We start from the raw sequence: 561,949 nt of genomic DNA, 5'->3' as shown, positions 1-561,949 counted from the left end.
TCGATCCCCGAGAGGTCGATTTCTACCCGCTGATTCAGGCGGGTAGTATAGACCTAGCCTTAGTGTTGCATAGCTAATTATTCTTTCAGAATTTCAAGATTTTATTCAGTTGGCTGACATGCTTGTGAACTGGTATGTACAGCACATTTATGTTTCTCTTCTACTATATTCCTTAACATGGATGAGTTAATAATAGAGCATGCATTTTAAGTGATAGACAAGTAGCGGTAAGTGGTTAAGCATTGATGCAGGCATAACTGCATTACTGTATCTTTTCATGAAGTTCATCTATCTTCTTTCTTCCTAAGCATTAACCATCATCCTCCTTGCCGATGGAAATATGATGCTTAATAAATAGGAAAACCAATCTTGTCCATCTTCTCTACTCCTTAGTCTGGAAACCTCAAGGCTTCAGCAGTGCTTTTTGTTAAGGAATATGTTTTATGTGCATTTCCATTGTGGCTGACTGAGCTCGAACATCTCTGAATTAGATGTTCATTTGTGATTGTCAAGGGAAATATTTGTGCCTGTTTGATCTGGGAATGGATAGCAATGAGAAACCTGTGGATAACTTAATATAGGCACCTAAGTCTCTGCTGTTCCTTTTAAAGTTTGAGCCATAACTGGACTGCGAGAAATATGAAAATAATTGGAAACAGCCTAGCAAGAAGCTTGAATGAAAAAGACAGCTTTTTGGAGTTCTTTTATTGGTTTGGTAGGGTTAGGATAGACAGTTAAATAACTTGGGGCTTTGAAAACATTACTGCTGAGGTGTGCGTTACTGAGAGATTCAGAGGCTTGGAAACTAGGGTGGACATCTTGTGAACGATTCACAATTTATTTTTAAAACTCTGTTACTGCAACTGTGAGACCACGCTGCCTTCTTGGCATCTGCTATAGAATGTACTGTACATTAGACATACAAGAGATGGGGCCAGGGGAAGTTTCAAATTCAACAGCCAGCAGCCCGGGTATCAATTAAAGTTGGGTTATTTTCATATGTCACATATATGACCCTTTAAACAGTGAACTATGCTGGATTCAGGATGTCTCTCTGACCCTACACTATGCAAATGTACCAAGGCCAGAAGGACTGGAAAACCTGCTGAATTTTAATGTGAAAAGTGTGTGATGCCCCCACCTCATTGACATTCTGAATGGGGTTTTTTTCACTAATCCTCACACTCAGTAGGCATAACTTTCTTGATCTCAGTGCTTCAGCTGGGTGTGCAGGTCAAAAAGGTGGCTGAGTTGGGCCAGAAAAAAGGCAGTTCATACTATCTAGAGTGACGTGCTTAGTCACAATTAGAAAGGAGCCTGAGCCATGAAGTTGAGGCACAGATCTGAACTTTCCTAAAGTTGGAGTCTGCACAGAACTGAACTTAGTTCAACCCCATAGAAATAATGTCCAGTCATCTAGTTTGCCTCCAGAGTTCTCCAAAGTCACTGGATGTTTGGGGGAATATTGTCTGAGCCCATCTCAATTCACAAAGGAAAAATTGGGGAAGTTTTCAAGTCTGCTGGTGTTGGAGTCAAGCAGAACAAGTCAAACTGCGATAGCTACATTGTTTCACCCTAGGTCACCATAATTTGTTTGCGGGAATATCTGTCCTAAATTTTATTCACATTACACAGACACATAGGTAGAGCTGGTAGAGTGAGTAATATCAATAACGAGGGAAAAAATAACTAGAGATGTGAGAAATTCAGTCATTTCATTTGCTGTTATAGGGCCTGATTCAAAGCTTGTTAAAGTCAGTGTGTGTCTTCCCATTTACTTCAGTGGACTTTGGCTCATGCCTACAGAGTAGTTCTTTAGAAGAGTGGGAAGTAAGTAACACAGGGCCAGATCTTCAACTGGTGTTACTGGTGTAGCCCCATTGATTGCATTGGAGCTTTGACAGTTTTCACCAGGTGAGGATCTGCCCATTCTTCTAAAAATGTATTTCTTATTTTCTATGTACTACTGTGTCCTATTTGGTTGTAGGGCGTTGATCAGGGTCTTTAGGAGGATGTGCCTGGGAGACAGTAACTGCATTGATTGTCCTACATTAATGAGGAGATGTAAAATAAAAAGTTTTCTGGCTCCATTGTCCTTGAGGAAAAGGGAACCGTTAGTGTAACAAACAAGATTGCTGTATTTTGCATACCCGAGTGATCAAATTTATAATACCAAATAATATTGGAGTGGGATAATGCTAGGCATTATGATTTTGGAATGAATTCCAGCTTATTGCAGAATGTGGTATACTATTGTGTTTTTATTTTGTGGCACACTAGAGGGAACGATTTGGGGGTTGTTAGCGTTTTTGTTGGAGGACAGGGGGGCACAAGCAAAGAGGTGGTTTGAGTTCATTTGGTTTTTGTTGGCGCTGGTTTGTTTTTCTTGAACTACGTGTTCTTTCATTCTCACCAGCTTTTATGAAATCGTAACTGTTTATGAATTAGACCCACATTGCATTTACATTTCCACACAGAGAGCCATTCTTCTGAATAAGAACCCTTTGACTCTCTAAGATTGTCAGACGTGTTACTATTTTTAAAGGGGTTATTGTATATACAACCTAAATTATTTCCTCGCAAAATGATTTTAAAATGATTCCCCAGTGAGCATAAGGAAAGCATGTCTAGACTTTTTTCATTTTTCTATTTTATCCCACAACCCACTGCCCCTCCCTAATTTTGTAGGTTATGGATAGTTGAGGATTTGTTGTACTGCAATTTAATGCTGAGTATGCACTCTTTAAGGGGAAAAAATATATGTTGCCTGTACAGTATTATTACTAATAAAGCACTAACAGATTTCAGAAGTGTATAGACTCCAAACTGGATGCCCCAGCCAGCAGACGCTTCTCACCCGAGTAACTCCATTGAAGCAGGGCGAACAGATTTTCAAACAGAAAAAGAGGTTCAGCTGCAACCGGTTGGCTATGGGGTGCCTGCTGAAGCCTTCCTGCCGTCTTGCAGTGGAATTCAGCAATATTGGATGAGGCCAGTAGTGGGTGTTGTAGTGGTATATGTGGACGGGTCAGAGAGACAAGTATGCTTGCTCTTCCCTTTCCAAAGCTAAGCTCTCCCCACCCCCGTTCCACCACCATTTGGATTTGGCTAAAAGGCTAGTTCAGTGACTTGTGTGGAGCTGGATAATCCACGGAAGGGCTAGCACAGGGAGGGCAGGGTTTCAGCATGTGACAGACCCGGTGAGGAAGGCATGTGCTCTCTGCTAGCATCTCATGTATTTCACCAGATTAGCTGACCCACGGTTCTTTGAGGTGGCCAGCCTGCAGCAGCTTTGCCAAAAAACACCACACATTACCAGGCCAGATCGTAAGCTGGTGTGAATCGCTGTAGCCCTGTTGACTCCAGCAGCGCTATGCCAAATTACACCTACTGAAGATCCCGGATACTGTTTTTTTGTAAAGCCAATCAGGATACATGGTCACGCTAATTGAAATCAATGTGGCTTCTCATCTGAGTAGGGGCTAGTCATGTGAGCAAAGATTTGCAGGACAGGACTGAGAGAGCCCAGACTGGCTTTGCTGCTGGAGACAGGTTAGCCAAATCCCAGAAACAATGCACAAATCCAGTTTTCCCGGCGCTGAGGCTGAAGGAAGCAATTTTTTACTTTAGTTAAATCTTAAAGTGAGGTATCCTGGAGGTTATATTTTTAGCAACCACTTGAAGAGATGGGGGAGATGAATTTAAAATTGATAACTGCATGGTAGCACTGCAGTTTTAACCAGCTCAAGGCCCACCTTGTGGAGCTGGCTGTACTCAGGGGACTGCAGTTCAATTCTCTGTGCTGCCAGTTGAAATCAGAAATCACAACCACAGTGATTAGCAGTGAATTTCCGATCTCAGTGCCCCAGGCAAAGGAAGGAGGGAACTGAGCGTTTTTTCCCCCCTCTCCAGCACAGTTAACCCCTAACAGGGGAGAGGAAGCTGAGAAAGGGAATCTGGGAAAATTTACAACATTTAGACTTGTACGTGCTGTTTAAAAAAAAAAAATCAATGGCTATTAGCAGTCGGGCCTGACTGTGGAGAAGCACCCAGCGATGTCTTAATTAATCTCCTTGCTTAATAGAGGAGCATCACTTCCAAATGCTCATGCTGCCCTTCTTGTTCTTACAATGTAGGTCAGATCCAGAGAGGCATCATACAGGCAAGGGGATAGATTCTGCTCTCCGCTACATAGATGTAAATCCATCCTGAAGTCATGCTCTGGTTTTACATCCATGTAATTGGAATCAGAATTTGGCCCCCTTCTTGCCAGCATAAAGAAATACCCTACCTCTATTGATCTGTATTTAGGGGCCACCACTGATATAACAGACAAGAAACCAGTGAAATTCCAGCACATAATGTTGACTGGTGTGGGCTTTTTGTATGTTTTTTGTTTTAATGCCACCTTGCATGATTAGCAAAGAGCTGCAGCTCTTCTCTTTTGTGCGTGTGATCAATGTGTCTGAACAAAGCTAGCAAACTAGTCCCCTGGTCCCTTTTTGTTGCTGCTGAAAGTTGCTTGTTCAGATCCCTTGTAATATAAGATCAGGGAATTTTGGTTAACACAAGCAAACAATATCACATTGAAATTCATAAAACTGTTGCAAAGTACAACAGTCCAGGGGTAGGGCCTATTTGTCAACACTCTTTGGGCTGAAAATGTGAACGTTTTAGTAACTGGAGCAGGAAGAGATGTTTGTTCATAGTTTCATGGATAATTGTCCAGAAATGACCCTTGGATTATCCAGTCTAGACCCTTGGCTGATGGGGGAAGGTTGAAAATTATTTTTGTTTGCTTGTTTGTTTCTTCCTGGCATTGTTTTATTTACTGCAATATATTTAGCAATTTTTAGTGTGACCATTGCTAAGGCATCTGGTGTGTGATGCATAGAAACAAGCATAAATAATGAATGTCAATGGGTATGGACAGCACTTCCCTCTTCTGGATGGAATCACAGCTGGTCATCTGTGGTGTCAAACGTTCTGTACTCATTTAACATAAAATGGTGGGAGCCTGTGCTTTTGGGACCCAATCCTGGAAGGTGCTGAGCATCTCTTCTCTTGTGAGGTACTGTGAACCCTCAACTTGTTGGCACCTTAGTGTGCTCGACAACTCCCAGGATAAGTTCATTCGACCAGGAAGGTCTGGGTTTTATCCACATTGCTGGGGAGGGGTTCAGAACAAGCAGAGCAGCACAGTGGCAACCATGAAGCCGTAGGTAATGTTACAATCTAAACAGAAGAGCAAAGCAGAGGGAAAAGATAAATGTCTTGGATCAGCCAAAGGTTTTTACCAAGCTTGAATCTTGGCCGCTGTCAGAGTGAGCTCATCCCACAGTTGGGCAGCCCTAGACTAGTCCCAAACAAACCTCTCAAGCTTAAACCATTTCTGTTGTATCTAGTCAGGCCTGAATTCTTCAAGACAGAGATACGTCAGAAGGTAAATTCTGATTAAAGGTTCATTAGATCTAGTATTTCAGCTGATCTTCTATCCAGGTTCAGCACCCAACTCTAGCTGTTTTTCATATGGTTGTGGGTTTCATTGCAAAAAATTCACGAAAATTTCAGTTTTGAGTCCATTTCCCAGGTTGTTTGTTGTCGTGAATTGAAAATGAGCCTGATTCCCCTCATTTACACTGGTACAAATCAGAAGTCAGTGGAATTATACTGATGTCAGACTAGTGCAAAATGAAATCCGAATCAGACGCATTGTTCTAGTTTCCAGGGAGGATTGTTGTTTATGGAATATATACCACTTAGGGCTGGTGGACATGTAGTTTTTGTACTGCTTTAACTATAGAAATGGGTATCCTTGCATCCTTAGTGTGGATGCCGTTATACCAGTATGAAGATGCTTATGTCAATATAACTTATTCCCCAAATGTACTGCAATAAGCTTTACAGATATAACCACCTTTACCTTGGTATCACAGCCTTCATGCTAAGGGTTGTCCCACTTTATATTGGTTTCTAAACAGATATAGTTACCGCAGTACAAAAACTGTGTGTAGACAAGACCTAATTCCTGTATTTCTTCAAGGAGGCAGGTAGTATGCTGCCTATAGGAACGTGCTTGCTTGCAGGAAGACACCCTTGTATGTTTCTTCACAGTCCGTTGGGATTAGCCCATTTCTTTGGAAATACGCTTATTACTAATCAGCAATTTTTTTCTACCATTTTTTAGTTTCATTTTTTTCTGATGTGCTTTTTTTAAAATTTCAAATAATGCTGCATGACCTGGATGTTTTCTATATCAAGGCAGTAAATAAATAAATAAAATACCATAGAAGGCATTAATCCCTTGGATAACTCTGGCCTCCAGTATATAAAATGTTAAATGTTCCTTGCACAGTGGTTCCAGTTCACAAGGTGGCACTCACAGCACAATAGGCCTTCCTTTTACTGTCACTTAAGGCCAGTGAGTTACCCTGGGATAAATGTGGAGCAACTTGATCGAAGATAGCGGAGTTGTTCTTGGTTTAAACTGGTGAGTGCAGAATTTGGCCCAGGGACTTTAGTCCTGGCTCCCCTGTTTCTTATAAGCATTTTATTACTAATTAACGTTAGTGAGCAGTTCCCCTTGGTGTTTTGGCTCATAAATAAAGGCTAACAAAATATCTAATTTTATTAAATAGAGTAATTTTTTGTATATTTGCCAATAGCGGGCTTTTGGCCTGGTTTTCTTTTTCCTGTCCCCCCTGTAATTTAGAGGTGAAAGCTTTAATATTTCCTCTGAGTCTAGTAGCCAAAGCAGCCATTGTACTTGTTCTCCTCCTCCTCTCTGCCCCTTAACCCCTATCATTTCATTGGCCCCTCATTGGGTAATGCACACACTTCCAAGCTGTTCACAATGGCCTGAATTCCGTAATTTTCACTCGTCCAGAATCTGATATCCTTCCTCAGACTGAGTTGTTATTAATCCCATTGAGATCAGTGGAACTTCTTGTCGAGGAAGGTGTTATTCAACAGAAGTTAGAATAACAGAACGTGAGCCAGTTGTTTTCTTCAATGCATTTGGAAACATATTGAGTCACCATCATTTTTTTTTTTTATTGTACACATCCTGCTTCATTTCAGAGGGGGATTTTTCCACACTCAAACACACAATTAAAACACAGGTTTTATTTCTTCTTAAAACCAAACATGTCACAACGTGATGAATGAAACACTAGAAATAAATGTGTTTTAATAGCATGGAAGGCTGCGAACTTTTCACTTAAAACAAGATCTAGATTTTGCTTCATTATTATTATTCGTAATAGTATTATGACCCTAATCATTTTGCAGGGCTTGGAATTTGCAGGAGCAGTTTTGACTAGGCAACAAAGTGAAATATTTTGGTTGAATTTCATCTCCGTAAAGCCATTTTAAAAAGCAGACTGGACTCGTTTGATTTACTTTTCAGATATTAAACAGAGCTGGTCTCTGCATTTTTTGCTACAGGGCATTGCTTCATTGCTAAGAAATAGGACTATGGCAAGAATCCAATTTCTTAATGAACCAGCCTATCTGGAGGAAAACAGCTTTTCACACCATAATAAACAACGAACACCTTTTAGATAACAAATTCAATGGCAAAAATATAGCATTGTATATGTCGTCGCCCCATAATTTAATGGAGGCACTTGCTGCATTAGTGGTTTACATTAATTTTTAAAATTAATTTTGTTTGGCCTACAGGGAAGATATTTTCTTTTTTGTTTCTGATTTCCTGCAGCTCATTAGCACTTTTTTTTTACTGCTGTTCTACAATACTATCTATAATCGTCCAATTTGTAGCTAGAGGCTCATTTTTTAATGGGGGTAGAGGGTGGGGAGAGAGGAGCTTTTTACCGAGACCACAAGGGTAGCTTCTTCCATGGTGAAGAAATCAGCATCTCCACAGCAGTCAGATCAATGTGGCTTTCAGAGAATGTATTAATTCAGCGGCATGTGGATTCTCAACCTATGATTTCTGGTTTAAATTGAGCCACTTGGGTCAGAAAAATTCTCATCCCAATTTTGATTTCCACAGATTAGGCAGGTAGCATAGATTAGAATTTGTCCACTAGTCCTATGCAGCCCTAGCCCTCTGTCTCTCCTCCCCGCTCCCATTGGCTAATTGGGAAAGCTTTTGAATGAATTCATAATGTTGCTGCTCATAGATTTGTATGGTACATAAAGGTATAGCTCTCTTACCTTGCCAATTACCTGGTAACATGATTGAAGGGGGTTTCAGTACAAAATACGACCTGTTCTTATTGAAAGTTAATGAAAATCACAACTGTGTTTTTCCCGTTGAGGTATCTGGAGCACTGCCCCTCTCAGGAAACACAAAATGACCAAAGTTGGACACTTTAAATGTCAGCTCAACTCCACGCACCATTCGCAGCTGTTAATTTAACAGTGGACTGCTTTCATCTTCCGGAACTAGACTCTCGGTGGGACTGCTGCGTTAGTGCCCCAGATTGTGTAATGCATGTTTCGGTAAGAGCCTGCCAAGCAGCAGTAGGACTTGAAGGAGAACAGCTTTGCAGCTACAACAGAGCGCTGAGAGATACATTAGGCAGGACTCTTAAATTGAGGCCCATTCCTACAAGGTTCTGAGTATCCTCAGTGCTCATTTCATTCCCTGGAAGTTGCGTGAGCTGCATTTCTCAGGCGGCGCTCAACACCTTGCAGAATTGGTCCTTGAAATGAGCACATGTCTAAGAAAGGAGGGCTACTTTGCACTGTGTAACATTTTGCCTCCACTAGTAAAGAAGACTCCAAGTCTTTGTCAATGGGTGGTGGATGTTGCAGCAAAGATTCTTATGTGTGGGCTGGAAATGGAGGCAAAACATAAGCTTTATCCTTAAGGCTGCCCTCAAGAAATCAACCCACATGACAGCATACAGGAGTAATCATGATAGGTTGCATGAGATGGCAGGAATCAGGATTATCCATCTTTGCAGTATCTGAGAACTGGTCAGGGCCTGCTTTTCAGGTTTTCAATATAATTTCACAGCTTTTTTCAGCATGACTGCCAAAATGTCAATTGCCTATTACAACACAGAATTATTGAACAATGAAAATGTAGCTGTTGAATGGTGTCTGTATTGTTTGACCTCCATCAGTTTCTTATTTAATAAAAACAGCCTATATGAATTTGGTGGTGTTAAACTGAACTTAAAAGATAAATGATTGTGTGGTCCTAGAGATATAGGTATATTGCACTTTGAAATTTAGAATAGTTAGATTGTGCTTCTGTACCATTAGGAACTGGATACCATAAACAGCAAGCAAAATATAACCAGTAGGTAGGAGCTGGCTATTGTCTTTTTATAGGACATTATTTGTAGATATTAAATAATATGCAATTACAATGGGTGAGATCATCACCCATAGCTCCACTGGAGGTCAGCTAAAGAGCTAACCCATTAAAACACACGTGCACACATCCTGATTCTGCGCTGATGCACGATGCTCTACATCAGGAGTAACTGCACGGAAATCCATGGACCAGATCCTCAGCTGGTGTTGGTTGGCTTCAATGGAGCTATGCTGATTTACACCAGCTGAAGGTTCGACCCAAGTCACTTATGCTGGTGTTAAACCAGTGTAGATGAGATTAGAATCAGGCCCTTAGACTGTGACTCCCACATAGTTCTCTACTGATGAGCTCAGAAAACAAATCTGTGTGATGCATGGCAAAGGTGTTCTCAACAGGGCCTGGCCCATTAAATGAAAGGCTGACATGCTGGGCCAATCAAGAAAGACCTGGATGAAAATCAGACTCTTGCGTCTATTTGAAATCCCTGCCTTGAATCTGTAATTCGTCTGTTAAATCAAGTGTGCTGCACAGTGCTTTAGCACAGAGGGAGACTAGCATGTAGAGCTACTCCAGTTGAATTTCTAGCACCAGTTTCAAGTTGGGGAAAAGGAATCATAACTGTGATAGCTTCTTGGACCTTATGTTTCTGGCAAAGAGAAACCAGCAGGGAAGGCTTCTGAAAACTGATGAGCTGGTGTAAGTCATTAGAACAATGGTGGACAGCAGCAGGGCATCGGTATTGAATAAACCATAGGGGCTATTGTTGTCTTTCAAAAAGACTCTTTTTTTTTCAAGGAACTTGTAGCCATTTTTAAGCTTTCATTTTTTGTAATGTCACAGATAATCTTTTATCTATTATCCACTAGTGCTTTTCTGACAGACATTTGCATCAAATGGTAACGTACAGGCTGGAACTATGTCTAGTGGGGAAAGCAATTTGATATGAAAGGTTATTCGCTCCCTCTGCGTCCTATGGCTTTGTTCTTGATTCTCACACATTTTTCCTCCATCTCAATACAGGCATTTCTAGAGCTTTTTCTTTAGAAAAACCTTCAATTCTCAGATCTGAGCTTATTCAGGCTTCTTCCTATATATCAGTCAAAGGCTTGTATTCATTGAAAATGATGAATCTGCTTTGAAACATTAGTAGAACACTGTATGCCTCCAGAATCCCTTTAGAGCGTTTCCTACAGAGACATCTGCAGTTAAAAAGAGGCAGGGGCTAAAGCAGCCAGGAGCCCTTTTGCAATTGCACCTCTGTCTACCAAAGAAAACTGAGGAAAGAGTGACCTTTTAAAACCTGGGGAGAAAATTACCCGAGCGACTAAAAGTTAGCAAAGCCGAAACCTATGTGGTTGGAAATATGAAAATCTGGCTCACTATTGCATTGGTTTCTTAATTCTTCACTTATGAGATTAATAAATGACAATATAAAAAGGTGAAGAACACTGGCTGCATCTTGTGCGAAGGATTGCATTGATTCAAGAAGTGGCCTTGTTCTGCATGCGATAAACTAGAATAGATTTTATTTGGTAGTGCCTATCATTCTTTTAATAAAGGCAGGAGTTAAGTACTGGGGGAATGCAGTGACTTTGCAGGGAAATGCTTCAGCTGTTATGCATTCTGCTGTGTGTTACGTAGTAGCTTTGGATATTAGAAGTTTGGGGATTTTTTTTTTAATGAAGTTGTTTTTCCCTGTTCTTCAACCATGCGACCTTTAATTTTACCTGAACGTCCACCACAGATAGACAGTAGGGGCCTCGGTTCTACATTTCATCTGAATCACAGCACCTCTGACAGTACAGCATTCCCCTTAGTACTGAGTTTCAGTGTCAGCATTGGGTATGAGACTAGAATAGTTAATGACAGAACAGCTGAGATATGTGCTTAAAATTGAATGTCTAGCTAATATCCAATGCTGCCAAGGATCTAACCCAGCTCCCGTTGAAGTCTACAGTAGTTTTGCCATTTGATTTAAGCAGGAGCAGGGTATAGCACCACATGCCTATTCAATAACAGCTCTATCCTGTGAAGTTTAGACTGCCTCCTGACAAATGTCGATCACCTGCTCCTCCCACTCAAGCCAAAAAAAAGCACTGAGCAATAGCACCTCTCAGGAAGCGCTCACGGTCGGTCGTACCTTAATGGAGACTTTCTTTTCTTTGCGTCACAATGGATATCTGCAATGTAGAAAGGCAGGGGACTCCCCACTTGTCTGATGAAATTCAAGAAACGGGAGTCTCAGGTTTGCTGCATTAAGTACACATCCCCAATCATTAGTGCTGGAATTTAAGAGGTGAGTTCAGAGGCACAGTGACAGCTCACTAGTGCACTGTCATTATCATCATGTAGCAGTCCCAGATTAATGGGGATGAGAAATCTTTCTGCTAGTGAATACATAATTGCTTGAATACCAAATGCAGTAATGTTGGATTTATTTTAAACCTGCGGGAGTGGGGGGAAGTAATCCTCTTCCCCCCTCCCCCCCAAAGCCAATTTTTCCCTTTCCTTCTGAGAAGCCTTGTTCCAATGGCAAACTGTAAATAATGAGACTCAAGTTCCTTATGAGTTATTTTTATTACCCTTTGTGGGCCCATGCAGATACAAAGTGAAGAAAAAGAAAACACTGATTCTCCAACTACCAGGATCCCAGGTAAATGTTTCTTGAGCCTATTTTTAACACACGATGCTAACTACTGTATCCTTTGTGAGGATAAACACTAGTGGGCCCTGATGATTAAAGGACCAGAGGTCTGATGTAGCTGGAGATGAGGCAGAATTCTGTTAAAAGAAGTTCACTTAGGGTTAAGGCCTTGGTTCAAGGCCCATTAAAGTCAACAGAAAGTTTCATCTTGGCTTGAATGGGCTTTTGGCTCAGGCCCTAAGTGAAGAGACACAACGAGCACTGGTGTAATTCCTTTGAAATCAAAGGTCCTAAATTTGCTCTCACGTACACTGGTATAAATCTGGATTAACTCCACTGAAATTAGTGGAGTTAGCAGTGTTGCCAGCCCCAATCATTGAAAAATTATGAGTCAGGTCCCAGAAAACTGATGAGTGGCTTAAAAATCATGAGATTTTTAAAATGATAAATATATCTTCTGGATTTTGAGCCTTTAGGGTGCACATTTTCAAACTTTTCTCTACAGCATGAAGCTTATTTGGTTGGGTTTGGTTTTTTTATGAAAGCATTATCACTTGACTCCAAGAGCTGGGGCTTTTAAGATAAACACCAACTGTCATGAGACTTGCAATACAATTGCAAGAGTCTGAGTCCAGTCAGCAGCTTGACTTGTGTCCTGTGTCCACACTGCAAATGACGGGGCTTAAACCCAAGTCACAGAAGAACTCCGGCTCAGACTCACCCCCCCCAAAAGGGTTCTAGGGCATGGGTCGTGAGTGCTTGCTGGCTGAGAGTGATAGTGTGTGGACAGAAGGGGCAATTGGGCTCAAACCTGAGTCAGAGCCTGGGCTTAGTATGCAGTGTAGACATACCCTCAATGGCCGTGAAAATTAGGTGTCTAGATACCCCCAGCCAGTTTCGGAAAGTTCTGCCTCTACTTTTCTTAGACTTATTCCATGATTCCAGTGTAAACGTTTCGATTAGCGATGTAGCTATTTTTGACAGGAAAGCTTTCACTGTAAGTGGAGCAGAACCAGATTTGCAATCTGCATGGTTCTTGCTCAGCAGTGAGGATGCAGGGTAGCCGCAGAGGGGCTGCACTAGCAGTAAGGTTGCAGTGTTCTGCGGGCATTGATTCTATAGCGGCTCCACAGTCTAAAAGGAAAGATGCCTTCTGTGGCACACCGTTGAGATACCTTTTCAGTTGCACAATCCTCCACGTGGCAAGTGTCCCACATGCCCCAGGCCACTCCATTGTGCTGCTTCAAGTTAAAATAAATGACAAACAAGATGAAATAAGAGATGGAAAATGAATTAGTCAATATCAGAAACCACTTGGGTTTCGCAGTGGAAGTTTATGGTTGTGCTAGGTGGAATTATCTTTCTCTCTAGTTGTGGTGCTCTACTGTCGGCTTGGAATCATTCAATCCTGCAGCAGATTTTTCTCTGGTTTTGTCAGAATTGTGTCAACTAATTAAAAGGATGCAGAAATCTAGCTATTGAAGGGGTTTCTTGGGTTTTTAGGTGGTGGTAGTGGGTGCTGTCTTCTGAAAGGAAAAGGGAATCAATGTGTCTTTGGTAGATTGCTCTGGTCTAGTCAGTGGGATGCCTGTCGGATCTCTTAGTGTATGTATCAGAGTCTGGCAGTGTACGTTAGCACAAAGCCGACTTGGTAGGTAGGGGCTAAGAGTGGAGCAGTGCTGAGGTGGTGAAGAAGGAAGAAGCAGTTCAAGTTGCAAACTGTCTTGTCATGGGAATTAGACAGCTCTGCACAGTGAAAAGCTAGAGTCTAATGTTTGATGACCTTTTCATGGCTCCAGTTTGACTTCTGGTGATGATCAGCGAACACAGTAACAAGCTTTACCATCTATGTGGCAAGGGATTACTGAAGAAACAGCATCTCTCTGATTTGTATATGCTCATAGAGAAACATCTGCAAAGGAGAGAGAGTGAGAGCAAGGGAGGGGAAGAAAGACAGCCTTACTTGGAGAGGTTTTGTCTGGCTACTAGCCATCAAGAGCAATTACAGAACCCTCCATTGTCCAGAGAGGAATGTTTTGCATGTCTGACTCTCTCTCTGTCATAAAGCTCACTTCATCAGACCTAGCTTGCTGTTTTCTTCTGGACATGTAACTTTTTCAGTCTGCAGAATAGCAGGACTCCCATGTTGTTCCGGATTTTTTTGCACCCATCTCGGCATTGGATACTTTAACAGTTGGAACATTGATTTCTTCTGTGGTGAGTCCATTATTAGACAAATATGAATAGCTGCAGGACTCATTGCAGATATTTATCCTTTACAAAATCAGCTATTTAAGCGCTTATGGGATGAGGGAACTGTGACGTATTATCCAAACTGATATTTGAACGTTTTACCTTTTATTCCTGGTGGGGGTGGAAGTAAAACATTGTGACAATGTTTATGTTTAAATACATTTTCTGATAGCATTTAGCAATTACTAACCGAGAAAATGGTTAGCAATTAGGAGTGCAGTAATAAATGGAAGTCTATTGTCCTAATTGAGTAGAATTACCAATGGCAATAGAAACATTGAAGATGCATTCAATTCTTCATTGTAATTAAGAGTTTGTATAATTATAGTGTACTTTTTCACATGTTTCACAGTAAAGGACGAGAGGAATTAAACCGAGTCTGATGCACGAGAACAAAGTCTAGGAAGGGTTCTTTGCAAAACTGTGGGAAGTTGCATGGATTCACTACTGAAAGAAAAAATATAGTGGGCCAGACTCTGTCAGTAATCTAAGTCATATCATTTGTAAAACTAAGCATCATTGGAGAGCTCCAAAGCTGAGGCTTTAACAGAGAGTTCCCAGTGGTATGATTTGAAAAAGCTGAGACAATTATAGAGTACATCCCTTTATTTGTTGTTAAAGGGAGTTTACTTGTTTAAGATACAATGAAATCAAATGTTTATGTAACCTGATAAACCCTTATGTGCTGAACATTCTGTGTCTTGAGCAGAAATCGGGTCACTTCTCTCTCATTGGATCACACATACAGCAGCACGCTAATTTGATAAAAGGAACCCGAATTGAGAAATGTTTTGTTGTCGGGGTGTGTGCAGGGAACATTGTCTTTCTCTTGAGCAGTTAAGCTCTAAATGTGAATCACTGAGAGAGCTTCTTGGAAGAGCATTCGGAGTCTGAGAAGTGTGGATTGGGTGTGTTAGGATTACATCTGTAATTACATATTTTTAAATAGGTTGTGGTGCTCTCTCTCCCTTATTATGTCCTGAAGAATAAGTTCTTGGTTTGAGTTGTGCTAAAGCTTGGGAGAAATCTAAACTCCTTGTTCAAAGAATGCTGCTTATACAAAATACGCTCTCAGTATAGATTTTGAATGGTCATTTAACTGTTCATTATGTTTGTCTAGCTCCTTATTTCATTATTTTTGAAAGTAACCATTGGCGAGTTTTCTTGCTGAATAGACGGAGGCACCTGTAACCATTTCAATTTATTATTTTAATATCTTTCATATTAAAATATCAAGTTTTACTATGTCAGTAACCATTTACAGAACTCCCGTTATAGTATGCTGGTGCTGTGTTTCACCCCAGAGCTGTCTGCAATTCCATGTGAATCCTGTATATGTACCGTAAAATGTAAATGCTATGGGAAGCTTAGGAAAGAAAGATGCTGTATGAAATACAAGTCATAAAATCATTATCATTAGTGACTATAGTTTATAATATGTTATGCAGGAGGATATATCCAGAAGGGGCCAGAATCTCAATTGATGTAAATCAGCATTTCTCCATTGAAGCCAATGATCTAGCCTATCGTATTCTACAATCCAGTACAAAGTTTTGAAATAACCAGCTGCTGTATTAGCAGGAGTATTGTAAGCAAGACATAAGAAGTAATTCTTCCACTCTACTCAGCACTGATAAGGCCTCAACTGGAGTACTGTGTCCAGTTCTGGGCACCACACTTTGGAAAAGATGTGGACAAACTAGAGAAAGTCCAGAAGGGAGAGCAACAAAAATTATTAAAGGTCTAGAAAACATGGGTTTGTTGAGTCTGGAGAAAAGGAGGCTGAGGGGGGAGATATAGCAGTCTTCAAGTATGTAAAGGGGAGTAGTAAAGAGGAGGGTTATACATTGTTCTCCTTAACCATTGAAGACAGGACAAGAAGTAATGGGCTTAAGTTGCAGCAGGGGAGATTTAGGTTAGACATTAGGAAAATCTTCCTAACTGTAAGGGTAGTTAAGCACTGGAACAAGAGGTTGTGGAATCTCCGTCATTGGGGGTTTTAAAGAACAGGTTGGACAAACACCTGTCAGGGATGGTCTAGATAATATATTTAGTCCTGCCTCAGTGGAGGGGAATGGACTAGACAACCTATCAAGGTCCCTTCCAGTCCTACATTTCTATGGGATTAGAACTAAGGAGTTCTTGGATCCTACTCCTGTGCTCAGACCCTAAAATATGCTTTTCTCCCCAGACATACCGTACAAGCATACACCTATGTGTTGTACTCCTGAATTTTAGAAACTATTTCTGAATCACAGAGTCATGACTTTTTTTGTTTGAGTTATTACCCTGCAAACTCACATGCGCAAGAGGCATCGTTATCACCAACCCAGCCAAATACACAGATGATATTTTAATTCCAATATAATTATGCATGCCTCTGCAGAAAAGAGAAATTACCCCCCATCAGTTTCCAAAGGACATGTGATACATATCTGTGGTAGCGGTAAATGTATGGACCAATGGATAATGTTCTTCATTCATCCTTACTATTTTATTGGTGTTCGTAATGCATCATGGCAAATTGTGTAAACCTTGAGCATCCCTGACTGGGATGATTTAGTTGGGGATTGGTCCTGCTTTGAGCAGGGGATTGGACTAGATGACCTCCTGAGGTCTCTTCCAACCCTAATATTCTATATTCTATTCTATGCACCACTAGCAGAGCCCAAGGGTTTAATTGCAAAGTCCATGAAATGTGGAAACTTCAGAGAATAGCAATTCTGAAAACAAATGTTGAAGAATAAAACCCATATACATGTTAGACAGCTTTCCGACAGCTCTGTCTCTGTGGAGTAGGTGTTGATGTTTTTCACCTTACTGCTTTGTTAGGGATCAATTGTGGAATGTTTTGGTTCTTAGTCTAAAATTACTCTTCCCTCCCATGTGGCGCCAAGTCTCAAGATAGTATGAATTCGTGTTTGTTTTGTTTCTGAGCGGTGGGTGTTTCATTGCAGTAATATGTTCCATTGATGTCATCTGGGTTGCATCCATCTAAAGTAAAGTGATTAGCAACAGGTGATATGGCAGGGTGATATTTCCTTGCATCAATTAAATATTTAATCAGATTGTTACTGGGCTTTTTCATTTCACTGGTGGGCTCTCAAGGCAGGCATTGTGAAAAACTGCTCTCTGGAGCCGGTGCATATAAAATATGCATACATCACAATGGAAGGTTCAGGACTGCTGTAGTACCTTTTGATCTGTTGCCATTTTTGGATATTGTATTTGATTGATTGATTTACTTAAATGTAGGAAATGCCTACCTATATCTTAGAAACTATAGAAATATAGCAATTACACCAAAATGATACAAATTACAATAGACTCTCTCAAGCGAACCACTTCATACCATAACCCACAGTAACCGTTGAAAGTCAAATAAGATCCCCAGGACCAACCACCTTAAATCTCCTGTCTTTGCAACAGGCTCAGCAGATTAACAAATCCAGACTTTTTCAGACCAAAGAGGGATGTATGTTTCAGAGAAAACGGTCCTAATTATTTATTAGTTATCATAATGCCTAGAAGCCCTGGTCCTGGAGCAGGATTCTGTGGTGCTAGGTACTGGACAAACACAGAACACCCTCATGGCAAATGCCCAGCTATAGACTTTTAATGTCTATTCTCAAATTATTCCACTTGAGTGAGAGCAGTCCCACTACCAAATCACACTGAAGTTACTATGTCCACACAGGTGCTGTACTCTCTCATATGTGGTGCTAAGTCTTCGGGGGCTTTTAGCTCTCTTCATTCCTTTCCAGTGAACTGTGGAAAGTACTTGTCTATCCTTTCTGAGCACATGGGGGAGCTTGAGTTAGGGGCAATACATGAGTCATAACTCGAGTTAATTTTGTAGTGAAGACGAGCCCCATGGGACTGTCAGCTCAAGAATATCCATTGATCACAACTTGTCACGTTGTTGCCCTGAGAGAGTGGTGAGCTTTCAAGTAATTAATGCCCAAAGCATTCAGGGTTTTGTAGATCAAAACCAAAACCTCCATGCCACTAGAAAACTAATCAGAAGCTGTCATGGATCCACAGGTTTGGTGCTACCTCCGGCTTTTAAGCAGTCTCTTGGAAGAAACCCCTTCAGTGTGTCAGACCCCAAGAGCTCTTATTCTTCTATCAGGGAAGGCCTCGCTGCCTCTGAGACGGAGACTCTGGGCTTCAGCACTCCTGCTTCATTCACATTGTGAGCTCTGCCCAGCGAGCAATAGAGCATCTTAAACTCTGGACTCCTATTCTTCCAAGAGGTTACTTACAGATGTTTATGGTAGATAGAAAAAGGTGTGAAAAACATTGTATAGGCTCAGTTCTCCTTTGGCCTGTGCAGCCACATACAGACTTAAGGGAGAGTAAGAACCCCCTTCAGTCCCATTATAGGCTACTAGCATCTTTGGTCTGGTTGTACAGGAGTACGTGGGGGCTACATAACCCCTGCCCACTCCCCTGCAGAGAATCATGTTGTCTTTTGTGGAAATGTCTGAATGCATTCCATGCATTGTTATTGGAATGTCCCTTGGCCATTGCTTATAGTTCTGGGACCCTTTTGACTCTATACTCTTTGGGGCTGAGATTCTCATGTATTTAGCACATTTTACCTGGCATTCAGTTCTGCACACTGATGTTGTGCTAAAGGTAAATAGCAATGTTCATTGCAATGCAGGTTTTATGGACAGTATTGCATGAAAAGTCTGTTATCTCATATTTTAGGATACTTCCTTTAGGCCTGAGAGCTGTCAGCCCCAGGGCAGGGGAGCTCAAGCTGCGAGCTCTGCGCAGGGCTGACAGCTCAGGTTGTCAGCCCCAGGGCAGAGGGGGCCTCTAGCTGTTAGAGCTGCGCGGGGCTGACAGCCAACATGCAATGTAAGTAAGTCACCCTAACTACATCGATCTAAGTGCTGCGCCTGTCGTGGAAGTGGAGTTATTAGGTCGGTGCAGTGGGTGACATAAATCAGAAGGAGCAACATTGTAGTGTAGACACTCAGAGTATGTCTACACAGCTGATGTTAAAGAACTGCCACGGCAGTGCTTTAATGTAGCTGTGTAGTTGCGGCCCCAGCGCTGGGAGAGAGCTCTTCCAGCACTGTAATAAAACCCCCTCCGTGAGGGTAGTAGCTACCAGCGCTGGGAGCACGGCTCCCAGCGCTGTAGCACTATCTACACTGCCACTTTACAGCACTGAAACTTCCATCGCTTGGGGTAGGGGGCATGTTTCATGCCCCTGAGCGAAGAAGGTTTCAGCGCTGTAAGTAGCAGTGTAGACAAGAGTTAGCTCAACGTAAGCTGCTTTATGTCAACCTAACTCCATAGCGTAGTCCAAACCCTGTTTTTTTGTAAGAGGCAGGAGAATCCAGGAAAATAATATGATGCAAAAATATTCCTTAGGTCACTCATTTGTCAGTGGAAATGAAGAGGTGAACTGTTGAAAGAAAAGTTTGTTGTAACAGGATAAACAGGTGAGACTGAGAATTCTCCAAGGCCATGCACAGTGCATATCCAGACACCACACAACCTGGGGTTGGGAGGATACACACATGCAAAATCGAATCAGAACCTTCTTTAGAAAGACTCGTGTTAACATCTTGTATTTTCTGGCCATGCAGCCAGGTACATGAACACATCTAGAGATGGCTAGGAATATCATCAAAAGTATTTTGTACTTTTGCGTGAAGATCTCAAAGCACTTTTCAAATATTAGTTAAGCTATTCGACCCTTCAGCTGGGAGGCAATAAGCTGTATTATAACTATTTTACATATTGGTAAACTGAGGCACTGAGTGCTTAAGTGACTTGCCTAAAGTCACACAGTGAAACAAAGCCAGAAACAGAACCCAGAAGGCCTGACTCATAGTCCCTTGCTCTGATCATTAGATTGTTCTCTCTCAATATCAAACTGTTTCCTCCCCTGTGCTCCGGGGTGAATTCCACTCTTTCCTGGATGTAAGACATTCCTGTTCTGCACTCTCTTACCCTCAGGAAACTTGGCTTCTCCTCCCAGCTCTGCCACTGGCCTGTTTGGGCAGATCACTGCCTAACGGCGTGCCTCGGTTTCCCCATCTGTAGAATGCTCACACAATCTGTAAAGTGCTTTGAAATCCAGTGATGAAAAGCGCTATATCAAAATGGGATACGATTATTATGTATTACTCCTACTATTTTTAATGGTCAAAAATCTCTCTTCTCTTTGTATGTGTGTGTGCATATAGTAAGTACATAAGAGTATGTGTGGTGTGTATTCACAGCATCCAATGTTTAAAACAGTTCCATGTGGTTAAAGCTGTGTGATGTGTGAACCTCAAATGTTTGCAAATGGCATATGAACTTTACCTTTCAACTGGTTCATCATAACTTACACCAAGTGGAAGCTTTAGAACTGGAGGTGTGATTAAGGTTATCTGTGTTTTACTTTGAGTATATATTTTTTTTCAATATATTTAGCCTGGCACTCATTATAGGCCTTCCCCCTCTCCCCACACACGCACACACTTACCTCCCTTGTGCTGACCCCTAATTCAGAATGAAGATCTGGCTGTCATATGGATTGCAAAGCTTTTCTTTTGCATCACAAACAGTTTAGATCAAAACCACCTAATTTAAAGACCGATGTTTTCTGCTAGAGAGAGAGAGACAGAGAGGATGGAATCTTTCCTTTCATAATCATTTGCTCTAACATTAGCTTAATTGACTTAATTTAGGCTCTGAATACTGGATGAACTGGTTCAGATGAAATGTGAATCTGACCTGAATTTTCAAGCCAGCCTCAAAATGAAGCCATTTTAAATTTTCATGCATGTCTTCACTAGTTTTATCTCCAAGTAGAAGTATTAACAAAGAGACTCTTTTTTTCAGACAAGCGCTTCAGTGGGAGCTGCTGAGGGTGCAACACTTTTGGCTATCTATTTAGATGCTTAAATGGGAACTTTGGAGTCTAAGGGCATGTCTACACGTACCTCCGGAGAGATGGATCCAGCAGGGGTTGATTTATCGTGTGTAGTGAAGACACGATAAATCGACTGCCAAGCGCTCTCCCGGTCGACTCTGGTACTCCACCGGAGCGAGTGGCGCAGGCGGAGTCAACAGGGGAGCGTCAGCCGTCGACTTACCATGGTGAAAACATACTTAGATTTAAATACGTCGATTTCAGCTACGTTATTTACATAGCTGAAGTTGCGTAACTTAGATCGATTCCCTTCCACCCCACCCCCCGCCGCTCCCAGTGTAGACCAGGCCTTACTGTGGGAATCTCTTTTTGAGAATTTTGACCCAAGGCCCTCTCTCTTTTTTCTTCGTGACTATTACCGTTCCTTAGAGAGACAAGGTGAGTGAGGTAATATCTTTTGTTGGACCAGTTTCTGTTGGTGAGAGAGAGAGAGGCTTCTGAATTTACACTAGCTCAGGTACCCAGAGTGTCACCACTAAATACAAGCTGGAACAGATTGTTCAGTGCAAGTAGTTAACACATATTTCAAGGGATTCTTCAAGATGAAGTGGCCTCTAAATACCCCCTCCAGTCATAGGGGGGAAAGGATGAGGGGCAAGAAAGGCAGCTGAGGGGGTTAAGTTATAGACTGTTATAATAAGCCATAAATCCAGTGTGTCTATTCAGTCCATGATTTGTAGTATCTAGCACAGCAATGAACGGATGAAACCACACTCTTGATCATTACATTGATTGCTTCAGGAAAAAAATTGACTCTGAAATCCTTAACAAACATCACATCCCCCCGCAATCTCTCCACCAACAAGAGGACAGCTATACTGCCCCTGAAATCTAACCACCAGATAGTGATCAAACCAGCAGACAAAGGGGCAACATTGTAGTCCTCAACTGTGATGACTATGTTAACAAGACCAACCGACAACTCTCCGACACCATCTACTATAAAGAACTCAGAGAAGACCCCACACCACAATTTACACAGGAATTTAAGGATATCATCAAATCCTTCTCCAAACAACTCCAAGAGAAACACTACAAACCCATCCACCACCCCAAGGATCTTCTACATGCTTCCCAAGATATACCTAGAAGAGAACCCAGGCCGACCCATCATATCTGGCCCCGGCACTCTTACTGAAGGAATATTGGGACTCATAGAAACCATCCTCAAACCACTTACCACACACAGGGCCAGCTTCCTCTCGGACACAACCAACTTCCTCCACAAACTCTGCAACATCAACAACTTCCCTCAGAACACCATCCTAGACACCATGGATGTCACTTCCCTGTTTACCAACATCCCTCACAATGATAACATATAGTTGCCTGCCTCAAATATTTACAAGACCATAGATAATCCTCAGATATCCACCCCAAACACATCGCCAAAGTCATCCATTTCATCCTCACCCATAACAACTTTACATTCAACAACAAACGCTTTGTCCAAACCATGGAAACAGCTGTGGGTACTAGGATGGCTCCCCGATATGCCAAACTCTTCATGGGCCATCTTGAAGAAGAATTTCTGGACAAATATACTACAGAACCAATGATATACCTGAGATACATTGATGATATTTTCATCCTCTGGACAGATGTCTAAACTCTCCCATATATTTCCACCACAACTTCAACCACCACCCATTCTTTAAACACACTCTGGAACACTCCCACGCTAGCATCAACATCCTGGATCCCATGATCAGCTTCAACAATGGAACCCTACTTACAACTATGTACAAGCAACCACAGATCATGACAACCATCTTCATAGATCCAGAACCCACCCCAAGCACACCAAGAAATCTGTTATCTATAGCCAGGCACTCAGATATCATAGAATATCCTCCGAGGAGAGAGTCCAGAATATACACCTTAACACACTCAAAACTAGGGTGACCAGATAGTGAGGGTGAAAAATCAGGACAGGAACGGGGGGTAATAGGCACCTATATAAGACAAAACCCTGAATATCAGGACTGTTCCTATAAAATCTGAACATCTGATCACCCTACTCAAAACTGCCTTTACCAAACGAGGACACTCCACCAGAGAAGTAGATCAAATCATGGAATGGGCCACCCAAATACGCTGAGGGAACCTGCTTCAATAGACAAATAAAAACCTCTCTGACTGCAAACCCCTAGTTGTCACCTACCAACCCACAATGGAACCCGTATGGGGTATCATCAAACTACTATAACCTATACTCAATGGGGATCTTATCCTGAAAGACATCTTCCTGAGCCCTCTCTTCTGGCCTTCAGACAACCCTCCAATCTCTCCAAGCTCATCATCAGAAGCAAGCTCCCCGCAGACCAGGACATATCAACTCAAAGCGGCATCAGACCCTTCCAGAACAACAGATGCAAAACCTCCACTGCTACAATGATCAACACCCCACACAGCACACCTTTCAAGATCCATGGGTACTATATATGCCTATCACAACATGTGGTGTACCTTCTCCGGTGCACTAAATGCCCTAATAACAATGTGGGTGAAACCAGACAATCACCTATGCTCTCAAATGAACACACACAGGAAAACGATAAAAGACAAAAACACCTTATCACCTGTAGGTGAACACTTTTTACAAAGCGAGCGCTCTATATCTGACCTGTCAGACTTCATCTTCAAAGGAAACCTGCACACCGCTTTCAAAAGACGAGCCTGGTAGTTTAAATTCATAACTTTGCTAGACATGAAAAATCATGGACTGAACAGAGATGCTGGTTTTATGGCTTATTGCAACAATCTGTAGCCCACTAACAACCTTCCCTCCTCCCCTTTTGCCCCTATGACTGGAGAGGTGTTAACAGGCCACTTCACCTTGAATGGTCCCTTGAAATATGTGTTAACTCCTTATGCTAAACAATATGTTCCACCTTGTATTTAGCTGTGACACTCTGAGTACCTTTCCCAGACCTGAAGAAGAGCTCTGTGTAACTTGAAAGCTTCTCTCTTTCACCAACAGAAGTTGGTCCAATAATAGATTACCTCGCCCACCTTGTCTCTATAATATCCTGGGACTGACATGGCTACACACTGCATATGCTGGAGCTCATAACACTTCTCCCTTCACCATCATTGTGTAACATACTGTGTACTGTTGGTCTAGAATGTGCTGGAAGTGGCCGCCTTTTACTGAAGCTGTATGTAGACAGGGCGTGAGCCTGTCCATGCTCACTCCATGTGAGTCCAGACTTCCACTAACAGCTCCAGTGAAGTCATCAGGGCTGTTTACATGAATATGAACAGTACCATAAATTTGAATAAGAATTTGCAGGACTGATTTTCCTCTTACACTGGTATAAATCAGGAGTAATTCTTGTGAGGTCTAGTTAGTTACACCAATGGAAAACTGGTGTAGCAACTATAGAATCAATTCATTGTTTTGTAAAGTATTTTAAGCTAAATTGTGCTAAGAGAATAAAACACCGCATTATTATTATATGCAGTTATGTGGTAAATGGATGTTGTATGACATTTTTCACAAAGAATGATTAGTACATGTTAGAAAAAATATAGGGTTTGGGGCTGCATTTTTGTGCAATTTAAAACAGTTTTGGATTGGTTAGAAATAAGTTGTTACAGGTTCTTTTTGAAACCCTGAGGGTAAATATTTATCACAAGTAACATTTCCTCAATAGTCTGAATTTTCGATATAATTAACCTCAATGTGTATGGTTTACTGTGAGTTAAAATGGCAAGAAGAAAGCACTCCGGTGTTTTTTGAACTGCGTCATTCATCAGAAGTCCAGCAGTATTTTGTTCAAAATCTTTATAGAACCAAGAGATGTGGGAAATTTTTAAACGTGGGAGCTGCTCTTGTGAGATACGTAAAACCAATAGAGTACACAAAGTGTCTTGTTCTTATTTCCTGGAGTGGGGGGGGCCTGTTTCCAACACTCATTACTTTGTCCAGAATGGGATCTTGATATGGGATGATAGCAGAAAGAAACACAGCGTTATGAATTCCCAGTAAAAGTTTCACAAATAGTTATTGTGGAGCCATTTAAAGTCTTTGCCCTAAAAGCACAGGCTGCCAAATATTTGCTCTGTGTATCTGTGTGTGTGTGTGTGTGTGTGTGTGTGTGTGTGTGTTTTGGAGGGCAGGGCACTGAAGAATTTAGAGTCTTAAGCTGTGTCTACGTAGCTGTGCCAACATAACCTGCTTGTGTAGACTCAGCATATGCCTTCAGAAGGAACTTTTCTGCCAGTATAGGAATATCATCTCCCTGAATGACATTATTCATGGTCCAACCATTTCATTGAGGTGGGCCACATGCATAGTTGTGCAGCACATCCTTAGGTCATGAACAGAAAGAAAATGGAGTCCTCCGTGCATACGGTGTATGCAAGGTCACGCTATATGGAGGATACCATTTTGCTCTACAAAATGGCATCTACTGTGAAGTGTTACCTCCCATGTAGGATGCCATTATGGATCTGGGACCAGATTAGCACCAAAGGCTTAGGTTACTTAGTCATAATTTCAGAAAACATAGTTTGAGCTTGGAGATTTTTAAGGAAGCCTGAAACCAATGGAGTATCATGTGTTACTTGGCTTTCTTTGCCAATATTTTGTACAGTTCTGAGACCTGATCCTGCCGTCAAGTCTCATTGACTACAGCTGCTTTCTTCATTTCATTATAATAAACTTCAAAGGGTGCATTTGATCTGGCAACATGTTTTCCACTGTCCATCGGGAGTTCATTTAAGCTAAGCAATTAGCAAATACTGTATGTTATTATTTTTTTCATTTCAGCTATAATGGGGCTTCTCATACGAGTAAAGGCTGCACGGGATCAGACTCCTAGTTATTAAGTAAAGGCCAAACATTAAAATATTCTGTACAAACTATAGACGTTTAAACTTTTTAAAAGCTTTCTCATCTTTTTTAAAAAGATGTTGCATTACAGAAAACTTCAAAGGGTACATTTGATCTGCTGGTATGTTTTTGACTATATCAACCAGGAGTTAACTTCAGCACCCAAGCAACGTAACAAAACTGTACGTTGTACAGCGGACATGAAAATTAACCTAACATACAGAATTTGCTACATTGTGCAGCTTAAATGAACTCCCGGTGGACAGTGAAGAACACATTGGCAAATCAAAGGTAACTTTTGACATTTATTATAACAAAATTAAATAAAACCGCTAAGGAAAATCTAAAAATAAAAAAAAATAGAAAATTATTTATATCTGTTGTATTCTACTCTTTTATTTGCATTCAACCCAGAGGCAAGAGTAGTCAATGAGAGCCTCTCTACTGATTTCAGTAGGCTTTGGATCTGCCCATAAGGACCAATTCTGGCACCTTTAGGCTGTAAAGGCACTTACTCCACCAGTAGCCCTATTGACTTCAGTAGGACTTCTTGCCATGTAGGACTTCCAGCCCCTTCCCCCACTGAAACCCAGAGTCACACACACCCCCACAAGCCCCAGGCCACCTGAGTGGCCCCCCCCAGAGCTGAGTGTGGCCCCCAGTGCGGAGTGCAGGCGGGCAGCAAGGCCCCCAGCCCCGAAGCTGGGCAGCGCAAGCACTGGCTCCAGCCACCCAGAGTCCCTGGCTGCAGGCCGTCCCCCACTAGCCCCAGCCCAAGGCAAGGTGCCAGAACCCTCCCAAAAGGGTGGGGGGTGCCCGAGGTGGAGGTGAAAACAGACCCCTGCCTGTGTTCCAGGCCCCCTGCCCAGGGCAGGTGGAGGGACCAAGGCTCCTCACAGGTGCCTGCACAGTTCTCCCCGACCCAGCTCCAGCCGAGGTGGCGAAGGAGCCCGGGGGGTGGGGACACAGGCAGGGGGCTGCTCTCAGGCCCCCCGCACCTCGGGCAGGTGGAGGGTCCACCACAGCTCCCCACAGCTGCCTGGGCTCCCCGGCCAGGCTCCTGGCTGGCCTGGCCTGGGGGTGTGGGGTCTTGGGGGGAGGGAAGGGGTCCACCCTGGCAAAAAGTGGATGGGCCCGGCCTTTCCACTTTCAAAAAGTGGGAGAACTATGGTCCCCTGCCCCCTCCCCGCCCCGGTTCTGTTGCCCCTGACCGGGGGCCCTGGCCACATGGAAAGGAAAAGCCACATCAGAACGCGGCGGGAAGCAAGAGGGAGTCTGGGGGTGGAGTGCGGCTGGGGCTATGCAGGCAGTTTGGATAGGCTTAGCCGTCCCCTGCCTTTGATACCCGCCGCCCATGGGTAAGGCCAGCAGAATCTGTCCCTTAATAAGCGTTAATAGTTTCCTAGCAGTACCCTGTTTTTTCAGAGCACTCACAGGTCCCATGAGCAAGATTCTTCTTCCCTTACTCCTTAAAACGCCCCATTGAAATCCGTGTGAGTCTGACCCACGGATGTCAGCTGGAGTTGTCTCCCCTCAGCGCTTCTGAAGATCAGGCCTTTAAAGGTGTAACCTGTTTCCCTGTGTAACAACAAATTTTCATGGACACAAGCAGGCCAAATAAAACAGCTTGCTAGCAGAACTGTTCTTACCCCCCATCCTGCAAGATGCTGTGGATTTCCTGCGTGGCGCCAGGGAAGCCATAAGGAGTTGAAGGTGTTCAGAACTTGTTGAATCTGGCCTTTATAAAGGATGAGACCATTTTAAACCATTGGACTGCATACGGCAAGTGCTCATCATTGGAGCTGGTATCTCTTCCTCCCTTCAGCAGTGTGCCAACTGGGAGTACCGTGGGTGGATCAAGCACTGTGCCCCTCGGCCTCCCCTATTCTCTGCTTGTGGCACTTAACAGTTTAGTCTTCTTTGGGCTGTAATACTTAGGTCTAATTTTGATTGTTGGGTTTAGTGTGCAGGTGCTGGGTGGTGTTGGTGACCTTTGATATACAGGAGGTCAAGCTAGATGATCTGGGGAGTCCTTTCTGGCCTTTGACTCTAGGACAGCTGGGAACTAGATTTCCCCACCATCACCCTTAAGCACCCAAAAAAAAAATATTTGTGCATCTATTCTCATCCCACATGAATCATTAGTAGATCTGATGGTGCATCTATTAGTTCTCTTTGACAAAATGAGGTTATTTAGAAGCATGACGGAACAAGAGAATTTGGCATTATGCACCCTAAAATAGCTCTTCTGGACAAATGCAGGTGATCATGCTGAAGTCAACGGGGCACTCACCTTTGTAAAGGTTTGCAGTTTCTCAGACCATTAGGCTGGGATTTTCAAGGGCATCGAAGGGAGTGAGATGCTCAATTCACATTTCAGAGTAGCAGCCGTGTTAGTCCGTATCCGCAAAAAGAAGGTTCCACTCTATATGCATCCGAAGAAGTGGGCTGTAGCCCACGAAAGCTTACGCTCTAATAAATTTGTTAGTCTCTAAGGTGCCACAAGTACTCCTGTTCAATTCACATTGAATTTCAATGGGATTTGGATGCCAAGTGACCTTAGGCTCTTCTGCAAATCCCAGCCTTAATACTAGGGTATCTGGTTTTTGACCGGAACGCCCAGTCTAAAAGGGACCCTGACGGCTCCCGTCAGCACTGCTGATAGGGCCGTTAAAAGTCTGGTTGGCGCAGCGGGGCTAAGGCAGGCTCCCTGCAGCTCCCGGAAGCAGGAGCTTGTCCCCCCTCCAGCTCCTATGCATAGGGGCAGCCAGGGGGTTCTGTGCGCTGCCCACAGCCCAAGTGCCGGCTCTGCAACTCTCATTGGCCGGGAACCTCAGCCCAGCCCAGAGCCCCCTCCCATACTCCGAACCCCTTGGCTTCACCCCCCAGCCCGGAGCCCCTTCCTACACCCAAAACCCCTCATCCTCAGCCCCACCCCAGTGTCTGCACCCAGAGAAAGAGCCTTCACACACCCCCAACCCCCTGCCGCAGCCCGGAGCCTCCTCCCGCACTCCGAACCCCTCAGCCCGGATCCTGCTCCTGCACCCCAAATCCCTCATCCCTGGCCTCACACCAGAGCCCGCACCACCAGCCGGAGCCTTCACCACTTCCCGCACCCCAACCCCCGAGCCAGCCTGGTGAAAAAGAGTGAGTGAGAGTGGGGAGAGAGAGTGACAGAGGGAGGGGAGGATATAGTGAGCGGGGGCGGGGCCTCCGAGGAGGGGCGGGGCAGGATGTTCCATTTTGTGTGAATAGAAAGTTGGCAACCCTACTTAGTACATGGAATGTAAGTGCTGGATCCTGCAAGGAAGAATACTTCCTGACCTTGCACTGGAGTACCTAGAGGCCTTCTATGATGTTAGAGCCCCGTTGTGCTGAGCAGTGTACGTACATATAGTAAAAGATAGGCCTTGCCCCAAAGAGCTTAAAATGTAATTGACAAGATAGCTGAAATATTTATCACCCCATTTTACAGATGAGGAACTGAGACACAGAGAGATGAAGTGACTTGTCCAGGGTCACACAGGGAGTCTGTGGCAGAGCCAGTGATTGAACCCGAATTTCTGCAGTCTCACACCAGTGCCCTAACCACAAGACTGTCCTGTTCAGGATCATGCCTTCTGTTTTAACTAGGACCTGATCCCACAAATCCTTGGTTACATGGATAATGTATAATTATGTGAGTAGTATCATTGAAGTCATGCCAGTGAATAAGGAGTACTCACATGAGTAAAGGTTTGCAGGCTTGGAGCCCTTTAATTTATTAGATAGAAGAAATGCAATCCTTTGAGATGCTGAGCACACAGCACCCCCACAAAATTTGGTCCATTATTTCTCCTGTGTCATTTCCTGATATTAATCAGTTCCAAGTCTGGAATTATGCTGTTCCTAAATAATATTTGTTTGACAGATCAGACGTTTTCTCTGTGGGGTTTTTTTCCTTTCCTTTCCCTTTCTTTTTTTTTTTTTTTTCCTTTCTTTTCTTTTTTAAGCAGTGGGCATTCCCCACAGAAAGTGAGAGCTGAATGAACTGATTGCTTAACCTCTCCTGACTCTACCCTGGTGGTAGATCATTAATGGTGTAGAAAATGAGGGCTAGTGCTGGCAGCACAGGGTGGGGTGTGTGTGCATCTTTAAGAGATTTATGTGGAGGTCTGAGATGAGGAGACAGCACTGTGGTACATCATCATGCAGGAGACATCAGAGACGTTCTTCTTCGCTTCGGTGCATTATCATAAAAAGTGATTTAGACTGGAGCTGATTGATGCAAATGGTCCTCTGTTCTTTCCTATCATTAGCGGCCTCTTTCAGTGGCCAGAGGCAGTGATTAAAGCTGTCATTTGGAGCTGCTCATTAAAGACAAGCGCCCAAGTAGCAGGAGAAAAAAAAGGTTGAAGAGCCATGAATTTTTTTCCCCCTTCCTTAAAACAATGCATTTTCCCTTTTCCAGTTCTGGCTCTACAGGGAAAGTCTATCTCTGACGTGATGCAGGGTGTAGATTGTTTAAAAAAATAACATTAAAACCAAATTATTGTCACTTTATATTTTGACGACAGTTTTTACAATTTAAAAAGATGCTCAGAAAGGTATTGCGGGGTGAATTTGCTATAAAATAATCCGTTGGAATACCAAGCAGCCTCTATTTACACAAGCCAGGGCTTGCAGCTTGTGTGAGAGCCCTGTGGGAGTGTAATGAACTGCCTGTTGTTTAGATTGTCAGCTTTTCAGAGCAAGGACTGTTCTCTCATTATGGGTGCGTACAGCACCTCGCACAATGGGCCCTTGATCTTGGTGGGAGATTCTAGGCACGGTCATAATACACATGATAAATAATAAATGATTATCTCAGTTTTATACTATGGATGTTCCCTCTCCATAGATGAGATTTAGAGATGGAGGACTAGTCAGATGTTCTGGGTTCAATTCCCGCTCTGCCACAGATCTCCTGTGTGAAATAGTTTCTCTCTGCCTCAGTTCTCCATCTGTAAAATGGAGATAAAAGTAGCATAGTATCTGAGCCCCTCACAATCGTACTTTATAGGGGTATTGAGGGGATAACTACGTTAAAGGTTGTGAGGGGCTCAATACCTCGGTACTGGGGTGCAGATAGGTTAGAAATACTGAATCTTTGTTTTAATCTGACTAACTGCTTGCCCTCAGAAATACCTGTGGCAGTGAGTATCAGAGGTTAATTATGTGTTGTGTGTGTCATTGCTCTGTCATGGACATACACACTCAGGCTGTTGTAAAAATGAACACATTTGTAAAGAGGTCACAGCCTGACAGGCTCCATGAGTGGCTGTAGTGATTCATATAGGGAAGCTGATCCAACTTAAAAGAGGATAGCGAAAGATGACTGAGGGGAAGTACTGCAGCTGATGAAAGGGTAATTTCACATATTTGTGGGAAATATGTCAAACAAAGCTGATTGCTATAAACACAATCTTTTTTATTTAATAATCTGGCTGTGCATCAAGGAACATCCTGATGGTCCTATTGAATTATTGAAACCCTTGGATTACTTCTTGGTAATTTGCTCTCATACTGTAGTGCCTTCTTGTTTGGTCATGTGGTTATGGTGTATAATTTGTATCTCTTTGAACATTTTCCTTTTCCCTTTAGGGACCCCCTGTGAGACAAAGAGTTACTGTTGTGATCACAAGGAATAGTTGACTTTCTTAAAGAGCAAATGGTACTTCATGGAAACCATTCTTGTTTATTTAGGACAGTGATTCTCAAACTTTTGTACTAGTGACCTCTTTCACATAGCGAGCCTCTGAGTGCCACCTCCCTTATCAATTAAAAACACTTTTAAATATATTTAACACCATTATAAATGCTGGATGCAAAGTGGGGTCTGGGGTGGGGGCTGACAGCTCATGACCCCCCATGTAGTAACCTCACGGGCCTCTGAGGGGTCCCAACCCCCAGTTTGAGAACCCCTGATTTAGGGCCTGTTCTTGCTCGTCTAGCAGTCAGTTATACTTCAATTTATATACTGCCTATCACAGATAATACCCTGCAATAAATTCCCTGTCATTAAAATGCCAGGATAAAGAGGCACATCTTGCATTTCTTGTGATTTTTTGGGCTGTGGTGGATTTGAAGTGAGATCAAATTCCAAAAACAAAAGGTTCTGCTCTGGTAAATGTCCTCCTGCCCATGTCCTGGAGTGCAACTCATGGGACAGACATTCCATATGATGCGGCAAAGTACTGGCTTCTATATAGAGCTGATTTTTTTTAAAAAAGGGGTGTGGGGGTGGAATTGCTACAGTTTTTTAGAGTAGTTTTCTCCTCCGTTCGCCAAGATTTAAAAAGTTTGTGTTCATTTGAAAAAAATCTACCAAATCTCTCTCGTGTTACAGATTCACTGCGTTTCTCTCTTTTTGGTTGGTTGGCTGGTTCATTCATTTTTGTGGAAGCAGGGTATTATGCTGTTTAGGAGTTGAGGAAAAATAGGGTAGAAAAGAAACCCATAAAGTATGTTGCTGCATCAGCAGAATAATCTCTAAAGAGATATTTTTTTGGTGAGGTGTCAATGAACTGTTTAACAGGGACACAGTGAGAGCTACTTCTGTATTAGCTACTAAACTAACAAGTGGACCATGAGAGCCATTTAGATTGAATCAGTGAATCGTAAAAGTTAGAGGTGGAAAGGAACTAGATCATCCAGTCCATTTCCCTGCCATTGCAGGATTATTCCCTACAGTACATTTTCTAATGTTTTGTCCAGTCTATTATTAAAAGTCCCAAGTGATGTGGCTTCCACTGGTTCCCTAGGGGAGACTGTTCCACAGGCTAACACATCTCACTGCCAGAAATTTTTCTTGATAATCAGACTAAATTCCATCACTTTCTCAGTAGTTTAGGAATGCCATTAATGAGAGCAGATTAAAATGCACATTTGTATTTAATTTTGAAGGGTACAGTTGATTTAACTCTTACTTTAAATTTTGCATCAGATCCTTTGAACGTTGCATCCTGCAACATGGCATTGTGTGGCACCATGAAGAGTGAAACCACTTCTCTGATGAGGCTGCTGCTGATCATATGTATTTTATATTTGTATGTAGCACCATAAATGTGACCGGGATTCATTGAATTCGTTCTGCTAGGTTGAATCATTAGCTTCCCAGGGGTTAGCCAGGTACTGATGGGGGATGCGACGTGAATGCTGGTCCAATGACCACCCCCAATCCAGGTCTCCCACTGTACATGGACAGCTTCAGTTGCCCCAGAGCACGACTTATGTTGAGGCATCCATTGTGGTCTCAATTGCCAGATCGGAATCTGCCAGCAGCAGCCCTCTAGAACGATTTGTGATCAGCTAACGACATTTGGAATGGTTTCCTTGTCACTGATCCAACCATTGGACCACCAGAATTTTACCTGCCAGGTCACCTTTAGACTCTGTTGAAGTGGTTCCAGACTGGCCAAGGAATATGCGCAGCCAACCTCTACATACGGGATATGCGCTACAACCCACTTTGTCAATGTGGTCTCCGTCACCCAATGGTGCATGTTGTCAACCAGTGTCAACTAATCAGATTTCATGGTGCCTTAGGGCCCTTCATTTTGCTGATGAAGCTGCTGTCGGGTGGCTTGGCAAGCACTGCAAATGCTAGAAGAAAAAATGTACATAGTACTTTATAAAAAGAAAGGCCCTGCCCTAAAGAGCTTACAACCAGGGCTTAAATTCAGCTGGAGCTGTCCAGAGCAGAGCACCGGTACATATTTTCAAACCTGCTGGAGTTTTCATAGCATGTGGTGGGATAGGGCATGGGGCGGGAGCTCCAGAAAATACTCTCTAAGAATTTAAGTATAAGAACTTAGTATTGTTTTTCACTAATAGGACAGTGATCCAGCATTTGACTTAGGGCAGCAAGACGGCTGCATATGTGTGGAGCCCCTTTGAGTTGATTGATGGTCTGATCACACCCTGCCATTTGCAGGATTGGGCTCTAACTTTGGATTTAGGAATATATCATCTTAAATACATGTGGGAGAGAGCGTGGCTTATCAAACCCCAAGATGATGTAAAATTCCATCTGGACTCATAGGACATATTACCAGAGAACAGTGTAACATCTGCCCAGTGTGCATTTTCAAGCTTTATTACTATTTATCACTAACTGTATTAGAAAACTAGGTATATCAACCAGGTTCAAATCAACCAACTTAACACATTTATGCACATGCATCATATGGTGTATGAATAATAGATGTATAGTGTGTGTATACATATGTATGTTTTCTATCTATATGTAATCTTGATTTCCTGTATCTATCGATACCTGAGTATCCATCTAGATGTAAGTTATAGATAGATATACCCAAGAAAATATACATATGCAAAAGGTTGAATTCTTCTAGGTCCCAGACAATGAAATTATGATGTGTTGCTTTCAAAACATGAATTACAAATTTCATTTTCGATCATGATGTAGGGAAGTTGTAGTAATTTTTGGATACATTAAAATTACAATCCAGTAATTTTCTTGAGAAATCTGGTTCTGGCATTAGCCTTTAGTTACGACATTGCAATTATCTCCATGGCAACCCATTGTGATGTGACAGCTGCAGTGACTATAGGTTCGTATGCTCTTGAGCTGGAGCTGAGAAAAACGTAGGTTTCTGATGTGAGACATTCCAAGGGCCTGCTTCTCTTCTCCCTCACACCAGTTTTACCCTGGGATGACTCCACTAACTTAGTAGTGGAGTTACTCCTTACTTACACAGATCCAGATGAGAGGAGAATCAGGTCCCATGTGCTTAAAGAATTCTTTCAAGCGTATTAAATGTTAGTTGCTTATATGATCAGTTACTTGACTAAATAACTTTGAACAAATTCATACATGAGAATAGCACTTTTAGGCCATTAGTCACAAGAATATATGTGCATCGAGTGCACCCTCGTTAAATGCAGAGCCTGTTCTTTAGTTAAAGAGCCTTTTTGTCTCTGTGAAGCATAGGGTAACACCAAGTAGGGGAGTGTTAAAGAAAAGAGAGAGGGGATTAAACTAAAACCTAGAAGTCTAAAGAAGGCAAAGAACAGAATCCATTATGACATTTCCTTTGAACACTGCTTTACGGTTCTTAATTACCTGTTCAACCCTTGGGTTCTATGGTGATGGGTGCCACACAAAAACCTAAGATCGATAGATAGGGAGAATAGAGTAGCCCCTGCTCTCTAGTCTCTAGCCGTTTATTCAGGCTCTGCTATATCACTGCCCATCTGAAGTGAGGTTGAATTGCAAGGTTTCTCCCTTCTGGGACCATGGCAGTGTAATTGAACTGAACCAGTAATCTGTTCTTACATCTCCACCCCCAGGGAAACTGCAAGTCCAGCTGGCACGTCAAGGTTGAACAAACTCTCTTCCAGTAGCGGGTTTGCAATTCTCATTGTAACCCACAGTGGCAGGAGTCAAACCTGTAGCTTGTTCAATGCAGCAATTCCCTTTAGAGACTAGCTCAAGCCAGTTCACAGTGTAAACGTGTTGCCCTCATTTGTTGGGTAAACTTTTAAATTATTCCTGTTCCCTTGCTGAAATCAGACTGAGTGATAATGAAGCACGTGTTGTAGATTCCATTGCTGGCTTTAATGCTTCAGTAATAGTAGACATAATCGTAAGCATTCATTAGACCAACAAGTTGAAAACACTATAGGTTTATAGAGCTTTGGTAAGCTTATATAATATCTATAAATCAGTCCCTGCTACCACCTTTTAAAAGAAGAACCTACTTCCTGTAGCCATCGTAACTGAGATGTATATGGCCATCCTGAGGTATTGGGAATTAGAGGAATAAATCTGGTGCAGTGAGATAGGAATATACCCTACAGGGTTTATTCCCATAAAACCTTTGTAGGGGACGTGTTTGATAAGATAAGTCTTTTGTTATCCTGATGAACTGAGATAGAGCTTGATTGCACTATTTTTGCACTTTTATTGCACTCCTTGTTGAAAGCTTGAAATGAGCTTTTTGACTGAACTAACTTAAATAGATCAGCTAAAGGTTGAATAATGTACTTCATCCAAACATGTACTGGTGCTGACTCAGTAGAGGTTATAAAGGTTAAATTGGATAGCAAATGTAAATGGGTAAGCAGCCAGCGTTACATGTGGAATCATAAAGAGGAGGAGGAGGAGCATGAGCTGGGCCTGCAAAGAAGATTGCCACCCAATGTCTCCTGAGTAGTAATCCCGGGTCTACACGGATGTCCTCTATGTTCTTTGGCAATGGAAATAATCTCTTGGTTTCCCAGTCTGCCTTGGTTTCCCAATCTGAGATGTAGGGATAGCAGTGTTTACTGACCTACCTCTCTTGGGGATAGTGTGAAGAATAATTATTGTGTGCTCGTCTAGTGATAGGTAAGTGCAAAGTATTGTTCTGTTATGTTCACATGGACTACCCAATCAGCATCCCATTTCCATTCATGACTCAGGGTCTAATGTTTGGCTTTATTTTCTGTTTCCAATGTAAAGAATTGGAAACCTTAATTAACTGTTGCTTTTTTTTTTTTTTTTTTTAATCAGTACAGTTATGGTTCCATGCACTGGAGGGGCACTCCGGTTGTAGATTTGTAAGGCCAGATCCATCCCTGGAGATGGAGGGGGAGCAGTTTGTACCTCCTCTGTCCAAGGACTATGGAGGGGTCTCTTCAGTCCCTGGCATAGGTTTGAATGGCCCTTGGGGCTGCTCTACGTCACACCCTTGCTGGAATGGCTACGACCGGGGTACAAAATCGCTGTGGCAAATCCCTAATCTCCCAGCCGGCCCATGCAATTCCTCCACTCTAGCCTGTTTGCCCTGTGCCCAGGACTCCTGGAGCAGATGCTGAAGGTGAAGCTCAATACACTGCAGTGGATTGTGACTAGCAAAGGGACCTCAGAGCAATGTTGAATAGGGCCCATAGGGGTGTTATTTTCTAAATAAAAATGTTTTGCTTAAATATAGTAAGTGCTTGATCCTGTTTTCACTGATGTTAATGACAAAGCTCCCTTTGACATGAGTGGGAGCTCATGAACTGAGGCCCTCCGGTTGTTTAAGTCTGCTGAGAAATCAGCAGACCAGCTCCTGACAAGTTGCATGTGGGAAAATGCACAGTAGTAAGGTGACATTCAGCTTAGGGGGAGGGGAGGAGGACGGGACTAGAGAAACTATTCAGCATTTGGAAGTGATCCTGATCTGGGTCACTCCCCCTGGAGGCAATGGGGCAGATTCTCTGTTGCCCTGCACCTTGTGTAGTCATTTACACTGGCATAAAGTGTTTATAAAATGCCACCATTCTGTTTTAATAGCATTTAACATTTCCACTGATGTAATGATTATACAAGGTCAGGGTAACAGAGAAACAGGCCCAATGGGTCTCAGATTTAACCCTTGCAATATTTCTCAGGGTTAGATCTTCATCCCAGAGCTTTTGTTGTTGCACATTAAAATATTTAACTCCTGTACAGTTGTTTGTCTGTGGTTTATCTTCTAGTATCTATCTTCTATCTTGCAGATGCAGTATTGTTTTCTTTTCCTTATGCTTTAAAAAAAAAAAAAGAAGCAAAATTGATTTTTCTCAGCACCCACATTTAATGTTTGCAAAATAACTCCACGTAAAAGGTTTGACTTTCCACATGGGGCCATCAGTATATCTATCTGCTCAGTGATGAGACCCAAGAAAATTTGGAAAGGAATTAAAATTTCCCTCTAAACAGGAAGGAAACATCCCTTTAGCACAAATGTTTAGCACCATTTTCCCAAACCTTAGCTATGGGGGGGAGGGGGAAAGGTTGGTGGTTGTTTCCCCTCCTGATGTATTTGGAGAGATATGTGTCTTATGAGAAATAGTTAGCTAAGGGACTGATCCTGCCAACATTTACTATCAGTACTGCTTTGGCGGGACTGTTCCCAATAGATATGGGCTTGATCCAGTGTCTGTTGAAATCAATGGAAAGAGTCTGATCAGGTCCTCAGTGTCTGCAGGATCAGGCCCTGTAGTATCAGCAGTGCGGCAGAATGAATCCAGCCATTGGGTGAGCCAGCATCTCCCTGGGTCGTCACTCATCTTAACCCTGATAGGTTTGCTTAGTGTTTGTTTCTACATCGAATCTCTCCTGACCCTCGTTAGCCAAAAAGAAAAACCAATTCTGAAAGGGCTTGATTTCCTAATATTGTATCTTCCGTATCTGCAATGCCTGTTGTGGCCTATTAAGAATTAAACTGAGATCACTAAACTCATTTCATTTATGCCTTGGGCCTCGTTCAAACCCAGGTTTCCCAGCAAAGTAAGGCCAATGGATTAACGTTTCACCTAGCTCTGTGGAGTGGATTTCATCTCTTTTAATGCCTTTGGCATTAAAAAAAAATGCTTTGACTGCAACCCAGGATTTTGTTAGTGCATTGGCAGTGCATTTACTAGGATTATGATGTGGTGTGCCTGGTTTTATCCTGTTTCCAGTGGGAGGGGAGGAGTGGGAGAAAAGCTTATTGGATCTTTATATTGTTAAGCAGTGTGTCTGACCACAAAATATTTAAAGGGATTTGGGCCTCTCTTTTTAAAAGACCAAACAGTTTTCCCAGGTCACAACCAACAGCATTAGCTGCTGTCAAACAAATTACAGTATGGATGAAGCTGTGATATTGACATGTGCTACTTGTTCTTTTTTAATGGGGGCACCACGGGGGTTTCTGACTGCCCCACTGAGCTTAATGTTCTGTAAGGAAAAACAGACACAGAACTGAAGGACATTTCTAATGGGCTGTTAACTCTTTGCTGTCAGTGGGCTGCCTACCCCAACAGCCCCCCCCCCCTTTTTTTTGCTTCCTTTTAGCTTTTTCTTTCCTTTCTTTTAGCAGTTTAAAGGAGCCCGTAGGGGCTGACATTCTCTTCATATTTGTTATCTTGAATAAGAGGCAGCTTTCAGTGCATCAGGAAGCTCCATTTTGAAGTAGCATGAGCTTCAGATTCCTTCCCCTGCCCCCCATCTTCTTCTTAGAACATAATTAAACCAAATGGTCGCAAATTCTTTGGGAAAAGAAGATGCATAATTAGAATCACAAAATATCATGTAAATTAGAGATTTTTTTAATACTAGAAACGGTTTTGTGCATACGTGTGGCCATTCATTTTGACCTTTAAATAATAATTAGCTTCAGAGGGATCAGAATGAGACAGCCGTGAATCCGGCAATGCAGACCCGTCTGGCATGTGGGGAATTTGACAGATTCAGCTGCTTTTTGTGCGTGCATATGTGTGTAGCTATCCTTTTTCCGCCTTGTTAACTGACTTCTAAATCTAAACATGCTGCGGCAAGAACCGTGGAAGCTGCCATGTTTCGGTAGGACGAGCTCTTGGCAATATAACTTTATCATCTCCGCTCATTGCTCAAAAAAAAAAAAAAAATCATGAGACTCTCTGGGGACGGGCATAGACAACATCTCTTTTGTGGAAACAAAGTCCGTCCCCCTTGCGATAGCCACCACTGATTGCCATCTTGCCTTATTTCACTTACAAATGCAACCCCAGCGTTAGTTATACCAGGAAATCAGTCCTCCAGTTCAATGGCGGTGTGTCTTGCGATATGCCGGCAGGACTGTTGGGGTCATTCCACTGACTTCAGTGGCGTTACTGCTGATTTAGACCCTGTCTATGGTAACGAAATGTACACCAGTGGAACCGCAATGGTGTAGTTACCCCAATGCAAATGCCAGACCTGGACGTGATGGACAGGTGAAAAGCAAGGCTTCCACTGGCTCGGTTTAATCCGGTAACATACGGCACTGCGAGCTCTACTTTGCGCTGGCGCAGCATATCTGCCTTAGCCATTTGCACTAATGTGCGGTTCCCTGTTGTAGACAGGCTCATCCTCTGAGTTCAGAATGGGGGCTGATACACTGTGCTCGGTGGTAACCTTTTCTGAATATCAATCCACAGCCCACAATTCCTTCAGATACCACACGGTGCTTCTGTTTTTCCAGTGTCATTGACCTAGCTCTTCTAGTGACTTAGTCTGGGGGAGGGTGGGGGGGTGAAATGTTGCCAAATGGTTAGAGCAGGGCAGTGGGTCAGGAGCTTTGGGTTATATTCCAAGTTCTGCTCTTGGTAACTTTGCTCATTTAGCTCTTACTGTGCTGCCGTTTCCCAGTCTGTAAAACATTCATACGAATAGTTGCCTACCTCAGAGAGTTGTAGTGAGTCTGTATTCGCGCGCAAGAAGCACTTTGCATTCGTGTGCCGTCTTTTGCGGGAGTATCTCAAACTATTAGTCTAACTATTTATTATTAATTGTTATGAGCAACCGCGCTTGAATTTCCTGAAAGCTCTTAGCATCTTGTTTATTTCATGCAGCTCCTATTGAGGTCGCCTTTAAGTCTTGAGATGGTGGTGGTGTAAGAAGAATTTTTATTTTGTTTTCATGTCTAACGTGCACGGCTTGGCAAAGGCTTTATAGGCGGCTGCTTGATCTCATGTGCCGTTTATCTTTAGCAGTGACAGAGGTGGAAGGAACACTGGGTTTTTTTTCCTGGGGTGCATCAGTGCTGCTCTCTAGTGTTTTTCGATTGCATCTGACAGCAGAACTTGGGGCCAGAGTGCCCCTACCCTGTGGAGAAACCCATGGAAAAGGGACCAGGAGCACTCCCTGGGGTTTTCAGTAGAGTATGCCCTCAATGGGGAAGGGAGTTGGAAGAGCTAAGTGGCGATAGGGGGAGATCATACCCTGTAAAGGTGGCGTGGTCCCAGAACACCGGGACTCTCAATGCCACCCAGAGGTCACACTGGAGCAGTGTCATTTCAAACTGCCCACAAACCAGGGCCGTTGCTTCATGCCAGTTTAGACCTTTAAGTGTCTGCTATTGCTTGAAAATGTTATTAACACCTTGTGTGCCACAGTCTAAGCTTGTTAAAGGGCTTGCTCAAGAGAGGCCAGGGACTTGATTGCCATGAGTGTTTTACCGTTGACGTCACTGGGAGCAGAGTTAGGTTGGCGTTGAGCGCTTTTGGAAATCTCACCCAGTGAGACCTCCAAGAAGAGCATCCGCAGTTATCAGGAGGTTTAAGAGAGATTGGGGACTCAAGCCTGCCAATGCAGGTGCCAAGTGTTGGATGTATAAGTACAAAGTAAGTGAGCAGGACACGGAGCTATGCAAGAGCCTCATTCAGTATTAATGAGAATGTTGCTGAATTGCCACGAAATTTCTTCTGATCAGTAGTAGGGCTGAAGCCTAAGACAATAGCTGAGGGTCTCATTGACTTGCTAAAGATCACACACATGCCTAAGACTCTTCATACACACCCACCCATTCTTTGCCTACAGCCCACTCCTCTTTTTACCCCATGTTTTTTTCAGAGAGCACTTTTGGGCATGCAAGGTAGTTGTGATTTCTTCCTGCTCACTGCAGAGGACTACAGCTAGGTTTTTACATTACTTGCACCTATACATATACTCCGTGCACACTTGTGCCGCAGCACAGCAGTCCTGCACTCCCTGCTGCTCATCTTGCAAGGGATAAATATGGATAGGGTCACTAATGGATGGCTAATGGAGAGAGGACATGATCTACTCACATGTAAAGTGTATAATCACTAAGGCAAGGGATGATTGTTCATAGTGCTGAAAGAGGACCTAACAAGGAGAGATGGGATGGAATTTTAAAAAGGGAAAGTACAAGCAGAATATCAGGGGCAGCTTCTCTCTGGTGACGTCTGGGAAAACTGGAAAGCCTTCCAAGGGAAGGGTTGAGTGCACCAATATATGGGACATTTAAAACAAGCCAAGAGAGAACTTGGCTACTTCCACCTTTTCATGTCCTCTGTATGTATAAATATCTTCTTGCTGTATGTTCCAGTCTGTGCATCCGATGAAGTGGGCTGTAGCCCACGAAAGCTTACGCTCAAATAAATTTGTTAGTCTCTAAGGTGCCACAAGTACTCCTGTTTTTTTTGCGGATACAGACTAACACAGCTGCTACTCTGAAACTTTTAAAAAGTATGTATCAGGGCACAAATCCTGTGCTGGCAGGGATCAGGGCTAGATGACCTAAATGGACCTTTCATTGATTTTCCCAGTCTGTAACTCAGCAGTGCAAACTCTTGGTCATTGTGAATATTCACGGACAGCGGCAGCAATGCTCTTCCGCTCTCCAGAGCTCTTTCTTAGACCTTGTTACTCTTGAATCCCGAAACATTAGCACCCAGTGGGTGATACTGATGTTACTGCATCAGGTTCAGACAACTGCAGTGTGGTGATTTCTTAGTTATGTAGAAGGTGATTAAGGCAATTAAGTGGGTGATTAATGCTGCTCAGTCAGAAGTGTTGACTGATGTTGCTACCTAAAAAAGCATACAGTAGCCTGTGATCTGAGGTAGCCGTATAAATACAGATAATTAAAGCCTGGGTGCCCTGGATATATCTCAAGTTGCTTTGTACACCTATACCCCGCCTTGCCTGCAAGCTGTGATTTAATAAAGAATGGTCAAAGTGAAATGAGCACATATGGCATAAAGCACATGGTTAAATAAAAATGCTTCAATGTTCCCTTTGAAATGAGCATTATTGGCTTTATTTAATTAAATATGGATTTACACTATAAATATAGGAGTTCATGAAGCCCATATTTCAATTAATGGATCATTTATATGTCATGCTCTCTTTGTAATTACTGGAATGTGGAAATACAATGAATTGAAATTATTTCCCCCCACTCCCTTTCAGATAAATCTGAGCAAGCTGGAGCCGATAGAAACCGTTTATTACGTGTCTGGGTGTGTGTGTGCACGTGCTCAATAAAGCCACGCAAAATTTTACTTGCATCCTCCACCAGAATGAGAGGATTTTTGACGGGATGTTAAAGCTATCTTTTATTCTTGTTTTGGGTCAGTCATCATCTTAAAGAGAGGGCATGTCGATGTTGTGGGTAGGTGGTTTACAGTTATACGGCAAGGCGGGCTGTATATGAGGGTAAACTGCCTATTTTTAATCTTTGGGTGTGGCTATGGAGAAAGACAATGACTGTACTATTTCAGTCGATTGGTCATTTGGGACAGGTTAGAACATTGAATAGCCTTGTTTTGGAAACCAACTGCACTTTGACAGTGTGTATCTACGCGGGGATAAAAGCCCCGCGGCACAGCCGCAGCTCACAACAGCCTCATGGGGCTCGGTCGGTAGGGCTAAAAATGGTTGTGTACGTTTGGGCTTAGGCTGAAGCCTGTGGTCTGGCACTAGGGTGACCAGATGTCCCGATTTTATAGGGACAGTCCCGATTTTGGGATCTTTTTCTTATATAGGCTCCTATTACCCCCCTGCCCCCACCCACCCACTCACCCACATACCGTCCCGATTTTTCACATTTGCTGTCTGGTCACCCTATCTGGCACCCTCCACCCTCGTAGGGTCCCAGAGCTCAGGCTCCAACCTGAGCCCAGAGGTCGACAAAGCAATTTTTCAGCCCCCCGATCCTGAACCCTGTGAGCCCGAGTCAGCTGACCTGGACCAACTGTGGGTTTTTTTAGACATCCCCACAGTGTCCTTGAGACTGGGTTTGTGGTGGCTGATTTTTGTTTTGCTTAGCAAAAAGTAAAGCTTAGAAATAGCCTTGCCTCTGGTTCTCAAATACCTTTATAGCCGCATTGCACCCTGGTGTCTGCATGGACTCGACGTCCATGTTGCTAGGCTCTTTAATGTCAACGGCATTATCGATAAATATAAATTATAATATGGAATCTTGTGCCAAACCAACCCAATAATGATTCGAATTGGCAGGGAGATGGTGTCAGGAAATCAGGCCTCGTTATTTTCTGCTTAGGGAACGAACCACTCCTCTAGTGAGCTGGCCCCAGGACCTACCTATTCTTCCTGGCCGCTCTCCATATGCCTCTGTCTTACTGTCTCTTTTAAGCGATTGATGGCAGCCAGCAGACCAGCTGCTGGAGTCTCCCTTCGCCGCTGTTTCCTGACCAGAAAAAACTGGATTGAAAGGCCCAGCGATGAGCTAACATCGCATACATAATTCTATCAGAAAATATCCAAGGGTGGAAATCATTGTTCTCCGAACTAGCTGAGCTGGAGCCAGAGCAGAAATACTAAAGTCAGTTGTGCCTTTGAGCTGCCTATAACAGCGCCCTTTGGAGACCCATTTCATACAAAATTTGAAGCCTGTGTTTATTGCCCATTAAAGCAACCTTTATTTTATGGCAAATGTTGCAGTAATTGCCTTTTACGAAGAGCACTTTGTAACACACATGCACTGTTGAAAGAAAACCACTCTGGTATTGTCTATCGGGACTTAATGGCGCAATTAATTTTACTCCATCTGTTCCTGAGACTTTAAAGGAAAATGGATTTTTTTTTTGAGCGCACTTTAATGAAGAAGATAAAGCGGCCCTGCTGGTGTCCCACAGGCTCAGCGCAGTAAGTTCAGATTATTGCTCAGTCTGTCAGAATGGGCTGCTTCCCTCGGCAGCCGCCACAGCGAGCAGCCCGCTCTGGCCCCTCGCCGCGCCATTCCTGATGACAAACTGCCAGCCGGCTCCCACAAAAGCGCGATTAAAATGTCAGCACAGGATGACGAAGGGGCCAAGAGGGTCCTTGGAGACAAACTGTGTTCAGTATGAGTTAATACTTCACTGCAACGTGGACCTGAGCTGCTGCTGCTCCTGCTTCAGAGAAGTGCAAGGCAGAGACTTACAGTGGCCCAGCTTAAAAAATATATACGCCCAGGGCCAGATCTTCAGCTGATGTAAATTGGCAGCGCTTCCTTGAAGTCAGTGGACCTACACCGATTTACAGCAGCTGAGAATCTTTCTATGCCACGGTACACGGCAGTAAGATCAGGCCCACAGAGAAATATGGATACAGTATTTATTTACAGTCTCATGTACCGAGACACCAAAATTGGTGGTCTTGCAGAAACAGGGTGTGATTTGTCTGTAGAAAGAATAGTTGTTGTTATTAGTGATGTATTTATCACCTGTTTAGCACCAGCAGTGTGCTAGGGGGTTTACAAACAAGTATTACTAAGGTTGCTTTGGAGAATAGCTGAGTTTGAGGAGCTGTGGCGCAGAGGGCTAGAATCTCCATTACAATGCATTATCTGCCAGAGGTACTGTGGCAATGACATCTTATTTAAGCAGCCTTAATGGTATTAAGATAAGGCTCCTGCCCCAAAGAGTTTATATTCCAGTGCATTTTGAAAGTGCCACAGATAGATCTTTCTGGTGGTTCTTATCTCGAAGCTTTGTCTGCACTAGCAGTTTCCTTAAAACCTCTCCCCATTGCAGCTCCACTCGGTGGTAGAAGGGCCAACCTACATTAGTGCCGGCACCGGTGGGAGGTTTTAAGGGTGACCTCTGAGAATTCCCCAGACCCAGATCTGAGGAGTGGACTTTGAGGCTCCTGCTAGATCACACCCTTTACAGGCACAGAGCTTGCAATTTTTATTGTAAAGATGTGTTGTGGTGGTATAAATAACCTTGTTGGGGATGTGTCTTGTGTATTTTAGCTTCTGTACACCTTCTAGGGGAAAAGTGATCTAAATGTCTTTTAATCAATATTGATGCTTGACAACATTGTGTAAACCCCTCAGTAGTGTTTGCTAACTTGCTGGGGGGTAGGACACACTTTGTCACTTACGCTTAATTCTCTGAGAATCCCCCTGAGTAGCTTTGTGTGCGTGCGTGAGTGACAAAAGCCTGTAATGAAAAGGGGAGGAGATTTTCAGCTTTTGCCTCCTGCTGGGACTGATCTGCACTGGTACTGGGCAGCAGGTGTGAGCCCTTGCCATTGTCCCTAATGGTTATTAGCCAAAGATAAGCAGGACAAATGTGAGGTCATCTCTCCTGCTGGCAGGTCAGCAGTTGCAGGATTTAACGCCCCTAGGAGAGTAGGAAATTATATGGTTAGTGCCACAACTCAGGATGTGACCTGCACTGGTTTTAAATGATCTGTTATACTTTGGGGGGGGGAGCTCAGACTAGCTAGGATAAACTGCATTCCAAATATATGATGTACTTGAATTAAATGCAATCAGTCATTCACTGATATCATAATGGCCCTTGAATAATCAGCACCAGAGATATCATTGGGCTGTTGACTGTTTAGAGGAGGATCAAGCAAGGTGGGGATTGCACTGTGCTAAGCTTAGTTTGTTTGTGTGTGTGTGTTTGTTTTCAATGCCTTGTGCTGTTTCTCAACTAAGATTTAAAGCAAAGGATAAAGACATGCAAGGGGACGCCCCGCTGTTTCCAGTTAGGTCCACTTGCCATTTACTATACAACTTCAAATAAAAATACCAACTTGCCCTCCTGGTTTTCAGCGCTCCATATGGACTCGCTCCATCCCACCTCTGTGACCTCCTCACCCGCTGGTGCCCCTGCCTGCTCATGCTGCTCCTCCAATCTTGGCCTCCTCTGTCCTCTCCTCAGAACTCTCCACAGCTGAGGGTTGCTTTTTCACTTGTGTTGGCCCATTTAACTCTCTCCCTCATCTCCTCGTGAGTCGCATCCTTTCTTCAGATCTTCCTTCAAAACCTTCTGGTTTGCCTTTGCCTGCATCCAGCACTAAATGCCAAGCTACTATCCCTTCCCCCGCTACTCCAGCTTTCCTTCCATTCTTGCCTTGTCATAACGAGCCTGCATGAATTTGGATTTTTATCGTTGGTGGTTTATTTGAGCTCGTTTTGTTTCCGTACGTCGTTGGCCCTGCATGGGAGTCACTGACCCCAGCTTTGTGCAGCAAAGCATTCTGTCTTTGTATTCATAGCACATAGCATCTATCCAGGTATCTCAAAGCACTTTACAAACAGGAATTAAGACTCGCATCTCCCTGTGAGGCTGGGTGCATTCTCATGTTCCATTTGGATAGGCTGAGGCACCGTGTGCATAAGTGAGTTGCCCACGTTGTCCAAAGCAGCCCAGGTTGGGTCAGTGGAAGGGTTAGGAAAAGAACCCGGGAGTCCAAATGGCCTAGTGCTGTAGGCATTGAGCAGGACTCCCACCTCCTATTGCTGGAAAGCATTTTGTGATACTTTCTATGAAGGATTTAATATGAAACTAAATTGTGTTGTCTTGGATTAGGGCTCCATACGTTTATTGTTTGCAGTATAGCATACATCTGCTGCCATCGTAATCTCCCTTTGGATGGGCTGCACATTTATTCTGTGAGCCGCTTCAATGGGAAAATACATGTGCTCATATCAATGTGTTATGAAGGGAGTAAAGGGTTGCAGCTGCTCCCAGGCTCCTGCAGCAAACCTGCACAGTGACTTACAACTCTGTTCTCAGCGGCCTGTGCTACAGTCTCTTCACATTGTAAGCAAGGCCCCTGTCTAGCCCCTAGAGTTTTCCAACCCCAGTGGTAATCCCCTACTGAATGGAGCAGTGTATTTGCTTTTCAAGACAAGGTAAAGGAGAGAATTGGAGGGTCTGCCTTCATATTCTCTTGGCTTCTCCTGATGCAGACATACAAACCACAGGAGGCTGGAGCTCATGTTTTCCCAGCACATTTCCCAAAGCCTGAGAAGTGAATTCTCATAGCTTTGGGTGGCACTTTGACCACTTTCCAAGTAGAGTGGAGTGAAAGAAACTACCCCACTACGACAAGCGGCTTGGTCTCTCTCTTGTTTTAAAGTGTCGTTTATGTGGAGATGAGAATGATTGTCCCTCAGATACCATCTCCGGACTTGGAGAATGTCTCCCTGTGACACTGGGCTGGGTGCCAGGAAGCTACAGGAGATGGTTTTAAAAGCTGCCACAATGGAAGGAACATAATCGCCTTCAAAGTAAAATCAGTCTTGATCTATTTCAGACATGGCCCACTCTGTTCCCTACCTCTCCGCATTCATCGGAAATAAAAGCAAGGAGGTTCTTTTTGGCAACTGCTCTTCACAACAGGCTTCTTTTCCCGACGTGGATACTGGTGAGGATGGTCAAAGACAGATCAGGTGGTGGAAAAGTTTTAAGACAGCTCTCAGCAACTGAAGAAATGAGCTGAGTATTGCCAACCCTTAGGAAGTCAAAAATCATGAGATTTACTTAAAAATCATGATTCTTTACAAATAATTCAGTGGGGGCTCTTTTTATTGGCCTTCTGGGTTTTGAGCCTTTAGGGTTCATGTTTTCAAACTTTTTTCCATAAAATAGTTAGATGAAAATCTCAACTTTTATTATGTGAATCCAAGAGCATGGACACTTTAAAACAAACAAACAAAAAAACCAAATAGCAAATGTCATGAGAATTGGCAACCTCGTGAGCTACGCAGTGAAGTAGAGGCATTAGTCTAGAATTACCATCAGTTGCATGAAAATCCTTTAAGGATCTGTTTTATACTCACTTTGCCAAAGCTTAAATGACTACGCTGTGGACAAGGCAGGCCCAAAGAGTCAGGATTCCTTTCATTCATTACCATCAGTTATTTACTCAGTGCTTCCTTTGTGCCCAATGCTATATAACCCATAATTATAAAGAAAATTCTTACTCTGAAATAGGCCCAATTCTTCTGTCCTTTACAACCAGTGTAGTGCTGGAGTGAGTCCATTGAAGCCAGTAGTTGGCATTACACTGGCAGAAAATGGGCTTCAGTGGGAGATGAAGCAAGACCAGATGCAGTGGGAGACACCGGAGAAGGAGTTAGCTTAGACTTGTTTTTTTTTTCTCCCACATACTAAGAGATAAAAGAAATCAAAACCCCAGACTGATAATGGTGAGGTAACTGCAACACCTGCAACTCCTGAGGAGTCCTAGCCATCAAACATGAATATCACTGCATATAAACATGCTATGAAATCAAAAACTAAAGTACACAGGATTCTCTGAGCACATGAGACTAGGCATGCTAGAAGAGATACCGGAGACGTTGGAAAGCAGTATCTTCTTATGACTACAGTCTCAAAATACCGCTGTGACCCTCGGAAAATCCACCACAGCATTATATGGCAGTTTTTTGAGAGCAAACCGTAGTTGCCATATTGCATTACATCATTGAGCCAAAACCTGATGTTTCGGAAGAATGTGGGGGGGAATACTGCACCTGAGACAATTGTACTATGCTATAGGTATATAGGGCAGGATTTCTTCCTGACCCTGCAGTGGTCATCTTATGCCCTGAAGGTTGGCATTTATTTGCCTTTTCCATGATCTTAAGGTGCATAATTACAATACAGATGTTATCTGTCCTAGAATTGTCAAACATTTTAAAAATCCTCCCACACTGTTTGATTTAGAGTTGAACCTGAACCAAAATTCTAGGTCCAAATATCATTAAAGTTTGGGGATAGTAATATACAAACCAAGATCTGGATACATATATTTTTTAAATGGCCTCATCTTTATAATTGACTCAAGCAAAGCCCCAGCTCTGAAGGCCACTGAACTTTGAGGTGTTCAGAATCCAGATCTGAATTTTGTAGCACCCTAAGGTGACCCAATGACGACTCTCCCAAGTGGATTCTGCGAGTTAACTTAGCTGTGCAATGTGCAAAGCAATATTTCCCTTTTTTAAAATATACTGAAGATACTGCCTTCTATTTTCTTTCAGTTATTACACAGTTTGTAATAACAATGGTACTTACCGCTTATGTAGCACTTTTCATCTCTGGATTTCAAAGTGTTAAGTAAAAAGTGGATCTCCATCTCCATTTGGAGATACAGAGAGGTGATGTGACTTGCCTAATGTTACACGGAAGGTCATTGACATAGCCTGGAATAAAACCCATGCATGCCTTCTGATTCCCCGTCCTGCACTCTGACAGTGGCTCACCAGCACAGCAAATTGTTATGGCCCTAATGGCTCCTTGTCAGGTGCCCGGGCTGCTTCTCTTCCGTGCATTTGACACACTAAAATAGCATCTAAATAACATGATGAGAAGCAGGCAGACCACCTGCAAGCCATGGCATGTTGAGCCCAACTGTTGTGGGGATAATAAGGCAGAGCAGACTTATGAACTTTTAAAAGGCGGCCTGGCAGAACAATCCAGTGGGGGGGAAACCAATCCAATAAATGCCGCAATTCATACCATCTTAAAAACTTCCAGTCTTGTCAGGCTTTTGTTAAAAATTCCACATCTTGATCTTCAAAACCCAAATAATGATGAAAAAGAAAAATCCGAAACCACAGACCTCTACAGGGTTTTATATATTCCTATAATAAAATAACTTTCCCATGACTTCCAGAATGGGCGGGGGAGGGGGAAGGGAGCCTGATTTTTGTGACTGGAGTTTAGCTTTCTGCGTTAATGGGCCACAGCTGAAGGTGAGTTCAAAAGGACAGGGATTTGTAAACTTGGGCAGGAGGCACTGATGCCTGCATGCCTCTGCGGAATGATTGGAGCGGCAACAACTCTACCTTATCAAGTTGGGAGAAATTCTGCAAATGAACTTTGCAAAGAATTATGCAGGGGTTGGCATTACGGTCTTGCGCACAGGCCTGTTTCCAATCACTCACTGGAACTTATTTTGTAGTTAACCTCCATAAAGGACTGTACAACTGAGCAAAGGCCTGTCACACACACATTATTTAGAAGCCCTTATTATTATTTTATTGCCAGTCCTTGACAGCTGAGGAAAAGCCAAGCGCTTTAATCTTTCTTTCCCTTTAGTTTACAGTGTAAGAGCTGCATGTAAGATGGATTTGATTAATATGTAACAGAGATGCAATTCTCTGTAAAATGTGCTGTACTTTAGAACCCTGGAAAACAAACTGCATCACAATGGCTTAAATCTCAGTCCATTGTATTATATAGACATCATAAATAATAGAGAGCAGGCAGATATTGCTGCAGGCTTCATCTACATAACACATCTGAGCTCTCTATAATGTGTTCAACTTGTCACTTTTAGTACAGAAGAGAGGCAATAAAGCTAACAGCTGACTAAACCACATCAGCCCTGCTTCCACTGCCAGGGTGGTGAATGCTCATTAAGCAATCTTAGCTGTGACTTTTAAAATCCATAACTCTTACAAATGTAAAAAAGTTGCCACAAAAGATTAAGCACATTATGGATGTCAAAGCATTAATTTTCCATGCATGCCCCAATCGCCACAACCCTCAAATATTTCTCTTGCTTTTATTTTGTGTGCTTCTGGCTGATACAAATCTTAATCTAAAATATTTGCTTTCATCTGGAGGGAAAAAAAGAGTTTAATTGTAGTTGATGAGGAAGCTAGTACATTTCGTACAGCTAGCACAGAACGCGCTGCTGTGACCCGGAGGCATTTTCATGTGACATGCACAAAGGAGTTCCAGTTGGAATATCATGAGTGAAGTTCACCCTGTGCAAATGGCCAGCATAAGATCTATACATCAGTTGAGTACCACTTCAGACCTCAAAATACGGCTTAAATGGGACTTAAGCACGAGACGAGACCTTTTGTTGGCCGCCTGCACAGGGATGAGTTTCATCCTGTGAGTGAAAAATCTGTTCTGAGTTATGGGAGAGATTTTCAAAGGCAAAAATGCAAGTTAGACACCCAACTCCCATTGGCTTTAGGTTGGGTGCCTAATTCCCCTTTATGCCTTTGAAGATCTCCCGCTATATTTGTCTCTCTCAGCTTGTCAAAGCCCATGTTTGGAACATAAGGCATGATACAGATCCAAAAGGAGGAAAATGAACAACTTATTGATACTTAAAATGCTATGGGACTCCTTCCTTTAATGTGAATAACTCTATAACCTCAGCTTCATAATTCTTTATTCCATATGTGAATAGTTTTCAGCAATAAAATTACTGAGGGGACAGACGATTTTTGTGGAACCTAGGTAACTTTGGAACTAAAATGAGGGACCTATGAGAGGGAATGTTGAAATGGTGTTGATCTGTAGTAATGCCATTGGCATCAGGAGAATGACTTCAGATTTACACCAATATAACTGAGAGCAGAATCAAGCCCTTTGCCAGTTCTCTTTCTGACTCCATATTTTTAATCACACATTTGGGATCATAAATGTTTGGGGTTTCTTTCATTAATATAGCACAACACAACTGTGGAATGCGCAGTTTTACTTCATTTTTTTTTTTTTTTTTTTTAAGACTAGCATTTGTGATTACTCAGAATCATGCAATTTGGATGACTTATCACTTAGATCTTATGGCAAAACAGTAATACACGAGGCTAATTATTCTTGATTTTTTAAAGTGCATTATAGTCCTCCTCCTCCGCCTCCTCTTTATAATGGCACCTGAGACTTTCAAAGGGAGTGATACTGTCATACAAAATGTCTTTCAGAATCTTTTACTCAAGGCTGACATATCCCCAAAGGAGGCATTTTAGTGGTTACAGAAGCATTTTTGTCCCTTGGGGGTTATTAAGTATATATCTAGCGTATGGACCTTTATACCTCACATTCATGTCAGATTTAAATCTGTCTGTTAAAAGTACTTGTTAGTGTGTAAGGAAAATATTATTTAGAAAGGGTAGTCACGGGAGCAAAACTGGGTGTGATATGATCACGAGGAGCAGTAGGAAGAGAGAGAGATGAAATAAGGAGGGGAAGTGTCATACCAAGGGAAGTGGTAGAAAAGCCATCCCATGAGTTATTTACATTTGGCCAGAGCACTGGAGAACATGTTACAGGGAATAATCCTGTACTGGCCTTGAAGGCAGAGAAGGTATATGACCTAACAGGCCATGTTTTCCTTTCATGCCTATGATTCTATGAAATATAAAAACTATTTTTTTGTTGATTGGTACTATTTACTGTAGCTCTGATATCAAGATAAAAAGGAGATCTGTTCTTCTTTCCTTCCATTGTACACATGCGGCCAACGCTAGTGTGTTGAGAGAGAATTAGCTTCTGGGGTTGACAACACTAATTGGAGCAATAATACTTTTAAAAAAAAGAGAGAAAAAAAGACCAGTGTGCTCTTCACTAAAAGTGAGTCCTGACTACAAATACCCTTAAGTCCAAGTGTCTTACAGGATATGCCTACAGTTCATTGGCTTGCAGTGTATTAGACGCCTAGACAAGTCTACCAGTGATATATTTCATGGCAGTGGCACGCGGATGCTACGGAGGTGGGTAATCTGTATGTGTTGACAGACCATTCATACATACTCTCAATATATGAGAATGAAGAGGGCATAGACACCAGTGAGGCTATTTTTGTGTTTCTCGTCTTTCCTTTGTACTGTGCATGTTTCTTATCTCTTCTGTAACCTGTAGCTCAGCTCAAACCAGTGAACACTGACACTGGAACCCATTTGTGTGTTTTTTCCATTCTTCCAATATATTTACCATAGGGCGCAGATTTGAACTTGTCCGACTGTGAAACAGAGAGCAATACCTTCAAAGATGTGGACCACCTGGCTTAACTTGTCCGTTGGGAGAGATGCAGATGGAGTACATTGCAATGGATGCACCAATAGAAGCACAAAGCCTGTTAGCTTTCCCACCCCCAGGATAATTGAGGTGTTTGGTTTTGTTTGCTTTGACTGTAACATTCAAAGAGACTTTCTAAAGATCTGTTACATCTGATAGAAATTTGGAGGGGAAACAAGCCAAAAGTATTTTAGTGCTGGTCAGAAACTCTACATTAATAATTTTCTCTCCTGACACCTGTCTTACATTCTTCCTTAGTACTATTGTTCTCAAAGAGAAAATCTTTTAGCAATTTCCAGACAGCTAATCAGTGTCACATGAGTCTAGCCTAGCCTAGCCATATTGGCAGGGGGCAATATGAGGAAGTTTCTGTGCTCTACCTGCTGGATGGATAAAAAGAGGTCTTCAGTCTCCAGAGCTGTCAATCCAGCTTACAGAAGGCCTCCAACAGAACTGTGTTTGCAGGGGACAGCACAACAAACTCTTGCAACAAACACAACAACAAAAAAACAAAACCCACAAACAGGAGCAGGGACCAAAAAGAAATTTCGAAACGGTGCTTTAACATTTGCGAGTGAACAGTGTCGCTGGGGCAAATGGGATCCGACAGGAATCTTTGCTCAGCAGCCGCTACTGAACTCTTTACAGCACAGCCAGATGGCCTGGTGCAACAACAGCCTTTCAGAATTAATAACTGCTTCTCTGGGGGGAGAGGTTCATTCAGGAACCGTTTCACATTTCAGCAGGAGTATTTTTTTTTCCTAGTGGTTTCTGGCTGCTTTGCTCTGGGTGGGATGTGAACCGTGCTCAAAGAAGGTTAAAAAAAACCACCCTGCTCCCCCTTCCCTGCCTTTTTCTCCCTGCCTGTGGCTTCTAACAGTGCAGCTTTTAATCTAGAAATTATGGTAACTTGTATGTGCATTTTGAGAGTATATCATTGCTGCAGTTAATTAACAGTTATTAGCGTTAGCGTACTGTGCTGTATTATATGTCACAAATCATCGAGTCTCCCTGTGCAGTTACAGCAATTAAGAACTCCATCACACCTTCTGTATAGTCATTTGGTTCTCTTCCAGGTCTTTTCAAAACTGGAAATTGCTAATCAAATCATTTCTGCTCTGTGCCTCGGTATCGTTTATTCCATTCCTAATGATGTGCGACTTTTTTTTTTCTTTGGCCGTTAACAGAGGCATCCGTGCATCTAACCCATTTCACACCACCGTCATGCTTTAGAGAGGCGATAATGAACTTGCAGGAGGAAGTGTTGGCTTTGGTGGGTTCTCCCTCCCCCCTCCTTGGAGCAATGTCTTTCCTCGCCTGCTGTTGGGTGATTGAATTTTGAAACTGTAAAATGCATTGACAGACTTACAAACCCGACTTGCCAGAGCCCCAGACACCATAGTTTAGCTTCAATTCAGAGCTCAGTGAGATTCCTGCCTGATCAATTTGTCATCCCTCTAAATGGAAACTAATTACTTTCCAAGGAAAGATTACAAGCAAATATCACCCTTTGCATCCGCAGCCGTCTGCAGTGAGGTTAAAGCAAAGTCCAAAGGGTTTTAGCTAAAGGGGGACAACACAGGGCTACTCCATTCCCCCTCCCATCCTCAGGCCTGTCAGTTAGAGTTTATTTTATTTACGCCAGCGATAAAATTGCCTTCACATTTGCTCAGGTCATATGTCGAGGGCACATCTCGCTTTTCAGGTCTGCTGGATACGAACATCATAATTCTGGCAAAGATGTCAGGTGTCATCCAAAGATTAAGCTTCTCCGTACTACCTCAAAAGGTTTTATGGATCTGTACAAGCCAAAGCCTTGCCTCCAGAAATAATAATTTAAAAAAAAGTCCTTCCCATGTTTCCCTGATTCCATTATATCTCCCCACAAAATAGTCCACTAATATCCATGCCTGAACTCAATGGATTACACAGGTTTCCAAAGCACCAAGTGGACTCAGGAGAAGGGTGTTTTTTATAGCGACGGCACTGGGCAGAAATAACTTTAAGGATTATGTATGAGAGAGGAAACCAGCCTATCCTGAAACTGCAAGTCCAGACACCTGGTTTCTGTTCTGAGCTCTGCCTTCTGATTCCTTTCTCTGCCTTAACTTGCCCGTCTGTAAAATGTCTTTAATACAATTCACTCCACATCATGAGGTTTTTCTGAGACTCTTGAGTAATGTTTGCAAAGTGCATTGAAATGCTGGTATGAAAAGTCCTATTGTAGGAATGCAAAGTAACAGTCTTCAGTTCCAGTGGGAAGAGCCTAATGCAGAAGTGAAATGCATCTTTTACAGGTACATTTCTAAGTATGCGCCCATGAACGTGCTCTCTGTTCCCCTCCCCTCATCTTGCATTGGCCTTTTCTATCCTTTCATGCAGTCTCACCAGTAAAGGTTGCAACAATTTCCTCTTCAAGGTTCTCTGCCTTTGGTTCTCCAACTATTTTCATAACTTCATCGGACAACATGTCTTTCCTTCCTTGCCTAAATGTCTTAATTTTACTCCCTCTGCTCTTCTTATTCTTTTAATTGTAACTGTACACTTGTATTGTTTAACACTGTAAGGTTTTGGGGAGACAGTTTATGTGAAAGAATCTATGCAAAAGACAGCTGAGTGGTGTTAGAGTGTAAACAGTGTGGGGCAGAGACCCTCTTGTTCTGTGTTTGTACAGGGCCTGGCACACTGGTCCATAACTGGGCCTCTAGGTACTACAGCAATGCATATAAATAATAATAATAATAATGTATTAATGTACCACATCATTGGTAGAACATTCTGTCTACTGAATGTCACCTGTTGTGTAGTGTTGAGTGTATATACCTTCATACTCATCTTTTAGGTGAAAAATCAGAGATTGTGGCTGATATTTAAGCTCTGATGCCACTGTGAGAACCAGCAACATGAACCGCTTGGAGATAATTTAGCGCTAACTCAGGGTATGATTTTAAACCAGTTTTAGTTATTTTGATGCAACTTCACATGTGGACACTCATATTTCACTTTGAGTGCCTTATTTAGGTCAAATAGGAATAGCTTTAAGCGTAATCAAAATAAACCACTCTTAAAACAAAATCAGTGTGTCCACGCAGTCTTCTGCGCAAGTTTCCATTTACTTAAATACCAAATATAAACTGGTGCTATTTGTGGATGTAGATAAGGTCTTGGCAAAGAAGGTTAAATGACAAGGAGGTTCCCTTCACAATACCATGGAAGAGGAAGATCATAAAAGGACTGACTTCACTTTCTGTTTACAACATTAAATCCGGTATAGCATTTCAACTGCTAAAATTGGCTTCTAAGAAGGGGTTCTTAATGAGCCAAGCAGCTGTATTGCATGTTTCTTCTGTCTGCTCAGATATTTCTGCTGATAAACAGGTATCTAAGCCACCCAGTCTGACCAGACTGCAATGCATCCCTGCATTGCGAACACCAGACATCATAGGGCTGCCTGAGTGATTCGTGCAGTGTTAGATTTAACTTGGACTTTCCTGGCTTTCGGGAGTTTGTGCTATACACTTTGTTGCCATTAAACTTGGGTTTGTTTTTTGTTTCTATTTCAGATGGCTTATTTCAAATCATTGTACGTGTTTTGTTTTATCTTCATTCCTATAGCTGCTTAGCTTGTTTTTTTTCCCACAGGGCCTGACTTATACCTGAATTTTCCCAAAGATTGGGCGTGTTCACACCTTGAGTTTTTAATTGAGCCTGTGACAGATATAACAGCACAGCTCACCTCACCGCAAAAAATTTGGCTGTGCCAAAGTTTGGTGGCTGTCCGATTGGGGTGCTATTATTACTTATCATTTATTTGTACCAAAATTGAAGCCTCCTTGTGCTGGATGTTATACAGAGACTAAGGCTACGTCTACACTAAGGGGTGGGGTCGATTTAAGATACGCAAATTCAGCTACGCGAATAGCGTAGCTGAATTCGACGTATCTGATCCGACTTACCCCACTGTGAGGAGGGCAGCAAATCGACCGCCGTGGCTCCCCCATCAACGGCGCTTACTCCTACCTGGGCTTGTGGAGTACACGCATCGATTCGGGGATCGATTATCACGTCCCGACGAGACACGATAAATCGATCCCCGAGAGATCGATTTTCTACCACCGATCCGGGCGGGTAGTGAAGACGAGCCCTAAGAAAAAGGTAGTCCCAGCCCCAAACACAAAGTGTGGGAGAAAGGGGTTATTATTAACTCCATTTTACAGCAGAGAAACTGAGGCTCACAGGGGTCGAGTGACTTGCTCAACATTCATAGATTCCAAGGCCAGAAGGGACCTTTGTGGTTATATGGTCTGACCTCCCATAGAACATAGGGCAGAGAACTTCCTCACAATAAGTTCTAGAGCAAACCTTTTAGAAAAACAAGTGGTCAGTGATGAAGAATGCGCCACAATCCTTGGTAAATTGTTCCAATAGTTAATTACTCTCACTGTTAAAAATTGACATCTTATATTTCGACTCTGAGTTTGTTTAGCTTCAACTTCCAGCCATTGGATCGACGTTCTACCTTTCTCTGCTAGATTGAAGAGCCCAATATTAAATATTTGTTGCCCATGTAGGTACTTATAGACTGTAATCAAGTCACCCCTTAACCTTTTCTTTAAGATAAATAGATTGAGCTCCTTGAGTCTGTCACTGTAAAGTGGGATTTCTCATCCTTGAATCATCTCCAGCTTATCAACATCTTTCTTGAATTGTGGACACCAAAGTCTGTGGCAGAGCTGGGACTTGAACCGAAGTCTTCTGAGTTCTAGTCCAGTGTTTTAACCTCAAAAGACCATCCTTCCTGTCTGTGTTCGGTTCACTGACATCATTTTAATCAGTCGTGTCTCCCTGGAGCCTCTGTCCAAGAGGAGGACTGCACTCTGTAAATGAATTGTTCTTTGCAAAGCTCCACTTTATAGTTGCTTTTCCTCCTTGGCGTGGAGGAGTGCTCTGATTTCTGCCCGTCACATGTCTGTCTTGTGTGAGGGTCTAGAGATTTTTCTCTTTTGCCAGTGAATGGGAGACGGCGTCTGGTATTTTGAAAACCGGGCCTCTGTGAACGAGAGATGGAAAGAGTTCCCTTGCCCACTATGGTATCATTGCTATCTGTTTAGACATCATTAACTTTTCCTTTGAAGATAGCAGGCGAAATTGCCAACCCCATTTTTTTTTTTTTTTTTTTTTAAACAGGGTTAGGTTTCTCTGGCCCTCCTCAGATCAGGAAACGAGATTAAAATCAGTTACTGAAAAGCCACTGTGTTTATTATTTGAATATGGCAGAGCATGGCTGCTCTGGCCACCTCATTAAAGGAGGGTATTATGAGCAGGCAAGTATCGTGTTTCCAGTATGATAAAATGCGTTGTCTGACAGCAAGCTCAGTGTAGCTCTCAGGCGATCCGCTCTGGCACATATTTTCTGCCTCAGTGGCTTCTCTCAGTAGGATAGGCAGCCTCTGCCTTTCTGTTTGACGTTTTTGCTAATAATTACTTGAAAAATCATCCACTTCTATTTAAAAATTGCTACATGAAGTAGTAGTCCGTCTTTGCATCATGACAGCAAGAGGCCAATGAAGTAACGGGTGCTCAACCATATGAAGCTAACTTCATAAAGCATTGCCCAGGGTGCACTGCAGGGTGACTTGAAATAATTAGCCTCTGGAGGTTGGAAACCTATGCTGTAAATCCCAGAGCTGAGAGTAAGGATAGTTTTTTATCACTGTCCTTAATGGGAAAATAGTAACATCACGGCTCCTTCTTTGACATTATAAACTTGTAGCGGCGCCTTTCAGGACGCTGTACTTACAGCTCCATTGACCTTTCCTCTGTCCAGACCCATTGTTTCACGGTTTATCACTCATCTGTAACAGGCCTAAACCATAGCATAGACGTGATTTTATTTAACATGGCCTTAAGAATCAGGCCTGTCTGTGTTAGAGAAATTTGCACTGATAGATCTACATCAGCATTACACAGTAACCTACTCCTAATGTAGACGCATTGTACTGCGGTAAAGATAATCCACACCCGTGCGTCTTACTTTAGTAATTTACCAGTACATTGCACCTACACTGAGGCCTTGCAGTGATATAACTACACTGGTGTAAATTTATCTGATGTCAACAGTGCCTTCCTAGGAAACCTTATAGTAAGATTCACACTATAATTATGCATGTGTGTATGCATGTATATACCTGTGTAAAATGCCATGCATACTAGTAGCATTCAATCAATAATAAGAAACTGATAGATACTGCACATAAAGACCCTTTAAATTCTTGCCTAATTTTTACAAATAAGTTATACAACACATCTCTATTTCTTTTATTTTGCTTTAGGGTTCAGCCCTTCAACGATTTATTACTATAAGCAGCCACCTTGACCTCATACGAGCCACTCATGGTAGTAAACACTAAGGGCCTCATCCAGTGTCTACGTCAATCAGAGGGAAGTCCCCCACCAGCTTCAGTGGGCAAGAGGTTGGGTGTTAAATCCTGTAGTAAGGGTTTACAGTTGCTGCTATAGTTGCTCAGGCAGCACTTGCAGCCTACCTGCACAGCTGCCCATGCCCGGTCCCTAGTTTAAGAAAGATTTTGACCTTTGTTAGGAGATGAATCTTTTTTCCAAGCTGAAAGATGCTCTGAGTCCACATCCAGTTTGTGTTGATTCCTATTTAATCCAAATTGGTTCACATGTCTCTAGTCCCAACCAGTGTTGAACTTCTGGTATAAATCCACAATATATATAAGAAACCCACAGATCCCCAAACCTATCTTCATAGATCTAGTAACCACCCCAAACACACCAAGAAATCTGTTGTCTACAGCCAAGCACTCAGATACCACAGAATCTCTCTGAGGAGAAAGTCCGGGATATAAACCTTAGCACTCAAAACCACATTCACCAGACAAGGACACTCCGCCACAGAAGTAGATCACATCATGAAACGGGCCAGCTAAATACCCTGAGAGAACCTTCTTACCCACAAAAGCTTATGCCCAAATAAATCTATTTGTCTTTAAGGTGCCACCAGACACCTTGTTGTTTTTGTGGATAAATACTAACATGGCTACCCCCAATACCCTTCTTCAGTACACCCCTAGTTGTCACCTACCAACCCCCACTGGAACCCATACAAGGTATCCTCAAACAACTACAGCCCATACTCAATGGGGACCCCATCCTGAAGGAAATCTTTCTTGAACCCCCTCTTCTGGCCTTCAAACAACCCCCCAACCTCTCCAAGCTCATCATCAGAAGCAAGCTCCCTACAGACCAGGACACACCAACTCAAAGTGGCACCAGACCCTGTCAGAACAACAGATGCAAAACCAGCAAACATATCTTCATTGCTACAGTGATCAACACCCCACACAACATACTGTTCAAGATCCATAGGTCCTACACACGCCTATCACAACATATGATGTACCTAATCCAGTGCACTAAATACCCCAGTAACAACTATGTGGGTGAAACCAGACAATCACTATGCTCTTAGATGAACTCTCACAGGAAAATGATAAAAGACACGAACACCCTATCACTTGTAGGTGAACGCTTTTTTTTTCCTCCACAAAACCATTGCTCTATATCTGAGCTATCAGTCTGCATCTTCAAAGGAAACCTGCACAACACTTTCAACATATGAGCTTAAATGCATAACTTTGCTAGACACTAAAAATCATGGTCATAATAAAGACCCTGGATTTATGGCTTATTACAACAATCTGTAGCCTACTAAGCACCCCTTTTGTCCTATGACTACAGGAATGTTAACAGACCACTTCACCTTGACTGGTCCCTTATAATAGATGCTAACTACTTACCCTAAACTATCTGTTCGATCTTGTGTTTAGCTGTGAGACTCTCAGTACCTCTCCCAGATCAGAAGAAGAGCTCTATGTAATTTGAAACCTTGTCTCTCTCACCAACAAGATATTACCTCACCCACCTTGTCTCATAAATCCACAAAAGCAGGGAAACTGGGAGATAAGGTCAAAAGGTGGGATTTTCAAAATCTCTCAGTCTTGGCCTAGCTCTGTTCTTATGGAAGTTAATGGTAAAACTCCCCCTAACTTAAATGGTGGTAGAGTTAGGCCAACATGGAACACTTCTGAAAATCCATCAAAATGTGCCTTTCACTCACCTAGTTCTCCTTAGTAATGCAGTCAACAGGTGATGTTGTGTCACTGCTGGAGGAAGACTAGAAGCACAGTACCAATGGTCTGACTTCTTATGGCCTTCTAGTGTTCCTGCCATCTACTGCAAGGCCTCGGTGTAACACAATGACTTAAATACAGCTTTTCAGATTTAACTCTTTCTTCAGGACTTGCATGGGTTAAAATAAAATCCTGTATTAGAACCTGAGTTTGGGTGGTTTAACACAGGGACTGGGTACAACTGTCAGCTCTTCTGCCAAGAAGCCAGGGGAGCTTTTTCTCAACCTCCAAAGCAATGTAAGTTCTTTGAGTGCTTGCTCATATCAATTCCAATTAGGTGTGTGCGGGCGCTGCATGCACAGTTTACCAGAAGGTTTTTCCGTAGGAGCATCCGTCGGGTTGGCTCTGGAGACGCCTTCATGGTGCCGCATATAGGTCCCTGCCCACCTGCCGCATCTCCAGTTCCTTCTTGCCGTCAGTGACAGTCGTTGGAGCGGTTCGTCTCTTGTGTTCAATGAGCAATCCTCTAGCGTAGTTTTTTGTAAATAGTTAAAGATAGTTTAAAAAATTATTGTAGTTAGTTAATTAGACATTTGGACTTGAGATACTGAGGGAGATACTCTCTTGGGCCCGGGGCATGCCTCACCCCCAGGGATTTAAGCTGTGTGGGGTTTGCCAGACGCCTGTGCCCAAGGGCAACCCACACTCAGCTTGTCTAAAATTACTGAGGGAGGCCCATCAAGCGGACATCAAGGTCTAGAGGAGCTTTTGCCCCCGCACCAGGAAAGAGAGGGACCACAGACTAAAGTTACTGCTAATGGAAGCAGCTCTCTGCCCTCAGTCTGAGTCGAGCCCCATGGACACAGCACTGGGCTCCTCAGCGTCGATGTGCAGCACGCCAGCTTTGGTCCAGGAGGTGCCGAGGAAGGATTCTGGGGTCACAGACCCTCGGCACCAGCATTCCCTGGTGCCAAGCATGGCGCGGGATCAATCTCGGCACTGCTCACAGTCTCCTGTCCCGAAGAAGCACAGGAAGACTGATAGAGGGTGCTCCCCTTCCCGCACATGGGAGCATGAACCCAAGGGAGGGAGATCGGTGCAAGACCACACCTCCCCTCCAGCTCAACAGCTGGCACCGTCGACTCCAAGCCCGTGGGAGGGACCGTTGAGTCTGGTGCCACTGGAGGAGACCCAGTTGGAGGATTTGGACCTCCCTTCCACACCCGAGACTTAGGAGGCGGCACGGGACCTGATAACACTGACAGGTCCGCATTCCCCTGACCACGGTGTCACTGCACCAGTACCAAAGCCCTAAACCACTCAGAGGCCACTGAGGTGCAGTCCAGGGGCAAGCCGGCTATGACACAGCAATGATCTACATCACCCCGGCACCGATCCCCGGCACCAACAGGCACATAATAAAAAATAATATATGGAGATATATCTATCTCACAGAACTGGAAGGGACCTTGAAAGGTCATTTAGTCCAGTCCCCTGCCTTCACTAGCAGGACCAAGTACTGTCCCTGACTTTTTGTGTGTGTGTGTGTGTGTGTAACCCAGATCCCTAAATGGCCCCCTAAAGGATTGAACTCACAACCCTGGGTTTAGCTGGCCAATGCTCAAACCACTGAGCTATCCCTCCCCCCACAGCACCACTATGGTCCCTGCGCATGGACTCATCTGAGTCTGAATCGGACACTGACTCATGTGTCCTGGAAAAACCGACACTGTAGCCGCTGGCACTCTCAGACAGTGGGGATGACCCAAACTTTCCCCCTGGTACCGTGGCCACCTCAATGGCAAGTACCAGCTCAGATGCCAACTCAGTGGCCCTTCTGAACGCCGGGGGAATACCACCTGTCCCAGGGGTCTGCCTCGGTACGCTCCTTTTCGATTGCGTCTGAGAGAAGGACTGCGTCTAGGGCCAGGGATTTCTCTCAGGCATCAGCCACTGCTACCACCGCCAGTGCCACAATCGGTACCGTGTCTGAGGTGTCAGACCCAATGGTGGACGTTTTATCCCCATCAGGACCCACCAGGGTGGCCCTTTCCCAATAAAGACTATTCAGGCAAACACAAAAACTCTTTGGCATACACCATCCTCTCTGGCCGCCTACAGCTAAGGGAGTCAAGAGAAAATACTTCGTGCCCTCTAAGGGCTACGAATATTTGTTTACCCACCCCCCGCCAGACTCATTGGTAGTGGTGGCCATTAACGCCAGGGAGAGGCAAGGGCAGCATGGGCCTATCCCTCGAGCTAAGGATGTAAAGAAGCTGGACCTCTTTGTGAGGAAGATATACTCCACAGGAGGACTCCAGTTTTGGATCGCAAACCAGCAAGTGATCCTTTAAGTCATGGGACGCAATGTCCACCGGATTCTAAGCCGGAATTCTCAGCTCTCATGGATGAGGACAAGACAGTCACCAGGAAGTCGCTGCAAGCGGTGGACTCTGCAATGCGGACGATGTTTTCGGGCATTGCAATGCACCGTTGCTCATGGCTGCAGGCCTTGGGCCTCCCCGGGGAGGTCCAACAGACAATTCGGGACCTACTGTTAGAGGGGGCCACATTGTTTTTGGAAAAAACAGACTCCAGACTCCACAGTTTGAAAGACTCCCGAGCCACTTTGAGATCGCTGGACTGCACACCCCTGCCACCCAACGTTGACAATTTTGGCTTCTGCCCATGACACAACCATAGCAGGGGCAGTCTAGGCAGAACTAGAACCGTAGGTGTCCCAGAAATCAGAACCGCCGTTGCCAACCCCCAAATAACTGGATCTGGGTCATCCAGGCAACCACCAGCCTCTAGGCAGAACTCAGACCTCTCCAAGCTTGGCTAGCATCAGTGTATCGACCAAGCAGGCACAGTCTAGACATGGTAGTTACCCTTCCACTGGAGGTTCTCAAGTCTCTTCACTGGTGGCTCAACCCACACTTGGTGTGTGCAGGGGTTGCGTTTTCCAAACCCTGTCCATCCCTATGTCTGACCACTGACACCTCGGCCATGGAGTGGGGGGCACACCTTGGGGAGCCAGAACTCAGGACCTTTGGTCTCAGGAGGAACTGATGCTTCACATCAATGTAAGGGAGTTCAGGGTTGTCCGTTTGGCATGTCAGGCCTTTTGGCCTCTCCTGGAGGGCAAGTGCGTCTCGGTCCTAACAGACAATACAACAGCGATGCTTTATATCAACAGATGGGAGAGCATGCTCCTCTCCCCCTGTGTCAGGAAGCCCTCATGCTCTGGGAGTTTTGCATAGCACACTCCATACTTTTGGAAGCGTCCTATCTTCCAGGGTCGCAGAACGAACTAGCAGACCACCTCAGCAGGTCTTTTCACAATCATGAGTGGTCTATCCTCCCGGATGTAATAAGCAGTATCTTTCAGCGGTGGGGAGTTCCCCAGATCGATCTCTTCGCCACAAGGGCTAACAGGAAGTCCCTACAATTCTTCTCCTTCCTGAACCACATCCCGGATTCGTTGGGAGACGTGTTTCTGCTTCCATGGAAGGACTGCCTGTTCTACACATCCCTCCCATACCGCTGATTCACAAGGTCCTCCTCAAAATCTGAAGCGACGGAACCTCGGTGATCCTGGTGGCACCGGCCTGGCCCCATCAGCATTGGTTCACCATGCTACTGGAGCTTTCAGTGGATACTCCAATCACTCTACCGCTAGTTCCAGACCTCATCACTCAATATCACGGAAGGCTTCAACACCCCAATCTTGAGTCTCTCCACCTCACGGCTTGGAAGTTGTGTGGTTGAACCTGCTAGAGCTCACATGCTCAGACCCTGTTAGGGAGGTTCTTCTGGGTAGCAGAAAACTTTCGACCAGAGTGACTTTCCTAGCCAAGTGGAAAAGATTCGCCATTTGGTGCTCGCAGAGTCGTATCCCTCCAACACAATTGTCGGTCCCCTTTATCTTGGACTACCTCCTAAAGTTGAAACAGCAGGGCTTGTCTCACTCCTCAATAAAGGTTCACCTGGCTGCCATCTCAGCTTTTCTCCCAGACGAGCATGGAGGCACCGTCTTCACTAAAGAAATGGTGCGGCGGTTCCTCAAGGGGCTGGACAGATTATATCCCCATATTTGGCAGCCCACCCCCACTTGGACCTTAACTTCGTACTCTCAAGGCTGATGGGGGGCCCCCATTCGAGCCCCTAGCAATGTGCTCACTTCTCTACCTTTCCTATAAGGTGGTCTTTTTGGTGGCAATACATCAGCCAGAAAGGGTGTCCGAGCTCAAGGCTCTCACATCCGACCCTCCATATACCGTTTTTTACAAAGATATGGTGCAACTACGACCTCACCCGGCGTTCCTCCCAAAGGTTGTTCTCGAATTTCCACGCCAATCAAGACATATTCCTTCCGGTCTTTTTCCCGAAACCCCCTGCCAATAGCCACGAGCAGAGGCTCCCCTCCCTGGACGTGCAGCATGCACTGGCCTTTTATATTGAATGCACTAAGCCATTCTGCAAGTCGAACCAGCTGTTTGTTGTGGTGGCGGACAGGATGAACGGCCTCCCAGTGTCCGTGCAAAGGATATCGTCGTGGATCACGTCTTGTATCTGGGTTTGTTACGACCTGGCAAAGGTCCCTGCTCCCGCTCTGACTGCACACTCCACCAGAGCTCAGGCATCTTCAGCAGGCTTCCTGGCCCAGTGCCAATCCAGGAGATATGTAGAGCGGCTAAGTGGTCTTTGGTCCACACCGTCACTTCACATTACGCCATCACCCAGCACGCCAGGGATGATGCAGTGTTTGTCAGGGCTGTGCTTCAATCAGCGATTCCATGAACTCCAACCCCACCTCTTAGGTAAGTCTTGGGAGTCATGTACTGGAATTAATATGAGCAAGCACTCAAAGAAGAAAAAACGGTTACTCACCTTCTCATAACTGTTGTTCTTCAAGATGTGTTGCTCATGTTCATTCCAAAGCCACCCACCTTCCCCTCTGTCGAAGTATCCGGCAAGAAGGAACTGGAGAGGTGGCAGGTCAGCAGGGCCCTACATGTGGCGCCATGAAGGCGTGACTCCAGAGTCGACCTGACGGATGCTGCTAGTTCAGGGGTGGCCAACCTGAGCCTGAGAAGGAGCCAGAATTTACCAATGTACATTGCCACAGTAATACATCAGCAGCCCCCTATCAGCTCCCCGTCCTGCTCCCAGCGCCTCTCACCCTCCGGCAGCCCCTCCGATCAGCATCTCCCCCTCCCTCCCCACACCTCCTGATCAGCTGTTTCATGGCATGCAGAAGGCTCTGGGCAGGAGGGTGAGGAGCGAGGGCACGGCAGGCTCAGGGGAGGGGGCGGGAAGGGGTGGAGTGGGGGCAGAACCAGGGGTTGAGCAGTGAGCACCCCCTGGCCTACTGGAAGGTTGGCGCCTGTAGCTCCAGCCCCGGAGTCGGTGCCTGTACAAGGAGCTGCATATTAACTTCTGAAGAGCCGCATGTGGCTTCCGAGCCACAGGTTGGCCACCCCTGTGCTAGGGGAAAAACCTTCCAGCGAACTGTGAATGTGGCGTGCACACACCTAGTTGGAGTGGACATGAGCAACACATCTTGAAGAACAACAGTTACGGGAAGGTGAGTAACCGTTTTTTCCATGGGATGCACAGCGCAAAGTTGTATTATAAGTGAAATATTTAGATCGGAATCATTATAGAGCCCTTTTACAGCAACCTTGCCAGAGAGAGAGAGAGAGCTGAGAAAGAAAACACAAAGGAGGTAATAATATCTGATTAGCCTAGCAGCTGGATAACTGATGGGGAATTGTAAAACCTATCAAGACATCATGGCTTTCTATGTGAGTGACATTCTACAGCAGGAATTGGCTACTGATTGAGGAATTGCTCTTGAATATTACCCTAAGGATTTGTGTTTTATTAGTAACCTTGTAATATCCTTGGCTAGTGGTGTATGTTTTTAAAAATCAGGTGACTAGACTTACTTGACAGCTATCATCACAGCGCCGGCTGCCAAATACATCTCTGGTTCAACTCCAGGGAAGTCAGTGGAGTTACGTGACAGATCAGTATGGCTGCCATAGACACTGTCATTCTCCAATCTCCCCAAATGCTGAGTCCAATGTGACCATGTGTATGCTGCACTTCGTGGATTATTTTGAATTGTATTTTTGGAATGAAAGGCCTGGGTTTAAACAACATGTGAGGTGCCTAACACGCCTCACACTCACACCAGTGTAATGCCATTGACTTTAAGGGAGTCGCTCCCAAATTACACTGGTGTAGCTGAGGGAAGAATCAGGCCCATGATGCTTTTAGTATTTTTTCAAGTTATACATTAGTTTAAAGCCTTCTCCTAAACTGAGTTACTAGGATCTGGTGTGGGTGTGTCTGTCTGTCTGTCTTGGGGGGGAGGTGAAGCTGGACCAATCCCTGGTGGCATAAAGAATCTGTTTTTAGTGAAGTAAAAACCATGACTGGAGAATACTATGTGCCAGGACATCCTAATAATACAATCTAATACACAGCCAGATCGTCAGCTTTGGTAACTCAATCTAGCTCCATTCAAGTCAGCAGAATTACACCAACTGGAGGTTGAGGGGGTATCTCATAAGGTCACAGCTGTTCCCTGCCCAAACCAGGGGCAGTAGTCCTGTTGATTGGAATGGGAACAGGTTGGGACCCACTGCTTTCCACTAAGATGATGTTCATGTAAAATTTACAAAAATAGTCTTGCTCCATTTTGTTGCTTGCTCAAATACAACTCTCCTTTTAACTCCTAGGGCCTGGTTTTGAGATGTGCTGTGCACAAACTCCAGTCGAAGTCAATGGCATCTGTGTTTGCTTAATATCTCTAAAAATCAGAATCTTCCTGTAAGACTAAGAATCCAGAAACTTTAACCCAGAACCTGATGGTCTGGTTTTGCCTCAGTGAGATTATATTCATGCCTTGTTTTAGTCATTTTCAGTTTCCAAAATCTGTGAAATGTTTTAAATTCAGGGTCCTGGAAGTTTTATACTTACAGGCAAAGACCACTCAAGGGTTTAGTTTAAAGCACAATACAAAGTACATGAACTGTAACAAATAGGTCTCCTAACCCCCAAGAATTGGAGAAACTAGCTCTACTAGCTTAATCGGAGTCCACCTCCCACAGAGAGGAAGTAGGAAGGAAATGAAAAGTATATGTAAAGTTTCATGTATTAGTTGCTTTAAAAAATAGTCATAGATAAAATCTGACTTTAATGACACCCACAGAGCGTAATGCTGAGAAATATTGCATGGCTAATGCATTTTTTTGTTTTTGTTTGTTCTGCAGAAATGGAGGAATTTCATTTTTTAGCAGAATTACTAGCACTCCTTTTATTATTCACAAGTCTTAAAATGCATGACAGGCTGAGCTACCAAGTCCTTAGTGATTTTAATACCAGCTTCTTTGCGAATCTAAACTGGTTTTCCAGTCCACTACTTGGTGGGCCACAGGGGTTTTACTGTAGCGTTCTACATATTTAAAGCTTCTTATGGATGGCTACATCTGCAAACAAGCACCAAAAGCAGAAGAGGAAATGCACTGTATTATCTGGGGTTGCGTGGGGAGGGAATTCTCATAGGACGAAACCTGCACAAGAAGTGTAACAGACTAAAAGGTGCTGACTTGTAGTCTAGAAGAAGGACGGGCAATTTGAAAAGGATCATAGAGTAAAGAATCCAGCCTTCACTCATCCTTACAAGTGAAACGACTTCTAGCTACCATCACACTTCCTGTTTAAAAATAGTGTTGGTAGAAAATGTGGATAGTTAAACCATTACATGTGCTTAATTCAAATGTAATGTTTAATTTTGAGGGGGGGGTTGGGCGCTCTTTCAGGGAATAAATGTAATACATTAATCTGAGTAAAGTTAGGCACTGTACACCTCAATGCGCTGTAGTGTCTCGGTAATAATTATTCTGGGGGCTTATGGATTGAGCACAAGTCTGGGAGTCAGGAGACGTGGGTCCTATTCCAGGCTATGCTCTTGTGGGTCACTTAACATTTGGGGGTCAAAGAGACTTCAAAGGAGTTATTTTGGGTTAACACTGGAATAATGGAGATCAGAACCTGATGCTTGGCACCTCAGTTTCCCTATCATACCCATTTTTGTAAAACAATTTGACAGATCAAAAGTCTTCCAGAAGTATTATGCTATAGCTGTGTGGGCCTATAGGCATGCAGTATGTATTATTAGAATGAGTGCCATATTTCTTATTTGCAGTGTTTATATTTCAGTCAGGTAGGATAGTAAAAATGATTTAATGAAATCCTCACCTTTTGAAAGATATTACCACACTAGAGTACAGATACTCCCCGGGTTACGCAAATTCAACCTTACGCAAAAAGTTCCATAAGGCATAAATAAAATTTTCGAGTTGCGGAAAATATTGCATAGCATACGGAAACGCAAAGTACTGTACTGTAGTGCGGTGTGCAGAGGAATACAGCAGTAGCATCTCCTACAAGGGAAGCGCTCTCACAGCCTCTGTCTCGTGTTATTTCAGTGATACTGTATTTCTTGTTATTTCACCCTATTATTTCATTCAAATCATGCCTGGAAAGCGACCAAGTGATAGCAAGAGTGCAGGACCAGTTCGTAAGCGAAAGAAGATTGATTTAGAGCAGAAAATGTTGTAATTGTTTGTTTTTTATGCTTCCACAATATACGTTTCCGACTTACGTAAAATTTGGGTTAAGCAAGGCTTTCCGGAACGGAACAATTGCGTAAGTCAGGGAGCGTCTGTATGTGCTTGAAACTTTCTAGGAATATTTATAAATACATTTAAATAAGTGTAGACTGGTAACATATGATCTTTACTCTGTGTGACGTTAACACCCAGGTCTTGTTGCATTCAATGATTCCATGACTACAGCACTGGAAAGTAAACACCATGCAGTTGAGTTAGTGTTTGAAATCCTAGCCAGTTCAGCTGAGGATCCTGAACCCATATTGGCATTATGAAGAGAAAGATGCCGAGAGGTTGCATTGGTGCCTTCTTTAACCAATAACTGTTGTCAGTACATAGAGTAATATAGTTAATCTTAGCTAAGGTCACACAGCCTGTGCTCCATCAATAGGCCCTTCATTCTTGGCAGGTGAAACCAGGCCAAATGAAGAGAGATAGCTGTAGAGTGTGTGTGTGTGTACGCATGTTCTGAGAATTGACATGTTGATTTAAAACGCTTTTAAACAATTGTGCTGCCCAGTGTTAAAATCTGCCACCAGATTGAATTATTATTGAAATATGAGACCAATTCTAACAGTAGGCAACATGGCATGAGTACTCTATAGAGGCTTGAATAAGAAGATTCTGTTAAACATACCAATTATTCGTTTCTCATACAAGGGCTATCATTGTCCAGCGCTGGTGTGCGGGTGAATGGAATGAAAACTCATGACACTAGACATTTAATGGGGGTGAGGGTTGGAGCAGTGCCAGTTGTCAGCTACATGATATGCCAAAGCAACATCATGCGGACATCCTTCTTTCTGAAATCCTGGCTTAGTGAGAGGATTCTGCAATGAGCTGGCTCCATGTACAAATCCCACAGTGAGAATGTTTCTTTTAATTCCACAGCTGACAGTGCATTTTGCAGCTGAGAATGTGCGGTCAGCTACAGGGTCTCATTAATGCTGCTGTGGAGTCCAGGAAAATATGGCACCACGGCTAATGTAACCTTGCCATAGATTTTGATTCCACAGTGTCTCAGAGATGTAGGGGAAGATCCTCGTAGCTACTGGAACATTCTCAGTGTATGATACCAGCAGGTGGTTTGGGGAGATATTGGATGGGTGATTACTAATTAGAAAGCTCATGAAAACCCTGAGATGGAATATAGCTTCATTATCCAGGTATCCTTGTGAAAAGACATAGGATTGTACTGTGCTTTTATCTGTTTTGTTTAGATGTTACTTTTGTTTATTTAATCATCTAAGGCCTGAGAACAAGAGGTCTCAGTACGTCCTGTGATGTGCTGAACAACCTGAATTCCCACTGCGTTCAGTAAGAGTTGGGGGTCAGTCAGGATCTTCCAGAATGCAGACCACTGATGTGCTACAAGAAGGTGCAGCTGGTGGTTTAGAACCATGTAATGTGTCCAGTTCTGCAGCCCAGTCAGATGCAAGGACCACTGGAAAGCTCATAGGAGAAGCTAGTCTTTTAGCCACATACTAGGCACTAGAATCAGAAAGCTCATCACACGCACTTATTCACCCAAGATCTCCAAACGGTTTTGTAGAGGCAGGCAATCTGAATAATCATCTAGACGTTCTGGTGCTTATCCAATCCCTACTACTGGATTACTATGAAATTACAGGATGTCAGTACATTCTAATCTTGTAATTCCTATCTGCTGTAGCCATTGTGGGTCCTTCCAATCATAGAATATTTTTAGCTGGACAGTGTAGTGTTGCTTTCCACCAAAATGTGGTGTGGTTGACCATATATATAATTTTTTTTAAAAGACAAAAAACCTGTTTAGCCAGCTACAAATGTTGTACTTTCATTAGAATCAGTCACAGCTCTGTAATTTCACACTGTATTATTTTTGTTACATGTATAAGGGAAATGACTAAACCTTGTAATTTCTCGTTCTATCTAAAAAGCTTTAGATAACATAAAGATACAGAAATAATGGAAAATGAGATGCCAAGATACATTAATGAACAAGATCTAGCCTGTAATGTACACTGTATCTCAAAAGGACAGAAAGAGGAGGAACAATCTTGAATGGTAAAAATGGGGTATTTAGTTAACAGATTCCAAAAGTTAAGGAATAAATCCATCCTGTCATGCTTGAGAGAAAAACATCTCATGAATGCAGAAGGCCTCAGCCTGTCCTAACTTTAATCACATGAACAGTTCCATTAAAGTCAATGGGTACTTTGCATGTTTAACGTTAAGCATGTGCATAAGTGTCTATACAAGACTGGCATCTACGTCAAGAAGATGGAAGCCCTCTCTCTAGGTGTTTATGTCTCCCCCATCACTGTGGTATCTGAGTGCCCTGTATCTCAGCAAATGAATCCAAACTATATTGTGTTGTTCAGTATCCTTCCATTGATGACAAATGGTTTATTTTTTAAATCCTCATATTTACTGGTATAAACGTGGATGCAAGATATATTTAAAATGTGCTGAATATTATTTCTAACAGTACACCATACTCAGTTACACCTATACAACCAACCTCTTTTCTCCAGAGCTATCCACATCATAAACTCTGATACTATTTGTGTGCAAGGGGACAGAGATCATTTCCCTTGTCCATGTGTTCCCTCTCACTCAGAAACCCTTTTCTTAAAATGGAAGGCCAACATTTTCAAATTAGGCACCTAAATCCAAAGGTAGGCACCTAAATGAAGTGGCCAGATCAAAGCCAATAGCCAAATCAGGCCCCTTTTTTAGGAGCCTAAAATATGGATTATGGGGTGGGATTTTCAAATGTATCTAAGTGTATAGGAGCACAAGCCCCACTGAAAGTCCGTGGGATTTGTGCTTCTAAACCATTCCTTTTGGCAGTGAAGTTTGAAAATGTTGCCCTAAAGAAACACAGAAAAAGGGGGGTGGGAGGGGATCAAGACTCAACATCCATCCTTTCCCACCAAAAGGCAAGGAATTCCCATCAGAATGCCTTTAATGAGGTAGTGGCAATTGACTTCAATGGACTATTTAGGTGCCTAAAGCTGTATACTTGGGTAAATATGTTTAGAACCACGGTCTTAGATACATTTGGCCTACAAGTTAAAGTATTTTAATTTATTTTTCCCCTTTTATCAACCATGGTGGAGTTGGTCAGATTTAAAGCCAGCTTTAATTGTAAAGGTGTTCTTTTATGCTCAAATTTTGGAAACTTCTTATTTAATCATTAGGCAGTTTATCCTGCTTGGACTTGTGAATGGCTAATCACCTGAAAGTAAATAGTAGCTTCCTTCCGTATAACTTCCCTGAAATGGATAGCAAGAACTGCACCCTGGAGTATCTGTGATCATTTTGCCTATTGAAGTGGGGTAGAACTGGGCATGGGTTTAAAAAAAAAAAGGCAGATATGGGGAATTTTTCCTCAAAAGCTTGGAGATTGGAGAGAGGTGACCGAGAGTTGCATTAATCTGATCTGTCTTCTTGGAGATCCACCTCACTAATGCAGCTGGGGAGGTCCTAATGGGACTTCCGGGTTCAAGGCCTTTATAGATTCAAAATTTGACTTGCCTTACCTATCTGCATATTTTTACCTTGTAAGGTCTGGGGTGTGGATGTGGGTAGGTGTGTATGGCTGTTTCTCCCTAAAGAAAAAGGGTCAGCTGCAAAACATAAAAGCATCTTGGAATTCCAGAGATGGCTGCTGTGAAGGAAAATCAAATTTGGGACTTTATAAACCTGGATAGTGTCACTTTCAAAAGCGTATTCAGCACCCCACTTAAGATGCATTAACCACAAAAGATGCTTTAACTCCCTTATAATTTATTAGGTGTAAGGGAGGAAAAGTGAAAGTAGCTGTTAACAAGAGGACAGAAGTGACAAAGTTCAACCCATCAAGTTTCTGAAAGAGTGGGTGAGTGTTGTGTGCATACATCACAATCCACATGGCAGAAGTTGGGTGAGACTAGACAGATACGTGATGCTCGTCATGATCACTTTTATCACCGGTCATTGTGTTCATAGTAAAGGCATAAGAACGTAGGTATCACGTGTTGATCTCTTGTTCTGGGGTGGTTAGTGCAGATTGTGAAAAGGTTATGAAGCACAAATATGAGATGAAAAGCTGTGTGCGCATATATGACGAGAGAGATTTTTAGCTACACATTCCATATCATAACTACATTACTAACAATATTAGGATGATAAATAGAAAAAAAAAATAGATCTATTAGCAAAAGCTGTCATTTTTCAGTAAGAAAAAAAAATCACTGTATCCAATTCGGTTGTATTTTCTTTCCCAGAACAGCATATGTTGAAACATTTTTTTCAATATTGTCAAATGGGAAAATTCCTTTTCTCTCTCTGTCTGTTTAGCTATTTTGGTCATGCTAATCATGATGCCTGATGATTCCCTTCATCATATTTTTCCTGAGGTTTTCTTTATTGGCATGAGCCATTACTCTTCGGTACAACTTTTGGACGGAGTGTCTCCGATCAAACTGGCACTTGTGTCTGAGGCCCTTTCAATAAAGGGGCTAACTCAAGAATAGAATCTTGCTTCTACTCACAGGGATTGTCGAGTGACATCCTGACAGGCAGTGGCTTCCCCTTGTTGTGTTCTAACAGCTTTGTAAAAAAACAACAAACAACCCCCGCCACCCCGTCTTTGTACCGCCTTGCCTCTCCACACCCATGCACGTTGTACTTAGTACATTTTTCAGTCCTGACTTTGTGCACACACAATGTTGTGCTGCAAGCATTAAAAGGCAGTTTAGTACTCAAAGGATTAAAAGCTCATGTTAAATTGAAGACTACACTTGGCATAAACATTAAAAATTGACAGAACACCCTGCACATTAACTGCACCAGGGCTCCATAATTAGCATTTAAAAGTAAATTTCCTTACTGTTTCCTACTTACTCATTTATAATGCATTTATTATAATATGGATGTGAGCATGAGGCTTTCCACTGTCGACAGTGAATGAAAAACATTCTCACGTTCGAAATATGGGCCTGTTTGGTGTACAGAAAGAAATGGGAGTTGGGGATTTCTTAAGCCAAATTACAGAAGCATGATGAATCAGCAGCAGTTAACTGACTTCATTTGGGGGTGTAATGCTGCTATGTGAGAGGCACAGAATGCTTGTAGTGCTGGCCTTTTATTCATTTTCACTGGCACTGGGATTTGGTTGTCAGTATTTTTACTATAGTAGAGCGTAGTGTTGTGCAGCATGGGGAAGTAGGCAGAAGTGTGTGGATCTCATATCGGTCTCATCCTGAGATGCAAAAAATTCTTTCCACGCTCAAATTTGAATCCACTGTTTGTACAGCCCCAAGCGCAATGGGGTGTTGGTCGATGACTAGGTCTCCTCGGCGCTATGGTGAAACTAATAGAAAGAAAGAAAATCCAAGCCGTGGAATAAGAAAAGAGAAAATATCAAATATTTTCCTCCTAACTTTATTCTCCTATAACTCAGCAGCTGCTATGATGACAGTTTGCTCATGCATCTTAATACAGGCCTTTTTGGTACTTAAAATAATTAAAATAGCCAAATTCAAACACTAAATCCTGTGGAATATCTGTACTACTGTGTATATAGTCTGTATTACACCTTGGCATACTGTAGCATGACTTGATGATTTCTGATTTACTCCTATTCCTCATCTCCTAAAGCCACTTAGAGCTTTACTCATGGTTTCAACACACACACACACACACACACACACACACACACACACACACACACACACACACACACACACACACACACACACACACACACAACCCCAAAGGGCTTTAGCAAAACTTCTCACCACCTACGCATTTGGAGATCTGTGTTTGGGCTACCTAAATCTTGCTGGGTGTAATTTGATTAAGTTTGCAGTTTGCTGAGAAGAGTGTCTCAGCAGCAAGACCTGGGTCAGTGAGCAAAGGTTCCCTTTTCAAGCACAATAAAACGTGTTCACTCCACCAGTCAATGCAACCATCTTCAGCTGTGAATAGCTTTCTATTGATGCTGCATATTGGATCAATCTCAGGTCCACTTGTAATGAGTGGGGAACCCTGTTGGGATTTTCAAAGCCTTGCAGGGGATTTAGCCACACCACTTCCATTAAAATGAACCATTGTATAGTCATAGACAAATCCAGAGACTGATCTGAGTTGCACTGGTCTAAATCCAGATGAACTCCACTGAAGTCAATGTAAATGAAAAGAATCAATGTGAGAAAGGAATTTGACCTACACACACAGATTGCACACCACAGAACTATGATGTTTGCACTGTAGAAATAAGCATCTGTACAGGCAATTTGCCCTTTTTTAAAGAATGTGACACACATACATATTCACACAGATACCTGAGATGACCCAACTGAGTTTTAATAATATTTATTCAGTTACAGTTAAGCACAATAAATATGTCTGACCTTCAGTCTACCAGTTCTTGATATTGTTCTTATTTGTTACTTGTATTATGGTCTGGGAACAGGGACTGTCTTTCTGTTCTGTGTTTTGCACCTAGCACAACAGGGTCCCGGTCCATGACGGGGGCTTCTAAAAACTACAGTAATACAAATAAATAATAACAATGCTAGTAGAATCCAGAGGCCCCAATCAGAATCTGGGCGGCAGATGCGATGTGTGGTACAAATATACAGTAAAAGATGTTCTCTGCACCAAAGACTTTACATTCTAAGAGCTGGGATTCTGCCTGGTGTGCAGTGAGAGGGAGGAGGTAAGGAATCTCCTGACGCCCTAGATAGCCTGCAAAGGGACTGGGCAGAATGGCATCCGCGTGCTGGGTGGTGCTCCTTCATTACTCCCTCCTGGGTACACAGCACCCTGAAGTGGGTGGAGCTTTGGCTCTGTCTATGCCATCCACAACAGGTGACTAGCTGTGGAGGGAGTGGGGAGCAAGGAGAGTTGAAAATGCTTCCCCCCAGTACCTGGGAGCTCTGGGAGGCTGATTTAGTAAATATCATCCTGAGTTTAAATGTATGTGATCTGTACCTAAAGTAATATGGTTTGTATCATTTTGAGTATGAACACTCCTGTGGGATTTTTGGTGTAATAGTTTCTATTTCTTGGCAACTCTGTGTCTGCTTTTTGAGGGGTGGAGGTGGGGGAGTTACTTAAAATGGTAAATCAGGGCCAGATCCTGCAACCCTTACCTGTGGTAGTCATCTTTGCTCCCCCAAATAGTCAGGTTGATAGTAAAGGAACTGCTTGTAAGAGTAAAGCGTACATGCGCGAGTAAAGGGAATAAGCCTGGTGCCCTCACTCTGAATGTAGTTTACGTACCTTTTCTGACGTTTGCATTTCCCTCACAGACTGTCAGATGCGTGAAAATGTATGTTTCAAACAGAGCAAGTTTCCACTTCACAATACAGAGGTGTATGGGATTTCTGATTCCAGGCCCTATCCGCTCAACTTTCTATGTGTGGAAGGGATTGCAGAATTGGTCCCTTTTAATTTTTAAATCCATCTTCATTTTTCAGTATTCACTATTTTCTGCCTTTTTTTTTTTTTTTTGCCCGAGAGACTGAGGAGGTTTACTTAGAACTTGAACACACAAAGCTCATTTTTTCTTACTCCAGTAGGTTTAATGATACTTCAAGCTTCTTTTAGCTCTTTGTTTTCTTTTGCCCAGTTGGTACCATTCTTGCATTACCCGAGAGGCTTCCTCCTTATCTTTGCATGACTTGTTGACATGATACATTCTTTTTTGTTCCCCTTCTGAAGCCTCAAATCCTGTCCTGTTTCCAGTAGGGTCGCTGCTGTGTGGAAGACAAGACTGCATTCTGTTCATTCTCTGTGAAATGCAAATAGAAGCCCCTCCAGAGCCAGCAGGAACTTCAATTGAAAGAAAAAAAAAGGACCTCCCTGCTGTCCAGTAGTCTGTTGACTTTGAAGTCCTGGGCCATCTTTTGTCCCTCCTAGAGGTCCTTTAATCAGGACCTCTGTCTTAGCCATTTGAAAAAAAAACCCTGACACAGCTGGTGGAGTTGTCCCTGTGTGTGCCTAGCACAAAAGTCTTTGTCACACATTTCCATTGACCTGGGCGCTTTGTTTCTTTGTCTCTACCAGACAAATTGTTTGAATGAAAAAGGAGAAGGAGAACATTTTCATAGAAAAATGGAAGACTTCTTCTGAGCCTTCCTGCCAGGCCCAAGATAGAGATGAGGCTTTCAGTTTGAAGCCCTTTTAAAAAAAAAAACAAAAAAACAAAAACAAAAAAACGAATCGGCTTTTTATAGCCTTCTAATCTGTGCACATGTAGGGTGATATACAAAGGCTCGTAGTATGGGAACACCCTGCTAAAAGGAAAGATTATTATTATTATATTACTGCATGATGTTTTTGTAAACAGATGCTGAACTCTCTAATTGCTAACATTTTATTTCTGTTGTTTACATGGCAATAATCTGGTAATCTGTTAAAATTTCCTTAAAAAGTAAACAGTCATAAAAAAGACATGATAAATGTTACATAAGTATTGTAAAACACTGAGACACTTAGGTCAGGAGGACTGAGGGCCATAAACAGGATTCTAGTCTTGGCTTTGCCACTGATGTGCTGTATGACCTTGGACAAGTCACTTAACTTCTCTGGTCTTGGGTTCCTCATCTGTAAAATGGGGAGGATAATGTCAGGCATGAATTGTGAAGATTCATGAGTTAATGTTTGTACAGTGCTTTGAAGATGAACTAAAAGCACTATAGCAATACTAAGTATTGTATCTAAATTCTGACTGCCATCTTGTTGTTTTTAAATTTGAAAAATCTGCTTAACTAATTTTATTGCAAAAGTTTTAGAAATGTATTTGTTCTAGTTTTTCTCTTCTTCTGAACTATGTGCAGTTGGACTATTGCTTTTATCCCTCAAGGGTAGGGATAAAAAAAAATCTCCAACTTTTTAAAAACTCCCTAAAATATTCCACCACCACCACCACCACCCTCCCACCCCAAGCACACACAGGCAGTTACATGTATGTCATGTACAAAATACTTGATGGGGTGATGCAATCTAAAGATTGTATTGGCAATTTTTTTGACTGGCCTATGTAACTTATTCATGACTTTGCCACTTATAAGTAATGTGACCAAATCAAACTCATTTTAGATAAAATCTGTTTACCAAACACCACCATTATATATTCTCTCTCTGGATCAAATCCAAAGCCTATTGAAGTCAGTGGAAGTCTTTCAGCTGATTGCTTTGGGTTTTGAATTAGGCTTTATACGCAATATGGACTTGATCTTCCATCACTGGACTCAATCAGTGGGAGTTTTTCCACTGACTTGGATGGGAACAGGATCAAGCCTGTATAGAGAGGTAGTTTGGTAGCAAAATATTATTTCAAAAACATCATCTACCTCCCGATTTCTTGACATGTACGTTTTGATCTGTTAAAAATCTTCCGGCCATTAAATAAGCACCCTGCTCAGAAAAACAAATTGTTAACAACAATTTCTTTCTTTCTTTCTTTCATTCTTTCATTCTTTCAACATTAATAACCAACTATGGTCAGTTCTTACAGTCTGTCTTAGAGGTATGTGTGAAGTAGACCATGCAGCAGTGTTATCAAAACAGGTTAAATTTTTATCATCACTCTAATGTATGATATTAGACACTCTACGCACACCTTCAGTAATGACTGGAATAATCCCATCTGGATATAGATCAACTGATTAACCAAATCTCATGAACCAGTAGTAGCTCATCTCTAGTGTCAAGTTTACCATTATTATTCACCCACCTTCGTGGTCTTATCCTTTAATTTTTATTTGTCTTGTTTTCTATCTGTCCCTTTCCTATTGTAAACATTCAGCAATTTACTTTCCAGTGGATATGAAGCTTTCATTGTTACAGATCCTTAATATGCTCCGTTCTATTTATGAAACACTACATAGAAAAAAAAGAAAGAAAACAAATCTGTTCATTTTGAAGCATACGTTCTTGAACAGAATAGCAATAAAATATAAGCTAGTACATGGAAACATGATTGGCATATTCATTAATAATAGAGGGACCTTTCATAATTTATCTAAAAGCTCTTCTGTGCATTTCTTTTCATTAGACTGTACAACATACCTTATGTACTTCTTGCTTATTTGCTTTGTACCTAACTATAAGCTCAATCCTGCAAGAGGACTGGTCCCGACCTAGCAAGGCACTTACGCGCATGCTTTATTCTGAGCATATAAGTAGTCCCATTAACACCAAAGGGGCTACGTTTTGCTTAAAGTTAAGACAATACTTAAGTGCTTTGGTGTCAGAATGATCAGCACCTTGTAAGATTGATCCCTATATACCTCCACCGTGAGGGCACAGCATGTCTTTGTGAAGCACAGAGATGCAAACAATGTCTTTATGCAACACCTAAAAGCAAAAGAGATCAAGGATGCTTGAGAGATAAAGAACTAGGGTTTTGTTAGAATCTTAAATGAAAGAAAAATAAGACTTTCTGAAAGCTAGCAAAAATATTTCTGGTATTCGGGGGATTTTCCCCCCAGAGGATGTTAGAAAGGTCCATTGATGTTGAGGTTTGGATGCAAGGATGGGGGTTAAAAGGGAGAGAGACCTGCCTTTTTGACCTTCCGTTATGACCAACATGTATCTCTTTGACCTTCCAATGTTCCTTGAGTGTACTCTTTGTCAATGACAAGTTTCAGAGTAACAGCCGTGTTAGTCTGTATCCGCAAAAAGAAGAACAGGAGTACTTGTGGCACCTTAGAGACTAACAAATTTATTAGAGCATAAGCTTTCGTGGACTACAGCCCACTTCTTCGGATGCATCCGAAGAAGTGGGCTGTAGTCCACGAAAGCTTATGCTCTAATAAATTTGTTAGTCTCTAAGGTGCCACAAGTACTCCTGTTCTTCTTTGTCAATGGAAGCTGAGACTGTGAATACTGAGAAACAGGAGCCTTGAAAAAGGAGGTCTTAGCAAGATTCAAATATAATTTTAATAGGTGCCTTAGAAAAACTAAGATGATTGATAGATTTAATCCTAGAGGAATTTTAAAATATCTCGTTCTTAGACCAAGAGGTAGACCTGAACTAATACTGCATTGGGATACCAGCCAGCTTCCAAAGTCCTGAGGCAGACCAGAATTTTGTGTCTGGAATGTGGATTTGAGTACTCCTTGGCGTTACAAAATAAAATGAGCTATTTTCCTTTTTATTTTTGCTCATTGTTGTGCCAAAAATACCTGTTTTCTAAACAAACCTTTTCTAAGGTCATGCTTTCCTCTCTCCTACGCTTTAGGAATAAGCCTGAAAGTGTGATCACCCAAGTTACTTTCCTATCAGCAGACTGTGATATCCTAAACACTGAATTATGATCATGCTGCAGGAGGAAACAATAGAAGCAGTTGGGTGGCAAGGTGGAGATCTCTTATTCAGACCCCCAGCTGTGCAACAGCAAACTATGTGTTTGAGGTTCTCTGGGTGAGAAAGAGGCTTGTCATGACTGGGAGAGGATGGAGCTGGACAGTGCATCTTCTTGATAGGATGCTCCCCTCCTAATCTGGTGGAATTTATTCTGCCCCAAGAAGCATTGAATCCTTTTTATACTTCCTGTCCAACCCATGAGGATGGGTGTGGAGTACTGGCATGTTGCCAAGAAAGAATAGTAGTAACACAGTGGCTGGGGGAATCTCACACCGGAGGAAGAGAGTTCTTGTTAAGGCTGGGTTCAGTTCCTGGCTCTGAACAGACTCCCTGGTGATGTTTGGGCAAGTCACTTCATCTCTGTGCCTCATATATGTGAAATGGGAAATATAACAATACTTCCTCCCCATCCTCTGTCTTGTCTGTTTAGATTGTAAGGCCAGGGACATTCTCTTCCTGTGTGTTTGCACAGCACCTAGCACCATGGAGCCACTACAAACATGTCATACAGACCGTAAATAATAATAACAACCATGCTGCTGAGTGAAAATAGGCAAGTGTCAGCTGCTCGGGTGGCATTAGGTTCCTGAAAAAATACAGCCTGGCTTCCCCCTGGAAGCCCTGGACTCTGAGAATACGATTCACTCATTGTGAGCTCAGAACCCCTATCCCTTTGGGGGGAGGAGGGAGGGCTGGACCTGATCTCTTCTGCTGACTTTTTACCCACAGGAGATTTTTCCACACTAGATTGTCTCTCCACTCTCTCTCTTTTCACCCCCTCATCTTAGATACAGCAGAAAGTCCCTCTTTAATAACGGATCAGGGGAAGATATAAACTAGGTGAGTGGCAGGTTTGCATTTATCCTTATAAGGCACATCAGCAGTAAGTGTGGGTTTCTGGTAGGCTTATTTATTAAAGCTTTATACACTGCAAAGGAAATATAGCCAGTGTCATTTTCAAGCTCAGTGAACTCAAGAATGTATTTGTGAGCCTTCCAGTTATTATGACATCATTGTATAAATGCAAGAACAGGGACTTTGCAATGTCAGGCAGCTTTCCTGTCAATGTTAATTTACTGTCTTTCTGAGAACCAGATACTAAACACTTGAAGTATTAACATCATTTCAGCTCTTAAGTAAAACTAAAGAAGTCTTTTCATCTTTCCATTGACTGGCGGCTACTTAAGTAGATCACAAGCTTTATGCCGCTTTGTCTGAGCTAGGAGAGAAACTTTAATTGTTCCTGTCTTCCTAGTGCAGGTATTGATTAATAAAATGTATTAGAAAAGATCTTGGCCTACTTTTTGCACCATCAAACAAGTACTTAATGACTGTATTACTCTGCAAATGGCATCACTTTAAAGCACTGTATTGAGCCCCTTTGTACTTACCTTTCATTCAGTTTTTTTCATCTTATTAGGAACAGTGAAGTTTCACCTGCACTTTAATATTCAAGGAAGTGGGGGAGGGGAAGGACCGAATGGCTCTGGGTTTAGGAGTGGCATATTCAGCCTGTAGTTGGCAGCAGCCATGCCTACGGATGGCCTTGGGCAAAATTGCATGTTACATGTTGGGTGTAAACTGAGATGCATTAAGTGGTAAAATCTGTGTAACTTCTGTTGCGTTAGCATTTAGAGGGTATGCAAATGAACGTGACTTATGTGCCAAAGGGGAGAAGGAGGATTTATTAGAAAAAGTAACTAACAGAAGCGTGTACGTTAAAATACGTTTCCCTGCCACCTCATTTTATTATATTCCCTCCTTTGAACCTCATTCCCAGAACCCCCAATTTATTTTACACCCTTTTGTTAGTTGCCTTTCTTGCTACATTCTCCCTCCTTCACACCCCACACCCCCGTTCCCCTGCTCTCACACCTCACAAATAAGGTATACTTGTTTTACAGGCTCACTGAATGGTAAATCAGTGCCAGTTACACTGATTTACCACTTCCTTTCAGGGCTATATAATGTTATCGGGTTTAAAGCAGAACTCCCCCGATTCTTTCAACTGGGAGTTCTGCTTGAAGACCCATAGCACTATATAGTCCCAATGTGCAATTTATGCCACGCTGTGTCACTGCTAAATTTGGCACGTGGGCGCGTTTACATCCTGGTGACTGTTTTGTATTTAGACCAGTTTTGGTGCTGACCAGCAGTTGTTACGATCTGACAGTCGTTTAGTGCTTTCGTTCTAATTCCCATTGGAAAAGCATCTGCATCACTTCACTCCTCCAACCAGTCTTGGTACCCTAAGCCAACAAGGACTCATCTAGTTTGAGATTACTTCTCTGGGGCAAAACACTTTGCAATCTTGTAAATTTATTTGAATTAAGACTTTCTCTGTTTTATAATGTCAATAACAGGAGTGCCCTGTTCACAACAGAAGTGTGCGTATAAATAAAAATAATACTTGGCTCTTATCTATTGCTTTTATCCACAGATCTCAATGATAGGAAAACTGAGGCACAGATTGGGGAAGTGACTTGCCCAGTGTCACTCCAGTGGGAAAGTGATAGAGCCAGGAATAGGCCTGATTCTCATTTCAGTGCTGCTACGCCACACTGCCTCCTGAGATGGATGCATCTTTGGTCAAATCCAACCCAGAGCTACCTTTTGGTGTAAATGTTGTAGGATCTCTGCATAGTAAACACACCATTGTGCAACACAGACGATGCTTGGGTGTGAGGAGTCGAGAAATGCACATGTATCAGTTAAAAAAGCCAGAAAAGGGCCCTTAGTCTCTTTCTTGTCTTGTTCTCTTCACATTCACAAATGTTCCCCTCTCTCTCTCTTTCATCTTTCCTAAGGGCAATGACTGACAGATTAATATATGTCTAGCTACGTGTCTTAGAAATCAAAAGGAAGGTGCTGTCAGAATCGCTTGTCAGAAAATGAGATTAGGCGCACTTGTCATTTGCTGAGGATTGCAGTGTTTCAGAGATAAGGTTGCATTTAATGAGTGTAAAAAGCCTCCTTGTGAAAAAGTGGGTGGTGTAGGGGAGAGAGAATGATTACTTTTCTGGTGTCAGCTGAGTGCTTTATCATATAACTTGATACTGCGGCACCCTGGTAGGCACTGATCATGGCTGCTGGAGCTCTTGCACCTCTTCAGTTCCTCTGCAGCTTCAAAAGTGATGACTCGTTACCTGATTTTAAACTCTTCTTGGATGTTGAAACCCACTATCCTAAGGGAAAGAAGCGAAAGCCTGTACACTATGTTTTAAAGACAGACCTGTGAAAACACACAGCATAAAGGAAATGTGCTAAATATATAGCCACTTTCCCCAGCAAACTATAAAGAATACTCAGTGGGTTTCAGTGAAATATGGAACTTGTCTGACAAGTGAAGGATAACTAATGAGAAACAGAGCTGTATCCCACTGAAACCAATTGTGTTTTGTTATGGAAAATATTTATCAAGCCTTTTTTTCATTTGTTGGTTCTTCTAACAGTGTCATAATAACTCCTCTTACGTGCGGTGTAATACAGCTTTGCTCATATGCATCTCAGTTCTTTGAATTCTGCAGAAGTTATTATGTTGCCCATTGGATATGATCACACTACATGAATATTTTAGATGGATGTTTTGTTCATCAGTGTAACGGTCATTCTTTTGCCAAGGTAACTGGCTTCTATGTGGTGCCAAATGTACGGCTTTATTATCTATAATGTCACATCGAAAGATGAAGTAAGAGTCAAAGTTGGGATTTATCTGATCAGTGAAAGAGATCATACATTTGCCACATGTTTTTGTAACAATACTTCTTTATCAAGTGTATCTCTTTTAAAATTATCCAGAGAAGTCGAGATTTATGTCTTATAGTCTCTTTGCCAAATTAGACATGATTTTCGTTATTTTGCTCAAATGTTAAAAAATGAAAGAAATGACTCGGTTGGTTCCCAGTGCTGATTCAGCATTCCCTTGACTAAAAATGGTCTGATTAACATAGAACGGGATTATGGCATACAGTGATGGCTGCTTTATCCTGTCTTGTGAGATTTGGTTACCCTGACTATGGAGCAGACTGTGACAAATATTTAATACGTGAACTAAGATATTAGTAAACAAATGTTTTTGAAATAGTCTCTTAATTTCAGAACTAAATGGCGGCTGGAAAATGATAGATAATGCTCAGAGTATAATTTTTTTTTATGAGTGATGCATTTATAAAACCTGCTCACATCAGAGTTGGTTGGGGAAAGATTTTAATGATATTTTCTTTCTATGAGAGAAGATTTTACAAATGTACATCAGTTAAACTATGTAATATATCTGGATAAAAAGCCACAAGAAATCCTCAAAGCTGTGGACCCAGGTAAATAGTATTTTGTAATCATAATGGAACCCACAGGAAGGTATATAGACGAGATGGGGAAGGTATATATTCCCTGGCTGAAAAGTTGTAGCCAGAAAACAGTTTGGCAATTTTTGTTTTTCATATTTGGGGGGGGGGGGGAAAGAAGAAGGAGAATGTCTGTCTTCACTCTAGCCTAAATACGTGACTATATTTGGAGAAGTTTGGGAGGGAAGTGGCAAAGTGAAATATCTCTACAATTATAGGACAGTGAAACTTCCTTTCCCAGACTGTTAATGGTTTGGGGAGAGAATCCATCATCCCTGAAATTAGTGGAAAGCATCAGCATTATAGAGGACCAGGCCCCGCCCTTAGCAAGGAGGAGGAGAAGAGAGCTCTGCTGCTCAGCTCTGCCTTGCTTTTATTCTTTGTTTCCATTTGAAACCCAAATCATAAAACTGCCTGCAGAGTGGCTGCCTCGCTGATGCTGTTCCTATAAATGAGAATTCCAGCTTTTATGCTAATTCAGTTTCAGGTTTCTTTGAACCTGCAGTTTATGGGCCTCTGCTTAAAACTGCAATCTGTTCTGCATAAAAGAAGGGATTACAAAGTGGTTTTAGTTCTGCAAATGCTGCAGAAAAATATTAAATAAATAAATAAAAGTTGCACTGTCATTAATACTCCCCTGTGAAAGTTTTCTGCTTTGTCAAATTGAAAACTTTTCTTGAATTTAAATCTTATTCTGCAACACTATGTCAGTTCTGGTTCTTTCTAATTGCTGTTGTCAAGAATGTACATTTTGCATAACATCCCCCCCCCAATCTTCCCTTAGTGTAAAGACCATTTTTCTCCCCTCCTCTTGCCCCCCTGAAAGGCAGTCAAGCTTCACTTTCATCTCCTGCCAAGAGCCCACCTGGGGAGGCAGTAGTTTACCTTGTAGGCTGAGTGTGTAACCATGTCACAGTAGAGCAGATTCAGTCCCCCTGGCAAAATCCAGACTATTTTTTATTGACATCTGTTGCCACCTTTTAATGTATACAAGAGCTGTAATTTTGTTTGTGATAGCATTCATCTAGGTCGTTACTAGGGACAGGTTTATTTTGTAAAACATTACATTATCTTTGGGTTCTTACTCTTTGGGACATTATGCCATCAGACTAGCTGTGTGAAGCCATTTCTTTAAAAACACTGATAGCTCCATAAATTCTTTCCTCATACCCTCCCCCCCCCCCCCCCCGACACACACACACATCTCATATTCTCTAATAGATAAAATTATGTATATTTTCAAAGCATTATTAAGGACTTTATAGGGTATCATCACATTCACAATTCAGACACTGTAATGCTTTTTGAAAAGATAAGCCACTGAGAGGAACCATAAATGTTTCCAGTTTCCTACCGAATACCTAAGTGTTGGAATAACCAATTTTCACATGGCCAGGAAATAAACTGCACAGCCTTCCAGGTGAGAGAAAGCTTGCCATGAATGATTTAATACAATATAATCTGTCATAAATTTAAAATTCATTTGCAAGTTGCTACAGAGACGGGTAGTTCTTGGGAACAACTGCACCGTTTGGAAGCAAAGCTGTCCACGTATTGCTCAGCATTTAGGCTACTTCAAGTCCTCTCAACTAAGCTGTATTGGACCTAGATACCTCCAGGCATCGTTAAAATGGACCAAAAAATTCTGGGGTCAGTTCTGACACAAGTTCATTGGGTCTCCTCAGATGGCTGTAGGCCACGGCTGCTGCAGAAACAGTGATAACCTTGTCAGAGACCAGAGATAGATTAAAATAGAATTTGGGCAAGGTCCCACCAGGGTAAGGGACGGAAATGTCTTAAAACCTGGTCAATCCCGATTTTTATTCTATGGAAAGAATTGGTATAATTGAAAATCTATTTTTCTGAGACTGTAAGCCGGATCCAAAGCCCACTGAAGTCAGTGGAGTTTTTTTGTTGACTTCAGTGGGCTTTGGGTGAAGCCCTAAAATCTGATCCTTTCATTCTAAAGATTAAAATGCACATGCAAGCAGGAAAACTTGGACCCCACTACTTATCTACAGGACATGTATAATGAGCCCAGGCATGCCCACTGGGAGAGGAGAGGGTAATTCAGTCTTAGATTTCGTGTAGACTAAGATTACAGGTCTGACTAACACATTTGAAAAATCTTGTGTAGACAAGGCACATTCCCTAAAGAAAAGGGGGGAGGAATAGCTCAGTGGTTTGAGCATTGGCCTGCTAAACCCAGGCTTGTGAGTTCAATCCTTGAGGGGGCCACTTAGGGATCTGAGGCAAAATCAGTACTTGGTCCTGCTAGTGAAGGTAGAGGGCTGGACTCCATGACCTTTCAGGGTCCCTTCCAGCTCTAGGAGATAGGTATATCTCCATATATTTAAAAGTATAAACTGCCTTGTCCACAACAGAGCATTCAAATATGTTAGCTAACTAGGGTGACCAGACAGCAAATGTGAAAAATCAGGGGGGTGGGAGGTAATAGGAGCTATATAAGAAAAAGACCCAAAATCGGGACTGTCCCTAGAAAATCAAACTTGCTTTAATTTTATACCTTTAATCCTAGACCAGGCCTTACTGCCCATGCAGTCCTTGGATACTTTGCTTCTAGTGCTTACAAAAGCTCTGTTTATATTATTTTTGTAATGGGGACTCCTGTCTACTAAGAACTGGACTCAGGCCACCAACTTATTTTATTTAGGTCATGAAAGAGCCATTAGATAGTAATGACTTTCAGTCACTGTCCATCTCAACTGGACTTAACCAAGTAGCTAGAAGTGAAATCTTCTGCATCCTATTACCAGTAAGAGGTCATGTAATCCATTCCATCGCTAATGCAAAATTGTTATTTACAATACATGTATATCAAGAGCTTCAAAAAGCTGTACAATACTGAGGGCCAGATTCTGTTCACAGTTAGAGTGGAGTAACTCTGGTAGTACACCAGATCAGACTCAGGTCAGAATATGACCATGAGACTGATCCTATCCTGAAGAATTAGAATTTCTATCCCAGTTTGACTAAATAACACCCTCTGTTTAACAGCCCTGTAATAATCACCCTGCTATATTTATAACCACTGTGTTTATATGGGGCTGTCATTGTGAACGCATTATTATTATTACTATTAGTACTGTTTCTGTCGTTGTTGTGCACATTCCCACTTAGTTGTCCCAGCGGAAACCACTGTAGTGCATGCAACTGTACCTGAAATATGAATTCTGGGGAAATGCACAAAATAATGGGGAAAAAAGTCATCTTTCAGGGATCGTACAGTGGAACCCTCAGGAACTGAGTGATGTCTGCATAAAATCCTATAACCATATATCAGAAACTAGTAGGTAGGTTTTTCCCAAGTAGTTGACATAGCACTGCTAGCTTGCATGGCTTAGTCCCTCTCTACATTTTTACGTTGCAGCTTTTAGGAATCAACAGCTTTATTCATCTATCCAAATGTTCCCCTGGGGCCCCGTCCAAAGCCCATTGGTATGAATGGCAACCTTGCCACTGACTTCGATAGGCTTTGGATCAGGCCCCAAAATTCTTAGGCCAGCTTGAGTCTGACAAAGAGTGGCAGGAGGAGGACAAGGAATCTTCCCTGCCTTCAACTGCCCCCTGTGGGGGAACCAGTGTGGAGAACATAGGCCCAAGGAGAGGGGCAGAATAAGACCAGGGCCATGACCCTGCTAACTCCACACATCAGCTAACAGAGCTGAGTCCATCAGAATTCCTCCCAGCCTCCTGCTGCTGCTGCTCTGTACCCCCGCATCCATTTAAACTGCAGTCTGGACCTTTAAAATGTAGACTTGTTGGGCATGGGCATGGAAAACTGGTTGATCCTGAGAAGCCACTGGAGTCCATCAAGCTGCTGTTCCCCATATTCCTCACAAGTTATTGCCTTATTGTGTCTATATAATCTTCAGATTAGACTCCCAATGAAGAAATGTTATGATCTCATTGCAGAAGTCATAATATAGCTAGACATTGTACTTAGATACATACTGTTCATATGCACTACTAGTTTTTAGCATAGTAATGAACCTACTCAGAAATCAGTGGCAAAATTCCCATGGCTAAATCCGACCTGCCCTTGCATGGGTGTGTATTGGGAAGGTGCATATATATAACACTCCCTCCCCTCCCCTTCAACATACATGAGTAGGAGGCAGCTATAATTTACTTCCCAGCGCCCGCTCAGCCTGCTTTCTGTGCCGACCATCCCTAGATGATAAAGGCGTAGCCAGGGATGCTAGCTAGAGCAGTGGCTCTCAACCAGAGGTACCTGTACCCCGGGGGTACTTAGAGGTCTTCCATGGGGAACATCCACTCATCTAGATATTTGCCTAGTTTTACAACAGGCTATGTACAAAGCACTAGTGGAGTCAGTACAAACTAAAATTTCATACAATGACTTGTTTATACTGCTCTATATACTATACCCTGAAATGTAAGTATATTATTTATATTTCAATTGATTTATTTTATAATTGTATGGTAAAAATGACAACATAAGCAATTTTTCAGTAATGGACTGTGACACTTTTGTACTTTTATGTCTGATTTTGTAAGCAAGTAGGTTTTTAAGTGAGGTGTAACTTGGGGGTACGCAGGACAAATCAGACTCCTGGAAAGGGTACAGTAGTCTGGAAAGGGTGAGAACCACTGAGCTAGAGAACTCCCCACGGTAGCCGTGAAACATTATGATATATACCTCTCAGCATCTCCACTTCTTCCCATCTCCAGCTCAGCTAACTTTGTAGGAGGCTTAACCACTACTGTGTAGTTTGAGATAATTATTACAGCTGTAATTATAATAATGTATTTGTGTTTTTATTTTTGCCATGGATCTTCCCAAGCGTCTGGGAGAAGGGTGGGTGTACAGTGGCTAGATTAATAAATATAGTGCCTGGTGGTGCTAACAGTTGGTGTTGGAACTCAAATAGCAGAAATCTGTGCAAAAACAAAAGAATCACTGCAGTGTCTGCTTAATCTCAAAGACCGAAGTGTCTCCGTTTAGTCACCCAAAAGCGAGGCACTCACAATTTGTCAACACTTCAGAATTCTGGGTGTAATTTTAAAAACCACTGACATATTTCTCCTAGGGGATAAAAATGTCTAATTCTTTATACAGTAATAATGTGTGAGGTATGTTGGTGTATGTATGGTATTAGGTAATATACAATGCAATTTCTAGCATCTTTTCTTGTGCCGGTTTTCAAATGTTCTACCAATTAACATTTACCTTCATCTGCAATCTTAACTGTAGTGGGTATAACCCAGAACTGGGCTCACTTCACCTACCCCTGGAATGTAGCCAGCTGTGGAGTTGAATGTGTTTAGCAGCTGGCAGCAATACTACACAACAGTTTAGGACTGGAAGCGTCAAATACCTTTTCCTTGTTGAAATTAATGGAGTGCTTTAGACATTAAGGCAAAACTGGAGCTCAAGTTTTGAATTTTGCCAGGCTAGTAGGAATAAGATTCCTACATTTGCTAAAAGTGCCATGGGATCTTTAAGGAGCAGAAGTGATCAGGGCCTTGGTTTTATAACTCCACTGAAGCAGCATGCACAGATGTTTAGCTCTGTTCATGTGCTGTGCCTCACATGAAGTGGAAAATCAAGAGCTGTTGTGTGAGCGTCTACCTGTCCTTCCACCTCTCCTCTGGCGTTTGAGCCCTGTAGCCAGAACATCCATCCGTATATCATACTCTCAGGTATCAGGTCTAGCTTCACTTACTCCAGAAACATAGTCACCCTGGCACCAGCTATGCACCTGCCCCCAGGGTTGAGAAAGCAACTTTTGGGAGCCGCTTCTCCACAGCTACACGATAGTACAAAGCATTAGGTAGGTAAGTGTAGGAGTCAGGAGGGTGGTGGGCAGTTGAGCAGGGCGGTCAGGATGCTGTGTAGTAGGACAGGGCAGGACCAGGGTTGGAGGGGAGCAGGTGCGTTTAACCCTAGTGGGACAGATTGGAGGCACAGGGAGGACAGACTGGGGCGCAGTGGGGCAGAGCGCGGAGAGGTCAGGCTCAGGCTGGGGCGCAGTGGGGCAGAGCGCGGAGAGGTCAGGCTGGGGCGCAGGCGGGCAGGCAGAGGTGCCCCGGCCAGGGCTGGTTATCGGGCTGGTGGCGGAGCAGGGCGGGGAAGGCGGGCGGGAGGGAGGGGAGGAGCAGAGGCCGGGTGGGAAGTCCCTCTCGGAAGGCGGCGGAGTCTCTGAATGTGGAGCGCTCCTGGTTAGACACGGCGAGGGGGGGCGAGCCCGTGCGCCTGGGCGGCCGCTGCAGCGCGCTGGGGCGGCACTAGGAGAGGTTCCTATGCGGCCGCTCGCCGGGAGCCCTTCGGCAGGAGCTCGGGGGGCGCTCGGGCGCCTTCTTTTGTGCGGCGCAGCGCGTGGGGCTCGCAGCCTCTCCGGCGGGGCTCGCGTCCGGCTCCGGATTACCGGGTGTAGAGCCGCGTGGCGGGGAAGGAGCGTCGGGCTGGGCGGAGGTCACCCCCCTGAGCCGCTGTTTCCAATGGAATTCACTTGAACCTGGCGGCCGGAGAGCGAGGCGCGGGGGGACCGGGGGAGCCGCTTTGTCTCCGAAGAGGGGGGCACGAATCCAAAGACTTAAAAAAAAAAAAAAACCGTCTGCCCCCGTCTGCCCCCAGCCGCCGCTGGAGCCCCCGCGCTGCTCCCCAGCCCAGGGAGGTGTGTGTGAGTCCGGGGTGGGGGAGCGCCTGGGATCCGGAGCTCCTCCGAGCGGCTCGTCTCCGGGGCACCGGGCGCGGGTTGGAGCGCTGCCCCCCGGCTTGGTGCTGCACATGGTTTTCTTTGTCCTGCTGCCGCTGCTGCTTGATTAGCTTTCCGCGGCCGCTGCTTTCCCCGCACCCGCTGACACCCACCCACCCCTCCTCTCTCTCCTCCCTGGGAACCATCTTGCCGGGAGAGGGGGGCTCTTCTGCGCTCTTCTCTCGCTCTCCAGCAAGGATGGCTGGCTGCGTGGTTTGGGTTCCCCGCCTGGAAGGAATTGGCCTTTGAAGGATTAGTTTGGGTGTCGCTTGGAGACTTTTTTTGTTTTTTGTTTTTTTTTTTAAAAAGCCCAGTTGGATCGGAGTTCGCTGGAGACTGGAGCACGCGCGTTCACACACACGCACGCACCAAAAATGAACTTAGGGCTGTCAGTAGCGCTTTACCCTTTGCGATCAGGTAAATGCCCCCACCCTCCCCCACTTTGCATCTTCCACTCTCCGCTGGAGGGTTGGACCTGGTTGAGACCTGACAGCCTGGGGGGAGGTTGCGCCGGTTCGAAGCCGGTTTTAATGGCGAAGTGTTTTGCCCGCACTTGGTGGTGTTGGGGGTTTATTGATCCCCTTCCTTTGGGTGGAGAGGAGTGTGTGGAGAAGGGGGGGGGGATGTTCTCTGTGTGGTTAGAGGGGGTCCTCTGTCCGCAATCACCATCTCTGTTCCGACCCCACCCTCACAGCAGGATGTGGGACCCTCTGGGACAGGACTCAGGATGGCTGGGCAGTTCAAGCATGTGCAATGTTAGATTCGCCCCAGTCTGGATCCTGTTCTTAACGAACATGTTTTTTTCCCCCCAAAACCGAACTGGCGCAAGTTGACGGAAGGGGCGCGTGGATCCCCTTCATATCCCCTTTGCCTCGGGGATCCCTGCTTTGGGCTTCTTCATGCTGCTTGGCACAGGACTGTTGGGACGCGCCCGGCACGGCAAGCGGCCTGGGTGGGTGGTTTGCACTTGGGCTGGATTTGGGGTTGTTGCTCCCTAGGTCCAGACCTGGAGGGGGCGGGGGGACTGTTGACAGGTCTGTGGTTCCTGGGTGTTTCTCAGCCTTATTTGTTCTAAAACCTTTGGCTCATTCCCTCACTGTTGATATTTGGTGGAGTTTGTGTGTGTGTGAGAGAGAGAGAAGGTGATCGGAGGAGGAGGAATTGGGGGGCAGGTGCCCCAAGCTCTGGGGACTACCGCTGGGAATAGATCGCACCGTGGGCTGGGGGGGGGGGAAGGAAAGGCTCCCTCTGAACATAAGAGTGAGGGGGCTTCGCTGCCCAAGTTGGGGCTGCAGCTCCGTTTCCACGCACCTAGCTAACGGGCTTTGCAGGCAGGGGGAGAAAACGGCAAAGGCGTCCCCGCGCTATGGAGGAGCGAGCGGATGCGAAGCAGCCTCGGCCCGTGGATGTAACCCCCGGGGGGCGGACAGGTGCGCGGGGTGCGAGGTTGGAAAGTATGTGTAAGAGTTGGTGTCTTTGCAAGTGCTTAAAACCAGCCTCTGTGCTAAGGAGGCGCCCAGCCTCTCTGTATGGACAGGACATGGTGTAGGAATACATCCCCTTGAATGAAAGTCAATTCCGAGATGCGGGTAGATTATTCTTTAGGTCTTTTTTTTTTTTTTTTTTGGCCCAGAGATTGCTGGCTTCTGTCACTCGTGTTGTAGGGCTAAGCTGTGCTTGGGAACTGAAATAAGCAAAGTACAAAGAGGGCGGTTTATAATCAGCTTCAGCATCGTTTCTCCCACTATCCAGGACAGGCTAGAAGATGATGGTGAAAAGAAAAAAGACGTTTTACTAGCATAGTGCATGTTCTATATACATCAGAGGGGTAGCCGTGTTAATCTGAATCTGTAAAAAGCAACAGAGGGTCCTGTGGCACCTTTAAGACTAAGATGCTTGCTTGCATCTGAAGAAGTGAGGTTCTTACCCACGAAAGCTTATGCTCCCAATACCTCTGTTAGTCTTAAAGGTGCCACAGGACCCTCTGTTGCGTTCTATATACAGCCTCACACGGGTTTCCAGAAATGTGATGACACCTCCAGATATGGTGTCTGTCCATTAGCGACTCGGATAGGACTCAAACAGTGGAAATCATCTGGATGGTAGTGAATGAACACACATTTTCTCATGTCTCCTGGAAAGGAAATGTCGCCAATATCCCAGTCAGTCTCCATTTCTTAAAAAAATCCAGATCTGACAACATACTTCCTCAAATCATCAGCCACAAAGTAAAAACACTATTGTTTGCTGCCAATAGATTTTCTTTGTTGACGTGCAAGAGATTTTAAGTCAAGAACACTTACAGGCATTGTATTTTAGTGAATTTTTAGCGTTCCTATTGAATGCTTTTTGAAAATGTTTTGTTTTTGTTAGGTATAGGTGCCACTTGATCGGGCTGATTACTAATTGTAAAGAAAGGAATAATTGTATAGGAATTAATTATTGGGCCATGTTTGGTGACAATGATTTTTTTTTTTTTTTTTTTTTTTTTTTTACTATTAGTTGTGTACTTTGCTGTTAACCTTAATGAAGCTTCATATTTAAAAATATGTTCTAACTTGCTGTTCGAGCTAACCAGGTGCTTACTGACCATTTGCATGGTAACACATGCGGTGCTGATGGGTTTTTGTTTTTCTTTTCTTTTTTAAGTTGGTACTGTCAGATTCAACAATGCAGTTAATAAGGCAAAAGAGGTATTCACTTTCTAGCAACCTCTGTCTTTGTAAAATTGTCTTTAATTTATTGTATAGCCGTGCTAATAATCACATCCCTAATTTGGGTTGAGGTGTAAAGGTTGTTCATGCAGAATGTATTATGTACCACATTAGGTCTAACAAATGTCACAGACAGACTTCGCAGCGGTGTTTCTTGTGTTTTGCAATGGACCGGAAAAAATTGTCACCTGGATATTCTGAGCTTGGGAAAAAGTCTTTTTTTTTCCCACCAAAAGATCAAGCTTTAAAAAAATATTTCCCTCTTTTTCCATTGTTGGTGGTGGTGGTGGTGGGGGGGGAAGTAATTAGGAAGCACACACATTTTCTAGGCTATTTCATTTTGAAATGCTGGAATAAAAGAATTTCAAAAGCTATAAGCATTTTTTCACTATAAAAGTAGTTCAGGCTTGATTTTTTTCTAAAGCAGGATGATTTGGGAAGAACTTGACTTTTAAGAGGAAACTGAATATAGAAAGGCAGTTGTGGATGAAATCCAGCCTGAAAGGCTATTGTTTTTAATCAAAGAACAGGATGATTGGCACGTTTATGAAAGCATGGAGAAATCTCCTAATTTGTTGGAATAATGTCCAACTGTTCTTTAAAACACATGGCTTCCTTGATCTTTTCAATTTGTACTTTATTCCCATATTTTCATTAATTTAAAGAAGAGCATCACTGGATAATAAATCCACGTTTACAAGGTATTTAATCAGAAAGAAGTATCCTAGTTTAGCTTTTAAATAATACATACAATACTAATCTGGCAAAATCCATTTAGAATTGGGAGCAAATGGAGCAATTTTTAATAAAGAAGAATATAAAGAAGATGCTTTAACTTGATGTTAAATTAATGTATACTTGCATGTGTTGTTATATTATAATACATTGTATATAGACTGATTTGTGTGTGTGTGTGTGTGTATATCTCTGTATAGATCTGACTATATACCTATATATATATCAATTTATATAAAATGTATTGTGTAATATAATATATGTCTAGTCAATTTATTTTGCTAGACACAACCTCAGAAATGACCTCCTGATTTAAGTATATATGTATAATTACTTGCTTTCCAAGTACAGGATGTTTTTAAGCTTTGTTCACTGAATGCAAATGGAAAACAATGCTGTATCAGAGCCAAACACCAAGAAACTAAAAATATTTTACAAATTTTGCAATCTGTATTTTCCCCGTGCCCATAATAGAATATTTTGTTCATAAGCACATTTAATTGCATAAATGTCAAAAAGCTGATTATCCCAAAATAATGTTGTATCTGAAATATTGTTAAATTTTAATAGACTTATTTTGTGTAGATTTTGTAAATTCAGATATGGTATAGATTTAGGCTTTACAGGTGTGTATGTATATAGGTATATACCCGCATATGTACACACATGCACAACAGACACACAGACTTGAACTTTTACATTTTAGGGAAGTAAGTTGTTGGTAAGCAGAACCTTTACAGGGATATTTTCCCTTGGCTGACTCTTTAACATTTAGTCCTTGGAACAGAGGTGCACAGTTGTTTTACATGAAATTTAAATAAGGTTTCCGTTTTATTGATAAAAAATTAGTCAGCCTACTGATGGGAAAATTGTAGCAATAATTCAGAAATGGGTATATTTTCAGCAAAAGCAAAGATAAAGCTGGTATGATGGAAAAATACAAACTAGTGATCAGTTTATGCAGAGTGAGTAGTGTCTAGATTATTTTGACCAAAGTGAGTCCAATGCTGTTAAACATTAATAATGTCTTGTTTAATAAACAGCACATTATAGCAATTCAGACAAATACTGGCCTAAGTCTGAAGTGCTAAAAATGAAATGATAAAAACACTGGGTCTTAAAAGAAGAATTTTTAAAAAGAAAGAAACGCGCAGAACTGCAAATACACGAGACTGGAATGAGTAATTCAAAATGATGGTATCTGTCCTAGGCTGCAAAATCATTGTCAGGACATGTTGGGTTGCCTTATGTATCATAGTACAAAAATATATTTTGTGTGCAGCTAACATGTTGAATAAGGAATCATTTTTTAATTTATTAACTAGAATCTTTCCAAATAAATATCTGCACTGCAGGACAGTGAAACACAGCCAAATAGCACCATCTTATGGATGCTTTTTCTGGAGTTGCAGCTTTCATCAGCTTGCTTGTTTTGTCAACCTGTTTTTGGTTTTTCTAAGGTATATAAATATACATACACATATTTTAATAATATATATAATATGTACCTTCTTTTTCATTGGTATTTCAGGCATCTGATGCCAGCTCTGAAAAACTATTCAACACTGTTACAAATAAAGGTAAGACTGCAATCTCCACCATAAGCATATATATTTTTCTACATGCATTTCTTTTCATGGCAATTTCAATTTGAGATAAAATGTAACTTGTCGTGCAGGAATGTAGCAATCAGCTTGCTAGTGCTTTTTATGTTTCCCTTGGTTTCAGACATGTTCTATATGCTTCATAATTGCTTTGCTAATGCAATGTAAAATAAAGACTTTAAATAATGCATTGCCTGCCCGGTCAGAATTAATTTAAATAACAATATTAGGGAATAGTTTATTTTACAAATGGCTTTAATTTAAGCTCATTTAAATAACTGTAACAGTTTTCAAAATGTTTTAGCATGATTGTTACTCATCAGCTACATGATAGACATGGAATTATGAATAGCCAATTTGTACTGCTGACAGTAATAACCAGCCAGCATTTAGTATTCACAGGATAATAGTAATAAACCATGGCTTGCTGTGCCGTATGCTTTCTGTAAAGTTAATAAACAATATAGAGGGCCACATTTAAATATGCAATATCCCATTCATATCTCCCAAACAGCAATATAAAGAGAGAGTGGCTAATGATTTAACAGTACATTAAAGGCATACTTGCCTTAAATCAGTGTCAGTGGGCTTCTGTGCAGTGCTTATTTGAAGCAGCATTGTTGAAAATAATGTGGGGGTGCTTTTCTTCTTGAGGGCAGGGTGGGGAGAGAGTCTTGAATCACTAGCTGTGCCAAGGTGTATAATTCAAAGGCTTTAAATTACATAAAATCTATTTGATCTTTTCTCTCAACCCCTCTCCCTCCATAACACCTGTTTAGTGGCAGTGCGTGATAATTGCTTAGTAAGAAGGTGTGTGCTTTCAGCTCTAGTCTCATACAGTCTTAAATTATAATTTCATTGGAGCACTGGAGCAAGGTTTGAGTAGAAAATATAGGCTTAATTAAATTGAAATTTAAGCCTTCTCTGTCGTCTAGGTGAATAATTTGGATGGTGACTTATACTGTGTGTTTCTCACATAGAGCTTGTTTGGTTGGTTTGTTTTGGTTTGTCCTATTGGATCATTTTTAAATGTGAAAAATGTAACATCCTGCCAATTTCTGTACCTTTTGATTCCATGGAGCTGCGGGGGTGTAGCTGAGAGCATAAAGCAGCCCCTTATATTTGGGATTCCCATGCTGATACACTACTTCTGAAATTACTTTGATGAATATTGAATTATATCTATTTTTAATTGCCTTATGGATCGGTATTCCTGTTTTATGTATTAACATCCTTTTGAAGGACAATTTGAAGGGGTTGGGTTTTTTTGGTCGAAATAGGTTATCCAACTTGGCAAACTTATATTAGCTATTCTATTTAAATTTGAATTTACAGCCATTCTTCCTCCTCTCTGGAAAAAATAGGTCACCAAAAAAAAAAAAGGAAGACTTGTGTGTTCTGGGACCCCAGACTCCCAAACTACATGTGACTGCACCTTTATTTTGCTAATTTGCTGTAAAAAGCATTGGAATTTGAGTAGTCCTTTCTTGGGACTGAGCCAGAATAGAATAGAAGCCAATCCAGTGAATCAACATTCCTGACTGATAGCCTGTAACTAGGCTGAAGGGATCTCTTCAATTGAAGGATGAAAAGTGATTGATGAAGACTAGGCCCCTGTTCCTCTTCCTTTCGTTTTCTTTTTAGAATCAAACACATTGCCCACATTCTTATTTTTGTTTACTTACCCAGTTTGATTTGTGGCATCTATTAGGTTGTGAATAACCATGCTTGACAGGGAGCCTTTTCTTCTGAGGTACTTTTCTTTGGTGATTTAGTTCCCTTGAAAGGATTAGGGTTTCTTTGTGTAGCCTAAAATCAACATAGGCTTTTCGAAGCTTTGCTTGGGAAACCATACACAAATAAGCTTTTTAGTTGATGGTAGATTATTCCTTTGCCCCCTTATTTCCATCAAAATGGCATCTTTCTTTTCTCCTCCTGAGTTTCCCCTTCAAGCCATATGCTAATTCCTGTTGGCAACATGAATGACAAGGGGGAGAATCAGTGCAAATCCAGGTGCTGAAAAACTAGGCTGACTGGTTTCATTTTGTTTTGGGTGGGTTCCCCCCCTCATCCCCCCATTGGGAGAAAGAGATTAAGGGGAAGAGGATGGAAACAGCATAGGGGACAGTTTGTTTAAGGGATTAACATTCAAACTGCTAAATATCAGGAAAACAATCTCAAAAAGATCCACTGTTTAGAGATAATGTCAATAATTGCTTCTAGACAGGTGCAGGGATTCTCATTATGGGCTGTGGTTTGTTGTTAGTCTGTCCTCTGAGTGTCTGCTGGATGGATGGTTGACTAGGCTGTCAAAGAACTGTCAGTTTGATGCATTTCAAGTTCAAGTTCTTTTTTGCAAAGTGGGCTGTTTGCTTTAAAGCCAGCTCTTCCCCTGTTTTGTCCAGTGTGCCTTTTGCCAGAAGCAATAAAAATCAGTCTAAGAAAGGTCAAATTTGCATTTGGTAAACCGCAACGAAAATCTTCAAAGCCCCTGGCTGATTGAACAATCTGACAAGGTATGGCAAACTGACAGGCATACATCCCTGGCCTGCCTCTCAAATATCCCTCAAAGTTATCTACCTGCCACACAAATGTGGTGTTCTCTCACGTTTATTGTTTTATAATTATTTGCATCAGAAACAAAAGATTGTGAAACTGATACTACAGAAAAAGTTATTTGCACAAAAGGAATGACTCCCACTGCATTTTAATTATTAATTAGTGGTGTCCTTCATTTTGTGTCTTTGTCATATACTGTATTCCTTTTATTATCATGTGGTTAGTTATTGTATTGCAGTAGCACCCAGAGGCCCTTGTGCTAGTCTCTATACAGACACACAGCAAGACACAGTCCCTGCTGCAAAAAGCTTAGGGCAAATTTTTCAAGCCACTTAGAGGTTTAGTAATCTAAAATCTATTGAAAGACACTGAAAATAGGACTTAAGCTCCTAGGTCCAGATCCTCAAAAGATATTTAGACCCTTCATTCGCTACTGGGGAGATAGATGCCTAAATACTTGCTGTTAAGTAACAGGTGCTTTTGAAAATGTTACTCACCATGTAAATAAACAAGACAGCCAAATGGTACAAGAAAGGAAGTACTATTTTAGAAATAGGAAACAGAGGTATAAAGAGATTAAATGATTTCCTCAAAGGCATACAAGAAGTCTGCGGTAAAGCTATGGCTTGAACTCAGATCTCCTGAGTGCGAGTCCAGTGCATTAACCATAAGACCTGCTTTTTCATTTGGGATTTGGCAGACTAAGAGGTATGTCCATGGTTATAGTGTGCTAGTGATGTTTGGTTGGTCTCTTAGTTGATTTCAATCACTATGTCTGAGTATAAAAATTAATTGCAGGATATGCCCTTAGGTCAGTGGTCACCAGCCGGTCGATCGCGACTGACTGATCCATCCTAGAGGGTCTCCCAGTCGATCGCGATCTCCAGCGGTGTAGTGGGGCTGCTGCTAAGGCAGACTCCTTGCCTACCCCGCCCCCATGCCACTCCCGGAAGCAGCCAGAACAGCCCCCAGAACAGAGGCGGGGGGCAGGGGTCTCCCTCCGCGCGCTGCTCCTGCCTGCATGCACCACCCCCACAGCTCCCATTGGCTGGGAGAGCTGTGGGGGCAGTGCTTGCAGAAAGGGGCAATGCATGGAGCCACATGCCACCCCGCAGGGGCCTCAGGGGCGCGTTGGCCCCTTCCAGGAGTGGTGTAGGGCCAGGATAGGCAGGGAGCCTGCCTTAGCCTCGCTGTGCCCGCCGTCGAATGAGAGCCGCTGGAGCCCCAACCCCTGAGCACCCTCCCGGAACCTGCTCCCTGAACCTGCCCCAAGCCCCACCCTGAGCCCCCTCTGAGCCAGAACTGCAAAACCCCTCCTGCACCCCAAACTCCAGCCCTGAGTCCCCTCCCAGAGCCAGTACCCCAACACTGTTTTAAAAGGACATATCAACTTTCCTTTGAGGTCTGAAAGCATCAACATTAACATCATTAATCCTGGCCCAGGTACTGAATGTTGTTAACCAAATTTTGTAGTGTAATTTCCCAGAGTAATGAAGTTCCATTATCTTTTGATAACAGACACACTTCAAAGTCAGAGTTCTGGAGCAGGCAATTTCTCCTACTGGCTCTGTATTCAGTGTATGTTAACCCCTCTCCTCAGAAAATAGCCTTTCCTGAAGGGGGAAAAAAATGATTCTCAAACTGTTGAAGTTCTATTCTGTACACTCTACTGAAGTTTTCTTTGATCAGGAGCCCGGTTAGACTGTTACAGCTTTTTATGTTCAAATTGTTTACAGGATGTTCATGTAAACTTTATGAATCCATCTGCCTTAATGCCAAAGCCAGCTGTCAGGGAAATATTTAGTCTCTCAACATGAAGTAGATAGATAGGTGCGGGTTACCAGTTGTCCCTGGTGGCTGAAATGCGGCTCATGGCAAGCTCTGGCTTTTTAGGTTGTTCTGGAGAGAGATTGTCCTCCAGAAAAACAGGCACGTGTTCTTGTTTCTCGTGTATGTCTGTCTGTTTGGTACGTCATTTCTTTAAGACCCCCTGCCACATCTGTTTTTGCAAACAAACAGGGAAGTGAAACAGACAAATATTTCTCTTCCCTGATCCAGTTCCCAGGCGTTCCTATGGTGGAAGAGAGGTGCTTCTCACTCCAGGTGAACCAACCTCACCTCATTTGCCGTATGGAGTGTAATTGGGATTCACCACTACGTTCAAAAAGCACGCACACAATCTCAACATACCTAAGTATAGCAAAAAACCACCACCAATACCCCATAGTGGGCAGGCAGATACACCTGTCTCTGCCTTTTACCCTCTCTTCTCAGGAACCCAGAGCAACCCTCCCCAACCTACTCACCCACCCACCACCTTCTCCTCCTTTTTTTGGCTGCCACCTTCACATCTCTGTATATCTACCAGTGGGTGGCCTGTGCATTCCCAGCCTACTACTTCTGTGCTATGTGTGTGGTGGCTCTGCTGCCCTTGGAAACTAACCAGTTGGTTGACCAGAGAACCCCAGGAATTATTGAACTGCAAGAGCAGCTCCCTGCCTGGAAACATTTTCTGGTGCTTCTGAAAAGGGCTCACTCCCTAAATGGGACTGTGTGACCAAGGCACGTCTCCTAAGGAGAGTTTGTAAATTGGGTCTGTGGGGTTCGGGTCACAAAAGAATCCTAATGCAGAATTGGAAGGTGAATTCATCTGGCAGGCCATATCCAGGACATTAAATGTTGCCATCCTGTTCATGAGAGGCTAGGCTGAAAATCACAAACCATTTGATGAGGTTTGCTGTTTTGAAGACCCCACGTTTCTTGTAATGAGGCAGTGCTGCCAACTGGACTAGGAGAAAGACTGCTTTGTTTCAGTGTAACTTCAGAGTTTAAAAAAAAAGTGTGTGTGGGGGGGGGATTTTTGGTTTGGGATTGCCTTTTGCTCTAATTTCTAGAAGAGAGAGTTATTTTGAGTTCTGAAGGCTTTATCTGAACAAGAAGCTTGTTGCATTCTGTTGCATCTGTACGGTTCGTATCCATGAGCATTAGTACATTTTGCACTACTGAATGCAAGATGCATTGGCACAGCCAGCTGTTTACATGGTGAATTGTTCTGGTGCCCTTAGTGAAAGAGCATAGGTCCCCCTCTACACCTGCATGCCATCCTCCCTCCTATGCTCAAATCACAGCCGCCACCTCCTCTTTCCACTCTATCCTCTCCCCATGCACAATTACACTGTGCCCTTTCCCCACAGCTAAAGTTCTAGAGGAGAGTTCTCCAGGGCAGGAGTGTGAGCTAGGGCTGCCAACTGTGGAAGAGACAGTAGCTATAATTAGCTATAATTTCTCAAATTAAGCTTTAAAAATACAATACAAGTTTTATTTTTTATTGGAGTGCCTAAACTTATTATTTGCAAATGTAATTTGAAGAGGCCTTGCCCATTTTTACTTACAGCGTAATAAAACTATCAGCTACTCCTTTTCTCAGAATTTCTGATCCTGTTCTTTTAAGAATGTATTTGAAACTGTTGATTTTAGCAAAGTCAAACTAATCCGGTATCAGTGAGCAAAACGGCAATATTTACTAAAGTATAATTTTATCTATTCTGGCTCCAGTATTTATTTTGTAGATTAAGCTCTATTTGATTTTCTCAGAAGGACTTATCAGCATTGCACTGCAAAATAACAGAAACCACAAAAAATCAAGTCAAAATAAGATTGAAAAATTCTTTGGGATAGAGTGTTTTGATTACAAAGATTTTGACATGAACTACTTCTAGATTAGTGAAGTCCAACTATGGATTCTGGCATAAAATTTCATAAATGAAAAGGCCTGTTGACCTCCTGTATCTAGACTATTGTTAGTCACTCCACTGTAATAAACCGTTGTTTTCTCAGAAAATGTATGTTTATTTAACTAGGTCTCTTTTTGCTTCACAATCTGGATTCTATTCAGTCAGTTACCACTCCAATTAACTAACAATTATTTAACATTAACAGTAATTACAGACGCCAGTTAAGCGCCTACAGATGTCAACTGTTAGCTTTGTACCTAATCACTCAATGAAATGGAGAAAGTTCAACAAACATCAATTAGCCAAGCAATTAGTATGAGTTAGGAAAGAGCATGTTATCATGTGTGAGCTGATTCAATTTATTTTATTTTGTCAGTAAAACACACACAGAGAGAGACAAGCAGCAATAAATTATTGAGATTAGATAAAGCTGTATTGTTTTGTTGTTTACCCAAGATTTTTCTCCCTCCTCTTTTATTTTCCTTATGTAAGTTAAATATACTTTACCATGCATTTGTTATCTTAATAAATATATTTCATTTCAATTGGAAAAGCACAACAATGTTCTTTTAAGACTACAGACTAGGGACTGTGGGCCCAGATCCTCAAATGTATTTAGGCTCCTAACTAGTATTGAAATCAGTGGAAGTTAAGAGACCAAATACCTTTGAAGACCAGGGCATATGAGCCCGATTCTCTTCTCTCTTTCATCAGTTTTACACCCGCATAGCTGTCGACCTCAATGAAGTTACTCCTCTTTTACAAACTAGAGGAGAATTAGGGAACATATATAGCTGCAATGCATATGTGATTTAAGAAAATACTGAACAATGTTAATTGATTTCCCCCACTGTATTTCCTTTAAATGCTAGTACACCTCTACCCCCGATATAACGCTGTCCTCGGGAGCCAAAAAATCTGACCGCGTTATAGGTGAAACCGCATTATATCGAATTTGCTTTGATCAGCCGGCGCACGCAACCCTGGAGCACTGCTTTAACCGCGTTATATCTGAATTTGTGTTATATCGGGTCGCATTATATCGGGGTAGAGATGTATGTGATTAAATCAGTTCATTTAGGTAAATAACCTGGACCCGTCCAGCAATCTGCTGTGTAGATGGGTTCTATGCTTTTTTTAGCCAACTCTTGAGACTTGGCCCCCTTCACGCCAGTGGAAGATCACTCTCTTTGGCAGCCCAGTCTTCTCCTCCTGCAAGATATGCAGTTGATCAGCTATTTGTCAGAGGCAAGGTGGGTGAGGTAATATCTTTTATTGGACAAGCTTCTGTTGGTGAAAGAGACATGCTTTCAAGTCTCCACAGAGCTGTTCTTCATCTGCCTTGCCTCTCTCATATCCTGGGACCAACAGAGCTACAAACAACACTGCAAACAGCTATTTGTTACTGCTTAAGGAATAACACCTCCTCTAACTGCACTGCACAATTAGGCCTCCATACTGCAGATTTACTCTGTGTCCTGCTCAAAAGTACTGATTAGGAACGGACCCTAAATTAGCTTTATCTTTATAGTTTAGCTTGCGTCTAGTGACCAGCCTGACTCATTACTTAACAAACTAATTTACATTTTTTTATCAAGTGCTCTACTTGATAATCGGCCTTTTGTCCGGTAATGATGTAATTATAGGACTTTCTCCAAAGATCTCTTGAGAAACATTTATTGTCCTAATATGTTATACATTTTTTATGCCTAACGTATGAAGTAAACCTAGCCATATGGATGAATCTAACCTTCCTTCTCAATGGACTCTATGGTGTGACGGGTTGGATCACAGAAACCCCCTTGGGAGCTGCCGCCTGATGTGCAAAGACTACCCCTGCTCCTGTTTTCCCTGCCAGCTCAGGACTCCAGCACCCTGTCTTGCTGAGCCAGACACTCCCGTCTGCTCCAACACAGACCCAGGGTCTGAATCACTTGCCCCCAAAGCCTCAAGTTTACCTGAAAACAGCTCCCAGAAGTGTGCTTGTCTTTAGCACTCAGATGCCCAACTCCCAATCGGGTCTAAACCCAGATAAATCCGTTTTACCCTGCATAAAGCTTATGCAGGGCAAACTCATAAATTGTTCGCCCTCTATAACACTGATAGAGAGATATGCACAGTTGTTTGCTCCCCTGGGTATTAATACATACTCTGAGTAAATTACTAAATAAAAAGTGATTTTATTAAATACAGACAGTAGGATTTAAGTGGTTCCAAGTAGTAACAGACAGAACAAAGTAAGTCACCAAGTAAAATAAAATAAAATGCGCAAATCTATGTCTAATCAAACTAAATACAGATAATCTCACCCTCAGAGATGCTTCAGTACGTTTTTTCTCAGACTGGACACCTTCCAGGCCTGGGCACAATTCTTTCCCCTGGTACAGCTCTTGTTGCAGCTTAGATAATAGCTAGGGGATTCTTCATGATGGCTCCTCTCTCTCCTTTGTTCTCTTCCACCCCTTTATATATCTTTTGCATAAGGCGGGAACCCTTTGTCCCTCTGGGTTTCCACCCCCCCTCACTGGAAAAGCACCAGGTTAAAGATGGATTCCAGTTCAGGTGACATGATCGCATGTCACTGCAAGACTTCATTACTCACTTGCCAGCACACACATATACAGGAAGACTCACAGGTAAACACAGCCATCTGCAGATAATGGGAGTCATCAAGATTCCAAACCAGCCTTAATGGCCCACACTTTACATAATTACAGTAGGCCCTCAGAGTTATATTTTATATTTCTAGTTTTAGATACAAGAGTGGTACATTTATACAAATCGGATGATCACACTCAGTAGATTATAAGCTTTGTAATGATACCTTACAAGAGACCTTTTGCATGAAGCATATCCCAGTTACGTTGTATTCACTTTTTACCATATTTTTCTAAAACTATCCCAGTTACATTATATTCACTTATTATCATGTTTTTATAAAACCATATAGACTGCACAACATCACATATAGATTTTAATATCCCTCCTAAATTAAAGCCGGATTTTGAGGCCCTTACTCGTGTTGTTTTATATTAAACTACCACCAGTTAAACAAAAAATAGATCCAGCATCACACTGGCCTACAGCTTTAATGCAAAGTTTCACAGCCCTGTGTGAAAATATACATTTAATGTCAGCAGATTTAGTGAGCAGTTATAAATACCTTCACAAGTTGTTCCAAAAACCAAAGCAAATTGGCTTTTTATTTCTGTTGTCAACTGTACTCCTGAACAGAAATGCTGTTTAGCCTTGTCACGGCACCAGCATATTTGTAATATGATTCTTCATGTAAAATAATACCGTAGAGCACAACAGTACATATTCATTCAGGTGCCCCATGGCAGTCAGTGTGGTTATTCATGTTAGCATGTCCCAAAGTGTGGGAAAAGGAGTGAAGGTAGCAAAGACATAGCTCCCTATTGCTCTCCAGCATGTCTGTCTACACTAGGAATGCTTTACCGATGTAGGAATGCTGATCTACTGTACTGGCAAAGTGCTCTCAGTATGGACACAGCTATACTGGTAAAACCACCCCCCATGAGCTATATCAGTAAAAGCATTGTTTTGCCAGTATAACTGCATCTACACAAAGGCTACTGCTGCTATAGCTAGATCGGTCAGGGACACCTCTTCTCACCCCGATCAACACAGCTATCCTGGCAGAAGTCTATAGTGCAGACCAGACCAGAGTCCCAGGGCTTGTCTAAGCTGTGTATTATGCTGTACTAGAGGTGTAAATGTAGTGCTCACTAAGTGGCCCATGTGGATCCCGCTAGCATGCACTGAACGTTCCTAATGCACATTAACACAGTACTGTTTGAAACAGGACCACATTAACATGCACTAGTGAATTTTTAGTGCATGCCAGCGGGGTCCACACAGACAGTGAGTGACACCCTAGGGCTCACAAGAATTTACTCCCCTCTAGTGTGGACTAATGCAGGTTATAGATAAGCCCTCATCTTTTGTTTGACGAGAGAGGGGGAAAAGAAATAAATCTCTAGATATTATGGTTGTGGAGAAACCCTTAAATGTGACCCACATGTAAATAATGTAGCAGTATTTGCCTAAGTGTGTGAAGAGCCTGAAACAAAGCTTCTGAGGTGTGAACAGCTAACTCAGATACCAGTGATATCTTAAATGTCAAAATTGTCAACTATTTCACTGCTCATCAAGGCATGTAAGAAATGAGAGAAGGTTCATACCCTGTTTCCCCGAAAATAAGACATCCTCCGAAAATAAGGCCTACTTACAGTTTTGCCTCTCGTTGTAATATAAGTTTCAGAGTAACAGCCGTGTTAGTCTGTATCCGCAAAAAGAAGAACAGGAGTACTTGTGGCACCTTAGAGACTAACATTGTTAGTCTCTAAGGTGCCACAAGTACTCCTGTTCTTCTTTTTGTTGTAATATAAGGCATCCCCCCGATAATAAGACCTCCCCGATAATAAGGCATCCACCGATAATAAGGCATTTTTCATTTCTGAAAAATAAGACATCCCCTGAAAATAAGACCTAGCGCATCTTTGGGAGCAAAAATTAATATAAGACACTGTCTTATTTTCGGGGAAACAGGGTATTACTAGCATGTCCCAAAGTATGCAGGGGATTGAACGATTGAGTCCTTATTAAATATAGCTGAATAAATGCTCCCTAATTTGTCCTTATTTAGGCCTCAGTTCAGCAAGGTATTTCAGTACATGCTTAATTTTAAGCACTTGTTAATGTTAAGCATCTGCATTAGTGCTTTGATGGATTAGAGTCCTAGTGACAAATCTTGAGAGGTGCTGAACACTTTCAACCTCTCATGAATCTCTCCTTATTTAGTGAGATTGCACCTGAGTAACCGAAGGCAGAACTTGACTCAGGCCTGATCAAATCTAAAAATTAGATCTACCTAGCTGCATCGCTCAGGGCTGTGAGAAATTTCACACCCCGTGTGACGTAGTTAGGTCGAGCTAGCTGTCACTCTAGATGCTGCTAGGTGAACGGAAGAATTCTTCCAATGACCTAGCTACCATTTCTTGGAAAGGTGGATTACCTACATTGATAGAAAAACCCCTTCCATCCATATAGGATGTCACACTACAGTGCGACAGCTGCAGTGCTGTTGCAGCCACTGTAGCATAGATATATCCTCAATATCAGACTGCATGTGAAATTTATTTGCTGGAACAAACTGTTTTCTAAGCTAGATTTGACTAGTAACACTCTGCATGTTTGTCAGGAGCACACAGAGGAATGCATCAAGTGGTGAGTGATTGTGTTTGTGAAAGGGGTGTTGTACACGGCTCAACAAGCTGTTTAAATGGCTAGTCAAGTATCAGGGGGTAGCCGTGTTAGTCTGTATCTACAAAAACAACAAAGAGTCTGGTGGCACTTTAAAGACTAACAGATTTATTTACAGATTCTTCATCCGAAGAAGTGAGGTTTTTACTCACGAAAGCTTATGCCCAAATAAATCTGTTAGTCTTTAAGGTGCCACCAGACTCTTTGTTGTTTTTGTAAATGGCTAGTGTAAACTTATACTTAACAGATGATAACAAATAAATTGCTTTAAGGTCCATTTTGAACAGTAAATGGCCTTGAGTTGTATGTGCTAATAGACTGATGCAAGACATGGTTGTCCTTAGGTTTTTTTTCCTTCTACAGTCATCTGAAAAATAGTTTTTCCCAATCATTTCTTTCTTTCTTAAAGATTAAGACCTAGAATATTAAGCGTCAGCTAGCTTTTTGGATGCTTCCCTTTTTGCATGACCAACTTCAGGCCTCATTTTCAAAGGTGCCGAGCAGCCAGGGCTCCCATTGATTTTAGCTGTAGCACTCCCATTGCAGAATCGTGGGGGCTCAGCGCCTCTGCAAACCAGGCCAGTAGGTGTCTCAAGTTGACGATGATAGTAATAGAGACACTTTAATAAAATTAGTGGATACTTTTGAAAATTTGAGCCTAGATACTTTGTGATGAGTGGCTTAGAATAGAAAATGTCTGTTGCACATGAAGTTGCATTCTAAGAAACACATCTGTATCAGGCTACCTCAAATTAGTAATAAAAAGGCAATGTTTAATTTAATTGATTTATTTTATTAAGTCAATCATGCAAACATTTTATAATATAATATATGGAGATATACCTATCTCCTAGAGCTGGAAGGAACCCTGAAAGGTCATTGAGTCCAGCCCCCTGCCTTCACTAGCACGACCAAGTACTGATTTTGCCCTAGATCCCTAAGTGGCCCCCTCAAGGATTGAACTCACAACCCTGGGTTTAGCAGGCCAATGCTCAAATCACTGAGCTATCCTTCCCCCATTTCAACTTCATTGTTTAAAAAGAAACAACATTTTAAAACTAATTTGGTGGTTCAAAACACTAGTTTTACCTGTGCTTGCTGTTTCATAATTTGCTTGTTCACATAGTCACGCTGCCCTCAAATCTCACTGGGTTTTCTACCACAAAGGGGGTATAATTGCAAAGTTTGATTCCGCTATTGTTTGTAATAAGACATTCCAGGATTGGGTGATATTAACCAGCACTATAACACCTTTGTATATGATAATACTTCAGAAACTCTGTCTTCCTTTGTTCCTGATGTATTATTTCATAGTTGTTGAGTTGTTGATATAGATGATGTGTGTTCGGGTTTTGATAGTGCATTAGAGAATGGGAGAGAAACTATACTAGTAGTGCAATATATTAATTGAAATCTTGTTTCAGTCATTTGGGCTAGTTAGAACCTTGAGGAGCAGAGCTGTTTCTTCCCATTGGGAGCCCCGAAAAGAATTGTGACTCAGGAAGTTGCTTTTGGGAGATGGAGATCAGATACTATGGTGATGGGCAGCAGTTTTAAAACCTAAGATAGATGGGAGGGATAGGAAGAAGAAGAAGTTACTGCAGCCTTTGAAAGGGTAATGCTAAGTTCTCCCCATCACATCTGGCCATGGAGTAATGGGGGTGTGTGCAGCCAGAGCCCTCCTTGCCCACTGACTCAGATGGGGGAGTATCTAGACAGCAGGGGCTGTGTTCTGTACCATATCCAAAATCTGCATATGTCTCGCTTGGCAAGTTGGCTGATTGGGGGGCTGGAACTGTTGTGTATGGTGATGATTCTCAAGGTAACCAGGACTGAAAGTCACCTTCTTACACCCCTGCCTCCAGTGTGAGGGAGTCTTGCTTGTGCTTCACTGGGTGTCAGTGCGCTGACACCACCAGCCTGTTAGCCACCCAAGCGCTCTCCTTCGGGCTACGCCAGCCCTTATTTTGCCTTGCAGGTTAACAAATTCCATTGAAGCATTCTCGTGTAGTGTCCGTTTGCCAGAAGGGTGAACAGTCCTTAGCGTACACAAGTTTATATGTGAGCTGCTGCACTGATGAACCCAAACAGGTAGCATGTGACCTTACCCATTCCCGCTCATATGTAAAATGGACACTTCATCAGCGGAGAAGGGCCTGCTCCAGAGCTCATTGAAGTTAACAGAAAGATTCCCATTGACTTCAATGAGCTGTGAATCAGCCCCTAAGGTGAGGTTTTTTTCTGTTGGTGTAGGAGGATATAATTGAGCGCCAAATTACCTAAAAGAAATTCAGATGTCTGAGAAGTCTTATTTCTTTGCTGAGAGGCTTCCTTACGTAGATTGTAATGTAAGCTTTTGCGGGCCAGGGCAGGGACAGTCATTTTGTTCTGTCTTTGTACAGCGCCTTGCACAATGGGATCCTGGTCTATACTATTAAATGCTATTAATTCTTTGGCAAGCTGTTATAGTTGCCTAAAAAGGCTGGTGCTACCGAGGATGGCCTCTGCCTCATATCTCTTCTACAGTACATGCTTTTGGGGTAATATACATTCAAGTTTGTCCTGTATGTAAGACATGAGGGCCTTGTTTTGAATATGTAGCTGCCTACTTCAGGATTTTGGCATTTTAAAAGGTAAGATGGTTTTCTTTGCCTTCACATATTCTCCCAGGTATCTTATCTTATTCTGATAACCTAACTGCTATCCAGTCTTCAAACAGCACATCCTCTTAGCCTCTAGCTGAGGAGATGGGTATTCACCTGAAGGCCTCATTATGCTTTGCCAGCACATTGGGGGCCAAAAATAACTTGACAACACCTGCTCGACACCAAGGACTTTAAATGACAAACAAATAATTGGGTGAAACAAACCCTAAGCACAGTGCAGCTGACACGGAATGCTGTGTGCAGAGTCCTCGACAGTAGCAGTCACAGTTCTGACTGGTTCATGTCAGAGCAAATCTTTGAGCAGCAGATAGGGATGACACACAAGAATGACAGCTTTGGAAATAGCATGCTAGTTATTGCAGCAGGTAGGCCTCTTATGTAGGCTATGACAAGTTGCTGTCATTTTCATACAGGTGAATGGCTGACATCCTGCAACAGAGGTGGAACAATAGCATTTAAATAAATAAATAAATAAAATCAGAAATAGGTTGTCCTCTAGGAAGGCTTATGTCTGGGGCAGGAAATTTCTCACCTCCCTTTCTTTTTAACCTGGCATTATAATCTATTTGAAGTTGAGTGGTGTGAAGGCTGTATATATTTAAAAAATCAGATTGCCCAGTAAAAAAATCACTAATAATAGGTATTAGGGCTGTGGTGTTTGAAACAAAAGCGATGTGTTGTTTTATTTCCAAGGGTGCGAGTTGTGACGGAGCAGGGAGCAGGGCAGATTTGACCTGGGAATGTTGCAGGGGGGTTGCAGTGGGGATGTGGGACTTCCCTTGAAGGAAGCTACCTGAGCTGTAACCTGAGCCAGGAACGGGGGTGGGGAGAATTAACACCTTCTGCCCGGGAGACTGAACAAAGGAGAGGAGCAGCGGGAGGAGTTTGGAGTTTAGTTTCGGTTGGGGCTGGGTGGTGCAACGCAGGGAACCCCAAGCTGGGGTCCAAGCTCCCTGAACCTCCCCGAGGGACCTAATTGAGGGGGTCTGGTCGTACCTACACGCTCTGCTTGAGACTGTGTTCCTGTCCTTAAATAAACCTTCTGCTTTACTGGCTGGCTGAGAGTCACAGTGAATCTCGGGAAGAGGGGTGCAGGGCCCTAACTCCCCCACAATCCGCAACACGAGTGCATATTTCACAGTGTATTATCCCACAGAGAAAACTAAATACAGAAACAGGCATTAGTGCAACATTAAGGTTGTGGTAATCAAGCACTTAAAAAGTTAGGAAATCCCCCAAATTGAAGGTTTCTTCACCGTAGCATTAACTCTGGCACATTGTTCTTGTTCATCAAAGGTCATTGAAGTCAACAGAGAGACTCCCATTGACTTCAGCAGAGTCTGGATCAGGCTCCATGTTGTGTGTACAAAGTAGTTTCAATTCCTGTTTTCTTTGTTAAAGGTCAACCTTTGCGCATGTGCACAGGGAACAGCACTGATCCCTGCTGCCTGAACACAAGATAAAAGGGTCTGTGAGTGCTGCTAGCAGTGTCAGGCAACCTGATGGGGTAGCGCCATGGCCCCATATCCCCTTTTGCTCCCCGCATATGGAGAGAATCCAGTGCAGGAGTGTGTGTGCTACATTTCCAAAAGTAAGATGCTGGAGTCACTTACCAGTATAGCCATGGAATCATTTCTTGGTCAGCCTTCTCCGAGGGCAGAATAGCTATAGAAACTGGCAATAGCACAGAACACATCCTCGCCTAGGGCAACACACCTGCACCTGCTAAAGGCATGATTGAAACCTTCATATATTGCTGTTTATGGGCCCAGTTGTGCAGATCTTACTCAATGGGATTTTTTTTCTGAATTCACTGGGAATTTTGACAGAGTAAGGAGCAAGATCTGACCCCATGCAATTTTATCTATGCAGTAAAGTACACTGGATATGTAACGATAGCAACTATAACGGTTGGAATTTCTTGACCTTTGAATGCTTGATTTCTCAATGTTAATGTTACATTTTGCCCGTGTGTGTGTGTGTGTATGTGTATTCACATTTTTAAACTACAGAAATACACTCTCTATGTGCATACATGGATATTGACAGTGTATTAAAGAAATAATTATACATTCTGTGCTAACACAATTTTTTGCTCTTTATAGGGGTAGCCAATACTAAGCGCTGGGAGGGGCACCATGCAATGTTGCAAATAGTTCTGAAAGATACACAGACAAAAATTGTTTATTTACACAAGCGTACAGCAATGTGCTCATGACTTCTTTTTCTGCAATGTTTTGTGGTTCTTCAGTATTTTACAGCTCTCAATAAAAAGTGCAAAGGCAAATTCAAGAGAGTAAGTAAATGAACTTCAGGGACTGGACAACGTGACATATTGAAGTTCCTTCAAGTCTGACTCTTCTATGATTCTATGAAAGCTCAGAAAAACCTGGAATCTAATTTTTAAATGAAGGTTTGGGTTGGTAGTTAACTTGTGATCATACTAGTTTTCTTCTTTCTAATAAACATGCATAGGTAAAGAAACATTAGCACATGTCAAAAATGTCTGCTGCATATTCTTTAAGTTGACTTCTCAGGAGAAAAGTAAATAGAAGTTAATAGTTCTTCCGCCCCGCCTCCCTTCTGCCTACTCTTCCTCTCTGTCCGCCCCTCTCCCCCGCATGTAAATCAGTTTCAGTATATGTTCATTTTCCCACTGCAACTTAAACTCTGTCTCGTATAGACAGAGTGTGAATATATTGTGTTAGGCTATTATTTTAATGTATAATAAATATGCAAATAACTTGCTCTGACAGGCAAAAGATAAATGATTCCAACAAATCAGACAGTTTAAATAAAAAAAAAAAAAGAAAGAAAGAAATAGAAGGAAATTGCTTAAACCCTAGTTACCTTTTTCCTGGAGGACAAACAGAAGGTGTAGGCGTCCATATAGACTTTTTGACATGTTGTGTTTGGTTTTTCTATTCATTGTAGGAGCACTTGGCCTACAGGCAAAGGTATCAAAGGCTATTTGATGGTGTAACATGCCACTCCCCACCCTTTAAACAGAAGCACTACTCACTTAAGTGGTTGTATTCAATAACAGACATTGTGCTACATGCATAACAAACTCTACAGGGTAATGATTCATTATTGACACACCATCAGGTCAAACTCTGCTTAGTTTAGCCACAAACAGCCACCAGCTCCTAGCGGTTTAAACTTAGGACACGTCTTCGCTGGCAATGTGCTTTAACATGGCTTGTGTAATTGCAGCATTCCCAGCACTCTAAAACCCACCTCCACAAGGGGTGTAGCTACCAGCGCTGGGAGCGCGGCTCCCAGCGCTGGTGCACTGTCTACATTGGCACTTTACGGCGCTGAAACTTGCAGCGCTCAGGGGGGTGTTTTTTCCACACCCCTGAGTGAGAAAGCTGCAGCGCTGTAAAGTGCCAGTGTAGACAAGCCCTCAGATACAACATTTTAATGTAAGAGTAATGTAAAAAATGCAATACACACAGCAAAATAGCATACTTAGAAGCAGACCAACTTAGAGCTGGAAGTCCATAGGAAATTAATAAATAAGTCCTACAGCCCTATTAATATGAGAGAGGTTTGTAAAATAAGATGAGACTTAAGTAACAAACCAGTCATTTGGTAATACGCTAAGGCTTATACAAATTATTATTATACACTAAATTCTTCAAAACTTGCCCAAGGAAAACTGTTATTGACTTCTTTAGGACTTCTGCCTGAGTTAAAGACTTCTTCATATGGCCCTTAGAACTTCATTTAATATCATCCAGGATTTGTCCACACACAAACTTGCCCTGGGTCAATTAAACTGGTTTAGTTAAACTTGTGTGGACATTCTTACTTCAGTTTAAGAGTGGCTTATTTTGGTTTAGTTTAAAACGGTGCCTTATCAATTTAAACTAAACTGAAGTAGGCCTAGTTTAATCTGATATAAAGCTATTCACATAGCCTCTCTCACCTATTTAAAATAACATCTTAGAGTGGTACAGCTTTGTGAAGACAAGCCCCATTGGTGTTTGTTAACTCAAACAAAGTAAAAGAAGTGTCAGCTGAACCAGTTGTAAACCAGATTGAAATCTTGATATATTGGGATAAATTCTGTTTTCTGCGTCACTGTTGCTCTCCAGAATAATTGGAGTTAATTTACATCATATTTCTATTAGTGTAATTGAGATCAGAATGTGGTCCATTAGATCATTACACATTCTATTTTCTCATGTTGGAAAGGAATTTCCGACCTAGTCTAAGGAGTCATAATCTGGATGATACCAATTGGTGTTCAGGGCAATATGTTATATAATTCCCTACTATCTTAACTCTGATTTACCTAAAAGATATGCTTCACTTACATAACTTGAGCTTTTTCCTTTTTCACCTTTAATAAAATACAGTTTTTAAGTCGTATATCTGTGAGCTTGTTTGTATATGTTTTCGATAAAGCTCGGGGAGGATAGCTCAGTGGTTTGAGCATGGGCCTGCTAAACGCACAGTTGTGAGTTCAATCCTTGAGGGGGCCATTTAGGGATCTGGGGCAAAAATCTATCTGGGGATTGGTCCTGCTTTGAGCAGGGGGTTGATGACCTCCTGAGGTCCCTTCCAACCCTGATATTCTATGATTCTATGACATGCCGTCTTGACAAAAAAGGAACGAACTCCATAGGGTATTTATGTAGCTCCAAAGTTGTTCATTAGGTATATTTTTTATCATATCATTTGTTGAAACCTGTAGTGCAAAACTTGTAATTTTGTTTGCTAACACATGCAAAGCTCAGAAGATTAAGAACCTGATCCAAAACCCTTTGGGTACGTCTACACTTACCTCCGGGTCCGGCGGCAGGCAATCGATGTTCTGGGATCGATTTATCGCGTCTGGTTTAGACGCGATAAATCGATCCCGGATCGATCCCGGAAGTGCTCGCCGTCGACGCCGGTACTCCAGCTCGGCGAGAGGAGTACCCGGCATCGACGGGGGAGCCTGCCTGCCGCGTCTGGACCCGCGGTAAGTTCGGCCTAAGGTACTTCGAATAATAACGTAGCTGAATTTGCGTATCTTAGTCCGAAGTGGGGGGTTAGTGGGGACCAGGCCTTAGAAGTCAATGGGAATAATGAGATCATTACATAAGGAAGTAGTAGTACATGTTCTACCCAGTCCTTTAGACAATTGTTTTTCCCCATCTAGTCCTCTCCTCCCGCTTTGACAATATACATACCAGTGGCAGTGCATTAGTTCTACTTTCTGTTCATACACATACCTTTTCCAGAGACTGAAGATTTGGCCCCCGTTAATGCTCACACTACTATAGAATTTAAGAGAGCAGTCTAAAAAAAATCTCATAATTATTCCTGCCAGTTCTGCAGCTGACACTTTGTGAGAGCTACAGTTAGTCATTATCAGCGGAGTGTTCGTACAGTACCATGAATGATACAATATTTCCACAGTCATCTTGCTGGATATATCCTGAAAAAGACATTTTGAGGGTGTACAGATCCAGTATTTTGATTTGTGAACATTTCTAGTTAATAGTGTTGTGCACATCAATATTATAGATTCGCAAGCACGCCCTTCTAAAGCAATTTAAGCAAAGGATCACTGGAGCCAAATACTGCCCTAGCTTTTCATACAGTAAGATGGAAATAGCCCCTATGTTGCAATGGGATACAAACATAAAAAAAAAAAAAATTGTTACACTTATCTGCTGAAGCAAGAGAAGATTTTTGGTTTGCAAAAATGATTTTTGTGGAGACATGCTCCAGATTGTTAAATGGTTCTGGAGCTGGCAAATTCTGCTCAAGGCAGACTCTCTTAATTAAAAAAGGATTTAACTAATTAGACCTGGCTGTCAACTGACAGGTTAATTGATAAGGGAAGTGGGGCCCACTAACCCGGAGGTGAGATTATACTATGACTTTAAATCTTTATAGTCCCTGATAAAACTTAGCCTTTCATTGGTATGCCAAAAAGTCATGCTGGCTCTTTTACAAGACTTAGTCTCTGGAACAATTTGCAACAAGTCCTTCATGTTTCAAAGCTGCAGTCCTTTTTAATCATTTTAAAAATTAAGGGTTTGATCCTGCAAATCTTTACTCATGTGAGCAGACACATAGACTACTTACTCATTCATAGGATTGGACCCTGAAATACTTTAGTTTGGGCTGTCAAATACTTTAGAACCCAAAGGAAAATATATATGATTTTAATGGCAATTTATTTGTTTTAACAGTTTAAATGAGTAATCAAGTAGTTCAATGGATTTTGCTTGTAGAACCTCTCCTTACACAGAATTCCTTCTTAAAATGATAAGGTTGAAGTTGGAGAAACGTTTATTGATTAGTAAGAATGGAGCTTTTGAGCATACTCTGTGATGTACAGAGCAAGGTTGGATGAGGATTTAGGCTTACAGACAGACTTGCTCGTAGATGGAATGTACTTTCTGAACATATATGGTGAGCACGAATGACAAGCAGGATAGACTCTGAATGCTGCGGTACATCCAAGTGGAAACCATGTTTCCTGTAAGATAGCAAGGAACTAATGAAAAGACACAGCAATCATGTCAACACAAAACATCAAAGGTCTGTAGAAATCAAATTAACTGCAAAACTGCCTTAAATATTGTAACAGCCCAACAAAGTGATTAAAAACAGGTGAAATTGAACATTAATGCTGCTAGTCTGTCTTTAGGGCTACGTCTACACCACTACTCAGCTTTTAGCGACATGGCAGTGCTGCTACAACCATGCCGCTAAAAGGCGCACAGTGTAGCTGCTATTTGTCAGCCGGAGAGAGCTCTGCTGCTGACAAAAACTTCCACCCCCAACAAGCGGCGGTAGCGTTGTCGGCAGGAGAGCACCTGTCCTCAACAAAGCTTTTGTCTTTCGAGGTGTGTGGGGTTTTTGTTTAAACACCTCAGAACGACAAAAGTTTTGTCTTTCACTTGCCAGTGTAGACAAACTCTTCCTTTTGTGCCCAAGGTCTGACAGTGAGAATTTCTTGTGTCCTCTCATACCTAGGCACAACCAGGTGAATAAAAGTTGCACTGGCAACCTTAACTGTGGAATCCCACAGTAGGTGAGTGTGTAGTGTGCCAGTATGCTGAAAGAATCAAAGGAATGGGAAGCGCTGCTGACTGGGAGTGCCTGTTTTGCTTTCATTGCTGTAAGATTCTGAATATGTTTTAACCTAACTTTTTATGTATATTCTTAAAGAAAAAAACGAATGGAAAGGGACAAATTTTGTTCTCACGTACACGTGCGTCGCTGAGAGCCGAATGTAGCACATAACATTGCAAGGACAGATTTGGCTCAAAGTATAGTTACAAAAAAAAAAAAAAAAAAAAACTCCTATGGCTGTATAAATAAGGGTTATTTTCATTGGTATCCTAAGGTCTGAGTGCCAGTTGATGAGACATGTCAGTTACAATCCCCCCTCTTTGACCGAATTAAGTCCATGAGTCCTGGTGGATTGAATGTACCATTAAAGTCAACACTATAACAGTGTTAAAAGATGGGTCAAATCCCACCATAAGGTCTAAAACTGCCTCTTTTTTTTTTTTTTTATTGTGCTTCATCTAAATGACTGAATAAATATCCATTTTTCAAAAAGGAAAAAAAATTGCATTCAGATTTCTAATGTGCATGCCAAGTTGCATCCTGATGTGAATTACAATGGGCAAATTATAATCTTTTGAGACAAGGAAGGGATTATGGAAACTACAACTGACCCTTCCTAGCAGGCATGGCTAAAATGAAACGAAACTTGGCAAATGATTTACACTTACATCAGGCAAGAGTTATTTCTCCAGGCCATAGTTGATATGCATTGATTTAGGATTGCGAGGAAGGCTTGCAATGTGCTCAGATGGCCTGAGGTTGAAGAGAGGTCTGTCTCAAGTACTATCAGCCTTTTACATACCACAAGCTATAAGCATTCTCCCATGTGTTTAAAAAAAAAAAAAGATAGAGCGAGAGAAATCTAAGGGAAAGTTTACTTTTTTTGCAGTGTTATATTTGTAAATCTTTAAACAAATAACGGGATTAGTGGGTGTAACCGCAATACTACGATTTGAAAATGTGCCTATGAGAATTTTGGTAACACCTGTATTTTTGCTGTTTTCCCTTGCATGAGAATATTCTTTTAGCGCACTCTTCTGTGTTCTGGGTTCATTCAGATTTGTTTCATGCCATTTTGACTTGTTTATATCCTGTGGATTGTAGTGTAACATCCAGTCTCTGGGTTCCTTAGCCTTTTGCTTAAAATTAGAGCAATTTAAATAAATGTTTTTGACACCTGGCATGCATATTTAACAGATGTATGTATTTACAAATTTCAGTGATTATATAGGCTTTGTCAAAGGCAGAGAGGTTTCAATAATTAGAGTGTGTTTCAGATGGGGTTGTTATGCATTTTGTCTATTTTTTGTATCTGGTTGACTTCAGGGACACTTAGTGAACTAGGGGCTGTGTCTGCACTGCAAAGCAATAGGGTTTGAACCCTGGGTCACGGCTTGACTTGGGCTCTGACCCTTCAGCCCCTCAGGGCCCTAAGACTCTAGGTCTGAGCCTGAATCTGAGAAATTTGTGTGTAGACTGAACCAGGGTCTGGGCTCAAGTCTGAGTCTGAGTTTACATTGCAGTGTAGACATGACTCAGCCACAGGGAGCAACTACAGTACCTCATGGGAGATACAGTATGTCTGGAAAGCAGGCGTTCATAGGGGAGAATGGAGGCATGAGGGACCTGAATTAAAAATCCCATGAAGCACTGCTCAGGTGGATGCAGAGATGAATATCAAGCTGACCCAAAACAAAAAGTTTCATTTTGACTTTCCCATGTAAAATTCCTCTGAAATTAAAATTTTCCCTTGGAAGATTAAGATCGAGGACACCTTGAGTTAATCCATGGTCTTAAACGTGGTTATATGTATGTTTTGCTCAAAAATTTCAACCAGCCCTAGTCAGAGCTCTTCGGCAGTGCCAAAGTAAACACAAGATGGTCTTAGAGTTTCCCTCATTCTCTCTCGTTATCCCTTATGCTGTTTATTATGTCCACGGGTTACATCTTCTCTTAATTAGATAGTCTCTGCCCAAAATAGCATACAATCTTCTGCTCTGTGTTTGGAAGCTGATTTTAAAAAGTGGCAAACATGTTTGTTAAAAATGTCAGCTACATATGGCTGTTTTCGCGAAAACATCCAACTTTTCAGAATTTTCTGTCCAGCCGTACAGTGCCTAAAACAATTTTTTGATCCTTGTTTGAGGGCTCTAGGCTCTACTGTAATATACATAACACCAATATTTACATAGAACAGTTGTTATGTCACTTGGTGAATAGAACAGACAGCATCTTACTATGGTTCTATTAAGCAAGCAACTACTAAAGAGCAGCCCTAGAAAATCTAAAATTCATGTTTCTCCATTTAGAATTTCTGCCTTTTGAAGTCAGTTCTCTGTGGTTCCTGATACTCCATTTGCCCTAAATTTGTGTGAATTAACTACTGCAGTGAAATAATCCACTGACACGGGCAGAATCTTCCTCTGCAAATCCACGTGCTGCAAAAATCTAGTCAAGAGCAGATAAAAATGTAATTAAAAACCCCAGTGAGCTAGGGTACCTGCTCAGCTCATTGCTGTTTGAGCAGTCCCAGAATGCTTTAATCTCCCTGCTTAAGCATCATGGTGTCAAGTCAGAAAGATTTAACGACACAGTAGCATCTGCCAGAAGCGACCTGTGGACAGTGGAACTTATTCTTTTGAGAGACAGGTGCAAAGGGTAACAGGCTGGATTACCTTTCTTATTTTAAAACACATAAATGCCTACATCTATCTCTTAGCCCTTACAATAGTTTGGTTAGGTCTAATCTTTTTTGTATTGTGGCTCAATTGATTTCTTTTCCTGACTTGCTGCACAAAAATCATGATACAGGTACAATAGACTATGGGAGAAGAGTGTGGTTAGTAATTTTTCTTTTATGGGATCCTGCCACACACAGAAGAACTGTATAGGTAAACTTATATTGGACATGAAATGATGTTGAAGCTTTCAAAGCTGGTTTAGGGATTGCAAGAGCCAGCAGAGAGTGGTGGAAGTTGTTTTCCCTTGTAAAGCACGTGTTCTGGCCTTGAGAAGAATAATAAAGCCAATAACTGTAATTGCTTTCAGAGTAGTTTTTGTACAGTTTGTTTTTAAGCAGGGCAAGACGTATGTCATTTTATAAAGTTGGTTTAGGGAGATGGCAGCAGGGATTATAAAGGTTTATGAGTGGAATGTAAAACAATTGTTTGTGTATTTCCCCCCCTCCCCTTAGGAGTCCTCCTTTTTATATTTTCTAAAGAATACAAAATATCCTTGGCAGCAGAATTCCTGAGGCGATTAGTGTCAGATTGTTATCAGATTTGACAGTGATTGTTTTCTAATCATGTGTTTGTTTTTCCCACATAAAAGCAACAGTTTGCTGAAACTTCAGAGAGACAAAAAGAAAAGTTGGTGCTGGCCATTTAGAGCATTTCAAAACAAATAGTCTGGTTAGCTGAAATCTCTTTTATTGTTTTGCTGCCTTTTAGTCACCTAGAGGGAGGTTTTGTAAAACATAGATGAGGTATGTGCTGAATTCCTGTTGGCTTTCAGTGGGACTTGGGTGCCTAACTCACCTAACTCACAGGTTTCAGAGTAGCAGCCCTGTTAGTCTGTATCAGCAAAAAGAACAGGAGTACTTGTGGCATCTTAGAGACTAACACATTTATTTGAGCATAAGCTTTCGTGGGCTGTAGCCTGTTCTTTTAACTCACCTTTGTGCTGGAGAAAATCTCTTCCCTAGTCTCTTTAACAAAAAAAAGTGTGTGAGCCTCCATACATATGGCTTTTCAGATAGCACCTTCCATCCAAGGATGTCAAAATACTCTAATTAATTAAGCTTCACAGCAGTCTTGTGAGATAAGTCTCACTATTATCCCCAGTATACAGAAGGGGAAACAGAAGCACTGAGAGGGAATGTGACTTGCGCAAGATCACAAATTAGCCTATTTTGGCACCCTAAGTAGTACCCTGGTACCCTAAGTAGTACTTTGTTTCAAGTACCGTTGGTTTCAGCTACTGTTGGAGTAAACTGTTACTCAAGGTGGCAAGCCTCTCATACACAACAAGTCTGTGGCACAGTTGGGACTAGGATACAGATCTTCTGGCTCCCGGTCCTGTGATGAGCTACAAATCCAACATTTGAGACTGATTTAATCAAGTTCTATATGCATTTTCCACTCACAATCATAGTCTCTCAACTGGTCAGGCTGCTGTACAGGGAGTGAAGAGCTGATGATTATCTTTAGCCATGTTTCTGTGAAAATACAACAGCTCTCTGAACCATCAACTGTTTTTCACACCAGCCTGTTTTCTCAGCAGACCTCTCTGATTACAGACTATTTTACATTTCCCCGAGGAATGCTGGCTACTCCCATAGCTGCATTTTCCTCTAAAAGTGAACAGGAAAGATAAACCGATTCTGACCCTGAGGCAGGATTAACAACCTCTGATGTGTCATATCGGAGTGGAAGGGGCAGCTTTTAGGACCTCTGTCATCTGTTATGGCAACAAAATGAGACAAAAAAAAAAGTCGTTAAATCTCAAATGCAGTGTCTCAGAAAGGGATTAAGTGGCTAAATGCACTGTTTTGACTGAAAGCAAGACTATGTTAAACATGGCCCCCTTTAAATTACTTCTTAGTGGGGATTGTGTTGGCATATCAGTGCCATTCTTGATCAATAACTGTTCCATGATGCGAACAGTATTAACTATAAACAAGAAACATAAGCAGTTTTATCAATCTTCATCTGATTATCATTACAATGATGCTCTTCTTGTGTATGTGGAGGATAATCTCAGCAGGAAGATTATCTATTGTAAGTGTTTTGCACTGTGATTTGAGTCTATTAATGAAAAATATGAAGTGTGCGTTTTGGTTTAATTTGGTTGACTCTAGTCCAGTTCAAAATATAAAGGGCAAATTATATCCTTAAAAAATGAGAAAAGATGCATTTTGCAAAATGAATTTCTTATTCAGAACTGAGTGGGTTTAGCAGAAAAAACGGTTATACACTTTATGGAAAAAGATAAATATCTACTCTCTGAAGCCTTAATGATGTATGACAGGAAGTTAGTACATGAAAGGATTGATGTCAGTTTAAAGATTAATTCCTTGCATATTTAATTCCAAAATATATCAAATGATGGGGGGAAATGTTAATTGACGTGTAATACTTTTTTCTCTCCTATGGGTGCTGTGTTTTTTTGAAAGTTAAATTGTGACGTTTGATGACCGATAGCAAATTGGTAAACTACATTCAATTCAATTAAACACCCCCCTTGGCAGGGTTGTTACTCTCCTGGTAGCAGAAGGATAGGGGCATTAACTTCATAGAATTGTTAGCCAGAGCTGCTCTGCTGTCCTTGCTGTTAACCAAAGCGGTTATGCAAATGTAGACTTCAAAGCTGAGCATTAGAATTACCTCCTGGAAAGGAATATTACAATCCTGACCTGGGCTTTTCCCAAGAACACGCCTTCCAGGTTATAAGCGCCTGGGTATTGGGATCTTGCCTTTCTGTTTGTATTGTAAAGTCCCCATCATACTGTTGGAAAATGATAAATACTAGAAAAAGGCATTCTTGCAAGTATTCAATGCTGGCACAGAGGAGGACAAGGAATTTATTGCAGTCTATGGCCCTAATTCAGGAAAGCATCCCTAACCAGAACGAAACATTTAAGCTTAAATTTTACACTTTTTTAAAATTGTAAGCACCTGCTTAATCTCAGTGTAGCCAATTAGGGAAGGGTTTAAGCACACACTTAAGTGCTTTTCTAAATCAGGAGCTAATACAGTAGATTTTGAGATTTTGAGAGCTTGTGATTCAACCTGCCTAAGGCCAACTGTAGATTTCAACTTGCAAGAACCTTTTAGCCCACTTAAGACTGAGTTTAATGTTTTACACACACCAGTTTGCTTTCTGAGTCTGTGAAAATAATTCAGTATCTTAAATTATGCAGTCATGTCTAAGGAGCCAGTTTAGGAAAGCACTCTTATTCAGGACAGCCCTTAAGCAATTTAAATCACAGGGCCTGTCGAACATGTTTAAATGCTGTCCTGAGTCGGGACTGATGTAAGCATGTATGTAAGTGCTTTCTTAAATTAGAGCCTAATATTGGCCCATATTGTGTCATAACTGTTTTTTAGCAGAACTCCCCACTGACTGACCCAACGTTTTGGGAAACGTCACATTAGTGTCCCATAAAATTAAAGGACTGTGAACATTTTTCCAATAAGTAAACCATATTTACACATAGGGGAGAAGAAAAATCTCACTCTCATATAGTTGAGAAAACATTTCTGTTGTACGTGTTTATTACAGATTAGAAATATTTTTCATGATGCCCCGGGCCTGTAGATGCATATTTTGTTTGTGAGTGTTAAGTTTAGTGAAATCCTGATTGGCTATATTTGACAGGTTTCAGAGTAGCAGCCGTGTTAGTCTGTATCCGCAAAAAGAACAGGAGTACTTGTGGCACCTTAGAGACTAACAATATTTGAGTTATCCAAGGATGACTAAATGAGGGTTTCATCAATTAGGGTATTTTTCAGGCATTTCTGTTTTCTATACTGACGTCTCAACTATAGCTTATTCCTAAAGCTTTAAGTGTGGCTCAATGAGGACTAATGACTTGGACATATTTGGTAACATATTTGGTTTTGAAAAAATGAAGTTTAAAGGGGAGTCTGTGTGGTCTAGTGGATAGAGCAGTGGGCTGGGGCTGGGACTGGAACTGTTGTGGTTTCTGTTCCTGGCTTTCCCACTAGCTTGGTTAAATCACTTCCCTCCCTGGCCTCAGTTTCCCTCTCTGTAAAATGGGGATAGTACTACTAATCTCTTTTCTAAATTGTAGTGTTGTTGTTGTAGTTGTGTTGGCCCCGGATATTTGAGACCTCACCCACCTTGTAATATCTTTTATTGGACCAACTTCTGTTGGTGAGACAGACAAGCTTTCGACCTTATGCAGAGTTCTTCTGTGCTCAAGGCGGACAAACTGATTTTTGCTTGCCAAAGAAGAGCTCTGTGCAAGCTTGAAACCTTGTCTCTTTCACCAACAGAAGTTGGTCAAATAAAAGATATTTCCTCACCCACCTTTTTAAAGAACTTTAGGTTCTGTACAAGGAAAATGCTGTAGAAGAGCTAGGCATTACTAGTACAGTATTATTTGTAAAACATCAGAAGAATCACATACAAATATGTATTTTCGCTTTTAATGTAGCAGTGATGATTCTATAGAGGTCCACGTGGATGTGTGTTTCTGGACTATTACACATTGAAATAAAAGCAGCTGCATTTATTTTGATGATTACATATTCAGATATAGGCGATCAGTGTTTATTTGAATGTGTTTCCATATACACCAGATGTGTAATAATTTAAATACATTCAAATGATTGGTATCAAAGTTCACTTTTGCCTGTTCCTTCTGCCTTTTTCTCTTCAAAGAAGAAAATTGTCAATGCAGCATTAGGGTGACATTTCAAAGTCACAAATTTAAAGCGACGGTTCCTACAGCAAACAGTTTGTCCCTGATGAGCATATGGAATGTTTCGTGTGACACTGTGTGATGCTAACTTCTGTGGTTTTATATATAACTGCAACATCAATTTGAAATTGCTGATTTTGTGCCTTTAAAAAAATCTCAACCACAATTTTGTAGTAATTTGTTTTTTAGCTCATATTTCTACATATGTTCTGCCTATGACTGTTTCAGCTGCCATAAGGCATATGCAGAAATACTGTACTCCTTCTGTACTGTACTTAAACCCTGGAGTTGGGATAGAGGAACTGAGCATCAGATAAGGTGCATTTCTCTAGCGGATTGTTTATTTTAATATAATGGATGTGTCCAGTTCAGCTGAATCTGTGCTGCTTGACTGTACAGTACTATAGGCAGAAGAGAACAGTAGGCTGGGGAAATGGAGGTGGAAAATTTCTGCTGTGTTACTCAGCACTGCAAGTGACCGCATGAACCTGCTAAGGAAGTACTGAAGAGCACTTGGTTGAATCCATATATCTTTCCAGCAACATAGATTGCATGCAGGGTTTTTGCCAGCCTTGCAGATTATTATTTGTATTATAAGAGCACCTATGAGCTCCAGTCATGGACCAGTAGGGCGACCAGACAGCAAGTGTGAAAAATCGGGACGGGGTGAGGGATGGGGTAATAGGAGCCTATATAAGAAAAAGCCCCAAAAATCGGGACTGTCCCTTTAAAATAGGGACATCTGGTCACCCTATGGACCAAGGACCCCATTATGCTAGGTGCTGTGCAAACACAGAACAAAGAGAGGGTTCTGCCCCAAAGAGCTTCCAATCTAAATAAGATCACTACCTTATTCTTTGCTGGATTAGGAAGATCATCATTACCCTAAAATGAAGAAGAAATAATATAATAGCAATAGTTCATTGCTTATTGAGTAACCTTTTTTTCGTTAAAAGCACTGCAAGACAGGTACAAGGTGGAAACACAGTTAGTGACTTGCATCTACCAGCCAGATAAGATGTAGTGAAAGGGTGATATAAACACATGGTCAGTTTAAAAAAGAATCTTGACAACATCCCATGTATTTGTAGCGAATAAACAGAAAGTCTCTGTTTTTAAATCGGTGCAGGTGCGATTGCTAGATGGAGGGAGTCCTGTTGAGAATGAAACTTTTAGCTGGATTACTAGTTTATTCAGAATTAGTTTTCTTTTTTCAGAGAAGCATGTTACATTTATAACTGGATAACACCATCTATTTTCATTGCAATCCAACCCCTGGTGTGCTAATAACATGCCAACTCTTCTGCTCACTTTGGGGATCGTTACCTGTTGTTACCAGATGACCCTACCTTAAACTGGCATTTCAGGTGGTACTTTTCCTTTTGAGTAGCGCTTATTCAGTGCTCCCATCAGGAGTTAAGGAATAGTATGGTGCTAGAAGGCTAGGGGTGCACACCGAGTTCAAATTTTGAAAAGCATGAACGCCTATGATGTGCATGTATAGTGCACAGTACATTTACTCAAGTGGGTGATCTGCAAGTCATGTTTCTGCACGCATTTTTCAAAATATGGGATGTATTTTGGATGGAGCACGAGCAGAAGTCCTGGGCATTTACTATCATTAAATATTCTTGGGTGCTTTTTGTTAGAGTTGGGGTGCTAACCCTGGTGTTCTGATCCAATTCAAACCTGGTTAATTATGTTCTGCCTACCTAAATTCAAGCTGCATTTTCAGTTAGTGTTGCAATGAACTTTTAAACAACTGCTGTCATGCCTCCCTAAGTCTGGCTGCTTTGTGTATGAAATATTTTTGCCAAATTTCTTTCAGAATTCGCTATGGGCTATTGACATTTTTCTTTCTTTTGTGTATTAGTGACCCCTCTGAATAACTTACATTTTGCTGGGCAGCACTTTATATGATCATGAAGTATGAAAAGCCCCTCTATTCATTTTGAAAAGGGGTGTAAATGCTTAGAGAAATGGAGGGAGAGCTGGGGAGAGGAAAATGTTCCTTAGAGTCTCTAATAAAGCACCTGGAGAGAATCCGCAATTCAGTTGCTCCTCTCTTACATCATGTCGATCATTAAGATTTTTTAGCGGGGGTTAACACTCTTACTTACTACACGGCATTGCCAATATTAAAAACAAAACAAACTGAGCCACAATGAAATGGCATGACTACTTCTCAGATCGAAAGAAGACTCAGTATTACCAGCTCCTCTGATTTTATCACCAGTCTCATGATATTTGGTGTTTTTCTTAAAACTCGGCTCCTGGAGTCACGTGAATATATGAAAATCGTGACTTTCATTTTTTTATTTTTAATATAAGTTTCTAGCCTTCCTAGTTTTGGAGAGGAACTTAAAAACGTGAAACCTAAAGGGTCAAAAACCAGAAGGCAAATAAAAAAAATCCCAAATGTATTTTATCCATTTATTTATTTAAAACCCAGGATTTTTTTGGTGGGTCTGACTCAAAATATTTAAATGCTCGAGATTGGAAATATTGGAAGAGTGTAGTCAAGCATACACAACCAAATGGAGCATGTTATGTAGGTATATTGCTATAACTTGGGCATACTAGCCAGTGGTTACAAACAGTCCCTGTGTCCCAGGTAGCGGCCAGTATTTCTCAAGCAGCCAGGAGTGAGCTGTGTGTGTTGGCTGTAGTTCTTCCTTGCAATCGCTACAGTTGACTCTTGCGGCTGCTGCTGGATTGCAGAGGCTGTTTCTTCTCCTCCAGCCCAGCTGCTCTTAAGTGCTTTTCCTCCTGGTCCACTGCTGTGGTTTTTCAGTGCAATTCTGTGGGGACCAGATAACTAGGGAGAGGAAGTAGTTGACCATTTCTCCCCAAACATGTCAGAGGGGAAACAGACCTACCCTTTACTCTCGATCATACGAGCAGGCCACTAGTCTTTCTTCCTCACTACTCCCCCCAAAAGAGAGACCCATAGATAAGAGTGAGGAGCCAAAGCCTGTTGTAGGGAGAAATGGTAAGGCCTTCCATAGCTTTGGGATAAACAACCTGCATTTTGACTGGTCGACCCCATTGCTTTTGGAAGGCCAGTGCTGAGGTTGAGTAACTATGTTCCCACAGGTGGTGCCCAGAGTATGCATCTATCCAGCAATCAAAAGGCAGGATTCCAATAATATTTTGCCAGGTTTCCTGACACTAGCAAAACTGTAGAATCCTAATTTTCAGAGTTACTATGCTTCCACGGACTCTCTCTGGAATTGTAGTTACGTGCTGAGATATAACTCCTTCCTACAGCACCCTCGCATTACTCAAGTCCTCTCTGTGAAATGCATCCATTTATTTAAGTACACATAACAACTTCTTTGCTTTGAACCATAGGATTATTTTCTTCATGGCACATTTAGATGTAATTTCCAGGACAAATGCAAACACTGGTAGTCCTAATTCATAGTGTTTTACCCAGAATGGTGGGGAGTGGTAACAGCAGTGGTTCTCAAACTTTTGTACTGGTGACCCCTTTCACATAGCAAGCCTTTGAGCGCGACACCCCCTTGTAAATTAAAAACACTTTTAAATATATTTAACACCATTATAAATGCTGGAGGCAAAGCGGGGTTTGGGGTGGAGGCTGACATCTCACGACCCCCCATGTAATAACCTCGCGACCCCCTGAGGGGTCCCGACCCCCAGTTTGAGAACCCCTGGGTAACAGCAACAGAGGTAGACTTTCACCCCAATGCTTTGCGCAGCCTGTGGATGTCGTTTGGTTTTAATCTGCTGTGTGATTAAAAATAGATGAATGTTATAGCAACATAAAAACAGCTGAGGATTTGTTCTGTTTTGAAGTATTCTCTAAGGTGGTTCTCTGTCTTCTAAACCTTTTCCTAGGGAGATTATTTAATGGGACTTGGGGAGAACAGGGCAGCACTGAGAACTGTGTGTATGAATTTCACTTTTGAATAGCTTTTTAAAAATTCATAATGGAGTTGAAATACCAGTAGCTAAATGCTATTTTGTGTAATGTGTAGGAAAGTCTATCTAGTGATGGGAGAGGAACAAGCCTTTCTTTCCGTGTTCATCACATCTTCAGAAAAAATTATAGAGGCTATTGATCAAAGTGGATCATTGAGATCTTGCAAACTGGTCTTTACATTTTCTTCAGTTTTATGGAAACACCTTCACTATGCGGAGGACTGGACTTGGCTCCCTGTTACCCAGAAAATCTTTGTATTTTGCTGTCCATCAGTATCATGTCCTGGAGGAGTTTGCAGAGTAAAAGAAGGTGTCAGGGTAATTAATCCTCTTTCATATATTATCCTGTTATATGGAGGAATGAGGAGCAACTACTCAGGCCTAGTCAACGGTGAATTTCATTCAAGTCATAATTAGACGACTGTGGTTTACCTTTGTCTCTCTTGGGTTGTAGATAGATATGTACCGTACTTTCCCATAAACTCACTGTGGTTGCTCTGCATGCTCTGTAATTTTTGCTCTTCTTAGGTTCTGAAGGTTTTACTCTCTTATGTTGTTGTTTACTCACGGCAAGCTTTAAACATTTAAATGTTAGCTGATGTGAAGGGGGAAAGCATAAGCTATGCATCTTAGAGCCGTGCATGCCTTCATTTGTGCTTTGTATATTTAGGTTGGTGAATGCCTTACTTTGTGAGGGAAATTTTAAAATCTCAAGACATCAAATATAAATCCGGCCATTATCTGACTGCCATTTTGAACATGAATTTTGGTGTGCAGCCCTTGCTCTCTACCTGTGAAACATCCCTAGCACTAAACTGGGAGGCCAACCTTCTACGCCAAATTGGGGGTCTGCCGCAGCACGATCTAGAGGCGCATGTCACCAGACTGTGTTTAACATGCCGTGTGCAGGCAAGTTGGAGGACTTTAATTCACAGATAGGACTCTATGTCTAATTGATGAGCTCATTACTTTGCACCTAAGAATATACAGTAAAGGAGACAGGTTGATGACTCATCAGCGCATCAGTCTGATGGATACAAAGCAGGTGACTGCTGAGATTTGGTTTGTGACAACAAGAGTCCTGTTACAGTTAATGACCCCCCTCTAGCAACTACAGAGATCAACAGCAGTGATCCCTGCTGCATATACATTCCCAGGTTTGTGAGATTAGTTTACTCCCTCAGCCTTATTTTGGCAGTCTGGGCTGCTTTCTGTCTTCACGTGGAGGCATCCGAACATCCTCGGGCTATTTTGTAAGATTAACAGCTTCCCTGGGTATTCTGACAGGGAGGAAATTTAAGGAACAAGAGTATTTAATTTAAAGCTAATCTGTTTTTTGTGAGAGCGGGAGGATTAGACCATTAAATTCTACATGCCTGGCGGGTTTATGCCACTGATGGCACTGATGAGCAAAACATACTGCAGAGAAAGCAAGCTGAAGATTGATGGTGTGTTAGAGCTGGATGGAAGGAACAAGAGCTTTTATAATGCTAGGTCTTTAGGCCTTTGTCAGTCAGTCTATATGATTTTGAGTTAATCCATGGTCCTAAACGTGGTTATATGTACATTACACAACCCAGCATTTTTTAGAGGAAGGACGTGACGGGAGTAGATTGCGCACAGCTTTGCATGGGAAAGGAGAAGGGTGTAAGGCTCACCGCCTGCCACACTGCCTCTCATGTAGTTCAAGTTATTTCCCTTCTCTATTTGAAGTTAGTGTTGCAATATCAATCTACCCAACACATCTTCTAGAAGTGTTGCTAACAACTATTTACAACCTAGGAAGAAATGTGTACTTTTGACTGTCTCTTCCCTGTGAAACCTGATATCTTCGTGGCAGATAAACCTAAATAACAGGGTTTTCCTATGTCGGAGCACATCATTCTTCTGCTAAAACAGATGCAAATGTTCTCTTATGACTTTTAATGGGCTCCTGCTGTTCTGCAGTGGTTTGGGCATGGTTATTTATCATTACTGTTGTGCAGTACAGCATTATATTCTGGAAACTGACTCATAAAAAGAAAAGTCAGGTACAAGTGGAAGCTGATCACACTCTGTGTCTACATATGAAGAATTTGTGATGCTGATCCATGCTTTACTGGAACTTAATGTTTCCTCATGGTGAGTCGGTGGTTCATGGATGCCCATCTTCCTACCACATATGTATGTTTAAACACAGCTGGGAATGAGAAGTATTTGTGTTACTTTTGGGATATGAACTGAAAATGAGCCAGTTTGTGAGGTCTCATAGGACTGAGGCCTTAAGGAGAAATGCACAGCAGTGAAGCTCTTCACATGGGTATTATGGATATGCGACATTCATGCTTTGTGTTGGAAGAAGTGTCGGTTTGTACAGGTTAACACCCTCTGCCCTGAAATGAAGCACAGAGGGTCTTTCCTGTTATGGCACATGGAACAAAAGGAGTTAAGGTCCACTTTGATATTTCAAGAGCTTCCTTTGAACAAGCTTCCATACCATCATAAAAAAAAGTGCAGTGTAAAATGTCCGAATTCTAGCAAATTGGACAATTTGGCCGTTCTTATGCTTTCATCTAAAGTTTTATGCCTCCAGGCCTGTGACAAAAGTCAATAATATGAATTGGAAGATATTGATTATTTTGGAGGCCGCTGTTGAAACATCATATACGCTTGATTCGGTCTCCCATCGTCCAGTAAACATTTGTTTTCAGTTTGGCTTCCCTCGTGGAAGGAATTTAAAATAGCATCAAATTTAAAGTAATTTCTCTAATTTTAAAATAGCCTTTTTGAAAAAGTAGAAAATGTTATTTTTAAGGGGCATTTTTTTTAGTTTAGAAACTTAATTCTAACATATGAGTCTGGTTTTAATTCCTTTGCAAACTATGGACTCTAGGCTGCAAGCTAGTTTATGCAATGGGACCCTTGCTCCCTTGTGGAAACCCATTGCCTTCAGTGTAGTTCTGTATAGGCATAGGAGTGTGTCTGCATCAAATAGTTTGCAGGATTGGGGACTTGATGTAGTTTAGAGCTTCTAGGATATTATGCAGGTATGTTGTTACCTGGTATCTTTCACACTAGCCATTCTGCCTAGTTCACCATACCTAAATTCTAAAGAAATTAAAACCTCCTCAACTGTGGGAAACTCTGGATCCAAACTTTGTGGATAGGGTATGGTCGTAATCTTCCTTTTAGAGATCCCAATCCTGTGCCAAAACCCACTGTTATGGATCTCTGTACCCCAAGGAGTCCCAGTACAACCTGATGCAGGATCCGGGCCTTTCACTTTTGTTGAGCGCTTTTGCTTTGTACTGTTAAGCAGTAGCCACGTTCCACCCCAGACTTGGTTGCAGGCAAATGAAGTGAGTCTTGTGGATATTTGTCAAATGCTTCGGCATTAGAAGCAGTGTATAAATATAAGATTATATACAAGTATGAAGCACCAATAGTATTCAAACGGAATATGGTAAAAAGCCTAAAATCCCAGTTGGTTATGCATCTGCCCTACAAGTCTATTTACATAATTAACTTCAAACTGTTTTATGGCTCCTCCTTCTGGAGATTTAAAAAAAACCACAGTTTTCATTTTTAAGGTAAAGGGACAATATTCAATCTTTGGCTAATTTCACAGATTTACCTCTTCTAACTCTTTATCCCTTACCTTTGTATTGTCACAACTAGTGGGGAGCAGGGGGGACAAAGGGGCAGGTAAATAAAATAGTTTGGTTTATATTTTCATAGGAAAATAAATGTATTGGAGGGAGTCTAGTATTAACACAACATGCTGTCATATAGGGATCAAAGTTCAGGACCCTGGCCTTACAGTATAGAAGCAGCAAACTCAACTCCTTTAGAGAAGTTAGATCTTAGATTTGTTCTGTAATGGCGAGGCGAGTCACTGTCAGGTTTCAGATGGAATAAAAACAGAATTCAGCTCAACACCAGGCCTACCCACTGATTCAGGAAAACCCATAAGCAGATGTTTTAAGTCCATCCCTATTCAGGATATCCCTCGGAAGTCAATGGGATTTAAGCACATGCTCAAAATTAAAGAGCTGTCTTGAATGAGGATGCGTTCCGGAACTGAGGCTTTAGAGAGGAGTGGTATAAAGAGGGGGAGAATAAAACAAATTATTGCAAAACTATTTAGATACAAGTGAAAGCTGAGCTAAATGAAAAATATTTATCTCTGGTTCACTGACTCTGAATTTGACATCCACATGCATATGGCAGAGGATTGAGCTGAATAATAATCTATGAATAGACTTTTTAGTATTTGTTTTTGATGAATTCCAAAGCCAGAATTAATCAGGATGACAGAGAGATTAGTAAATACAGCACTGCAAAATTATTTTTGCTCACCCACCACAGGCAAATTGATATTTTGCTTGCCTATTTTTAATATATACATATATATATTTTTTTTTCATTATTTCCATCATCATAAAGGGTGGGCAAGTAGATTTTATGCATGGCCTGGTCGTTGTTCATGACAGTTTTGTTGTACCATTTAAGCATTATGTAAACATATAAACCTGTAATTTGTTATAGATTTTAATCCCAGTACTACACATTTGTATGTATATGTTCACATGTGTATTTGCAAGATCTAAATGTACATAGTACAGATGCACACAGGATCCATGAAATTGGCCGAATGTGTTTATATGATTTCTTTCTTCAAACTGAAAGTTACTAAGAAGAAACCTGAAATCTTAAAAATGATGATTAAAATATCTAAAATTCTGGCGCAACAGCCAGCAATCTGTAGTAAATGTTGCAAGTGAATTTCCATTATAAACCCAGTTTTGGTGACCTTGCTAAAATATCCCTTCAGCTTGAAAACATTGGTAGACAGTTTCTCCAAAGTACCATTCAAACTGCTACTGACATCCACCTTGTTAATCCATTTTGGAAAATCAAAAATTGGCCACCAATCCATCACTACAAATAAGGCCTTAAGCCTGTGCAAAGACTTATGCATGTGAGTAATTTTAGGCACATGACTAGTGCTGTTGATTTCAATGGGACTACTCGCATGAATGAAATTTAAATATGTACATAAGCCTTTGCAGGATTAGGGCCTATAAAGTTGGTAGGCTGTCACTGCTATGAAGATTGACATGAGAGGAAAATATGCAAGAGGATTTCACCAATCAGGTTTCACTATTCAGCATTCCTGAAGTTACCAAACCATCTACCGCAAATGTAACAGGAGAGAGTATTACTTCTGCATCAGATCTGTAGACTTAAAAACCTATAAATGAAAGTGCGACAAACCTACATTACAAGAATAAGGGGACAACCAATGAAATTTAAGGGTAACAAATTTAAAACCAATAAAAGGAAATAATTCATATGTAATTAACCCATGGACCTTATTACCACAAGATATTGTTAAGGTAAAGAGATGGAGGTTTCAAAAAAAAAAAGGCATTTATATGAATAAAAATATGTTATCCACAGTTACGTAAGAAAGATCAGTCTCACAGATCATGATATATGCCACTATTAACTGACAACTGTGGTAAGAAACTTCCCTCATATGCATGTTATCGCCTAATTTTTCATGACTGGGATGTTTACATCTTTCTGTGAAGGATCTGCCCTGTGTTGGAGGCAGTATACTGACTATACTGGATGGAGTCCCATTGGTGTGATGCACTAATGGCCAATTTCTACATCAGATCCTGGAATAGTCAGGGCCGGCGCAACCCATTAGGTGTCCTAGGCAGTCGCCTAGAGTGGCAGAAAAGCTGGCGGCGCTCCTGGGAATAGTTATTTGTCATTCCTATTTTCTCATCCACTGGATGATGTATTTTACTGAGTTAACACGCCTAGAATGTGATGCTTTTTTGAGACAGAAGATACATTTGAAACAATTAATTAATTATTTTAAAGGAAGCACTTATGATTAATGGTATAGCTTGTTTATTCATATGGAGAGCCTTGGCTCTAATGGCAGTGAAACCAGCTGCTCAAAACATACAACTGCCCCGGATTATCATTAAAATTCTTGTTTTCCATTAATAGCATCATAAGGAATTAGAAACCTATTTTGTAATGTATTCTCAATGACAGTTGCAGCACAAATTCATTACCACACATAGTGTACATCCCACATGACAGCTGAGCAAACTTATGAAATTACCATTGAGGATGATTATATTGGTTATGAGGATTAGCACAGCAGGCAGCCATATTGGCACAGGGCAGGGTTTGGGCCAAAGGATAAATATACATTCTTTGATTACGGTTATTAATGGGAGGCTGCTAGACTTTCAAGCAAAGAAAAGGCTCACTGGCCACCTGTGAGCTAATCACATGGATTTGCCTGTTTTTCAACTCACTTGGAACCTGTAATCTAATTTACAAACAGAGATGAGAAGAGTGAGCAATTCATTTTCTGCCTCACATGGATGTGCTTTGTAAACTTTTAATCCTTTAAAAATTACAGTTCTGTGCAAACTGGAGAAAGCACAGTATGTAAGTCTTGTGTCTTTAAGTGCATCATTGACAGGCTACTAATTAGCCTCAGTAAGGGGCTACAAAAGCTACAGCAAAGTGAGGAGCAGATGACACATTCAAACGGTATAATAACTAGAGCATATATAGGTTAAAGATTTAAACTAGTAAGGAAAACACTTACCCTTTGGATTGGAAAAAGCACCTACAGTAGGCAGTAGTGTCTCCATATTCAGGCCTTACATTCCATTGGTAGTTGTTGTATCAAACATAACAAGCTTCAACAGGACTTTATTTTTACAGTGGAAACCTCTTTACCAAGCTGCAGCTGCACCCTCTTTAACTCTCACTCAGCCTCTTCAACTCCTCCCCCCTCCTTCCTGTTCCCTGTACTTTCATGTGGTGTCCCTTTCAACACACAAGGTGGTCGCTTTCCACGTCAAATGTCAAATCCAGCCAATGGATCCACCGTGTTATATTTATTGCAGAAATAAAAATGTGGGTGATCGTACTTGAAACTGGTCTGGATTGCATGTCGTTTACCTTGGGAATGTACATAGGATTTATTTGTTTATTTTTAGCCAAGCATTGAACTCACATTAATCTGAAGATGATTACTTTTCCTAAAGGCCCCATGGTAATTCATGCTGGTGTATTTTATGAAGTCTTTATATGTGAATTTCTATTGGAATAAGGTTACTCTGCCAGACAGCTAAAAGCTGTCATTACTGAACCACTCTGCTACTTTAATTAACATCAAACCCATGAATTACTAGAAACAAGTAAATTGTGCAATTTAGGGATGATTCTCTGTCATGCTATGGTCCCTTTACACAACTCTGACATATACTCTATGCTTTGGCTGTTCTCTTCTTCCTCTATATGGAAGTTTGGGATGAAGAGCTTAAGTTAGAGCATACCTGAGATCTACATCATCCAGCTTAAAGGTGTCATTAATCTCTTGTGAACCTGTGCTGTCGGATCTCTCCCAAAAAATTAGATCCAGAGACTCCATTTTATAGAAACGAATACTGGTAGTGGTCAGTGAAATGTTAATGTACTCTGTGTAACAGAGAAAGACAATGATATTAAAGAGGGCACGCATGTCTAAAAGTGATATCCATGGGATTATATGGGTACCCAAATTCCATGCTTCATATTGTAAACTGATCACCCAAAGGGGTCAGGAAGGAATTTCCCCATATTGTATGGCATTGTTTGTTAGGCTAGGCACGTTGTGGTTTATTATTCCTGCATCACAAGCATCAGGTACCTAGCCACTGCTGGACTAGATGAATGAAAGGTCTTATCCCATGTGCTAGGTCCTGTTCTACTATAATTGTATGTATTTTCCCCCTATTTGTAGGCTAATTCAGCTGATTCCAGTAACATTTGCTTTATTATATAGAACTTATTATGCCATAAGGCACTCTTCACTGTGCTGGAGGTTGCTGTAATAGGAGCCTCAATCCCCCTCTGAGGTCTATGAAACGAGAGCCGGTCTACGGTGCAACCTCCCTGATTGTGATTAATGTTTATACAAATTGACAGGCACAAAATGGAATCTCTCTGTGCCCTGCCAAGCTCCCGTCATCTCCCTGCCTCAATGTTTGAAAATTAATTTGACTAAAACAAATAGTCAGTTTCCCCTCAATTTGTTTGTACAGTTTCAGTGACGGAGGACAGCCGCAAGCCTGAATGCCGCCCGTCAGTTCCAGTAATTGGAACAAACCAGTCAATGCTCAATAGATTTAAAGAACGGGGGAGGAGGGAGGGATGTGCAAGGAAAGGAGATGTCGAGGCAAAGCAAATCCTTGTGTAATGATACTTGGTGCTCATTCAGATGGAGCATGACAATGAAAGACCATAGGACAACACAAGACCCTCAGAAACACAGATGCACCTCCCTTGGAATGATATGGAAGTTCTTTATGTGACCTCATGGCAAATCCTGTAGGACTTTATAAAAAATGAAATCTTTTCAATAGATGTTTTTGAATAAGTCTATGGAATTTCCTAGAACATTATGTCCCTGCTATAGATTCCTATAGGGTGGTTTGTTTGTTTGATTTTTAAGCTATAGAAAGGAACTCATTTTTTGCTACATTTTATAGGCTTTTGATTATTATTATTTCTGTAGAGTCTTACTTGCTTAATCTCTTTTAAATTCTATGACTGTTCCCTAAGGACAGAATTTGGTCTATGGGGACATTTTTTACATACCGAAAGAAGCTTTAAATGACTATATCAGTGCTCTTGAAATAAAGAAACAGACAAAAACAAGGGGCACATGTATCTGATTTCAATAGAGCCACATTGTTTTACACCTTCCGAGGATTTTATATGGTATAGTCCAACACAAGAAACTTGGTGAAGGGGAAATTAAGGCTGCAGGCACGTCCGTCATTTGAGTCCCTATTGCCTTTCAGTAATAATAGAGTTTAAAACAAAAATACACTTAAATGTTACCAGGCTTTCACTTGGAGAAGTGGAGGAAGCTGATGTGCTGTATTACTGGAGCTCCAAAGAAATCTTGCAAGCCAGAGAAAACATGCATATAACTTATAGGCCTCAACTTACCACCAACACATATATTTCTTTAAAAGGATGCTGTTAAGTAGCTTCAGAACCCAAATTGAGACAATTTAAAAAGGGGATAGGGATGGAAGGCTGGAGACAGGGCTGGTTTACAAACCTAATACAATTAGATATATTTGTGGGGTGGGGGTCTATCCCTGTTCCCTTTTCTCACATGAATAGCCCCATTGAATTCACAGGTTTACTACCCTCCTGGTTAGGCAAACAAGTTTCTGCCCATGATCTCCTGAATTCAAGTGGAAAGAGTTGTATTGTAATTTCAGATATCTCCTCTGCAGTGTTGGGAGCTCAAGGAGATTATTATTAAGCTAGTGCATGATTACACCCCACAGTGATGCTGATCAGTGGAGTTTCACTGCGCAAACCCAGTGTAACTTCCTGTAAGAAGCAAGCCACTGAAATCGTGATGATTACCTTATGATATTCTACAGTTAATTTCATGGAGGTGGTGTGAGCCAGAGAAGCAAAGCAGTTTTAAAACCATGTTTTTGTATTGACACTGCGCCTTTAAAGATTGCTCTGAAACCCTTCACTGTAAGACCAAGGGAAGAAAATTCTTGGCACTACAGAACAAATTTACAAAGGAAACACAGTGTTATGTGGCTACTGAGTTATGGCTGTGACACCTCTCTAGGGGAATAAATGTGTTATTCTTCTGTATAAACATATCACACAGCTCTTTCTGTCCTTCGTATATTAAACTGAGCTGCCATGCTAAATTCGATCAGTGTTCATAAGGTGATACTTTTCAAGCTGCTTTTGAAAGCCAGTTTTTATTCAAGCTCATTCAAGTAATCCTGTCACATCCAAGCTGGATGAGCCAATGTCACGAGCATTTTATGTAGCTGTGTGGCTGAAGCAAATCAATGGGCAAGGAAGGGGGGATAAAACCAATCTATTTTTCATCTCAGTGAGAGTTACTTGTATGTTAAGGTTCGCTGGAACCTATTGAAAATGGGACATAAAAATCCAGCCTTACCACGGTGTCTGTTTCTTCTTCTTCTTCTTCTTCTTCTATTTTTTTTTTTTTTTTTACTGGCTAGTATCCAGTGTTTCCATTTATTTATTTGTATTTAGTATTAAAAACAAACAAACAAACAACCCTCCCTTTACATGTCTCCTTAGTGGTAATTTCAGAAGGTAAGCAATATTATGCTATGTATATGTATTGGATATATATTATGAGAGGGAGAGTCCTATCCCGAGCAAACAAAACCTAGTGTTATGTGTATTGGAATTAATAGGCTGAGGGCCTCAAGCGTTAACTATTCTCCCAGAGAAGGAAGGAGGGTCTTATTGTTACAGCATTGGCCTGGGACTCAGGAGAGCCGGGTTCTGTTCCCAGCTGTGTTACAGACTCATTGTTCTCTGATTGCAGATGGTTCTGGTTTTTGGGATATCCATTTTGGGATACCTTGGACCTGGTTTTCAGAGGTGCTGAGCACCTGCCCCTACCATTGACTCATTAGAAGGTATTGGTTTTCAGTGCTTCTGAAAATCAGCCCCAAGAGGTCTCGGATTAGGCAGTTGCACAGTGAGGCACCAGATTCAGAGACTACTTTTGAAAATGTTGACCTTAGTCTTTCTGTGCTTCACTTCCCCCTCCATCAAATGGGATAAATGTTCCCCTACTTCACATAGACTTTCTGATAAATGGACTTTTTCATTACATGCATTTAATGCATGAAAGGAATTCAGAGATTTTATGTTGATGGGGGTCACTAGAAAAGCTTACAAACAAATAAATACCGTGGCCCTGTTAAAGTCAATGGGACTAACAGTGGTATAAGTTATGCTCAGTAAGTGTTATCAGGCCCTAAAGTGCAGGGATGCCTGATAATAAAGATGAGGTACTCTTAGAGATTGTGGTATCAAAAGAAGAGGAGCAACTTGATAAGTTAAAAAGCAATAAGTCGCCTGGTCCAGATGGTCAACCAAAGAGTTCTGAAGACACTCAAGTATAATTTGACTGAGGTGCTAACAAAAATGTGCAACCTCTCACTAAAACACCCACTGTTCAAAGAAGTGGAGGGCAACACATGTTGTACCTCTATTTAAAAAAGGCTTTGGGGTGATTGAGGAAATTTTAGGCCAGTAAACCTTACATCAGAACGTGGCAAATGGTTAAAACCATATTTAAAAACAGAATATAAAAAATCTGGAAGTTCATGATATGATAGGGTCTAATCAGCATGGTTTCCGCAAAGAAAAATTGTGTCTCACTATGCTCTTGGAATTCTTTGAACATGTCAATAAAATAGTGGATAAAGGAGAACCAGTTGACAAGGCCCCACAAAAGAGGCCTTTAAAGAAGCTAAGTCATCATGGGGTGAAAGGCAAAGTATTTTCATTGATCAAAAAATGGCTAGGAGACAGAAAACACAGAGTAAGATTAAATGGCAATTTTCACCATGGCAGAAACTTGACAGTGGGGGTCCTCAAGATTCAGACCACGTCCTATGTCATTGTGTTTTTTTTTAATGATATGGAAAGAGGGGGGAGGTCAATAGTGAGGTAGAAAAATTTACCTATGGCACAAAGTTATTTAAGTTAGTGAGGACCATAGAGGGTATGAGGAACTCTAGATAAACCTAAACAAGATAGGTGAATGGGCGACAAGATGGCAAATGACATTCAGGTTGATAAATGCAAAAAATATACATGGAAGGGGAAAAATGAACTACTCATAGATCTTATAAGGTTCTAAATTAATGGTATAAAGAAAGGGATCTGGGTATCATAGTAGACAGTTCAATGAAGACCTTTGCTCAGGGTGTAACTGAAGTCAAAAAACAAGCTAGAAGGTAGGATGCATAACGAATGGGATGGTGAATAATAAAGAGAATATTAAAATGCCTTTATGTAAATCAATGCCGTAGCCTCGTGGATAATGTGTGTAGTACTGGTCACCCCATCTCTAAAAGGATATTACTGAACTAAAGGGGGATCAACAAGAGCAACGAGAAAGATCAAGGCCCTGGAAAAACTTTCATATGAAGAGAGATTGAAAAGTTTGGGATTGTTCACTTTAAGAAGGAGATGAATAAATGGGGATATGATATAAGTATGTAAAATAGTTACTGGTCTAGAGAAGGGAGATAGAGCCACTTCTGTTTTCCCTGTCTCAATACAAGACAACAAGTAGACATTTAATTCAATTAAAAGGTGGAAAATACCAGCCTGATAAAGGAAATATTTTTTTCACACAATACCACAGGAAGCTACTGAGGCCAAGAACTTAGCAAGACTGGAAAAGGGATTGGACATTTATATGGTTACCAAGAATATACAGTGTTATAATTAACATGGACAAAAACTTTGCTGAAGGGATATTAAACCTTATGCTTCAGGGCTTAAACCAATCTCTAATATGAGGGGCAGATTACCCCACATCTGTTTATTGTGTACACATTCCTTTGAAGCATCTGGTGCTGGCCACGTCTCAGATATAGGATACTGAACTAGATGGATGTTGAGTCTGCTCCAGTCTGGCAGTTCTTGTGTTTCTATTTTCCTAAATATGCTGTACAAATAGTGTGGTTATGAGGGGCCCCATATCTCTTTAACTTGCATGTTAAATGGAGAAAGGAGACACTTAGTACTCAGTTAATTAACATTGAATGTTAATTTGCCTTCCTTTTCTTCCCACATGACAAGTTTGTCATCCCATTTGAGAAAAGTTTCTTTTAACAAACAATCTCTGTCTCTTAGCTAGCTATTGGATGCTTGACAGAGTTGCAAAGTTAATTATCAGAGGGGTAGCTGTGTTAGTCTGTATCCACAAAAACAATGAGGAATCCGGTGGCACCTTAAAGACTAACCGATTTATTGGTGCATAAGCCATAAAAAAACCACTTCTTCAGATGTTGCATCTGAAGAAGTGATTTTTTACCCATGAAAGCTTATGCCCAAATAAATCTGTTAGTCTTTAAGGTGCCACCGGACACCTCGTGGTTTTTTAAATTAATTATCTAATTTATAGCTTCTTAGGATAGGTTAGAAAGTCAAGAGGTGAAATTAATCTTTTTGCTGTGGTTATTTGTTTCTATAGGCTGTTGGAGCAGGACTGTTATCATGTTGTAGTTTTCTCTTCAGGGATTGCATGTATGTACAGTATTTTCCATTTGACAGGATTTTTGCGATAGAAGGAAATTTAGATGTTATGCACATCACCTCTACTTTGAAAAGCTATGAGCCTATGTTAAGTAAAGAGGCTCTTTAAAAGAAAAATATCTAACACCAAGGGCTTTCAGTATTATATTCCTGGCATAGAGAATTTAGGTGGGACATTGATGATGTGTCTTCTGTTTAGCGGCTGGATTGAATAAATTGTTTCATGTGAAATGTTGGAGCGTTCTGCATTCTCAAATCAAGGCTAGAAGCAGCCCAATGACTGAAGGAGTGTCAACATGTTGTTCAATTTCACTGAGTGGTTCTTTTCATTGATCTTCAGCTTTATTGTTCACAATTAAATCCATTTCAATGCAGAAGATAAACATTTTAACAGGCAATAGCAAGGTCTTTTGTACCAAATGGCATTCTTCTCTCTTTGATAATTAAGTACAAATTGCGTCACAAGGCTTGCTATTCACTTGAACCAAATACTTGCGTAATACGGACTAATTGGTGTCAGCAGATGACTGAGCTGCAAGTAACCATATTTTCTAATATGTTTTTAATTTGCATAATCAATAATTTTATTACTGTCCTTGGGATTCAGGATGAAAGATGGTTATGTGCTGAAAATGAAAAATTCTGTTTAAGGTGTACTTTATCCAGTACAATTGATGAGTGACTCTGAGGCCATTGTTCTGTATGATAGGAGAGATACCTACTAGGATCTCCTTTGTCCTTTCCAATAATAATTTCTGTCACTAGCGTATTTATCCAAATATTTGATTAAGCAATGTAAAATCAGATTTTCAATCTGAATAACTGTTGCAACATAGAATCATAGAATGTCGTGGAAGGGACCTCAGGAGATCTAGTCCAACCTCCTGCTCAAACATATACCTCTATATCTCAAGGCTAATCCTCAGATGGTGTAAATTGTTACAGCTAGACAGAATAGAGCAATTTACACCAGCCATGACAATTGATACCAGCTGAGGATCTGTCCTCTCTAGAGCTGGGTGAATAATTGATTTTTTGGTTTGCAGGCAGTTCGGAAAAAAACAACAGGTCAATCTGAAACCAAACATTTTTGGCAAATTGAAAAATTCTGCACAAAAAAAAATGGCTTTGGGTCAAACAAAATGTTTTGTTTTCTATCTGGGCATTTTTAAAAAGGAAGCAAAAGAAACTGCCAGAGGTAGAGAAGCCACTGCCGCCTTTTAGACCTTTAGCCCAGTGGATTCACATGAGAAGTAGGAGACCTGGTTTCAGTCCCCACCTCTCTGTGATGCAGATCAGGGATTTGAATGTGAGTTTCCCATCGTGCCAGTAAGTGCCCCTATCCACTGGGATATTCTGAGGGAGGTATCGCTCAATCTCTTCTGTTACAGCTGTTCCATTGTGTATGAATAATTAAACAGTCTTTGGAGCATGGACTTGAACTTGGGTTTCCAACCTCCCAGGTGAGTCCCCCTGACCACCAGGTTATAGAGTCCTTCTCACTCTCTTGCCCAATGAATATTTGAGTATTTTCTACAAAATGAAACAGCTTCAACAGGAGAAATGGAGACACACCCAACCCTGACCACCCTCTAGCCGCCAGGACATAGCACTCTCCTGTATATGGGAGACCCAAGCTGAAATCTTTTCTCCACATCAGACAGAGGGGGATTGAACCCAGGTCTCTCACAGCCCAGGTGTGTGCCCTCATTACTGGGTAAAAGACTAAGGGAGGCAGCCCCACCTCCATCTCATCTGGCTGTTTCATGAATGGCATCTAAGGCCTTTGCGAATGCAGGCCAAAAAAAAGAAAAAATAAAAATAAAAATGGAGTCAGCCGAAACTGCAATTTTCTGCAAATAAACTATCCATGTGGAAAAAAAATCATCTAGCTCTAGTCCTCTCATCTATGTCAAAGCTGAAGGAAAATAGAATAATAAAAAACAACAGAATGAGTTTTATATTTTCAAGCGGCCAGCTCTTTATCCTGTATTAGAAGATTTAACAGTAACATGCCTGTGATGCCGAAGAGAATAGCTTATACTGTCAGAGACATAAAAGAAAATGAATACTAATTCAAAATAGAAAAATGCTATGGAAATGTGAGTGAGGTTGCCTTGGGAGGCTGCATGTTTGGTCTCAAAGATGGGTGTAACAGTTTTACTTCCTCTCTTGCTATGCTGTATGATATTAGGTTTTTGTGGGCTTAGTCCAAAGCCCTGGAAGGAATGGAAAGACTCATTATTGACTTTTAATCAGTCCCATAAGGACTTCTTATCATGAAGCCCAAGAGTTGTGATAGAGCTAGTTGTGGATCCCTGTTTCTGAAGCAGCAGCTTTTCCAGAGCTAGTCCTGTTATAAATTAGAGTAACCAGGGAATTGCTCTAATCTATGCCAGCTGAGACCGGGAGGGTCTTTGCCGCATCAGTGACATGCCCTTCACTGGTCTCAACGTGCTCCCTATGGTTCCAGAAAAGTTCAGTAGGCGCAAATTTTATCTCTAGAAAGAGCTTCCCTTGACAAAGTGAACTCTAAGGTGGCCAGTTATGTCCAGGTTCCAACTCCCTTGTACTGCCTGAGTTGTACAAAGGAGCCAGATTACAGAAGAGTACCTGGCAGGGCCGGCGCAACCCATTAGGCGACCTAGGCGGTCGCCTAGGGTGCTACAATTTTGGGGGCGGCGACCGCGGCGGTATTTCAGCGGCGGGACCTTCCGCCACCTCTGTGGGGGGCGGCATTTCAGGGCGGGACCTTCCGCCGCCTCTGTGGGGGGCAGCATTTCAGGGCGGGACCTTCCGCCGCCTCTGTGGGGGGCGGCATTTCAGGGCGAGACCTTCCGCTGCCTAGGGCGGCAGAAAAGCTGGCGGCGCTCCTGGTACCTGGGCCCATATTTCCATGTTTTCTTCTGTGGGGATTAGGAAGACTGACCAAGCGATTTTGGGAGGATGCCACATACATACTGTATTCATTATACAAACCTTGGTGCTTTAATTAACATGTGTTTTGTGGGCATTGTGTCCTTCTTTCGTATGCACATAGATATTTGCAATATATATTATGGATACTGATAGATATAAAAGGTAAAAATACATATGCACACATATTGCATATTAAAGATACACACATGACAACACAAGTGTGTATATTTTTATGTATATATAATATTATAATCTCATAAATACAGAGTGTCGGTATTTCACATGCAGCTCTGTGTTTGTATTACAAGTCTTCACACAAAGTCTTCATTTCTCTAGGGGTGTTGAGGTGATAGTGGTAATCATGTTCTAACAGCCAGGCCTATTTCTCTGATGTTATTGAGCGGATAGAGTAGTAATCTTGTAGACACAGCAAACTTATTTGGTAACTTCATTTGGATTAATTTGGGATCTGTGTCCTGTACCTTGAGAAATCACAATATTCTCTGCTTCAAGTGAAAAGTGGTGAAATTAGAGAAATGGAAGTACAGTGTGAGAGATAATCAGATGCAGATTCCATATACCTATACCTATCTCATAGAACTGGAAGGTCTATGAACCAAAAGGTCATCGAGTCCAGCCCCCTGCCTTCACTAGCAGGACCAAGTACTGATTTTGCCCCAGATCCCTAAGTGGCCCCCTCAAGGACTGAATTCACAACCCTGGGTTTAGCAGGCCAATGCTCAAACCACTGAGCTATCCCTCCCCCCGCACGCCATTTGTCTGTAACCATAGCAAATTATTTTTTCCAATACTCAAAGAATTATCAGTACTTCCTTTTATTCTTCTTTTGATAAAACTCTCATAGCTGATTGGCACAACATCACTATAATAGTGAAAGGAAATCCTATGTCACCAGATCAGTGACCTAATTATTATTTTTCTAATTACTGATTCAGCAAACTCACTTTTTCCCAAACTGTCTATTGAGGGAGCTCTTAAAAAAATAAAAATTCGGACACACACCTGATTCTTGAATTTGCTTGGATGGAAAGAAACTCCTGTGTGGTCTAAAGAAAAGAAGGCTGTGTATTGGGTGACCAATGTCATGAAGAAATAAAGGGCTCTCTCCTTCCAGTTTCCAGTAGCTAGTGAATTAAATATTCAGAAATAATGATATGTGTAAAAAGTCATAGAAGATTAAGGGAAAACTTGTGTCTGTGACCTTGAAATGCTGCTGCAGAAGATTTAAAATTCTCCATAAAAATCATAAAATTGATCGCATTGCTGTGGGATTTAACTCTCTAAATAGGATACTGTGTACTTCAGTGTTCTTGCTGGACTATATACATTAATTATTGGTTGTGCAAAAATACATTTATTAGGAACATTGACACAAGAAAAACTCCTGGACCTTTGATACCCTTTTGTGATGTAGTATAGATGTAATGGTTTGGGAGAAAGAGCAGGTTCAATATTTGACATCTCCCAAATAAAAATAAATTGGGAACAACTAAACATTACAGCTTCTAAGCTGTTAACTAATGCACATGGGAATGGTACTTAAGGGGCTGAACAGTGAAGATATACATATCAATGTGGAAAAAATACACACGGGACACCATGACTCATAATGTCTTTTTTCTCCAGGGGAGGAGTAAGTATTGTGTAAGGAATTTCACTTCACAGCAGAGGGCTGTGCTGAATAAATTTTGTGCACCCAAGAGACACTAAACATATCAGACAAGAAGGTTAAATGAAGGGCTCTGAGAGAAAGATATTTCCCCTGGAATTGAAGGTGTCACCTCTGCTGTTTTCAGACCACCACTATATTCACCTAGTAGGCAGTTTCTAATGATAAAACAAATCCTTCAAAGCCATGATTGGCATGTCTTCTCACTAAAACTCAAACTACTAACTTAGCCCTTGGGGGACTGGGGACATGTACCATGTCATCCTAAGCAGTCTGTTGCTTATTTTTTGTCTCTTTCCACGCTTGGGACCTGTCTTAACAAACGGGATGATCTTACTCTGTTTAACTTTTAATAGTGTTTGATCAAACAAAACTGATCCAAAGAATTAATGCAAACTGAGTTTCAGTTATTGATAACCTACAATGTAATTGCAGTGAGCACAGGTCACAGTCATTACTTTTTATTCTTATAGAGTCCCAGGACGGCCATATTTTTCTGATCCAGATTCCTTGGATTTCCTATTACAAATTGCAAAGTGCCCTGTTGGTCAGCTCCAGGGACAACAACAGTTTAAATGCATCAGTATCAACCAGCTCAGGTCACAGTTCCCCCTGAGGCGATGGCTTTCTCCATTTCCTGTCTGTACAGTTTCCAGTACCTTCCTAGCTTACTCCTCCAAACTGCTTGCCACTTTGCTGAGCTAGCAAATTGCTCAGTACCACTGAGGTACATTTTCCTTCCTGGGACACATTCGTCTATGCTCTCTTTATTAAATTAAAGACATATGATATCATTATGATATACATTATAAGGGCCACTCCAGTATAGCAGCACTTAGAGGGAAAGGTCATTGTTTCTCCACCCAAGCTTTCTGAACATCTGCCCAAAAAAGAGCCATAGCTGAGTGTGGCTTCACTGATGGGCATGAGGAAAGCGAGGCAGGGTCTTTCTGAGTTGGAGGGTGCTCTTTTCACTTGCTGAACAGGTACAGCAAGGAATGCCTCTTCCCAAACTCCCTCAGAGCCAGAAATAATAAGGAAAATGTCTGTAGGCACAGTTGCTGCTCCATTCTGCTTCCCTCTGTTCCACAGCAAAGGCCACAAGAGACATACATTTGAGCCCACAGAGTATGAACACATCAACAGTATCACCCCCACCATCCCAAGCCGTTCAAAAACCACGAATCAGGTCCCCAAAATCATGGGATTGGCTAAAAAAATCATGAGATTTTTAAAAAGAAATAAAGTAATACTGGGGCTTTTTAAAATTGTCTTCTGGTTTCTGAGCCTTTAGGATGCACTGGCTTCACGATTTCAGACTTTTCTCCCTAACCATGAAAGCTAGAAACGTACTCTTTTGGTTTTAATGGAAGGTGAGATTCTCTTGCAATCGCATGAAACCAACAGCTGGGGCTTTAAGAAAAACAAAAACCCCATAAAACAAATATGGAATCACAAGAAAATTGAGATTGCTTGCAATAGTGGACTTTATGCATAGCTTGTTTTCCATTATTTTTATTTGCATCCCTTATTCAAGAATTTAGAAACATAGCTGTGAACAATTTCTCCTTCGATATATAACATTTTATCATTTATTTATTCGGTAGTATTTTTCCCACCTCAAAACTGGCAAAAGAATAAGGAAATTGTTTCCTCACAAGGAAGTATCTAGAACCTCGAGTACATGTTGAACTGTATATTCATCTGGAGCCCCAGGGGCTTTTCAATAGTTTTTCCTAAATTTCTTTCCCCCCAGGATTGGTGGCTGTTGAAGACATAGCAGGCCCAATTGCTAAACCCCAGTTGCCTGCAGTGAGAGTTGCAGGTGCTCAGCATTTCTGAAAATCAAGCTCCCGGTGTGCAGTTGCAATCATTTTCCTTTAGAATCTCCCTCCAGTAATACTCCCTCCTACCTTTTTATAACACTTGGATTAAATACGCCTCCTTAAGGGTATTTCAGGTGGGAGATTGATGAGCATAGTCTCCACTGTACTCAATGTATAATAATAAGTCACTGATATTAACGGGGCATGCCAATTTAAAAAAATCACATTGTGGTCTCTTGTTTTCTGTAGCTATTGTTGTGACAAGTAACTCCTAAATAACTGTCACTGAAAGAGGTCATAAGCAAAAATCTTTTTCATTTCCCCCACTGTTTGATAGCACTCTGTGAATAGTTGGTTTCATTTTTTTCTCCTGTAAAAAAAATGTTAGGCCAGGATCCTGCAAATACTTCTGCCCGTGTTTAATTTTATGCATAAAGCAGTGTTGCCAACTCTCATAAATGTATCCTGAATTTTTCCTAAACTGCAGCTCTTAGAGTCATGGGATTATATGAATTTCTCAGCTTCATTTAAAAAAAAAAAGAAAAGTTTCCAGCCCTCGTGGCTGCAGAGAGAAGCTTGAAAATATGAACCTCAAATGTTTGAAAATGAGAAGGCATATAACCCCCCCGCAATGTATTATTAAAAAATAATGATTTTCTTTAAGCCAGTTTAATGATTTTGGGGGGCCTGACTCATGATCTTTGAACTCTTGGGCTTAGCCATATGAGTATCCCGATTAAATTCAATGGGACGACTCATGTGTAGATCTAAACATGTGCATAAGCGTTTGCTGGGTCAGGGATGTGGTCAGTTTCTGCTCTTTATTATTTGTATCTTCATAGCGCCAAGGAGCCCTCGTCATGGACCAGCATCCCATTGTGCTAGATACTGTGCAGATCTTTTCTGAAATAAAGGTGGCAGGGGGAAGATATATATATATATACACCTCTACCCTGATATAACGCAACCTGATATAACACGAATTCAGATATAACGCGGTAAAGCAGTGCTCCGGGGGAGGAGGGAGAGGCGGGGCTGCGCGCTCTGGCGGATCAAAGCAAGTTCGATATAACACAGTTTCACCTATAACGCGTTAAGATTTTTTGGCTCCCGAGGACAGCGTTATATCGAGGTAGAGGTGTGTGTATATATATATATATATATATATATATATATATATATATATATAGGTACAGATCTATTAATGGTAAAAAGTGATTGTAATACCACAAATATCAGGGGCAGGTGTACTACAGGAAATTACTTTCAACTCGTTTTTGGAAGTTGACTACATTTCAAGTTGATGTTATCCCTATAAAAGCCTACTATGACAAAACACTGAAACTGCCTAGAATGTAAGCGTTCCAATGGGTTCACTTGGTTTTTCTCACTTCTTTGCACACGTAGCCATTTTGTGTTTCTTTCTCTCGGCGCTGCAGGTAAAGAATTAGGTGTCAGTACGCTAGCTGAAAATGACAACCAAGATGCGAGGGGGCCGGCTGTCCCGAAAATATCAGGCTTAGAAAGGAGTCAAGAGAAGAGCCAGGACAGCAACAAAGAACCAATCCTCGAGCCTGTGGTGCCTAAAGACGCTTGTGCTCAGGTTTCTCAGCCTTTGGCCCAACATCTTTTGGAGCCGCAGCCTGAAGCGCCTTCCCCAAGCCCTGTACTGGTTCAGTGTACGGAGGCTCCTGCCCAGCCGCCACAGTCTCAAGCCTCACAGCCGCTGCAAGGCCCAGAAGAAGCCCAGCGTCCGCCTGCGCCTCAGCCTCAAGTACAACGTCCGCCCAGGCCCCAGTCCCCTCTGCAGCCTGTCCATCAAAACCTGCCGCTGGTGCAGCCTCACCCTTCCTCACAGAGTCTCTCTCAGCCTTTGTCAGCGTATAACAGCAGCAGCTTAAGCCTCAACAGTTTAAGGTAGGTAAACTGTTATATACTACTGCCCACAATAAAGGAAAGCCTATTAAGATGTGGCGAAGATGCCCAAATTGTTAGCTGAATATGCACATAGGACGACATGCTTTTCAGGGCTTGTCTGCCCGGGACACTTAGGCCTTGGCTACACTGGCAATTCACAGCGCTGCACTTGCTGTACTCAGGGGTGTGAAAAAACACCCCCCCCGAGCGCAGCGAGTGCAGCGCTGTAAACCGCCAGTGTAATCAGCGCCTGTAGCGCTGCACGGTCGCTCGCAGCGCTGCAAGCTATTCCCCTCGGAGAGGTGGAGCACTTGCAGCGCTGCGAGAGAGCTCTCGCAGTGCTGGCGGCGCGACTACACTCGCGCTTCACAGCGCTGTGAATCCGTGAGTGTAGCGAAGGCCTTAGGAAAGGTCAGAGGAATTAACGAAAGGTGCATAGTTCAAGTACATTAAACCCCTGTGTGGATACTCATTCAGATGTAAAGCGGCCTTAGTTTGCTTTAGCTCAGCAGTTCTCAAACTTCTTTGCACCAGAACCCCCTTCTGAGAACAAAAATTAGTACCTACCCTCCCCCCCAGGATGGGGGACCAAAGCCTGAGCCCCGCCAGCCAGGGCTGAAGCCCTGGGGCGTTGGCTTCAGCCCCGGGCAGTGGGGCTCGGACGTCAGCTTCAAGTCTGGGCCCAGCAAGTCTAACGCCAGCCCCGGCGATCCTATTAAAACGGGGTTGTGACCCACTTTGGTTTGAGAACCACTGTTCGCTTAATCTCCTTTGCTGCATTGGGGTGAAGACCTTATGACAAAGGAGGAGCTGCTATACTGGCCCTGTATATTCTCTTATGTACTTCTAAGACCCCAATTACTGTAGTTTCTGAGCACCTCACAGTCTTTAATGTACTTATCTTCACAACACCCCTGTGAGGTATTATCCCATTTTTACAGCTGGGGAACTGAGGCACTGTGAGGCTAAGTGATTTGTCCAGGTCACACAGGAAATTTGTGGTGGAGCAGTGACTTGACCCTAGATCTCCCCAGTTCTAAGTTAGTGCCCTAACCACTGGATCCTCCTCCATCTATCCAAACTGGGATTCCCCTACTCTGGAGCCAGTTAAACCAGCTTTTTGGCTGCTCTGTGCTTTGAGTTGGGGGGTGGAATCTGACCCACAACTGCTCAAGATCTTGAGTTACTGGATCAGGCTGTTTTCCTTCAGAGTCCCATGCAGCAGAAGCGTGAATGATTATTACATGAAATAGTGAAAAGTAAAACACAAGCACTAGCTATTTTAAGACATTAAAAAAAGTCTTGTTGTAGTATGTTAAACTGGGAAAAACTGCAACCAGTACATACACAAATATTTATTGCTGCAGAATCTACCTTGATCTTTATATTGTGGGAGCAGAGAGAGGAGTCATTAATTATACAATAAGCAGGTAGACGTCACTATTTTCTCCAGCCCGTCTCTCATCGTCTACGATCTTTCATTTTATTTAGTGATCACTGTTTTTATTAGTGTAAAGATCACTAATTTGAGCTTCAGTTACCTGAAACAATGGTTCAGAAGCATTCGTGCACAAAGGAATTGACAATGAAGTAATAAATGTACACAGTTGATTGTTCCTTTGGGTGCCATTCATGTATTGTTCAAGGCTGATACCATTTAACTTTGGAACTCAGCCTCTTGCAACCTCAATTTCTCTAGCTAGAGAGTAGATTAGAAATAAAAGGGAATAAACAAAGTTACCGTTTGTTTAGCATGTTCCAAAAGTAACTTCTGGTGTGTGTGCGAGGAGGGGTTCGGGGCGTGATGAGGCTTTTCTTCTTTTCCTGCATTGCTTAATTATTCCCCCCGACCTCTTTTCATTAACAGCAGCAGCAGAAGCAGTACTCCAGCCAAGACTCAGGCCCCTCCCCCACACATATCCCACCACCCCTCCGCTTCACCGTTTCCCCTCTCTTTACCCAGCCACAGTCCATTGCACACCTTCACGCCCACCCTCCAACCTCCTGCTCACCCGCATCACCCCAATATGTTTGCCCCTCCTACGGCTTTGCCTCCTCCACCTCCATTGACTTCAGGGACACTGCAGGTTGCAGGACATCCAGCTGGTAGTACTTACTCAGGTAAGAGTTGGATGTGTTATGGAAAAAAACATTTTTGTGGTACTACATACAAAACTAGCTCTTGGTTTTAAGTCAAGTTATTTATTTTGACCAATAGAACAAGGGCTGGCTGTTTGACAGAGGATGTACCCACCAATGACATGCTCAGGGCTTTGTTAAAAATGGAAACGATCAGTTCAGCCTGTCCCAGTGATATTCCTTCCACCCTGGGAAAGAATATTTCTGGGAGGCTAAATTTTGGATGTTTCTTTTTTCTCACCATGGTAAAATCATGTTAGAGTGCATGTGCGCCAGCTCCCATTACATGAACCCTCTGGGCATCTGTCTTCGCTGCAGAGTTAACCTGAGTTATCTATACTTCAGTTACTTCACTCGAGTTAGCCTAGCGTGAGAGCAGCCACACTGCTATATAATATTTGAGGTGCTGTGTCCACACTGGTGCTGTACTCACTCGAGTGTGGCACTAAGACTTCTGGGGGTGGATGCCATGATTCTTAGCACTGTGGTAAGCGGAGCCACTCCATCAGTCCCTTCTCTGAGAACTTCTCCCCTTCCTGGAGCCATGGGAGGAATTGTGGGAAGGCACTGGAGGACTATCTTCACTTGAGTGACGTTAGCCCGCATACATATTACAGAGTGGTCATGTTAGCAGCTGACAAGTTAGGTTCAGTCAACTTTTAGCCTGTTTAGTCTTTCCAGTCGACGCTAGTTAAAAACACCACAGCACTTGAGATAAGGACTTTTGTGTGTGGAGCTGTCCCGATTTAGAGACAACACTCAAGTTATAACTCGAGTTAACTTTGCAGTGAAGACAAACCCTGGGAGAAAGGGGAAATTGAATGGTTCTCTTGCCTCCAGTGCATTTTGGGAAGATCCAAGGAAGACCCTCATGTTTTGTGACGCGGTAGTTGGGAGAAGATAGTTTGCTCCTAATAAGGGAATCCTAAACTTAGTTCTGGCAGCCAAACCCAGCAACCACCAGGGAGGACTGCAGAAAAGCTCCTGAACTCACAGCTTTATTCTTTGTTTCAGAGCAAGATCTTCTTCGTCAGGAACTCAACACACGATTTTTGGCCTCCCAGAGTGCAGATCGTGGGGCCTCTCTGGGGCCACCGCCCTACCTGAGGACCGAGTTCCACCAGCATCAGCACCAGCACCAGCACACACACCAACATACACACCAGCATACCTTCACGCCTTTCCCCCACGCCATCCCGCCCACTGCCATCATGCCAACGCCAGCACCGCCCATGGTGCGTACCCCAGGCAGAAATGTGAGGATAAGTAGAGCACAACTCTATTCTTTTTTACAAACTACAAAAATGTCAGCTTTCAGGGAAAGAAAATGCTGTTAGGCCAGATGACCTTTGCCAGAGGCAGAATGGCCTCCTTCCTCAAACGTGTATTGGTAACTAACAAGAAGTACCAAATGGCAGCATTTAGGCTGATGAATTTAAGCTGTTGACCCAACATACTATAGCGCTTGGAACATGTGATGCTTCTCTGGTCCCTATTCCTTTCCTCTATTGCATAAAGACATCGTGTTACTCCGAAGGATGCTAAATCCAAAGCACAGTCTTATGCAAAACGTGCTTATTATGTTTTTGTTTATCTCTGTTGGTTGCTAAATAATAGAAAGGCAGTCTTTGATATTACCAACAGAAGCGAAGGTATGAACAACAAAATAAAAAGTAACTAGTTTGTGCTTTGATCCCTTTGCAGTTTGACAAATACCCTACAAAAGTTGACCCCTTCTACCGTCACAGTGTGAGTTTTATTACTGTGTTGAAAAACTGACGTAATCGCTTTTCCATAGTGGGCTGGGCTTGCCACTCAATAACTAGCAGAATGTTCAGTCTGTTCTTAATCATCGCTCCAGGAATTATCATTATCGTTCTTGGTCACTTTAGCTTTGGCTGTTAAAGGCTTGCATTTGTGGTGCTTGTTTCTGATAAAGATGCAGTATCATCTTTTTTAATCAAAAGATCTTTTCTTATAAACCATTTAAAGACCAACTTGATGTGAAGATGAGGCATAAGAGTTGAATGTGCCACATAAAACAGGACACACCAGTAATTTCATCACCGTTTTTCAGTTGTGTCATAAGCCATTAGACTAAATTTCTTCCTAAGAAATTTGTAATGAAATGACAAACTATCATACATACCCTTCAGGGTTAGATAATCCAATAGTTTTACTAATATATTATATTTCAGTGTATAAAAACTGAATCCTTGTCTTTTGTGTGCTTCAGATTTCAAAAGTCATAACTGTTCCAGTGGGCTTGTTACATTTTGAAAGCTCTAGTTCATGACAGCAATGAGAATCTAGCACTGTGGTTAAGAGCTACAAAATAAAAACATTGTAATTTAATAACTGGTGTGTTATAAATCAAAAATATATTGTAAATCAATAGATTTCACTTAAGTTTCAAGCTTTTTGTTTTTACAGTTTGTATCATTGATTCATTTCCTGCTGAAACGTAGGTTGTTTTCCCCATTGTCAGGAGCTTTATCATATTGGTAAAAGACAAGTACTTGATTGGCTATGGAGAGAATTTCTAACTCTCATAATGATATTTTGATTACAGAATGAGTTACTGCATCAGTATTATTCAGAACTCTGCAAAGCACTTGGCTTTTTGTGTTGGTTTTGTTTAGAAGTGGAACTGGGCAAGAAAAAAGAGATGATAGTTTGATATTTTTTTGTTGTTGTTGTTGTTCATTTTGCTCACTCTGGAACCTATTTAGGCCCAGATGCTGAAAAAAATTTACTCTCATGCCTAACTTCAAGCATGTGAATACACCTCTTGGCCTTCAGTAAGACTCATCTGTGTAATTTTAAGTCCATATATAGGTGTTTTGCAGGATCAAGGCCTTTGTATGAAATGTTAGGGCTCAATCCTGCAAACACGCATGCATGGGAGCAGCTTTACTCACATGAGTGAAATCACTCACATGCTTAAATGATTTGTTTAAAGCAGAACTCCACCCTTAGTCACTGGGTTTCACATCAGTTTATAAGATACGTTATCATCAATGTGGCATGTTGATTCAAGCAAGAATGCGGAACCGGAGAAATAGATAAACGTGCATTAGGCAAATAAAGCACAGGAGTTAATGGTGAATACAGGAAATCATTGAGTGAGTTATCATCTATATTAGCTTTTTCTAATTGACATTGGCAAGTTCTCTTATGAAAACTGTAGTTACTAGAAATCCTGCCAAACTAGATCATGACATTTTCCTTCTAAATGTAACGGAGGGCATTGTGTTGTTATCTGCTAGCCTATGGGGCAAGATCCTTACCTGGTATAAATTGGTGGGTCTCTGTTGAAGTCAATGGAGCTGCACTAATTAAAAGCCGTTGGAGATCTGGCCCGTCGTGTTCAACGATGTGTCAGTAATAGAACGTGACAGTAAAAAAGGTGTAAGATATTATTCTTTATTATTTATATTATTATAGAGCAGGGGTCGGCAACCTCTGGCACGCGGCTCGCCAGGGTAAGCACCCTGGCGGGCTGGGCCAGTTTGTTTATCTGCCATGTCGGCAGGTTCGGCCAATCGTGGTTCACCATCCTAGGCCAATGGGGGCTGCGGGAAGCAGTGCGGGCCGAGGGATGTGCTGGCTGTGGTCAGCCGAACCTGCCGACGCAGCAGGTAAACAAACTGGCCCGGCCCGCCAGGGTACTTACCCTGGTGAGCCGGGTGCCAGAGGTTGCCGACCCCTGTCATAGAGCCTAGAAGCCCCAGTCTTTGACCAGGATCCCATTGTGTTAGGTGCTGTACAAACAGAGAACACAAAAGATGGTCCCTGTCCCAAAAAGCTTACAGTCTAAGGCTATATCTACACTACAGACTTTACAGCGGTACCGCTGCAGCTGCGCCGCTGCAGGGTCTCACATGTAGCCAGTCTCTGCCGGCAGGAGAGAGCTCTCCTGCCAGCATAATGAAACCACCTCCAACAAGCGACAGTAGCTATGTCGGCAGGAGAGCATCTCCCACCGATATAGCGCTTTCCACCCCGGCAGTTTTGTCAGCGAACTTATGTCGGTCATGGGGGTGTTTTTTCACACCCTGGACCAACAAAAGTTTTACTGACAATAGTGCTAGTGTAGACATAGCTTAAATAATCATGACCCTTTCTGACTGATGCTTTGTAAAGTCTATTAGATTTTGTTGCCTTAGGGGTAGTCAGATGTTTTGTCACATTGCCACTGGATTCATATCCTTATTTAAACTAAGGCCTAGTCTACAGTAGAAAAGGTGCTTGCTGGTGTATACTGGCAAACCTTACTAGTATAGATGAGGCTTGTACTGGCAAAAGAGATCTAGCTTATACCTGTTCCCCAAGCAAAATAAGCTGTACCACAAAAGCACTTTTATGCTCATGTAACAGCCTCTACACTAGGGCTTTTGGCAGCCTGGAAATGTACTTTACCAGCAGAAGTGTCTAGTGTAGACTTGCCCTGAGAATTAGACTTATCTTGAGAAAATCTGGCAATCGTCTTAAAGCCGAAAGAAGAATCAGTCACCATATAACCTAACACTGCCGGAGAACAAATGTAAGGCCCGTTTTGGAGTTGAATCCAATCTGTCGTCGATTTGAAAATACACGGGGAAGAAAGATGCATGTGGTCTAGAGCAGAGGCTCAAATCATTTGTTTCTCCTTTCTTGACCTCTTTGGTCACAGTATCTGTCTCTGTTTCAGGTCCTTAAAGCAATACCGTAAGAAATTATCCTTATGAATGGGTCAAGATCAGAGAAACAGCCACTAGCCTTTGCATTATCATTGGGGTGTATTTCAGGGGAGCTGTAGTCCAATTTCACAAGTGGCCCCTGAATTTTCTAATGAGGAAAGCTGAAGAGGAAAAGGGTGTGTAAATAGAGGATATTCAGGGGCAAAAGGAAACACTGAAGATGAAAAATAACTTATAAAAGCTGACCTAGTTTGACTGAAACAGAGATAATTGAGAAATATCATCTGTGTTTTATAATAATTCTGACCTTGAAGAAAGATCACATATATTTAATTGTAAAACTGTAAGGAAACCATTCCTTATTATTAGTCATATTCAATAATATATTAAATAATATGTCTCTCTCCACCTTTTGGAGTTAACACATTATATGGAGAATTAAATGCAGTAGACACTAGAGTATTTCAAACATATTTTAGGCATTAAAAGTTACTGTAAAGGAGGACACGTGCCTAATAATGATTTCTCAAATGCCTTCAGTTCAATATTAGCTAATCCAGAAATGTTTTCTGCATCTTCGAAAAGAGCAGGTTCAAATAAAACAGAATTAAAAGCAACAATGGGAATGTGCTATGAAAGGACACTTCATACCATATTGTTTAGGTAAGAAATCTTTGGGTACAGATACAATATTGAAATCATTTATCAGCTCTCAGTCACTATAACATGATTAACTGACCTTGTGGGAGAGGATAATGGAGGGAAAAGGGACTCTTTATGTACATATGTATATTAAACGAAATAAATTGATCAAAACTTTGGAAACGATTGGTTTACACGGGAATGTGGTTTAATTAGTGGGTGCCCATTCTTTTAATTAGTGGGTGCCCATGTCCAATCTTTTACTTTGCCCAATCCCACTTCTATTCAATCAGCCATTAACTCATGAAACACAGCATTTATTTTGATCTTAAAAGTAGCACATACGGAAGATTTATCTTAGAACAGCTCTGTTAGGAGGTAGATTTTTAACAGTCACACATGGCACATGTGCCCGCTAGCCTGGGTTTCAAGCACCACCAAATCTGGGTTAGAATTTTTCGCATGTGGACAGGAAAGTGGTTATGAACAACACCCAGGTAAGATCCCAGGCTAACTCTTCAGTGAAGACATACTCTTAGGTCACACTGTCAACCCCTGACTCCCACAGTAGGAAGCTGCCCAAGTAGTCCCATTGACTTCAATGGAACTGATGATGTGAGGAGCTGAGTAAGGGATTCACAGTCTGACCACAAAGGCAGGATGAAATTTGAACAATATGGTTGATTTGGTTTGTTCTCCAGTTTGCGCATGTGCACTGCACAGAAAAGCTTGTGTGACTGAGCTCATTTAAAATAAGAAGGTCCCTTGAGGCCAGCAGGGTATATTTCAGGCATATATTCCCTAGGGATTTGTGCGCCTCTGTGCTTCAGGGCTCTATCGCTATAGCAATTGATACTCTAAATTTAGACTTTTTTGCTGCCACAACTATTTGTTTAAATGATGGGTTTTGGCACATCAGATTATCTCTATTCTAATATTAGATGTGACAGGATATCCTCTAAGACAGGCTAATGAAGTAAGAATTGTGTATATTTTCTGATTTCCTACAGATACTATTAAAATCTAAAGTACTAATTGAGTTTTAATGGAGTAAAATCTTAGAACTCATGAGGATTGGTTTTTTCAATTAAATATGAATTTTCTATGAGTCTTATTTGGCTTAGCCATCCTCCCTCCTTTTTGATATAGTTTAAAATCGGTGACTTCTATCCAATTTAAAAATTAACAATTGCAAAAGATCCTTTTATATTATGATGTCCTAATCCAGAGACTAGCTTGCTGGCTGTTTGATTTGTAAACTACTTTTAAGTTCTAAAGTAAACATTCATGACATTTGTGAACATTTCATTGACTGCTTTAACTAACATTGTTGCAGTGAGATCATGTCTTCAGTGCTTTTCAATTTTCTCAATATTATACAGGAATGCTTTCTTTCTTTCTGGAATTACTAGATTTGTATTTAGAAAATGTCCCCTTACGTTCTTTTATCTTTTGATTACAGCTGTTTCACTCCTATCCTCCAGCTGTATCAGGTATTCCTCCCATGATTCCTCCCACTGGTCCTTTTGGCTCACTGCAAGGAGCATTTCAACCTAAGGTAAAAATAAAAATGACCTGTGTATTCGTTTACATTTGGTTTAGGTTTAGGGTTTGGATCAGATTCAAATATCAGTTGCACTAATGTAATTCAGGAGTAATCCCACTGACGACAGCTGGGTAACTCTAGTTTTACGTTGGTGTTGCTGAAATGAGAAATAATTTAATGGAGTTCAGGTTTATACTGTGGTAACTGAGTTCAGAATCTAGCCAACTAATTTTCAGATATGACTGATTTGAAAACGGATGCAAGTTCGTTTAATAAACAAGGTTTTTTAAAATTCATTTCTTGAATGTAGTGTTACTTGATAGTTCCACCATCATCGAAAACCATGAACCTGGTTCTCCTCTTATTTAGATCTGTTGTGAACCAATGTAATTCTTTTGGCTTTAATGAAGTCATCCTTAAGTAAGAAGAGAATCGGGCTCAATAGCCCTGTGGGCTTTGCTGGATCCAGGTGCAAATCTCTACAGAGAAAATTCTCTCTTTTTCTTAAATAGGCCGATCCAGCTTATTGATTGAATATGTAGATTGCAGTTCATTAGTGGAGCTCTTCATATGTATAGTAATCAGGCTGTTAACAACTCTGCTGCTTAATTAGTTGTACGGCAGCTCATTTCTATTCTTTTTGTTTTTTTAATGTGGGAAGTTACAATGCCTAGGGTGGTTCTTTTTCCAAAGTGATGCATTTTGTTATATTAGCTGAATATTTAAATCTAAACCATGGGGAAAGCTTTTTGTTTGTTTAAAGAGGCATTGCCATTTTCTGATAGCTGTGTGTTAGTCAATCATTTTTAAGGGTGTTTAAATCATTGTGACAACTAAAAAAATTACCGATAAACTGTGTATTGACAATGAAGTTAGAATCCTTAGTCTGTTTCAGTGTATTGATGTCACTGACAGCCATCAGTGGATTATTTCCAGGGGATAAAATTGATGAGCAATACAGTACAAGCGTGATGCTCCAAATACCACTGCGGACATTGTATAAGTCTGGCTAATCAAGTTTTGGACTATGGACTGAACTTTCAATGTAACTATTGCTCTTGTATTACATGATTCTGTTCACCCTGTTTTGAATAATCAGAAGATCTCAGACAATGAAGTTTGGAAAATTGAGGCTGTATTATACATTTAACTAAACCATGATGTGTTCCTTCCCTTCCTTTTTAAAATGTCGTCTTTATTCTTTAAGGAATATTAACTCTAAACAGTGAATGTTTACCCACTAATTTTGTCACAACTAATGATATTTTCTTGTAACATTTGTAGACTTCCAATCCTATTGATGTCGCAGCCAGACCAGGAACTGTCCCACATACCCTCCTGCAGAAAGACCCCAGGGTATGTTGGAAATGTTATGCCATTTTAGATGAGAATGTCACTGAAACTAATAATCCAGATAATTTAGGAATACAAGAGCCTCTCTCATAGATGGATAGAAATGTAGGGCAGGAAGGGACATTAGAGGTTATCCAGGCCATCCCCGGTGCTGAGGTAGGACCCGTCCAGTAGCTAGAAGAGCATCTTAAGTTAGGTCTACACTTACAGCAGCTTGTAGAATACAGGCACTGCACACCCACCTAGAAGGGGTATAAATAGCAGAGTAGACGGTTACGTGTGGCTTAGGCAAGTAGACTAGAGTGCACTCCACGTTTGAACCCTATGGTATATACCATACATTGCTCTTTACATAACCAAGCAGTGCCTTCCACCTTAACACTGCTGTTTTTGGCAGCATAGTGTCCCACAGCCTTCCTGCTGCTGTAGCCTTTCCTGCTGTAGTGAAAGGCTCTGGTAGCGGGGAGAGGCTCTGGCAGCAGGGAGGCAGCTGGGAAAGGATCAAGCTCTCTGCTGCCGGAGCCTTTCCCTGCTTCTTCCACTACTGGAGCCTTTCACTGCCTTGTGCAGCTACACACTGCAGTGATAAGCGTGGGCGCAGCTTGCCTTTCACAACAGCATATAGCTACATGCGAAGTGCCTATACTCTGCACACTGCCATAAGTGTAGACAATGCTTAATCCTGCACAATTAAAGTCAATGGGAATTTTACCCTTAACATCAATGGGTGGATGATCAGGCTCATAACAACTTAAAGGAATGGCCTTTAATCATTAGCACAAAGCATATACCATGCAATGGAAAAGCCCTTTCCTATAACAGCATCCCAACCTCAGGAGTAAAAGGATAAACACCAAATCTATTGTAAGGTTTATTTGCTGATATGCTGTAATTGTTTTTAATGCTGGATTATGACATGTATTCCCATATTTACTATAGTATTGATTAAGCTGATGAAATACTGATGCTCTTGTTTGATCGTTTGGCGCTCTTGGATTTTTAAGTCCAAATTGTACAATTTATTTATTTATTTTAGTCTTGACTGTTCAGCTGTCAGCATTTTTCCATTTTACAGGCAAATGAATCCTGGTGATGAATGTCCATAGGCAGGCTAGGAATTTATATTCATCTATTAATTGTTGTTTACAATGAGTGACATCATCCTGTCAGTTTTTAACCAGAACTCCCCATTTGAAAGCAATGAAAAAATCCACGCTGCTATAGATGGCCCAGCTTTTATTTAGTGTAAGGCTATTTGCCGGTGTTGAATTATGAGTTTTATGCTGGGTCCCAACTCAACTGGTGCTGCACTTTGGCTTTGTACCAAAAGAAATTGTGCATTTTTGTTTCTGTGCATTCATCTAGTTGAAAAGATAATGAGAGCTTCTTCCATTAAGTCATTTAGCTGTATACTTCCTTTCAACTTGTAGCCTAGTTTTGATTGTTCCAAGATAATATATTATGCTATCACTGCTTCCTGCAAAGCATCCTCTTATATCTGTAAACCTCCCTTCCCTTTTATCACTGCATTTCAAGAGGAACATCCAAACATATCAGAAATAACTAATGAATTGATTTTATATTTTCATTGCTAATTATTGAAGCTAGTCAAAATATAAATAGCTGAAGCATGAGCAAAGGAGGATGACAGAAAATATCTGGCCAAAACCAAACAAACAAAAAATGCTTTTTGTGTAAACATTCTTTATCCACATTTGTTCCAGTGTGAAAATCCCTCTTTTAAGTCAAAGCTGATCCGTTGCAGAGAAACCATCGACAACCGGTCAATGCCAGTCTGTATTGTCTATTCGAATTTTATAAGTAGAGCACCAGGTGCCCTTTTTTAAAACCAGAGTCACTGAACGGACACAGTTGCTGGTTTGTGGTGGCACTTTCAAAGTGCCATTCCAGCCAGTTCCAACCCAATCCTTTCCAGCAGGTCTGCAGAAAGGTGGCCAAGACCCCTTCCCAATCTTCTCCCGAGTTAGCCACTTTAGAAATATATGAACAGAAATTTGCCCAAAGGCCATAGCCATGTTTTTCTCCAGATTAACAACATTTCCATTTTTATAGTGTTAAATCAACAAATTAATAATAGTGCCGGAGGGCAGAACACTCTTTATGAGACTTGTTTAGTTGCTTGTCAACACTTATGTACAACAGTCACGGGGGAGGGGGAAGGAGATTGGCTCTAATACCGAGGCAAAGGACTAATTATTCTCCAAAAGGACTTCATTTGAAAGTAAAATGATAACATTTTAATTTCATCTCCTAATGAAGCAATACCAATTTGTTAATTAGAGCAATTGTTTGAGTGACAGGCATGTAACCAAGTTGTCATTTTTTCTTCACAGTTGACAGATCCGTTCAGGCCCATGTTGAGGGTAAGACACTTTCTTCTGATACACTCCTCCCAGTGGATTAAAATGCAGACTAATTATGAAGGAGTGCCATGTTATATCTGGAACATTTGTGGAATGTTTGTTAAATAGTGTGGTAGGTCCCTCTATACCTGTATATTGTGGTCACTGAAGTGAAATATACATGGTTTTGAAGTTATTGTTTGTGCTTCTTACACAACCCACTAACACAATGAATTCTGGAGGTTAAATATGATGATCTTTCTTTCTTTCTGGCTCACAAAGTTTACTGAGACAAATCCTGCAGTACTAGCCAGGCAAAACTCTGTTTTTGTTTTGCCTGGGAAAAGACTGCTGTATTTAGTCTTTTATTATCTATTTTGCCATATCAGTGTTGTTCAGTGCTGTACCAAACTTGAACTGAGACAAGGGTCCTACCCCAAGAAGCTTACAGTTAAATTTAGACAGACAATCCAGTTCAGACTTGGAAAGCCAGGAATTAAAAGGTCATCTCAAAGCAGTACGGATGCCCTTTTCATTTTTCTAAGTTTCTTTGGAAGTCTAACTTTTTGAAAACATGGAGAATAGAACTCAGTATATTCACTAGCAGAGCCAGACTCAATGGATGTGCAGAAGTTGGGGGGTTTTTTTTGGATTGGTTTTGTTTGGTTTTGTTTTTTAGTAATTGCTTGCTCTATAAAAACTCTAAAAAAGAAAAACACCTAGAAACAGAAAATAGAGCTGTTTGCCATGTTATGCTGCCTGTGAAGTCCAGGCTTGTAAGAATTCTACCAGGTTGTACAGCCTTTAAGCCACAGGTGGCTTGAAGAATTCCCCTCATTCCTGTGACCATTTTTAAATCTGAACAGATGTTAGATGTGCAGTATATACGCTTAATTAACAGTGTTTGGGAAGGAATATCCTAGATGTTTCCTTTTAAGAAATGACTTCCTGAACTCTTAGCAAACAAACAACTAGCACTAGCAGGTGTTTTACAGCGTGTGTTTCCGTAATAATATGAAATACAGGTAAGAGGACAGATTCAGATTCAGGTTAAGCAGGGTTTCACCCACACAACAAGGGTGAGTTGACTGGCCTACCAACTTCTTCAACATATCCCGCAGCTAAAAGTAAATTATGGAAGGACTTGAAGGCAAAGTTGACCAAGTTATAGTGGGGGAGTCAGGCTAATTTTAAGCACTGGGCTGATTTAAAAAAAAAAGTGATTTTTTTTCACCTCTTTGTTGATGAAGCTAGTGTTTTAGAATCGTTACACTTGATGTACAGTTGTGAAGTGCGCTACTTATGCAAAATAACTGATGTGGATTAGCATATACCGCATCATTGATTTCAGCTGAGGTAAGCCATGTTCTCAGCCACCTGAGGTGAGTAGCACTAGCTGGCATCAGAAGAGCTGATAAAATCAAGGATAGATTTTTTGTTTTTTGAGAAGGTGATGACCCATAGTGTTTCTGGAAGGTCAGATAAAGCCCTAACCCAGGGGCAGAATCTCTGCCCCACTTTGCTCCCGTGGTGATGCAAAGGAAGCAGAGACACCCTGCAATGCTTTTTATCTGTCATTGTCCTGGTGTGAGGGATTCCCCAGTGGGTCTCACGCTGGCAAAGCCAACTCCTGTGCCTCCTTCCTAATGCAGGGGACAGGAGTTGGGAGGGAATGGCTGGCTATCTCCAGCAGGAGATAGTCGCCGAATCAGGGAGCCAAAACCAGCTCCCTCACGGCCCCTCCTCTCTGGATGCAGCAGAGGAGTGGCCCTCAGTGTTTCTCCTGATTTGTGACCAACTTTTAGGAGGTCCTTATTACAAGCTTAAGAAGACCGTTTAATCAATGAAGCTTGTAAACTATAACCACAGAAAAGTGTCACGTGTCTCTGATGGTTCTTGATTTCATGTCACTTCTTTGTTTCTCCAGAAACCTGGAAAGTGGTGTGCTATGCACGTTCATATCGCCTGGCAGATATACCATCACCAACAAAAAGTCAAGGTCAGTCCTTTTGGCAGTCACACCTCTGTGGGGAGCTGCTCAGTGCAAATCTGTGGTGGAAGGAATTCACCACTCATCATGAGCTCTGCTCTACCATCATTGAAACGACACTGTGGAGCACAGAAACATTTTAGTCTCCTAGTTCTGTTTCACGTTGAAGGCTTAATTGTCCTGTAAGATCCTAGACACAATCACTCAGGACATGCCTGTGTCATTAGTGGCCAGGGACATTAGAACATAAACTTTCAGTGCCAACTGGTGATTGGGAAGAGCTAAGTGGAGGACGTATATGAACTGTGAGATTTGTTCTCTTTATAGACCAGGAAATGAAAATACAGCGGTTGAGATTTTTAAAAGCAGTCTAGGGGCGTCAAGATATCTGTTGATTTTAATGGTGTTCCTGGGTATAAGAAGGCACAAGGAGCTTCCCTCTGCTCCCTTCCACATGCTGTCTAATATATCTGCCCCAGCTTTAATTATTGTATGGCTGTGGCACTGAAAGAGCACAACCAGGTTGGGGCCCCATTATGCTAAGTGTTGTACAAACATAAAATAACTAGAGTTAGAGTTAATTGTAATTTATATTATAATGGTATTTTGATTGTCCAGTGGCTTTGTGAGTGTGTGATTTTGTTTTGTTTTTTCCTTTTAGGATGTTTCCATTATATTTTTCAGTAAAAACCCCAAATAATTCCTGAACCTCTGAGCTAATTAATAGTCAGTAAGCCACAGGGATTCTCTGCGGGGAATACTTTCAATTTCAGATGAGTCAGTTAGCTGTGAAAAGCAACAGAGAGTCCTGTGGCACCTTTAAGACTAACAGATGTATTGGAGCATAAGCTTTCGTGGGTGAATGCCCACTTCGTCGGATGCATTTCGTGGGCATTCACCCACCAAAGCTTATGCTCCAATACATCTGTTAGTCTTAAAGGTGCCACAGGACTCTCTGTTGTTTTTTACAGATCCAGACTAACATGGCTACCCCTCAGTTAGCTGTGTTGATTGTGTGTTAGAAACTTGTACATGTTGCAAAATGAACATGGTTTTCATGTCACTTTAGAGATCCTGAGTATGAGAGTCAGTTGTAACAAGTCAGGTCTATGCAATATATGGAGATGTTGAACAGTTACTAAAGCCTGGAGCTAGCAGAGTTTAAAAACAACCCTCTTAAACAAGGTTGACAGGTTAATTTGCTGCAGTAGACGGATCTCTCCTCTTTGCTTCCTTATGTTTCCCCTGCCAGTGATCTTCATTCCTCTTCCCATTACCAAAAAGAGAGAAGATTATTGACCTAGAGAGTTGTGCCTTTTTACAAAAAAAAATATTGAAAGGATTTTTTCTAGAAATGAAATTATCATTGCCATTATCTACATCCTTTGACTCCTCTGTGATTTGATGCTCAGTGAAAGATCATGTTGGCAAATTTATAAATCATACCAGGTTCTGTTTTTGCATTGGTGTAGATTTTACCGAATGCTTCACTTACACTCCCATGTTTAAATATGCAGAGTAGAACTCTGGAGGCTTTTGCTTGTCTGTGTGAGGCTGATTCTATTAACTTTTCCAAACATACCCAGAAAATACGTTTCATTATTTCAGTTCAGTTACAAAGTAATTTTTGAAACTTGCTGGTGGCAATCGCCCTCCTCCTTACCCACAAACCTTCATTGGTTTGTCACTTCCATAAGGCACAGTTTGCTTTCTGCACCCCAAGAAGTTAATGGAACTGTGCTTTGCAACCTAGCATATTAACATCAAACACTGCACTTGTGCTGATACAGCTTTCTATGAGTGAACTAGACTGGGCCTAACCCCGGTGTGGCTGTCAGGCTGGGGCAGGACACGAGGATCCTTGCCCCCATGTGCAGCCTTGCGTAAGGGCTAGGTACAGTTGCAGTCTCAGTGGCTGGAGGAGCACAGAGACTCCTAGAGCCCCAGGTTTGGGAAGGAGGCATCATCCTAAATCTTATGCATTCTTCCTGAATACCAGGGAGTTCCTGAGGCATAGTCAGGCTGATTAAAAGCCTTGCTAAAGCTCCCATGGCAGTTTACATTGCCTCTTACACAGGCCAGTGTGAATATGTCATAATCTGGCCTATCATTATTATTATTGACTATTTATGTGTATTCCCATAGCACCTACAGTCATGGACCAGGATTCCCATTGTGCTAGGTACTTCATGAATAGAGAAACAAAAAGACAGTCCTCTTATGGCCTGGATTCAGGAAAGCACATGCTTAAGTCCATCCCTATTCAGGGATGCACTTACAGCCTGGCCTGAAATCAGTAGGAGTCTTTCCAGTGATTTCAGTGGGCGTTGGATCAGGCCCTTAAGCATTTAGTTAACTTGAAACGCACGCTTAAGGGCATTCCCGAACAGGGATGTTTTCCTGAATCAAGGCTCTTCTTCAGTGTTCTTGTAAGGTAAGCCAGCACATTCAGTAAGTGGTGCGTAGTTCTTAATACATCCAGGGGCGGCTCTATGTGTTTTGCCGCCCCAAGCACGGTAGTCAGGCGGCTTTCGGCGGCGCGCCTGCGGGAGGTCTGCCGGTGCCGCGCCTTCGGCGTCTCCACTGCCGAATTGCCGCCGAATCTGCCTGACTGCCACCCTCATGGCAACCAGCACGCCACCCCCCATGGCTTGCTGCCCCAGGCACGCGCTTGCTGCACTGGTGCCTGGAGCCGCCCCTGAATACATCTGTGGTGGTCCTACATCATTACAATTTGGGAATGTTTTGTTTTTTTTCATTATTATAGCCCCAGTGTTCATATTGCTGCAACTAACATATCTGCCAGCTATTATGAGCAGCTAACTTCAGGGGCTTATAAATTAGTTGTTCTTAAAAAAAAGTTTACAAGCTAAATATCTGGCGTGCAGGGCCTCCGCTGGCAAGTGTGCATTTCTATGACTATTTTTTAATTACTCGAGCTCTAAAATAGTACTTCTTGGGATGGTATGCCCTTAAATCAGATAGCATTTGCATTTTAATATTTTGCAGGCTATTAGACCCAAACATGGATGAGCCTTTTTTTGTTCTTACAGCCACCTGGACAAGTTACTAGCACTTGAAAAATAGCTACTAGGCATGCACATTAACTTGGTCATAACCTTTAAATATACATATTTATGTCATTGTAAAGTCCGTACTCTGAACTGGCACAGTATTAAATCTTGATTTATAAACTGTTACGTAGTCCAGCATTACTGTTAAGATTATTGATTCAATATTATGTATTTTAAAATTCACTCCGCTGGACTTGCAGAATTAATCAGCAATCTATGTTTAGGGAGGTCCGACAGAACAGATACGTGGTAATTTGGTTGGGTTTTTTTCCCCCCTCTCTATAAAAGTATGACCACTAAAATGATCACATTGCAAAATGATCTCATCTTTTCATAGAAAGATGCTAAAATTGCCTGTTTCCAGCACAGTGATCTAGATAAGATTTCTCTTTAAAAAAAGGAAAATGTGCTCATTCCAATACCATGTAAATAAAGAAAATGGAATACAACGCCTTGCTTCGAATTTGTGATACAGTCAGTCCATCCTTCACTGGATTCCTTTCAGGCTATGTCTATGGTACGAGCTGGGGTGTGATTTCCCTGCTCATATACGCATACTCCTACTCGCTTGCCTTGAGCTACCACAAGTATAAACAACAGTGGAGCTGCAGTAGCACAGGGAGCGGCAGCTGATGCACGGCTTAACTGTGCTAAATATGTACCCACCCCGTTTCAGGTGGGTTTATACTCCGCACAGCTAAGCCGTGCCTCCACTGCCGTTACGTGTCCTACCACAGCTACTTAGACGCTCACTAGCTCTTGTCAAGCTAAAGCGAGTGTGTGTACACAAGTATGGGAATTGCACCCCTCGCTCGTAGTATAGATGTAGCTGCAATCCCTAACTTGCCCAATTCTGCCTGTGTTTGCAGTCTGAGGTCAAAAGACTGATATTTATGGGGTTGGGGGGTGGGTTCAACATTAAATTTGATACTTCTGGCTTTTGTAGGTTTAAGTTACAAACTTAACATTAAAGGTATACAATTCCTGTAATTATAAAAGCATATGTTGAGAAGATACACTTGTAAGCTGGTGGTAGTTCCACCCTGCTCTTAGCACAGCACACACCTGTACAAACACACACAGAATATGGTCCAAACTAACCCTTTCCCTGGGTTTTGTTTTTATTATTAGGTTAGGCCTAATTTATTCACCCAAGCAGTTAAGCAAGTGCTGCTTAAGTCTCATTGCCTTGAGTGGGATTCAAACACATGCTTAAGTACTTCACTGAAGTGGGGCTTTTGAAGGTGCGTCTACACAGCAAAAATACCCTGTGGCAGCAAGTCTCACAGCCTGGGTCAACTGATTTGGTCTTGTGCTACAAGACTAAAAATAGCAGTGAAACATTCAAGCTGGAGCCCAGGTTTTGAGACCCTCTCCCCTTGCCAGGTTACAGAGCCCAGGCTCCAGCCCGAGCCCGAACACCTACATGACTATTTTTGTCCCTTGAGCACAAGCCCCTCAATCCTTAAGTCAGCTGACCTGAGCTCTGAGACATGCTGCCATGGGGCTTTTTTTTTTTTTTTTGCTGTGTAGACATACCCTAAGAAAACATCAACCTGAGCCTGAGATTGATTCTCGCTCTCCGCCCTTTGATTATTCCGCCTGTTGTGATTATCTAGAAGAATCACAAGAATCTCTCTGCATCTCTGTTCAGGATCCCACCCTCTTACACCATGCCCTAGCAAGGCATCTTTCCATTTTCAGTGTGACTACTTTGCTCTAACCATATGGTTCTGACGGTGCCTTTTAGTGCTCCTTCTTATGAAGGTCTCTTTTTGAATCCCATTTTCCATTTCAGAAACAGATGCAGTCTGATCCACACAAGCTGGACTTTGGCCTGAAACCTGAGTTTCTGAGCCGGCCACCAGGTCCCAGCCTCTTCGGAGCCATCCACCACCCCCATGACTTGGCCCGCCCCTCAACTCTCTTCTCTGCAGCCGGTGAGTACTCAAGAAGGTCAGATGTTTCTTCTTATGGAATATTAGTTGGATGGCCGATCCTGTTGATGCTAACAGGAAATGTCCAATCAGCTTTGCTCTCGTGAGCTCAATGCCAAATATTTTAATGACCATTGGTCTGTTGAATCTTGTAGTTATTTTCCACACTTAAAGCCAGGATCCTGATGAGATGCCAGATGTACTCTGAATGGAAGAAAACTTCCACACAGATGTAGCTTACATGCCCTGAAGATAGTGCATTAGAAATATGACAGATCAGGGTCTCTGAGTGTTTTCCATGCTGCAACTTTCTGCACACACTCCCCCCCTTTAATCTAGCTGAGACCCCTTATTTAGCAATATGGGGAGGACAGGATGGCTGTGACCCCAGGCATCTGTTTGTGTCCTCTACTTGTGGGTCACAACCCCTAGGTTGAGAGTGAAAAAGAGAGTGAGTCAGGCCGTGTACAGGAATTAAGATAACCTCTGCGATGTACATGTGCTGTCGTTTCACAACAGACAACAGTGAATAGAGCCAAGAGCACTGTGGTTCATTTCCTGATTCAGGAAATTGTTTCTTTTGGCTTTGTTTGGTAGGTGCTGCGCATCCAGCTGGCACCCCTTTTGGCCCTCCGCCCCATCATAGCAACTTTCTCAACCCAGCCGCTCACTTAGGTAAGTGCAAGAACTAGCTACAGATTCTCAGTAAAGAATTGACTGTGAACAGAACTGGGGAATAATGTATAAGCATAGTTTGTGTTCTCCCCAAATTCCAGTGCGGGCATTCGGCCTTCCGAAATACCCACTGAAATGACAACTGGCTACGTTGTATTTCACTCCCTATTCTAAACGGTTCTCCAGTGGTCGTAGAGTATTGTTAAAGACTCTGCGTGCTCTGCCAGTTCGTCAAAATTTACAAAACTAAATAAAAATATCAACCAGTTCACTCTTTTCTACCATGCAGCAGCCCTAGGTACAAATAACAGCAACCCAGAAACAACACTTGGAAATCATTTGGAAAATTATCCACGTGGAATTGTGAGTGAAGTCAGATAATACTGATTCAGCTTCACTGTTGTCATGACTACAGTAGATTTAAACTCTCTTGCTAAAATAATGGTAAAAAGTGTAATTGCCTGCATTGGTGAAAAGCAGCAACCGTGGTTTTAAAAAAGGAATAATTCAAGTAATTAATTGAAAAGCCACGTTCTGTGTCGACATAACAGTGTTGCAATAATACAGCATGCCACCCCCTGTGAATCAGAGTTTGAGACTTTAAATTAGTCTTCCGTTTCTGGACAGGCAGGGTTTGGGAGAGTCACAGAGATATCGCACTGAACTCATAGAAAAGGTTTGTCATTCTGCACCAGGAATCCTTTAACTTATCCATTAGAAAAGAGTAGGTCTGGTTCTCCTCTCAGTTGCACCAGTGTAAAACACAAGTACCTTCACTGATGTCACTAGACTTCTCTCATTGTAAAGTGAAAAGAGAGTCAGACCCACAAAGCTTACCTGTGTCCTACACACATTAGATACTTAAAAAGAAAATAGAAAGATTGATTGCAACATTTTCCAAAAGCTCTAAACTACTTTTTCATATATAACATTAACAATAAACCTTGCAGCACAGGAAAATGCCCAGGTCAATCTCATGATTCGATAGCGTAGTAAATGTGGACATTCTGTCAGTTTGGCTCTCCTAGCTGTGTCCTGAATGTGGTTTAGGAGACGTGACCAGCGCATGGCCTAACTGTATTCTGTAGGGTCAATGGTGCCAGCAATGCCTTGTTAGCCAGGAGCATTTCATGAGTGAGTACATGGAATAGATATGGGATGGGAGTGGAATAAAAAGGGAGATTTTTTTTCAGCTTTAACACATTGGCAACCACTCTATGCAGGGGCCCCAAGACTGTGTATTCTTTGAAGCCTTGCTTTTGTTTTGAAGCAGAGATTTTCTAATAAAATGACCCCTTTGTGCTGGCATTGAAAAAAGATTTTTTTTTCTCTAAACACTGCCCATATTTTGGATCGTGTTCTCCTAATGATAGATGTGGACTTCGCTTTATTCAAACGTAATGCAGTTGGATATTTCACTAATGCTTCATCACAGTTGCCAACATGTCAATGTTTTTCAGTTGTTCCCATTTGATTTCAGAGCCTTTTAATAGACCAACTACGTTCACCGGTCTCGCTGCAGTGGGTGGTAATGCCTTCGGGGGACTTGGGAACCCGACAGTTAGTGAGTAACCTCTTTCTCTAGAAATTTGCCTTTTGATTATTTTTGCTCATTGCGTAACTCAGGATTTTGAGTGAAGGTGACTATCTGCTGTGTCAATACACAGTTACAAGGGACCTGATTTTCAAAAACAGACATTATTTTTTAAAGGATGCAATTTTCTGCTTTATGTATTTCATAGTTTGAATTATACATACCACCAACTGGTAACATTACCTTATGTACTTTAAAAGACAAAAGTAACCTAGAACCCATGAATTAAATTAACTTGAGAAATTCCTAAGAGTTCCATTGTAATGGTTAAAAAAAGTTAATATGTGCTGCTTTATCTAGCCTTAGATGGGAATATTTTTTCCTTTCTAACTACTTATGTAGAAACTGAACTTGAAAATGCTTACTGGTCCTGTGCTTATTTGCACTGAGTCACCTAAATCTTTCATAGTTTTGGCCAATCACAAAAGATCAGTCCTTAAAAATCGCATCACTTCCCTGTCCCCACTTCAAATCCGACATTATTTTCATCATTCCCATCTTGAAAAACCAGAGCTAGAAGGCAATGAATTTATGTATCTAGAAAGCTGAGGATCTCAGCTTTCAAACAGTAATAGTATATTAATGTCTAATTATGATACAGCTCAGGGGTCAGCAACCTTTCAGAAGTGGTGTGCCGAGTCTTCATTTATTCACTTTAATTTAAGGTTTTGCATGCCAGTAATACATTTTAACCTTTTTAGAAGGTCTCTTTCTATAAGTCTATAATATATAACTAAACTATTGTTGTATGTAAAGTAAATAAGGTTTCAAAATGTTTAAGAAGTTTAATTTAAAATTAAATTAAAATGCAGAGCCCCCCAGACTGGTGAGCAGGACCTGGGCAGTGTGAGTGCCACTGAAAACCAGCTCGCATGCTGCCTTCAGTAGGCGTGCCATAGGTTGCCTACCCCTGATATAGCTACTCCCTGCCATAGTCATGTTGAAATTTAAGAAGAGAAAACGAAATAAGTAGGATGGTAACCAGAAAGACATGATTTTAAGAGCTGCTCGCTAATGACCAGCCAAGGCTAGAAATGAATGCTTTGTATACTTTTGAAAAGCTGAGAATGCCAGTTTTCCCAATTCAATAGTATACAGTATGTGTTTTGAATCTGAAGGTTTTGCAAAATATAGGATGTTAAACATATATTTTGCTCTGGTTCCGGACTGAATACGGCAAGTCCCATATCTTGAATTGGTATCATTTTCATTCCCTGATGCCTCCAATATGTTTGGAATAAGAAATATGTCAATTTTGCCTGATACTTTCTCCCTTTATGCACAGAATTTCCATTTTGCAGTTAAACAGCTGTCAGTTGCCTGTCTAGTGTTAGGAATGAGAGCCTCTAATGAATCTCTGTTAATCTCCTTTCCTTTTCCAGCCTCCAATAATATGTATTCATTTTAACTCTGAGTGCTGTAAAAGTTTTTTGGGTAAGTACCTTCACTCAAGCATAACCTTTTTCTTAAACCTTTTTGTTTTCCACTTCACCATTTCAGCACCCAACTCAATGTTCGGCCACAAGGATGGCCCCAGTATGCAGAACTTTAGCAACCCTCACGAACCCTGGAACCGACTGCACCGAACTCCTCCTTCGTTCCCGACCCCTCCGCCCTGGCTGAAGCCAGGAGAGCTGGAGCGCAGTTCATCTGCTGCAGCTCATGACAGAGATAGAGATGTAGATAAACGAGACTCATCTGTTAGTAAAGATGACAAAGAAAGGTACGAAAGACCGCGTCCAAGAATTGTCTAGTTCAAAGCGTGGGCTCTGTTCAGCTTTTAACCCTTCCCAGCCTGGCCCCTGGTTAAAACATAGCTTCCACAGACTGAATTGTGCACTTAATCCCTGCAGAACTAACACAGTCAATGTGGACGGTACTAGGCTAGTAATACAGAAGACACAATTCTTGTTCAGGTGCTTCCTAGAAGGTCTAGATAGTCTGATCCCCTTCTCATTTGCACCTGTGTTAATCAAAAGTAACTTGACTGAAATCAGGAGAGCTCTGCCAGTGTAAAACGAGGATAGACTCAGACCCATAGAGCTTACCTGTCCTTCAGGGCAGATTTACAAAGGTATTTAGGGGCCTAAATATATAGACAGGTGTTGAGTGCCAATGTGATTTAGAATTTGTGAATCACACTAGGCACCTATCTGCATCTTTTAGCACGTATATACCTTTTTAAATCTGGGTTTACATGCATTAGCAACATTTTTCAAAGGTATTAATCTTTCATTTGTAATATTTAAAATAAACAATTGTAACACTGGAAAATGCTTAGGCATGTTGTGATTCAAATGACATAGTAAGTCCTAATTTTCACACAGTACATTACATTTCCTTGAGTCCTTTTAAAAAAACAAACCACATTTGCATTGGTTTTGTACATTTCAGAGCATTGTTTTAATTAGTTCCTTACATAGACTCGGACACGAGTGTAAACCTGTCCAAGCTGGAAAGGGTTAATGAAAATTAAAACCTGGTCAGTTTTTTTTTCCAGAAATGTTCCCATTATAGTTACGTCAATAACAATTCTTATTAATATTTAAGAACCAAATTATAAGATTTTGTCAGCCAGTGTCATGTCCTGCTTGAAAAACATTCAGAACTGATTTCAGCTTTTTCAACAAGTGTAGCTTAAAAGCTTTCCTGCTAAGATGGGCATATTAGTTATTTTGCTAGCTAATTTCCTTTCTTTCTTGAATATTTAGGAGATGTGGGTTTTTTGGCTACTCTACCGAGTATACTCATGAGTAACCTTCTTTTTTAAAGGATGTTACATGAACACATTGATATTCTAAAAATACATTTTAAGAACTTTTTAAGTAAGTCAAGCTACAGATCTTTTCAACTATATTTTTCCATTTGGAATATTTTCTGGGTGATAGCATAGCCTCATTTTGTTTTAAGGCTTCAAAGGGAATTGGGGAGTCAATCATGCAGACGCTTTGCCATGTGAATAACTTCACTTAGTGTGGATGTGGGTAGATTTTAGAATTACATGAGTATTTCATTTGGTATTTTGTTGTTTTTATTACAACCGTGTGTCTCTGTTGAAGACAATCCCTTTCAGAAATCTATTCCTTGACAGCTGCTTTTGCATCACTCTGAACTCCATGTCATAGTTTCAAGCATATTTCTTTTTAACGATCAGCCTAATTTCAGAGTCTGAAAAAATTAAGCTTCATTCATACATCATACTTCTGCGCAGTTACAGTTATCAGCTTTTAATTTATCCTCGCAACATCCCCATGGGGTATGGAAGTATTAGCCTCGTTTTATAGTTGAGAACTGGAGGTCCAGAGAAATAAACTGATTTCCACAAATCTCACAAGTAGTCTATGACAGAGCTGGGACATATCTCCTGAGTTCCACTACAGTGCCTTTATCATAAGACCATCCTTACTTTTATACAGGGTTTTGATATGCACAGATAATTACCAAACAACATACAGCAATTATGTTAGCCTGATTAGGCAATAGTGCCTGATTCTGATCTCACTCACACCAGCATAAATTACAAGTAACTCCACTGAAGTTGACAGAGTTGCATTCATATGAAACCATAGGTAAATCACAGACAGGCTCAAAATATGCTCTAATTTTACATTGGTGTGTTCTGATATAGTACACTCTTTATCCTTTAGTATCAGTGTCACTTTTCTTTTTAAGAAATCCACCATTGCATTACAGTGAAAATAATAGCTAGTGAGTACAAGATGAGAACCCTTGTGCTCAGCAACAATAGGTAATCTAAAAGGCACCAGAGAGCAATTTGCATTCTTACAGATGACATTCATGTGGATGTAATCCCAGAGCAGAAAATATCATGAGTCCTATTGACTCTTTTAGCAACGTAAATGCAGTAAAATAATCGTAGCGAGATGGTACCTGGCAATATGCACTTTGGCAACTGACATTATATGTTTTATTTAGTAATAACAATACTTTGCATGTTCACTTGAGGATCCCAAAGCAAATGTTGCCCAGTCAGTATACCGGAAACTGGGGCACAGAAACTAGGGTAAGTTAACACAGCAAGTCTGTGACAGACCTGAAAGTAGATCTGAGGTTAAGTGACTCCCAGTCTCCAGTTCTACCACTAGACTACATTTTTCCTAGCTGAGTTATTGTGTAACGATATAATCTTAATGCATCTTGAGATAATTTCATCAGTATGTGCTGGTTGCTTAATTGAATAGGACAGAATTGGCAGAGAAAAGTGGTTATTTCATTCGTCCAAAAGTATGGTAATTGGACAGATTTATTCATTTTGGTTACAGAAAGCATTTATTTCAAGCACAATTGAAAACATATAAATTACAAAGCAAACTGATTTAGCACCAACTGAAGAACTCAGTAGGTGCCCCTTAAAATAAAAATACCAAGAAGTCCCTAAATCACTCCCCGAAGCAAAAGCTGATATTAATAGGTAGTCGTTGCAGAGTGCCTTGGAAGTCCACCCACTTACGCTCTGTTGGAGAAACAAAGAAATCATGACCCCAAGTTGAGGGGCGTTCATTAAAATGCCCCGCCTCCATACGTTCAAGTCCAGCTTGTATGGCTCAACTAATCTCAGTTGTTGGTACAGAACATGAGGAGCGAGACTGTTTCTAAAGTATCCGGGTCCCAAACATTTAGGGTACAGTAAATCAGTACAGGCATCAAATGCACGCTGTTAGAAACACCTTGCTTAGCCGCTCCATTTTGCTGTAACTGAAGTTTCTGAGCAGTCTTCTGATGTGTGCCTGTGACGTTAAAGTTGCAGTAATCGAGTCTGGAGGTAGCAAAGGAATGGACGCCCGCGGCGAGAGCCGTATCCAAGACGTTACGTGCAGATGAAAGGATGTCATCCCCTTGGCTGCTGCTGCTAAATGACCTTCTGAAAGCAGCTACGTTCTGTACACAGGAGCCCTAGGCAGGGTGCCTTATTAACAAAAGACAAGCCAAACTGCTCAACTGACAGGGCAGATAAGCACTTAAATATCTCCTCCAACCTCCAAGGCCACACTTCCTGTCTTTTCTGGACTGAGCTTCAACCACCTAGCCTCCCACAAGTCCCAGTCATGGCTAGACACTGAGAAAGCAGAGAGGCGGCCTCACCCAGATCTGATAACAGAGACCTAGAGATGGATGATGACACTGCTCAGGCTACCTCGTTATCCTTCCTAATGGCCTCACCTACACATTTAACAGTACAGAATTCTGCAGTGCCCTACATGAGAGAATTCCCATGGCCGATCGCCCAACACGATCCTTTTTACAGAATAAATAATGAAGCTACTCTGTGTATCACTGCCAGAAACTGCATCAGTGTCAACTATACCTTATTGTTGTTGGTTACAAAGGACAGCTGATACCGTAGACCTAAAGGGATCAGCATAGAGATCTGTCACCAGGAGGAGATCGTTGCCTAATGTTATTTCTGTACCATACATAGATCTAAAATAAAATGGGTCCAGGAAATATGGAGACTTTTTGGCAATGCCAGAGATGCGTGGCCACAACCCTCTCTCTATGGTCTTCCCCAAAAAGGAAGGCTAGAAGCAGGGCTCTTATTTGCAAGATTATCAGGGTCCATGGAGATGGCTTCTTGAGCAGGGACAGCTGTTCATAAAGGGTGAAATTCACCCCTGTGCAAGTAGTCATTGATGTCCCACTTAAGCTCTAGTTTGAGCGTTTCAGTGGTATGCCCTTCTGACCTCTGGGACTGGGATCAGTTTCACCCGTAGAGAGATGTTGACACATTTAGGGAGATGCTGAAAGCCTCTATCAAGTAGTACTATGGAGGGTATATTTTGTTATGTTATCAAACTCTTCAATGCAAATTGTAACGCAAGAAGGATGCAGAGTATATACATAAGAAATTAGATATGCAATGTGTAGAGATTTTAAACAATAAATCAATTCAAAACAAATGCCTCTTCTTGATTTTTCCCCCTGACTTCTATTAAAATACATTTGAGACTAGTCAGGTAAAAATCATATAACTCCTGCAATTTAAATTTAACTTCTTCACTTATTTTTTGAGGATGGAGTTTGGATGTTTTTATTCGTCGCTCACCTTCTTACAAGCTGTTGAGGCTGCTGTCTAAAACTTACGCAGATAGAGGGGGCCAGTATCTCTGTTGGTATACCATTGACACGAGTGCGGAGGATTTGGTCAGATGGTTTGCAAAGCCACTCTAGGGGCCTTCTCTCTCCTGAGTCTAGATAAATAGAACAAGCATAGTGTAGAGAAGGGGCGTTCTAGCAATGCCACATATGTCTCTGCCAAAGGAAATAATGCATTAAACTAGCACGTGACTAGCTTTCTGCACAACAGTGACCAGGGAGTCAGGAGCCTGTCGCGTTGTTTTATTTGCAGAGTTTCTCAAATTCTTAACCTTTACACTTTGCTCTCTCTAGGGAGAGTATTGAGAAAAGACACTCCAGTCATCCTTCGCCAGCACCCATCCATCCAGTGAACTCCCTCGGACATAACCGCAGCTCAGCTGAGCAGATCAGGAGCCATCTCAATCCTGAGATTCGAGAGAAAGAGAAACCCAAAGAACGAGAGAGGGATCACTCTGAATCTCGGAAGGACGTGAATGTTGAAGAACACAAGGTGAAGGACAACTACTCTTCAGAGAAAGAAGGCTTGGGCCATGAAAGCAGGGCAGTGGAAGAGTCTAAGCAAATGTCCAGGGTACCTTCACCCTTCGCTAGGCCCCCTGTTGTGGAGAGCACCAGGCCCAATAGTACTTCCAACCGTGAGGCTGAGAGAAAGAGTGAGCCAGCATACGATAATCAGAAGAAAAGTAGCGAAGTCAAAGTGAAGGAGGAACGGAAGGAAGACCATGATGTTCCACCTGAGGGACCTCAGACTCATAGGTCATCTGACCAGCCACCACCGATATCTACATCCAACGTCCATCCAGGTCCCTTAGTGTCTATGCCTATGACTGTAGGTGTAACTGGTATACACCCCATGAACAGCATCAGTGGCCTGGACAGGACTCGCATGATGACACCTTTTATGGGAATAAGCCCAATCCCAGGCGGAGAACGGTTTCCCTACCCGTCTTTCCACTGGGATCCGATGAGGGATCCTTTGAGAGATCCTTACAGAGAGCTTGATATTCATCGGAGAGACCCTCTGGGCAGAGACTTTTTGCTAAGAAATGATCCCCTTCATCGTCTTTCCACACCAAGATTATATGAAGCCGATAGGTCGTTCAGGGACAGGGAACCTCATGACTACAATCACCACCACCACCACCACCACCATTCTCTGTCCATGGATCCTCGACGTGAGCATGAGAGGGGCAACCACTTGGATGAGAGGGAACGGTTGCACATGCTCAGAGAGGACTATGAACACGCACGCCTGCACTCAGTTCACCCTGCCGCCTTGGATGGTCACCTGCCTCACCCGAGTTTAATCACCCCTGGACTTCCCAGCATGCACTATCCCAGAGTCAGTCCCCCAACAGGACACCAGAATGGGATTCTCAATAAAACTCCTCCCACAGCAGCTCTCAGTGCCCCTCCTCCTCTTATTTCCACTCTGGGACCTCGGCCTGGGTCTCCCAGAAGGACTACTCCTCTGTCTACAGAGATGAGAGAGAGGCCTCCTTCTCACACCCTTAAGGACATTGAAGCTCGATAAAGAGAATTAGAAATAAGGAGATACTGAACATGGTATAAAGACCTTCTTGCTAGTCATTGACACAGACTGTGGATGTGATCCCGCTGTACAAAATGTATAGACCCAAGCGCAAAGGTTTTGAAATGGGTTTTTTGTATATGCTATGTTGAAATTTTCCAGATCTTTTAGCCAAGTCCATATGTTCCTTATGTCTCCTACTCTATTTTATTTCTAGTTTAAAATTTTCAAAATTTGAACTGAAGAACAAGACATCAATCATCATAATTTGGTTAAAAACAAACCAACAACAACAACCGTACAAAGTTCTTTCAGACCAGAAGTGAAGACAATTGTAGATATCTATGTAAAAAGATTGCTTCATGGGTTAATGGTTCATATATGCAAAAAGGGTAAGATGAAAGCTTTACTTTGTACAAATGTAAATAGATAAAATTAAGTAACATAAAACATTAATACTTCTTAAACTGTGCTATTTGCAAACTTAATATTGATCAACACAGTTTGCTTAGACTGTGTTACATATATTGTTATAGACAGCTAAACCCCTTCAACTATGCAATGAATTTTAAGGCTTTTCACAAAAGCCTGTATAACTCAAAGGAGCCTTTTCAACACACAACTTACTTAAAGTCATATTTTCCCTGAACAAGCTCATCTATTACATAAATCTGTTTTCCTTGCATATTTTGATGACGAAACGACCCATTAGAAGTGTAGTTTTCCATATGAACCCTGGCATCAAGTTGCTAATGTTACCATAGTACATATCATTTCTGAGATCTTGTTCAGGTTAGCAAAATATAATCACTGACAACATAGTGTCTAATATGATGTATGGTTTTTCAGTTCTATTAACCTGGATTAAACAGAATAACAATCAAATGTGAGATACTTCCCGGAACTTTTGTCACTTAACATGTCAAGTTTATTTTTGGAAGAACATCTGGTTATAGCTATTTGAGTCTGTTGTTATGATCAGTGTGTCATTTTTATCTGTACACACACTTTTTTTGGGGGGGGGGGGGGTTAAGGCAATTTAGCTACACTGAAACAAATCCTACAAGAAATCTAATACTTTCCTAAAATGATGGATGTGTTTTCACTGCGGCTCAGAAGTTTAGTCTAAACTCCAATGCAGATTTCATAATGCAGTTTATGTGTTTCAGTTGGTAATAAAGTCTGTGAATAGCTAATAGGTCAGCTTTGTTTTTCCCGATCACAGGAGAAATGGCCCTTTTAAAAAAAATGCATCAATCTTCTGAAATTTCTGTCTTTTCATAACACACTATTTTATAATGCATTACATTTCTTGTCTAAATATTTGGAGAGAATATGACTTTATCAGAAAGAATACAATATCTTGTCTACTGGACTGTAAAATATATGTATGAAATAAAATTAGTTCCATTGGTCTTCTAGTGTATTAAAGTGCTATCTGAAGTTGTTATCCTGTTTTGGCAAAAAAAAAAAGAAAAGAAAAAGAAAAGAAAAAAAAAGTCTAACTACAGACAGTTGTTTCTAATGATCAGAGATCTATTTTAGTAGTCAACTGAAGGTTTAGTTGTGAGCTTCAGATTTTGTGAACTCCAGATGTTGTGCAGTGTTTTTTTTTTTTTAAAGAACAAAAGGAAAAAAAATTAAAAAAACAAAAACAAACAAAAAAACAAAAACAAAAAAAAACCCAACCCAGAAGAATATGTACACTGGAACCGTAGTGATAGCTTTCAGTATTGTAAAGAGATTGTTATATACAAACCTTTTTGCTGTTTATCCTGTATGTAATAAAAGTCCTTTCTAGATCCTATGTGAAAAGAAAAGTGGAGCGGCTCTGAATCTTCAGCATGTTTCCTCATCAGCGAAGACTTGTGTAATGTAAATTGTGCCATGTTATTAAAAAATGTGAACTAAACTGCCAGGTGCTTCTTTGTGTGGAGTGCCCCATCATTGCTATAGGGAAGAAATCCTATTTCTTCCCAAGACTGGGCTTTTGTTCCTAAGAAATAAGCAGCCATGAGAAAAATATAAAAGAAACCCTCTATGGGCCACGCTGTAGAAATAACCCTGGTATTATAAGGAGGGAGAAAGAAAGAGGAGGACAGATCTTTGGTGAAGTCCCAGCTGTGCAAGGTATTTGAATGCCTGCCTTACTCTAAGTGAAACTGGTGCCATTAATCAGGTGCTCAAAGTTAGGCAGGTGCTTAAGTACCTTGCTGAATTTGAGCTCTCGTGTAAACTGGCACAGTTCCACTCAAGTCACTGAAGTGTTGCCGATTTACACCAGCTGAGGATATGGCCTCAGATGTTTTCCCTCCATTAAAATCAACATTTTGTGCATATTTGCATGAGAAATGTCAGTTCATAGGAGATAGTTTTTAATCTGTGAATATTTTTTATGGCTTAAAAATGGTCCAGCCCCACTTAGCACGGTTCTTTCCTGTTGTCATTCTGTTTAGAAATGTCAGCTCCTGTTAATGTCTGACTTTCAGGTTTGTTAGAAGCGCTTTGCAAGCCTTTAACCAGGTAACTCTTGGCAGGAGTAATTGTGATGCTGAAATTTGTCATCTTGAACAAGACCTAAACAATCTGTCCTCCCTCTTTAATACACACAGCACATCTCTCTTTGTAAGCATAATTGCTGTATACAATTGGTGTATACAAGCATATGTGCAAGTCATTTTGCTCGTCAAATTATACTCTTGTATATCTTTCCTCTCGTGAAACATTATTGTCCAAATTCTACTGTTACACTCATGTAAATCTGATGTTTAATTCACGTAACACTGGATTTTCACCTGTGTAACTAAGAGCAAAAGATGGCCCCATCACTTATTTAAAATTCAACTTTGTGTGAACTCTGCATATTCTCAGCAGCATGTACAGTTGTTGCATAATGAAACAAAATTGCTTCCTTTTCTCTTTGTAAGGAAATGGTCTTGGTCTTTTACATGTGTATCATTAAAAATCGTTCTGACTTTCTGAAGGAAGCCAGAGTCCTAGATGGATCGGGAAGAATGGAAACTACTGAAGGAAGCTTGTGGAAATTGAAGCATCTACGTGCACAAACCCATGGGGAAGGGATCTCAGAGCGAGCAATGCCTAATGACCTTACATTTACGTAGAGTCTTTCTTCCAGACATATCCCAGAGAGCACTTTGCTAAGAGTCATGGGAGCTTTCTCAGTGATTTCAGTGGAAGATAGGTTGATCCCTGACTGATTGTATAAACTGTGATCCCAGTCATGTGAGGTGCAAAGTATGTTCCTGCTGATGACCCTCACTTTCTACTGAAGCCAGTGGACACTCAATCCGTATCAGGTGTGGCACTCACAAGAATGTGCCCTTACATATAAGAGATGAAATGAGATTTAATATGTTTTTAAAATAAAAGTCTGAAATGGAGAAGTTAGCAGCTGCTGTAGACAAATTAATCATTTTAGCAGAGTTTCTCCATTCAAGACCCACCGCTCTTAAACCCTATTTTTGGACTATCTAACATTAAAGCAATAAGGTTTATGCAAAGCCCAGTAAAAATAGCTGTGAAAATTATATGGACCGAAAGGGTATCCTGTATCATAGAGTATGAAACAAGCCAAGTGTAGAACATCCTTGTGTCAATGGACTACTATGCCCACACAACACACAATCTTGGATTCCTTTGTCAAACCTCTCTCCCTCCCAGCAGTTTGTTGTTTTGCAGGCTTTGTCACACCACCAACTGGGATGCCAATTAATGCAGCGTGTATAGGAAGTGATTCTTTGAGAACAGTCGTAGCATTTGGTCCCTGATGCAATGTTTATCTTGTTCCTCGCATAATTATTTTACTGTCTAATTCTCTTCATTGTCTTTGATTACTAGGTGTCTGGTTTGCTGCTATCCAAACCTTATTGATACTGTAATTTACTGTTGGCCTTTTTTTGCTGATGATGGTTCCTTTAATAGCTCATCACAGTTAAAGCCACTAATACGTAATAATTACAATTTGGGGTGATGTTTTTTTCCCCCAAAGACCCTTGCTATTTACGGTAGGTTTTTGTTCCTTATTGCCTCCATCCAGAGGGGGTAGTGAAAACTGGAGTTGAGGAGAGACAAGTGAAGGTTTGGTAATTTTTTTGCTAGTGGCTTGTTACATAAATATATATCTTGGTACCATGCGGGAGCAAGACTGTGTACTCTAACTAACTCTCTGTACATGCAGGTTATCTCTGCTGAAGGCTGCTTGAGGTGCTGGAACAAGGTAATAGATTTTTAGTAGTACTCCATTTAAAAAATAGTTGACTTGCTTAATCATTTTATGCCCCAATTCTCCATCTGTAAAATACTGCTAATACTTTTCTCCCATGTGTTGTCTTGTCTCCTTAGATTCTACCCTACAGGGTTTATAATCCCTCTCTTACTATGTATCTAGCACTATGGAGCCATAATTTTGAATGGAATGTCTATGTGCTACTGTGATATAAATAATTATAATTAGGTAGCACCAGGAACTCCAGTAGAGCTTGGGGCCATATTGTTGTAGGCATTACACACACACACACACACTCTCTCTCTCTCTCTGTACAATCTAAATCACATTTCATTTTCAACATGACATATATGCTGCTCAGTTTTCTTGTGCTTTTGATCCAAGCCCAATCCCTTGCCATATATGATGCATTAAAATTATTACTGCACAATGAAAGATAGTTGCTTGCCAGAGAGAATAAACCCTTCTGCATAGTGTAGTAGGTCAGGCATCTATATTAAATGCACCCACTTGAGCGCAATAGTGATGGGCACTTAAGCAACAAACAGCACAACATAGGACTATATAAACCCCTTGCTGCCCAAACCCTCCTTTCTAATTGCTTGCTAGTGCCTCTCCGTGCTCTGATAATCATATTTGGTGGTACCCAAACTCTTCAAGTAATGGGGATTCTACTATGTCATTATCCCCATTTTACAGATGAGCAGACTCAGGAAGGCAAGGTAAGTGATTAAGCCACAGACAGGAGATAGTGTTAGAGTCCAGTAGGAAATCAGGAGTTCTAAATTTCCACTTAGAACCTATTCCTCCACCCTACTCTGTGTCCCCTCCATGGACCCGCCCAGCTCCCTCTTTCTCTCTCTGGATTGTAGTGATTTTTACAAGAAAACCATCTGTTAAAATGAAAGGAAGAGTCCATTGTATTTATTTAAACACAATGGGCTCCAGTGATGTAAAATTACCAGCAGAACTAAAACAGCTTAAAGGGGCCCTAGATTTGCTTCTGGAAATAATGTGATGGAACTCCAGGCAGCCTGATCATTCCTTTTTATAGAGGACAATACAGTAGATGCCAAGCTTAGTGCAGCATTTAGTGGAGAAGTAGAAATGATTTACTTGTTTGAGTTGATAAAGGGTTGTAATCATTCTGTCAGTAATTTACGGAGGGCAGATACAATATAGTATAGTTCCTGGCATGGATTTGTAAATTATCAACATGTCTGAGCGTTCAAACCAAGTCACAAGCTAGCGGTCTGTTTATTTAGATTTATTTTTTAAAAAGTCTATCCTAGGCTCTAGGCACCTTTTGCCATAAATTTAAAATACATTCACAAGTATGATGGCAGCAGCTGCTTTGCACACTAGGACCAGAAAATAATTAAGCAACAGTTAAGTGGAACCTCAAATATCAGGTATCAAATATTACTCTGATCACAAACAGCTCTCAGCCTGCTTTTTTCCTCCTTGAAGCCCTGATCCATCTCCCACTGAAGTCTATGGGAGATTTTCTTTGACTTCAGTGGGAGTTGAATCAAGCCCTAAAAGCTTAGGATGCAGATTTCTAAAGGTACTTAGGTGTCTAAAGATGCAGATAGGCATCTAGTGAGATGTCAATCTACGTCTATAGGTACCTAAATATTTTTAGAAATCTGACCCTGGGTACATGGATAGGCCAAGTCTACAGGATATTTCAGATGAAAGGCCTGAATTTTCAGCTGTGGCTAGTGATTTTGGGTGTGTCCAAGCTGAAATGCCTCGAAGGGGCCTGGTTTGCAGAGAGTGAGTGCTCAGCACTTTCTGAGTATTAGACCCTTTCACAGTGCCTTATGTTGAGGACCCAAAATTGACTAGTCACTACTGAATAGCTTGGCGGCGGTGGTGGGCAATGGATTCTAAAGCTGAGATCATTCACTGCAAACACCGGGCCAGCAGTTCCCTTTCCTTGATGCCAATCAGGCTCCCATATGAGCCTCTCTACTGACAGTCGCTATGGCCAGGGGAAAGTGGTCGTTGCTGTAGGGAGGCAGGGTCCTAAGTCATTCAGAGCTTTATAGAGTAAAAGCAGTTGCTAATTTTGCCCAAAGATAAGAAGTTAGTGGCAGGGCAGCGCTGGCAGACAGTCACTCACTCGTACCTGAAAAGTGCTTTGTGCGTCCTGTGGGTGGAAGATACAATAGAAATGGAAAGTGTACTAGTGGTTGTGCTGAAGGCCCTCAGCCTGCCTGAGGCAGATTCCCAGAGCTAAGGAGCTGCTGTCCCCTGGAAAGTAATATTTTATTTGAGTTTGGTACAGCAGAATGCCAAAGTACGGTTGGATTTATTTTGTCCTCTCAAATTAAGGTGTCATTCTTCAGAGACACCACAAGAGGGTAGCGTGAACAGAGATTTAAATGTAGCCTCGATGAGGGCTGAGCTGTCGACATTCAGTGCAAATCCAGGTAGGGGTGAGATGAATGTGGCTGTAAGTTACCATTCTACTTCCCCTGCTCCTGGAGGGACCATCCCATTTCCCGGCCCCAAACAGAGCAGTTGTAAGGCTGTTGTGGCAGCCAGTGATCATCCAGACGAGGGGTGACCTGGCCATGCCTCCTTTTATTGCAGGGACCAGGAAGGAGAGATGGAGGCACCACCATGAAGGGAATTCCCCCAAATAAAGAGAATCATCCAGGGGACAGCTAAGCCCATTTGAAAAATGCTTTGCCCCACCCCAGGCATAGATTGTTACAACCCATCAACAGCCTGTAGTATTATTTTAAATAGAAAGGCATGCCTTTCCATTCCAATAGCGTAAACAGCATGACCCAGGACACCTGTGCTCCTCAACAGCATCGGCTACTAGCTAAGAGCCTCCATTTCTTGCATCCACTACCTGGCTTTGGAGAGGGCTGGCCCAAGACTGCCATGTGGCCAGCACGGTGTGGGTGGTTTCATTTGGTTTGGGCATTAAGAAAAAGGAGGTCAACATATCTACTGGCTGATGCTCCTGTTCTGCACACATCAATGGAGGTGCCCATTTTACACCAGCAGAGCATTTGGCCCTTCTCCATCAACGCTAGACGTATACCTCCAATGGACCTTGACTGTCTTGTTGGACCACCTCAGGAAAGCAGCAATACTGTCCTGAGTTTGTAAAATTTCTCCTGCTGGCCCCCGGCGGATGGAGGGCCTTGGGAGAAGAATGCACTGGAATGGGATTGAGTTCCCTCAGTACGGCACTGGGACAGGAGCACTATTCAAGGCCAAGACTGGAGAGGAGGGGTCACCAGGCCAGCGGTGACCACACTGGGCTAATGGCGGATTGTGTGTGGAGGGGGCCAGCTCTGGAGGGTTTGAGGGAGGAGACAGGGTGGTTGTGCCCCAGAGGGACATGGTGGTCCCTTGAAACAGCTCTAGCTGTCTGGCTCTCCCCCAAGCGTGTCTCCAGCATGTCTAGGGTGGGAGGTGGCCGCCTCACAGCTGCCTGGACTGGGTGCAAATTGCTGAGTGAGGAACGCAATCAGCAGAGCGGGAGCTCGACGCCCTTGGCGGGAGGACGGTGCCTGAAACCCCCTTGGCTCTGGTAAGGGCTGGCGTTTGCTTGCATGTCCCGGGGGAGACTATCCCACAGCTCCTGCCTCTCCCTAGCAGCTGGAGGAGTTGGGTGAACTGACTGCGGCAGCGACCGGAGCAGCTGCCCCTTGTTCTCCATGCACCGGCCCAGGGATGAGAGCAGGGCGTGTTTTCCTCCAGGGGAGCTTTGCTGAGGCGCGCTGCGCTTATGGGAACCTGCAGTGCTAGGAGCCAGGCAACGCCACCTCGCCCCGCTCCCTGGGGGTAGGTGACCAGGTGCTTTTGCCCCGTCCCACGCCCCTGCTAGGGACCGTGCAAACCGGCTGGCTCGACACACGAGCTGGATGTGACGTTTGAAAACCCCTGAGAACAGCCGTGTGGTAAAGTTTCCGCGCCTAATCCGGTGCTATGAAACTCGTAAATGCACAAATGAAGGGTGTCTGGGCCTCTTCCCGCTCCTCCCCAATGAAGCAGCGGACTAATAACACTCTCTAGCAAATTAGGAGTCTGGAAGGTGTCTGCTATTACCCGCCGTGTTAATTGAACGTGGTGCTATCTGGTAGACTAGCCACTAGATGGCGCCAAACGAATACAAATAAGCGGTCACTTAACGCAGCCCAGAAGTGTAGACAACCCCAACAACCCTTGTGGGGTGCTCTGTAAGTCTGGCTCTAGAGCAAACAGCTGTTCTCTGTCCACCTCCCATGTGCCTGAGCGGTAAGAGATGTGTATCTGGACCTGTGCAGTTGCTTTTAACCAGAGGGGCTCAAAAGTGGTTTGTATAAAGCTAAGCCCCTCCACACCTTGTGTGAAGTTGACAAGAAACATCCCTGCTTCACAGCTGGGTTAATGGAGACACAGAAAAGGGCAGAGCCAGGAAGAGAAACCCAAAGTCTTGAGATCCAGTATTCTGCTTTGATAGAACACACAATTCAGACCTTTGGTTTCTGTGTAGTTTATAAAAAGAATAGGAGTACTTGTGGAATGGAACATATATTGAGGAGGTGTGTATATATATATATACACACACACATACAGAAAGCATGAAAAGGTGGGCGTGTTCCATTCTGTGCATCCAAAGAAGTGAGCTGTAGCCCACGAAACCTTATGCTCAAATAAATCTGTTAGTCTCTAAGGTGCCACAAGTACTCCTCGTTCTTTTTGCAGATACAGACTAACACACTTGCTACTTTAAAACCTGTGTAGTTTATCTGACTATTACTACTGCATCACCATTTGCCACCATTATTGTAAACTACATGGCTGGATACCCTCCAGGGCAACTGTAGCATCATTGTGGTGTCTTTGTGCACTTACCACTGTGATGCTCTCAGGCTGTTTGTTTCCTGAGACAGTATCTTATTGTCAGAGCAACGTTATTAGAATCACTGTGGTTTTAACTGACTCATATTCCACTTACCTATATTTTTGCTGCTTATAATATAGAGCACTTGGAGCTTTGTAATGGGGTCCACTGACTATGGTACTGACATACTAATTTCCTTGTGTTTCTTTGAAGAATATCTTCAGCAAAAATAGTGTGGAAGAAGAAATTTGTGGGTATGTGTACATAATATATACACACACACTTTCCATAGGGTTCCCATGCTCCCTCTAAGACTCCTTGATCATGTCTATTTAGACTACTGTATCAAATCATTATTATTTGAGTTACAGGAGTGTCCCACTTTGGATCCAGGTCTTATTGTACTGTTTGATACATGTGCACAAAATAGAAGATAGTTACTGTGACAAGAGCTTATGATAAAGTTTAATATTGTTGCTCCCAGACCTCACTGGGGTCCAGGCTGTCTCCTTTTTGTTGGCTGTGTGTTCCATGCTGATTTGATTTTTTTTTTTCCCATAGACATGAATACAACAAGAAGCGGCAGGCTCCCTGTTTAACTATGACAAACCTGGAGCTGGGTTAAATGCAGCTTTAGTGCAACTCTACAAAAGCCCCAATTCATGCCTGATGACCGAAAACCTTCGTTGGAGAGAGCCTCATGGGGTCTAAGGTATAGCAGCAATTTTAGTTGCCACTGGTGTTGGTGCGGTGTCATGTTCTTTAACTTGAGCACTTTCAAACTCATTGCAGTTATTATTGTACTTGTCCTTTGTCCTTGAGGATCAAAGTTTCAAGGGACGGGTCCCTGTATATGCCCAACCCGGAGGGAAGGTTTTTGCAGGATTCAGAAGGGTGACTAGGTTTCTTTCCATTTCAAATAACTATGCTATCCCAGACATGTGCAGAGGATTTCTGAACCGCAAGAGACTGCGGCTATGTCTGCGCTACAGAGCCAATGGCAGCATATACCAACCCAAGGAATGTTTCTGCCATGTAGGAACATCCTGAATGACATTAGCTATGCTGACTATGTAACACTCTATTGTTGGGATAGCTGTGTCTACACTAGCAGAGACATGTTGGTCAAGGCTGTTTTTTCACACCCCCGAATAACTGAACTATGCTGATATGTCTTAAATGTGGACTGGGCCTAGAGTGACCAGATGTCCCGATTTTATAGGGACAGTCCCGATATTTGGGGCTTTGTCTTATATAGGCGCCTATTACCTCCCACCCTCTGTCCCGATTTTTCACTTGCTGTCTGGTGACCCTACGGGCCTCTAACTAAGAGAGTGTCAGTGAATTTTTCCATGCTAAAACTATTTTTAAGTGTTTTCCTGTATTTCCCATGAAAGGGCTGACAGAAATGGTTTATTTTTCCAGCCAGGCTGCAATGAAGCATAGGCATTTTATGGTTCAAAAGAGAAGATTATTTTTGCTTGGAGGCCCGCTAGGTCAGGGCCCAAGTTTTCATTGAAATTATTGGCCATGCAGTACTGGATGATGTGCTGCAGAGGGCAATGTGGGTGAGTTTAAATGTCTGTACAGAGCTTTATGTTTTCAGGCGCAGAGTATACATCTGAAGAAGTGGGATGTAGCCCACGAAAGCTTATGCTCAAATAAATTTGTGAGGCTCTAAGGAGCCACAAGTACTCCTGTTCTTTTTGCAGATATAGACTAACACAGCTGCTACTCTGAAAAGAGTATACAGTGTGCTCCAGTCGCTGAGGTCCTGCAGGAAGTGTTCAGACAGTAGAGGGAGTCTGCTTCCCAAGTTTGTAGGCAAAGCTGCTAATGACAGTACTGCGTATAACACAGCCTATTCAGATTTTGTTCTTTTTATGTATCACATCTCATCATTTCTCCTGTCTATGTGAATGGTTTTGAAGTGGAATAACTGGAATCTTAAACATTCATTTGCTTTTGCTTTTTAACCCAGGCAGCTGTGCACCTTCACATACCTTTTTGCAACATGCCCCCTCCTCTGAATCTTGGGCCGATTCAATGGGCTTGCTCCTCTATTGCTTTGCACTTGTTGTAGTCTCTTAAACCCATTCAAAATGGGTGTGAAATGCTACCACTCTGGCCCACTAAGAATATGGAGGGTTATCTGTGCCCTATCTAAGCAAGCCTGAGCTATCCCATTCTTCTGACTTCTAGCCTTCGTGGGATTGGAGTAGAGCAGACCCTCACCAAAGTGCTATCACTTGTTTAGGATTGGATGCACATATGCCTATATTAACAATTTGTTGAGGCATCTGATACAACCCAACACTTAAACACAGGTATAGCTTCAACCACATAAGTAGCCCCAACTAGAGCGGGTGGGGAAAAAAGTATGTTTACAAGAAACCCCCCATTTACTATTAAAAACCTGCAATTCCAAATTGTTCATATTAAAGTTTTGTCCCCCCCCCCTTTTTTTTCCTTTTCCATTTTGTCGGGAAAAGGGGGAGAGAGCCAGGGGAAAACAAACTGAATTTTTTTCAGCGTTGAAAGGTTTTCCTGGACAATTGCAAGAGTGAAAATTTTCCACAAAATTGTTTTGTTTTAGAAAATAGGCCATTTTTGGTTCAAGTTTTGAATGTCAAGCTTTTACTCTGTCTATTCCCGTTGCAGCCACTGGGTCGGTCTCATATATATATATATATATATATATATATATATATATATATATATATATATATATATATATATATATATAAAGTGATGCCAACGGTGAAGTGCTTTGCTAAATTAGGTGTGTAGCTTAACGTTGTATTTGTAAAACCGATATATTATTTGCTTATTTTATGGGGGTGCTGAGGTTAATTTAATCTATGTAAAGCACTTAGAGATCTATGGGTAGATGATATAGAACAGTAAAGTAACAATCAGAGCACTGGACCAGGACTCTGAAGACATTGGTTCAATTCTGGGCTGTTCCACTGGCCTGTGGGTGACATTGGGCAAGTGGGGTCTTTGTGCCCCTCAATGGCTATTAGCGAAGATGGTCAGGGATGCAACTCCAAGCTCTAGGTGTCCCTAAATCGCTGACTGCCAAGAGCTGGGACTGGACAACAGGGTAGATCACTAATAATTGCCTTGTTCTGTTCATTCCTTTTGAAGTATCTGGCCCTGGCCACTACTGGAAGACAGGAAACTGGACTAGATGGACTATTGGTCTGACCCAATATGGCCGTTCTTATGTGCCTCAGTTTCTCCATCTGTATAATTGGGATAACGATACTGATCTCCTTTGTAAAGTGCTTTGAAATCTGCTGATGAAAAGTGCTTTATAAAAGCATGGCAGTGTTTTTTTTTTTTGGAGTTCTGAGTAATATTTACTGCCCAATTTGTGACCTAAACAATTTTGATTAGAGATGTAGTGGATACGTTTTTGGGGTCAGCTTTGTTGTTTTACTTGTAGGATTATCTTCTAGGTGAGCGTCAGATTTTAAGAATGGCTCTGCAATGATTGCAATAGATTCATACTACTTATCACTTACAAAGCATGAAATCTGTGACGTAAAATTCTGCACTAGACAAATGCCATAGAATGCTCATTTAAAGGTGAGGTGTCATTTTTGTCTCATTCATCATAGTTTCTAAGTGACTCTAATTGGCATCCAAATTGCTGTCCGCATAATAAGAGGAAGTATAGTTAGTTTCCATTAGGTAAGTTTCCATTAGGTATTGTATGAAACGGACAGATCCATTTCCATTTGAACACCTAGATCAGTGTTTCTCAAACTGGGGCCGCCGCTTGTGTAGGGAAAGCCCCTGGTGGGCCGGGCCAATTTGTGTACCTGCCCCGTCCGCAGGTCCAGCCGATCGCGGCTCCCACTGGCCGCGGTTCGCTGCTGCAGGCCAATGGGGGCTGCTGGAAGTGGCAGCCAGTAAGTCCCTTGACCTGCGCCACTTCCAGTAGCCCCCATTGGCCTGGAGCGGCGAACCGCGGCCAGTGGGAGCCACGATCGGCTGGATCTGTGGACGGGGCAGGTAAACGGCTCGGCCTGCCAAGGTGCTTACCCTACACAAGTGGCGGCCCCAGTTTGAGAAACACTGACCTAAATGAATTGTCCTGTGCTTCCTGGGTACAGATACCCATGCACTATATCAGTAATGACCAAACTTACTGACTCTGAGCCATGTATGACAATCTTCAGAAGTTTGAAAGAAAGGGCACACCTGCTAGGGCTCGGGGCTTCAGCCTTGCTCCTGCTGAAGCCCCGAACCCTGGCAGGTGCACCCTGCGGGTCTGAAGCCCTGAGACCTCCCCTCCCTGCTGGGCAGAAACCCCGAGACCCCTTCTTCACTGGGCAGAAGCCCCTAACCCACCACTCTGCTGCAGGGCAGAGGTCCTGAGCTCCCCAGCCCAGTCTGGTAGGTGGAGAATTAGGGAGGCATGCAGGCTCTGCAAGCCACACTTCAATGGTAAAAGAGTCGCATGTGGCTTGCGAGCCACAGTTTGGCCACCCCCTCACTATATGCTCTGGGTCAAACAGAACCTTGATCTGGTGGGTGTAACTCCATTAACTTCAAATTATGCCTGAATATGCAAAGGCTGAATTGGCCTGTCTTTATATTGCAAGATCATGAGTGCCTTTGTGCTCCATCTTACACATGAATGCATGCCGAACTGCATGTCTCTATCCATGCATGCATGTTTGTGGGGTGCAACGTACAAACTTGTGTTAGACTGAGAAGTTTAAATGCAAAATAAAACAAAGATCCTACATTATTGTTTATCTAGTTACCTGTCTTTCCAATGCCAATACGGGTTACCAAAAGCCAATAGGCTTGATTTTAATTGGGGTGGGGGTAAGGAATCACAGTACTCTTGTTTTCTTCCATACCTGATAGAATTACTGTGGCTTCTGGCCTCTAATTAATTACTTATTGCTTCTGGCCTCTAGTTAAAGGCATCTCATTATTGAAACCCCAATAAATGGCAATCCTAATCCACGTTAAACTCACCAGACAAGAGCTCGGCCTGAGAAATAATGTTGTTCAATCAACTCTAAACAGACAGATGTGATAGGTCGGAAAGAGCCATCATGGTTGTTGGTGGGGTTGTTTCTCTGTGGTGGATATTTTTTTATTTATTTTTTTTTTAAAACCCCATTGCCCAGCAGCACGTTTGTTTTTGCTGCTATTTTCTTTCTCTTTTGGGGCACTTGTGTTTGCAGAGAGAGCGTTGAGACTGCAGGTGTATTGGCTTATATGCAAAGCAGAAAGCTGTTTACCTGGGAGTATGACTGGTATATTTTAACATGTTTCCTTTTGAGCTATACTGTAGTAGAAGGAAGAGGTTCTGAGGCTTCGGTTGCACTGGCTGCTAGCATTTGTTTTGGGAAGTGGAAGGGGTGTTAGCCCAGCTGCTTAGGCATTGGCTTGTCAGCACCCGAGCTAGCTCTTCCAGTCATCCAGGTCTGGTGGCCTAGGACAGCAGAACATTCAGTAACCCTTTCTGTGGGTGACTTAAGTTTTGGGAATGGTGGACATTTGCTGATTTGCAAAGACCATGAAAGAACCAGCTCTAGCCAGAGTGCTAAAGAAATGAGATTTCTTAGAAGTCACCATAGCAGCAGAGGATTTTATAACATTATTCTTAGAGGAGGTTTCATTTCATAGGTCAGTCAGGGCTGCTAAGTTCATGCCCAGTCTGCTCTAGCACTTGTTTAAAGGAATCTGATACAACCAAGGAGCAACAGATTTGGGATGGAGGTGTACACGTGAACCAGTCAGGCTCTGGTAGAACCCTTTGCATGTAAAATAAGTCTCCTTTGCAACATGAATTTCTGAACTGGAAGCCCCGTATGAAAACCTGCAAATGGTGGGTTAAAAAAATATAGCCCATGAGTACAAAAGTGTTCTCACTGAAGCTTGCTAAGAAACTTCCCTCTAAGCAGCTAGAGCCCTGTCAAAAACAATATTAATACCTTTTGGCTATTGAGTATCAGAGAAACCCCTGGAGTTTCTGAATCTGCCAAAGCTGTAAAAGATTTATTAGAAATGTTGTTGGAAAAGTTAGGGGAAAACTGCCCTTTCTGACCATGCTACACAGCTGCTATTTTATAGACTCCAAACGGGGAACAAAAGGGAGATGAATGGTCTCATGGTCAAGGCACTGGAAAGAGAGTCAGGAGAGCTGGATTAATGTTCCAGTTTGGCCACAGAATTTGTGTGACCTTGGGCAAGTCATTTAATTTCCCTGGGGCTCAATTTGCAGCCTTGTGCTTGTATATTGGATTCCTTTTGTTTGTCTTTAGCTCTTCAGGGCAGGACTGTCTGTTATGTGCGTGCACAGCACCTAATGCAATGGGTTCTCTTGATACTGTTGTAATACAAATGGTAATCTTGTACATTCCATATATGGAATGAGTGCTAATGGTATGCTACAGCGATCATCGCTATGGATGAGAGAACCACGGGGTGGATCACGATTTATTTCCCATCCCATCCCTCCATCCCTCACCCAGATGTATTTTAACACTATCAACAAATTACAAGGCTCTGCTGGATATTTAAGGAGCCTGCTAGGCTACAGCGAAACTAAGGAATTGCTGATCTCATAGCTTTTTATAGTCCAGTTTGAAAGAAAATATGACCCTGACATTTTGAGGCATTGAAATTGGCCAGCACATGCATAGATGTTTTATAATTAAAACTGCATGAACCTAGACTTAGGGCATGTCTACACTTACCTCCGGAGCGATCGATCCAGCAGGCATCGATTTATCATGTCGAATGAAGACGTGATAAATCAACAGCCGAGTGCTCTCCCGTCGACTCCGGTACTCCACCGGAGCGAGAGGCACAGGCGGAGTCAATGGGGGAGCGTCAGCAGTTGACTTACCGCAGTGATGACACTGCGGTGAGTAGATCTAAGTACGTCGACTTCAGCTACGTTATTCACATAGCTGAAGTTGCATAATTTAGATTGATTCTCTCTCCTCCCCGCACCGCCCTCCCACTCCCAGTGTAGACCAGGCCTTAAGTATAGCCTCCCCTGGTTACTTCTGTGTAACTCCCATGAACAACCATGAGAGTTTGTGTCCATACACAAAGTGAAGAGGGAAATAGACTTTTCTGGGTGACTGCGTAGGAGACAAATCTACTTTCAGACCAAAGTAGTCTATCCAGTAATGCAACACACTATCACTTTATTCTGTACAGCCACTTCAGTGCAAACTTTATGCCTCGGTTGAATAACAGTGTGGAATGAATATAAATTAGAGAGCAGCTGTGTATATTCCTGGAATGGTGAATAAATTAAAATGTTCAGTCATAAAATTAATAATCGGGGTGGGGGAAGGAGAGAAGGTGAGGAACCATGTGTTTGGAGATGCCTAGATATAGGTAGGCTGTCCTACTGAGCGGGAGCTGCAAAGGAGACGATTTGTGAGGTAACTGTGATGAGATCGTAGGAGGGGAGAGGGAGAGGCTGTCTGCACTTCGAGCTGGGGTGTGGTTCCCAGCTTGAGGAGACATACCCACGCTAGCTCAATGAGACCACGCCTGCTAGAAGTAGAGCGTAGTTGCAGGCACACAAGTGGTGGGTGGGGCTAGCTGTCCTAAGTGTCTGCCCATCAGAGACACAAGGTGCGTGTCTGGGCAGCTAGCCCCTCCCCCCACTTGCGCCACTGTGGCTACACTCTATTTTCAGCATGCTAGCTCGATCCGAGCTAGTGCAAGTATGTCTCCTTGAGCTGGAAATCACACCCCCAGCTCGAGTACTCTGAATGGAGAAGGAAGTAGGAGAGAAAAATCAATAAAGAATTCTTTGAATCTTGTGTCTAAGGCATTGGACTGACATCTAGGAGTGGTTTCCAGATCCATCTTTGCCACTGATTTCCTGTGTGACCCTGGACAAGTCACTTAATCCCTCCATGCCTCAGGTTTCCCATTTGTCAAGGAGCGTTTTAAGAAGGGATTTGAAGGAGGATAATGAGGCAGCTGTACAGGGAATTCCTGTCAAGTGTGAGGAGTAGCATGGGAGAAAGCACAAAGGTGCCTGTATGAAAATTTAACAAGTGGGCAATGGAGGTTGGGTTGACTTGGATGGTGTAAGGGATGGATGAGGGAATTTGGAGTCACTTTCCCTCCCACCCCCTAATCACTGGTTCAAATCCAGTTCAGTCCAGTACCTAGTGGGCAAACATGTCCCCAAATGCATTACTAGTATCAGCAATTTTGTGTAGACTTAAGTTTTCAGACATCTTGTAACACATTAGTCAATTACCAGTTACGAGTTGTTAATTTGATCTGTCTAGCTACTGGTGGGGCCCTGGTTGCTGTAATATCTGAGCACCTCACAATCTTAATTGTATTTATCCTCCCAATACCCCCTGTGATGTATTATCCTCCCGGTACAGATGGGGAATTGAGGCACACACACAGACTCAAGCTGTGTGTGGCAGAGCAGGGAATTGTACCTGGGTTTCCCAAGTCCTAGGCTAGTGCCCCAACCCTATCGCCCTCTTGCCTAATTGGCTGTAAATACTGGGTCACCTTAGGGCTTGGCCTCAGTTACCTCAGGTGTACAGGTGAGTCTTTGGTGAGCCAGGACCAGGAGCTAATGTCTGTGATGTGCCTATTTTGGCATTTACAATCATTTACACTTGAATGTTCAGTCGTGTTAAGGCCGCGGGGGCAATGCAAGTTAATGAGCAGGGTCACGGATCGTGCTTTCATTGCCAGAGCTGGTCTCTCCAAATCATGGCTGAGGTACTGTGTAGGTGAACTCATTCTGATGCTGCATATAACCTGCCTGCTCTATGGGCAAATGAAGGAATTCTGTCTCCAAGGTTAGCAGACTGGCACCTGTCACCAGCCCTAAATTCATTTAATTTTAATGTAATCTCTCTGTGTTTTTAATAAGACCAACCTCTGGCTGTTTCAGCAATAATGATCAGAAGTTGGAAGACGTTAATCTGACTGTGTAGCTCCATGGCCTTGTTTGTTGTTAATAAACCATAAAGCAAACTCTGTGCTATGTTATCTCAAATGTGCAGTTAACTTAATTCCTAATCCTTTAAAGAGATGCTGTGGTCCTAATAATGTCCTTTGGCTTCTGCTTTGCTTTCAAGTGACAGGAGAAACATGAAAGCAAAAATGCTCAGTGCTGGGAAAACTATATCGTATATAAGTTTCAGTTAATTTTTGGTTGCTTGTGCATCACCACACAGGGAGAGGGAGTTTTGCCTAATAGCAGAGCATGACATTGGTAATAAAACCATTACAGGCTGCTACACTGATGACTGTGCATACCAAGCATCTGCTGATGTATGGGCTAATGTAAATAGACCCTATAGGTGAGAGATGGAATATTAGTCCAGCCTTCTGTCTTAAACATTGGCAACTTCGTGACTGGTTGTATTAGAGATGTCTGGTTCCAGTCCAGCTGATAGTACTTCTCTGAGCCCAGCCTCATTGTCTTCATTATTTTTACAGTTGCATGCTAAATCTGAATGTAGACATTTGAGTAATTGTCAGGGACTGAGGGGCTGTGGCACAACTTGATAAAATTCGCTACAGGCAACCAATTCCCGCCCTGACATTGGTGGTGGTGTTCTCTTTCTTTTCAATGGATTTCAGTGCAAACCTAATTAACCAACAGATTAACTGTGTCAATGTGCAGGATTTAATGCAGGTGGCTTACAAGGGCAGTATAAATTATCTCCTTGGCAATGTGTCTATCTACTTGACGAAACACAAAGACAAACTATTTCCCAGATTCTGCTCTAGGACTCTGAAAGCATACTGTTTGCAATATGCAAAGCTACATGCCTTCAGCTTCACCCCATTGAAACTGCTCACATCTGCTTTTTTCTGGTTGGGTTAGTAACATGTGATAAAAGGAATTTAGCAGCACAAGTCCTACTGAAAATCATGTTGAGTGGAAGCACCCCTGTTGCCATCTCCTCTCTCTGCTCTGCCCCCTCCCACATTAGTAATCTCTCTCCTTTGCTTTCACTTCTCTCTCCTTTGCTTTCACTTCATTTTTACACTTTGTCAGCAAATTATCCCCTTGCAATGTTCAGGCTTTACTATATATCCCCAACACTCCTCTTAATCCACTCAGCTAATTGAATAGGATTCACAAACCCAGTAGGTGTATCCTTCACAATTGATTTGATAATCTCTACATTTTGTTCTTGAATCTACTGTCAAATTTTCTTATTCGACTTTATTGGCTCCAGATGGCCCTGTTAGATTTTATTTCCCCCCTTTTGCTGCATGCATGCCTCTGCTCCATAGTCTTCAATCCTCACTCTTCCACCACCGTTTCACAAGCCGTGAATGTAAAAAGTTAACAGGGTTAAAAAAAAACCCAGCTATATACAATGGGGGAGATGTTGCTGGAAGGGGCCCAGTGTCGTGAAATCCATGAAGGCAGAATGGATTGCAGCAAACCGACCTAAGCGTAGTTGGAGAGGGACACAGAGTTGACCTCTGAGATTAGGGGAGCTGAAAGGTGGCAGGCGGGGAGGGGGAGTCTAAGGAGCACAATGCGAGTGGGACCCAGGAGTGTGATTGTGCAGAAACCTGATGCTCCCCACCTAGTTCACTCTTGGGCTGGTTCTCCTGGGGACGAGGCAGCTTGGGGAGTGAGTGTTGCGTGCATGCTGCACGATGGAAGGGTGGCTCTGAGCTCCGTGCCCAGGTTGCTGCGCTTTGCTCCCAGCCCTTGGGTTCATTCATTGTTCAGCCAGCTGTGGGAAGGAGAGCTCAGCCGGCTGCAGTCGGGGAGAATCAGAGCCAGGTACCCCACTTCCTTCTCCTGTGCCAGGGCTCTTTGGGGGAGTCTCTGCAGCAGTCCCTGTTGCAGGTGGCTGTGGGGTGCCAGAGGCAGGAGCCAGCAGCAGGGGGGTGGGCCAAGGCGTGGGGCTTGGCAGAGCGCGAGCTGGGTTCCGAAGCAGCTGGCGCCCTGGGTGAAACTTCTCCGTCTCACGCCTCTTTCCCACTGGGGTGGGGGCTTGCTGCTGTTTGCTGGTCTGTGACACCCCCAGGCCTCTGCCTGCCTTACATGCTAATCGGTATGTTTAAACGTATAAGTGAGGAAATGGGGGGTTGTCAGTCAAAAAGAACAGCAACAAATGAAAAAGCTGAAAGTCATCCACAAAAGGGTAGGTCGGCTGCCGCGTTTTAACGTGGCTGTGTAGTCACGGCTCCAGCGCTGGGAGAGAGCTCTCCCAGCACTGCAATAAAACCACCTCCAAGAGAGGAATAGCAACCAGTTCCGGGAGCACGGCTCCCAGCTGTAGCACTGTCTACACTGTCACCTTACAGCTCTGAAAGTTGCATCGCTCAGGGGGAAACTGAGGCACAGTGTGGCTAAATGAATCTGGCCCTGAAGCCATGATTATCTCCAGTGACAAGTGATTTTGGGTGCCTCAGCTTTAGCGGAGTCCTGATTTTTTTTTTAAAGGGTCAGTGCCTGGAACCCTTCATGGTATCTAACATTGGGCACCCAAAAACTTGAAATACCCAAAGTCACAAAAGGATTTGTGAAAATCTTTGCCTGTCTACAGTGGGGAAGTCTTCGGCCTCTGAGCCTGCAAGCTTAGCTTGTGTCCAGCCATTGATGACATTTCCAGGGTTTATCACATCAGCAGAATCTATGCTTCTGCAGCCGATGCTTCCTCTCTAGAAAGACCACTTTGAGGCAGGGATTTTGAGCAGTGCAGTGATGGTATGTGGTGGATAACAGCCGACTTGCAGATTCCCAGACAAGAGTCGGTTCAGACGTGTGTTCTCTGTAGAGTTTGCAGCCCACCATCCTTATTCATTGTCGTATTGATTTAACCAAGCATAAACAATGCCTGTCTCACAGGACTCTATTGAGCTGCCATTCCTTATACTCCTTAGCAAAGGGCACATGCCAGTCTCCCGTTGGAGAGTCTGCCACTGCCCTTCAGTTGGGCTGAGGCCTCTCTCCTTCCCAACTCCTTATCTCCAGATAAGCTTGATCTGCTCAGGAGAAGAGGCCTCAGCTGAGCTCCCAGCGGTGTGAGGGACCAACTCCTCCAACTCCAGCAGAGGGGAGGTTGTATAATAGTTGATGATTAGATCCCCCAGGAGTTACAACACTCCCTGTGGCACCAGGGGAGTTGACCCCGCTCCTTCAAAACCTCACTCTGGGCTTGGCTACACGCGGGAAATGCGAGTGTAGTCGCGCCGCCAGCGCTGCGAGAGCTCTCTCGCAGCGCTGCAAGTGCTCCACCTCTCCGAGGGGAATAGCTTGCAGTGCTGCGAGCGAGCGTGCAGTGCTGCAGGCGCTGATTACACTGGCGGTTTACAGCGCTGTACTCGCTGCGCTCGGGGGGTGTTTTTTCACACCCCTGAGCGCAGGAAGTTGCAGCGCTGTGAATTGCCAGTGTAGCCAAAGCCTCTGTGGCACTGACTCACTATTTTGTTAGGAGGGGGGAAATGTTTGCTCTCTGCTCTGCAGTCTGCTAATGACTGGCCCAAAACTTTTAGAAAGCAGAGTTTGTCCACGGTTTCCTCATTCAAACTGTTTGTGGCTGCACAGCTGTATGGTCTGGCAGAGGTTAATGATTTCTTAAGCAGAATCCACCGGAATAATAATCAATTCTACCAGCGTAGGCAATTTCACATTCTACCTCATTCTGCAGTTGTCATGGAATTTTAAAGACATATTTTTCTCATAGTGTGACAGATATAAGACATTTCATCTGTTTGACAGCTTCTACAGAAGCACCCAATTTTCATCACACACTTGCATTTCTTTTTCATTTTTAATATCAACATTTTCACCTTTCTTTTTAAATCCAAAGCTGTATTGCAAGGGGAGAGGATGGGGGGACAGACCAGAAGGAACAGGCTGCCAACAAGAGACTTTTGGGAAAGCTGTCAGACTAAAGTAGCAAAGGAAGATGAAATTGTGAGGAGAGAAGAAAGACTGTATATTGTGTTTGAGGATTCATCAGTTTCACTTTTAGCTCATAATTTTAAAGAAAAAAATATTTTCAAGCTAAAACTTGAGGACTGCAATGTTGTAGGTTTTTTTTTTATTTTTCACTTTATTTGCACTAGAATTGTGTCAGAACCTCAAATCTCCCTTGAAACTCCCTGGAATCACTTACAATATGAATGTACAGATATCACTTCATGTCTTGGCCATCCCTCTCCTGGATTAGGGGTAAATAGAAGCCATGTATTCTGAAATTTAAGGTGCTTATATGGCCCTCATTTCAGTAGTATCTGAGATCCTTGCAATCTTTTTAATGTGTTATCCCACAACACACCTATGAGGTAGAGCAGTGCTATTATGCCCATTTTACAGATGGGGGAACTGAGACACAGAGTGCCTAGGAGCTAGATCCACAAAGAGGTCTTAACAACAAGGAGTCCTTGTGGCACCTTAGAGACTAACAAATTTATTTGGGCATAAGCTTTCGTGGGATATAACCCACTTCATCAGATGCATGGAGTGGAAAATATAGTAAGCAGGAATAAATATACAGCACATGAAAAGATGGGAGTTGCCTTACCAACTGGGGGGTCAGTGCTAACAAGGCCAGTTCAGTTAGGATGGATGTGGCCCATTCTCAACAGTTGACAAGAAGGGGTGAGTATTAACAGAGGGAAAACTATTTTTTTTAGTGACCCAGCCACTCCCAGTCTTTATTCAGGCCTAATTTGATGTTGTCAAGAGACTTCGTTTTGCAACCCCTAGCGTTTAGGTGCCCTGCCACCCAGTGGAATCCATAGCCCAGAGTTAGGTGCCCATACAACACATGGTGATGGGAGTTGAGTTAAATGTTGTTATGGGTTAAGCATAAGAGTTAAGTGCCCCTTAAAACAAAGGCTTTTTGCTGGCTGGTATTTGGATAAGGGGGGGAAGGTGAGGAGGAGAGAGAGCACACACAGCAGGACCAGCGAGACGGAAGCAGAAAGCAAGCCAAGAAGTCCCAGTTTGGGAGCTCAGTGTGTGGCCCTGGGAGAGGCCTGGAGAGAGAGGTTTAGGGTAGGTGGTACCGGCTGAAAGAGATGTGGCCCGTTGAGCAAGGACACTCTTGTCACAACTGCACTGTATTCCTCCTCCATTGTCTCTCCCCCACCCCCGTCCCCCAAGAGCACCCAGCTTATAAGCCATCATCACCTTTATTGGGTAGAGACATGCGTCTCCCTCCCTCCTGACTGGGGTTTTTCCAGGCTGCACAGTTCCCTGCCTACACTGTATTATTCCCAGCAAGCCGAACGGCCTAGACAGGCCAGAATCCATGCTTTGCTTTCTCCTCAGAAGCTATGAACCGTGTTATTGCCCTCAGTTATAAGGTACTATACAACTTTTTTTAAGCAAGCACATTTTATTCTAAAGGTGAAAGCATTACAGAGAAAACCTATTTAAAAACAATACAAAGAACCTACACGCATGCTAAGAAGCTTACTAGAGGTCACCCTAACCGTCTTATGGGGTCTCCGAAGGCCAAAGTCCTGCCAACCCCTCCCAGCCAGGAATGCCACCCTCCCCTTGGACAGATCGTCCTGTCCATTTGTTGGATCAGAAAGAAGACCCTGAATCAGTTTATACTCAGGCTATTTATCCAAAAGTCCTTTCTTTGTTGGCTGGTCACTGAACGATCCTGTCTAACCCACTATGTTTGAGCTTTTCCAAGGCATGGTATCTCTCTGGAATTGTTACAACTGGAGTGAATTTGCCTGTTCTTAGTTGTTCTTAGTTCCTGGCTGTGGTCACCGCCCCCCCAAGGAGTTACATACGCTGCCTGACCCACAATGGTACAGAAAGTTAATACAGGACAAGGCAGCAGCAGCAGTGGTGAGAGGTCAAGAGCTATGGAGGTTGGAGTGGAAAAGCCTGCTAGTGGAAAAGAAATGGATAGAGCTGGAGGCCAGGTGTCTGGGTGGGGTTGTGGATGGGCTGCTGGGGTCTCCTCTTCTCAGTGACAGCCCAGGGTACGTGCACACTCATGATCTGTATGCTTGTAGGCTGTCTGTGAGCATCCAAGGTTGGGAGCAACAGCAGCAAAGCATTGTGGTGACACAGCCCCTCATTGTTCTGGTTTGCAGCCTTGACCCCACAACACCTTCCCACCCATCCCTCTAACATTTTTTTCCCCTCTTGCCACAGTTGGTACAAGAGGCTTCTCATCTCTATTTCCTCCCCCCTGGAACAGCTTGCCTGTCACTTCGCTCCAGATTGTGCCTAGAAAACAAATATTTTCTGCCTATACCTTTCATAATCGTTCTCCCCCTAAACCATTTGCAGCTTCATTTTGTATGAAATGCTGTGGGCCGGGTCCACCTTTTACCGTGCGCCTTGTGTCACCACTTATACCAGTGCAACCATTCTGTTCTGGTAGTGTTTTTAGGTCCAACTTGCACTTTGCTGTGGCATGAATGAGCTTGCACATTGCAGGGCAATGCTGAAGTGGGCATTTTATCTCAAAGTTAGCTTATAGAGTAACATGAGGAGACTGCGCTATAAGAACAGCGTCTGTGGGCCACATGACTCCCTCATTGGTATTGTAATCTGCATAGCGCAGTGCTTGGAAACAAGCTTGGACTTTAAGCAGGCTTTGACTCTGTCAGGCTGCTCGCAAATTGGCTAATTCCGTGTTTCCTTTACAAAGACTCTGCTAGAATTCTCACTCTGATCATTGCTGTTCTTGCATTGGATACGCTGAATCTTTTTCTCTACCCTACTGCCAGGCACCTCTCTGGTATGCACTTCTGAGACTGCGGCAAATAGCAACAATGATAAAGTCGTGTGTTGGGTGTGCGTGTGCGTGGGGAGAGTAGTTCAACACTTCCATGCTGGTGCCCTCAACCTACCCCATTACTTCACAAACAGCTTTCATTTTATTTCCCTTACAACAGTTTAATTTTACTTGACAGTTATGTTGGGTTGATTTCCTCCCTGTGAAAAATTAATTACTCCTCCAGCTTCCTCCCCACCCTGATAGGTCTGTTATGAAATAGTATATTCGTTCATGGTGTCAGGTAAACCTTGGAAGATCTCTGTGTTTTTAGGCAATTCAGGAATTGCAGGCAAATATCTTGCCAAATGAAAAAGCCCCTCCTTCAAACAGCATCACTAGGGTCATGTAGCAGGAAGTGGTAGAGGGAGCAAGTCTTTAACACGTCACTTCTGATGTCAGAGAAGAACTACATACTCCTCAGGCTTATAGAAATGTAGACACCTCAACTACGACTTGAAGTGGGCATGTGATCAAGGAGGAGGGCTCAAGACGTCGGAGGACTGATTGTGAGAGTTGGGAAGTGTCTGAAATGTATGCGCAAACAAATCTCAAATGACCTTTCTGGAGCATCTCCTAATCAGATCACTGACTCTGTGCTTTGTTTGACTGAGGAGTATGGCTTTCTCGTTTTAAATGGCATTGCTTGAAAACAAAAAAGGCTTGTTCAAAAACCCGAATTCACAAACTGGGTTTATCTCTGGCAATATCTTCCCTAGAATTTTAAAATCGTGCTTAGCAAGAACTTGGATGTGGAAATAGTGGATCAGATCCTCAGCTAATATAAATTGGCAATGAAGTCAACGGAGCTACACCAGCTAAAACTCGGGTAGTTTATGATTAAAGAATAACTCTGTTATCCATAGCTAAATCATGCTAAATCCATAGCTAAAGGGCATACACTTATTAAGGGTTTATTAGCTATTATAGGTATTCACAGTGGGTAAAATTCATTTTTGTGGAGGGCCAAATGTGCTACTTAAGCTCCTGTTATGTCTTTATTAAGGACTTCCGGTTTAACATGGCTTAAGTTTGGAATTTCATTGCTTGGAACATGCTGTGCAAACTACATTCAGAACCCCAAATGTTTTGTGTTCCCTCTTGATGGCATAGCATAGCTGTCTCAGACATTCAAACCTAGTCAGCTGGGTTCTCCAGCTTCTGGAGGGCTGTAAGTTACACCTACAGATGAGTGACTTTTGCAGCTCTTTGAGCTGCACCTCTGAAAAGCTGGCCACCTACTTAAGGGCTTAACTATTGATTTGGTGCCAAACTTTATGTGCCCAAGTTTAAAAAAAAATGTTGCTCCTATCTGCAAAATGCTATTTTTAAACTAGGCCATTAAAAAAATTGAGGCACCACACATGTAAATGGGGCCCGGGCTCCAGCCCAAACTTGGAAGTCTACACCGCAATGAAACAGCCCTGCAGCCAGAGTTGGCTTTCGTGGGGTTAGATTTGCTGTGTAGATATACCCTGTAAGGTCTCAGGGCAGGATTGTGCTTTATACAGTGAGAACTAAATTTAATTACATGGGGCCAGGTATGGATACAGGATTCCACTTGTATGGAGCTCATTGCAGGCTCAGGGCCAAAATCACAAATGTAACCTACTTTGTGGCAATAAAAAATGACTTTAAATGACAAATTTAACTCTTTTAAAACTGTCTTAAGTTTACATCTTCACCTCTAACTTCACCTGAGATCTGAAATGGTTGCGCCAAATGGCAGCTGATGAGGAACTGTCTGAACACATCCAGCAGTGGGAAGTGCTACTGAAATGTTTTTGACACTGTGTATAGAGATGTCAAGTTTGTTTCTAATTCAATTCTGGTGAATTTACTTGTGATTCAAGGTTACTGTCCTAGCAACTAGCACGCCTGTTTCAAAGAACACACCAGTTCTAAATAAATTCTAGATGGGGTATGAGTGTTTAGGTCTTTTTCAGAAGCAGAGAGAAGCTAAACTGGTATTGGAGTGGGTACCCAGCTGCATAACTTACTTCTGAATGTGGATAACATCGTGTTATTAGTAAGCAACCCAAGTAAAACTATTCCTGCAACTTTAAATATTAATGGCAAAATCTCTGGATGTGTGTGTGAGAGAGAGAGATCATTTGGAATAAGAATTTTATTCTTTGCAGTATTTACACCTTGGGAGATTAAAAGGGCAGCAAAGAACTTCAAATACTTGTTTAGGAATGAAGTTGAATATGCGGCTGAATAATATTGCTAAGGGTAATTGGTATCCAGTTATATGAAATATCAAGGAAGATTGACAAGTAGAATTCCCTGAACCTGAACGTGTGGGGTAGATCTCATGCAGTGAAGATGACTTCTGCCTCACAATTACATTTTTCTCCCTCAGATGCTTCATCTGGAAGTTAGAGGGGCATGTTTTAATAAAATAGAGGCCTTTAATTTACCATCTTTTGGGGAGGAAAGTAAGCAAAGCTTTAAGCTTCTATATTAAGCACAAGCTGAAATCACTTAAACTGCATCTTGCATATCAAATTGTTCTCCTCTTCTCAGTGTTAGCTAGGTACCTGTCCAATTCCATTTAACTTGCCCTCAGGCTTGGGTGTAAATTTCTGCTGAAATGTAATGCTATAATTACCTTATTGTTTAACTGTGTTTTAAATATATAAAAATGACCTATTGAAACATAATAAACAGAGATACCATGTAATATTTTATTAATGTTTTTAACTATTTCTGTTTGGAAATCAGTTGGATTTTGTTTTTAAACAGGATTCAAAGAACTGTAATTCCATCCACTTATTCTCAGTTAGTGTGTTTCACTTGATATCAATTGCTTGTGACTACTTACAGTTAGTTGAAATCAATAAGTTTGCGATGGATTTTTACCTCATGCTGTAGCCTCAAAGTAATAAAATCCCTATTTAGTCCGGAAGGTATAATTTCTTGTGGTAGGCTTCCATAAATTCTTATAAGAGCATTGGATGGGCACAGTTTTAACAATCAACATTTAAAAAAAAAATCGCTATACAGGGCAAACACATACAAATGAATTTAACTCCGTTGGCCTCAAATGCAAATTAATAGAATACTCATTTTGAGAGGATCTTGTAGACTACATTCCCATTCTGATTCCCTGTTATAGATAATCAAACCCTGGCCCATACAATATATATCACCTTTAATCCAAGGCGTGGAAACTTAAAAGGTGTGCAAGACAGGTACAGAAAATTATCGGCATGTTACAGCTGAACAAATTAAGTCACAGAGTTGAAGCTACTTGTACCCAAGGTCATCCCATAAGTTCAGCAGCAGCATTGATATTACAGAACATCAAGTAACAAAAGTACCTCCGGAGTGCTGTATTGATTTAAGGTTGCATTGGTGTTTCCATTATGAACCTTTCAGGGATTCATAGGCCTGCTATAAAAGTCTGTCCCACTGTGAAACTTAGCTTATATCGGGGTACTCAAACTTCATTGCACCGCGACCCCCTGCTGACAACAAAAATTATTTCACAACCCCAGGAGGGGGGGACCAAAGCCTGAGCCCGCTCAAGGCCCACTGCCCCCGCTGGCGGGTGGGGCAAAGCCCCAAGCCTCATCGCTTTCGGCAGGGGGCCAAAATTGAAGCTCAAGGCCTTCAACCTCAGGCAGGGGGCCTGCAACCTGACCCCGCCGCCTAGGGCTGAAGCCTTCGGGCTTTGGCTTCAGCAGTGGGGCTTGGGCTTCAGCCCTGGGCCCCAGCAAGTCTAAGCCAGCCCTGGCGACCCCATTCAAAGGGGGTCGCAACCCACTTTTGTGTCCCGACCCACAGTTTGAGAACTGCTGGCTTATACCATTTCAAACCAGAAGACAAGCTTCCTAAAAGTTGTCGAGAACTCTCCCTGCCACAAAATGTTTAGCATTTACTGCCCTGTGAAATGAAATGGAAGTCGTCCTGTGTGCAATGGGGCAGTGAGTGTAGGATAGGAGGGAGAGGAGAGCTATGAAGGATAATGACACTTAGTCCAATAGCATGGGCAAAAAGTGCCCATTGATGGGGAAACCTAACATAGTATTTGTTGCTCAAATACAACATACAAATGAGATGGCTGGATAGGCTGCAGGCAAGCCGCTAAAGGATAATAGAACAGATAGGGATTAGCAACTTACCACAGTGGCAACCAGCCTGAGTACAACCAACAGAGCCCTCAACCCTTCTACTCTACGAAGAGCCCAATGGAGGATTTGTTGGCACGCCGCTTAACCAAGGTTTCTAATCAAACGGGGATGATGGAAGAGGTTTCTTGGGATGGCATCTGAAGTTGAGGTTCCGACTTGGGTCTACATAGTGCAGTATGGATGTGCCTGCACAGTTGTGAAGCCTGTGTTTCCACTGCAGTGTGGACGCTCAAATGCGGGCTTGGAAAGACCAAGTCTGCAGGTATGGGTCACAGAGACCCAGGCTTAATGTGGTGCGTAGACATACCCTGAAGCACTGGGGTGGAGAATTACATTGTCACTTGTCTTAATGGAAACGTTGCCTCATCTCCTCTTCCTGTAGGCCTGCATGTTGTTACCCTTCTCTCCTGGGCCTCTGTCCTTTGACTCAGTTAAGTCATGCATTATGTATTTTTTCTCCTCCCCTTTCCACAGCCAGACTCCTGTTTATAGGAGCAGCAGCCTAGAATAATATTGCTTTCCCAAGGCTGTACATTTGGGTGGGTGGTATTTGTTTAAAAGGCTTGATTTTAAAAGGCTTCCGTAGATCATGAAAGGCCAAAGAATGGAAGATGTGTGTGCCGCGGGGGAAGAAGGGGACGGGAAATAATAAGGGCCAAACACAGTGGAGGATCTGGGGGTAGGGAGCAAAAGTATGCAGTATAAAATAGGTATTTGCTATGGTCCTGAAGTGCTTGCTTAAGCAAAACTTCTGTCGCAGTCAATGACAGTTCTTTGTAAGTCTTAGAATCCAGGTTTTATAAGCAGAAGTTGTGAGAATCCGAGGTGGATGCAAAGAAGAGCTGGTGGCTAAACTAGCCATGAGGAGATATTGTACATCTGTAAATAAATTTTTTACTCCTGTAGTCATCCAGAGTGACTGAGTCCTCTCCTGAGGGTTGATTAAAACCAATTGTGATAATGGACAGGGCCTCAGTTTATAATGTCCATTGTCTAGATAGCCCTGCAGTGAAGAGCTGTACTTTCCACTAACTGCTTCCCTAAAGGTGCCTTTCAATGGCCATCTTGTATTTAAACAGGCTGTGCTTTACTTGATGGGCATTATATTTCCTTGTGTAAATTGGCCTGTTTCCCATTCCAATTTCTTATTTGGTTGGGTTACTGAGCAAATGGGTGGTAATTATGGAATGCTTGTAGCACGGAAGTAGTGGTGGGGGAGGAAAATGCAATGGTATGGACTGTGTTAAGAAAGTTTTGTGTATCCACAACCAGGCTTGGTAACAAATTCCACCTGTTTGTGGTTACTCCCCCTCCACAGATTGAAGTGTACTGGGCTTTGTATTCTGTTAATTCATCCACTTCCCCCGGCTGTTCCATGGAGTGTTGTTTAATAGACTAACCCACCACCTGTGTGTGTGTGTGTGTTTGCCTCCCCATGCTGCTTTGCAACAGCCTGTCATTAGTCGCTCAACACGAGGGATTGTTTTATATCTGGGTTACTTGAGCACTCTAATTTGTAAAGCAGTTTCCACTGAATCCAGGCTTCATCCTTTCCTAGGTTGTCCTAAGATTGCGAGAGGCATAGGTGCGGTTGTGTAATTTTATGCTTTAATTCATTTAATTTAGCTGAGACTATTAGTTCCCTGTTGCTCACAGCATGCCAGGCTATTTATGGACTACGTAGATGCCTCTATGGTATTATGTGACTTAGTGATTAAAACTATTTAACTGCATTTTCCCCTGTAGCTCATTCATGAACTCCTTGATCTTGGAAATCAACCCAGTGGGGATAAGAGTCCAGTGTGGTCCCTTTTACATGGATCTCTTCTTTTAAACAATGCCATATTGTACGGTAATGATCCAAGTCACCACACAGATGCTGTCTGATGTGATGGTGGGTAAGTCTTAAAGACTCTTTGCTTTGGGAGACCTAAGCACCCACAGATGATTCGTCTGTTACAAAAACTCAAAACCACCAGTTTGAACTCCTCATCCTCAGTGTTTCTCTCAGACAAAGCGGGACATTCCTATTGATCCTACATATTGTCTTTTCTTTAGGGATTATGGTTCCTAATATGCCCACTTCTCACTGAAATAAAGTTGGTTTTTCTTCACTACTGAGCCTCTTTCTCCAGTTAAGTCTGAATATAAAATCCTTTGCCTCTATTCCTGGCATTTTCTCCCCTAGGGTGGTGATTAGATTCTGAACAAACAGTTTACTGATGAACCTCCATAGGGGACCAAAGCCCAGATGTATAATCTATCATAGGCATTGTACGATTGTTAAAAAGTTAATGCCTACAAGGGTTTTTGCTGTTATGTTGCACCAATATTCCTCTTTGGGGACCGTCACCTTCTTATGGTGAAGGGGCTTGCATGTTCCAATGATCTTCAGAGCTAAGTTGTCGGGAGCTTCATGTTCCTGATAGGGTCTCCCAAGGTAAACAGGTCTGAGGGGAGGTCCCAGACCAAGCACGGTCCAATCCCCCAAGTCTTCAACAGTGGATAAGGCGGAAGAGGGTCCTCGGATCTCAATGGCTGTGAAAGCGGATGAAGGCTGCAGCAAATGGAGATCTCCAGTCTTCTCAGACTTTCCCTGCCACTGGGCCCCAGACCTCCAACTTGTCATGATCGTGTGGTTGCTGTAAGTGCTCCAGCTTCCCTATGTTAAAAGAAATCATGCACAGGCTTCTACCATGCAGAAATATTGCTTTGAGATTTTTCAGATTTATCTGTTGCTTTGAGACTTATCAGATTTTTCAGCCTATATGGTATTTTTGAATTTTTATTTTCCCCAATATGGGTGTTTCTTTAGAGTAAGGAGTATTTCCTTTCTGTTCTTGGGCCTTTCTGATAGGTACACAGGGTGTTACATCCAGCCTCCATGCAGCACTTCTGGCTAAAGAAATGTTAACCTACTTGCACACCTAAAACTCACTTCATAGTTTGTGTTGGAAGTTAGTTATCTTATGGCAGAAAAGAGAAAAACTTGCACAACTGCTTGCACCAAGTCTCTCAAGTTAATAGCCCCAAGCTGTATCAACTCATGAAACATGCAAAATATCTGAAAGTTATCTATCCAGGTTCTAGAGGGCACTAGAACTGTCGAGGAGCAGGACTCGCTAGTTCATCTCTAGAAATCAGCTGCATCAGACTATGTACATCTCTAGTAGCAGATTTTTTTTTTTTTTTAAGAACAGTGTCTTCCTGTGTTAATCGTATTACAAATGTGTGTCTTAAAATTGATGCCCTGCAGCTTCTGAAATGAGAAAAACTTTCATTTCTGGCCACTTATTCAAGCATTCCAGTCTGTTTCAGTAGAAGTGATTAATGACTCTGCCACACGTCATGATATTTACATCTGCTCTGAAATACACTTCTTTCTCATTTCATCAGGTAAACCTTGGAAGTCTTGCCATTGTGTTGAAGGCAACTCAGAGATCGCTAACAAAGATACTTTTCCCAGCTAAAAACCTTTACTTGAAAACTGGGCCATAGTCAGGAGCAGAAATGGGAGCCAGCTCCCCATAACCTTTCTTTTCCTCTTCTTTTCAGATGTGTATGTTCTATTTGAGTAAAATATGTGCACCCATATGTGCATAGGGGCAGTCATACAGTAAGTTTCAATGCTTAAGTTTCAATGCTTCTGCCTAAAAACATTGCTGAAAATGGGTCGGGAAGCTTGGCTTAAAATTGGTGCTGACAGATGAATGTAGGATGGGTATTTCTGAAGTGTGCGCACCTCTCCCTCCAAATACCTGTCTTGATATCATTTTAATCAGCTCACTTTACTGTAGGTTCCCTTATGCTGAGGAGTTCAGGCTTGTATAGCTTTAGTTTTGTGATGAAGAGAAGAGAATGTAGGGATGATTATTCACAAAGAGAATGTACCTCAGCGTCTTCCCAGGGCAAGGCACTCGCAGCCTTCAGACTCCTGTTCCGCTCCCTTCCATTCTCTCAAACTTGGAGGCCATCTGCACAACTTCCGTCCAGACAATAAGTGCAATGGGCTGTCTTTTCTTCTATGTCTAAAGCCACTCTTCTGCTGACCCCAGGGCATGGCTTAGGACCATGGAAGACGTTCATTGTCCCCTGCCACTCCCCAGCACTGCTGCTCCATGGTAATAAGAGCGACCGACAAGGGGCTCTGTTAAATTATCTGAAGTCAATGTAGTTACAGGGGTGACTGAGGATCTGCAGTTAAATAACTTCAGCATATGCCACATTCAAAGCAGAGCAGGTCAAAATTACTACTTCTAATGTATATTCATGGGGCATTTAGCCTCCTCCCCTGCCTTTTTTCTGCTCATAAACCATTTGCAGTCCTGTCACAGTTCGCCATAACATTTCCTTTGCCTTCTAGGCAGCTATGTGATTGAGCGGATGTGCTTGAGCAGCGCACCATGGTAGGTTTTGTAAAAGCCTGTTAGCAAAAATCTACCCATAGCCTCCCACACTCTTGCCAGAGCTTCAGGCTGTCACATTTCCTGATCGCTGGGGGAGAGTGGTACTGAGACAGGCAGCTGTCCTGAACCCTGAGTGTCCTAACAAGGCTGCAGTCAGAAGGGCTGTGATGAAGGAAATGATCCATGGACCGTCCCTAAAAGCTGCTCCCAACAACAGGAATGTGGAGGAAAGGGAGAGCTGGTTCTAAACATCCCGCATTAGCCTCCCCAGAAAAATCGCTATGTGAAGAGATAGAGGACAGCTCAGTGTGTTCTCCATGGGGCAAAGCATTTCCTTTACTCTTTATGGACAGAGCTCTGCAAATCTGCGGATATCTGCTTTATATCTACAGATGTAGATGTGGGCCATGTTTGCAGATCGGATGCAGATACTAATTTTGTATCTGCGCAGGACTTTCTTTATGTATCCCAGTTTGCCAGGCTTCTGCAAAATCTCTTGGGGTATCCCTTTGGTATGTTGTTGATCTGGAAACCCAGTTGCTCTGAAGACCCCAGAGGCTATGTCCCTTCAGAGGAATAGCTAGAACATTCATACACCATCTCCTAGTTGCCTTTCATCTGCAGGTAGCCATTGCAGATATCTTTATTCCAGCTGTTACATTATTGGCGGTCTCCTAGCACCATCTCAACTGTGGCAGATTCCTGTAGACTGTTTTGCCTTTAAATTTAATGAAACTTTTTGGGACATGCAACCAGGCAGTTTTAACTTGCCTTAGTCCTATATCTGCTTACTAGTTAATGCACTTTTGGAAATACGCATTACTGCAGCGTTGGGAATGATAAACTTCTTCTGCTATGGCTTTGGAGCATCCTACTGGAAGAAGCTCATGTACAGGGCCGGCTCCAGGCACCAGCTTACCAAGCAGGTGCTTGGGGCGGCCACTTCAGAGAGGGGCGGCACGTCCAGCTGTTCGGTGGCAATTCGGCAGACAGTCCCTCACTCCTGCTCGGAGCGAAGGACCTCCCGCCGAATTGCCGCCGCAGATCGCGATCACGGCTTTTTTTTTGTTTGGCTGCTTGGGGCAGCCAAAACCCTGGAGCCGGCCCTGCTCAGGTAACAGGCAGCCACATAAATCCTTCATCTAAAAGAACTGTTCGTAAAAATGACTGATTGTGAATGATGCATAGAATTTGAATGAAAGACAACTTTACATTGCTCTGACTCTGATATTCTTTCTCTCATGAGTGCGGCAATATCTCAGTTGCCCTACTGGTAGAGTCTCTACTAGCTGCTTTAATTTTCTCTGTTGAGTAAAGAGTGAACAGGGAAAGTTAGAAGAGAGTTAAGAGGGAAACTGCATGAATGACCTCATCACACAGTTCACTAACTCAAACTTACTGCAACTGCACTTGCTATTCTTAACTCAATGGCTACCACTGGAAACTGGATAAATGTATGAAACCCTTTGCAGATCTCTCCCTCTGCTATTAAACTTGGGTTTTTTGTTATTTTTTTTTTTGGTCTCCTGAGCAATGCCGGGCATTATATATTGTTCTGAAAATGCCTGGTCTGCTGGCAAAAAAAACAATTTGTTCAGAAAATATATAACTAAAATTTATTAATGCAGAACAATCATTTGATTTTTATAATGTATTTGTATTTGTGCAGAGTTGTTTAGAATCCTTCTGAAAGAAAATGCTATAAAAATGTGCCAAGTATTATCACAGTTTGAAGGCTAAAGGACTGTATTGGAAACCCAAGTCTTCTACTCCACTGAAGGCAGAGCTTAACTCTACTATCAATAATCTTGACTTTTAAACACCCTTATCAATATAGAGTTGGGAAGTGTGTTTTTTCTCTTTCCCTAGATCCCGTCACCATACTGAATTTCTATTACAAGGGCAGACTTGCATGGCTGATAACTTAGCATGTGTCTGTCTCATGAAATGGTGCATTTTGTGTTGAATCCTAATTCTTTAAGAACTTCAAGTGGGAATTCATAGCTCTTTATCCATACAGCTACACTTCTAGTTGTTATGTAACCAGCTCAAATTTGAGCAAATGCTTGGCAACAATATGAACTGCAAATGGGAACAGGTTATTTCTTTTCCTAAGTCACACATGCTTGTATAATAGTTAATCAAGTGTGTTGTGTTTCTCTCACACACACTCTTGCTGGTCCACAGCCTGCTACTTCTTCCAGCTAATGGAGTTACTCCTTTAGGTCAAGTGGTGGAAATCCTGTGTTTTGGTGCTGAAGGTTCTGAGTTCAAGCCCTGCTCGGCACTATAAAAGGTGGCATTGTCTAGCGGAAAGGGTGTCAGGACATCTGGGCTCTATCACTGATGTGCTGTATGACCTTGGGCAAGTCACTTCACCTCGCTATTCCCCTGCTTCTCCTCTGATTAATTTTTTTAAATAAATAAATTAAATTAATGGAGATATCCTATCTCCTAGAACTGGAAGGGACCTTGAAAGGTCATCGAGTCCAGCCCCCTGCCTTCACTAGCAGGACCAAGTACCAATTTTGCCCCAGATCCCTAAGTGGCCCCCTCAAGGATTGAACTCTCAACCCTGGGTTTAGCAGGCCAATGCTCAAACCACTGATCTGGTCTCTGTCTTCTATTGGTAGGCTGGTAAGTTCTTTGGGGAAGGAATTTTCTGTGCATGGTCCCTACCACAAAATGGTTTTAATCTTGGTTGATGGCTCAGGATGTTATTGTAATACAAATAACTAAGGCACTCCTATTCCTCAGTGATGGAAGTGGGATAAGAGCTGCAATAGAACAGACATCTTCAATCTGTCTTGGAAAATCTGATGTACTCTGCCTTGTTACAGTTCAGGAATAGCTCCTAGATTTCTTGAAAATGTATGAGCTTATGTTATAGCTGTCTACCAATACTATTCAGGGGTGATTTTTTTTTTATTGTCCTGATCTCCATTATTTATTTTCCTTATTGTCAGCTCAATTGAATCTTTCCAGTGTCTGTCTACTAATAAACCAAATGGGATCAATTTATTGCTTTAATGAAAAATTCCCTCCTTTATTCAGTTTGCTAGTACGTATAAAGTGCCTCCATTGTGGAATGGCAAGGGGCGGGGGCAGATGGCGAAGTATGGGGACAGACCTACTGTATTTTAGGTCTGTGTCTTCTCCTGTGGTTCCCAAGTAACCGTACTCTCTTTGGCTGGTGGTTGGCTTTCTTTCTTTTGTCTTGATCAACCACAGTGACACATCCCAGTGTTACTTGTTCCCTGTCTCTGACTCATCTGCGCCAGTTCTCAGTCACAGTGGATCTTGGCTGTATCCTAACCCGGGTGTCCTCCAAGATCAATTACATATTACAGTCCATGTGACTTAATCAAAGTCATCAGGTACTGATTAGTTCAGCTGAAGCTTGGAAAGAGGACCAGCTGCCATTTGTCACGATAATGGGCATAGTTGGAGAACCTAAAAAGTCTGGGATGCACTGACAGTAATCTATTGCACCTTGCCAATGCGCTTCCTTAGGGGATATATTTCTAGTGCTTTCTCCAGTCCAGTATTAAATGTCCCTCTTCGATGATTGATTTGATCACCTTCAAAGTTTCCCTAACCTCTTGGTGTTCCTGTGGGCAAAGCTTTCTAGATCCCTGATCTCTCTGAAGCACATTGCTTTTAGCACAGAAAAGTTGTATTTATCTTGTTTACTCTCCCTTCCTTCCATTTTTGTGACAGCTGAATTAGGCTGGTTGTAACAAAACAATTTAAGCCCTCTGTCTAGCCCACCTCAAGACTTACTTTTTAAAAAAATTATAAATTCAAAAGTAATTATTACCTTTCAAGTCTTACCTTTTCTATGTCTTTTGAAGCCGTCATCTCTGTCCTTCTGCGGAATGAAAATATTCATTTTCAGCCTTGCGGTTGATGTGTAAGGCTCTTGCTTATAAAAATGGCCTCCTGTGCTCTGAATGGAGAAGTTACATGAACTCAAACAATAACTTGAAAACAACAAAAAAAATCACAAATCATTTTATCAACTCTTAACCTCTATTAATTGCATCAATGTCCAGCAAGCTTTGTAAACCATGGAGTGTCAAAACGTGAAATCTATGGAAAAATCTTTTCCTGGTGATTATATTGCTATAAAATTGTGCTCTATAGACTGATGAAATCCTCTGTTAATGGGGTCTACAGAGCTGCTTCTGTTACAATGGGGGGAAGCATCTGTCAATAACAACCACTACCTGTCAAACATATTCCAGCCATACCCACTCAGAGGCTTTTTTAACCAACTAAACCTCTTATATGGGTGTATTAACCAAACACCCTCTGCAACTGATTATGTATTGCTTGAGATAAAGATTAAGGTTGTGGTTGCATGGATAAGCACTCAAAAGAGGAAATGCAAGAGTTCAGGTTATGCATACAAGCTTAGCTCTCCCTCATTTTTCTATGCTTTGAGAAAATATTTGAAAAACAGGATGTTATGTTAATTAACCTGTACAATGTCAATCAATGTAAATAACTTATATGGTACAACCCTCATTTGAAAAATGGTGTGACTTAGAACAGATACCATGATGTAAACTCTGAGGGACTAATTTGAGTAAGGGCCGTGGAATTAGAATCTTAACCTGAAATGGGTTCTCTGTTGCTTTGAAAAGCTTGCAGGATTAACTCAATAGCCATAAAAAAAAAAAAGTATGGTCTAGAAACTTTGATAACGATTCTTGAGACGACCTTTTTGAGTGTGATGGTAACAGACAATAAGGGCCACATTTTACTTTCCTTTCTCATGTAAGAAGTCCATTAATCATCTTTGGCTTTCTAGCTGAGATGATCTACAACTATAAAAAATATTGTAGGATAACATGCTGAGTCTCCTTAATAGTAAAAGCACATACTGATTTGAAATTTACCTTTATTATATTTTTCCAGTCTCCTGAAGCCGCGGGCCATTTGAAATGTTGGCAGCATGATGCATGTTATTGAAACACAACCTCTGTCAATAAGGAGCCTGGGCAAGCTAGGTAGGTGGTATTCTTCATGTTTGATGCTGAAAAGAGATGCCTGAAAATCTAAAGTTCTGATGGTGTATCTCTAACAAACCCATTAATAGCTGAGAAACAGGTTTTTTAATGTCTGGCTTGTTCTAAATATGACAGGGTTACAAGTTGGCTCTTTAAACAAGCATTAGGTTTCAATCCTTCTCCACATCTTCAGTTTGCAGAAAGGGTTCTGTGATGGGGTCTGCTTCCCACACTGCACCCTTGAGAGCTGAATTAGACCAGGTGGGCCCAATCAGCTATTAGCCTAAAGCTCTCCTGTTTGCCACATGGAGGCAGCTGATTAGAGAGCAGCTCACCTGTGTGGGACCGGCCTGGCCTATATCAGTGATTCTCAACTTTACCAGACTACTATACCCCTTTCAGAATTCTGATATGTCTTATGTACCCCCAAGTTTCACTTCATTTAAAAACTACCTGCTTACAAAATCAGACATAAAAATACAAAAGCGTCACAGCACATTATTACTGAAAACTTGGTGACTTTCTCATTTTTACCATACAATTATAAAATAAATCAACTGGAATATAAACAATTAGTATACAGAGCTCAGAGAAAAAGGCAGCAAGGTGCAGGGAACAACTGCAGTCACTGAGAGAAATAGAGGGGCTGTAGAGGAGAAACGGACAGGATGTACCGTCTGGAAGGAGTGTCAGCCTGACCGAGCTAATCCCCAGAACCGCCAGGAGGCGGCGCCATCCAGCCGTGAGTAGAGCAGCCTATCACAGGTTTCATTTAAATTACCAGTAGTAATATGTAAAAGAGTGAGTGGGTAGAGAATACATTAATGCAGCTGCTTGCAAAGCCACTTTATACTATGGAAAAATTAGATGACGCTTGGCACTGGAAGATGTAAAGAACTTGAAAATTATGTTGATTTTGGCATCAAAAATATAATTCTCTTTATCCTCTTTTGCAAATATCAGTAAGTACAGTAGTATTTTGTGGGGGAGCTGCCGGACTAGGAATCAAGATAGTCACAAATTTCTTCTTACATACTTATTTTTTTCCATTTAATTTTATTTTGAGATGATGGCCTGTCCTTTCTGAGCCTGCCAGCTTCTAGTATTGAAAGAATAAAATAACCACAGAAATAAACCCTGAGTGTTTGACTTGCCCTTTTGTTTTGCTGTCCCATTTTAGAATATGATGTCCGATATCTTACATTTGCATAGCACTTTAACAGCTCTTTCCCCAAAGTCACTTCACCCATTCCTACTGAATGCAGCACCTTTGGAGTATAGCACTGCTATAGCTTTGGAGTGCAGAGGCACTCTCTCCAACTATATTACAGATCAGAACATGAAGAAAATTGTGTCTAGCTGGAACTACACATGGGGAAGTTAGGTAAACAGAATGCACCTATTCATACTAGGATTTGAAATTGCACCAAGGGTCTTCCTTTGAAAATGTTCCCAAATCATGAGTGGACTGACAAGCCAGCTGTGGTTCTCTATGTGTTTCTTTTGTAAGAGAGAAGAAACCAGTCACTAAGCTGGAAATTAAAATGAATGGGTTGTATTGTGGTTTAAGGTGTTGCTTTTAATACGGTCAACCTTGACTTGCCGCTGACGTAAAGTTTTGTAACTTTAGGAGGAGGAGATGAACAAAGGCAAAACCAAAATGGGGTCAGGGATAAATTTACAAAGCTCTTAATCAAATATAGAAATGAGAGAGGAATTTTTTTTAACTGGAATGGACATTGGTATCTTCCGATACAGATTACCATATTTAATTGACTTGTAGGGAAATGCTCTTTCTGTGTGGTTCTCTGCAGTGGTGTTGCTAGGAAATGTTGCTAGGCAACTGTTCATTGACTGAACTGACTTAAGATAAATATATTTATTTTTCCTTTGATGCAGTAAAGCATAACTCTACTATTTCAGTCTTGTACTAGTGGGTCACTGGGCAGTGGAGAATATGTATGGGGGCTGGGAGTTGTGAAGTAATGGTCTGCTTAAAATATTTGGCAAAGCTGTTTTGCAGGCATCAACCTTTTTTGTGAAACTGGCTTAATTCCTGGTAACTCCAGTTCCTCTTTGCAATGCTAACAACTAATGCTGGTCAGATAATATATGTTGAATAATTCGATGAATTTTGTGACCTTTATTGAATAAATCACTCAATGAACATTTGCCATTATTCACCTAGCTGCCCTGGTGGCACTGGCAGTGCGTCTTGACAAATATGATTTTAAAGAACCAAATGTTGACTAGGCTGTCTACTAATAAAACTGTATTGTTGATGGTGGAACAAGATGTGCATAGCAATGTCTCATAGCACATCCAGTGATATTTCCTTATACAAGAGGTCTTCAAACCCGCCTTTTACGCATACAAGTCTCTTGGTTATTACATTGTTTGACTGAATCTTTTTTTTTAATGTTTGCCCATTCCAAAACTAGTAATCAAATATTTCTTTCTTTTTTTCCCCCAAAGGAGCATTTAAAGAATTCCCTAACTACATCATTCTAAAGTATTGCTAGTAAATTCTAGGTTTCAGAGTAGCAGCCGTGTTAGTCTGTATCCGCAAAAAGAACAGGAGTACTTGTGGCACCTTAGAGACTAACAAATTTATTAGAGCATAAGCTTTCGTGGGCTACTGCATATGCATCCGAAGAAGTGGGCAGTAGCCCACGAAAGCTTATGCTCTAATAAATTTGTTAGTCTCTAAGGTGCCACAAGTACTCCTGTTCTTTTAGTAAATTCTAGTCTGCCGATATCCAAGAAACGTTCGCTTCTTCGTGTGACCAGGGCTAAGGTTTGAAAGGAACTTACTCTTGCATTCTAAATTTTTGTGCAGTAAGTTGCCTATGCAAACTATAGAACTTGCACATGGACACAGGATACGTGCATACGAATTGGGTAGGGAGAAGTCTGCTCAAAGACAGACTCTCATCCTTCAGTGATCTCAGCACGGGTAGACCCCTTCTCCCATGTGAAGCTCTGCAGGACTGGGGTCTTGAAAGCTATACCTTGGTCCTGTTGTTTCAAGTACTTGGTGGGGTTTTTCCGTCTACTTTTCTGCGTGCTCTGCACTTAGAATGCATGGTGTATTAGAGCAGAGCATGTTATAGCAGACACATGCCTCGGAAGCGATGTCAGTTTGAGGTAGTGATCATGGATATCCAATGTTATCACAGGTAAGGTCATTCAAAATGATGCTGCACCTCAGTGCAGACGCTAATGTGAACAGCCAATACCCATCTCTAATGTACATGTCCCCCAATGCCTATGTTCAGAAGCAATTAAACTTAAAAGAAAAAAAAAGTGTGTTCACGGTCCATTTCTAATACAGAGCCAAGAAATAACTTATCGTCATAGGAATTTATAGTGGTTTTCAAATCTCTGCAGTGGTTAAGTTCTTGTTCTGAATCTGGGTTTGCCCACCTGGTCCCCTTTCACAAGGAGTCCCTCCCCATTTAAATAGCAAAAGTAAAGAAGAAAGAACAAACAAACATGTGTCTGAGTGTTTCCAGTGTTCCTTTACATAATGGTAAAAGCACAGAAGACTCCAGTTCAATATAGGAAAGCTGATGGTGACAGTGGTCAAGAGTGAAGCTGTAGTATGGTCAGTTGATGTCTTCAAAAGAAGCCTATGTGTGTATATATTTTAATATAACACATAACTACTACTCTCCACTGTGCTCTTCCTCTTCTGCTCTATTTTTTGGGGGGAAAGGCTTTCTACTTCACTCCCATATCCCACCAAAGTTTCTCATTCTTCTCTCCTCCCCCTGGCTACATGCTGAAGACCCAAAACTATTTCATTATAGAAAGTGACACAGTGTTTGTGCTGGCTGAAATCCTGTCCACACAGAAGTCAATGGCATAATTCCTATTCACTTAAATGGGCCAGGCTCCCCGCCTTCCCCCGCATTGTATTGTGTGTACTGTACTTTCCTGATACAACTTGCTGAATATGACGCCATACTGAAAAGCGAGGTCATGGATACTTTTTATAAGCCTGATTTGAGCGGTGCCCAACAATTATGTGTCTTTCTTTTTAGTGGTGATTTTTTTTGTTTTGTTTTGTTTTTTTTGGAAGACACACGGGTAGTAAGTCTCTCTCTTATTGGGTGGTAGATGTATTGCTGATGTTAGTCCTACAGCATCTGCACCCAACACCTATAGTGGATATGAGAAATGGATTTCAGCAGCAAGAGGAATAAGAGGCTAATAACTAATGGTTTAACACTAATGTCTGTGAGAGTTTCTGCACTATTTATGCATTGTGTACGTAGCACACATTTATACCACAAATAGTAGATGTCCCTGACTTCGATATGGTGCCCCAAATGCATGTGGTGTTTACTATTACAAACCGGGCTGTGGGCAGTCTTGCCTAATGATCAGGGTGGGAGGCTGGCCTAGAGTTTGGTGACCAGAGGTCTAGTGGCCAGAGCCCAAATCAGGAGCTGAGTTATCAAGTGCAGGGAGTGGACCCGAGAGCCAGGAAGCAGGAGCTGAGGGTCAAAGCCATGGTCAGAAATAGAGAACCAAGTCCAGGGAGCAACCTGGAGCGGAGCACCAGGAATTAAGGATCTGCAGGAGCCAGGAACAAGGAGTAGGAGGTGCAGGGACAAGGAAGGAGAAGAGCTGAGAGCAGGAAGCAGAGACAGAGAAACAGCTACAGGAGTGGAAGACTATGGAGCAGCCTGGCACCTAGGCCTGCTGCAGGTTTGAAGAATGTGCCTGCTGGAGTCTTCAGCCAGTCAGGAGGCCATGGTCATTAGCTCAGTCAGCTGAGGGCAACGAGCTGGGTCTGGATTCTGCTGTGGGTTCCTGGCCCTTAGTATGGAATTTAATTTGCGCTATTCAGCCTGAGGCCAGGGGAGCGTAGAATTAACTGTCAGCGTTCTTTTGGCTCTTTTTAATAATAGTAAAGCGATGCCATGTGAACTTGAAGTGGAGTTTGTTAAAAGTTGGATGTCCACAGCAGGGCTTTGGAGCGGAGCGTGGAGCAGTGGAGCTGCAAGTTTTTGCCTGGAGCTGGAGCGGAGCCGGAGCACAGCTCCAAAGCCCTGGTCCACAGAAAAGATCCGATGCCATGATTGGCCTAGGTAATGCAAATGGGCGAACAAAGTTCAGATTAAATAAATCAGCTGGAACCTTTGCTCAAAAACTCAGGCTGAGGCTGAACTCAGCCATCTTTGAGATTCGAAATTCCCTCCCTCATTTTTCATCTCTATTTACTCCTCCCTACTCCTCATCCATAAGCACTACTCTTGTTCCTAATTCTAGATCACAGCAGGAGCACCAAAATACCCCGAGAGGATATTTTGGAGGCATTTTCAAGTCCAACTTGGCAAACATAAGTAGTTCAAGTCTTTCTAAATCTGAATTTGAATACATATGTGAATTTTAATGACAATTCCACATTTCTATATAGCACCATACATATGAATGAGACTTTACAAAGATAAGAGAGCAAAGATGCAATAAATTCCTTTTGGTAGGGGCTATCTATGACTCAGATCCTGCAAACATTCACACACATGCTTAACTGAAAGCACATGAGCAATCAGATGGAAGTTAATGGGATTGCTTACAGCTCCATATAAATGTCTGCAGGATCTGGGACTTAGCTTACCCTGGGACTTAGATCCTCTCATCAGCAGTAATGAAACACTGGGAATAGTTTCTACATTTTGCTAAAAGGAATGGAAACATAGCGAATGTCTTCCAAAATTCCTGGGTGATCAGATTGGGTTGGACCCGTCTATAATACTGAAATATTGTCAGGAGAAATAAAAAAACCAATGCAATTCATCCAGGGAAGATGTTTTAGCCAAAGTTTTATGTAAATACACTTGTACTTCAAATTATGCATTCCACAGCTCCCGCCCTGCAAAATAGTGTTCTATCATGGAATGAGAATTGGTGGTTGATGCGTGAGAGTGGGTAAGTTTAGTACTTAACAAAAAAAGTATTGTGAAATAAAAAGTGTGGTGCAGTTTACCACAAACTACGGTAGCTTTGAGAGAATAATGCACTAACTTTGCAGCTTTAGACAGTATGTGCCATGGTCTAAATTGAGAACATTTCAGGATGAATAATTTACCACCTAGAGAGAATGAGCCTGTCGTTTTCAGCTACACGAATAAAAGCAAAATCAGCTTTGCAAACTGGGATTCTTTGTCTTCCAAGCTGAGTATTTTCTTAGGGTATGTGTACACAGCCGACATTGCTGTGTAGTCACAGCTCCAGCGCTGTAGCACTGTCTACACTGCCACTTTACAGTGCTAAAACTTGCACCCCTCGGGGAGGGGAGGAGGGTTAAACCCTCTGAGCCTGCAAGACCTCTGGAGGCTGAGACTTTTGAGATATTCTACACACCAGGCAAGAAGAAATGTGCCTTTTTCTCCCCCTTGGTTTCCTTCCCTGTATGAAAAGATGAAAACTTCAACAGATGAGGTTGTTTGTTTTCCCTCCAGCAAAACCGTGGGCTGTGCTTCTTGGATTGGGGTCTAAATTCAAACTCTCACCACTTCATGTGGTCCTGACCTTTCGCTTGCAAAGTGGAGAACTAGCCAGGGGAGGCAAATCACATGCGCATCAAAAGAAAACAGAATTTCCTAAAAGCTATGTGTAAGTCCTACAGTATTTGCATAAGGGTTTGTTGCTATAGGCATTGTTGAGGCAGCCATAGCTATGGTATGGTATCTGTGCTATGGTATCTGTGCATGCTTTCCATGGTTCAGATTAAAGAATAAACACACCCACTGCACTGGGCTAGCTAGTGCAGGCCAAAAAATGGAATTTCCATCCCATGGGAAATTCTGAGATTTTGAAATGTGATTTTGTCTCAAATCGGAATGAAAAGATGAAACCTCAGAAATGTTTAATCAAATGAATATTCTGAAATATTTTCTTCTGACCTTATATAAATGTAACCTTGTGATCACTGCTGGCAAATTTTGATGAAATCAATACGTTCCCGTGAAGCATTCCATTTTGTTGAATCAGCATTTGCTGTCGGAAAATTTTCAACCAGCTCTACTATCCAAATTAGCAGACAAGTCTGCCAACTTTTTAGTTATTTAAAATAAGGCCTCTTTCCCCATCTCCACCCACACACGTTCTAGCTAACCTTCCCCCCTTTTTTTGCTATTATGACGGAGGGCAAATGGGATAGAATCAAATATGAAGCAGTAATAAGAGGTGGGAGTGCGGATAAGTGCCAAATAATCCAGTGTTCTTTCTGTTAATGTAGTAAGTAAATACAGAAAGTCAGGGATTGGTAAATATACAGTAGCAGAATGTGTCACGTGGCCAGAGTCACAGGGTGATGCTTGAACAGGTGGCCTCATTTGGCCAGTGAAGAGGATGGGCTATAAAGGATCAGGGAGAGACTTGGTGAAGAGGGAGTCTCAGTGAGTCAGAGCAGACTGGTTCAGTCAAGAAAAGCAGGTGAGAGCTGCCAGAGACCAGGGGACTGGAAGAGGTCCTAGAAGGATGCAGCAAACGTTTCCTTGGGGAAGGCTGAAGAGTAGGCAAGAGGGGTTTGCTGGCTGGCATCCCTAGGCCAGAGCACCTGAGAAGGCTGAAGGCAAGAGAAGCAGCACCAGAAGGAGTTGCCTGCTAGCTCTAAGCTGGAGAGCCAAAGCCAAGGGCCAGAGAGGGCCTGGAGGTAGGAAAGCAGCAGAAGTGCTTACCTGCTGTCAACTCCAGGGCTGCAGAGCTGGTCCCAGAGCAACCATGAGAGGGCTGGGGGAGTGAGGGATGCTCCCCAGGAAAGAGGCCATGGGGGGGTTCCTACTGGGAAGAGTGAAGTTGCACTCTAGTTGAAAGGGCTAAGGGGTGGCTGTGCTGATACAAGAACAAGAGAAGACTGGTGAGAGTCTGGGGCTGTGCTGGAGAGCCAGGGTTCGGTGAGAGATGCTGGGGCTGCATGTTGCATGTACCGTTTGCACGATGCTGGGGGAATTCTGAACTGTGGGTCAGGACATGGTTTTTGTTATGATTTATGTGCGCGGGACTTCTGTAATAAATTAACCCTGCAAGGGTTACTGGCCCTCAGAAAAAGTCCGTGGACTCTTCAGGAAGGAAGCTAGGCGGGCGTGCTTGTCACACCCTGGCCTGCAGCAGGACAGAGCTCAGTAGGGGCCGCTTTATGATTGTCACATCAAAATCACAACTTTTATCATCAAAGTGCTTGTGGCGTTGGGAACCAGCGTGACCCAGTGGATAGGAAGCAGTGCTGAGAGTCAGAAGAGCTTGGTTCTTGCCCAGGGTCAACTGTAGAGCAAGGGAACGTCTTTTCACTTCTCCATGCCTCAGTTTCCCCATCTGTGAAATGAAGTAACCCACCCAACTTTGTAAAATGCGTTAAGGTCTGCATATGTGAAGAGCTGTATAAGAATATTTCTTAACTTTCACATAGCCTGTCAAGAGTAAAGAACTCCGCACTTAAACCGGTAGGCACTTAACATGTCCTTTGAAACTTCCTAACCAAAATTACCCATGGATATTTCTGCATGTATCTCTTTGGAAAATCTGATCACCTAGTTGTGGGGGCGCACATCAAATGAGGATTCTGTGTTCTGAAGCTGCGCTGATGCCGTGGACTGATGCAAATTGCTGATGTTTTGATGTCTGTGTAGTTTGCTGGCACTTTGAGTGTTTTTTGCGGTCCAGTTTCCTGCTTTTCTGATGGATTCTGCAGAATAAACACTGCCTGCCTTTATTCTGTGCATGGCATTGTCCCAAGCATAGGAGTGTGTGCACAAATATCCTTTTCCATAGTCCCAATTAGCAGCATAAAAACAATTAATTGGAAATACTCACCATCTCCCTTCAAATCTTTACAGGACAGAAGAAAAGACCTTGAATAGCGGTTCTGGGATCAAGCACTTTTATGCAATGGGGAAGACTTTGTCTATTATTATGCATGCTCCTTGCTGAGTAACTTTTATTGGCAGCTGGGAGGGCAATAGCATGAGTGATGGGGCATGCTGTTTGCTAGACAGGCCTTTTCAATACTTTTCTATAACCAGATATTTCAGAAACCCACTGCCCTGGAATTTGTCATTTATAAATAGTGGTTTTTCCCCACTTTGTTTCCCAACTTTTTTCCTTCCTATTCTTGCACCAAGATCTGTCTTGCATACAAGCCCATCCCTTCCCCCTGGCCAAAACTTTTCCACCCCTCCTCCCCTCTCCAGTAACCACCCTAACTTAGAGTCCATCAGCAGTGGTTGGTGAGCGGAAAAAGGAAGAGGTCATGGGGGCACCGTATCAGCTGCCCATCATGCAGCATTGTATCAGGAAATCGTGTGACTGCTCCACTTCCTTAAACTTGGATTGATTTAACCATAAAATCCCTTACATTACAGGTTGGAACAAGAGCAGTGCTTGTAAGACTATATAGCTTCTGCCTATGACTTAACACAATCTGTATTTCAAAAGAAAAGGCAGTCTCCAAATTAAAATACTGTATGAGTGGGAATTTCACAGTTTAATACCCACTCAACATACCAACTTTGTCATGATAGTAAAATAAAGGAGTTCCTATAGAATTACAATTGGTCTAGTTTCTCGGTGATGCTGGAACAATTTTTATAGTGGGGGGTACTAAGGCGGAAACCATGTATTTGGGTTGCTATTACTACTTCAAGCCAGAGATGTGCGGCAGCACTTCGGAACCTCTAATTCCAGCACCTATGGTGTGTTTAGTATATGCAGTGGTGTTGTAGCCATGTTGGTCTCAGGATATTAGAGAGACAAGGTGGGTTAGGTAATACCTATTATCAGACCAGCTTCTTTTGGTGAGAGATACAAGCTTTCACAGAGCTCTTCTTCAAATTAGTTTCCCAGACCTGAAGAAGAGCTCTGGGTAAGCTCAAAAGCTTGTCTCTCTCACCAAGAGAAGTTGGTTCAATAATAGATATTACCTGACCCAACTAGTCTCTTTAGTGGATTTAGTGATTATTTGTTTCAAACCCATTGCACTTCAACTTGACCCAATATTTTAATAGTAGATGATAAAAATTATTTCCTGCCAAAAATTTTCTAAATATGGAAAGCTAGAAAATATCTGCAAGCCTAAAGATATGTACATAGTTATTTAATGGCTTCCTAAAAGTATATTGAATCAAGATTAGCATAGAATATGCTAATTCTACATTTTCTTTCTTCTTTTAAAGGAGAAGTCTAGTTCTTTAGGAGACCAAGAATAACCCTTTCTAGTAACACAATTGGGCAAAAATTTTCAAATCTGACCAGAGATTTTGGTTGCATCCATTTTTAGGTGCCCGGCTTGAAACGCATTAGAGAAGGGTTGATTTCTGGAAAGTGCTGATCAATGTCCTCTGACAATCCAACTCCTTCAAGATGTCTCAAGCTGGTTATACAAAATCACTGGTCACTTTTGAAGTGGAGGCCAACATATATCAGCAACAGTTCTTAAAGTGAAATCTGATGTTGGGCAAAGAAATCCATTCAGATCACTGACAGATGGCTTCACTAATTCAGGCTGCCTTTTTCTAATAGGAACAATTTCTTCTTGAATAAAGGAACCACTTTTGCTCTGTAGTGACCATTATTAGTGTGGCTTTATTCTAATAGATACCGCATTCTTCTTAAGTGAAGAAATGTTATGGAAAAGTATATGCATATACAGAATGCGCACACACTCTGTTTTCCTTCTTCCTAGGAGGGTTTTCACTGCTTCTTCACATTAGCATATTTTTGTAGCTTGTACGTGTGTTTTTACTGTAGCCAGTATAACACTATATTACCACAAAAAAGTAACACTTGCAAAGCACCTGAACGCTACCTAAAACTCATTATTTTAACATCATAAATGCCAATGACGCCGCTCTACCTTCACTTCCAACATTTGCTCAGAAGACTACATAGAACAAAGGAAGTCAAATGGTCCTGAATAAAATGATGGCATTACTATTCTTTGTATTCCATCTACTTTTTTATACTATGCTCCAGCACCATGGAATCAGAGTGCCGTCCCGTAGTGCATTAAGCCACGTAACTAACATCTGTCACATGTTTGTTCTCTCATCTTGTCACCTTTGGGTTTTTTTATAAACATATAGCAGAGTATATGTGTAATATATAAATATGTTGAGAGGGCATGGTCAAAGAAATGTGCCTTGCACTTGGAGAGAAAGGTGCTGAGGTTGGTAATGGTCTTTTGTTTCTGTGGAAGTTTGTTCCATAAGCTCAGGCTGGCCACCGAGAAAGTTCAGTTCTCTGCACAGACAAGCTTCACCTTTATTGTAGAAAATTCTGTTGTGACAGATGAGCAAAGTTGATGACCACGGTCTTCAGCCCAGAACTTTTGCTGATCTTTTAGAGCGCCTTGAAGATAAGGGCCAAGACCTTGAACTAGATTAGATATTCTGTGGAAAGCCAGCACAGGAAGTGTAGGACAGGGTTTGATGTATTGTGGTAGCCAGTGTGACTGAAGAGACATGCTCCAGCATTCTGTGCCAGCTGACGTTTATATCTACTGAAGGCTTCATGCCCAGGTATACGGAGCCCAATATCTGTAAAAACAGCCAAAGAAGGGATTCTGACTTGCTCTTACCTAGTGCTTCTAGTTCTGTAAAAAGCAACAGAGAGTCCTGTGGCACCTTTAAGACTAACAGATGTATTGGAGCATAAGCTTTCGTGGGTGAATACCCACTTCGTCAGACACACGTCACATGCGTCTGACAAAGTGGGTATTCACTCCAATACATCTGTTAGTCTTAAAGGTGCCCCAGGAGAGACTGTTGCTTTTTACAGATCCAGACTAACACGGCTACCCCTCTGATACTAGTTCTTAAGTGTTTTACAAAGGAAGGCAAGTGTCGTCATTCCCAAAATGGGGATATGGAAACTGAGGTAAGAGACAGATGTTGTGCCCAGGTTCACATAGGTTAGAGGCAAAGTAGGGAATAGAATCCAGCAGTCCTAACTCCCAATTCAATACCCTACCTAGGCTATTGCTCCATGCTTAAGGAGGGAATGCCACACACATCACTACAAGGGAGAAGGTTCTCCCCTGGTGCATTCCAGATGGAATCCTTGGACAGGAAGTAAGAAGAACTCTGTTTTGGCAGGACGTAGGCTGAAAGCGGCACGGGCCGAGGGACGTGCTTGCCGCCCTTCTTGCAGCCCCCATTGGCCCGGAGTGGCGAACTGCAGCCAGTGGGAGCCGCGATCGTCCGAACCTGTGGACGTGGCAGGTAAACAAACCGGCCCGGCCCACCAGGGGCTTTCCCTGATCAAGCGGCGGCCCTAGTTTGAGAACCACTATTCTAAACCACTAAGGGCTTTCTATGATGGTGGTAAAACCAAAAATTACGTAAAATGATACCTTGGAAAATGAGGTATACACCCTAAATCTTTAGTCTCATTCCCTGTTCATTCCTGAACATTCGAAGATTTCCACTTCTATGCATCTTATTGCTCTAGGGTCACAAAGGCTCTAACTAGCTTCTACATCTAGCTGGTTCGATCACCAGCCATGCATATCCTACAAAAAGGGTGGTGTTAATGGAGCCCAGAGCTTTTCAAAATGTCCTGTTCTACCATATTGGTGTTTTGTTTTGTTTTTTAATCTAGACTCCATGGTTCTTAGTGCAGTATGAACACCTACAAAGCTAGGTAAATCGAACGAAGTACATGCACACATACATGTATGTTGAAAAGAGCCCTCACGCAATTGGGAGATGCTGACAGATAGGCTTTTGTTCTTTGTCCTCACCCGTGACTGGGACTCCGAGGCATTACAGTAGTACAAACAATAAGTAAGGGGGTGAGGTTTTCCACATGAATGAAAGGTACAGTGACCGCTAGCGCTCATTTTTTCTTTACCTTTCCCCCCTTGCTGGGGGGAGAGGGCTATAGTTTGGATAATTTCTTTCAGAAATCTAGTGCAATATATAAGATATAAAAATGTACATAAATACAGCCAATCTAATTTACTGTTTACGTGCACAGAACAAGTAACAATTTTAAAATCCTCTCTTTGTTTGTGGGTTGTTGTTTTTAGTCCACAGGGAGAAACATAAATTCTTAATGATCTGTATCCAGAGTGTGTGTAATAATTTATTATAATATATCATATGCATATTCCTCTGACTATAACGGATAAATATTTTAGGAGCTCTAATGAAGAAAGTTATCCAGATGTCTTTCTCACCCATAAGGGATTCTTCCCTCTCTGGAGAGGCCGTTTCATGTGTTGAGAACATCAACATTCTTTTTAAAATATCTGGATAAGCATTTGTTACATGGGGCCCAAGTGACTTTGCTTATGAATAAGGAAGAAGCTGTTAATCTATATATCCTCTTAAATAAGAGACTAAGCAAAGCCTGAAAGAATATTGTACAGAAGCTCCCCGACTTACGCAAGCGTTTCGTTCTGGAACACCTTGCGTAAGTTGAATTTTGCATAAGCCAAGAACATATCTCCGACAATTATGCCCCCCAAAAAAGCTTACGGAATTTACGGAACTTTTTCCGTAAATCCAGATTTCCATAAATCGGGTTTGCGCAACCCGGGGAGCGTCTTTATTCTGTTTGAGAACACATCAAGTGAATAGCGCTTAATGTTGTTCATAACTTTATATTTTCATCTGCCTTTTAATATACCTTTATAGAAACTTTAAAAATCTATTCATCGTCACTTACAATTAATCTTACATTTAGGTTACTGAAACAATTTGGTTCACCATTTTCTGCTGTGGATGAGACAAATTATGCTGGTAGTAGTGCTAATTAGGTACACACATGTGGTCTTGCTAGTTATATTTTTGTATGAAGGTATAGGTATTAGATCTTGAAGAAACTGCTTTGTTGTTAATTGTGAAGCAGTTTTTTTTAGAAGTTGGGTATAGTGACAAAGTTTGTGTTCTTGCTCTCAGAATCATTCTTAGGCATGGCTGTTGCCTAAATGCTATCACCACACAAGCAAACAATGGAGGCAACCTATTATTGGATCCGTGCCTCAGGCAAGTTGTACTTGTTCCCTTGCTGCCGGTAAGGTATTGGTGGGCACAGGGTTTCTTTTGGGTTCACAACTTTGTCCTTAATCTGCCCTTGGATACATGTTTTCAGCTAAAATCTGTTTGACCACTGAAATGATAGAGGTAACTTTCTTCTACTTAACCTCTCTCTTTTTATATTCCATTTCTGACATAATGTCAAAACGGCCAAAGAGCACATTGGGTTAAGAATTGCTAAAAATGCAAGGAATTAAAATGGGGAGAGTTTTTTTTGTTTTTGATTTCGCTTTCTTTGTTTCTTTCTCTGTACCTAACTAATATGTTAATTACAATCTTGAACTTCATCTAGCAATTAAGGTTTTGTGTTACTAGTAATCAGCTGTTACTGGAAAAGCAACCTTTAGAACCCTCTAGGTCTTGCTTTCCTTTTTAAAACAAAAACAACTTTGATTTTTGACCTACATAGCTTCTGATTTTTTTGTTACCTAGATTGTTGCACAGGCTACTAATTATAGTGTACTTAAAAATAAATTAGGAACCCATCAGTAAAAATTACATTAAAGGGCAACAGTAATTCCTGCAACACTAATAGTATTTGCTTGTGATTTATTTTTGCAATAATTACTCTGCAGTTTCCTGGAAGCTATATTTCTCTGTTAATATAATATACATAATTTTCAGTTTTGCCACCTACTTCATTGCTTCATTTTTCATCTGTATAAGCTATTCTTATAATTTCCTCTGGGTTTCCAGAAAAGGCAGACATCAAAGGAAAACCGCAAGGCCCCATCCTATGGGAAATACACCAAAAACAAAACAAAAACCCACTCAAAAACCAAGTAGATCAGAATCTAAGAAAAAGGACTGAGTTCAAGTGAACTTGCACCACGTGTATTTAATGGGGTTCCAACCTTTTTAAGATCTGCAACTGTTGTTTTATGGAGGTAACTTTGCTTTTATGTGTTTCTCCAAGAGAGCAGAAGTCTAACTGTGAATAGGGTCCATGCAGCTTTAAAAGAAAACTGTATCCATTTTGTTCTGTCTAGGAGTCTATGAGTTCAAAAGGTAAAGATGAATGTTTCTAGGCATAAATGGCATTTTTGAAAACTTAGTTTTTAAGATCTAATCAGCCCAGGGAAGTAGTAGAAGCATTATTGCTTGAGTCATATGCCTGAGGTAAAACACTGAGATTGCTGTTGAAAACAGTTCTGCAGAGGAATGGACAAGATGACCCAATAGATTTCTTCCATCTCCAGCTGATTCTGAGCTGACTGGTACTGTTGAAAGTCTTGTTTAAATTAAGATTTAACATAACACTTGTGACACTGGCATTCTGGAAGCTCAGTGGTTTTTTTCCAAAAGATTGATTGATTCACATTCTGCTTTCCCCTGTAACAACCTCATGGTTGCTGGGAACCTATGCATATCAATAGGACTAGTGATAATATGGTCCCTTGTTAACAGGCATTGGTTGCATTGATATAGTAATGGACACCTTTTTTTGAAAGCATGTGGTTTCTGTGTCACACACAGCTCTGAAGGGGCCAGGTTCTGTTTTCACTTACACTTCTATAAATCCAAACTGACATGACAAGAATGAAATTATCTTCACAGCTCTTTGAGGTAGGTTAAATATAGTTATTAACATTAAAATGTCATCGCTGGCTCAAAGTTAGCATCCTCCTCTACGTAGACTGGAATAACTACAGTGTCCCAGTTGCCATGGAATGGTAGCTGTTGGTAAATGCTACTTGAAATACTGAGGTTAATTCATATTTTAAAGATAAGGGGAAACTGTAATAACTTTTTTTTTTGCCATTTCAAGGGGGAAACTGTAATACTTTTATGACCAGTGGTTAATGGTAACCCTACATTATTGTCCCCACTTTGACAGACGGGAGAACTCAGACAGAGGACTTAGTCTGGGTCAGTGTGTGTGTGTGTGTGTGTGTGTGTGTGTGTGTGTGTGTAAGAGCTGAAATTAGAACACAGCTTCTGGCTCCTACTCCTGTGTTGAGAACGTGCTGCCTCTCTGTCAGGCTGAGATGGGTCAATAATAAGCTCTTTTCTTTTTCTGTTGCACTTCGAACCCAGGCGGTAAATCCATCCCCCAACTGCCCACAATCTCCCTCTTGGCCCCTACCTAAACAGCTGTCCGTCCCTCCCACCCCACTGGATTTTAAGAAATCATTCAAGTTTGCTTTGTTTTCTGTTAAACATTTCTAACAGAGTTGCACACAAATGCCCCAATCTGGATCAGAGCCATTTTGTGCTGGATGCTACACAAAGATACAACCCCGGCTTGGGAGAGTTACCGTCTAAAAGCCATACGAACAGGAGGTCCAGGGATGGAACAACCAATCGACACCTGGTTTCTTTGCTTGTCACAGGCTGACTACTTTCTAAACTAGTTGTACAACTACAACTCGTAGCTGTGAGTTTTTATTAGAACAACGAGCAGCGATGTGAAATATTGGTATTCGTGTTGTGCTCCCGCAGGTCGTTTATCCCATGTGAATTCCCTGACATGAGAAGTAACTAACAAAAAAGGTTGGCAAAGAAATTAATACAGAAAACACTGTTGTTCAAGGCATTCTGTTAGAAAGAGAACTTTAATGTGTTAGAGGTGGGAGCGGGTTAAAGAGGACATATGGGCAATATAGAAGTAAAAGGGGAGAGCAAGGAGCAAAAAAATTAGGCAGGAAAATGAGGCCCTGCAACAGCAGAGAGAGTAAGGATTGTATCTATCCTAGGCTGAGGCTTATTGCTTTTGCAGTAGCATCAATGTTTGAGAGTGAGCCACCTCAGTCTTGTCTCTTGGTGTCACAAGGGAAGCTTAATGTGGGAGGGAAGAGCACAGATTTGGGCCAAAAACAGAGCAGTCTAAGCCAGTAATGCTGTCTCTGGCAGTAATATTAGTCATGCTTAGCTCTTATGGAGTGTTCCTCCATAGATCTCAAAGTGCTTTACAAAGTAGGACAGTATTCTCATCTTCATTTTACAGAGAGGCACTGAGCAGTGGTGTGACCTGCCCAAAATCGTCAGTTAGCCAAGGGCAGAGCCAGAAAGAGAACCCAGGTGACCTGCATTCCAGTCTAGGGCTCTATCCATTAGACGACACTGGTTAGGAGGGGATCTGTGCCTATCTCAGATGCAGTTGTATTTTGGTTGGCAAGCAGTGGGGGTAGCATTGGCCTTTGCTATAGACAGCATTCTCTTTTTTCCAGGGCACATTCAGCTTGATTTCTCAGATGTACTGAGCACCCACAACTCCAGTTGACTCCTATTAGTCAGCCTTCCTGAAAATCAGGCCCATTGCTACTTTCAGTGCTACAACAGTGCGTGTGTGAGATATAGGGGATTGTGCAGTGGGTTATGGGAAATCAGTCTTGTCAGTTCAATTTGTCCTCTGACTTTTGTATGCTTGAGCTGGGTTGCTGCTACTTAGCAGTTGGGAAGCACATGTTAGATTGCTACCTCAGTGCTATGGACCTCACAATGGGCTGAGAGAGAAATCCAAACCATTGCATCTTGCTATCTCTAGTAACGTGAAAACAAAAACAAAATCCTCCTTGACTGCTCAGAAACGGCTATAGCATTATAAGCGGATTTAGTCAAGTTTTCCAAACCCAAACATTGATTAAACTGATGCAGTACAGCCACAGATGAGACATATATTTTTTAAACCACTTTTTTTATCAAGCCTTATCACAGGCATGTTTAGCAGTACTACTTCTATCTCACTCTAGCACTCATGAAAAGAGCCCGATTGTCAGCAATGGAGACAGAAATATTTTATCCATGAAAGAGTAGCCTGGTCACCTGCTGTTTTTCCTTTCACATTTTCTGCATGCTCACTGGTCTACCCAACATTACTAGTCGAACGGTCAGGAGTGGCTCATGTCTTTCATTAGACTGGAGGACCCCACTGATACTGGGTCTTTCCTCTCTTGTGCTTCCCACTTAACATTTTTCACGTATGAACCTTGTAAAACTCAACTCTGGATCTCTGCCATCAGCTGAGCTCTAACCTTCTCTTGTGTATCCGGGGTGTGTGTTTCATAAGCTTATTGTTCCCTTGCAAAGATGTTTTGTTGTTGTTACCCGGTCTCCATCCTTTATGAAGTCTGGTGTATGAGATAATAGCTATGTTCCCTCCCAATCACAATCGTTGGAGTGACTCCTATTGGTCATGGGGGAACTCGGGGCTTTGGAGTCAATGGGAGCTCTTCTATGGACTTAACCTGATCATGGGCATGCTCCAGCTCTCACTTAGGTAAGAAAAGTGCTCACTCCCTTTTTAATCCTGGGCAAAATCTGCGAGTGAGCCTCTCTTTGGTAAGCAGTTCTGATAACTTCCCAGACATCATCTTTCCTCTGCCTCTCTAATTCTTGGTTCTGGCCAGAAGTTCTGAAATACCCCAAGCGGCTGGTCTTGCAGGTTTTTCTGGCCTGAATGGAAGTGAGAAGTACAGGAATTGCTGTAGAAAAAGTGTCGTCATGAGACTGCCCTACCCAGTTTTGCAGATTAAAGACTGTCATGTAGTGGTGTGCTAACCTCTTCACCTTTTCGAATCACCCATCTTCAGTTGCTCATTAGCTTTTTGCAATTAGATCCCTTTAAAAGAGAGGGCTGTTCACTATTTTGTTGGCAGTCTGGTTGTTTGGGTCCCCGCCCCCCCTTTCCCCTTACCTTTTTGTATAGTCTGTTTTTACTGTTTCAGTCTCTTACCCTTTGTGATCCATTACACTTAAACCTTCATTCAGATCTTGCAGGGAGAAAAAGCAACTACTGTAATAAGTGGGGAGATGAGTGGGCTGGAGTGAGTACTGGGTAGAACTGTCTGCATGGAATTCACCCTGCCTTAATCCTTGGGCTTCATCTTTGCTGCACAATTAGTTCATTCGTCTAATAATTTTCTTGTTTTCTGCGAGGGGAAAATGCGCAATGAAGACAAACTCACAGATTTCTCTTCTCATCATCCCCCTTTTTATTTTCATATAGCAAGGGGGAGGGTAACGTTTAATGGCCTCACAAGGTTATGTCCTTCCTGATTAAAAACCTATTTGGGCATAAACTATTGCCTCTCGTAGCTTGCAAGGTGAAAAAGTAACAGAGCTTTATTATATTACTGATTTTAGTTAGAACATATTGTATCAAAGGGCATTCTTTATGGGAATGTGCTCATTATGTATAAACGCTTTTTGGTAAGGTTGTCATAAATGTAATAAAAGCCCTAAATCTTCCTGAAAGTACTGCCATTTCAAATATAAATTAGAGAGCGTATGAATGAATAAGGACTACATCTCTCCAAGCTCTCGGCCTTGACTCAGTCCCACAGTCCAATATTACCAGCTGCTCCTCTGCTCAGTGACCTAAATGAGTTGTTGGGGGATAGTTGCCTATATCAGAGCTGGCACACCTGGAGGCTTTCTCAGCAGAAAGTCTAAGGCACGGATGTTATCTCAGGTCCCTCTAGATCAGGGGTGGGCAATCTATGGCACGCGTGCTGAAGGCGGCACTCGCACCGGTCCGGGGGGCTTTGCCTTTTAATTTAATTTTAAATGAAGCTTCTTAAACATTTTAAAAACCTTATTTACTTTACATACAACAATAATTTAGTTATATATTATAGACTTATAGAAAGAGACCTTCTAAAAACGTTAAAATGTATGACTGGCACACAAAACCTTAAATTAGAGTGAATAAGTGAAGACTCGGCACCCCACTTCTGAAAGGTTGCCAACCCCTGCTTTAGATCATTGTGTTTGCTGGTGTGATAGGCTGGGAGTGGGAAATTATCATTGCCACGACCTGCAGTGGACCTGATCTGTGGCTATACAGAAGACTTCAGTTTAAAGGGCAGTGTGGCTACTTTTACCAGCACTTAATTCAGTTAGAGCCATTTGAGTTCACAACCCTAAAAACCACAAAGTTATGGAATTGGGTGCAACTGCATGTCACCCCCCTCCCTCTGGAATTACTTCTAAGTAATTATTGGGACAAATATGGAGATTGAATTACTTTTGGGACAAAGCTTTCTCAATTCTAGCAGAAGATTAAAAATGAGCAGTTTTGGGCAGAGCATTCTGTTATGATAATTCATGGTCAAATAAAACGTGATGTTCTAAACACTGAAAGAAATAAGATGTATTATCTCTGTTATTCTTTTGTATAGAAACCAGTATTTCACATTCATGAATCTCTGTAGGGCAAACCTTATATACGACATTCAGTAGAATCCACAGTGTGGATGAGATTTCTGGCATGAAATGTTAGATCTGTCTGTATCCAGGCTGATTCCCCACTCTGGCACTTTGAGTGCAGAAGGTGGGGGCCCGCAAGGATTCTAAAAATTAATACTGACCACTCCAGGCTTGTATTAAACTCCCAAGGTTACAGCTTCTCTCTGACCTTGGATGGGTAGATGCTGCCAGCACCCAAATTGCTTCCTGTGGGGACTCTCAAGCCCTTTCACCTTCCCCCTCCGGGGAACAGTTGAGAAAGAAAACAAAGGAAATTAGCTGTTGCCCCCAGCATATGCACAAACCTCTTAGAATACCAAAAATCCAATCCTGTTCTTAAAAAAGGTAAATTTTATTAAAAACAAAAAGAAAGAAAATACATCTGGAACTTGGGCTTTTGCTAGAGTTAAAAAAAAACACTTACAAAAATTAAACATCAAGAATAACCTTCTTGAGGTCCAGCTTAAAGGTTACAAGCAAAACAAAAAGCATTTGGGGTTAGCACAGAGGAGTCCACAAGCCAATAAGAAATAAACAGAAATAAACCTAATCGTGTCTTTCTAAACATTCCTGATCTACTTGTATATTTGGGTTGTTAAATAGGTAGTTCTAGATATGATCTTATTATTTTCATATCTGGCCTTCAGCTTTTCACAGCATAACTGCTCCCTGTTCCCCTCTTTCCTGGAGAACAACAACAGCACACAAAGGGAAAGCTTTTTGCCCAATTTTAAAAAGTTCTAGCCTTCCCATTGGCTCTTTGGTCAGGTGCCCACTCCCTTCCTTTTACCTGGGTGTTTTTAACCCTTTACAGGTAAAGCAATTAGAGAACAGCTACCAAAAGGGACTTTATAGCGAACTAACTAAGCTGAGTGTCCATAAAAGGGATATACCCCCACTCCTTCATTTATCACAGTCTGGTTCCCAGTGGGCCAATCACGTATGGTATTCTTGACAGGATAAATCTACTTGGGTCATACCAACAGATGCAAACATTCACTTCAGCCCACAGTCAATTGATACCTCTTCAATGCTGCTCCTGTTGCCAAGTCTGCCAGCCTACCAACAATGTTCAAGTTTGCCAGGAGCTGTGCTGCTGCTTGCCATCACTCATCAGATCTGTCTCATACTTATCACTGACTCTCCAAGTGTGAAGCAGTATTTTTCTGTTCTGCATCAGCTGGTGAGCAGCACATCAGGATAAATTCTTATGGTGAATAACTCTTTGCATTCTGGCATAAGGAGAAAGCTGAGTAAATTGAATTCTTGAGATGACAAACCTGTGTGTGTGATATTTTTAAAGGACAGGTAAGGTAGGAAAAGGGTGTGAATTACTGTACAAATTTTCAACACCTGGAGAAGTAGGAACCTAAACTAATCTGGAATTTTTGAGCCAACAAATCTGCAAAGTGATAGATGCTTTCTCAGTACTAAATTATACTTTCACCGCCTTGAAATGGAAACTGCACATGAGGTAAAGGGAGCAAAAAGGATATTTATAAATAGATCAAGTGAGAAAAAGAACTAGCAAGAAAGTAGGCTTATTAACAAGGAAGGGATGAGAGCTGCGGATTGGTTGTATTATTATTATTTTTTTTTGGTGTAGACAATTTGGCAAATTTGATACACAATTGTTAAATGTTTTGGTTGACCTGCATATTTTGTTGAAAAAAAGGTTTCGGTCAAAAGTTTTGCCCAACTCTAGTAGGGATGAAGAAAATAATGCTTATTTTTGAGATGCTGAGCTCCCTGCAAAAATTAATAAGGGGAAAAAAAGTAAGTTTTGAACTCAGAAGTAAGACTTATAACAAGTAACTATTAATACAAGCAAGTGGCAGGGAAATGTAATCATCTGCCTTCGTTGATATCCATGCTAGGGAATTAGTGAAATTAAAGCCTACTCCTGAACCATTGTAGTCAGTGGGAGTTTTGACATTGATTCCAAGGAGAGTAAGATTGGGTTCTTTCATCCTGATTTAGCAAGGTACTGAAGAAGTTATCTACCTTAAGTACAGATCTCATTGCAGATCCTTAAAACCGGCTGCTCTTGCTCCTGTTCCTGGCTGGACTAAACTGCTTACTGCAGAGTTAGGAGGAATTTAAATGGCAAAGTGTGTGTGTGTGTGTGTTGACTTTATTTATTTATTTTAAATCCAAACAAAAACCCACAGAGGTGGTTTTGTTTGAGGGGAATTGTGTTTTGGCAAGGAGAGCATATTTTAATTTTGCTGTTATTGTTACATCCTTAGGTATGTGGAATTGACTTTAATATGCACTGAAACTTCCACAAGATACAGGTATTTGAATATGGAGATATTTGGTTTACTTTCCTGCACCTACACCCATCTTATTTAGTGTGTCTGAGTACTGTAATGTGCACTTCCATATAATCTGGATATCTATGTTCCTTTGCGGTACTGTGTGTTCCATTGTTGTTCCTTGACCATCACCCAGAATCTAGGTGCGTGTGTGAAGTTACTTTGTGTACACACAGTTCCAGGCTGTTCAATGTCAAACATGCCCTTGCTAGATATGTGAAATATGAGTGAGATAAAGAAGTGGGACAAAAGCACTTTCACAGTGGGATCTTTTTTTAAACCACTTCCTGTCTGTAGTTGGATACAGGATCTGAAACAGAAACAGTCCCAACTTCTTCCCTGTGCATGGTACAACTGCTTTGAGTTCATCCACAAGGCCCATATCCAACCCTCCCTTAGGTCCCTCTTAAATACCCACTTTGGCCATCATGCTAGCTACAATGAATTGAGTAGACTTGCATGTAAGTAGCCTGCTGTTTCCCCATTCCCTAGTCTGTCTGTCTCTACATGTGTGTATCTGTCAGCTCCTAGGATCAGGGACCATCCTTCCGTGACAGCACCTAGTGGCCATTACAATAAATAAATAATCATTCAGATCAGAACTGCACAACTCTGGTCCATTTTTATTTCTCTGTTTGCCAGATTTATCGGGCAGTGCAGCTCTGCTGAACAGTTTTAGCTAATTAACTGCTGCTCTGGAGCCAACAAGGTAGCTCACTTTCTTCTGAGGGCCAGACTGTGGGTTGTGTTTAGTTTTTTTAATTTTCAGTGAAAAACGGTGGGCTAAGAATAGTGAGGAAAAAATGGAGTGCATAACCCACTTTTCTGAGACCATCTGAAGTTCAGAGTACACGTATACTCACCCTTACGCATCCCTCTGCACTCCATCTTACGTTACCACAGCACTTATGCTTCATATGATGATTTAAAGTAAACCACACCTTTAAATCACCTATTGTATCATGGCTCGATCCTGCAATTTGCTGAGCAATCTGGGGTCTCCCTCCGACAAAGCTCGTAAGTATATGAGTAGTCTCATAGTCAAAGCATAAAGGCCTCTTATTGTTTTTTATCCTTTGCTCTGCATGCTATATCTGCTATGTACCCTCTGGGTGAAGAAATAATGCTTTGTTTTAAAGAAACTGTTCTTGAGCCATTTTAATCAGCTGCTGTTGCAGGCTTCCAGAGGAAAAGATTTTAAACACTCTTGATGAGCAGGGGGCTGGAGGCCAGAGATCAAATCTAAGATTGGCAGAACCATCCGCTTCCACTGAGAAAGGGGTGAAGATAGTGTAACCTGTCCCCAAAGGGGTGTACTCAAGAAGGGCTAAAAGGGATCTAAAGTGCAGCCTAGGATTGCCGTCTCTGAGGATGAGAGCTGGGCTAGTACCACGTTTGTGATATAACCTCTTATCTAAAGCCCCATTGGTGTAGTACAAAAGAGTACAACTCAGAGGGTTGCCTTGCCTTTAGTCAATGGCTGAATCAGACTTGGATGAATAATTCATTTTGAGGCTAAGATTAGGTACTAAATTCTATCCTGGAAGGAATTTGTATTACAAAGTTGTATAAATTATTTTAAATAGGGGTATGTAGTGGGAGGTCAGCTCATTCAGAGTGGTACTCATGAGCTACTATAAACCAGAAAAAGTACCAAAAGTTAGCATAGACTTGTGTGAAGGAATAGTATATTTGGAAGGTTCTCTGCTTTAAGCACCCGTCTCATGTTTGATGAGACCATTAAAGTTGTTTGTTACATATATAACAATATTGCTTCCACAAGGGATCATCTTTGAGATGTTTTGACGTGGTCCCTGGCATTCTTCATGGAGATTAACTGGTATTGGAATAAGGTAATTTCATTTCATGAAGTCAGCGGAATCTTTTATAAATTTAACATAGAAATAGTTATTGTGGCCTGAGCTAATTTGAGGCCCGACTTGGAGAGAATATTGCATTTATTCTTGAAAACACCCAAGAGAAACTAGAGGGCTTTACCTCATGGTAAAGTTGAAAAAGTGATTACGGTAAATCTACAGTTCAGTGCATCTCCGATCATTAGCTGCAGCCTCAGGTATACTAACCTTTCAAGGAGAATAAATTGAAAATGTTTCAAATTTTTAGATATGCTGGAGGCAATTCCCACCTTCTGCAAAGGAAAAACATCAAAAGGGAAAAGAGGGCTTGGTGGTAATGAAGTTTAGGAACTTGAGAAATTATGGGGGTCACTTAGGATCCCATCGGCCCTCAAGCAAAACTGTTTCAAGACATCTTAGTTCTTTGACCTTCATTGTACATATTTGCAAGTCACAGATTTTTTACCTAAAGCAGTCTGAGAAAGATTAAACAACTTTCTAACATCTGCTGTATTCATGGCATTTAAAGAGAACTGCCAGTTTCGGTTGCTGTTAAGATGAATGGAGCCTTCTCAATTTAGAAAAGGTATTTAAAGATACTTTTCCCCTATGTTTGTGCATTCGGTAACCAGCAGCACACTCAATAAGTCAGCTTGCTTTAATATGGTTCCTTTTTCTTTCAAAAAGAAGTCAGGCTTTAAAAACAATGCAAATTGTATACAGGGGTCCGTTCACTTGCTGGGATGAACTGCAGCATCTGTTTAACAGCAGGCAGCAACCCTTCAGAATGATTTAGTATAGAACACACCAGCTCCAACTGAAATTTCTAGGGAAAATTTCAGGAATAAAAATATAAGTTAATTATTTGAGTTGTAAGGACTCTACAATTAACTCTCATGCTCTTAGAATTAACTCCCCTACTCAGGGAAAGTGCCATCACATGTTTAAAATGAGGGAGTTTTGTAGTTTTCATATGTGCCTCCTTATACCTGTTTAATATTATCCTATCTGACTGCACAGAGTTAAAAATCAAAGGAGGCTGGTGGGGTGAGGAGAAAACAGGAAACAAAAGAGCGCAGAGATAAGGCTCTTTAAGGGATCAATGGGGTGGAACTATTAACCGGGGAATGCCCCTGCCTGACTCCAACTGGACTAGCAAGGTTTATTCTTCCCAGAACCAAAATAGGATTAAAGGGGATATTAAAACCTTCAAATTGCTGGCATAGGAGAGAAGGGGTGTTGAGTTGTCCATCAGCAGCTGCTCAGGCTGGAGACGCTGACAGAGACACACAGAAGAAGGGAGAAAATGCAAGAAGGCGGTCTGCTCTCAACTCAGGGATGGAGGTATCTGAGCTGAATGGCACTTACCAGAACTTGCAAGGGAAGAGGAAGGTTTAGTTAAGGGGAAATGTGCATAGAGGCCTTTGTTTTGATCCTGTTGCTCTGTATGCTATGTACCCTTTGGATGAATCAGTAATGCTTGGTTCTGAAGTCGCTGTTTTTGAATGACTTCAATCAGCTGCCGTCACAGACTCCTGGAGGAAAAGGGCTTACATGTGCCTAAAACACTCGGGCTTGTCAAATTAACGTGGTTGATAGGAGAGATCCAGTCCCAGAGTGATTGAGTGACCGTTGAGAGACATGAAAAAAGCCATGCTTGTCACCTGAGGGGTGCACCCCAAAAAGACTAAATGGGTTCTAAAGCGTAGCTTGCCTAGTAAAGTTGAAAACCTCACAGGGTCAGTATAATATTCATGCCACCGTGAAACGTTCTGTTTGCTTGCACGTGTATAGCCTGTAGAAAGCTGCTGCACGTGAGGAAGGATTTGGGCAGAGAGCCTGGGTACCTGATCCAAAGCCCAGGGAAGTCAACTGGAGTCTGTCTATTGACTTCAGTGGGTTTTGGATCAAGCTGTAAGGCAGAAAATAGACTTAAAATGAATTGCACCTAAACGAACAGTAAGCATTTCTCCTAGCTATGTCTATAGATAATTGGTAAGACTCTGTAATAGTATTGTTATGCTGGAAGGTTTTAATGACTGCCATCAATAAACTGTGTGTTCGTAAGAGGCAGAAAGCCAGCGTGAAAGCAAGAGAAGCAATCATGTGGTTAGCTCTAAGAGGGAACAGTGAGCTAGAGCTCTTTCCTTGGGCATGGAACACGTTGGGAAAGCCACCCTGGGGATTTCTGAGCAAGGAAACTGCCTGCTGCTGTTCCTACTGTGTTCAGGGCAACCGACCTTCTGAGTTTCTTCTTTGTAAATTAAACAGGATTGCACCAGAGAATATGCCTGACTAGTATCATCCATTTCTCCCCCTAATGGAAACAGTTTTGCAAGGCCTTGAACATTGGCTAATTGCTCGTGTCAAAGGAGCAATGGTACCTTTTAGTAACTGTCAGTTTCATGTCTGACCTGAAACAGCACTTACAGTAGCACTAGGGTGACCAGATGTCCCGATTTTATAGGGACAGTCCTGATTTCTCGGTCTTTTCTTATATAGGCTCCTATTACCCTCCACCCCCATCCCAATTTTTCACACTTGCTGTCTAGTCACCCTAAGTAGCACAGCAATGCGTGGCATTATGGGATGGCATTAGTTTGGCACTGATTCCAAGAGAAAAGCTCCATTTACTGCATTGCTGTCACAGCTTCTTGCAACATAAAAGTTTTTCTTGGAGATCCTCCTTCCAAGTGCTAATATGGGGCACTACTCTGGTTAGCTTGTGAGATCTCCAGGGATCACAGCCAAAACCAAGATGGCTCTAGACATTGAAGAGAAAACTGAATTATTTGTAATATATTCTAGGGATGCTCATTAGCATCAATATTGTGAATCTGTCCGTCTTTGACTTTATATATAAATCCCTATTTAGGGTTTATGACTCTGGAAGACAAAATGCTCCTGCCTGAAATATGTCTCTCGACCAGTTAGTGAGAAATCTTTTTGCAGAACGTGAAGAAATGGTTATGGATTTCTGAATTGCGCACAGGAGGGGCCGGTCCCTTACTCAGCAAAAAACTCCCACTGACTTTAATAAGAGATTTAACTGAGTCTAGGCTTCAAGGATTTGGCCTGAGGTTTTTGAAATTCTAATTTGCCGTTGTCTGATACCCGCCGTTGCCTTGCATTGAGTTAATTAGTCTGTACTGAGGCGGAATTGTTCTTCCTGTTCAGTACACACATACCTTGCACTGAGGTTGCTTTTGCTGGGATTAAAAAATGACCCTTCGTGAGCTAGTGATAATGGGCTCTAAAACTGTGAAGCGGAACAGTACTAGTTGTGAATGAGGCATCCTGTAAGTTCAATGAAAATTGTCTTGTGAGCAGGGTTTCTACTTTATACAGTGCTCCTGTGGGAGCATTGTTGTATCAGTATATTGATGCTTTTAAAGCAAACACATGGCCCTTATGGGGATAGAATGTTCCATTTAGATAGAAGTGGGGTTTGGTTTGAACTTCCTTGAACCTTCTCATTCTCTGGACCCACCTACTATAGGGTTGACTCAGTCCCCTCAGCCTTCCCAGTTAGACCAGTGACGTACGTAGGTTTTTACTGTGTTTGGTTCCATGGATAAGGGCCTTAAAACTGACATCCTGACTGCTCCACGTGTATATTAAGGACCCCATGGCCCTTCTAGTACAGAGGCAGGGGATCACCCTGGTGTCTGAAATTAAAATTTCCTCTCCTTATAGTGTTGTTTGCACACAATGGTCACTGTGAATAATGCTAACATTTTACCAAGCTGTGCTATCTGAAATATTGGAATTGTTTCATATCCTGAATACCTCATACTTAGAGAGGCCTTGATCCTGCAAAGACTTATGCACATGCTTAATTCTTTTCAGGATTGAGACCGCAGCTATAACTCTAGAATTTTTGGGTACGTCTACACTGCAGTGAAATACCCTCCGCTGGCCCGTGTCAGTTGCAGGATAGACATTTGGGCTCAGGTTGGAGACAGGGCTCTGGGATCTTCCCCCACTCATTGCAGTGTAGACATACCCTGAATGCCGACTGCCATACACTTGCCTAGAGAAAATGAAAATGGGACTTTTTTCATATTTTAATCTTCAAATTACAATTCTTGTGTTTCAAATAAGGCTCAGAATTATTTGGGGAGTAGGAACATTATAGACCCACAGTGCTAAAAACTGCACTAAAATTATAAATGCCCAACTTTTATCATCTTTCTCTTTAGCTCTTTGCTAGAGTGTTCCAGCTGACTTGAGCTGATCTGGTGACTTGGAGAGGAGAGGGGAGATGCCAGATATTTGAGCATTGCTTCGTATTTGTCACATGAACGGTTTGAGTGATAGATACTGACTCCACAGTTGTTGTCTTGCCCAAAATAGAAAAACGTGCAACACTCTGAAAGAGCCACTAAGATGCTCAGGTTATTTTATGTATGGCTTTTCTTACAGATCAAAATATAACAATAGCTCCCTCCAGACCTCTGTCTGACCACTGATAATGGAACAGGTCACTGGATTAGAGCTGGGTGAATAACTGATTTCATGGTTCACTGGCAGTTCTGAAAAATAAAATTAAAAAAAAAAACTGAATTGAATCCAAACTTTTTCAGAATGTTCAGCTAATCAAAAAAGTCCATTTTGGATTGAATGCAATGTTTTATTCCAGCTGAAATGTTTTCCTTTGGGGCATTTTTAAGGGGTTAGATTCACAAAATTACCAGAGGAGGAAGTGGTGGCTGGAGCCATAAAATAATCCTCCTGTTCCTGGCCCTTTTGTGAATCTAATCCCCCGTTTTTACTAAAACTGTTCAGCAAATTTGTGACTACCTGAGAGTTGACTGAAAGTGCATTTTTCAGCAAATAAACTATTCATCCAAAACATTTCACCATGTCCAACCCTAGATACTCTTGCGTGGGATGTCATTTCACCCACCCTTTCATTCAGGGTCATATCCCAATATATTTTCATTCTCTTCTAGCATAGAAGTAACCATTATTCAATTGCTTCTGATACAGTAGTGACAGTTTGCCTCCTCCCCTGGCTTTTACTTGAACTGAGGTAGTTCCTGGGACAGTTCTAAGCCCTGTGAACTCAAGAAATGAGGTTAAACCACCTTCTCCAACTGAACCAGTTGGGATTTTGGGCCTTATCTTATTCCACTTAAATTCAAAGGTCCAGGCTCAGGCCTCATTTGAAAAACAACCAATTACAGCTAGTGTAGCTTCACATCCCTTGAATGTGTCATGTACCTCTTCTAAGGCCAGGCACATTCTTTGCATTAATCTCCAGTCAAACATCACTACACATCTCGGCATCATAGGATTTCTCAGAAGGCTTCAAAGCAGTGGGGGCTTTTTTGGTGAAAGTCCAGGAGCATGGTTTTGTGGTGTGGTTTGATAGCACAAACTGATAGCTGCCTGGAAATCACTAAACACCAATTCACCCCATTTGTGACGTAATTCTGGGTGTCTTGCTTTGTTGAAAGTGCAACCAGGGTTGGCCAGGAAATGTAAGGGCAGCACAACATGTTTCCCCACATAGTAACCAGAGTTCCAGATGGATCATAGTTCCGCAGTTATGGGTTTGCAGACCCATTGATGGACAGAAGGAGCTAGGGTAGACAAATGTGGCACTAAGGAGCTGGAACAAGGGGAGAAATGTGCAGAGAAATCCTAAACTATTAAAAAAAAAATCAAACCTGTAAATCTTCATTTAGATGCTACTGCTTCTGTTGAGTTAAATACGTCCTCTCCAAGGCTTTGGTTTGAGGAGGGCTTCTATGAAATGTCTGTATTTTCCCTTGTACTTTGCATAATAAGCTGCACCTACAGTATTAGGGAAGCTAATAACCTTGGTTGCAATCAAGCAAAATGAGTTCCTCTATCATTTGCTGCTTACTGTGTGTCGACCTTTATACACTGCCAATACACTGTCCCATTGATTCCACCATCAATGCTATTTATACCACAACTCTAGGACTTGCTAGGAAATCGTCCTGTTCTCCTTTCTCTCAATATGACTCACCTGAAGAAAACTGCCAAATCAATAATCTCACAACAGACATTTATGATTCACATCAGGAAATGTTTAAAAAACAAAACAAACAAACAAAAAACGCTTCTTGCATATCACTTTTTCGGTTGCTATAAATTCTGTAATATAAATTAAACTTGTATTACTTAAACACCAGGAAGCTAATTGTTTTGTGAGATGTGATTATTTCTGCCCCATTCCCCAATAATGGTTAAAAAAAAAAATTGTGATTCTACATCAACTCCCTGATCCCTTTCTCTCCCCATCATCTCTTCCCCAGTTTATTTTGTTGGAGAAAAGTGACCTTCCAGTTCAGTTCATACCACCTGATTCAGGACATTTGATACAGACATTTTGATCTCTCTAATATCAAGAGTTCCTGCCTGGATTCTCAAATAACTGAACCAAGAAGAAAGTGATCTAGCTCTTTATAGAAATGGATACTTTTATCACTCTTCTACCTAAAGTATCTCGTCTCCCTGTATACTTACCATTGTTTTCCTTCAGTCAGCAATTTGCTAATAGTATCAGAGAGTAATATTTTATATTCTACATAAATAGCTTGGACCCAGTAATCTAAGACACTCAATGGTTTGGGATTCCATTATACACCTATCTCTTTGTACAGTACCTCTGCAAATGAGATCACTAGAGGTGCTCAAAAGCTGATGTATCCCTTGCTTTTAAATTCTCAGCTGGCAGAGAATTTTCAGTGAGGGGGAGGAAGGAAGGCCTAGTGGTTAGGACACTGGACTCTGGAGATGTAGGTTCGGTTTCTGGCTCTGCCATAGACTTTTTTGTTGGAACTGGGCAAACCACTTAATCTACCCCATGCCTCAGTTTTCCATCTGTAAAATGAGGATAATGCTTCAAAGTGGTGTTGTAAGAATCTAATTACTGATGTGCGGTGCTCTGTTACTCCAGTGATGGGCAGCCTGGGTTTCTGCTTTGGAAGCCACCCCCTTGTTGGTCCATCAGAACCCAGACTGGTTAATCTTGCGGGCACGATACAAAGCCCTCCTTTTTTGCAGGAAGGGAGTTGTTTTAATTGTCTCAGGCTATGGGGGTTTGATGCAGGGTTATAATTATTTTGATGACTTGGTGGGACTGTTGGATTCTCAAGAGCACTGGGAATCCTAAAAGGAATATGGTATTAATTTTACTACTTAAGATTTTCATTTGTATGGAGCCCCCTAGTGCTAAGTAGGTAGTTTAAAATCAAAATAATAAAAAAATAAATATTCTCCCACTGAGGAGGAGATGAAGTGCACTAGACAAATATGTGCTGCTGGTTTAATTGTCTTGATCAAAAGAAAAACTATCAATATCATACTCAGTTATTAAAGAGTGCAAATGGGTATGCCACCTGAGGTATAAAGGAGGCTGGGTAGCTGCTGCTCTTTCTAATTGGTTATCCACACAAATGCATATTGTGTTCCCAAGTGTATTACCTCGTTACAATAATAATAAAATGTCTCCGTTTCAGAATATAACATTAATTGTAGGTACTGGAATTTAATCCGGTATCAGGGCCCCTATGCAATGTTGGCAGTTTCTAAAATGTCAGATTATAATCAGTAGTGTGTCTCTCTCACATACAAATATATATACATAATAAACATCATGAGCTGGGAAATCTGGCCCCATTTAAATCAGTTTAAGTTTTACCAGTGACTTCAATGGGACCAGGATTTCACCCTTGGTGAATGTTTAAATTGGAGAGTCTGAATTAAATTCCATCTAGACTCTTGGGAGCGGCAAACTGTTGTTGCAGTTCATGGCAAAGCTATTTCCCCCTACGCTTGACCTGTGTTCTCAATGTCATGGTCTCAAGGTAATAAACAGACAAAAGAAATCTGACACTTGGATAAATTTGCTAGATTTTTATCAGTCAACAAGCATAAATTGAATTAGTAGAACTCCAAATTCATTGCAAACTCCTTATTTACATAACCTTTATTTGTTCTACAGACAGTGAGCAACAGTATTAAAAAGAGCATGTGTGTATCCAGGGCCAACGAGGTGGGGGGGGGGGGGGGAAAGCCGGTTGCAATTACCGGGGCCCGGCTTCCCGCCACTCTCGTCGCCTTACTGGGGCCCGGTGGTCCAGAAGGGGGCCCGGGGCCGGCCTGCCCCCCCCACCCTCTCGTCGGCCCTGTTTAGCCGGTCAGCCCTTGCTGGAGGGCCTGAAAAAAAATTTTCACTGGGGCCTGAACCCACTCTCGGCAGCCCTGTGTGTATCTGAATATATGAATTCTCCGTCTCTCCACTGCCAATGCAAGACCTTTCTCCATTTGCTGCTTCTATCATCTGAAGCAGCTGTCCTGTGTTTCTCCTTCTCGATAACTTTTCATCATTTGATTTCAAGTACCTGCCAAAACGTCATTGTCCCTTGTTTATGCCACTTATAATATTTCCTTCTGCTGTGGTTTGTCTCTGTAACTCTGTTGTTTTGGAATATAGTTTAAAGATTGGCTTCTTTAACAGGACCTCTCATACCATGTTTGGGTGAACAAAACAGCAGTCAGGAATGTGAAATAGGTATTTATGCCTCTAAGTTTCAATTTAAGATGCTAGCTGTGACATATAGGTTGCATCCTAGGGATATCTTTATGAACATGGGTAACATTGCCAAGTTTAAACCACTATAATGGGTACTAAGCATAATGATGCTTTGCATTTGATGTATTCATAAAGGACTGGCTTCCGACACCCTCACTCTACCTTACTCTGTGAGTAGCCGCATGATGTTAATGAAATTACTCCCTGAATAAGGTACTACTCACTAAATAAGGATGTCTGAATCTGGCTCCTTATAAAAATGCAAATGATGTGTGGGTAGACACTTCTTCCCATTGTGACTCTCTACCCCCTACATCTAATAAACCGTAAAAGTATTGCATTTTATGGCCACTGCTTATGTCAAGGGTGAGAGATGTTAAATTTCTCAGCCTCTGATCTTCCCTTTAAATATACCTTTATCTGCAGCTATATAGCAGGCAAATGCACAGGCTAGTAATAGTTTCGTCCCTTGAGAGCACCATTACCAAGAAACATTTGGGAAAATATTCCACTAAACAACCATTTTCCTTACATACCAACTATTCTGTGGGGGTGTCTTTTATTGAGGACATTTTATGGGTTTCATCTGCTCTTCCCCTCCTGTGAAGTCCTCCTCCTCTGTTTGACACCACCATTTGTTTGCTGGGAAAATGAGAATGATAACCCTATTAGGGGTTATGACTTCAGGTTGGGGAATAAGCAGCAGGCACAAGCAAGCTTCCTAATAAAGATTTGCTTTCATGCAAATGCCCTTAATGATGCAGAACGAGGGGAGATCAATAGAGATAATGCGATCTAGGTATTTTTCTTTTTCGTAAATAGAATGCTACTGGAGTTGTCTCTCCCTCCACCCCCAGCATAGGCAGCTCTTTAAAGGCATGATGAAAGCTCCTTGTTTTGTATGGCAATAACACATCGACAAGCTTAGTTGCCTGACCATGCTCCCTAGTGATTAAAGCTACCCCAAGAGCAAGAGCCAACAGATCTGCCCACAAGCCTTCCCGCCTTCTTTTGAATGTAGCTGAAATATCAATTATTCTCCTACCTAACCTAAACTGCAACAATAGGTTAAAATGCCAAGTTTTCCTGTCTTGCAAAACTGGATCATGATGTAGACCTTCTATATTATCCATGTTTTCTCCTCTTTTATTTATCTTTCATGGATATTCACTTGAGTGCAGATTTGTTTGTATGAAAGTTCACAGAAAACTAACAGTCACACTTTATATCCGGGGTCGGCAACCTTTCAGAAGTGGTGTGCCGAGTCTTCATTTATTCACTCTAATTTAAGGTTTCACGTGCCAGTCATACATTTTAACGTTTTTAGAAGATCTCTTTCTATAAGTCTATAATATATAACTAAACTATTGTTGTATGTAAAGTAAATAAGGTTTTTAAAATGTTTAAGAAGCTTCATTTAAAATTAAATTAAAATGCAGAGTCCCCCGGACCGGTGGCCAGGACCCGGGCAGTGTGAGTGCCACTGAAAATCAGCTTGTGTGCTGCCTTCTGCACACGTGCCGTAGGTTGCCTACCCCTGCTTTATATTAAGGTTCAATTTACAAATGGTTTATAAAGGGTTAATATATGATATAAGCATGTTACAGACACGAATAGTATGTGTTGTAAGCAAAAAAGGAGACGATATTACAGTTATAAGTGACCCGTAAACCTGTTGGACTTTTAAACGATTAGATATTTTAATAAATAGTTTACTCATTCGTTTACACTTTATGATCTATTTATAAATGGGTGTGATCCAAGTAATTTATCCCCAAACTGTAATCGCAAAACAGAGTTTGCCTTGTGACTCAATAGCAATTTAGAGCTGCTGGATCATTCAGTAAGCCAGCAGAAACAATACTGGGTGACTCCAGTGGCCAGTCAGACAGCGCAGACACCGAATTGCAAATATTTAGAACGGGCAGGATTCAATTTAGTGAGCAATTGGGGTGAAACTTTAAATGTAGGGCTTAAACGTGATTTGAATGGTGCATAGGTCTTGTGCTGGCCCTTTGCAAGGAGCAAATTTCACCTTTAGTGAGCAATCCAGGCTGCAATTTGTGTCCCCAAATATCCATTGAATTATAGAGAATATCAAATAAGTGAAATCAGCATGTTTACAAGCAATTCATTAACAGAAAAAAGGGCTAAATCCATTGACTAAATTGTTCTCTTTGAATGATTTTCCCATCTCCAGTAAAAGGCTTAAATGGCATTGGAATGGAGATAAAATCGCTAAGACCACGCTCCTCCAAACACTTACGCACATGCTTAACGTGAATAGGCCATTGACTTCCCTGAGACCATTCACATGCCTAATTTTAGGCACATGCAAAAGTGTTTGCAGGATCAGGCTCTAAAGCCGCATTTCTGCAAGTTCTTTCTTGCGCATGGACCCCCAATTACTTTCCTGGGGCTCTGTGTGGGTGTATAGATGCCTCCACACTGAGCAGCGCTCAGGACCCAGGGCCTGAGCGTTCCAACAAGTAGCTATAAAAGAACATCCTTGCCGCTGTGCTTGATAACTTTACTTAAAAAACTTTGCCAGGATCAAGAATGGTCTGTCTGTGTTGATCTAAATCTTATTAATCTCTGTGGTCCAGAAAGCAACAGCTAGTATATTTCTGTGTACTCTAATAATTTGCCTTCACTGAGCATTGCCTTCTGATCCTGCCTGTGGTCCCTCCTTCATCTAATGCAACCCCCATACAGGCAGCTTAGTAGCAAAACTTAGTGAATAGAGGCTTTTCTGCTTTAATTTATACACAAACACAATTTCCAAAATGACTTAGTCAGTGCTTTCCTTTATCTAAATTTGACCAGGCAGAAAGAAATCAACCCCCACGATTTTTCTTTTGGAAATTGCAAATGCACAGTTTGAAATCCACTTTTCAACCATTTGTGTGCACAAGCAGGATGTGTCAGGCATACATGCGTGCTCAGATCTGTACCCATTTAAAAGCTGTCATGTGTATCTAATTCTCTGTCTGTGCTTACACATGTGCATGCCTTTCTCCATGGTTATGTACAGATGGTGTAAAAAGGGGTTTAAAGACTTAACCCAATGAACTGGAGCTAGAGAAGGCCAATTAGATAGCAAAGAATCACTCTTCTGCCTTTCAGAAGTTAATTGTTCTGTGTTCGACTGCTAAAATGAGAAACTATACATTTGGTAAATTTAAATGATCTGTAGTAGCTTTGGAGAATATCAACTGAAACAACCACACAGCGTTCTGTTTTCCACAAGTACATCGGTGTATAATACAAGGTATGTTTAAACAGCTTAGCCTTACTGCTTTTCTGTGTGTACTCTGGAGATAGCATATTTATCCATGATGGCAACATGGTTGGCAAAGTTACTGTTAGAATCTCTTCAGTCTCCCAGGCTGTAGATGCTTGAGTGCTTATTTACTAGACATCTGTGGGTTGAATTAAAATTTCTTAGAGCTTGTCTCCTCCTTAATTCAAATACCTCCTGTACTGAAATATTTAAAATACCAGTGACAGCGACATTAGAATGAACTAGCTATCTATTGCTTATGCACTGCTGAATGTAGGGATGACAAAGGCGTAAATTCTGTATCAGTGTAACCTATGTCTGACTAGATCTAAAGTTCCTGGTGAAACTCTTGCAGTCCTTTCACCATTCTATATACTAGCTTTAGTTCTGGTATCATATATTGCCTAAGCTAATCCACATACAGCAGAGCAATGTTCCAAGAACTGCAGATTGGAGTGCAAATTCTATTGTTTGCACCAAAGGAAATCTGGAGTAACTCCATTGAAATCAATACAGTTACTCCAGATATACACTTGTATAAAAGATAGCAGAATCATCCCGCCATGTTTGAGAAAGTTCCCTAATCTGTATCCTGTTACAACACAACCCTGTTGCTCTATTTTCCATCTCCCTTTACAGCGCTCCCAGTCTGTATCTAGAACCCTCCAGGTCTCTCTTAGCCTGGATGTTGGATAGACGTTCCCTGATTGATTCATTACACACCTTCTAACTTCTGTAACAAATAACCATAAGGATAATAATCCCCGGCTCTTATATAGTGATTTTCATCAGTGGATCTCAAAATGCTTTTCAAAGGAGGTCAGTGAGGCAGGGATCCTGCAGACAACACACAACATCCTTAGTCACTACACAACCCTCATTAATTCCCAAAGTAGTATTCATCTTCTGCAATGAATTAAGCAGGGGTTCTGGGGGGTGGGGGAAATGAGATCATTTAAGTAAAGTCTGTATAAAGTAAATATATAAGGTCACTTTTTGTAAAAGTTCATGTAAAATATAAAGCAACAGAGGGTCCTGTGGCACCTTTGAGACTAACAAAGGTGCCACAGGACCCTCTGTTGCTTTTTACAGATTCAGACTAACATGGCTACCCCTCTGATACTTGACACCATGTAAAATATGTAACCATATTTCACTCTTATACAGCATATTGGACCCCAAAGGATCCTACAGTGTTTTGCAAACTGTATACAAAGAGCACCACTAAAGTTCTACAGAGGGTGGCCAGCAGTGGCTAGCAAACTGTACATAAGTGAACGATGGTAAAATATTTGGGCAAAAACAGTGGATCAAATCCCGACACTCCATGAAAAGTGCCATGTAGTGTTTAATGCCCACAAAGAGCAGGCCAGCCCTTTGTTTTTCAAGTCTCCCACAAAAGAGACTGTAAACTCTGTGGAATTTAGTGTATCTGCTGATGAAGGGTTGAGTCAAATGACTCTGCTGAAAGGGACCGTCACATTTGGGAACCTATGTGCCAGGCACGGGATTCAGCATGTAACCTTACCTCAGGGGATAAACCAGCTGGTACATCATAGAAATGTAGGGCTGGAATGGACCTCAAGTGGTCATCTAGTCTGTCTCCCCCATGCTGAGGCACGATTCATTAAGACCATCCCTGATGGGTGTTTATCTAGCAGTTCTTGAGTGATATGCTTAGAATGAAATTTTCTCTATCTGCAAGATATTCCATAAATGTCTACTCTGAGAATTCTTGCACCTTCCTCTGAAGCAGCTAGTCAATCTCAGAAACTGGGTACTGGACTAGATGTTCTACTGGTCTTATTCACGGTGGCAATTCCTATGTTCCTCCCTGACCAAACACCTTTCACCTTGAGAAAGCATGGGAACTGGGACCTGCAGAGGGCTGAAGAGAGGAGAAGTAGTCTGTCCAAAACTGGTACACGTGTTCCTGGAGACAACTGTAGGAAAAAGCAAAGGGAGATTTGCTTCTAAACAAGGAGCAGAAAAGAAACTCTAATTCCTTCCCAGCCAGAGCTGTGACAAAGGAGATGTCTCCATGGCCACTAATTATTGTCCCCACAGAGCATACAGCCAGCAGAAAGCAGGTTATACTCCACACAATGCAGCACTTGAGCAGTAAACATTACGCTATCATTGGTTCCTATGTCCCAGGGACCTGCTGTGGCTGCAGCTTTGGCAGTATCTTCTGAATCAGTCCGGCTGCTGGGATTTGTCTCTAGTTACTGCAAGCCTGATGCCTGGATCCCTACTCCGTCATGTCAAGTAGGATGAATACGTACAAATAGAAACGTAAACACACACTGCTGAAAATGGAGGCACACTGTAAATTCGGTTGCATCCGAAGAAGTGAGGTTTTTACTCACGAAAGCTTATGCCCAAATAAATCTGTTAGTCTTTAAGGTGCCACCAGACTCTTTGTTGTTTTTGTAGATACAGACTAACACGGCTACCCCCTGATACTGTAAATTTAAGCACTTAGTTTGGTCCTGCTCTCAGATGAACAGGTGCATGTTAGTGCCTGTCTTGTAAGATCAGCCCCGGCTCACATGAGCACAAGGGCAATGCTGGTCGGTTACTTTACAAGCGCCACAGCACTTAGGCTCAAACTGTGTGTGTGTGTGTGTGTGTGTGTGTGTGTGTGTGTGTGTGTGTGTGAAATCAGAGTGGCACCACTGAACTGTTAATTTTCACGCCTCAAAACTTGCAGGTGCAGCAGCACAAGATGAGCAATCACTCCTGTTAATTATCTGTGCATCCCCCTGCATAAGGCAGTAGGGATGAGCTCATTTTTGCAGTGTGTATGTGTGTGTGTGTGTGTGTGTGTGTGTGTGTGTATATATATATATATATATATATATATATATATATATTTGCACATACTCGGCTGCCTCCTTGCAAAATTCCAAAAATATTTTTTCCCACAAATATTATCTCTTCTGCAGTATCCACTTTAGGCTGAGAATGCAAATATGCTGCACAGGCCAAAATAAACCCACACAGGAATGCGGTCACTGACAATGCTCTGACTTGGGCCTGCTGCTGATTTTCACCAGCCCTGGCTCATTGCAGCTCTGGCACCATCACTGGAGAGAGAAAAGCAGTCGGAGCACAGGATTAGGAGCCAGGAACCTCTCCTGAGTTCTGCTCATGACTGTACCACTATCTCCCTCTGTGGCCTTGGGAAAAATCATTTGAAACCTAAGGCTGAGCATGCTACCCCCTTTCCCTCATGGAAAACATTACAAAGAGCCCTCTTCCCTCTGAGATGTCAAACAGCCTCACGTTCCACACCTGCCTTACCTCCCCAGCTGCCTGGCCTCTGTACATAGCAAGAATTCCTCATGCCCAGAAGCTGAGGCTTCAGTGTATTCCGTCCTCTCCTTGCTGTCTCCTACTCTGTCTTCCCCGGCAGCTGAGAACGGTGGGGCAAGACTTGCAGGAAGAAGAAGGGAAGCTGGAAATATCCAGCAAGGGAAGCCAGGACTGGCGTCTCACTGGAATCCTGAGCTGGACTCTCCTTCCAGCATCCACATACATCCTTCCTGCTACGGCAGCCCCTGTAAAAAATACCAAATTGTGAGGTAATTGTGCGGTCTAATAAAAAATTAGATGCTGTGATAATGGGGGATAGACTTTATGTGCAGCATTGGCTGATGTCAGGTACTGGCTGGCTGCCCTCAACTAGAAGGAATTATTCCTGCCCAAATATTTGTCTAGATCTCTAGAAGCTGGAGTCCCAAAAGAGGATACAAGTCCCATATTTATGAAGGGAAAAAATTCCAGAGGAAGCCCAGGGTCTAGTACCCATAATGCTTTGCCTGCACAGACTGTGAGCTTCACCGTTGGGACAGCATGCTCCAGCACTCTAAATAAGCTTGTATTTTATACTAGGTCAGAAACAGTGAGGCAGCATTTCGCAGTTACCTGGCCAAAGGCCTAACAACTCTTTCATCAATTTGGGCCTAGTCCATTTAGAGCTTTGTGTATACTGAGTTTCAGCTAACAGTCTGATTGGCAGTTGCTGTGGCTAGTGGAGCGCGGGTGTGCTGCTTGGGTGTTGCTTTTACAATTCATCTGTGCTCAAACCTGCTGCAGCAATTCAGATGAAAAGCTCGGAAGGTTTGTGGATGTGTGAAGCAAGATCTGCATCTGAGATGAAGGGGGTCGGTCTGGTGACCAGTACAATCTGGTATCAGTGGTGAATCTCATAAAATCCTGAGATTAAGGATTATTTTGGTGATTGGGCATAACCCCTCATTTCATGGAGCAAGTCACCGATTTTGCCAGGGTCTGCAAAGCACTGCCCCCCACCCTCCAATGACCAGGTTCACCAGAGTCTTGACCAGATTGAGTTGTAGCCAGCTGGCTTTCATCAAGTTTGAGTTGCTTCTAGGTTTTGAATAAACCTGCTGGCAGCAATGTAAGGGATGAAAAGGAGACTTGAGTTGGGAGACATCAGCAAACTGGTAATGGTGTTGCCTGTATCAGCTTTAATCTCTCCCAGTAATTTCATTAAACAGAAGAGGGTTGGGCAGGACTTCACTCTGCAGGATCCCACAGGCAAGAGAACACTTGGTGATCAAAAGCAGATATTCATCACCACTCTGAGGAACTACTCAAAGGAAAGTCCCTCCATCCATACCAGGTCTTGCAGGCCCAAACTACCTTCTTTAGCTAGTGCTTTGCAAGGCTGCTTAAAAATGGGAAAGTGGCAATAGAGAAAGAAAAGTTCAGCACTCACAGCTGGGGCCAGATCTACAAAAAAGCCCAGCTCCCATCTAGGCACCAAAATAAGTGGCCAGATTTTCAAAACAGTTTAGCATGTTGAGGGTGCATATTGGGACATGAGCTCCTTTAAAAATCTGTTCCCGGTTGTGGGCACTGTATACTTGATAATCTGACCCTGGACTCTTGAAAATGTGTCTTGCTCAAGGTTACACAACAAAACTGTGTCAGAGTTAGGACTAGAACCCAGTTTGATGCTCTAACCACTAGGCCACTGTCACTCCATAGAAAGAAACATTACAGAGGCACATGTATGTATCTGTCTGTCTCCTACATGTGTGTGCACACACACAGCTTGTGCATGTGTAGGTATGAACATGAACATATACCTACTACATGACAGAAGGAAATGCAATTCTTTAACTGAATGTAAACAAACATATTTTTTTCTTGACCTACTTACATCTCTAAATCTTAGGAACTGCTTTAAAGTATTTCTTGCTGGGATGCAGGCTCCTTGAAATTTATATAAGAAGCCTCTTTAAATCCTGTAACAGGAAGTTTCTTTGTAGCTCTCATTGAGATGAAATTAGAATGACGCAGTTACACCAACGGACTGGTATTGAATGATTAGTTGTTGCAATTTATGGTAACTTTTTATTGGGAGAGTTTAAATTTGTAAAGTTAAAATGATATATTACTTCCAGATAGTCAACTAACATTCAGCATCACAGTAGGGTAAAAACTGCCCTAGCATTACTATAGCACAGCTTAAGCACAAATGCAGGGCAAGAGATCCTTTAATTATCTTCTAAAGGATCTCATTAAAAAATATAGAAACAGGTTATTCACAACTCCAGCCTATAAACAGGGCCGGCTCCAGGCACCAGCTTCTCAAGCAGGTGCTTGGGGCGGCCGCTCCAGAGAGGGGCGGCACATCCAGGTATTCGGCGGCAATTCGGCGGACAGTCCCTCACTCCGCCTGGGAGTGAAGGACCTCCCGCTGAATTGTCGCCGCAGATCGCGATCGCGGCTTTTTTGTTTTGTTTTGTTTTGTTTTTGGCTGCTTGGGGCGGCCAAAACCCTGGAGCCGGCCCTGCCTATAAAATTAGTGGTTTAAAAACACCTAGCAACCCTACTTAACAGCTGCCAGTCTGAAAATTATTCCCTTCATATCTTAGGCAATAACATATGGAGGGCTTTAGTAGATAAGACGGCAGAATTAAGTATCTATTTTCTTTCATATCTGCGTCCACGGAAGAACGATGCCTACTCTCTGTCTCTTTCCCACTGCATTGTATTGAATGCTTCCATTCAAAGCGGAAGTCTTGCGATTCCTCCCCACACTCCTCTCCCCACAGCATAGTATCAAAGGGTCCCCGTTGCAGTGGAACCAGAGAAATTCCACTGCCTGGATTGAAGTACGCTGCATAGTGGGTGTATATCACCTGCATACTGAGAAGCCTATGTCACCGAGGGCTCAATGTACAGCCCCAATAGCTAGGGGTGGAGGGCTAGGCCAGGGGGTCTGTGACTATGTGGACCCATTAGTCATTGACCCCTGCAGAGTTGGTACACAGGAGTGGCAGGGACTCAGGGCTGCAATACTGATCGTGGAGTAGCTCTGCTAATCTGCATCTGTGGGAGATGATTTCTCTCGTGGGGCCCTGTGGAATCCCCCTGCGCCACGCCCGACTGCTTAATGGAGGGTAAATGGTGGGAAAACACTGTAAAACTTGAGTATTGGCTGCAATATCAAGAAACCACCTGTAAGCCTGCTTTAAACAGCTTTTCTTACCAGGAAGGATTTCATTCTACAGGTGCTGGAGTGGTTTTATAGGCACTGCAAAAGTATTAACAATTCCGTATTGCTGCAGTGATGCGGGGACAATGCTGTGTCCTATAATTCCATTTCAATTGAGGTCTGACCCTAGTCCCACTGAAACAGTGACCGAACTCCCAGGGACATCAGTGAGGGCAAGATTAGGCCCGTAGTGACAAGTTTGATTGTATACTACACTATCATATCTGTGACTCTGCTGAAAGTCAAGTTAAAGGGAATTTTGCCATTAGCCGCAAAAGGAGCAGGCTTGGATTCTTAGACCAGAAATCTCAGGAGAATTGGTTTTCAAGAGGTTTCTGGATTGCCCTGTTTTCTGTTGGCATGGAGATGTCGTTGTGAAGGGAAGATGGATGCGCCAGTGGTTAAGGTGCTAGCTTGGAACTAGGGAGACCCAGATTCAGTTCCCTGCTCTGTTACACATTTCCTGTGTGACCTTGGGCAAGTCACATATTCTTTCTGTGTCTCAATTCCCAATCTGTAAAATGGGCCTACTAGCACTTCTTCCACCTCACAGGGTTGTTGTCAGGACAACTACATTGAGGACTGTGAGGTGATTAGATACTATGCTATGGGGGCATGGTACAATCTATAGAGCTGGATGGGAAATGGTTTCCCTGTTATGTGAGAATTTTTGAGACTTCAAACATTCCCCCCCTCCCGCCCCCAAATCCCAGTCATGATGAAAAGTCAAAATCTTGAAAATTTTCATGAACCAGTAAACCAAAAATATTTTTGGACTGAGCCACCATAAATATTTCCTTAAAGATAATTTTAAAACATTTTGTTTTGATTGTCACCTTTTCATACTATTTTATACTTTTTGTTAAGTAGAAATGGACTAAAATTTCAAAATGAAATGTTATGAACAGACAAATGAAACTTTTTGTTTCAAAAAGTCAAAACACGACATTCTTGACAAATTTGAAACTTAGGTTTCCTTTATCCTGTTAAGGCCCAATGCTGTGTGAGAACTAAAGACCTTGCAAGACTGGACTTTAAAGAAAGCCATATTAAAGTTGATCTCCAAGGAGTCTTCCCTTTCTGGAGTCTTTTGTGGCCACTAACTTGTGCAGGTATTTTAACACCCCAGAGTAAATCCCTGAGTTCCAGCCTTCCATCTTTCTCTCTCCACAGTAGCAGGTACAGCAAGAAAGAAATATTCTTCACAGCTAAATTTTTAAAGCTTTTGGGATTCATTTTGTTTCCATGCTATAGGCATTCTGCTCACATTTTATGAAATTTTAATCAGAGCATGTGACTGTGAGCTGCTCATCAAATTATGACACATTAGTGAAATGGACTGGAAAAGGGACAATGTTTTGCATTCTGCTTTTAGGTTGAGAGTTGGGCCACAGGCTTTTCTAGAAACTAAAACAGAAGTTTCACCTATTTCTACCAATATCTATAGGGATCAGCACTTCTGAGGTTTCTTTGAAAGATCTGAAGAGACTTCAGTCTTCACTCAGATAAGGGATGGAAGAACCCATTTAGAAACAGTGAGACTTGGCTGAACATTGGCCCAAAATTTATTTTTTTTCTTTTTCTTTTGCTTCTCTCCGTGTCAGTGTTCCAACTAGAATAAGCAGCAGATGTTCTATTATCAGTGTATAATTAGAGCTGGTCAAGAATTTAACATTTTTTCATAGGAAAATGCTGATAAGATGAAACTGTTCATGGGAAAGGGTGAGTTCTGATGAATCTCCCAATTTCATTTTTTTTTTAAACAAGTTTTTAAATGGGACAACAAGAAAAGCTTGACACCCACAAAGCCACATTGCTGCATAACTCTGTAGGTCATGCTAGGGGTATAATTTCTCAGATTATAACCATTTTACCCTACTTTGTGCCTTCAAATCCCAGTGGTTTTGAGGGAAGTTGAGCAGACTTGACATCTTGTAGAAGTGGCACACTTTTTAGGACTCAATCCTGAGTCCAATAAATTAAAAAAATAAATAAATCCACAGATGGCGGGGGAAATTTGAATTCTCCAGAACTGATGCGGGGAGAGATCCTCTCACCAATGGGTGCATGCATTAGGGAAATAGAACTAAATTTAAACAGTAATAAGGAATCCTCAAGAGTCTAACGGAAATGTTAGAGAGTGACAAAAGTCAAAGTTAAGTAACGCAGGTCAAGTGGATTGATATACAAAAGACCTAACCATCCTTTCATTTACACTAGGTTTACATTAATGAAAGCACACTGCTGTGTCCAGTTTCTGTCCAGGGAGCCAGTTATAATACCCTTATTCTCTCCTAGACCCGGAGACCAGGTTAGAGCAGACTGGAGGCTGCTGTAACCTGTGCAAGATGACAATGGCCCCCAAGGGATCTCTACTGGAGTAGAGAATGCTCTTGCCTCTTCCTCACGCCTCCCCCGCCCCCCCTTCCCAGTTTCTGATACTTCCTGCAGAAGCTGTGGGGAGGATGTGCAAGGAGCTAGCTCTACTAGCTCTATCCCTTTTGGGAACTCCCTAACATTGAGGGACTCCCCAGCAGCTGGCTTGAGGCCAACCTTTGCACCTTGAACGGTGCAGAGGCAGCAGAACAGTGAAGAGCAGCTGTCCCAGTTACTTCAATAGAGTCCCTCCACATTGCTAACCATTCAGATGAGAAGAGAATCAGGACTGCGTAATCTCAGGAAGCCAAGTGACTTGGCCAAAACTCTTGTAGCAGTGTTCGTTGCATTCAAGGAACAGAACGTTTAGCTAGAAGTTTGTAATATCAGTAATTGAACATTGAATCATGATTTATTGGAATTTTTTCACTCAGATTCAGGGAAATAATAATTTTGGCCAGCATATATAGAGGTTATACACTGCTGCTATTGGCTTTTGATACTCTAGTGTGTTAGGCAGAAATAGAATTTTTCCAGAGCATTAGAGACACAGATTCGCCTTCTGTCCCTATTAATGGTAAATGTCCCTTTGTTCCACTTCTTCTTTGCTTTCTAACATTTTTATGCAGCAATTTCTAGAAAAAAAAAATGGAAATAGGCAGAGAGAGAAAAACAAAGCTATGATTGGTCTCAGTCTTGTGCCCCCGTGAACCAACATCCTAAGTCTGTAGAGTGTTGAAGACATTTTCCTCATATGTAAAAAATTCCCACTTTGTATTTGGATTTGAATTCCCACAGTTTTTATAGCATTGTATGGTATTAATTGAGCACTCGTTTGTTATCCACACTTAGGTAGCCTGTGTGTGCGTGCACATGGTGGTTTTCTTCTAGATTCCCATGCCACAGAGCATAATCTCTTTTTGGTCTCCTTCAATGCTATATGGCACCTTCTGTATGCTTCAGTGGAATTTTCTCGTTATCATTGTATGTGATCCAGGTATGTTCCTTGCCTCCACCTCACCTAGGAAGGAATACAATGGCATTAACAGAAAGGTATGCTAATGCAGCAGCTCTTAAGATCACACAGTTCGCAGCAGGCTATTGGGAAGCAGTTGTCCCGCTCTGTATAACAAAATCAACCAGGTCCTCCTGTGTAATTCATATTGAAGGAGGCTGCCATATCGCTGCTAAGTATTTTGGACCAGATATACTTAAAGCTGCATAATGGTTTCCATTCTAATTCCCGACTTTTCAGTCACTTTCTATTTCTGAAACTTTTCAGACTGAAATTTCCCAAGCTTAGCATCTGCCCCAAAGTGAGTGGTTCTGGAAAGACTGAGCAAAATTGGTTCAGCCACTTTTGAGTCAGAGGAAAACAGAAAAATACATATTGATGATAATCAGTAAGGTCACCGGTCCTGTGGAATGTGCAGTGTGCAAAAGAATTGAAGGGTGTCTCTTGGGTACTTTGTAAGGGGCCCAAGAAGGAGTCTCACTCTCATTCACTGTAGCAGCGTTGCAGCTGGGTTAGACACACTGCACTTTCCCTAGCTGGCTGCACAGCATTTAGGTAGCTCAAGAGAGAGGTTTTCTCCTGCAGGCCTTTTAGAGAGCACGATTATGGCAATTTGTTGTGCATCAGCAGAGTTTGAAGTCCTGGAGAGTGAGGATCTTTTTTTTCTTTATTTTTTAAAGAAATTTCCTTTTTAAAAACAAACAAAAAAAGAATAAAAGTAAAGTATTGGGAGAATATTAAGGATGTAGAGTTAGTTCTGCTCCTACAGCATGTTCATTCTTAAATTCTTCAAAGAGCACATGCTATTTAATAATAATACATTACATGATACACAATTTGTTTTCTGCTCCTTTTCCTACATGTGTAGCTTCTTATATTACCGTGCACTACTCATGTACGCTAGACAAACAGTTCCTGCAGCAGGGAGTGCTGGAACTGTCCTGGAGGTGCAAGGTCTCCACAAGGTGGGCCGTGGCTTTCTGTAGATCCACCACAGGGACCTGCTAGTTTTGTGACTCATTGCGCAGGGAGAGAGGGCAAACCCTATTCCCCTCTCCACACAGTGGACTGAATTCAGGCCTCTCCTTTGACCTCCTGCCTGTAGATTTTTCTGTGAGAGGAAGCAATCTAGTAATAGAAATTAAGAAACTGAGCATAATAATCTTAGAAAAGCAAGTTACTTTGCAAAAAAACCCACCTTGTAAATCGAAGCCAGTGTTCCTTGTATTCAAGCCGCACAATTTTTACCTAGACAACCTATATCAGTAATCAATCTATTGAATATTCATGATTTGGTGGAATTTTGTTTTCATAGAAATTAAGAATTTGCATTTTACTTCTGAAAACACTAACAGCATTAAGGTCATATTATGAGTTGCATATCATTCTTTTTCTTTTAAATCTAAGCTTTTATTATTAAAACTCTACTTTTGCTACATGTATATGAGAGTTCTGTGCAATGAAGACTTTGTAGGATGGGTTGGGTCCTATCTTTCCCAGACTAAACCCCCTCATTCAAAAAGCAGCAGTTAAAAATATGCAGGTAAATAGGAAATTTTCTCTGCTTTGAATGCTATGCTGCTTTCCTTTTTGGTAAACAGCTCTAGCAGCTCTAATTATTATTTTTTGAATAAGTACATTTACTGCTGGAGGAAAGTGCTTGGATTGACATCTCTGGAAATTGAAGTCTTCTGTTTCTTAACATAAAAGGTAAAAAACAGGCAGATGCCATGTAGACTTTCTCACATCTTCTTGCCAACCTCCCTCAGACCTTTATTTGAAAAGGGTGGAGTAGTTCACTCTTCTTGGCAAACACAGCCATTCACCGCTTGGCCTTTCAGGTGAATAAGGAAATTGTGTGATGGTGGAAATGGATTTTGTGATGTGGACACTTGAACACTGGAAACTTGAGGAGGGACCATTTCATGCAGTCTATTGTAGCAATGTTTGGTCGTTTATCAACCTTAGATTGGATTTGAACCAGCAGTCTAGAGGCAAAAGATTTTGTATCCCATCATCTGAAATGTCAAGTCTCCTGAAGATTTTTGTTTGTGTTTTTGAGGAGAGAGGGAATATTTTTAAAATAAACCCTCTCCGCCCAACTCTACTTTGACACCATGCTTCAACCTTGAATTTCTGCTGCATTTTTATATTGTGATTCCTCTGAAAATAAAGTTTAATAATGGCACATTATCAATAATGGATCAATAATGACAGATGTAACTATATGGGTTTGCCCTCTTAAGAGTTCATGATTTTGGGATAAAATATTATAGGCATTGAAATACGGCTTATGGAGTCTTACAGTGGAAGAATTTTACCATTCCATTAACCCTCACCCCCATCCTCTAGGTATTTATTTCAAACCCATCCCAGTGGCTTCCAATCCGAAGAGGGTTGAGTGGACAATGTGAAGTTCCACCGTGGTCTCCAGCTAGTGACTAGCGGTCAAGTGTCAACATCACTAAATCCATTATTTCAGTTGCTACCCTTCCTGACTTTCCTCCAGAAAGGTTAACGACTGAATGAACATAACATCATAGAAACGTAGGGTTGGCAGGGGCCTCAAGAGCTGGTCTGTTCCATCCCTATGTTCTGAGGCAGAAACATGGAGATCTGAAGATCCAGCAACTCTCTCCAGATCTGGATTAAGGATCATCACATTAACAAAACACAGAAAGCCGTGTGTGTGTGTGTGTTTTAATGGTAAGTTTGTGTGTACGCACCTGAGTGTTTTTCCCCTTCTCTCAATACGTATCATTATACTGCTATTATATAATTTTGTGTTATATTAATCCAAGGTAATTTTTTTATTATTATGAGAATCAGAATATTATGGTCACTTGTTTCTAATTAGGGGAAAGGTGGCTTTTGGTCACTCTGTTTTTTTAAACAGCCACTATTTGTTATAAAGATGAGAAACTTTCCCAGTCTGATGCAAACAAAAACAAAACAAAACAAACAAACAAAAACCCTGAAAAATATCTTCAGGCCTGCCTCTATGTAAAGATAAAATGCATGAACTCAGAGTTCTCTCTGTATGGGCCCAACCCTCAATTGTTCTGAATAAGCATAGATCTGTTGATTTGAATGGATCAATTGAGGATCTGGCCTGTATATATTTTGAACATTTATTAATTTGGTTTGCCTGTTTTTTTAACAATATTTTGGAAGTTTTTTTATTCAAATGTCTGTTCTGAGTTTGAATGACTTTGGTGAATGACACATGCTGCTGTTTTAAAGCCAAATCTAAGTCTCTATCTGACCAGCACTCTGCAGATTATTTTTAAGAAAGGAAGGGGTGTTACCCAACTTAACTGTGCATTAAAAGAAAATGCAAAGGTCTAAGGCTGGGAAAAGCAAAGTGGACTGAACAAGGATGGACTCCTGGGCAGGGCTGACTGCAGAACTGGAGTCACTTCTGATAGCTTGGCTAGATGAAATACCCCTCTTTAAGTGTGGCTTTGGAGGAACCAGAACTGTGACTTAGTTTCCCTGACTTTGCTCTTCTCCATCAATGTAGTGGGAGGAAGGCAAGGTCAGGGCAATAATTTATTTTAAAAAAAGAGGCTGGAGCTAACCCTCAACCCCCACCCCCCGCAGGGACAGAGCCACACACACACACACTTATTTCCACACCCACACCCACCCAGCAGCCTCCCACTCGCCCATATAGTACAAACAGGCAACACATCCCCTTTCTCCAGCCCAGATTTTCCTTCTAACCCTTCCCCAGGCATGCACCGGGGACTCAGGCACACAGGAGGGATGGTCTCCTCCGCTCAGGCACCCGCAGCCCCCAGCCAGGGCAATCCAGAGGCGAGAGCGAGCCGCGGCTCCCGACCTCGGCCCCAAAGCGTGCCTGGGACCTGACTCAGCGCAGCCCCCACGCCCTGCGCCTGCCACCCGCCTGGCGCCCCTGCGTGCAGCCGGTGATGGGGGGCCGGGGAGCGGGGGAGCCCCACCTTGCCTGCGCGCCTGTGCGCCCCGCGGAGGGGGGCGAGGCTGGAGTTGGCCAAGGGGGCGCCTTTGCCGCAGCGTCCATTTCCCGGCGTGATTTGCAGCGATTGCGCCTCCCCAGCGCGGAGTAGCCGGATGACGGTGCTAAAAGGAGGCGTAGGATGGTGACTGACTTGCTCCGGGCCGGGAGATCCGCCGTGCACCGGCTGAGAGGGAAACTACGCCGGACTCTCTGTTTCCTTCCCGTCCCTGGCCCCCCGTCCCCTGAGAGAACTCCTGCTGCTGCAGGGATACAGGGGGGAGGATGGAGCGGGGCTGGGGGTACCTTCCGCCTGGATTGATCTAGCGAATGACTTAAAGGGAGGGGAGGAAAAACCAACCCCCCCCCCCCCGCGCGTTTGAAAGCCACATTCATTCCGGAGTTGCCGTTTGGCATGAAGGACACCCTGTGCCAACCCTGCGGGGATCGACTCCTGCAGCCCAGCCCGTCCCCGGGAAGCTGGCCGGCGCTGGGAGCCTGAGCTGTGCAGAATAACTGGGACACAGCATTACGGGGACCAGGAGTTGCGACACTGGCTTCCCCATCCCGGGGACATTCCCCCTCCGGACGCGGCGGCTAGAGCACCCGAATTGTTCTCTCCATCTCTTCTGCACCTGCTGGGCACTAGGAAGGCGTCCTGAGCCGGTGCCGGTCCATAACCCCCAGCTTTGCTGCTGCGACTTGTCCTGCACGCTCGCTGCTTGGACTTGAGACAGCTCCTCCCGGGGACGTGGGATGTGCTCACACCTGCAGCCACCTCCCATCCCAAGCCACCTTTGCGTCCCTAGCCAGGAGGCTCCACACGCGCCGCCCCTCATTTGCCAAGCAGCAGCTGAAGTGGCCACACTGGGAGTTTGATGGCTTCTTTGCGGCGAGTCAAAGTTCTGTTGGTGTTGAACTTGATTGCAGTGGCTGGCTTTGTCCTCTTTCTGGCCAAGTGTAGACCCATCACTGTCAAGAGCGGGGATTCCTTCCATGAAATCCATCCCAGGGCAGAAGTGGCCAACTTGACAGCCCATGGCATCAGCCCTATCCAGGATGCAGTACTGAAAAGGCTCTCCCTTCTAGAAGATATAGTCTACAGGCAGCTAAATGGTAGGAATTGCTGTCATTCTTTTGATACCTTTGGGGCACAGCCAGACTTGGAAATACAAATAAAAATATAATAGAGAGCAATGATTCTTGAAGTTAGCAAAAGTAGAGAGCTACTTACCTATCTTTTCTGAGTTCTGAGGCAAGCTGTATCTTTAGGAGACATAACTGAGTGAATCAGTGTAGTCTCTAATTTCTAAGCTATGTTAGGTTCTTAAAAGATTGCAGGTACCTTGCACTGAATGGGAGGAATGTGTAATAACATAATGCTTGCTCTCTGTTTTGTTGTTCCGGTCAGGAAATTATACCATCATGACTTTTTCCTCAGGAGATCAGAAACTAGTTCAGCAGCCAAATATAGGGTTGAAGACGCATGCTGTGTATTGATTGAGGAAATGGCTTTTTACCACCAGAAATTTGTTGTTTGCTATTTTTTAAAAACTTTCGGGGAGCTGGCGTGGGGTGAGGGGGTTCAAAAGACTAAAGCATTTTGCGTCATCCAAGTGCAGACAGCCAGACAGTAAATGCACTTTTCTGTAATAAGTTACACAAACAATTCAACATTTCCTATGGTTCAGCCTTGACAGATGCTAATTAAAACCTCAAGTAATGCTTCTCTTTATAGCACAGTGCAGGGATTCCTATTAAAATCTCACCAGGTTCAATAGTTTGGAGATGTAGAAAGGGAGCTTAAAGATGCCATGTGGGATACAGAAACGTTGTAGAGATGTAAGACATCTAGGTGAGATATCTAATTAAAACACAGACTGAAGAGCTATTCTCTTAAGTGTTCCCCATAGATTCACTAGTAGCAATGTGATTCAGAGCTTCCACTCAACCCATTTGAAGCTTCCAGTCTCTGTGGGTTTAAAGACAATAGATTTTAATATTGCAAAATTAACATCGTTAATATTTTCTGTAATGTCGGTATGTTCTTCCCTCCCCTGATTCTTGAATACTGAACTAAGGCATGATTCTGTACTGTTGAACTGAGCACCTTATGAATTGCATTTGTGTACTAACTCAGAACTATTACTGATGGCAATACTATACAGTGGATGCTAGGCATATGCTGGAATGCAGCATGCATATGCTGGTGTTTTGTCTTCAGTTATAATCATAATCTTGGTCAGTCTCTGGGTTTGGGAACGGTGTTGTACAAATTGAGATGCACTAAGCCAGTTGAGAACGGCTCATTTTACATTGCTACTCCATACATGTGTGTGAGAAGAATTTCCTGCTTGTAAAGGTGGATGACACCTAATCTAAATCCCAGTGTTATCCAACAGAAGCAGTTGAAACAGTGTTGCGTGGCAATGTGAGGAGTGAAGTAAAAGGATAACAAGATTCTATACTATTCGGTATAATGAACCTGGGAAATGCATTGCTGCAAGATAGCGGGGCAAACAATTTAATAGTTTTCAGAAAGGAATAGGCATGTCTGTAAATAAGACAGTCTGCAGTTATATTTATTTTAAAAAATCTGTGGGATATCAGTCCTCAATCTTTAGCATAACAACCAGCCACCACTATCATTATTTATTAAATATGTGCATTGAGGTAGCACCTAGCAGCCTTAGTGAGCGGTTTTCCTAGGCACTGTACACACACTGTAGAGTACTACATAATTGAGTGCTGACATTAGCCACCGTGAGAGTCAAGATGCTCAGCTAGGTACATCAGTGGTCAGTTCGACTATGGCAACTGAAAGGAATGGAAAAGGAAAGCTGGGATATAGTGTATCTAAATGATAGTGCTATAAAAATGTTGGGTAAAATGAAATCTGATTACTCTGGTGTAATATATAACATTACTTGCAGTACCTGGCAAGGAAGCTGAAAACAAGACCTTGGTTGGCATTGTCTCCTAGTGGTCCCAGAAATAGAAAGTGCGAGTTCATCAGAAGTTTTTCCTCTTTTCCTTAGGATTGAGAGCTGGGGAGCTGTAGGACTCCCTACTTTTGGCCAATCCTTGAGGGTGCAAACTAGACGTTTTGGTGCCTATTGATTCCCCCAGCACACCATTGAGTGCAAGAGGTGCCTTTCTTCCTAGGTCTCAATAGGCCGTCTCTGTAGTACACTCCCAGCAGGTGTGCATTTGGAATGTAGAGTAAGAGACAGCCTGGTGCTGGAAAATGCTGCCATGCACTTAAACGCTATGAGAAGGGATGGAATCAATATGTTTGTCCAAACCACAAATTATTTCCTGGGTGGACTGTAATTCAAGAGCATGAAGGAAGCTACTTATCTATATGGCCGCTACACGTGCAAGTTGTAGCAATATTGATGAGTCTGGCTGAACAATAGGCTCAAGTTTAACTGTGGTGTAAGTTAGGGGTGTTGATCAAGTGTATTTTGGGGTTCCCCTAAAATTTATTTCTGTTAATTTTGCTTTCGCTCACTGTCCACTGAATACTGTATGTAAGCGTTGTGCTTCAGCAAGGCATGTGATTAGACCTGGGTGAATGAGAAAGATAAAGAAAATAGGAAACACCAACACTCTCTAGCACCTGTCCTCCGCAACTGCAGGAAGTAGTGAGATGTGCCCAAATCATCCTTGCAGCTGATGATCCCGAGGAAGATGGAACAACTCCTCTGTGGGAGAATTTTGCCATGTCTAAATTCGGAGTTAAAATTAATTCCATTCACAAGAGAAAGAGTTACCAAGACTGAAGATCTACAGTAGAGCCTCAGAGTTACGAACACCTTGGGAATGGAGGTTGTTTGTAACTCTGAAATGTTCATTACTCTCAACAAAACATTATGATTCTTCAAAAGTTTACAACTGAACATTGACTTGATACAGCTTGGAAACTTTATATGCAGAAGAAATATGCTGCTTTTAAATGAAAATAGCACAGAAAGGGTTTGCTTATCTTGTCAAAAAAAATTAAATTTTACATTTTTTTAGTAGTTTATGTTTAACACAGTACTGTACTGTGCAGTATTTTCTTTTGTCTCTGCTGCCTGATTGTGTACTTCTGGTTCCAAATGAGGTTGGTGGTTGACTGGTCAGTTTGTAACTAGGGTATTCGTAATACTGAGATTCTACTGTAGTACCAACTTGAGATGTGCAGGTGTCTAGTATAACTTGTGCTTCTTTTTTTTTTTTTTTACTTTTAGTATTTAAAATTTGGATTTTGGTGACAACTGGCTCGCAGGCCCTAATCCATGCATTTAGAATAGCTCTCTACAAAATCCATCAGCCAGTGAAATTCTTCTTTCACCATACCCATTAACATTGTATTTTATAATTTGCCTGAGGCCTTGATGTTATGTTTTGTGCCAAATTTCAACTATCACAGAATGTAGCATCCTCTACCTTTGAGGGAATCCTGTGTTTCTCCTATAGCTTCGCCTGGTTGGAGGAAGTAGGAGGTGTTTGGGCAAACCCTGTCCATGACTACGGCTTCTAGGTGCTAAGGTAATACAGATAATAATGATAAGTTAAGTCTAAATTGTTGTGTGCTGTTCTACTTTGCTATGTTGCACTCAGAGTTGGCTGCATTTCAGTGGTGGATAAGTGATTCCTAAATAAGTGCACCATTTATAAAGCTTTGTTGTGTAAATATAAGCTTCTTATTATTCTGATCTAGTATGACCATTCCTGTGTTTCCAATTGTTGCAAGATCTGGTATAAAGCAGGTCAGAAATGCCAGCCAAGCTGTGCACCCACCATCTCTCCTTTGAAATTTTTTTTGGTGAATGTTGGCCTTAAAGACAGAATCAATGGAATTCTGTGCTGACAGTCTGATAACTGCACTGTGCTACAGAATTAATATTTGATTAGTAATGACATTTTGTAACCAACACCACATCTCCCCTGCCCACAGTGGACATTTCTTTATGCACGGGTTGAAGAGCCAGCCCAGACGTGCAGGCTTAGGGAGAATGGTCTAGTGGATAAGGACTCAGTAGAAAACATTCAGTTCTTAGACTTTCCTGCGAGACCTTGGGATTCTCTGACATGAACTAGAACTGCTGTCTTAAATGACTTTGCAGACCAATAAGAACAGGAGAGACCATGCGGGTTTCTGAAAATGTAAACTGCAGCTTAAAATTGGTGAGACAGTGAGAACCTACTTGGCCTTGCTTTGCAGATGTTACACATGGCTGAGGCTGGGTGGAAGTGGTGTTGCTTCTTATGTTCGGCGCAGCACAAGCCACTATGTAATTTAGCCCTTGGAACGCTGACCTTTTCCAGACTGCCAGTCAGATGAATTCTGTGTGTGTGCAGTATTGTATTACAGCTTAGTAACTATTCATAGTAAAGGGTAGATTTGATTAATTCATTCCCTTTTTGTTGTTCTCAAATTATCCATGAGCAGACTTAGATCTTTACAAATTTGTTTGTTCAGAATTAGTCAGTAAACATATTTCAGCCTGCGGCTTGCTTGTGAACTATTTGCCATAAGTATTGCTCTTTCTGATTTTCTATTCCTACTGTGTGATTCGTCACACAAGTCGTGTGTGTGTGTGTGTGTGTGTGTGTTTTCTTGCCCCCTTATCAGATAACTCCTATACTATCAAAGAACTTCCAAAAGCGTGGCCACATGTTCTCTCCCCCCATGGATATTTTGGGGAATATATACATTTGTAAGAGTATTTGAGAGACTTTTAAGTTCTGCAGTCTTTTTTTTTTTAATAAGCACATGTTTTCTTTATACTGCAAATGTGCAGAAAAAGCTAATGAAAGGGTTGTGAATACTGCTGAAAGGAACCCCTGTGGCTTTTATTCCAGTTAATGTTTGCAATTTTCTTTTTTACTCCTGCTTAATCTCTCTCTCTCTCTGCTTCTACATTTACATAAAATTTAGCAATGGTTGTGGCCCAAATAGCCTCAAAAAGTTGTGGAAGTTCATACAGAAATATCGGAACTTTGCGGTGTGAACTCACCTTCATAGAGAGAGAGAGAGAGAGAGAGTGTGTGTGTGTATGTGCGCCCATAAAAAACATAGGTTAAGGAGGATGGTCTAATGGATAGGGACTCAGTAGAAAGCATTCAATTCTTACCTCAGCCATAGACTTCCCATGCAATCTTGAGATTCTCTGAATTCTTCCTTTGACCTAGCTACCGTTTCTCCGAGAGGTGGATTAACCTCAGTAGTGGGAAAACCTCTTCCATTGCTGTGGTGAGTGTCTACACCAGTGGTCACCAACCTTTTTACGCACAAGATCACTTTTTGAATTTAAGATCAACCCAGGATCTACTCTTCCCCGAGGCCCTGCCCCACTTACTTCATTCACCCCTCCCTCTGTCGCTCGCTCTCCCTCAACCTCACTCACTTTCACCAGGCTGAGGTAGGGGGTTGGGGTGCAGGAGGGGGTGCAGGCTCTGGGAGGGAGTTTGGGTGCAGGGGTCACACTGCACCTAATCTCATAGAATCCACTGGACATTTCATGAATTTTACTTTTTATTAGTGTCATTTGTGGTTTATAGATCCAAAATCCTTCAGGATTGTCACAAATCAATGTAACATTCTTAACTGTGGGGTGTGCATTGGCTGAGCCTGGGGCAGAGGGTTGGGGTGCAGGAGTGAGGGGTGCAAGCTCAGGGAGGGAGTTTGGGTGCAGGAGGGTGCTCCAGGCTGGGGCAGAGTGTTGGGGTGCGGGCTCTGGGAGGAAGTTTGGTGCAGGAGGGGGCTCCGAGCTGGTGCAGGGGATTGGGGTGCAGGAGGGGGTGAGGGAATGTGGGTTCTGGGAGGGAATTTGGTGCAGGAGGGGGCTCTTGGCTGGTGCAGAGGGGGCTCTGGGCTGGAATCTGGAGCCTCTGCCAGTCAATTGCGATCGCCGGGTTGGTGACCACTGGTGTCCACTAGGGCTCTACACTGACTCAGCTGCAATGGCATAGCTGAGCTGCTGTACCGTGTGAAGTGTAAACACAACTTATGTATGTTTGTGCTCTACTCCATTAGAGAGGGCTACCACAGCTGCTCCAGGAACTAAAAACAGTTGGTGCTGTTTCAAGCAAATCAGTTAGGTTGTAAGCCCCTACTCCTCCCAGAGAGCTTCCACCTCCTGGAGTGTCTTGCATATACTGGTTTAAACTGGATTCTCCAGAGACAAACAGACAACAGGATAAATGGCCAAAGTTTAGACAGACTTGGAGTCTTCTTTCTGATCCAGTAATCAGAGAGAACCTGCCGTCCAAGGGGAACCCACCCTTATATGTTTTCTCTGTAATGCTTTTACCTGAAAACAAATGTGCCTGCTTAGAAGGAGCTGTGTGATATCTTGTCACTGCTGGCAATATGCTGTTCATAGCCCTCAGAGAGACAGTAAAGCACAGGCGCTGGCATTTTTAGGCAGACTGGCTTGCTGGGGATATCGCAGTGCAGGGAGCTGTTCAGCCTTAAAACCCCGGTCAGGAGTGACACGCAGGTCTCTGCCCCAGAGAGATGATGGCTGGGAACGGGAAGCTTTTAAGGGCTGTCGTCAAGGGGTCACAAAGTGGGAGTACAAGTGAAGTTACCCTGAAACTGTGGCACAAGTCAGAGGCTATTAAATCAATATACAAACAGTTCGCTAACTATACATACATGACCATTTGAGAGTAGGAATGAATGATGGTCTGGTGGGTAGGCCACTGAACTGGGACTCAGGAAACCAGGGTATATTTCTTTCTCAGCCAGGCTCCCTGTGTGAACCACTTAGTCCAGCCTGTGCCACAGTCCTTTGTGTGTAAAATGGGGATAATACTTCACTACCTCACAATGGGAGTGTTAAGGATAAAATCCGTTAATGATTGTGAGGTGCTCAGATACTTTAATAATCAGGGCCATGTAAGTATGTAGACAGACAGGCCCAGAATTAAGATCCTGATCTGAACATCCCTGAAGTTGGGAGTGTTAGAAACCATCTCTGTTATTAGCAGGTTCAATGAGTATCAGTTCTGAACAACCAGTTCTGTCTAGTGCTTTCTGTTTGATTTACACAAATGGATCCATGCAGTAAGCTGTTCAGTGCATGAAATTAGTGAAGGTGGTCAGCAAGTGAAGGTGGTCAGCAAGCTGCTGAACAGAGCCCTCAGCAGTGAAAAAATAATTCATTAATATAAAAAAGTTCTGTTCGCCGAGCCAAATGTTTCCGAGAATACTGACAAATGCTCTACTGGGACACCCCAACTCATGTTAGGCCCAACATTTAAGAGTTTGTTTGTAAAAACAAAATGGATATTTTACAAAATGTAATAGAAATAGAAATTATTTTAAACTCTTTTTAATGTACACACCTCTGAATGTTAAGAGTAAACATCCCTCTGCAGTGTTAAAATCTCAAACTGCACCCTTGTGCCAGTGTAGGACATGAAATTGGCTAAAAAGGAACGTGAACTTGACCAGTGAAGTTAGTTGCCCCCTATCTGGAAGAAATGCACAAAGGCAAATCGGTATTATACAAATGTTAAAAAGCAAATTAGAGCTTTAAACTACTTTCCAATTGAATAATGTAGGGCGATATTTTGCAAAAAAGCATCCATTAAATTTATATCTCCAACTTTGCATGTGCAATAATTTGCACGCACTCAGATCCAAACTGGTGCGAGCAAACAGCAAATTGCACAGTTAGCTGTTTACCCAATTTGCACATGAAACTTGTGGGGACTGCATATGCAAAATTGAGGCACTTTTTGAAATGTGGCCTTTTAGATGATTTTACTGAAATATAGTTTTGTCTTTTTAAAATGGCACTCATTTAAAATACTTTAAAGAAATATGAATTTGCTCACATATTACACAGCATAATAATGCTTGACACTTCTAGCACTTATCTTTAAAGTACTTTACAAACATTAGCTAACTACTGACTATGACAACTGTATATGTAAACAAAAAACGATTACCATCAGATCCATCAGCTATTACTGGTATGAAGCAGTGTGGCACCCACAGAGAGTAGTTACATTCAGATTTCCTAATGGATAAGTAATATACCACTAAAGGGATGAAAGATTCTTTGATTTAAGATAAACAGATAAAAGCAAAGAGGGAAGGATGAGGAAATGCTGTTTATAAGGAACAAGGGCCCAATCCAGAAAAGCTTTACTCACAAGTTATGTCAAAAGAACTCTTCGTAGGGGGATGATCTTGTTGGGTAAGGCCCATAGGTATGGAAAATGGGGTTATGAGTAATTATGTAGAATGATATGGTGGATGCTGCTGCTAAATTGTGAAATTTCACCAATAGCTGTCACGCGGTGGTATATGAGAAACTTTGATTTTCCCCTCACCCCTATGCTGTGCTTATCATAGAATCATAGAATATCAGGGTTGGAAGGGACCTCAGGAGGTCATGTAGTCCAACCCCCTGCTCAAAGCAGCACCAATCCCCAGACAGATTTTTATCCCAGTTCCCTAAATGGCCCCCTCAAGGATTGAACTCACAACCCTGGGTTTAGCAGGCCAATGCGCAAACCACTGAGCTATCACATCCCCCCCCCCCCCCATGTGAAATGACTCCGTATCTCATATAGCAGTGATTTTCAAACTTTTTAGGCTGCATACCCCTTTCCAAATAATACAGTCTACCATGTACCCCCATCTGAGATAATATGCCTATGATTAGATTGTCAAGTCTTACTAAAAACTGTGTGGTCTGCCATTACAGGATATTCCTCACGTATCCCAGAAAACCACTGTCCACATAAAGCATAATGTTGTAACTCCATAATAAACACTAAAGCTGAGTTTTTTCAAAAGGTGCCTAAGGATATTTGGATCCCCAATTCCCATTAAATTAATGGAAATTGTACATCCTAATCCTGTAGGCACCTTTTGAAATTTCAGCCCAACTTTTAAACTGTAGGATAACAGTTTTTATAGACTTCACTCATCCCCTGAGGCAACATGAGAGCTGTTGACTTTAAAGTAAATTCTTCTTATCAGGAACATCTAAAGGAAGTCTGATATCTATCACAGAATGATAAAAATAAATACTTCTTAAAGGAATAATAGAGTTAAAAGACTAGTCTTCTGATAGTCTGTCAGTTTAGAAGTTAATGTGACATTTGGATGACAACCAGGTTGACAAGGAACTGATAGATAATTTTGTTTTCAATTATTGTTTGGCGTTATTATCCGAATATTCTCTGATGCTGGCAACGGATGAGTAATAAATTGGTAACACATTCATCACGGAGAAACAACACACGGATCGTGAGCTGTAGCAGCAGTGACTAGGTCACAGACAGAGTAGGATATTCTTGAATATTAATCTGGATGCACATCAGCAAAAGTTTAGATACATGGGAACACTTTCAAAAGTGCCCGAGTGGCTTAGGAGCCTAAGACCCATTGAGGTTTAATGGGATTTAGACTTCTACATGCCTGAGTCCCTTCTGAAAATGGGATCTAGGCTCCAAACTCATTTAGGCATTTTTGAAAAAAACCCTTTAATTATTAATTGTATTACAGTATTATTTTAAAGCCCTAACCCAGATCAAAGCTCCATTGTGATAGGTACTGTACAAACACATCATAAGAGAGAATCCCTTTATGGGAAGTGATAGAGTTGGGTGTACAATCCAAGTCTTCTGGGCCCCTTTTTATTGGCCTGTCCATTGGACCATGCGATCTCTTACTAAGACAAAACATAAGAGAAAATTGAAGTGGACATTTGTAAGCATTGCTTGTCTGCACTGCTGGGCCTTAACTTACATCTAGAGTCTTAATTTACAATACCCGCAGCTGTGTCAAGTCGTGGCATTTCTTGAGCAATGACTGTTAATCAAGCCAAATTGGGAGCTAGTTTTGTCTTGTGCATAAACAAAGATATGAACGAGACCACCACACATTACTATTGTGTTCTTGGAGCCAGCATTTGAGCGATGGTTTCTAGAGGTGAAAGGCCAGTATGTTATAATCTGGCCATGCGAGAGGTCTTTAAGAAAATCTGTGAAGACCTCTTCCAAGTGTATCCCCATAAAACATCACCACAAGTGGACTGTGGTGATTTAGCTTTAGTAATGTATTCTAGTTTTGCTATGTTATTTTTCCTAAACAGTTTTGTCAGTACAGGCAACTATATTTTGTAACCCCAACTCCCTGTTGTCAGATTTTCTCAACAAACTGTCATACACTTTCTATCTTATTGACACATCTGCTGCTAGTTCTGGCAATAAATCTAATAGCCATCGACCCATGTTCTGACATTACTTGACATTATTTTTAGATAATTGTCACTGTATCGGGGTAGCCATGTTAGTCTGTATCTACAAAAACAACAAGGAGTCTCGTGGCATCTTAAAGACTAACAGATTTATTTGGGCATAAGCTTTCGTGAGTAAAAACCTCACTTCTTCGGATGCATAGAGTGAAAGTTACAGATGCAGGCATTATATACTGACACATGGAGAGCAGGGAGTTACTTCGCAAGTGGAGAACCAGTGTTGACAGGGCCAATTCAATCAGGGTGGATGTAGTCCACTCCCAATAATAGATGAGGAGGTGTCAATTCCAGGAGAGGAAAAGCTGCTTCTGTAATGAGCCAGCCACTCCCAGTCCCTATTCAAACCCAGATTAATGGTGTTGAATTTGCAAATGAATTTTAGTTCTGCTGTTTCTCTTTGAAGTCTGTTTCTGAAGTTTTTTTGTTCAATGATAGTGACTTTTAAATCTGTAATAGAATGACCAGGGAGATTGAAGTGTTCACTTACTGGCTTATGTATGTTACCATTCCTGATGTCCGATTTGTGTCCATTTATTCTTTTGCGGAGGGACTGTCCGGTTTGGCCAATGTACATGGCAGAGGGGCATTGCTGGCACATGAGGGCATATATAACATTAGTGGATGTGCAGGTGAATGAGCCCTTGATGGTGTGGCTGATGTGGTTGGGTCCTCTGATGCTGTTGCCAGAGTAGATATGGGGACAGAGAAGGCAACGAGGTTTGCTACAGGGATAGGTTCCTGGGTTGGTGTTTCTGTGGTGTGGTGTGTAGTTGCTGGTGAGTATTTGCTTCAGGTTGGGGGGTTGTCTGTAAGCGAGGACTGGCCTGCCTCCCAAAGTCTGTGAGAGTGAGGGATCATTTTCCAGGATAGGTTGTAGATCGTGGATAATGCGCTGGAGAGGTTTTAGCTGGGGGCTGTATGTGATGGCCAGTGGTGTTCTGTTATTGTCCTTGTTGGGCCTGTCCTGTAGTAGGTGATTTCTGGGTACCCGTCTTGCTCTGTCAATCTGTTTCCTCACTTCCCCAGGTGGGTATTGTAGTTTTACGAATGCTTGATAAAGATCTTGTAGGTGTTTGTCTCTGTCTGAGGGGTTGGAGCAAATTCTGTTGTATCTTAGGGCTTGGCTGTAGACAATGGATCTTGTGATGTGTCTTGGATGGAAGCTGGAGGCATGTAGGTACGTATAGCGGTCAGTAGGTTTCCGGTATAGGGTGGTGTTTATGTGACCATCACTTATTTTCACTGGGTTGTGAAATCCAGGAAGTGGATCTCTTGTGTGGACTGGTCCAGGCTGAGGTTGATGGTGGGGTGGAAATTGTTGAAGTCCAGGTGGAATTCTTCAAGGGCCTCCTTTCCGTGGGTCCATATGATGAAGATGTCATCAATGTAGCGCAAGTACAGGAGGGGCACTAGGGGACGAGAGCTGAGGAAGCGTTAAGGTGCCACCAGACTCCTTGTTGTTTTTAAAAATAATGTGGTAATGAAGTGACAAGAGTCTCTATGTAGAAGGTTAAATTAAAACAAAGTGCAAACTGGGGTGAAGAGCCCATGCGGTACTTGGGCAATTACACACTCAACTCCTGATGCTGTCCAATAGCTTTTACCTTTCTGTCAGTGGGAGATGCAAGGAAGAGAGATCCTTAAAACTAGGAGTGGGTTGAATTAAATGAGATCCTTCGCCTCTCCTAGGCTTTGCAATGGCTGCTTTAAAATGTAAGGTCTGCATTTCCCCTTTACTAAATAAATAACACAGTGGCCCGTGGATCTGTCTCGTAGGTACTTATTCTGTGCATATCACTCTGGTACCTGGCCCCACTAGTCAGCCTGCCGGAGGGATCTGATGCTGCATATTCATCTGTACTTGAACTAGGAAATAAGTGCAGCTGCTCAGTATCTGCAACGTGGTGGAACAGTCCATGTTAACTTTTGCTAAGGGCTATTTTTTTTAAAGAAGGGGACTATTCTAGTTGTTCTGGCCTACAGTGTCATGGCAGAATATTGTGACAGCTGCTGGTGGGTGAAAATTCAGGCTTTCCTAAAAGCCAGAGCCAAGTGTGTGTTGTGCTGGGATTATTTCCAGACTTGGGTAGTTGGGCACAAGATGTGCAATACTCTGATATGGTGTAGCATCATCTTATTGCTTAACTCTTAGCACAGTGAGGACCAGTGTACAGCATCTCAGCATTCTGCACTGACGTAATGAAGGAGTTCTCAATACCTCAGTTTCTCTCACCTTTCATAGTCTCCACCTTTCTACAACCTATCTCCTTCCCCTTATGGTGTATGGTTATTTATTTATTTTTAAATCTGTCCAACTCTAGTGGTTCCATAGTTAACAGGAAGGATGGTCCTGTGGTAAAGGCATTGCACTTGAACTCAGGAGATCTGGGTTTAATTCCCAGCCTTACCACAGATTTCCGTTATGACTTTGGGCATGTTACTTAATCTCTCTCTGCCTCAGTTCTCTGAGTACAACGGGGATGATAAGGCTTCTTTTCTCTTTTTGTTGTTGTTGTTGGTCTCTTTAGATGGAAAGGTCTTCAAGACGGAGACTCTCTCTTGTTAAGAGCTTGTATAGTGCTGAACACAATGGGCCCCTGGTCTTGGTTGGGGGCCTCTAGGTGCTACCATAATGCAAAATCATAATACACCATTGATAATTGAATAATCCAGATATGAACCATTGACCAGAGGTATCCCTATTAGCTTAGGTTAAGTATTTTCTCAGTCTGGAGAGTGAGTGGCCAGGCCTGGGAATCAAATCCAGGTCTCTTGCATGACTGTTTGCAGAACTTATTTTGCTCTGGTTTTAATCTTAGATTCTTGTGTAGCATTTTGATCAGCATAACCTCCCTATGTGGGTGTTGATGTTTTCAGAACAGAAAGATGAAGTGAAATGTTAATGTAAAAAATGGAACAATTAGAATTTCTTTCTGGGTCTTTGCTAGTGTTGCACTTGAAATTAAATCATGAAAGCATTTATGTTTGTGCCAAATTACTACACTATCTTCCCAAATAATTGCTCGATTGTGCTCTCAAGATAAAAACAAAGTTAAGGGGGGAAAATTATGAAAAGCCATTTAGTGATGCTGTGGGCTTGCTAATTTACCATGATTGGTTTTCAAATAACTTTAGTCGACCTTTGTATATTTCAACTGTGTCACCTCCTTTCATACAATAAGCCAAGTTCTAAGAGACATAAAATAGGCTGTTAACTATAAAAAGCCTATTCTGTTAAACGTTTCTTCTATTTTTTCATGTGTGTATTGTTAGGGAAATGATGATGATGATTCATTCATTGTACTGGCCAAATTACTCGAATGGGGCCCATTGTGCCAGGCACTGTACAAACACCGAAAAAGCATGAAATCTTGGCCCCATTGAAGTCAGTGGGAGTTTTGCCATTGACTTCAGTGGGGTCAGGATTTCATCCATAGTCTCTCTCCCTGAAGGATTAGAAGCTAAGCTCCCGAACTTGCAACGTACAATGCACAGGCAAACCGCTGCACCTGCATAGAGTCTCCCTGACTCGGTACAGGCTCCACAGTCCACCAGCGAAGGTGAAGAAGGATGGTCCAGTGGTCAAGGTGCTGACTTGGAAGATTTGGATTCAGTTCTCTGCTCTGCCACAGATTTTCTGTGTGACCTTGGTTAAATCACATAGGGTAAAATTTTTAAAAGATCTTCTAAGTGATTTAGGAGCTGGAGTCCCATTGTCAAAAATGACTGATTAAAAGACATAAAGAGATGAAGGGTTGGGACAGGAAGTAACATACAAGCATATGAACTTGGTAACAACCACCTAGGTTTTGTTAGTTACGTGTTTTGCTTCTGCTGGGGTTCTGTGGTTGGCTGAACATATTTTGTATTAGTGGCAGAATTAGGGTGAGGATAATGTCAGGAGTGGGGGAGTTAGGGGACAGGAGAAGGAAGGAAGGAAAAGAGGAACAGTTACCACTCATCTGCGTAACCATGATAAACAGTCAGAACGTATAGCTAATTTTTTGATGGTCATTTTTATTGATTTTTATTAAGGTAGTACCCAAGGGCTCCAATCAGTTCAGGGCTCCCTTATGCGAGATGCTGTACAAACAGAAAGAGACAGTCCTTGTCCTGAGTAGTTGACTGTCTAATACAGGGGTCAGCAATCTTTCAGAAGTGGTGCGCCGAGTCTTCATTTATTCACTCTAATTTAAGGTTTCACGTGCCAGTCATACATTTTAATGTTTTTAGAAGGTTTCTTTCTATAAGTCTATAATATATAACTAAACTATTGTTGTATGTAAAGTAAATAAGGTTTTTTAAATGTTTAAGAAGCTTCATTTAAAATTAAAATCAACTCGTGCGCTGCCTTTGGCACGTGTGCCAGAGGTTGCCTATCCCTGGTCTAATAGATAAGACAGACAAAAGAGCAGGGAGGAGGACTAGAGAACTTTGTAACATCCATGCAGAATGGTCAGAGTGATGGTTGGCAAATGTCATGTTAGTTCCATGTATGTAGTGTTGTTGTAGCCATGTTGGTCCCAGGATATTAGGGAGACAAGGTGGGTGAGGTAATATATTTTATATATTATCTCGCCCACCTTGTCTCTGTAATGTTAGTTCCGTTGTGGTTTTAAAAGTCTTTGTTGTTTGTTTTAATTATTTTATTAAATGTATTTTGGGGTTGTTGTGAGGAAGGAATGCAGAAGAGGATGACTTAATAGAGCAAAAACGTGTAAATGAGAAAATAAGGGAAAGAGGGAGGAATGTGGATGGCAGGAGGGGTGAGCGTTTCCAAATCAAATGACTTCACTGGTGTCAAAAGGGCCCTGAAGGCATAATTCTGTCAGAGAAGTCACTCGGGTTCTTGAGACTTATTTTGCTTCCAGAAACATTATTTTCCCTGACCAACTGGGGCAGAGGGGACGCTTGGGGCCTGGCTCAATGTTTGGAAAGTTTCTGTTGTATGTCAGTTTGTATGAAGGAAATTTATGATTTGGTGGTGGTGGTAGAGAAGTTGGTAGTTGGATAAGACAGGTTTGTGTGTATGTAATGCCTACGGAGTCAGAGCTGTTTTCTAAACCAGTCAGTAAGGTCAGAAGAAGAACTCTGCATACACAGAGCAATAAGTCGGTAATTGAACCTGAAGGTTTGGGGATAGGTTGGTTAACTACTCAAACAAGAAGGAGAAAATTCAAACACATTATCGGCTGATCAATACTCAGCATGACAGATTAAGGGGGGATCAGGCAAATGATTGTTACGGTGATACTTTGGCCCACGTCGGTAGTGACTGAATGTAGTTACTGGCTGTTCAGTGTTATACGTGAAAGATATTAATGGAGTCAGGGCATATTGACTTCAGTAGTCTTCAGGGTCTTTAGATCAAGCCCCGGTTCAACAGGTGACTTTTGGGGAGAGCTGAATAGCTGTTCCACACACAACTAAAAAAAGGAGATGATAGAATAGTGGAAGGAACAGTGAGATCAGACAAGGAGCTGGCAGAGGAGGAAGGCTGGCACTGGCTAGACAAGGAGCCAGGGAGGAAGTACGGAGGAAGCTGCTGTTGGATGAGCAGTTCAGGGAAGGAGAGTGGGACTGGGAGCTAGTGGGAGGAGGTGAGAGAGATTGGATGAGGAGCCAGGAGGGGGAACAGGGACTGGCTGTTCAAGGAGACTGGAACTGAGTGTAGGGAGGGAAGAGGCTGGGAGTCGAGGAGATTGAGAATTGGACAACAAACCCTGACCAGGGCAAAGAGACTGGGGTGAGAAGCCTGAGGAGTGGAGACTGGGACTGAGTAGGCAACGAAAATAGGCCTGAAACAAGGAGCCAGGGGTGGGGGAGAGACAAGACGGGGACAGGGCAGAAGGGGTCAAGTTTGGGGCAAATAGACAGAAGAAGCTGTGCCAACAATAGCACACTGGCCTCCACAGCCTGGAATGGAACCCAGAATTCCTGAGTCTCACCACACCTCTGCTATCAGCACACTTCTGGGAAATCCACTAGCAGGGTCTCTCTCCACCTCTAGTGCTGGTCCACACAGAGGATGAAAGCTTACGACTGCTATCAGTTACTCCATCAGCTCAAATGGCAAAGGTCTTTGTGGTGTATCTAAAGGCTCCAACCCTGCTGATAGCATTATATTGCAATGCACATGATTCAAGTGATGGAATTTCTGGTTTTTCAGTTTGCTTTATAAAAAAAACTAGGAAATTACACATATAAAACAATGTTAAAAGAACGTTATTAATCTGACTTTGCAACCTGAAGAATGTTCTTTTTATTGTATTTTTATTACATAGGGAAATTCCCAGACAAAAAACGAAATTAACTTAAAATTAAGATTGCTACAGTAAGTAACAACCAAAAGAATAAAGCAATATCAAGGGTTCTACAAATAATACAATCTCAGCATTATAATGTATGGAAATGTAAACATAAGATAATATAAATAATGATTCTAGAATCCATGCAGTCCATACATTCTCTAACAAAAATCTAGGTGTGAAATTTCATGTTTCATGATTCTGACCTCCATTTTCCTTTTGATTTTTGGTAGGGGAAAGGTTAAGATGTCATTATATTATTCAGTAGTTTTTATAATAAGTTGTGCAAGGACGATAAATGCAAGGATTGTGTGTTATTTTTTAACCATATATTTTATATCAAGCAATACACTAGAAAGATCTTATCTACATTAACATCAATTAGAAAACAGAGTTCTTGTGTCATGTCTCCTTAATTTGACGATTAAAATATTTATATTCTGCACAATTCAAAAGATGTGTGTGTATTAGTCCATGAAGGACATATTTGTCATGTAGTACAAGACAGTTGTAGAATAGTGGTGTTTTTTGTATTGAAACAATTTGAATAAAACTTTAATAATGAAGTGCTATGTTACTTGTCTTGTACTGTCTTGGTGGTCAGAGTTAAGGTGGCGGGTGGAAAATCAAGTGTGAATTTTCACATTTATATGTATGAAATGTTGCGGTATTAGAATAATCATCTGAATTAGATTTTTCCATATTTTCTTATCCTTGGCTTTCATTTATTGTAATATCCTCAGTAGTTCTCATTCATAACCATTAGGATTTCTGCAGTAAGTAACATAACTTCAAGTTAATCAAGTTTGGTTTTTTTTGTCTGAGAATTCAATGGTATCACTTATTTTCTCAGGCTGGCATTAAGCACCGACCTCCTACTGTTTTTCATGAGCTGGTCTTTTCATGTACAGCTTCCTAGTGACAGTGGACTGAGTCGGACTTGGCAGAGGAACTGCAGTACCAGAAAGCTCGTAGTCTTTTAATGAGCTTTGATTATGTCTCAGAACCACGCTGAGCCTGTGAGAGAGGGTCCAGTGAGCGCTGATGAATTCTGATTCAGGATTCCCTTTTCTCTTTCTCTTTTTTATTTTTAAATTTTCAGTTGAATGTAATGCTAGTGAAATGTGCTGGATTGGACTGGCAGCTCTAAAGGCTGAAGTCCTCTTTTTCACCGACTAGAAGATACAGCCAGGCAGTAGCAGTGTGAGCTTCCTCACCTCACCAGTGAAGCTCTCATCTGTTCTGGTGCAAGAGGGAATGAAAAGATTGCTCATTCTCCATAGTCCTTTTGATGCCTGGGAAGGGCCAGCGTGGATGCCAATTAGGTGTTGATTATGACCGGGCTTTTTTGTGACGTGGACCAGTGTGCATGGAGAATTAGTTCAAGACCATGTGCTCATTTTGCTTGGGCCACTGATGTTAAATTCAAACAGGCAGGCAGAGTTCACTGCAGAAGAGAAAAAAGGAAATGTGTGAAGAGCCGAAGTGGTAAGGAAGAATTAAGGCTTATGACCTTAACGGGAAACCTAATTAAGAAGAGTGGCACATTCAGAGGAAAATCAGGAAATCAGAAGTTAAGAATATTGGAAATACTAGGAACAAAAGAAGTCCATCTAGCCCAGAAGGCGTGTCCTTTTTATGGTTTATTTGCAGTTCACCTATCTGCTTTTTTATTACACTTTCCAATCACCTTTTTCAGATCAGTGCTCTATAGCTTGATCCCGATCTTTGTGATGGACTCAATGCACTTGGGCTTCGAAGTGTGGATCTGCATTTAGGCCTGAGTTTTGCAGCTTAGACTCCACTATGCTTAGAAGTGAGGCCCAATATAGAATGCTAGATGCTATAGATACGGCCAGGGTGTTAAATGTGGCAGCCTATAAAAAGATGAGACACAATCCTCAATGCCCCTTCTCCTGCTGAATCCAATCCCACCTACTCACGCCAGTCCAAGTGCCCAAAGAACAACATCCCAAAGCATAAATAGACCCGGTTCCTTTTTTGTCTCTTTAATGTCACAGCGATAAGGTTATGTGGCTCTTTGGAATCATTGCAGCTTGTTAATGATGTCTGACAGGAAGAATTGCTGCTCAGCGCACAGAGAAGAGACAGCGCTGTGCTAAAATACGCTGTATGCTCAGGGGTTCTTTTTGCTAATAATGAGCCACGACAGAAGCACAACCAAACTTTCTAATCATAAAAATTGAAAAATTAAAATACTAGAGATGAGTGCAAGCAACAAAACTGAAGCCTAAATTTCAAACCCACAAAGCTCTCAGGTATACAGATAATGTATTTTGCATTGGCCCATTATGACATTAGAGGCAAATTTCAAAATTCGGATCTGGAGCTCGAATCTGAACCAGCCCAAAATTTGGGGGTGTTTTGTTTTGGCTCATCTTTTTAAAAAAAAAAGTCTTAAAGTAACTAGAAATATTACTATTATTATTACTTTTACTATTACACTGAAAGGAATTAGTTTTAAGACTGGCAAATCATTGTTTCCTGCAGTATACTTTCTGGGCCAGATTTTCAAAAGTAAAAGCTGAAACTTTGACCCCAAAATTGTCCATCTCACCCATTTGCTTGTGCAGTTACCTAATTTGCCTCTGTAAATGTAGGAATAGCTCGGTGTGTCTTTTAGCTGGAGACATTTTAATCCATTTTGAGAATGTGACCCTCAGTGGATTAAGTTAATCATCTAGAATGTTCAATAATTTGCCCACCCAGTGGATGGCAAGTACGCTGTGTGTGTTTGGAAATAAAATATATTAAATATATAAAATAAAATAAACACCTGCATGTGAAGAGGTCATTCCCAGATGGAGTTCACGCTGTTTTATTAACCTGCATACTTAGACCTAAGTACTGAATATGTACCATCTGTATACCATCTACCCTGCCTCTTCTCCATCACATCCCTTGAAATGCTAATTAATTATGACTTGAGAGAGCGAGCTGTTATCAGGCCTGGGGTGTTGTGCTGCAGTCCTTCTGTGAGCCAGCCATAACTTCTGACGTACACACTGGTTTTCTTTAATTCAGTTATATATTTTCAGTGCTTGTTTCTTGCCTTCCCACCTACTGACTTCTTTTCCATAGACTTCATCTAGGTATAGAGCTTGAGCCTGGACCCATTAAAGGATCAGGGCTTTGGTCCCTGCTTTTCAATACGTATGTATTTTTTGCCTGCTCCTGCATTTGCCTTTATCAAGTCTCTGTACCGAGCCTTAGCATGGAACCTTCAGAGCTGAAACTAGAAACCTCCCAGATCAGCTGTTTTCAACCTGCTGATCAGTGAAGCAAGGGAGGAGGCTGAAGTTGCACAACTGAGAGCTAGGAGGATTTTGCTGGATTCCCCGGGTCAGGATCTTGCACCACGCAGATCTCTTGCATGGTGAATAAACTGAATGTTTTTTGTCTCTGGAAATACCCTTGGATACTCAGGTTTTAAGATGCTGCTATTTAACGTTGCTCGTAAGAACATGGGCCTAATAATGAATAATGCAGTCATTGTTCATCTTCTTGGATTTCCTTTCCAGTGGTCTTAGATGGATGCCTTCAGTATTTGTCTCTATGAGCACTGGAGTTTCTTTGCTGCTCTTCCTGTGTAGCATTTACTGCCATTTTGGTGCTCAATCCAGCCAAATGCTGAGCACTGTCAACAGCCAGTGAGAGTTGAGGGTACGCAGCACCTGAGTTGTGGGTGCTGACTTGAAAATCTGGCCCTTAATATTGGTTTTAATCCGATATAGTGAGATCTTGTGGGATCTTTGATATAAAGAGTTACTATAGCCTCTTTAAATTATATGAAACGGAAAATGGTGTGACTGCTACTGGAATCCTGTGTCCAGTTCTGGTGGCCACCGTTCTAGAAAGATGTTGATAAATTGGAGAGGGTTCAGAGAATTGCCACAGGAATGATTAAGAGATTAGAAAACCTGCCTTAGGGTACGTCTACACTTACCTCCGGGTCCGGCGGCAGGCAATCGATGTTCTGGGATTGATTTATCGCGTCTGGTTTAGACGTGATAAATCGATCCCGAATCGATTCCGGAAGTGCTCGCCGTCGACGCCAGTACTCCAGCTCAGCGAAAGGAGTACGCGGCATCGACGGGGGAGCCTTCCTGCCGCGTCTGGACCCATGGTATGTTCGGACTAAGGTACTTCGAATTCATCTACGTTATTAACGTAGCTGAATTTGCATACTTTAGTCCGAAGTGGGTCGTTAGTGGGGACCAGGCCTTAGAGTGATAGACCCAAGGAGCTCAATCTATTTGGTTTTACCAGAGAAGGTTAAGGAGTGATTTGATCACAGTCTGTAAGTACCTACGTGGGCCCTTCAGTCTAGAAGAGAAAGGTCTAACATGATCCAATGACTGGAAGTTGAAGCTAGACAAATTCAGACTGGAAATAAGGCATACATTTTTAATGGTGAGAGTAATTAATCACTGGAACAATTTACCAAGGGTTGTGGTGGAGTTTCCATCGCTGAAAATTTTAAAATCGAGATTGGATGTTTTTCTGAAAGATCTGCTCCAGAAATTATTGTGGGGACATCTTATGGCCTGTGCTCCACATGAATGCTTTCATGAAGAGAGACTTCATATATAAACATCTCGAATGGTACTTTCCACCTCATGCCTTCCCTGGAACAGCTAGCCGATCAAAGGGGCAGAAGTACATTTTACATCCTTGTAGATCTATTAGGCAGTGGAGCAATCTCACAAGGAAGATTGTGCTAGATAATATACTGTAGCTTACAGTTCTGCCCCGGTGGGAGGAGGGGTTAGGCACGCAACTCTCAAATTGACATCTGTGGAACCTTACCTGGTGGGCCCTCAAAATCAAATATTTTTGAGGACCGAGTGTGACAGATACGGCAATTTCCAGCAATGTCTTTGGAAGATTTTACTGTATTAAATGTATTTATCATTGTGGGCCAGAGATTGTATATCATTTCTTGGGGGAGAGTGACCACAGCCTCCAGGGACAAGGAATATGAGGAGTGATTAGGCAAATTTACTCCCATTATAACACCTCCAGAGAGGTACCACCTCCTGGGAGGCTCACATATACCGGTTCAAACTGGATTCTCCAGAGGCCAACAGACAAAGAAAGGACTTTTTGGATAAATAGCCTGAGTATAAACTGACTAAGGGCCTTAGAGTGACCAGACAGCAAGTGTAAAAAATCGGGACAGGGATGGGGGGTAATAGGCACCTATATATGCCAAAGTTCCAAATATCTGGACTGTCCCTATAAAATCGGACATCTGGTCACCCTAAAGGGCCTTCTTTCTGATCCAGCAAGCAGACAGGAACTTCTGACCATGGAGAGGGCCCCAATCCTTAGGGAGAGAGAGAATGGTCTTTGCGTAAGAGAGGTGATGGCTGAGAAGCCTATAGGGGATGTCCTTGCTGGACCATGAGGGGGAATAAAGGTGCAGTTGCCCTGAACTGTGACATCTAGTATTGGCGGACTGTGCTGTTGATAGATCCTTGAGATTCTCTCCCTTTCTCTCATGAAAAGTTCCACAGCCTGAAAAAAGTTTGAGAACAATTGCACTGCATGCCCTAAGACAGCGGTGGGCAAACTACGGCCCGCGGGACCCTCCTGCCCGGCCCCTGAGCTCCTGACCCAGGAGGTTACCCCCGGCTCCTCCCTTCCTGTTCCCCCTCCCCCTCAGCTCACTGTGCCGCGGCGCAATGCTCTAGGCGGCGGTACTGAGAGCTCCTGGGGCAGCGCAGCTGCAAAGCTGCAGCCTGACCCAGTGCTCTGTGCTGCGCGGTGGCGTGGCTGGCCCCAGCCGGGCAGCACGGCTGCCTGTCCTGGTGCTCTGGGCGGCGTGGCTGTAGCACTGCCAGCCACCGGTGCGCCAGGCAGCGCGGTAAGGGGACAGGGAGCAGGGGAGGTTGGATAGAGGGGTAGGGAGTTCAGGGTGGTCGTCAGGGCGCGGGGGTGTGGATAGAGGCAGGGCGGTCAGAGGGCGGGGTACAGGGGGGTTGAATGAGGGCAGGGGTCCCGGGGGCAGTCAGGAAGGCGACGGGGGGTTGGATGGGGCGGTTGGGGGCAATCGGGGTAAGGGTTCTGTGGGCAGTCAGGGGATAGGGAGCAGGGTGGGGTGCATGGGGCAGGAGTCCCAGGGGGGGCAGTATGGGAACGGGGTGGTTTGGATGGGGCAGGAGTCCTGGGGGGGGCCATCAGGCGGCAAGAAGCAGGAGGGGTTGGATAGGCAGCGGGACTGGGCTATGCCTGACTGTTTGGGACAGCACAGCCTTCCCTAACCGGCCCTCCATACAATTTCAGAAACCCGATGCAGCCCTCAGGCCAAAATGTTTGCCCGTCCCTGCCCTAAGATGTCTCTTTTAGCTCTTATTTCTAGGATCGTCTCCAAGTATCTCCTAATAACCATGTGTTACTGCCTTGGCTCCCTGTTCCTCATTTTCTGTAACTTATCCCTCGGTGTCCTCTTCTGTTCACGTGGCTTCAAGTGTCGTATGTATGTGGATAAATCAGATTGCCTCTTCTCCATACCTGACATGTTTCCCTCTCTCCAATCCCATATTTGACGCTCAGTCTGCCTGGATGGATTTGTGGCAACTCAAGCTTGACATGGCTACGAATAAGATCTTCTTTACCCCTTTTCCACTTTTCCCACCTCTGCTACCTCTGAGCACACCGCCAGTCTCCTTGTCACCCAGGATCTCAACCTGGGCATAGTTTTTGACTCCTTCCTCTCTTTCTCCTCTCACACTGAGCCTGTGATGTTCCATTCCTGCTACTTTCCCCCCCATCATTTGTCCCCTTAGCGCTTGTGTATGAGTCATATAGCAAGCTACGTGACATTTTTCTTCTCTGTTCACTCCCTGCTTTGTATGTAGGACACTATAAAAATTGTAGGAGGTGTGGGAACATAAAGGGATGGCTGGAGTGAGTCTTATGTGTGACTCTTCTTTGCTAACACTTCATTGCTGCTGTGGGAGGACTGTAAATAAGCTGCTACTGTAGCTTGATTACAGCCGAGCAAGAATTTTAGTTCTAACTATGAGATCAGCTGGGCCTTGGCGGAGTAAAAGTGAATACTTTTCTCTCTGTCTACTCCTTGTCAATCACATACCATTGTACAAACCTGTAACCGGCGAAGTCTGGATTTTAAATCCATCCGAGTGACTGGATCCTGACCTTCCAAGTAAACTTGGCGATTCATTTGGAAAATTAGGGAAAACCTGCAGAATTCTAACTTACAGCGAAGAGATGCATGCTGCATTACATACAACCGATGTAGGGCTTGACCCAAAGCCCACTGACATGAATGGGAAGACTCCCATTGATATCAGTGGCATTAGGATCAGCCCTGTCGTAAATGCTTTATTAACCATCCATTCAATTGGTAATAAGACTTGTGGGGTTATGATATCTTGAAAGTTTTAGGGCCTAATTTTCAAACTTCAGCTGTAGTTCCTGAGACGTGTGGGTGCTCAGCATCTCTAAAAATCAGCCCCTTAAACTTTTGCAAGTTAATTCAAGTGATTATTTCATTGGGGTCTCAGAAGCACATAGTAGTCCATTTGCAATGTGCTAAAAGTTGGATGCTTGGATTTTTTTAATCATGCATCACATTCAGAAATAGCTGTTCTGGAAATAACATTACAAGTTTTCATTGAATTTTCTAACAAATGTTTTTTCACCCACAAGCAAATACTGTTTCATATTTATAACCATGCAAGAAATAAATCAAATGAGTCTGAAATTAGTCTTTGCTGTTACTATGCTTTGCACATTTCTAGCATTAAGGAGATAAAGAAAGAAGCAAACCTGCTTTGAAGAGAAGCTGATTTCCATAGCTAGCAGAGTGACCTACTTAGAAGGGGGGAAACTATTTATTAATGTATTTATTTTAAAGATCTGCTTCGAGGCTCCCATCACTAAGCCCTCTCCTGACATTCCTGCTGCAGAAATCTGAAGGACATAGAGCCAGAACACAAATGTGTCCTTCAAGAGCTTCATTTGTATTACAAGGTTTCTTGTTTGTATTGCTAGAATTTGTCCTTAAAGAGCTTCCTTTGTATTTAAGAGGGTTTTGTTTGTATTGCTGGCTGTGACAGGACCACAGAGCACAGCACCAAGGCATTTGGTAGCTTACCGATAGCCACATTATCTGAAATTTTAGGAGCAGGAGGTCAAAGTGACCCTTCACTTTGCTAATCCGAAAAAGATCCTCTCATGCAAAAAAATAAAATAAAATATATATATATATATATATTTTAAATCAAATCACCTCATTGAAAGGCCATAGAAATCCCCTGAGCTCCATTAATCAGACATTTTTGCATGACACATAGGGTGCACAGTGTTAATCTGTTTGTTTGTCATGTATATTTCAAAGCCTCACCATGCAATCATTGTGTTTGCCAAGGCTGTATTACATAATGCAGCATTGCGAAGGCCACACGTTTTCTGTTGTTTCTCTCTCTTCATTTAAAAAAAAAAGTTGAGTATAATGTTGCCTGGCACTAGGGATCTAGTGGTGTGACTCTACCTTTTGTCCAGAAGGCTTTCCACCCAGCAAGCCATTTCTAATTATAGGAAGGACACAGTGTACCCTTTTGTCGCTGCTGGGAAAACATGTCAAAGGGCTTCTCAGATCTAGGAGAGAAGGGAAAAAGTCAAGGATATGACTTTGGGGAATGTTAATCAGTTTAACATTTGTAGGAAATCTATTTAATTACTTCACTTAAATGAGAAGTAACAGAGTGCCTTGTTTCTGGAGCTCTTGGGTATCGCTTTCAAGGGCAGGGAATGTTCAGTAACAAATTCTCAAGGAGTAAAGGGGGAGACTTGCCAAGTGATGCAACCGATCCTATGGACTGTCCCATGGAATCAAGCAGGGTTTCAGCAACAGATAGGTCATGGTGTATATGTATAATTTTGGTTTTTGCACTAGCCTTAGTCTGTTAAACAAGGGAAACATAATTTTATATCTATAATCAAGTAAGCAAAGCTGGGATGGAGCTACTATAAGGTGGGTGCAAAACTGGTTGGAAAACCATTCCTAGAAAGTAGTTATCAGTGGTTCACAGTCATACTGGAAGGGCATAATGAGTGGGGTCCCGCAGGGATCAGTTCTGGGTCCAGTTCTGTTCAATATCTTCATCAATGATTTAGATAATGGTATAGAGAGTACACTTATAAAGTTAGCGGATGATACCAAGCTGGGAGGGGTTGCAAATGCTTTGGAGGATAAGATTAAAATTCAAAATGATCTGGACAAACTGGAGAAATGGTCTAAAGTAAATAGGATGAAATTCAATAAGGACAAATGCAAAGTACTCCCATTAGGAAGGAACTCTCAGTTGCACACATACAAAATGGGAAATGACTGCCTAGGAAGGAGTACTGTGGAAAGGGATCTGGGGGTCATAGTGGACCATAAGCTAAATATGAGTCAACAGTGTAAAACTTGGAAAAAAAAGCGAACATCCTTCTGGGATGTATTAGCAGGACTGTTGTAAATAAGACACGAAAAGTAGTTCTTCTGCTGTATTCCTCGCTGATTAGGCCTCAACTGGAATATTGTGTCCAGGTCTGGGCACCACATTTCAGGAAAGATGTGGACAAATTGGAGAAAGTCCAGAGAAGAGCAACAAAAATGATTAAAGGTCTAGAAAACATGAGCTATGAGGGAAGATTGAAAAAATTGGGTTTGTTTAGTCTAGAGAAAAGAAGACTAAGAGGGGACATGATAACAGTCTTCAAGTACATAAAAGGTTGTCACAAGGAAGAGGGAGAAAAATTGTTGTTCTTAACCTCTGAGGATAGGACAAGTAGCAATGGGTTTAAATTGCAGCAAGGGAAGTCTAGGTTGGACATTAGGAAAAAATTCCTAACTGTCAGGCTGGTTAAGCACTGGAATAAATTGCCTAGGGAGGTTGTGGAATCTCCATCAGTGGAGATTTTTAACAGCGGGTTAGACAAATGCCTGTCAAGAATGGTCTAGGTCGGGGGGGGGGCAAACATTTTGGCCCGAGGGCCACATTGTGGTTGCAAAACTGTATGGAGGGCTGGGTAGGGAATGCTGTGCCTCCCCAAACAGCTTGGCCCCCACCCCCTATCCTCCCCCTCCCACTTCCCGTCCCCTGACTGCCCTCCTAAGAACTCCTGACCCCCCCACTCCCCCGTGCTCCTTGTCCCCTAACTGCCCCCTTCCGGGATCCCCAACCGCCCCCCCATGACCCTATCCAACCCCCTGCTCCCACTCCCCTGACTGCCCCGACCCCTATCCACACCCCTGCCCCCTGACAGCCCCCCCCGGAACTCCCACGCTTATGCAACCCCCCTGTTCCTCATCCCCTGACCGCCCCCCCAACCTCTTCCCCATCCAGCTGCCCCCTGCTCCCTGTCCCCTGACTGCCCTCGAGGACCCCCTGCCCCTTATCCAACCGGCCCGGCGCCGGCCCCCTTACCATGCCATTCAGAGCAGCATGTCTGGCAGCCACGCCACCCAGCCGGAGCTAGACACACTGCCGCTCTGCTCCGCAGGAGCACACCACTCTGCCACCCAGAGCGCTGCCCGTGCGGTGGCATGGCTGCAGGGGGAGGAGGGACAGCAGGGGAGGGGCCGGGGGTGAGCCTCCCTGGCCGGGTGCTTAAGGGCCGGGCAGGACAGTCCCGCGGGCCGGATGTGGCCCATGGGCCGTAGTTTGCCCACCTCTGGTCTAGGTAATACTTAATCCTGCCATGAGTGCAGGGGACTGGACTTGATGACCTCTTGAGGTCACTTCCAGTTCTACGATTCTATGACATATATACAATTTAGTTATATGGTCTCCTTGCCTGAAAAGGAATATTGTCCCTGTTAATGATCCTAAGTGTGATTCTGGAATATTGTGTTCTGAATCTGGTGGGTAACAGCTTTGTGAAACAAAATGAGTGTACTGAGTGCTACTGTTGTGCATGGGACGCTGGAGAAAACTAACAGCAACATGTAAAGTAAGTCCTAGGCCTGATTCCGCATTGCTCTACATGTTGTGCCATCATTTACGCCAATGCAAAGTGGACGTAAAATGTGACCAGATCAGCCTGTCCGTGGTGTACCCTGACTTTGCACTGGTATAAATGGCTACACAAGGTGAAAGGCAATGAATCAGGGTCACTGATTGCATAACTTATTTAAGGGACCGGGATTTGGTTGGTTAGTGAGAGCTGCTGATGTGCTCTAAATGGAGTTGCTTGTGCTCTAAAGGCTCTTTGCTGTACCATAATTCTGCTAAATTTGGTTTGATTCAGCAATTCTTATTGCCAAATTGAAAGTTGTGAGTGGTGGAGGTCATGTGCAAGATAACCTTTACAATCTCTCTGAGTCAGAACTGGGTCAGGTGCAGCACATTCCCTGCAAGAGAAACCATCCTGATCTGAGCCTTTAAATGATCAGAAACGTATAGATATGCTGCTGTTGCACTGAAACAAACATTTTGTTCTGATATGTTTACTGGAGAGGGAGATTTATCGATCTAAGCTTTTGACTGAGGCAGTTTATCCTAACAAGGTAGTAAAGATAGACTGAATTCCATGTAGTATTTTTTAGGGTGATTCCTTCAGATGAGAGCTTAAAAATCCTTTTTGTTTTGTATTTATAGTGACCTCACGACATCCTTCATAAGAGCAGAAGTTTGTCCCATTGTGGTGGTGGCGGGGTTGGTTCGCTCCCCCCCCCCCCCCAAAGGCTTTTAACTTTGATAATTTATAAAGAATTGCAAAGCAGAGGCATTTCTTGAGTGGGATTTTTCTTTTTAATAGGCTCTGAAAGCTAAGTGACCCATTGCAAGGGGAACGTTATCCAAAGCCACAGCTTGGCTGATGCCATGATAGGAAAAAATAATGCCTTTCTGCAACATGAACTGTTCAACGGGCTGCACTGTTCCACGTACCTCCCTCCAGAGACTGAGCTGCTTCCCAAGGGTTTGTTGGTTGCACCACTTTCTACTAGGACGTGGACTCTTTAACTAACTACAGATCCTGAAAATGTCTCTCTGACATATAATCCCACTGCACACCCTCCTTGTACGTCCAGTAAAAATAGAGAACAATGTGGCTAGGTTCCATGGAAAACTCTACTGAAGTTCCGTCCCAAGCATACAAAACTGATCAGGGCAGAGGTGTCCAGAACAGGAAGGGAATGGTGCCAGTGGCAGGAGAGGAAAGGAGATCTGTAACACAAGCACACAAGAGTTGCCAATAAGGACTCAGACCTGTGATGCCCTCTACTCATATTGTGATGCCAGTAGAAATGGGGTGTGTGTGTGTGTTTGGCGGGAGGGGGAGGGGGGGTGACCAGTAAGGTCTAGATGGGTTCCAAATCATGAAGGCAGGAGTTAGGACATACGTTGGCAGTATGACTCTGGTACAATTTCTAGGAAAATTTAAGGAACCCCTCTAAATATATCACCAAACATTAAAGAAACCCAATCCTCAGATTCTAGACACATTATTTATTTCTGTGATCTCTTATAATTCTTGTTACCTTTGAATTGTTGGGTTTTCAAGCTGGAAATCCTGAGGGTTTTTTTTTAGAAGAAAATAACTTCCGTTATTTTTTTTCCATGTTGCTTCCCAAGTCTTTGTTTCAGCCCATGGGTTTGCCTCAGCAGTGCCTATAACATCTGATGTATTGGGATTGCTGACACCGCTTGTGCGGCCAGAGATAATGCATATTAGGCATGTAGGAGAAGGAAGGGAAAGGGTAAGGGAAGGACAGCAGGAGGAAGGACTCAACATGAGTAAAGAATGTAATGGCATCTTCCTCTCCTTTCAATGCAAAAGCCACATTTTTTTCAGCCCTTTTGGCCCATCTGCGTTAGGGTGTAGTACTGCACCTATTCCAAACAACGGCAGAGTTCCCATTGATTTCAGTGGGTACAAGGTCAGGGGCTTACCTTCTGAAATAATAACATCCCTAGTGGGTTTGGGAACTTGCACACCTCTGTGGCTTCCCATCATGAACGAGAGTATCCTTGTATATTACAGATGCAGGGTCAGAGTGTCATTTATACCAAGGCACCTTTACATGGCTCTAGCTGTAAGTGTAATTCCATCCACATTTTCAAAAATGGTTATTGATTTTCAGTGCCTCCATTTTCAGGTGCCTGGTTTCATACGCACAGGGCCTTGTTTTTGGAAGTTGATGAGCTCCAGGTGAAGTCAATGAGGTACAGGTTTTAAACAGTGAGGGTAATTAAGCGATTGGAACAACTTACCTGGAAGGGTGGTGAATTCTCTGTTGCTTGACATCTGTAAATCTTTCTACAAGAAATGGGTGTGCGATAGCTCAAGAACAAGTCATGGCCCGGATGCAGAAATTATTGGGCTAGCCCAGGGGTCGGCAACCTTTCAGAAGTGATGTGCCGAGTCTTCATTTATTCACTCTAATTTAAGGTTTTGCGTGTCAGTCATACATTTTAACGTTTTTAGAAGGTCTCTCTCTATAAGTCTATAATATAGAACTAAACTATTGTTGTATGTAAAGTAAATAAGGTTTTTAAAATGTTTAAGAAGCTTCATTTTAAAATCAAATTAAAATGCGGAGCCTCCTGTTCCGGTGGCCAGGACCTGGGCAGTGTGAGTGCCACTGAAAATCATCTCGTGTGCTGCCTTCGGCACGCATGCCATAGGTTGCCTACCCCTGGGCTAGGTTCTTTGGCCTGTGTTATTCAGGAGGTCAGTCTCTTCAGGCCTCAAAATCTATGCACCTGTGTAAAATTTATGAATAGAAGCTGCAAGGTCTCATATTTGTGAAAATCAGACCCAAGATGCCTTAGGCTGGACACTCAAAACGAAAGGCACCCAAAACCATTGGCCACTTTTGAAAAGATTGACCTTTATTATTATTATTTTTTAAATGACAGCTTTTGGATTCTGCAGAAGTTGATGCCACTATCCAGGAAAGTGCCTTACCCTTTACAGATGAGGAGGCAAATGGATTTTTTTGAAGCCCTGCGTGTCTAGGATCTGGAAATGTCTGTAATTCTCAATGGGTAGATTTCTGCAAGTCTGATCTTGATCTGTTCACAACTACACAACAGTTCCTCTTACACACACAGCTATGAGACGCAAATGCTACAAACTCATTCTTTTCAATATCCCACAATCCAATTACTCCTTGTATAATGGTAGAAATCAATATATTATGGAATTCTATAGCAGTTATCTGTAATATTTATATTGACATTCTGTGCATGCATACACAGCAGAATATAAACAATCCAACCCAAATCAGATAAATCAGAACAAACTCTATAATTCCACACCATTAATACAAATGTTTCTACAATGGAATGATTCATTTCAATTGCAAGTAATTTAATTCAGTACTTACAAAAGTGGACTTTTATTAGCCCAAATGCTTGAGAGATAACAAGGCAATGGTTTTTGATCTATTTTCCCATTTATTTGAGTGGGAAAGCTGGCACGTTCAGTATTATTAAGAATCCTTGTACATCTATGACAGGGGTGGGCAAACTATGGCCCATGGGCCGTGTTAAGGCTGTATCCCCACTTTGAACTTTAGGGTACAAATGTAGGGGCCTGCATGAAAACTTCTAAGCTTAACTACCAGCTTAGCTCTGGTCCGCTGCCACCATCCCAAGGCTAATTTCCTTCCCTGGATAGCCTTGAGAGACCTTCACCAATTCCCTGGTGAATACAGATCCAAACCCCTTGGATCTTAAAACAAGGAGAAATTAACCATCCCCCCTCCTTCCTCCCACAAACTCCTGGTGAACACAGATCCAATCCCCTTGGATCTAAAACAAGGAGAAATTAACCATTCCCCTCCTTCCTCCCACCAACTCCTGGTGAATCAAGATCCAAACCCCTTGGATCTTAAACAAGGAAAAATCAATCAGGTTCTTAAAAAGAAGGCTTTTAATTAAAGAAAAAGGTAAAAATCATCTCTGTAAAATCAGTATGGAAATTAACCTTACAGGGTAATCAAACTTAAAGAGCTCAGAGGACTCCCCTCTAGTCTTAGGTTCAAAGTACAGCAAACAAAGATAAACACTCTAGTAAAAGGTACATTTACAAGTTGAGAAAACAAAGGAAAACTAAAAGAACAGGAGTACTTGTGGCACCTTAGAGACTAACAAATTTATTAGAGCATAAGCTTTCGTGGACTACAGCCCACTTCTTCGGATGCATATAGAATGGAACATATAATGAGGAGATATATATACACACATACAGATAGCATAAACAGGTGGGAGTTGTCTTACCAACTCTGAGAGGCCAATTAATTAGGAGGAAAAAAAACTTTTGAAGTGATAATCAAGATAGCCCAGTACAGACAGTTTGATAAGATGTGTGAGAGTACTTACAAGGGGAGATAGAGTCAATGTTTGTAATGGCTCAGCCATTCCCAGTCCTAAGACTAAGACGCCTTGCCTGGCTATTTACTTACAAGTTTGAAATAGGAGAGACTTGTTTAGAAAGATGTGGAGAACCTGGATTGATGTCTGGCCCCTCTCAGTCCCGAGAGCGAACACACAACCAAACAAAGAACACAAACAAAAGCCTTCCCCCCCCCCCCCCCCAAGATTTGAAAGTATCTTGTCCCCTTATTGGTCCTTTAGGTCAGATGCCAGCCAGGTTACCTGAGCTTCTTAACCCTTTACAGGGAAAAGGATTTTGGAGTCTCTGGCCAGGAGGGATTTTATAGTACTGTACACAGGACAGCTGTTACCCTTCCCTTTATAGTTATGACAGGCCGAATCAGGTCCACCAGCTGTTTTAAGCCGGCCCTTGAGCTCCCACTGGCGAGCGGGGTCTGGGGCTTGCCCCACTCTGGCACTCCAGCCAGGGCGCAGGGTTGAGGCCCACTCCACGCAGTTCCCAGAAGCAGCTGCATGGGCCCGCTCCACACTGCTCCCGGAAGCAACGGCATGGCCCCCCCTCTGACTCCTACGCGCTCCAATGACCCCGCTCCAATGGCCCCCTATGGCTCTCACTTAGAGTTGCAGGGGAGGTGCCTGTGGACAGCATGTGGGGCAGTGTGCAGAACCGCCTTGCCGTGCTTCCATGTAGGAGCAGGAGAAGGGACATGCCGCTGCTTCCAGGAGCTGCTTGAGGTAAGTGCCACCCGGAGCTTGCACCCCTGAGCCTCTCCCCAGGCACCAACCTCCTGCCCCAGCCCTGATCCCCCTCCTGCCCTCCAAACCCCTCAATCCCAGCCTGGAGCACCCTCCTGCACCCCAAAGCCCTCATCCCCATCCCCACCCCAGAGCCCGCACCCCCAGCCGGAGTCTGCACCCCTTCCTGCACCCCAACCCCCTGCCCCAGCCCTGATCCCCCTCCTGCCCTCTGAACCCCTCGGTCCCACCTCAGAGCACCCTCCTACACCCCAAACTCCTCATCCCTGGCACCCCTAGCTTGAGCCCTTACCCGCTCCCCACACCTCATTCTCCCTCCCCAGTCCGGAGCCCCCTCCCGCACCCTGAACTCCTCATTTATGGCCCCATCCTGGAGTCCACACCCCCAACCAGAGCCCTCACCCCCTCCCGCATCCCAACCCCAATTTTGTGAGCATTCATGGGCCGCCATACAAGTTCTATTCCCAGATGTGCCCCTCGGGCCAAAAAGTTTGCCCACCCCGATCTATGGAGTTCTTAATTCTCCACGTCCTTTATCAATGCTAACTAATTCGTCCCCATAACAGCTCTGGGAGATTGGTAGGTATGTTCAATATACAGATGTGGAAACTGAGGCAGAGCATTTGAATGAGCTGCGCAGGGAGTTGGGGCAACATTCAGCATTGATCTATGGCTCCTTAGCGTCAGTATGACCAACACCAAGAGGCTGTAGGATAGATCTCTGACAACCATGGTGAATGGCTCTGTGACAGGTAGTTCTGCACTGCCCCTGTAGAAACCTCAGAGGGCCATGTCCCGGGTGAATCACAGGAGGGAAGACTTAGAGGTGGGAGGAGCAAAGTTGCGGTGGTCCCTGTCATTCACCATTTTTGCAAGCTCAGTAGGAGCCGTGGCAGCAGGATGTATAGTGTTGGGGATGTTGTCTGAGTCTGTGCCAAGGGCCAATCCAGATCCTGAATAGGGGAGACCAAGATGAATTTGCTCAGAGTGTCAGAACTTCCTGGACCTCAGCCCTGTGCTCATACTACTTACAGCTTCCTCCTCCTGTCTTTCCACGTGGGTCGACTTAGTCCATGCTGGGTTACAATCAGCCTTCAATTTTGAAATGTCTACCTCTTTAGAATGCTTGTCGGTTTCCTTCCATGTGGATTAAGTAACAAGACAGATTGAATTAGTATTGTTGCTGCTAACTTTCTGTCGTACCTGTTTACTGATCAGTGGAGGTGGATTGAAGTGAGAATGAGATGAAAGATTGCTTTGTAAGGAAAAGGGACCATGTAGAGATTGCAGCTCAGGCATATGAATAAGAGGCTGAAAGCCCCCAGAAATGCTCAAGTCAAAATTGCAGTGTTTTGGTGTCATGGGTGAGTTTAGAACTGAGTCCGTTACTAGTGTGCACTTCAGGAACATGCTGCTGCAGCCTACCGCCATGGGGCCCCAGTCCTGATCCTGGCAGCCTTAACCGTAAATAACAATCATGGACAATTTTGGCCCCAGCCACAGAATTGATAGTGCACCATTGTGCCCACAGAGAGCTCTGTTGGCTTTCGTGGGGCTCCCAGAGGCATGACAACCTACATCAGTGGTTCTCAAACTGAGGGTCGGGACCCCTCAGGGGGTCACGAGGTTATTAAATGGGGGGTCGTGAGCTGTCAGCCTCCACCCCAAACCCCGCTTTGCCTCCAGCATTTATAATGGTGTTAAATATATTAAAAAGTGTTTTTAATTTATAAGGGGGGTTGCACACAGAGGCTTGCTATGGGAAAGGGGTCGCCAGTACTAAAATTTGAGAGCCTTCCTGCTACTGATCCTGATAGCCAGTTATCTGAAAACCCAGGCTTTCCTGATCTCCACCTAGAAAATTGGTGAACTAGGTGGGTTGTGTGGTGTGTTGTTTTGCTGAATGCATTTTGGGCTGGCAACTTGTGTTGTAATGTTTGGAGTCCAGCATCGATGGTCCATAATATTTCCTCTCTTTTATTCCTGTGTTAAGGGCCCGCAATTACCTTATCTCGGCAGGTAGTGAAATTACAGTGCTAGGAAATCCATGAGTACCATTTCCAAACTCTACCACAGCTGCAAGGAAAACGCATTTCTTTCTTCTCTTGTGTTAAAGAAATGCAGACTCTTGGGATTGATTGCTTGAATAAATGATGCATGAAATGAGACGTAAGTGAAATGACCAAGAGGTCCCACCTTGGTAGGGAAAGTATACAGAGGGCATGTTCAAAGACTATCCCCTAAAATAAACTGGTGCTAATGGGCAACAAAACAAACCCCTCTCTCTTCCTGCTTCTGTTCTTTAAACTTGTTAAACTGCAAAGTTTGAGCAGGGATGAAGGTGCTGAATGTTAATCGAGACCTGCCTCTGCTGCATTCCACGTCTACACTGCAAAAAAAAAATCTGCCATGCCGAGTCTCAGAGCCCGGGTCAGCTGACCCAGGCTCGGACTGGTGGGCTAAAAAGAGCGGTGTAGACGTTCAGGCTTGTGAACCTGAGTCAATTGACTTGGTGCTGTGGGTTTTTCTTTGGCCAGAGTTTCAAAAGAGCTGAGAACATGGGGGCCTCTTTGAAAAGCTGGTAATTGGGTGTTACAAAGAGAGATGCTGGATACTGAAATAAAGGTGGGAATAGACTATCTAGGAAGTAACTTAACCCCTGATTCTCTCTGCAGACCCCTCTCTGGAGGGGAAAGGAGGGAATTTTAGTCCTTTGATTGACTCAGAAGTTCAACCAAGACAGGAGTTTCAGAGATAATACAAACCAGTGGTTCTCAACCTTTTGGGGCTCAGGACCCATTTGTAAATGTTTATAGCCTGTCGTGACCCTGTAAATAGTTTGGGGGTGGAGGCCCTGAGGTGGTTTCAGTAGAATCCTGCCTCCTGGAGGGGTTGGGTCCTGCTTGGCACTCACCCCACAATGGCGGCTCCCGAGCGCCTGTGCTGTGGGGCTGGCTGGGCTTGGCTTTCTGCATCGGGTGTTGCAACCTCTGGGGTTGCAGCGCTGCTCAGGTTTAGCCCTGCCCCCCTGACTGGGCTAAATTTGTGAGTGGAGTTGTGACCTGACTCATGGGGTTGCAGTGCCACTCACTCAAATTTGGCCTACCCGGCCGCCTGTCATCAATGGCCAAACCTGAGTGGTGCTGGGACCCCAGTTGCAGTGTTTGCATCAGTTAGGCCAGCCCTGTGGGACAGGAGCCAGAGTAGCTGCTATGCGACCCTTTGAAACATTCTGGAGACTCAATTTTGGGTCCCAGCCCACCGGTTGAGAAACTCTGATATAAACTGCCCATAATGGGCTGGATTGAGGGAGGTGCACCACATTGGTGGTGGAGAGAGAAGGGTTGAAGTGCTGCATGGTACCCTTCCTTTTCATGTCTCTCCTCTTGAGTATGGCCAGTCACAATTGTCCATGACCGTGACCACCCACTGCCCTGGGGAAGCAGCAGGGTGCACTGAGGAAGGGAAAGTGGACCATCCTGAAGGGTGGTGCAGTCTTTGAAACCAATGTGTGCTCGGAGGAGCTCAGGGAGGAATTATTCCCATTTAGTTCTCTCCTGTTTTTCATACCGCTGGAGAGATGTACTGGTTGTAAGTGTCTGGAGGACTGGATAGCTAAGGAAATGGATAAAACTTTTTGTGCCCTGCATGAAATGAATTTGTTGCGTGTCGATCCAGTTCTTAGTGGACAGCAGTTCATGTCAGAAAGCACCATCGCAGCAGGCACTAATCGGGCACCCTTGTTGGCATTCTCGTTAGGCAAAGACTAAATGAGTAAGGAGACTGAATTCCTCTGTAATCTATTTTTATTAGCCTTGGTTGTTTTTGGTCAATGCTGAAACATTGTCCTCAGTTTGTGAGGTAATGCAGGATAAGCTGTTGAAAGAGGGAGATGGGCCACTGGTTAGGGCACTAACCCAGGACATTGGAGACCCAGGCTCAAGTCCTCTCTCTACCACAGGCTTCCTGTGTGACCTTGGGCAAAATCACTTTGTCTCTTTGTACTTCAGTTCCCCCATCTGTCTAATGGGAAGAACAACACTTCCATACCTCACAGGAATGCTATGAGGGTAAATATATTAAAGATTGTCAAGTGTTCAGATTCTACAGCAGTGTGACAAGTGGTGTGGTGAAGTGTGTCTGTGTGTGTGTGTGAGAGAGAGATGTGGGAAGAGGTGGCATATAAATGCCTAGCCTAGACACAACTTGTATTGCTGATGCCTGAATTATACAGGAAGGAATTGAGCACCTTAAGAGCAATAAAATTTCACTATTATAAAACTAAACCAGTTCAGAAAGGTTGAGAACATATTAAACTATCAAAGGAAAAACCTGCACCCATGATCTATTGAGTGAGTCTCTTTATATGTTGAGTATCCCTAACACCTACTGCTAAGATTTGTTTAGTTGTTTCTTTCATTCAGTTAAATTGCTATCCGGACGTACCAAATGTGGGGGCTTTTGGTTTGTATCAAGCCTGCAATAAACAGCTTCCCTTTGACGAGAGATCTCTGTGTCCCTCCCACCCCTTTTGCTTGATGGCTTAATTTCTTTTGGTTTACCACAGTTTGATTTTATTTTACAGCTTGCAGCATGAGGTCCCCAAATCATTTGTGCCTGTTAAGCAAACATATATTTCTGGGATGGATGTTTTAATTAAATGAAACGCATTCTAATTTGGGGTCAGCTGCAGCCATGAATTTTTGATGAGCAGTTTGTTGGAAACCATCTCAAATGGCACCGTTTAGCAGGCGGCAGAGCTGTGCTGCAAGTGTTCTTGTTCCAAGCCTGTGCAGATGGGTGATTTGTTGCGTGTGCTTTGCATGACTCCTTTTCCATGCCACGGTGTTTACCTTGGATCAGTCACCCACTCCTGGGCTGCCTAAAAGTCTGCCTTTGCCATTTCATAGATCTCCTGGGCTCTGACTGTTCCCTTGGACTGATGCGGGTGCAAAAGATGATGATGTAAGATGCACAGCTGGACCAGCTCCCTGAAGGGAATGTGCATGCAAAGGGACTTCCAACTAAGAGGAAATTAGCACTGCTTCTAGTAGCCCAGCCAAGGAATGGTCTTTTTTGGCACCCGTGTTAAAGATCTCGTTGTGGTAATCTAGAAGATCCAGGTTCAAATAATAATGAGCAGGACACATGCACAGAGTGCAGGTACCACAAGGGGGACTCTGCTAAGTGGTTTAAAATTACTTTAGTATCTGCCCCTTTTCCCCCTCCCCCCCAAATCCCACTGGCTGTTGACTGTCGTGCAACTCCAGGAGAACGAGGAGCAGAGTGGAGGGCCTACTCAGTGGGACAGCTATTAGACTAGCGAAGATCTTATTGGCTTGTCTGGGCAGTGGAGGGCTTCCTTTTGACTCCTTCCTTCAGCTGCTGCCCCCCTAATGGATAGAGGATGGTTTAAAGCACCAACTGTGTGCGTCTCTTATATTTACCATTGAGGAATAGAAATAGCCCCAAAACCACAGATCCAGATCCACAGTTTGGATCTGTCATTTTGGTTCTAGCCCATTTCTGGTGAGGTTCGCTGGACAATTGTTTTATTTCCCGGAGCAGCCTAAGATGGATACCAGCCTGCTGACTTTGGTTTTGACATACAGGATGTGTCTGCAGTTGCCGGGTAGGCAGAATGATATGGTATACCAAATATAAGCACAATTTTTCATTTTGTTTAATCTAGTCTGTGTACTCCTGCTCGATTTCCTCTCCCATCTCTGCTAATTACTGATAATCAGTATGTTGAGAAGGAAAACAGAGGTGCATAATGACATTGTAATGGGCTTTTAGAAAATTAACTCTCCTCCCCTTTTGTTGTTTTTAATTTTCTCACCATCCTTCTGTCATTCCCTTCTCCACAGTTTAAAACCTACCTTTAACATGCTCCCCCTTTGCCTGCCTCCATATTTTCTCCCTTCCCCACCAGCCCCATATTTAAAAACAAAGTGAAAGTACTTCTCAGAAAGATGATGAACTGATAAGCTTCCTGGCTGAAGTCCAGCAGTGGCATTGGCGTCACTCACGTTGCTCTTTAATGTGGGAGGGAGGAGTCCCCCCGGTTGAAAAATTTCCATCCAATCTGTTTTTTGATGGAAAATTAGATCTCTTTTGCAAAAACGTGTTTGCTTTCTGTGGAACATTTTGAATGTTAGTTGAAAAAATTAGAAGGTTGTTGGATGAAAAACGTTGCGTGTTGATGAAAATTTTAAATTTTCCATTAGGGAAAAAAAAAAAACATTTCCAACCAGTTTGGTCCCAGGCTTCTCAGATGAGATTGCAGCCAAGGTTCCCAGTTCATTCCAGTGGTGGTGCTGGTTTTTAAAATGGGAACTTCTGCTTACTAGGAACAGGACTTAGATACCCATTTCAGCCGGGCTGTCAAAGAGCCTCCTTTTTGACTTTGACTGAGTTCAGACTGGAAGCCTAATGGTGAAATCTCTGCGTCTGATCACCTGTCTCCTCCTCGTTAAAATTTTAAATCCTTCCCCCAAACTCGTCTTTCCTTTCCTCATGCTCTTTTCTATCCTTTTTCAAAGGGGTGTGTGTGTGTGTGAGATTGCCTCTTCCCTGGAGTTGGACCTCTGCCACAGATACACAGCATGTCTTCTACCCTATCACCCTCATCGGTTTACAAGCTTTATTACAGAGATGTCTCTTTCTGGCAAGCCGTTTAATGCAGGTGATGGGGGTGGAGCGACAGGGCGAACAGGCAGTTTAGCTAATCTTTAAATCTAGGAAAGAGAGCTCCCACGCTGAACCTGAACTTATCAATGATGGCAACAAAAATGTAATTGTTCCTTTGATTGGTTTAATTCTGTGAGAATTGAGAAAGGATGAACATTTAGGTAGATGTCAATGGTATCTCAGGGTATATAAATGGGATTGGATACCGATTCTTCTACAACAGTTTGGGAGAGAGACCTTCAAGTCAGTGTGTGTTTTGTTTTTTTTTTCTTCTTCTTGCTGGAGCATTGAATTCAAGTAGCCTTTTAGGAGCAGGTGCATGTATCCTGTGTAACCATTCTCCAATTATTGCAAGGATCTTAGTTCTATCTTTAACCTGCGTTTTTCTATTAAGGGCTGGTGATCGTCCTTGCAGCTAGTGGTGTGGCTGTGCAGAGAAATCTCTGATCAGTATCTCCAGCCTTTGCCCTTATCACGACAAGAATGGATTTCTCTTTTTGTGTGTGCGTTAAGGACATGTAGTGACTTCATGGAATCACCACAGGAATAAATGATGTATGAAATGAAAAATCTTTGCCCAGTGCACACAGATGCCACTGCTGTAAAATGTTCAGCTCAAATGCAGCCAGAAAAGCCCAGAAATATCAAACAAGACTCTTTCTTCCTCTTCCTTCGTTCAATTTTTTATTAGTATCGTTGAATTAAATCTTTTCTCCTCTCTTGCTGCCCTCACATAATCTGACTGAGCATTAGAGAGAGAAAAGTCTATCCCAGTCTATCCAAACCACTACTTGAAAAGGTCTTAAAATACTTTTAAAAGACACGGTAGGTGAGGTAGTATCTTTTATTAGACCAACTTCTATTGGGGGAAGAGACAAGCTTTGGAGTTTCCCAAAGCTCTTCCTCAGGTCTGAAGAAGGTAACCAGAGTGTCTGAGCTAAATACAAGGTGGGACAGATTGTTAAACATAAGGGGTTCACACATGCTATAGCAGATCACTCAAAATGAAGTGGGCAATTAAGGGTTAGCAAGCAGCAAGGTGGGTTACAAATCACGTTAATGAGCTATAATACACTGTCTCTGTTAAGTCTATGGTTTTTAGTGTCCAGCAGAGTTATGAATTTAGGTGTAAAGGAAAGTGTTGTGCAGGTTTCCTTTGAGGATGAGGACTGACAGGGCAGGTATGGAGTGGTGGTTCTGTGAAAAATGTTTGCCCATGGGTGATAGGGTGTTTTTGTCCTGTTTTTGTCATTTTTCTGTGCGAGTTCATTTGAGTGTGTAGTGCTTGTCTGGTTTCACCCACATAGTTACTGTTGGGGAATTTGATGCGCTGGATGAGGTACAACACAAGTTCTCATAGGCATGTGCAGGGCCGGCTCCAGCTTTTTTGCTGCCCCAAGTGGCAGAGAAAAAAGAAAAACCCGATTGAGCTGCCGCCAAAGTGCTGCCGAAGAGGAAGAGAGGGAGTGAAGGACCCGCGGCCGAATTGTCACCGGAGACCTGGACGTGCCACCCCGATAACAGACGGAGTGCTGCCCCTTTCTATTGGCTGCCCCGGGCACGTGCTTCTTTCGCTGATGCCTGGAGCCGGCCCTGGGCATGTGTAGGTCCGATGGATCTTGAGAGTTGTGTTGTGAGGGGTATTGCTCATCAGAGCATTGGCGATATGTCTTCAGGTTTTGTATCTGTTGTTCTGGCAGAGACTGTTGCTGCTTTGAATTGGTGTGTCCTGGTCTGTGGGGATCTTGCTTCCGATGATGAGTTTGGAGAGGTTGAGGGGTTGTTTGAAGGCCAGAAAGGGGGGGGGGGAGGAAAGATTTCTTTCAGAATGTTGTCCCCATTGAGTATGGGTTGTAGTTGTTTGATGAGACCCCATATAGGTTCCTCTGTGGGCTGGTAGGTGACAACTAGAGGTTTGTGGTCAATGGAGGGTTTTTTCTGTATTGAAGCAGATTCTTCTGGGGTATTTGGGTGCCCTGTAGCATGATGGCATCTACTTCTCTGGTGGAGTGTTCTTGTTTAGTGAAGGCAGATTTAAATGTGTTTAGGTGTACACCCTGGACTTTCTTTTCAGAGCAAAGAGCAAAAAGAGCCCTGAGGGGGGGGAGATGTTGTTGTTACTTTCCTTGTTACTCTTAGTGCCATGGAGATTGGTGCTATTCTCAGAAACAGATGAATGTTGTGTCAAGAAGAAGCTTCCTTGAAGAAAGCCTACATGTGTCCCAGCTCCAAAGTCCCTCCTATGCCAATGCTGGTTCAAATGGTCAGTCAAAACTATCCACAATGGCAGGTGTGGTTTTGAAGTTGCATGTGCAGTCAAATGCTCATGTGATTGTTGGAGGGGGTTCTGGTTTGGGAGGTTTATCTGCTGTTTTAGGTGTATCTGGATAAGCCTATGGCTTGATGTCAAATCTTCAATCACAGAACAACAAGGAGTCTGGCGGCACCTTAAAGACTAACAGATTTATTTGGGCATAAGCTTTCGTGAGTAAAAACCTCACTTCTTCGAAGAAGTGAGGTTTTTACTCACGAAAGCTTATGCCCAAATAAATCTGTTAGTCTTTAAGGTGCCACCAGACTCCTTGTTGTTTTTGTAGATACAGACTAACATGGCTACCCCCTGATACTAATCACAGAACAGTCATCCTCCTTTGGTCCCCTCCCCTTTCCTTCTTAAAACAACAACAGCAACAAAGAGCTCGTGTTTAAACTATAAGCAGATCATGTTTCCCTAAGCAGTATCAATATGAGTAGCTGATTGTTCATGACTTCATGGGTGACATGGGCTTTGTTTTCTTGTCATGATTGATCTGACAAAGGATGACAAGGATGGGAGAGGCTAAGTCGTAAGAAAAACTTGCTGTAGTGATTTTTGTAAATGTGATTTAAAAGCCTTTTGATAATGATCATTCCCTTCTCTAATGATGTCAGCAAAGCAAATAGGACTGCATGAGGAAAAAGCAGTCTATAAGAGAATTGAAGCCACAACAACCTACCAATAGAGGGACCAGTCTTGCATACACTATCGGTGTGGTGCTTATTAGCTTGAGTACTCCACTGACTTTGCAGCAGGAGGCTTCGCCTCGTAAAAAGTGTTTGTCACTAGAAGCCGGATTCTGCAATCTTATCTCATCAATGTTCCAGAGTCACTATCCAAGCCAATAGAGACAGGTCAGACAAGTCCATGGAAGGCAGGAAGGTGGGTGGCAGCATCTTACATAACTCAAGAGCAGTTTCTCTGCCTCTTATTGTAGCATAAATCCCCACCCTTGCGACTTTTGAGGCGCAGAATTGGTGAGGATCAGTGGAATATATGGGAGCAAATCTGTGCAGGGGCCTGGGAACAAGGAGAACACTTTCAAGTCTAGTGCTGTCCTTTTCCTTTTTTGAAGGATGCACACAATGAGCTAAAGTAACCCAGCCAGTACCAGTTTTACAAACATCCCACTAGCCATAGTTTCTCAGCCTCATAAATTTCAATGTACACCCCGGAGACGTGAACATTCTGATCACTGCCAGTTGAATGCTCACATTTACACAAATGGAGTTGGAGGCAAGCACTGTCCTGCATAATTCTTTCACTTGGGAGAGGCTATTGGCTAGTGGAGTGGTACGATCTGAGGATGAGCAGATGGCTTAAAGGGAGGGGTAGCTGGACAGTGGGAACTGCCTTGTGTCTCAAACAGGCATGCAAACTATCCCTGCTCCATTGTATCATTATGGGAAGGGGAGGAGGAAGATGAAGATGGTTTTTAAAACTGAACTAACCAGAACTACAGCTGGATAAAAAATACAGACAAGTTTGTGTGGAAACACTTTTAAAAAATTGTGAAAATTTGTGGTTGACATTTTGAATGTTTTAAAAAGATTTGACCTCTCTGTAACGGCATTAAAAAGCAAGTTCATAAGAAAAAAATTGAAAAATGTTTTCATTGAGATTTCAAAATGTTGAAAACTTTTGACCAGCTCTAAACAAACAAACAAACCCCTTTCATTGATTTGTATAATTGAAGCCATCAGAACTTAGGCATTCTGGCTGCAGTAAAAAGCTTAGGAGTAATAGGTTAAAAAAAATACCCTGTCCTCCAAATCTGGTTAGAGGAGTTGTAAATTGGATCTCAGTCTCTGTACAATTCTCGAATGGCCTTAGGTTGGAGAACAGCTTGGAGTTACGCAAAGATGCCATTTTTCTTCCCTTCCTTAATGAAGATGCAGAGTGAGGCAATGCTCACTCTACTGGATCCAGACCAAGCAGCTACAGCAGTGTTCCTGGGGGAAGGCCTGAAACTGACAGAAATGTCTCATCCTGCTGCTCTGGCCAAGGCTGTGGAGGAGTTGTCAATTTAACTCAGGAAAGCCATACGTTCTAGCATCAAATATACATGATATCTGCATTTCTATTCTATGATATTATATTATATTCGGTTTCTTATATTTTCCCCATCATCATAGTATTTTATAGATACCCATTGTTCTCTCCAGGCCTTCTCATGTGCCAGGTTTGTTAGATTACCCACGTCTTTATTATTGATTCTCCCTAACATACACCATAGCAGGTGGTTATTATATTGGCCCGTCTCATTAACAGCATTGAAGTATTATTAAAGGCTATTATTGCTGCAGATACTTTCAAACGCAGCATTAAATTATCTACACTGTTTAGGCGCTGTTGGATATAGCGCTTCAATAGTTAGTTTCCAATTAATTTCACTCTGGCCCTCTTGTAACCTTCTCTTCACATGTAGTTTTTTTTGTACCAGATAATTCAATGTAATGCCATACTCATGCAATGACTAACCGAGCAGATGATACATACAAGTGGGAAAATAGCTACAGTATTGGCTCCAACTAGAGACCTGCACAGATGAGTTCATCAATAAACTGCTGTGGCCAGCAGCACTGCATGATGAGTTTCAACTATGTCCTGCCATTCAAATTTCTCCTACTTGAAATTTCTGCTTATGTGAAGGGATGGGAGAGTCCAATAGCTAGAGATTTTCATAGCAGTCCAGGAGATTTTAATACGCAACTTCCCTTAAAATTAAATATTAACCATAGAATTTAACAGGAGTGAAACGATAAAGTTTCTATAAAAAGAAGAACAGGAGTACTTGTGGCACCTTAGAGACTAACAAATTTATTAGAGCATAAGCTTTCGTGGACTACAGCCCACTTCTTCGGATGCATATAGAATGGAACATATATTGAGGAGATATATATACACACATACAGAGAGCATAAACAGGTGGGAGTTGTCTTACCAACTCTGAGAGGCCAATTAATTAAGAGAAAAAAAACTTTTGAAGTGATAATCAAGCTAGCCCAGTACAGACAGTTTGATAATAAGTGTGAGAGTACTTACAAGGGGAGATAGAGTCAATGTTTGTAATGGCTCAGCCATTCCCAGTCCTTATTCAAACCGGAGTTGATTGTGTCTAGTTTGCATATCAATTCTAGCTCAGCAGTCTCTCTTTGGAGTCTGTTTTTGAAGTTTTTCTGTTGTAATATAGCCACCCGCAGGTCTGTCACTGAATGACCAGACAGGTTAAAGTGTTCTCCCACTGGTTTTTGAGTATTTTGATTCCTGATGTCAGATTTGTGTCCATTAATTCTTTTGCGTAGAGACTGTCCGGTTTGGCCAATGTACATGGCAGAGGGGCATTGCTGACACATGATGGCATATATCACATTGGTAGATGTGCAGGTGAACGAGCCCCTGATGGTATGGCTGATGTGATTAGGTCCTATGATGATGTCACTTGAATAGATATGTGGACAGAGTTGGCATCGGGGTTTGTTACAAGGATAGGTTCCTGGGTTAGTGGTTTTGTTCAGTGATGTGTGGTTGCTGGTGAGTATTTGCTTTAGGTTGGGGGGTTGTCTGTAAGCAAGGACAGGTCTGTCTCCCAAGATCTGTGAGAGTAAAGGATCATCTTTCAGGATAGGTTGTAGATCTCTGATGATGCGCTGGAGAGGTTTTAGTTGGGGGCTGAAGGTAACAGCTAGTGGTGTTCTGTTATTTTCTTTGTTGGGCCTGGACACACCACACGATCCATTGTCTACAGCCAAGCTCTAAGATATAACCGCATTTGCTCCAATCCCTCGGATAGAGACAAGCACCTACAAGATCTCTATCAAGCATTCTTAAAACTACAATACCCACCTGCTGAAGTGAAAAAAAGATTGACAGAGCCAGACGAGTACCCAGAAGTCACCTCCTACAAGACAGGCCCTCTCTGTATGTGTGTATATATATCTCCTCAATATATGTTCCATTCTATATGCATCCGAAGAAGTGGGCTGTAGTCCACGAAAGCTTATGCTCTAATAAATTTGTTAGTCTCTAAGGTGCCACAAGTACTCCTGTTCTTCTTTTTGCGGATACAGACTAACACGGCTGTTACTCTGAAAAGTTTCTATAGAAATGTAATAGGGCTGCATAGCTATCCCTCTAGAAAGGGGTAGAATTTAACAGAGAATGAGATCATTTCTATATGGTTTTGAACCATAGTGAGCATATAATTCTCTTTTCAGTTCTGTAGGATGGGCCAGTAAACATCATTTGACATTAAACCGTATAGGACTTTTCCATCAGGGGAAATTAACAGTGCTAGAAACTGGAGGCACTCTTTTAATAATCCACAGAAGATGTATTGCATAGTCTGCAGTTGTACAAACTTCCCCACAAAATTGATGTCTTTCTTGAATTTGTGACATACTCTCGGGTGCAACCTGGAATTGTGGGACCAGTGTGCCCCCTTCACTCTCTTCCCTGGACTGTCTCTTACAATGCCTTTGTAGTGACAAGTAGCAAACTCCTCTAGGTGCTGTGATCACTCAGCCAACAGCATGCAGACTCTCTAAGTCACTATGAACTATTCAGAGAGACACCAGCAAATATCCCCACCCCCTAAGCCTTGGACCCCAGCAATGTACCATCTTACACTGCTCAGGATCTTCTCTTGAGCAATGGAAGCTCATTAATTAGTTTGCCACTTTGTCAAAGGATAGTGGATGTGCAGCAGCCTTTGAAATCTGAGCAGATTCCCCAAGCACTTTAGACAAACTCACTGGTAAGGATGTTCCAGGCAGTTTACACAGGCTGAATACTCTTCTTATCCCAGGACCAATCATCCCTGTTCATAGTCTTTATCTTCCAAATGATCTTCCAGGTGTTGAGATGGGGGAGGAGTCAGGCCCTGGGCTGATGTTACAGACTCCAATTTATACTCCCCCGGTCCATGGGCATGGAAAGATACTGTCTCAAACATGGAGTCAGGGATCACATGCATAGGTGACGCGTAGGAGGGACCGGATGCTGCCCGGTGCAGCACCCAGCTGCCTGGGAGAGTGCCTGGCTGCAGCGGCAGCGGGCTTGACTTCCGGGACAGCGGCTGAGCGAGTTGGAGCCACCACCACCACCACTCTCCCTGGCATGTTCAAAGTCAGCTCTTGTCCCCAGAAGCTGAGCCTGGGTGGGAGGCACTGCTCTGGCCCCGCCTCTTCCCTTCTGGCTCTGGCCCCGCCCCTTCCTCTCCCCGCCCAGGCCAGCTCCTGGAGGGTCACTTGGCCTTGGGGCGATGTGTGTGGCCTTTCCTGCAGCCCCCACAAGTTGCCTCTGATACACATTCTATGTCCCCTGCTGAGCCACTGGGTTAAGCCATCCTAGGGTTACCATACGTCCGGTTTTTCCCGGACATGTCTGGCTTTTTGGTAATCAAACCCCCGTCCGGCGGGAATTGCCAAAAAGCTGAACATGTCCGGGAAAAATATCGCCGGCCGGGCACTTCCCCTCCCGTGGCTGCTGTGCTCTCCCCTGACTCTTCGGCTATGTTTAAAGCCGAGCTGCCCGAGCGCTACCGGCTTCGGGCAGCCCCCGTGCCTCCGGACCCTGTGCCGCCGGCCAGGCACTTCCCCTCCCGGGCTCCGGGGGTGCAGGGTCCAGAGGCATGGGGGCTGCCCGAAGCCGGTAATGCTCAGGCAGCTCGGCTCTTAAACAGAGCAGAAGAGTCAGGGGAGGAGCACAGCAGCCGGAGCCCGGGAGGGGAAGTGCCCGGCTGGGGGCGCAGGGTCCGGAGACATGGGGGCTCCCCGAAGCCTGAGCGCTACTGGCTTCACGGTTTGCCGGGCAGCCTCCCGACCCTGCGCCCCTGGCTGGGCGCTTCCCCTCCCGGGCTCCAACTGCGCTGAGGAAGCGCCGGCCGGGGACGCAGGGTCTGGGGGCTGCCCGGCAAACCGTGAAGCCAGTAGCGCTAGGGCAGCCCTTTTCGCGTGGCTGGGAGGGAGGAAGGGGAGTTAGGGCGGGGACTTTGGGGAAGGGGCGGAGTTTGGGCGGGGAAGGGGCGGAGTTGGGCGGGGCCAGGGTGGGGAAGGGGAGGGGCCGGGGCCTCGTGGAGTGTCCTCTTTTTTTATTTTTTAAATATGGTAACTCTAAGCCATCCCCATTGTCCATGTGCTTCAGGAAAGGCCCACTGGGAGAGTGGATTCGTCTTAATGGGCCATCAACACATAGCCCACTAGTCCTAATGTAAATCTGTCTTGGGGCATTAGTTGCTCCTTTGTTGCCACCGAAAGGCCAGCTGTGGGCATCTCCCAGGCTCACAACATATTTCAAGTAACCAATGCATAGCAAAACTTCATAACTTGAGATACAATTGTAACACACACAGTTCAACAGGATAGTAATATTCAACCAATCATGACTTTTCAAACGATACCTCACAAGACATACTTTGTATAAAACATATTAAATTGTATGACAGTGGTGAATATGGGGGTTCCCGGGTGCTATTTTGAGGTACAGAGTGTCACAGAATGCAATTCATGGAATCTCAACTTTTTGTATGTACTGACTTGACTCACTTAATAAACCCAACCTAATGTTCTGCTGTGATAGCAAAAGCGGAAGATCAAAGTATTTCTTTTACAATTTTCCTTTTTTACGAAACAACTTTTGAACGAATGCAATGCTGCATGAAAGTGAGGGGCTAATACCACTGCTTAAGCCAGGTTTTGTTGGCACGTCCTGTGCTGACTTACCCAGTAGCCCTGCAGGTGCATATCACCCACAGCTATTTCAGTCCTGTCCTTTCTTAAGAGACAATAACTAGAACATTTAAAACCATTTCCTGTCTTCATTTGCATTAGGAAGAGAATTCTGTTGGCTACATATGTGGAACCCAGATTTAGAAATGGCCCACTTCCTTCCTGATTAGGGAGGTGGAAGAGGGAGAGTCTTGAAAATACCACCCTGAGTGCTTAACTCCTGTTTGTGCCTTTGGAGATCTCTACCTAAGTCTCTAAATATTGTAGGGGAGGGAGCGGGAATTGAGGGAGAGGTGGGAGGCTGAGGAGAGTTACTGAGTCTAGGGTGGTGGGGGCAGCCAGTTCCATGCTAGGAAACAGGGTCCTATCCTGGGAATTTCCACCTACTCCCTCTTGGTCCTGTTCCCTGCTCCCTGGTCCAATCCCAGGCCCGGCAAAGGCCGCTCCAGACCCTCTGAATCTTGCTCTCGCTTCCCTGAGGCATGCACAAGTTTACAAGCATTTACAATATTTCCATTGCAGCAGCACTAGCTGCCCCTGTTCCACCACCCCGACTAACTAGGGTTTGAGGTGTTTTGCTGTAGGCTCCCAAGTTTGCAAATGTCGGCTTTAATACCTGAAACAGAGACTAGAAAGTCTGCTACATTGTGACCAAAATATTAACATAAAACTAACTCTCGGACTTTTTTTCTTCTTCTATTGCTCTGTTCTGTCCCCACGAACAAAGCCAAAGGATTTCAATACAATTTCTAAAACATTTGCTCCTGGGCAGGAACTTGTATGTCAGGTTTCAGCCTGGAGCAAATATATATGTTCAACTTAAAAACATGATTTTCATGGAAAGGCTGACAGCATTCTAACTACCCAGCCCCTGCAAGCACCACTGGAATAATGTATGCTGACTTAGATCTTTCATGACGTTAAGAGGCTAGAGACTCAATAAGTCCTACTACACCAGTCCTCAGTTGTTAGGTCTCTCTGTACCCATCAAGATAAATGTCAGGCAATACCTGAGTGATCCTGTGTTCTTCAGTCTGTCTTTCGGAATTACTGACATACGTGCACACCTTTTTTGGTACGATATTATTTCTAAAGGCGGTATGACCAATGATTCTATATCTATATAAAACTCCACAGCAAAATGCCAATTTGCAAGCGGCCGTTGCTGCACTCTTTGCAGGCCCCTGGCCCAAATAAAGCAAGTACAATATTGGAGAAAGGAAGTAATGCAATCCCCATTCTGGAGATGGGGAAGAGAATCACAAAGGGAAGAAATCATGTGCCCAAGTCCCACGTGAAGTCTGTGTGGCAGAGGTGAATCAGGATCTCCTGGATCCCAGACCAGTGTCTTAACCACAAGATCATCCCGTGTGATGCATCTAGACTTAGTTATTCTCATGTCTTATAGATCAATGCTCACCCAAAGTCATGGGGGCATTTTACAGCCAGGTATGGTTGTCATCCTCCTCTCCCGAGACAGACGTACTGCCAGCTTGTCTCCTAGGTGAGGGATCCAGTGTATTCCTTTGCCTCCCAAGATATACAAGTCCCATCCTTTGTCTTCATTCATAACCAGGACACTCACTGCTGTATTGTTTCTTCCTGTAGATTTTCTCTTGTAGCTTCACAACACAGCTTTCCACTGGCACCTGGCTCAGTCTGCAGATAGGCCTCTATTGTGAGGCAGGCATAGTACCCATATGACCAGACAGTGCAATAAGCATAAGGTACCTCCAGCTTGAAAGGAGCGTGTCTGAGGCATGTCTCCTCCTGGTGGACTGCCTTAACTCCAACACCTCAAGAAGATAATTTTCAGTATAGATACATAAGTCCTTAAATATTATCCATATGCTCATTTCACAGTGATTTTGATGACCCGTGGGCCCTTGATAGAGACCTCACACGTCATGCTTTGATGAATTATTAGGCATATATCTGACCCAGGGGATCTCTGTAAAACTCTGTACACCCTCGGTGCCCTGTGCCAGTTGACACCAAAAGGTCCCTTGGTCACATCCTCCCTCTTAAAACTGAAATCCTGCAAAATGATATCAGTCCATGCTGGGGGTTTACTCAATGGCATTTCCCTCCTTTCTCCTCACACTCCCTGTCCAGGTGGCAAGAAAGTGCATAAAGTACAGTGTGCCCTGAAGTGTATAAACACAAATGGATTTTTTAGCTTGCATTCGCTCATGAGTTACAAGTGATCATGCACCAGCCATTGTGGTTTCACTTTGCTCTGCCCTGCCATTTATGAATTATACAGTTACCTCTTTTAAAGTGTATTAAGCTACTTTCCATCAGCACATACTAAAAATAGCTCCTGAAGCAGCACTCTTTAGGGTTTAGGTTTCCAGAAGTGTCAGTGCCACCTCTTCCCCCAGAATTAAATCTATTTTAAAAACCCATGACAAGTGTACTATTGAGGGCAGCATTTAAAAAAAAAAAAAAAAAAGGAACGTTCCCCTCTGTTGGAACACACAGTATCTGAGAGATCTTCCCCCATTTTAAGGATGCAATGTTGTATACTACAAAGTTGTATACATTCATTGCATAAATTATGTGCCTAACATCAGGTAGCTGGTCTGATTTTTGAAGGTGCTAAGCACCTGTTGTTCCCATTGAAGTTAAACATGGTTTCAGAACGGTTTGGTATGAGCGTTAGGCAAAGGTTTGGGTGGATTATTTTTCCTCATCTGAACAGATTGCCTATCCCAATTGTACAGTAAGGTAGATTTCCCAAGGCATAAATGACAGCTGGGTACATAACTTCAGTTGGCTTCCACCAAGGCAGGCACCTGACTTCCTTGGTAAATCTGCCCCACTTTGAATACTGTCATGGAGTCACCGGGCCAATGCTCTGGAACTATTCCATACGAAGCCAGTCAGGACTCTGGGGGAGCCGCCTCTTTCTGAGCATACTGGCTCCAGGGCAAGAAGCTTACACAGGCCTTGGCTACACTGGCAATTCACAGCGCTGCACTTGCTGCATTCAGGGGTGTGAAAAAACACCCCCCCTGAGCGCAGCGAGTGCAGCCCTGTAAAGCGCCAGTGTAATCAGCGCCTGCAGCGCTGCACGCTCGCTCGCAGCGCTGCAAGCTATTCCCCTCGGAGAGGTGGAGCTCTCGCAGCGCTGGCGGCGCAACTACACTTGCGCTTCACAGCGCTGCCGCGGCAGCGCTGTGAATCCGCAAGTGTAGCCAAGGCCACAGCTTCAACCTTCCTGGGTCTGACCTTGGAGCATTCAGCATCCCCTTCTCAACACCGTGCGCTTCCCACAGCGAGTCTGCCTGGGCTGGGTTCCTGGGGAAGCCAAAGGGCCCTGCATCCCAACTCCTCAGTCAACAGTGACTCTCAGCCAGCATGTAGAACAGAAGGTTTATTAGTTGACAAAAACACAGCATAGAACAGAGTTTGCTATCACAGAAATCAGTGATTTTCAGCCAAGTCCATCTTGGGGAGTCCTGGGCCAGGCAGCCTGGACTCCCCCTCTTCCAGTCCCCCCAAGCAGACTGCCAGCTTTCAGCGACCTGACCTCAGACACCCCCATTGCTCCTCCTCTTTGTCTTTGTCTCACTTCCCAGGCAAAAAGTCACCTGGTTGCATCCCCTTCCTGGGTCTCAGGTTACGAAGGGCACCACTCATAGAATAGGTGCAGGCAGCTGGAGAAGCCTCACCTGCCCCAGAGGTCTCAGCCAAAGTCACACACCCCTATTCACACCACAAGGTATTGGTGCAGCACATAGGGAAACTGAGGCACGCAGGGTATTCATGCAAAACAGTAAAACTCACATAGGCTCAACAGTAAGACTCACATACAACATAAAAAGGGAAAATCCCACTTTGTCACAAATACATATTCTATTAGCTCATGATGATGTTTTATGGCCCAGATCCAGCTAAGCACTTAAACTTGTACTTAGCTTTAAGCTTGTGAATGGTCCCATTGAAGTCACATGCTTAAAGAAAAGCACATTCTTAAGTGATTTACTGGGCCTGGCCCAAAATTACCTCTCCCCCTGGACTTGCATAGCTTTCCACGTAACCAAAATATTTCTTAGAAAAACAAAGATTTGGTTAAATTAAAAAAAAAAAAAAAGCCCTTATGGGTCTCATTCCAAAATGCTGATGCAACTGAGAATAAGAGAATGTTCATTTATTAATTATTTTCTTCCTGTGGTGGCTATATCAAAGTTGAAACTGATTTGGAGATAACTTGGAATCTATGCTATTGAAATCCACTCTAGTAAGCATCCTTTTTGACCTTTGTATCTTCCCTTAGTTACTCTTGGCACGGTTTTCACCTTTCTTATCTTAATTGTGTGTTAAGCAAGGCCTCCTATTCAGTAGTATTTAAACAATGTTTTTATATGATTGGTGTTTTATTTATTATTCTTGTATTAACAGTTCTATAACAAGCTCTGCTTTGTTTTTCCAGAGGGTTGCTTTCAACTGCCACTTAGGGTTAGATTGAGCCTTTGTTCAGTGCCCTGAATATGAGGCAGTATTCGAATGGATTTGAAGACCAACATTTTTTCCCTGCAAGAAATTTCTGTATTTTTTATTTTTATTACAAATATTTGCACTGTAAAAATGCTAAACAAAAGAAATAGTATTTTTCAATTCACCTCATACAAGTACCATAGTGCAATCTCTTTATCATGAAAGTGCAACTTACAAATGTAGATTTTTTTTGTTACATAACTGCTCTCAAAAACAAAACAGTGTAAAACTTTAGAGCCTTAAGAACACTTTCACAGCAGATTTGACAAAATGCAAAGAAGGTACCAATGTGAGATTTCTAAAAATAGCTACAGCACTCGACCCAAGGTTAAAGAATCAGAAGTGCCTTCCAAAATCTGAGAGGGACGAGGTGTGGAGCATGCTTTCAGAAGTCTTAAAAGAGCAACACTCGGATGTGGAAACTACAGAACCCAAACCACCAAAAAAGAAAATGAATTTTCTGCTGGTGGCATTTGACTCAGATGATGAAAATGAACATGTGTCGGACCTCGCCGCTTGGATCATTATCGAGCAGAACCCATCATCAGCATGGATGCATATCCTATGGTGGTTGAAGATGAAGGGACATATGAATCTTTAGAGCATCTGGCACATAAATATCTTGCGACGCTGGTTACAACAGTGCCATGAGAACACCTGTTCTCACTTTCAGGTGACGCTGTAAACAAGAAGCGGGCAGCATTATCTTCTGCAAATTGTAACCAAGTTTGTTTGTCTGAGCGATTGGCTGAAGTAGGAATGGGTGGACTTGTAGGCTCTAAAATTTTACATTGTTTTATTTTTCAATATAGTTATTTTTTGTACATAATTCTACATTTGTAATTTCAACTTTCATAATAAAGAGATTACACTACAGTACTTGTATGAGGTGAATTGAAAAATACTATTTCTTTTGCTTTTTATGGTGCAAATATTTGTAATAAAAAAAATATAAAGTGAGCACTGTACCCTTTGTATTCTGTGTTGTAATTGAAATAAATATATTTGAAAATGTAGAAAACATCAAAAATATTTCAATAAATGGTATTCCATTATTGTTTAACAGTGCGACTAATCGTGTTTAATTTTTTTAATTGCTTGACAACCATAGTTTTTACCAATCCCTAGGCCTGTCACAAAGGAGCTCAAACGGAATTTGTGACTCCTGCACTTGTCCCTTTATATTTCCTGAGTTTCCATCTGGCAGCAGTCTCCAATACTTGAATGGCATCTATAAGACTTTTATGTTCCCTCACATATATCCTGTTTCCTTGCTGTAAATCGTGATGTAGTCTTTGTCCAACAATAATTTAGGATGGGTACCTCAGCCTTGACTTTTAGTGAGTGATTGTAACCAGTTTGGACGAGAATAACTTGTGCAGTGCTCTTTACTGTATTTATAGATTGACTAGTACTTACATTATTATTGGTGGGATGCTAGTGACAGCTAATGTAAGGTTGCCAGAGAATTTTTATTATAACAGATGTTTTTAGGCATTTAGAAATTTCTGAAGCATTCACCTCTCAGGCTGACATTTTCCAGACTTGGTCTTTTTGATTGTTTGTTTGTGTGGTTTGCAAAAGGTCATGAAATACTGTACCTTAAACCAATTACTAGACTATTGCCAATCTTACACCTTAGAAGGTGACTTTGTGTGTATGTGTGAAGGACGGAAAAACAGGTCCATTGCAAGAATTAAGTTGTTCAGAGCTGTGGAATGTTAGGTTAAGTCCTGGGGAGGCAGATGGTGGATTATTAGGCAGAATATAATTGAGATACACGATCAGGCTGTACCCAGCTACTGAAATGATACTATTAGATATTTTCCATTCCAAGCAGTTGTAGGTAGCGCTGCTATAAACCTGTTGGATAAAACTGGTCTGCAGGGTAGTAACTGGATCTTCTCATGAATTCATTTATCTTCTTTTTCTTATTTTACTCATATATTTTCCTTTCCTTGCCTTTCTTATTAAATTAAGGTACAACCATTGCATCATGGACTATTAACATATCTCACAAGCCTAAGTAAGGCTAAACATAGCTACTGCTTGGATGAAAGAGCTCGAAAGAAACCCACAGTACTGCAGGTTGTATTAATACATAATTTGTTAGGTGGCACTGCCCTCTGAACTAGCACTAGATCAGTCTACGCTCTTTGGAAAATCAAGTCCCATGAGTGCTGGGATTCTTACTGGTGATAATAGTACGCTATTGAAGATGCCGTCTTTTGGAAGAGACTTACATCCATGGTCTTGACTGCTTGTGGTCATTAAAGAACCAGAGTTATTACAAGAATAGTGATGTCAGTTCAACTAGCTGAATTCTAGTATCATTCTGTCTCCCTACAACTTTGGGGCACAGTATACAACTTAAGATATGGTATTTTTTCACTCCTTGTGTAGACTATTGCATGGTGTTGCTTTATGCTGTATTCATAAAACAGTGTTCTTCAGAAGGTTAATGTGTTGAAATCAGGTTAAAATTAGCATTACAAAGCCATTGCTAGTAGTCTGAGAGCCATTCAGGATTTCTGTTCGGTCCCTGATTCTATTTTTTTTTCAAACTTAATGTAACAGTGATGCATGTGAATGATGTGTTAATGTAAAAACATAGCAGAGCTATTTTGGATTGAAAAACAATAACTACACTAGTCACAGCACTGAAATACCATGTTGTGCCAAATCCCATGGAGGACTTTCCTGAGTTTTTACATAGTCATTATTCAGGATTAAATGAAAACTCAACAAGGATCTTAGGACTTGACCTCTTGGCAATAGCAGCAAACACCATGTAATACTTTATTTTAATAGGTCTACGATTCTGTAGGGCCAGACCTTGTATGCTCGCAATGATTTGCAGCTGCACATTACTTTATTTGATTAACCTATAAATTAATAGCAAATTCACACTGGCTGTTTTAACCAGAAGCATGCACAATAGGGGGTTCTTTTTACAAACAGTGAGTCAATTTCTGCAATCGGTGATATCCATATAACCTCCTCAACAGCAAATGCAATAATGAGTGCTGAACTCAGATTCATAAGTGCATATGAAAAGCATTTATCCTACCCCGTTCTGTGTAGAAATTTTCTGCAATCTACTTTTTCAGTATAGATGCTGAGGGTTTTGCTGTCATGTGTTCTCCATACTATTGGCAAACATGCCACATGCACAGAACTGCATTCAAGTATTGTATCGTTTCTGTAAGATTTTTAAGGGAAAGATTTCAATTGCCTTGAAAATGCTCCACAGAGCTTTATATTCATGTAACAGAGTCTTTGAAATGTTGGCTTTAAAACTCCAAGGCCTTATTACAAATATTTTTGTTTGTATTTACTAGCTTTCTTTTTTTAAACACGAGGACTGCTTACCCCAAGTATTCACCAATAGTCTCTTCATAGAATGCCAAGAAATAGCTGCACACTTCTCACAAGCTATTAAGAATATAATTCTGGTATTTCCTGGAGTCCGGGCTATTGGGCAATAGTAATGTAGGACAGGAAGGACATAGACTTGAAGATATTGTTTTCTATTCCAAATGAGGAACAGCTGTTTTTTTCCCCAACTCAAGAGAAGAGACTCATTCATATTTTAAAAAACAGGTCAATGGAGCTGCAGCCAACTGTTGGCTGGAGATGTAAATTAGGAAATCTTAAAAGATAAAAATATGTTTCATTTAAAGTGCTGTTAAATGCTTGACGCCAGACATATGTTGATGCAATTATCAATTTCTGTACAGTTTAGGGTTTCTATCCAGTATTCTTTATTGGCATCATTATTTATATATTTGTATTGAGGTAGCACACAGAGGTCCCAATCAGGGATCAAAGCCCCATTGAGAGAGACATTTTACTCATAATAAAGGAGATGGCTCTTGTCCCTAAGGGTCCAATTCTGATACTTTTACACTGATTAGCAGCATCTTACTCCATGAATTGTCCTACTGTCCCTAAACATTTTGTATTTATTATTATTTATATTGGAAGAATGCTTAGGGAACCCAGTCATGCACCAATCCCCTAAATTGTTAGGTACTGTACAAACACATAATAAAACATCTCTTGCCCCAAAGAACTTACAATCTAATTAGTCAACTAATAGCTAATTAGACTAATTTATCCATCCAGAAAATGCAGAATTTACTCTAGAACCTTAAAAAAAACCCACCCAATGTATTAAATCCCTTCACGTACCACAGTGCCCGAGCTGGCAGTCACATCTTTGCAGGTGGACTCTGGTGTCTGGTTGGAGCCCATTGATTTCAATCAGACTTGCTCAGGTGTAAGGGATCTGCCTGTTTGGATCCAGCTGCAGGATGAGGGCCTTATTGTGTAATTCTTTCTTTGTTTATGCGAAGGATGTATTAATTTTCTTGCTTTCAAATGAGTCTGTTCTGGGAAGATCACTTTTAAAAGAGTATAACTAGCCCCATGGGAATGGGGACCACATTTCCTACAAGAATGTACAAATTCAAAAGTACGTTCAATTGTTTGGCCTAAAGGACTTGACATTGTCCTTTTAAATTTATCCTTTTAGAAATCTGACCTTTTCAAAATGAAGTATGGATGTATTTTGAGCAAAGTTTTAAATACTAAATCATATTAAAGTGCCTCTTGATTGCCAGCATTGTAACTAAAGCCATACAAGAATGTGCTTCGAGCTTTCAAGGAGAAAACATATTTATTATTTTTACTAATCTACATTTATATCTGTCTGTGCACACACTGAAAACTATGGTTTATGGTGGTGTTTACCTGCTAGTAATAAAAGCTGGGGATTGTTTGGTCTGATTTTCAGCTTCAAGGTGTGATGGTGAATAAAAAAGCAAGAAAGTGGGTTAGGTACAGTGGACACAGGGTTCATATGTCTGAAATCAGATTGGTTTAGCTATGCTGTAATGACTACATTCATCCCTAAATTGATCGACAGTGGTTATCCTTGCCAAATGGCCTATTGGTTTTGAGCTCGCCTAGACCAACAGGTAATGCACCCCAAGCAGGGGTAAATCTGCAGTGTGCTAGTGTGCCATGCACTAACTGTCCATGTGAAGCCTGTTACCACACACTAAAAGTTCCCTCATGTGCACTGACCTACTCCTGTTTCAAAGCAGAGTAGATCCAAGTGCACCAGACCCTGTGGGTACACATTCGGGGTGGCTAGCCCATGCATCTACCTGCCGTTGCCCGTGCTACCATGGTTACAGGACTACTGTTGGTACACTAGCTTGATGAGAGCGAGTGTGAGCATGTCTGTTCCGGCTGTGAATCATGCCCCCAACTCCAAGTGCAGCTGTAGCCTAAGTAACTTTAGTTCAGTATTTTAGGCATTTGTTTTAGTTTGCATAGGGAAATATAGAGACTGACGGCAAATACTGAAGTGACCTCATATTATCATGTTGAATTTAGAATGATCACTCTTCAGAGGAGGAGCCATGACTTGACTTGTTTTTGTGAGGCATTTAGCACGTGGGCTACTCCAAATGATAATAGTCTATTTATAAAGTAAAGATTGATTGTAGGAGGGTGTCAATGTCACTTAAGGATACCTTGTCACATCAAGGTTATAGATGGCTCTCAATCTTTGCTTCACCTTCCCAAAGACCACAAAGCAGATATGGGTCAAACCCCAGGTTTAAACACCCCCTTCTGTTTCCTAGTCTGATGGGTATCCAGATGATAAATCATGGGCCAAACCAACACACTGGGTCTGAGTAGGCCTGAACACCAGGATGTTTGAAATCCTGGTGTAGGTCTCCATTTTTGGAGTTAAATTCATTTCTACCAAAGATCTGAGAAATGAATAAGAAAGTGGAGTTAGAATGAATATACAGGCGAATGAAATCCTGTTGGGTGTAACCTTGGTAAAAGAAGAAGAGGCTTAATGCCTTTGGTTGCCTTAACCAACTCTTCTATGTGGATTCAAACCAGAAAGAGGCATTTGAAAAATAAGGAGCATGAACCCCAATACCCCACTAAAGGTGCCCCATCCTGGCAGTACTGCATGAGCACAACTCGTGTTGACTTCAGCAGAAGTGTCACACATGCAGCAGCTCCAGGAGAGGCCCAAGATACTTAAGATGTGTTGCCAGTCATGGTACATGTGGTTGAAACATAGGCACACAACAGCCATAAGAAAGTGAAGCAAAAGGGAAAGGATAGATAGCATATCACCAAAAAATCTGTGTGTAGTATTGCGTGGAGAGGCAGTAGGACAAACATGGTAAGCCACCTGGCCAAAGTGAAGGGAGCTTGTAAAGAACATGAAATAGCAGAAGATGAACCTTTAGATAGTAATCATCATAAAAGCCAGCAGTGGTTAAAGTGGAAAGACGGGGTTTCCGCTATGTTGTCGTGTCAGAATTAGAGAAGCCCTTTCTTCTATCACGGAGAGAATGAAAGTCACAATGACCCTTCTAGAGAAGCTATTACAGATGCCTTACTTCTGACATTGCTCCTGTGAGTGGATTTTCCAAATGCTTAAAACTGATTTGGGTTTGTACACGCTGGTCTAAGAATATATCATAAAAACCAAAAAATCAAGTCTAAAAGACCTATTGGTAAAGCTGCTGGCTGCTTGCTCTCTTGTTCCCTTGCTTACTCCGAGTCATTTGTTATTCCCTTTGAACTGCGGATCCGAGGAGCTGCTAGGCATTGTAGGAAGGCAGTGCTCCTACATAAGCAAATTTGTACCACTTTGACTTTTCTCCTGACCTACATCTGCAGCATGAGTTATGTCCCCATTGATAAATAAATCACATACAAATAGAAAAACAATAAGTAATGCTATTTCTTTAGGCTAATATCAATAAGGAATAAATAGAAGGCACAGCTCTTTCGAGCCAGGTATTGGCCAGTTTAGGCATTATTCGGTAGAGTGGGCTGAATTCCTATACATTATCTACTCAAAGATGAGATTAAGCCTCCATGCATTTGCTTAGATTCATGTAGGTCATCCCCTGCAGCATCTACTTAGGAATTGGAACTGTTTTGACTGCGATGAAACAGCAGTTGAGTTGTGGAGGATATGTACTAAGATCAAGGGGCTGCTATATATCATGTAAACAAATCTGGCTAAGCAAAATAACTGGGGATTTAAATGTTCCAGGAGACTAGAACTACTGTATGTTGCCGTATATTACCTCACCTTAAAATGCAGCAATTTACAAAGATAACCACAGGAAGAAGGCATGCGTTGTGCAGCAGAATGAAGTGAAGATTTGGAGACAGGCCTCTTGAGTTCTGTTTCTACACATTACATTTTCTGGCTGAATGACCTTGAACAAGTTATTCAACCTCTGACCATCAGAAAAATGGGTGTAATTTGTTCTTATTATTTATTTGTATTGCAGCAGCATACAACTAGGGTTCCAAACATGGACCAGAATCCCAGGATGCTAGTTGCTGTCCAAATACAGAACAAAAAGATGGTCCCTGCCTCAAAGAGTTTAAAATCTAAGTAATACATTTAGCTTCCTTATAGGGGTTCCTTGAACATTTAATTATGTCTTAAAGCATTTAGAGCCTTTGATCAGACACAAATCTGTGGCCTTCTAGGAATTCCATATTCTCATTCTGTTGTGCAGTCTGACCCTCCATAATTTTGCATTGACAGTAGAGGGCAAATGCTGAACCTCTTGCTTCAGAACCCCTATCTTGCAAAGGACATATACACATGCCTAACTTTAAACACGTGAGTAGTTTCATTGACTCCAAACCTGTGGCTCCTAGTACTTGAGCTATATGACACTCTACCTTCACGGTAAGCAATATAAGGATTAGGATCCAGATGAGCAGTTATGATTCCGTCCTATAGGGGGTGCTGATGTGCATATACCCAGGTACCGTTTCATTACTATTATATTTTTATTACATACAACATCTTGATTCATTAATAATGTGCATTTTGAATCCTATACGGTTAGTATGCATTTCACACTGTGTGTGAGAGACGAAGGGAGCTCAGGGGAAGAGGAATCAGTGCAAAATGTTCCTCTCCTGTTACTGAATTGCATCTTTTATAAGTGCCCTCAGATATTACAAGTCTTGCCATGTCACCCCTTTGACCTATTTGCAAGCACAAATAAATAAGAAGACGTTGAAAGAGCAAAAATACTCTCTAGGGTGCCCTGCGTATCCGAATGGACCAAATTCGGTGAACCATTGGTGAACCACCAATGAATTGTTAAGTCTCCAAGTGAGAATCGTGTCCAAGCACAGCCAGAGAAAAGCCTATATAAAAGATTAAATGTACTGAGCAAAACCCTGTAAAATAGATTTTCTTGACCTTAAAAAGTAACAAGTCCATAGCTCAGTAAGGGATAATTAGCAGGAAAAAGCATGTAGGTGGTTGCAGAAAATACATATATTGACCCAAAGTTTCTCTTTCGGCAGAGAAATTTGCATAACAATGACATATTTGCATTGAGATGCTCTTATTACTTTTCGGACTGGCCATTGTGGGAAACACTGAGTCCAAAGTAACCAGCACTTTAAAGAGCATTTTAATGAGAAGTTTTGAACTGTAGACCTGGGAGGGATCATATGGAACATGGCTATGTTAGCCTTGTGCAGAAATTTGAAGTAGAAATATATGCTGATTCCCATTGTAAAATTCAATGTATCTTAGGGTCTTTGTAGCTAAATTAGATCTGCATGGTGAGAACTCCATTGGACTTTGTGGAGTTCTCTGCACTTTTTCTTTTTGTGGTTATCAAAGGCTCTGTTATGGAAATATAGCTTGGCTTGGTGTGAACAAGAATTAATCATGTGTGCCCATTCACATAACAAAGGGAATGGGGTGAGTTGAATTTTGGTTTTTATAATGCATGCACTAAAACGTGGCATTTCCTTTCTTGCCAGATTAAAAATAAATGTCCATGTAATATGTGAGGTGATTATCTCTCTCTCTCTCCCCCCTTGTAATTGGCTCATTTGCAGACAAAAGAAATGGTTCACAGAAAAGCAGGAGAAGGAGGGGGGGAGAGACTATGTGGATTTTTTAAATAAACAACTTCTCCTGAGAAAATTTGACCTGAAAATAATAGATTCTGTGGGAGGAAAATATGCAGAGTAATTTCTCTTAACCACTTGGACAGAACTTCACAAAAAAATCAAAAACTTTTTCTCTGAGTGCATATTCATAGATTCCAAGGCCAAAAGGGACCATTGTAATCATCTTGTCTGACCTCCTGTAGAACACAGGCCATACAACTTCCCCAAAATAACTCACAATTGCCCTTGAACGTCACACTATGATCCCTTTACACCATTCTGGTATCGTAAAGGGGCTTTGGAGAGGGTGATAATGTAATGTAATCTCCACCTATCTCTTCTGGGTAGGCAGGAAGCAAGCAAGTTGTTATGCTTACTCCTAGACCTAAATTCCAGGTGGCTCAATATGGATGTAAGGTGGGTCTTAGTTCCTTGCACAGGTAATTAGCCTGAGTCAGAATCTAGCCTGTGATTATTACATTAGAGCATGGATGGGCAAACTTTTTGGCTTAAGGGCCACATCGGGGAATGCTCACAAAATTGGGGTGCAGGAGAGGGTGAGGGCTCTGGTTGGGGGTGCAGGCTCTGGGATGGGGCTGGGTATGAGGAGTTTGGGGTGTAGGAGGGTGCTCTGGGCTGGGACCGAGGGGTTCGGCGGGCAGGAGGGGGATCAGGGCTGGGGCAGGAGTGCAGGAAGGGATGCAGGTTCCGGGGTGGGGGTGGGGATGAGAGGTTTGGGTTGCAGGAGGGTGCTCCATGCTGGGATCAAGGGGTTTGGAGAGCTGAAGGAGGATCAAGGCAGGGGGTTGGGGCATGGGGAGAGGCTCGGGGTGCAGGCTCCGAGCGGCGCTTACCTCAAGCGACTCCTGGAAGCAACGGCATGTCCCTTCTCCTGCTCCTACGTGTGGAGCGGTCCCCTACCCTCAGAGTGGGGCCATGTGGCTGCTTCTGGAAGTGACCTGGCTGGAGCACCAGAGCAGGGCCGAGCCACGTGGTGCGGCCCCCGACCCGGCACCCTGGGTGGAGCACTGGAGCGGGACAAGCCCCAGATCCTGCTCCCCAGTGGGAGCTCATGGACTGGCTTAAAACAGCTCGTGGGCCGGATCTGGCCCGCGGGCCATAGTTTGCCCACCCCTGCATTAGAGAAACCTTTTTACATGAATGCCCAGATATGCACACGCCTGAACATAGTAACCACATACTTTAACCCATAGCCTTCCTCACTTTAACCTCATGGCCTTCTCTATCTCTAGCTGCTACTGTTTGTTAACTCCACTCATCAAGATTAGGTGCCACCACTCAAGTATGTGAGCAGATCTAGGACATGGCTGGAACTGGTCATGTGCATACGGTTACTGGTTGTACATGTTTGGTAAATAGGGGTGGAAGACTGTAGGCTGCATGGGGCAAGAGCCTTGTCTTTCTTTTTGAACTGTAAAGCACCCAACTTGTGTCTAGGTGTTATCTGACTAGTTACATTGTCTGTAATGTACAATACTATAATGTTATACATTTGATTATATTAAATTAGTTATATTAAATAAAATATAATTAAAAACAATCTCTCTGTATAACATTTTAGATAGTATATAATAAAATATATCTCATTCCAGAGGCTTTGCGGGAGAAATCTTTAGCATGGCAGTTTAACCTCACTGTTTCAATCAGTTTTAATGGTAGCCAGGGGGTCTAACTCTCTGTGCTGAAAATTTATCCCGACAAGACAGCAAGGTTAGTGGATCATTCACAGTTGCAGTTGCTTATGTTGGGCTTTCCTTCCCCCGCCTCCCTCCCCCATCTTGGAGCCTCAACAAATAGCCAACAGATTTATATTTCAGAGAGGAGTGTGAAACAGACCAAACCAGCCATTATTAAGAGCTGTCCAGCCCTATGAGGAAGAAACTAGAGCAAAGGGCTTTGTAGGCATTTCCTGTTTGCCATGGAGGAAACAAATTGTGACACTTATGAATCAGCCAAGTAAAACTGCACAATAAATGGAGTGAGAAACCTTGGGAAAACAATACATGCAGCCAGCTTGGTGTCCGAGAGGTGATGAAATGCACTGACAGGTAGATAGTGTATCAAAACTAAATGGGACCTGGATCGCCAATATTTTTTATCCCTCCCCACCTTTCTTCCAACATCATCTCACCCACCCTCTCAGTAACCTTCCAATTTCTCATGCCTGTCCTAATGTTTTCCTTGATTATTGCTGTCCGACCTCTGCAGGACAGACTCTTGGAGTCACTTTCTGCCCTCTGATACATTAAATCAATAGGGCAAGAGGGCAGAAATTTGCCTTTTTTTTTTTTTTTTTTTTTTTAATGTGCTGATATCATCAGTTCTGGATCCAGCCTGCCAAGCAGAACTGTATTCCATCCAGATCCAATGCATTTACTCGGTGTCTGAGCTGGCAGGGTTTGGGAGCATTGTCCTGATAACTCTTTCACACGCTGAGGAGTAGACTAGAAGGGAAGGGTTGCGAAAGGTGCATGTTACATCTCTCAACAGCAACAATTGTGAGTAGAATTATTATTTATTATTTGTATTATGGTAATGTCTGGGGACCCCAATCATAGACCAGCCCCCCACTGTTCTTTACAACGTACAAACAAATGACTAGAGCTGTCTGGGAACCAGGATTCACTGGAATTTCTGCCATTTCAGTGGGAAAAAATTATTCCGACTTGGAATGAAACATTGAATTTCAAAATTTCCCAAGACGCATCATTTTTGAAAGCATTTCATTTTGGGTCAGGCACACCATTTATTATTATATTTTATATCATTTTATTTGTAATTATTTTGTGAAAGAAAACATTAAAATATTAAAATACATATAAAATAAGAAATAATAAATATAAACTAATAAAATATAAATTAATAAAGCAAAAATAAAAAAATAATACAACAATAACAATAAATTGCAAAATAACGTCATTTTGAAAAGGAAAATCAAAACATACCATTCGGATAAGGTCAAAACAAATAGGATTGAAACGGAACCGTTTGACCTTATCAAAATGATTCATTTCCATTTTTTTCCTAAACAAAATTTCATCAAAGTTGACATGATCCCATAGAATCTTTCAGTTTGGACTAATCATTATTTTGTGATGGAAAAACATTCAGTGGGAAAATTTTCAACCAGCACTACGCACAACACAAGACGGAGTCCCTGTCCAAAATTGCTTACAAAGAACAAACAGAACTCAGGAGCACGGCAGATAGGAAAAAGTTAGAGAGAGCAAAATAATAAATGTAGCTGGCCAGAACCTCAACTAAATGGAGCTATGCCAATTGATACCTTCTAAGGATCTATCTCAGTACTTGTACTAGAGGAAGTCGTCTGAGTTCATAAATACGTAGGCAAATCTGGACATGTGCACATGGATCAGGTAGATATGTTTCTGTCGGGCATCAACATGCAGTTGTGTCAAAAAGTTGGATTTACTGACCCTGAAGGCAATTTTGTGCCTTTAGAAATGACAGTGCAACACTGGCACTCGTATTTAATTTCTATATGTTGTTATTGCTTTCAGTTTTTAATATGAGGCAGTGTGCTGTAGATTTTTCCTACTATCAGCATAGATATAACTATTCCCCCCCCCTTTTGACGCCAGTCCATGTATGGTAATCTGTTAGACTGGCTTAGACATCTGATATAAATTCATTCCTGTAGAAGGGGAAAAAATTGGTTGTGCCTGTATCCTACTAAGAATGAATATCTGCGGGTTGGTCTTAGGCAGAGGCGGACTAAGGTGAACTTCCTCGGGTTGCATTTGGATGCCTTGGGTTTTATGTCAGCAAAATCTGTCCAGTTCTTGGCTGTGTTTTTGACGCTGAGTTTCCTTTCAGTTGAGCATTTCATGCCCCCACTTGATCAGCTTTTTTTTTTTTTTAAACGAATAGCACTTAAGTAATATTGCCAGGTTAAGGAGTTCACTTACCTTGGCCAGTGCTGTGAGCGTTATTCAGACAGTCATTATAAATAGGCTGGATTGCTGAAATATGCTCTTTCTTTGACCTTCCTGCAAATGCACTTTCTGAATCATCCGGATCCAAACACAGTGTCTAGGTGCCTGGAACAGACAGTCATCTGATCACACGGTATGGGTCACTCCATTACTTGTCAGTGGCCTCAGAGTATCAATGCATGCACTGTAAAATGTAGATCCTTTCTTTCAAATCATGTATGTTGTACCTTCTGATTTAATTTGACTTATTACAGCGTATGTCACCCCATTGAGCTTTACTATAGACCATCTACAAGAATTACATCACCACTGGTATCTAGGCACTTTGGAATGGAATATAACAGCTGTTCAATCACCCAGCAATGGTACACAAGAAGTTAGGAAGAACAAAGGAATACTATATCCATTTGAAACTATATGGAAAATTTAGTGTGGCGGTATGTAATTTATTCAGAATTTGGCTGGGACAACGGTCCTCTTGGGGGGAAAAAAAGGAACATGCATCTTTAATGACCAGAAATGATCAGTGTGACAGTTCTAAGGTGCATTTGAAAGATGGCACCTCCAGAAGCACATTACCTGCTGGAGGCAATTGTTTCAGTACAAGCTTGGAAAGAAGAGGGTCCTAATTAAATTACCAGCACCACTTCGTGTAGTGTCTTGGGGTTTCCTTGATGATCTCCCATCAAAGTATTGTCTACTCTCCCTGCTTAGCTTATGAGACCCATTGAGATCTTAGCTCCAGGGCATGGCTGCAGCTCTTCTTGTATTCTCTATTCCAGCCAGGTCTCTTAGGTCTTCCAACTCTGAGTTGCTTTCTGTTGTTAAGTCCTGCTTTTATTCTGCTAATAACAAGACCGGGGTATGAACAAAAATCCTGGGTGCTAACAGTCTGACTTTGGAGAAGTTTGGAACTGATCCAAACTTTTCAGCTGGTCCTGAGCTCTATAACTGTCTGAACTGAATTCGAACAGTCCTGACCTTTTAGAGAAACTCAGTTCTTAATTTGGATCCAACGGTTATGGCTTGGGACAATCTTTGCCAGTAAATGATCGTTTGCACCCTTAAGCCCTTTCTATTGCTAACTCTCTGTACTTCTAAATGAAGGAAGTTTGCTCCCTAAATATTTATACAAGCTAGATTAATGTTTGCTTTCAGTTGTGCTGACGTATAGCAAAATGTTTTTCCCAGTTGCATTGTGCATGGGCTCTCTGTTTGACTAGGTGCTTTGTAATTGAAGATTGTGTATCACATTATATTATATATTATCTGAGAAAGCTACTGTCTCATTATCAAATATATTGCTAGTTTAAGAGAAGAAGAATATAGTTACTGTAACGGTGTTAGCGTAGGAATAATTTTGCTATAGAAATTAATTTTTTATGCCATCATGAAGAAAACCAACACTTTGTGAGTCCTTGGAGAATTTGATTTCTGGCTTTGCAGCAGGAGTGACTCAGATATTTAGCGTTATAGGCATAGACTCTTACTTATTGCCGCTGGATGCTCCTTTGCCCCCAAATTCAAATCAATCTGGGAGACTTGAAGTAAAATACCCTTTCTGAGGTGTTATTTGGGAGAATGTAATTTACTGATGGGTGTGGCTCAGAAATGTTCAGAGATCCAGTCCAGATCAATACCTGACCTTTATCCAAACTATCTGAATCTCTTGAGTTTGTAAAATTGGGCAGAGAATCACCTAATGTCAGGCTTTTTTGGCAAGATTAATGGTGTTTATCCCTTCTAGACAGGATGGAACCAAAGCAAAAAAAGCACCTTTCTGGCAGCAGTTTGGCAGTTATGTTTCTGTGCCTGGCCAGAATAATAAAGATTTGGTTTGCTTGTTGGGAAAGGTTCATGTCTGTTCTATTTTTATCAGAATCAATTCACTGTTCCCTGCTTCTAAATCACCAGAAGCATCTAATGATTCATTCTCTGTCAGCAGCATGGACCTGGTAGGGGAGATCACTCACTCTTTGAGACCCAGACATAGGGTCCCTAGAAGCAGCGAAAGACAAACAGAGAATTAAAAATATACTTACTATCTATAAAGGCCTTAAGCACGTTTTACTTTAAGCATGCAACTAGGCCCATTGAACTCAATGGTACCACTCTTGCTTAAAGCTACAGACATGTTGTATGGGCCATACTATCAGAGCGGATATCAGAAGTGGTGCGGAAGCCACAGTCCCATTGGTATAAATGAGAGGAGGGTGCTGGCAGAGCATTCTCTTTGATGGTCTTGTATCTTTGGAAATAACTCTTCCTATGGTCCAAAATAGCCCAAATCTGATGATCTTCAGCACACTATTATTATTTCTTTGTGTTGCAGTAACACCTAGAATTTCTTGTCACAAACCAGGGCCCTGTTGTGCTAGGTGCTGTACAAAACACAGACCAAAACGATAGTTCTTGCCCCCAGACAGTTTATAATCTAAGAACAACATGACGAAAAATAGGTGGGGGGAGCCCAAGCAAACAATGAGGCACAACTGGAATGGTGTGTGAAAGGCATGTTTGTAAGACTCATCTCTTTTCCGAGGCATTTGAAAATGGAGTGGTTGGGAGGAGGAATTATAAACTTGGTGGATTGTTTGAAGAGGATTTGAGTTTTTAAGTTATTTGGTTTCAGTGCAGTTGTTAGCTGAAATTGTACAGCTGCACTTAAGCTGTATTTTTAAGTTACCTCAAGGATGCCGAAAGCACATGGAAAGCACAAGGGTGCCTAAAGCACATTTATTCTCCTAAATAAAATAAAATGAAAAAAGGCTTAAGTGATTTGCTGGATCAGGGTCCCTATCTGATTATTTCTCTTCAATCTCATCTCTTTGGAGACAGCTTTTCAACCAGTTGGAAACAAATGTCTCTTTCATTTTCCTGTTGGAGTTGGGCTGTTAACATCCTCGCCAAACACTTCTTGATCGGCAGTTCAAAGCACCTTAAAACAAAGTGACACTTTAGCTGCATTGATGAACCTTTCTGACAGCCTAAGCTGGGGGAGGAGGCATGAGACCAACCCTGAGTACAATGCATAGACCCTAGTTGTCACATCACACCTGGGGATTTTCATTTTTTGTGACCACCCCTTTGGGTGCCTTTGATATGCCAGACAGGACAGCACCGAAAGAGGATATTTGCTCATTGCAGATCCCTTGCCTAGTGTATGCAGAATGATTGAATTACGTATTTAATTTATTTCACTGATTACATGGTTTGACGTCGGTTTATCAGCTTTCGCTGTAACACCATGAGCCGATGGAGGAGTAGCGCAGAAAGATGTATATCTGGAAATTAGCTTCAGTGATTGTTTAGTTGGTCGATATGAATCAACACTTGTGTGTCTATCATGACTAATCTCTCGAAATAAAATAGTTAATGACATGATGAGCTTTTTCATTCAAAGCTGATGAGCTGGAGGTCAGTTCTTGCTATTTACTCAGTAGAGCTTCCTCCGTTGACAGTCAGATTGCATGTTCACAAGACACAGAACCTTGACTACACTAGGGTTCTTTAGCAAAGATGTCCCACTATTGCTAGCACTGATATAGATCCACCACTGTTAGTGATGGTGGACACCTCCTGTGGCTGCCGAGATTTTTAACACCATGTCATTTAGACCTGCTCTGAGCTTGCTGAAACAGGATATTAAAAATTCTGACAACCATTCCATACTAGTGAGTTATTCTGGGACTAGCAACTCTAGGGAGCTTTTGCTTAAAAAAAACCCCTAATGTAGATAAGGCTCTAAGCCCTGTCAACATGTAGCCTCAGGGTCATCTAAGGGGTCTCTAAAGAGGAAGAAGAAACCATTAGCTCAGCACTTTTGCATGGAGAGCTCATAATTCTATTAAGTACTTCTGAAACCTATTTTAAAAAAAATCACAATGGTAAATGTTGTAAGGGAGGAACACAGTTATAAATTAAGTAAATAAATAAATAAAACCCAGGAAGGTTAAGGGGTCAGAGCTTTAAAAGCTAACCAGCAGGAGCTTAAGGCACCTATAATAAAATGTGACTGCATGGAAAACGTTCTGGGGATATTTCATAACACTGTGCTATATTCTTACCAGCCAAGAAATAGCGCTGGTAGAGAGTAGGGTAATTTTACTCATCACAGAGAGTTCTCGGTAAAGATATTTCATGAACAGGGTAAAGAAGAATGAATTAAAATTATGGGTCCAAATCTGGAGTAAATCTATCCATCGGAGAGTTACTCTGAATTTTCACCGGTGTTAGTGAGATCAGACTATGGTCCAGGCTGTCCTAAAAGCAAAGTGTGAGACCAGGTTCTATAGTATTGCTAACCCTGGGTATTACGAGTCAGCCCCCAAAAATCTCAAGTAGCTTAAAAGTCATGAAAAATAATAAATTTTTCATTTTGCTTTCTGTTTTTTGAGATTTCCAATACTTCCAGCCCTTAAATATCATGAGATTCATGATAAAATCTGGAGAGTTGGCAAGATAGAGATCCCTTGTGAGAAGCTGTGATAATAATAACACCTCCTGTCAGAGGATTTCACGGTGATTTATGCTCACAAATGATTTTCGTTAAGCCTGGCAACAACCCTTTAAGGTAGAGAAGTATTTAAAATCCCTATCTTGAAAAGGAGGAACCTAAGGCATAAAGAGGCTAAGTCATCTGCCCAAGGTTACACATGATGTCCATGGCAAATTTGGGAGTAGAATTCTGATCTCTGAATTCTGACTACTGTGCTTTAGTTACAAGACCATCTTCTCTTGTCTTAAGCATTAGCAGGGTGATGGAGAGCCCGGCTCTGCGAATCAGGGCTCTCGGAAATAAAAATGAAGAAAGAAATATCAAGGTTTTAAAAAAAAAAATAATCATCCATCAGACTTCTTAGCATCTGCCAAAGAGAAAGGTCTGAATCTCCACTAGTGAAAAATGTTAAAATGTCAGGCACTATATATCGCTAGTGAAGCAAGTCTTAACTTGGCTTCCCACAGTCTCCCTTATCATTATTATTATTATTTTCCTTGATTCATTCTTGAACCTTGTTTAATTCCTACAGCTACACAGATATGAATGAATAAATCCTTTTGATGAAGGCCTAAGAATGTTGTTGCACTTTAAGAAAGCTAGGAGGGAAAATTTGTTTTTAAATCAGCAACATTTGTATGCTATTCACTGTTCATACTTAGTAAAAAATTTATTCACTTGGCAGTTACCCAACTTGTTTCTATTCTTATTCTGTGTTCAGCCCATTCTCCTCCTGGGGACATCTAACCTTATATGTAATTACCCTACTGAGAAAGGGAAGTAGGTATAAATAACCATAACGTCCCTAACAACTAAATAGATTTTGCAGTATGTACAGTTCTCCAGGAGGCATCATCGTATTGGCTACTGATGGGGAACTTTTTTCCAGGACTGCATTTTGGTTAACTGATGGGGTATATCACTGCAGATGATGAATTTCTCAACTCCCCTTCTTGCATGGCTGGGAAGCATGTACTGTACATGCAATAGTGATGGACTCTAAAATAGTAGATATACGAACAAACAGACACATAACAGTATATCCTTAGTGAAAATGTACAATCTCTCCAAACAAATGGAATTGTGAAAATGAGTATGACAGACTCTGAATATCTAACTTGAGTCCTTAATTAAAGTACCCTTCATCTGATTTGCTGGTCCGTACAGATGTTCACTTATTGCCGGGAGAAATGTGTAACTATTTGGCTGCAGCTACTAGGAAGAGCATCTACCTACCGCCCCACAGAAGGGCGGTGGCGGTGATTTGATATATAAGCACACTACAACAATTATCTTTTTTTTCTTTCCCAAGGTTTGTCTAAGTCGCTTGGTCTCATTGAAGGCTACGGTGGGCGTGGTAAAGGTGGGCTTCCTGCTACCCTTTCCCCGGCGGAGGAAGAGAAAGCTAAGGGGCCACACGAGAAATATGGCTATAATTCCTACCTCAGTGAGAAAATTTCACTGGATCGTTCCATACCGGATTATCGTCCAACCAAGTAAGTATCCTTTATTATCAATATCTCAGAACCACCGGTGTGAACGATAAGCCAGCAGTGTTGATTTCCTCCATAGAATCATAGAATGATAGGACTGGAAGGGACCTCGAGAGGTCATCTAGTCCAGTCCCCTGCACTCAAGGCAGGACTAAGTATTATCTAGCCCATTCCTGACAGGTATTTGCTCTTAAAAATCTCCAGTGATGGATATTCCACAACTTCCATAGGCAATTTATTCCAGTGCTTAACCACTCTGACAGTTAGGAAGTTTTTCCTAATGTCCAGCCTAAACCTCCTGTGCTGCAGTTTAAGCCCATTGCTTCTTGTCCTATCCTCAGAGGTTAAGAAGAACAATTTTTCCTCCCTCCTTGCAACGACCTTTTACATACTTGAAAACTGTTGTCATGTCCCCTCTCAGTCTTCTCTTTTCCACACTAAACAAACCCAATTTTTTCAATCTTCCTTCATAGGTCATGTTTTTTAGACCTTTAATCATTTTTGTTGCTCTTCTCTGGACTTTCTCCAATTTGTCCACATCTTTCCTGAAATGTGGAGCCCAGGATTGGACACAATACTCCAGTTGAGGCCTAATCAGCGCGGAGTAAAGTAGAAGAATTTCTTCTCCTGTCTTGCTTACAATGCTCCTGCTAATGCATCCCAGAAGGATCTTTGCTTTTTTTGCAACAGTGTTACATTATTGACTCATATTTAGCTTGTGGTCCACTATGACTCCCAGCTCCCTTTTCTCAGTACTCTTTCCTAGGCAGTCATTTCCCATTTTGTATGTGTGCAACTGATTGTTCCTTCCTAAATGGAGTACTTTGCATTTATCCTTATTGAATTTCATCCTATTTACTTCAGACCATTTCTCCAGTTTGTCCAGATCATTTTGAATTTGAATCCTATTCTCCAAAGAACTTGCAACCCCTCCCAGCTTGGCATCGTCTGCAAACTTGATAAGTGTACTCTGTATGCCATTATCTAAATCATGGATGCAGATATTGAACAGAACCAGACCCAGAACTGATCCCTGTGGGACCCCACTCATTTTGCCCTTCCAGCATGACTGTGAACCACTGATAACTACTCTCTGGGAATGGTTTTCCAACCAGTTTTGCACCCACCTTATAGTAGCTCCATCTAGGTTGCATTTCCCTAGTTTGTTTATGAGAAGGTCATGCAAGACAGTACAAAAGCTTTACTGAAGCCAAGATATACCACGTCTACCGCTTCCTCCCTATCCACAAGGCTTGTTACCCTGTCAAACAAAGCGATCAGGTTGGTTTGACATGATTTGTTTTTGACAAGTCCATGCTGACTGTTACTTACCACCTTATTATCTTCTAGATGTTTGCAAATTGATTGCTTAATTATTTGCTCCATTATCTTTCCGGGTACAGAAGTTAAGCTGACCGGTCTGTAATTCCCTGGGTTGTCCTTATTTCCCTTTCATTAGATTGGCACTATAGTTGCCCTTTTCCAGTCTTCTGGAATCTCCCCAGTCTTCTGTGACTTTTCAAAGTTAATCGCTAATGGCTCAGATATCTCCTAAGTCAGCTCCTTGAGTATTCTAGGATGCATTTCATCAGGCCCTGGTGACTTGAAGACATCTAATTTGTCCAAATAATTTTGAACTTCTTCTTTCCCTATTTTAGCCTCTTCTGAACCTACCTCATTTTCACTAGCATTCACTATGTTAGACGTCCAATCACCACCAACCTTCTTGGTGAAAACCGAAACAAAGAAGTCATTAAGCACCTCTGCCATTTCCACTTTTTCTGTTATTCTCCCCCGCCCCCGCCTCAATTTGTAACAGGCCTACCCTGTCCTTGGTCTTCCTCTTGCTTCTAGTCTATTTGTAGAATGATCCATGATCTCAGTTGATGCTTTCTCCCTTCCTCCTTAACTCAGTCACTAGACAATCTTGTTCAACAGTGAACAATTTAATTGGTTGGGATTAAACCCAAGAGACAGTTTACCAGGACAAAACTTAATATTTTGTTTGTAAAATTGTGGGTGATGATAGGAGAGCCAAGATCCACTCCAGGCAGCAGAGCCCTGCCCACTATGGTATCAGACACAGCTTTTGCTCTTTAGAATTGGGCAAAGAGCCTCTATTTCCTTTCCCTGCCAGCTCCTTAGTCCTGCTAGAGTTCTAGGAATAAACTATTGCCCCTGCACTATGCCTCACTAGCCTTCCAGCTGAGTCGGTCTGATGGGCATCCCTGCAGTGCCAGTCTGCACAGTGCTTTAATCCACCCAGAGGATTTGCTGTTGTGGGAAAGAGAGGCCCTTTTCTCCCATCACCAAATGGATAGATGAGCAGTCTGCCCTTGCTGCACTCCCCAAGCACGCTAGCCCAGGGAATGAGAGTTTAGGCCCAAGAATTGAACCCAAGGTGGTTCTGTACCCCACGTTAAGTTTATGAATGGGATGACTGTCTCTTCGCTCTGTATTTGCACAGAGCCTAGCACAGTGGCATCCTGGTCCATGATAGGGACTCCTTCCTAGGTGCTGCAATAATACAAATAAATAATAATAATCTGATGGAGTTGCCTGTGACAGCAGGGAACTGGACTTGATGACCCAGGAGGTCCCTTCCAGTCCTATGTCCATATGTTCCTATTAAGATGGTCACCAGACACTTAAATTGTAACACTGCCATTTGGCTTTGCATCTGCTGTCAGTTGCCTCCCTCACCAACTCCATGCTAGTTGTTCAACCACACAGTTGTAACAGAAGGGAGATATGAGGAAATGCCTAACGTATGGGTCAAAAGAGCGATCTTTGCAGGTTAGATCGATCCAAGTATTATTTATTTTATTTTCAGGTTTAGGCTCTGTAGTCAGGATGGGATGTATTAGCAGGAGTGTTGTAAGCAAGGCACAAGAAGTAATTCTTCCACTCTACTCAGGACTGATAAGGCCTCAACTGGAGTACCGTGTCCAGTTCTGGGCACCACACTTTGGGCAAGATGTGGACAAGTTGGAGAAAATCCAGAGGAGAGCAATAAAAATGATTAAAGGTCTAGAAAATATGACATGAGGAAAGATTGAAAAAAATGGGTTTGTTTAGTCTGGAGAAGACTGAGGGGGGGGCATAAGTCTTCAAATATGTAAAAGGTTATAAAGAAGAGGGTGCTAAATTGTTCTACTTAACCACTGAGGACAGGACAAGAAGTAATAGGCTTAAATTGCAGTAAAATAGATTTAGGTTAGACACCAAGAAAAACTTCCTAACTGTCAGGGTAGTTGAGCACTGGAACAATTTGGAGGTTTTTAAGAACAGGTTAAACAAACACCTGTCAGGGATGATCGAGATAATACTTAGTCCTGCCTCAGTGCAGGGAACTGGACTGGATGACCTATTGAGGTCCCTTCCAGTCCTACATTTCTGTGATTCTATATTAGAGCACACTTAGCTCATGAGGGAATGCTACTTCAGCACAGATGCTTTTAAATGGAGGCTCCAAATGTCTCTGAATGGCGATGTACTCTTTTTTCCAGATAAATTTTAAGATTATAATGATGAGATATTACATTTACCTGCTAAGCACATAGAGAAGGGTAGACAAATGAGATGCCAATCATTTCGTTAAGAGTCTGGGAACAGACATTACTGGAGCTTATTTTTATTAAACTTAATTTTAGATATGTCTTACAAAATGTTCTCTGAAATGGGAAAGCGTCAGTTTGTCTGTGATGTCAGTAAAGGCTCCGATAAAATGTGTCTAGAAAGATTAAGGCACAAAAGATATATATCCACATTCCATGTCATTAGGCTAGTGACAAAGATATTACCTGGAATCTGCAGACCACTGATAATCACGCGAAAAGAAGATATGGTTACATACATAAGGCATGCTGGGAAAGGGTTAAGGACTTAATGTCATGACAAGCTGAAGTCCTTTACTTGCCTGTTGAATAAGTTTCAGGCAACCACCAATGGTTTTCAAGTCCCCCTGAACAATGAAAACAGAAATATTTAGGTGATTTTTCAAAGGGACTGAAGCCAAAATCTCCCTTTGTGCAGGCACAATTTGCACTTGCTTATTTACATCAGCAAAATGAACTGCAGATACACATCAAAGGGTTTGCACCTCTAGCTACCTGATTTACAAATCCTACTACACTGAAAACCCCTGGGGGGAGGGAGGAGAGAGCCTTCTCTAACACCTGAATATGAGCTTCTCCACAAACTTTCCCATCCAGAATTCTTGCCTCTAGCACAGCCAGTTAATTTGTGAGTTGAGTTTGGGAATTAATGTTCTTTGAGATGTGGGGCGGGGGGGTTGAATTCATTGACATTTTTAGCTTATCACAACTCCAGTTTATTCTTCTGCAGAAACAACCATCACATTTGGTGTGTGTTATTTTGTATTTCCCTCCCATTGAGTTTTTGCGTTTGTTACATACCGTATATGATTGTGGGACTCGGATAATATTTTGGGAGAGGGTTGATATGGGGCATTGTGGGGGTACAGTAATTTTGTTTGTCTCTGTGAAGCATTCCGTAGTATATTTTTGCACTTGATTCTTTGGGGATTGAGTATCTTGGCATTGTAGGTGGGCGTTTTGTCTGGTTGGGCAGTGGTTATGACTTGGCTAGAGGATTGGGAAATTTTCATTCCCCCCCTTCCCTTCTTATTCCAGGTTCTGTTCTCCATTTTCCTAATGCTCTTTTATTGCTGATTTTTATGAAGAGTTTTATAAAAACCATTTAAGTCAAGTGTCCTGGTCTCTGATTAAAATAGATTCAAGTCGAAGGAAATTAGCCTAAATGGATTTAAAATTGTGGCATTAGTAAGGAAAACTGTTTAAAAAAGCCCTGGCTGATAAGCATTATAAAGCAAGTATTAATTTTAAATATAACTGCAAAAACATACTCAACTCTACTGGAGACTATTTGACAATTATAATGCCCACAGACTCAAATTATTCATAGGTAGCAATTTGTGCTACTCAGTGGCACTTGTTCTTCCTTTTGTTATTTTGAGAAAAAGATAAAAAAGGAGTGCCTGGCTTTCTCCGGAATAAAAGTAGCTCCGCTCCAGAGCTGAACTGTCCTCGGTTTTAGTTTGGATCCCTTTCTGAAGGGAGGGTAATAACAGTATTGGATCACGTCAGGTATAAAACTGGCTTTGATGCCATGCAAACATCCCCAAGATAGCTCTGGTTGTGAAACTTCAATCCTGATCTTTTGCAACGCCGATTCTTCTGATCCCAGTCACCCACTAAGCAAAAGCTGCTGGTCATGTCAATAAAGCATGCTACTATGAAGAGTAAATTACGTCCACATAGAGGATAACAGCCTACTACTTCTGTCAGCTAATGGCGCCTTAGGCTTGAGTGGTCCGGAGAGTCTGTATTTTAGAGCTGAAGATCAGAGGTTCAAATTCTGATGCTGCTGTGGATTGGTACATCAAATAACAGCATGCATGGTTTTGCATTGCACACAAATGAGTCTTGGATAAGGCCATTCAAGTCATTTAAACCTTTGACACCTTTGACCTAAGATGAGATTGGCTTCTAGCCTCATATTCTACCTGGAAAAGAGTCTTTTCCATTAGATCAGAAGTGCTCAAAGTGCTACCCAGAGGCTCCACGTGACCCACAATGCCCTGAAATGCAGGCCAGGGTTACACTCTCGTTATATGTTCTAGCATGTAACTGGTGCTGCAGGAAAAAGCTGATTGTTTGCAGGTTTTATTGCTGATGAACTCAAGCAGCAATATCTATTCATTGATGAAGGAAGATAAGAGTACAGGAAAACAGGATGACGAGAGTTTTATTTTTTATTAAACGTAAGGCACATTTAAATGCAAATAAGATGTAGCCCTGGGGCTCCTGGTGGATGGCCACTGTGGCGCATTGTGGTGCTAAATTTGTGCACCTCTGCTTTATGCAGTGATGCTGTGATGCATGAACGCTCAGATTTAATAGAACATAACACCCTCCTAAATTTACTGGGACAGTAGGAATTGCTAGACTGGATCAGACCAATGGCCCAGTATCTTGTCTCTGAAAGTGGCCAGCAGCAGATGCTTCAGAGAAAGGTTCAAGAAACCATACAATGGACAGTTGTGAAACCATCTGCTTATCGGGTATATTTCTTTCTCACCGCCGTTAGTGTGTGCCCTAAATCATATGGGTTTATATCCCTAATTTATATATATTTTTTATCCCACCTAATAACTATATGGCGTTCTCATTATCTAGATAAATGTTTAATACCTTTTTGAATCCTAATTAATTCTGGTTCAATGGTATTTTGGCATGGGAATTAAGACTAGATTTAAGAAAAACAACGCCCACAAGTGTTGTGTCTGCCCAGAACTGTGACAAGTTGGGTGAAGGTGAAGTACTCCTGTTGTATAGAATCTCCGAACATCTGTTGTTAGCATGACAACACTGTTAAAGCCAACAGAATATGTTAAAGTGAAGGGGGAAAATCCATAGGTAAGGAAGGAGAAAAAAGCATATAGCTTGTTCTTTAATTATTCTGAGTATTTCCTCTATAATGGAACACCCTGCTCTACTGCTGAGCTGCCATGTGGTCCTTGCAGGAGATGGGTAAGGCATGGCACCGATAGACTTGTGTCTTTTCCAGTATGCAGCTGTTCAAGCTTGTATGGCATGGAATGGAATGAGTAGAAGTGGATCATCATCCACAGTTATTTTCTAAGAACGGTCCAATGACAGATCAGTGGCACTAATTATTGTAATCATTCCAAGTAATGGGTTCAGGATTTGAGTCACAGCCATTACCCTCAGTTCTCCCCCTGATTCTGAGTCACCAACACAGTTCATTTCTATAGCTGCTTTCCTGATAGTCCGTGAATAATGGGCTCTTTGCCATCATTTGGCCTCATATGCTTTTATTCCTGTGGGCTTTGCTGCAGCTCTTGGGCTCCAGGCATTTCTCCGAATGGAAGATGGAAGAAGGCACAGAGAGTTTAAGAGGTTCAGGAAGCTTTTTTCTTCAAACTGGCACCCTGGTGAAGGTGAACCATGTTGCAGTAGGTGTTTTTGCTCTAGCTGCAACTTGAATGCAGATGTTCCAAGATTGGTTCTGTGTGCTAGGTATACCAGTGTGTGAATGCATTGCCGCTCTCAAGCAACCCCTCACCTCTATTTCCCCCTTCAAGCGGCTCCTTAAATAAACACCACACAGGCTTTTTATCCAATAACATTCCTTCTCCCCAGGTCTAGTTTATTGACACAAAACAGAAAACAAAACTCTTCTCTTCCAGTTGTACTTCTGAAACTCTTCCCTGCCTTGGCAGGCCGCTCTCAGCTCTACCGAGCTAGAATCTTTTCTTATTCCTGTGGTGTCTTGCGCTCTTTTTCTTACAAAATAAAGTCTCCTCAAGTCTGTGTACTTACCCTCTTAGCAGGGCTCCTCACAAGCCTGTCCCGTCTGTAGAATCAGTCCCAACTCCTAGAACTGCCTGGAACCTACTCTTTCCTAGCAGTCTCTGATCTCCGTTGAGGTGTGCCTCCTTAGTAATCAGGGTTTGCTGGACCCAGGATTCTATTCCTGAAGGGGCAAGCCATCCTCTTACACAGTATTCATTATCTGATTGATAGTCAGAAAATAAAATCAGGTTTGGATCTGTCAGAGACAGATAGGATTGAAAGCCAGATTCTGTGGCAGTTGATTTCAAAACATTATGATGAGCTGGTTTAAAAAAAGTAAATATATTTTTTTCCTGGGCATTTAAAAAATAATGTGTAATTTTTTGTTTTTGTTTCTTCAAAATTCCATCAGCAATTTTTGATTCTTGAAAAATTTCAACTGGCTCTGTAGCTGGTTGAAACCCCCAACGTTTTTAACAAAGTTTTGCTCAAAAATCAAATTTTCAATGAAAAATATTGTAGAAAATTTTAAACTAATGAAATTTCAACCTGTTTAATTATCATGCAATTGTTAATACAATCTGTTGATTGGCATTAATTTAACTAAGCGTTAGCTATATCTTGACAGGTTCAAGCCCTCAGTAGGATGGCCCTGGAATACCTCTGACATTCACAACTATGGGACCTCAACGTGCCTTGACATCTGCACTGCTCAGGAACCCAGAAACTGTGACCCCTGTCGTGTGTGCTGGAGACAGGGCCTTTTAAATCTCTGGAACCTGCTTCCACAGAATCTAAGACATACCATGGGACGGCACTTAAACTGTCCCATGATAGAACCCTAGTATTCCTAAGAGCTGGTTGAGATGTTTAAGTTCAGTTAAGGAGAGAGAGAGACACTTCTGTTTCCTTGCTGTGGGGTTTTAGGCAGACACAAGCATGAGTCTTAGTAAAGAAAACACACTTTGGGTATCCCGAGGAATCTATTCCTCGAGGTGTGTTTTGGCTTGGGGTGGGAGCATCAGGCCAACATAGTTCTGTACTGATGACTAAAATGAATGACTTGGAAGACCTCCATAGGATTTGTAAGTGCTTCAGCACAGGAACACCCTCCAGCATTTTGGTGGTTTCTGGCTCATATCTTATTTCTCTTTAAAGTCAGAGGTATACAGGCTCCAATAGATTGTTGACAACGTACTTTTGCCGGTTACATCTGCAAGAACACAGGTTCCTGTGGTGAATTTGGTTTCAGACCTGCAGTAGGTAAAGATCTGGTATAGCAGGCAGGAGCATTCTTCTCTTAGCAATTTCCTTCATTTGTTTAATGGGTGGAATGCTTCTTCACTTACATATTTATGGCATTGTATCAAGTATTTATGTAACACCAACTGACCCCAGGTGGGATCGAACCTGGGACCTCTGAAGCTAAATGCATGAGCTGCTACTATGGCCATTAGCTAAGGCTGTAGCAGACTCATTAATCGGTCTCGGTACCACTAAGTGGGATGGAGCACCACACCCAAGAGGTGTGCAGGTTACACTTAATCAAGTCCTGCCCATGTGTCACAGTTCCTTGTGTTTAGCTAGCATTCACGAGATGAGGCTGAGGAGAAAGAGAGCACATTTTTTACCTTTACTTCATTCAAAATTGTGAAAATGACATTTGCCAAGGAATGGAGCTTCAAGGCCTTTTCATCACAACCTTTGTTCTTCATTGCAAACAATAGAAAGAACTCTCTTGACCAAAGCATTGCAAGCAGGGCCGGCTCTGGCTTTTTTGCCGTCCAAGGCAAAAAAGCCTCCCGCTGCCGCCCCCTCTCCCCCCCAGTGCGGCAGGGGAGGGCGCCGAGCCCGGCCGCTGGCCGCTCTCCCCAACCAGCCAAAGAACCGTGGGGCGAGCGGCGAGCCCGCTGAGGCTCCGCTGGCGGCCGGCGCCCCGGGAGGAGGGCGGAGAGCCTGGCCAGGGCTCTGCTCTCCCCGGTGGCCAGAGTGCCGGGGGAGGGTGGCGAGCCCACTGCGGCTCCGCTCTCGCCGGAGCCGGGGTGCCGCCCCAAGCACAAGCTTGGTGGGCTGGTGCCTGGAGCCGGCCCTGATTGCAAGGCACAGTGATTTTTCTCCTACAGCAAATGCAATAACAATTTTTTTTTACAAGGAGTACAGAAAAGCCTAATCAGGGAGAAGCCACCACAGCATTTACAGGATGTAAAAGCCCATTTAATTTTCATCTGGAGCTGTGCAAAACAAGACCTCTGCATTTTCAAGCATCATACACTCACTCAGAGCAAAATAAATAGAAGAACCAAGTTTATAGCTCCCCTCAACCCCCTCCGACAGCACTGAGGTAGACTGTGATTTATTGAAAACGGTGTTAACATTACAAGCTATTACATTACGTGTAATGGCTTTTCAGGTCCTGATTGCAGGCTAGGGGGGTTCTGTAGGGAAGTGTGTGAACTGGGTTTTCAGCAGCCAGAGCCGGCTGGTGCAATCCCGCAGGCGGGAAGAGCCAGCCAAGAGCAAGTTGTGGTGAGTTGTGCATCACTTCCTTACAGAGAAGACTTGTTTTTTCTCTCGATTTTTGTTTGTGCATGTTAGGGTTATGGGTTCTAAGAAATAAAGTAGTGTCACGTCGTAACCTTCCAGAAAGAGTATTTTATGTTCTTATCTAACAATCCTGTGGATATGCTATGAACTTAACATAGACAATGTAGGGAACCTTGGAAAGGTCACCCTAAGATCAAACGGTTTCAGCTTTTGCATGTACTTCCAAATATTTCACAGCTGATCTCACTTCAAGGCATTTCTTGGGGACAAACGGTGGAATCAAATACAAAGCTTTGGCAGAAAAGGAGCAGGGTGGGCATTAGCAACTATACATTAATGTTATCCAAATGCAGATTGCTACTGGATATATCAGAGTTCTGTGAGTAGAGCAGAGGTTCTCAAACTGGGGATCGGGACCCCTCAGGGTATTGCGAGGCTATTACATGGGGGGGATCACAAGCTGTCAGCCTCCACCCCAAACTCCGCTTTGCCTCCAGCATTTATAATGGCGTTAAATACATTAAAAAGTGTTTTTAATTGATAAGGGGGGGTCGCACTCGGAGGCTTGCTATGTGACGGGGTAGGGTTACCATACATCCGGATTTTCCCGGACATGTCCGGCTTTTTGGTCCTCAAATCCCCGTCCGGGAGGAATTTCCAAAAAGCAGGACATGTCCGGGAAAATAGGGAGGCATGGTAAGGGGACCACCTCCTCCCTGGGCTCCAACTTTCCAGGGCCAGACGGCGGCTGTTCGTTCTCCCCACCTGGGCAGCCGGACTCGGGAGCAGCCGCTGCTGCAGCTCCCACTGCCGCGGGGGGAAGCGGCCAAGCATGTGGCGCTCCGCGACTGCGGCTCTGGCGCCCGGGGCATGAACCCCTGAGCCCGGGCCTGCTGCGGGGACCCAGCTGGTGCAATCCCGCGGCGGCCCCAGAGTGGGGGCAGCAGGCCCCAGCCCTCCTGTCCCGCTCAGTCCCGCAGGGGAACGAACGGGGCTGCCGATGCCTCCGCCCCGGGGCCGCTGCGGGATTGTATCAGCTGGGCAGCCAGCCCAGACGTGACTGGCCAGGGGCTGGGCGCACACAGCGTGCGCGCTGCTGGGTCCCTGCAACAGGCCCAGGCTCGGGGGGTTCGGCCCGGGCGCCAGAGCTGCAGCCGCCGAGCTTGGCCATCGGCCGCTTCCTCCCCCCGCGGCAGTGGGAGCTGCAGCAGCGGCTGCTCCCGAGTCCGGCTGCCCAGGTGGGGAGAAGGAACAGCCACCACCTGGCCCCGCGGGCTGCCCCCCTCCTCTCCCTCCAGGTACTCACCCTGGCCCCGCACTCCCTCTGCGTCTCCGGGGCCTCCCTCTGCCGCCGTTTTTTTTTTTTTTTTTTGCTCTGGTCACCCTGCGGGCGGAATTGGGGCGGGGCTGGGGGCAGGGAAGGGGCCCCCTTGGAGTGTCCTCTTTTTGCAGGACTGAAATATGGTAACTCTAGACAGGGGTCACCAGTACAAAAGTTTGAGCACCCCTGGAGTAGAGGGATATTTGCTGCTCCCCATTGTATTCTTTTAGACCTCTGGTGATTCATATAAGGAGTGCCACACATTACAGACTTCAGTCCAGATCCTTTGCTGGTGTAAACTGGGGTGGATCTATTGATTTCAATGGTGCTATATGTCTATTTACACCAGCTGAGGCTGCGACCCTTACTTAGACTCTGAATGCTGACTTGAACACTGAAGGTTTTCCATATTTATCCCATCTCTGTGAATGCTAGTGCAGATTTGCTCCTTACCAAATGCTAGTCTCACAAACTCAACTTGAGATCTGAAAACCAGTATGGGTTCTTTCCTTCTCATGCATCATCACCAGCAAAGAATGCCCTCATTTCCACATGCAAACGCAACCAGAAATCTGAAAATCAAAATGTGCTCTATCTGCCTCTTAAATAAAGATGCCACAGTTAGAAGAATTTAGTGGCTTCTTTTGTTGATTATGCATAGGGCACAGAAGCATGCAGCTTTCTCTTAGGTTAACATGTTGGCTCTGCAGCACTGATGCTAATAAAATCTTTATATTAAATAGGTAGCATTATTTTATCTTTGTTCTTAAATGTATCCAAATTTGTGTGCACGTGGAGAAAGTTATTAGATTTTCAATAATTCCTCCGTTTGAACAATATGTGCACACAGACTCATTAAAAAGTTTGACACTTGTAATTGGTGTTGGTCCCACCTGTTTTTCATTTGTAACTTCGGGCTATATGAATTAATGTTCAGCGTTACCTACATGGTCTATACTAGCATAGAGTTCTGAGACCTGATTACTTGAACTTGTATATAACCCCATTTAAAATGAATACAATTTAAAGATCATCACATAACTAGAGGTTTTTATTTCGGGCTTTATAACACCTTGTAGATAAAAACAAATCCTTAGTTTTAAAATCTGAATATAGCAATGAATAGAGAACAGGTAAAAATAAAATGAGCCTTTTTGTTTGAAATTGGGAGTTTATTGTCCAGCTTGTACCATTATTTTTCAACCAGAATTTTATACATATGTGTCCAAAGATACTGTATTTGGCAAATGTGTATGTGCATTGCTGCCAACTACAGGATGCAATCAGAATTGCTTTAACTATGGGTCTTAAGCCCTCCACTGCTAACAAGTGCTGGAGGGTCTCCTTTAGCTTAGTTGGTAGAAGACTGCTTTTGGAATAAGAACCTCTGGGTTCTGTTTCCATGTCTGTGATGAAATTGTCTGTGGTCATGATGTGCAGCATGAGTAATAACTTTGAAGTTTTGGGAAGACATGAATTTTCATTTACTTAAAAATATATATACAAACACAGATATACAGATATCTTATGTACAGTAGATATCACTAATGGTCAATTTTCTGTTCAGTACTAGTTACAGACAACAACAACCAATGTTTCCTAATTTTTAAACATTTCATAGCAGAATGGTGCCATGAAGTCTCATATTATCAAAACAAATGTTATTTTTCCAAAACATACTATAGAACATTTACTAACTAATTTAACTGATTCAGTTAAATTAAGTGCTTCAGTGCAGTGCTGAATAGGGATAGGATTAGTTATGTGCTTGAAGTTAATCACATGTTGATATGCTTTGCTGAATCTGGGCCATGACCGGAAGTTACTATATGATCATAAACAAACACAACTAAACTATAATTGTGAAAATAACTGAACAACGTACACTTTGTGATATTTAGTTTTGCTTTTCTTAAAATTGTGCTGTTCATTTACTTTCAATTCCTAAAATTCAGAGAATCAATTAATATCCTGAGTAAACCTGATATGTGTGCAGAGCAAGTGAACTGAACATTCTTCAGATTGATAGGTTTAATTTATGGAATTACATGTGTATCTATAGTTTAGGGAGAATTCTGCTTAGATTTGAAGACAGCAAACAATAAAGATGCCGCAGTTCATACATGTGTAACAGTGTATTACAAGGGGGGAAAAGTGAGAACTGGATTAGAGAACATAAAACAAGCATGGTCACACATACAGACATATGCACCTGCATGCAATAAAAGCCCAGTCAACAGATTAAAAGAAGATTTTAGCATGATTTATAACATGTATTATATTTCAGCTATTGTGCTTTGCAGTCTGATCATGACAAAAGCATTCTACCCAATCAACTCCGCATTGGCCGTTGATATGTAAGAGCTCATCTCCCATGGCTTCACAGCTGTATCAATAACATTATAATAATAATATCATGTCAGTGCAATCAAATTATGTCTATACTGAAAAGGGTCTCCTAATAATGAAGGGCCCAAAACAAAATAACCGATCCAAACATCTTTGAACTCTGAGGAAGTTTTAATCCGGATTCCCAACTACTGTATCTGGTTTGGACACTTCTATATCTTGTGTCCCGGTGGTTGAATACTGTTTGAGCTGAAAATCTCCTATATTCAGTAAACTCTTAGTAGCCTCATTGATGTCTGTATATATAGGATGTATTTGGTATGCATCAGATATATACCCAACTATTCATTGTCTATCCAAATAACAAATATGAATCTGTACAGTCACTGATTCAACTGAGAAGAAAACTTGCCTCTACTATGGCTGGCTAGTCCCTCAGTTACAATGGCAACAAATGTGCCTGTTGTGTAGTTTTTAAAATGTGTGGGATTTACATAAACGGCTACTCTAGTTAGGCACCTGGGGCCAGATGTTTTAAGGTATTTATATGCCTGAAGATATGAATAGGTGCCTAGTGGGGCACTTAAAGTGGTACTTAACTCACTTAGGTGCTTTTAAAATCCCTGCCAACAGCTCCAACTAACTATTGAAATCTGTACAACCATGCAATTCTCAGTTCTCTAGCAGTGTGGGGCCAAATTCATCAGTCTAAACATCCCTGGGAAGTAGGATAGCGTTATCCCCATTTGACACGTATACTAAGGGCATGTCTACACTACCCGCCGGATTGGCGAGTAGTGATCGATCTGTCAGGGATTGATTTATTGCATCTAGTGTAGACTCGACAAAATCGATCCCCGATCGCTTTGCCGTCGACTCCAGAACTCCCACCGCGGCGAGAGGTGGAAGCGGAGTCGACGGGGGAGCGGCAGTGGTTGACTTGCTGCCGTCCTCACGGCCAGGGAAATTGACCTAAGATACACCAACTTCAGCTACACTATTCACGTAGCTGAAGTTGCGTATCTTAGGTCGATCCCCTCCCCCCGCTAGTGTAGACCTAGCCTGAGTAACTTCTCCAAGGTCATACAGCGAGGCACTAGAAGTTCCAGGAGTTCTAACTCCCACTCCCTTTGCTCTAAAAGTGGTAGCCTTACAATACTTCTCCCCTCCACCCCTATGCCTTGCCTTTTTCCTGGTGGGAAAAAATAACCAGCCAAATTCAACCCGTGAGTAACTTCATTAGGCTAGGGAAGATATTCTGGATTTACACCTGTGTCACTGAGAGCAGACTCTGTCCCAATGGAGTTTTTGCAGGGATGAATGTTGCCTGTTATTTTTAGAACAGGGAAATCAGAGGAAGCATGTTGTCTGAGAATTTAGAGCAAGGGGATCAGGCATCAGAACTCTTGAGATCTTGTTCTGACTCTGCCATTAATTAATGGTATGATTTTAGGGAAGTCACTAGATTGCTCCATCTCTCATTTTCCCCAAATGTAAAAGGGGACGAGGGAATACCTGTTCCTAGTTAATTGATTACTTACCTAATAACTTACCTTTAGCTAATGTTTGAAGAGTGTTTGCAGATCCTTGGAAGGTCTGTAGAAGAACAAAGTATTATTATCACCAACCACAGCATTTCTGTTTGCCAGCTCATCCCAAAGCAGGCTTACATAGGTAGCTTCTCATTAAACTGTGTGCTTTTGTGATGCAATATGGCAATTAGTTATGATGAGCGGATAGTGATGTATGAGGTGAGGTGCGAGAAATGGAAATATTTGTGTGAATCATGTCAAGACTGGCTTCCGTGGGTTGAGTCTGTTTTTTAAAGACCTTTTCGATTTCAGATTCCACCAGGCAGCAAATTGAAAGCTTGCCAAGTCCTGCTCAGCAACACCACAGTGGTACAGACTCATCAGTTCGATGATAGCGCTTAAGTGAATTTATATGAAAACTTCCACAGACACCAGTAAAAGGCAAAAATTAATCTGACCAGTCCTAAAACCACCCTCTAAGCAGTCAGTAATGTGGATCCATTATTAGAGAAAAGAATTATCTATGAACACAGTTATTTCTTTTAAATTTATCATTTTTATAATACCTATCACAGCAATGGTATCATTCCTCACGCTATTCCAGTCCATGCAAACTTTATAGTCACCTACTTTATACATCTGTCCTTACCACACACTGGATATGTTACAAAATTACGTGCCTGCTAGGATAAGAAGTTCTTATAATAATGGTGTATACAAATAATTGCACTTTAAATGTGGCAGGCAAAGATTCCAGCAGTTGTATATTGATCTGCACAGCGAAGAGGCAACAAGCCGGTTTTCGCTGAACTCCCACCAGTATCAAGTGCTAACCTAGAGTAAATGAACTGGGGTTCTCAGGCACCATATTACATTTAAATGATATGATGAACATCTGATGTGCCCAACAGAGAATGTCAAAGCTTAGATTTGTTCAGTTGACACTTCCATAGATCTCAAAGCACTTTAATGTAAAAATCTCAGAAAACCCCTTTGTGGTTCAGTCAATTCCTCCAATAAACTGAGCCAGGGAGTGTGTTCGACAGTTCAGTAGCAAAGCCAGGAACAGAATTTGGAAGTACTGGCTCCAAGACTTCAGTGTTGTAGCCCAGTCCTTCAAGCCGCTGAGCGCTCTCATCTTCCAGTTAAGTCAAACGGGAGCTGAGGGTGCTTAGCTCTCTATAGCATCAAGGCACATTTTTGTACCTTCATTTTTGTACCTTTTGTACCTAAGTACTGTACGTAGACCTTCATCAAGACCACTGGCTATTTTAAGTGCTTATTTTCAAAATAGCATGTCTGTGTTCAGCTATTTTCTGATAGAGCATTTTTCATCCTCCTTTAAAAAATTCTCATCTGTAACCCCAGTCTGAGAATTAAAAGTTGAAAAAAGTTGTCTAGTGATTTTAGTCTGGACTCCTGGGTTCTATTCCTCTGTACCAGTGATCTGGGGGTTAATCACTTAATTTTTGTGCGCCATAGTTTAAAGGGCTAATAATGCTAACCTCAGATGGGGACTTGTGGAACTTAAATAATTAATGTCTTAATTAAAGGGGACGAAGGCTACGGTTAAACTCTTGAGTGAGATTCTGGGCTTGTCGATACTCGGGAGCTACAGCAGCACAGCTAAAGAGCGGTAGCTATCCTACTGTCGTGCCAGAGTGTAGACACTTCCTACAGCAATGGCGGAAGGTTTATCTCTGTCGTTGCAGGTAATCTAAGATAGCGTGACAGAAGCATTGTTCCATCAACCTTGCTGTATCTGCACTGGGGCTTAGGTTGGCATAGCTGTGGTGCGCAGGGGTGTGAATTTTTCACATCCCTGAGCAACATAGCTATGCCCATCTAAACTTTAAATGTAGACCTGTCCTCAGAAGATGTAAGTTCAATTCCCAGCTCTGCCACAGACTCCCTGTGCGACCATGGATAAGACATTTTGTCTGTGTGCCTCAGTTTCCCATGTGAAAAATAGGGAAAATAAATCTTCCCTACTTTATAGGGATGCTGGGAGGTGCTCTGATGTGCTGATGGGGGCCATCTAAGGACAGAGATTGCTGAATAGTGAAAGAGACTTTGGCAAAAGTGCAGGTATAATTAATAATACATCTTTTAAAGTATAAAATGTTCTCTTCCTTCATGCATTTGTTCACGGTCAAATATGAATCTATATTAAATTATGATAATTTCTGAGAGAATTCCACCGTCAAATCTACAAAAGTTCTGCAGGGATTTTTTTATTGCGCTTTACCTTACTCTTGCATTTTAACACCAGATGTCATTGAGAGACACAAGGAGAGGCATAAAAAAATTATGATCTTATGAACCTGAACTCTCTTTATGCCATTGGACCAAGTTTTATAGAAAACCTACAAAAGACACAGCCAAATAGTTCAGCACTTTCCCTAGTTTATGGATGTTCTCAAAGACAAGAAGTAACAAATCATTTATTCCAATAATCAAAAGAACATTTGCGCAATTAAATATTCAAACCTCCCACAAGAAAGGAATGTGAGATATTATCTTTTATTGGACCATCTTCTGTTGGTGAGAGAGACAAGCTTAAACAGCTGAAGAAGGCCTCTGTGTTGGCTAGAAAGCTTGTCTCTCTCACCAACAGAAGATGGTCCAATAAAAGATAGTACCTCAGTCTCTCTAAATCCGGGGGCCGACATGGCTACAACAAAACTGCATCCAAGAAAGGAATGTCAGTAAAGGAAATGCTCTGGATAAGCATGTTAGGATGATTTATTTTGTAGGGTGGCCAGCAAAGAAATGATTAATAACTAGATTTCGATGGCCAGCTGGGTGCTAAGCATTTTAGAAAATTGGGCCTCTTGGCTTAGATGCTGAAATGGGTGAGGAGTGCTTTGAAAATCTGGACCCCCGCGACATAGTCCACTAAGAGAAATTGAAGACAGTCCAATGGGGGATGAGTGGTGTATGACTGGCCAGCCAGGCTTTGACCCTCCTAAGGATTGCACTGTGTCTGGGGAAAATCTTTCCATCTGCTTGGTGCTGATGAAGCAGCACAAGGAAAAGGAGGACAACAAGGGACAAGCTTTACCAAGGAGGGACCCTTTTTTGTAAATAGCCTTTCTCCTCTAAGGAGATCTAGTGGCTAAAGCTGCATGCTTTTCTATTTCCTGCTCTGAGAATGACTTGCTATCTCTTGGGCAAGTCACTTAGCCTTACTGTGCCTCAGTTTCCTCCTCTGTAAAATGGAGGTAATAATTCTTGCTTCATTGAGGCTTAAAGTTGCACAGTCTTGTTAGATCCTCAGAATGAATATTCTAATTTGCCCAAAGTACCAGTACTCTCAGTAATTAGTATTAGGTAGCAATTATTCTAAGTCATGGTCACGAATGCATATGCACATCTGGTGAGCTATCGTATGATGGACCTTTACCAGCTGATGTGGGGGATCCTCTCCCCTTTTTATTTAATGTTTCCACGGTGTTTTGGAATTTTGGCATCCTGTTTTTCTGTTGGGCACTGACTCTAGAATGCTTGAATGCTGCTGTTTACCACTGGGTATAAATGGTTTGCGCAATGCTCCAAGTGCTTCAACAGAGAACGCTTTGCAGATGATTTCTCCTCATGGGCAGGGCTGTGTCCATTTCTCATCCATTGGAAGGATTGTTAAATTTGCCTATAGCCCCAGAATGTGTGGACTGTTGTAAACATTCCTAATTCTGTTTGCTGGAGTCAGGGATGCTGGCAGCCTGCTGGGTAGGTGGAGAGATGAGGCAGGGATGTGTGTTTAAATAAAAAAGTTTGTATGTACAGTATATAGAAAGATATTAAACATGTCATGGCTTGTATGGGAGTGTGCAAGGATGATGCATCTCTGCTTTATGGGATGGGAAAATTGCACCATGAATTTTCTCAGCCTTCCCATTGCTCCCATGCATGCCAGGCCAGCTAGCCCTATTTAAGATGAACAATCTCTTCCTTGCCTCTATGGTGGAAGATTGGCTGGCTTGTGAGTTACTGAATCAATATGGGCCACAAGGTGCAGAAATTGCAGGCCCCCAAGCAGTTGGCCTGCTTGGGAATTGTGACACTAGTTCAGGCCAGTATCCTGTCTGTAATGGAACCCAGTACCAGATTCTTCAGAAGAAGGCTAAGTTTGGAATAATTGTAGAAGTGTCTCATTAACTTCCACCTGTTTAAAATTGGCTTATACCCTGCAGCATGAGGATTTATATCACTTACAATTAAATGTAACGCTGGATGTTCTTATTAATCATATAAATGTCTAATCTCTTGACCTCACTGGTATCTAGTGGCAAGGAGTTCCACATGTTAATGAAGCATTGTTTTAAAAAGTATTTCCTTTCACCAGTTTTAAATTTTACTGTCTTTCAGTTTCATTGCTTGCCCTTTTGTTCTCTTAATAATAGGATGTGTAATTCGGATCAACTAGTCCTTACAATCAAGATTAGGTAGTGATTCAGTCCTAAAAAGGGTTTGGAGAAGCTGTTCAACCAAACTTTGGCCCCTATCAAACTTGCCTCCATAATGACCGAAAGATTTTTTTTCTTAAACTCAGCGTTTAAAAATGGTTTCATAACATGGCAAAAATGTAGGAGAGTTGGGATCAGAGTCTTACAGTTATAACCATACCAACGTAAGCAGGAAGGGGGTTTATGGAATTATATGTGATGCATTGACAACAACATTCCACATTTGCATTGACATTTCTTAGACTTGCCCTTTGGTTCAGAACTCACTAATGCTGATCAATCAGCGTTTGGGATGTCAAGAAGATGAGATATGGATGCAGAGTTGGAGATGAACTTTGCAGAAGGGGTCAGGCTCAAGTGCCTTTCCTAAGGTTCCTCTGCAGAGTTGAAGCTTTTGAGAGCTCAGAGTAAAGATGGTGAAATTTTTTTGATAGCCTCACTGGTGTTACACTTCAATTTTTTATAGTTTTGGGTACGGATGAGCAAACTGGTCCAGAGAGAGTAAGAACTCATGCAAAATCTTCAACAAACCCAAGCCAGAGACATTGTGGTTTTGCACACGCTCGCGTATGTGGTCCAAGAGATTCCAAAAGCTTATTTTGTACTTAAAAGCATCTCTGTGCTTCCTTTTTACAGCAGCGACAGGAAGCCCTATGATAGGCAGCAGACTGGATCCACGCCTCGCTGTTACTAGGAATGTTGACAAATCCCATTCTCATAAAATTCCCAGCCCAAATTCCATAGCAAAAAGGTACAGAAAAGAATCCAAACTCCTGGATGCTTAGCAGAACCTATTGATGTATAAATACTCTGATGTTCATTGCAGTCTAATTTTGTGTTCAGTTATCAGCATGTTTATTCTGTTCCCCTACAAGGGAGTAAATAACACAAGCAAGGACCTCACAACATATACCAAGAACACTAGTCTCGACCCCTCTTTACATACAAGCATGTGATTTTTTTTTAATACAAAAAATAGTGTTAGAGTGTTTTTCCCAGGGGTGGGGAGAATCTCTCTCTCGGCTGCCCACTGAGCTGGGCTCCAGCCCACTGGCTAATTGTCCCTCCAGTTTTATTTCCTTCTGGGTGGGGTTGAGGAGCTCAGCCATAAAATGTTTTACAAGAAAAACTAAACCTAGCTTAATACTCGACCATCCCCAAGTCCTTCAGGGGGTCATTCCTGCCCTTCAGGCTTGCTTCCCAAGCAATTTCTGATTCATGCGTTGCTCGCTGCTTGGGGTCTAATTGTTCCTCCCCGGTGGCTGCTCCAGCTAGCAGACTCGTCTCTCCGCAGCTCTGCAAGCGAAGCTCGTTTAAGGCAGAGCTCTGTCTTCCTTCCAGGCCAGCTAGCCCTGAATGGAACGAGGCTCTCTCTCCTTTTATTCCCCCCCCCCTTTTATTCCCTGGCATTGGTTGCAGGTACAGCAGAATGGGGCTAACTAGGGTCATAGGATCTCGTTAATCCTTTCGGCCTCTCTGTCTCATCACTTGTTATTTATTTAAATAGGATGGTAGCACCTGAGAAGCCCATTTAAGGATCAGGCCCCCCTTGGAGCTATACAGACAAATAGCAAGGACGGCAATCCATGCCCTAGGTTGTTCACAATGTGTGTAGCAGACAAGTTGCAATACGTGGCTGAAACAGACAGATGGATTGGATGCGGGTTGGGAGTATGAAGAAATAATCTCATCCTCAGATTGCTACTTGTCTAACCAATGTGGGAAGGGAGTGATTTTTGGGGGATCATGGTAGAGGTAGATTTTGTGACACAGGCGTGGTATTGCACCCTAGAAGTCAGAAGATAACTCTTAACTTAGTACCAAATGGGACCATGATAAATCAGTGAGGAGGCCTGAGTAATTTTAGGAGGCTGCTTGCTAGCCTCGGGTCTCTCTGTGCTGTAAGAACATTTGCTGTGATACTGGGATATTTTTCACCTCAGCAGGATGACCAAGCAGTAAATTATATGATATCCCCTTTGCTGTTACTGGGACAGTCAATAAGCATTCTGATCTCACAACTATGTGGCAAAGATAAAAGTGAATGCTCAGTGAATCTCATGACAGACTTGTCCAGCAGACACAAACATACGTGGTAACAAACCTTTATTTTATTCTGAAATTTGCTGATGTGATTCATATGGCCTGATATACCCAAAGCTGTTCAGCATAAAACCAGTCATCTCTCTCTCTCTCTCTCACTTGAATGGTTATTTCTATAATGGAGTAGTCTAATATGTGGGAAGAGCTATTTATAAAAATATCCCCCTTCCCGTATTCAGCTGTATCCCTCCTTTCCAGCTGCTTCCTTGTGTATTCTGTTGGTTACACGTTTGGATTTGATGTAAAAATCTTTCCTACCATCTGTATACAGGGTTGTGGGGACATTTACCAGCTCCTAGGAGGCCCAACTGTGTTATTCCATTTCTGTGCTGAACTTTAGGCAACTGTGTTCCCGCTGTATAGTGGGGCTGTTTGGGGATGGTGCAGCCCCTGGCATACATTCGGACAACCTCACGGCCACTCTAAATTACAGTCTGCTTCCCATGACCCCCCCTTTGGGTCTTGTGAAGTGGAGAATGGCTATAGTGTAGTGTGCATTGGCCATGCCCATGCTTCTGGCTTGATTTCACCTTCCAATGCCCTTCACCCAACCCATCTCAATATACCCTTATATCAGGGGCTAAAAACAGGTTTGGTGTAGATGTTTCTATCCCCTTTAGGGCTCCTTTCTTCTGCCAGAATGGTGTGAGAGGGCCATAGCGTAACAGAGAATCGGACCCAATGATACACTAACACAAATTTGGTATAGGTGACAACACAAGTTCACAGTTTAAATATGTTCTTAACTGGATCCCCAATAAAATATGTGCTAGGGGCAAGGAGCATTTGTCAGGAGTTGTAGCCTTTGTCAGCCATGATTTAATGGGGCATAGAAGTGCCTTTCATTCAAATCAATGGTTGCATCTGAGTAAGAGGCAAAACTATAAGTGATGCCAGCAGATACATTTTGGTTTTCCTTATTGATTTTCAGTGTTTTTATTTAAATCCTACAAGAAGGTGCCATAGCACATTTGACAGTGGGGGAGGAAGGGAAGCAGCAGGATTTATTAGTAAAAATACCATTGTGTAAAGTGTATGAATTAGTTAATGTGGTCTGTTTGCCAACATTGGTAAGTACTTTGCAGATGTAAAGTGCTAGTTAAGTGCTGAAGATAGGGTGTGAGCAACCAGATCTGAATCTGAACTCTTCCAAATCTGAGGACATTTAGATCTAAGAGGCCAGGTCCTAGACTGGTGTAAACTGGCATAGCTCCAATGACTTCTGGTTTTGGTTCAGGTCCATCTCTGATTATCATAGTCCGCAAGTACCTACATGGGTGAAGATTCTGGTAGTATAGACAGCTTCTTAATCTAGAAGAAAAAGGCATAACAAGTTTCAACATTTGGAAGATGAAGCTAGACCAATTCAGACTAGAAACAAGATTCACATTTTTAACAGGAAGGTTAATTAATTGTTGGAACAATTTAGCTAGAGATGTGGTAGACTCTTCATCACTTGAAGTCTTTAAATCAAGACTGGATGTCTTTCTAGAAGAGGTGCTTTAGCTCAGCCAGAAGGTAAGGGCTTGATGCAAAAATTATTGGGTGAGATACTGTGGCTTCTGGTATGCAGAAACTTAGACTAGATGATCATAATGGGCCCTTCTGGTCTTAAAATCTATGTATATATTATTAGTAACTCTGAAGAACCTCCAAAGACTCACTGTTCTGGTAAGAAACCAAATGTTTTATGGTTATTGAAACCCTTCAAATTTCTGGACTGCAGTATTAGGCTGGAAATATGCAAAAACAGGTTTTATCATGATATTTCCTCTTTCTGATTAGGTCCAGAATTACCATGAGAAGATCCTTTGTCAAAGGTATTATAGTACTTTCACTGCTGGTCCCACAAGAAATGCCATAAAGATACATAAAGTATAATTAGAGAGAGGCTCATTCCCGAATTAGACCCAAAATCCAAGAACTGGACACTCCTATAAACGTTAAATTCCAGATCTGGGGTTTGGGTCCTGATTTCACTAACAAACTGAACCAGTGTCCCAAATCCAACTCCCAGTGACCTTGGGAGCATTTCAGATCTGGATCAGAATTTTGTGGCTTTGTCTGGAAATCAGCCACTTTGAACCATGTCCGGGGATTGTGTTTCCTGTATTAATATAGTGGTCTAAAACAGTGGTTCTCAATCAGGGACCCCCTGGGGGCTGCAAGCAGGTTTCAAGGGGTCCACCAAGCAGGACCAGCATTAGACTCGCCAGGGCCCAGGGCGATTGCCCTGTTTGCTATCCCCTAATGCCGGACCTGGCTTTTATATGCAGAAAAACAGTTGTTGCACAGGTGGGCCGTGGAGTTTTTATAGCGTGTTGCGGAGGGAGGGATGAGAAAGAGAAAGGTTGAGAGCCCCTGGTGTAAAAGATCATTTTGATAGCTTGAGCGTTGTTGAAATGTTGCAGTATTGTTGAGGTTCCCCCTCAGGCGCTGTTCATTCTGCTATTGGTGAGCTTCTGAAAGGACACTGGCCATTGAAGACTCATTCTTCTCAATTAATGAGAGGCACAACAGATCTTTCACGTAACCCGTTTCTCTGTTTTTGAAAGGGGCTGAATTTTCTTATAACAATATAGTTATATCTGCTAAGATGACAATAAGTGCATCTCATGCTTCAGGGCATAGTCATGTTCCAGGTTGGCAGGGAATTCTTCTCTCACCCTATCCATTACAGACATTCCAACTTCCTCTCATTATCCGCCAGTAACGGCCACAGGTCATGGCAGTACTCAGGTTCTGACAGGCTGATGAGCGTATAGGGTATAGAGGATCCTTTGCTCCTACACTCATCTCTCAAAATGTGCAAGAAATATTTCCAAGAGTGGAGCTGTCATCTTCCCAAACCACAGCGTGTAACTATACTGAGCCACATGGTCTGCATAAATAAAGCATGGAGTTCAGATCAGTCCCTTTTTATTGCAAGTGCTAAGAAAAAAATAAAACTGCCTCCGATGTAATGTACCCCTCATTATTTCTGCTGCTTTTAACAAGTTCTCCATTGGCCCCTCTAATTATGGCTGAGCTGAAGCACTCTGGGGTTGTTTTTTTTTTAATTTTTTATTTCCTTCAGCCCCATGAGAGAACAAAAGCACCAGGTGTTTTCTTGAATGAACACATGAATATTTGTCGACACATCAGTCTGTCAATAACAAACCATCACCGTGTACCCTAGAGGAGTTGAAGAACAATTGCACGTGGCTGCAGGCCGAGTGCTACACTTGAACCAGCTGCTCTTTGTGCCAGTAAGAGAAGGCAGAACACTGAAAGAAGACTGATGCTTAAGTTTGTTTTAGTTGCTTGGAGATTGTTTGTTTGTTTTTGAATTGCTACTTTGCCTCCTATCGTGGCTGCAGCCATGGCCACATGAGAGCACTGTATTTATGGAAAGACCTTGCCTCCTGCCAGATTGCCTTATGAGGATTTCACTATTGTGCACATTAACGATCCTGGTATCTGTTGTCCCCGTCTCTATCCATTTGTCCTCCATAATCGGGGCAGATGGAATATGACAGGAGTGGTGCAGGGTGAATGTAAATGAACAGTGGGCGAACCTTAAATCACTTGGTTTGGATGTTTCTCTGAGAAGTCACAAACCGAGCGGGTTATACCACCAGAATAGCCTGCCTTGAGGAAGAACAGTGCAGAGGTATGCACAATTAAAATGAAGCATTATCTCCATATCTCTCTGTCTCTATCCACTTACACGGTTTATTGTGTATTGGAGGACACAGGAGCAATTTTTTAAATGAGAAAATTGCTTTAGTTCAGTTTGATATTTTGAGGATCAATTCTTGTTTTAGCCCATTGTTGATGCATTGTAGAAAGAAATGCTTTCCAAAAAGCTGTTTTAGCATCTGTTTCTGTTAGATGATTTTATGTTCCCTTTGGAGAGGCTGCATCAGCTAGGGTGAAGGCAGTTGTTACAATGGAAAAACATAGATTTATTTTCATATGAGGTACTTGTTCTACTAAAGAAGGTTCACGTATAAGCCATCTGGCAATTGTCTTGCTGTGGAAATCTTTCTGATTTCCTCCCTCCCATTTCAGAGCATATACAATGCCTGTTGTGGCCTAAGAAACATCTAGCAAAATTAAAAATAAAGTAATTGATCCCAAGAGTCAAAGAACTTTAAACTGTATGTCATAGAGATTGTTACATTATTTCTTTGTTTTATCTGCACAGGATTCATTTGATAAATAAATACTAATTATATTGCAGCTAACATTAATGGGTGTTCTACGTCTAATCTCTCGCAGATGATGTTGAGAATGACCCTTTGCATGGGCTGGTGCCCTTTTCTTTTTCTTCTTTTCCTTTTCCTTTCCCCATTTATTTTAAGGAAAGCAGGAGGGTTTGGTGACGTTACCTAAAGGAGTTAAATAATCACTTGATGTATTCTCTGTGGGTACATATTTATAAAACGTTTCAGTACGTAGAAATGATTGGCTAGATCTTCAGCCCCGCTTAACATACCAGCAGTTCCCATTATGACACTTCAGGACAGATTTTTGAGAGAGCTCAGCATCCAGTATGCTCCCATCATGCTGAGTGCTTTTTAAAATCCGGCCCATAATAATGCAGCATTATGGTTCCCGGGAGGGGCTAGGGAATGGAGACTTGTTAACTGAACTTTTTCTGAAACTCAGTGGTTTACTTTGCTTTGGGTTGTTTTGCACAATGGTTCAGGTCAGGTTTCATTTTATCCCAATGGGCTCACTTAGCTCTAGTAGTAAGTGGTCCTGCATAGTTCGAAAGGGCAAACTTCATGTCCCAGGCTCTCTCGTTTTGGGCCCTCTGGTGATAGAATCCTCCTAACAGGATTCATAAGGAAGAAGAAGATAACCCTTATTTAGAGGGTTACCTAAAGGCAGGTGAGAGGGGATTAATTACCTGAATGTCCAGAGCTCCCAGCCATTGGAAGGCTCCGAAGGCTTGAGTACTCTTGTTCATGAGAGAGACCTTACTATTAGCGATTAAATCAAGCGATTAAAAAAGACAGATGCACTAAAGATTCATATGTCCCTTCATGCTTCAGCCACCATTCCAGAGGAAATACGTCCATGCTGATGACGGGTTCTGCTCGATAATGATCCAAAGCAGTGCGGACTGACGCATGTTCATTTTCATTATCTGAGTCAGATGCCACCAGCAGAAGGTTGATTTTCTTTTTTGGCGGTTCGGATTCTGTAGTTTCTGCATCGGAGTGTTGCTCTTTTAAGACTTCTGAAAGTATGCTCCACACCTCGTCCCTCTCAGATTTTGGACAGCACTTAAGGTTTTTCAACTTTGGATTGGGTGCTATAGCTATCTTTAGAAATCTCACATTTGTACCTTATTTGCGTTTTGTCAAATCTGCTGTGAAAGTGTTCTTAAAATGAACATTGCTGGGTCATCTTCGGAGACTGCTGTAACATGAAATATACATGTCAAAATGTGGGTAAAACAGAGTAGAAGACATACAATTCTCTCCCAAGGAGTTGTCACAAATTTAATTAATGCATTATTTTTTTAACGAGTGTCATCAGCATGGAAGCATGTCCTCTGGAATGGTGGCTGAAACATGAAGAGGCATAGGAATCTTTAGTGCATCTGGCACTTAAATATCTTGCAACGCCAGCTACAGCAGTGCCATGCGAACACCTGTTCTCACTTCCAGGTGACATTGTAAATAAGGAGAGGGCAGCATTTTCCCATAAATGTAAACTAACTTGTTTCTCTTCACGATTGGCTGAACGAGAAGTAGGGCTGAGTGGACTTGTAGGCTCTGAGGTTTTACATTCTGTTGTTTTTGAGTGCAGATATGTAACAAAAAATCTACATTTGTAAGTTGCACTTTCACAGTAAAGAGATTGCACTACAGTACTTGTCTGAGGTGAATTGAAAAATACTATTTCTTTTGTTTATCATTTTTAGAGTGCAAATATTTGTAATAAATAATATAAAGTGAGCACTGTACACTTTCTATAATCTGATGTAATTGAAATCAATATATTTGAAAATGTAGACAAAATCCAAAAATAGTTAATAAATTTCAATTGGTATTCTGTTGTTCAACAGTGCGATTAAAACTGAAATTAATAGCAATTAATTTTTTAAATTTGATTAATTTGTTTAATCACATGAGTTAACTGCGATTAATCAACAGACCTACTTATTATATATTGCCTTGGTTTACATCCTGTGATGAATGTATTAAGATTGGATAGGATCAAAGGCAGCATTAATTTAATATCTGCTGTGTCTCACTGGGACACTATATCCTGCCTTTGCAGGGGAACAGATTTAATTATCTGAAAGATCTCTTCCATTTCTGACTACTTTAATCCTGTTCATCATGCTCCTGTTCACAAACTCAGGTGTAGCTGTTCATGTAACATAAACCTGCGAGTTGTCAGTAAAGAACTTGGCTGCAGAGTGAAAACCTCCCGGCTCCAGCACAGAGAAAAGTAGCTAAATAAATGTTTAGCCATAAAAGTAAAGCAATTAATGCTGAAACACTGCGAGGTACTTATGGAACTGCATAAAAACTCACGTACAGATGTGAAGTGCAGAGACGCCAGTTCAAGTTGACACTCGAGTAGAATGTTCCCAAGGAAGAGAAAATGCATAAGAAAGCCAGCAAAGAGCATTGCAAACATTTGCTAAAGCTGTTTGACCATAGATCACTAAATTCCCTTTCCTTCTGGCAAATCCCAAAAACCAAATAGAAAGAAACACACTAGTGCAGCTTAAGAAAGGCAAACTAAATCAGAATGGAGGCTTTACTTTGAATTATAAAGTCAGAGGCTTTTGCCATGTTGAAAGAACATTTGAAAAATAAATATACCAAAAAAGAAGTCTGTCTCTTTGTAATTCTGTCTCTGTCTCTCTCATCCCTGGTTTACCCAACTGTAGTTAACTCTACCTCTTAGTTAGCCATATTCCCTGAGGTTCCTTAGAGGGAAATTTTCCGCAGTTGCGCTGGCTATATTTGGAGACAGGAGACTAGACTAGATGGACCACGGGTCCGATCCAGTGTGGCAATTTCTATGTTCCTAAAGCACGAGGGCCTATACCTGTAATGTAGAGCAGAGGTGGTCATGGGGTCTGCAAGAATATGCAACTTTACACAGTCATAAAGCTTGATAAATTGCCCTTTACGATATTTTACATGTGTGCTCAGCTTCCAACACTGCAGCGTGCATCCTGTTAACCCAATTTCCTTTTGTGTCTTTTCATGCAACAGGTGCAAAGAGCTGAAATATGCAAAGGATCTGCCCCAGATTTCCATTATTTTCATCTTTGTGAATGAAGCGTTGTCAGTGATCCTGCGGTCAGTGCACAGCGCTGTTAATCACACGCCAGCCCACCTCCTGAAAGAGATTATCCTTGTGGATGACAACAGCGATGAAGGTAAGGTAGGCGGAGCTCTTTAAGAAACATGGAGCACTTGATCCCCAAAAGGTCCAGTAGGACATTTGTTTTTTCCCCTTGGGGAGTAAAACCACATAAAGAAGTTCAATGTGATAGGAGGACAGTGGCTTCGTGATGTAAAGAGCTGCATGCCTTGGAAGATCAGGTGCTGTTCAGCATACAGTTCTTCCCACCCCTCGGTCAGCGTCCATTCCATCAGCTGCAGTGGTATAAGCGGAACCAAAATCAAACCTCAAATTAGACTTCTAAATCAATTTGCAAGCAATCTGTATTTCAGGAGAATAAAAGGAACTATCTCGGTGCATTGGAAGGAGGCTAATTAATGAGCATTAATTAATTATTATTATTACGTGCGCACTGTCAAACGCATAGTAAGAGGCAGTCCCTGCCCCCAAAAGCTTAAGCTCAGATGCTCAAAAGTACATGGGAGCCTAACACCCATTGATTTCAATGAGAATTAGGCTCCGAAATACCTTTGAGGATCTGAGCCTTATAGTCTAAATGTGGTAGTATGATCTTATGCATTGAACACCGGCCTGGGACTCAGGAGACTGGGGTTCTACTCCTGGCTCTGCGACTGGCCTTGTGAATGACCTTGGAAAAGCCATGTCCCCTCCCCGTGCCTCAGTTTTCCCATCAGTGAATTGGGGATAATGATACCGACCTCCATTTGTAAAGCACTTGGGGACTTATGGATGAAAAGCACTGCATACGAGCTAGGTGTTGTTGTTAATAGTAATAATAATAAATACACAGGCAAAGGGTAGAAGAGGAAACAGAGAGGAAGTGATCTGCCTGAGATTATGCAGCAGATCAGAGAACAGAGCCTAGGTTTCCTTGTGTCCCATCCATGCGACCAATCTGTTCTCAATTTCTCTTGATACACTTTCTCTTCCTGCCTTTGAGATTCTGAGTCTATCTGGATTTTGAGTTTTTATGGGGGTTCTATGCTGGTATTTTCAAAGTCCAAATTATTCCTCCACCCTGATTCTAATTATACAAATTATAAAAATAGAAAACAATCAGCGTTCAATTTTTATACATTTATTGGGGTTTTTTTAAAACCTTAATGAATACCAACAAAGGGTTAAATCATCAGTATCTGTTGCATAGGCTGAAATAATACAAATAATTATGGGCTTTACATCCTGTGATACATTACAACTGGAAGTGAAGAACCAGGGGGATGATAGCTGATTTTTCATTCCAAAGAAGGCTGAGAGGTTGCATTTAAGATGTGACAAGATACAACTGGAATAAAGCAAGCATCTCAAGCCTGTAAAAATAGGCACTACAGTAATAAGCACCACAGAAAACGGATGAATTATAATAATTGCTTGGGGGAGGGGAACTATGGTCAGAACCTCAGCTGATGGAAATCAGTATAGCTTCATTGAAGTCAACAAAAATCATTGGTAATTTACACAAGCTGGGCATTTCTCTCCTCATCTGACCAGTAAAGAAAGGTGAAGGTGATTTGTGTTTGCAGTCTTTGGTATATCCTCTGTTTTACAGGGGGTGAAAATTCTTTGAAAATCTCAAAATGAAATCCTGCACATACCCCACTAAGTTACACTGCATTGACTGGATAGAGAGTGAAGTATGGCTTAAAGGAGAACCCATGTGTATTAATTATTTATCTTCAATAGTCCCTGCCTTGTGCAAAGAAATATGCATCTAAACAGTCTCTGTCAGCCACTCAGTATGCAGCACTGAAGCTAATATTGTAACAAATGCTCTTGGTAAGCTCTGGAGACACTTATGAAAGGAGTAGGACAACGAAATGAATCCTTTTAAAAACCGTTGCTCCCTTGAATAGCAGAGACCGCAGCTGGCAATGAGAATAGAAAATTAATAACTCTCATTCTTTATCTGCTGCTGAGATTAAAAGGCACCATCTTCACTGGCATCTGCTCTGAGGAAGACTCTGCTAGCTCACGCAGTGCTTTCTGTGCGCAGGTCAGAGGGTGGATAGAAACCTGAGTGTTGTTCAATACATGGGGGGAATGGTGGGGGGAGGCACAGACTGAGTTTGGTTAACTTTAGTGTCCCTAAGAGCTTTAGAAAGTGTTGGCTTGTTTCACTGTACATTTTTGCTGCTTTGTCAAAGCACTCTGATTTACCTCAGAGCCCTTTGCAGCATCCCTCAGCCGGTGTCACAACGGTAAGCCAGATAACCTTGACTCTGCCTTCCTGCAAGATGCTAAAATGATAATAAATTATACAAAGCAACGTACATACCAGAGCTCCACAAACCACGGTACTGATACATACCCAAGAGGCCTCAGTGATAGAAAATAGTTACTCATAGTAAGAACAACATCTTAGGGTTCACTCTTCTAATATTACAAACAAATGGATTTTATAAAATGAGTAAGGTTCTGACAGGGAAATAATTCCACATTCTAAACTACAGGTTATAGAGAATAATGATTAATTCTCCAGGAATCCTAGGAGTAAACAGAGGTCAGAGTTAAAGTTTTCAGGGTATGACTTTGTGGTTGAGTATGGCTGGTTTGTTGTTGATGCTTATGAATGGGCAGACTGTATTTCTGAGGGGCTGTGTGAGAAGACGACTTGTAGGTATGCGGCTTTAATCGCTGACCTAGAGATCTTGGATGCCAAACTTCAGATACCTGAAAAGAACCTGATTTTCACAGGGCAGATGCTCTGAACTTCCTGAAAATCAGGACCCTTTCAGTTATATCCAGCTGGGCACTCAAAAACTGAGGAATCTAAAATCACTAGTGGCCTTTGAAAAGTCAGGGTTCTTCTTTCTGGTTTTCATATTTTGGAGGTGTATGTGTGTCTCTGTATAAAATACAAAACCCCCCTGCATAACTACATTAAAATGGAGTTGAGGTTGAGAGTATATCTCAGTAATTTAAGAATAAAAGACCTTACAGGGATGTTTTAATTATCCCCAAATCAAGAATAACAACACCCAGGAAACTGAGAATTAAGATTACATTTAAAAGAAATCCCAACATGAAAAGGTAAGAAACACACAGTTCAGGCACTCAAGCATCCTTAACTCTGCCTTATAGGTACACCATCTAATGGTTTGATGTTTGTGGTTCCAGATTAGAATAAACTGATTTTTAAAGGCACATTAGATTTTTCTTCCTCCTTGCATTACTACACGGTGATATATACAATAAACATCGCAAACATAAAATTATACAAATGTATTACAGAGATGTATTGAATGTAACAATTCTTAATCGGTAGACCTGAATTGTAAACATAGACAGAAACTCAAATGTACTGCAACAAAATGTTACTCCCCTAAAGGCAAATGCTGAGAGAGTTTCAGTTTTGAAACTTTTCCCCATTGAAAGTCATACTATACTTTTATGTAAAGACTTGTTTTGTACTTGCCTTTGGTTTTTTGTTGCGCTGGTTTATAATTGCAAAGACGCTACAACGCTTGTGTTTCTGAGTGATAACACATTTCCTAGGTCGCTGGAGGCATACAGAATATGCCCCTGAGACAATATGCTATCTCACAGTCACACAACTTGTCTGAGACTGTTGCTTAAGCATCGCCTGCCTTTCTGCAGTCTCTCTGTAAGTGTTTTTAATCTGGAATAATATCTGTTTGAAAAGAAAACCTCATACTATAAAAGAAAACTCCAAGATAAAAGGCTACTTAAAATACCTAGGTACATTCAGTGATGCATGTGACTGGTTGTAATTTACTTCAGCATAACAATATTCCCTGTGACTGGATATATCATTATCTTGCTCCTCAGCTCATTTCAGCAATAACAATGCTTCCTATGTGTTCTCTTGGGAGCTGACTGTTTTACGGGTTTGGAAGAAGAATGCATTAAAAAGGGGAAGGTTTTAATAGACTTACATGAAGGTAAGAGCCTTCCAAGTCTTGTTAGGCATCAAAGTTGCCTTAGCCAACACAAATCCCAAGGTACCTCAAATCTTCTAATTAATAAGTTGTTTAATTACAGCTAGTATTATGCTGGCTAGATTGTGGCCAGGTTAGAATTGTGCAGACCTGACCAATGTACATAGGGGCATGGCAAACTGTTTGGTTTGTATCCCTCTGGGTTTTGCTGTTGAACCCACGGCGTGGTGCATAATGCAGCCTAAGTCACCACATTTTGCACAGTTTTATCCATATGTTATAATTCGCTCGCTGGCAGCTGCTTCCCTTCCCTTAGCTTCACCTAAAAGGTACACGACTAAATGTGGAAACTCACAGAGTTTTGCCCATTTCCAAGTCTTGTTACAAAAGTCCCCCCCTAACTCTAGTTCAGCGATAGGCCAGCCTAATCAATTAGATGACCCTTCTTGTCCACTGTGTCTACTGTTCCTCTGTGCTTCTTGCACATTACTTTGGCTGAAAATCAAACCAATATCCTCATAGCCAAAATATTCGGTGCTAGCAGATGAGCCAGAAGTAACCTTCTCAAATGCCTGTGTAGCTGGCCAAGCCTTCAGTATTATCAATTCCAGTTGATAGTATAACTGATATCAGTTGGGCGGTAACAGCTGGAGACCATGGGATTGCCAAAAGCTTTGGTGGCACAATAAAATTGCCAATGACAAACATAACCTGAATATTCAGCCAGACCATTTTTTTAACAGAGCAGCAGATATATTGTTTCTAGGGCTTCTAGCTCCTGGGACTCATCTTCCACTAAAGATTAATTGAGACAGATAGGAATCAAGAGATCATTGAAATGGAGTCTACTGGCATGTTTACCAGGAGTGTCCTTTACCTTTACCTTGAAGTTGCTCATGAAATGTGAAATACCAAAAATTCAAAAATCCTAATATTTATTACCTCCAACTTAAACGTGATTTAAAAAACACGTGGATGTGAGCTGAAAGAGAATCCATCCAGCCCTCTTCAAAGGGAAGAGGGGAATGGGCACCAATGTGGAGAATGGGGTTAGAATTGAGAAAGAATGGAGATGAATACTCTGAACTCCATCACAGTGTCGAATTTGTTTCAAACTACCCATCTGTAAGGGGTCCATGTGCTCAAATACCGTGGTGAGGAGCTAGATAGCCCAGTAATTAGAAAAATGGATTTGGAACCAAGAAGCCTCAGTTCCAGCCCCCGCTCTGCTCCTGGCTCACTTTGTGACCTGGGACAAGTCATTTTGCTTCTGTGATCCTCAGTTTACAAACAGAAACAGTGAAATGGATATACAGGCCCGTCTCATCTTACGCGGGGGTTCCGTTCCACGGTTAGCGCGTAAAGCGAAAACTGCGTATAGCCAAAACCCCATTGAGTTCAATGGTGGGCAAAATCGCCCACACTACAGGTATAGTATTCAAATTGTTGTTTTTCTCTTTCTTTTCTTTTTTTTTTTTTTTGCCGACCGCGTAAAGTTGAAATCGCGCATGTTAAATGCGCGTACGATGCGACAGACCTGTAATGCTAAAGTGTCTCTTAGAGATGCTGTGAGACTTAGTGTTTTTGTGAAGCTCGTTTAAATCTTCTGGTCATCGGTGGTGATGTGGAAGAGTAAAATTTTACAACGAAGTCCACAACTGATCAGAACTGCAGTCAGTTCTCTGAACTGTGTGACGTTTTCTCCCCTACTCTAATTAGCAGGAAGCCTTGAAAATAGCGAAGCTCAGGGCAGGGTAACCAGTTTATATGAATGACAACTTCATAGGGGAGGCTTCCCTCTCCCCCCCTTTGTTGAAGTCATCTAATTTCTGGCATGCTATTTCTGAACTCAAACTTATTACATAATGTGGCTCTGGGCTGCGCTACAAAGATGCAATATTTTGGGATAAAGCAGCCCTTAATTTATATGACAGAGAATAAATTTGCTGCTACTGACCTAAATGCAATAGCCCTCTGGATTCAGAGCCTAAAGCTGCATGTTCTGACAATGCCCTGTTGGCAGGCATTGAGTTATTTTCCTTTTATGCTAATATCAGTCACTAAAAATGACTGCTGAACACAACAAATGCAAGATAAAATTAGAAGTAATTTACCATGATTTAGATTAAGATTAGATGTGAGAGTGACTTCTGATTTACAGTCCAGCAGAATTCATCTAGAAGGAATGGTGCAAAATCAACCTCTGCAGAAATTGAGCAGTGCAGGCTTCACAGATCCCAGCTGCAGTTGATCGCCAATGGGATGGATATGGCTGTGTATTTAAAAGCAAAATCTCAGATTCCTACCAGCCCCCACTCACCTAGAAATCTGGATCATTGGGTGAAACTGTGGCTCCAGAGAAGGCCATGAGAGTTTTGGCGTTGACTTCAGTGGGGCCAGATATTCAGTCCTTACGCTTGTACCTAATTTTACAGGTAGGACCTATCTTTCTAATGAGACAAACCAGGGATGGGCTGAGTCGAAATCCAAAGTCCAACCCAGACCTGAGGTTTCCTCCTGGGGTCCCATCTCAATATGGACCATCAGTGTTAGCTGCAATACAGTTGGCATTTATTTGCCAAATGAACCCTGCACAGATAAAATAAAGAAAGAATGTAGCATTGCACACAGGTTTGTTCTTGCAGTTTTGCCAATCCAAGTTGTTTGCATAAGCATCTTAGGTGCTTATCTGTACCAGACTAGAACTCTAAGCCACTTGAGGTTCACCCATCACTAAGAATATGTCTACTTTGCAGCTGGGGCTGTGAATGGCAGCTCGAATACATGTACCTGCACTAGCTGGACTCTAGCGAGCTTGCTAAAAATAGAAGCGAGGCCGTGGTGACCTGGGCTTCAGCCCAGGTTGTACAAGCAAGTTCATACTGTGCTGTAGCCTGAACGGCAACATTCTCACTTCTATTTTTAGCAAGCTAGCTAGCATACAGCTAGCACAGGTATGTCTGCAAGAGCATATTAATACTCCTTCTCCCTCTGTCACTCTGGGGCACATTAAACTTTCACCTTCCTCCTACAACGCCCATTAGCGTTTTCCCCTTCCTTCAGCAGAGAAATTTAAACTCTAGTTTTGAATGTCTTGTCATTGTTTAATGCAGAGGTGCTGGAACTAAGGGTGCTGGGGGCGCTGCTGCACCCCCTGGCTTGAAGTAGTTTCCATTATATACAGGGTTTATAGTTTGGTTCAATGGCTCTCAGCTCCCACACTATGAAAATTGTTCCAACACCCCTGGTTTAATGTGGCCTATAAATCCATGATCGTGCAACATTAATGGCTTACCTTTTGACAAAAATATGTCAGAAACTGATGCTATACATGTGGGGTTTCATCTGTCAGAAAAACTCTGTCTCTCTGTCGCCTTGAAGCCTCTCACAGAAGGGATGTCACCTCCATAAAATACTGGTTTCCTATGAGTGGCTCAGCATGAAACCGAAGTTGCCACAATTATATATGTTTGTGATGCAGATGCTTTGGGTTGCAAGGTTTTTTCCCCCCTGATTCCCCATTTCAGCATAAAAGACAGAGACTCTACCTGAGGGAAACAGATATGTGAGGAGGAACAATGCCAGAAAGACAGTCTCACGAAAGCACTATTTTTATGTGCTTGGAAGCATGCGCATAAGGAGAGGGAATAGCCGATTCCATTTCCTTTGACTTCTCTAGCTTAGCGTAATAGATGGGATTTACTGTTTACTCCTCTGTTTTCCATTGCTATGTTTTCTTAAAGTAGTGACCTACTTTACCACTCATATCTCAGCAACTATTCTGAGTGTTGTGTTTTGTGTTTTGCATTAACAGTGATTTTTCTGAAAAGGGGGAGGGGAGAAAATAGGTCAATAGGCCTCCCATAGGAATTCCTAGACATGCAGAGGCATTGGCCATAAGGTAATATCATGGAGCCGTTGAGCCCTGCAGAAATGAGAGTCATTCTCCAGCAATTTGTTTTAACAATATGATGCTTGCGGTCTGTCTTGGTACATAATAAAACTTAGCTCTGATATCACATTTTTCATCAGTAGATCTCAAAGTGCTTTATAAAAGATGTAAGTATCATCATTTTACAGATTGGGAAACTGAGGCACAGAGCGGTGACGTGACTTGCTCAAGGATACCAAGCAGAGCTAGGAACAGAACCTGGATATCCTGAGTCCCAGTCACTCCTCTATCCACTGCATCACCCGGCCTCCCTCACATGGCATGTTTTGGTTGCTGTCAGAATTGCAAACTAATTTTGTACAATTCCCAGCACAATTTATGATTGGCCTATTTATGATTGGCACAAGGGAGGAGAAGTACCAACAACCATATCAAAGACTATACCCAGTGTTGTGCATTTTATTTTAATTATTCTGCATTAGTTTATTTTGTGGACAAATCAGATAAACTACCCCATGTAAGGTTTCGTGGGAAAGGGCAGAATTTCTGATACAGTCCTGCATTCCTCTTATTCTGAAAAAAGGTAGAGCATTTTTTAAAAAAACAGAGAATTAAGTAGTATTCAATGGGATAGACCTTGCAAATAAGGGTTTTAGGCCCCTAGCCTGAGTGTTTTGCATGTTATTAACTCAAAACCAAACCTTGTTTTGAGAATCAAAAACACTTGCTACAGTTTCCCCTTTTTTGCAGGCAGGTTGTATCTGGGGCTAGAAGCAGGACTGCCAAGTGTTTCTAATTTAGTTGGAAGCAGGAAGTGCTGGAAATCTTCCAGGAGAGTCTAGTCTCATGAGACTTCCAGTCCAGCTCTACAAACTCAAGAGCTTTGGTCCCAGTAATGTGTGGATAAGCACCCAGACTTTGGGGTGCTTTTCCATAATTGATCTGACACTCCAGCATTCAATATTTATTTATTTCTTTTTATATGCTTCCATGTGCATACACTAGAGATTGCTTTTACATTGCATGTCTTTTATACACCACAGGCATCAGAAAGTACTAATAAGTTTGGTACCAGGAGTGACTCTAGAAACTTAGCGCCATTACATACTCAGCAGTAGAGCGTACGCTGCCTTAAACAACTTAATTAAATGATCAGCAGTTTCCCAGTAAGTAGAAGTAGTTATAGCGCATGATATTTAGGCTCCGCTGAATGAAGCAGAAATCTCTTCATTGCTATAAATAAAAGTGTAAGGATTTCAGGTAGTCCAAGGGCAAAGTTTGTATGCAACCAACACGGATATTGATATGGCAAGGCTGAGCCACAGGAAAGGGAAAAACTGAGGGGTGCAGTTTGCAGCAATTTAAACGACACCAGCTGATAAAACTGGTCGACTGATCTCATTTTGCAAAGTTCACAGCAATCCACTCAAACCTACAGGAGGCAAAATCACTAACATCAACTATAGTAGTTCTTTGATTCTTTTAACAGTATTGGTGACATTTTATTTTATTTTATTTTATAATGAAACCGTGCCCCACGTACAGCAGGGAAGTTTACCGGGTCTCTTGCTACTCTCTGGAGCCTTGTCCCTTCACATTTGCTCTAAGCCTCTCAGTTTTTGCTAAGAGGACAGAGTGATAAAAAGCCTGGGAAGCAGAGATAGTCCAAAGAGAGGAAATAGCTGACGAGCAAAAAGGTAAAATACATTAAAATCACATTTAGGAGAGAGGGGAAAGCCAATAAAGATTAAGATTAATTTTCTCCACTGTTGGGAATTACTTGACACAGGAGAGTTTGGAAGGGAGACGACACAGCCAGGTTATGATTCCTTCATCCTGTTGGTTTGCACCAAACCAGTCCCAATTGCAGTATAAATCAGAGTAGCCTAGGTACTGTCCTATCTTATGCGAGCTGGCCATGATCCCAAAGACAATGCTTCTGACACACCCCTGAAAGCACATCCTATTCGGTAGCTGCATAGGAGCCAGTGATGCTGGCTTTACACCATCTATGTGGTGGCCATACACCCACATTCCAGCTTCTTGGTGCTGTCTGAATGTCACAAAGGAACTGGTTGGGGGCAAAGAATCTGGCCCCAAATTTACAAACAAGTATTTAAAAAGAAACTATGTGAAGGGACTGTCCAAGACATTAATGGGGGCTAAACAAATGCTCAGAAATTAGGAACAAAGATACAGAAGTAGGGGTATAATTTCAAAAGTGTCTAAGTCCCCTTTTCAAGAGGCAGCTAGGCACTTAGAAGCTTAAGACTCTTTAGAAAATGGTACTTAAGTGCCTTAGTCACTTTTGAAAATTTTGCCTTAGATGTCACAGAATATCAACATCCTGGTCAAAGACTTGTGTTTTTTGTCCTTTTATTCACTCAGCTCAGCTTTCTAGCTCCCTGAAATTCCCTTTTCCCAAATTAACATTGACTAGGCCTACTTACTGCATTTCCTACTAGCTGCTTCTCTAAGGTATCCTGTACCAGTGAGCTCCACCAGTGATAAGAGTCGATTAATACACTAGATTCCCTATGGAAACTGTTGCTCCTTTTGAGTTGGCTCTCTGGGTTTTCTCCTCTAGAGGAATTGAAGGCACCTCTGGAAGAGTACGTCAATAAACGATATCCGGGGCTCGTGAAGGTGGTGCGCAACCAGAAAAGGGAAGGCCTGATCCGAGCTCGAATTGAAGGTTGGAAAGCCGCTACGGGCCACATCACTGGATTCTTTGATGCCCATGTGGAATTCACTGCTGGCTGGTAGGTATCATAAAACAAAATCAGGTTTAATGATTTCACGGTGTGGTTAGATTATAAGGGAATAAATCTGGCGTGCTGAAAATGTATAATTTAGCATGGACATTCTTGCAAATATGGCCATTAAATTAATAAAGCTAGATCCTTCCTTCTACCCCAGCGTACCCTGGATTGGGTGAGGCAGTACACTGCAGAACTGCTAAAGTCCCTGTTTTCTCCACTCATCCTACCCCCACTCACATTTTATTCTGTTCAGATCAGTGCCCCCTCCTTGACCTGAGTGAATTCTGTAAGCTAAAAAGACGAGGCAGCAGGGAATTGAAAAAGAGAATGGTTCCAATGTTATAGGCCTTTCTACCTTCTCTCTGGGGAAGGTTTATGTTTTGTATTGGTTTGATTCTTCTTAAATTGAAAATAAGTTCAAAAGTGCAAGGAAAGCAGAAAGTATTTCAAAGGGACTCTTTCAGAAGGATTGATGCATCTAGAGCACAAAGTATCAGAGGAAATTCTATTACGTTTCTAAGTCTGCACAACAAAAAGGTTCCATGAATGATATTTTGCAACAAAATGTGTTTTTAAAAAAATTATGCTCTATGCTTAGAATATTGGAGACAGAAGAGGATAATGCACATTTCATTGTGTGATATGAAGAGAGGAAAAGAAAAAATCATCTACGAGGAAAATGTTATATCACCTGCAAATAGAAAACACATTCTGTGTAGAGTTATCGCATTTTTCATATGAATAAGGACATATTCAGAAGGCTGTCTCTAACACGGTACCTGTATTCCCATCTAAATGCTGCAATGATTAGGCTGCTAGCTTTTCAAAACTGGATTGTATGCATGTGTATGGGAAACTATAATTTACTGAACTCACTGTTGAAGCAGCTTTTCCTATCAGTAAGGAATGAGAGTAGCAGATTGCTCCTTTGACTGCATTATGAGCTTGAGCTTGGCAGACATTGAGCATCCTCACCTCTCACTGATCGCTTAGATCCTTGGCAGAATGAGCCCTGTCTGTTCAGTGGTTCTTGTTTTCACAAAGGGGAGGCTGACCCAAAACCCCAGCTCTGAACACTCTCAGCTGGAGCAGAAGCAGGGTTCCAGATCAGAATTTTGTGGCTTGGGTCCATGTCTGGTTTTCTGTGTTCATGTTTCAAGGAAATGCTGTTTGGGTACCAGCACAGCCTTGCCTGTATTTACTTTAATTTCTTATATTTAGAGACACATTTTCAGAAGTGGGGGAGGGAGGAGGAAGCAAATTGCAGCCAGAAAATTTGCCTGCACTCACTGCAAATATCCACTTGTGGAAGCAAATCGAGGATCTCAAGGGCAATTTAAGTATTCATATTGGGAAATCTGGTCCCTGTTGGGCTTCCTAAATTTCTCCAGCAAAATGTGCATGCACCATTGTGTGCAAAGTAGGTAATTGTACTCCCAAATGAACACTAGTGTGCAATTAGCCTTTTTGCATATACAGATATTTACTGTACACATTCTGACTTTGTAGGTGGAATGTCAGAAGACAGTATTGAAAACTAGCCCTTTTTCACTACATTGCCTGGTCTCATACCTTCTTGGTTAAAATGATGGGGAAAATGCTCTTTAAAACACAGCTGAATTCATGTTTATAACACTTTGTAACCACATTAAGCCACTACAAAATGGACTGTGTTGTCTCTGCATGAAAGCTCAGCTCTGGAGGGTCTTGTAAAGCCTTTATACCTTAAATTCTTCCTGGTTTGTGAAATTGCTTCTTTGTGTGTACTGTGGTATTCTCCACTGGGTCCATGAATTTTGCATAGGAATATTCAATTGCATAAGAGAGAGCCTAAACCCTAACACAGATGGGTATGTTGCTATTTGAATTCCATATACAGCAGTTGTCCCTGTAGCCTAATTGATAATAGTTCCACATAATTGATGTGTCCATGCTTCTCCCAGGCAGGAAATCCCATGAAGTGGGAGCTCAGAAACTTCTAAAGCCTCCCTGGTGGCTGACAAAGCTGCATTGCAGACCTAAAAAAGTATCCATTGAATCTCGGGGAAATGAAGAACTTTCCTTTGCCTCTGGTTTTTGTGTTCACTTTCTACTCTCCGAGTATGTTTATAAGAGAGTGGTTTAATGGATTGAGCACAGCATTGCGAGCAAGGGACTCTCAAATTCAAATGTAGGCTCTGTCACTGAGGCCTGGTCTCCACTAAAAAGTTAGGTTGAAGGAAGCCGCCTTAAGTCGACCTATTAATGTATGTGTCTACACCTGTTAATGTATGTGCCTCTAACGTCGACTTCTGTAATCCACCTCTGCAAGAGGCGTAGCACTTAATTCGATTTTCATGAGTCGACTGCGAGGTAGTGCAGATGCAGCATTGTGTAATTCGACTTAAATGGCCTCCAGGTGGTGTCCCACAATGCTCATCTGTGACCGCTCTGGAGATCATTCTCAACTCTGCTGCACTGCAGCCAGGTACACAGGAAACAGCCCCTCCCCTGCTAAAATCCTGGGAATTTTTGATTTCCCATTTCCTGTTTGATCAGTATTGGGAGCATGCCAGCTTAAGCACAGCTGATCATGGAGACTACATGCCCCCAGTGCGCTCCAGCCTGGTCTGCATGGGAGGTGGTGGATCTCATCGCTGTGTGGGGAGAAGTCTGTGCAGGCAGAGCTCCGATCCAGCAGAAGAAACTCTGACATTTATGCAAAGATCGCTCGTGGAATGGGGGAGAAGGGCTACATGAGGGACACACAGCAGTGCCATGTGAAAATAAAAGAACTTTGCCAAGAGTACCAAAAGGCAAGGGAGGCAAACAGTCATTCTGGTGCTGAACCCCACACATGGCGGTTCTGCAACGAGCTGCATGCGATTCTCCGGGGTGACCCTACCAGTACTCCCACAAGCAATGTGGACACCTCACAAGTGTGTGAGTGTAGGGATGACAAGACAATATGGTGGATGAGGAAGAGGAGGAGGAGAAGAATGGGAGACAGGTGAGCAGTGGATCCATTATCCCTGAGAGACAGGAAATATTTTTAACCCTGGAGCCCGGTGGGTCGCAGGACATCTCGGTGGCCGACCGGGATGCCGGGGAAGGCACCTCTGTTGAGTATAAAGTTACAATCAAAGTCCGGTTAAACTTTAGTGGGCGCCCACATTCGGTGGTATTGCATGTTTACTATGAAGAAAAAGCGAGGTGCTGTGGTTCTCTGCTTATAAGAGGACGCTCCAGCTATGCAGAGGGTAGCCCCTGGAAAAGACTGTTTATGTGGACAGGGATAGCACAGGAATCCTCCGTGGATATCTCTAGGAAACTTTCATTGAGGGACTCTGCAATCCTTTGCAGAAGATTTCTGGGCAGGGCAGTCTTATTTCTTCCACCATGGTTTAATTTAATTTAATTTAATTTAATTTAATTTAATTGGTAGGACACTTTCCCACGCAACTCCTGAATGAATTCTGCTGGCATCATTATGGTACACAGCATAACAGCATAAGGACCGGGTCAATCCCCAGACGCTTGCAGCATCTCCTTCCTTTCCGCCTCTGTTACCCTCAGGAGACGGATATCACCTAGGGTCACCTCCTAGGGGAAACAGGGGAAGTTCTCATTAAAAGTGCTCTTACAAGAAAAAAAAAAGGCATGTAAACCTCACACACACACACATTCTGGATCGCCAAACCACGCGGCCGCTAATGTGCCTTTACTGTGCTCAGCATGGGTTGGCAAGTAGTTAGAGGTTTAAAATGGCTGATAGGGGACTGGAGCCCCACATGTGAGATTCTGCAATTTGAGAGTGAAACCCCCCTCTCCCCCCCCGCCATTTGTAAACAGCTTTCTGTGGTGCTATGGGGAAGGGCCATTGTTTGACTAGCTACCTCTGCTCCCAACATGACTTCAGCATGTCATCAACATCTGAATGCAGACTTTCGCTGAGTAGAAGGAGGAGAAAGAGAAGGCAGGAGGACATGTTCACTGAGATAATGAACGCCTCTGACAGCTGACACAGAGCTGAGAGGCTGGAGGATTTCACTGCCCGAGAAGTTAGACATGGACAGGGAGAGCAGGAAAGCTTTCAATGAGCAAGAGTGTGCGGCGCAGGATGAGATGCTTCGGATTATGACCAAGCAGGCATGTTGAGGCATCTGGTTGAACTGCAGGAACAGAAGCAGGAGGGTAGAGTCCCTCTGCAGACCCTGGTGGACAGCCAGCCAGCATCGCCTGGCGCAGAATCACCCTCCCCAAAGCGTTCCCTGAGGCATGGGAGAAAAGTCCATTATCCCTTTCACTTAACTCAGGAGGAGGGTACAAGGAACAGAAGGTGTCCATTCACAGACCTTTGGTCTGGAATGTGGTATTATGTTACACAGCTGAAAATGTTTCTCCCATTCCAACTTTACAACCCCTTTTCCCTAAGGTTACCTTATTTTTCTGGTTTCCCTCTTCACTTATGTTTGTTAAATAAAGTAAATGGATTCGAGAAACAAATATTCTTTATTGAATAGAAGCAGTGGGCTTGGGTGGGGGGTTGGCTTTACAGGGACAGTGATACAAGCCAAGTGAAGGTTTGGGAAAGCACAATGCAGACAAGCAGCTCACGTTACTGTGACTCATTATTGAAACAGCTTTTCAAAGCCTCGTGGATAAATCGCCCCTTGCTGTGCTCTTCTTATTGCCCTGGTGTCTGGCTGCTCAAAAATGGCTTCTATGTGATTGGTCTCAATTGCCCACCCCTGAGGAAAATTTCCCCCCTTTTTTCCCCACAGATATTGTGGAGCACATAGCAGGCAGCTATAACCATGGGGATGTTGTCCTCACTAAGGTCCAACCTTGTTAGTAAACTTCTCCAGCGCCCTGTCAAACGACCAAAGGCACATTCAACCACCATTCTGTGCTTGCTGAGCCTATAGTTGAACCATTCCTTACTTCTGTCCAGGTGGCCGGTGTATGCCTTCATGAGCCATGGGAGCAAAGGGTAGGCTTGGTCCCCCAGGATAACTATAGGCATCTCAACATCGTCAATGTTCATTTTGTGGTCTGCAAAGAAAGCCCTGGATTGCAGCTTTTTGAACAGATCCAAGTTCCTAAAGATGCACGCGTCATGAACCTTCCCCGACCATCCTACGTTGATGTCGGTGAAACGCCCCCTGTGATCCACCAGTGCTTTCAACATCATTGAAAAATATCCCTGTCGGTTTATGTACTCTTTGGCAAGGTGGTCTGGTGCCAAGATGGGGATATGCGTGCCATCTATCGCCCTACCGCAATTAGGGAACCCCATCACGGCAAAATCACCCACTATGTCCTGCACATTTCCCAGACTCACTACCCTTCGTAGCAGAAGTCTGGCATTGCAAGCTTCCAAATAGCGATCGCCACTCGCTTCTCCACTGTCAGAGCAGCTCTCATTTTTCTGTTGCTGAACTGCAGGGCAGGGAAACACTCTGCACAAAGTTCCTGGAAGGTGGCTTCCGCATTCGAAAGTTCTACAGCCACTGCTCGTCATCCCATACCTGCAAAATGATGCGGTCCCACCAGTCAGTGCTTGTTTCACAGGACCAGAAATGGCATTCAACAGAGTGCAGCTGCTCTGTGACTGCCAGCAGCAACTGTGAATTGTTTTTTTCAATGGCTTGCAGCAGGGCTGCTTGCAGGACATTGCTATGTTCCACACAGTGGACCCTATTTCAGCTCTGGAAATACTGCAGGAGAAGGCGCGAGGTGTTTGAGATGTTCACAGCAAGAGTGCACAACTGAGCAGGCTCCAGGCTTTTGGGGTTATGGCGTATGCGCGGCAGTTTTAAGGTGCGAAAACCACTGAGTTGTTTGCCATTGAGCACAGTACACCATGGGATGCCGATGCAATGTTCCCATTCTCTCTGTGACAATATTTTGATCCCATGAGGCATTGCACAAACTTCCCAAAACATACGGCGGCAAGTTGCACTTTGGGATAGCTACCTACAATGCACCGCTTTGTGCATCAATGCAGGCACTGCTAGTGAGGACGCACTCCACCAAGACAATAAGCATGGTGTGGCCATGCACAATTGACTTAATTAATTCAAAGGCTCGAGGTCAAATTAGATAAAGTCAACTTAATTTTGTAGTGTAGACAAGCCCTGAATAGCTGTGTGGCCTAGTCCAAGTCACTTAACCTCTGTTGGCTGGATTCTGCTGTCCCTTGCATCTTTATAACTCCAACAAGTCACTGGAATTATACATCTTAAGTGAGAGCAGAAATGGGTCCTTTTTCTTTGTCCTGTCCTACAGGGGTGCTGTCCGAGCTAGCAGAAGTAAGGCATTCACTATGGGTATGTCTACACTGCAGATGGAGGTGTGATTGCGTGGGCTTCAGCGCGGGCTGGCAATGCCAGTACAGATGGAGGGTCCCTGGCAGACTTGGATAACGCACACTGAAACCCATGCCACCATGCCTTTACTGCTATTTTTAGCCAGCTGGGTAGATTAAAGTTAGCACAGGTATGCCAACCTGTCCTGCAGTCACACTTCCGATTGCAGCATAGACATAACCTAAGTGTCGCCATCAGGTACGTGGGTTGTTAAAGTGCTACTGTGTCCATCTGTGTTATAACAGCAGTTAATGCCCCTTTTCTGTTTCCTTTTTTTGGCCTTTTAGGGCTGAGCCAGTTCTTTCGCGAATCCAAGAAAACCGGAAAAGGGTTATTCTTCCGTCAATCGACAATATCAAGCAGGACAACTTTGAGGTGCAGCGTTATGAGAACTCTGCCCATGGATACAGCTGGGAGTTATGGTGCATGTACATTAGCCCTCCCAAAGACTGGTGGGATGCTGGTGACCCTTCACTGCCAATCAGGTATGTTGTGGAGCCAGGGACATGTTCAGTAATCAAAGAGAGCCAGTGAAATGGAATGACTCATAGAATAAGGAAGATGGCCCAGAAATTGTGGCAACGATGTAATAGACTGAGAGTAGAGTGTGTGTTCATATGTTACTGTGGTGAGGGATTTCACTTTTCCAAGGCGAGGAACATGTTATTTCACATTGCATCCATACTCAGGTCACCAGTAAGGAATCAGAACCCCATTGCACTATACAAGCACAAGTTTTAATTGTCGATTTTAAAATGTCACTTTACAAGAAAACAATTCAGGTTATTATATTTATTGTTAACTTTTTAAATTAATGGGGAATCAGGTGATTTTTCTCATATAATTTAATTTGTCGGACAACGTCTAAGCGGCTACAGGACCGTATTTACCTGCTACAGTATATTGCTCTTTTATAATGTGCTGCTATGGACTTGGGTGCTAAGGGGGTGTTACCACCAGGCATATTTTGCCTGCTGTTACAAATGTAGGCATGGGAAAACACCTACATTTTATCCCAACTCCAAGAACACAATATCCAGGCCTATAATCTATTTTCTTTAAATATGGTTTTAAATCCCTGCTGACAACAGAATGATCCGGATACCATCTCACTAAAAAGGTGTATCCTGGAAAAATCTCTCAGGCAAAACTGGTCTAATGGAGATAGAGCTAATGGCTGGAAGCTGAAGCCAGAGAAATCTAAATTAGAAATAAGGCAGGATTTTTTTTTTTTTAAAACGTGAGGGTGATTAGCCATTGGAACAAACTACTAGGAGAAATGGTGTATTGTCCATTTCTTGACGTCTTCAAATCAAGACGTAGAGCCCTTTCTGGAAGTTATGTTTTAGCCAAACACAAGTTATTGGGTGCAATATAGGGGTAACTGGGTGAAATTTAATGACTTCTGATACACAGGGGTTCAGATTAGATGATGTCATGTAACAGTGTGGCAACCCCTACAATTTCCTATTGCACAGTAACTTTTCAGTGACCGAAATGTTGGATGTGGAAGCAGTAGCAATAGAGAAGACCACAAATGCGAATTAGATGCTTAGCTCCCATGAACTTACAGTGGGAGCTGAGCGCCAAATTTCCAGACGTACCTTTGAAAGTCTTCCCCAAAGTACCTTAAAAGACCCAAAAACGAATGCCGTGGGTGGGAATGGAGAACTGTTATTGCTATTGTTCAGTTATGTATAGCATTATTATTACTGATATATTACTGATCTTTTACTAGTGCCCAGGTTCCAATATTGATGTTTCTCTTCATAGTATACAGAGACAGGCGTGGTCCTTCCTTCTAAGAGTTTACAATATAAAAAGATATGGGACGTAGGAAGAGTGAGTGAATGGGCAATGACCTGTCTAATCTATGTTAACGTACAAATAGACATTTTATTATTTTCCCCTCCCCTAAGCCTAGCTGTCATTGGTTGATAGATTTCTTATAGGTGTTGAAGGGGATTTGAAGGGTTGGATCTGAGTTCCATGAGTAGAGAGCAGCCTGGAAGCACAAAGACATGGGTGAGAAGGTGGACAGGAGAAGCTTGGCATTGTACACAGCGTGGGTGAGAAGGGGGAAACCCAATAAGAGGGAAGACTGTAGGATTGTCAACTTTATACTTGCACAAAACTGAACACCCTTGCTCCACCCCTGCTCTGCCCCTTCTTTGAGCCGCACCCCTTCTCCGAGGCCCCGCCCCACACATTCCATCCCCCCTCCCTCTCTTGCTTGCTCTCCCCACCCTCACTCACTTGCTCATTTTCACGGGGCTGGCTCAGGGGGTTTGGGTGCGGGAGGGGCTGAGGGCTCCAGCTGGGAGTGCAGGCTCTGGGGTGGGGCTGAGGATGAGGGGTTTGGGGTGCAGGAGGATGCTCTGGACTGGGACCAAGGGGTTCAGAGTGTGGGAAGGGGATCAGGGCTGGGGCAAGGGGTTGGGGCATGGGGGGGTGAGGGCTCTGGTTGGGGGTGCAGACTCTGGGGTGGGGCTGGGGATGACAGGTTTGGGGTGCAGGAGGATGCTCTGGACTGGGACCAAGGGGTTCAGAGTGTGGGAAGGGGATCAGGGCTGGGGCAGGAGGTTGGGGCATGGGGGGTGAGGGCTCTGGTTGGGGGTGCAGTCTCTGGGGTGGGGCTGGGGATGATGGTTTTGGGGTGCAGGAGGGTGCTCCAGGCTGGGATCAAGGGTTTGGAGGGTGCGAGGGGGATCAGGGCTGGGTCAGGGGTGCAGGCCTCGGGCGGCACTTACTGCTGCTTCGGGCAGCTGCCTGAGGTATGTCCCCCCTCCGGCTCCTACAGAGAAGCATGGCCAGGTGGCTCTGCGAGCTGCCCTGTCCGCAGGCGCCGCCTCCGCAGCTCTCATTGGCCGAGGTTCCTGGCCAATGGGAGCTGTGAAGCTGGCGCTTGTGGCGGGGGCAGCACGCGAAGCCCCTTGGCTGCCATTATGCCTGGGAGCTGGAGAGGGGATATGCCGCTGCTTCCGGGAGCCGCGCGGAGCCACTGCAGTCAGGGAGCCTGCCTTAGCCCCGCTGTGCCGCTGACCGGACTATTAACGGCCCAGTCAGCAGTACTGACCAGAGCCGCCAGGGTCCCTTTTCGACTGGGTGTTCCGGTCGAAAACCAGACACCTGGCAACCCTAGCAGAGCGGCTGATTGAGGAAGGGGAGGGCTGTGAAGAGAGGATGAGTCAGTGGATAGATATGAAAAATGAGGATGATGTGGTCAGAGCAATAGGCAAGGAAACTGTAGGCAAATAGCAGATGCATTGTGATTGCATTGGAGTGTGTGTGGGAGGGGTGGCAAAGTGGAGAGGTTGCAGCAGTTGAGATGTGAGTGATAAGGGCCATGGATGAGGTGTAGGCAGAGAAATAAGCCCTGATTTTAGGTGCAAGTTAGAGACAGTCTGAATGTGTGTGCGAGGGAGAAGGCGGAATCAAAGATAACCCCCAATGTATGGGTCTGAGAGATGGGGAGAATTGTGCTTGTTGTGTCAGTGACGGAGAAAGGGAGGAGGGGAGTGAGTTTTGGAGGAAAGGTAAGGAGTCAAGCTGATCTGATACTTCTCCCTCCCTCACCCATCTAGCTGCTGCCTTCGTTCACCTGCTCTGTCTCGCCCTATGGCTGCTGATCCACAGGGTCCCTGCTAAGTAACTCTTGCGCTTCTTCTAAAATAATGTAAGACCAGAACAGGCCTCTTTTGATCCAAATCTGCATTTTCCTGCCCTTGATGCTGTTTATGGATATGGTGTAGCTCTCCCATGTACTGTAGGGAGCATCTGGTTGGATGTACAGATACTTCTCTGATGATTAACAGGTTGTCATTTAAAAAAAAAAAATCCCCAAGAAAACAAATGACTAGCACAGATATCATCCAGTAATTACGTCTTCTGTTAAGGAGCGGGAGCCCTGAGTGGGGGATCTGCTGTGAGGGGATTCCCCAACTATAGAACTCACTTCTGTAGGAAATCGTTGAGGCCAAGAATGTAACAAGATTCAAAAAGGGTGTGGCTGTTTATACGGATATTGAGAATATCCAGAGGTCATAATTAATTCTGTGGATGCAATGGCTCTGTGGAGCAGTGGAAGGCATTGTGCTTTGTGTGCAAATGGTCACCAGTTCATATGCCATCTAATTTGTCTCGGAACAGATGAATATTCTTCACAGAAGCTAGGAGCTTGATGCAGAAATTATTGGGTCAGGTCCTTGAGCCTGTCTTATGCAGGAGGTCAGACTAAATTGTCATTATGGTCCCTTCTGGCCTTAAAATTTATAAATGATCAAAAAAATTGTGGAAGGATTATTAAACCCCATTCTTCAGGATTTAAGACTGTCTCAATGATCAGAGATCAGGATAAGCCCTAATGTGGAGGGCAGATGACCCCATATCTGCCTACTGCAAGGTTCTTATGTCTGCCTCTGGAGCATTTAGTTCTGGCAGCTTTTGGAGACAGGATACTGGACTGGGTGTACCTCAGGGCTCATCCACTGTGACAATTTCCATGTTCCTGACTGCCACCTTTGCAATTGTGCAAAAAACTTAGGAGGACTAAACAGAAAAGCAGAGATCTGTGAAGATGGATGGAGATACACTACAGACCTACACTCGCAGTAGCAAGAGGTGCCTGCATAATCATTTGTCTTCACTTCATTAGAGAGTCCAGTAACATGGGCACTGACCCCTCGAGCTGAGAAGAGTTGAATCACTTGAAAGTAAGAGTCAAAGGCTTAGAGAGAATATGGATTGCAGGGCAAATGCTTTCCAATAGCTATATGGAAAAGGAATGCCAAAACAGAGACAATAGCGTCAGAGTAATGTTAAATAATTTAACAACTTGCTAAAACAGCATTGTTAATATGCAACAGGAGAAGCGTTATGAGGAAGATAAATGTGTAAAATACTGCCTCTTTCCATTATAATGGGTAACTATATACAAACAGAAATAAACTGCTTCAATTATTATTATTATTAATAATATTATTTGCTGCATAGTGGTCTGAACTATACATTTTATGGCAATGTTTCCTTGAAAAGAATAGCTGTCTTTTACTCTGTAATTATGCAAGGAAACATGGGAAAATTTTAAATTATAATATACAAAACAAGGTTAAAAACATCTTGCCTATTTCATACAGTTGACCTTTTAGGATAAAGGAAGGAGATTGAAGTAAGGGAGTAAGTATTGTTTTTGGTTTTGTTTCAGTTTTACATTTTTGACATGCTTGGTTTTTAACAGGCCTTGAAGAGCCTGATCGAGACTTATGTGTTAAAAGAGATGGAAAGGGATGGTCTGACTTGCTCCTGGATATCTGGTTCTACACAATCTTTATTCTGGACCTACAGAATATTCAGCAGCAGAGGCTGGAAACAATGTGTTCGGAGACAATTTTCTCCCCTGGATAATTCACAAGAGATAATTATCCAGGCAAAGCAAGATGATGGCATACAACTCATCTAAAATATGGCCCAGCCTCAAGATGGCTCCAGGCTCCTGCTTTAAACCAAGCAAATAGGCTCAGGGCTGGATTTAGGGGCAGGAGACCCAGGCAACCTCCTGGGGTGCCGGGCTGGGGGGGAGGCACCGGGCTTGGGGTGCTGTTTTTGTTGTTAGCGACAAAAGGGAAAGCAGGATGTTTGAAGTAAAATGATTCAGGGATTCCATATGTGGGTTCATTTTTCACTAACTTCCTAGAATGTTCTGGACCTTAGTAGAATCTCGTGGAACCTGCCAGACTTTCTGAGAACTACATTTTCCTCAAACCTCCTAGAATGTTGTCAGCTCTGCCCTCGTGGGTATATAAGGGGCACGGCGTCGCCAGTCAGTCTTATATGACAGGGGTAAACCATGCAGGCAAATTGTGGATCAAAGTCATGGAATGGGCTACAAATGCAATACAAAATAAGGTATTCAAAAGTTTTACAAATGAATCGGGCCAGCACCATTTAGTCTAGGGCCAGCCTGGTATCAGCTCTTTAAATGTTTGTCTAGTCTAAGTTTTAAGGAGGCATTTTCTTCTTTAATTTCACTGGTTCCAATGGCAGTCTTTTGTAGCTCATCTTCCAAGCAAGCCACTCGGGATTTTACATCACCTACACCTTTTGAGATTGAATCCTATCCTTCTGTGAGGAATTCTTTCAGGGCTGAGACAGCTTGGGCAGAAGGTTTACTGTGACCTTGTGGTCTCCTGCTTCATCTGTGTAGGGCAGAGGTGGGCAAACTACGGCCCGCGGTCCACATTCAGCCCGTGGGACCATCCTGCCCGGCCCTTGAGTTCCCGGCCGGGGAGGCTAGCCCCCGACCCGCCCCCTACTGTCCTCCCTCCCCCGCAGCCTCAGCTCGCTGTGCCGCCAGCGCTCTGGGCGGCCGGGCTGCGAGCTCCTGCCGGGCAGCGCAGCGGCGGGGCTGGCTCCGGCCGGGCCATGTGGCTGCCAGTCCTGGTGCTCTGAGTGGCATGGTAAGGAGGTGGGGGGGGGAGGAGTGTTGGATAAGGGGCAGAGGGTTCCGGGGGGCAGTTGGGACAGGGAGCAGGGGGTGGCTGGATGGGTGGAGGTTCTGGGGGTGGTGGTCAGGGGACGAGGAATGGGGGGGGGGTTGGATAGGTGTGGGAATCCCGGGGGGGAGGGGCTTGTCAGGGGGCGGGGGTGTGGATAGGGGGCGGGGCAGTCAGGGGACAGGGAGCAAGGGGGGTTGGATGGGTCAGGGGTTCTGAGGGGGGCAGTCAGGGGGCGGGACCAGGCTGTTTGGGGAGGCACAGCCTTCCCTACCTGGCCCTCCATACAGTTACAGAACCCTGATGTCGCCCTCAGGCCAAAAAGTTTGCCCACCCCTGGTGTAGGGGATTCAGGCTTAGATATTTTGTTGCCTCTCATTTTTTCATTTGAATCCTTATTCAATCGTTTGCTGTTTAATTTAATTGTTTATGACAGAAACTTATTGCCCATTTGGGAGGAAAGTAATGATTAGAGATGAATTAATATGTGAGGAGTCAAGAAGTCTGGGACTAAGTAGCCATCTTCCTCTTGAGTACCATGTGACCCTGAAATAGGCTTTTTAAATGACTAGGTGGGACAAGGTGTAATTTTTGGATTCCATAAAACATCTCCTCTTTCACGTTTCTTCCTATAATGTGAAAGAATCTGCTATATAAAGATGTCCTGACTTTTAGCACTCTTTTATGCATGCAGACGATTTATGAATAGACCTTCCTTGCCAAGCCAACTGAGCTGCTATGGACCAATTCTGCCAAAAAGATAAAATCATGATTCCAATGTAATGGATCACATCTAAATTAGAACTCCCACCATGAGAAGTCAGTAAGTGATACTTGAAACAATCATCTTGTGATTAAATCATCACCATTGGGCTCTCTTGATTTGCATTTCTTAATGGAGTATTTTTTTTAGTTTGTGTGTGTATACACAAAATATTGTGTCTGTGTATCCAGTATTTTGTGATTATTGGTTATTGATCAGCATTTACTGGGAGTTCAAAGAAACAGAATACTTTAAAGAAAAAGAAAATAACCTAACACCTCCTGTATTGTGCAGGATGCACCAAAAGGTCACTTAGAAATGCTGTGAAATCACTGATTGATTATCTTGTCTAAAAACAGCACATTCCAAAGCTGAAATTTACCTCTCACAATGCTCAAAGAATTATTAATTTCACAGCTGGCAGAGTTTGATTTCCAAGCCTTTTACAGTGCAGTGGTGGGGTTCTCAGTTTCCCACAATTGGGATGCTATTTCAAAAGGTACCAGTTTCTCCTCTCTCATTCTTTCAGTTCACTGAAGTCAAACTCAGTGAAACAGAACCATTATAGCAGTTACCAATATTTGGAAGATTTATGGCGAGACACGCTCATCATACTCTATGCAAGACAGCCTCGTGGTTTGTTAGGATTTATACATTTGCAGGACATCTCAGACCCTGGGGCTCCAATTCAGAAAAGCAATAAAACTTAGGCTTAAATCCTTCCTTATTCAAGAGCATTTCAGCAGATGCTTAAAGTTAAGTTCCCTTCTCAAATAGGGATGCTTGTCTGACTTGGGAGTTGGAGTTGTCATTTTTTTCTGGTAGTAGTGGTAGAATATGCTAGCCCCTATGCAGAAGGGAATGTTTTGGAACTCTGCTGTATGGTCTGTGGGTCCGTTGACAATGTTGTGAACATAGCATTCCCGAATGGTTATAATGGGATTTCCTGACATTTTTGGTGTACCTTCTACACTTGACTGGACAGATCAATTCAATCTGACATGCAGACGCACTGCTGCTGAATACCTTTACTTACTTAGCAAAACGCCCACTTAATGTCCTTGAGCTATGAAAGCGCATTTCTAGGGCTGTCTCAGAGATGACAAGCAAAAGGTCCTGTTTCAACAGCCTGGTGTATATTGTGACAGTTCTGAAACAGCTAGTTGATTAAACTGGATAATGCTATATCATTTTGTTGTTATTTTACATAGTATTTCATTTCTTTGTGTAGAGAGACAGACAACTATTCATTTAAATGTAATTTTTTTTAAGGTTCATTGTAAAAATGCTAACAATGGAACTCAATGTTGAGAGTTATTGATTGCCAATAACTAGGAATGCAGGATAGATTTCTTTCATGAGAAGAAAAAAAATGGCCAAGATTCATTCCGAATTATCTCATCTGATTATCCATCACCACAATATCTGAGTGCCTTACAAACATTAATGGCTTTATCTTCACAATGTACCTGCAAGGGAGGAAAATATTATCCTTGTTATACAGATGGCAAAGAGGCCAAGATTTTCAAGAGACCAGTGACTCTGGATGCCTCAATTTTTTGTTGCCCACCATAAGACACCTTGAGAGGTCACAATTTCAGAGCATGGGTGCCCAGCACTTAAATCAAGCCTGATTAAGGTGTTTCCAATTGAACTGCTAGTTAATCTTGAAAATTCTGACCAGGGAAATTAAGTGACTTGCCCAGGGACATACACAGCCATTGGCAGAGCTGACAATAATAATAATAATAATAATTAATAATTAATATCTACCTGTAATATAGTGTTTCATCAGTAGATCTCCAAGTGCCATCCCCATTTTATAGATGGGAAAACTGAGGCAAAGTCATTGTTCAAGGTCACCCAGCAGGCCAAGCCAGGAGTGGAATCCAGGTCTCAGACTGGGACTGATAATCAAACCCAGATCTCCTGAGTACCAGTCTAGTACCCTAACTATAAGACGATGCAATATTCTGTGGTATTATGCACTGTTCTAACACAATTAAGTTTCCCTTTTGGTGCAAGGGAAAAAAATCACACTGTAAAGCACCAGTGAGCATATATATATGGTTATATCCTGCCCCCACTGAAGTCAATGGGAATTTTGCCTACCAATACTCTATAAAGCTTCACATGGCTAATCCTTCCTCCTTGAAGTTAGTGGACGCTGCAGCTGCTCAGTACCTATGAAAACCTTGCAGTCTCTTTTAGTACCTAAGGCTAGTGCAGTTCTCCAAGCCCATTGACTTCCTGATGCTTCTCCCAATCCTGACTTGCAGGTTCAATGGGAATTTGCACCCAGACAAGGGTGGATGTTAGCAGATGCTTATGCAATATTGGGGACTAAGTATGGATTTAAGTGTCTATCTTTAGACACCACCCACATTTTTCTGGACTTTGTGTTTATTGTATATTGTTATAGTATCAATCATAAGGCTTAAGTAGCATACAGATCTTGTGATAAACCCCTGCACCATGATGAATTTCACCCAGAGTGAGGGGATTATAGGTGTGTTTGTTACCTTTACATAGTGTTTTATTGTAATAAAATTTTCAGCATTTATCTTGTGTTTTTCCCCTATGTGTTCCTCTTAGACTTTGACTTGAAGAGTGAATTTAATGATAGTGAAAAGGGCCACACTGACAACACAGGAAAATGGAGATCTCCATTTTGTGTGCCAGCTAGACGTAGAAGGTAGGGCAAGCTTTCCTTGCAGTGCTCCGCTAATGTGCCACTGTGAAAAGTGCCATCTCCAGGAGTAAAAAGATAATTCAGTCATCATATTCACTCATTCAGCCGCATTGCTGAGATGGCCAACAAAGTGGTCAGTGTGCTTATGGTGTGGTTAGGTTCAGCTCTAAATATGTGATCCCAAGTCCACTGAAGTCAATGGAAAGCCAGTGGGTTTTTGGATCAGGCCCTAAGATTCTAAATCACAACTCTTTTCTAGTTCTCGAAGCACTCATCTGCTGCTGTTGATCATTACTCTGAACTTGTGCAGATTCAATCCTATTAGTAAATGTTGTGCTTGCTTTATCGCCACTCATTGGTGGATTCCATCTTCTCCCAGTCTAGCCCTTGAGAATCCTTGCAGGCTACACTTCAAGCTTGAAGTATTTGTTTTGCACAGGACAAGCACATATTTTTAGATTGGCCTCACTATCAAATAGATTTCCCAGAATAACCTCTGTCGTCATGCATTTTGATGGCAAATGAGTTTTCAGGCTCAGGGGAACTCACTTCCATGCTGCCTCGTAAGCTTTTACAGGTTAACCTATTATGGCAGCGCATCAAAACTGTAATAGATTGATTTAGGCAAGCTTGCTTAGCTATTATGAACATTTTAACCAGCATTAGACGCTTAGTGTAGCATTTTTATCAGAAGACATCTAGTAACTCTGAGTTTATGCAGACAATTAATCGTAGATGACAATGGTAGGACCTCATAAGATTAGGTAAAATTATTGTGATTATTTATTGTTTCCTTGGTATCGATTATTCTGAAAAGTCCCAGAACATCTCTGGAAACTCACTTTAGACAAAATTTAGGATTACTTTGTTTTTTGTTTGTTTTTGAAAGGATTACTGCTTTTAATGAGATTGTGCAAACTGCAGTAAGATTTTTATTCCTTTGTAACCACAGTGGAATTTTCAAAAGCTCTCAGCACCAGCCTGACAATGCTCTCATTGAAGTCAATGGTAAAACTCCCCTTGATTTCAATGTAAGACAGTGATAGACCAACACTGAATGCTTTTGAAAACCCAGCCTGTTTTTTCTGAATAACACTTTGTGTAGGTTTTTGCTTGTGTAGTATGGAAGACGTATGAATCAATGACCGCTTCATAACAACTATAGAGCTATCATCGGAGCTATTTATATAGATTTGTACTCAAAGAGGGGGAGGGGCACCTATCCAAAGCTCCTGCAATAAATTGCTACAACAAAATCAAGCTGCTCACCCCCCCAAATCCTCTCCTCCCAAAGCCCACCTCTGCAACGGCCTGTGTATATGGCTTGGCCTTGCACCTGGCCCTGAAGGTCAATAAATCTGGGTAATTTCAGACAACAGAGGAAGCCTGTTTTAGACCAAAGGGCCCATCTCTCTCTTGTAAACTGAGGCAGGTTTTAAATCTTAGTGCAGTGGCATCATGGGGCAAAGAACTGTTTATGTAATGAAGATGGAAGACTCATACTGGATCACAGAAAGTGAGGCAATAACTATACCATACGCGTCGCATGGACATTGTTTTAGTGTTTGATCCTGCACCATTTGAAATCAAAGGCAAAATTCCCATTGACTGCAGAGTATGTAGGATCAGAGCCTTAGACCAGGCTGGGAAGAGCACTTGCTTGCAGGCTTATGCATGATTTCACTGTGATTTACTGTTGCTGGAGAAGCCTTTGGTAATAAGCACCTACACATTTAAACTTTTTAATGAATAAATCATACGAGAGCCTTATTTAATGCGATTTCCAGTGATTCTGGTTTCCAAATGGGCCAGTCATACAGCTAGGTCATTCTTTTTTAATGTATTTCAAAACTTTACCCTGGCTGGAACGAAGCAGAAGAGAGGCATATGAAAATAAAAAATAACAGGGGGGGAGGAAGAAGTGAACTGATTTCTTTTTTTTTAAACTCGAAACAGATTTGGTCTGGTTTCAGCTCACAGGATGGGCAGATTTGGGTTAGAATCTTACTTTTTCGCCCACCCCAAGGTTAAACCACAATTATTATTTTTTTTACCACCTTCAAAGTATTTTATTTTACAGGAAGCTTTCACCTCCCTTACGTTGGATTTATCTTTCGGTGATAAGCTTTGCAATGACAATCCAAGCTACGTGAAAAACACAACCTAGTTGATTTTCTTGATTTTAATTTTAAATTGATTTTTAAATGAGAGAAAATAACTAACGACATATTTTGACTAGAGAACTGAGCAAGAATATTGCCCCCCCAACACACACACACTATTTATACAAGGTGACTTTACTTTGCAGAGGGATAATTTAAGCTGCCAAATTTTGCAGAGATTCCCTGAGGCATGGGAAACTCTGTGTGAGGTTTGGATAGTTGAAGGCTATCACAGCTTTGATTGTCTGTCTGTCGTACATTTTATAAAAATTCTGTGTGGTCATAAGGCAAGCAGGGCTTGGCCCATAATTTGTAAAGTGTTTGGGATAAAAGTTACCAAATAAATGGAAGATAAATAACAATAAATATTCTCAATAATAATTAAACAAACCCGGTCAAGAGAAATGTACTGAATTTGTGTCATGCTGGAAGAATTGCTTCTAAGTTGTCCATAAAGCGGATGTGTAAGTCAAAGCCAAACTGAGCCTTTTCTGTGGTCTGGTCACACTTCCCCTAGGAGAAAAGCTATATTTGATTGATTATACTAATGTCTTCTAGTTTTAAATCATAAACCGAGGGAAAATATACGGGGGGAGAATTGGCTCTTTGAATTTCTTTTTTATTTTAGCAGATGGCATTTAAATGATTGATTGGCTAAGAATAATCTATTCTCATTAAGAAGCCAAGTATTTAATGACTTCTGAGGTGGGTGTTCAAAACAAAGAAGTGATAATAGAGTCGATTGCACTGAGTGACAAAATATAGCAGCCCTTCATCAAAGAGACTTAAAAAGGAATGTTTGAGAGTGAGTGCTGAGGGCTATGATTTCCTTTTATGTGCACTTTAATCCACTGTCTTTTTCACTCAGTGGTGCATAAATAGGCATAGTTTAAATTAAAAGATCCTTATTATCATAGCCATCTGTGGGAGAAATAAGTGTGTGCTCCCTGAATGCTCCATGCTGCCTCTATACGGGAATGTTGGAGGCTTTACAAACTGTATTGGCCCAGTTTTCCCCTGCGCACCTAACTCTTCTGATCTCTGTCTTTGCCTGTCTGCATTGAGCTAAGTTTTGAAACAAGTACCTATATAGTGCCTGCAAATTGTACTCACACAGCTTACACATTTTTATGGACAAAATGGGTTACTGGAAGATAGCAGGAGTTGTCCTTAGAGCACAGAGACTGGGGTTCTGGAGACTTCAGTTCTAATCCCAGTGCTGCCATTAAATCCATATGTGACTGTGGCAAGTCACTAAACCTCTGTCTGCCCCAGAGTCCTCACTGGTAAAACAAGGCGAAGTAATAGTTACCTACTTTCCAGGAACTGTTAGAGGCGTAATTAAAATTTCCAGAGTACTTTGAAACCTTCAAATGAGAAATGCTACAGGAGGACAATTCTATCATTGCTGTTGCTCATGCACAGGTTGTCATTACTCACCCAGAAAGTTACTTGTGAGAACACAAGTACCTTAATCTTATTTCTGAAAATGTAGCCCCTTGCTATGTCTTTGTATTTCTGGAGAGATTACCATTAGAGATAAAAGAATAACTCTGTATCCATGGACCATTCAATCTCTGGCCTCTCTACTCAGACTCATGCTAATAGTGATAGTGGGTTTTGGGGGTTTTTTTTGTGTGAAGTAACTGAACTGAGACCACCAGATCTTTTCGTCAAGGACACCAACACAGTACTCATGACTTTATACATTTTGCCTGCTTTAAAATCTTTAGCATCAAAAACTGACCTAGGATCCTCAGAAGCAGCAGCTGCTGTACATGTCACTTCTCTGGGCCTCTTGTTCAGTAGTTCTCAGCTAGTCAAAGAAAACACTATTTTTTTTCCCCAGCGAAAATATTTTCTTTCACCAATTGGCCTCACTTCATAGCCTTCACCTAGAGTCATAGAATCATAGACTATCAGGGTTGGAAGGGATCTCAGGAGGTCATCTAGTCCAACCCCCTGCTCAAAGCAGGACCAATTCCCAACTAAATCATCCCAGCCAGAGCTTTGTCAAGCCTGACCTTAAAAACCTCTAAGGAAGGAGATTTCACCACCTCCCTAGGTAACACATTCCAGTGCTTCACCACCCTCCTAGTGAAAACATTTTTCCTAATATCCAACCTAAACCTCCCCCACTGCAACTCCAGACCATTACTCCTTGTTCTGTCATCTGGTACCACTGAAAACAGTCTAGATCCATCCTCTTTGGAACCCTCTTTCAGGTAGTTGAAAGCAGCTATCAAATGCCCCGCCTCATTCTTCTCTTCTGCAGACTAAACAATCCCAGTTCCCTCAGCCTCTCCTCATAAGTCATGTGCTCCAGGCCCCTAATCATTTTTGTTGCCCTCCGCTGGACTCTTTCCAATTTTTTCCATATCCTTCTTGTAGTGTGGGGCCCAAAACTGGACACAGTACTCCAGATGAGGCCTCACCAATGTCGAATAGAGGGGAATGATCACGTCCCTCGATCTGCTGACAATGCCCCTACTTATACAGCCCAAAATGCCGTTAGCTTTCTTGGCAACAAGGGCACCCTGTTGACTCATATCCAGCTTCTCGTCCACTGTAACCCCTAGGTCCTTTTCTGCATCACTGCTGCCTAGCCATTCGGTCCCTAGTCTGTAGCAGTGAATGGGATTCTTCCGTCCTAAGTGCAGGACTCTGCACTTGTCCTTGTTGAACCTCATCAGATTCCTTTTGGCCCAATCCTCTAATTTGTCTAGGTCCCTCTGTATGCTATCCCTACCCTCCAGCATATAGACCACTCCTCCCAGTTTAGTGTCACCTGCAAACTTGCTGAGGGTGCAGTCCACGCCATCCTCCAGATTATGAATGAAGATATTGAACAAAACCGGCCCCAGGACCAACCCTTGGGGCACTCCGCTTGATACCAGCTGCCAACTAGACACGGAGCCATTGATCACTACCCGTTGAGCCCGACAGTCTAGCCAGCTTTCTATCTACCTTATAGTCCATTCATCCAGCCCATACGTCTTTAACTTGCTGGCAAGAATACTGTGGGAGACCGTATCAACAGCTTTGCTAAAGTCAAGGAATAACACATCCACTGCTTTCCCCTCATCCACAGACCCAGTTATCTTCTCATAGAAGGCAATTAGGTTACTCAGGCATGACTTGCCCTTGGTGAATCCATGCTGACTGTTCCTGATCACTTTCCTCTCCTCTAAGTGCTTCAGAATTGATTCCTTGAGGACCTGCTCCATGATTTTTCCAGGGACTGAGGTGAGGCTGACTGGCCGATAGTTCCCCTAGCCATATGGAGTCTAGAGAGCTCTCTTCGTTGAACAGTTCTTCCTAGTGGAATTACCCACTCAAGGAGCAGGTATATGAAGCATCCAGTAAAGGTGACAATGAAGCTATTGGTCTAATCCAAGAGTTAAGCAGTAGCACTTCTGAGTCTGTTTATTTAAAGTCCAGATGGTCCCCAACGCTTTCCCCTTCTGAGTTCCCCTCATGGTTCACTGCAGCTGTAAATCCGAACCGACGCTTGCCTGATTGGTTTGGCTCAGCAGTTGAGAAAACAAATATATAGGATTGTGAGCATCTTCTCAGTTATATGGAAAGACAGTTACTAAGCTAAAAGTTTGCCCGTTAGCTAGTAAAGGGAGAAGATAACACTGTATAGTAAGATGTCCTTAGGCTGAGTAGTAGTGGTAGTTGACAGAAGAGTCACTCCCCTGACGGGCCGGGTAGACATGAAAGATGGTCAAGCTGCAGGCTTTTTCAGAGTAAGTTGCCGTCAATGGAAGACTCAGACATGTCTTTCCTGTCGGGCGCAATGCACTAAATCAAATCAAACTAAAAGTTTTCATTTTAAAATGAATTTAAGGTTGGATCTAGCAACAGCTATCGAAATTGCTATTATTGAGGGCAAGTGGAGGCTCCTGCAAGGCATGTTGCTATGCCCTATGGGCCATGCACCAGTCTCATGGCTGAAAAAGAACTGAGCTTTGAAAGAGACAATTTTCTGAACTCTGGAACGTAGAGTCCTTGTTGCCAGCGTTTTTGCCTATAGGTCACACATCAAAACAACCCAAACATTTAACAGAATCTTGCAAGGAATGCATTTCGAGCTGCACCAGCAGGAGCTGTCTTTTGGAAAGACACTGGGAGCAAGTCAGCTCTTTTTTTATTACAGGGTCATCTTTTCCCCCCAAAAGGAGAGACGGGCATCTGGCTAATTTCTGTGCAATTAGCTGGTACCCTTGAGAAAGCCTGATGAAGCAGATCACTTAGCTGGTCCTTAAAAAAAAAAAAAAAAAAAAAAAAAAAACCTCAGGGTTGTAGGATATTTTTGCTGATGGTATCCATTCATATGTAAATGAAAGCATACTCCAACAAATGTTAACTGCATTTTTGATTATCCAAAACAAACCTCTTTCCAGTAAATGCCACAAAATTATCTCATCTAGAGGGACAGCATGTTAACTGCGTTGGCTCTGAATAGAAAGAGCAGGTATTCGACGAGGCATTTATGAACTCTGAATCTCCCCGTCCATTTAATACTCCAATGCCACAGCACCGGCATTAGAGCAACACCATCGCTTTTGATTCTCAGTATTTTATTAGGGGGCTGAGTCCTCGTCGCTCTATTTTTTCCCCTCAAGCATGATGAATAGCACAGCACTCAACATTGAGTATATTATGACATGCCCTGCTTCCTCACTGCTCACCATATGTGATTTCAGATGCTATGTTTTAAGCCCTACGCCTGTTTTAGTTCCCAAGTGCCCTATAGACAATCCACTTTTGAGAGAGAGAAATTCTTACTAATGGGTGATAGAGTCACAGTTGTTCATATTTGTCTCTAAATAGCACACACTCTGTTCTGCTTAATTCTGCATGCATCAGTTGCTTGACTAGTTAAAGTCTGCCACCCCATAGTAAAGCAATTGACATATGGGGGACCACAACACTTAGGAGCTCTGAGGTTCACTCCCATACCGTAGCCTTATCAGACATCATGTTTGTCCCTAGCTTTTGGTCTGATGAGGCCCTCATCCTGTACTTTGTTCTATAACTTCTTAGTCCCACAGTGGTCAAGCCTCACTGAGCAAAGTATTTACCAGGTATACCATTGTTTGGCGGTCAGAGACCTGCAGCTGACTGGCTGGCTGATTAGCCCCACCCACTGCATCTGAGAAAGTTAGAAACCTTTATAAAAGAGGGCAGTAGGACCTGGAGGACTAGAATGCTCTGGGGCTGGGTGCCAGGCTCTGAATGGACTGCCGCTGGAGCTACTGCAGAGATGAATTGTTCCAGAAACCAAACAGACAGAGGGAGACTGTGTGGAGTCTTTTATTGCTGAGACTCTGTGGTAAGAGCCAGGAAATTTAGGTTACTGAAGTAACTGCTGTGGGGGACAGACTTGGGGAAGGGACTGCTTGGCTTGCACAGACTTTGAGGGAAGAGTCTGCAAGGTTTTGGTTGGTTTGCTGAGAAGGCTTAAAATAAAACAACTAACCCTGCTGGGAACAGCTTCCCTGGATTCCTTGAGAAAGCTCAGATAGAACTAACCCAGGAAGGAGCTCATTCAGCAAGAGCAAAAACCGGTCTGGTGGGAGGAGGGTGCTATAAAATAGGTCCCGATCCTTTTACACACGTGCTTAAATTTAAGCATGGTGTATACTCCCATTGAAGCCAATGGGATTAGCCATGTGCTGACAAAGGATGCATGCAGAACTTCGTTGCATCTGTGCATCACTCGGGAGAAAGCTGCCCTGCAAGGGGTTGGACTCAGATGGGCTTTTCCATCTGTGTTTCCTGCAGTTCTATAATCCCTTGTGTTTTCAATGAGGTGTCTGGTTCCATGGTATCTCCCTACCCAACCATCTTTCATCCATCTTTACTGCATGCAGTGCAGTTTGCTAGCAGTAGAAAAAAACATGGTAGAACTTCTGAATTTACCCAGCACAGTCCTTTTGTGATGACATTTACGAGGCACTAGTTGACGACTCAGCAATTGTAACCTCCTCTTTATTTCTGTTTTCCCTTCAAGTCAAGTAATTCAGAAAGAAATTACATAAAATATTTAAGGAAATGGCTGTGAATCTCTTGGGCTGGTGCAGCAAGATCTGAAAGTTCTGTGTTAATTTTCAACAGGTCCATTTGACTAGAAAATTAGAATAAAGTCACCAGCTATCAGTGTTTGTAAGGAGTTCTTTCTTTTCCTAACCAGTGGATTGACATTAGAATGGAAAATAATCTGTTCCCCCCCACCACCACCACCACCACTCTGCCCCTCTTTCCCCCTTTAATTAGAAAAGCCATCAATCAATTTCACAAATGGGCACTGTATAATTGCCTTCTATCTCGTTTGCTATTTAAAATAGATGTTCTTGTCAGGTCCAGCCTTGGAGAGAAAGGAATGTCTGACAGGTTTCCAGGTGCTCTGCTGAGATTCTTCACAAATACGTTTTCCACATGGGATTTCAGCTTCCTGCTTCTTTTAAAAAAAGAGGAAAGAAGTTTGGTTGTTGTCTTTTCTTTTCTTTCTAATAATAAAACTAGTCGCTTAGTGACCAAGACACACATCTCCCATGAAGGGTGAAAAGTGAGCTAAGACAGTGTGTCAGGAAGCCATGTCACGTGCTGCCCAGAGTGTCACCTATGACCTTTACACAGTGCTGCATGAATGAGAAAATTTGAAAGTCTCTGTCTCTACTCTAGTGGCCATTCACTTTTTGGAATTAGAGACTGGTCCTAGGTGCGGTGTTTGTATTTGGATCTGATCTACTCCACAGATCACAAGTGTTTTGGAACAACCCAACACACGGCTAATGGCCTAGAAGTGAGTAAAGGGCTTGGGGATATGGACCCTTATTATTATATTAGCAGTTAATAGAGAATTTTGTTTGGCTGTGGTTCAGTGGGATGCTTGCATCTGAAGACAGGAAAGGATGGAACTTGACAGAGCAAGCCTGTTCTGAGATGGATACAATTCAATGGATACAATTAATGAATTACACATAAACACACATGCACACACACACTGCATCCAGTTGCCTGTTGTAGGAAGCTCAAAATGGAAGATGCCAAATAAATTGGCACCAGAACGTGTTGCTAAATAAGCTTGAAAAGTGTGTGTTGATTCACTCTAAAGTGGAGCCTGGGATGACAGAGCAGTTTTGCTATATGTTTTCCCCCCTCATTTTTCTGTGTATAGTTGCAAACAATTTCTGCATTGACAAAAGAGGTCTTACTGCACTTTTCTCTTTCTCGGGGAAGGAAAGGAACACTGAAGGAAAAGAATAAATTCTAATCTATCAACACAAGTTCAAGCTGATGCAATGCTTTTTTTTACCCATCCTTTTTGATTGGTGACATTTTTTGACACAGATAGGTGTGTGTGTGTGTGAATGTAATATATTGTGTATATATGAAAGTGAGGGCACTTTTTTGGAGAAGCCTAGGGGGAAAAAACTGGGTTTTCCATTCAGCTCTGAATGTGACACGGTTAGTATTTGTCCTTATTTCATGTGTCAGTGAGTTCCACGGTCCAGATCCAGGCCACCTCCCCCCGTTAAAGTTTTGTCTCCTGCAGTTGTGAGGCTCCTCCTCCCTATTGCTCAACAGTTTAATTGTTCCAGTGGAATGTAGCTGTCCTAGGAAGTCATGGTTGTGGAAAGAGTGAGAGATGCACACAACATAAAGTATTAGTTAATGATAAGAAATCAGGCCCTGGGTGAAGGGTGATCCAAAACTGAAGGGAGAAGTGGGGGAAGAGAGAGATTTTAGTTGTTATTGAAACATAATTAATGAGATTGGGGAAGCAGATAGCTGGCTCACTGCAAGACAGAAGCTGAGTATTCCAGCTGATCTTGGGATGGGTTAGTTCAGTCATCACCAAGAAAAATCACTTGAACCTTCAGCAGTACAAATGTAATAAAGGAGTAACAGTTAACTGGACCACAGCACCAGGAAACAGTAAACAAGGATAGCATCTACATGTCCAAAATCCACAGAGCACCAAAACAATGATCAAAGCTAACTCTTAATACTGCATGCAGTAAAATACGTAGATGCCAATATCTCCCTGGGAATGGTGACAAAAATCAAGCAGCTTTTGTGGACTGCCTTGTTTGCAGCAATGTATGATGGAAGCACATTTTCCATTTTAGCAAGAAATAGCCTCATTGCAAGACAATGTAATATGACTGCTTTTCCCGGCAAACATTCTTTTCCCCTCCTGATTAACAATTAGCTTTGTCAAGAAACGGTAGGATGCCTAGGACCAATTTTTCCTTTTTATACAGCAGCTTTTTTTTTAATGTCAGTGAAATAGAGCCGAGCATAGAAATAAACCACTGCAGCATCGTTATATTTTTTTTAAAGTATAAAGTAAGATTATGGTCTAAACAAAGATCAAAATCACGTGAGGAGATCAGATCACAAGTTCATATCAACCATCCAATCAGGGTTGTCCAGAGGATTCAGGGGGCCTGGGGCAAAGCAATTTCGGGGGCCCCTTCCATAAAAAAAGTTGCAATAGTATAGAATACTATATTCTCGTGGGGGCCCCTGTGGGGCCTGGGGCAAATTGCCCCACTTGCCCCCCCCCCCCCCGGGCGGCCCTGCATCCAATCCCCTCTTGACTTGATTTTGTATTTAAATGCAGTATCTGTACTTAATAAATATTTCAGAGATATTTATATCTAACTGTTTTGGTGAGCTGCTTTAGTCTCTTGATCCTAATGTTCTTATTTTGGGTCACATGCATCAATGCACTAATATACTATTACTGTACTCCTACATGCCACAGTTTATTTGGAAGTAAAAGAATTATGCTTGCTTGGAGCAGACATTAACAGCAGATTTGGCTCTTTTTTCTTTTCTTTAGACAGATAAGCATTTTTGGTCTATTCTCCTTTGCTTTGGCTGATTCTGAATTTCATTTGCTGACAAATTTGCCCAAATTGTTGGCTTTTTTGGGGATTGAAAAGTTTGAGTAACGGCATCATGGGAAAGGTTATTTACCAATATCAACACATCACTTAATAGTCACCTAAGGCTAGATTGACAACGGTATTTAGGTGCCTAACAAAGTCACTTAGGTGCCTGGTGGGATCACTTACCACCCTCTAGATGCCTGATGCCAAAATACCTTTGCAAATTTAGAGAGGTAAGGCGGGTGAAGTAATAATATGTCTTATTGGAGCAACTTCTGTTGGTGAAATAGACAAGCTTTTGAGCTTACAAAGAGCTCTTCTTCAGGTCTTGGAAAGGTACTCAGAGTGTCACAGATGAAACAGATAAGGAGTTAACAAGAGACCCTTCCAAGTGCAAGAGACCCTTCAAGGTGAAGTGGGCACTTTACACCTCTACAGTCATGGGACGAAGGAGGGTTAGTGGGTTACAGATTATTATAATGAGCCGTAAATTCAGAGTCTGTATTAAGTTCATGTGTTTTTGACTTAGTACAGTCCATGTGGCAGAGTTCTGAATTTAAGTTCTCAGGCTCATCTTTTGAAGGTGGTGTGCAGGTTCCTTTGATGATGAGGACTGAAAGGCCAGATATGGAGTGATCATTTTACCCACAGGTGATATAATTTTTAAAAATAATTTTATCGGTTTTGCAAAGCTAGCCCTTCATCCCGTGGCACTTCAGTTTCCCATCTTCAAAATTAGGATGATGATAATTTCTTTCACCCACCTTTCCTTGCTCATCTGTTTCAGCTTCCATTCAGCAAAGTATGTAAGTGCCTGGCTAACTTGGAGAACAAGAGTAGCCTTAAATGGGATTATTACATGCTTAATGGGAGGCATGTGCCAAAATATTTAGCCGAGTCAGGGCCATAAACTCGTCAGGACTTGGACTAGCTCTTGTTGTGTGTTTATAAAGCACTAGTACAATGAGGCCATGATCTCAATCAGGTCTCTAGGTGTTACTGTAATACAAATAATAAGTTATAATTATTATAGCAGCACTAATGGAAGTTATATTTTCCTTCAGTAGCAAGGATCATAATAATTTAAGAGAGGTAAATAAAAGTCAACTAAAATTGAGTTGGTCAGTAAACTTTTTTATTCCCACTTTTTTTAGTAAAATCAAAAACAAATTGGTGAAATTTTTCTTTAAAAGTTTTCAGCTGAAAGTTTTTGGTTACCAAAAAAATAAAAATACTTTGTTTTTTTGAGTTTTAATTTTTTTGACCCAAACCCCCCAAATCTTGCCAGTTGGAACTTTCATTTTGATGAGTTTTTTTACTTTAAAAATGTTTTGATTAAAAATGTTGACCACCTCTAACTACATCTTCCCCAAACTCAAACCAAACATAGGTAAATGCTTCCCGCACCCCTTAAGAAGTATTTGTATGGTGCCATGACCCACTAGCACTGCAGTATGTGCAATTACTCATATAAAACATTTTCAATTTCATATGCATGAATGAACAGCACACCGCAATCGTTTATTTTAACAGAAAAAATGATTTATAAAAGTCAAACTGCAAAGCTAACACGAAAATTGAGTTAAGCCTGGAAATATGTGCTGAGCAGGTTGTGATACCGTTACCTCCATGCAACTCATGACATGCCATCCAAGAGACTAATCAGTGATGTCACAGGAGGATGGCTCATTAAAATGTAAATACACACCATGGCAGGTGTTATCTTGCCCCTGTCTGTCTCCCTGGCAGCACTTCAAACTGAGACAGGTTCACTTGACTAAGCCCTTTACAAGAAAATTGGACATTATGCTGTGCTACAGGCATACATCTAGGTGAGGCAGCCTGTGTCCTGAGCATTTGATCATACTATCCAATGACTCAAATCATCCTAAAATGATAAATTTAAACCAAGGATTATCTGGCTTGAACATATATAACAAAACTTGGTTCATATAATGATGGATGTAGAAAACCTTATTTTTTTTTACTTTTAATCTTACTCTTTCCAAATGGATTTTATTTGTGACTGTGATATCCTCAGAACCCTAATCCTATGCACCTGCCCTTGACAAAGCTTTGAAATGGAGCAGGGCATAAAATATATCAATTAGAATATCAAAGAAATAGGTAATGGATCTAAAACTTAGACCAGAGGTTCCCAGACTTGGTTTGCAGCTTGTTCAGGGTAAGCCCCTGGTGGGCCGCAAGATGTTTTGTTTACCTGAGCGTCTGCAGGTACGGCCACTCGCAGCTCCCAATGGCCGTGGTTCGCCGTTCCCGGCCAATGGGAGCTGCGGAAAGTGGTGGCGAACTACGAGTGGCTGTACCTGCGGATGCTCAGGTAAACAAAGCATCTCACAGCCCACCAGGGGCTTACCCTGCACAAGCCGCGAACCAAGTTTGGGAACCCCTGATTTAGACACACAAATCCCAGTTTCACTCCAATTACTTTGATCAGACTTAATTTGGACCAAAATGGACCAACCAGACATGAAAGTGATTTATTTTGCTTCATCTTTACTGACTTGGCTAATAATGCAGAAAATACCATCTACAGGTATCCAGTAAAAGAGATTATATCACACACGTGCACACATGCGCACACACGCAAAAGTGCCCACAAGCTGAATTTAGATAGGGGTGGATGAAATGTTAAATCATTCTATTTCAATTATGTTTATCTTCCCATATGCCAGTTTCCCGTCCACTATCATCCTTCATTCGGCTGTTTCATGTAAATCAGGCTCTTTCTGAAGGCTCTTCTCATGCGGGGCACAAGTGTTTCAAAGTTTCCCACAGAACAGTTGTTTTATCAAGTGCTATACGGATCAGTAACTTAAATGTTTTAGAGATTTAAAATCCAGCTCCTTCTCAAAGGCTTCTTGGCAGCAGGATTTGGTGGGCTGCTCGGTGCAAGAGAATGTGGAAGAGCATGCATCCCCTGTGCTGTGCAGAGTCATGCACAGTCTCCCACCTGACACTGCTGTGGGAGGGGGGGAGTTGAGAATTGGGAGCATATAATTATCCGTGGAGGCTACTTTATCCATGGGACTGATGATGAGTGGCTCCTAAATCTGGATTCATGGCTTGGGGGAAGTAATTCCCCTTCTTCCCTGCATCTGCTCAGGCTGGGTACTCAGACTAGAAGTGGAAGTCGAGATTTAGGCCTCAGTAATTCAGTACTGTTAACGTAGGCCCCACTTTGTCCTTGTAAATAAAATTACATCTTTCTCTCTCTCCTCACATCTAAGTGCTATTCAGGAATTATAGGAAAACTATAAGGACTGTCCAGGAAGGATAGGCAATTCTCTGAGCTATTCTTTGGTTTGACTACAGGACAAATGGTACCCTCATTTCCACGTGTACAACTCTATTGTCTTCAGATTGTGTCCCCTGTGACCTGTTCAGACCCAGTTAAGGTTAATGGGGTTGCATAGGTATCTCTGAAGTCATCACTGGTCCTGCAGAGCCATGATTTCTGGTGATGGTCTCTGAGATGGAACGACTCTCCGAGCCGAGGATGAATTTGCCAAGCTGGTAGTTAGGAAAAAAATCTTTTAACTTGCAAATCACTGGGAGACGTGAGTATGGGACCCTGCCATGCCTGTTGACAGTTGAACCACACGTTATTATTGGGAATGGAGGGATTTAAAGTTAAACCCAAAAACGTGTTATATAGCAAAGCAGGTATTTATAAATCACAGTAAATGTCAATAGAGATTGAACAGGGGTCTTTGACTATTGATTAGGATAAATCTTGGAATTAAGTTCTCTTCTTCCTTGCCTCTTAATTGCACTATCAAGGCCGATATCAAAAGGGCCATATGCAAGTGACTACAGCTGCCCAAGATGCCATTATAATGAGAGGAGTCCAACCCCATCCAAACTTGCAATGTAGCATCAACTCAGGTTAAATTGGGAAACTGAGCAGAAAATTGCTGTCTGGTGTTTTGAATGGTTTTTGCATCTTAACATAACATCCGATATTGGATCATTATGTACTGATGCAAAATGCCAGCAGATAATGGCACAACACTGCAAGTAATGACACTGGGACTCAGGAGAAGGAAACAGTGAGTGTAATTTAATTTTTTATGCAGTTTCATGAACTAGAAGTCAACTCAGCTACACATTTGTTCAGATTAAATATAATGATCTGTATCTGCAACCTAACTCTGTAGGGAATGCATGTCTATAACTAGGGAGGGAGAGGGAGAGAGTGTTACCATGGAAATTTGACTGATGTCATAGTTGCAGTGCATTGCAAATGGCTCATGTGTCATGGCTCATTTTCCAGATGGAATTAGGAGGACCGAAAATTCAAAGAAAAATGTCTCCAGATGTTTGCAGCAAGAAACGTCAACAATTGTACAGGGATGTTTTTAATAGGCAAATGTTGTGAGTCTTAAATTCCCTGTTAGGATTAGCAAGGTGAAAATACTCCATAAGGGAGAACTTCACAGCTTTCGTGTGCAATCTAGTGTAATCTAAGTAACAGAATAAATTCTGTGCTTTCCTGGGAATGTCTGACATTCAGGGTCAGTTTCTCTTGGGCTAGTGCAGGAAGAGATAAAACAAAGCCTCTGCCCACTTGTCTCTCTGTACCTCAGCAGGAGATTCAACCTGACGGAGGGCAGTCACTGCTATGGTGTCTTCCCTTCCTCAAGTTTGCATTAGGTAGAAACAGCTATAAATTCCACCGGGAGTGATTGTGATGCTTCCCAGGGATACCCAGGGTTTGGAGGCATCTCACTACCACCTGCCCTTAGCATGAAGAACCCTTATATTTGCCTGCTGCAGGTCAACTCCCCATCTCCACTGGCCATGGGAAACACAAACACTCCCTCTAGGCCTACACAGGCCCCACTCTCTCACTACAGGTTGGTGATAGGCACACTCTATCACCCAGCCTCTGATTGTCTCCCTGGAATATCCAGCCTCTGGTCCACTGGACGCAGTGTTCACAGATTCGCTGCTTCCAAAGAAGCAGGACACTCCAGCTTACCAGTTACACCTCAGTTCCTCTTAACATACAGCACTTAGATATGTCTGTAGTGAAAACAAGTAAGAGTTTATTTAACAAAGTACAGCGATTCAAGTGATAGCAAATAGAAGTATTGGAAACAAATGGTGACATATACAATAAAATCATAATACGCATTCTGGAATCTAAACTTACTCAACTAGATACTTTCATGTCTTACACAGCAAAGCTCCCCCGAAGTCCTCCCAGCATTTTACAGCCAGGCGTGGCTGTGATCCGTTCAAGACAAATCACACTGTCAGCTTCCCTCCAGGGTGACATATGCGGGGTGTCTGCACCCTCAGATGTAGCAGAACAGTCCTTTGTTCTTTTTCATAAACAGGACACCCCCTGCTGATTCCCCCTTCCCTGTGGCTTCCCTCTCTTGTTGATTTTTGCAATTGGTGTTGTGCTCAGAATGTAAATAGACATCAGTTGTGAGACACAGTAGCCAGAACACACGACCAGACAGGGAAATAAGCATCTGTTACCTCCTGCTTGAAAGGAACCTGTCTAGGTCGTGTTGCTTCCTGGTTACCTTCATTAAGAACATAATTTGCAGTGTAGACACATAACTCCTTAAATATTACCCGTATGTACATTTCACACTGAGTATGATGACCAACGAGCTACTGGTGTCGGTAGAGACCTCATATGCCACCCTTGAGCGAATTATTTATGTATATATCCCACCCTGTAAAACTCTATGCACCGCCTGTACTCTCTGCCTGTGGGCATCATGAGGTTCCTGGGTCACAGTGATGCATCCCCATCTGTGCCTATGGCTAGGTCTACACTTATGGTGGCATGTAGAGGGCAGATACTGCCTGCCCTGCTAACGTGGGTATGAACAGCAGTGTAGACAATGAGGCTTTGCTTAGAGTACAGACATGCCAGAACCTTAGGGTATGTGCCCTACATGACTCTGTACTCACCCAAGCAGTGCTTCCTAAGTCTACACGGCTCTTTTTTGCACTTTAGGGTCCCGCTGCTTCCTTGGAGCATTTTCCTGCCGCGGAGAAAGGCTCTGGCAACACGGAACTGCCGGAACCTTTCCCAGCTGCCTCCCCCCACTAGAGCCTTTCATTGCCACGGGTAGCTACACATCGCAGTGTGAATGCAGCCTGCCTTTCACTGCGGCGTACAATGCACACTACTGCAAGTGTAGACAACCTCCCCCAACAGCTCCCTTCTAGTCAGGGCCGGTGCAACCACTAGGCGAACTGGGCAGTTGCCTAGGGCGCAAGTGATTGGGGATGCCAAAAAGCGGTGCCCTGGCTCGGCAGGGAGGAGCCAGAGCGTCGGCTTACGGGGGCAGCAAGCCCCAGCCATGGAGGAGCCAGCGCGGCGCAGGGGGGCAGAGCCCTGCAAAGGCAGCGGCACCGCTAGTGGGGAGCAGCCGGGGGACGCACAAGGGCTGCCACCCACATGCAGGCACACCCCCCGGTTTCCCCTCTCACCGCGCTCGGGTTCTGCGGCTCCTGGGCATGTGAGCTGCCGCTGCCTCTCCTGGAGCAGGCTCAAGGCCCTGCACCCCGCCGGCGGCGGCTCACATGCCTGGGAGCTGCAGAGCGCAGCGAGGGGGGACCCAGGGGGTGCACGGGGGCCAGCGCATAAATGAATATTTAGGGTTGTTCAATGACTTGCTATCCCATCACATTGCATTTTTGGCCTTTTGTGTTTGAAAAGCAGATTCTGTGTTCACCATTGAAAATCTTGGTTACTTTCCAGAACAATGGTACAGAATTCAGAAGAAGCCCTAGATTATAGCTTATCATGCAAGATGGGAATATTCTTCAGATTTCAGATAAAAAAAAAGACCAATTACATGGTTGAGAAGTAAATATCAAGTATTTTAATAAAGTGAGTTTGTTTATACTTGAACATCTTAAAAAAAAGTCTTGTTTTACTAACTTTAATATTGTTAAAAATTCACAAAGAAAGAAAATGACTTTGAAAGTTGAGTATGGAAAAACAACTTTTTCTTTTTTTTTGTTTTTTTTCTGCTGTTTGAGGTACTGTTACTCAAATATTTGCACAGCATGTTTTGAAAGTCAAATGAAAAACAATGAACTCATATCAACTAAGCCACCAAGTAGTTAGGTTTCCAGAGGAGGGGGAGAGAGAAATACATTTTTTATCTAAGTGATAAAGAGTCTAGATTTTCATGAAAGTTGCTGAAAGTTAGATAAGCAATTAACTGAGTTGGATTTGTCAACGGCAAAGTTGATTCTTGATAGGCTATGCCAAGTGACTTTATTTATTAATTTGGATTTCATTCTAAAAGAAACATCCCACAGCCATACGCACCACTGACAACCTGCCCAGTTGTTTGCCTATGCACCTGTTATATCATGTCTTTAGACTGTAAACACCTGGGGACTATCGTTTACTATGTATCAATTTAGTTCCTAGCACAGTAGGGCTCCAACTTGGTTGACGCCTCTGGCAATATAAATCTTTAATATTAATATTTTTAAAACACGGCACCATAGGAATTGTAATACATAACTCCATCGAGAGTAGCAGCATTTCTCCAGCCCCCATGCTACATGCACTGAAGCATGTGAGTAACTTTAAACATAGCAGGACTACTCACATGGTTAAAGTTATGCAAGTGCTTCAGTGCTGTATTGTCTGATCATCAGTTAGTAGATGCAATGACATTTGAAGTGCTCTTTAAGCATAAACTGACAGATTAGTGTTGTCCTGCACCCTAGGACACATAGTACATGGTTGCAAGTAGTCCTACTTAAGGGACTCACTCTGGGTACGCTTGGTGCATCAATTCCCTCAAAAGGTGCTGGGCTGCAGACTTGGTCATGTTCCCCTTACACCTTTCTCCACATTGGTTGCAAATATGGTAGCATGTCCTCTAGGGATGGTGTACCATGCACACTCCCTAGCCCTGCTCTCTGGAGTTCTTGGGAGGCAATGTGCCTATTCAATGGAAAATGAGGCATATGGGTGTCGTGTTGGCCCAAGGATATGTCTATGTAAGAGTCAGCTCTTCTAGATGTTCCTTTGAGTTGCCTTGCAAGGGAGAAGAATTTGTGTGTTGCAGGAATTCTGAGGAAAAGCTGGGAATAGTACATGGATCTGCTCACTCCTAGGCATGTGACACACACAAGACCTTCCTTTTTGGCAGCGTGTATGATTTATATTATAAGAGAAAAAGATTTACAACCCAATAATAAAATATCCCCTCTGCCCTTGTATTGTATGATTGTATGCACTACTGCTCATTAAGAAATATCTTTTTAATACTCAAGAGGTAACAGGTGCAGTTAGAGCTATCAAGGCTCGTTGGGATTTGCCCCTCAATGAACCGATGTGCAAGGGGGGGAGGGGGGACGCAAGGTGGAAGTTTTGCCTAGGGCGCAAAATATCCTTGCACCGGCCCTGCAGCGAGTGGATATTCCAGCACTGGTGTGTCCTGTGCTTTAGTCTGCACCATCTTCTGCCAGCATGGACCTTGCAGTGCAGGTAGTCCTAAGAGCTCAAGATGTTATTTATAGTGTGTTTTATGACATGTATTTTGCAGAGGTGGGCTTGTGCTGCCAAGTTAGAATCCAGCTGCGTCTCTGAATTTCCTCCAGTGTCAGGGCCTTCAGCTTCATTGTACTGGCTAAGCCACTCCTCTAGTTATGCTCTTTCTAAATGTAGGGGCCTGGTGATCTTTCCTATATGACTTACTAGCGTAGTTTTGAGCCCCCTAGCTTTTTGCCAGCTTCATCTCTTTTTAGCTGTAGGATGGCTTGCTGTTCTCTCTCTCTGTCTCTATGATCCCCTTTCAGTCTGTAATAAAACAACAGGACTCTTTACAGAAATACAGTTTATTAAAATGGCAAAATAGAGCACATTTATCTTTCAAAGTTGCTTGCAGTATGAGAAGTGGTCTGAACCTCTTGTCTGATTTAAGCCTTTAGTTGACAATTAAATAGTTGACTTGTGTGGTCTAATGCTGCACCCATTTTGCAATTGGATGAGACAGTCGGCTTTTTTCTGATTCTTTGGAAATCATTTCCTTGCCACTAGAAAAACAGCATAGGTCCTTGCTGCTTTTAAATATGTTTTTATAGTAGAGTTCAGGTATCCCCAATGAACAGTATGCAAATACAGAAAAGCTCAAGTTCTCTTTATTGTATTGCACTCATCTTCTAGTGCACTGAGGCTGCATTCACCAAATTGGTTGGAACAATACGATTTCCAAGTGTGGCTGAGTGTTTAGAGAGCAGAGCATTTGATATCAGAACTTCTGGGGTTATGGTCTCATCTCTGCCACTGATTAGCTCTGTGAACTTAGGCTAGTTACTTTACTTCTCAGTGGCTCAGTTTCCCCTGAGGTATAAGAATACTTACTCGCAGATGATTAATTTGTGTCTGTAGAATGCTTTGAGACATGTGGATGAAGGCTGCAGTAGGTAGAAATTTTCCTAAGAGAATCAGTGTCCTCTCTTTGCATCAGCTACATTAAATATATATTTAGATAATTATTTTTAAATATATGTCAGTGATGAGAAAGGAAAAAAATCTTTCTCATGTCTTCTGTAGTAAATGAGGAACAAAGAAGTATAGACATGAAGTAAGCATGCAGTCTGGATTAAGGGCTAAGAAATAAATCAATGCATTTTATTAAAAGAATGCAATCAGAACTATAACTATAGCTTCTTATCAGATTGTCATTTTTCAAGTGTCTTCGTTGTTTAAACTTCTTTTGAAGTCTCACTTTTCAGCCAAAACAGACCCTGTCTTATGTAGCATTACCGCATGATTGCAGATAGGTTTTTGTAATAAAAGACCACATTCTGCCTTCCTTTTCACCTGTGCAAATTCAGTGGGAGTAGTTCTATCCTCAGTTAAAAACCACATAACCTGTACGACTTCAGTGGGGCTGCAACAGTGTAACCGAGGCATGAGTTAGCCCAGAGTTCCTCCAGTGTGAGGCATAGTTGTGTTACAGATGAAGCATCTATTGTTTGTACCGTGATTTGCCACACTCCATGCAACTCCATCAGTGTCAATGGGGTTACATGAGGTGTGAGTCACAGCAGAATTTGGTCCCGTGTTGCTTAGTCACCTCTTAGCTGTGTGTGTCTGGAGAGACAGTGATACCTCTTCATAAAATACCTTAGGGCTGGTCTATACTGGGGGGGGAGGCGGGGAGGATCGATCCAAGATACGCAACTTCAGCTACGCGAATAGCGTAGCTGAAGTTGAAGTATCTTGGATCGAATTACCTGGGGTCCACACGGCGCGGGATCGATGGCTGAGGCTCCCCCGTCAACTGCGCTACCGCCGCTTGCTCTGGTGGAGTTCCGGAGTCGACGGTGAGTGCGTTCGGGGATTGATATATCGCATCTTAACGAGATGCGATATATCGATCCCGGATAAATCGATTGCTACCCACCAATACGGCGGGTAGTGAAGACGTACCCTTAGTAGATGCAGCGCCCACCCCAATGATAAACCTACTGAGCCTAATTCTGCCTTCAACTTTATGTATGCATCTGTCTGTCTGTCTGCCAGTCCCATACTGCCTGCGAACCTATGCTGACTTCTGAGGAAGTTGTGTCTGCCTGCCCAGGGGTAGCATTTGGCACACAGTACATGTGTTGTGCTCATTGTTAACACTAGACAACAAACGTGTCATGCAGTCTAATCCCATCTGAGAGTGAAGCTGTGGACGGATAGTCCTAATGCTGGAACCCATGAGCCTAATTTACTCTCTGAAGCAAAGTCTCTCAAGATTATATACCACTTCTCTTTTCTCACTGATCTATTTTCTCCAGCTACAAATGGAAGCTGTAAGAGAAAATGAAGTGGAATTTCTACCTGGTTCAAGTACACTAGAATAATAAATAAGGCTCAAAACAAACCATCTTGTCTTCACAAATCAATTGATCTATTTTTGTCCCATGCTCTTGCTCCTAAGGATTTACTTTTCCATTGAGCTTTAACTAACTAGCACGGTATGCATGATTCTGCACTTGGATAAATAAGTAGTGGCATTCTTATTTTAAAATAGGACAGGATTATCTTTCATGCTATGCAGAAGCAAATGAGAAAACAACCTTCTTTTTTTTCCCCCAATGAAATCTCTTGAGATTTGTGGCATAGGCTATCATAGAGACCATTCACAGCCTGGTCTGAGAGGAGCTGAGTTCCAGCAATGCCCACTGAAGTCAATAGGTGTTGCAGATGGTCAGCACCATTCCACATCAGACCCTTGGTTTGGAATTGCTCCCTGACCGGTTAAGTGCTGCAGTAGATTTGAACTTTTATGTTAAGAGGCACCTTCATGTTCTTCCCCCGCTCCTATGAGTCTGTGGCTTCCTGTGGCTTCTGTAGTGTTCTTAGGGAAATTCATGCTTATCAAAGTGAGGGAAGAGAGAGTTTAAAACTGCGCATAGTGCAAGCAGGTGCTGGACCCTGTACCTTTGTTGGTATATCTCAGAACTGCCAAGTAACCTTCCTGCTATCCCAGTGCTGGACATCTCCTGAAAGGAGGATTTCAGTCATGCTGAATTGTGTGGGGGGGTTTCGAAGGTGATCAAATGGCCACTGGGGACTGATTTTTTTTTTCATTCATGATATACTGTGATGGGGTGTACTCCCCATACTGGCATTGCAAAGAGCTGAATTGGGTTAAGTGGGCCCAATCAGCCAATTAGGCTGCAATCTGGGAGAATTAAGCCTGGGAGGAAAGCCCTAATTAGAGGTAGCTCACCTGTGTAGGACCAGGCAGGGCTTATATAAAGACAGGAAATTGGAAGCATGCGGGGGCTGAAGGGAAGTAGTCTGCAGTCACTCCCTGGCAGGAGGGAGGTGTTTGGGGTCTATAAAGACAAGTAGCCCACAGTTATTCCCTGGAAGGAGGGAATCGAGAGGCTGGCAAACCCAGAAGAGTGGGGAGGACCAAGAGGTAAGGAAGAGGCTCAGGGAAAGGCAGCAAGGTGCAGAAGGGAGCTGCTATTTAGAGAGTCCCTGAGCCAGAACCCAGACTAGAGGCAGGCCCGTGTTCCCCTACCAGCGACTGAGGGAGTGGCACCTGGGGCAGTGAATGGGAGGACTGACTGAGGCTGCTGGTGAACAAGGGACTTTGACACATATATGTCTCCCCGTATCCCACCAAGTACACCATCTGTAAAGAATCCTTCTTGCAAATGAGTACAACAGGCAACTGAATATTTGGTTGGCATCCTACATTTCATGCTAGTGTGTTGCCCTGGCTTGGATGGCAGATATAGGGTGAGATAAGTGTAGTCAATTGTGTACACCACCTTTGAAATGTCACGCAAAGTAATTGAGTGATGGTCATTATGAGGAATCTTCTTTGAGGAAAATTGGGTGAGTTAAATCTCTTGCTGGTCAAAACTGCATTGATCCATTGTGTTTTACACCAGCGGTGGCTCTGGCTCATTAAGTTTTATCACTAGTGGATGCTAATTGCTGAGAACTCTGTCAGGGCGATGGGTACTCGGGGAAAAGCTGTGGACTGTAACGGGAGATGAATCAGGTATATCATTTATCGCCTAAAGAAGAAGAATTTCACTAAAGGCAACGTGAGTCATATGAGCCAACATTAGCTTCTAACTACATAAAACACTCCTAAAAACGACAAACATTAACAACTGAAAACATTAGCTGCATTTATAGCTAATTTAAAATCATGACAGATGGTATATAAAAGTATCATAGTTGCTGTATAAATGTTCCCATGGTCATAGTTTCTTAACTTCCTCACCAGAATCCTGGGCCTTTATTTTCAAGTTCACTTGTTGAGCCTCATTCTGGTCAGCTCACTTTTCCCACAAAAAGATGGATAATGATGATTAATACATTTTAAAAACCCTCATCCTGATTGTTCTCTTCTCTGGAATTATTATTTTTATTTATTATTTAATTTATATCCCAGGAATGCCTACAGATCCCAAACAAGATCCCCTTTTTCTAGGCACTGTACATAGTGACAGTAATAAGTAAACACAAGGTAGACAACGTCTGTATCTTGGCAGTCAAGTGGTGGAATGAGTAAATAGGTTTCCCTGTTTGGGTAGTGTAATAACATCAGAGCGAAGATGTGATGAAGACATCAAAAGAAGGATACAGTGAGGGAAAAAAAAATGTATTCCACAACTTCCAAAGACTTCCTGTGTTGTGGAAAACTAAAGCTGCGCATCAGCACTAAATTGCTGAAGTGCGACATATGGTCACTCTGCTGTAGAGATGTGAGAGCTGGACACTTTAAAAGGACGTTGAGAGAAGACTGACAGCATTTGAATTTTGGTGTTACAGAGGAAAGCAAAAAAAAAAAAAAACTGCATACCCAAAACTTGGACCAAAGAGGCGACTAGAAGGATGAATTTAAAAAGAGCACAATAACTTGAGACCCTAGGTAAAAAAATAACATCTTTTTGTGTCCCCATAGCTCACAGATCACAGAGTCACTTGCTTCCAGCACTCATACTGTCAGGCAAGGTTGCAGACCACCCAGGAAGAGGAAGAAAGAGAGCTAGTTATGTTGGAAATGTCGTCAGATGGAATGGTATCCAAAGGAGATGGGACGTTTTTCAACTCTGTCATGACTGCATAAGACGGTCAACAACTTCTGCATCAGAGATGTCACTTGAAGAAAATTGTACAAACAAATAGGAAGAAACAGTCCTTGCCCCAAAGAGGTTGCACTCTAAATAGATTGACAAATAAAGATATTTATAGATAAGGAACTGAAGCACAAAAAGCTGAAGTGACTAGCTCGTGGTCACACATTAAGTCAATGGAAGAGTTAAGAATTGAGTCCCAGTCTAGTACTTTAATCATAAAACCTTAATCCACATCCTTCCTCTCTGGGTGTCCCAGTGCACCCTACCTACTGTGTTGGTCGTGTTTTGTCTGGAAGCTCTTTGTGTTCTGCCTTATAAAAGCATCAAGCACTGACTTACTAAAGGGTAGTCCATAGTAAAAACTGTAGTGCACTGTTTTATACAACCTCAGGCAAAGTCTGCCAGGTCTGGATACATCTTCCTGGAAAAATTCTGTTCCCTGTGCCCTCCAACTTTCATCTCAACATGCTCTAGATGAAACTAACCAGCATAGAGCAATGGTATTGCTAGAATAGTTCAGGATACTCGATAAATAATCACAGTCCCACTTGCTGACATACACTCTGACGTTACTTTTCAGTTAAATGCTGTATATCATAGAATGACATGACCTACTCTTTGTGGAACTGCGGTGACTGAACTAGCCTAATGGATTCAAAGAAACACGGCTTGCTGTCCATGTATAATGCATGAGGCTCATTTTGTGACAGTGTACAAGGCATCTTTGTCACTTCCAAACTAAGTCTCTCGGGCCCTGATGCAGTGAGCCAGAGAGACTGTCAGGTATCCCCTACACAGCTTGTCAGAGCTGTATTCCACACCACCAGCATAACAGGAGTCACAAATGAAACAGGCGGAACATTTTACTTCCAGGATAGCGGGCTGGCTACACAACACACTTTTGTAATGCACCAGAGAAGACTAGTATTTCTGCCTTTTTGCTCCCATGGCACTACAGGCATCCTACGGCAAAGCAAAGTGAGTTCTCATGTATTTCATTCAAATGAAAAGCAGTAAGCACTGCCACAACCTCATTTGCTAAGAATGGAGGAAAAGCTTGAGCTGTGATGCTATCTCCCTATAAAACATCATTCTCCAGGGAAGCTCTGAAATAGTTCTTTCCCATTTGTTGGCCCTGATTCTGGGCCCTGCTAAGAGGTCCGATTCCGATCACAGTGATATGGGCATATGGCTGGAGGAAGACATTTGAAATCAGTAGAGTCTGGGTTTGCACTGGTATAACTGAGATCAGACTCTGGCAGAAGGTCACTTTGTCACACTGACACAGCACAAAGTGTCCTTAAAGATGCCCAAAAAGGGCACCTGAGGATACTCCCAGCATGGGGAGATCTGGGATGGCATAAAGCTGGTGTAGAAGGTGTATCAGGGCTTGCTGTGTTAAGAGGAGACAGATCTGTGTTATGAGGGGAGACCAGAGTACGGTGCACTCCACCGATCATTGTCAAGCAGAATGGACCACTAAGGACTCTTCTATTTGTAAGTCAGAGCAGCCATATGGCTAATTTAATTTATTCCAAATGTCAATTTGTCACCAACCCCTCACAGTCAGAGCAGGATCATGGGGAAGCATAATGTCTTTATCCCCTCACAGCACCATGGAGGAAAAAATGAAAGAATTGCACATGACAAATGCTATTACCATCACTTAACACACATCTGGAAGGGACTCACTCTACAGTGGGGAGAGCAGTATGACAACCAGAATAGAATAGAAGATGGCTTAAAGATAATAATAGCAGTTCTTATGCAGTGCTTTTCCATCCATAAATTCAAAGAGCTTTACAAAGGAGATTCAGTATCCCCATTTTACAGATGGGGAAACTGAGGCATAGATCAGTGATAAACTTGCCCAAATCAATAAGTCTTAGGTCCCTAACTCACTTTTGAAAATGGTACTTACGCTCCACTGAACATCTCCCCTCCCCCCCTCCCCCAAATAATAAATTAAGGCGTATTTCAGAATAAAAATATTTTTGCTGTAAACACTCCATAATTTTTTTCTGGGCCTACTAATAATTTTTTTCTTTTTGCTGGACAGAGTTCCCAAGAAGCAGAATTTTAATTTTCTAAATAAAAATTATCCTTTAAAAAATCAAGCATCTTTATTTTCTTATCAAGATCAGTATATTCTAGGGCCACACTAGAGACCCTTCTTTGATGCATCGTGCCGAATACTCAGGTGAGGCGTGTGCAGCCTCTAAAAGAAGAGAGGGGAAAAGAAATTAGGCAGTGAACTTGAAAACGGACTTTGACAACAGCCAGAAAAGCTAAACTCTCCCAGCATGCATCAGATAACTTGCTAGTGGGGAAGAAGGTGCTGAGCAATCTCCTCTCACATTAACTTAAATGGATTTTCAGATACTCAGTAGCTCAGATGAGGTGATCAGCATCTTGCAGGCTCAGGCCCATAGGTACTGTACTTTTCTGTTCTTTATTACCCAGGCTTTCTTTTCCTGATGAAATCTTGAGATGGATTTTGAATTATTCACCATATGCTTCCCATGTGGGTGTCAAGTCTGGATTCATTTCCCCCTTGCCTTAGGGCACCTGAGAAATAGAACAAGGGCCTATCTCAAATCTCATTACCATATTCTTCCTGCTTTTGCTCACAAGCTTTGTAAGGTTTGTGTTGTGAATGTATTGATTTCCCTTCCTTCTGCCACTGTTGCTCCTGGACACCCGGGCAGTGAGTACTTTTCATGGCCCCATATGTAGGGCAGGGCTGGCTTTTAATTAAAAACTAAAAACTATTTAATGCTCCCCAAAAAGGAGGAAATTTTAAAGGGGGAAGAATAATGAAAGGAAGGAGATTCTATCGGAGAAATCAAAAATAAATTCATATAGGTTAAGTTTTGTATTTTATTAATCACCACTAGCATGAAAAAGTGTTTTGGGCAGCAAAGTTCATCCATTGCATTGCTTAATGAAAATGACATTTAAATCATTGAGTCAGGGGGTGAATCTCTTGAGCTCTTGGTCGCCCCAATAATAAAATTCAACTTTCCCCCCTCAACACCCCCACGGCTTTACAGAATTTGCAGATTGCTGAAGAGAGCTAACTAACAAATAATGCCAGTGGAAGAGCGATTCAGAGATTAGAGAGATTTTCTTTTCAGATGAGATATGAAAAAGCGGTAGTCATCAAGATGGGGAAATGCCAGAATACTGGTCTAGATGGCAAAGGAGAAGGTTCTCCCTCTAACATGAGCAGTATATAGGGAGGCTTTATTTTGCATTTTGGTAAAGCTCTGCATTAGTGGGCAGGATAGATTAGACAGGCAGACTGTCCTGTCTGGATCTCTGTAGTCCAAATCCTGAAGTTGTTACTCGTGGATCTGCCCTCATTGGAGATATTGCCAGAAACCCGGCTCACACATGAATCCCATAAGAGACTGGCTCTGCTAGGAAGGACTGCAGGAAGACTGAGATGTTAACAGCTTTCTGTGTGTGATCATAGTCAGGACAAAGAGAAACCAGTAGTGTATGATCATCCTGTTGACTAGAACTCTGGCTGTAGAAGTCCTTTTGCTTATTCTCTTTAGACTGGGCCTCCACACTAGCAAATGGCGGGTTTCTTCTGTGCTCAACCCGTGCCTCTCTCACCTCTCAGCACAGTTCAAAACATTGGGCCAGACTTTACCCTTGGCATAAGCAAGTGCAATTCCATTGACTTCAGTATATTTAATGCCTATCAGCATTAACAGTCACACAGTAACTGCGCAGAGAGTCTGTGTTCTTCAGAATGAGCCATAGTGAGTTTGTTGCAGGAATAATGACCTTGGGTTACAACTCCCAGCTCTGTGCTGCAGGATAGGTCTCCTTCCTCCTCCTCCTATTCTCAACTTGAAACAACAGTGATCTAGGAGCCATACTGTCTCCATCTGGTTTGCCATGTTCCCAACACATTCCTCTGTAACTTTTATTTCTCTTTACAAAAAGGGGTTCATGTCACAACCACAACAAAGGGGATCATTTCACAACCGCTTTCCCAAATGGTCAGTAAAATAATTTCCACAACAGAAGACTGAGGAACCTCTGGGTCTCTTTAGTTCCTGACATCTCCAGTGCTTTCCCTGCAGACTGACCCACTAGTTGACCAATATTACTGGAGAAGATGGTTTGGGGGGGAGGGGAAAGTTGCGTATATGTTGTTTCAGTTTTTCATGCATAGTGCCCCAAACGAAAAAGCACCATCGATAAATTAAATCTGAGATCTGTTCAGTCCTATTATTATGATCATTATTTGAAGGTTTTTAAGTTAACCAAGCACATTTTATGTGCTTCCAACATATGGCTTTAGTAAGTAATTGCCCTATTTATAACCCTGGAGTTTTATCAAGCATCTGCTCCAAGGGGAGAGTGGCAAGCATGAAATCTTTGGTCACACAAATGTAGTGTACTGTACATATTTGCTAAGAACACAGATGTGATTTCTAGGTCAAATGTCTGGAGCAAACAGTTTTATTTAGTGATTTTTTTATATTCCTGTGTATACTAAATATATTTCTGCTCATGATATGACATAAACCTGATTTGCTCTTAGATATACCCAGGCAACTCACAGTGCAGTCAATGGGAATTATGGGCCAGATTTTCAGAAGAGCAGAGAAACTGGCTATAAGCATCCCAGTGGGAGCTACTAGGCATTGAGCATCTTAGAAAATATGGCCCTGGTTTAGGTGCCTGAGTGCAGCTGAGCTCTTCTGAAAATCTGGCCACAGTGATGGGTAGTAAACTCTTGGAAATCTGGTCCCAGATGTCCACTGAGGCATAGACCAAGCCATTAATTTGTAAGAAGGCTGTTGGATAACTAATGCTCTTCAGTCGTTCCCAACATTTTACTCCACATGCAGTGCTATTGCCATCAACTCAAATGTAATGTAGCAATGATGTGATTGAAATAGAACTGCAATTCTCAATTAAGCTAAGAAAGTAACAAAAAAATCAGAGCGAAGACTGCCTGTGCATCCTAAACTCACTTCTTTGGTGCTGAGCAGAACTGGTTGAAATTTTACCAAATTTTAATTTTTTCAGCTACTTTTTGTTTGTTTGTTGAAACTTCATTTTCAACTACAACAAAGGGATTACTTTTCTCTAAAAAGTTCCGCCCCCCAAATTAATTCTGTTTTCTGACCAGCCCTAGATCTGGTTGAAAAAAGTTAAAAAGACAACATTTTGATACAATTTTGAATGTCTTGAGGGGAAAACACAACCAGAATGGAATTTCCATGAAAATGTTCATGGAAAATGTTGCCTCCTTTTTGACCAGGTCTAGTGTTGAATGACTGGAGCAGGAGCTAAGGGCACTCAACACATTGCATGACTGCGTCCTTACGCCCTCCCCGGTGGGTGGAGGGCATCCCCTGAATGGACTGGCCTCGGGTCTGGCTCACTGTGCAGTATTATACTGAATACAACAATAGCTCAGCTTTAGAAAGCAGAGTTAGGCTGGGATTTACACAGGAACATAAGGAAGTTAGGTGTCCAAATCCCACTGAAAAGAAGCACTTAACTCCCTTGGGCTTATTCATCTTCAGTTTCACTTTTGTGGCATTGTGGCAGACCCTCACTTTATTTCAGGACAGTTGGAGTACTTCCTTTAAAAAGTTGGCAGTTGTTGGTTTCCTTTCTGTGGTTGCACCCTAGAAATACAGATGTAGCGTCACATCTTACTAATTAAATTTTACAACTCAGTAAACTGGAGTCTACTTGGGCCTTTTTGGTTTTGACAGAGGTTGGGGAAGGATGGCAATAGGAGAGAGAATTAGCTGATAGCAGTAATTTTCCATAAAAATGTTTGAATCATTTTGCATATTTCCTGAGTATATACAGTGCAGAACGGAGTGTTAGGATGTTATGTTCTGAAGAAGCAAGTTCCATTGTTATTGCTTGAAACCCTTAGGTACATCATATACATAATCTGCCAGTGAAAGGCTCTTCAGCTATGTGCTAGTATTATAAATCATACTCTGAGTTCCTTCTTGTCATTGTCCTTTAGTTGATGGTAGCATCTCGTATACATTTAAGACGTTGCTTTTTAAAAAAGCATCTGATGTCACAAAGCACGCTCTTTTCCTTTATATATGTGGTTTAAAAGTGCTAAACCAATTTAAAATGAAGACTGCAACTTTGTGTCAAGCTTCAGCCCAGGGTCAGTTTTTATGACCAAGTCATAGAGCCTCTAACGATTGGAGCTCATGATGAAAATGTTGACACTGTGTGCCTTGATAATACAGAAAATAACCCTTTATTGTCTTAACAGTGCCTGTAAACTAGGCCCATATATAACGAACATTCATATCATAAATCTTCATTCGCCCCATGGGTTCTAAACAGTGGATTTAAAAAAATCCTGCTTCCAGGTCCACCCAATAGAGCAGGGGTCGGCAACATTTGGCACGCGGCTCGTCAGGGTAAGCACCCTGGCGGTCCGGGCCAGTTTATTTACCTGCTGATGCGGCAGGTTCGGGCGTCAGCCGGTAAATAAACTGGTCCGGCCCGCAGGGTGCTTACCCTGGCAAGCCATGTTCCAAATGTTGCCGACCCCTGCAATAGAGTATGGAAAACAGCTCAGCAAAGTGCACAGAAGATAGAACCAAGTAACCTAATAACATTGATTTAAAAGCCTCTAAACCTGCGGGGGAATTCAATGGCAGCAAAAGATCCTTCCTGTTCCTTGAAGTGATGAAAGGAAATGATCAATCACCTTTATCGGTCTTCCTTTTTTTTTTGCTAACGTGAGGGAAGGAATAGCTTTCTTTCACTATCAAATTAATCTTCTTTTAAAAGGTTCGTTACTGAGTGTTGTGTTTTTTTTCTGTTTTTGCAAGGTGTGCATCTTCTCTTACCCAGCCAGCCTGATCTTATTTCAGAACCTTATAGCCTTTATTTACATTTAAAAGTTCCCAATGCTGTTTAAACATTGGGGAGTCTGTTTGCTCAGATTACCTCTAGCACTATACTGGGGCGGCTCCAGGCACCAGCACAGCAAGCGCCTGCCTTCGGCGGCATGCCTGCGGGAGGTCCCCTGGTCCCGAGAGGCGCCCCTGCTCTTACACACCCCAAATACTCTGTCCAGCACCTCCCAAATACCATCTCCCAGTACATACACACCCCTCCAGCACCTCGAAATACCCCCTCAAGCTCACCCCCCCCCCACAGCAGTGTCCTCTATTAGGGAACTTGAAATACAGGTGGGGTCACCCCAGATACAGTTGAATTTTAAAGGCAGGTGTTTCTGTTCTCCCTCATGGTGTGACCGCAACAGGGCCAGGCTCTGGAAATCTCAATGAGCTACAATCCCAGCTGGGTCCCCAGAGGGCAGTTCCAGGAGGGCGGGGTGATTCCCTGCATAGCCCGGGCAGAGGCAGCATTGCCCTTTTCTCTCCCCTCATTCCGAAGGCTTGGCCCGGACCCATGTCACAAGGTTGTGTGAGCTGGGTACACTCTGGGAAAAGCCCTGAGGCCCCCCCCCAGGCCAGTGCAGAGAGGGGAGCAGAGCCCGGAGGCCTCCAGCCTGGCTCTCTCTCTCCTTCCCCTCTCCACCTAGTACCCACTGCGGCTGGGCTGAATCTTGCCCCAGGGGGCCCAGCCGAGAGACACCCATTTCTCTCTCGCTCTCCCGGGGGTCTCTCTCGGAGTCAGGGTCACCGTCCACTGACGGAAGAGGTGCCTGGCGGTTGCGGGAAGTCTCGCTTGCTCAAGTGGAGATGACTCCGTCCAAGGCAGAGTGGCGCCTGCCGACATTCCCCGCTCCGACGGGGTCTGTCCACCAGCTACCTCGTCCCTGGAGCGCAGGGTCTCGCCTCTGCACCACATGAAGGGAGCCCTCATTGCTCAGTGTATAACAGGGGGGTCGCTTAGCCTCCTGTACAACACGAGCAAGAGCCTTGTGTCCAGCAAGTATAAATGGGAGTGGTTCCCCCCGGGCATTGTCTGTGGGTCTGGAAGCCCGGGAGGGCGCCGCCCCTCACTCCCAGGCTGGGGTGGCCGCATGGCCGGAGTGAGACTGCTGTCTAGCCCTGTCCACATGGGGGGCAGAGAGGGGGATACGGGGGCACACACCAGAGCTCCTCCCCTATGATATAGGAGCACAAGCCCCATGGACTCTCGCCCTCGGTTTTACAATTGTACTTCTTTTTTCTTTCTTTTTGTGTGTGTTTTTTCTTAATAGTTTTATTTTTACCTTTTCAATATATTTTACTTGTATTTCCTTTTTTATTTTATTGTTGTTTATATATATTTTAAGTTTCATTTTATTTTATTTCCCCTTTTATGGTTTTTATGTATTTTACAATTCTTTTATTTTTCAGTTTTTATTATTTTACTTTTTTTAAGTCTGTTAATATTTTTGTATTTTATTCATTATTACTATTTTAAATTTATTTTGCACTTTTTATAAATGTATTATTTTTTCTATTTTTTATTTTACTTTATGTGACTCGTATACTCTGTTGTCGAGTCACTTGGGCTCCTATCTTCTCTCACTCCAGTGAGAATCTTCAGCCTCTCCAACCCATCATGGTAGTCATGCGCCGCCCCAGCCAAGTCTCTTTGTCCCCTGACTCCAGCCAGACCGTCCACCATCACCATTCTGATTGGCGGTAATTCAGCGGCGGGTCCCTCAGTCCCTCTCGGAGCGAATCACCTGCCACCGAATTGCCACCGAAGAGTGGAATGGTGCGATTGCGCCGCTGCGGCTTTTTTTTTTTTTTTTTTTTTTTTTGCCGCTTGGGGCGGCAGAAAACCTGGAGCCGGCCCCGCACTATAGCTGTAGCAATGCCAAGCTCTAATGTAGACAGGGTATATCAGGTTTTAAAGGCACAAAGGCAGTTAGGCACTCATCTCCCATGGATTTTCAATTAGATTGGTATAGGAAGCGTAAACTCACCAGATTCCTTTCAGCAGTTGTGTAGGTCTGAGGTAATACTTGCATTCTAGATCTGTTTAAGATCTTATGACCATAGTGACAAGCATGGGGCTATCCAGACAGGCTTTATCTCCAGGCCTATACCATAGCTGGCCACAAGTTGAGTGTTGTGTATGGGCTTATGATATCCTGTTGCCACTTAGCGTAATCTGTCTTGTGTGTTTGTAACATGCTTGTAAAGAGTGTGTCATATTTTCACCCCAAACTCATGTTATGCCTTTTCCAAATAGGTGATAAGTCTACAACTACTGACCGCTAATGGAGTTGCTCCTTTAGGTTAAGTGGTGGAAGTCTGTGCTTTGGTGCTGAAGGTCCAGGTTTCAAATCCTGATGATGATGTGTAATGAGTCATTGCATAGTCACCACAAAAATCCCAACAAATATCAGCATTTGCCTCTTTCCACCAACAGTCAGGATTCATTTGTGTATCATTTGCCAAGCTTGACAGTATATAAAAAACTTACATCTGCCAGAAGTACAAGTGAAGTCAATAGGGAACTGTTTCAGCCATGCAGTCAGTTTTCTGGAAGAGAAGAAAATCCTTGTTTGTTTCTTGACAATGGCATATAGATATATATCCATGAAGTCTACTAGGGACTTCAATACTGCTATTTATTTTACATGGAAGGTGGTCATATACTACAGTGATCAGAGACAGTATCAAACTGATAGGTAGACAGATAGATATCATGCCACAGAGATCTTGTATTTGGAAGCAGATAAAATAAAACCTTGCTGAACTGTCTTGAGAAACACCTGAATGTAGATTGGTGTTTCTTCAGTATCCCCATTTTTCTTGCTTTTGAATACAGTCTATAAAAATTAAGTTACATCCATGGTTGCAAATCTATTGTTCTGGTGTTTCTGTCGGTACTTGACTCTATATAAATAGATCATGATTATTTTGCCTCACTCAAACAGCCTCTGATGAAAAAGAGATGAGCCACGAGACAGTTTGAATCAAATGTTAACATTTATGCCTGTTCAGAATGGAAAAAACAAAACAAAGCATTATTTGCGTCTGCTCCTTCTGATAGCTCACTAGAGGGGATCCAGACTGAAAGAATACCAGCGTGAAATCACTGTGTGACAAAGCAGATGCAGTTCAGAAACAATAGGATGTCAGCTGCATTCCAGGCCTTTACTGATTTCGTTCTTTTGGTGACTCTGGTTCTAGGACCATCATTCTCAGTGTGGGATGGGCAGAGTGACAGAGACACCTCCTTTGGCTGTAACAGGGTCAGGTGGATGAGAGAGTTTTTCAAAGCAAATCCCAAGCTCCTCTAATTCCACCCTCCCTATGTTTTTAAATAGGAATGACCTGGTGAATGTCTTGAATATAAATTTCCTGGGCAGCAAGGACTTAATCTAATCCAAACCTACACCCTACTAGGAACTGAAAATTAGAAGCCCTGCTTTAGGAGTAGCAGAAAATAGCATTTTTCTGTGTCGTTCATGACTCATAAACAATCTGTGCAAAACTTTACATCTAAGGGCTGGTCTACACTGGGGGTGGGGGATTGATCCAAGATACGCAACTTCAGCTACACAAATAGCGTAGCTGAAGTCGAAGTATCTTGGATCGAATTACCTGGGGTCCACATGGCACGGGATCGACGGCCGCGGCTCCTCCGTTGACTGCGCTACCGCCGCTCATTCTGGTGGAGTTCCGGAGTCGACAGTGAGCACGTTCGGGGATCGATATATCGCGTCTTAACGAGACGCGATATATCGATCCCGGGTAAATTGATTGCTACCCGCCGTGAAGACGTACCCCTAAGTGAGTTTGGAGCCTACATCCCACTGAAAGTCAACATCCTGCCTAAACTATAGAAAATTTGCTACATTCCAATGGAAGTGCAGTACTCATTGTTTATATTGTTTGAGTAGATGGTTAATAAAAGTATAGGGAAACATGCTGCAGCTGATGTTTTTAAATATGTTCCTTATATAGCTGATGGGCCAAATGCTGATCTCTCTTATGCTGGTGTAAATTCAGAGTAACTCATTTGCCTGTAATGGAGGTTCTCTGCATTTATGCAACTGAGATCAGGATTTGGCATGATAGGTTTCTGCTTTAATGAAAACATTATGCCACTAGTGGAGGTGGAGCTATATCTGCTTCAGATATGGGGGCTCAGTTTTCAAATGTGGATACCTACATGAGACGTTTAAATCCTGTATTTAAGTGAAATCCTGGCCCCATTGAAACCAATGGCAAAATTCCCATGGACTTCAATATGGCCAAGATTTCACCATGGGTATCTAAATGTACACTTAGGCACCTAAAATGGACATTTGCATTCATAAGTGCTGACTTTAACATCCAAATGCAAAGTTTTGTTGTCCCATTTTCATGTCTGTATCTGACAATTGGGACTCTTGGATCAATTCTCTGCATTGATTGGAAGAGAAATATACCTGATCATTTTCAAACTGAGCAAAGATCAAATCCACACAACCTTCAAGTGTGGGAGCATTTGAGTTCTGGGATTTGGGTCAGCCCATTATAAAGAAAAAGGCAGCCACAAAGTTTGGAAAAGCTGGTATCTAGATATAAACTTTAGATAGTTCAGAGATGTTCAGGTCTGGGATTTTGGTTTGGACCTGTTTCTGCTCTCAAGAAACATTAGTATAGTGAGTGTCAACAACTGGTTTTAAACCTAGTCAACAGTTATCGTTAACCACTGGGAATGTAGTTAAAACGTTCTGCCCCATCTGTGAACTGCCAGTGCCTGTACAGAATATCGTCCTCCGCTTATAAACATTAGTAAGAGTAATACAAACAAACAGAAGGATTTAAGAGCTTTGTATACAAGAGTACTGCTAAATTCACACTGTCCTGAGTGTAATAAGGTCAGTGTTATAGACACGCCATTTTTCCATTAAGGAAGTACTTGTTTTGAAATAGCAAGATTAGAATTTGGTTTTGACTATTGGTTCTGTGGCGTCAAGAGGAAATGGGGAAGAAGAGTGTGATTACATGATTAGTGACCTACTGCCAAGTCTGCTGTGAATGCGTAATTAGGTAATCTTTCAAAAATAGAAAAGAATTTAGAAATGTTGTCACCCTTTTTAGCATATTCTGAGGAGGAGGGATCCTAGCCAGCAAGCCAGAATCTTAAGCCAGGTTCTGTGAATATTAAGTGGATTCTGAATAAGTAATAAGCAGTGTACAATGTAGTGTGTTAACTTTGCCTTAATAAAAAGTTAAAAAAGTTTTTCTATTTAAATCAAAATAATCTAAACCAAATACAAAGTATAGGTTGAAGCAAATGCGCACACACATGCTTGGTGTAAAAAACAGCCCTATTTTAACATATAAGGCACAGGAAATTTGATTGGAATAGGAAAAGCTGCTATGTAGAGTAACACAAAAGGGTAGCCACAGGCCTCTTACTTTGGCTTAAGTTTCCATTTGCCTTAAAATATTTCCACTGTGTGTCCACTTGTCCCCATGAGAGCCAAAAGCCTTCTTGCTATTTCCTGTAAAATTAAATTAATGGGAAAAACATTTGAGATCCTCCGAATGCCAGTTGAATACCAGAGAGTTCGGACCCTTGCAGTTTTTCTGTTTGGTTTAGTAGCATCACTGGGGGATTCTGACGCACAAGAAAAAGTAGCAATGTTTGCATTATAACTCTGAGTTATAATTTGTGTATGACACTGGGAGGTGATGTGCTCGTAGGTTTGGACTGTGAGACTAGAGATGCGGGTTCAAGTCCTGGCTGCAGGTAGGGTGACCAGATGTCCTGATTTTATAGGGACAGTCCTGATTTTTGGGTCTTTTTCTTATATAGGCTCCTATTACACCTCCCCCCCCCCCCCCCCCCCACCGTCCCGATTTTTCACATTTGCTGTCTGGTCACCCTAGCTGCAGGGATAGTTTGCTGCTATTAACCACTGAACTCTAGTTAATAATGCAGGGAAAGGCCTCCTTTTCTTTGAATGCATTGGGCACCCTAAAAACTAGCTCTTTATTTGGGATATTGCAACGAGTCATTGTTCTAAGTAAAAGGAAAATTGAAAAGTAAATAACAGACCCTCTGTTGCTTAGCCCAAGTGATAAATTCCAGCCCAGATTTTTTTTATTAGGTTATTGCTGCTCTTTAGATCTTTGTTAATTATACATCAGTTTTGCTTAGAATCCTCCTTCAGAGTGTCTCTGATTCTGTCTCTGTGCTTGATCTCTATCAGAGAAAGTTTTTTCCCTCGGGCTAAGGTGAATGCAGCAGAAAGAAGCCACCTGGGAAAGACCAAAGATTGGAATTTCTCTAGTTTCAGTAAGCAGTTATGAGAGGAGAGCAGATGGTCTGGTAATTTTAATGACTGGACCAAGTTTCCAGGAACATTTTTAATCTTATCTTACTGTTCACAACTTTCATGAAGGCCATGAAGTGGCTCCAGATCAAATAGCCCCAATAACAGACGTCCATTAGCACGAGCTACTGCAGCTGCATAATGGTGACGCTGTTAATGTATATCATGGACATAAGTGTTATTTCACACAGAAGAAATAATTAAGGCAAAGTTAATGATAGTTGCATTATGTCACCAAAGCTTCTGTTTGTTTGTTTTAATTTGATTTTTAAGTGCAGAGAAAAGGGGGAGGAGGGACGGAGCAGGAATGGTCTTTTTCTTTGCTTTGCCATATATAACAAATGAAGAGACTATAATCTGAAAGAGGAAAGCACCCTATACGTCCTACAGGATCGTAGGAATAATTAGGTAAATCCTAATGTGCTTAGATTAATGTCGCAATATGAAAAATAATTGTAATAAGGGACATAGGATCATTCTGCTGTAAAACCATATTTTTACTTTGCTCTTGCTACACAGTCTAGACCTACTCCTGATATGTGAATCATCATATCTGTCAGATGTGTCACATTCTTTTGTTTTAATCCTTCTCTTCCTACATTAGCTCTGCAGCACTCACTATGCAGATTACTGTATTGATTGGAGACTCCCTGGATCCAAATTTAGGGTCTGATCCCGCTGGCTTCAATGGGACTCTTAGCATGAATAAAGTTACATGTGTAAGTGTTTGCAGGACTGGGTTTTTTTGGTTTTGGCAGTTTAAAAAAAGCTTTACGAAACTTCATTTGAATGGAAGCGGTTTCATGATTAATTGCAATGAACTGTTTTGTTTAATTTGAATATTCCCTTGTAGACTTTGAAGCTAAACTCTGCAGTACTGTGCTAGGACATGAAAATGACCAGAAACAGGCCAGTGTAACTTAATCATCCAAGCTGCGGCTTTAATTCAGGAAAGCATTTAAACATGTGCTTAACATTAAGCATGTGATTTCTCCCATTTATGTCAGTAGAGCTATTCATGTGCTTAATGTTAAGCCTCTGCTTTGCTGAATCAGTACCTGAATGAAGAGCAGATGTAAACAAATATCTATATGGTTAAAAATAAATTCAGCGTTTATAATTATTGCACTTTAGACCTTATTTTAATTAACACAATTCATTTTAAAGTAGGAATTTCATTGCAAGATCAGGGCCCAAATTTGTCAAATTGCTCACTACTCTTTATTTGCCCACATCTTGGTATTCATGAAAATAAAGAGCTTTTTTTGGTTAAATACAGTGAGCAGCTTTAAAACTGGCTGTTGACTAAAATAAGGATCCATGCCTCATTTTTGGTGTTTACAGTGATTCATGATGCTAAGAACAGAGTACCACAAATTCCATAAATGATGTAAATTGTGTTAAGAGCATTACATGATCGGCTTTTAAGACTCTCACTCTATATGATTTGTAATTTGACAATATCCCATTTTTATTTTCTAGACCAACTTCTAAAGACATATATCAAACCAATCAGTATGCTTTTTAAACTGTTACTGGAAACACATTTTCCTCTATTGATCTGGCTACCCTCATTACTTGAGTGAATTCTTTAGTCATATCCGACAATCTTGGAGTTGGCGGCCCCTCTAGTTTTAAACTGTCGAATTCTTGCTCTTTATTTCAAACAAATATGGTAATATTAAGAAATGAATAAAGAAGTTTCTTTAGAATGAATTCATATGTTGAAAGATTTAGTTATGTTGATGTACCCATACAGAGTGCCTGGTTTATGTGTTGTTTGTATTATCATAGCACATATGAGCCTTACTCTTGGACTAGGATTCTATTGTGTTAGGTGCTGTACAAACAGAGTTTTGTACTGTTCCTACTTAAATTGCCCCTTCAGTTTCAGTGGGATATGTTTTTGCTATTCACTCTCTGCATTGTCGTCTGTAGTGTTGTGTGCTGTTTAACGGCGGCGGCTTTCCACTCCAAGAAAGTACTACATTTCAGCAATGGGTTAAGTTATTACAGATCTTGCAACCACTGAGTCAAATCTTCCTGAGATCCTCCTCAGTCCTTACTTGGATATAACTCGTGTTACGGTCAACAAATATTTGGCCTCAGTAAAGACTGAACAAAACCAGACTGAAAGTGCTTTTGACTCCTTTGGCATGAAAGGCACTATATAAATAGTGGACATAATTCTCATTCCAGGCAATATCTGGCAGTGATTTCTAGCATGACTTCTTTTTTTCTTTTCTCCAACTGTTAACTTTATCCAAGCAGGAACCTATTGCAAAAAAATTACAAAATGGAATTTAAACCAAATTTCCCCTCCCCCCTCTCCCTCGCCACACAGAATCAGACGTAGAATTTTGGAGCATGTGTTAACAATATGAATTGGAATCAAAGACAAACCCATCATTTGATTACACAGTCTCTAATTCATTCTAGGTTTGCAGGACTCATCAGATGATCCTCTGATAAAGGCCTCTCTTTCTAGTCAGAACAACTTCTCCTTTTGTAGGAGTTCAAACACTTACATCCCACCCCCCTCAGTTTTTTCCAGACTGTGGATTCACTCATAAAGTCTTGAGTTGTTTAAAGCCTGCAGCGTGCTGGAATGCTGCCAGGCAAACTGCAGATTCTCTGTGCCAAGGAATCTGGTATTGCTTAACTTTTAGGCAAAGTACAAATAAAAGATTCAGTCCTTTGGCCATGAATGTGTTGTCGTGTGAGACAAAGGATCTGTTAGCAAAACGCAAATGGTAAAGCACTTAGGGTTTGCTTTGTAAAACTTTAATCCTTCTTTTGCTGTAAGAAAATATGAATCACTCCCGCTCTACTCCCTTCAGCAGTCCTTTGTTCCTAATGGCAGGACTAGGAAACCACAATGTTCAAGCCAGGGACCGAGCCATCACACCATGTGTGCCCTTCCTAAAAACTAATCACATTGGGAATGACAAAAGGCTTCACCATCCCTTCACTTTACATTTCCAGCCACCGTTCCTCATTAGAAAGACAGTGTCACATTTCAGGGCAACTGCACCTGTATTTCCCCTCAGTGATCCAGCAAAGGCCCCCACTCTCAGTTTTCCAGCTCCCCAGGACCTGCCTCTCTTGGGTGGAGACCTGCATCTGACTTCCTTCTGACTGGTATATCCAGGCTGCACAGTTCCCTACCTTCACTGTAAAAACAACGAGGAGTCCTTGTGGCACCTTAGAGACTAACAAATTTATTTGGGCATAAGCTTTCGTGGGCTAAAACCCACTTCATCAGATGAATGGAGTGAAAAATACAGTAAGCAAAATATATATTAAAGCACTAAGAAAAGTTGGGATTTACCTTAACAAGTGGAGGGTCAGTGCCAACGAGCCAATTCAGTTAAGGTGGAACTGGCCTATTCTCAACAGTTGACAAAAAGAGGTGAATACCAAGGGTGGGGAAATTACTTTTGTAATGCTAACGAGGCCAATGCAATCAAGGTGGCCCATTTCCAACAGTTGACAAAAAGGTGTGACTATCAGCAGAGGGGAAATTATTTTTTGTAGTGACCCAGCCACTCCCAGTCTTTATTTGGGCCTAATTTGATGGTGTCCAGTTTGCAAATTAATCCCAGTTCTGCAGTTTCTTGTTGGAGTCTGTTTTTGAAGTTTTGTTGTTGTTGAAGAATTGCCACTTTTAAGTCTGTTATTGAGTGTCCAGGGAGATTGAAGTGTTCTCCTACTGGTTTTTGAATGATACAATTCTTGATGTCTGATTTGTGTCCATTTATTCTTTTGTGTCCGGTTTGGCCAATGTATATGGCAGAGGGGCATTGCTGGCACATGATGGCATGTATCACATTGGTAGATGTGCAGGTGAACGAGCCCCTTCACTGTATTATTCAGGGCAGAGACAAGCTGCCCAAGCACACCTGCTGTCTTTCTCTTCAGAGACGGTTAACATCACAGTTGCCCACAGTTATAGATATCACACAGCTCTTTTTCATGCAAGCCTATTTTATTCTTGAGGTAAAAGCACTACAGAGAAAACCTACTAAAAACAATAAAAGAACCTACATGCATGTTAATATGTTTACCAGACGTTACCACCTCCAACATGGGCTCTGGCAGGAGCATTCCTTCAACCCTCCCAATAAGGAGGGCTCTTCTATGGACACAGGTTCATAATAGCCTCAGTTCAGAATTAGCATCAATCTTATAGGCCTCTGTAGGCAAAGTCCTTCCAACCGTTTTCTAAGGAGTGGGGCGCTCCGTGGACCAGAGGTCCTGGGTGTTTGTTGGATCAGGAAGAAGGCCATAAGCCAGTTTAAAACCAGGTTATTTATCCAAAAATCCTTTCTTTGTCAGTCAGTCCCTGGAGAATCCAGTTTGAGCTAGTATATTTAAACCTCTAATTGGATGGTGTTTCCCTGGAGAGGTTACCATCTGAGTGAATTTGCCTAATCGTCCTCTGCTGTGCTCCTGTTTACCTTTCCTGTGGACATACCTACAATCTCTCAGTAACACAACAACTGCATTTTTAATACAACGGACCCCAAAGGTGTTCCACCTCATTCAGTGAGGGTTAACTTGATTCAGTAAAGTTAATTCAGGATATTGTGGGATATTGTCCATCTGTCACAACAGGGCCCTAGCCAAGCCAGATGTGCAGAATACTATTGGGGAAGGGGGAAAGATTGGAGGGGAATTATGTCTCCGCAACCTTCCTTTGTCCATATCATTTTTCATCTTGTGAACCTTGTTTCCAAATTGGATACAAACAGCACGAAAGCAAGTGAACTCAGCTAGGGCTGCGCACTCCAAAATGTGGCTGCCAAGGAAAGATGTGCTGACTTACCCGATTCCGTTTTGTGCAGTCAGTAAACAGTTTGTATCCCCTGTGATATCAATTGAAAGGGCAAAATGGTCCCTTTTCGTGGATTCATAGACTCACAGAAGATTAGGGTTGTAAAACAGCTCAGGAGGTCATCTAGTCCAACCCCCTGCTCAAAGATTCCTCCAGTTCCTGAGGACGCTGAGTACAGACTAGTTTCCCCTACACTGTGCTCAGATTTAAGCCCACAAATAAAGCGCCTCATTCTGCAACTCTAACTTACAATGATGCCCAATTCTTCTCTCGCCCAGACCAGTTTCACACCTGTGTAATTCCATTCACTTCGGTGGAGAGAGTGGCCTGATTTTCAGCAATGTGAAAGCAAAATCTGGCCCATAGCATTTGGTACTTATTCATCTCAGTATCCCATAATTACAAGCAATTTTTAAATACTGAGGGTGAAATCTTGTCTCCACTGAACTCACTGAAAGTTTTGCCATTAACTTCTTTAGGGTCAGGATTTCACCTTCCATTTTTTAAATTGGAATATATATATAATATATATAAAGATATTAAAAATTGGCTTCGAGTTTGTGTTACCTCTCCCAGGCCACAAACCAAGTATACTCCATGCTAATAGAAGCACCTTGGATAACTTACCAACTTTGAGCCTGATTTGCCAGGGCTTCGGCATGCAGGTAGCCCCACTGAAGCCAGTGGGCCAGATCTTCAACTTGTGTAAATCATCATAAGTCCATTGTGATCAATGTTAATGTACACCCAGCTCTGGATCTGGACCAGTGTAACTGATCTCGTGAGCAAAGTCTCCTGCTGTTAGGAAGAGTTCGCAGACTCGGGCCATTTGTTAAGTTGTGTGCAGACAAATCTGTTTTCTATGTGATGGAAATGAACCCAAATCTTTCTTACCGGTAAGTGACGGCTAAGAGGATCTATGTTCATTCTTCACTACCTCCTCCATCCATTCCTCCGGGTTCCAGTCTCCCTATCTGCCTTATTCACTGTTTCTCTTTTTAGATTCTCAATACATTCCTTCCCTTGCCCCGCCTTTCTTTTTACAGCTACCAGGGAAAACTTAATTATGCTGTTAAATGTGCATACTTCGTGTCTAATTATAGAGAACTGGTCCTTAAAATTTCAAAAAAGGAAAATGAAAGAATAGGAATGTCACTGACAACTAGAGGCACCAAACATGCATGTTTATGATTTCCCTGATCAGTCCCTCTTGTTCCATGATACCATAGGTGTGCGAATGGTAAAATAAACCTGAGTGTTACCCCCTCCCGGTGAACAGAACCACATCAGGTATTTGTCAGAATAAATGCATTACTCAGCTTCTATCAGGTGCTTACAGGGCTATTTCAGTGCACTCTCATTTCCCCACAAAGTGGGACTGCTCTATCTGTCAATATGCATTACTCATTTTCCTATCCTTAGTAACAGACTATGGCAAACACAGACACAGTGGGCTAAATTCAGTCTTCAGATATACCTAGGAAACTCTCTCCCTGCGCTGTTGACTTCTATATCCATTACCTGTACATATCTGAGAGCAATGCTGGCTTGTATAAGACAAATTAATAATAAAGGTTCAGAATGTCAGCTGTATGTCTGTGTAACTCCACTGAATTCAGCGTGTATGAGCTGGGGATTTAGCCCAAAATATTTTAAAGAAAAGCAGTACCACTTGTTGAAAAGTTACTATGCAAAATAGCATATTATTCAACAGATCTGTTCCTTGTGCGTATTTAGAATCCTAGCTACTAATTTAGTGACAACATCAAGCCTAGACTGCTTTTTATTCCTTTTAGTCCTGCAGAGCCAAAAAGCAAAAAATGTCAATGTCAATTTTCAGATTAGTACTGCACTTTAAGTGGCATAGGACAAATATAATAAAAGTATGTGGTTTCCTTGTGAGAGATTTGGATGGTACAGATGATTGTTAATGGGATATAGAGCCATTGTCCTCTGAGACATTGATTCTGATTCAGTCCTGGTCATTGACTGTACAGTGCCTTGTGTGAATATGATAAGTTTATCACTACTCAATTCTCCATGGAAGATTTGAAAGGCCACGGAAACTTAACTCATCCCATCTAGCTAAGGTACTGATATGGTCCCATTACTACAAGGTGTGAACACCTCACAAACTTTAATGCATTTATCTTCACAGCACTCCTGTGAGATACTGAAGTGCTATTATCCCCATTTTACAGATGGGAAACTGAGGCAGAGAGTGGCTAAGTGACTTACCTAAGGTCACACAGGAAGTCCATGGCAGAGCAAGGAATTGAATACAGATCTCCTGTGATCCACCTACATCCCTAACCACTAGATCACCCTTTCCCCAACTTAGAGTATGGTTACCCTTCCGGGTCATGCCCAAAACACATTGTTGGGGAAATGTGAGGAGTGGGCTCTGCCATTACCTGGGGTTTGTGTGGTGGGCGGATAAATACAAGCTGTCCATTTCCAAGTCTATCATTCTGGCATCTTTAACAAGAACTAAATTCACATTAAAAAGAGCAAAGTAAATAACACCTTCCTGCAGAGTACGTTAATTACACATATTACATCGAAAAGCAATTATCCTTTAATCAGCAGTCTGGTAATAATATAAATACAATGAAGTGGAAGTTGCATTAAGTTCATTATCATTACCAAATAAATGGATACGTTCATGGTAAAATGATGATAAAAGTATTTTGGACCAGGTCTTCAACTGGTATAAATCAGCATAGCTCAACTGAAGTCAGTGGCGCTACTTGCTGATTTTGATGGAGCCACGACAACTGAGGCTTTGTTTTGTGGTGGTAGCAGAATTGCTCTAGTCTAGTGCTAGCTGCTAAATTTGCTGTACGTGGGGTTTGCTTGTTCCATAATAAATTAGGTGCTTTCATTTGAAAAACTCATGGATTAGGACTAGATGATGCCTACCCCAATAACATGTGTCCTACACACACAAACACACAAAGATCTCCACCCCAAACATTTCTGAGGATTAAAAAAATTTAGATACATATTCTCTCTGCTATTTTCCATTCTCATTTTGTTGTTTTCAGTCCAGAAGCAGAAGTGGTGAAACACCATGACAGAGATTGTTCTCTCTGTACATCCAATGCAAATGGAAACAGGAGTACCAGAAAGCTCATAAGAAGGACTGTTCTCAGTTTTTGCAAAGCTATGAATGTCAAATAAGCATCCAAGCTTTTGGGTACTTGGCCCAATCTCTGGAATTTGGGGATTCACCCAACACTAATTCTCATATGGGTTGAGGGAAATTTGGGAAGAACAAGAAGTCCTCCTGAGAAGTATCTGGAAGTGGTATCCTTTTGTGAAATCTGAAGTGTTTGCTAACTAGGGACATGTACAAATACAGTTATCTTGGAGATCTGTTGTAGCCACTAATTGTTCTTTGTGGGAACTGCCTGAAATGATGAGTTTTAGAGCTTGTCTACATGGGGATACTCGGGAAAATTAATCTGCATTAACTAAGGCTCATCTATAATAAAAAAGTTAGGTCGACCCAGTTACATTGCTCAAAGGTGTGAAAAATCCACACCCCGAGCAACATAGCTAAGAATTCTTCCATTGACCTAGCTACTGCCTCTCCGGGAGATGGATTACCTATACCAGTAGGAGAACCTCTCCTGTCACTGGAGTGAGAGTCTACACTGACGTGCTGCTGCAGCGTTTCAAGTGCAGACAAGACCTAAAGATGTGAATTTAAAGTGGATTAGTCAAACTGCATTAAACCTATGTGTGGACACTCTCATTCAGAATTAAAGTAGCTTCAATTTGGTTTAGCTTAATTCCCTGTATAGACAAGCCCCTAGTCATTGTCACCATCATGAAATTAGCTTTTTAGCCAAATTTTCAAACGGGCCTCAACTCCCTCCCTAAATTTGTGCCCAGGAGTTCTGTTTCTCACAAATCAAATAAATAACCCTGATTTGCATATACCAACATGCTCTTGTGAATGGAAGGTTTGTATGTGTAATAGATCTCCCACCTAAGTAGTCAACAGGGTTTGAACTCGTGACATTCTGTACCACAGCATACACTTCTATCACTTGAGCAGAAGAAGTAATTCCATTAGTTGATGGCAGTAGTTGGCTATTATCCTCCAGGAATGCAGCTTCGCTTGGGAAAAGGGTGCATTCTTTCTATGTGTTAACAGGTTGAAGTAACGACTATGGAGGGGTCCAGGGTTTATCTTGACTAGCTAACTCAGGTTAAAACTACAAGCTGACTTGTCTTCACTAGGATTTTATGTTGTGTGTGTGTGTGTTACCATATGTTAGCAAACATGAAGTGAAAAACACACCTTTTGCCTAGCTCACTCAAGGCTGGTGGACTAGCCCCTGGAGCTAACTGCAGTACATACTTCGCCAATATTACACATGCATGGAATATTCAGGAGCAATTTCAGAGACTGTTTTTCAATGTTTGGTCCTTTAAATCTAATACCAGTTGACATTTGCTGGATTTTTTAGGGGGCCAGTGATACAATGGAATTAAAAACAAAAAGGCAAACAAAAATACCTCACCTGTTTGCCCTTTTCATTCGTAACATTCCCACCTGTGCTCGGCAAGTTGTGATTTGTTTGTAAGATGGAGCATAGGGAAAGTCTCCTTCTTAAGCTATCTCTTTTCCTGATTCTTACTGTTCAGTAACTTCCCAGACAGGAATGTATTTTTCCTGTCATTCTGCATGTATTTTTCAGTGGCTTCCATTATTATTTGGCATATATATTAAAATGATGCAATATTTATCTCCATCTGAGACTCCAAGACCTTTGTGTAGCCTTCTCCCCTGTAGGAATATCACTAATAAATCACTGCTTATAAGGGCCATATTACTTCCCACAACTCTGCCTTTGAGAACTGGGAGATTGCAAGGAGAAGAAATCTTTCTGGCATGGTGGGAAATTCTACTGCACAGCCCTATTACTGTGGCTTTCAGTGGCGGCTGCATGTTGTCAGTTCTATCAAAACAAGCACAGCTTTTCCCTCTATGGTCAGAGGCCAGCGCATGGAGTCCCATAACCTCAGGCCAGAGATTCTGTGTTAAATTTAAAAGGATGAGGTTCTCCTTTTTCGTTTATCTTCCCGTTGCCGTAAGGAGTCACTTGTATTGAAATAGCCCTGGAACGTGGCTTAAAATTAGCTGATGTTGAATAGCATCCTTTAAGTTTGTCCTGAGGGAGTTGGGCTTTTAAGAATCAGATAATTGCTGTAAAATTTTCTCAAGACCTTTGCCAAACAGTCTCATTTTAAAGGGTAACTATCTAATGAGCCTTATCCAGGGCTGCCACACAAGTGTGTTGTGATGTCCTCAAACTCATAACAACATCTTTAAATTAATTTGATGCAACATTGCTCCTCTCTTGTCCACATATTAACAAAGCATGGAACTGAAATTAGGGGAAAAAGAGAAGTGAAATGCCTTGCTTAAGGTTACACAGTGAATTGGCAATGGACCTGGGAATAAAACCTTGGATCCCCTTGCTCAAACTCAAAATTACAAATAATTCCTGCTAAGGGGTTTGCTTTAATTGGCATTGTAGGTCTGGTTCTCCCTGGTATGCTAGCTGTGTAAGTGGGTGGAGGAAAGAGAAGAGAATGGTCCAAATGATCAAGCGGCTATTAATGGTGACAAAATTCACCCCTATTTATGAAAATTTTGTAATAAGAATATTTTGGGTTGGTTATTGTAACTCTTTTTGTTCCTTTGGGAAGGAAAGCTCTGGGAAAGTAGATCTGGGAATTAGTGCTCCATCAAGGGTAGAAGGCCAGCTGGGAAAGGGGTGATGAAGAGACTGAAGCTGAGAGCATTTGAGAAGGAGAGAAGATTCTGGATTACAGACAGACAGGCCAGTTGTTTAGTGTTTAGGATGGGTGTGGGGTCCCCCTAGAGGACTGTCCTGTGCAAAATTCAGATCTGGGAACTCTTTGGATCTAGGGTCTTGGTTCAGATCTGTAGTAGGATCTCTTTAAATCTGTGTCGGAGGTCTGCCTCATTTTCCCCATAGTGTCAATCATTCACCAGCTCCCAGTGCTGCAAGGTCATTGCAGAGATTTAATCCTGTGGCTAAATGTAAAAGAACATCAGTTCCAGAGTTTTACTCAAACTCCAACATAAACCCCAAAACAAATCTCCCTGCAACTCTTCCACAGGGCACAGCCCTCTGTCTGGAGGTCTGTCTTCTTTCACTTTGTCTTCAGCCCTTTTCCTGGGCTCTAATCAAACTTCCCTTTCCCCCTTGTATGTAGGCGCTGCTGTATCTCTTCAGGTGAGGCTCATCTTTACTCATGGACACCTGTAGTTGTAATTTACTATGTGCAGCTACTGATATATCAGTATGTAGGGCTTACTAGCAAACTCCATTACCAGGGCAAATGGAGTCAGATTTGATTACTCTGTATTTGCATTCTGTTGCATTTGAATAGACTTTTTCTAGAAACTGGACCATGATCCACATGGTAAAAGTAAGGAGGTGGAAAGAACGGGAGAATCTAAAAGATCAAACAGTAGCCTGTGACAGGTTAGCCCAATGGAAAAATTAATTTTGTAAGAATTGGCGCCTGAGTAGTTAAATAAAAGGAGAGTCACAAGAAGCAATAAGAGTACAAAGCAGTCAGATGAGACAAAGATTTCATGTGTTTTATCACATAAATATGGTCCGCAGTCTAACATCCTCATTCAGATGGAACAGTATCTTACTCCACAGAGAGTCTGATTGTTTTCAGTGAGACTTCTTGCTGAGTCAGATACTACTCAGCATGAGCAAGGTGCCAGAGCAGGGTGACCAGACAGCAAGTGTGAAAAATCGGGACGGGGGTGGCGGCGGGTAATAGGCGCCTACATAAGAGAGAACCCCAAATATCGGGACTGTCCCTATAAAATCGGGACATCTGGTCACCCTATGCCAGAGACTCTGGCCTTGTGAATTTACAAACCTTTTAAAATAAAGGGTAGATTCCTAGCTGATGTAAATTGTCATAGCTGCATTGACTTCACTGGACAAGTTACACCAACTGATGTTCTGGCCAGAGTTTATAACTCTGACTGCAATAGACTAGTATCAGGGACTCTATATAACCTACCATATGATGCCAAGAAGTACTCCGGCATTTTGAAAGTCTGTTATGGCAAGCATGTCTGCACTAAAACCCTTGCTAAAAATCCCTAAAAATATGTTGGTGTGCAGGGAAATTGTGAGTGTTTAAGGGTGTCCTGTGATGGAAAATGCTGGGACTGATCTATTTTTTTAAAAAAAGGGAGAAAAAATGTCCTTAGGCTGTGACCTTGGTAGCAGTTGGATGTGAAATTTTATGTTGAATGCCTTAAGCTTGGAAGTTTCATAGAAGATTTGCTACAGCATCAGCTGCTGCACCGTAATCCACCAGGGGTATAGAAAATGTAAACATGTGGTCCACCATTGTTACTGGTTGGCTAAAGTAGAACTGGACTTGGAAGACTGAGTGACTCCTCAGGCATAAGGTTACAGCTCACGCTGTCCTATCTACTGATTTTTTTCTCGCCACAGAAGTAGTACATTTGTGTGCGTGGCACATATAGTTACAGTTCATGTACAGTTAACAATAGTTACAGTTAATGTAACAGCTTTAATCCAAGAATCATAAAAGTGCTTTATAGATGTTGGCTCGCCATAGATATTACACTCATTTGACAGATGGGAAAGAGAGCCAAAGAGTGGTTAAATACTTTGCCTAAGGTCCCAAACTGAGTCTGTTATAGAACTGGGAATAGAACCATTTACACAACACTGACCAGGTCAAATACATAAGTAGAACTGACAGACTTTCAAAAATATATAGTTTTCAAGGGTTCTGTTTCATTAGAAGCTTCTTTAAAGCTTGTTAAGCTCATGCAAATTTCAAAAAAGACACTAAATCTAAGTTCTTTTATGCGATATGTCTTACTTTTAATTTGTTTCTCGGATACTAGCGCTTAGCAAGAGTGGGAAAATCAGCCCCTCTGAAACAGACAATTCAGCAAGGTCGTTGGCGCAAGGAAGCCAGGATCATTCAAGAAACAACGATTTTGAATGCTATCCTGGGGATACTATTAACCAAGGTACATTGCCAGGGGCAAACCATCATTCCTTCTGTACACGTTTTATTACACTCTTATGAATGAAATCTAGCCAGTGTCTGCCCAAGTCATTATGGAGCTGATGAAGGGAGGCTCAGAGAAGGTTCTCGTCTGTGAAACTGCGTACCTTCATTTATGAAGGGGAAGGAATATTTGAGTTTTTCTTGGAGAAGCAGTACTCACAAATGACTGTGATGACATAAGTGTGCAGACTCCCATGTGATCCAGATCACATCACCACACCTGTGTACTACTATGCAGTGGTCACATGGAAAGCTTCTCAAATTGCTCGAATTAATGCACTGAAGTTTTGTATTAAAGTAACTATCTGCTTTATTGAACTTGTCCAGGGTGCGTGGGCACTCTAATTCCCATGTAGTGGGCTTCTTGTAAAACTTGGGACTGGATTCTTTGGAGTGTCTCTTTCCTGTTATTCAGAGTTTTGGTTAGAGAGCTGGAGGGAGTCGTGAAAGGACATGAGTCACACTAAATCAAATCCAGCTGAAAAGGTAGTTTGAGTCTTTAAAATGCACATAGTAACATTGCAGTGAGACACTCCAACATATCTGATTTTTCCATTGTACAATTTGCTAAACATGACTGAAAACTTACTGTGAAATCTATTTATAGCTAGTAACCCCTTGTGGGGCCCCAATGACCAACATAAACTGTGGCCCATCATTCCATTATTATGATGATCCCAATGACTGTCCTAAAAAATATAGCTGTGATTGTGGAATCAGGGGACTGAGAGTTTATATCTGGGAATTACACTAACACAATAGAAGTTTTAAAATTCATTTCACTTCCAACAATGATGATATAGTAACCTGGGAAGATAGATTCCTGATCAGGATTTCAGAACAATCAAACAAAAGGCTACCCCCGATGAATTCATGCTTGGTTTTAAACCAGACCCAATGCATGCTGGGATGGTCTTGGGCAAAAGTAGTTAGGGCTCTGCAGACACATTCAGTAAAGCTGATGGTCTCATCCTGAGCATGAATTCAAGTATTCAGTAGCCTGAGACACTGAATTGCCAAATATAAATCTCCAAGAAGGAAGAGACATCCTTGACATAATTGACATATGGGCTTCAGGCTTCCTTCGCTTGTAACTCCGGTTCAAAGTATACCTTCTCTATCTACAAGCCCTCTCTCCTATAGTCCTTGACATGATACATTAAATCAACAAGTTGTAATAGAGGTAGTAACTAGTTTCTTCTGAACTGGTTTTGACCAACCGCAGAAGTGGATGGACCCTACGAGAGAAGCTATCTTCTCTGCTATTTCTAGCCCAGCGCAGCACCAAAAGTACTGAAATCTCATGAGACAGTCCGATTGTGTGATGCTTCCAGAATGACTTCCCCATCAATAGGTTTGGATGGGCAACTGAAGATTGTCAGAACTGCTAGTGATGGCCCCATCACTCTGGTTTCATTCATGGTACAGGAGACTTATTTCCACCAATATCTTCTCTCTTTATTTTTAATCGAAGGAGTTTTGTTCAGAGGAAAGTCTGTTGTACTCAGGGGTGATGGATACACATAAAAACTGTTATGTCTGAGCTCTTTTTCTATAGCCTTGCTTTAGGCAAGCAGAAATAGGCAGCTAGATGGCTACTATCGGTTACTGAATAAGCATCTGGGGCTAAGATATTAACCTCGCTATAAACTGAAAAAGGCTTTCTTCAATACCACATGCTGGGATTTGATTTCTGCTATACTGTGGTAAGAGTACACATCCCCTGGAATAAACCCATATGTTATGCGCCCAGTTCTTTATTAACTCCTCATTATGTGCATCGGGCACCCCATGCATAGAAACACACATGTACAATAGTGACAAGTCATTTTTGTTTACAAATTACAATTACAAATTTGTTTACAAAATCCTTAATTTTGTCCATGTCTAAAAGAAAATTAAATACTATAAATAACAATATATTGTGCATATCTATTGAGCAGCGAGAACAGTACATACATAGTGTGCAAAGCAGATCAGGAAGGCTTTCAAGTATAGATGACTGTTAGCCACTGACTGAACTGTTTATCCACTCTGCTTTAATACTTAAACTCAAAGTTTGTGTTTTCTAGATTTGTTGATTTCTATTCCCCAAGGTTCAGAAAGATCTGAGTTTACAAACGGAGTTTCAGTGATGTACAGAAGACTGATCAATGATGTAGTTAACTTAAAATCTCTTTCGTTATGTATAGTGAATGCCCATAAATACATGCTCTTTTTTTTAAAAAGCAGTCAAAGATACGACAGAAAGCAAATGGAAATTTGGCCCTAGACCAGCTGTCGATAAAATCTATTTTTCTTAACTCCAACACAGACTTCCTTTAGGGAGAAGAAAATAATTGGTGGTCCACCACATGAGAGCCACTTTGTTAATTCAACCAAGTTAGACAACTTACCTGAAGTTTACTAGATAACATGGGCCTGATTCTGTTCTCATTTCAATATAAAGCCAGATGTAATAGCAATGCAGTCACCGTAAATCCAACTGTAATCCCAGTTCACCAGTGTAATTGAGAATGGAATTCACATTTACCAATACTAGCTGAATTTCCTCCTGAGTTTGCAAAATTGGGCCAGAAATTTTGTGAGAACAGGCTTTTTAATGATTTTCCCAGTCTTTCCTGGTTCCATACAATCTTTGCAATACCTCCCAGCCGCAACCCAAAAGTGCAGACACAGGCAAAAATGAAAGACAATGGGTGCAAATTTCCTATGGTTTTGGAACCTCAAAAGCAAAATGCTTGTTTGAGTTTGATGTGGAGGGATGGGCCAGGGCTGGGGATGAGGCAGAAGCAGGGCAAGAGGATGTGTTTCTAGACAAACCCTCCACATTTATCCTAAATAGAACGGCTGGGTTACAGCCCTGGAGCCTGCTGTGGCCTCCGGATTAGAGCGATATGGAGTGATTCCAAGGCTGAAGTACACCAGCTATATTCAATATGTCTCCTTCAGCCTTGCCTGTAAGGTGATGAGTCATCCCTGAACTAGAGCCTGAATAAACCACATGTGTTGATGAGGGATTCCTGTGTTAGGCTCCAGCCAATCCACAAGCCAGGAGCTGGTCTGGTGACTCTCGGGGCAGGCATATAAACCTTGCGGGAGAAACAGTAGCTCAGTTTACTCAATGTTGCTTCATGGATTGGAACTCTCCCCTGCCTGACAGCAGTAACACTCTATAAGCCTTAGCCACCTTCCGTCTTGCTCTTGCTTCAGTCCTGTTCCTACTCCTGCTCCTGCCCCTTCCCCTACCTTGTTCTTACTCAGGCCTTGTTCCCCCCACTCTAGACTCCTGATTCCAGCTCTAACACCCCCTGCCTCCACCCACTAAATGTGACTGTCATGGCTCTGACCATGCCCATCATGGTTTCTTACATTGTCAGCCTTTACTTGTATGGACAAGAAAATTAAAAAAAAAAAACACAAATCCAACCAAAACCCCTTACTTGGTATATACACTTCTACCTCGATATAACGCGACCCAAAATAACACGAATTCGGATATAACGCGGTAAAGCAGTGCTCGGGGGGAGAGGGGGCAGGGCTGCGCACTCCAGTGGATCAAAACAAGTTCGATATAACGCGGTTTGACCTATAACACCGTAAGATTTTTTGGCTCCCGAGGACAGCGTTATATCGAGATAGAGGTGTACATACTGTAACTTGTACTTTAAGTATAGTACTAATTGTATAGGAGAACTAACTAGACTATATTTCCTCTTCAATTCAGGAGAGTGGTTTAGAAGTCTACAGTATAACTGTGCACCAGAGAAAGGAAGAATATTAAAGTCTCTTAATAGACTAGGATAAATGTTTGCCTCTGTGTCTTATTTATCTTTATTTAGAGATTCATACTGAGGATAGTTCAGCCAGCTTTTTTTGATCTTTTGTCACTTATTTGTGTATAAGAGCCAAGTGAAATAACAGCAAGAAACTAACAAGCCATGGAATTCAGGATACAAAGCCAATAATTCCACTAAATATGAATCATCTCTGTTAATAGTCTTTCTGCCAAATTCTACTTTTCGCTTCGCATTAAAGAAAAATTAGCTATCGGGACAAATAAAAAATGCATTGAGTGTGAGTTGATCTGTGTGTTTTCAAAACAAACTGTGCTAATGCTTTTAATTAAGGGGTAGGGAAAATGAAGGGCTTTATCATCCAGTCTCCTAGGGCTATTATTTCATTGTGGATGGGTCTTCTGTTATTCTAAATGTCCACCTTTTTTGAAGGATTTGCTGTTAAATCAAATGTAGTTTGTATTTAAATTCCAGCTTGCCACATGAGCCCTCATTTATTTGATAAGGAACCATTGTTATGAAGAAGAATGTAGCGCTTAATTTGTATTGCTTAAGGGAGCTCAGGAATGCTCCATTTGCTCGTTTAGCATGTTAACGATATCATTTGGTCGGAAATGAATATGCAGCACGATATTGTTGAGCAAAATTTGGAGGTGAGATTATAAAAGCTCTGTCAGATTACTCACTCACAAGGCTTCTGAAAGGACATGTTAAAGCGGTGCTGACAGCTTCATCACTGGTCCCGAGTCTCAGGTGGCTTTGGCGGGAGTGGCCATTAGCAGGGATGAGAGGATAATTTCGGTTTTCATGTTCGTTTAAGGTGTGATCTAATGCTCAAAAAGATCAGTGGAAAGACTCCCATTGACTTTATTGGCTGCTTAGGTTGGAGCTTTATGGTTTGATCCAATAAAGTCATTGGAAAGACTGGTTTCACAGTAGCAGCCGTGTTAGTCTGTATCCGCAAAAAGAAGAACAGGAGTACTTGTGGCACCTTAGAGACTAACAAATTTATTAGAGCATAAGCTTTCATGGACTACAGCCCACTTCTTCGGATGCATATAGAATGGAACATATATTGAGGAGATATATAGATGGATTTCCACTCCATACGGCAAAATGCAGTGCCTTGCATAATGACAGGTTTCAAAGTAGCAGCCGTGTTAGTCTGTATCCGCAAAAAGAAGAACAGGAGTACTTGTGGCACTCAGGAAGCACTAGATTAGATCCTGAGGCTTTGATCCTGCAAAGATGTGCGAGTACTTCCATTGATTTCAGTGGAACTACTCACATTACAGTAAGTTAAGCACATGAATATTAGCGGGATCAGAGCTCTAGTCCTTAAAATATTTGACTGTCAAAAAGGATAACAATTTGTGGGGGAGAGGGTGTGCACGTGGGCCATTGTTCACTAAGAACTGGTCTGTGGCCACCAGCTGGTTAGAAAACTGCGGGTTTTCTTCTGGGGAAAAATATTTTTGGTTAAAAGTATCAAAATCTGAAATATTTTCACAAAAAAAATAAAATATTTTGATTTTGAAATGCTAACTTGGTGCTTTAGGGGAGTTGTAGTTCACGTGTCTCGTGCTCCTGTTCTCCTTCGTAGGCTGTGCTCCTTGGTCAGGGTGCATCATGAAGTCCAGTTGGTCAGCCTTGCCCATTGAGGAGAAAGGGAGTATGAGGTATCCGAACTATCCCATGAATCACTGCAGCAGCATTTCAGAATCCAGATATTTCAGTTATCAGGCATTCCGTTTTTCATCAAAAATGTTGTTTTGTAAACACCGCCATTTTCCATTGATAAACCGTTTCACTGGAAAATTTTTGACCAGAACTAATTAGTATCTTTCTGTCACTAATGACCTAAACTAAATTTGATGTAGAAGCAAAAGGCCCCAGAGCCCCCATAACTAGATCCCACAGCAGCTAGACACCTGTAACTAGCCCATGCCAGTCAATTCAGGCTCAGGCCGCAGGGCTGTTTCATTGCTGTGCTGATTTCTGGGCTTGGGTTGAGGCCGGGCTCTAGGACCCTGCAAGGCGAGAGGCTCCCAGAGCTCAGGTCCCAGCCTGAGTCCAGAAGTTTATACAGCAATGAAACAGACCCGCAGCGTGAGCCTGAGTTGGTTGGCACAGGCCAGCCGCGGGAGTCTAGTTGCTGTGTAGACAGACCCAAAGTGTCCATGCCGGCTTCCCAGTTCCGAAGACACGAGAGAAAAAGGGGTTGTGCACATTCTGTGACAGAAAAAGTGTGACTTTTCCTTTAGTTTAATTCCTGATGGTAATCTAGGAAAATGGAGCTATTAGATGTTGGCATCTCTAACGTGAGTATCATTTCAAAATGAATTGTTTCTGCTAAAGGTAGTAATCTTGCTACCATTAAAGCAATGAAATTGAATTCTTAAGTACTAGAGTAGAGCAAACCATGAAGTATTGTACTGCTTATTGAAACTAAGGATCAGATGGCTGCCTGAAAAAAGAGTCTATTTAAGGTAGAGTATTGATAGTTCCTGTATTTTACTAATTTAATATGCCAATTGTTCTATGATTCTACGTTAAATCTTATAATAGAAATAATCTGCACTTAATACATATTACCCTTCATCCAGGGATCTCAGATAATTCACAAAAATGAATTAGGCCTCATACCATCTATGAGTCAACGAGTGATACCTTTACTAAGATAGAGTAGTATTTGCCTCCCATTTACTCCCATGGGATGACTCATGGTATAAGGTACAACCCAACCTGAGTATCACTATCTGGCCCTAAGCAAGGTAGGGAAGTACTGTAAATAGCAACTTTATAGATTGGTAAACTGAGGCACGGGGAGGTTCTGTGACTTGCCTCATTTAAAGCATGTTTGTTAAGTATGACAAAGCATATCAGTGGTCGAGCCAGAAATAGAAGCCAGACTTCCTGACTCCTACTGGCTGGCTTCTACAACGAGACCAGACAGCCTTATAGGAAACAACATGTGCTCATGGGGAAATACAGTGAGTTTTCTAATGATCATATATGATAGAATTTGCATTAAGGGATGAAAGTCTTCCCTGTGCAACCCAAGGCCTATGCGCTTAGTCATGGGGCTTAAGTAGGAGTTAACTGCTGCATAGGCTTGTGCTGTCCCTCTGTTCAAGGTTGAATTTCACCCTAGTGAGGGCAATACCACCTCTTAAATACTAGGTTTATTTCCTGACCCCAAAGGATACTGGGGACAGAGCTCCATTTGTATATGGGAATAATTTAAGGCCAAAGTGCTTTGGTGACCCTTCTGCACCCCTAAATACTACAGTCATGTTTGATTTTTTCCTTGCTGATATCCATAAGGGGTCCAGGCTTTGCTTCTACAGCTAGGATCAAAGTCTAGATTAGATGGGGAGGGAGGGGGAGTCTCTTTTATTATTCCATTTTACATTGGAAAATATCCCAGAGGATTCAGCTTTCCATATACCACAACCACAACAGATTTGCAAACCCGAAAGTAGCAAGAGCGTAACAATCTAGTTGTTTTAAGCCACATGCTGTGTGGAAAATAATAATTTTAGGGATGGGGTTCTGTTCAACCATGCCCATATCCTCAGCTGGCATAAATCAGAATAGCTCCCTTGTTTCCAGTGGACCATCTACATCAGCTGAAGATCTGCCCAGTGTTTTCAAACAATATTTACATTTGTTCTATCCTAGTTATTGAAGAAGAAAGAAAACTGCCACCAGTAGTAAATACACCTACCTATGAGTGCCCTTAATGTTTTATAGTTATTAGGAAAATATCCAGTGGGACTGTATTTCTTCTATATCGGTTTGTGCATATGTTAATGTCAGTCCCTGACACACGCTCATTTTTCTTAATCCTTTTTTCTTAATGGATACCTTGAGCTTGGCTGGCCTTCCAGAGGCTGCAAGTAATAATTTTGCTTCATCAATTAGAAAGCAAGAACTTTTGCAGGATTCTGGAGTCAAATCTTTCACACCTATCCTCTCGAGAGTAACTCTGGCTATTGGTAGAGCTGGGGAAATTATGCAACAAAATAGTGTGTGAATATTTGTCCAGTGTCTTTAATGAATTTGCTTCTCCCACATGATTGTCGTTGTTATTCATTAGTGAGGCATATTTCCTTCTCTGGAATTATATTATTATTGTTATAATTTATATCACCCTGCAGATCCCACCCACGATCAGGGCCCCATTTGATTAGTCATTGTGCAAATACATAGCAAAAAAAGAGTTGTTATTCTGGAGAGCTTATGTTCAAAATAGACAAGAGAAAAAAGGGAGAGTGGAAGGTAGTAGTAGTATTCCTACTCTACCAATGGGGAACTGAGGCAAAGAGACATTAAGTAACTTGCCCAAGGTCACCCAGGAAGTCTGTGGCTGAGCTAAGTTCAGTGCCTTAACCACAGAACTTTCCTTGCTCCCTTTAATGTATATAGGTAGTTCAGCAGTTGAATTTTGTGCAGTCTTACTTCAGTGGCAAAATAATATCTAGGGTTACCATATTTTAATAAAACAAAAAGAGGACACTCCATGGGGCCCTGCCCCTGCCCCAACTCCGCCCCTTCCCTGTCCTGGCCCCTCCCTGACTCCACCCCTTCCCCGCCCAACTCCGTCCCTTCCCCAAAGTCCCCGCCCCAACTCCGCCCCCTCCCCTGAACGCTCCGCCCCCTGTTCCTCCCCCTCCCCCGCTTCCCACGAATCAAATGTTCGTGGGAAGCCTGAAACAGGCAGGCAGCACGTAAGCTGGGGCGGTGGCGGGGGGGAGGGAGGGCGCGAGGAGGCGCGGCCCAGTCCGGGCCCCCTGGCCAAGCGGCTTCCTCCGGCAGCCGGCCGCGGCCAAGAGGCTCTGGCCCCGGCGTCTCCGGCCCGGCTTGGCTCGGGCCCTGGGGCGCCGGCCCCGGCCAAGTGGCTCCGGCCCCAGCCCCGGCCCTAGCAACTCCACCGGCCCCGGCCCTGGCCGAGTGGCGCCAGCCAGCGGCTGAGCACCCCCAGCCCCAGTCCCAGTGGCTCGGGCCCAGCTTGGCTCGGGCCCCGGTTCTGGCCGAGCGGCTCCGGCTCCAGCCCCAGCAGCTCCAGCCCGGACCCAAGCCCCACGACCCCTCCCTATTTTCCCGGACATGTCCGGCTTTTTGGAATTTCCTCCCGGACTGGGATTTGAGGACCAAAAAGCCGGACATGTCCGTGAAAATCCGGACGTATGGTAACCTTATAATATCTCCCAAATAATGCTACAATTCTACAAGCACAGTGCTTACTACTGTGAAGCTGGTGGCACTACCCAGCGCAGGCCGCACTGAAATCAATAGGAGCTTACCAAAGACTCCAGTGGCATCAGGATCAGGCCTTATTTTAGGTATTAGGTAACTTCCATTGATTAAATAAACCTACAGTCCTTTTTCTAAAAAAAAAAGAAAGAAAGAAAAAAGGAAAATGACAACTAAAAATTTTGCATTGCTCATAATGCTGTTTCTATTTTTCTTTTCTCTTCCTGCAGGACACCTGCTATGATTGGCTGTTCATTTGTTGTAAACAGGAAGTTCTTTGGAGAAATAGGTCTTCTGGATCCTGGAATGGATGTATATGGAGGAGAGAACATAGAGCTAGGAATCAAGGTTTGTGAAATTGTTACCATTCTGTGCAATTTTTCTTGAAATTGTATTTTTAAAAAACTCATGCACAAGTATCTTTTTTAAAGACCAAAATCAATTAGAATCTGCATTACAGTCGAGCACATGATACTTTCAGTGGCACCTTAAAGAAAGAGTAAAGAAAACATTTAGTTACTTATTGGGAGTATATTTTCTCCTGTCCCCCAACATTTGCATATGGGGCAAAGCCTACTAAAACCAAAGGGAGCATTTCCAATTATTTAAGTAGGCTTTGGATCAGGTCTATAGCATCAGTTCATGATAACAAATTATAGATATGCGAAATATCAAATCCACTGTCAAAGAAAATATCATGCTTGTGTCTCTCACAGAAATAGTCTCATGGAAGGTGATGGGGATACTCGTTGTGAATACCACAAGCACGATTTGAATGCTAAAATGTCTTTTACAGACATTTAACAGCCACATAATAAAGTGCATGTATAAATTGGTGTAACCCACTTTAATTGTGATATATCAGTAGGCGTATTTTCAGTAACTGCCACAAGAAACTACACAAGAAACTCCTGCTTACAATGTCTTCTAGTGCAACTTCAATTCATTACTATAAAGATATTAGATGTGGTTGTTTCCATAATTAGAAATTAGGGCCCTACCAAATTCACAGCCATGAAAAACGCGTTACGGACCATGAAATCTGGTCTCCCCACCCCCTGTAAAATCTGGTCTTTTGTGTGCTTTTACCCAATACTATACAGATATAACGGGAGAGACCAGCGTTTCTCAAATTGGGTTTCCTGACCCAAAAGGGACTTGCTGGGGGGGGTCACAAGGTTATTTTAGGGGGGTTGCTGAATTGCCACCCTTATTTTTGCACTGCCTTCAGAGCTGGGTGGCCGGAGAGCGGTAGCTGTTGGCCAGGCACCCAGCTCTGAAGGCAGCGCCCTGCCAGCAGCAGCGCAGAAGTAAGGATGGCAACACGATACCATGCCACCCTTTTGTGCTGCTGCCTACAGAGCTGGGATCCCGGCCTGCAACCGCCACTCTCCAGCTGCCCAGCTCTGAAGGCAGCACCGCTGTCAACAGCATCGCAGAAGTAAGGGTAGCAGTATCGCAACCCCCCTACAATAACCTTGCGACCCCCCCCCACACACACACAATTTCTTTATGGGACCCCTACGATTACAACACCATGAAAGTTCAGATTTAAATAACTGAGATAATGAAATTTATTATTTTTAAAATCACATGACCCATGAAATTGACCAAAATGCACCGTGAATTTGATAGGGCCCTATCCATAATATATCCCAAAGTGGTTCATAGACAAAAGATTTCAATGCTTGCAAACAAACTTGCAGTGGCGGAGTCTATGGAGATCCAATCAAGCCTGGGCTTAGAACATACTATTGGTTAGATTAAGGAGCTGATAGTGGGAGAGACCTGAAACTTGCTCATAACTGAAAAATTGAATTAGTGCTGTTGTAAAAAATGAAAAGTCATTGTTTATTTCATAGATTTGCCAGATGATATTTGCTTTGCTAGACAATCAAAAGTAACTTATAAAATCTGTTTTTATTGGATGTGGGGAATAGTAATCTCATTTAAACAAGGGAATAGAAGATAAAGGCCTCAAATATGCCACACAATTCCACTCCTTATGGGGTAATTATTGCACCATGAGCATGCAATTGATGCCCTGAGTCTAGAGGTATCAAACTCTCTTGTAACCACCTTCATTTGTTTGTTTCACTTTTTTATGTTGCTATCATTCAGCGATTGACAGAGATGGTATAGTATTTAGTAAAACTATTCTTCTCCTAGTTAATAATTCAACCCATCTGTTTAGTCTCAGAGGATTTAAATGGAGATTGCTAGAAAAGCAAGATAGTTGTTCAAGGTACAAGCAATGATCAGAGATGTAATATTTTTTTATTTTTTTTTATATTGTGGATCTATTAAAAGAATATCTCTACTTGAAAGATTTTGAAAATTCCCACGACCCCATCCTAATCTTTATTTTTTCCAATGTGTATACATGCACGCACACACATATTATATATACACACTCTGGCCAAGACTTTCAAAAGTAATTAGTGGTTTGGGGTGTATATACATGTGGGGCTCAAACTTATGACATTTTTTAAAAGGCCTGCTTTTCAAACGGTGCTGAGCATGTCCCCTCTGAAAATCAACCTCCTTTAAGGTGTCTCAAGTTGGGCATCCAAAACTGCAGGTAAATAAAATTGCTAGTCACTTTTGAAAATGTTGGCCTTTGTGTAAAAACTCACAGTTACACCATATGGGCCCAGTCTTGCTCACAGTGAAGTTGTTTGGTGTTTTGGTACTAAATTCAATAGAATGGTGGCTTTTGTCACAGTTGGTCTGGTTTGCACTGTATATCAAGGTTCCATTTATAAATTGTTTATACAGGGTTAATAAATAATTAATTGACATTTTAATAAATATAGCATCCAACCAACAAATTGTTTTAAACTCTGGGTTACAACCATCTATAATATGCTTATAACACCTATTAACCCTCAGAAACCATTGCTAAAGTTTATCTTAATATGAAATGTTTGATTGGTTGCTGAATAATTTTAAAGTGTGGCAGTTGTCAAAAAGTAATTGTGTGGTTCTTTGTTTACTCTGTCTCAATGCCTCTCAGCTCAAACGTGACTCAGTTTACAAGTCAGAAGATAATGGTTTTCTCTTTGGTGATGATGCAAGTTCCACTTTCTTTCTGAAAATCATGCTGTATTTTAATATAGTTTAATATTTATATTACTAAAAAACCCATCATATGTTTCTGGGTGCATATACCTATCTCCTAGAACTGGAAGGGACTCCAAAAGGTCATTGAGTCCAGCCCCCTGCCTTCACTAGCAAGACCAAGTACTGATTTTGCCCCAGATCTGTAAGTGGCCCCTTCAAGGATTGAACTCACAACCCTGGGTTTAGCAGGGCAATGCTCAAACCACTGAGATATTCCTCCTCCAATGTATGCATGTATACATTTGTTTTAAAGTACAAAAATTAGACAATAGACCAAAGGGACAAAAGCCCACCATCTCAGACATCCAGCAAAAACATCAGTTAAACATACTACGGCAGGGGTTCTCACAACAAATTTTTAGTGGCCTCAGAGCAGCCACCAACTCTTGCTGGTGGCCGCTCTGACAAGTTTAACTAAAATTCCTAATTAAGTTTAGAAAAGACAAATAAATATGCACATATACTTGTCCAGAACATTGCAATTTATTTATGTTGAGATTTTTTTGCACACTCAATAATAAAAATAATGTATACTTGTCTCGATTCTTTACTGGACCTAAACAGAATAGAAAACACAAATAAGGGCATGTTCTTGTCTTTGTTGTTGTTGTTTGTTTGTTTCTTTGTTTATTTTGCTTTTCTGGTTTCCTTTTTAAAGACTTGCTAGCTAGTAAGCTGCTGCTGTGAAAAGTGATATTAACAAACATACAAATATCACTTTTCACAGCAGCAGACTTACTCAGCCCTGGCAAGCCCGGGGACAATTTAAGCTCTGGATGGGGCAGTGGGTAGGGATGCATTGGGGGCCGGAGGCAATGGGGAGAATGGATGGGGTAGGCAATGGGGGTCAAGGGAGAATGGATGGGGGTGAGCCCAGGGCCGGAGCCTGTTGCCCACCACCCCAAGGAAGGGGGGGAACTCACTAGCAGCCTGTTCCTCCAGCATTTGTGTCTCCCCTCTGGCGGCCTTCGGGAGGGGGCACTGCTTTGCCCCCCTCCCCCATCACTGCCCAGGAGACTGTATCCGCAAGAAAAGCCCTCGGTGGCCGCATGCAGCCACGGTGACCGCACTTGAGAAACACTGTTCTATGGTACAATTAAATGAAGGTGATCTAAAGAAAAAGGATAACAGTAAAAAAAGGTTTTATCTTGTCCTGTATTTAAAAAGAACATGTACTTTACAAGAATCTGATTTATAAATATGTTCAGATATATGTACAGTACATATGGCTATAAAATGCATTAAAAGAAATCTATCTATTTACTTGCTGTTACTAATTAGCTCAAATGAGAGCATTGACAGATTAGTTAAGTGGTTCACTCTGACAAAAAAGTTATCCATGGTTAGGGCTGCAGATAACCCTGGCGCTAGGGTTTTTGCTGCCCTCTACAAAGTGGAAAACATCCTCCTACCCTGTAGTCACTCAAATAATAATAAACCCACTAAACATTTTGCTGCCTCTAATTTCTTGCTGCCCTAGGCAATTTCTTGTTCTACTTGCAGGGTAAACCTGGCCCTGGCATGGAGCACAGATTGTTCTTTGTATTACTGTCATTCCTCTTATCTCACTACAGTGACTCTAGAAGGAGTTCACATCTTGTGCTTAGTCTCTCTCCCTGTCCCTAAAGTCGACTACTTCATATCCTGAGGCAGCACTAAAAAAAAACCAAAAGAATAAAATCGCTGTCAGCCTGTTCTTGGCAGAGAAAATGGTGGTGTCCACTAGGCAAAGGAGTTCAGGGTAATATTTCAACGGAGATGTTTTCAACAGCATTTATTTATTTATTTATTTATTTATGTATGTCAAGCTATTCCTGGCCATTGATTTATCCCAGTGCTAGGTCTTACTACACTTGTCACATGCCAGGCCTGTATATTTGAACAGCATTCCCTAGAGTTAGCAACAAATACCTTCCACAGCAGGCCATTTTTTATCAAAATTCTACCCTTCACGGTTATTCCACAACAGCAGAGTTGGTCACCAGCTCTACCTGCTGTGGCTGGAGAATATCGAAGCTCTAGATGTCTGAGCAAAGGGCAGTTGTAGGAGTGCATCAGCTTTTGAACTCTGTGGACATTTTCACTTCACTAATATAAAGCCCTTGAATGTGGTCTCAGGACACCCCTTGACTTCAGAGGTAGATTTGGGCCTTTACCAATGTCAAGGTTGTATATTATGTATGCAGTTCCAGCCTCGGTGCGGGAAAGGACTTAAGCACACACTTTTCATGAAAAGTTTCATCACAAATCCAATTTTCCAACATCAGAAATTTTCTATCAAAACTCTTTTATCAGCCATAGCACTGCTATTACCTCTAGTGGTAAGAGGGACATTTGCTCTGGTAGCTTCTTTCCTGAGGTGGCCAGCAATATGGCAAATTAGTATGAGTTTTCCATTCATTGCTTAATGGACACCGATTTAGTCCAGTGATATAGGCCTGTGAGAATCTATAACGCATTACCCAATTCCCTCAAATAACTGGTCTCCTCAACATGCACAGTCGTTTCTCCAGGCCCGTGAGGATTTGGGGAATCTGTAATAACTTATGAATTCTGTGTATGCTTATGAACACTTGGCAGTTTTATCAAGCTGCAAGCTCCATTTTGAATGTGCAGCCCCCTTTGCCTTCTCCGTTGTCTGTTTGCCTTCATGTTGAATTGAAATTCCAAAGGCTGGTGACAAAGGTATAAGAAAAGAGGGTTGTTGACTTAAAGTGCACTCCTATTGAAATGGAATAGCCCTAAAAATAGACTGGCTCCTAACCCGGAGAATTGGTCTATCAGAGGAGAGGTCGCCTTGGCAATTACCGTAAGTCACCTGCGGCGGCTGAGCAGGATGTCATCCCACAAAGGGGGCTAAAAGCTATAAAAGGGCAGGAGCTGCTTTACTCAGGGGACCATTTTTCTCCAGCTCAATATGAGGGAGAAGCAGTCCAGCATGTAGAAGCTTGTTGAGACAGGGGGAACCCTGCCTGCTTGCCCCCAAGTACTCCCAAGGGAATGGTGAGCTAGTGGTGGGCATTGCATTTAGGCTGCTTATTGTTTTCTAAATGATCTGTACTTTCTTGTGCTTAGTTGTTAGGTGAAAGAGCAAGGGTGTTAGAATTCAGTGCCGACTCGGTGTTATATGCTTTAGGCCTTCTGAGAGACTTAACCAGTAAACTGGAAGGGATTCTGGTGGGATTCTGAAAGAGGGTGTGTTTAAGCTATGGGCATACGCAGGTGGATAACAGGTACCAGCTCTCACAAGAAGTACTACACACCGGGTCTGGATAGTGGCTGGGCTCTATCCAGGTTCCTGGAGCTGTAACAATGCCCCTTCTGCATTTGCAAACTTTGGCAAAAAAAACTCTATTCAGAAAACTTCCACTCCCACTTTTGTTTTGCTTTTTAAATGAAAATTTTTTGTGGGTGCAGTTTTTAGTGAATGTTTGAACTGCAAGGAAACCATTTGCTTTTAATATGCATCACGCTGTTTCTTTGTGTGTGAGGGTTGTATGGATTTTCACGGTTGGTCACAGAGAGTTACTGAGATGCCCCAGGAAACTATATATGATGTTTGTTTTGAACAAAGGTTTATTTTGTGTGTATTGCCATCATTTCAAGCCCTGGGGATGGGTTACAAGGTTGTTTTCAGCAATGTCATGCGTTGCTAATTAAACTCATTTAAACTGTCTTTTAGAGATTAATTTAATCAATAAGGATATTATTACTCCTTTGATAGTATCATTTGTACGAATCATCACTTGATGAAGACAATTAACTCAGAATGCTTATTAGCTGATCCATCCCACACCTTATTTGTGTAGTAGGAATCAGTCACAGATTTAATTAAGAAAAGTACAATTCAAGGATTTCTTTGAGGCTTGGTGGATGCCTCTGTCTTTGTTTTACATGAATGTTTAATCTATTGTAGTTTGGGTTTGGTCATTTATTTTTATCTATTTCTTTTTTTAGAGGAGAAAAAGGTGTGTTCTCATTTCAAAGGCCGAGGGCATGGCTACACGTGCGGATGTAGAGCGCTTTGTGTTAAACCAGCCTTCGGAGAGTGCAGTAGGGAAAGCGCTGCAGTCTGTCCACACTGGCGTGGCCACATTAGCAGCTCTTTCAACGGCCACAGAAAGCAGTGCATTGTGGTAGCTATCCCAGCATGCAAGTGGCTGCAATGTGCTTTTCAAATGAGGGGGTGAGGTGGAGTGTGACAGGGAGTGTGTTGTGTGTATGTGGAGGGAGAGAGAGTGGGTTGAGGGGGGCTCAGAGCATGTCAGCATGCTATCTTGTAAGTTCAGACAGCAACAGACCCCTGTCCCCCGCCCCCCCACCTCTCTCTCTCACACACTACATTCCACAGTAATGGTTGCTTTGTCTCGGAGCAGATAAGCATGCTGGCTGTCAGAAACGGAGCTTTCAAAGGGCATATTGGCATGCCTGCAGTGATTCCAAAACAATGACAAGAATGGCCACTTGAGTTCAGGGGATTGTGGGACGTTTCCGGAGGCTGATCAGAGCGCAGTAATGCAACACCTCATTCACACTGACGCCCGGGCGTTTCAGCTAATGCGCACCAAGTGTTAATCTTCTCACCGAGGTGGAGTACCAGGAGCGCTCTAGCCCTGGAGTCAGAGTGCTCTATGTGCCTTGCCAGTGTGGACAGGTAGTGAGCTAGGGCGCCCGAGTCTGCTTTAATGCGCTCTAACTCACAAGTGTAGCCACGCCCTGAGTTTTCCTAACTAGTCACCTAAATGTCTCATGTCAATCTCAGATGTGCGCATCCAAATGTGCAGTTGTGCATGCAAAAGAGGTAACAGTAAACCCATTTGCACATTCGTATGTGCTAGCGGAGGACTGGTCTTAATAAGGGTAATGAATTCTGAGAGGTTGGCTCCAGGTAATATATGCAAATGGGTGGAATCAAACATTTTGGGGTGGTTGTTATTTTATTAATAATTATTTAGGCTCTAATTCCACAACCATTCATACACATTAGTAACTTTATAATTAGGGGGTGAAATTTACCCCTGTGCAGAGGGCGCAAGGACTGTGCACCCCTTAACTCCCACATAAGTTCTCAAGGTGGCACTTCAGTGGTACATAAGTCCGGGATGGGCTCTGTGCACAGGGTGAATTTTACCCACAAATAGTCTCATTGAATTTATATGAGTAAAATTATTCTGATGCTTAAGTGTTTTCAGAATCAGGGCCTTAGAAACAAAAAATATATATATTTAGTTTCCTTTTTAGCACAGAGGAGCTCATGGATTTCTGTATGTAGAAAATCAAATGTTTTTTTTTCTCTGTATGTTTTGCGTAAAATTAATGTCAACTATCACTCTTTACTAAGGATAAAATAAAGTATTTTGGCTGGATTTTTGAAAGCCGCTGAATCTCTCTGCTTCCACTGAGTTCCTCTACGCTAGCTCGAGAGTTCATAGATTCCAAGGCTGGAAGGGACAACGGGGATCATCTAGTCTGACCTCCTGTATAGCACAGGTCAGAGAACCTCACCCAAATAATTCCTAGAGCAGATCTTCTAAGAAAACATCCAATCTTGATTTTAAAATTGTCAATGATGGAGAATCCACCACCACGACCCTTGGCAAATTGCTCCCATGGTTAATTACCCTCACTGTCAAAAATGTATGTCTTATTTCCAGTCTGAATTTGTATCGCTTCAGCTTCCAGCCACTGGTTCGTGTTCGCTCTTGCTCGTCTATATCGAGGAGCCCGTTATTAAATATTTGTTCCCCATATAGTTGCTTATAAACTGTAATCAAGTCACCCCTTAACCTTCTCTTTGGTAACTGAAATAGATTGAATTCTTTGAGTCTATCGCTAGAAGGCAGGTTTTCTAATCCTTTAATCATTTTCATGGTTCTTGTCTAAACTCTCTCCTGTTTATCAACATCCTTCTTGAATTGTGGGCACCAGAACCGGACCCAGAATTCTAGCAGCAGTTGCACCAGTGCCAAATACAGAAGTAAAATAACCTCTTTACTCCTATTCAAGATTCCCTTCTTTATGCATCTCAGGATTCCACTAGCTGTTTTGGCCATAGTGTCACATTGGTAGCTCATGTTCAGCTGATGATCCGCCATGACCCCCAAATCTATTTCGGAGTCACTGATTCCCTGGAGAGAGTCCCCCATTCTGTAAGTGTGGCCTGCATTTTTTGTTCCTAGGTGTATACATTTACATTTAGCCATAGTAAAATGCATATTGTTTGCTTGTGCCAAGTTTACCCAGTGATCCAAATAGCTCTGAATCAGTGACCTGTCCCCTTCATTGTTTGGCCATTCCCCCAATTTTTGTGTCATCTGCAGAGGTTGATTGTGGTGATTTCATGTTTTGCTCCAGGTTGTTGATAAAAATGATAAATAGCATAAGGCCAAGAACCAACCCCCTGCAGGATCCCACTGGAAACATATGCTTGATGATGATTCCCTATTTACAATTGTATATTAAGACCCATCAGTTAGCCAGTTTTTAATCCTTTTAAGATGTGCCATGTTAATTTTATACTGTTCTAGTTTTTTAATCAACATCTCATGTGGTACCAAGTTGCAGCAAGTCTCTAGCCATTTGTGCCACATAGGCAGAGCAAAGGGAGAGGAATAGGGCAGAGAATCTGCTCCGTGATGTTCTATGCATGAGTGAATAGAGGAAGGATGGTCCTGTATTTAAGGTGATAACCTGGGCCATGGGAACTCCAGGTTCAATTCCCTGCTCTGCCAAGGGCTTAAAATATGATCCTGGGCAAATCACTTAGTCTTTCTGTGCCAGGGGTCCTCATCTGTAAAATGGGCAGAATAGCATTGCCCTACCTCACAGGGTGAGGATAAACACATTAATATAGTCTGGCACTCAGGTACTATGGAAATGGGGGCCTTATAAAAAGCTTAGATAAATAAATACTTACCTGTGTTTAATCTTATGAAAGGAAAGTCTGAATGCTTGGTACTCGTTACCGGAGCCTTAAAATAGCCCAGGTTTGGTTGTATGTTGTTTTTATAATACCTTAGTACTAGCCAAATACAGACACCTACTATAAAATGTCCCCTTGTGGCTGAGCGATAAGCATTGTTTGTTGTCATTCTAAATGTACTTGGTTTGAGCTTTATGTTTGATCTTCAACTCTCTAAACCCTGAGTACTGATATGGATACCCGATGGCAGGACAATAACTGAAATTCTTTGGACTAAAATAGTAAATCAGGCTACAGACAGGAATATCTGATGGCAGGATTGTACCTGAAATTCTTTCTTTAGCACCTTGCCCGTCAGCACATAGCAGTATAGTTCCTGTGACTGTCATGTCTGCTGATTTTACAAGACATTCTGCAGCTTGTTGTCCACAGGCAGCGACCTACTGAGTGAGATAGTGGGAGATCTATTATGCTATATTGTTACATTGATCACTCTGAAAAATATGAGGCTGAAAAGCATATCATTTATTCATAAGGTTTTATTAGGCCTGTGAGTGCGTGAAGAGACAAGTATCAGGGGGTAGCCGTGTTAGTCTGTATCCACAAAAACAACAAGGAGTCCGGTGGCACCTTAAAGACTAACAGATTTATTTGGGCATAAGCTTTCGTGGGTAAAAAACCCACTTCTTCAGATGCACTTGTTAGTCTTTAAGGTGCCACTGGACTCCTTGTTGTTTTCGGGAAGAGAACGTAATTAGCATGATGTGGGATTTTTACCCACCCAGCCCTCACTTTGCCAGAATGAAACTGATCTGCTTGAAATTCCACCTGCAAGATCTTCAGTCTGGGGATGAATCAGAGAAAACTTCTGAGAGAGATGGAGGTTCAAATCTTAAGTGGAGTTCACTCTTGGAATATATCCTTAATTTTATTTCTTAGTGTGTTTGGTTGGTTTTCACATCTCCCAAATGGCTTGACATATATACCCCAAATTCCATATATTCAGTCGGTCCTGGAAAGGAGATGTGCCTTAAACTAGTTTTGGAGGTTGAGGCTGGAATTATGAGATACTAATTACGTACATTATGATGTCTTTCATGGCCTAATGAGTTGGTGTTTGTCTGTCCCATCTGCCTAATCAGCTGATGTATCTTAGCATTTATACTGAACAGCTATAAACTTTATAAAGTGGGTAAAAGGCCAGATGCAGATAGTCATGATGTGAGGGGTGGCAAGCAGGGTACCACATTGGACTGATGAGGTCTTAGGAGAGGGCAAGCCACAAATGGAGGTAAGTGCTCTGATCTGGCAAATGGGAAGGAGGAAGCCACACATAAAGATGGGTCCATTTCTTCCCTGCTTTCAAGGAACAAGGAAGCACCTGCATAACTTGCAGGATCCGTGAAAGACCCTGGATGGCTCACACAATACCACAGAATCCATGCGCAAAAACCACAGGGACTACTGAAAGTGGGGAATTTTTAAACAAAGAATATTTCCAGGTAAAAATATTGTTAACTCAGAGCAAAGGAAGAAATAGAATAAGACTGACCCTGGAAAATGTCTTAGAAGCATAGCTTTAGAAATAAAGCAGCACACCAATTCCCATGCGCCCATGTGCTTGGTCACATGCTATTTATATCGGTCGGTATCCCCATTGTATTAAGATTGATTTTATTCTTCAGTCAGCATTATTGTTGTGTGGTTGAAAGAAATATTTCCACTGTTGACAAATAGCCAATCAGGAAAAACGTTTATTTTAACCACAGAAATTGGTACTATTGTGAATTTAGAACGTTTCCTCCACGTTGTTGTCAGTGCCGCATTTACTGAAGGTGCTGGAGGATGTTTTATAGGAAATGTCAGTCTAGTTTTCTGACGCATTGTGAGCCAGACATTTACACCATTTTCTTCTATTAGAGTTGCAGTGGTGTGAGCAATTTAGAGCTGTCTCTTTTAAGGAAGGGAAATTGCAAGCAGGCAGTCATGTCGCTTATGCTGCTCACTCTCTTGCTCTCTCCTGATAGAAAATGATTTATTGTCCCTGCCCGTTATCTCCACTCCAATAAGGAAGGGTGAAGGGAGCATTCTCACCCACTCTGATTCTAGTGTTTTTACCGACAATATTCTTTTTATGCAGGGAAAAAGTTCATCGTTTTCATCGAAAAATATTAGCTCTTCCCATCCAACAGGCAATATATTGCAGATGAAATTCACTTCTGTGTACAGAGGTCCTGCTCTCAAGACTATGCACCCCTTAATTTCCACTTGAGCTTTTGGCGCTTATAAGCCTTTTCTGGTCTTCGAGTGACTACTAATTGAAGAATTGCCAAAGGCCTGACGTAATGCTGGACATACAGAACCAGACGTACAGCCCTGTCTTCCGCCACTGTAACTGCAGGCTCTGGGCCGCTCTTGGGAACGTTCCAGCTGTGGCGAGCAGTCACAGCTTTCCCTCTGCTAAAGGGCCTGTAGATATGTGGGTCTGCAGAACTCGAAGAATGAGCAGCACTGGCTGAGAAGGGAGTGTAGGCAGGACAGTCAATTCAGTGTGTACTCCCAGCAGCTTCCTGTGATAAATCTCCTGTAAAGCTCTGGCCAAAAAATAAAGCTCCTTACCCCCACCCTCCAAGCAGAAAACCACAAGGCAGGGTGAAAGCTGCAGCACCATCTCACCTTCCTGAATTCAGGGGATTAGATAGCTCAGACAAGGAATGAGTTACACTTCTCATTACTCGCTCATTTGGTGTCTAGGACAGGGGTAGCAAACTACGGCCCCAGGGGCCACATCCGACCCTTCAGATGTTTTAATAGAGCCCTTGAGCTCCCGCCGAGGAGCGGGGTCAGGGGCTTCCCCCGTTCCATGCGTGCTGTGGGTCCGCACGGCTCCTGGAAGTAGCAGCATGTCCCCCCTACGGCTCCAATGCATAGGGGCAGCCAAAAGGTTCCACACGCTGCCCCCGCCCCAAGCGCCTCCCTCATTGGCCAGGAACTGTGGCCAATGGGAGCTGCAGGGGTGGCGCCTGCGGACCGGGCAGCGCGCAGAGGTGCCTAGCCGTGCCTCTGCGTAGGAGCCGAAGGGGGGGGACATGCCGCTGCTTCTGGGAACTGGTTGAGGTAAGCGCCAGCTGGAGCCTGCACTTCAGACCCCCCCTCCCGTGCCCCAGCCTCCTGCCCCAGCCCTGACCCCCTCCCACCCTCCGAACCCCTTGGTCCCAGCCTGGAGCACCCTCCTGAACCCCTCAACCCCTCATCCCCAGCCCCACCACAGAGTTCGCACACCCAGCTGGAGTCCTCCCCCACACTGTACCCAACCCTCTGCCCCAGCCCGGAGCTCCTTCCTGCGCCATGAACTCCCCATTTCTGGCCTTGCCTCAGAGCCCACACCCCCAGCCCAAGTCCTCACCCCCTCCTGCAACCCAACCCCCAATCTCATCAGCATTCATGGCCCACCATACAATTTCCATACCCAGATGTGGCCCTTGGGCCAAAAAATTTGCCCACCCCTGGTCTAGGATCTGTACTCTATGCAGTGGTATTTTCAAAAGCACTCAGCACTGGTCTAACTCTGCTCCCATTGAAGCCAATGGTAAATAATTCCCAGTAATTTCAATGGAATCAGAGTTAGGCCAACACTGAGAGGGTGTGTAAATTATTTAACTTGCCTTTGAAAATGCAGTTATGGTCAGAAAACAACTAGAAAAGTTCAACAGGCCTGGTCCTTCAGTGCATTGTGAGTTAGATCTGCTTGTATTTCTGACTCAGATATGTTTTTACCATTCCTGTTAGCCCTGCTGAGTCAATGCGGTCCTGGGAGATTGAGCTGCATTCCTGTCCTGTCGTCATCAACAGAAATGTTAAATTTCACTTGCTGAACATTTATTACTGTGGTCATGGTGCATGAACCAGAATGAACCCTGCTCTCAGAGGACAGGCTAAGATTGTTGGAGATAAACCTCCTTTTAGTAGCAATTCAGTCGAGAATTACTGAGCCACCACAATGTCGTTTTTTCAGAATCCCTTTTCAGAGTACAACTGTCCTTGAAAATATCCCTAAATGCATGAAACAATAATCCAACTTTCCTCCCTTGTTCACTGATACAATGAGCTAGCAAGTCATCTTAAGTTCCTGGAACGTCTGAGATATAAATTGCACTATAATGTGGAAAACAAAACCATTTAAAAAAAACTGAAGGTTGCCTTCTTATTAAAAAAACAGGGCACGTTGGGAAAGATAAGAGAAAATTTGACATGATGTTACACTCTGCAAAGTGTAACTACATAAATAGCAATGTGGGGTTTCATATCTGTCCTCTCTCAAGGACTTCCCGAGCAAATCTGTTCATTTTCGTAAGTCAGAACACAATTTTCTAAGTGCCAGCACTGCAAACATAAGCCTGGGCTCTGACAGAAACTCAAGCTGTTCCTTCTGCCTCTTAAATCATCCCCCGTAAAGAACAGTTAAAACATAGCTGATACTTTGGTAGCTGATGCTTCTAGACAGGGTAGAATCAGGCTTCCTTGTCCATAGATGTTGGCTCTGCAGTTCTAGCAGGAATAAAATGATATCTGGGTCATATCTGCTTCCCTGTTTTTTCTAACAAAGAAGCCATGCAAGGAGAGCAGTACGTCGAATAATAAGATGACATTTCCCTCTAATCAGCTTTCTGAAAATAATTGCACAGTATTATTTTTTTAAGGCTGGGTGCCACGAATGGCCAAATATTCTCATTATAGGGCTAGAATGGTAGGTTAGGTTCAGAAGAAGGGGTAGCTCCCTGGAGGAGCTCTGGGAAGGAACTGTGACTCAGATCACAATTCCTCTCCTGCTCCCTACTTGTTCTGAAGGACTTCATCCCTTTTTGGGGGGGCTCAGATTAGACACCTGTTATCATTGACCCCTTTTTAATATGTTGGCCTCAACCTTTTTATACTGTTGAAAATTTATGTTACAGTGGTAGCGTCTTAATTGGTGCATCTGCTCCCGGAGTTCCTTTGAACATGATAGTCCTTTTCCAGATATGCATCTAATTCCCTCTTGAGTGATTTTCACCACTTGCCTTACAACGGCCTTCTCCTGCTGGATTTGGCAGGTTGTTCCAAGCAAATTTCAGTGCAAAGAAATTTGGTCCGAAGGATTCATATGCTAATCTTCTCCTCTCTGACTTTTTGTCTTTCATTTAGCTACAGGGTGTGATTCTCTGTTGCCCTGCACCATGTGTTGTTATTTACGTCAGTGCATGGTGAGAGCCAAGTGGGTATAAAACATGTAGGCCCAGATTTTTAATGGTGTTTACTGTTGCTGTGCTCAGCATTGCAATGCCTAACTGATTTAGGCACCTAAGTCTCATTTCCAAAAGAGATTTAGGTCCTTAGAAGCATAAATCCAATGGGACAATCTGGATCTCAGTCACAGTAGTACAGGTCAATGGAGAATCAGGCCCACTATCTCCAACAGTTGGGTGTTGGTTCAATTAATCTTCAAGATTTGTTTTGTGAAAAGTGGATTCCTTCACCCATCCACTCACATTCAGTTTGCTCTTACTGTGAGACTTATGTACTTTCCATATAGACCAAGCTCTTTGGGGCAGGAATTATGTCATCTTATGTATTTGGAAATGGCCTAGAGAATTTTGGGCACCACCAATAATGACAATAAACCTTTCTTTATTAATCATCTCTTCAGATTATTTAGTCACTTTTGCCACCGTTCTTACAATCCTAACAATCTCAGGTGAGCTTTTCAAAGGCACAAAGGGCAGGTAGCTCCCATCAGAATTCAGCGGGAGTTGGTTGCTTCACTCCTCAAGCCACCTTTGAGAATCTCTCTTCTCCTTGAGACAGTAAATGACCAGACCAGCATGCGTTATTCTCATTGTGGTATAACTCGAGACTTGCTCTGTGTGGTATTTAGAACAATAGAATAATTTCTGAAGGTTTATGTCCTGCATCCCGATGCATTTATCCTCCTCCTTTGTGTGTCCCTGTTATGCTTTGTGGGTATTGCTCCTGGGAACTCATTTTGAATCACAGTCGTAGGCAAAGTTCACTACAATATGAAGGTAGCAGAGTGCCACACTAGCTGGCTTCCCATTGGTGTTTTTATTATTCAAGGCAAGGCTTCTCGTTCATACAGAATCTAATCCTTGCAGTGCACTTGTTGCCATGATACATGAAAGGTGGTTAACCCCAATAACTCAATGCACTGAGTTCTCATTTGTCTCCTTGGTACTTCAGAGGTCTCTTTCTCATCACTGCTTTCCCAGCAGTTCCAAAGCAGCAGAGAATGCTTACAACCCAGCTACTTGTAAAGATACCAGGCATGCTTTTATATTACAGTTTTCACATGTGTAGTGGCTCATGGTTTTAGTGTGTTAGCCATAACCACCCTCAGTTCTGTACTATGATGTGCATTGTGCTTCCTTTCTTGCTCTCAGCATTAGAATTGTTGCTGTTTTCCAAATATATGAGTCCATCTCTCCCCCCACCCCTTTGGTAGTAGACTATAAGTCGTTTTCCTCCTATAGGTCGTTTTCCTCCCTTAAGCTCTGTAATGACTCAGGGGCTTGACCAACAGACGCACCATCCCTTCCTTGGCTTTGTTTAAAAACTCAGACACCATGGTGATGGGTGCGATAGAAGAACCAAAATAGAACAGAAAAGAATGAAGAGCTCAGGATTTGGCCCAGGGCCACACATTTTCTCCCTCTGGTTGTCAGAAGCAGAAGGAAAAAGAGTTTGGGTGAGCTAGTCCAGAACTCTACCTTTGGCCCTATATGCCGTGATCCAGCCAAACGCTTAACTTTTAAGCACATGAGAAGTCACATTGACTTCTTTGAGACTAGTCTGTATGCTGTAAATTTAATCACATGCTTAAGTGCATTGCTGTACTGATGCCTTAAAGAGTTAAACTTGAACCAAAGCACTTTAAGAACTGATATTTGTAAAGCAAAACACTCAACCTTATTTTTATTAGAAGTGAACATGGGTTTGAAAAAGTTTTAAAAGATAAAAAACAATCCTCTTCCTAATGTCCTAATTAACTGGCTCTGGCTCTAAAATATATGTGCATCCTTCTTGGATTGGGTTACGTGGCTCTACTTTTGAGAGTTATTATACCTCATTTGCACAGAAAATACAGGGAAAAGACACCAGGAGGCAAGGTAATCTGTATTTTAAATAGATTTATACTTAAAGCCTCAATGCAGTAACTATTTCATATTCAGCTGGAAACCCAGAACGTGTATTAATTAACCCCCTTGTTGCTCATGGGCACATGCAAATGAAGTAGTGTAAACCAATATTTCAAGATCAGCATTTCTGTTACATTTTCTACCTCATAAAGAAGGTTGCTCTGTGCTGTCTTTAGTGTCTTAGTGTATCATGCCTTGCAGCCCAGTGGCGGATGGGTAGGGAGGGTCCTATGATTTCACCACTCTGCAACAGAATATCCATATATGATCCCACTTGAAAAATTTCTGTCTGGATTTCCCGCAGGATGGAAAACCATGTGTCCTTCTGCAACAGCTGTTTTGCTTTGCCAAAGCCACAGGGTTAAAGTGGGGGAAGACAGCTGAACTTAAGTTCAAGTGTAAACTAAAAAAAAAGAGGCGTCAGTTTAAAGTCCAATAAGTCCTTATCTTTCCAAGACTTGTTGTGATCACAGTACCCAAACAGTAGTAAAATAAGGATTTTTCTCTGTTGAACGGAGATGTGTTCAGTTTATCTGGGATAATATCCTTTCCCGTTGTGATCCATCCTTCCTCACGGGGTCGCTAGAGTGCTGTGATAGACCAACCCCCAGTGGCAGGCTCATACACAAGCACTATTGATGCTTCAACTGGTAATTTAGCACCTGAATGGCATTCTGTCCATTGTCACACTCCTGCCTCTGGACACACACGGTCTCTGACCTGTTTCTTCCCAATGGCCATGGAACCTTCACCTGAGCTCCGGCTCTGTAGTGCAGGAAGAACAGGAGTAGATTCACTAATTGGCAAATTCATCTCAGCATGTTGGATGGAACATTGCTTTTCTGTTAGGTGTTTGTTGTCTCTGCTTCATTCACACATTGACTGTGTAAAAGACGTATCGGTATTTTCTTCCAAGAAATACAACTTGTGTTCGTTTTCCAGTGGGAAGAAATGAGACATGTATAAACCACCGTGTTTTATCTATTTTGCGGTCAAACCCATGTAAAACTACAGCATTCCATTTCATTTCCATCCAAAACCTTCAATTGGCGGCTTTCATTTGAAACTAGATACCAGTTTGCAGAAACCTTAGGCTGGTCTACACTAGAAAATTAAACTTAACTACGTCGCTCAGGGTGTGAAAAATCCACACCCCTGAGCAGCGTAGTTAAACTGACCTAAGTCCCTGTGTAGACAGCACTAGTTCGATGGAAGAATTCTTCCATCAAATAGCTCCCACCTCTTGGGGAGGTGATTACCTACCCCGATGGGAGAACCCTTCCTGTTATGTCTACGGTGTGCTGCTGTCGTGTTCCAAGTGTAGACAAGCCCTCAGTGAATCTTTTCAGGACCTTGAACTGTGTTTTGCGTTGGGCTGAAACACAAAGGATTCTGTGTGGAATGTTTGCATGGTTCTAGTTACCAGTAACTCAGCGGAAGGTTCTTTAGCATCTCACTGTGGGGACTTCCTGGCAAACCTTGAATTTGGCAAGTATTGATGTGTTGTTCTATTCCTGCCGGCATCAGCCCACAGTCAGACATGCTGAGTGACTGGTGCTGACACTCTGCGACCCCCTACAGTTTCTCAGGAGTGTTTTAATGGCAATTACAGATAATTGTATTAAGTAAAAATTGAATTAAATACATTGGCATAAAATAAGCTCCTTCCTGAGATTCTCCCCCAAATCTTGAACCAAACCATCTTTAGAAAACTGGAAAACTTCTTCTCATTCAACACCTATTAAGGGCTAAAAACTGTGGTTTTGCTGTTGTGCAGCCCAGGAAACAGACTGTGACTGTGAGACTCACATACTGCTTCCAGATTTCCCTCTGGCTCTGGGAGCATGGAATGATTCTTTCCTGACTTGCCCCAGGATGCTAGCATGTGGAGTGGACAGGGGCTTTGCCCTCTCTCTTCCCCAGTTCACTCCCTCCCCACACACCCGTGTAGGCATGGGAGTAGCAGCTCTGGGAAGGCTGCTTTCTCCCTTGCACTGTCTTGAGACACATGGGCTCAAACCATAAACACAGTGTGTGACTGTATCCATCCTGAGTGGGTCATACCTGCCCCGACAGACCTGGTATGGGGGGAAACACTTGTATAGTTTGCCCTGCCGATAAAGTCTCATTGAATTGAACTTGAATAGTCCACCTAGGATGCCTGGAGCCCCCTTGCTCCCCTGCCTGGGAACATTAGACAGGCCACAATCAGGTCCAGAATTTCATTTAAATGTATCTTTGCACTTCCGAGAACAAGGAGCAGAAGTTCCAAAATACTGCAGTGAAAAAAACCAAGCCCGGTCCATCATTTCCTCATAGTTTATAAATTATCCAGACTTGTGAAAAGTTCGTAAAGCCAAAGCAATAGTGAATGCACCTTTCTGAGCTGGGACAATGCAACAACAGTGTTGCTGTCAGTGAAAACCTAGAGACTGAGCCATTTAACAAAGCCTTTCATTTAGATCATCTGCTACTTTTGCCAAATTTAAGGCGGAGTGTCTTGTCTTGTCTTGTCTTGTCAGAGTTATGTTGTCTGCTTAGATTACATAAGAGTAGCAAATGGCTGTTCACCGGGGATTAGCATTTGTACGATATAAAAGCAGCATTTGCGAGCATTAAAAAGAAAACTACCTTTTAAGTTGAAGAAGTGCCATTAAATAATAAATGTTATTTTTTCCCTAGAGCATAAGCATACTCAGCAGTAGCTAAAGCTGCACAGAATGTTAACTCTCTGCTCCCCAGGGCTAGGAGGAGTTGGGTAGGAGGAGCAATAGCTAGTATTTAATACTCATATTCACTTTCTGGTGACTTAGACCAGTCACCTGGGGTAGGATGGAAAGGTTTTCTTTCTGCGTGTGTATTATTTGAGGGAAGGGGAGCATGAGTTCCCACTCCATGTTTTTTGTTTTAATTTTTGTGATTGATTTATTTGTATTCTTTGGTGTGGGTGGGAAATGCTTCCAGATGAGGACAAATAACAGGTGAATGGGATGTGTGAAGGAGCTGAGAGAGTGTGAGAGCGCGTTCTCACCTGGTGGGCACCCCCTCAACTCTGGTCGCAGCATTGCACAGAGTCCTCAACTCTAGCAGCCCCTGCTGAGATCTCTCTTGGATCAGCAATGGCCTTTTTCTGACTCCCCTTCAGAGTATTCTGTGGCTTGACGCTCTGGCCAAGTCGCCGAAAAGTCTAAGCCCCTTGCGGCCTGAACAAGTCAAATAAAGATTCAAACAAGTCTTCAAATTAATATTCCTTCCACCCCTCAGGCTTCACTATAGTTCCTGGTTCATCTTGTCTGTTAAGCCCTAGGCCGATACCTTTCTTTATCAGAGAGACCTGTCTCCCCATCAGGGCCAGCTCCAGGCACCAGCCTTGGGCGGCCAATGAAGAGGGGGGCAGCATGTCCGGCCCTTTGGCGGCAATTCGGCGGTGGGGCCGTCATCCCCTCTGGGAGCAAAGGCCTGCCGCCGAACTGCCGCTGTAAAATGAAGCGGCGGTAGAGCTGCCGCTGACTGCGATCGCAGCTTTATTTATTTATTTATTTATTTATTTTGCTGCTTGGGGCGGCAAAAATGCTAGAGCCGGCCCTGCTCCCCATTAACTCCCTCAGTCTACCTCTAGCCAGGAGACAATGAGTTACTCACCCCCCCCATACTTGTACAGAGCATGAGTAATTGAGTTCTTTCCCTTGCCTTGCAAGTCCTGGTGGGTAAGCCATATCACAGAGAGTTTGAAGGGTGGCGTTGCATAAGAGGAGGTAGCAGCAGGCATTCTGTGTCTAAATCCACAGGGTCCTCCAAAATCTCAACCACTATTGTTAAACATTTTCCTAAATGCCCCCATTCTATGAGAGTGAAACTTAAATGGAGTCCCCTTCTCCCCACCACCACCCTTTTTCAGAATTACAAGCAACATTTATGCCCTGAAGGGAAATATGAATAGTTGTAAGCCTCTCACAAAAAAATTGCCGGATTAGGAATTGCCATTTAAAGTTCGGTTTTTGTGTGTATTGTTCGTCTCTCCTTAAGCCCCCACCTCTTTCAGACAGACACATACACACATGTATGAGCAAATAAAACTTATTGACCTTTAGGGCCCAATGAAATATAATACATATCTAATTTCTGAACCATAGGAGTCTATGCAAGGTCACAGGAGCCTATGGTTCTATATTTTCATTAAATCAGCCCCTCACTTAAAAAATAATAAACACATTTCCAGTTCAGGGTGACATGATGTAGATGAGGATGATAATCTTGTACCAAGTTGCTCCTGCATTTTCCTGCCCAGAACTTCACAGCCAAGCTCAGGTTATGAAATGCTATGAATTTCACAGGCACACAAAAACATGGGAAGTGCAAATGTGAGCTAGTTTGATTTAATCAGAATTGTGTTTCCTATTGTTTGCATGGTAGTACATACATTTATGAGCTTTGCATAGAAGCTTTTTTGTGACAGTTTAAAAGTGAAAACAGCTTTTTTTCTAATGGAAAATTCTGAAGACTCATAACATTTCAGATGCTTTTTAGCCTTTTGTACAAATTCAGTATAAAGCCAGAAAGGTCAGTTTTGTTGTCATTGCAAAACTTTCTCACAGTTTTACTGAGCAGAGTTCTGTGACATGGTTATTAGCCAAGCCCTATAAAGCTGAATGCATAATGTAGTATCTACAACATGTCATTATTTTCAGTTATATTACCACAACTGGTGTTTCTCTAAAACCAGTCATAACTATTGAGTGTCAAGGAAAATATATATTTAAAAAGTAAAGTCCTTTAGATGTTGAAACATCCGCAGGAGAAACAGGAATAGTAATAAGCTGTAAACCACATTTGCTCCTTTGTTTTCATAAAACTAGCTCCCTCTTTTTCCTCTACAACTGATCTGCTTTCCACCATACAGGTTTAAGTAGAAAAATGATCATTAACAAAACAGCATAAACAATAAGCCCATAAAAATTGCCTACTAGCAAAATTTAAAGCGACGGTGCCGAATATACAGACATAGAGTACATATTGATAGGGTAAAGCTAAAAGTGTCCACAGTGATCATCTGATCTGGCCTCCTTCATAGGACTTCCCCGTAATAATTCCTGTTTTCACTAGAACATATCATTTAGAAAAATGCTTCCAGTCTTGCTTTAAAAATTGCCAGTGATGGGGAATGCACCGCAACTGTAGGTAAGATGTTCCAATGATTAATTATCCTTACTATTTGTTAGTCTCTAAGGTGCCACGAGTACTCCTGTTCTTTTTGCGAATATAGACTAACACGACTGCTACTCTGAAACCTATCCTTACTATGAATGCTTTATATGTTAATTGAAATGTTTATACATACACATACATACATCACATCTATGTAGATACTGATATTTATTTTTATTTATAGGGTCTGATCCTCAGCTGATGTCAATCCGTGTAGCTCCATTGAAGTGGAAGGAGCTATGCCCATTTATAGCAGCTGAAGATCTGGCGCATAGCAGCAGATCTCCAAAAACACTGAAATGTTTATGGAACTTGTATTTTGAGCCTGATCCAAAGCTCACTGAAATAAACGAGAAGGCTCCTGTTAGTTTTTCTGGGGTTTGAATCAGGCCCCTAGCTGTGTAAATGAGTCATTCCTGCATTTCCATACTTCATTCCCAGCTAGGAATAGTTTTAACAAACAGTTCTATGAGAGCAGTGGGTACTGAAGCAGTGCTTACTCTCTCTTAAAAAAGAAACCCCCCAAATCCTGAATAGAATATCTTACTGGCGAGATCCATACATCCTGGAAAGATTCAGGACTCCCGATCTTCATTATTGGAAAACATCACTGTAAAGAAATACAGAGGGGTCCCTTCCAAACTGGTAACATGTAATGCATTGTTCTCATTGAAAGCATTTAGCTCTTGGCAAGTGTGCATCATGTAAATAGAACAGACCGAAATGAATAGCTGATAACTTATACCACAGAAGCATGAAAAGCCTATTTTGTTAACGGTGAGTGTCTGAAAAGGAACCTGGAAGAGAGTGTGCTGCTTCTTTACAAAAAGTTTTCAGATGTCTGTACTGAAGTTACCCTTTAAGCGTTTGTTACTGCAAACACAGATGTTGACATTAGAGGGCCTGATGCAGGAACAGATGCATCAGATAGGGTTCTTTCTCCCTCTCGGCCCTGGATTAACTTTTCACCCACTTTCTTTTGTGGGGGAGGAGGACAGAGAGGCCCCTTATTCTTCAAAAAAAGAGGACTAGAAATAAATAAAAATGGCTCATTTTTGCCTACTGGTTCTAAGCTTCTGGGTACAAAATAAAGGTGACAGGGAAGTATCAAGTAAAGTGTCAGATCCTTGTGCTGTTAGAGGCAACAGGAATCACAGTGGCACCAAGTTTGGGCCCAAAGCACAGGAAAGACTTGCTTTATCTTACGCTCTCCTCTTAGTTGCCTTCTTTGCAGCAATCCCTTTCTGCCCCGTTTTAAGGTGCACTCATTTTACAGAATGCCAAATCTGTGCAACTTGCAGGGCACCTGTGTCCAGCTCAGTGACCCCTCCATTTATGTCCCCACTGAATTAGGCTGCTTTAATTTAGGTTTTCTTATTGCATCTATCCCCGTAGAATCCAAGTGCCAGCCTTTACATTGTCCCAGATTTCAGAAGTTTGCTCTATTTACAGAATAACTGTGCAATCTAGGAAACCCATAAAGCACAGAAAATGCACAAAATTTTACAGCAAGTGATTTTCAAGGAGCCTTTGTGCTCTGCCACCAGCTAAGTCTTAATATGTATGGGAAGGTGCACACCAGTAAGGATTTCTTCTGACAAAGCAAATCATCTCAAAATTTCTTTGCAGGGGAGGTTAAGCAGTCCAGACCCAAATCTGTCAAAGCTAAACTCATTTCATCATCGAGGCAGAAATAGTCCTCACATCTGCAGTTGGAATTGTGATTTTTTGTTAACCCTTCACCCACATCCTTCCTACAGCTCTGCCCTTCAGTAACCTGCTAATCAGATTAGTGTGCTTGGCTGCACACGACATGTGTCCTCTGCTCGGCTGCTACACCACCTGTCTATCTGAACCAATAATAAAAGGGTGTCGGCAAACATCGCAGACTTTTTGTTGGACTTTTCTCCTGCTGCTGCTCATCATCTCACCTTTCCTCACCAGAGATTCCTCTGTGTGTGTGTGAGAGAGAGAGCGCACAAAGGGGAAAATACAATTTATAAGGGTACCGCTTTTGGGACTCTTGTTCTGCAGCCAGAGATGGTGTATCGTCCTTCTTATTTTAAACCTCTTTAGCGGGTATTAACTATGCCATTAAAAATGTGTGCTAATCTGAAGACATGTACATACACACACAGAGACGTGTGATGGAGAGGTTGCAGGCAAAGGGGTCAAAAAGCAAACTTTTTCTGGGATGTCACGAGAGCCAAAATTTTAGTTCATCACATACCCAATAGATTAAAAAATACCGTCAATGTGCAGTTTGAGTAAAAATCCAACATATTCTGGGAAATAAATACATCTGCAATAACACCAGTCTCAACAGCAGCTTCTAGGGAATGTGTCATCACTCTACTGCGGCTCACAAAGAAGAGTTGTGTGATTGAAATGTTATTAGAAAAAAATCAAGTCAATATGAGATGTGGAGAAAAACATAGCCCATCTCTAACTCTAATCTCAAGTCCAGCTCAAGGAAAAGAGGTCTCAGCAGACTTGTTACTCACAACTTCTAAAACAACAGACATGCTACCTTGACACTGAACTAAACTATCAATGGAACAACATGACACTTAGGGGTTATCTACATGGGGTGGGGGAGGGAGAGGAGGGAAGTGGGTAATGCGCTCTACAGAGGTGTGATTTCTAAAGCGCACCAATGTTCTATGTTTCATATAGTACTGTGTTAAAGTGCACTAGAGAACCATTAGTGCACATCAGCAGGGTCTACTGGACCAATTAATGTGTGGCACATTAGTTTAATTTAGAAATCACAGCCACATAAGCACATTACTCCACTGTGTAGACAAGTATTTAGCGTGCCTAATACCAGTGTAGTATTTGACTGTGACTATCCCTGTGTTATATCGGTTGGGATTCCCTTCAAGACTTCTTTCTATTCAGCTTCCCAAGAACTCAGTTTGGCTCCAGACTTCATCACTCAGGTATCTTTATTTGGCATATAGCAGTGCTATGCTGAATTCATCAGACTCAAACCCAGGAGTAAAGGCAGATGAAGGGTACATCACGGCTCCAAAGTTACACAGAAACTCTATCTCTTTATATACATTTTCACATCTCATTGCATTGACTATACATTGTATCATATGTTTTAGGATTGGCTTGGTTACTTAGCAGGAACCAGTCCCTGTACTGCATGCTCTGTCCAGGCACGGTCCATGTTTCGACTTCCTCGTTACCTCATCTCTATATTCCTAACTTATTTTTGTCTCTTGTTATCTAATTCATAGTAAATATTTCCCTGGGTTTTCTTCCTCTTCTCTTAGTTGGCTCAGACATTCTGTCTTCTTAGCTTACTGACCCTATTTACTTATTTTATTTAGCACAAATATTCTGTTTTCAACCCAATGATTCATTTATATCCCTAATTCTATTTTCCAAGAAATTAGGCGTCCCTCCGTGTGTTAATTTTACTCATGTCAGGCCAGGCCTCAGGTACAATATCCTGTTTGTATCATTTACCTGATATCTTATATATTCTTTGTACCTTAGTGCTTGCGTAGGACCCAGACCTGCAATGAAATTTAGTCAGGTGGACCCTAGCACCTGCATGCAGCTGCACTGAAATCTGTAGGGCTCCACACAGATACAGGGATCTGCTCATACACTTCTCATCCCGTGATCAGGACCTTAGTTCCTTAAATGGTTCCCTGTTCCTGTCTATGATGGGGTGTGTAAACCTCACACAGGCAGAGAAAGAGTTAAGGAACCTGGGAGCTGGTACAGCTGGGGTGGGTGTGGTCAGGTTGAGGGAGGAACTTGAATATGTGCATGTCACTCTGGAGGAGGCTCAGGGGACAGGATAAGTTGAAGCCCTCTCCTGGGAGGAGACGTTGGATAAAGGAATGGGGCAAAATAGGGATAGCTGCAGAAGGCAGGATTATTCCTTGTAGTGGGCCTTGTGAGGGATCACATCTTGCGGCCCTGCAACCTGAGGACAGGATGGTGAGGCTGAAACCTCAAACTCAAGGGGGGTCAAAGAGGTGCAGTGGTATTTGTGGTTTGGACTCTAGTTTGGTTGGAGAGGGGAAGTCCCAGAAGAGGTAGAAGACCTTTGGAGGATTGCTATATTTGCTTTAATGCTGGTGGAAAACGTTATTTGGAACTTGAAGGACATTATTCCCCTGAAAGAGGTGGGACTTTAAAGGAATCTGGCTGGAGTCCCAGGGCCTGACTCCAGGAGATCACTGGGAAAGGTCACAAGGGGGCACTCTGGAATGGTAAAGCTGTTACACATCTCAAGTTCATCATCAGAACCAAGCTCCCACAGACCAGGGCACACCAACTCAAAGCAGCACCAGGTCCTTCCAGAACAAGAGATGCAAAAGCTGCAAACCTATCTCCATTGCTAGAATGATCAATACCCCCCACAACACACCTTTCAAGATCCATGGGTTCTACACAACATAGGGTGTAACCTCCAGTGTACTAAATGCCAGAATAGCAACTAGGTGGATGAAACCAGACAATCACTACGCTCTCAAATATACTGACACAGAAAAACAATAAAAGACAAAAATACCATATCACCTGTGGGTGGACACTTTTCACAAAGCAATCACTCTATATCTGACCTCCTGATCATCATCCTCACAGGAAACCTGCATGACACCATCAAAAGGCGAGCCTGGGAGCTTCATAACTCCCATAACATAAAATTCATAACTTTGCTAGACTCTAAAAATCATGGCTTGAACAGACACACTAAATTTAAGGCTTACAATATATACCCCACTAAACCTCACTCCCCCCAGCTTTTTCCCCCCCTCTCTCCTTTCCCCACTATGACTGGAGAGGTGTTAACAGGCCACTTCATCTTGAATGGTCCCTTGAAATATGTGTAAACTCCTCTGTTCTGCCTTGTATTTAGCTGTGACTTTGCGTACATTTCTCAGACCTGAAGAAGAGCTCTTTGTAAGCTGGAAAGCTTGACTCTCTCACCAACAGAAGTTGGTCCAATAAAAGATATTATCTCACCCACCTTCACCTTCTCCCTTTGAAAGACCAAAAGGTTTTAAAGAAAATAGGGATGCATTGGTGTAAGGATCCTCCTCTTCGCCCTGAACAGCTACGTTTCCGAGGCAAAAATATCTTTGATATTTTGCCCTGAAGATGCTCTATATTGTCGATTTATTACAATTGCAATGAGTAAAGAGTTATAGTAACGAAATAGTTTTACATTAAAGAATCAGCTAACTTATTTTACTATGAACGCATACACAGTTTTATGTTTTTGCAGGCACAGTAAGTGACCACTGTCATTAATGTTAAAATGTAACTTTTGTTACAATTCTGCTTTTTCAGCTGCTCACCACTTCTTTTTGGAGTAAAATTGCCCCATTTCCTGATCTCAGCCAAGAGGAAATTTTGTTGTTGTTGATACATTCAGTAAAATCTTTCCAGCTGTGTGCTTTTGAGTTTTGCACATGTAAAAAGCAGGAGGAAGAATGCTTTTCCCAAGGTTCCAGTTAGATATGTTGTACACAGAAAACTGTGGAAACAGTTTTTCTCCAGCTTAGTTTGTTTTGTGGATCTCATTGTGAACAATCCTTTGAATTTTTATTGTGCCAAATCCTGAAGCCTAAGGCAGCCTTTATTCCGCAAAATTATTGTTCCCTTCAATTACTCTTGCCTTTAGTGGAATTTTCCCAAGGAAAGACAGACAGTAAAGATTTAAATATTTGGCTCCCTAGGATTGTTCTTAAATCCTTAATTATTAGAGAGCTCCCACATCAAATAGCTAGAGGAAGTAAACAAACAAAACGCCAGATCTGGATGCCACTGAACTTAGGGAAAGTTCAGATCCAGAACCAAACTTTACAGCTCAGGCCCATTTCTTCAAGAGTGATAAAGAATTTATAGGCAATGGAAACTAAGGACCCAATTCTGCTCCGGGAACCACACAGGCAGATCCCTGTTTAACTTTTAGAGGGGCTTTGCATGTGTTTGGGACCTACGTGTGTGAATCAGAAGGCCTGCTTTTTCATTTTGCTCTATTACTCTCTTTTCAGCCTTCCCCTGCAGATAGGCACACCAGCTGGTGGGTAAATTCTAGAGTGCACAAGTGTGTCGCACACTAAAGTGACCCTGCTGACACACACTAAAAGTTTCCCCCGTGCACATTAATGTAGTATTGTTTCAAATGGGACTATGTCAGCGCACACTAAGGAACTTTTAGTGTGCATCAACAAAGTCCACACGGATCAGTTAGTGTGTGACAGGCTGGTGCGCACTAGACTTTACGCCCTGGCCGGTGCACACTAGCACACCATGTGGGCAAGGCCTAAGAGAGCACTGGATGATATGTGGATGTATAATCATGTTGTCATTCTTTTATCATCTGGTCAGTGAGCCATAGTGAACTGTTTCATTGGCAAAACAGGACTGTGCTCTAATTGCTAACGCACAGATATAAATAAAATTAAGGTGTTGGCATTAGAGCATTCCATTCTCAAGGTCCCAGTCCCATGCATGAGCCTGGCTACCTGTGATGACAATAATAACCCTCTTGGGTGGTAATGATTTAATAAAGTGGCTAAAGCTGTATTTTCCCTTAGCATTTGAGCAGTCTTTAGGCCTCTGTTTTCATATTTGCTAGTTCTTTCAATTAATTTTCATGGATGGTGGTTAAATTAAATCATCAGTCCTAGTGGAATTGGATGCTCCTGTTGATCTTGAGATTAATGATGACAATGATAATAATAGGTTGCACCTCTATAGGTACGACTTTGCATCAGATAATGTTCTAGTTCTTTACAAAGCTGTGAGGTAGCGATAGTAAAAGAGAGAATGAGCCTAATCCATCTTCCACTGAAGTGAATGGGAATCTTTCCATTGGCTTTGGTGGTGATGAGATTGGGCCATTATTCCCATTTTACAGTTGTGGAAACTGAGGTACGCAGAAGTTAAATTACGTCCTCCAGTTCATGTGCATAGCCAGGATTTGATATAACCCACGATTCTAAACACTTAGACGGGCCTTCCCTCTCACCCCGCTCCCACCTTCCACAGGTGTGACCTTGAGATCTTTTCTTGTTTCACTGCAGTTTTAGCTATTAAAGTGCGTGTGGCGTAGCTTTGACCTCCAATATGTTTGTTTGCATTAAGGATTTCAAGTGCGGAAGATACTGAGGAGAATTAGGCTGATTTAGGAATTTTTCCTAAAAGCAATTCAGTGTATCCAGCAGTGTCTCAATTTGTTCTTGTGGTTAACCCCACCTCACTGATCTTTCAGCCATACCTGAAAGATACTTCAGCCAAAGTAGGATTCACTACTGACAAATGGAAGTTGACTTGTTGTGTTAGCCAACTGATGACTAGGCACTAGAAGCAGACTTCATCAGTTAGTGGAACCTTCCCAGTTGGATATCTGGGCTTTCTGGGTGAGGTCAGCTGAGTTAAAAGGCCAAAGAGGGATAAAAGCTCTAGATCCAACCAGAAGAAGATTTCTCTGGTGCGAGCACTGCAGAAGACAGACTCTTACAGCTAAAGTGGCTTCCCTTCTCCCTGGGCTCTGAGTTCCATCTTGTGCCTCTGTGTATGCCTCCCACACATTACCATAAAGACTTCCATCAGGTCTCACCTTATCTTCCCACCAGGCTGAGCCAAATGCCAGTAGAAGCTCTGTTAAACTTTTCACAACTGGACATCTCTTGCCACGTCTTCCAGAAAATGTACAAAGCCCATACAATGATCTCTTATCCTATCCAATCATGGGCCTGTGGTCTGGGACAGTCTATCGATTAGTGGTCTCTGCAATGTTGATAGATTGTAAATGTATATGATTGGAAGGTCTAATAGAAAAGTAACAAAACACTTTACTCTGAAAGCATGCCATACTTCAGGAATATTCATATTCCAACAATGTATTTGGCGCCTCTCTTCCTGCTAATGAGGCAGCCAGCAGTGTTTTCTAATATGATCTATGGGAAGCGAGGGTGCTAGATGCAGCATCATGTGGCTGTATGTTTACCCAGCACTCTGATTTATACAGTGGGACGCTGGGGAAATACATTCACGAAGATGATTTGTATGCAATGTTTAAAAAATTATTGTTGTGAAAAATAAAAAGTAAGCTCAGCTGAATTAAATATTAATTTTCCCAAAAAGCACAAGAATCTATTAAATCCATTCTCTCCCTATATGTCTACTGCGGCTCTAATGGAACTCTAGGTGAGAAACTCATTTTTATATTATCACAATAGCATATTTTATAGTAAGTTTCCATTTATAAATGATGCATGAAGGAATAAGAAATGCTTAGTAGATCTTTTAATCAATGGGTGATTGATTGTTATAGACTTCAGCCAGTTGGTTACAACCATCTCTAACACCTTCTACAGATGTGCTTATAACTTTCTAATAGAAAGAGCCAGCACTAGGCATAAGCAGACTAAACACTTGCTTAGGCCCCCGAGCAGCTCAATGGGCCACCTATTAATTATTAGTGGGGGTGGGAGGGGGGAAATATTCCTGCTTGGGGCCCCCCAATGGGCTAGCACCAGTCTGCTTTCTGCGACACATACTGCTCGTGTCTGTAACATGCTTATAACATGTATTCATAATTTATTAACCCTTTATGCATGTGAACCTAATACAAAATGTGACCAGGAGATTGTCTCCAGTACAGTTCCGCTATACCACAATGTCTCAGCGCACATTTGCTTCCTATTTTATGTAACTTGCACTCACTCAGTGTGACACTCTGTCCCCCTCTAGTGGTGGGAGGTCTTCATCTAGAGGTTGATGAGCCTACTTACAGCCTCAGCTAACTGACCATTTAGAACCAGAGATCCCAGAGTCAATCCCTGCTGGTGATGACCCACCTACGGGTGCAATGTTACATTTCCTTTTACTGTTAATAATCTACCATCATACAACTGAATCTTTTTATAAAATGACTACCGTGTGCATATAAATCCAACTAGAATTTGGTGAACAGTGCAAAATAATGTTCAAAATTCAGATATTCATGCTGGGTTTTTCAAAGCTGCCTAAGGAATTTGGTTTCCCAATTCCCCTTAAAATTAAAGGGAATTGTGCATCAAAATCCCTTAGGCAGTTTTTGAAAATCTCTTCCTCGAATTACAAATAACTGTTTAAATCACAGTAGTTTTCGCAGTAACATTTGTGCTCCTGGGCTCTCATTCAGATGAGTGACATTGGGGAATGGCTACTTTTCATGCAAATACTACTATTTGCTGGTGATCCAGGGTATTTGTTCGCAAATATTATTTGCACCAACGGTGTTCATCCTCATTTTATGCAGTTTTAGTCATCAGATCAAGGAGCTGAAACTATACCATGGAATTGAAGCAACCAATCACAGACCACAAATAATGAACAGTTGAATACATAGTTGAAATGAATAGTTCAATAATTACCCTACTGTTAACTCCTATTATTACTTAGCTTGTAAACTGTATGGCGCAAGGGTCATCTTATTGTTCTGATGAGTACAGTGCTTAGCATAATTCCATTACTGACATTTCTAGGTACAACTGCAATACAGCTTATGCAAATACCCCTGGGTTACAAGATGTTAACATAAAGTGCTCATAAAACAATTATATGTATCTGTTTGCTGATAATTCATAAGCAGAAAAATGGGGCTAAATACATTGGATAAATTATTCCCTACGAACAGCTTGCCCAGCTCTGTTACTCGCCAATGTGGCATTTAAGATTAGTTAATGTGTTTTGCATTAACTTGCACTACCTGCATATAAATAAAGGACCTTCATAAGCGTGTTGAAATCAGTTAAATCAAAGAAGCGAGAGAAGGTGTCATTGTTCAGCAAGCCGTGGTGCTGATTTTCTGATTAAATGTAAGCTTTTTAACAGACTATGTAGATGAGATGCGCTGTCAAATTAATAAACTGTGAACTCTAAATAATTATTTGAAAGAATGAGGAGTTTGAAATGATGGATTACTTACTAGAAGACTGATTATTTCCAGAATGGAAGGCAGGCTGTTGTTTTTCACTATATTATTTCTCTTTGAAAGAAAAAGATTTATTTAAAGACTGTCTATTGACTGCACACAATGGTGCCGATTCAGTTATGTCGTCTTCTTTTTTTAAGTATTTGTTTAAACTATTTTAAACAAAATTTGATAACCTATACAAGGAAGGTTTCAGAGTCGCAGCCGTGTTAGTCTGTATCTGCAAAAAGAACAGGAGTACTTGTGGCACCTTAGAGACTAACACATTTATTAGAGCATAAGCTTTCGTGGACTACAGCCCACTTCTTCGGATGCATATAGAGTGGAACATATATTGAGGATACACACACACACACACACACACACACACACCATGAACAGGTGGGAGTTGTCTTACCAACTCTGAGAGGCCAATTAAGTAAAAGAAAAAAAAAACAATTTTTGTTTGTTTGTTCATGCTCTCGGTATGTGTGTATATATATCTCCTCAATATATGTTCCACTCTATATGCATCCGAAGAAGTGGGCTGTAGCCCACGAAAGCTTATGCTCTAATAAATTTGTTAGTCTCTAAGGTGCCACAAGTACTCCTGTTCTTTATACAAGGAAGGTTAAATTATTTAGCACATTTTTCTCCCTGTTTTCTTATCTGCAGTGGTGCTGGAGCAATTTTTATAGGGAGGGTCGGGGGGTACTGAAGGCGGAAGCCATGTATTTGTGTTGTTATTACTAGTTCAGGGCAGGGGGGTGCAGCAGCTCACCTAATTCCACCACCCATGCTTATCTGTACTTGATTTGCGGAACAAATGATCTGGCTTATCTATTGCTGAACAGAGGAATCTGATTCTGAGCCACCTCATCGGAACAAAGGCTACTTTTAGTCATTGCATATTCCAAATTTCACATCTTTTCTGGGTTATCTTGTTAGGCTATCCCTGATTTCAGATCATAAGGGGATATTTTTATGCCATGTTTACCATACAGTAGGCATAAACAACCCAGAACTAACACTGTCTGTTTTACCCAGTTTAGGGCAACTGCATTACCCGAGATCAAATTCCCTGCTAGAATAAGTGTGTTCTGATATATAGGAAATCGTTTCAAGTGGCAATCACTGTATAACAGACCAGATGCAGTGAGTGATCATTAATGGCAAGAATTAGCATGCTGAAATGATTAGGAAGCCAAAGAAAAATCCCTCAAAGTGGGGTCTTCCTTTGGAGATTGCTTTGCAGTAGAACTGTTTTCCATATCACAGTGCAAGCTTATTAGGAGAAGTGAAAAAACAGACTTTCTTTCTGACATCTCAAAACCTCTCTCTAATACTAAAACCAGGAAAGAAAATCTCAAACAGTAAAAAAAATAATGTGAGTATGAGCACTATGGAGAAATGCCATTTGGAAAAGTTGCAGTTCGGGGAATAAGCTTGTCTGTTCTAAGAACCAGATTCTGGTCTCAGTTAAATTGGTGTAATGTAGATGATAGTGATCTATTGAAAACGGGTATAGCCTAGTCAGTAGGCTAGAATCATACTCTGGCTCTAAAATTCTAATTTCAGACACTTGGAACAAAACATGGAAAAATATACTTTATGGGCTATTGAAGTCACTGAGAGAATTTTCACTGACTTCATTGAGCTTGGAATCAGACCACTTCCTGAGCAGCTTCAGCTACAAGGTGTTCTATTCTGTGGCAATAGTGAAGAATCAGAGATAAAGCAACTTTCTTCTAACCCTGAATGGTGTTCCTCCCCATAACTATTTTCTGTCTCTCCCTTCTTCACTGGAGAGCTTTTGCTCAGAACCTTCCTCAGACCCACTTCCTGCCTGCTGTCCACTAAAGACATAAAGGAAGAACATCCCCACAGGTTCATACAAGCTTTTTTTAGTGGGCTTGTACCAAAAATCTTGAAGGAAAACTCACTCGAAACTGCTGAATTTTCCCTTACTTCAGTTTTGCACTGCTGAATTTCATGTATTTTCCTGCCTATTCGAGCAAAGGATAACACATTGTTAGGTTCCTTGGGTGTTTTTTGTCTTGTTTCTGTTGTACTGGAGATAGGTTGATTTCAGTCAAGCTGTGTAACTTCTCAGTGCCAGAAGAGGTTGAGATCAGATCCTCCGATTCTAAGAGCTCTCATGAAGCTTCTCTAGAAGATAAAAACACATTGCAACCTTCTAAACCCACTTTAAATGATGTGCCTTGCCTGGACTATGAAATCTGTTTGGCAAAGCCATATATGACATTCCTGAAAGGGAACTGGAGGCTTAGCTCTTAGATATGTGTGAACTATTTGCAATGAAAGTAGAAGATACTTGGAATTTGATTTTACTTTTTTGAATGTTGTTCTGCACTAGAAAATGGACCCATTTTTACCTAAAAATAAGCCATGGTCTGTGAACTGTTTACTTGGGGGGGAAAAAGTCCCATTTCTGAGTGAAAATGAGCTCATTCCAATTTTTCCATGTTTCATTGACCTAGCTGCAAAATTGCCTGGAATAAAACAATGAAACTATTATTTTTCAGTGTGGAAACTTTTTCAGGAGTTTCACATAGTGCTTTAGGAGGCGGAAAAACTGTGCCAGTAACAGACTCCTTCCTGTGTCAAAAGCAAATCTGGTGCAGACTTTATGTAAAACTTTTCAGCTCTGTTTTATACAATCAGAACCTCTGTCCCAACAAGCAGTGCCCCTACCGTTTGAAATACAGAAGGATTTCCGGCAGCTGTAGGCTCTATGACACACAGGTGAGGACTTCTGATTCTACCCAATAGAGGGCAGTGATGCATATGTACACACACACAAAATGATGGATGTTTGTTTGTTTATTTATTTATTTATTGAGGTAGCACCTAGGAGCCACAGTCATGGACTGATTGTGCTAGGTGCTGTACATATACAGAACATAAGGATGGTCACCTATTCCAAAGAGCTATCTAAATATGAAACAAGAAACAACAGGTGGCTATAGAGAGAAGTGGAGCAAAAGGAAACTACAAGACAATATGGGTCAGCATGACAGGCAGTGCTCTCAGCACACCAACTGCCTGTTGTCAAGTTTTTTTGTAGGCAGCACAGCAAATGAGGGTTTTAAAGAGGGATTTGAAGGAGGACAATGATTCAGTTTTGGGATTTTTATGGGGAGCTCCTCCCAAGTATGAGGAATGCCATGGTGGGGGAAGCATAAAAGCACTTGTTTGAAAACCAGAGCCATTTCTGGAAATATATTAAGTATTTCCCTCCCTGCCTCCTCCCACTCTATGCCCACAAAATGAAAATCTCAAAGATGGCAACTATCCCATCTCTTCTTCTGTTCACAGTTTCATGCAGCAATGGCTTTTCAATGAATCAATCTGAAAAAAATCCATCATCCCAACATTTCATGCAAAAGCAAAACTTTGCAGCTGAAAAATTACCTTAAAGAAATATTTTTGCAGAAAACTTTGCGCACACACACAAAAAGTCCTAACTTGGCACAGCTCTAGTTAATATAAAAATTATTAGGCTATAATAAAAGTATAGAACAGAGGTTGGGAAATGAAGTTCAATTTTACATTCAGTCCTTAGCCTAATTATTCTAATGTGAATGCGGTAATAAATGTGGAATATGCAGGTGAACAACATGCAAGTTAAGGTGAGAATGAAATGTTTTCTAATTTTATCTGGGAAAACAGCTTAATGATTACAGCAGGTCAACCAGTGTGTAATATTAATCACTGGCAACGTTCCTTCATAACCCTGCTGGTCGTGCTTTTGGGGCATTTGAACAGCTGCCAACTCTATCAGGGAAAATGACAGACACACACCACTGTTCCAGGCATTTTGCCTAGCAAAAACAAAAGGTGTAATTAAATGGAAGCTCGTGCACATTTTCTCAAAGTTTGGTTTCTTCTAATACTTTTTTATGGAAACTTTTATATATATTTAAAATAACTAGAGGAAAGTGCTAAAATGTTTGCAGTTTGATTATTCCTTGTAATCTTTATGAAGTTCAAGCTGATACAGAAAAATATCCAACTCTTACACCCAACTAGCTTAAGCCATTCCCCCCCCCCCATTATTATAACAGCCAAAAGTTGCTCCTTGGCTGTCTCTGACACAATTTTTCTCTGTCATTTTCGTTGCAGAGAGTATGAACTCCAGTTGACTCTCAGACTTTATTTTTGCCAGCAGAAGAACAGACACATGCATTTTGAGTTCTGTAAGCAACTGAGCTTTTACAAAGAGTGGTCAGTAACGACACCTGGCTTCAACTCTGGATCCGTTGCATAAAACACTTCTTTGTACAGAAGGGTGGGTGAAGGGCTGGTTTCATAAATCAAAGAACTTACTTTACAGAGGGATAACCAATCTGGTTTGGGATCAAATAAGAAATCTACAGTATAGCATAGCAGTAGCCAACTTTGAGTGGACCTGGAAACTCTTATTAATCTGTGCAACACCATGTATCTTTGGGAAAGTGATCCATGACTGGTGTGTTAATTGTCTGCTCATCCAGAGAGAGAGAGAGAGTGAGTGGATAGGGCACTGGAATATGAGTCAAGGGAGCTGGCTGACTGTGTGACAAGTCACCTCGTCTCTCTCTATCTCAGGCTCATCAGGAAAATGAGAATAATTATCGTTTATGTGTTAATCACTTTGAAATCATTGGCTGAGGTATGCTAACAAAGAAGACTGGTCCACTGGCTAGGGCATTCATCTTGGATTTAGGGGACCCAGATTCATTCTCTTCTCCACCAAAGACTCCCTTTGTGACTGTGGGCAAGTCATTTAGTGTCCCTGTGCTTCAGTTTCCCATCTGTATATGGGGATAATAGTACTTACCTGTCTCACAAGGGTGTTGTGAAGATAAACACATTAAAGATAGTAAGGACGGATGGTTGAGTACCTTAGAAATAAAAACGAGGTATGTTACTATCCCTGATCCCACCCTGCTCTTTGCACAGAGGAAAGATGCTTATCCACTGTGGCTTTTTTTCCACCAAAGCATCGTTTAATAGCCATCACAACGTATCCACCAGTCAGTTAAAGTAGTCAGATTGCACAGAGTACACAGCATAGTCCTGTTCATATTTAAATTGCAGCAGAGGTGCTGATGCCCCTGGTATATGTGGTTCCCATCACATACCTGAGATCTGCTTGGAGCTGGTGGATTGCCGGGAAAGAAAAAAAAATCATCTAGCTTTGGGACTTGTCTGAAGCCCTGGATAAAATAAGCTTCATGGCCACAGTTAAATCTTTAATGAACAAACGTCAACTGCTCCACATAAAAAGTCACCACACATCTGAAAGGACATTTTGATTAGCAGTCTCGGCTCTAGAGAAGTCTCAGAAGTGAAACACAAAGCAGAATAAATGAACCCTGTCATCCTGCTTCACCTTTCTCATAATATTGAGCTTGAAACTTTAAGTGTTAGGAGTTTAAAAAAAAAAAAAAAAAAAAAAAGCATTTGTCGCAGAAGAATTTACTTTATGGAAAACTACAAGGGCTTCAGTTCCTTCACTCTCATTAGCAGGTTCATCATCATTAACATGTTCCAAAAGTCTCCACTAATGTCAGGATTACTCATTAAAAAGGCTTTTTTTAAATAAATGGAGTGAAAATAATTGAAGAGAGATGAAAATGCAGGGAACCAAATTCAAGCTAGAGCACATTGCAAAGACGATCGCTTGGCTTCAAGGTTATTTAGATTATGTTGTTCTTTCTGTGCAGCTCCATAACCTCCCATTGCTACACGCGCCTGTTGCCTTTCCCTCTTCAGCCACCCCCTCTTGTCATTTTCAAGTTTTCACCAGGTTCAGCATCTTGTACTTTAAACACTTGTTCAGGCTGGTTTGGATAATGCTGACAGAGAGACTGATCGATTGGCAACGGCCTTTGTCTGGAAGCCGAATATGAATTTTAGTCAGTAGAGAATGAGGTTTTCTTTCAGGAGCCTCGATTTCAAATTTTTTTTTCCCACTCAGCTAATTGTGGGCCGAAATGGATGTGCCTGTCTGCGTTCAGCTTTGTAAGAGGGAGCATTCCAGTGCTCTAATTGAATTCTTCTGTGCAAGGAACCTTTTGTTCTGTTAAAAATCTAGGGCCTGATGCTGGCAGCGAATGGAGGTGACAGTGCTCAGCAGGAGGTGCCCAGCACCTTGCAGGATTGGCCTCTTCGCACTACAAAACCAGAGCTTTCAACATCTGTCTCTGTCTGGCTCCATTGCTTTCCTAATCCTGGTTTCTGATGCGTGCAAAGGATCATTAACGATTACCGCAAAAGCCACATCTGCTTTGGGGGGAGGGGGGTGTGTGGAGGGGGGACACAGGATTAGGGAGAAATTGGCAACTAAAATATAGGGGGAAAGCATATGTTATGTATCACTGTTAGCCTGGCCAGATCTATGGAGCTACACTAATTTACACCAGCTGAGGGTGTGTGTGTGTGTGTGTGTGTGTGTGTGTGTGTGTGTGTGTGTGGAAAGGCACCGAAGCTTATCTAAACTAAATACTGAACCAGCATGACAAATCACTTTCTCTGCCTTTTCCCCTGTCAGAGCTGTAATAGCTTCTGAGGGTAAATGTTGGTTTTTGCTAATCCATTGAACAAATTTGAAAGGACTTTTTCCCCCTCCTCCTTACCCCCTCCACCCTCCGGTAATATTCAACACAGTCTAACTTCTTGGCCAAGTCCGAGTCTAGGTCCCATTCCAGGGACATCATAAATTTCACCACAAATTTCCTGAAACGAAACAGTGGCATCACGTTTCCACTGTAGGACAAACTGAACATTGTCTGTGAGCCTCGTGATAGAACTGGCTGTTTTTCGGATGGGGAAGGGAATGAGGAAAGGACTCCTCCCCAAGATGTCTCCATCCTTCCCCTCTTTGACTCCCCATCAGCCCCCTTGTAGACAGTCGTCCCTCAGCTCGGGAGGCCTGGCTGGCTCTTGCTGGGACCCACCAATGGCCAGACTCATCTACTCCTTTATTCCAGAGGAGGCGGGCAGGAAAGTAATGCAAGGTGTGTCCCAACTCCCCTTCCACCAAGGGATCAAACACACTGTCTCCTAGTGATGGGTCTTCATTGAGATAAAACTGTGCACTTCTTGAAACATACCCCAAATTTATCACTCTTTTGACTAGAGGCAGGGTGGCCCATGGTCTAGGTGCTAAACTGGCACTCAAGTTCTGGGTTCAGTCGCTGTCTCTGCACAGGTCTTCCTCTGTGACCTCAGGCAAGTCACTTCTTATCACTGTGCCTCATTTCCTCCTCTGTAAAATGGGCATGTCAATGCTTCCTTTTTCTCACCTTGAATTTATGTTTTCTTTTTCAACAATGAGCTCTTTGTGTCTGTGTGTGTTTGTACTGCACCTAGCAGTACACAGGGTAGGGATTTTGAGGCACTACTGTAAGACAAATAATAATAATAATAATATGCACTTGCTATTAATACAAACCATGTGATTTCCTGAGCCCTAGCAAATGATTACAAGTAAGGTTGTGTTAGCATACTGACTCTCATCCTTGCAGGCTTACCGGCATTGCATATATGATATTATGGGCACTAAAGATCCCAAGGGGCTTCCAACGGAAATACCCAAAATGGCTTTCAGCCAAGTTATTTGTTGCACTCTTGCCAAGTTAAATTCTGCGCTGTGCAGCAGAACCTTCCTAATTCTCACTTCACTTCTTGGCCAATTAGATTCCACAAAAATTAATCCAGCCTCACCGACTCCTCAGCAAACACTGCAACGGAGGAATACCACAGTCTGGTCTCAGATGACTAAGAATTTATTGTTCTTAGAAGTTATTCTGTATGGTGTGTTTACCATGATCGCGTGAAGTACAGTATTCCTGTAAATAAGATGTTGCTCTTCTCTAGTACCTTCACTCAAAGGTCTTACAACACTTTACAGACATTACACTCCTGATAGTTCCCCAGGGTGCAAATAAGGAAAACTGAGGTGCACTCAGGTTAAGTGTCTTGCCCAGGGTCAAGCAGGAAGTCTGTTGCAAAGTCAGGAAGATGACCCTTACTCTCTACATAAGCTGTAATTGCTAGACAGTGCTCCTTCTCCTAAATGAAAACGAAACACGTGTCAAGATAAACCTTTTGAAAAGTGCTATTCTGGACCTGGTCTTTGTATGACCACATGAGACCAAGTTTTCAGAAGGGCTTGGTAGAAAATCACCTAATGTAGAAGGAGGCTCTCCTTTTTTAAATGAGACTTGTGGTGTTTGGAATGCCTATTAGTTCAGGCAGATCCTGCCATCCTCCTCCTCTTTAATCTGTTCAGGATGCGTTCCTTTGACTATCTTCATATGGTATCTGGCTATGGACAGAGAATTCTCTGTAAAGGAGGACGGGGGCTGTGTAAAAATCAAACATATAAATACCCTTCAGTCTGGGGAATGTGCTCTCCACACCAGCCCTGCCAGAGCTGAATTAGATCAGGTGGGCTCAATCAGCCAATTAAGCTGCAAATGGGGGAAATTTAGGCTGTGTGGAGGGAGCTAATTAGAAGGAAGGTCACCTGTGAGGGTATAGGTGGGGTTTCTATAAAGCCAGGAGGACTGGCCAAGCTAATTGCCAGAACTGCCAAGAGGAGGAGCTGTCCAGCAGTGAGTAGACACTCCCCTGCGACAGAACTCATTTTCAGATTGCCTTTAATTTGAGGGTTTGGGTTGTTTTGTTTTTTAAGTCTCAAAGAGCTTATTTGCAGAACCAGACAGTGGCAGAATGCTTAATTACAGGCTCTCTCATCGCTGTAGCTTTGCTTATTAATGTTTGCAATAACTCGTCAAGGGCTAATTAACCAACTCACTTTTTATAACGGAGGCATGAGGGAATTGGGGCTACAGGACACTTGTTTAAATAGTACAAAGCAACTCTTTGTTTTAGCTGACCAACCATTATGATTTTCCCTGTACTTTTGGCAGTAGCAGAAGGCCTAATAAATGTATGTGTTGGCAATGTGGGTGCTCAGACTATAATTGAGTTTCAGATAACAAACGCTTCTAAATGATTTCTTGTGCCTTTGATAACTGAAGGAATTTATTTTCAAAGTGATGTGTGGATAACACTCGCTTGAGTTTATCCAATGCCTTGCATCCTGAAGGATACCAGTGCTGTGTTACAAACTATATGAAGGGATCATTTCACCCACCATGAAAATGCAGCCCCCTCTGTTTTGAACGCAGTAACTGTTGAGCAGCATACAGCAATCCTGCACAGTAGTTTAAGAGAGGAAATTAAGAAGAGTTTAATTTAGCCAGGCTGACTATTCACACCAGCTTGTGTTTGGCCAGCCCACCAATGGTTAACATCCCTTTTCTTATAAAAAGTGTCACAGGGACACTAATGATCACAAATGATCAGAACATCGCTTTTTAAATTTCATCCAACAGATGCACGGCCATATACTCAACTGGTGTAAATCAGGGCCAATTTACATGAGCAGAGGATCCGGACCAGTATGTGCACAAATCTTCTATTTAATTTTGGGGTTTGGGGGCTTTTAATTGTGTGTCTCTGATACTGGGTGAGAGAAGAGAGTCTGACATGAAATTCTCCAGGGAAGTCTAACAAGGAAATGGGGCCTCTTTCTAACTTCTCCTCCACCCCAGTGAAAACTGCCAAGACACAGAGATAAGCAGCACTCACATCCAGCTATGCTGTAGATACTTGTGCAGCGAGAGGTGCCTCTTAAGATTAGTCAAAGCCAAATGTCAGAATTTTGGCTAAAATTCTGTCACATACTTATTCCCAGTAAAATTTCACTGCTGCCCTAGTATCTGGTGTAGTATTTAGAAACCATACCCCAAACTGTCTAGGTATTCTGAATCCATCTAGTAGTTTCTGTCAAAGCAGCCGTTCTGGCTGATTCATCTGGTATGTAGTCTCTCACATGCATTATGTAGGCGTCCTATTGGAAATGCATTTTGTTTACCCGCCTGTAATAGACAATTATAATCAAGTGTTTCCATGGAATGAATAAAGGAGTTAGAAAGTAAGAATGTGAGATATCACTTACTAGCAGAGACATCTGGAATAATTGGCAATCATAAGTGTACACGAGCACTGAACATGTAAAATATTTTGACTACTTCAACTTGAAAAACAGGCCAAATTTTTTTAACAATGATTTTATAAGAGCCATGAAGGTGGGGGTGGGAGGTTGTTTTGATGTTCTAATACAATCCAGAGTGCTCATTAAAGTTTCAGTTTTGGATTAAAAAGTATAAAATAGCCTCTAGGATTGTAGTCTTAGGCTCAAAAAAACCAAATCAAACAACATCTGTCTACAGTATTTAATCCATTTGTAGTATGCCCATCACTGGTGGCATCTAAGTGTGGAGAATTGGTAATCCTGTAGACATTAGTGTCAATGTATTTGTCTAGGTGGTTTTGTTCATGAACAAACTGTTTCAAAAGGTTCTGGGAAATGGGTGTGGGATATGCAATTTTTCACTCCTAGGTCACTGCATTTTAGAATCATGGAAATGTAAGACTGGAAAGGACCTCGAGAGGTCATCTAATCTAGCCCTGTGCTGAGACAGGGCCAAGTATACCTAGACCATAATACTCAATCTGGAAGTGAGTAGAATACATATTCATTGGAAAAAATCATTTTTGTCGACATTTACTGGTTGGTTGTCTTTTGAGACCCCCCTCACCCACCAAAATAATTGGTGTTTGGTAAAAGTTTCAGGTTTTCTGAAATCAAAAATATTTTAGACTTAGGCTTTTCTTTGAAAAACTGAAAAATATTTGCCGAAAATGTTGAACATTTCCTGTGAAAAATAACTGCCATTTTTATCCAGCTCTAGAAGTGAGAGACCAAAAGCCAGTGTCTGTTTCTCATATGTCCACTAATCAGTATGTGATGTCTGTCACAATGGCTTTTGTCTCAAGGACTGACTCTCCTTTGATTCTATCTACTTACTTAGCTGCTGTTTCAATTGATCCTCTTCCTACTTTTTTCTCTGTCCTCCTTTCTTTCCTCCTACTCTACTCCTTTATCTGTTCCCATAATTTCCAGTGTTTGTCCAAGTTAAGTTGCATGTTTTGTGAGGCAGGGACCTTGCCTCTCTATTTCTGCAGACAGATGGCGCTACATGAATAATTGATGGACTATGTTGAATGAATTTTTGGTCTCCAGCAAATTCCTAGTGGACAACATTGGTGTCATGGAAAGCACTTCCATTACAACTTTGTCCCTTGTCACCAGCCTCAACAAGATCCAGGAACTGAATGGTCATGGAGGCTTGAGTTGGCTGCTTTAGTAGAGTTTGGTGTATGTTGTCAGTGTGTGGTATAAGTAGGGTGACCAGAAAGCAAGTATGAAAAATTGGGATGGGAGTGGGGGGCAATAGGCACCTATATAAGACAAAGCCCTGAATATCAGGAAAGTTCCTATAAAATTGGGACAGCTGGTCACCTTCCCCTAGGTCTAGGGCAGTTTGCACTGTCTTTGCCTGCGCTGCCCCTGTTCTGTAGGTCTGTGCAATCACAACTTTCAGGATCACTAAATAAATGTCTTGTTTGGGGGTTTTGTTCTCCTTCTCTCAAATCCTCAGACTGAGGCAATAGAAAACTTCAAAGGCCATGACATTTAAATACATTAGCCTAGTGAACAAATATTAATGTCGTTTTGAGAATCAAGCTTCAAAATCCTCCATTTGGTCCCTTTCGACACTGCGGCTGATGCTCTTCTATATGATTTTCAGCAAGAAATAGTGTTCACTCAAACCGAGCGGAGTGCCTTCATCAAACTTGAACAACAAAAGTTAATCTTTCTCCTTTCATCTCTGTTACCGCATTGGTTCTAAGTAATAGCTTTGTAGGCCACCACCCTTTTTAGCATGCCAGGCATTTTCCCCATCCCTTTATCTTCCTATTTTCCTTTACGTCTTTATCCTTCTTCTTTAGACAGACTCATTTACGGTGCCCACTGTGCTGGGGATGTAGAGCAGCCAGACCAGGGAGTTTTAAGAAAACCATTATCTGAAGATTAAGTGGATGGCAGACGGTGTGCCCTGGTTTCATCTCCCTTTGCTCCCCGTTAATCACCATTGCAGAGAAAAAGGGGCTTTATTCTTCCAGTGATGGAGTGCTGATAACTTGCTTTATCCTACCATCTCACTTATTCCAGTCTCATCATTCACACTGGAACGTGTTAAACTTAGTCCAAAAGATCGTACTAGATACCAGCCTAGCAAACTCTTTCACTAGGCTAATCCCCCCTCTTTCAAAATTGAGCAAAAGAAATAAGCCACCACATCAGCGCCAAGTGGCCCAAATCATACTTGGGTGTGGACCAAGAAATCCACCCAAGTGTTTATTCACTGATCCTTTTTTATCTTCAGCACAGTACAAAGCTTAAACATTTCAATGCACACATGTTGACCTGCGGTGCTAAGGGAGGTGTGGATGAGATTCAAGCAGGACTAGCACAGGGAAATGCCTTTAAACAGATGGGTAACGAGACTGTGACCTTGCCCGAATCCTTGTATTCCCTTTAACCACTGATTTGGAGGTCCTACTCCAGCATCATGATATATATTGCCTGATGGTCTTCTCATTTCACTTACAGTGTGACTGCATTGGCTTGAGTGGAATTACTCCTGATACACCCTGGTATGAGTTAGTGGCGAATCAGGCCCAGAAACCTGCACTAGGGACACTATTTCTGATGGAGAAACCCCTTTCTTAAGCAATGCCCTTAAAGTATCCCATTGTGGTCTCCAGAATAATTTGGTGCAACCTTTGGGTAAAGACAAATCAAGCAGCCAGTTTGTCCTGGGTCTTGATTTGGTCATTTTAATCTAAGTTCCACTGTATTACCTGTTCTGGATACAGTCATAAACAAACCTTTTCCACTTATTTATAGGGGTACATTCCTTCTGCACTGGGGTTCTTGCAACCTGTTTGTTGGAGGGGAAATGCTAGTTTAATTAGACCTGTAGAAGAGCTCTGTGGTCTTTCACTGGCAGAAGTTGGTCCAATAAAAGATATTACCTCCCACCTTGTGTCTCTCTGATTAATCAAATGTATGTTTCAACATACTGTAAAGGTGGCAAGATCTGGGCATATAAGTTTCTTTGGTGCTCACTACTGTAGTGACCTGAGCATTTAATAATATTAAATGTGCAGCAAATCGCTTCTGCAGTGCAGCTTTTCTCCATTTGTCCTTAAGCTGGTCCCATTCAGAGATTAGATGGTGATTCTTTCTCTGTTGGGTGTCTCATACCAGCTGTTCGTTTACGCAGATAAATCCTACGGCTCATGCTAAAAGGGGCAAGATCCGGGGCACGTATCACAAACAGCATTCAAAATCCTGTTGTGTGCACTGAAGAAAAGTTGAGGTGAAATTTCCTATCAATAGGCACACGTGGATAATTGCTATACCTGGAATCGTTTTCCTTCACTTAGGCCTCAAATAAGACATGTTCAAAGGCTTTACCTGAAGTATTCCCCCTCCTCCCCCCTTACCGCTATTTTTAGGACTGCTAGGTCATTATTTGCAGATGGCAATGGAGGAACCCTCAAGGAATGTCTTTCATGCCTTTGTTATGGTCTGCAGCCAATAGATTTAAGAGTTGGAATGAAATCACCAGGGACTGAGCTGAGATTGCCAAACTCATTCCACTTAGATCCAGATTGTGTCTTCTTTTGAGTTCGGTGGGGGGTTACTCATGAGCAGTCCCACTGCATACCAGATGACCAGTGGGAATCAAAGGTGCGAAAGTCTGGCCCTAAATTGGTCATTCTCAGCTCATTGCTATAAAACTGCACCACTAACTTCAGTGGAATAGCTTGTGTGACTAACTGCTCGCTGGTGTGAGCCAGGGGCTCGCAATTCAGCCCTTATAAAACCAGCTACATTTGAAAGTTTTTATTCACTGAGTAACCCAGTTCCCTCTTTTTCTGCCATCCTCGAGTTTCTGCAATCTGATATGATCTTGGTTTTTAAAAGTTTTCAGACAAGTTTTACTCTGCACTCTGTGCGTTTTCTCTTACTGCGTTTTATATGCTGTGTATAACTGACTGTATACATGAGGTCAGAAAATCTGTAAGCATTTGGACAGCCACAGTTGTGGCGGTGTGATTCTGATTATGAATGTATTTGTGCAGCGTATTTGTTTTTGTTTCTGTAGTTACGGCAAATACAGTAATATCTGGCAGGGGGCTGTGTGAAACTGTCAGTGCCCTGAAACACATTCATCTTCCTTTTTAGAGGCAGAGAACAGTAACTGAACTTTTTTCCTCCTTTCACAAAGCCTGACTCCTAAGTGAATCAGAACTGTTGTGCACTATACTGTGGGATTATTATCCTGCACATTTGTCACTTAAATGAACACACAGAACAAAATAAAAAATTGAATTTTGAAAGTGCGCTTCAGATGATTAGCATGTACCAGACAAGGGTCATTATTTTGCTGAGATCTGAAATCTAGCTCTTTGTTAACCATCCGTCAGTGAAGACAGTCTCTTTTTTCTTTGAATTATTTCTTGTTTACAGTATTGTTCATCTCTTCAATAGGATCTCTTGAAGTCTCCTATTTATTTACTCTACTTTGCAGGTCTGGTCACCATGTTTCAAATTTTGATGTGGTAATGATCGTATTAATCAACATTTTGACAAGAAGGAAAATTGTCCATAAAAATTGTTTCCCCCCCCCTCCATTTTTCAACCAACTGTAATTATGTATATTTCAGTGAGAATCTTAAAAGGATTTGGGAATCTCTTCCATTGACTGGACATCTTAGTTGTTATTCAGTGCTTATTGAAGTCCATGGAAGTCCGTTCATTCATTTCACTGGGGATAGCCTCAGGCCTAAAATGTGCTATTTGTTATATAGGCACAGGATAAAACATACTTACTTCCTCAAAGAACTTATAATGTGAGGGCTTGTCTTCTACATGTGTAAGTCACTGCAAATTAAGGGCTGGTCTACAGGACAAAACTCGGAAGATTTCATTGCTTCATTCAGGGCTGTGAAAAGTGTCATGCCTTAAGTTATCTTAATTTCATCACACAAGCCACTGTGTAGATGGCACTAGGTTGGTGTGAGAATTCTTCCATTGACCTAGCTGATGGCTCTCAGAGGTGGATTTACTACGATGACAGAAGAATCCCTTCCAGTTCTGTAATAAGCATCTACGCTACAGTAGAGCAGGTGCAGCCATGCTGCTGTAACATTTCTGTTGTAGACATACCCTAAGATAGGATGTGACTTTAAGGCAGAATATCCCATCCTGAATAACTCCATGTGGACATCCTTATTCTGGAATAAGAGTGTCTTTTTACAGTTTAATCTATTTTAAAATGATTAAACTAAATTCAGGGCATCTATCGCAGTTATTCAGGAATAAGTCTGTGGGCAGACACCAGAAATATAGGCGAAGGGTAGTGGTGGGATTGGGATACAACATATAAGTAGAGTGGTCAGGTTGACGACGAATGCACGTATTACAAACCCATTACTCTCAGGTGTAAGGCTCTAGATTGATTTTTCATAGGTACCAACATAGTGCAATACAATATCTTTAAAGATATTTGAAAAATGCTAAATTTTCCATGAAAAATGTCAAACTAGATGAAGAAAATTATGTTCAGCACTTCTTAGTTTTTTGACAACATGGAAATAAAACCTTCAATTTTCTTTTCCTTCTTGTCAAAAAAAGGGGGAGAAAAGTGAAGGGTAACAAAAACAACCAAACCCTGAAGACAAGTTTTCCATTTTCATCCAAAAATAGAAAAATTGACTAAAATAAAAATTTTCACTTTGGTCAGAAAGCCATCTTTTGGCTAGAAATTTGTATTGTTTTAGAAATAAAACAACCAACCTTTGACCGCTGTAATTGTCTTAAATAATAATTTATAGCTAGGTATACTCAATCCTGCCTCAGCATGGCAGAGTGCACTAGATGAACCTCTGAGGTCCCTTCCAGCCCTATGTTTCTATGACTTCATGATTTGGGAGCTCTGTAAATTCAGATTAACTTAATATTATTCTGTGTGAGCCCAGAAGCCTGCCCATACAAAGCTTTGTGCAGGACCAAAGTCCTAGACCAGTGATACTCAGACCTTAGTGGTTCAGGAGCCAAGTTAGTGATCAAGAATACCCAAAAGAGCATCAGTCGTGAGAATTAATTGTTTCATTTACTATAGAACTACAATAGAACCTCAGAGTTTTGAACACCAGAGTTACGAACTGACCAGTCAACCACACACCTCATGTGGAACCGGAAGTACACAATGAGGCAGCAGTACAGAGGGTGGAGAAAAGAAGCAAGTACAGTACTGTGTTAAACATAAACTACTTTAAGAAAAAAAAAAAGGAAAGCAGCATTTTTCTTCTACATAGTAAAGTTTCAAAGCTGTATCAAGTCAATGTTCAGTGGTAAACTTTTGAAAGAACTATGTTTTGTTCAGAGTTACAGTTATGAAGAACCTCCATTCCTGATGTGTTCAGAACTCTGAGGTTCTACTGTATTCATGTTTAAACAGTATGATGGGAAATATTTAGTGTGTGTATATAGTCTCACAGCAAATAAGTTAATAACTTAATTGGATAATAACATAGAAGAAGCATCCTGACTGGTTGTTAATTAAATCACAACATTTTAATAGTCTGTGCTGCAAAGAGCCGCAGGAGACACATTACAGCCACTTGCAGCTCACTAGCAGCAGTCGGAGTATCACTGCCATAGACACGGACACTGGGTCTGGCCCCAAAGAGCTTAGTCCTGCAAGCAAGGTTGCTAATGCACCTCAAAGAGTGTCTGAGGCATATAAAGAGCGTTAGTCTTTGAAAGCTGAGTCATCTTTCTGTGTTAAGGGTATCTACCTCCAAGTAATTATACAGAGATCAACACAGTCAGCGACAACCGATGTGCTAGCAATTCGAGTTCACCTTCTCATTTCATGGTAGCATGGGGATGAGTAATTCTAAATAGCTCCAAAGACATTTAACAGCACCCAAACCATGACAGACAGAATACAGCAAATGAGAACAAGGTAAGTAGTTATATGCTTTGTGAACATGTAGAAAAACCCATTATCCTTGGTACAATGTGTAATGTTAATAACCGCAAATTCTGTGTGTCTGCCTGCACACATGCTTGTAATGCACTGCTTTGCCTCGGAGACTTTTGCTTGGTGGTAACAAGTCTGATCTTTGCGTTTCCTTCAAATGGTAACAGTTTAGGCTGCCTTATCAGGAGATGGGCCAGCCAAAGGAATGGCAAGCACACAAATGGTATCTTCTTCTGCCCCCGGTGTGGCATGCATAACTGTGCATAAATTCTACTAGTGATTGTTAACTTACAGGGAAGGTCAGTGTGCATGCTTCTAGTTAACCTAATGAACAGAAGTTCACAAATTACACCTCCGACCCAAAGCAGTGCGTCCCTCTATGAATCTCCAGACCTGAAGAACTCCGTGAAACTCTGAAGATTTTCTTCCACCAACAGAAGCTGGTCCAGTAAAGAGATTACTTGCTATCACATTGCGATTTAAATCTTGTTACTGTGATCCACGCCTTTGCCACCTGGCTCTAGACTGAACTGCTGCAGTGTGCCGTATCTGCAACTACAGCTTAAGGGCCTGAGCCAAAGCCCGCTGACGTCAATAGGAGTGTTTCCATTGACTCCTACAAGCTGGGGCTCAGGCTAGAAGGCTTTTTGGAGGCTGGTGCAGAATGTGGCCGCCTGTTTAAGGACTAGTCGACATGAGAAGCGCTACAGTGATGCAGCTGCACCCGATGCAGCTGTGTCACCATAGCAGGTCTGGTGAAGATGCTCTATGCCAGCAGAGAGCTCTCCCATTGGTGTAATAAAACCACCTCTGTGAGAGGCGGTAGCTATGTCAGCAGGAAACGCTCCCCGCAGCCATAGCACTGTCCACACCAGTGCTTAGGTCAGTGTAACGCTATGTCACTCGGCGGAGGGGGGGGTGGCTTATTCCCACCTCTCAGGGGGACAAGTTATACTGGCATAACCTGTAGTGTAGGGAATCCCACAGTGGGCATATGACATCCTGCGGTATGCTGTGACAGGCATTGTGATGGGGTATAAAAACCCTACACTGGGCAACAAGGGGTGAGTGAGCAGCCAGCCCTGCCCCACCACACCTGCAAGAGATGCACAGACTGGAGGAGGAGTTAAAAGGGAGCAGAACAGTTCCTTTGTGGGTGGGCCAGGGAAGGGACCTCTACCTTGCAGCTCCTGAGAAGAGGGCTGAGGGAAGGCAGGATCTCTCCCTCACACTTGCCTGAAGCCCCTTCCCTGAGGGAAGGGAGGACGTACTTCTGTTGTACCTGGAGAGGGAGGCATTTCCCCCTCACCTACTAACCCAGTTTTGGTGTTGATTCCCTGTATTTATGGACTGCCCCTGAAGGGGAGAGACCTGGAGCTGACCTGGCCAGAGGGCCAAGGCAGGCAGGCAGGCGCTGCCCCAAAAGGGAGAAAGCTACCATACCATGCTTGGCTGTGAAGAGATGCCAAGTGGTGGGCTGACGCCCTTCACTGTCTCCTGTGATGGACTTCAAACTTCGGACAATGGTGAAGTGGTAGGAGATGACCGAGGGAGGGCAGCCTTAAGGCACTCTTGAGCGTCAGACCTTGTGGCTTTCACAGGGCCAGAGCCCGGTGGAGTGGGAGGGCCTAGGCTTCCCTACCAAACCCTCTCACCGCATGTTGAAGGGCCTAAGCTCAGACCACTAATGCTACCAAAGACCATCACAGACATTCAATTCTATACTTGCCTGCAAATGCCATGCTCCATGCAGTATGATCTCTGGAGCCCTGCACGGATACAAATGTATATCAACAGATGCAGATATAAATCAGTATCCGTGGAACCACGGGGCTCTCCCAGGAACCACAGCAGGGAAAGGAGCAGAACATGGGGTAGCCCCTCCCAGGAGCCAGCGCCCTGCACTGGCAGCTCCTCCAGCGCAGTTGTACTGCCTCTAGCCCCACCCCCTGGGGCAGGCACCAGGCTCACTGGCAGCTGTCCCTGGTCACACTCTTGTGTTCAAGCGGCACACATGCCCCCAGACAGGAGACGCCGACATCTGTGTAGAAGAGATGGGGAGGAGACGCTGGGGGCAGTACCGTGCCGGAGGAGCTGCCAGCATGGGGCGCTGGCCCCTGGGAGTGGCAGCCCCACGTTCTTCTCCTTTCACCGTTACAGTTCCCGGGAGAGCCCAGCGGTTCCGTGGATATAAATTTGTATCCGTGCAGGGCTCTAATGATCTCACACGGTCAGTGTGTGCACGATCATGCTGTGCAGAGGACTGGGGCAGCCCTAGATTAGCTGCCAGCAATCAGCGCCCCCACCCCCAAACCCGATCTAGGCTGAGGCTTTTGGTAAACTGGGAAACATTTTGCCCCTTTTTTTCCTTTTAATGTTTTTTAAGCGTTTTTTTTTAAACAGAGGCTTAATTATTCGGTTTGTCCGTCCGTCTGTCCAACCAATGTTTCTGAAATCAGCTAAAATAGAGACACGAAATTTTCAGAATAGATTTGTACACAACAGCTAGCTGATATTTCAGTCCGATTTCAAATAAAAATGATTTAAAATGTTAATTATAATTTTTATGATTACAAATCCAAAATCATCTATTACTCTATCCTGCTTTAACTGCCACTACCACCACATCTAATATAGAAAGAAATAAGAAAACCCTTCAATGAACTTTAACCTGTATTTACAAAACACACCGAATACAAAATACTCTGTGCTCTTAAAACATGACTTTTCTTGATTTAAGTTTTGAAAATTCAGTCACTAGTTCTTTTAGATCCAGTTTTCCAGCTATTTCATGCTCTATTGACATTGTGGCAAGTCCAACAAGTCTCTCTTGCACCACTGTTGAACGCAGATATGTTTTTATCAATTTTAACTTTGAAAAGCTATGTTCTCCACTAGCTACGGAAACTGGCAAAGTTAAAAGAATGCATAGAGCTATAAAAATGTTTGGAAAACTGAGTTTATTTTCACAAACGAACTTCAGGACTTCTTCAGGAGTGGAATGTTTCTTAAGTCGTCTTGAAAAAGCCTGAAGCTCACTACACAAATATGTAGCATCAATGTCTTTTGAATTTTCATGAGTCAATGCTGACTCCAGTTTTATACAAAATTCTCTTATCTGTTTTCTTTTGCAAGCTGTGGATATCATATAGAAAGTCAAATACTGACTCTGCTGCTGCATCTGTTGAAATCTTTCATCAACCTGAGTGAATAGCAGTATCAAGTACTGCGAAGTAGAAATTCACTTTGAACCTTTGTTTTGGGTTCTGAATGGGTGTGTCTCATCCTTCATACAAAAACTGCTGTTTCTTTTGCCAAATGCAAACTGGCTCTGGTTCAAATTCTGTCGAAAAATCTATTTCTTCAGCAAGCTCGAGAGAATCTACTAGTGTTCTTTCGAACCCTTCAGAATTCCTCCAGAATATTTTTAGTTTGCTGCAGTTTTTGACTAGCAGAATGTATGTTCAAGTTCTTTTCCTGAAGTTGCTTACTTGTGAGGTTAATCTCGAAAAGGATATTATACCACAAAATGAGTGAAGTCACAAATTTGAACTTGGAAAGGCCATTTGCAAGAGCTTCTGCATCTGAACGTGCCATATTGCCAGATAATCCAGTAAAGGTAGTATCATCAGAAATTTCAATTAGGGCATCATAAATGTTTCCAAGTTCATAGCGAAGAGGCTTCAAAGCATCAATATGACGCTCCTATCTTGTCTGACTAAGTGGTTTCACAGTTAGAGAATTCACATGGCGAGTCAGAATCTCCCAACGGCATGTTGATGAACACGTTGCACCAGGTCAAAGAAACTGCTTGCCTCCAAACAGCATCTAGCAGCATCATTGACAACCTAATTCAGAGACTGTACACTGCAAGGAACGAAAAAGGCCCTAGGATTGATTTCCATCATTCTCCTTTGCATACCATTGTCTTTACCTTTCATATTACTCCCATTATCTACACTACAGTAGAACCATTATCATAGCCTTGGCCATGTCAGTTTTCAACAGATAATGACATTGTTTCAAGCTCTTGTAGAATAGTTTCAGTCATAAATGCTCCAGTCATCTCCATCAGTGGTACGAAACCCAAAAAATGTTCCTTTATGAGCACTTTAACATTATCTTCATCTGCAGACATTTCCATATCCACAAAACGAATGATCGTCATTTGTTCAACATAACTCACATCTGGTGTACAGTCCAGTATTTTTGAAAAGTATTTTGCAGAATGGGCAGCTTCTGCAATTTTCTTTTTAATGGCATTTGCTAGGATTTGAATCAGTTCATTCTGCATATTTTTTCCTAAGTAATAAACCTGTGTTTCATGATCAGTTATTTTATGTAGATGCTCCTTCATGACTGGATCAAACAAAGCTAGGTATTCAACAAATTTTAAAAAGTTTCCATTACCTGGAATGTATAATTTTTCATTTCTACCGCAGCCATGGTACGCTAAATTTTGCCCACTGCAAACTTTCACTAAAGCAATCAGATGCTCTAATATTTGTTGCCAATATTCTTTTTTCCTTGATTACACATGAATGTTCTTCATCGATAGTTTTTCCTTTTTTTCAATCGTAATTCAAGTTCTTTCCAATTTTGAAAGCATTTCAAATGTTCTGCACTTTTCGTGTGAAGAGAGAATTGAAGATATGTGTTTCCAGTCCTTCGAACCATTTTCAGTAAGTGATGTACCAATTGCTTGATTTCTAAACAACTTGCAGCAAAAGCAAAACAGAGTGCTTCGACACTGAATATTGTAACCAGTTTCGATTAATTTCTTCCCCATTAATGAATTTCCTTTTTTAATGCTGAGCAGATAATTTTCTTTTATTTCCATCCTTAGGGAAGGGAAATTCATGAACTTGTTCGGGTCCATGTTCCATGAGAATTTGTCGCACACTGTCATCACATCTGGGGCATGAAGCTGGGTCCCCATACTGTAACTTGTTTGTGATTTCCTCATCCTTTCCTCCTTCTTCTTCATTTTCTTCAATTTCTACATGTGTCTCTGAAGGTGAATAAATTTTCTCCACTTCCATATCAGTCTGATGCTGTGAGCTGCCTTCATCTAGAAGTAAGTTTGCATCATCTTGATGTTCCAAGCTGCTTCCATGCGGATGTGAGCTAACCTCCTCTCCAAGTAAAATTCCTTCATCTGGAAGCTGTGAACTGCTTCCATCTTTATTTGGATTAAAGAGAAGATATTTCAGGAAGGATCCCTGCTGTTTTGCTTGGTCCTTTTTCTTCTCAGCCTTTCATTTATGATGCTCAGCTCCTGAGGGTTTTCTTTTTCCTCTTTCTGCCATGGGGCATTTGAATATTGTTATGTACTGTGCTCCCGACTGCAAGCATTATAGCGTTAAGGATGGCTGACACACCCACCGCATGTTTGGTGATTTAAACCACATTGCAGCCATCCCAACACGTCTTTTCACCACTTAAAGGTTCAATGATTAGTAACATAAACTCACTTACCTATTAAAACAGTTAGTTAGTGTTTTCACGGAAACAAAATGACCTTTTTCAACATTATAACCGTTTTATAAACACCGGTTGTTTGGAAAGTAATCCCCTTCCTCACTATTACTCGCTTGGAGTGTGACATCATCACTTTTGTAGTCAAAGCGTTAACGCTGTTACTTTTCTTTTATAGACCTTATTTATTACATGTGAACCAGTTATAACAAAGAAAAGTTCATAATTATACAGCCCAATAATAACGCTAAGGTTTAATAACGCTTTAAGATACTCACATTTTGGATTCATAATGCTGAAAGATTTATTCTTTGGCACCAAGAAACACAATTTTCCACAGTATTCACTCGATTCTTAACCATCTACCTGCGACGTGTGTTAAAATGACCGTTTGACATGTATCAACTCGCAATATCTCCGCTCTACATGAATTTCCGGCTATGCGACTTTGATTTATATTGGAGTTAGGTGTCACTAGCACTGCAGCTCTTGCCACTGGTGGATGTGTTTCATTGTGGCTGAGTTATTGCTTATCAAAATTGCGGAGTGAGTCATCTTGACTCTACGTCCCAAATTGAAGAAAAAAATTCGCTAACATATTTATTTTTTGCAGTAAACAAAAGATTTGACATATTAATAAATTCTCAGAAATATAGAGAAATGAATTATAATTCAGATTCCCTCCATACGCGAACGGGAATTGAAATAATGACATCTTAGTTATTTTTTTTTTTCTTTAATTTGATTTTTTTCCTCGAATTTGGTGCCCCATTTAACTTGGCACCGTAGGCAACCGCCTAGTTCGCCTATATGGTGCCTTCCAAGTGCGTGTGAATGCTGGACGGAATCATCCTACGAGCACAGCTGATCCTGGCATTTGCAATGCATGCCTTGCGTACACAGATGGCATGCCATTGGATCACGGCTTCGTGACCTGTAGCGGCTGCCCACTGGCATCCAGATGGAATGTAAGGTGGTGTTTTTGACCTATAAATTCCTGAATGGCCTAGGACTGTCTTACCTAAGAGACTATCCTTGCCCTGTGCAACACCACTGCAGCAGAGCTCAGTGGAAGTACTTGAGTTGGAGCTTTTTTGCTGTAGAAGAGTAGGTGCTGCTCTGGCAGGGAACGTCCCCTGGGCACCTCTCAACTTTGGAATTCACTTCCTCGCTCTGCAATAGCTCTAGGCCTGCTTCCAAGTGCATCTTTTCTAACAGGGCTCTCGAATGGTCTTGAGAGGAGTTTCCAGTTGCATTTAGGAGGAAATATTTTCATTTTGTTTTCCTTCCCCTGTATGGATTTGCAGAGGTGGGGAGGGAAAGCATGTGCTGCTGTTTTGGATCTCGGTGATTGGGTAATAATTAGCAAAAATGCTTAGAGCCTGGAATAGCCACTCATTGTCAGTTATTTAAATATGAACACAACAGCCAACTAGAAAAGGAATCCAATAACATCATAATCGATGGAGATAATGGGGTTTACTTGTTGTTTTCAGCTTTTTCTCCTAAAGTGATTTACTGATCGAGTTCCAGTTTCCAAGTAGAGGTGGTTAAAACTCAGAATTGTTGATTCCGTTCCAAATCAGAACAGAACAAAACAAAACTACATTTCTGATTAAATGAAATTGAATTTTTTTTGCTAGGTTAAGCAAAACTTTCTGTTGGAATAATAGTGAAATAGATTTTGAAACAGTCATTTCAAAATGAGAAATCTAAACACTACGTTCCAATAAGGTCAAAGCACAATATTACTGACCTTATCCAAACACTTAATTTCAAATTTTGTAAAAATGAAATTTCATCGATAGTCCTGTAGAAAGGTTCAGTTTTGACCCAATAACTCTTTTCTGACATCGGAAAATTTTAAACCAGCTCACTTTTCAAGTTTTTCCAGGAGTTCACAAGCTAAGCGCATGACAGATATCCAAAAGCACTGAAACAATACACTGTCCATTTGTGTCACTTGTATTCGTTGTGCAGCAGAGTCTCCTAGTGGGAAAACGAGCACTGACACTGCTGCACTCTAGCTGTTTGTTTTAACCAGCAGCCTCCATTTTTCAGCACTCTTTAAAATGCATTTAAAAGGAGTTAAGTCATGTTAGCACTTAAGCAGAATTTTGAGTGAGTACTACTAGGCACAGGAAGAGAGAATGTAATATTAAGAGACAGAAGGTTGAAATGAAGGTCCTTCATTTTGCAATTCTGGCTCAGGAGAATTTTCTTTTGGTCTTTAACCAAAGATAGCGCAAAATTCATGAGCCGGCAGTCAGTGCTTGGAAGAGGCAGGAGTAAAGCTTGAACTGGATTCTAAAGCTGGATAAAGCTTCTTTTTGGGGACAGACAGTAGTTGGAATGAAGCCGGCAAAACTACACATGCTCTGGTTACTCCAGCCTAATTATGTCTATAAGTCATTATCTCCATAAAAATATCTTGATATTTCATTCAGAATAAAATATGGCTCAGAAAATATTCTGTACACACCAAGCAAAATGCTGTGGACTAAGTCTATTAGAGGTGGTTGGAATTTTTATGGCAGAGTTGGAAAGTGGATTTATTTATCTAAATGAGAATTTCCTTTGGAAGTGTCTGATTTTTTTTTTCTATTACATTTTTCAGGTTTCCATTGGAAAACTGACATTTCTCATGGAAATTTGTATTGAGACATTTCAAACTCTTTGTGTTTTTAGCTTTCAACAACTTGAAAATTGAACCATTTTGGGAGGTTGCATTTAAAAACCTAAGCGCTTTTTTTTTTTTTTTTTTTTTTTAAAGAAATCCAAGGGAAAAATATTCTTTTCCTAACCAACTCTTTTTGTTACTCAGTAGTCTACATGGAATCAGTACTGTGCTATGGGTACAGATGCAAAACATCCATTACAATGTGTATTAATTGGCAGGCATAACAAGGGAAGCTGACAAATGATTGGGCATGGATCAGCCTCACTTTTAAAGTAATATCTAAGGTCTACAAAAAGGCCATTACCTAGTTTTGTGACACCCCATGCAATGAATTGGGGACTTCAGAGATGCCAGTTTTGTAAGAGAAGTGTATTCCCTAATAATTAAAACAAAGAAATGCAATGTAAAAAGAAAAGAAAAGAAACATAGGAATTTAAATGCTGGTGTTTTCTCAGTGATTACTGTGCATTTGGGAACTTGGAAGAAATTAAAAAAAAAAAAAATCTATGAAATGCCTAGTGGGACCTTAGAGTAATGTTGTAAGGGAAAGTGCATTCTTGTGATAAGCAGAATGCTATTAAGGGAGTAAACAATGCATTCTTACCTTCATGGAGGCTTTAGCACATATTTTTGCCACTGCTTCTCCTCTGCATATTTCATATTTCATGCAAGGAAAATAATGTTAGCCCTAAAAAACCTTTCAAATAAATGAGCTTAATCTTGTCATCAGATGTGTTGACTTGGAATAGGCCAACTGAGTAAGATAAAACACCTGAATCTGGAAGCACTGGAAATCTTTTAGGAAAGGACTGCTTTCACAGATTTCTAACACAGATTCATCCAAGAAATTTGAATAGCTCTGACAAATACCAAGACATTTTTGGTGCAGATCTGATCACTTTTTTTAAAAAAAAAAGTTTGCCCATAGATTCCTTTGACACGTGCCCATGTTTCATCACTCTCCCTGCAAAGTCGTTGAACCAAATTCTCTATTGGTGTAACTTCCATTGAAGATCTGTATTCTGTTGAAATAGGGGATAGAGATTTGCCTAACCTCTAAAAGGGAACCTTTCCATTTATATTCCCCTCTGAACTGTTGTGCCTATAGACTCCAATCACAGTTCACACCCTCTTGTTCTAGGCACAGTACGTACACACACACACACACACACTCTCTCTCTCTCTCTCTCTCTCTCTCTCTCTCTGAAAACCCAATACCTCTCTGAAATTGTTTGTATACAATAGCATCATGAGGCCTGATCAAGATGAGAGCTCCATAGTTTTAGGCATTATCCATACCTGTAGTAAGAGGTAGCCCCTGCCCCAAAGAGCTTAGACTCTTAATGAGACAAGACACATAATGAGTGGGAGGGGAAACAGATACACAGCACTGAAATGACCTGCCCAAGGGCACACGACTGGCTACTGGCAGAGCTCAGAACGGAGCCTAGATCTCTAGGGTCCTAGTCCAATATACACTGGACCACACTACATCTCACTTACCCTCTTTGTACACCTGACTGAGCCACATCAGTACTGTAATCGGTCTTCACCATCCTCCATTCCCATGGTTTTTATGAGTTGAGCTTTTTATGGACACTTTAAAGAGCAAAATGCTGGAGCAGACCCCTATCTAGAAGAGTAGTATTTCGCTACTCTATAGGATATATGTTACACACACACCTATGCAGAGAACAGGTTCTTGTAGATATGCTATATTAATCTGACTATTGAGACTAATTAAAAATATAAAAAACCTATCTGCATGAAAACTTCATATTTTTGATATTTTTTTATCGGTGTGAATCCATCAAGGGTAGGAAAGTATTAAAAATAGTTATTCTAAATATTACTTGCTGTAAATTAGTTTCTTGTCTAGCTTAACCTTCAGCCAGAGATCCGGACAATGGCCAGACATTGTGACAGCCTGGAGACCAAGCTAGCTACCTCTTCTGGGACAGGCAGATACAATCTGCTATGTTAGGATGCCACTTGTGCTATCTAATGTATAACTGGGCAGACTAATAATAACGGAAGTCATCTAGGGACAACGCAGAGAACATTTCCTTTGGAACTTAATGCCATTAAATTCCAATGAAAAGATCTGGCATAATGAGCACAACAGTGTCCCAGCATTTGTTACACAAAAAATCATTAGTGATGATGCTCAACCAAGTAGGGTCCATGCTGTGACCATACCCCAAGGTAAACAGAAATCTATTCAGTAAGCCCCTGTTGGCTGAGGTTTCTGGAGTGCGATAGCAAACAAACCGCTTTTGAACATGTTACTGAGGAGTAGGGTGTCAGCTGTAAAAAGCTAATGAAGTCAGCCAGTGGGAAAGATAATGTTTAAAAATCATTTTGATCTCTACCATGGTAATTTGGTCCCTGAGATCAAAGGAACAATTTGCAATGTAGGTTATTACGGGGCCTAACAAAGCAGCATGATTTTTGTGCCGTCATGAAAGCAATTTTGTTAAAAGAAGCAGTCTGCCCCCTTCTCAATCTCAGGCGGTTTCATTGGCTGTCATTTAGTAGGTCCTGTATCCATTGACTTCTTTAACTAGCGGAGGATCAAAGTATCCAAAATAGCAGACTTTAAGGTCAAACTTCCCAGCAAAAAAGCTGCAAACAAATGGAGCCCTTGACCCTAATCCAGGGCAGTATCCCTGTTCGGGAAGGATGTACGCATTATTTTAAGGGTATCTTCAAGTCCCATTTAAGTCAGATTCAGTTTTCAACAATGTTTGACTGAAAACCCAAAAAGTATTGGGTTTTGGGGGAGTTGTTTTTTTGTTGGGGGGGAGGGGGGCGACTCACAAAATTGTGAGAAATTAAAGACATTTCCGGCAAGAAACAATTGGCATTTTCCAACCAGTTATAATTATTATAAGTTATTACCCATATGTAAGTTCACTGTGGATGGAGATCCAAAATCTTCTTGGTGAAGAAGATACGGCTCTGGAGCTCAATGTCCTGCAAGATCAAGATGAACTTGTCTTTCGTTTCTTGAGAATGCAACGCAAGACTCCCGTTTACACTGATCTTCCCACAGTAATGGGGAAGTCTGTCTCTCTCTCTCCTGCCACCCCCAGTCCTAACTAGGACCATGCTGATACTTAAAAAACACATTGTATTTGGCAAACGGACCATGGTTATTGGCATTATAGAGACAGGAGGACATCCTGGTCTCCCTTAAGTCAATCAGAGTTTTGCTGTTCACTTCACTGGAGCCAGGATTTCACCCTCAGAATCGAAACAAGCCTTAACTCAGAACTAGATTTGACAGAAAGTGTTGAATATTGCTCTTAATAAAAATAAGAGTGCAGTTTAGCCAATAAGCCAAAAGGAGGAAAACCCACTATGCAGTAAGTATTGTCTGTCTGGAACAGACAGATTTTTATTTCCACAGACAAAATTAAACACTCATTCCAAATCCCCTGACAGCCTTCAGCCTTCTTCCTCATTACTTGTGTGATGTTCAAAGTCAAGAGGCCAAATTCTTAGCAGCTGTAAACAAGTGAGAGGCCCCTGAAGTCAGACGTGGATTCAGTCCATCAAGTCTGAGTTGGGCACCAAGCAGTTCAGAATCCAGTGAATTATATGGTCTCCATCAAACTGACACGTATCAATAAATACTGAACTAGCTAATGAGCCACTAACTTTGGAAACCTTTGAAGACAACAGAATCTAGATGACCCATCACCGAAGGTAATTTGAAGGCCGTGGAGAGGACCATCAGTACATCCAATGGCTGCATCATTTTCATTGCACTAAACACTCCCCTGAAGATAGTACTTCCACATTTAAAATCACAGTTCCAGCCTAACTGCTTTTCCAGTGCTACTTCTGAAAATAAATGCTTTCTGGATTGGCTGGACTTGGAGTGTTCAACATATGACAGTGCCTACTACTATTTTTAAAAGTGCAGCTGATAGTTTATTAATCCTACGAGCCTTTGGACACTACTTGATGTTCACATGTGCCTGAATTTTTGAGAAGTTTTTGGTTGAGCTCTAATACTCAGCGGAAGTGTAAGAAATTAACAGTATTTCTATAGCTGATAACCTCAGAACCACAGTGCTTGTCCATGCTAAGCGTTTGAGTATTCATCCTGTACTTTAATGACTTGATTAAAATGGAAGTTTTTAGGCTGCTATAAAAGATAGGCAGATGGACAGAATGAATGGCAAAAATATGACAGACCTGCTATAGTCTCTGACCATCTGTTTAGGACCTTTATAGAGACCTGATTTTGAAGTTGCACACATCTATGAGGTCTCTAGCAGATTTTTTGCATTGCAGAAGGCCGTGCATTAGGCTGTGCCGAGTGCCGTCCATACTACTGTCACTACGAACTGGTATTCTTTACATACAGTTGTGGGCAGATGCCTTTCTCAACCTGCTCTTAAACAAAGGCAGATGTGCAGTGTTGAAACTCATCCATTTCTTGTTACAAAAATGCTCGATACCTGTGCATATGTAAGAGGGGAGTTAATAGATATAGTGCCAGTAGATGGTGCTCATGAATATGTAGGATAGTTTCTGGGTTTTGGACGATCAGTAAAACTTGTTGTGTACTGCAAATAGCTTCCACTAGCTGTTTTTAATGCTTCCTAGGGGTTGGCTTTTAGTGCGAAGTTCAGACCCAAGCATTCTTCCAAGGTGCTTCAGCACCTAGGGTTCCTACTTCAGATTTCTCAACTCACACTCCAGAGCCTCTCTCTTCCAGACCACCACTGCCTCCTCCCTTGTAGTCTGTTACACCAATCAGATACATGCTTCAGTGAGCAGGCAGAACCCACTTAAACCTTTCCAAGTAGGAATAGCACCTGCGAGCAAGGTGGGTTGTTCCAGGGAAAACTGTTTAACAACCTGCTAAACCCTGGCTGAAACTAATAAGCAAGGGAGATTGTAGCAAGAACTTGTAAGAGCCTACAAAGTATTATTGTTAGTTGTGCTTTAAAATGTTTGGAGGCCTTAAGTATACGTACCTGGTACATGCTCATTTCATTATCTATTCTTCATGGTGAGTTACCTGAGCAAGTTTTCTGTTTTGATTTTCTATTAGAAAGAATAGATTTGAATTACTTACATGAAAACGGATAGCCTATGAAATCATTCAGTAGCTTCCGTTCAATGCATTCTCTGTTCAGATCGGAGGATAGGCTATCTATAATTACAGCTAACAAAAGCCCCTTTAATGATGAGCAGGAGTGGAGAGGAATAATAATAGACTGAAGGAAGTGGGCACACTGTCCACACGGGAGCTGCTATATCACACTTGGTGCCTGTCTTTGCATAAATAATTCTGTTTCAGAACTGCCTCTTATGATTAAAACTTAATATGACATGCACACACACAGTATTGAGCCCTGCTATCCTAAATAACAGATTATGGCTAATTTGCTCTGAAGACTCTTTGCATCAAAAATAGATCAAAATTCTGTTGAACATCTTCCACCATTTTTACTTGTATCACTATGTGACTGGATACATGTACTATATACAATAATGGGGAAAATAAGATCAAGGTTATTTTGGTGTGTGACCTGCAATAAAATTGCTGAGTAGATTAGGATCAATTTCTGGAGACTACCGTATTTTCTATACTGATAACACAAAGGGTTTGGCTATTTCTGTTTGTTCCATAGGGGATAGTGATTATAGTTTACAGTGGCTTTTTAAGTACGTGTCTATTTTATCAGGGGCGGCTCTAGCTTTTTTGCCGCCCCAAGCACGGCAGGCAGGCTGCCTTCGGCGGCGCACCTGCAGGAGGTCCCCGGTCCCGCGGATTCGGCGGCATGCCTGCGGGAGGTCTGCCGGTCCCGCGGCTTCGGCGTTCCTGCCACTGAATTGTCACCAAATCCACGGGACCGGCGGACCTCCCGCAGGCAAGCCGCCGAAGGCTGCCTGACTGCCGCCCTCACTTGGAGCGCTGGTGCCTGGAGCCACCGCTGTATTTTATAAGCCTAGAATGTTTGTATTGTACTGTTAAACATAATAAGGTCCTTGTTATGCTGATGAGACTGGTCATGTGACCTCAATGTGTTGGGGAATTTAAGTACTGTGCAAATCTATGGTCGATTTTATACTACAATACCTAGGAATAACTTACGCCCACAAATATAGCTTTGCTCATTCAAGGACCGTAGAACTTGGCCATATATTAGTGCGTTTGTCTAACTAGTTAGTGCACAGCAAGCCAGAATGTAAATCTACAGTACGCACTTGTGCCACAACCTAAGTGGCCATGTTGACCATGCTACCATACACTAAAATGTCCATAGTGTACTTACGATAGCTCAATGAGACCTTTGAACAGCAGTATGTGTACTGAAGCTGGGAGTCACACCACTGGCTCATAGTGTGGACGTAGCGTTAGTATGCAGCAGGCTAGCACGTTGCACATTCATACCCTGGCTTGCTGCACAGTACGTCACTCTGTGGACAAGGCCAGAGATGTGCTGAGGAGGTGGGGTTTTGATGTAGTTTAGGTTTCAGACAGAATTTGGGATTCAGGTTCAGGCTGAATTTAGTTTATATCTTCAGGTTAGATAAATGTGATACCTCCCCAAGATGCCTGCTTAGAAATAGTCTAATAGTTTATCCCTCTTCTACATTAAAGTTAAGATGACAAAATTCTGGTCTGATCATGCAGTTGTTGTAGATGCCAGTAGTTTAACTGTGTAATAAGTATCAACCGCAAAAGGGTTAAAAAGTAGTACATTCTTTTTCTATAGTTTCTTCAGAGCTGAGAGTACAGAACTTCATCATAGCAACTAGTGCAGTGTATCTGCAATTGGGAGTCTTTTAAATATAGACTTCCGCCAAAGGTCATTCTTTAATATTTTACCTTTTGCTGATACAGTCAAATCAATGCACATTCTATCTGGCAATGGTGCACTTTTTAAAATGGTTTGTTTTGTGGTTGTTGGAGAAATGCAACATTAATTCTTAATTTTATACAAACCTAATTACCAAGTGTACGTGTCATTCTGATTGGACAAGTGGTGGCACAGAGCAATAATTACTTCAGCTCCACCAACTGTACAATGCATAGACATGAAGTGTTTTGTTCTAATATTCTCCAGTATGACAAATGTTAAGCTGATTATATTCCTTTCACAGTTACAGGGATAAAATACTCTGGACTTTGTATAGTGAGTTGCTGGTCTCAATCCAGTTCCTACTGGACAGGTGGTTACATCAAATGGCCACCACAGATGGCTTTAATTTGGTAGTCTCGTCAGTAAGGCCAAGAGTTATATGGGCATTACTGTTGTTTACATGGCACCAGAAGAGATGCATAATATAAAATTATCCAGCCCCATAGATCATGCAGCTTAAGGAGGGGGGAGAGAAGCAGGAAAGCATCACAAGAATGTATTATTTTGAGTATATTTAATATATTTTCCTTTTTCCCCCTGCCAGCCCTATAAATGGCCCCTTCAAGTGAGGATTTGAGGCATATTGGTTTGGCATGAGTTGGCAGAATCTGACACTACAATTGCCCATCCTGTACTTTTTATAGATAAACAAAAGCCCTTTGTCATCCAGGTTTTCAATCTGGGACCTTTCAGGACCATTAAATAAAACTTAATAATCCCTGTCAAATAACTCATGTCTCTGTTTTGGGCCTTACACTTCACCTGGAGCATGTGCCTGGCATAGCCTTTGCAACACATCTCACTTGGCGAGGGACACCTGTTTGACTAGGAATAGACAAAGAGGCTCAGGCCTTACACCCCACCTTTTGCCTTCTCTACTTTTCCTTGGAGGTTGAAGGGCTTTGCATCTTTCAGGGAGATCTGCACACAATACCAACCCACTAGCACCCTTCTTAAAAAACAGGATTTGTTTTAAAAACAGAGAAAATCTGATTAAAAGAAATGGCTTACATATCTGTTTATTTGACTAAAGCCTAGTGAGGCAGGCTTTCCTTAGCTTAATTACAGCCAAGAGAAGAAAATCTACATCTCTAGAAAGGAAGTCATCTTCTGACCCTGCCACTGTTAAATACAGAAAGCATTTCTCTCCCCCATCCACCTCCACTTCCCCTCTGCTTAACAACCAGAACTAGAGTATGTAATGGATTTTTTATTTTTATTTTTTGGTTCAGGAGCCAAACCAAAAGGTTGGCTTTTTGTTTTGTCTTTTGTTTTTTAAATAAAATAAAATAAAATTTAGTTCAAATCGGAACCAATGTTTCCAAAAATTTTCATTGAATTGAAAAACTCAAAAGTTCATTTAGAATCAAACAAAACATTTCAGTTGACTTGAAAAGAAGAAACTTCCTTCATTTTTTTTTCCATTTTGATTCAAGAGGTTATTTTAAATATTGGCCAAATTAAAAAATGAAATGCCATTTCTAAGTCCAGTCAAAATAAAATGTTTTCACTTAAAAAAAAAAAAATCAATTGAAGCTATTTGTGAAATTCAGCCTGAATTTGCAAATAATTTCAGAGAGACCCAAAATGCATTTTTTTGGAAAATATCTATTTGCCAAAAAAGATTTCACTCAGCTCATTATCAAGTCCAGGTGTTAAAGTTCATTAGCTGATCAGGGTGAAGCTCCATCAATGTTTTCATAAGGAGTGTTTTTTGTCCCATTCTCTTCTCCTCCCTTCCTCCCCCTCCCCCCCCCGCCTTCCCCCAACCCCCGGTATTGTCCCCTATTTATCTCTGGGAAATTCCCCCAGTTTCTTGTTTCCAAATCCAGCATTCCAAAAGTTACGTTGATTTCCATTTCTGTAGACAATTCCTTGGCTAGTTAGAAGTGACTTTTGATTTGTCTGCCTGGTGTTGAAACCAGGCTCCCTTTTGACCTGCTGTGGGCATTATGCTAGTTGCCATTTTCCTTGGGGGAGCTGGGAACGAGTTTTCCCCTCATCACCATATCGGCAGGGATGGGGTGTTTTTTGTCTCCCAACAGCAGGTCTGGCTCTCAGTGAGGTGGAGTAGGATGTCACAACTTAGTATGTTAAATGTGTGGTGGATGTCTAGTGTGGGTACTTGGTATGGAAGGGATGTGGTTATCTGATGAAATAGATCGGAAAAGGCTGTGAAGGAAAGCATCCCTTAGGGGAGCTGAACAAGCATTTTTAGGGCTCCTACAACTTGTACAGTGGGGAGCTGATTCCCCCCCCCCCTTTTCCTGAGTCCCCTTCAAGGGAGCGGAGAAGAAGGGCTTGGGGATGGTATGTCTGGAACAGTGGGAAGTCTATTCCCCTCCTTTTATAGGCCCCTTTCACCTTCTGCAGTGAGCGGAATAGCTGGGACCTAGTTGGGGATGACTAGTAAATGATTAAGGAAAGGATGATGACTTGCACTGTACAACTTGTCATGTACCCCCCAGATAGTTTAAGTGAATCAAGTTGTGGCCCATTGCCTCCTGTCAGTCTTTCAGCGTGGTGAGCTGAAAAAGTCTGGAGGCTGCTGAATAAAAGTTAGGAGGGTCCCACCCCACTTTCCCTTTTTTGTCAAAAGTTTTTTTTTTTTTTAAAGAAGACTGATTAGATGTTGCATATAACATCTGCTTATGTGAACTATAGCGGGGTTTAGTTGCTCTAGTATATATTTCAGCCTGAATGTTATGGTTTGGCAAAGTAATAAGCAATTGAAAACAGGGTCTTATACTGGAAAGTGTCAGGCAACCTTAACTAAATGTGTTATTACCAGCTCTGCCTATAATTCTGTACTCTGTATATAGTATTGCATTTATCTCCTTTTTATTGTTATAATATTGCTAAATCAAAAGGAACTGCAGCATTATATAAGGGTGACAGTGAAGTGTGATCCAACAGTGGTTTGGCAGTAAAGATAACTATGCAAATGTCTTCTCTGTAGGAAAAATGGCTAGTAGTTTACGAATGATAATTTATCTGGGGCTGTCTTTGGCACGTATCTGATTTTTTTAAAATTAGACTATTGTCCTTTTCTTTAAGGGTAAAACTATTAACTGTACAAATCACCCATGTTTCCCTTTCAGTGAATATCATGATTGAACTAGTATTGTTTCCTTGTGAATTGCTTGGGAGATTACTTTCTATAAGCTAGACTCTCTTTTTTAATTAGTTCACTTCCTAACTTTTTTGATAGTGCTGTGGAAATATCCCTTCCCTCTGCCATAAAATCATTGTTTGAGAGAATCAAAACCACTCGCCTTTTCATCTTACCTGTGATGGAGTGAACTCGGTCTGGAGGCCCCCTGCTGGAGGCCTCCTGGCCCTGCATCACCCCACCCCAGAATAGAATAGAGGAGAAGTCCTCCAGGCAACCTAGCGAGACTGCAGAGAAGCAACCAATTGGAGGGGCAGCTGGAGTGACCAATCAGGGGTCAGAAGGCCATATAAAAGGCAAGCAGCAGAGCAGAGAGTTCAGTTTCTGTCTGGAGCTTCAAGAAGACCAGGTGCCTGGTTGGCTGAGCAGCAGGATTGTGGACAGGTCATTGTGGGCAGTTTGAGCCTACAACCTGGCCTGACCAGGCAAGGGCACCGAGATGGGGCCCAGCTGAGCTGGTCTGGTTGCAGATTGAGCCCAGAGGGCACTGCTGAAAGGACACCAGCTGCAGGTACAGAGATGAGCCTGGGTTGGGTTGTTGAAGGCAGGGCGTCTGGGAAGAAACCTTAGAGCTATGGCCCCATACCAGGGTTGGGGAAAAAACCTGAGACTGTATACCCTGGAAGGGGGGGGGCAGTGAATGCAGCTCAGACAGAGGGCTGAGTCGTTGAAGACCTGCTCAAAAGAACTGTGATTGCAGGCATTATTGGCCAGGGAAGGGAGCGCTCACAAGAGGCAGGTGCTGACCCCGTTACGTAGCCATTTATGCTTCAGCCCAATCCGACAAAGTACTTAAGCATGTGCTTAACTTGATGCAGAGGAGTAGTAAAACAGGATTAGGGCTCAATTGACCTACATACCACACAAGTTGTGTATTGGAGTATAAAAATCACTTCAGTAATATGAGCAAAACAAACCTTTCTGTCTGCTTCATAGGCCACATTTGTAACAGTAAGAATCTTTTGCACTTACAGTGCACCTTCCTTCCTGGATTGCAAAGGATGAGCTTAGCTAGTAAATCAAACACATATTATTGGCCCCATTTTACAGATGAGAAAATTAATGTCTAGAGGCAGAGATTCAGACAGGGTGAATCAGTGGCAGAACAGGGATTAGAGTCCCAGTCCAGGGAGTTCTCACAAGAGGTATCAGAGAGTACTGAAAAGGTGTACAGACCCGTATGCTTATGCAGGGAGATGCTCCCCCTGAACTTGGAGTTTTACCTACTTCATGAGGGCAGCATCAACCCTGATCACTAGACCTGGATTATGCTTTTTGCTTGAGAAGTTGCTTTGACGTTAGACTGATTGTGAAGGGTCATTTTGTTTAAAGAACATTCCTTTTAGGGTGAATGCTGCTGCCGTCCGACAGTAGCAAAGCAAATGGATGGTTATGGCACTTCTTTGAGGGCAAAGGGAACAGGAAAGGAAATTGTTCTTAACTACTTAACACTGTGAACAATATTTCTGTGGCTGTAGAGATGAGCTGATCTAGTTAACCTGGCATCTCCTGGGTCTCTCTCGCTCACACACCATTTGTATATTGCATTTCCTAAAGTAATCAGCCATTCTCTTTCTATTAAAGTGCGTGCAATAATCTTAGCAGGTGGCAATCATAGAGCACATAGCCTTTTTCTCTGACAGGCGACAGAGTGCTTCATCTCCTGGTCCCATCTCAGCCCTGAGGGCATATACCTTCCACTCATGTCAGTATCTTTTTATTTTTCAGGATAGTCACAAGCACAGTGAATGATTGATTCCTAGCTGTCATTTGAGAGGAATAAATGCAAATTGCTCTTCCTGGAGAGGGAAGCCATGTAAAAATGCCTCTCCTATTTTGCAAATGCAAACTTGAAATGAATGCATGGCGTCTTCCCAGATGCACACTATCTGCTCGTCAGGATGAATTCCATTGAAAAACGCTGAGGTCTGGGATAGCACCAAAAAAAAAAAAAAACCATCACAACCAATTGTGCAAGTGCACCTACAGTGCAAGTATTTAACTGTGGAAAGGACCTGCCCGACATTTCCCATTGAGTGATTCTTTCATGGCTGGAGGCTTCTTCTCCCAAGCTGTTTTCTCTGCTGGTGCCTCCCTACTCATGCTGCTGGCAATATGTTTTTCTTTCTTTCTTTTTTCCCCCTCGACAGCCTGTGTGCTCAGGATAACACATACTTTTCTCCTGAGGCTTGATCCAACACCTTTTAAAACCAGTGGGAGTTGAAGCAAGCCCCTGATTTCTGGCACCCAGGCCTGCAGAGTAAGATGGGTTACTTGATGAAAAGGTGGCATCTATGCATCTGGAGATCCTAACTCCATATTGCTGTGTCCAGAATCAGTTCTCCTTTCTACTTTAGCTCCCCACAATGGCCTCCCTGTATCCTCAAGGAAACTGAGATGCCAAAAAGCTCATGAATTTATTACCATACCAGTGAACTTTCCCTGCTTGAAAAGGGTGATTGGAAGGGAAAGTTAAATGGCCCCCGTAGTGTAGTAAAATTGTCAAACTTGGTTCATCATGTATTTACCATTTTTCCCACCTTCCTGTATATGCCAAAAATGTCTAGAAAAGAGATAACTGATCTCATTTCAACATCACTAGTAAATTTCACTACACAAGACAAATCATTATATATTCTTTTCTCATTAATTCCTAAGGCAATAAATTTGTTTGGGAGATAATTGGAAACGCATCACCTACCGCTCTTTTGTTGTGTATTTCAAAAGTCTGTGGGTGAAAGATTTATTTTTTTTATTTGTTTCTCTGAGATTCGCTCCATAGAGCTTAGTTCAAAAAAATTATTTATGTATTCTGGTATCCCCATGACCTGTATTTCTATGCTGGATAGAGAAGAGGTTACACAGTCACCATTATCAATTACTGGAGGGAGATGCATCCAGTTTTACATCTTTCTGGATGGATGAATGGCTGGCTAATAGCTGTTACATATTGTCTTATGCTGAAAAATAATGAAGACTTTCATGATTCTTTTTCCCACCAGGAAATATACCACAGTAAACTTTTGAAACATGCATTCTATCCTAAGCATGCATATTTTAAAAAAATAATATGCTCCTTTTGTAACTATATGTATAAAGGACAGTGCCAAGTTAAATAGGCCAAACATGACTTAATTTAAAAGTGGATTTTTTTCCTCATTGATCTAAGTGTTGCGATTTATTTTATGTTCTCCCTTTCACAGCTAATGTTTGATCCCCTGAGTAATGGAAAAATCCTGCATACAGTCAGTTAACTGTGTGGAACATATTAACTAGTTAATATGAGCTATTGTAGCAAACAATGCCGCATGGTTGCACAGGTTTTTTGCGATCATCTAGATTTCTATACACTTAATTGGGAAAGCCACTTAATGGGGATGGTTCCCAGGCAACCAGTTATTTTTTTTTTTTTAAAGCTTAATTGAGAGACACTCAACAGGAATAAATGAAACACAGCCCTTCCCAATGAACTTCTCAATTACATGTGCAAAGCTGTCTGAAGACTTAAGGCAGATTAAGACATTGTAACATATAGGTAGCTCTAAGTACTAATGTGTGTTAAAGGCTTATGGCATTTCAAGCACTTGCGTCACTTTAAGACCCACATTAAGTCACTTTAAGTGGCTCTTCGGCTCATTGGGAAGATGGCTTAATTGGAAGGTTAGTCCTGTACTTCTTTTCTTATTGGAGCAAAGAGAACAATATCTGGACGTCTTCCTAATAACACCTATATGGAAACTCAGCATTCAAAGTAAGTTACTGTTAGTCCTATTTAAACAGGGTATAGATATGCGTATAATAGATCAATTTGAACTTACTGAAAGAAGTATATCTAATGCTCAGTGTACAAGAAGGGAAGCCAAGACTCTTGGATTCTATTCTCTGCCTAGTCCCTCTGGGCCACTTCAGTGCAGCCACTTCACTGCCCACCAGTGTCAGTAAGGGAAACCCAATCTGGTTTTGTGTGAGCAAGTACAAGTGACAGCCGCTCTGTGCCTTGTCCTCATTGTACAGATGGGAAGATGAATAATATTTGCCTACTTCACAGGAGTTTGATATGAATGTTCCTAGGATGAAAAGTTCTATAAAAATACAAGTAGTTAAACAAATTTTGGTTTTAAATCACATTGGAATTATTTCTCTCTGCTACAGTTCTCACCAGGTAGGAAATACTTGGTAGAGATGTTTCCATTTTTATTTATTTTATTATGACAGCTTGATCTATTTGAGGGTAGAGCATGGTCATTCCTATCATAATTGCATTTTATTGATCTTACTGCAACAGACTTGTGTATGTATACACATATCAGTGCCCTTCAAATGATACCTGAGACATTATCCTTTAGTTTACTACCATATACATTTGTCCAGAGATTCTTTGTACATTTATTCCTGAAACATAAACTTTTTGTTTCATATGAAAAGATTGTGATTGTGAGTAAAACACAAGACCATAATAGTCGCGTCCCAAGCCTGCTAACTAGTAGTGTTGGGGAAAAGAATTTTAGTTCTGTGACAATAATTCTGACCACATGAAAATTCTCTGTCCTCAATCAGGATGAAAAGCCAAAATCTGAAAATTTGTCTTGGAACTGAAATCCCATAATTCATTTTGGAAACACTGAAATGTGGTGGTTCTAAAATAAAATATGCTCTTAGGGTTGCTCAGATGCATGAAAAGTGACACAGTTCTGAATTCTATCTTTGTTTTGGTGGTGTTAGAAGTCAAGGGCAAACCTCAGAATCAGGGTAGGTTTGCTGTGTTGTTTTGTGCAGCACCTAGCACAGTGGGATCCTGATACATGATTTGGGATCCTAGGAACTCCTGGAATACAAATAATACCCAGGGTATATGTGCTGTTGAGAGCAAGGAAGGTACAGCATTAGCTCCAATGTGTTCCTGGAAGATGCACTCTCGCTCGTTGTCGTTCCGCATTTGTGCATGAAAACAGGCGTTTGAACCTATCCATTTGAATAAATGGTGGAAGTTCATAAAAACTGGCTAATTGCCTTGGATAACTAAATATTTTCAGTTTTGTCATTATTAACATAGGGAAGTGCAAGGGAATAATTCCTAGAGAAGCTTACCTTAGTATCTCTTAGATACAAGTGGTGAGCTCTTAAGGGTCACCTCTGTAGCCATAGGGTTCTGAATGGGTACATATGGATGCTCTTTTTGTGTGTCTCCTAGAATTGTGCGCCTGTTGGGCCAATGCAATTAATCTCGATTTACTTCAGGGTAACTGAGATCAGAATGTGATACCATACGGAATGAGGCCAACGTAAATTGGAGCACACAAATGAAATAAAAAGTGGTGGGCCCGGAAATAATCTCAGATACTGTGCTATAATAATTATGCAAAACATTAATGAATAACACCACAAAATAGGCTCAACTGTGATCATGAGGCATACCTGGCATGCGTTTGTGTCATACCTGTCCAGTGCCTAGAGCCCTGGATATGATCCTTTATCAATTTAAGATGGATTAAAAACCAGGGATTGTAGAGTACAGGTATGCTAAGACTTTACATAAAGGTTTCTGGAAAGAATATATTGTTGGTTGTATGCCTCAGTCCATTTCTGTATGAGAGAATGAAGACTTGAAATTATTGTAATAAAATATAATCTGCGATTTAAAGACATTTAAACCATGGAGGTGGGGGGGCGCCAGCGGGGAAGCATGAGCAAATGTTTCCTAGAGAAATCTGTCCCTACAATCCGTTTCACTGCGTTACCTTTCTTGTAGAGTCAAACATTGCCGATATTCCATTGGTCACCCAGAGTGCCCTAGGCACTTACAGCTATGGAAAAGGCTTAGGGCTTGCTTCCTTCCCAACAGATTTCCAGGATTGGACATGGCCAAGAATTGAATTCAAGGCCTGATCCAAATCAATGGAAAGTCTCCAGTTGAAGTCAGTGAGCTTGGATCGGGCCCTTTCCAGACCTCTGGTGCCATTGTCGGCATCAATAATGCTGATACGTCGCAGACACCACTATGACTTGAATAAAAGAAGTGGTGTGTGCACTCTATTAGTCAAGAGTAACAGCCATATAAACTAAGGGCCCAATCCTGCAGACACTTACCAAACATAGGGCGAAATCTTGGCCCCATTGAAGTCCAGTGGAAGTAGTGTGATCAGATGTCCCAATTTTATAAGGACAGTCCCGATTTTGGAAGCTTTTTCTTATATAGGCACCTATTACCCCGGACCCCCTGTCCCGATTTTTTATACTTGCTGTCTGGTCACCTTAAGTGGAAGTTTTACCATTGTTTTAAATAGGGCCCTGATTTCTCCCTACAGAGTGCTTGCTACGATGAGTAGTCTAATTGGGATTTACAGTAGTGAGCACTACACTGACAGTATTTGCAGGATTGGGCTCTCAGGTATTACAGAGCCTTTATCAGACTATGCTGTCATCCACATGGTGGTCAACGGACTGTGGTAGTTCATTTGGGGGGAGGGGGGAGGGAACAGCCCTTCTTTCTCCTCCTCCTCCTCCATTTTTGGATGATTGTACCCTGAGAGCAGCAGAGATTAATGTGCTGGATTCTGATCTGAAAACTCAGTCCTTCGTCAACTGACTGGCTGCACATCTCATTCTGCTCTGTTTCAGGTGTGGCTGTGTGGTGGCAGCATGGAAGTCCTGCCGTGCTCCAGAGTTGCTCACATTGAACGCAAGAAGAAGCCCTACAACAATAACATTGGTTTCTACACCAAGCGGAATGCTTTGCGAGTGGCCGAAGTGTGGATGGACGATTACAAGTCTCACGTTTACATTGCATGGAACTTGCCACTGGAGGTACAGCTTTTCCTCAATTCATGTACTCTTACCTCTTATTTTTTTAACATCTTAAATAAACAGTACATAGCTGTCTTTTGCATCATGATACTGATGGTGCAAATAAGCATAGCTCCGTTGACTTTGATGGAGGATATTACTGGAGGACATAGAAGTCCGTGGAGCTATGCCGATTAACACCAGCTGAGGGTTTGGTTTAAACACACAATGTATTTGCCTCATGCTTCAATTCATATTTACTGTGTATTTATATCACTGACATTACCCAGCAAATTTAGTCTTTAATCCCACAGAAAGACAGAAAACAATCAAATCTTTCTGCACACTCAGTAAATGTCTTTTTAACACACTGTTTCATGTGGTGAATGTACGTTGCATGCCTTGCGACACAGACCCATAGTAACAGGAACCATCGCTTCCATAATAGCAACGTCATTGTAAATTCTCCAACTTGTAGCCCAAGCTCATTCTGTTGAGTGTATTCCACAAAAATTGTTGGGAAAACAATTTCTATTCCAAGTTCCCAGCCTTCAACACAGTGCTTTACAAACATAGGCTAAGCAGGGTCTCTGCCCTGAAGACCTTAGTTTAGAGACAAATAGCATTTATAAACCATGTTTACAGATGCATTAGATACACAAACATCCAAGACAATGGAACAGCTATTCATGAAATGGGCTCCAATTCCAACAGATATGTGTTTGTGTAGCTGCTGTAAATAGTACAATACATTGTGATTGTATGGCTACGTTTACTCCACATAAATGCTTGAACATAAGTGTCTGCCTGTATGGGCCAGTTTACAGGATTGGGGCCTCGGCTTGTATTACTTCATGCCTCCAATAGCAGTTGTGCGTGAACATTAGATAGGGCCTGATCCAACTCCCCATAGAAGTACAGAAGAAGACTATTGACTTGAGTGGCTGTGTCACTAGTGAACAGAGTTGTTTACCTAGGCCCTTATTAAATTTTAGTTTCAAGGAGCCACTCTGGATGTCCATATCCAGGCAAAACTCCTTTTGACTTGAATAGGAGCTTCTGCCTGCAGAGGGATTGCCAAATATATGTTTAGGCTTTATAGAGCACATCCAAACAAAGATGAATTCCATTTAGTACAGCAGCCTGTCGTCCTGTTACAGTAGAGCCTGCTTGTAAGAAAACACCATCCTTGAGGGATGAGCGTTTTGAGCGTGCTGCCATTGTAGTCTGAAGAAAGGTTATGTCTGTGGAGATTTACTGGCATTTGGCCACGCAGTAACGTAGCCTTTGTTCTTTGTCAGAGAACAAAGGGTACTTCGGTGCGGTTGATTAGGTACTAACCTTCTGAAAGGGCTTCCTGATTTGACATGCTGGGGACTGCAGATGGTCCCTAATTAATATGCTGTTGTGAAACACATGAGCTGGGGCTAAAAGATCTGAGTGTTGTGGGTACTCCAAGTGCATGTGATGAAGAAAGAGAGTTGGCAGGAGTCTGACTTCTGACTGCTTTCTGGCTTTTTTTAGGCTGTATCTGCAATCATTCCTGGCTAACTTGGGATAGGGTTGTAAGCAAGTTGAGTGGGCTCAGACCCAAGCCTTAGACCTTTCTGTGTAAGAGGCAAGTGAATAAAAGTTTCTTTGGGGGGCTTGCTCTTGGGATGAGTTGTTTTTTTGTTTGTTTGTTTGTTTGTTTTTTTTTGAGCTTACCACAGAGAGTAGAAAATTAGATCCCAAGCTTTGAGGGCAGTAGAGTTCTATGCTTAAGGAGCAGCGGGAATCTCCCTAGTAATGGTCTTAAAAGAGCAGCTGAGTCTTTTTCAAATGGTTCCGGAATTTTCTATGGGCATTATTAGTCACCCTGTGAGGGTTTAATTTTAAAGTACACTTGTTCATATCCATTATAAAACCTCTTCAGTGCAAACATGTATTGACTCCTTTTTGTTTTTATATAATATATAGAACATGTTTGCTCAGTGTAAAACACCATGCACTGAATATTTCAGTCTGACTTGGTTTGTGGGCTTCCTTAGCACATCATCCCAGCTCACTTCATCCAGATTTTATACCCAGTCTTACCTGTCATCGAAGTTGAATCATACTTGAAATTGTCTGGAGGTTTTCCTGAGGTTCAGCCTAAACTTAATTGTCTCCATAATTTTATTCTATTACTCTTGGTTATATTCTCCCATGATGCCCTAAGTCTTTTTTTTTTCTTTTACACCTTCCTAAACATGCTCACTCCTCAGCCATCTCTTAGCGAAGTTTCACGAATTTCGTTCTTTTAGGAGGGACAGATTTTTAAGTGTACAGTACCCACAACTGGGGCCAGATTTTCACAAGAGCTCAGCACTCAGTCCCTCCCCGTCTAATAACCTATGGCCAGACGGACTCTTACTTTGGTGCCTAAATAGAAACTGAGCTCTTCTGAACATTTTGGGCACTGATCCCTTCAGGAAATTCTCTGGCTTTAGGGACTGATCCAAAGCCCACTGACTAATGGTTTCTTAATCTTTCCTCAAAAGTCAGTTCTTCCAGCTTCCTAAATCTTACTTGTTGTCTCTGAATTCCTGCCCACTTCACATCAATCTGAGTACTATTTCTTCCTGTTTGTTGTGGCTATGAGATACTTGCCTTTCTATTGACCTTCTTGGACAAAGTGTGTTTTGTGGGTTTTTGTTTCGTTTTTAAGAAATGGGTGTGTGTGGGTTTTGAAAATAGCATAGTCCACCTGTATGTAGAGCGGCTTTTGGAAATCTTCAAGCTGTTCGGCAACCATATGAGAATTCAAGGAAACCCAATCCCTTTGTTAAATAACATGGCAAGAATAAACTCTTACTTAAGGTGCCGAGTTTGTCTTTTTTTTCTTTTTCAGAATCCAGGCATTGACATTGGGGATGTCTCGGAGAGAAAAGCATTAAGAAAAAGCTTAAAGTGTAAGAATTTCCAGTGGTACCTGGACCATGTTTACCCAGAAATGAGGAGATACAATAATACTATTGCCTATGGGGAGGTAATTAAGACAAAGCATGCTCTTAACACAGATTGATAAGTATCATACTGTATAAAGGAATGACACATGAGCATGCCAATGTGTATATAATCAGAAACACCTTTCATGATGATCCTGAATAGCTGCATTTTAGAATTTGTTCACCGTTCCCTATAATGTTTTGAGCTTTAGGTTCATTCCCGATTTTGGGGTCCCATATATACCCAAACATTTAAATAGTTCCCACAATATTGTGTATGGTGCCTGCTAACTCCATTGGATAAGCCTGTGAGTGTGTGTGTGTGTGTGTGTGTGTGTTTATAATATATATAATATGTGTGTGTATGGAATGTGCTGTCCTATTGTAGAAATTTCTTAATTTACACTTGACCTAACTTTTGCCAGTTTGCAGGGGCCTGGACATATGTGCTCTATAGGGTGTAATCCTTTGCCCCAAAGCCATACCATTGTGCCATGTAAAAAGACTGAATTCAGTATTGACTGGCATTGGGACCACAAGAGAATTATAAAAACAGCTATTCACAGAAATTAAGTAGTAATGATCCATTGCAATACATTTCCCATGGAATAATGACGGCCCTGGCGGAGTTGCTGAAACAGCCCATGGATCCCAAGAACATGTCCCACACCAAGGTTATTGATGTCTTTTAAGCTGAAAATAGAGACAGGAATTTTTAATATGTGATATAACTTCAGTTGGTGTCTATGGGGAGATTCTGGAGAACAAATGACTGTACACATTAGCAAATCTCATTGCTTGACTCCTCTCTCAACATTTCATTCACTTTACAGTATAAATGTTACACCATGTCTGTATTAGTATGCGCAAGCTTCTCCTTGAGCCTAAAAGATCTTTTCAGTTGCCTCAATTTTTCCCAGGCCAGTAGTATTTCCCATCCCTCAGTTACCCTCCTTCTCCTAAGTTCCTTAAAAATGCCTGACTAAGGTCAACACTGCGCCAGTTTCACTTGCAGCCACAGCTTGGATCAGCATTATGATTTAAAAGCTATAAACACTCTGCAGTCTTGCCCACAAGAAGCACTGCATTGATCCCTATGCTCTCCATTACTCTTCTGAAAAGGGGTGTTGCCAGTGCTTGCTGCCAACTGCAACATGGGCACAAGAGCTGAGAGCTCTGAGCATGTCTCCGAAATGGCTGACGGCGTCCTCTGGGTCCCTGAGCAAATGGGTTGGGACTTTTGCCTAGTCGCTAGGCCTGTGTCCCATCCTGCTCTCCCATGGTAGCATGAAAAGGGTTCCTGGTGCCCTCTTTCCCACACACTCCATCATTGCACCCACATAAGACACTCTGAATTTTATTTCAGGGCTTCTAGAGCACTTCAGGCTAAGGAATAAGGAGTGCTGCATTGACCCCCCCCCCCCAAACCATACAGTGGATGACTTGAAAACATCACCACCACACATGTCTAATATCCTAAATACAGAGGCAACTGAAATCATTGCAATTGTCAGTAAACAATAGGTTTTTAGTGGTGGCTATTGTATAAATGCAAGTCATTATTAAAACTATTGTGTATGCAGTACAGAAACCTATTGCGTATGATGTGGTAAAGCATCTTCTCTTTTCCATAACACTAAAGGCCGGGGACTTCACTGTGATCATGGGTTACATTCTTCCCTCCCGTAAGGGACAGACACGTAAATATGCAATGTTTGTTTCTACAGCTTCGTAACAACAAAGCGAAAGATGTATGCCTTGACCAGGGTCCACAGGAGAACCACACAGCAATACTGTATCCATGCCACGGCTGGGGACCTCAGGTTAGGATTTATTTTCTGTTATACAGTGTGCACAAGTAACAGAGAATTGGCCGAGATAGCTGCAAAGCATAATAAAGACATGCAGTGGGGTCTGTTCATTTAGACTTTCAAATGACAAGGCTGGTCGTCATCTGAAAAATGAAGAGGGTGGGGGGGTTATATTTTTTCCATTCACTTAGAGCAATTTTCCAAATTAAATTACCATAATCTTGAGAGAGCTCTGCATAAAATCTTAATTTAAAAACGACATGGATAAATAATGCTGAAAGCAAATAGCCAATCAGCAAAATAGAGCATGCACATGTAACACATTAAGGCATTTTATTTTTCTGTTACCAGCAGGGTAAAGAGACACATGGGAAAACAAAGCAAATGGCGGTGGTTTTTTTTCCCCCTCCCCCTTCACCCGATGGCATAACTAGAATGTTCTTTCAACTAGGTGAGGACTTAAATGGAGCCTTACTAGACCTTAGCCTCTTACTTGTCCAAGAAAATATGGGCCAACCAAAAGGCTCTTTGAACCATTGTGTTAATTCAAATCACATTCTGGGCTAAAGATCATGGTGTGTTTTTGTGGTATTATGGCTCACCTTAGCCCATGATATAACTTTATCCTTCAATATTTTAAAAAGAAACTTAGTAAATTCACTATACTTGAATGGTGCTGGCTGGACAGCCCTGGAATTGGAAATCCTATGAGTAGCCATTGAATAGGTACTGCATAAACAGTGCCAATGCATCCATCCTTAAAGCTGGGGGGATGGAAACTGTGCTGTGCTTCCAAGATCTGCAAGCCTCCAAGGGTAACTTGCCAAGGCTCCTTTATCACTTTGCATCCTTCTCTTATTTTGGCCTGTATGTCTACTTTTGTGCTTCCTCATAACCTGGGAGCGCAATCCTGTTCACATCTGCCAGGTAGTCATCACCTTTTCATTGATATCCCTCCTCAAAATGCTCTTCTTCCATGGAGATGAAGAGGGTCCAAAGCAAGATCATGATACTTCTGGAAGTAGAAGAGCCATAATACGATAGGCCACTTGTTGTTTTTTTTTTTTTTTCCTACCTGACCAAAAGCAGGAGACACCAGAAATCATTAAATTCCAGCCCAACCAAACCCAGGAAATATTGGAACTAGTTCTCATGAGATCTGCAGCCCGATCTATATATACACACGCAAGAGGTTTTTCAGATAATTTAGCTAAAGATCCAAGTTTTTGGGTGTGTATCCAACTTCAGCCTCTGAAGTGCTTGAGATTTACCCATTGTTATAGGAGCACAATCAAGCAATAGGTGAGGTGGAAAGGATACAGATGGAGTGTTCCACAGTCAGTGTGCTCAGAGAATAAATGCACCAGTAGGTAATGGCTACATCTGGAATTGGGAAGGCAAACCTGCCGGCAACCCATCTTTCATAGTTCTCTTTTCTTCTATTGCTCCCCTTTTACCCTACTATAAAATCTGTGCACAGCACTGAACAATCAGGTCAAGCATTACTCACCCTACCTCCTCTGGCTCAACATCTGAACAGAAGGGATTTCATCATTTGCCCTTTGCTAGAAAAACTTTTCCTGGATCATTAGTGTGCCAAGATCCACTCCACATTCAGGTAGAGTTTTATTTATTAGAAGGCAAGTCATCTGCCTTTGAGTGGGGTTTTTTGAAAGGGAAGGACTGACTGTTATTCCAGAGGCTCTGGAAACTTTATTGCCTGTGATATATTATTTCCCTTGCTCTACTATCTTGGTTTTGGTTTTTGATTCCCTCTGTCTTCCAGATGGACAGCATCATGTATATCGCCCTATACATGACAATGTCTTCTAATTGTTGTTTTTAAATCTACCATCTAAAACCAACTCTACCCAAGCAAAGCACTACACTTCCACACAGTTCTCGCCTGGGGCAGAGGATGAGAAACAAAATTAGCCACACCTGACACATTGATTAAAAGCATTCCCATACAACAGTAATAAGGGGGTATATAAAATTATACAGAATAGAATCCGAGATCCAAGGTACCTTTATAAACTGCCACTGTTTGACAAGTTCACTCTGCCTACAAAGTGAGCTCCCTATCAAGCCTTCATCTCAAAAGGGGGAGGGATAGCTCAGTGGTTTGAGCATTGGCCTGCTAAATTCAGGGTTGTGAATTCAGCCCTTGAGGGGGCCACTTTGGGATCTGGGGCAAAAGCAGTACTTAGTCCTGCTAGTGAAGGCAGGGGGCTGGACTCCATGACCTTTCAGGGTCCCTTCCAGTTCTAGGAGATAGGATATTTCCATTTATTATTATTATTAAAAAAAGTGCATAAGCGTCCTACAAGGACTCAGGGTGAAGTCTTAATTCCTGGTCCCAGTTGTTCTGTAAGCCAACATCTCCATGTTTTCTGGGGTCAATGAGGTTCTCATTAGAAGTTGTGAGAAAGGAAGGCTCTAAGGTTTATTCTGCTGTTTCTTCTACCAGTGTTGCATGAGAGAGCTCAGGGCTGCAATTGCATTCATTAAGATCAAAACTGTGAAATATAACACAATAAAGACCATCATAGTAAGTGCTCACCAGATATTTGCATAATAAAAAGCTTGCCTAAGGAAACCAATTTCTCACATACACCAGAAAGGAGTGCAAGGGGAAAACGGTCTCCTGCAAGACAGAAAGGTTCCTAAACTTGTTTGAGGTAATTAATTCATTGAAAAGATTTGCAGCTAAAGCATTAGTTTTCTGGCTGGCAAAAAGCTGTTCCAGCCCATGTAACTGATTCCAGCCGTGCTCTGGCTCCACCCTGTAGTTTTAGCAGTGGTAGGATAGACTACCAGAGATGTTTGTCAAACTCATGTTTGAAAATTGTCTCTCTTCCTCTCTCTTGTGGTAGCACTTGTATATAATCAAGCTCTTTTATAGGATTTTTTCCCCCATCTGTCTATCATAGAGCTCTTTACCAAGGAGGTATTGTTATTCCCGTTTTATGAAAGAGGAGATGATTATGGTAGAGTTCAAGTTTACAGCAAGGCCCTGGTGTCAGGTAGACTTGATCCAGTGACTGGTAACTTGCCCAAAGACAGGGCCTGATATTGGCTCTCGTGGGGTGACCAGCAATGGCTTCAGCTGCTCAGCTCACCTCAGTGCCCATGGTTCACCAGCACTATTCCCATAGAGATGGTACTCTAGTTAGGGCACTAGTCTAGGACTTGGGGAGACGTGAGTTCAAGTCCCAGCACCAGGACAGATTTCATATGTGACCTTGGGCAAATCACTTAGTCTGTCTCTGCCTCAGCTCCCCATCTGTAAAATAGCAGCACTGAGCTACCTCCAGGGAGTCTTGGGAGAAAAAATATATACACGGTTACGAGGCAGTTGGACAGTATGACAAAAGGGGCCATATAAATACACAGGAAAATGAATAAATAGAAGGCTCCCTTGCTGTAAAGGCCCTGGGTAATTTCAGGGCCTCTGATGTGTTCAGATACAAGTTATCTTCCCTTATGGCTTTCAGCTGGAAAATTTGCATGCCCAAGTGCCAGAAATACCCTAAGAGAGCCATCCTCAAGATATTTCCAGCCTGACCTTTGAAGATTCACAAGGGTAGAGTAGTTCCAGTCAACATCTCGGTGATGGGATACTAGCTCACACTGAAGCTGAACTGAAAACTCTTGTAGGGCCACCTGTACCTAGCATGGGATCAGTTCACAGTTAAGCCTTAAGATGAAGATGGATGGATATCCTATTCTTTGTACAAAGGGAAGGATAAACTAGATCAGCCAGTGATGTAGCTCTTTACTAAACATAACTTAGGCACTGTTGTGAATGTGCCATTTAATAATAATTATGCACAAACTGCATATTGTACTTTGTAGATGAAAGCTTATGCCTTTAAGTTTCTGACTGTATGAGAAACTAAACTGATACTGCCTGCTAACCTTGGACTTTGAGATGAATAACTAAAAGCAGGTTTTTTCTTCCTTCCGCTTTTTTTTTTTTTTTATAATTAAGCTTAATGATGTTTTCTTTTCCTACGTGGTGATCTGAATTAAAATGTCGCGTTGCTGTTTGACTGGCAGGCTCAACGAAACCAGCTCAAAGCAGATTTTTCTTCCTGTTCTTTCTGATCCATGTTGTTCCTTTCCTCTCCAAACCATGAAAGAAACAATGACCCCAATTAATGTGGGCATCTAATGGTATGCCCAGCTGCTCCAAAAAAAGAGAATGGCATTTGGGCACATAAAGCAAACATTTACAGTTAGATTTGTCTGCTAAGTTATTTTGGTGTTCTGGTAAAATGCAATCTGGCTTCAGAGCCTTGCGGTCAGACACATAGTGCAGCTTGTATTGCCGGTTAGATTATTATTATTATTTTTTTTTTTTTAGCTTTTGCTCCAAGTATCTCCATGCCCGCATTTGTCTCCTGGCCTTTTTTGTTGTTGTTTTGTTTTGTTTTGTTTTGCTTGTCTCCGCTGTTTATCTTCCCTTTAGTGTTCCTTCTTTCATATAAGGCTTTCATTCATTTCTAGGTTAATTCATCACCAAGCGTGAATGATGAGGAATCCCTTTATCCTGTAATTAAATTGAATCTGCTCTTGGACTCACTTTGTTAGCTTCATCTTTTTAAGTGATATATCATTACTGCAAAGTGTTTTGATGATGTATTACAGTCTTGTCATTGGAGTGACAGAACTGTGGTGATATATTAGCATAATAGAAGGCATTATAATACAAGATAATGTCCATCCAGCAGTGCCTTCCATTTAATTATAGGATAAAATATGTTTTCCTCAAACAAATCTGTTAAGCAGCAGGACGCTGGGACAAAGCCACTAATAGTGAGATAATCCAGAAGACTGGTGTATCATGGGGGACAAATAGCATTTAGATTGAATTATTTAAAAAAGAAAATACTGTACTCTTATGTATTGTGGCTAGTTGAGAATCTGCCCTCTACAGAAAAGAAGCTAAACAACTCTCAATTATTTTTCAGTAGTCAAGGAACATCATCAAGACTTATTTACCAGGTCCTAAGAAGTCTAATTAACTTTCTTCCATCACAGAGGAGTAACCAGGCAGAAATAGTAATCAAAGAGTATATATTGTTAATGTCAGGTTTACAAATGAGGAGATCAAACTGAATGATGCACCAGTGCATTTGTAGAGTGAGAGGCTTACCCAACTGTGTTTAAATTTGCAGAAGCTGCAGGTTCGCTAAATAAATGATGTAATCTTTACTTTACCCCTCCTTCCCTCTTAAAAACATAGGCAGCTGCTACCTCCTTTGAACAGAGACAGAGCTCCACCATCCTCTTCTGCAGTGGAAAGATATTTAGAATAGTGATACTTGGAGGTTCTAGGACCAGTCCCTTAGCACAACCTCACTTGTTAATTTGGGGGTTAGGTTGTGCAACCCTTATGTTGGCGAGCAGTTACTTAGAGGCACATCTCATGGGGCTACACGTGGACGTGTTCAACCTTGCCCAAAGTCAGCAGTTAGCCTGAGACTGTGTAACTCCATATTAATTTCCTTTAACGGTGTGGTCACTAGATTGTTGGGTTTTTTTAAGGGGTCCTCTTGGATTCCTTCCCTTTCCCCTGTTTTTCCCTCTTACTCTTCCCCTCCCCCTTTCTAAAAATCCTCACATCATAGTGGTCTGATAGGGTGTGTCTGTACTGCATGCTAAGCCCAGGCTCAGGTCTGAGTCCAACCCCCCTTCTGTCCACACTGATCAGACTCGCTCAGGTCAGCACGCACTCAAGACCTACGTTCTCAGACCCTGCTGAGGGGGTTGATCAGAGCCCCCGAAGTCCCACTGAGACTCAGATCCAAGCTCTGTTTTACAATGTGGACACAGGTCAAGACATGGACTTAATTCAGAAGGTTTTCAGTAGGGACACATGAACATGACTGAGAGACCCAGGTTCAGCAATTTGAAACCCAGGCTTTCCGTGCTGTGTAGCTGCTCAAACACTGGCTTGGAAACACCCACTCCACAAGCCTGGGTCTCACTCAGGTCTATAATGCAGTGTAGACCTACCCATAGAGGTCTGTTATGGTAATTCCTATGGTTTTGCTTCCTCTTCTTCTTCTACCCAATCCCTAGAGATGTCCATACTCGGCCGCAGCATGTTCAGTCCCTGCCAGTGTGGGACTATTCATGAATACTAACAACATGTTCTGTAGAAGTTAGCAGTGTAGAGTACATCCGTGAGAACTAACATCTCACAGCCTGCCATTTTGATCTGTGGAAAGTGTGACGCCCAACACTCCCCACGACTTCTATGCACTCTCACTTGCTGAAATGTGGGCTGGGCCACCTTGGTGCCCACATACACTTGTCCCCCCAGTACCTCTGCCCTGAGGGGCCTGCACACCTCTGCACTGAAGGCAGAGTATGTTACTTCAGCTGAGGGCACCAAAACCGCAACTTCAACAATGTTGGCAGTAACTTTAGAACCAAAACATCACAACTTTCATTCATCCTTCATTCAGAACACAAGGGGACTTGTACTCCTCAATCACTTAAGCTTATTTGAAAATCACACCCTTAAACTTATTTAACTCATCAAGGCATGTGCACAACGTTAACACTCCAAAACAGCCTTTTCAAGCAGTGATGCTTTCCAGGAATAACTGTCCTCCACCTTGAGCTGATGAAAAAAACTGAAGAGTAAAGCAATTGCAAGCTCTGTTTTGGTTGACAGTGAGCTAGATCAAATAGTTTGCAATATGCTGAAGTCAATCCAGAAATGCATTCTGGGCTTTATTTATCTGGCTATTATACCAAGTAGGTTGAACATCTACTATATCCCCTGTGATAGATTTCTCATAAGATCCGTGTTTGTTCTTCAGATTATTTCATTTTCCCATTGCCCCTTCCCCTCAGGACCTGATTTGATTTTTGCTCTAGTTACTTTTCCCACCACATTAGGAGATAACATCTAAGCACAGAAATTTTATTGCCTTGTGGGCAGTAGGCCAACAGGCTAAAGAGAAGGTGCCAAACATAATGAAAGGAAAGATGCCTAATACAATAATTATATACATGGTCACTAAGGTTTTAAAAGCACATAAAAAAAAATACTTGTACTGCATGCTTGCGCTTGTCGATGGATTTCTTAAAGTCACAGTATTAAAGGAAGGAGTTTGATATTTAGTCCTTGAAAGATTTGTGAGCTACTGTTCAAATACTAATTCAGTTTGGTTGCTTTACTAAAACACGTGCTGTCAGTCAAGAATTTCACTGCTGAGGATTTGAAACATAAAAACATCAGCGCCATTAAAAACAGATAATCCAGAATTTCACCATTCTGCAATATTTGATTTGCTCTTAGAGTAATTCTAATGCTCTGTTCATATGGTAGCCCTCTTTCCAGACAGTCTCATCACACGTTGCAGAGTTGAAGTAATTAAACTCCTGTGATGCCAGGTGAGCATTATACCTGTTTTGTAAATGAATAACCTGAGGCACAGAGAGGTTAAGTGTCTTGCCCAGGGCCTGTTCAGTGGGTCAGTGGCAGAGTTGGGATTAGACCCCAGCAGTCTTGATTTATATTGTGCTGCATTAACCGCTAGAAAGCACTCCTTTCTGTTCTGACTCAACCCTAACACAACTGAAGGCTCTGGCGAAAACCACAGGGAAAAAGAACTTGTCAATGCACAGTCAGGGGAAGTTTGATCATGATATTACATGTGTCCTACTGCATCAAAGCTCTCTTCAGTGCAAGGAGCGCGTGGTGGGCAGAATGGCTGGGGGACAGTGGCCTTTGTTGTGAGTTACCATAGCTTAGGTCTTGCTTAGATTTACACCACTAGAATAATGTTCTTAAGGAACCCTACAGCAGGGACGGCTTGGCATTGCATAGCCCTCTCCTGTCCTCAGCCAGTTCTAGCCAGAATCCATCCCCCTTTGCCCCACCTGGAGAGAGAACCTGGGAAGTTCAGCACCAAACGTACCACAACCCTGCCAAATGATCTGAAGGAGTTGATGAAGCTGTCAATAAATAGCACGCTACTGGTGTAGTGCTCTGCTCTGTTCAATGTTGATATCAATCGGCTGTGTGCGTGTGTTCCCTCTGTGTGCTGTCCCAGCTCTGCGCAGATAGCTGACACAGCAGACCCCGAGAGAACCCCCAATGACCACAGACTCTAGTAAGGTATGAAGGCACGTCGGCCAGGTTTATTATCGAAGAGAAACACCGTCTCCAACTTTCTCTGGCATAGAAGTCCAAGGTGCTGCTAAGGTGCTGCTAGCTAGTACATATGTGCTCCCTGACAATGGACTCAGTCAGTCAGTGGCGGGACTTTCCACTGCCCCCTAGGCTGGACAAAGATATCTACTCAGGGATGCATTCTTATACACAGGTACAAACAAGTTACACATCACTCCTGACGTATTGAGGTGCAACCGCACTACGTAGTAAGGTACAATCCCACTATGTAGTAAGGTGCCGCCTCTCACCTTGTACATGTTGGTTCGAACAAAACAACTCTATCCATCATATTACCCTTTTGGCTCTGTCTTTAGGATGGGTCAGCTTGTTCCTTGTTGTGTGTGGAATGTACAAGTATGCAAATGTTCTAATATCTGGTGTTCAGTACCTTTTAGGTATGTCTCTTTTTGCAGCATCAGCCCTTTCCTTGCCAGCTTCTGTGATCAGGGCCTGCCTCTGGTTCACAGCTTAACTTTGCTTTATGTTAGCAAAGTCTTGACCATTACTTTAGTTCAGGCCTCAGGCCTCATACTGGGCCTCTGATACGGGTTTATGTTTCAGGGCCTCATCCTACTACAGCATGCAGTTATGGTCACTAGCCACTAGAGAGAGACACAGTCATGCATGCCAACCCAGAGCAATGCACTTGTATGTCTAAACCAACATAGTGAAGTAAAGATGAAATTAGAAACAAATACCTTAATAATCGGTATCTGCTTTTATTGGTTCAAGTCAAACCCCTTTACATTGTTTTTAACTTGATTTTGGATGTTTAATTATTCCAACCAAGATAACCATAACTCCCGGTGTGATTTACTGCCTCTCTTTAAGCATCTGGGTCAGAGATATATTCAGTTAATTAATGTGCTGAATACTTCTCATTTGTCTGCTGGATAATGGAGTGATTCATAATTTAAATAAGCAGCTGTGTATATCTTTCCCCTGAATTATAAAAGGCAGGCTGCTGTCATTCTTCTCTTTTCACTCTGTGAATTTAAATACGTCTAGGGAAATATTTTTTTAAACAGTGCAAATATATCAGCCCTTTCTTAAACAACTATGCAGATCATTGGACAGTCAACAACTCTAAGGGACACGAGGGGGGCAGTCGTCTTCCTATAGCTAATTTCTGCCCAGTAGCAAGACTTCATTCTTTCCATGGCTGAGGACAAGACAGCTCGGATGCCTTCCTCTGGTGCTATCATTCAACATTTCCTCCAGAACAGACAGAATGTTCAGGGTGCATGGGAGGAGCGAGATATACAGTTATGCGTTAGCAGGATACTGATGGATACTCCAGTGTCTGGAAATGGTTACACCAAGAGGCTTTTATATCCTCTATTGCTATATACACATATAGGGAACAATATGGGGGATCTAAGATTGGATCAGTTCACGAGGGACGTGATCACAAATCAAATCCTTCACTTGGCTATCCTTACCTACTGGCTGCTATTTTCTACCTATGCCTAGAATAGCTGGAGGGCTGCTCTGGACACACCGACAATGGCATTTAGTTGTCAAAAGAAGAACCCACAGCTAAGCATCTCAGAACCACTAGAATGGTCCAGCATGCCCCAAAATAGCCAGCTGGTTGCAATCTAAAACCACCATGACTAGCATAGTATCAACACCAAATAAAGGCCAAAGGATCCCACCCCACGGGGTTGTTAGTAATTAAAGCCCAGAGCCATAAAGGTATTTAGGTGTCTAACTCCCCCCCCCCCCCCCCGCCACCTGCATCCGTCTGCAAAACTGGGCTAGAAATCTCCGGAGACAGGCTTTTGCATGTCATTCCCATCTCCTGTACTCACTAGCTCAGTCCCCTCTGCATCTCTTCTCTAATCACACTCGAGAAGTACTAACAGTCTTTTTCCCCCACCCCCTCAGCTTGCCCGCTACACCAAGGAGGGATACCTTCACTTGGGGGCCCTTGGGACCACGACTCTGTTGCCTGATACCCGCTGCCTGGTGGATAACATGAAAAGCCGGCTCCCTCAGCTCCTTGATTGTGAAAAGGTCAAGAGCAGCCTCCATAAACGCTGGAATTTCATACAGGTTTGTGAGGATGGGGCTTTTGCCTGCTTCTTCTCTTCCCTTTAACTATGGCCTGTTTCACATATTCTCTTGTTTATAGCATGGAGGAAGCATTTCTGCAAAGGTAGGGGCTACTAGCCAACATGCTGCGAGAGGAGGTGTTTTTGTGCCCCCTTTGCTACTTTTACTCACACAGAAATTGCTCAGCCTAAGAACGATATAACGTTGGTGAGATTAAGGATGTTTCTTCTTTTTTCTAAGTCTTGTACTGCTGGTGCATAAGGTCCAGAATTCGATATTTGCATTATGTATCCATGAAGCCATAGATTCGTTACAAAATGGCATCCCAGAATAGGCTCATGCAGACCTCATAGACTGAAAATTGCCTTTGTCTACGACGGGGGTATGTAATATATTGTCTAAATGTGGAGATCATGTCTCCCTCACACAGAGGATAAGATCCTGCTTCTTGCAGATTACAGAATTTCTCAGCTGAAGGGGCAGGGATATATGCATTTAGGGCTGAAGGATTTCAAGGATTATTTTAATGGATATTATTTCTTAGTTTGCATTCATGCCCGCCCACCAAGTGCTAAGCACTTACCAGGCCCGAGGAAGACACAGTCCCTGTCCCAGCGATTGCATGCAGTCACCTGTTGGCTACACAGAAGGTACTTACCTGTATCTTTGATTTTAGAATGGTGCTATCCTGAATAAGGGGACTGGGCGCTGTCTGGAAGTGGAGAACAAAGGAATGTCCGGCATTGATCTAATTCTTCGCAGCTGCACGGGACAAAGATGGACAATTAAAAACTTCATCAAGTAAAGGTGTAAGGGCCAGAGCAGTCTGAAGAACTTCACTCACAACACAAGTGACTTGGACCGATCAGACCAGGATCCTTTTCACAACTTTGGAAAGAAAGAAATATAAAAACAGAGCTTTATTCACGGTATCAGGAGAGGACCTTGGGGGAAGTGGGCATTCGTGGGTTTTTTTTATTGTATATTAGTCTCTCACAGCTGATTCCAGCTGGGTGAAATTGCGTCAGAACTGTTATTTTCGTCTAGCAAGAGCTCTCAAGGTATCACTTATTTCTGCTGGAATGAAGCCTGTGCAGTCTTATGGACAGTTTATTGACAGGGAAGTGCTGCTTTCACAAATGACTTGAAGCTCTTAGCAAGGGCCATCAAGGTTTATACCAGGACCAGAGTTAAGAGACCTTGGACAAACCCACTGGTCAAGCAAGAGCATTTGTCTGAATAAAACAGAAAAAGATTGCCAAGTTTGAAAGCCTAAAGTGAGCTGAGTTAAAGTTCTTAGGTGTTTTTAAATGTCTCCTCTCTCCCTTTCTCTCACCCACCTTCTTCTTCAACCTGGGACAAGCATGCTTTAAAGTGACAGATCTCAAAGGCATCTCCAAATAGTCCCTTGATTTCCCTCTCCCAACAGCAGGATACCAACTATACATACAAAATGATGGGGCCTCAATTAGCTGTTACAACTCAAGAAAGCAATTTTGGCATCATCATGGATAGTTCTCTGAAAACATCGGTGCAATGTACTGGGGCAGTCAAAACAGCCAACAGGAGGTCAGGAACCGTTAAGGAAGGGATAGATAATCAGACTGTAAATATCACAATGCCAATATAGAAATCCATGGTGCACCCACTTCTTCAATACTGTGTCCAGTTCTGGTCGCCCCATCTCAAAAAAGATATATTAGAATTGAAAAAGATACCAAGAAGGGCAACAAAATATAAGGGGTATAGAACAGCTTGCATATGAGGAGAGATTAAAAAGACGGGGACTGCTCAGCTTAGCAGAGAGACAACTAAGGGAGGAGATGATAGAGGTCTACAAAATCATAAATGATGTGGAGAAAATGACTAAGGAGGTGTTATTTACCCCTTGGCATAACACAAGAACCAGGGGGTCACCCAATGAAATTAATTAGCAGCACGTTTAAAACAAACATAAGGAAGTACTTTTTCACACAGTGCAGTCAACCTGAGGAACTCATTGCTGGGGAATGTTGTGAAGGCCAAAAGTATAAGTGGGTTCAAATAAGAATTAAATAAGTTCCTGGAGGATAGGTCCAACAATGGCTGTTAGCCAAGAGGGCAGAGATGTAACCCCGTGCTCTGAGTGTCCCTAAATTCTGTTTGCAAGAAGCTGGGACTGGATGACGGGGGATGGATTACTTGATAATTGCCCTATTCTGTTCATTCCCTCTGAAGCACCTGGCACCGGCCACTGTTGGAAGACAGAATACTGGGCTAGATGGACCATTGGTCTGACTCAGTATGGCCATTCTTGTATTCTTATCTCATGCCAATTCCTTCATTAAACTAAATCAGTTGAAATAAAAAACTATGATCTTCTGTTGCTTCCCCCTCCACTTAACACGCACGCCTTCTCCAGCAATAGCAAAACCCTGCTTCAGTCCATAAGGCTGTTTAAAGTAGTTATCTCCCGTACCTTCCACCTTCTAACAGTTGCACTAAACCACCCCATGCAGAATGGATCTCCTTTTCCCACGCCTTTGCCAAATGGCAGCGAAATCCCACCACCGCCCTTCTGAATGTGTTCTCCCCTAAATACACCTTCCAGTTTTCCCCCCAAAGTGATTGCTGCTCCTTCACGCCGATGTCAAATGACTGCCCCATTGCAGGACCATTCCAGTGTGCTCTTAGTGAGGACGCCAATGGAAGTTTCCTTGCCCAATGGGCAGCCAATCAGCTGAACAGCAAGATGTTGACCAACCAACAGCATGCTGAGTAGCTGACTGGCTTTCCTCCACACTGTAGTGACAGCACCAGAACTGACTCTCCTGCAATTCTTCTTTATCCTATTGTTGTTCTGTTCTTTTAAAAGTGAGGATAATTATGCTAGTTTGCAGGTCATGCCAAGAGCAAGTAAGAGGAGAGAAGATCCTACCAAGGCAATCCTCTGAGTGAAGTAGTGGGATTAATTTTAAAAATACACTTGTGACAAATGAAGACAAAATAATAATAATAAAAAACCCTCAACTTTGTAGTGTTTTAGTCCTACTCCCCGTGGTAGGTGTTTGAGCCCATTAATTGTACCATGGCTGGTGTATCTCTGTCATTATGGCCTGCTTACCACAATCCTGGCCTCTGTGAGTCTTCATGAGCTTTGGGTAAATCAGGGGAGTCAGGTAAACAGAGAAACGAATGTAGTTTGTTTCAATGCTAATTTGGCACAAGTTCCTGCCCTGGCAGCCATCAAGGCTAATTACAACAACACAATGAAGGAGGCACCGTCACATTCTCAATTTTGAACCACAAGAATATTCACTACCCGATTTATTCAGCCATCATAGGTGACCCCCAGATATTGAGTTTGGGTCCCAGTGTCAGGGTAATTGAGAAAGGGGAATAGTGACATCCAAGTGTTCACATGGACGTTAAAAGAATTCATTTCACATCAAACTGGGTCTGTTGTGGGGAGGAGGGAGCCTCTTTTCTTTGTCTTTCTCACAGAATAATAATTTTTCTGGTTGCCCTCTGGTCAGGGTGAGTTAAAATATATTAATATATGAGATGTACGTGTAAATATCATTCCCAAAGACTGGATGTACACAGAGTTGTTTGCTGCAGAACACTCGTGCCTGTCTTCCATTCGGGTCAGGATGAAGCTACCTTGATGTTTAATGAGTTTCATTTTCAGTGCCATGCAATAGGTTTATAGCTGATGTTTTAGTAATTTATTGAACAGAAGCAGATGTATTTCATTGTTCCTTCTACAGCAATGAACATCATTGTTCAATCATGCTTGACAAGACTCCCTCATTCATTGGCATTTCTCTGATTTTTTCACCCTCGCTGTCCTTAATGAAGTGAAATCTTTCAGTTGTCCTGAATTGCACAGTACGGAGTCATTGTAGAACTTCGCTCTCTTATTAGCTGTTGCATCATCTCTTGTGTAATAAATTTTAGCACTTACAAAAACAGCATGATGTGTATGTTTTAAAATGTATGTAAGTCCCCCCCCTTGTTCATTGCCACCTTGTAACGAAAATAATTTGCCAAGAAACTTTTCACTGAAAAAAATGGTGGAGGTGGCGGGGGAGGGTTATGCTACAAAATTAATAATAAGTGCAGTACAATTATCTCTAAATGAGCAATTCATTTACTAAAGGTCAGCATGGAAATCATGTATTGCTTAGTGTTGGGAGAACTCAAAATGTTTCAGCATAATCACCCCAAAAGTTTGCATGTTTATCTGAAACTTTTATGACTATTCCAAACCCAGAGGCCAGTCCTGCCACACTTAGGCATATAGGATACTTTAATCACACATGTAAAGTTACCTATATAGTTAGGGTGACCAGATCACCACACTAAAATAAGTAAGAACCATCTCTTTGCATCAGGCTTTGTCTAAAGAGATGACTCTGGGGAAGAAACTGGACTTATTTTGTGATGGGATTCCATTTAAGAAGACATTGTCAATGAGTATTTTGAAGCTCTTTGATATTATTATTTTATAAATCATAATATAAGTAAATATAAGAAAATGAAAAAGTGAAGAGGATTTTGGACGTGAACAAGGCATTTCTGATTTGGTACTCAAATGGATATAGGTTTGGGGTGAAGGAAGAAATTCTGCTAAATTGGTTTCCAATCAGCATACATAGCAGGCTTTAAAAATATCAAGAAGAAAACTTCAGCAGACAAGCTCCTGGCTCTACTAAAGTCAACAGGAGTTTTACCACTGACTTAAATGGAGCCAGGATTTTACCTCTTGTATTCATTTAAAGTTCTTACATTTAGGACTGTAAAATGCAAAGACAGGCCAAAATCAAAACCTGAGATCCAAACTTTGGTGCTTTTACAGATCTGGATCTAAATGTTGCATCTTGCATCTCTCTCTAGTAATTTGTTAATTGCTTCAACAAGCAATGTCCGGGTGGCTTGCCTCCCAAGTAATTTAAAAAGGATTGGCTGCCACTGAAATGTGGAAGGACTCATTATCCTCTGCTCCCTATTTAACACAAAGGTGTTTTTATTTTATTTTATAGAAATGGAACTTAGATTTTAGAAAAAGAAGAATGAAAGGGAGCTCGCCTATGCAGATTAATTTGGTCTGTCAGTCACAAAGATAATGAAATTATATACTGAGAAGATGAGAAATCACCTGGTCAGAAGTATTATTTGTGAGTAAATCATCAGACATGGGGAGGGGCTTTTGGGATTATGCTAAAAGCTCTTTTTAAGGGATATTACAAGACTAATGGAAGAACACCTGCATTGTCATTGCTGTATAATTTTGTAAGTTTCTGATTTTATAATGGGCCAGTCTAGGTCAGAGGGAACTATACAATGCAACCTATTTTATGGGTTCAAAGGCAAAAATGAGCTTTTATTCCTACAGTCAAAATTCTTTAGCAGTAACTTTTTTGCCACTGCCCTGGGCAGATAGCCAAGCTTTCAGAAACTTCACTGTTAGACTGCTTTCAAAGTCATAGGTTTGACTCATGAACTCCCACTAGAAAAGCCTCTGTGGGCACTCATCCAATGTTAATGGGTATGGAGTTAAGCACTCTGTTATGCAGTGTGAAATTAAGCATTGTGAAATCCTTATAACGAGCGCTGGGAAGCAACTACGAAACTGCAGATGCGCTTTTGGTTTTGCTTTTTTTGTATGAAACGTACGGAAAGTTCATGTGACCATTAGAAATCCCGGCTGAAATTCCAAGCCTAGCTGAATAATCCATTGAGGGCCAGACCTCCCTCATTTGAACCAAAGTGTTTTGTAAATTTACACAAACAATCAGATTACATTTTTGTCAGGTTCAATGATCTGAATTTCTCCCCCTTGTAGCCCCATCCACCTGACAAGTGCAGAAAGGCAAGGTTTTGAGAGATTCCCCAGCTTTGCAGAATTTGCAGCTTTGGTGGAAAATTGAAGGTTGGGTTGAGCACTTTGGAGGTATTTATTTGGGGGAGATGGTTGGCAAAATCAGTCCTACAAACATTTACCAGCAAGAGTTACACAATACTATAAAGTCAATGGGGCTACTCAGGTGCGTAAAGATACTAATGTGTGTAAATGTTTGGGGGACTGGGGTCTACAATGGAAGCAAAATAACTATGTTGCTTCAGACACAGAATGACTAAATAACTTCTAACAAAAAATAGACTCAGTTGCTCTATTTGTGCTCATTAAAGATCCCATGGTTCTTTTTCAAGAACACAGGTGTTAGCTGCAGTGTCCTGGATAGATTTCTTCACAAATTCCCATTATAGTTTCAACTGGATGCAAGTCCCTTTACTGTCTGTCTGAACTATGGTATGGCATTGCTGAACATTGTTAAACTCTGTGCTCTGGACGTTGGTGACCACACTCTTTTCTCCAGAGGTGGGAGCACTGATAAATGTTTCTCTCCAAAAAGTGGTTGCACTTCAGTGGTAGTTAAAGTGACTTCTGTATTGATTGGGACCAAGCCTTCAGGCCTAAAACAAGCAAAACTTCTATTAACCCCAATGAGAGTTTTGCCTAAGGACTGGACTGTTTGGTCTATAGATTATAAGCATGAATGGACTTGATTCGCATTTACCTTCTGTCTGCTTTCCACCCACATAAAGCCCCTTTACAATGCCAGATTGGTGTAAAGTGGGGACCCTAATATAAATGAGAATCGGACCCTATACATCTAATGTAGCTCTGCTTACTTCTGCCAGCTGTGGCTCTGGCCCATCTTCCAGGCTGAGATCTTTGGTAAGTTCATTGTCTGCTATATATTATATGTATGGTCTACAAATTAACAGTCAGGGCACTAGCTCTTGTATCTCCTAATATGCTAAATGTTTGGTTGGAAGGAATATAAGAATTGTTACCCCAGAAGAGACTAACGGTCCTTCTACCTCGGTGCAATATCTTCGGCGGGGGCCTATATCAGATGTTCAGAGAGAGGCAAAATAATAATAATAAAAGATAATGCATATGGGAGACTCCCTAGGGACTTCTTTTTAAATCCCACTTGGTGATCATTTTATGTTCTGAGACATGATGGATAATAGCCCTGAAAACTTGTTTCCTAGCTATTGTAACTAGGTTTTATTGTTATGTTTAAGTGTCTTATAGGTAGCCGACAAACTCTGCGGGAACCAATTCCTTTTTACGCTCGTCAGACAGGGTGAATGTGGGAATACCAGCATGTTTTGTAATACTAACATTCAGCTGGGTGGAACCCTGCAATGAACCTCAAACAACTCTGCATTTTGAGAGGCAATCTCTGAGGGTACCGTAGCTACACTGAGAATTTTATAATTCTCCCTCCAAGCTTTCTCTGTGTATCGGGGTCATTTTTCACTGCTCTTCTGGTACAAAGGGACCCTACTGCTGAGAAGCCATGAGATGAGCATCTGATAGAACAGAGCTAGTATAACTGCTCTTCCTCCAAGCCCCCTCCCTGCAGTTAGCGGCGATGTGGCCAGGACAAAGTGCAGCTGGCAGAGGGCATCTCTGTGACCTGATGAGTCCCAGGAGTCATAACAGGCCCCTTTGGAGGCTCTTTCATCGGCTGAGCAAAGGCCTGCAGGATTGGACCTCAGGAGAAGAGAGTCTGACGTCTGGGCTGGCATACGGGCTGGTTCAACCTGGGCATGACTGATACACACCTGTACTTTCTGACTTACAGAAGTGAATTATGTGGGCTGCGAAAAGCGGGAAATTATTTATTATCTGACAACGATTTGTTTTTCTTAACTGTGGCTGGCAATAGAGGAGTCCCTTTGTCGCTCCATTCATTGCTTTATGGTTCCACTGATTTTCTTTTTAGAATGGGATGAGCGAGGCAAAAGGTACATAAAATAGCAAGAGGAAGTCCCCTTCTGCTGAGACAAAAATGCTTCTAAATTCAGGTCAGAAATGAGTCATCTGCTGTGAAGATGACAGAGAAAAACTTTAAGAAGGGCCTGGGATGTAAAAATGCACCACTTCTAAGAGAACTCCTTGCATACACTTTTTGTGGCCCTATTTATGAGACAACCCTTTCTCACCGCAGCCTATAGGCGCACAGACTCAGTTAGAACTAATAATGTTGTTATAGCAGTGCCCACCCATGCTGCTAGAGCCCAGAGAGTTTTCTCTTAACTCTCAGTAAGAAAACGTGAGGGCACATGTGGAGAACAAGCATGTCATTCTCTTGGGAGCGGAGGGTTAACGTGACTTGGGTCTGATCCTGAGCTGGTGTAAATCAGCAAAGCCCTATTGGCTTCAGTAGAACGACACCAAATCACACCAGCTGCTGATTTGGTATATTCACAGGGATTGCGCTTTGTTGGGCTGTTTGGGTTTTGTTGCGGGGGGAGAGATTCCGCCGTTGTCTTTAAGGCTATGTCATTTTTACCTTCTCTCCCATCATGTCTTCAGCTTTAGTGCTATTTTTGTCCTCCTCTCCCTTTGCCTGTAGCTGTCTTGTTTTATTTTTAGTGACTCTGGCTGCCTGAGATTTGGCTCTTTGTTCTCAGCATGGATTTGTTCCATCTACGTCCTCTTCAGTCCCTTTATTCTCCATGTATCTTTGTTCAGTCTTTTTTCTCTTGCCGTTTCTTTTAATTGCTTATTTCCACTCATTCCCTTCTGGTTATTTTGTTCCTCTATGTCTTGTATCCTCTCTTTTATTTTTCTGTTGCTTTGTTTTCTTTGTGGTTAGGCTCTCTAGTCTAGTTGCTTTGATCTTTATACATCATCATTTTGCTGTTTAGATTTCTCCTCTACTGCCTCTAAGTAACTATGCCTCTGTTTTTCCCCTAACGTTTCCCTTTTGAGACTTGCATCCAACCTAGGTATAATGGTTAAATATTTTTCTCTCTTTAAATTTTAAATCATTAGTGTCTGTATTCCAAATGCATTGACTTTCTAATGTTAATCAATGGGTATCCACACAGCTATTGGTGTTCTCAGAGTTACACAAAACCTGACTTACATCACTGTTGAATTGCTCTCATGCAGTAGGCGTTGGGTTTTTAGCTTGTTATTTCAGTACTCCTCCTTCCCACATTGGGGTTTCTCTAGAATGCTGATGAATGTAGCAGAAGCTCTGAGAGAACGGATATCTGCCCAGCTCTGATGAGCCAGCACCATTTGAGATCGAGATACTTTGCAATAAAGGGAATCACCCCCTGTGATCGCTTTCCGCTGGAAGTTGTTCTGTGTTTGTTCAGCACCTAGCACAATGGGGTGGTTGCCCATGACTCCTAGGCACTACCACAACCCAGATAATAATGCTAACATAGACAATGCCAGGTGATGAGCATTGCGATAGTCTCCTGGTACATTTCCCACTAGTATAATGTTGGTGACCTCCACAGCTGAAGTGCAGCAGCTCCTGCTGAGTGGCTTTGTTGCAGTTGATAGTGAGATAATTATAATCCCATTAGTGGGTAAACTGTGTTTCAATAGGCAAGACAGACACTCTTCAGGCCTTTGATGGATATCTAACAGCTCCTAGAGATCTGATATTAATCAGCTGCTATCTCTTGACTACTGCCAGCCTAGTGATTACTAACCATAGCAATTGAGGGAAAATACAATTTTTCTGAGACGCACACTTTTTAAAAAATCAGGCTGATTTCTGAAGCTAATTATTAACTGTTCTAGCCCCAATCATTGCGAAAGTGGTCTTGGTGTGCTGGGAAAACCTCTGGCCTTGACACCACCTCTGGTGATGAGATTTAGCACCAGTTTTCTTTTACCAAAGTGTAGGCTGGAGGTGAATTGATGTAAATTACAGTTGCCACCCATCCTAATCAGAAGAGAAGGGATTTTCTCTTTAGCCTCTCATGAACTATTTAACTGCTGGAATTGCAAGGTGAGGAGTGGAAAGTGCCTGCTAAAATGTTACTTAATATTTAATTCCGTACAAAGTCAAGGTTGGTATTTCTAGGTATTTGATTTCTTCCTAGATATGTGACAGTTAAAATACATTCATTATTCACAGCCTATCCTTAGTCCTTAAGATCAAGGAAGCTTCCCTCTGTATTTTAATGAACAATTTCTTCCACACTGCAAATTTGTTTGTAAAATTAATAAAAGTGATAAGTTCAGCCAATTCTCTTCAGTTATGCCATGAAGTTGCAATAAGACAGACGTTCTAGTCAATAATGCTAATAGTCATTGCCCGAGAAGCCAGTTGTGATTAGGAGTGAGAATATTTCTGGTATCATCCTATATAGTAATAGGATCAAGTTACTGATGGAATAGTTTCGCTACCAAACTACATGATATCCTGTAACACCCACATTTCATTAAAATATTGGACTCTCGTGAGGCCTGGGATAGATGTACAATACCGACAAAGTGTAATTATATTTTGGGAGTGATTGTACCTTGCTAAGAGTGCAAGATATATGGGGGCTTTTGTTTGTTTGTGAAGATTTATAGGGCCCATGGTTGAGATAGCTATCTAAATAGAACACTGGTGAGAATATAGGATGCGTGCTGATGGATGTAGCTCTTGCTGCAGTGTTTAACATTCTATGACAATTACCTTCAAGAGTAAAGGTACACATATCCTGAGACTTACTATGATCACAGTCGCATCTGTAGGCCCTAAACAGGATTGTGCAAGGTGCTGTACAAACACAAAGGAAGAGAGAGTCCTTGCCCAGAGGAGTTTATAATCTAGCTAGACAAGACAGAGAATCAGAAATAAAACCACTTGCCAATGGTCATACAACAGAGGCAGTTTTTCTCAATCCCAGACCAATTCCCTACACACGTAGCACAGGGGTACATGAAAGAACAAGATGAGGCTAGCTAGAACAGGGTCCGGGGCATACTTTAGCGTGTGAGATGTTCTTTCTGTCTCGTTCTGCGATGCTAAGCCTGTGAGCCAAAGGCCTCTCACTGCCCCAGACTAATACAGCCACAAAGCGGGGGCTGGTCTGAGACTTTCCGCATCCTGCGTGTAGCTCTTTTCATCCGCTCCTCTCCCTCCCATAAGAACGCCCACAGGGTGAGTCACTATCGTCATCTTATGCTGCTCTCTGGGCTTGCTGCAGAGAAGATTAAAGGCAATGCATGCCCTGCATGTCTTCCTGCCCACTCTCCCGTCTCCCAAAGGAAAGAGACTGTGCTCAGCTGCCCTCTCAGCGCAGGTATCTAAAAGCATCTCTTCCTGCCCCCTCTACTGCTGCAGGGAAGGTAACGTCACAGCTGCTCCAAAACTCAGTGCTTCTCCTACCAAGTGCTGAATAAGCAGCTCTGCCAGAAGCCCTCCATTCACCCAGAGGTCAGGGTACAAAACAGGAGGGCTTGACCCAAAGCTCAGTGAAGCCAATGGGAGACTTATCACTGCTTGACTAGACTTTGAATCAGGCTCTTCGGGCAGACTTCCCCATGCAGTCCCATCTCTTTCCTTAGCCTCCTAAAAATAATTGCCGTCCTATCCATTCGATCCTCGGGTTCTCCACGGACCCTGCTGAGCATCCGTGGTGAGGCGGGTGGCTTTTGATGTAGATCCCTATCCAGTGAGGACTGGACTAGGACCACCAGCTCCGTTTGCTCCAGCCCCTAAACAGCCAGATGGCAACAGCTTTGCAGGTGGGGGAAATGAAAGCAACTGCCAGGCTAGAGGAGTGTCCCGAGGATGCTGATGGAGTGTCTGCCTTTCCTGAACGATGCTCCATCTATGAGCTGAGTGCTCAGCCTGCGGGATGTGGTGTATCTCTAGCATTAGCTGGGGTTGTTGCCTCTTCTGGGAGTAGTCAGAGAGGGGAAATGGGAATCAGGACACCTGGCTTCTAATCCTGATTCTGGCAGTCCGTGCTAATGGTTAGGGCCTGGGCTCTAGGCGCCAGATCTACTGGGTTTTAATTCTGGCTCTGGGTGTGTGAGGGTTGCTGAGAGTCAGGACTTCTGGATTACACTGGTCCAGCTCTTGCAGGGAGTGGTGTCTAGTGGTTAGAGCGTGGGGGTGGATGAGTGTCAGAACATCTGGGTTCTGTTCTTGGCTCTGCTACTGACTTGCTGGGCAACCGTCAGCAAATGACATTGCAACAACAGCTGTGGAGGAGTTGACATCTGCAGGGGGCGGGGATTGAACTCTGGATCTAAAAGTTCCTAATGATTTAATAATAGGATGGGTGTGTCTCAGGAAGGGCATCTAGATGTCTTTAAGTATTTTTTTTTTTTTTTTTAGATGGCAGGGGGAAACTTACGCATATGAGACTGCCCATAGAACTATGCCATCAAGCATGTTTGAGAACAACTTGAATTTCCCCACTCTGTTTAAATTAGAGCCTAATCCGGTTGCAGAGATGGAGAGATAAGATGTTTGAAATGAAGTGAGGACATAGAGGGAGGCTATTCCAGATGAGGGAAGCTGAAGACGAGGTGGGTCTCCCACCCACAGTGGAGAAAGCAGGGACGGAAGGGTCCGGTGCCCAGGGAGGGCAATTGGCAAGCCCTGATTCAGTCTGAGAAGATCCATTCTGTTGGTGGTGCTGCCTTCCTGTTCTCCTATACTCTAGGGAGCAATTGTGTCCCTCTTCCTTACTGCCCTTGGAGATTGTTCTGTGTTCCCTCCCAGCCCAGGGGCATGGTGCCCTCATTGCATTTGAATTTCTCCCCAGCAGCACATGCCATCTGGATCTACCTACTGGTGCTTGTGCAACAACCAAGCCATCTTCACCCTCCTCCTCCTCCTCCCTCCCACTTTGGTCCTTTAATTTCTCGCACTCACTTATTGACCCCTTTAGCAATTCTGGCCCCGATTCTGCAAGCTGTCCCATGTGGGCTCTGTGTGGATGCACATATCTTCTCACATGGGGCAGCTTGCAGATATCTCCTTGCATGCATCCTATTGCAGGATTGGGCCTTAGATTATAAACTATTCTGGGCAGGTGCTGGGACTTTCTGTGCATTTACACAGCACCTTGTGCATTGGGGCCCCCCCGATGCTGACTGAGGCCCCTGAATGCTACTGCAGTTCAAATAATAAGTATTAATAATCAAAAAAGTACTACTAGTAAGTACTAATAAATTCACTTATCAGAGGGGTAGCCGTGCTAGTCTGAATCTGTAAAAAGCAACAGAGGGTCCTGTGGCACCTTTAAGACTAACAGTTAGTCATAAAGGTTCCACAGGACCCTCTGTTGCTTTTTAATAAATTCACTGCCATTCTGGACTGCCTTTGACCTGGGCAAATAACCTCTAAACTGCAGCTTTAGTGCTCAGCTCTGAACTGCTCTGGGAATTGTATACGCAGCATTGCTTTAAATTCATGCTAATTCTAAGGGCATGAATTTCGAGCCCTGAGTAAATCACTTCAGACTAGAATTTAGAATCTGTTCTGGTTTTATGGTAACTTCTAGCATTGTCCCAAAGGGACCCCCAATAAAGAATCAGATACTATCAACGATGGTGCAGGGACTGTGCATGCAAAGGCAGCAAGCGTTATAACTGTGCAGTCAATAAAAGGTCATACACACAGCACTGGACCTTAGAACCTATTTTACTAACAAAGAAGCATTGAGCAGAATGCAAAACCTATTCCTTGATTTTTTTCCAAAAGAGGCCCAAGTGCAGG

General features: G+C 42.3%; 2 protein-coding genes across 7 annotated transcripts in view; both read left to right on the top strand.

The window, feature by feature from the left end:
• Positions 1–183,404, top strand: part of AUTS2 (activator of transcription and developmental regulator AUTS2) — a 968,890-nt gene extending 785,486 nt beyond the window's left edge. For 2 of the 6 annotated variants that reach the window (XM_054008221.1, XM_054008227.1), the window contains 14 exons: positions 97,547–97,595; positions 151,372–151,849; positions 153,717–153,970; positions 155,003–155,244; positions 155,693–155,737; positions 160,775–160,870; positions 162,143–162,214; positions 164,566–164,595; positions 166,502–166,573; positions 171,437–171,578; positions 172,173–172,250; positions 173,731–173,814; positions 175,345–175,567; positions 180,253–183,404. In XM_054008221.1, coding sequence (XP_053864196.1) covers positions 97,547–97,595; positions 151,372–151,849; positions 153,717–153,970; positions 155,003–155,244; positions 155,693–155,737; positions 160,775–160,870; positions 162,143–162,214; positions 164,566–164,595; positions 166,502–166,573; positions 171,437–171,578; positions 172,173–172,250; positions 173,731–173,814; positions 175,345–175,567; positions 180,253–181,495 — 3,108 coding nt within the window. In that variant the 3' untranslated portion in view covers positions 181,496–183,404. The remainder of the gene's footprint in view (positions 1–97,546; positions 97,596–151,371; positions 151,850–153,716; positions 153,971–155,002; positions 155,245–155,692; positions 155,738–160,774; positions 160,871–162,142; positions 162,215–164,565; positions 164,596–166,501; positions 166,574–171,436; positions 171,579–172,172; positions 172,251–173,730; positions 173,815–175,344; positions 175,568–180,252) is intronic. The other 4 variants (XM_054008222.1, XM_054008223.1, XM_054008225.1 and 1 more) reach the window with 4 other exon arrangements.
• An 87,574-nt stretch (positions 183,405–270,978) lies between these two features.
• GALNT17 (polypeptide N-acetylgalactosaminyltransferase 17) lies at positions 270,979–552,361 on the top strand. Its single transcript, XM_054008560.1, has 11 exons — positions 270,979–271,216; positions 342,846–343,029; positions 371,935–372,101; positions 382,467–382,641; positions 389,279–389,476; positions 459,164–459,281; positions 533,206–533,391; positions 536,243–536,380; positions 538,067–538,162; positions 548,241–548,408; positions 549,085–552,361. Exons 1-11 carry the CDS (start codon positions 270,979–270,981, stop codon positions 549,211–549,213), a joined length of 1,797 nt encoding a protein of 598 aa, XP_053864535.1. The 3' UTR covers positions 549,214–552,361.
• The last annotated feature ends 9,588 nt before the right edge of the window (positions 552,362–561,949 follow it).

The sequence above is a fragment of the Malaclemys terrapin genome, chromosome 18, assembly GCF_027887155.1.
Source record: "Malaclemys terrapin pileata isolate rMalTer1 chromosome 18, rMalTer1.hap1, whole genome shotgun sequence".
Classification (NCBI taxonomy): Eukaryota; Metazoa; Chordata; order Testudines; family Emydidae; genus Malaclemys; species Malaclemys terrapin.
The sequence above is the reverse complement of the archived record's forward strand: the minus strand, read 5'-3'. Positions and strand labels throughout refer to the sequence as shown.

Excerpts from the sequence above, each read along its gene's own strand:
- GALNT17 (XM_054008560.1), top strand. The coding sequence starts at position 270,979 with ATGGCTTCTTTGCGGCGAGTCAAAGTTCTGTTGGTGTTGAACTTGATT. Across the intron at positions 459,282-533,205 it reads ACATAGAGCTAGGAATCAAG|GTGTGGCTGTGTGGTGGCAG; the intron begins GTTTGTGAAATT and ends GCTCTGTTTCAG. Across the intron at positions 548,409-549,084 it reads AACGCTGGAATTTCATACAG|AATGGTGCTATCCTGAATAA; the intron begins GTTTGTGAGGAT and ends CTTTGATTTTAG.